This window comes from Bos grunniens, chromosome 8 (assembly GCF_055505025.1).
Source record: "Bos grunniens cultivar Pamir isolate PY7600 chromosome 8, Bosgru_T2T1.0, whole genome shotgun sequence".
Lineage (NCBI taxonomy): Eukaryota > Metazoa > Chordata > Mammalia > Artiodactyla > Bovidae > Bos > Bos grunniens.
The window spans coordinates 42,602,345-43,179,060 of record NC_141172.1 but is presented as its reverse complement, the minus strand read 5'-3'; the positions used below and the strand labels follow the sequence as shown (position 1 = coordinate 43,179,060).

The window sequence follows — 576,716 nt, the reverse complement described above, 5'->3', positions numbered from 1 at the left end:
TCGTTGCATGTGCACTTAGTCGTGTCCAACTCTTCGCAGCCCATGGACTGTAGCCTGCCAGGCTCCTCTGTCCATGGAATTTTCCAAGCAAGAATACTGGAGTAGGTTGCCATTTCTTACTCCAGGGGATCTTCCTGACCCAGGGATCCAACCTGGTCTTTTGCATCTCCTGCATTGGCAGGTGGATTTTTTTTTTTCACCACCATGCCACCTGGGAAGAACTCTTGTTGAATAACAACAATAAGGGAATCTTCTTACTAAATAACTTAAATGGAGATAGTATTAAATTAGGGTGGGTAAAACATCAAAATAAATACCTGTTGAATTAAAATAAGAGTATCAATAGAACCTCTATAGATTAGAGAGGTACTTTTGTAGGCTTCTGAGTGCAAGGAGAGGGTGGATGGGGGCATCTGTTCTCTGCTTTCCAGGCTGTAAGTCAGAACAAGCTAGAAGGATGGAAGAGGTCTCTGTGACTGAGAAAGCATCACAAGCTGGTGTTGCCTGGCCAACCTGGACCAGTAATAATCTTAGCAGCTGGAGCAGAAGGTCTTATCTTTGATCTCTGTTAACAGTTAACCACAGGCTTTTCCTTCCAGAGCTCTTGGAAGGCAGAGGCAAGTGGTCCTGGAAAGCAATGCTGGAAGGGGGCCCCGGGTGGTTAAAATTAGATGCCGAGGTACAGTTAGCAGTAATTGAGCCAGGTGGGCCTGCAGAGAAATGCTGTTTCCTTTTCCTTAGGGGATTAGATGTCTTTTAAAATCTACTCTACATTTTATCTTGACTGAACTGTATCATGCAATATGGCTGAAGTTGATGAGTCAATGAAGTCTATTGTTTGAATAAGAAAATCTATTTTTAAGCTAAAATGTTTAGCTAGATCGTAAGTTTAACATTCTGAGGCCCATCTAGCAAAGACTGAGAAAATCCTCACTTAGGATTAGAAAGGGAACAGCAGTCATGAGACGAAAACCCGTATCAGTGAAAGGATTTCTAAGTCATTCAAAATGGCAAACTTTTTAAACCAATGGAATGGATAATAACATAGCCATGGCGACTATAACCAGCATTACTTATGTTTTTATTTTTTTTTACCCACAGACTGATGTAGATACTTACCACAATCCTCTCGCAGCAGGCCTGTGATGGCTTTCAGTTTCAAAGGAAGCCTTAGAAAGACTAGCACCACTTGGCTTTGTGGGACTACCTCAGAGAGACACTCATATGTGCATAGGATTTTTTTTACACACGTCTAATGGCCTAGACATCATACTTCTGCACTTGGTGCAGAGGTAAATAAAAATAAGCAAACATCATAACCACTTACTCCAAGCAAATAGCGAAAAGAATGTTGAGAAAAAATAGCCTCGAGTCAGAGTGAGTCAGAGGCCTTGAGTCAGAGTGAGTCAGAGTTGGTGACGCCAGGAATATCATTCCTCACCCTGTACGTAGCTCTGGACTTTCAGGCCCTCACTTTAATCTCACTTCCCAACATGAAATGTAGAAGAGTTTTATATGGAATTTTTATATGGCCTCCAATTCTTGCACGATTAGGTACTATCTTGCATGAAAAGTACTCACTAACAAATTATGTTGGCAGACAGCGGCACATCCCTGCATGAAAAGTCTGGGATCCTGAGAAGGAAAGGCCAGAGTCTCAATGCTGGCCCTGCGCTCTGCCCTTCACACTCTCAGTGATCCCAACAATAGCTCTCGGTCTCCTGTTTTAGATAATTTTACTCCAGACAGATCTACTGGTTACAGGGTCAGGTGTAAGAATCTATGGTATCATTTTTATAAAATTCTTTGAGATTCTCCAAAGAAAGAGGCTTTTTTTTTTTTTTTAATTAAAAACCACTAAATTACTGACAAAGAAAGATAACCCTTCCTGGTATTTTATTCCTTCCAGGGCACAAATTTGGCAAATTATAACCAAAAATTCTGGGCATCACTAAACTGAGAAGCAATGAGTTTTTTTTTTTGTTCCTCTCCTTCTCCACAAAAGAAGCGTTGCAGAGGGAACCAGTGATTTAATCGCAAGGAACCATCTCATCAAGGATTCTGCTTCAAAACCCAGGTTAAACTAGAGATCAAGGCAGGGAGAGGCAGCCTGCAGAGTGGCTGGAAGTACCCAACATTAGAGTGGGGGGTTTCTGGTATTACTTAATGTTGCCTGGAGCTTTAACAAATTTGGGAGTGGGGATATGGTTGTGCTGTTGCTCTTCTAAGTGAGTTTTTAATTAGCCCTTTTTTGACAACTTGAGAGGGCTCTGCTAAACTCAGGCCAGCCCAGCTTTGTCAGTGTCCTCCCTGAACTTTAAATTCAGAGCAGCCCTGGCCCCTCTTCTCGTGCTGGGCCAGGCAGCAACCTCAGGGAGGAAGTCCAGGCTAGCACCTGTACTGGCACCTCAAGGTCATCATCCAACTTGGAGCTTTCCAAACACTTGGGAATTGATCATTTAAATGAGTACAGTCAAGGCTCTGAGGAGTTTGACCAGCTTGACTCTAACTCAAAATTTTCTCAACTTATCTATACAAGGTGCCTCTCTTGAGGTCACTACAATCCAAAAACTACAGGACAGTCGGGAAGCAAGTAGTTTGGGAAACGCTGGTCTAAACTCATAGATGCTCAAGAGCAATTTTTCTGTTTCAAACACTGCAATGAAAGAGTTAAATTTGCTTCGAGTCATTCTAAATGTGCCTTTGGCTGGAGCTATCCATATGCCTTTCTAGAAAGCAAAATCACCCTCACTAAAGGCCCATTGGAGCTACTGAAATTTGCCATGAGCGTAAGATACACTACGCTGAGAGTACAGCTCTGTTTTGTTACCTGGGGCTCCTGGTCATGACCGCTGGGATCCCTCTCGTAGCTTTCTGCATATAGTCTGATGGTGGCCCGCACACCACTGGAGGAACTGAGCCGGAAGATGAGCCGAGATGCATCAGAGAAAATGATCCTCAGGCCCTAAGAGCAAGAACATCGAGGATGGATCAGTGAACAAATAATTATACATGTAAAAATGATGAATACTGACTTCGGAGATTAGCATATTTCTATGCTCAGATATGCAGATGACACCACCTTATGGCAGAAAGTGAAGAGGAACTAAAAAGTCTCTTGATGAAAGTGAAAGAGGAGAGTGAAAAAGTTGGCTTAAAGCTCAACATTCAGAAAACGAAGATCATGGCATCTGGTCCCATCACTTCATGGGAAACAGATGGGGAAACAGTGCAAACAGTGTCAGACTTTATTTTTTGGGGCTCCAAAATCACTAATATTAATCATTAATTTAAAATCATTAATTTTAATGAAATTAAAAGACACTTACTCCTTGGAAGGAAAGTTATGACTAACCTAGATAGCATATTCAAAAACAGAGACATTACTTTGCCAACAAAGGTCCATCTAGTCCAGGCTATGGTTTTTCCAATGGTCATGTATGGATGTGAGAGTTGGACTGTGAAGAAGGCTGAGCGCCGAAGAATTGATGCTTTTGAACTGTAGTGTTGGAGAAGACTCTTGAGAGTCCCTTGGACTGCAAGGAGATCCAACCAGTCCATCCTAAAGGAGATCAGTCCTGGGTGTTCATTGGAAGAACTGATGCTGAAGCTGAAACTCCAATACTTTGGCCACCTCATTCAAAGCATTGACTCATTGGAAAAGACCCTGATGCTTGGAGGGATTGTGGGCAGGAGGAGAAGAGGCTGACAGAGGATGAGATGGCTGGATGGCATCACTGATTCGACGGACATGAGTTTGGGTAACTCCAGGAGTTGGTAATGGACAGGGAGGCCTGGCATGCTGCGATTCATGGGGTTGCATAGAGTCGGACACAACTGAGTGACTCAACTCCAAAGATGCTCAGCATCATGACAACTTACAACTGGCTCTCTATACTCACTCCAGTGGGACAATGAGGTAAATCCAGATGCTCCCTGAGGTTATCTATTCATCTCTATTCTGTTTTTGTTGCTTTCTGGTGAATGTTGGGGAGGGTGGGATTAGGAGCAACACTATGAACAGATGCTCAAGCTCCCTTGGTCTGGCAATGTGGAAATCAGAAAGAGGTGGAGGTAACAAGGATGGGGTGATATTTAATGAGTGTCACTGGAGACAAAGTTTTTCTCTTTGGAACCTGCTGGATGCAATCAGGTAGGCAATTTATCTGTTACAGCGAGACAAATTATCCACATCAAAGCTCCCCCATATGATGTTAGACTTGGCTTTAACTTCACCTCCTCTCTGTTTCTGCCCACATTCCCACACTCCTCTGGGATCCATGGAGTCCTACAGTGAAATGCTCAGGGCTGGAGCTTTGGCTGGGTTTTGAGGGTTGCTCTGTGCAACCTCATCCTCTTGGTTCTCTTTTTCCTTCTTGCTCGTAAGACCTGGCCACCAGTATGTGGTGGGGGCAGAGCTGCAGCAGCATCTCACACACTGCCCAGTATTTGACTTTGGCTCAGAACAGCATCCATTCTCTATGCATCTCTTATTAATGGCAGCGACATTTTAAAAAATATGACTGTGAGATCACATTGTGACTTCCGTTGAAGGAAATTTGTTTTCTTGAGACAACTGATAAAGTTATTGTTATAAATAAGCATATTGACAGGGGCCAGAGGAAAGAGAGGCAGGAACAAAATAATATGTCTGGTTGCTTGTTGATTCTGAAAAAGTAGAAGTCTCAGGCAAATTGATAGGAGACATTTTCCCTAAGAAATTTACTTGGAAACTTCTCTGGGTGCTTGTCAAGAATAAGCCATTAATAAAAATATTCATACATGCCACATGAACCTGATTGCTAATCTCTTACCCCTACCCTCATCTGGTGATATTGCTGGGAAACACTGTGATTCCATCTGAGCAGTTTTCTGCTTTTTAAGTTTTGTAAGTACATTTTGTTCCAATTGCAAAGTTAAAAGTTTAATCTCTTTTTGAGTGGTTCAATGTCTGCCACAATTTGTGTAATAACAAGGAGCCGTGTCCCTTCCTGGAATGTGCTTTCCATTGCTCTGTGGCACAAGTTTTGCAAACAGGATAGTTTTGCCCAAGAGTCATTCATGGGCATGTATTTTACAGTGACCCTCGTAGATCTGGTACAGGGCTAAGCCCTGGGTATATGAAGATAAAGACAGTATGTGCTCTCTATGAGCCTAAAATATTCTATTACAATGAGCAAAACTATTTTCTTAACCATCTAGTGTTGCTGGATAAGTGAATAGTTAGGAAATTCTGAATGGAGCAAACAAACCAATTTCTCTGCTACCCAGAAAGTATGATATACCAAATTCTGTACAGACTGATAAATGAAACCTCAAGGGTTGGTTCCACCACTGTATTCATAGCCATGTTTTTAAAAACCTCAAGGTTGAAGCCCTAAAGCACCTCTTGTTGCAGATGCTAAATCAGTTGAAGCCAGCTCTTCTGATGACCTCTTGGACTTAACCCTTTAAGGTAGCTCCATTACACAATTAACCTCCCAAGTAAGTTTATGGCCACTGTGGTTGTTGTTCGGGTGCTGTCTTGTCTGACTCTTTGTGACCCTCTGGACTACAGCATGCCAGGCTTCCCTGTCCTCCACTCTCTTCTGGAGTTTGCTCAAATTCATGTCCACTGAGTTGGCAATGCATTCAAATCATCTCATACTCTGCTTCCCCCTTCTCCTTTTGTCTTCCATCTTTCCCAGCATCAGAGGGTATTTAAGAATTCAGGCCATGATAAACCATCAACATGGTTTATTATCTGCTCATAGCTAAGTCCTTTTTTACAGTGAAATGATGTTTTTTCTGTTGCTGTTTGTTTTTTACCCCTGCGTGTAGCCATATATTTGGCTATACTCATGGAAGTTCGGTTAGAATCTACATTGGGTAGTTTGAAATAGATTTTGCACTTGAAAAGATGTTAAAGGAGTGAATAGCACACATCAAGTTGCTGGAAATAACTCAATGTCAATGTCATCTCTCTTTCCTAAGGAGATCTTAATAGAGAATCCACGTTGCTTTGTTAGACCTCCCAGTGAGGAACGTAAGAATTCTCTTTCTCCACATGGAACCAAAAAAATACGTAGAACGAGTCCAGCTCTGTGCTGCAACAACCTGATAGTTCCATGACTGTTGAGCATCACTTGGATGTACAAATAGTTGTACTGGATTGTTTGGGGGTCTGCACGTTGCTCAGGTGAACTTTATGAATTTGCAGCCTCAGCATGAGCCATGTTCTCTCCAGCATGTATCATCACCTGCTATCAACTAAATAATGAGGCCAAAACCACCACTGACCAAGACTTACCAAGTTTCAAAATGTTCCATAATTCCAACAAAAAAATACCAGTAATATACTTTGCTTTTTATTTATTTATTTTTTTTTAGGTTAAACTCAGGCTTAGTGATATAGTCTGTCAGCCAAATTTGACCTGCCACTTGTTCTTATAAATCAAGTTTTACTGAAACACAGCCATGCCTGTTCATTTCTGTGTTGTCTATGACTGATTTGTGTTACAACTGCAGAGCTGAACTGTTAAGACAGACTGTCTGGCTCATGAGAGCTAAAATATTTACTATCTGGCTGTCTACAGAAAATATTTGCTGACCCCTCATATAACCATTCCATTATCCACAACATGGAATAACTCTACCCTTTCAACTCTACCCTAGAAAATTGAAAATATAACCATATGTCTATGGAAATCCCAGTAGAAAGGAATTATGAGGACTGTTATAAGGGTGTCCTCCAGGTACCCCAACTTCTAGTCACTGTTCATCTGGACATATATTTGGCCTCAATCAACTTACTTCTGATCACCTACTTGTGACAGAAACAGATTTATTAAATTACATTTCAGCTTTAAGTCCTCACTTTTATTGCAGGGTCTGCACGGCAGTTATAAAATCTACTTTTTGCAGTCATTATAGGAGACTGTATGAAGCTCCACATGAGACATCTCCTCAAGAGCCAAGTGTTAGGAAAGCCTTTCCTCCCCTGAGGAACTAGGGGTTGTTTTTTTTTTTTTTGTCTTTCTGACAACAAGAACTTTATAACTAACCATGGTTCCCTTTTCAATATGGCTGCCAGGATACTTTATGCCAAATTTGAGGTTAAGCCCAAGTGGATCCTTATGATTTGCATAATTATGAGTTTTTCTTCCTCTGTTCTTGACTCTCTACTCTTATTTATATTTTCCCTAGTTTTGATTTCTGTTTCTTATTTATATTCTAACAATTTCATTATGTGTGTGTTTGCTGCCACAAATCCTCTTGAAGAAACAAGGCCTAGGGCAAATGAATAAAATAAGTTCCCTTTAAAGTCTTAACCCTAAAGTGTTGGAATCACTGAATTTTATCTGGGTCCTTTTTTAGCTGATAAACTCTGGGAGGGCAAACCCGTATGTTCCTTGCTCACCATTTATTGATACAGCCTAGGACAAGCCCAGTACGCAGTAGGCCCTCCACTGATACTTGTTGAGTGATTGTCATTACATGTCCCACAACTGGTATGAATGCTGCCAGAAGGCCTCCTTCCACATTTTACAAGGCCAAGTGGAAACACACTCATATTCTCCACTGGTGAACTGGGGCTAACGTATTCGCTCTGAAGGTTAATTGTGAAGGACACTGTGTCTACTCATTCTTCATTTTTAGGGCAAAGATCAGTTTCAGTTAAAAACAATGGAGTTGAACCATGGTAAGTTCTTTTCCGCAGCTGTGTGATCTTGTAAAAATTGTTAGCTAGCCCATTAACTGCAAAACTTAATACATACTGAAATCAGCCAGAGGTCTTTAAAAACAGTGGTACCTGGCTTTCACACAGACATGGTGATTGAGTTTGTATGGGGTGTGACTTGGGCATCGGTGCTGTAAAAGCCCTCCAGGCGATTCTAATGTGTAGCCATATGTGGACACCAGACTAGTAGTCTTTTTTTCTCTGGGTCACCTACTTCATGTATCAAGCGACTGACTATCCTACATGTCAGTCTTAAGGAAGATGCCTTTATGAACTGAGGTTTCTGGCATACACTACCAGCCAACTGGGGTCTTAGGAGGCCGTAACACAGGGACCTAATGAAACATCACGTTGCTGCTGAGTCCTGAAAGCCTCCTCCTAGTGCCTTGTCAGCAGCAGAAGCACCAGAAGCATCTCCTCTTGAGCATCTGACACTAACTTTTTAGCACGATTGCCTAAGGAATTCCTGAAGTACTGAAGGGATCCATGATACCACTGTTACTGCAGCAGCTATAGCAGCTGAAATTTCCATGATGACACAACAGCCACACTCAAAGAAGGGAGAAAGATGCCCTCCTCCATTAGAAGATAATGTTAATTAATGGGATGGGGCATTGCACTTCCAGCCTAGGGTTTTTTCCCCCTTGGAGTGACCATAGCTGTATGCTTCAGTGACCAGGGTAGGTTTTCCCACCTTATCTTTGTCCCAATGAAAAAGAATTGTTAAAGAGCCGCTCCACCCAGAAATCCTTCAATCTGCTTCCAGTTACCTCTATAGTCTTTCTTTTCCTCCCCATATCTGCCCCTTTTTGGTTTGCTCTTGGTGGAGAGTCAGTGTGGAAGTGATACAGGAATAACAACGATAGAGAGAGAACGGGACTAGAATTCTGGCTAGCTTTATCAGCCAGTGGTCTTGAATAAGTCACTTAAGCTCTCCAACCTTTAGTTTCCTAAAAAGTGGATGAAAATAATACAGCCTGGCTTACTGGGTTGTTGTATCAGATCAGAAAATGTATGTGAGAAGTGCTTTAAAAATTACAAATCACTGCTGCTGTAAAGAGAATGTAAAGAGAATTCTTTTTCTTAGGTTAAAACTCTTAGTGAAAATGGTGCTGTGCTCTAATTTGTCCAACTTTACAGATTTTGCAAAAGACTGCTGTATAATGCCTAAATGGCAATGGTTTGTGGTGTAATGCTAAATGTGTGTATATGTGTGTTAGTCACTCAGTCATGTCTGACTCTTTCGCGACCCCATGGACTGCAACCCTCCAGGATCCTCTGTCCATGGGATTCTCCAGACAAGAATACTGGAGTGGGTTTCTATTCCCTTCTCCAGGGGATCTTCCCAACCCAGGGATCAAACCTGAGTCTCCTAGCAATGCTACATATGTATTTTTAAATTGGGCAGTTAAAATTAATTTTATTTTTAAAACTTTGCCATGTCCTCTGAAATCACTACTAAACACACAGATATGTTACCATTTATCTTCTTCATGCTTCCCACTGAATGGCTTTTTGGCCAAAAAAAAAAAACAACAACAACAAAACTCTTTCCTGGTTGGCCAATTTTAGAATTTTAAGGTCCTGAAAGGAAGACCTTAGGGTAATCCAGGCCACTTTCTCCTTTTACTAAAAAAAGGGAGGTTAGAAAACTTGCTCAGGGTCACACAACCAGTAAATGGAGGAGCCAGGGCTTCAGCCTACCCTTTTCTTCTGGCTCCAGGCTTGTAATCTTAGTTGAACCATATGAAACCACTGATAGCCATTCATTGCTTTCATGTGAAATATTTGAACAGTACCTCCTGTGACTTTGTATGGTTCCCCAAAACTGGCACAGAGCTTTACATAGAGTAGGTATCTGATAAATGTTTGATACATGAATTTTTTTTTTTTTTAAGCCCTTGTGTAAATCAATGCAGGGAAATCTGCAAGATGCTAAGTACAAACAGAGCAGCCAGATGTGGGTTTGGAGACTCTGTGACGTGTTGCAGCCAGGCGGGGAAGGAGGAACTGTACATTACCAACAGTTCTTTGGCAGCGTCTGCCCTAGTCAAATACTGACTCAGGATGAATTCCAAGGGAACACAGCGTATGGCCCTGAAATCCGTACAGTGTCACCTATCCCGCCCGTTGGCCACCCCAGGCATGTGAACCTGAAGACAGGGCAGGCTTGGAAGAGAGAGACTCTGCGAGACTGACTCACATGTTACTTCCCACAGGAAATCCCAGTGATTTATCTGGAAAGCTTCAAGGTGAAAATATCACTTTGTAACATCTGAACCATATTTTGTAGAAGAAAGCATGCAGCCTAGAAAGCAGAAGATTTGGATTGGATAGACATTTCTTGCCATGAAAAAAATTACCTAGAATTACCCCATTTTTCTTTGTATAAGTCATAGAGTTAGCTGCGAGCATGAGTTCAATAGTGGCTGAGCTGGGGAGCTGCTAGTCCAATCTATGCCCTTATATAAATTACAGGCAGTGCCCCTTCTGGGTGGACAAATTACACAGAAGCATCCTTCCTCTTGGCTGGTCTGGACTTTAGCTTCTCCTCCCCAGTTAGGCCCCTGCCTTTGTGCAGTGCACTGACTACATAGCTGTACCCAGCTGCCCTAACCTTGGGAGCAAATCTCATCTAGACTTTTAAATAAACAACCAGCACTCTTGGAAACCAACAATTGCAAATGCTTATCTAGAAAAAAGTCAAGGTCAAATGGCTTCTTAAGTACACTTTTAAAACACCTACCCAGCAAAAATCACATTAGTGATGAGAAGCCTACTTGGAAACTGAAGACTGACAAGCTAGTCCTCATCCAGATTTCAACTCTCAAGTTTGTAACAATGGACCTAGGTCATACACATTCCATCTCCCTGTGTCTTTAGCCAAGATGGCTGCTGATATCTGTTCACTCAACACCAGGCCTGGTTCTGGGATATTTTGGATTCAGACATACTCTACCCAGACAACAGGGGTACTGTCCTCCCTCACTTCCTGTGATAGGTTGCAGCTTTTTCCTTTAATAGTTAATTTTCCTGGGGACGGCTGCCCTCCTGACTATACACACACATTAGTACTTCAGTAGGAATTTACTGGGATGCCATTCCAGAATGCTTAGATTCTTATCACACATCTTAGCAGGTTTCTATCAATACTACCAACATTTTAGAAGATAATACTAAAGCAATCAATTATGTCAGGAAAAGGTAATTCATTACAACAAAACCCAAATGAATCAGAAGGAGGGGAGTCAGAACTTGCCAACTAACCAAAAATAGTCTCTCTCTCTCTCTTTCCGAATCAGCCAACAGGTCATTACAAAGCACTGAATACATGTTCAGTGACTGGAAGGCAAACAGGCAAAATCAAGGAAAAGTACCCATCAGGAAAAACAATTTTTAATACATAACCTTCAAAGTATCTACCAAGAGGCCCAATTATCTTTATTTCCCACAACTACAGTGCTGTAGAATGAGCACTGCAGTTGGAATCATAATCGCAGCCATTGTAACATCCCACTGGGAATGTGACAGCACATAGGAAACTCAGCTCTTTCTCTGGAAAGCTAAACAACAGTGTAAGTACAGTTGATGGGAGAAAAACATGCACAGTAGTCTGATAAGACAGTTTCACCTGAGCCAGCCCCCATCCACTCTTCAAGGCACAGCTTAAATATCACCTTCCCATGCAGAGCTTTCCAGAGCCCCAGTCTAGGTTCGTTCCTTCTGCTGTGCTGTGCTTAATTGCTCAGTCGTGTCTGACTCTTTGTGACTCCATGACTAGCCTGCCAGGCTCCTCTGTTCATGGGGATTCTCCAAGAAAGAATACTTGAGTGCCCTCCTCCAAGAGATCTTCCCAACCCTGGGATTGAACCCAGGTCTCCCACACTTCAGGCGGATTCTTTCCTGTCTGAGCCACCAAGGAAGCCCTCCTTCTGCTATGCACTTCCAAATAAGTAATTTCTCTGTAATGCTCTTCAATAAACCTTGTAGTCATTGCAAGTTTAATGGCAGTCTGTCTTTCCTGCTAGCAAGTCCTATGCGCTGCTATATCCTTAATGCCCAGCAAGCTGATTGGCATGCAGTAGGTATCTGAAAACTAGTCATTCAATGGAGTCGGACACAAACCACACAAACTTCTACTACCTTCACCATGCTGTATTAAGGTAGAAAAGAAACATATATTTATTAAGAGGAATTTTTAAATCAACCACAACTTGCAACAGCATAAGGATTTCCTTTTTTTTTTTTTAATTTAATTTAATTTTTGGCTGTGCCATGTAGCATGTGGGATCTTAGTTCCATGACGAGGGATCAAACCTGTAACCCCTGCATTAGAAATGCAGAGTTTTAACCACTGGACCACCAGAGAAGCCCAGAAAAAGGGTTTGTTAACCCAGATTTGATCACAGTATATATGTAATGATAACACTTTACTCCCTAAACATGTGTGTCACTTGACACAGGAGGACCATTAATGGGTTCTAACATTCAGATTTAACTAAATCTATAGGTGGGATAATAAGTCTGACTGAAGTGATATGTTCAATTCTGCTTCTAGGTGTGCAAACCACACTCCAGCAAATGCCATGTTATAGGACAAGGGCTGTTAATATGACAGTCTCTTAGTTGGTTCATTCATTGGAACATAATAAAAGTTTAAGCTTGAAGTTAAAGGCTGACCAGTTAACTCTGAATAGAGAGCCCCTCCAGAGCCCTAGATTTTTCAGCTGACACTGTTCAGTTGCCTTCATGTGAGACTGCCAGAAATGAGGCCTCAGTAAACCTCTGTATCTGTTGACCAGGAGTCGGCAATACCATGGTATATATTAAAGCACCACATGTCAGACTAAAATGTGATTTCAAGATTGCCGATTTGCTATCTTTATTATTTCTAAATACTGAAATTAAAAATACAGACACCTCCCTGCATATTAAAATAACAACATTAAAAGCAAATTAACTTCAGAATCAGTCTTCAAAGTGTAATTTTTCTCTGAACTAATTTCAAATGGCTCTTTTTTCCAGGTTGACGACGACATCAAAATGTTTCCACACAGCTTGCATAACTTGAAGAGGTATTAATAAGTTCAGAGTTAGTCTGACATAATCAAATTGGATTTGGTTTTCCACATCAGCTAACTGGTATGCATTTATTTACATCAGTTTTTTCTTTTTTTTTTTTTAATATCAGCTGAACTTCTACTTGCAAATTACTTCAGCACTCATAGAATTTAATGATTTTGATCTTGGTAAACAGAAATATGGAAGCTGGATGAGTCATAAAGAGAGACTCAGTTGGTTAAATTTTGCTCCTAAAGTAGCAAGGTTTCTCATTTCAAAGCTAATTTTCAAATTACAGGTCATAGTTCTGGATTGATGCCCATTCTGGTGGCAATATGCCTTCACTCGGTGCTGGTACCATTTGTCAAGTTGTCTTTCTTTCCCAGAACTGGAATTGGAGCACCCCTTCTCCCAGAACCAGGAGAGTCTCATAGTTGGGGGTATAAGGAGGGGATGAGGAAGGACAATGGTAAGAGAAAATCTGGGTATCCATAATGCCCCCCCGGATAGTGACTGTTGAGGGAAGAGAGAATGTGCCAAACACCAGGGAAAATCTTGATATTTGCACAATGAATCCATCCTTGAGAAAAGATTAGGCCACCCTTTATGCAACTATTAATCAACAACTATACCCCTATTCTCAGAGAAGGCAATGGCACCCCACTCCAGTACTCTTGCTTGGAAAATCCTATGGACGGAGGAGCCTGGTGGGCTGCAGTCCACGGCGTTGCTAGAGTCAGACACGACTAAGCGACTTCACTTTCACTTTTCACTTTCATGCATTGGAGAAGGAAATGGCAACCCACTCCAGTGTTCTTGCCTGGAGAATCCCAGGGACAGGGAAGCCTAGTGGGCTGCTGTCTATGGGGTTGCACAGAGTCGGACACAACTGAAGCGACTTAGCAGCAGCAGCATACCCCTATTCTTAGAGTAGCTAGCTATTGGCTACTTTTTCCACTTGCATTTGAAGAAACCAACATCTTTCATTCATGTTACTAGATTTTACCAACCAGAAAATAACCAGTGACATATCCTCTTGGGACCACAAAGGATGAGCTTCTATTGTTGAACCACACCTCATTCAATTGCTATTTCTAAATCAGAATCTCTCTTGGGTCCTGTTAGTGGAAAGCACACATCAACTTTTCTCTTGGTGCCCACAGTCACAAAAATATCAGACACTCGGAGGCAGCCATAATAAATCCCATGAGATCTGACAGGCCAAGTAAGGCCAGTGAAGTCCCTGGGAATTCATGTGAGGGGTTTCCTTCTTGCTCCTTTTTTTTTTTTCCAATTTGCTTGTGCCAGGATCTTTTAGTTGTAGCACGTGGGGTTTAGTTCCCTGACTGGGAATTGAACTCAGGCCCCCTGCACTGGGAATGCAGAGTCTTAGCCACTGGATCACCAGGGAAGTCCCTCCTTCTTGCTCCCTGAGGCTCCGCAGAATCTCACAGGCAGGACAGACTTTGCTGAACTTTTTCATAGCAGTGGAGTGGACGGGGGTGGGGGATGGGGGAGTGGCTTATCGCCAGAACAGGATTTTAATTTCATTTTTGATGGAGAAACATTTCTTCTTTATCTCTAGAGATACATGTGAAACAACTTTATTTTCCCACGGTCTGTTCCCTGACTCTGACCTCAAATGAAGGACAAAAAGGAAACAGAGCTGCCTTAAAAATCCTTTTTCTTTTTGAAGCTAAGTGTGTGTGACAGAGGACAGAGGATATTGGGGGAAGCAGAGAAATGTGAGTTTGAATCAATTCACAGATAACACAGAAACTGAGGGGCTTTCCCATGTCTTCACGTGACACCCTGCAAAGCTGTATGTTGTTGAATTCTTTCCCCTGCTTTTCTTATCACAGACAGAGAAGCCTGGCAAGCTACATAGGGTCACAAAGAGTCGGACACTACTGAAGCAACTTAGCACGCATGCATAGTTCATTAAATGCCAAAATCTGCTTTCCCAAGGATGTTCTTTTAATATAACTTATTTAAGTTAATCATTTATTAATGTGTATTATATACTAGGACTTTATATGTATTATCTGATTGAATTCTCCCAATGGCTGTATGAGGCAGCCACAATTACTATTCCTATTTCCACAGACAAGACAGAAAGGCACAGGGAAGTTGAGTAACTTGACTGAGATCACCCAGCCAGCACATGGCATCAACTGCACAAGTCTATTTACTACAAACCACTGAACTGTACACTTTAAATGGGTGAATTGCACGTTATGTGAATTATTTATCTCAGTGAAGCTGTTATAAAATTATATTTAAAAACTGCACCACTAGGTTTAGGAGATGTAAGCTATTATATACAGAATGGATAATAACAAGATCCTACTGTATAGCACAAAGAACTATATTCAGTATCCTATGATAAATCATCATGGAAAAGAATATTTTAAAAAAGAATGTACATGTGTGTATAAATGAATCAATTTGCTGTATAGCGGAAATTAATACAACATTGCAAATCAACTATACTTCAGTAAAAAAACTGCACCATGAGAAAAACCAATTATATACATTTGGTAGGCTCTCAAGAAATATGGTTTTTCCAGTAGTCATGTATGGATGTGAGAGTTGGACTATAAAGAGAGCTGAGCACCGAAGAATTGATGCTTTTGAACTGTGGTGTTGGAGAAGACTCTTGAGAGTTCCTTGGACTGCAAAGAGATCCAACCAGTCCATCCTAAAAGAAATCAGTCCTGAATATTCATTGGAAGGATTGATGCTGAAGCTGAAACTCCAATACTTTGGCTACCTGATGCAAAGAACTGACTCACGTGAAAAGACCCTGATGCTGGGAAAGATTGAAGACGGGAGGAGAAGGGGATGACAGAGGATGAGATGGTTGGATGGCATCACTGACTCAATGAACATGAGTTTGAGTAAACTCTGGGAGTTGGTGATGGACAGGGAGACCTGGAATGCTCCAGTCCATGGGGTCACAAAGAGTCGGACATGACTGAGTGACTGAACTGACAAAAAGTATCTACTGAATAAATGCACCAAAGCATTTTATTTTATAGATATTTTAAAATAATACCAGTTTACTTAAATTCAAATATGTCTTTTAGGAATGGATAGTGGAGAAGGCGATGGCACCCAACTCCAGTACTCTTGCCTGGAAAATCCTATGGATGGAGGAGCCTGGTAGGCTGCAGTCCATGGGGTCGCAAAGAGTCAGACACGACTGAGCAACTTGGCTTTCACTTTTCACTTTCATGCATTGGAGAAGGAAATGGCAACCCACTCCAGTGTTCTTGCCTGTAGAGTCCCAGGGATGGGGGAGCCTGGTGGGCTGCCGTCTATGGGGTTGCACAGAGTCAGACACGACTGAAGTGATTTAGCAGCAGCAGCAGGAGCAGTGTATTTTGCAACCATGCCTCAATTTCCCCAGCCTCAATTGTCCCCAGAAGTGAATGCTGATAATCCTGATATCCCAGGAATTCTCAGACATAGGCCTTGGGAGTGAAAGCTTAGCAATGGCCCCACCTGTGGAGGAATTTCCCCTGTGTGCCAACAGGATCATCTGTGGTGAAAGAACCATCTATGATTTGCTGACAACAGGTATGAACCTGTGTGTAAACTGATCTCCCCAAATCCCCAGTGAGTCCAACCCAGACCTGCAGAAAGCTCCAGTGTGAGTCTGGGACACCAGCTGATGAAGGCATCACTTGGGTCCTAGAATCTGGGAAGATGAACAACCATCCTTCCTTCATTACTAGAGAAACTCCCAAGAGCAGGTTCTGGTAGTATTTATGGTCACCTTTGAGCTCATATGAAAGTGAAAGTGAAGTCACTGAGTCATGTCCAACTCTTTGCAACCCCATGGACTGTAGCCCACCAGGCTCCTCCATCAGTGGGATTTTCCAGGCACGAGTACTGGAGTGGGTTGCCATTTCCTTCTCCAGGGGATCTTCCTGACCCAGGGATTGAACCCAAGTCTCCTGCATTGCAGGCAGACGCTTTACCGTCTGAGCCACTAGGGAACCCCAGATGAAAGAATACGGAAAAAAAATCAATAAATTCTAGAGTAAAAATGGAAACCAATATTCAGGGTTGAAGGGGAGGGACATGGAATAAATCAAAGGCCACATTTGAGATCCAGTTGAAGAATTAGCCTGATATGAAAGATTAAAGAGGAGTCAAGAAAAAAAGCACCCAAATGCTGAGGCCACTGAGGAAGAAACAAAGCAGAGTGTTAGTAGATTTAACAACAAAACAAATGAGCTCAAGCTTTGCATAAGGAGATCAAGTTCAGAACCTACCAATGACTAGACAACCCCTTCAAGGAACGGTTTTCAAGACTGCCTCATCGGGGAAGAAAAAACCTCTCAGGGATACTTTAGAAAGCATGTATTTTACGACTCTTGAGTTCTATGCAACAACAACAAAATGAGTCTTAGATTAGGGAAGTTTGTTCTGAGGACTCTGTATGAAATAGAAGTGAGAATATGGTACAAAACTGGAACAGAATTTTATCTGAGCCATGGAGGTTCAAGGATGTGCTGAGCTCCTGGCTTCACATCTCCAGGACTCACTGGTATTATTTTAGAGAGAATTCATCCCGTCTACAAGAAAGCATTCTTGTGCAAAACAAATCATAGCCATGAAAGATGCATGGTGCACTCCTTGTGTAAAGGCTAGGAGTTTCTGTATATGTTATTTCATTCTATTTCTAAAACAGCTCTGTGACACAGATGTTTTACAGATGAGAAAGAAACCAGAGACCAAAGAAATCTAACAACTCTTCCAACTAGTAAGTGGCGGGAGCAGAATTCAATTCTGGGTCTTCAAACTTCTTCATGACTAGTTTTTCCACTATCCTACACCTTTCTAAAGTAAGACTGTGATGAATTTGTCCAGCTATGGAAGGCCTTCTAGAATGAAAGACTGACATTTTGACAGAGATGAAAGATCACTGTAAAACTAAAGCAGACTAGACTGAGAATACAACAGAGTATTCTCAGAATACAGAGTAACAGGAGGGCACTAGGCTTTGGAACATCAGCAAGTCAGAGGACCCTAGGACAAGGACTAGGTATAAAACACCAGTCAAAGTAAAAACAGCAATATCTACCATTATATCTAGTCCCCTCAAACTACAGCATCTGATTTATTTTGTTGTCTGTAGTTGATGAAGCATGTATAAGAAGGTAAGAACTGGGGAATTTTATAATGGAACTTTTCTTAACATTACCCAGAATGTCTTATTCAGACTATAAATGATAAAATATGTTCCCAGAGTGACCAACATTGCCAAAATCGAGAAGAAAAATAATTGTAATTGCTTTCCATGTCTCTTACACAATTCACAGAGATGAGATCACAGAAGAAATTGTGGTCGATTTTGCCACTTATCTTTCATGATACTTCTCAACCATAGATCTTCTTTTTGGGTTTGTGGGGCAAAATTTCTAATTTTTTCTTCCCCTATCAGGAGCAACAAACCCATCTGGCTAAGCTCCCTTCATTCCTCAAAGACATAAGGTAATAAAAGGTGAACCATCCCTGCACCTGCGGGTCCCAAGGAAAAGCCTTCTGTTGTTCTTGGAAACTTTTCTGAATCTGTCACCCATCATGGCCGCTACATAGAGAGACTCAGGCTGCAAGTATTTCAGGAAGAAATGTTGAGTCTACATCTATTCATGGTGTTGAGGCCTATCAGTTACCAGGTGGAAAGAAGACTGGACAGAGAGCCAGGGCCCTGTGTTCTAATCCACCCACTGCCATTAAGTAGGTAGGTAATCTTCACCAAGGGCTTTCCTCTCCGCTGGCTACAGGGCTCTCATTTATAAAATGAAGGGATCACAGTAGACTGTCCCTGAAGACCTCTCCGGTTATAGGACATTTTGCATTTCCCCCGGTCTCTCATCATTTGATAACCTGTTCTGGCAATGTCCTAGCAAGTACCTGTTTCTTGGTCACGGTGCCATCCACAGGGTCCACGTATTCAAAGCTGTCTGTCTTCGCCACACTGTACACATGGCTCCCCACAGCAAACTGCTGGCCGATGAAGGACTTATCTGTGAGCAAGGCTTCCAGGTCCCTCATGATGTAATAGGTCGTCTTGGGCTCTAATCCCTCATAGTCAAACCTGGTGAGGGGGACAGGACACAGGCTAAAGACAAATCTAATCAGAGAAACAGCAGCCAGGAGGGCCTCTCAAGTTGTCTAATCACTGGTTTTGTTTCCGTGGAAGAACAGCACAGAAAAGCACCCACAGCTGGTCAACCTCTTCCCCCGGTCCCTCACTCATTCCCCACACAGCAACAGCAGCATCCTGTAAACATTAAATCATGGCCATTCTTTCCTTTGAATCCCTCCAAAAGTGCCCATCATCTTGAGATTAAGATTTAAAACACTAACCACCAACTATAAAGTACTGTGGGATACGACATGCCCACCTCCTTGACTTGGCTATGTCTCACTCTGGCCCTTGTTCACTATGCTCCAGCCATACAGGCCTCCTCTCCAGTCCTCAAAGATGCTCCACCCTCTGGGCCTTTGCTCTTGCTGCTTCCTCTCCCTGGTACAGTCTTCTCCAGGCTATTCCAATAGCTGATGCATTTCCTTCCTTCAGTTTTCAAATTTACTGTTACCCCTAGAAACACTTTCTCTGACAAGACATCTAAGGCACCTCCCCTCTCTCTCTCCCCATCGCTCATCATCCTTTACATCTTCTTTTGGTAGTTACCCCAATCTGTATTTGCTTTGTTTATATATTAATTTACTTATTTCTTGTCTTTGCTCATGAGAACTGTAAGCTCCAGGAGGGCAGAGATCTACTCTGTTTTGTTCTCTCTGTTGCTTCTGATAAGTAGTGGGTTTTGTAAGCACTGGAATGAATATGGGAGGAGGTGAAGGCAGAAAGGGAGGAGAGAGAGGAATCAAGGCAGGGAAGAGAGATGGGGAAGGGAACTCAATGTACCATAAAATTCTCTTGGAAACTTGGAAGATATATTACAATTGTTCCATTTAAAAAAAAAAAAAAAAAGGTCCTTCTAGCCAAGAACATCACATAGAACAATGGGGCTGGAGGTGATTAGAGGGGGAAAAAAGACTAAAAATAACACCTATCTCATTTGTTGTTGCTGGGTTTAAATAGGATAATACATACCAAGTAGTTGGCACAATGCCAGACACTGGTGCTTAAAGCTCTTACTTTTATTCTTAGTCACTATCATGAAGAAACTATAGGGTCTTTCCCAGTGTCAGATGGGTTTGACCAAGTCCTAATGGCATACTAAGGGAGGTCTGTTTAAGAAGGAAACCCTAGGAGGGGTAGCTGTGCTCAAGTGGTGGGATCTCAAATTTGGGGCCTCTTTAACACAGGAAAGGTGAGTTCTCAGAGTGAACTAAAGAAGGAAGATCTGAATAGTTGACAGTTTTTCTCCACCCAAGATCTTTTGAGACTTCAGTAAACATCAGGTTATTGACCAACATGGACTGATAACCATGTCTAACAATGGGTCCCCTGCACCTACATCCCCTCCTTCTTCTATTCTCTCCCTCCTACAGAAGGTGTGTCCTCCCAGCCTGAGAACAAAACAACAGGGAATGCTCTCAGAGCATTCTTTCTCAGCTTGTGCTCTAAGCCTAGATTCTCTTTATCAGTAGTTTGTTGGGAAGGTAAAGACCCAGCCAAGCAGAAAAGGGCACGAGGATGGGATAAGAGGCTCTAGGAGGAGATAGAGAGGCTCTGAAAGAGTCTGAGAAGTTGAAAAAACACACAAATGTGACAGGTCACGCTCAGCCATGGCTGAGATCATCAGACCAGCTGCCCCAACACTCATCTTCATACACGAGCAAGTTCTGCCACAACTTCCCCTCACTCCCCCAAACAAGCCCTTCTGACCATCACCACTACCAACGCATGTTCAAGGAAAGAAATTTTACAATCGAGAATTCTTTCTGAGGCCCACTCATACAGGGAAAATCATCTAGGTTCTTCAGGCTCAGTACCAGTTAAACCAAATTTGATTGTCTTCTGCCCACTAAGAAAACAGGCTATAAATAGTTCTCCTTCACAAGCATTGCGACCTACCTTTCCCGGAGGCTGGAGGAAGTGTTTGCTTTCATTTTACCTACTCCCTCCTCCCTTTTTCTTTATCTCTGTGATCTCTTTGGTCAGAAACCTGAATCATAATTGAACGCCCTACAAGAATTTATATCTCCACTGCATTATATTCTCTAATATGGTATTTGTTATGAAAAAAGTAATTATCATGTAAGCTCTTGGCCACAAAAAAAATGAACTGTATCATAAATACACTTATCATAACACCATGTCTTCAAAATGCTGGCAGAAAGCTAGATAATCATTCCACAAATTATGAGGAACACATCCCTGACTCAAAGTGCTTTCACTAAGCCAGAGGTTGGCAATCAAAATTTATTTGATCAGGTTGGATTTTATGGCACAGCTTCAGACAATAAAAGGATTTTCTGTGCCAACTGGCCCCTCTGGTATGCCAAAAAAGCCCATAAGAATCAGGATTTGGGGCAGCTGTTAGAAATACTAGTGAATAAAACAAGTTCCTACCTGCCTTTACAGTTTTTATTTTATAATACAATGAATAATTCGAGATGATTTGCAGGCTGTCACATCCTTAGCCTTCTTAACTAGATAGGAACCAAGAATGTGAGGCTGTCTCCATTTCCCAGAGTACTGCAGCCTCTTTGATTTTAATGAGTAATATCGCAAGCCTTCTTATTCTCTGATGTTTATCTAAGTAAATGACCTCTTAAGAGAAGAAACAATCACCTTATAAGGGAAGTCTAAAGCTTTCTTTCTGTCCCTTAAGCTCTTGAAATGCAACCAAACCTCCAAGTAGTTAACTATTCATAAGCAAAGCAAATGAGGTACAGTGTCTGTTTTTAATACACTGAGAGCTGCTGAGACTACGCAAAGATTATCTGCCCTAATTCCACAGCCTTACAGTTAACATCTTTTAAGATCACTGCTCCTCCTAAACCATGGTTTGGTACTATTTATACATGAATAGCATCTCTAGGTACACATATCTAGCTGGCAGCCACAAGCCAAAGACTGCCCCCCTTGCTTACTTCAACAACAGGAAGGTAGTTGAGACTCCCAACCCACGAATAGTCACTATGTGGCCCATTAGTGGGGAGGTAAGACAAAGGATGGTAGGGAGAGGATTACAACAAGCACCCTGACCTGTGGCAGCTTCTGTCTCTTCCCCCATTTCCTTGATAAGTATGGGTGGAAAACCAACAAGAAAAACCCCTGGTCTGACTGTGCAACTTTTAATGGCTGCCAGAGGACCTTTCAAGGTTCTACAGTTCAAATTTCATCTCAGGATGGCTGCCCACTGTATAGGCACTGATGAAAAGATTACAGACAGGTGTCACCAGAGGTAGGGAAAGTTGTATCCTCTAATTTGGTACTACCTTGATACCACCCCCAACCACCTCTCAGGGGTTATGTGGCTCTAGCCTCTGCATTCCTCAGATCTCCCTGACAGATGCTACCTTCATAAGATTCTAGCCCCCGCCTTTTTTTTTTTAACTTTTCTAAAAGGAATTTCCTAAGGTCCATATGGAGACCCTTAGCCTTCTCACCTGCAATAGTAGTGGCGGCCAAATTTGGCCCAGTGATCTCGGACAATTTCCTCCACACTCTGCTTCCGGGCAGCAATAATGGAGAGCCAGACCAAGACAGCCCAGAGGCCATCTTTCTCCCGGAGGTGATCAGAGCCTATGGGAGAAAGAAATATTATTCTGAAGATTTTCTCATGGGGGAAAAGTTAAAGCTAAATGAACTATTAAGACAGTTAGAACTTGAGTGTTATATTGAAATGATAGCATATATATTGATATTTATCTATTGTGTTAAATATATATCCCATAATATACTTGTGTTTCCAAAAATACGCAAGTGAAATTCAAATAACATCAGTTCAGTTCAGTTCAGTCGCTCAGTCGTGTCCAACTCTTTGCGACCCCATGAATAACCCAGCACGCCAGGCCTCCCTGTCCATCACCAACTCCCGGAGTTCACTCAGACTCACATCCATCAAGTCAGTGATGCCATCCAGCCATCTCATCCTCTGTCGTCCCCTTCTCCTCCTGCCCCCAATCCCTCCCAGCATCAAATAACATAAATAATATCAAAAAAGAAAACCCTGGAAATTGTTGAAAGGATCAGAGAGCCAAGCTGATGTCACATTTGACTAATGGTATTGTTCATTCAGCAAATATTTGGTGATCCTTAGACTACACCAAGCATTGAGTGAGGTGATAGGGATCCAGCAGTGAATAAGACAGCTCTTTATTCATAAAGCTGGAGTTCAAGTAGGCAGGGACAAGCAACAGAAAAGTAGACAAAAGAACAAGATGAATCAAACAAGCACAAGGACAGTGAAAAAAATTAAACTGGGTGATGCTGCCACAGAGCATGACATCAGCAAAGGCTGCTTTATTAGAGCAGCATGGCTTTCCTAGAGCAGGTTGAATGGCACCCTATGTTCCCCCTGCCAAAGATATGCCACTGCTCCCCGTGGCCCGCCATGAACCTGTGAAGGTAAGCTTGTTTGGGAAAACAGTCCTGCCCATATAATTAGATGCTTAGATGAGATCAGCCTGGATTATCCAGGTAGGCCCTAAATGCAATGACAAGTGTTCTTAGAAAAAAAGACTGGGGAGAAATACAAAATAGTAGTTTATGTGAAGACTGAGGCAGAGAGTGGAGTGGAGTTCAGTTCAGTTCAGTCGCTCAATCATGTCCAACTCTTTGCGACCCCATGGACTGTAGCCCACCAGGCCTCCCTGTCCATCATCAACTCCCAGAGTTTACTCAAACTCATGTCCATTGATTCGGTGATGCCATCCAACCATCTCATTCTCTGTTGTCCCCTTCTCCTCCTGCCTTCAATCTTTCCCAGCATCAGGGTGTTTTCCAAGGAATCAGTTCTTTGCATCAAGTGGCTAAAGTACTGGAGTTTCAGCTTCAGCATCAGTCCTTCCAATAAATATTCAGGACTGATTTCCTTCAGGATGGACTGATTGGATCTCCTTGCAGTCCAAGGGACTCTCAAGAGTCTTCTCCAGCACCACAGTTCAAAAGCATCGATTCTTCGGCACTCAGCTTTCTTTATAGTCCAACTCTCACATCCATACAGGACTACTGGAAAAACCATAGCTTTGACTAGGTGGACCTTTGTTGGCAAAGTAATGTCTCTGCTTTTTAATATGCTGTCTATGTTGGTCATAGCTTTTCTTCTAAGGAGCAAGCGTCTTTTAATTTCATGGCTGCAGTCACCATCTGCAGTGATTTTGGAGCCCCCCAAAATAAAGTCTCTCACTGTTTCCACTGTTTCTCCATCTATTTGCCATAAAGTGATGGGACCAGATGCCATGATCTTAGTTTTATTAATTTTAAGTCTTACCATATTTTTCATTGAGAGTGGAGTTATGCTGCTATAAACCAAGGAATGGATGGAGCCACTAGAAACTGAAAGAGGCAAGAAAAGATTTTCCCCTCCAGCCTTCAGAGGAAGCATGGCTCTACCAAAACCTTGATTTGAGACTCTTGGCCTCCAGAATGATAAGAAAATAAATTCCTGTTGTTCTAAGCCACCCCGTTTTGGGTAAATTTTTGTGGCAGCCTTAGGAAACAAATACAGGGAGTCAGGGTTAGCCCCACAGGGGTGACGACATCTGATCTGATACCTGAGAAGAGTCAGCCCTGCAGAGATCTCGGGACAAAGTCTTCCATGCTGAGGGACAGCAGTACAAAGTCCTGAGGCAGGAAGGAACTGGGAAGCTTATTCCTACAGCTATTTACAGAGGTAGCTTGTATTGAGGCATTCACACAATGAAGCATGCCGGCTAAACACGTAGCTTCTTGTGCAAAAAGAACCCAGAGGAATGTGCTGCAGGCTCATTTAACTATCTGTCTATTGGCCAATTGTAAGGTCTTCTGGAAGTGAATAAAGTCCTAAACACAAAGGAATGTGTTGTAGTGTAAGAAAGATGGTTCAACGGGAAAGGCATGAGGAGGGTTTTGGAATCAGGGTTTAAAATCAAACTTTGCTACTTCTCAGGTGTGTGAGAAGTTACTGCAAAATTGTTAACCTGAGTCTAGGGTTCTCATTTGTAAAATGGGGACACCATGGCCCATCTTGAGGGGTTGTCATATGAATTTAATCAAGTTTAGAGGGAAGGCTCTGGAGTCAGATTGTCTGAAGTTCAAATTCTGGCTCAGCCACTGACCTTTGTGTGACTTGCTGGCCTCATCTCTAACACAGGGGAAGAACAGCCCTTACCCCATGGGTTACTATCAAGAGGAAGTGACTAGATTATGCCTAGGTATTAAGGTGAATGACTGGGTTACCATAAGTGGTGGTGGTGGTGGTTGTTGTTCGTATTGGTAATTCACATAAAGCACCAACACGGTGCTGATTCAATACACACTTTGAGACCGAGTATTCTCAGTTATTCACATACTTTTTATCCTCTGACTTTAGCAAACAGCAATGTCTTAAGAAAGAACTATGGACCGAGGTTCATAACACTATACAGGAGGTGGTAACCAAAACCATCCCCAAGAAAAAGAAACGTAAGAAAGCAAAGCGGTTGTCTAAGGAGACGTTACAAATAGCCGAGAAAAGAAGAGAAGTGAAAGGTAAAGGAGAAAGGGAAAGATATTCCCAACTGAATGCAGAGTTCCAGAGAATAGCAAGGAAAGATAAGAAAGCCTTTTTTAAATGAACAATGCAAAGAAATAGAGGGAAACAATAGAATGGGAAAGACAAGAGATCTCTTTAAGAAAACTGGAGATACCAAGGGAACATTTTATGCAATGACAGGCACAATAAAGGCCAAAAACAGCAAGGGCCTAACGGAAGTGGAAGATATTAAGAAGAGGTGGCAAGAACACACAGAAGAACTGTACAAAAAAGCTTTTAATGACCTAGATAACCATGATGGTGTGGTCACTCACCTAGAGCCAGACATTCTGGAGTGTGAAGTCAAGTGGGCCTTAGGAAGCATCACTACAAACAAAGCTAGTGGAGGTGATGGAATTCCAGGTGAGCTCTTTCAAATCCCAAAAGATAATGCTGTTAAAGCACTACACCCATTATGCCAGCAAATTTGGAAAACTCAGCAGTGGCCACAGGACTGGACAAGGTCAGTTTTCACTTCAGTCCCAAAGAAAGACAATGCCAAAGAAGGTTCAAATTACTGTACAAACTCACTCATTTCACATGCTAGCAAGATTATATTCAAAATCCTTTGAGCTAGGCTTCAGTAGTATGTGGGTCAAGAGTTTCCATGTGTACAAGGTCAATTTAGAAAAGGCAGAGGTACCAGAGATCAAATTGTCAACATATACTGGATCATAAAAAAAGCAAGGGAATTAAAAAAAAAATCTACTTTTGCTTCACTGACTACTCTAAAGCCTTTGACTGTGTGGATCACAACAAACTGTAGAGAAAATTCTTAAAGAGATGGGAATACCAGAGCACATTATCTGCTTCCTGAGAAACCTGTATGCAGGACAAGAAGCAACAGTCAGAACTGGACATGGAACAACAAACAAGTTCAAAACTGGGAAAGGAGTATGGCAAGGCTGTATATTGTCACCCTGCTTATTTAACTTCTGTGCAGAATATGTCATGTGAAATGCTGTATGGATGACTCACAGGCTGGAATTAAGATTACCAGGAGAAATATCAACAACTTCAGATATGCTGCTGATACCACTCTAATGGCAGAAAATGAAGTAAAGGAAGTAAAGATCCTCTTGATGAAGGTGAAAGAGGAGAGTCAAAAGCTGGCTTAAAACTCAACATTCAAGAAACAAAGGTCATGGCATCCAGTTTCATCACTTCATGGCAAATAGATGGGGAAAAAGTGGAAACGGTGGCAGATTTCATATTCTTGGGCTTCAAAATCACTACAGACAGTGAATACAGCCATGAAATAAAAAGATGCTTGCTCCTTGGAAGAAAAGCTATGGCAAACCTAGACAGTGTATTAAAATGCAGAGACATCACTTTGCCTACAAAGGTCAATATAGTTAAAGCTATGATTTTTTCCATAGTCACATATGGATGTGTGAGAGTTGGACCATAAAGAAGGCTGAGAGCTGGATTATAAGGAAGACTGAGTGCTGAAGAACTGGTGTTTTCAAACTGTGGTACTAGAGAAGACTCTCAGGAGTCCCTTGGACATCAAGGAGATTAAACTAGTCAATCATAAAGGAAATCAATCCTGAATATTCATGGAAGGATTGATGCTAAAGCTGAAGCTCCAATACTTTGGCCACCTGATACAATGGACCAACACATTGGAAAAGACCCTGATGCTGGGAAAGATTGTGGGCAAGAGGAGAAAGGGGTGATAGAGGATGAGATGGTTGAATGGCATCACTGACTCAATGGACATGAATTTGAGCAAACTCAAGAAGATAGTGAAGGACAGTAAGCCTGGAGTGCTGCAGTTCATGGGGTTGCAAAGAGTGGAACATAACTTAGCGACTGAACAACAACAAGAAGAAATGGGACAAGGACCATGGGGTGGATCATTTCTTCCTTCAATAGAGTAATGAGAAAGGATACTTGGGTTTCAGAGTTATGAAACATAACCCAGAAAGGAAGACCCAATGACACTGAGCTGTTTAAACTTTGAAGATAGGCTGAAATAATACCTTCGTTAAACTAGACATCTTTGAGAACTTCTCACCAAAGCTATGAACCATTTATAGTTCTTGTTACTTTTGCGATGTTAAATGTTTTTCCTCAAAAAAGGAAAATATACAACCTTGAGAGGGCAATGAAAATCCTTAAAAGGAGAAATGATCAAGTCTTTGGCTCCTTCATACACCGATCAATGGTCTGCTAGTGACACTTTTAGATGTCTGGTCGTCATTGCCTCTAGCCTGAGAAGACTTTGGGCTTTCAATTATCACAGCATGGAATGACTCTAGTCCCATCCAAGGAACTGTGCACACTGCTACAAAATGGAAGAAATTCAGAGGATGCTGGGTTAGCTCCATGGCCTAGTGCCAGAAAAACAAGTCTAGGAAGCCCTGCCCAGTGGGATAATTTCAAAATCCTTCGTCCTTTTATAGCTGAAAAAAGTCACTTTCATTTACTGGCTAGAGAGAAATACCTTTTTGTTCTAAAACATGGGCTTTGCATATTCTGAATCTCCAGCTGGATTACATTACCTGGAGATAGACCCATGAGATGCTGTTGAGTCTGACATCTGATAGGATGTCATAATTTAGGGTAGAGAGACACAGAGTTATTTTAGCATGATCAAAAATATAAAAAACATACAAACTCACCTCAACTGTTAGCAGCCAACCACATAATAAATTGTGAATTGGCTTGGATATCCTCACTTACAAGTTAAACACTGCCAAGAGTCACAAGGGGTCAACGATCAAGTAAAATCAACCATGTTCTTCATAACTCTTTGAGGTGGGGATAGAAACACTGATGATTTGCAATTACTTGCACACGTTTCCACTGAACTCTCATAGTACATTAGAGGGGGTTTTGGGGAAACAGCTCTCCTTTTAATAACTTCAAGGCAAGTGAACTATAATGTTGTAACAGTGACAGATAAATTAAACAGTCAAACAAAGGCATCAGATGATTTCCTAAGACCCCACTATAAAGAGTGAAAAATGGAGGGAAGGTATGCTCATATTATATATGACAGGACCACTTAACTTTATATTAAAAATGTTTTTATAAGTCGATCCAAAAAAGAGGGACCCAAACAGAAAACTGTTGCACACATGAGCAACTGTCAGACAGAAAAATATTAATAGTCAAAAACATTTGAACAAATGTTCAATCTCACCTCAGTCAAAGAAAAGTCCATAAAATGGAATCCCATTTGGGACTCTCAAATCAGCAAGGGTTCATCAGGGGCAGGGGAACACTTAGCACTAGCAAAGTACCAGTGTAAACATGTACAGTTTGGTAGGATCATTTGGCAGTAATGATCATGGCATCCAGTCCCATCACTTCATGGAAAATAAATGGGATAAAAATGGAAACAGTGGCAGATTTTATTTTGGGGGGCTCCAAAATCAATGTGGACAGTGACTGCAGCCATGAAATTAAGAGACGCTTGTTCCTTGGAAGAAAAGCAATGACTAACCTATATAGTGTATTCAAAAGCAGAGACATCACTTTCTGTCAAAAGTCCATATAGTCAAAGCTATGGTTTCTCCTGTAGTCATGTACAGATGAGATAGTTCAACCATAAAGAAGGCTGAATGTCAAAGAACTGATGCTTTTGAATTGTGGTGCTAGAGAAGACTCTTGAGAGTTCCTTGGACAGCAAGGAGATTAAACTAGTCAATCCTAAAGGAAATCAACCCTGAACATTCATTGGAAGGTTTGATGCTAAAGCTGAAGCTCCAATACTTTGGCCACCCAAAGAGCTGACTCACTGGAAAAGACTGATGCTGGGAAAGACTGAGGGCAGGAGGAGAAGGAAGCGACAGAAGATTACATGATTGAATGCATCACCGACACAATGGACATGAGTTTGAGCAAACTCCAGGAGATGGTGAAGGACAGGGAAGCCTGGCATGTTGCAGTCCATAGGTTCACAAAGAGTTGGACATGACTTCGTGAATGAACAACAATAATGATCAATAGCCTTAAAACAGTGCCCAGCTTTGGACCCAGCTATTCTATTTCTTAACCTTTAGTCAAAAGGAAATTCACCAAAGCAGCTAAAAGAAGAGGGAAAGTTGAATAAATAATAACAAACAAAAAATATTTTTTAAAAGAAGAGTAAAAGTTGAAAAATGAATACAAATTTTTTTAGTCTTTTTGAGTTTTTTACAACATTGCTTCTGTTTTATGTTTTTCTTTTTTGGCCACAAGGCATATGGGATCTTAGCTCTCCAACCAGGGATGGAACCCACACTCCCTGCATTGGAAAGTGAAATCTTAACCAGGGAAGTCCTAATACTAATTGTTAAAGAATAGGAAATTATGGAAAATCTACACCAAAACTTGTTGTGCATATAAAATATTGAATAAGAATCTTTGGGAACACATGTAATGGGTGTAATGATGTTTATCCAAGTTTAATAAATGTTAAAAAATCAGCTTATTAACCACCTCAGATATGCAGATGATACCACTCTAATGGCAGACAGTGGAGAGGAACTAAAGAGTCTTGATGAAGGTGAAAGAGGAGAGTGAAAAAGCTGGCTTAAAACTCATCATTCAAAAAACTAAGATCACTGCCTCTAGTCCCATCACTTCATGGCAAATGGATGGCTGTAGGACTTGACAGAAAATGAGGACAGGGAGGGTGGTGCACTGCTGAGCTGTTAACACTGGCCTTGGGGGAAGCTGAGCTTAGGGGATGGGTTTTGTTCACCTCACAGGGAGACCCCACCTTCAAAAACAAAGTTTCAGATTCATCCCCAAAGGCCCCTGAGCATTTCTACTATTGCTGACCAGGCATGAAGAGGGATTCATCCAGGCTGTTTCACCCTCTTTGTTCCCAGGCAAAAATCTCTACACTCTACAAACAGCTGTTTGGGGAAAAAAAAAAAGCAAATAAAATAGTTCTTTCACTTCCTCATTTCATATATTCACATCTGTTCCATCTTTAGGACATGAGATTCCAGAAAAAATTCTTTGACACTAACATTTATATAAGCATACTATTGCCAGTAAATTTTTTAAACAGATTTTATTTTTTAGAGCCGTTTCAGCTTCATAGCAAAATTGAATGAAAAGTACTAGTTCTCATAATAGTCCCTGTCTCCACACAAACACAACCTCCCCATCATGAACATCCCGCACCAGAATGTGACACTTGCTACAAATGATGAGCCTACGATGGTGACACAGTATCACCTCGAGTCCATAGTTCACATTAGGGTTCATTCTTGCTGTTGTACATTCTATGGGCTTTAACAAATGTACCCACCATTATAATATCATACAGTAAAGTTTCACTGTCCTAAATGTCCTCTGGGTTCTGATTATTCATCCTTCCCTCCCTTGGAGCCCTGGGCAACCAGTAAGCCTTTTATTATCTTTACAGTTTTGTCTTTTCCAGATTATCATATAATTGGACTCACACAATATGTGGCCTTTTTAGTTTGGCTTCTTTTACTGAGTAATATGCATTTAAGTTTCCTCGATGTCTTCTCATGTCTTAATAGCTCATTTCTCCTTATCAGTTGTGTCCAACTCTTTGTGACCCCATGGACTGTAACCCGCCAGGATCTTCTAGCCATGGAATTCTCCAGGCAAGAATACTAGAGTGGGTAGCCATTCCCTTTTCCAGGGAAAATCCCAACCCAGGGATCAAACCCAGGTCTCCTGCATTACATGCAGATTCTTTACCATCTGAGCCACCAGGGAAGCCCTAGAATTAAATAATACAGTACAAATTTTGAAGTTTGCTTCTCTGGATACTTGGCTTGTAGTGCAGCCAGAGTTTGTCACCTGGTTCGGGACACTGCAAGAAGCTTTAACTCATATTTCCAAAGCCTGTAAGTACCACTCAACTGCCCTTCCCCTATCCAAGCTAACACAGCCTGAAGCCCACTCAGACTCACTCTGACCAGCACAGAGAACCAGCCATCTTCACCAAGATACCAGCTCGGCTCTCTGGCCACAACTCTGGGGAAAAACTGACTCCAAAGACAGGTTTACTTTTTTCCCATCAGAAACATCCCTACTCCCCTATTCCCTCAAATTAGACTTGAGTTTTCTCAAGCTTTAAAACCATATTACTTTGAGCTAGGCAGTATATCAGTAAGTACACCGCCCTCACAAAATAAATGGGGAAAAGAAAGAAGAGTACTCAATCTTAAAGGAATTTTCCTCCAATGGAAATGCCAGCATGGGCAAATCAACTCAATAAAACACCACACACGTTACTAACAGATCAAGTCATCTCAGTTGAGACTCTGATCAGGAAAGTCTGACTTTGTCATTCAGGAAAATACAAATCATGGTGCACCTGTTGCCAACTCCAAGCTAGAAATAAGTTAGTGTTTCTCAACCCAGGCTGCTCATTGGAGGCTCCTAAAGAACTTATTAAAAAATACCAACGCTCAGGCCCCACCCCAGACCAATAAAACCAGAATTTTTGGCAATGGGAGCCAGGCATTAGTATTTTAAATTCATTGAGTAATTCTTATGGGCAGCCAGAGTTGAGAACCATTGTTTTCAGAGAAGGTTACTCAAAATAGTCCAATATTGGCAGCAGATTACTGAGGGACAGTGAAGTAGGCCTCTTCCTCTATTTGCTCAAATTTAGCACTAAAGGAAAGTGCCCATCGGTCTCTAGTTCAGTGGATGCCCCTGGCCTTAGTCAGGTAGGGGCCTCTCACTGGAGCCAGCTTTAATATCATGGTTTTTCTCCTTTTTGCCTGAAAATCTACTGACAGCCTTGCAAAATTTGGGGTAATCAACCCATCCTGGTGTGCCTAGGACTTTCCCTGTTTTAGCAGGAAATGAACAACGTACCAGGAACCTTCTCCATCCCAGGCACACCAGGATGGTTGGCCATCTGATAAGGAAGGCCACTCGCTTAAAGGGGTTCCTGATGGTTTTTAGAATATGTGCATATACAGCACATACCTAAGCACACACACTTCCTAGAGCCAGAAATGATGGGAAATTTCTCTATATACTTACTCTTGATGCAGAATGACACAGCAAGTTAAATTCCATTTTTAGAAGAATAACAGCAAGGTACCAAGCACTTCACTCAGTACTTAACACATCTATTATCTAACTTGGACAATTTGATAGCTTCTTTTTACAGATAAGAGGTTGAGGTTAGGTCATTTGTATGAAGTCACATGGCCACTAAGTGAAGAAAAGCTTCACACCTGGGCAGTTTGGCTCCAACGTCTGTGGACAAAACCACCGCTGGAAATGCCCAGTAATGCTGGTGGTCCTCAGGAGCCGCAATGAGGCAGATAAAATGCCGCATGTGGTTAGACCTGAGGGCCCTTCTGAATATCTGCATGATGGATTTGCATTTTTTCCTCCCCAGACATTCAGGATAAGATGCTAAATTTCCCTTTACTTCTCTTTTATCACTTTATTCTTTTCATCTACAAGTGAAGCTTTCATTAATGGGCAGGGAAATTCTTCCCATCCTCATTTTATCCACTCAAAGATCTGTCTTTTAAAATAGAGAAGTTATGAGGGAACACTGGGAGGCACCCCTTGCAGGGAATCTGAGATTCGAGAACGTGTTACTGAACTGTGACAGGTTATTTTTTTTTTTCCGTGTCTCAAATTGCTTGTGTTCAGCTCTTCAAATCTGGCCAAAAATCAGGGCTCATGGAAAAACTGTCACTTTTCCATGATTAAAAAGAATTTTTTTTTAAATTAATGCTCTAAAATGTTTACCAACTGCAAAACAAAGTTGTCCTGCTTGTAGGTGGGTTGGAGGCAGCTGTCAGCTCAGAAACGAAGGACAGCAGTAACTGATTGTGTAGCTCACGATGCCTGGGGGACATACTGCCTCCCAAAGAAATGTAACAATAAATTTGATGATGGTGATGGTGTTTGACACAATAATGCAGCAGGGCTTTTGGCTAATATCCTGACTGTTGCAAAACACTGCAAACTCCATGAAGGAAGGGCCTGTATCTGAAATGACTCATCATTCTATCCTGACCCTGGCTCATAGAAAGTGCACAGTAAACATTTGTTGAATGAGTAAATGAATGCTTAGGTGAAACTCTAGTACGCAGTTTGATATAATTCATCAGATTCATTCCTCACAAAAAGCTGGAAGCAATCTAAAAATATGGGAAAAAATTTTATAGATCATCCCACTGAACACAGTCATCTTATAAATGAGGAAACTGAAGCCCAGAGAAGTTAAGTGATCTGTGTAAGGTAGTTCAATGACAGAGAGGAGGGGCCTAACTGGGTCACTTCCTAGTACTGTGCTGTTTACATGACACCACGTCTCCTGGCATGCATCTCATCCCATCCAAAAGAATTAACCAGACCAGGGAGAAGGACCCCTTGGCGTGTCCTTAAAAGAGGCAGCAGAGTACAGTGGGGCCAAAGAGACTGGCTTTGAATCCTGGCTCTGCCATGTGAGATTGGTCTGTGGCCAACTTTCCTCCCCAATCCTCCATGACCTTGTCTATAAAATTGGAGTTATTATGGTCGCTAATAGCAGCAGCAGCAGTTCATTTTAGAGTCAAAAAGTCTCAGTGAAATGTCATATAGGCAGCCCTAGGCATTGTACTTATCACTCAGGAGGTGCTCAGTAAATAATAAGTGTTAGCAGTGTTGCATTAACACAGGCCCTAAGGCAGCCGGGCCATCCATCCCAGGGGAGGAGAAAGCGTTAACATCGGGTCGGCCATCTGACACTTTTCCCTTACACAAGTACGCCCATATATAGGACAGGGGGGCCTTCTGACTCGTACTGCCAGTGCTGGTGGGAACAATACAATTCTCTAAGAATTGTTCCTCAGTAGTCGGAGAAGGCAATGGCACCCCACTCCTCCAGTACTCTGGCCTGGAAAATCCCATGGACGGAAAAGCCTGGTGGGCTGCAGTCCATGGGGTCGCTAAGGGTCAGACACGACTGAGCAACTTCACTTTCACTTTTCACTTTCATGCATTAGAGAAGGAAATGGCAACCTATTCCAGTATTCTTGCCTGGAGAATCCCAGGGACAGGGGAGCCTGGTAGGCTACTGTCTGTGGGGTCGCACAGAGTCGGAAACGACTGAAGCGACTTAGCAGTAGCAGCAGTTGTTAGCTGAACCAGAAATCTCTCCACGGGGTTTAATGCCTGCACTACAGGGTTGAGGACCTGTCACTCTTTAGTCATTGTACTTAGTTCCCAGTGGAGCCAACTGGCAACTGGAAGACAGTGTGGCGGGGGGTCGGGGGAGCCTCAAAGCACAACTTTAGGGATTGCATCTTAAATACCAAGGGATGGCCCCCTTGTTAAAAGTCCCCTGTGCTGTGCTGTGCTTAGTCGCTCAGTTGTGTCCAGCTCTTTGTGACCCCATGGACTGTCGGCTGCCTCTGTCCATGGGGACTGTCCATGCCCTCCTCCAGGGGATCTTCTCAACCCAGGGATCAAACCCAGATCTCCAACATTGCAGGCAGATTCTTTACCAGCTGAGCTATGAGAGAAGCCCAAAAGTCCCCTAGAAATTGTGAAAAGAAACCCTTATTGTCTGTTTGGAATTCTTCAATCTGTAAGGACTGAAGGATGGTTTCCCAGGATTCCCAGTCCCAAGATGCACTGGTAAGCATGGACACAGCCTCAGATGGAGGCCCATTCCTTTCTGCCCCACACTAGAGTTTCACACAACACCCGCTCTTGCCACTTTTCATCAGCTTGCAGGATGAATTAAAGGGTCAGAGGAACTGGAACTGTGGAGCCATCAGGAAAAAGATTTTTTTCTGATGGACACATTCTTACCACTCCAAGTGGGAGTTCTCTTTCCCAACACACAGGTTGAGAGTTTGTAGAGGTCCAAATGAGAGTTTCAGTTTTCAGAGTTTACAAGGAGGCTCTTGGGACGTGTCAATCACAGCACTTCTGTGCTCTAGCCCAGCCTAGATTGAACTGCACATGTACATACATCCTGTTCAACTTGCCCAGGAAAGAAATTGCTCTCCTAGTGCTGATAATGCTGTCATCACAGCGTCCTCATGTCACATCTGCTATCCAAACAAGAGAAAGAGCTGTGGTGGAACCTTGATAATCTGAAATTCACAGATACATGGGTCTCCTTCGCTGGCCTAGAGACTGGATAGATTTGAAAACTGCAAAATGTAAGAACTAACGATTATCTAAATGGGGAAAGAACTAAAGTTTTCCTTTATCATACCTTTAAAAAATATGGTATTAGATAAAAATAAATGTATAAATTAGAGACAGTTCAACCTACTCAATATTGTTTAACAGCGCTCCTGAAAACCCAACCTTGAGTTAGGATGTACATAGTTCATGTGTGAAATATAAACAAAGGAAGAGGTATGGAACTTGAAAGTATTATAAACTGTTTACCTGTTAGAGGAAATAAAATGTCCATTCACAAGGCAACTGGAGAGTGAAGTCAGTAATATAAACCATAAGGCAACAGAGCAGAGAATGTCTATGCTGTAACAATTTAGTAAATACATAAGATCACTAAACTAGAACCCAGGCACTATTGAACATGGCTATTTACAGGTAATTGTCAGCAGCCCCCAACCACCCAACCACAGGAAGAAAATAAGGTAATACAACTTGAATTACAAATACTTAACAGTACTTCACCATATACAAAAATAAACTCAAAATGGATTAAAGATCTCAACGTAAGACCAGAAACTATAAAACTCCTAGAGGAGAACATAGGCAAAACACTCTCTGACATACATCACAGCAGGATCCTCTATGACCCACCTCCCAGAATATTGGAAATAAAAGCAAAAATAAACAAATGGGACCTAATTAAACTTAAAAGCTTCTGCACATCAAAGGAAACTATTAGCAAGGTGAAAAGACAGCCTTCAGAATGGGAGAAAATAATAGCAAATGAAGCAACGGACAAACAACTAATCTCAAAAATATACAAGCAACTCCTACAGCTCAACTCCAGAAAAATAAATGACCCAATCAAAAAATGGGCCAAAGAACTAAATAGACATTTCTCCAAAGAAGACATACAGATGGCTAACAAACACATGAAAAGATGCTCAACATCACTCATTATCAGAGAAATACAAATCAAAACCACTATGAGGTACCATTTCACACCAGTCAGAATGGCTGCGATCCAAAAGTCTACAAATAATAAATGCTGGAGAGGGTGTGGAGAAAAGGGAACCCTCTTACACTGTTGGTGGGAATGCAAACTAGTACAGCCACTATGGAGAACAGTGTGGAGATTCCTTAAAAAACTGGAAATAGAACTGCCTTATGATCCAGCAATCCCACTGCTGGGCATACACACTGAGGAAACCAGAAGGGAAAGAGACACGTGTACCCCAATGTTCATCGCAGCACTGTTTATAATAGCCAGGACATGGAAGCAACCTAGATGTCCATCAGCAGATGAATGGATAAGAAAGCTGTGGTACATATACACAATGGAGTATTACTCAGCCATTAAAAAGAATACATTTGAATCAGTTCTAATGAGGTGGATGAAACTGGAGCCTATTATACAGAGTGAAGTAAGCCAGAAGGAAAAACATAAATACAGTATACTAACGCATATATATGGAATTTAGAAAGATGGTAACGATAACCCTGTATACGAGACAGCAAAAGAGACACTGATGTATAGAACAGTCTTATGGACTCTGTGGGAGAGGGAGAGGGTGGGAAGATTTGGGAGAATGGCATTGAAACATGTGAAATGTCATGTATGAAACGAGATGCCAGTCCAGGTTCAGTGCACGATGCTGGATGCTTGGGGCTGGTGCGCTGGGACGGCCCAGGGGGATGGTATGGGGAGGGGGGAGGGAGGAGGGTTCAGGATGGGGAGCACGTGTATACCTGAAATAAAAAAAAAATAAAAATAAAAATAAAAAAAAATTAAAAAAAAAATAAAATTTTAAATCTTCATTACCACAGATGTGGGGATGAAGTGTTCCTAGAAATACTCTGCTAGCTATTAATTTGTGCTAATAATGATAGGGTGACTGAAAATGTTAAAACTTTATCTTAAAATTTTATGTAATTCTTATGTGTGTGTGCTGTCTCTTCAGTCGTGTCCGACTCTTTGTGACCCCATGGACTGTAGCCTGCCAGGCTCCTCTGTCCGTGGGAGTCTCCAGGCAAGAATCCTGGAGTGGGTTGCCATGCCCTCCTCCAGGGGATCTTCCCGCCCTAAGGATCAAACTCACGCCTCTTACGTTTCCTGCATTGACAGGCGGGTTCTTTACCCCTAGTGCCACCTGGGACAACATCGTACTCACCCCCTTCCAAATGGCCTATGTTTATGTGGGTTTGTTTTTAGGAATCCTCCCAAATCTTGGGATACCCTAATGCCTAGACTTCCAGAAATACAACCACTCAAGAGTGGTAAAAATATAATTACTAATAATGCAAAGAAAATATACCAAAATTGAAATTCTTTGTTTCTTTCTTTCTATCCATTTACTTCATCCATCTTCCCAGTCTCCCTCCCTCCCTCCCTTCCTTCTATCCTTCCATCTACCCTATGAATACTCAAAGCCTATCATATATAAAACAAAATAGAGCTGAGCGAGATAGATATGGCTTTTGTTCTCAGGGTATTTATAGTCACATGGCAAGCAGAGGGATCCAGAAAAATCTCAAAACACTGGAAAGATACTTGTGATTTCCTGTGACATGAAGTACATACATACTCTGGGCCTCTTTCTTTTGTGCTACAGCCTATAAAAGGAGCCAACTTTATTAGCACCAGGCTGAACTCCAGAGTTCACAGTATAAACAGTCATGTTGGTGTCAGGAGACCTGGATTCAACTCAAAATTTCCAGAAAGAGATGGTTGTATACAAAAGGCTTAGCCACACTCTGGTACATACTAAGTGCTAATTGTAAAAGACATTATTATTGTGGAAAACTTATCAGAGAACACCTTCTTAGGCAAAGTAAACATTATTGTACTGCCTTATTTTGCTTGACTATTGACATTAGCTTTTTAAAAATACATAACAAAAGTAACAGTAATACTCAAGATGGTGGTCAGCTTGGAGCTCTTCTAGGCCATCACAAACCCAGCAATTCCTTGCATTATCTGTAAAGGGACAAGTTCTAGGCATGGTAGTTCATACACTCCCCAGATGGTGTGACTTCTTAGAAAACTGATGAGAATGATGGCAACCAGTAGAACATCATCAACAAATGCTCCCAAACTTCAAATTTGTTGGTTTTTTAACTCTTAGGATTTTAGTACCCCCTTTTGTGTGTGGGAACGAGTCCAGATTCCTCCCAATTTGGAACTTGAGAAAAGTAACTAGAAAGCCATTTAGAGGAACAGTTACTTTCTATTTAAAGCTAAGGATTTATGAAATGTTCTCCTTTCCCTCTGAAAAGAGTTTTCCAAAGCCCTTCCAAGGAAGTGGGTGAATATCTTTCCAAGCACAAAAGATGATTTTGCTTCTGAAATGACCTTGGTTCTCTGACAGAGCAATAAATACAGGTTTCCTGTTATCTGAGACTCGCACCTTTCCATGGGCAAGAAGCATGGACTCTGATCTTACCGCTAGCTTGTTACCTTGGAAAGTTCTGGGAGTTCAAGATGCTGGTAAGGGAAATTCCCACTCAGGGTATATCTTGCTCATCTTGGACAAAAAGCTTGGCATCTTGAGCCTGAGGCAGATCCATATTTTCAAGCTTTCCTGGCACTAAAGTCTGCATTCCTAGTTGGTACACAGCTCCATGCCCCAAGGGCATTGAAATAAGGCCACCACTAGAGAAAGCTTTGGCTTCCCTTGTGGCTCAGCTGGTAAAGAATCCACCTGCAATGTGGGTAACTGAGGTTCGATCCCTGGGTTGGGAAGATCCCCTGGAGAAGGGAAAGGCTACCCACTCCAGTATTCTGGCCTAGAGAATTCCACGGACTGTACAGTCCACTGTGCTCAGTCGAACACAACTGAGCAACTTTTACTTCACTCACTAGAGAAAGCTTTGATAAGTTTTAGAAGTATCTGCCCAGTCTCAGGTTTAGAATCTTTCCCTCTCTCTGCTTTCTCCTTCCCTTATTAGCTCACTTGATTTTGAGAACTATGTCCTAAGGTAGGTGGGAAGCACCTGTGAGCAGCTGACTTTTACAGGCAGGAAATATAAGGGGTCAGAGAGGCCACGTGGTTTGTCTGTAAGAGGCAGGTGATCATCAGCCTCATGTTCCTGGGCCTCTAGACTTTCTGAGCTGAACCTGGCGTCACATCTCAGAGATACTTGTTATACCATTCCTGATGAAAAACAAATACCGGTTCTCACCAGAGCAACGTTTCCTGCTCTTGACTGCACATGCAGATTCTCAGGCTTGAGCCAGGGATTTCAAGCAAGGGTAGGATAGAAAATCTATATTTTTGTCAAGCTTCCCAGGCGATTCTTAACATATCCAGCTCAATGCCTCTCCAAGAACCAGCATTAATAAGGAACAGCATGAAGCCGCTTTCTCCTTCCAAGAATGAGTGGTCCAGTTCCTCGGGCCTTGTAACAGTCATCTACTGTTAAGTGCTGGAGAGACAGAATTAGTCATTGCTTTCATGGGAAGACTGATTGGCACAGTGGAAAGCAGTATGCACCGTAGGGCAGGAGACCTGGCTGTCAGTTCAACTGTAATTTAATTCAAGTAGAGGCCTTTTTCAGGCTCTGGGGCCCTGGGTGAGTCACTTAACTGCTTCTTGGGTTCAGGAGCTTCATCTGTCAAATCAGGCTAATGTCATCTGAACCTGAAGAATGGTGGGGCTGGGTTCTACACATTGAAAAATCTGTTGTGCTCCTTGAAAGGAGAATGACGGGCAAACAGAACAGTGAGAGACTTTTAAATTTTCCCTTCTAGTCCAGCCTACATGCTGCAACTAGCATAACAATCTGAAAGTAAAGATTGCTGGAGAGTGGCTGCAAACAGATATCCCTCCTCCCCTGCAGACCATGGATGGATTCCTAGATCCCCTGGAGAAGGAAATGGCAACCCACTCCAGTATTCTTGCCTGGGAAATCCCATGGACAGAGGAGCCTAGCGGGCTATAGTCCACGGGGTCGCAAAAGAGTCAGACACAACTGGGGAACTGAGCACACTCAACATCTAAGCTAGGCAGGCAAAGGGCTTCTAAAGTGAGCCCCTCGCCATTGGCATTTCCAATTTCTTGATTGGAAGAAATTGTTTCTTGATACTCCCTTTTCTATCCTACCCTATATGTCAGAGGTTAGTAAACTTCAGCCCATGGGCCAAATTTGGACTTAGGCCTATTTTTAAGCAAATTTTTATTGGCACACAACCATACTCATGTATGTATTGTCTATGGCTGCTTTTGTGCTACAGTCATTCAGTCGAGTAACTCTGGAAGAGACCTTACATAGCCTCTCAGTTCACAAAGTCTAAAATATTTACTACCTGGCCCTTTACAGAAAAAGTTTCCCAATCCCTGGTATAGACCAGTCTTTTTCAGTTTTTGGCCATGACCCACAATAAATATATTTTACAGTAAGACCTACTACACACACAGATACCTGTGTGTATATTTGTATGTAAAATTTCCCAAAATAACATTTACCTTTACTAAATGCAAGGCATCTGATAGTTTCTGGTCTATTATATTGTCTTAAAAAGTTGTTCATGACTGTACCAATCTCATGATCCCAAATTAGCCTTGATTCATATTTGGAAAACAATTCTCTAGATAAACTAAACAGCTAGCTACTTACAACACATGTCCTCTCATCTCCCACTTCTATTACTTTCTTGACATTGCTGTCTCCATCTAACAAGGCTCTGCCTCTGTCCTGTCATCTCTAAATGTGCAAATCCTTCCCATTCTTTAGGAACTATCCAACTCCCATCTCTTCCAAGAAGTCTGCTTTGAGCCTCCGGTTCCAAACTACTTTCTCCTTTTCCTATCTACCACAGTACTTTTTCTATTCCTCTATTGTGGAACTTCAAATTTTCTGTTTTGTAGAAAAGTTATCTGTGCATCTTTCTATGTATCCTAAAGATCTTGAGTTTCTTAAAGGTATGAACTTAAGCATTTTGTATTCTATATATCATCCAATATAGTGCCTTGTACTCTGTAAGTACAGAATAAATGTTTATTACACTGAAGTCAGCAAATATTTGTTATTAAGGGTATAATATGGTTTTATACATACATTTTATTCTTTAATTTTAAAGACTACAAATTTATGGTATATTGTAAGCACTTGGTAAATGTTTATAAAGACAAACAGAGAGAGAAAGGAGATAATCTGGACTTACCAGTTCTATCCCAGTTGCTAGATTTGTGTTATTTGGGCAGAACAATTTTAGGCAGAATTGTTTTATACAGTGTACAATTCCTGAGTTTTTTGAGTCACAGTCACTGGTTTAGACATACAGAACACCTATTTTTCAAAGGATCAGCAGAGGAAAAAATGTAACAGTTTTAACTGTCCTAAGCAGACCTGCCAGCCACATATTCTGATATCAAACATAATCATTGAGAGAGCTTAATACAGTCTCTCCTTTTCCAGGAGACCCTTTTCCTGGAACCCTTTTCTCCTTTTCCTGCCAACCCTTTTCTACCATTAATGCTGTCAGAATCTAACTAATTTTGGTAAAAATTACATTCACATAATAAAGGAGAAAAAAACACTAATATATCACTTGATTCTGAAAGGGCATCTTCCAGCGGCCATTTATTAAGTAATATGAGAATGGAGGGGGTATTACATAAGCATGACAAGGATTTTACTAACATTAAAAAGCAATCATCAAAACACATGGTAAAATATTGAATTAATTTCCATTAAAATCATGAGCTATCACAATTGCTTTTTAATATTATTTTTAATATTGTAGATAATGGAATAATATAAGACTATAAAATAGAAGGTCTAAATAGTAGAAAACACATGAAAAATCTTTCAATTGTAAATTATAAGACTGTATATATAAAATGAATGCCAAAAATGTAGAAGTGTTACAAAAGAAAATACCATAGTCAATAACTATGACTCCGTTATCATGGTTGCAAACCAGAAAAAAAAATTATTAATAGTTTCTCTTTATGTAACACTAAACAAATTAGAAAGGAACATTAAAATCAAAGCTATTAACAGCTCTATAGGACATATAACACAGTTTCTTCAATGGATAACTTAGAAAGAGAAAATATAGAGGAGATAAATGCATATTAAAAGAGACTTAAGAGAGATATTATCAAATCCCTTATGATTATACAGTGGAAGTGAGACATAGATTTAAGGGACTAGATCTGATAGATAGAGTGCCTGATGAACTATGAACGGAGGTTCATGACATTGTACAGGAGACAGGGATCAAGACCATTCCCATGGAAAAGAAACGCAAAAAAGCAAAATGGCTGTCTGGGGAGGCCTTACAGATAGCTGTGAAAAGAAGAGATGCGAAAAGCAAAGGAGAAAAGAAAAGATATAAACATCTGAATACAGAGTTCCAAAGAATAGCAAGAAGAGATAAGGAAGCCTTCCTCAGCAATCAATGCAAAGAAATAGAGGAAAACAATAGGATGGGAAAGACTAGAGATCTCTTTAAGAAAATTAGAGATATCAAAGGAACATTTCATGCAAAGATGGGCTGGATAAAGGACAGAAATGGTATGGACCTAACAGAAGCAGAAGATATTAAGAAGAGGTGGCAAGAATACACAGAAGAACTGTACAAAAGAGATTTTCAGGACCCAGATAATCATGATGGTGTGATCACTCACCTAGAGCCAGACATTCTGGAATGTGAAGTCAAGTGGGCGTTAGAAAGCATCACTACGAACAAAGCTAGTGGAGGTGATGGAATTCCAGTGGAGCTATTCCAAATCCTGAAAGATGATGCTGTGAAAGTGCTGCACTCAATATGCCAGCAAATTTGGAAAACTCAGCAGTGACCCCAGGATTGGAAAAGGTTAGTTTTCATTCCAATCCCAAAGAAAGGCAATGCCAAAGAATGCTCAAACTACTGCACAATTGCACTCATCTCACATGCTAGTAAAGTAATGCTCAAAATTCTCCAAGCCAGGCTTCAGCAATACGTGAACGGTGAACTTCCAGATGTTCAAGCTGGTTTTAGAAAAGGCAGAGGAACCAGAGATCAAATGGCCAACATCCGCTGGATCATCGAAAAAGCGAGAGTTCCAGAAAAACATCTATTTCTGTTTTATTGACTACGCCAAAGCCTTTGACTGTGTGGATCACAAGAAACTGTGGAAAATTCTGAAAGAGATGGGACTAACCTGCCTCTTGAGAAACCTATATGCAGGTCAGGAAGCAACAGTTAGAACTGGCCATGGAACAACAGACTGGTTCCAAATAGGAAAAGGAGTACGTCAAGGCTGTATATTGTCACCCTGCTTATTTAACTTATATGCAGAGTACATCATGAGAAATGCTGGGCTGGAAGAAGCACAAGCTGGAATCAAGACTGCCGGGAGAAATATCAATAACCTCAGATATGCAGATGACACCACCCTTATGGCAGAAAGTGAAGAGGAGCTAAAGAGCCTCTCGATGAAAGTGAAAGAGCAGAGTGAAAAGCTTGGCTTAAAGCTCAACATTCAGAAAACGAAGATCACGGCATCTGGTCCTATCACTTCATGGGAAGTAGATGGGGAAACAGTGGAAGCAGTCTCAGACTTTATTTTTTTGGGCTCCTAGGTTACTGCAGATGGTGACTGCAGCCATGAAATTAAAAGATGCTTACTCCTTGGAAGGAAAATTGTGACCAACCTAGATAGCATATTCAAAAGCAGAGACATTACTTTGCCAACAAAGGTCTGTCTAGTCCAGGCTATGGTTTTTCCAATGGTCATGTATGGATGTAAGAGTTGGACTGTGAAGAAGGCTGAGTGCCAAAGAACTGATGCTTTTGAACTGTGGTGTTGGAGAAGACTCTTGAGAGTCCCTTGGACTGTAAGGAGATCCAACCAGTCCATCCTAAAGGAGATCAGTCCTGGGTGTTCATTGGAAGGACTGATGCTAAAGCTGAAACTCCAATACTTTGGCCACCTCACGTGAAGAGATGACTCATTGGAAAAGCCTCCGAAGCTGGGAGGGATTGGGGGCAGGAGGAGAAGGGGACGACAGAGGATGAGATGGCTGGATGGCATCACTGACTTGATGGACACGAGTTTGAGTGAACTCCGGGAGTTGGTGATGGACAGGGAGGCCTGGCGTGCTGCGATTCATGGGGTGGCAAAGAGTCGGACACTTAAGCGACTGAACTGAACTCAAGAGAGATTAACCAGTTACAATGTAAAGTCGTTTGTATCCTGACTGTAAAAATCTACAAGACGGTGCCACACCCATTCCAGTAATAAGAAAAGATTAGGAAATCTGCAAAATCACAACTTTTGGGGAACTGATTAGAGATTTGATGTCACAAGCAATAAAGTGGATTCCAAAGAGTCTCAAGCCCCTTCAAGGAAAGATAGGACACAAAACCATCTCATCTCTGGCAGAGGACAGGGAAAAGAAGATGCTTCCATACAAGTGAATGATAAGACGTCATATAAGAGTTTTAAAAATTTGTAAGGGCCAAGTATAGCTTTTATCATGTTATTTTAAAATTGCCTGGAGTCCCAGATACAAGGGGCACACTTCCAAGTTTTTTCTCATAGGTTCCATTGGGTACTCAGGAAAGGCTGGAAAAAGAGAGACTTGTTACTGCTGGTATGCAGGATATAATCAACTTCTGCCCAAGAGATAAGCATGAAACCCTTGTCGTTCCCCAAACATTTCTTTCATAGGAAATGAAAGCCTAAAGTTCCTGGATGAATGAGCTGCAAACCTTCTTATGCCTAGGACCCAGGCAAAGATTTGCAGCTACTGAAATAAGAATTGAAGTAAAAAACCTTGGAGAGAGGGTAGGAAATCCTGGGCCCGGAATTCTATACCAATACTAAGCAGAGGTCTGCTACCATTAGAGAAGGGTCAAGTACTTGGTGAGAAGAGGTCTATTTTGTATCACCTACATGCTGAAAGCTGTGAATGAAACAGAAACACTGAAAAATCTCTTTCATAACCCATCCTCACTTTCAGTACACAGTACAAATATCCCACTCCTGGGAGAATTTGAAGCCTGTGACACACTAAAGATTATAACAGAAACAATGAAACTCAAACATAGCTCAAGACTTAGTTACATTTAGCTTAACCTTGCACACTGATGCTCCGATAGAAAGATAACACCCTTTTCTTTGTGTAAATATTACTTACATTAGTCTCTGCTTTCTTTATAGACATACAGTCCAGCATTAAATGAAAAATTACAGGATACACAAAAATCAAGAACGAGTAAACCATTGCTTTATCGACAAACAAAGAAATCAAGAGAACCAGAACTAGATATTGGAATTATCAGTCAGAAAGTTTATAATTATGTTTAACATGTTCAGTAATCTAATGGAAAAGGTAAATAGCAGACATAAACAGATCAAGAAATGCATCAAAGAGATGAAAATTATTTAAGAAGAGTCAAAAAGAAATGCTAGAAATAAAAAACACAGTATCAGAGATGAAGAAATGCTTCCCTAGGCTCAGCAAAAGACTGGACACAGCTCAGTAAAGAATCAGTAATATGCCACTAAAGATTATCTAAACTGAAACACAAAAAGAAAAAAGAGTAAACAAAACCAGATAGTGCTTGTAAAAGCTCTGTCCATATGTTGGACACAAATTATCTAACATACGAGTAACTAGAGCCTCAGAGGAGATGACAGAATAGGGAAAGAGAGATATTAAAAAAGATAACGGCTGAGAATTTTCTAAAATTAATGAAAGACAACAAACAACAGATCCAAGAATCCCAAAGAACCCCAAGAAGAATTTTAAAAATACATGTTCCTAGATATACTATAATGAAACTGTTAACAGAAATGGGAGGTAGGGGAAATTTGAATACAGAGCAACAGTAGTAATTAGAGCTGACTTCTTGGGAACTATGGGCTTCCCTTGTGGCTCAGCTGGTAAAGAATCTGCCTGCAATGTGGGAGACCTGGGTTCAGTCCCTGGGTTGGGAAGATCCCCTGGAGAAAGGAAAGGCTACCCTCTTCAGTATTCTGGCCTGGAGAATTCCAACGACTGTACAGTCCATGGAGTCGCAAAGAGTCGGACATGACTGAGCAACTTTCACTTTTCTTGGGAACTATGCAAGCCAAAAGATAAGATATATGTACATATATATTTTTTTTAATTTCCATAATAGAAAGCTTTGAAAGAAAGGGAACTTTTTTAAAAGAAGGAAAAATGGGCAGAAGATGTGAGTGTGTCATAGCATGTATCCCACTAGGTTTATTCTAATTTTTTTTTTTTTTTTTTTTTTTGCCTCTAACTCCTTCTCCAGCCTCTGATTCACAGTGGAGTCACAGGTTTCCAAACTGGGGTCACAGAGTGCTGCAGCCACCCGCTCCAGTAATACCAACCCAATAAAGCCTACCAGTGCCAAAGCTCTCTTCTCCACACAGAGAGCACCGGCCCGAGTCCATCAGATTTGAGAAGAATCTCCATCCAGCTGGGGTCTCATACACAGGGACCTTCATTGATTTGGCCACTCTGAAAAACAGAATTTAAGGCAACAATCAATCCATACTTCTCCTTTCTTTTTTTCTCATTACATAAGCAAGTCTTTAAGATTTGTTGATGCCATAAACTAGATTTTAGAACACCTGAACAATATGGACAGTTTTCAAGATGTGAAGCCATAGGTGAAAGTTTATGGATAGCATATTCTCACATGTATGTTTCCCTTCTATATATATTCCTTAACCTTTGTGGTAAGATCCAACTGGGGATCTGAGAATCTAAAGTAAGGTGGTATTTGGGTGCAAACACTTTGGAATATTGTTTGACATTATCTACTAAAGATGAATATGAGGAGGGCATGTCAACCCACTCCAGTATTCTTCCCTGGAGAATCCCAAGGACAGATCCTGGTAGGCTACAGTCCAAAGGCTTGTACAGTCGGATATGACTGAAGTGACTTAGCATGCACATACTAAAGATTAATATATACACATCCCATGAACCAGCAATTCAACTCCTAGAAAATAGTAGACCCTGTGGTACACTGCTTACCCCCCAACACACACACACACACACACACACACACACACACACACACACTTTGGTGGTTTAGTCACTAAATTGTGTCTGACTCTTCCAAACCCATGGACTGTAGACCACCAGGCTCCTCTGTCCATGGGATTTCCCAGGCAAGATTACTCGAGTGTGTTGCCATTGCCTTCTTCTCCAGGGGATCTTCCTGATCCAAGAATCGAACCCTGGGTCTCCTGCATTGCAGGCAGATTCTTTACCAACTGAGCCAGTAGCACTGGAACATTCTTTCTATGAGCTGCTAGAAATGTTGATTTTCTCTTATTCTCAAAATGTTCCAAGAAAAATACATAATCATGCTTACATCCTGGTAGGAATAGTGAAATAAAGCCTCCCCAAACTGGAGAGAAAAAGTTTTCAAAGCCATTAATTTCACAGTCAGAAGTTCAACAAAGAAGAAATCATTCACACAGAAGCTTTCAAGTGCAGTTCACAGTGAAGGCTGGCTCAAAATTAATTTAGCTAAAATGAATGTATATGATCACAAAATAGAATGCAACTGGGGCAGAGGTGAGGGTAAGAGAAAGGCTAGAGGGTGTGAGATATATATTCTCTGGTTAAAACTTTCTTGTTGGTTCAAAGCCAAGTTGGCAGAACTTAAGGGAGGAGAAAGGATTTCCCCAACTCCACCCTTTTCAGTTAATCACTCTTAGGAGGTCATTAGGCTAAAGTCTGAGGTTGGATTTTAAAGGACTAGATACTTTTTATAACTATGAGCCACAGTTGCAGTTATACAAGCTAAGATAACAATATGGGTAATTAAATTCCAGGATCCCAAGCATGAGTTGATTGTGTCCTAAAGTCAGAAAGGAATTCCCCTCCCTTCTCCTTCTACTGAACTTGGGATCCATCCCAAACATTGCATTCAGCAGATACCAGGCTGAATGGAGGAGCCTGGCCTCTTTTTGGCAGGAGGCCCCGGTGGAGTCTCTGAAACTCTCTGGTACAAAAGCTAAAACTGAAGCTGCTCATGCTGAGGGTCTGCTCCCCTCTTTTTGCCTCCCACCATGACATGCTTGAGACAAACAAACCTCTCTTTCTAGGAAAGACCAGAAGGAAAAGAAAGAAAGTGAATCTGGGCCAAAATTTTCCTAAAAATGGGAGTGAGCTCTCACAGCAAAAAGGAAAAACACTGGAAAACAAAGACACATGGTAGATACAGGCTCCTCATTGTGGATTTTAAAACCTCTAAAAATGTGGCTTCAGGTTGGAAATAGCCTCAATCTGCCTTTCCAACACTTTCTCTCATGACCCCTCCCACATGCTCCTTTAAAAAAACTGAACTCTCTTTTTTTCTTTTATTTTGCGGGGGTGGAGGTCAACACGCAGCATGTGGGATCTTAGTTCCCTAACCAGGGATCAAACTGGAGCCCCTGCTATGGAAGCACAGAGTCTTAACCACTGGATCAACAGGAAAGTCCCAATCATTTCTTATTTTTTAAATATGCTGTTGCATTTTTGTTGTTGATTTCTGAGTCCTTCTTCGTGCTTTTCATGTTACATGGATTAATCCTCCTTTCCAGTCTCTCAGAATACTTCACTGCTTCAGAACCTATCTAAAATGTCCCGCCATCATGAATCTTGTGGCAAAGACTGCTAGTGGTCAATAAATGCATCTTTTCCTGGATACACAGCTGGACTACATTTCTTAGCCTCCCATGAGGTTCGTTGTGGCCATGTAGAGTTCTAGCCAGTGGAACTCTAGTGGAGATAATGCATACTCTTTTCAGATATGGCTTTAAAACTTCCCATCCTCCCTGTTTCTTCTCCTTCTGCCAGTTTAATGTGGACAAGCCCCACCATCCTAGAAACCACATGTTAAAGATGGTGGGCCTACAAGTTGGAAGAATCTGGATCTCTGAATCACCATTTGGAAGAGAATTCATCACCAATCAGGAACACTTGTTTTTAACTTTTAATAACTGAGAAAAAACCTTTTGCTGTGTTTGAGCCATTGTACATTTTGGGATTAGTTTTATAGCAGCAGCTCTACTATCATAATAATACAATTTGTTTTTCATTGCCATAATCAACCCAGAGTAGCCGTTCCTGCCTTAGGCTTCCTCTCTGGGTATGTATGGGGTCTTTATGTTCACGTGGTCATTGTATATTTTACCTCCTTAACACTTTCCCTCCACACACAGACACTACCACCACCACCAATGTGTTAGTTCTTTGAGAGCAGAAGCTACATCTTACATACCTTTATACCTCTTCAATGTCTAGGATAACAAAGTACCTTGTCAGACTTGCCCTCAATAAAGTCTGTATGATTTCAGTTGACTTAATATCTACTATTTAAGGAATATTGTTGAATAGCAAGGGGGAAAGTATCTCTACTTGATGTTTTCTCATTTAAAGCTCCTTTTCAGATCAGATCAGATCAGATCAATCGCTCAGTCATGTCCGACTCTTTGCGACCCCATGAATTGCAGCACGCCAGGCCTCCCTGTCCACCACCAACTCCTGGAGTTCACTCAGACTCACGTCCATCGAGTCAGTGATGCCATCCAGCCATCTCATCCTCTGTCGTCCCCTTCTCCTCTTGCCCCCAATCCCTCCCAGCATCAGAGTCTTTTCCCATGAGTCAACTCTTCGCATGAGGTGGCCAAAGTACTGGAGTTTCAGCTTTAGCATCATTCCTTCCAAAGAAATCCCATGACTAATCTCCTTCAGAATGGACTGGTTGGATCTCCTTGCAGTCCAAGGGACTCTCAAGAGTCTTCTCCAACACCACAGTTCAAAAGCATCAATTCTTCAGTGCTCAGCTTTCTTCACAGTCCAACTCTCACATCCATACATGACCACAGGAAAAACCATAGCCTTGACTAGACGGACCTTTGTTGGCAAAGTAATGTCTCTGCTTTTGAATATGCTATCTAGGTTGGTCATAACTTTCCTTCCAAGGAGTAAGCATCTTTAATTTAATGGCTGCAGTCACCATCTGCAGTGATCTTGGAGCCCAGAAAAATAGTCTGACACTGTTTCCACTGTTTCCCCATCTATTTCTCATGAAGTGATGGGACCGGATGCCATGATCTTCGTTTTCTGAATGTTGAGCTTTAAGCCAACTTTTTCACTCTCCACTTTCTCTTTCATCAAGAGGCTTTTTAGTTCCTCTTCACTTTCTGCCATAAGGGTGGTGTCATCTGCATATCTGAGGTTAGTGATATTTCTCCCGGCAATCTTGATTCCAGCTTGTGTTTCTTCCAGTCCAGCATTTCTCATGATATACTCTGCATATAAGTTAAATAAACAGGGTGACAATATACAGCCTTGACGTACTCATTTTCCTATTTGGAACCAGTCTGTTGTTCCATGTCCAGTTCTAACTGTTGCTTCCTGACCTGCATACAGATTTCTCAAGAGGCAGATCAGGTGGTGTGGTATTCCCATCTCTTGAAGAATTTTCCACAGTTTCTTGTGATCCACACAGTCAAAGGCTTTGACATAGTCAATAAAACAGAAATAGATGTTTTTCTGGAACTCTCTTGCTTTTTCCATGATCCAGTGGATGTTGGAAATTTGGTCTCTGGTTCCTCTTCCTTTTCTAAAACCAGCTTGAACATCAGGAAGTTCACGGTTCACATATTGCTGAAGCCTGGCTTGCAGAATTTTGAGCATAACTTTACTAGCGTGTGAGATGAATGCAATTGTGTGGTAGTTTGAGCATTCTTTGGCATTGCCTTTCTTTGAGATTGGAATGAAAACTAACCTTTTCCAGTCCTGTGGCCATTGCTGAGTTTTCCAAATTTGCTGGCATATTGAGTGCAGCACTTTTACAGCATCATCTTTCAAGAATTGGAATAGCTCAACTGGAATTCTATCACCTACACTAGCTTTGTTCGTAGTGATGCTTTCTAAGGCCCACTTGACTTCACATTCCAGGATGACTGGCTCTAGGTCAGTGATCACACCATTGTGATTATCTGGGTCGTGAAGATCTTTTTTGTACAGTTCTTCTGTGTATTCTTGCCATCTTTTCTTAATATCTTCTGCTCCTTATATTAAGATGTAATTAAGTGATTATAACTTAATCATTTTGAGTAAAGGGAATTTCTCCAGGTATTAATCAGTGGGACTATCAGGACAGGGGCTTCTCTGATGGCTCAGAAAGTAAAGAATCTGCCTTCAATTCAAGAAGACTTGGGTTCAGTCCCTGGGTTGGGAAGATCCTTTGGAGAAGGGAATGGCTACCCATGCCAGTATTCTTGCCTGGAGAATCCCGTGGACAGAGAAGCCTAGAGGGCTACAGTCCATGGGGTCACAAAGAGTCAGACACGACTGAGAGACTAAACAGCATACGTAGCAGCAGTACACAGCTATCAGGATAAGACAAAGGCATTTCTTGAAAGTCAAGACTTTAGAACAGAATTATTGCAGTGAATATATGAGAATCAAAGGTTTGAAGGGCAGAAAGACACATTATTTTATCTTCCCAGTCTCGGTAGTCACCTTACCCTCATGTGCTCGAACAACATAACAGATACAAAAGTACCCTGAAAAATCCCTAAAAGCTCACTACATATATAAGTGCTAGCATATCCATCTTTGTGCCTCCCACACCCAGCACAGTGCATGCCCATAGTAAGTATTAAAATATCTATTAACCTAATTATACAGTGTTACATCACTGGGTGCAATAATATTTTACTGGAATGTCAATGGTTATTAATGACTCTCTTACCTTGCTATAGAACAGCCAAATAAACAATGACTAATTATAGCAAATATATCAAGCAGAATCAGCTGTTCTTGGAATTCTACTTTAAGAAAGTTGCAATAGATTAAAAAAGGACAAGATCCAGGTCCCTCTTTTTCTGATTTATCTTCAAACATCCACTTTCTAAAGAGCTTAGCAGACTTCTTGGTCCTATTTTCTACACACTGAACTCTCAGCCCCTTTTTAAAAAGCGTCCATCTACATAGATTACAAGATACCTGCATTGTGCGTACATGCTGCCACTTCAGTCAGGTCCGACTCTTTGCGACCCTATGGACTGTAGCCTGCCAGGCTCCTCTGTCCATGGGATTCTTTAGGCAAGGATACTGGAGTAGGTTACCATTTCCTTCTCCAACACAATTTGTTATCAGTTATCAAATCATCATGCTGTACACTTTAAATATATTATAGTTTTATCTGTCAATTATACCTCAATATAGTTAGAAACTTCCCTGCCTTCCCTGGTGGCTCAGACGGTAAAGTGTCTGCCTACAATGTGGGAGACCTGGGTTCAATCCCTGGATTGGGAAGATCTTCTGGAGAAGGAAATGGCAGCCATGGTAGGTTGCCATGCCTTCCTCTCCAGGGGATCTTCCCAACCCAGGACTGAACCCTCATGCCTTTAATCCCCTGCATTGGCAGGTGGGTTCTTTTACCACTAGCACCACCTGGGAAGCCCATCTGCATCACATATGTCCAACAAAAGACTTATATGTAGTTTGCATATAAAAACTCTTATGAGTCAATGAAAATAGCAGATAACCTTTAAAAGAGGGGCAAAAATCTTGAAAAGGCACTTTACATAACAGGATATTCAAGTGACAGATTAGCACATGAAAAGATGCTGGGAAAAGTGTTATTGCCAAGAGCTGGTGAAGATTTGTATTGTTAAAAGAATTGTTATTGTTAAAACAAATAGTGCACAGTTCAGTTCAGTTGCTCAATCATGTTCGACTCTTTGCGACCCCATGAATCGCAGCATGCCAGGCCTCCCTGTCCATCACCAACTCCCGGAGTTCACTCAAACTCACGTCCATTGATTTGGTGATGCCATCCAGCCATCTCATCCTCTGTCGTCCCCTTCTCCTCTTGCCCCCAATCCCTCCCAGCATCAGAGTCTTTTCCAATGAGTCAACTCTTCGCATGAGGTGGCCAAAGTACTGGAGTTTCAGCTTCAGCATCATTCCTTCCAAAGAAATCCCATGACTAATCTCCTTCAGAATGGACTGGTTGGAACTCCTTGTAGTCCAAGGGACTCTCAAGAGTCTTCTGCAACACCACAGTTCAAAAGCATCAATTCTTCGGCGCTCAGCCTTCTTCACAGTCCAACTCTCACATCCATACATGACCACAGGAAAAACCACAGCCTTGACTAGACAGACCTTTGTTGGCAAAGTAATGTCTCTGCTTTTGAATATGCTATCTAGGTTGGACATAACTTTCCTTCCAAGGAGTAAGCGGCTTTTAATTTCATGGCTGAAGTCATCATCTGCAGTGATTTTGGAGCCCCCAAAAATAAAGTCTGACACTGTTTCCACTGTTTCTCCATCTATTTCCCATGAAGTGACGGGACTGGATGCCATGATCTTCGTTTTCTGAATGTTGAGCTTTAAGCCAACTTTTTCACTTACACACAGTATCACTCAAATGTGGAGTCTAAAAAAATAAAGCTGAACTCACTGAAATGAAGAGTAAATTGATGGTTGCTAGGGACTAGGGGGGTGGGTGGGGAAATGGGGAGATATTGGTCAAAGGGTACAAATTTCCATTTATAAGATAAATAAGCTTTGAAAAGCTAATGTACAGCTTGGTAACTATAGTTGTTAATATGTACTGTATACGTGAAATTTGCTGAAAGTAGAATTCTCACAAAAAAAGAAGAGGAACTATGTGAGGTGATGAGTGAGTTAATTAACTTGATTGTGATAAGCACTTCACAATGTATGTTAGTCGCTCAGTTGTGTCTGACTCTTTACAACTCTATGGACGGTAGCCTGCCAGGCTCCTCTGTCCATGGAATTCTCTAGGCAAGAATACTGGAGTAGGTTGCCATTTCCTTCTACATCACAAGGTGTGTCAGTTATCAAATCATCATGCTGTAGTTTTATCTGTCAATTATACCTCAATATACCAATAATGCTGAAGAAGCTGAAGTTGAACAGTTCTATGAAGACCTACAAGACCTTTTAGAACTAACACCCAAAAAAGATGTCCTTTTCATTATAGGGGACTGGAATGCAAAAGTAGGAAGTCAAGAAACACCTGGAGTAACAGGCAAATTTGGCCTTGGAATATGGAATGAAGCAGGGCAAAGACTAATAGAGTTTTGCCAAGAAAATGCAAGGGTCATAACAAACACCCTCTTCCAACAACACAAGAGAAGACTCTATACGTGGACATCACCAGATGGTCAACACCGAAATCAGATTGATTATATTCTTTGCAGCCAAAGATGGAGAAGCTCTATACAGTCAGCAAAAACAAGACCAGGAGCTGACTGTGGCTCAGACCATGAACTCCTTATTGCCAAATTCAGACTTAAATTGAAGAAAGTAGGGAAAACAACTAGATCATTCAGGTATGACCTAAATCAAATCCCTTATGATTATACAGTGGAAGTGAGAAATAGATTTAAGGGCCTAGATCTGATAGATAGAGTACCTGATGAACTATGGAATGAGGTTCGTGACACTGTACAGGAGACAGGGATCAAGACCATTCCCATGGAAAAGAAATGCAAAAAAGCAAAATGGCTGTCTGGGGAGGCCTTACAAATAGCTGAGAAAAGAAGAGAAGCGAAAAGCAAAGGAGAAAAGGAAAGATATAAACATCTGAATGCAGAGTTCCAAAGAATAGCAAGAAGAGATAAGGAAGCCTTCCTCAACGATCAGTGCAAATAAATAGAGGAAAACAACAGAATGGGAAAGACTAGAGATCTCTTCAAGAAAATCAGAGATACCAAAGGGACATTTCACGCTAAGATGGGCTGGATAAAGGACAGAAATGGTATGGACCTAACAGAAGCAGAAGATATTAAGAAGAGATGGCAAGAATACACAGAAGAACTGTACAAAAAAGATCTTCACGACCCAGATAATCACGATGGTGTGATCACTGCCCTAGAGCCAGACATCCTGGAATGTGAAGTCAAGTGGGCCTTAGAAAGCATCACTATGAACAAAGCTAGTGGACGTGAATTCCAGTTGAGCTATTCCAAATTCTGAAAGATGATGCTGTGAAAGTGCTACACTCAATACGCCAGCAAATTTGGAAAACTCAGCAATGGCCACAGGACTGAAAAGGTTAGTTTTCATTCCAATTCCAAAGAAAGGCAATGCCAAAGAATGCTCAAACTACCACACAATTGCATTCATCTCACACGCTAGTAAAGTTATGCTCAAAATTCTGCAAGCCAGGCTTCAGCAATATGTGAACCGTGAACTTCCTGATGTTCAAGCTGGTTTTAGAAAAGGAAGAGGAACCAGAGACCAAATTTCCAACATCCACTGGATCATGGAAAAAGCAAGAGAGTTCCAGAAAAACATCTATTTCTGCTTTACTGACTATGCCAAAGCCTTGACTGTGTGGATCACAAGAAACTGTGGAAAATTCTTCAAGAGATGGGAATACCACACCACCTGATCTGCCTCTTGAGAAATCTGTATGCAGGTCAGGAAGCAACAGTTAGAACTGGACATGGAACAACAGACTGGTTTCAAATAGGAAAAGGAGTATGTCAAGGCTGTATATTGTCACCCTATTTATTTAACTTATATGCAGAGTACATCATGAGAAATGCTGGACTGGAAGAAACACAAGCTGGAATCAAGATTGCTGGGAGAAATATCACTAACCTCAGATATGCAGATGACACCACCCTTATGGCAGAAAGTGAAGAGGAACTAAAAAGCCTCTTGATGAAAGTGGAAGTGGAGAGTGAAAAAGTTGGCTTAAAGCTCAACATTCAGAAAACGAAGATCATGGCATCCAGTCCCGTCACTTCATGGGAAATAGATGGGGAAACAGTGGAAACAGTGTCACACTATTTTTCTGGGCTCCAAGATCACTGCAGATGGTGACTGCAGCCATGAAATTAAAAGCCACTTACTCCTTGGAAGGAAAGTTATGACCAACCTAGATAGCATATTCAAAAGCAGAGACATTACTTTGCCAACAAAGGTCCGTCTAGTCAAGGCTATGGTTTTTCCTGTGGTCATGTATGGATGTGAGAGTTGGACTGTGAAGAAGGCTGAGCACTGAAGAATTGATGCTTTTGAACTGTGGTGTTGGAGAAGACTCTTGAGAGTCCCTTGGACTGCAAGGAGATCCAACCAGTCCATTCTGAAGTAGATTAGTCATGGGATTTCTTTGGAAGGAATGATGCTAAAGCTGAAACTCCAGTACTTTGGCCACCTCATGCGAAGAGTTGACTCATTGGAAAAGACTCTGATGCTGGGAGGGATTGGGGGCAAGAGGAGAAGGGGACGACAGAGGATGAGATGGCTGGATGGCATCACCGACTCAATGGACGTGAGTTTGATTGAACTCCGGGAGTCGGTGATGGACAGGAAGGCCTGGCGTGCTGCGATTCATGGGGTCGCAAAGGGTCGGACACGACTGAGCGACTGATCTGATCTGATCTTATAGTTAGAAACTTCCCTGACTTCTCTGGTGGCTCAGATGGTAAAGCGTCTGCCTACAGTGTGGGAGACCTGGGTTCAGTCCCTGGGTTGGGAAGATCTCCTGGAGAAGGCAATGGCACCCCGCTCCAGTACTCTTGCCTGGAAAATCCCATGGACGGAGGAGCCTGGTAGGCTACAGTCCATGGGGTCACGAAAAGTCGGACATGACTGAGTGACTTCACTTTTACTTTTCTACAGTTAGGAAAAAAATAATCAGAAAAGCTAGTCATTGGTGACAAAGTCAGGATAGAGGTTATCTCTTGGGAGGAGTGGAAGGCAGTAATTGGAATGGGGATCAAGAGAGCTTCAGGAATGGGTTCTGTTTCTTAATCTACAATGGTAATTATATGGGTGCATATTCTTTATGGAAAGTGCTTGAGCTATGCATCAGTTGTGCCTCATGCATGTAAAATATACATTATGCTTCAATGAAACATTTATTTAGAAAAATCCCTCTGTAGTACTCATGACTAAGTACATGTTTGAATTAGTAATGTTTACATCATCCCAAGAAACAAATCACTGGAGATGGAGTTTAATAGCGTCTGGATATGGTGGGCTAAGGTCTAGTAGACACGTAACAAAACTACCAGCGAGTCCGTCCTTCAGTCTTTCCACATTGATGAGTCCACTCCCGGATCCCTTCTTTGATATCTGGTACCGCTGGCTAGAACTGCTCTGAGGTAAAAGGCTTAAGTGAGTTTGCAGGTTAAAAGCCTATCTAAGGCAGCCTTCTCAGCTCATAAGTAAAAATTAGCCAGAGTTCAGCTAAGCCTTGTTCTCCAATAGCAAATCTCAAAGTCCACTCTTCAACTCATCTTTTGGATGGAGCAACTCACTGTTGTTGCTGTTGAGAGTCACTAAGTGGTGCCTAACTCTTGCGACCCCATGGACTGTAGTTCTCCAGGCTCCATGGGATTTCATCTCCAGCATTGGCAGGCAGATTCTTTACCACTGAGGCACCAGGGAAGCTCTATAGCAACTCATACTTCTAAGTAAAGTAAGTATAAAACATGAGGGTGTCATAATAAGATGACCACAAAAGTTTTTCAAACATATATAGCTAATATATAATGTATTTTATATGTAAATATATATAACATATTATAAATATATATTGTATAAATGTGTACGTTTATATATAAATTTTATATATTTCTGTGATACAGAGTAAAGTCAGAGAAAAACAAATACAGTATATTAATGTGAATATATATATATATATATATAAAATCTAGAAAAACAGTACCAACGAACCTCTTTACAGAGATGAAATGGAGATGCAGATCTAGAGAATGGACTTGCGGACACAGCAGGGGAAGGAGAGGTCAGGACAAATTGAGAAAGTAGCATCAACATAGGTACACTATCATGTGTAAAACGGATAACTAGTGGGAAGCTGCTATATAACACACGGAGCCCAGCCTGGCACGCTGTGATGACCGAGACGGGTGGGACAGGGCAGTCACAGAGGTTTAAGAGGGAAGGGATATATATATATATATATATATATATATATATATATATATATATATATATATAAAACTAATTTGCATTGATGTATGCTAGAGACCACCACAACACTGTAAAGAAATTATCCTACAATTTACATTTTTATATATTCATATATATCTTTATTATGTTATTCAAATTGTATATATTATATAAATCTATAAACTTTAGCAGACACCTGCCTGTTCCTGGGACCTGTGGCAGCCTAGACTAAACCATAAAGCTCACATATTAAATAATACCTCACTTGCCCGCCTTATCAAGGAGGTCATAAGGCTCAAATGAGATGGTATATAAAGAAAAGAAAGAGCTCTAACAACTGCAAAATGTCCTGCAGTGTTTTGTTGTTACTGTTCTGAGTATTGAACCTTTCACTTAATCCAAAGGGAAATAAACATACCATTTAAAGAATATTTATAATAAAAAAATATAACAGGATGTCTCATACTTCCTATAAAATTTTAGATTTAGGGCAACTGTAAAACAAAGGTGGACCTTAAACCCAGTTGCCTTGGCTGCTTTATCTAAAAGCTATGGCACTTTCCTTCTGCTGCTGCTGCTGCTAAGTCGCTTCAGTCGTGTCCGACTCTGTGTGACCCCATAGGTGGCAGCCCACCAGGCTCCCCCGTCCCTGGGATTCTCCAGGCAAGAACACTGGAGTGGGTTACTTTCCTTTTAGGTAGGTGTTATAAAGGAAAATAGGATCCTTCCCAATATGATTTTTAATTTTGTTAGGAAACATAAGGCACGCATACTTTTGAGAATCTTTATTAAAAGAAAAAATTGGCTTTGGGAAAGTGACCAAAGATTCAAGAGAAAAATACGTAAAACTGAAATAATCACAGGTTTGCTCTCATAAGCTAGAATTAATCCAGAGCCTTATGTCTGGAATCAACAAGTTTCTATGTTTACCATCTTGATGCTTCAGCACTTTGATGTAAACTGCTCCTGGTTCTAATTTTATTTTCAAAGAAGAAAAACTGTTGAGGGACTAGGGCTGGCAAATTTTAAGCCCAAAGTGTTCCAGTTAAGCTGAGAGATAAAGAGATGACTGTCAGCTGTCCTTCAGATTCCCATGAGATTGCTCCCTGAAGAGCAAAAAGTGAATCATCTTCTTGTCTTTCTGTTTTGCTTTAAAGTATGCTGACACTTCATTGAAGCTTTTTAAAAAGCCTATATACCCTTGGAAGATTTAGAATCAATTACACTTATAGACTAAAAGTAGTAAATACAAAATGATGTATCAGCTCTAACCCAGGAGATAAAACATCTCACTACACAAAGCTTCTGTTTCTTTCTGTGCTTCCACTTCTGGATTCGATTAGCATCTTTTCCTGGATGGTATTAAAAAATCTTATTGATCCTATGTCATAAAACAGGAGAGATGGGGCATATGGGGATGGAACAGCAAATAAACATACAGCAGCTGTAAATGCATACTCATTTTAAAGGAAGAACAAAGCCCAGAGAAAACAAGTATTTTGTATAATAATTGTATATTATTGTATACTAATTGTATTGATTGTATAATAATCAATTGTATAGTGATTGTATAATAATCACTGTGCGATGGGTAATACCATAAGCAGAGGTAAATACTGAAATATTGGGGCATTCTCAGTTTTCTCAAAGATCTGTGGCTTAATGTATGACCCAGCTTGCTGTTTCCTGGGAAGCCAGGTCAAGTCATCAGGCAGCCATCCCTAAAGGGACTCTGAGAAAATGAGCATTTATAAAGGGACACAGAAGCAGTCACCCCAACTGAGAGGTACCACACATTCAAGACTGCACTTACTCTTCCAGGATGCTCATTCTTACTCAGGATTGGGTTTAATGTCTTTAAGTATAAAGAAAGCTCATGCCTCATTAAAAGTTTTGATCTAATGAGACATAGTTATAAGGAAAGAAACTACTGAAAGAGTTGATGCTCTTTTGTGGGAAATGATGTTCTCAGCACAAGGCAAAGCTGAGTAGACAGGAAAGGCAGGCAGACACACACTACTGTGTAATTAAGTCCAAATACATCTGCATAGATGACAGAATGGACTCTGAATTCTGACTGCCTGAGTGCCCACCCAGATACTCTTCTTCTAGGCTGGCTGGCCAAGTTACTTAGACTCTTTCACCTGTGAGATGGAATAACAGTGAATTTCCTCATACGGGGAGGACTAAATGGGGTGATCCTTGGGAAGCCCCGGACACCCAGAGCAGTGACAGACAGCGCGGCAGCTGGCAGCATTGTTACCTCTCCAGGGGCTGTTTCCTGCATTTCCCTCTGCCCTCTGGCCAGAGCAAACTGAGATGATAGAGCCTCCTTAGAGCACCATGCAGCTTCAGACGCTGGCACACAGAGCTCATGCAGACAGGGGCTACAGTCCCAACAGGAATAGATGACACACGCACATGGAGTAGTTTGAGGGGAGTTTAACATAGGCGCCATCTACACAGGTGTGGGCACACAATGGACCGCATAGGACCCCCAGGCAAGTAACACTGGGTGAGTACTACCTCACCCCCAGGCTCATCCCTTGATCAGAGACAGAACTGGGTGGACAGGGCTGCCTGGCAGGAGCCGTGACCTTCAGAGGGGGCATGTTGCCAGCCTACAGAAACGCAATACGGAGAGGAAGCAATTCCTGACTGCACTCTCCTCTGTCTATCTGGTATCTGCAGTACTCCCAATGCTCCAAACCCAACTAGAATCAGGAGGGAAGACAGTCCATAGAGGTCAGCCTATGGGCCAGAGTGTAGGGAGAGCGTGGAGAGGGATCCTGGTGCAAATGGAAGACACCAGCACACTTCAGCCGGCCCCCCAGATTCAGGCTACTTTGACTGTCCACGTTAATCTGTCCCGTCCCTTCTTTGTGCCACCACAGCACCTCTCCCCACCAGTTACACAGTCAGCACAGGGTACTACATTAGATGTTGGGACAGCTGACCCCCTCTAATCTGTGAGCCCCTGGAAGGCAAGGACATTGCCTGGTATAGAGCAAGTACTTAGTGACATTTGCTAATTCTATGCAAGTATCGTAGGGTCTATCAGAACACAGACTTCTCCTACATGGGTACCAATGTCATTTAGATTCCAGAACTAAGTATTTCAAATACCAGAGGGAGGAAGTACATGAGACCACTGAAAGCTCAGGATAAAACTAAGTTGTAGTAGATGAAGTTCCAAGTGGAATTACATATAAACAGTTGGCTAAAAAGATTGATAACCTTACTTCTACATAACTGTATGTTAGTTTACCAAGTCCAGTGCTATATTAAGTTTACTGTGAAAAGGTAGGAGATTTATGGTAAAACTGGTCTCTCTTTACCTTGGTGGGATTTCACAGAAGTAAATGCTTACTTCACTGTAAAACTTTAAAGAGAGGGGAGGGTGTGCATATTTCTCGTGTGTATAAGTAGCACCTCGTTGGACTGATGTTCCATGCAAAACATACTGGAAAACACTGGTTAAGATAAACCAAGTATATCCCCTATATTATTATGGCAGGGGTGTGCCTCAAAGGACTTTACTCCCACTGAACAGTTTTGAAAAGCAAGGGAGAAGAAATATGTCAAATGGCCTTGAGTCACATCAAGGATTCTCAGGAAGAGGCCTTTCCCAAAGAGGTTTGAGAGATGAGTTAACTGGAAGGGCATCCCAGAGAGGCAAATACCCTTCTACCAGGTCCCAGACTGCAGGAAGCTCTGCATTCAGTAGAGAGAGGCAGCCTAGTGTCACAGCTAGTGGGGGTGATGGATGGCAGGGCTTTTCACTGTGTAAGTCTGGTCCTGGGAAGCAGTAGGGGAAGAAGAAAGAGATGGGGAAAGCAGCTGTTTGCATTCAGGGTGACCCTGCAGTGGGACAGACTCTCTCTTGAGGGCCTAGTGGTCTCTGGGGAATGGGGACCAAAATAGGTTGGTGAGAACACACAGTTCCTGTAATTAATTGAAGAAGCAGAGTCTCCAAAGGGAATCAGAAAGCCACTCAACTGTTCTGTCCCCCTTCTCAGAGACTGAGGCACAGATCCCCTGTGTGGATTTATTCTGTGTTTTAGGCTGATGCTGCCTCAGCCTAATTGGGGGCCCACAGATGAGGGACAAGGTCGGGAGAGGACATGATGGCTTCCGGGCATTGAAAGCCACTGTGGGAGTGGAGTCTTGTGTGAGAGGAACAAATCTCTTCAAGCCAAGATTCCACTTCCTATGGTGAAGGGATGATACAGACGAGCAGTAGGAGCACCACTCTCTCTGTCAGCCTAGGACTGCAGACGAAGCAGTGCCCTTGGCTAGAGCTACTATAATGTCTTTGAGACCCCAGTAATTTCCAGCTTTCAAAAGGTATTGTCACACACTGCTTCTCTTAGAAGAGAGAACTTTCATGCCAACTGCAGAAACTCCGTCATAGTAAATATGTAAATGCAAGTGTTCTCAGTGTGAGCATTACCCACTTGGAATGTATGGGCCTTACACAGGGCACAGCCTGTGCAACTGGATGCGGCAGCTCTCCATCCGCTTCACCTGAATGCAGCCAGAGTGGAAGCTACAGCCCTTAAGTCCCTTAAACACATTCCTGGCATAGCAGAGGAACCCTCCCCATGGTCATTTAACTAAGGGTGAACCCTAAAGTCTTTCACAGTCTTTGGATTGTTGAAGACACAGCTTTAAATGGCACATTTTCTTATCCTTGACCAATGGCATTCAGAAGTAGTCACTCCGTGAGTGTGCACGTGTTGTTAAGGCCTCAACCCATATCATACTGACCGTATTAAAAAATACCCACATCTCACATAAAAATTGATTTTCTGTTTCAAAAGAATCTTGAAAGGATTTTTATAATTTTGTTTGAAATGACGCTACAAGTCACTCATTTAATTAACTATTGACAAGATTTTTCATCTATTATGCACACTTGGGAATTCTTTCAAAATGAGAACATATACACTACAGATTATTTCTAAGCGCTGACTATTCGGATACTAAATTTAATAATAGAGTGACAAGATGTTACATTTTTTGCATTAAACTAGGCAGTTAATTATGCTGATATTGCAGTTTTCCTTATTTTGGAGTTAATACAGTTGACTTTTGAAAAATGTAGGAGTAGGGCCACCTACCATGCACAGCTGAAAATCCATGTATAACTTTCCAGTCAGCCCTCAGAATCCATGGTTCTGCATCCACAGATTCAACTGACCTCAGAACATGAGTTATTGTAGTAGGTGTTTAGTGACAGAAATCTGTGTGTAAGTGGACTTGTGCAGCTCAAACTCATGTCGCTCAAGGGTCAACCATAATTGTTTTCAGGTCTCTACTTTTAAGTTCATGAATATCAAAGGCCCTAGGCAAAAAGCCAAGAATGCCAAGGAGGAATAAAACGCCCCAAGTGCATGTGGGCGTGTGTGTGCATGTGTGTGCTTGTGTGTGTGTGAATATGTGTGTGGGGATGGGCATGTGTATGCACGTCATATGGCTGCATGCATGTGTCCTGTGTGGATGAGTGTGTGGGTGCTGGGGGCAAGGCAAGGCAGCATAACTCTCGTCAGAACCTTAGGTAGTTTCTCGTACAGTAAGATTTTACGGGGAGTGCTTCATCTTCTCCTTCACCTCATCCCCACCACATTCTGCGTATACTATCCTTATTTTCAGCAGGTCTTACAAATTTATTTCTGAACATTCCATCCCAGAATTCTCTCAACCAGCTCCCGCTTTCTCTGCCAATATCCAATGCAGTTAAGTATGCCCATCTGGAAAGCCAGATATGGATGCAGTGCAAGCCCAGCGCGCTAACCTGGCACTAGGCTGCTGACTGAGTTTCTTGGAAAATTTCAAGGCAGTGCTCCAAGGGTCAGAAAAATACATCATCATTCAGTTGTAACAGACATTCTAGCTGATGAAATATGACCACTGGGGTTTTATCCCCTTGTGAAACCAAACACGCATATTCAGCCCAAAGAGAAGCGGCAAAATGACTTCATACGATGTGAACTTTTATAAATTTAGAGTAAAATGACCCTGGACTTAAGAGTACAAATACCTCTATGGGGCACCTAGATAGTGTTTTTCAAAGGCCTCGCCTAGCACACAGCTTGGAAAAGCTTTCCTCTTCCTTTGTATAGCTGGTGGCACTTACTCACTCACCTTCACAGAACAGGTCAGTGCTTCCTTCCCACTCTTTCTTGATAATAACCATCATCTGTACTTAGTAAACATACAGATTGCTAGGCCTCTCCTGCTGCTGCTGCTGCTAAGTCGCTTCAGTCGTGTCCGACCCTGTGCAACCCCATGGACGGCAGCCCACCAGGCTCCCCCATCCCTGGGATTCTCCAGGCAAGAACACTGGAGTGGGTTGCCATTTCCTTCTCCAATGCATGAAAGTGAAAGGCCTCTCCTAGAAGATCTTGAATTAGTAGGTCTTGGTGTTTATACGTATAACAAGTAGTATTTCTTATCTCTAGAAGATTCTAGGAATCTTATTCTAGGAAGGTTTATAAAAACCTGTGAGTTAAGAAAAACTATCAATATATACAAATGGTGATGAACTAACCTATGCAACTATATATATATAAGTTAATTATATACGTTTATAGGCTTTGGACAAGATAAAAACCTTTATTTACAACTAGTGTATTCCTTTAAAGATAAATAAAGTATTTGGATAAAACATGACAAATACATATGATATACATATATACATGTGTATGTGTATTCAAAATATTAATAAACAAAATTTTATGTACATATTGCACAAGGTTTAAGAAGTCCTCAGAGAATATTAATTACTCAGATTGATACTGAGTATCAGGGTTCGCCTAGACGTGAGTCTATCTTGTGGAGACACGGAAGATGGCAACCAAACCTTGGAAGGCTGAGATTCAGCTCTCATCTCACCACAGCACTCCCTGTAAATGCGAGAAGGACAACTAGCCCTAACCTTCAAGTGTTGCACAGTCTTTGAAAATCTGACAAGCCTGGGTTCAAAGCACAGCTCTTACACTTTTAGTCCTGTGAACCTCACAGGCCATTATCCTCTCTTGTTTGGGGTTTACATCCAAGAAACTTGAATAACAGCAATACCTGCTACTTAGAGGAATGGGTTTACTTCCCCACTCTCTTTTCCTATAGCACTCTAGGGAGACTGGGCAGCAAAATGGAACAAGCTTGGGCTTCTTGGATCAACCAACCTGGGTTCAAATCCTGAATCCATCTTTCATCTTTCAATAACTTATTTTGGTAAGTCTCTGGATTTCTGTGAGTCTCGGTGTCCTCAAAGGAAGAGATGACACAGAGTAAGCATGCCAGAAAAGCAGCACGATTTAACAGGCAGAAATCCTCATCCTCGCTGGGATAAGTGGGTCTTTTGAAGGCTTCCAAGAAAAGTGACTCACCTGTTAGTGATAGCCTAAAAGGAAATGGGGGCTGCCAGACAGGTCTGAGTCTGAGAGATGGCTATGTCGAATCAGGACCTACCACCACCCTGCTTCTCCCCACTGTGGACCGGCACAGAGTGTTTCCTGAGAAGCTGTGGCATGGGAACTGAAAAGGCTATGACCTTGGGGGCCTCAGGGCACTCATAGCTGAGCTCTGCATTGAAGGAAAGAGTCTGTCCTCCCTTGAAGAAATACTCTTCAATTTTACCTTCCAGTGACTCCAAATACTTGCAATTTCCAGGTAAGCCACGCTTCCTGTCCCCCAAGACTCAGGGATACATCTTCCCTCACTTCAGCTAGCCAATTCTTAAATGTCCTTTAAGTCTCAGCTTCTGGGAAGAACCTCCAGACCCACAGAGGTTCCTTAAAGTGACAAGATCACCCCACCGCAAGTGTCTCTTCTGTTCTCCCATAGCTTTGTGCAAAACATCGTTGTCCTGGTCCATCTCCTCCAACTGGAGAAGGCAATGGCACCCCACTCCAGTACTCTTGCTTGGAAAATCCCATGGACGGAGGAGCCTGTTAGGCTGCAATCCATGGGGTCGCTAAGAGTCGGACACGACTGAGCGACTTCACTTTCACTTTTCACTTTCATGCATTGGAGAAGGAAATGGCAACCCACTCCAGTGTTCTTGCCTGGAGAATCCCAGGGACGGAGGAGCCTGGTGGGCTGCCGTCTATGGGGTCGCACAGAGTTGGACACGACTGAAGTGACTTAGCATTAGCATCTCCTCCAACACCTTCAGGAGGATCAGGGCTGTGTCTTTCTCTAAAGACCAACTCTTGAATAGGGCTAGGTACTAACAGGTACTTGAGGGATATTGATGATTGAAAAACAACCTCTGAGCTACATTTTAACAGGGTCAGGAAAGATTATCAGAAACTCAGAGGTGGGGAGATTCTAACCCCCAAGCTTTATCTGCTTCAGAACTGCTGCAGGGAGCAACGGGTGCTCCTGATGGGAGTGGGCTATAAACGTGAACAGAAAAGCAGCTTGAGAACCTCTGACCTAACTTGAGAATAGAAGGGAGGCTTCTTAATGAAATTAGCAGGGGGCTCTGAGGTGCTGGATAGAACCTTCTGGATGGGACCAGGGCTCTGCACTGAAGGGACGTCCTATGCAGGTTTCCCTAAGTGCACCCTCCAATGGCCCCTTGGCTTGGGTGAACTTGGTTGCCCTGGCAGCATGGCTGATGCTGGACCAGGGTTAGCAGGAGACACACAGTCGTGTTTCTGTCCTTTTGACTTATCCTGAAGGACTTTGTTTCCTGGGAAATGTAGCTCAAACAGGTAGAATTCAAAGAAGGAAGTGAGTATAGGGTTAACTGTAACCAGAAGAGACAGTCTGTGTGCCTACAAGTAGAAAGAAGCTTCCCCTCCTCTTAAGGCTTCTCTTTCCCTCCTCTCTCCCCAAACTTAGCTGTCTCTTTCCCTTTGCCTTCTACCCTAGAATTGACATCAGTGCTCTGTTTCCTCTCCCTTTTTGTGGTGCTATGGCTCCAGGAGTGGAGTGTCTCCTCTTGGGGAAGGGAGTTATGGAGACAGTGGGACAGAGTGAACATTTAGTGAGCATTGCCCTCAGACCAGGCACCGTGCTCGGTGCCCTATGGTTATGCACTGACTCTCGCCAGCAGTCCCAGGAGGGAAGTACAACCATCCTCCTCATCATGGTCTATTACTTGCTGCCTCTTCTAGAGGAAGCACCCCAGTGCAGAGGCTCTGGGGCACAGGTGATCTGAGCTGACTAGACCAAGGCTGAACCAGGTGTGCACCTGGTACATGGAGCCACACTGGACCACAGACAGCAGAAGTGTCTCCACCTCACTTACCATTGGCAGTAAAGAGCCCTCAGAACTGCAGCTTATTTCCATGAAATCTCTAGTAGGTCTGCAATCAACCCTTTCTCTGTACTGGCTCTTGGCAACCAAAATGTGTGGATGTAAATGACCATTATCACCAGACTACAGACCACAAAACCGAGGTACCAAGAGATTAAGTCGTTTGTCCAGTGCCGTAACTGATAAGTGGCTGGGTGGGGATTCAAGCCCTGACCTGCCTGATTCCAGAACCTATTTTTTGTACAATGAACTGTGCCAAGACATTCTTCAGGGCAGCTAAGAATAGTTTTGGATGTGTGTTGCATTTAAAGAAAATGTTTGTAAAAAGAGTGCTGGATCAGAGCAGTGGGAGCTATAGGAAATTCTGGCCGCAAAGAGCAGAACTACAGCTTTCTGCTCTTAGTCATGATATAGTAATGATACAGCATAGCAACCATAGTAATGATAATAAGAGCTAAGAGGTATCAAGCATTTACTATGCACCAGGCATTGTGCTAAACACTTTAAACTGGATTTTATCAAATTTACATGCCAAATTTTTAGATAAAGACATTGCAGGAGACACACAATCATTACCTCAGAGAGGTTATGTAACATGGCCAAGGTCTCAGAGCTAGGAAGAGGAAGCTCTGTGGTTCAAGGCCAGCCTCCCTGAACTCGAGATCTCATGCTGTACAGAGACAAATGCTACAGTGCAGACAAGACTCATCTGAAATCTAAAGGAAGCCGTGGTCTCCTTGCTGTAGCTGTCATAGTAATTCCTAATGAGGAGCAGGGTGGGGAGTGTCCAGATGAATATGGATATATAAGTTACGATGTTCTCACTGCAAGTCAGAAGGCCACGTTGTGAGATAGGCTTTTAATAAAAGTGAAGAGACTGACAACACTAGGCAGTGAGCATGGTCCTCTGAGGTTTTCCTCCATGGCGCTCGGCGCCAGCGCTGCCCTGTGATTCACACTTCCAAGTGACACAGAGCCTGCAGGCAGCAGCCCTGCAGCAAGAGGAAAATGGATGGAGTGCCTGGGGATGTTTTGCCTGCACACACCGCATTCCCTTAAAAGGTCTTGAGAGCACATACAGTTCTGCCATGAGGGCAGGACCACATAACGTGGGGCCTCTCTTTCCCTTATATGGTCAAGTATGACAATGGCACCCTCCCTCCTAATTTATGAAGCGTGCAAGTGGAGGAATGTCCATCAGGAGACATGGGGATGTTTCACCAGAGAGAAGATATAAAGCTCATCTCCCTGGCAAAGGACTTCCAAGACCAAATGGATCAGAATGCATACTTGCTGAGGTTTCTTTTCTTTTCTTTTTTTTTTTAACTCTGAAGAATAAACATTTTTGCTCCTCTCAAATATCAACATTTCTTAAAGCCAAAGAATATGCTGAGTTCCCCCAAGTATCAGAGAAAAAGAAAAATAAAGCAAGAATTAAAATTTGTAGAATTTCTTCATATATCTATCTACCCCTCCAGCTCCAGCCTTTGTTTCTCCATTCAGTACACACAAAGACACACATACACACACCATATATACAACCATTCAAGCATCTGAAAGGAAAGGACCATTTCATTTGAAGTATAACAGATAAACAGGATAAAGTCCTATTTAGGAACAGTCAGCTACAAATACAAAGAGTTCTTATCTATAAACGGTCTTAGTTATTTTGTTAGAAGCTATAGACCAAGTTTTTCCATCCAAACTTGCTCCTAAGAGAGGAATCAATAAAGACAAGAGGGTGTATCAAATGGGAAAATATAGGAAAGTGCTTTGTACATCATAAATCATTGATGTCCACAGTTAACTCAAACACTTGTTAGTATCTTCCTAGTAATATAATTTTCAAGTGACTATTACTTTGTGTATTATATAATACACAAGTAGGTTTCCTGGCTATAACCAAGTATAAGCTACATTGCTATTTAAACTACTTTCACCTTGACTATACCTTACTTTCATTTGGTCAGGACTCTGAATCTATTCAAAGCGTAGGCTGGTCCAAATAACAAAATTCTTCTATCATGTTTCAAAAAGCCAAGGAACCCTGGGGTGTCCATTATAGGTTTTAATGGCATGTTGTACTGGCAATCCACTCCAGTATTCTTGCCTGGAGAATCCCATGGACAGAGGAGCCTGGTGGGCTATGGTCCACAGGGTTGCAAAGAGTCAGACATAACTGAAGCAACTTGGCATACACATACAAGCTAGCAGGCAGAGAAAGAGTCAGGCATTTTATACACATAAAGCATATTCCTTCACCATTTAAAATGATGTGTGCATAGAGCACCTTGAGTGAAATACTCGAAAAAAGCACTTGGGAGATCCTCAGACAGAGAGTGTGGTACAAATTACAAGACTCAAGAAAACAATGGACCGTGATTCCTTCAGTATAACTCCCCAGATGAGATGTGTTGAACGTGAAAGTGTAGCCTGGAGTTTCAATTTCTTAAAACTAGAAATTCAGAAATCAAACTCTGCTGACTCCGAGAACATGTTTTCACTTAAAAAGGTATATTTAACAGCCTCATAGGATTGGCACGATAAGGGAAGCTCTCAAGGTATTCAGGGCCAACTTTCTACTGCACAGCTTTATTACACAGCCACATTTGAGGCAGAAAGTGTGAGAAGCATGAGGAGAAAATGCAGGAACCCTGGGTAGTTGTGTCTTTTATGCCTGAATACTTGGACAATGGAGCCCCTGGCTACCCTGGTGTTCACTGTCTTCCCAGCATCTTCACAGTATCTAGGGGACCTAGGAGGGAGCTTTCAGGGCCATGCCTGTTGCCTACTTTAAACATTTTGAAATACCTGCAGCTCCAACTGAGGAGGTTTCCTTTTGTTTGACTGAAAACTGAACAGCAGGCATGCAAGTCTGAAGGCTTGATCACCTGCATCAGAACTACCTGACCATTTCATTTAAAATGTAGACACTTGGGCTCCACTCTGCATGACTGAATCTGAATTTCTATCTATATGGCTTTGGCATCTTTATTTTAATAAGAACATCTCTCCCCAACCAACCCCCCAAAGACTCCTATGCATGCAAACATTTAAGAATCATCAGGTGACACAATGATAAAGAATCTGCCTGTCAATGTTGAAGACACAGGAGACGTGGGTTCAACCCGTGGGTCAAGAAGATTCCCTGGAGTAGGAAATGGCAAGCTGCTCCAATATTCTTGCCGGGAAAATTTCATGGAGAGAGCAGCCTGGCAGGCGACAATTCATGGGGCCACAAAGAATAGAACACGACTGAGCGACAGAGTACACACGCTGTAAGCACTCAGAAAACTGTTGAATTTAAGTCTTATGCGCAGCTTAGGTATACAGTCATGACCCTGGCCCCAAGATATATTTCTCTTAAGATCTGTTATCAAAAAGGGATCTTAGGGAATATCTAATTCAGCCTCTTCACTCTGTAAATAAGGAAAGCAGAGGTCCAGGAAGAGTGACTGACTCACTGTGGCATCCTCCTGCCACCTCTTAGCACTGTACTTTGGGAGTTCTGGTCTTGGTCCAGGTCTTAGAAAACTGCTTTTTCTGCTATTCAGTTCAGTTCAGTCGCTTAGTTCTGTCCAACTCTTTGCGACCCCATGGACTGCAGCACGCCAGGCTTCCCTGTCCATCACCAACTCCCGGAGTTTACTCAAACTCATGCCCATTGGGTCGGTGATGCCATCTAAGCATCTCATCCTCTGTCGTTCCCTTCTCCTCCTGCCTTCACTCTTTCCTAGCGTCAGTTTTATCCCCCCAATCTTTCCAATGAGTCCGTTCTTTGCATCAGGTGGCCAAAGTATTGGGGTATCAGCTTCAGCATCTGTCCTTCCAAGGAATATTCAGGACAGATTTCTTTTAGGATGGACTGATTGGATCTCCTTGCAGTCCAAGAGACTCTCAAGAGTCTTCTCCAACACCACAGTTCAAAAGCATCAATTTTTCAGCCTCAGCTTTCTTTATAGTCCAACTCTCTCATCCATACATGACTACCAGAAAAACCATAGCTTTGACTAGGTGGACCTTTGTTGGCAAAGTAATGTCTCTGCTTTTTAATATGCTGTCTAGGTTGATCACAGCTTTTCTTCCAAGGAGCAAGTGTCTTTTAACTTCATGGCTGCAGACACCACCTGCAGTGATTTTGGAGCCCAAGAAAATAAAGTCTGTCACTGTTTGAATTGTTTCCCCATCTATTTGCCATGAAATGATGGTACTGGATGCCATGATCTTAGTTTTCTGAATGTTGAGCTTTAAGCCAACTTTTTCACTCTCCCCTTTCACTTTCATCAAGAGGCTCTTTAGCTCTTCTTCACTTTCTGCCATAAGGGTAGTGTCATCTGCATATCTGAGGTTATTGATATTTCTCCTGGCAATCTTGATTTCAGCTTGTGCTTCATCCAGTCCAGCAGTTCACATGATATACTCTGAATATAAGTTAATAAGCAGGGTGACAATATACAGCCTTAACATAACTCTTTTCCTGTTTGGAACCAGTCTGTTGTTCCATGAACAGTTCTAACTGTTGCTTCCTGATCTGCATACAGATTTCTCAGGAGGCAGGTCAGATGGTCTGGTGTTCCCAACTCTTTAAAAATTTTCCAGAGTTTGCTGTGATCCACACAGTCAAAGGCTTTGGCATAGTCAATAAAGCAGAAATAGATGTTTTTCTGGAACTCACTTGCTTTTTTGATGATCCAGCAGATATTGGCAATTTGATCTCTGGTTCCTCTGCCTCTTCTAAATCCAGCTTGAACATCTGGAATTTCTAGGTTCATGTACTGTTGAAGCCTCACTTGAGAATTTTGAGCATTATTTTGCTAGCATGTGAGATGAGTACAATTGTGCAGTAGTTTGAACATTCTTGGCAATGCTGTTCTTGGGGATTGGAATGAAAACAAACAACTGACTTTTTCCAGTCCTGTGGCCACTGCTGAGTTTTTCAAATTTGCTGGCATATTGACTGCAACACTTTCACAGCATCATCTTTCAGGATTTGAAATAGCTCAACTGGAATTCCATCACCTCCACTAGCTTTGTTCATAGTGATGCTTCCTAAGGCCAACTTGACTTTGCATTCCAGGATGTCTGGATCATACCATTGTGGTTATCTGGGTCATGAAGATCTTTTTTGTACAGTTCTTCTGCATATTCTTGCCACCTCTTCTTAATATCTTCTGCTTCTGTTAGGTCCATATCATTTCTGTCCTTTATTGTGCCCATCTTTGAATGAAATGTTCCCTTGGTATCTCTAATTTTCTTGAAGAGATCTCTAGTCTTTCCCATTCTATTATTTTCCTCTGTCTTTGCCTTGACCACTGAGGAAGGCTTTCTTATCTCTCCTTGCTATTCTTTGGAACTCTGCATTCAAATGGGTATATCTTTCTTCTTCTCCTTTGCCTTTAGCTTCTCTTTTTTTCTCAGCTATTTGTAAGGCCACTTCAGACAACCATTTTGCCTTGCATTTCTTTTTCTTGGGGATGGTCTTGATCACTGCCTCTTGTACAGTATCATGAGCTTCAATCCATAATTCTTCAGGCACTCTATCAGATCTAATCCCTTGAATCTATTTGTCACTTCCACTGTATAATCAGAAGGGATTTGATGTAGGTCATACCTAAATGGTCTAGTGGTTTTCCCTACTTTCTTCAATTTTAGTCTGAATTTGGCAATAAGGAGTTCATGATCTGAGCCACAGTCAGCTCCTGGTCTTCTTTTGCTGACTGTATAGAGCTTCTCCATCTTTGGCTGCAAAGAATATAATCAATCTGATTTCGGTGTTGACCATCTGGTGATGTCCATGTGTACAGTCTTCTCTTGTGTTGCTGGAAAAGGGTGTTTGCTGTGACCAGTGCGTTCTCTTGGCAAAACTCTGTTAGACTTTGACCTACTTTGTTTTGTACCCCAAGGCCAAATTTGCCTGTTGCCCCAGGTGTTTCTTGACTTCCTACTTTTGCATTCCAGTCCCCTATAATGAAAAGGACATCTTTTTTGGGTGTTAGTTCTAGAAGGTCTTATAGGGCTTCATAGAACCGTTCAACTTCAGCTTCTTCAGCATTACTGGTTGGGGCATAGACTTGGATTACTGTGATACTGAATGGTTTGCCTTGGAAATGAACAGAGATCTTTCTGTCGTTTTTGAGATTGTAGCTCAGTTGGTAAAGAATCTTCTGGCAATGCAGGAGACCTGGGTTCGATACCTGGGTTGGAAAGATCCCCTGGATAAAGAACTGGCATCCCACTCTAGTATTCTTGCCTAGAGAATCCTCATGGACAGGGGAGGCTGGCAGGCTACAGTCCAAGAGTCAGACACGACTTAGCGACTAAACCACCACCACCACTGCATTTCCAACTCTTTTGTGTGATGGCTACTACACTTCTTCTAAGGGATTCTTGCCCACCGTAGTAGACATAATGGTCATCTGAATTAAATTCACCCATTCCAGTCCATTTTAGTTTGCTGATTCCTAAAATTTGATGCTGATATTCACTCTTGCCATCTCATTTGACCACTTTCAATTTGCCTTAATTCATGGAACTAACATTCCAGGTTCCTATGCAATATTGCTCTTTACAGCATTGGACTTTACTTCCATCACCAGTCACATCCACAACTGGGTATTGTTTTTTCTTTGGCTCCATCTCTTCATTCTTTCTGGAGTTATTTCTCCACTGATCTCTAGTAGCATATTGGGCACCTACCGACCTGGGGAGTTAATCTTTCAGTGTCCTATCTTTTCCCTTTTCATGCTGTTATGGGGTTCTCATAGCAAGAACACTAAAGTGATTTGTCATTCCCTTCTCCATTGGACCACATTTTGTCGGAACTGTCCACCATGACCCATCCATCTTAGGTAGCCCTACACACGGCATGGCTCATAGTTTCAATGAGTTACACAAGGCATTTGGCCATGTGATCAGTTTGGTTAGTTTTCTGTGATTGTGGTTTTCATTCTGTCTGCTCTCTGATGAATAAGGATAAGAGGCTTATGGAAGCTTCCTGATGGGAGAGACTGAATGAGGGGGAAACTGGGTCTTGTTCTGATGGGTGGGGCCAGGCTCAGTAAATCTTTAATCCAATTTTCTGTTGATGGGTGGGACTGTGTTCCCATCCTGTTGTTTGACCTGAGGCCAAACTATGGTGGAGACAATGAAGATAACAGCAACCTCCTTCAAAAGGTCCCATCATGCACTGCCTCACTCAGTGCCCCCGACCCTGCACCAGGCCACCATCGATCCACACCTCCGCTGGATACTCCAGGACACTCACGGGCAAGTCTGGGTCAGTCTCTTGTGGGGTCACTGCTCCTCTCTCCTGGGTCCTGGTGCACACAAGGTTCTGTTTGTGCCCTCCAAGACTCTGTTACCCCAGTACTGTGTAAGTTCTGGTGGCTCTATGATGGGGTTAATGGTGACCTCCTCCAAGAGGGCTTATGCCACACCCAGGTCTGCTGCACCTAGAGCTCCTGGTCACTGCTGACCCATACCTTTGCAGGAGACACTCAAACACAGTTCTGACTCAGTCTCTGTGGGGTCTCTGGGTCCCAGTGCACACAAGGTTTGTTTGAGCCCTCTGAGCATCTCTGGTGGGTAAGGGGTTTGATGCTAAAGGAGACCTCTGACCTCAGGTTCCTATTATTTTTAAAACCAGCTTTTCCTTTGATTCTGAGAGTTACTCCTTATCCTTCCACTGCATTCCTTTTAAGTAACCTAAAATTGGCCTGTCATTTATATGCCAAGAACTCTACTTGACCCCTGGTTTTCTTAACCCAAAACCATAAACAGGCAAGCATTTGATTCAATCCTACAGAAAGGGAAGTTGGGGTTAAATATCTTTGTTGGAAGCAGAAAGGATATAAGAGTTTGCAGTTGGATGAGTGGGGATGCAGTACTGAAAACCCCTGTCTTCATCAATACCCACCACACTACTCTTTCCAGAAAGCCTAGTATTTTGCCTTTGATCCCCAATCACTCCACCCCTAAACTAAAAGGCTTAAGATACTATCTGTGCAGCTGAAAATAGAAATAATTATGAACCCACAACTGCAAAGTGATCCAAATGACTCTTCTAAGTAGTGCACGCAATCTCAAGATTCAGTGCCAAGAAGTCACTGGGCTCACCACATCTGCACAAGTAGACAGATTCTCCTCCTTGTCAGTCTGGGTTTTATCTTTAATGTCCTCTCCCCAGGGCAGCACTATGGTCCCTGACATGCAGGACATCTGCGTGCAATTTCCACATAATAGGAGCAAGGCTTGTTATTTTAAAGCCATAAATGCCATTAAGAGGTCTTTCTGCCAAAACCCATATGGCTCTTTTGTTACAAAGTTATACAAATATTTGTGTTTTCAGTTTGACTTGGCAACAAGGCAAACTTTCAGATTCTTTACTGTTCTTGCTTTGAAATGGCTTCCTGTCTCCTTTTGCAGGTTATTTACTATTTACTGTGATTCTCTAAAACAAATCTAAGTTTTTAAAGCAGAGTTCTAAAACTCTGTTGTTTAAGAGGCCCATCATCGAGTAATTGCTCCAGAGAAGTGCTATTCAATCCAGACAGCACTTCAGCACTAAAAGGAAAGATTTTTAAATGTAGTTTTTTAAATTAATCAACAATAAGGTGGAGTTTTTGATGTGTTGTGTTCTATGAATTTTGAGATATGTATAGATTCATGTAACTAGCACCACAATCAGGAGACAAAACATTTCTATCACCCACAAAAAACACCTTTATACACCGTTCACCTGCGCTGGCCCCTGGTAACCACTGCACTGGTTTCTTTAGTTTTGTCTTTCTGAATGCCATATAAGTGGATTCACACAGTATGTGACATTTTGAGTCAGGCTCCTTTTACTCAGCACAATCACCTGAGATTCATCCAAGTTGTTATGTGTACCTGTAGTTTCTTTTTATTGCTAAATAGTATTCCATTGTATGGATATGTTAGGGGAAGCACACTGATTGAAACCGCCCACCCTGGCCAGGTACCATAGTAACCATTTGCGTGAGTTGTTTTATGACAGGAGATCCTGACAAGGAATATGGAACTAATAAGCCACCACCAACCGGAAGAGTTCGGGAAAGGTCTAAAGGAGACACCGCGTGTCTGTCCACTTCCCAGAATCCCTCTCGCTAGTATCCATCTTGGCTGAGTGATGAGTGCGCCACCAGGAAAGACTCTGAATTAGAATGATTGGTCAAAGACCACCGGGAAACTAATCCCATCACCATAAAACCCGAGACTGCGAGCCACGTGGCAGAGCAGTTCTCCTGGGTTCCCTTACCCTACTGCTCTCCACCCGGGTGCCCTTTCCCAATAAAGTCTCTTGCTTTGTCAGCACATGTGTCTCCTCAGACAATTCATTTCCTAGTGTTAGATAAGAGTCCAGTTTCGGGCCCTGGAAGGGGTCCTCCTTCCTGCAACAGATATATTACAGTTTATCCATTCTTCTGTTGAAGGATTTGGGGTTATTTCCATTTGGAGGATATTATGAATATAGCTGCTATAAATATTTGTGTCCAGGTTCTTGTGCGAACCTAAAGTTTCAATTCTCTAGAATAAGTACACAGGCTTACAGATTACACAGATTACAGACGTATATGATAATGATCTGTTTAACTTTATAGGCAACTGATGAACTGTCTTCCAGAGTAGCCATACCTCCCATTTTGCATTCCCACCAACACTGTAAAAGGGCTCCAGATGTGCACCCTCATCAGCATGTGGTATTAGCAGGATTGTTTTAGTCTTTCTAATCATTATGTAGTGGTGTCTCATCCCGGTTTTACACTTGATCTTAACCAAAAGGACAAAAAGTGATCATCCTGGTTTCAATTTGCATCTCCTTAAGGTTAATAATGTTGAATATCTTTTAATGTGCTTATCTGGCATTCATACATTTCTTCAGATCAAGTCTTTTGCTCATTTTTAATTGGATTGACAGTTTCAATTCTTCCAATATGTTTGAAAAATTATACTTTTTCTATGAACTGCTTTAGCACTTGAGTTGAAAATCAACGGGGCATATTAATTTAGGTCTATTTCTGGACTCTATCACATCTCAATGACATGTATGTCTATCCCTTTGACAGTACCACATCACTTTCCACTAGTTAGAAAATCTGACTCATCCAGCTTTTTCTTTTTCAAAATTATTTTGCTTATTCTAGTTCCTTTACCTTTAAATATAAATTTTAGAGTTGATCTGTCTATAACTACCAAAACCCTATGGGAACATTGATTGGAATTGCATTAAGTATATGTATCAATTTGAAAATAAATGACACCTTTGCTGTGTTGATTTTTTCAATCCATGGACATGATACGTCCCTTCCAATTTAGGTATTTTTCACAAATGTTTTGTAGCTTTTAGCATATAGATCCTTGTTTGTTTTATTAAATTTATAGCTAAGTATTTTATTTTTCTGAACACTATAACTAGCACTGCATTTTTTTCATTTCAGTTTCCAACTGAACTTTGATAGTATATGGAAATAAAACTGATTTGTGAGCACTGACTTGTATACTATTATCCTCCTTTAATAGATTTGGGACTTTTTTGTGGATTCCTTGGGATTTTCTATGTAGCCAATCATGTCACCTGGGAATAGGATCAGTCTTATTTCTTCATTTCTACTCTGCTAAGCTGCTAAGTCGCTTTAGTCGTGCCCGACTCTGTGCGACCCCAGAGACAGCAGCCCACCAGGCTCTGCCGTCCCCAGGATTCTCCAGGCAAAACACTGGAGTGGGCTGCCATTTCCTTCTCCAATTTCTACTCTATATGCCTTTTAATTCCTTTTCATGTCTTATCACATTGCTAGAACTTTCAGGACAATGTTGATCAGTAGTGGTGAGAGTGGACAACTGTGTCTTGTTTCTGATCTTGAGGGGGGAAGCATTCATTTTTATACCATTAACTATAGTTTTAGCTGTGGGTTATTTTGTAGATGCCCATTAATAGACTAAAAAAATTAAAATTGAAGATTATCAATTTTATTCATCTTTTCAAAGAACCAGTTTTTTGGATGTTGATTTTATAATTGTTTTATTATGTTCAGTATCACTGATTTCTGCTCTTATATTTATTATGTCCTGTCTTTTCCTTGATTTGTATTTATTTTGCTCCTTTTTTTCTAGTTTTTTAAGGTGAAAGCATACATTATTGGTTTGATAACTGTCTGCTTTTTTAATATAGGCATTTGATGCTATAATTTCCCACTCTGTAATGCTTTATCTGCCTCTCACAATTTTTTCTGTGTCATATTTATTTTCAATTAGTTCAAAATATTTTCAATTTTCCTTGAAACTTTCTCTTTGATCCACAGGTTATTTAGAAGACTGTTCTTTAAATTCCAAATATTTCGAGATTTTCCTTTTATCATTCTCTTACCAAACTTTAGTCTAATTCCTTTATGGTGAGGGAACATACAATTCTACATTTTGTTATTATTGTTTGTCTTAATGACCCAGGATATATGGTCTCCCTTGGAGAATGTTCCATGTACTTGAATACTTATTTTGCAGATGGTAAGAGTGTTCTATAAATGTCAATAATACACAGTTGATGGATAGTGTTGTTCAGTATTTCCATGCACTTGCTGATTTTCTGTCTAATCTATCTGATTTTGCTGCTCTATAAGTTTCTGGGATAAAACTGTTGATTTCTTCAACTAGAATTTTGGAATTCTCTATTTTTTCTCCCTCTTTTGTCCATTTTTCCTTCAGGTACTTTGAAGTTCTGTTAGTAGGAGCAAATACATTTAGGATTATTATGTACTTTTAGTAAATTCTTTCAGTAAAGTGGTCTAATATAATTTCAGTTTTTCAAAGACTTTGCAGTACTTCTGAGTTCTCAAAGCCAGTGTATACTGTTTAGAGTCATATCCATGCATGCTCAGCTCAGGAGTGAACCCAGTAATTCATGCATAACTTGAGGGTTATTTTACCTGACTCCATCCTCTTTTGGGGGCTTCCCAGGTGGTGCTAATGGTAAAGAACCCAACTACTGAAAACTGGACAGCTACATGTAAAAGAATGAAATTAGAACACTTCTTAACACCATACACAAAGATAGACTCAAAATGGATTAAAGACCTAAATGCATGACCAGAAACTATAAAACTCTTCAAGGAAAACATAGGCAGAACACTCAATGACATAAATCAAAGCAAGATCCTCTATGACCCAGCTCCTACAGTAATGGAAATAAAAACAAAAGTAAACAAGTGGGACCTGATTAAACTTAAAAGCTTTTGCACAGCAAAGGAAAATATAAGCAAAGTGAAAAGACAACCCTCAGAATGGGAGAAAATAATAGCAAATGAAACAACTGACAAAGGATTAATTTCCAAAACATACAATCAGCTCATACAACTCAATGCCAGAAAAACAAACAACCCAATCAAAAAGCAAGGAAAAGACCTAAACAGACATTTCTCCAAAGAAGACATACAGATGGCTAAAGTGAGTAAAGTCACTCAGTCGTGTCCAACTCTTTGTGACCCTATGGACTGACTACACAGTCCATGGAAATCTCCAGGCCAGAATACTGGAGTGGGTAGCCTTTTCCTTCTCCAGGGGATCTTCCCAACCCAGGGATCAAACCCAGGTCTCCTGCATTGCAGACAGATTCTTTACCAGCTAAGCCACAAGGGAAGCCCAAGAATACTGGAGTGGGTAGCCTATCCCTTCTTCAGTGGATCTTCCTGACCCAGGAATTGAACAGGTGTCTCCTGCGTTGCAGCCGGATTCTTTACTAACAGCCATGAGGGAAGCCCAACAGATGGCTAACAGACACATGAAAAGATGCTTAACATTGTTCATTAATAGAGAAATGCAAATCAAAACCACAGTGAGATATCACCTCACACCAGTCAGAATGGCCATCATCAAAAAGTCTACAAACAATAAATGCTGGAGAGGGTGTGGAGTAAAGGGAACGCTTTGGCACTGTTGATGGGAATATAAATTGATACAGCCACTATGGAAGAGAGTATGGAGATTCCTTAAAAAACTAGGAATAAAACCACCATATGACCCAGCAATTCCACTCCTAGGCATATACCCTGAGGAAACCAAAATTGAAAGACACATGGATCCCATTGTTCATTTCAGCACTATTTACAATAGTTAGAACATGGAAGCAACCTAGATGTCTATCGACAGATGAATGGATAAAGAAGTTGTGGTACATACACACAATGGAATATTACTCGCCTATAAAAAGGAATGCATTTGAGTCAGTTCTGATCAAGTGGATGAACCTAGAGCCTATTATACAGAGTGAAGTGAGTCTGAAAGAGAAAGAAAAACATTATATTTTAACACATATATATGGAAAATAGTACTGAAGAATGTATTTACAGGGCAGCAATGGAGAAACAGACATACAGAACAGATTTATGGATGTGGGGAGAGAGGAGGAGAGGTTGAGATGTATGGAAAGAGTAACATGGAAACTTATGTTACCATAAGTAAAATAGATAGCCAAGGGGAATTTGCTGTATGGCTCAGGAAACTCAAACAGGGTCTCTGTATCAACCTAGAGGGATGGGATGGGGAGGGAGATAGGAGGGAGGTTCAAGAGGGAGGGTATATGTGTATACCTATGGCTGATTCATGTTGAGGTTTGACAGAAAACAACAAAATTCTGTAAAGCGATTATCCTTCAATAAAAAATTAATAATAATAATAAAAAAGAACCCACCTACCAATGCAGGAGACATAAGCAAGAGACACAGGTTCTATCCTTGGGCTGGTAATTTTCCCTTGAGAAGGGCATGGCAACCCACTTCAGTATTTTTACCTGGAGAATCCCATGGATGGAGGAGTCTGGCGAGCTATGATCCATAGGGTTGCAAAAAGTCAGACACGACTGAAGCAACTTAGCTCTTTTTTATCTCCCTGATACTTTCCAACTTTCCTAGGGCTCTTTTTGGTACTCTGACCAGAAAGCTGGCACTTTCTTTACTCCATTCTACCATACACTTCCCATGTCTGCCCCTGTTTCTGGGGGTAGGGATAGTCAAGCAGTGGGAAGACAGAAGAAAAACAAAGCAGTCGTATTTTCCCCGACTGTCTTGGAACTACTTGTCCAGGTAAGAGGAATGTTTCCTTCCCCCTAAGTTTTAGGCCCCAGTTAGTCACTTTACTACTACTGTTACTGCTACCCCTGGACTTCTTTGGAGCTATGGCATGAGAGAATGGAAAAAAGAGAGGGAACCAAGAAAAATGGGGAGCTTTCTCACACAAACTCTGTAAGAGTTAGGCTCCTTGAACCAGAAGTAGAAGACTTATCTGGAGTTCTATCTGCGCTGATGTGCATGTCCAGGTTTTAGGCTGCAATGAGTTCAGGCTGGAAGATTCTAGATACACACAAAAGGTAAACTCATTACCAGTTTCGTAGTGCTTTAATTTATGGTCTTCCTCAATCTGTCTACTACTTACTTTTCAGAGTCCTCAATTAGCCAATCCATATTCCTGTCCAGATTTTATAGCTGCTTTCAGTGGAAGACAGGGTATATAAAACATGCATACATCATCTAACTTAAAATCAGAAACAAGAGAAAAGCTTTTTAAGCCTTTAGATTTCCCGGCTTCTCACCAGACCTACAGGCTCTTAAAGGGGAACTGGGAAGTGGAAGTGGAGAAGGCAATGGCACCCCACTCCAGTACTCTTGCATGGAGAGTCCCATGGATTGAGGAGCCTGGTAGGCTGCACTCCATGGGGTCGCTGAGGGTCAGACACGACTGAGCAACTTCACTTTCACTTTTCCCTTTCATGCATTGGAGAAGGAAATGGCAACCCACTCCAGTGTTCTTGCCTGGAGAATCCCAGGGACGGGGGAGCCTGGTGGGCTGCTGTCTATGGGGTAGCACAGAGTGGGACACGACTGAAGTGACTTAGCAGCAGCAGCAGGGAAGTGGAGGACAAAATGTAGGTTTTTGGAGAGCTCCATAGGAGACGCTGATGCACAACTGCCGTGGAGAGCCATTTCTCAGAATATAGTCAAGCAGCTACAGATAACCTGCAGCTGCTCAGATTCTACCCCAGATCACCCTAATATTGGCTAAAGTTTAAGGAATTTGGGTCCTTAATCAAAGATTGCAAACTCACATGCCTCCACAAGCCACAGAGGTCAAGCAGCCAATTGGACCTATGACACCAAAAAATGATAAGGACAGTGGTAAACTAGAAAGCCCAGTTCTGCCAGGGCTCTGATAAGCTCCGAACAACCACTCCTATGGGGAATGCAGGTCCAGTAGCACCAGAACTTTAATTTTTCAATAAAACAGTAACAATCTGGATTTTCATACAAAATCTCCTAATTTTTAAATGATAGCCAAATAATTAAAAAATGTAACTGCAGAGCATCAATTTGCTCTTTTTGGCCAAGAGAGAAACTGGTAGCATTCCTATAAAGTACTTTGGTTATGCAACCTAGACAGCATGCTGAAAAGCAGAGACATTACTTTGTCCACAAAGGTCCATCTAGTCAAGGCTATGGTTTTTCCAGTGGTGATGTATGGATGTGAGAGTTAAGACTACAAAGAAAGCTGAGCACCGAAGAACTGATGCTTTTGAACTGTGGTGTTGGAGAAGACTCTTGAGAGTCCCTTGGACTGCAAGGAGATCCAGCCAGTCCATCCTAAAGGATATCAGTCCTGGGTGTTCATTGGAAGGACTGATGTTGAAGCTGAAACTCCAATACTTTGGCCACCTCATGCGAAGAGCTGACTCATTGGAAAAGACCCTGATGCTGGGAAAGATTGAGGGCAGGAGGAGAAGGGGGCAAATGAGATGATTTGATGACATCACCAACTCAATGGACATGGGTTTGGGTGAACTCCGGGAGTTGGTGATGGACAGGGAGGCCTGGCGTGCTGCAGTTCATGGGGTTGCAAAGAGTCGGACACGACTGAGCGACTAAACTGAACTGAACTATGCATATGTTTAGTATGTGCATATGTGTGTGCATGTTTATGTGAGTCTGTGTGTATTCCTTTGAAAAATTTGATCTCTGTCCTTGAATACCTAAAGATCTCTTACATGGAGCCAAACTATTCATTGTTTGAAAACTCTGTGATGTAGCACCATGTATAAAGTGTCTTTGGAAAGAGCTATTTACCAATTTATAGATGGTTGCCTGTGAACTGGGCTCCCTGAGGTGTTACTAAGAACTCCTTTTTCTTTAAGGTAAAACATTAAATGGAACTTGCCAAGATTCTTTTTTCCCCCACTAAGAATATCTTTTCATCAAAACCTCTTCTTTCAACAAGCACTCAGAGGAAATGAAGTGGAGGAAATTTGTAAAAGAAAGAAAAATCTCAAACATTATGTTGCCAAGAATTTTTAATTTGCAAGTTACTGAAGGGTATGTGACATGTCTCATTTGATTTTAATTTCAAAGTGATGTGACCTGACAGGGATAATGAAGTGAAATGTATGCTACAAACATTTTTATATATAAACCAATTCTGTTATTGTCAATAATAGAAAATCAGGAGTTACTTCTGTATAAATATGACATATTTTAATTTTAGTGAAGAAATTCATTAATAAATATGAATTTACACTTAATTCCAAGCTGGTTCACTTAAATGGTGGAAGCACATTGCTATCCAAACTGAAGTTAAACACCTATGTCAGGAAATACAGTTCACTTCAGTCAATCAGTCATGTCTAACTCTGAGAACACATGGACTGCAGCACGCCAGGCCTCCCTGTCCATCACCAACTCCCGGAGTTTATTCAAACTCATGTCCATCGAGTCAGTGATGCCATCCAACCATCTCATCCTCTGTCATCCTCTTCTCCTCCTGCCTTCAATCCTTCCCAGCATCAGGGTCCTTTCCAAGGAATCAGTTCTTCATATCAGGTGGCCAAAGTACTGGAGTTTCAGCTTCAGCATCAGTCCTTCCAATGAAATATTCAGGACTGATTTCCTTTATGATTGATCTCCTTGCAGTCCAAGGGACTCTCAAGAGTCTTCTCCAACACCACAGTTCAAAAGCATCAATTCTTTGGCACTCAGCTTTCTTTATAGTCCAACTCCCACATTCATACATGCTGCTGCTGCTGCTAAGTTGCTTCAGTCGTGTTCGACTCTGTGTGACACCATAGATGGCAGCCCACCAGGCTCCCCCGTCCCTGGGATTCTCCAGGCAAGAGTACTAGAGTGGGTTGCCATTGCCTTCTCCCATCCATACATGACTACTGGAAAAACCAGAGCTTTGACCAGATGGACCTTTGTTGCCAAAGTAATGTCTCTGCTTTTTAGGTTGGTCATAACGTTTCTTTCAAGGAGCAAGCTTCTTATAATTTCATGGTTGGAGTCACCATCAGCAGTGATTTTGGAGCCCCCCAAAATAAAGTCTCTCACTGTTTCCACTGTTTCCCCATCTGTTTTCTGTGACGTTATGGGACCAGATGCCATGATCTTCGTTTTCTGAATATTGAGTTTTAAGCCAACCTTTTCACTCTCGTCTTTCATTTTCATCAAGGGGCTCTTTAGTTCTTCTTCACTTTCTCCTACAAGGGTGGTGTCATCTATATATCTGAGGTTATTGATATTTGTCCCAACAATCTTGATTCCAGCTTGTGCTTCATCCAGCCCAGTGTTTCTCATGATGTACTCTGCATATATGTTGAATATGCAGGAAATACAACTGAGTTCAAAATCCAAGGAGGGCATATGACTTGTCATATGGCTTGTCACCACCCTAACCCAGCTATCCCTTCTCACTGGCAGCCACATATTCCATTCTATATGTATTTTTCTTACTTTATCTTCCAGGTTCTGTTTTTCATTACTCTGACTTATCTATAACTCCCACTCACTCATGACCATCATGGCCCCACCAGATTCTTTCTATTAATACCTTATGACCTAAAAGCTTCTGCTCCTGTTTAAGGAGGATTATTACCTGGTTCTTATATATTAATATTACTAAATTCAAGTTTACAAAAAAAAAAAAGAATCTGATTGTGTTTTAATTTTCTGTTTATGAATACTTTTTCACTCTATTTCAAAGGATACTAACCAATATGTGAAAAAGCCCCATTTGAGCTAATTGCCCATCCTTGACCTAATCTGTTATGGCTCAAATTCATTTAAAAATCAAATTAATATCATTCACTGGCAAAATCTATGATGCACACTCACTCTGGTTAGGTTCCAACATCACAGAGAAATTAAAAATTCTAACACTAGATTTCAGACCTTTAGCTAACTATAACTAGCACATGGATTATTTGCAAATAGTCTTTCACACAGAAGGTGTGAAAGTATTAACCAATGCTAACTCTAAACCATACCTGTATTGGTTTGAATAGCTTTCAAATCCACTTTGATATTTGCTGTTTTAAACCTGGACTGTTTCCTTGACGGACTCCTAGGAACTGGTGAATACTGTATTTTCCAGAAGATAGTTCCAGACTTCTACAGATTTGTTCAGCTAAGTAAATAAAGAGTAAAGTCTCCATCATTCTACCCTTCCACTTCTTTTGGCTCTGAGCCCTTCAAAAGCAGAAGGTTAAAAGAAACCAAACTTAACATCTTTCCCAACCTCTTCATTTTATTTATGTATTTGATTTTTACAAGGTTCAGTACGCAAAACATGGCCATTAAATGAAAGATTACCATCACATGAGTGCTATAACTGACTTGGAACTTGATTAAAACTAAATCTGTTCATTGACCAACAGGTCAAATGTGCCCTTTCCAAGTACTGGGGAATGTTTAAGAGCACACATAAACACATAGCCATCAAACTGATTTGAATTGGACAAAATAAACAAAATCTGGTCTAAATGGGAGTTTGTTCAGTTATGTCTCTCAGTTTTCAAAAAGCCTTGAAAGAAAAATTCACAGCTTGAATGTCTCAAAAGAATCTTCCAGGGGGTTAACAGATTTGTTTATTAATAAAAGCTAAATCAGAAGGAACTTAAATTACCTCTGCTTTCACAATATTTTAAAGAGGAGATTTTCATACTGGTTAGGGACTGCCCTAAACAATTCTCTGAAATGGGCAATATCAGTTTGTAAATGTAAAGATTCATTGGCCACTGAAACTCAGAGACTGTCAAATAGCTTCCATTCTCTCATTTCACAGACAGGAAGCCAACACAAAGGAGAAAAGAAGCAACCTGCTCCAAGTGTATAACTTGGTAATAGAATTCAGATTAGAACCCATGCCTTTGAGAGCAGAAGTTTTTTTTCTTTGGAGAGAGGTGTTAATTTTGCAAGAGCAATTGCAATTTTGAAGGCACACTCTAAGATAGAAATTACACTTTTAGGAATTCATAGTATAGAAATATCAGCACAAATATGTAAAAATCATATATACTAGGACATCCACTGCACCACTGTTTGTAGAATGAAGAGGTGAAAGCAACCTACATGTCCAACAATGGGGAAATTATTGAGTACAAGATTCTATTACCATATAATGAAATAAAACAGCTGTTAAAAACAATATAGTGCATTTAAATATTCTGACATAGATATTCATGAAAAACTGTAAAGTGAAAAAAGCAATTTTCAGATCAAAGAGTGAGTATGACCTCATTTTCTTGTTTGTTTAAAAAACAAATTAAAACTGTGTGCACATGTCTGTGTGTGCGTGTATGCGTACGTCTGGAAAGCCACATACAACTGAGGGAGGAATTTTAAAAAACAAAAGTAACATTACAAAAAGTCTCCCACAAGAATAATAAAATAATCTGAGAATATGTTAGTAACCTGAGGCATATGGTACTCAGGAAAGGCTCCTGGGCTGTAAAGAGCTCACATGTGAGCAGTAGGAATTCCCTGGGTGGGACATGGGGGTAGTTTTGGCACTGCATTGATCTCCAACAGTCACCACCACTCCATGCATTCTTTGATGTGAAAAAATTATATTCTGTCTATCTTGTACACAGTGCTTTCAAACCCGAGTATCATTCTCCCCAGCACTGCCCCCTTCCAACCAGCTGCCCCCTTTACCTATTCCTAGAGGGAAATTCTGGAAAATCACAGCACAGACTCCTGGAAAATCAACCCTCCCTGTGAGATGGAATAGACTAAGACTCTTAATAGTGCATTTTACCCCTGTATCTGTTACAATTCTAGAAGAATATTGTAAATATATTATCTGAGGTTTCTCTGAGCACACATTCCGTTGCCATAGGCTTAAGAACTGTGGATAAGTTGCCTCTTTTGGAAAGCTTAACCTCAGCTAAGTAAAGCAAGAGCTTTAATAGCTATATTAAATCCCTGTGTTCTTTTTAAAAATGCTTTTGAGACAGAAAAAAAATTTATTATTATTTGAGTATTCCTAGCCTCACTCTGAACCCTGGAGGCCTCTGCTCCCCAGGAAAGATAATTTTGTCTCTTCCTGCTTATTGTCTCCTCTTTGCCTAGCCTCTGAAGAGATTTTTTTTATCTTCCCAACTTAATTGCTGGCTTCCTGTGACACAGAATAAGAAGAATGGGAAGAAACAGGTAGGACTCAAAAGAATCCAAGAGGTGAAAAAACAGTGGAGAGACTGGGGAGACATGGAAAAGAGAAAATATAGAAGAAGGCTTCAGGTGGCCTCCAACAAAAAGGAAATGCAAGAACAGTATGAGAATCATAGACAAGTTCTGTACATTTGATCCACTTTAACATGTTCTGAGAACTGTAAGCAAAATTTAGAACCGCTGTTCATTTGCTTTTGGTTGTTTCTTTGAATGGCACACAGCCCTGAAACTTGGTCACATGAGGTCAGAATTTATTCGGGTCACAAAATATTCCAAGGGAACAGGCAGATATGATATTCATAGAACTGTATTTAAAAGAATCACAGTGAGAACCAATAGGGAAACAGAGGATTGAACAATACTATAGAGTAAATGAACCTAATAGACATATATAGAACAGTCTATCCAACACCAACAGAATACACATTCTACTCAAGTGCACAGGGAATATTTTCCAGGACAGATCATATGTTAGGCCACAAAACAAGTCTAAACAAATTTAAGAAAACAGAAATTACATCAAGTATCTTTTCTAACTACAATGGTACAAAATTAGAAATCAATAACAGGAAGAAAGCTGAAAAAGTAAAAAACCCATGGAAATTAAACAACACACTTCTGAACAAACAGTAAATCAAAGAAGAAATGAAAAAGGAAATTTTAAAAATTATTTTGAGACAAACGAAAATGGAAGCAGAAAAAGCAATTTTGAGAAGAAAGTGCATAAGGCATACACTAAGAAAAAAGTTCTTAAACAACCTAACAGTACACCCTAAGAAATTAGAAAAAAATGAAGCCCAAAGTTAGCAGAAGGAGTGAAATAATAAAGATTAGGTCAGAAATAAGTGAAATAGAGAAAAGGAAAACAGAAGAGATTAACAAAACTAAGAGTTGATTCTTCGAAAAGATCAACAAAATTGACAAACTTTTAGCTAGACTCACCCCCCCCCAAAAAAAGAGGAATAAAATGAATACAATTATAAATGAAAGAGGAGCATTTCCAGCTGATACCACAGAAATACAAAGGATCATAAGAGACAACTAGGAACCATTATTTGCCAACAAATTGGGCAAATTAGAAGAAATGGATAAACTCCTAGATGCATAAAACCTACTAAGGCTAAATCACAAAGAAATATAAAACCTGAACAGACCTATGAGTAAGAAGATTGTCAGTAATCAAAAATCTCCCAACAAAGTAAAGCCCAAGACCAGATGGTTTTACTAGTGAATTCCACCAAACATTTAAAGAATTAATGCCGATCCTTTTCACATTCTTCCAAAAAGCTGACGAGGAAGGAACACTTCCAAACTCATTTTATGAGGCCAGCATTACTCTGACATCAAAGCCAGATAAGGACACTACAAAAAAAGAAAGCAAAGTGAAGCATTAGTCATTCAGTCATGTCGTACTCTGTGACACCATGGGCTGTAGCTTGCCAGGCTCCTCTGTCCATGGAATTCTCCAGGCAAGAATACTTACTACTCTAATTCAACAGAGTAATTGAAGTCCTAACCAAAGCAATCAGGTAAAATAAAAAATAAATAAAAAGTATCCAAATTAGAAAGAAAGAAGTAAAATTGTCTCTGTTCACAGATAACATTATCTTATACATAGGAAACTCTAAAGACTCCACCGAAAAACTCTCTTTAAGAACTAATCAATGAAGCAACCTAGATGTCCATCAGCAGATGAATGGATAAGAAAGCTATGGTACATATACACAATGGAGTATTACTCAGCCATTAAAAGAATACATTTGAATCAGTTCTAATGAGGTGGATGAAACTGGAGCCTATTATACAGAGTGAAGTAAGCCAGAAGGAAAAACATAAATACAGTATACTAACGCATATATATGGAATTTAGAAAGATGGTAACAATAACCCGGTGTACCAGACAGCAAAAGAGACACTGATGTATAGAACAGTCTTATGGACTCTGTGGGAGAGGGAGAGGGAGGGAAGATTTGGGAGAATGACATTGAAACATGTAAAATATCATGTAAGAAACGAGTTGCCAGTCCAGGTTCGATACACGATACTGGATGCTTGGGGCTAGTGCACTGGGACGACCCAGAGGGATGGTATGGGGAGGGAGGAGGGAGGAGGGTTCAGGATGGGGAACACATGTATACGTGTGGTGGATTCATTTTGATATTTGGCAAAACTAACACAATTATGTAAAGTTTAAAAATAAAATAAAATTAAAAAAAAAAAAGAACTAATCAATGAATTCAATGAAGTTGCAGGATACAAAATCGACAAACAAAAATCAGTTGTGTTTCTAAACACTAACAACAAACTATCTGAAAAAAAAATAAACAGTCTATTTACAACAGAATCAAAAAGAAAAAAAAAATCCTTATGTGTGAAAGCTAAAAAATAAATCATTGAAAGAGAGAGTAGATTGGTGGCTGCCAGAGGTAGGGGGAAGGTTGAGGGAAATGAGTGAAGATATTCAAAGGGTACAAACATCCAGTTATAAGTAAGTTCCAAGGATGTAATGTACAGCACAGTGACTATAGTTAACAATACTCTGTAGTAGACTTATAAGTTGCTAAGAGAATAGATCTTAAAAGTTCTCAGCATAAAAAAGGGTAAATGTGTGGAGATGGATACGCTAACTCACTCATCGTGGTGATTATTTCTCAATACATATATCTATCAAATCATCACACTGTACAACTTAAACTTACACAGTGTAATATGTCAATTATATTTCTATAAAACTAGAGGGAAAAAAAGATCAAAATTCATTACAAAAATTACTTATTGATAAAATTTGAATATCAGATGCATATATGCATATAATGACTGATTTTTTTTTTAATTTCAAAAGATAAAGAACTTGAATTCAAGGAAAGACTTAAGTGAGAAAGTAATACTCTAATCAGGAAAGAACAATCACCTAAAAGTTTTCAAACCTTCTGTCTGTCTTTGTTTCTGCTCATAAGAGACAAGACATGGAGAACTCAAGTATATACACACACAGGTATGGGAAAGGAAATCTGAGATTTCCCTTATGATGAGAAAGCTGAAGCCATTTCTACACCTGGTAATGAGGGCTACAAGTCTCCAGATTAGAAATAATATCCAAGTAAACTTAATTCCTGAAAAGTTGATGGATGAATTTAATGTCATTGAGTCTTGAAAAAATCATGACTAAATTAGGGAATAAGAAAATGTGAAGGTCAGAAAGGGATATACGTAAATGCTCTCCTAATTTTTCTCTAATGATTTACCTCTTGTACTAGTGATACACTAGAAGAGATTACAAACACTGAAAACATCAGTAAGTAGAATTTACTTGAACAGAGTAAACACTCTGAAAAGGAAAAGCACGAAATGCCTTTATTTGATTATCCATGAGACGTGGAGCTGTTTGGTAGATTGCTCATGCACAACCACTGCAAGCACGAGAACTGGGATATGAGACAGAACAGCAACAGCCACTCTAGTCTGGGCTGGAAAACTCAACCTGTAGAATGAGGACAGCTATCTCAAGGTTAAACTTAAAATTGTAGTGAAGATAAAAGGAAACCAATTCCCCAAAGTATTAATTTTTGAGAACTATTTTTCAGGTTATTTCTACATTTCAAATGATATATCTCAAGATAACAACAGAAGTTTTTCAATTGGGTTTTGCCTTTCAAATAAAGCCTAAGGGTGTTAAGAGAATAAAGCAAATAATAAGCAACCTCAGATACCCAGACACTGCTCCTCCTCACAGCAATACCAACACTAAGTCCTATTCTAGCTCACTGGCATTCTTCCCTATGTAACAGGATGGTGAGGTTCAAGTTCATCCCTGGCAGTTGTTCAAAGGATCAGTGTGGAAGACAGAATAAAAGGAAACTGCCTTGAATTACAACAACATAGATTATTTTTCAGAAAGAATTCAGAACTGTGATAGCGATTAAACTCTAGGATGGAGGTCTGAGAAAGAACTTTCGCCTGTTCTTCTCCAGATATTGGGACAAACAGAACAAGTACTCTTTAATCCAAGACAGTGTATTTCCTAGGAACCAATGAAAAATTGTACTTGGGGGAAATTCTTCACCACATTTCATGCCAAATGTATTTTATACTATTTCATTCCAAAATGCACTTATTTCATTTAACTTCCAAAAACACTGACAAACAACATTGTCAGGCAAAGACTTTTGTTTTTTGTGGGACATAACAGCCAAAAATACTTCTTAAAGGGAGAGTATTAATTGGCAGTTGGATTAATTCTTTGATGTAAGATTGTGTTTTATGAACCTTGTGTTAACAGGAAGTACAGTTAAGTGTCACTCTACTGCTTTAGAATATGAACTGATTGGTTTAATTGGTTGACTGGTTTTGTTAGTTGATTTGTTAGTTGGTTTTGTTGGTTAATTGATTAGTTGATTATTTTTAACAATTGATTGTATTTACTCCTGTAGAAATTAAGAAAATGTAAACTCCCCACAGTAGGCATGTATTCAATTAGTGCTCATTTCAGAGAGAAAGAATTAATATTTCCTTGAGATCCTTAAGATGATACTAGAAACTAAGGCATACCAAAAGCCTACCATGTGCTAGGAACTGTTTTAAAACCTTCAGAGTGTTACTTCATATAATCCTTACAGCAAGACTGGTATAATCCTTACAACAGAACAATTACTAAAGAAGACCCGAGAGTGCTTTACCCATATGCCTTGAACCACTTGACAAAACTAAACCAAGACAGTGTTCCTCTTCATGTTGCAAGAGACAGAATGGTTAGAAGACTTGTCTAAGACTACCCAACTAGTAAGAATAGAGTTGGCATTTGAACCCACCCTGGCACCATGGATTCCATTTCGCCAGTTATGTGGTAGAATCTATGCAGAAAATCTAAATTGTGGGGTATGTTATGCAAAACACAAATACTCCTAGAAATTTCATCAGTTGCATTGGATTTCTGTGTATGTGAGACTGCAGAAAGTGAAAACTAGAGATAGCAACTTCCAGGGGAAATTGGGTCTCTGGCAGCTGCTTTGAATTAACATTAAGAGCCAACATTAAGAAATGAGAAGCACAGAACAGGTTTCCTCTAACAGACACTCCTGGAAATCCTGATTCTGTGCAGAATCACAAACTCCAGATCTATATTTCCATACTCCCGACAGGTTGCTAGCTTGCAGCTGAAACACAGGATGTGATCCTGGCTCAGGGGAAAAAAGAATTACTATGCCTGCCTAAAAGTCAGTCACCAGAGGCAAAGAAAAGAAGACACACAGGCACCTTTGAAATGAGAGCTGAGATGAAAAAGTTTGAAAGCATTTGCTCATCAGTATAAATCTGGGATAATGAAACCACCTATGGGTAGTCAAAAGTAAATCAAACACCTACCAAACCTCTAACTAAATCAGCACATATGAAACTGCCACCTACTCGCCATGCAAGACAGCTGTGCTATATCCATCTCCCTTTTTACAGTTAAAACTTGCAGATCATTAATACTCTGTCTGAAACATAGAAAAATTGTTTAGTCCCAACAAGTTAAGTGAAAATCTTGGGCAAATAACATCTTTCTGGCCAAATTAGAATAATTAATTAATATTATCATATTGAATTTCATCTGTATGTAAGATCCAATACATTTATTTTTACTAAACTCTACAGATGATTGTACCACAAAGCATAAAAAAGTACAGCATAATTTTTAGCCAAATTTGGGTAGCTCTTTAATAGAATATGGTAAAAGGAAAGCTGCAATGTTCTGTCTCATAAAGAGAACTCCAAGTCATTGCTCAATCGTGAATGTCCAAACAATCTGGGGTCTGAAAAACGTGTCAGAGTTCTCTGAGGGTTTCCACAGTAAACAAGAATAATTAGAATTCTGGAGCAGAGCTGTCCTCTTTGACAACCTCTGCCCTCAGAGTTCAAGCTAAGCCAGCACTACAGGAGGCTTCAGGGTAGACCCAAGATTGGCTTTCAGCCAGCCTTCAATAAATTAGAGAGACTCCAGAGGAATTGGTTGCAAAACAACCCAGAGTCTGAGGCCAAGGCAAACTTCTCTGAACTGTTTACTCAGTTTCTACTCCCCTTATCAAGGCTGTCCAGCAATAGGCAAGTGGCATACACGTGATATTTAAACATGGACTTATTTATACACAACTCAAAAGCTCAGTGCTCTGATCTCCCCTGAATTGGCCAGAGACCCCCCAGCATCCATGCCCACAGCAGGTGGCCTTATGATGCTCAATGGGATCAAAAAGGGATTTTCTGCTCCAGAGGGGATTTGGAAATCCTCCCTGGCCCTGCTTTGTCAAGGAATTCTGTTTTCACTGGCTCTTACAGCACAGTATGGAGTTCTGGACACAGGATATGGTTCTCAAGCACCACAGGAGAGGCCCCTTCTGTCATCTCAACCTCTGTAACAAGATCTTGCTTACAGAATGACTGATATTAGAGGGGAGATGATTAAAATATTTGGCCAGAGCAAGAGGCTTCCCTGAAATCATGTTACATGGGTCAGGCCAGCTCCAGCCTGCAACCCTTTCTCGGGGAATTCGCAGACTGAAGACCAAAGTCTTCTCCTCCCACTGGGAATTCTGCTCTTAGGGCAATGAGGCCACCTGTGCTGCATTTGCCTCTCTAGCTCCAGTTTCTAGCACCAGTGTCTGGCATTTTTAACAATCCTTTGATGAATGAATGTTTCAGCAAGTCAGGTGACAGTAAGGAGCCTATCCTGCATTAGCCATCTGCTCAGTTCATTTCCAATGAACACTCACTCACTGAGATCTTATGACAGGCCAGGCCATGCAAGGATGCATATGATTAAGACACAGTCCTGCCCTGAAGGACCCTGTAGTCTAGAGGGAGGCCTCACAGTTGAATCATTTTGATAGAGCCTAAAGATGGAAATATGGCCACCAAATGTAGAGTCTGAATCCTGCTGGCTGCTTTCAAGAGGGCATTTAAACATTCTGTGACATTCTAGGAAAGTTACCAAAGGGAGGAGTACTTGGATGAAGGGAAAAGCTCAAAGGACAGGATAGATTAAAAAAAACAAAAAACCTGCTCATTCACTTTGACTCCATAATCCCTCCTCTGGAACTAGTCCCAGAGCAATTGGTCAAAAAAAACAAAAAACAAAAAACCCCAAAACCCAAGCCTAAATGTAAAAAGATGTTTTTCACCACATTATTATAATAGGGAGCAACTGTAAACCATTTAAATGTCCATCAATAGAAAAAAAGCTAGTAGATTACAGCACAACCTAACGTTAGATGTAAAAAATAGAACACAAATTTGTATAAGGTACTGTGATTGGAACCATTTATATGTAAACAAAGATCAGAAAGGAACAAAAAGTAATTATATGGATATGTAAGGAACTTGAAAATTGCAAGCTGCTTTTACATATTCTCTTCTGTGATACTTTACAACAACTCTGGGAAATAAGTAGTATGATTATGAAGCCACATTTTTTTAATGCCTAAAGAATGAAGATTAGAATACAAAGCTTAAACACTAGAAAGACATATAATCTCAAAGTCCTTCTTTCCATTATACTACTCTGTTTCTAGAAAATGAAAATCATTGCTGGGCTAGTATAGACAAAACATGTGCTGGTTTTTAATTACCAACATTTTGGGAAAGCAAAAATTTTGTTTGGGTATTTCCACAACATCTTATGGAAAAATCTGAACAAGCTTTTTGGCTAACCCAATAGATATTTAAATAATTTAAAGTGCTTTAAGTAGTACATTTAACTTAAAAAATATATGTAGAGTAGCATTGAGGAGTTTCACATACCAAATAACAACGATAATCAACTTTGCTGAGAACTAGGAGGTACTTCTAGTCAAGGTTATGGTTTTTCCAGTGGTCCTGTATGGATGTGAGAGTTGGACTGTGAAGAAAGCCGAGCGCCGAAGAATTGATGCTTTTGAACTGTGGTGTTGGAGAAGACTCTTGAGAGTCCCTTGGACTGCAAGGAGATCCAACCAGTCCATTCTAAAGGAGATCAGTCATGGGTATTCTTTGGAAGGAATGATGCTAAAGCTGAAACTCCAATACTTTGGCCACCTCATGTGAAGAGTTGACTCATTGGAAAAGGCTCTGATGCTGGGAGGGATTGGGGGCAGGAGGAAAAGGGGACGACAGAGGATGAGATGGCTGGATGGCATCACTGACTCGATGGACATGAGTTTGAGTGAACTCTGGGAGTTGGTGATGGACAGGGAGGCCTGGCGTGCTGCAATTCATGGGCTCCAAAGAGTCGGACACAACTGAGTGACTGAACTGAACTGAGGAGGTGCTTCTTTTTTATCTAAAACTGAAAATCAGGAAAATAAGAATCCTAGTCTGCTTTTAATTCAATCTCCTCTTGATCCTAGTTGTAGAAAGTCACTTTAGTCATCCTTTGTCATTGTTTGTGCGTCCTCAGTTTACTGACAGTGAAAGTTAAAACTTTGCTTTAACTTATAAGTCAATAAAAGTTGCTAAGGTGTTATCCTACTGTCTAACCAAGGAATACAATGGCTTCAAGATGGTTTCCCTCACACATGCCAAGCAGAAAATCATTTCATCTGAATGCCGCACTGTATTAAAGATATCTGGAATTTAGGTATCTTAACTGCAAAATAAGACAATACTTAAGATAGGATTTGATCCAATCCCAATGTTCTCTGAGAGTATGCTCTTGACTTTCTCTCTCCCTTATGTATATAGTATCAGTACTATATTGATACAAGCAATGTACTATCAAATGTACATTTGCTAAAATCCAAGCCCACTTGCTCCAAGATACACACACAATTCAAAGTCTCCACATCTGGTCCCATCACTTCATGGGAAACAGATGGGGAAACAGTGGAAACAGTGTCAGACTTTATTTTTTTGGGCTCCAAAATCACTGCAGATGGTGACTGCGGCCATGAAATTAAAAGACGCTTACTCCTTGGAAGGAAAGTTATGACCAACCTAGATAACATATTCAAAATCAGAGAAATTACTTTGCCAACAAAGGTCCGTCTAGTCAAGGCTATGGTTTTTCCTGTGGTCATGTATGGATGTGAGAGTTGGACTGTGAAGAAAGCTGAGCGCCGAAGAATTGATGCTTTTGAACTGTGGTGTTGGAGAAGACTCTTGAGAGTCCCTTGGACTGCAAGGAGATCCAACCAGTCCATCCTAAAGGAGATCAGTCCTGGGTGTTCTTTGGAAGGAATGATGCTAAAGCTGAAACTCCAGTATTTTGGCCACCTCATGTGAAGAGTTGACTCATTGGAAAAGACTCTGATGCTGGGAGGGATTGGGGGCAAGAGGAGAAGCGGATGACAGAGGATGAGATGGCTGGATGGCATCACTGACTCGATGGACGTGAGTTTGAGTGAACTCCGGGAGTTGGTGATGGACAGGGAGGCCTGGCATGCTGCAATTCATGGGGTCGCAAAGAGTCACACACGACTGAGCGACTGAACTGAACTGAACTGATTGACAATGCCCCTTACCAGCAACAGTACCTTGGAGTAGTATCTGCATTAGTCTACATTTCACCTCTCTCTCCCCTTCTTATGGTAGATTGGATTGCTATGATATCATTAACCAAATGGGATACTTGCACCATAAGCCTTGCTTGTCGCCTTTTGAAAACACCATAGCCATTTGGATGTTTCTACCACGTCATCAAGGGAGTTGCCTCTCTTGTCTTTCTCTTGCTCTTTTTTTCCCTCACTGATGTATAAGTTTTGATAACCTTGGCTTGTTTCTAAGCTTGTCCTTTTGCCTGTCAAAGGGCAGAAAACAAGGATGAGGTGACCCACATTGCAAAGAACATACAGAAAAATTCTCAAAAAAAAAAAATCTTTCATTATAATTCTTGAATTATTTTTTTATTTGGAATAAGAAACTTCATTATTTTAATGAACAGCTAATGAACATCCAGAGACTAATACCAAATTTGCCTTGCCAGAAATGTGTTTAATCACATAATAATATTAATTTCAGATAAAGAAGGAAGAAAGCCAATTTTGGACATCAGAAGACATGTCTGAGTAGGGAAAGCAACTTGAAATCAGTGTATCAGATTCTGGAAGAGGTCTTTAAAATCAAATATAGTTCATCCTCCCTCCCAATATAAATTCCCTCCTGTAATGGAGGATAATAGAGCCCACTAGCTTCTGTGGGTTTCAGCACTTCCATTTCAAGGATATCCATTTAATTCCTTTTCAGACCAGAATTAATAATTAACGTTTCTCTTATATAGAATTAAATCTTGTCTCTCCCTAAAACTTTCACCAGCATCTGCCCTCTGATTAAAAACAGAATAAACCCATTGCTTTTCCACTTAATGGTTTAGGTTAAGATTTCTCCCAAATGGTTCCCAAGGAATCCTCAGATCAGATCAGTCACTCAGTCATGTCCGACTCTTTGTGACCCCATGAATCGCAGCATGCCAAGCCTTCCTGTCCATCACCAACTCCCGGAGTTCACTCAGACTCATGTCCATCGAGTCAGTGAAGCCATCCAGCCATCTCATCTTCTGTCGTCCCCTTCTCCTCTTGCCCCCAATCCCTCCCAGCATCAGAGTCTTTTCCAATGAGTCAATTCTTCGCATGAGGTGGCCAAAGTACTGGAGTTTCAGCTTTGGCATCATTCCTTCCAAAGAAATCCCAGGGCTGATCTCCTGTAGAATGGACTGGTTGGATCTCCTTGCAGTCCATGGGACTCTCAAGAGTCTTCTCCAACCCTAGTCTTTAACAGATGCTCACAGGTGCACCTGGGTTGGTGATTATTTGCTCAAATAAGTTTAGGACAGACTGCACGCTATACTCGGAGAAGGCAATGGCACCCCACTCCAGTACTTTTGGCTGGAAGATCCCATGGATGGAAGAGCCTGGAAGGCTGTAGTCCATGGGGTCACTGAGGGTCAGACACGACTGAGCGACTTCACTTTCACTTTTCCCTTTCATACATTGGAGAAGGAAATGGCAACCCACTCCAGTGTTCTTGCCTGGAGAATCCCAGGGACGGGGGAGCCTGGTGGGCTGCCGTCTATGGGGTCCCACAGAGTCGGACACGACTGAAGCGACTTAGCAGCAGTAGCAGCAGCAGCACTCTATACTCCTCTATCGGAGAATCACAGAAACCATTAAAGGCTGTGAAGTTTTTTTAAAAACAAATGAAAAACTCTATTCTGCCTTTACTTCATCCCTTTTCAAATGTATTTTGTCTATGGAATCCCTCTGCCTTGCTGGGGAACACCCATTAACATTTCTCAGGAGTAGTGTTCGAAGAAACACTGTGGGAATCCCAGAGCTGAGTCTTTTCTTTGCTAAACATCTCTGGTTTTGTCAAGAGCTCCTCATAGGAAAAATTTCCAGACACTTCACCCTTCTTGTTCATCACACGGTCAGGGGTGACTGAAGGGTAGATGTGGGGAGGGAGAGGAATTCTGAAAAGATGTTAGGAGACAAATGACCACAAACTGCATCTCCTTCTAATTTTGTCAAGGGACATGGTAGCATTGACACCTGCATGAGTTTGAAAATAACACTCAGCCTCCTCAAATTCAGCCCCGTCTTCTACATCTAAGTTAGTTTTGTGTCCCCAGCGCTGCCCTATTTTCCTATCCACTCACTGCTCCTCCCATGGCAAGGAGAGAAAGAAGAGGAGGAAGAGGAAGGCTTATGTATCTGCACACCATGATTTGCCCACTCCAAATGTGCTGCGGAATTTGAGGGCTGTCTCTAATTATTCGTGGAATAATTAGAGCGAATCTTCAAGGACCTCAGGCCCCAGGGAAAAGGGAGAGTGGGAGAACTGGCCTGCCTGAAACTGTCATCATTCCTATTATTCCCTGATTCAAACTGTGACTGTGCAAAGCTTTTCAGCCCTGCTCCTTAGCTGTTTTCCCTTCAAAGGAGCTTTGCCATCCTAAGAACTTTGCTACTCTTAAATTCAGATTATTGTGTGTGTTTTTAAAAGTACTTTTGCCTTTGCAGAATGCTTTTTCCTATTACTGCTTTTCCTATTAGTATGCTAATTTATTTTATTACCTTTAATCATCTCACCAATGTGTTTACCTTTTTCACTCTCCTAAATGGGGAAGAGGGAGCACCAGAGAATAAAGAGAATCTTGAGGATCAGTTGTGCTACCAAGACTGGGTGGGAGCTTTTGCCTCACTCTTATCTCCTTCAATCCCTCCCAATAATTTAACTAAATGTGAACAAAAACTGAGTTCTTCATATGCAAACTGAGTTTCAAGACAACTCTTCAAGACCTCTTCTGAAAATTATGACTACAATCTCCCTATACAGATATTTTGGAACTAATTGATGTTATTAAATACCTTGTTAAGTCATCAAATCACTATTTTACTACTGTTGGGGATTTTTCCTTTTACTTGCTCTGTCAAAAGTTTGCAGAATTTCAGTGAGTTTTCTCACTTCTATAGAGTTTTTTTTTTTTAAGTTTATTGCATATTTAAGAATATTTCTATATTTTGATGCTATTATTTAATACATGAATATTAATAAAAGTTGTTTTAAATGAATTCTTCTTTATTTAATTTTTGGCTATGCTTTGTTGGATCTTTGTTTGGGGTCTTTGTCGCTGCACGGGCTTTTCTCTTGTTGCAGCAAGTGTGGGCTACTCTTCATTGTGGTGCATGGGCTTCTCACTGTGGTGGCTTCTCTCCTTGGGGAGCATGCGCTCTAGGCCCACAGGCTTCAGAAGTTGCAGCGCATGGGCTCAGTAGTTGTGGCACATGGGCTTAATTGCCCTGCAACATGGGGGATCCTCCCAGAATAGGAATCGAACGCATGTCCCCTGCATTGGCAGGCAGATTCTCAAGCAATGGAACCCCAGGGAAGCCCATAAAAGTTAATTTAAAACAATAAAAACCATCTTCATTACTTTAACATTTTATTACCTTGATTTTTGCTTTTTTTCTCCTGATTTTTTTAATATATCTTTGCTTAACATTTTACTTAACTATTTAAACTCCATTCTGAGACTCTGTCCTTTAAAAAGATATATTAATTCATTTACATTTACAATCCATACATGGACACAAAGCAGGGACTTCCTTCTGTCCTCTTGTTCTGTACTTTCTGTACTTTATACTTGTTTGCTAATTCTGTCTCAATCTTACTGCTTTTATTTTCTTCAGTGATTTAGCAGTAGTACATCCTGCTCTGAATTCTATTTGTGGTTTATGCACTCAACACATATTTGTTGAGTACTTACAACATGCAGATTCTAGACAACCTTCTTTAAACTTCAAAAAATTATAATCAGTATGCAATGTTTTATAAAAGGTTAGGAGTAACTTCTCTTGTACATTAATACTTTAAAGGTTGGCATTTTGATTATTTAATCAACAGCCTTTAATTGGTCATTTCCATTCTTAATATGGATACTGTAAACCTAGTTAAAACTCATCATTTGATTCTCATACTTGTTCTGAACCTCAATACAGATGTTTAAGTCTCTCCCAGATGTAACAGAAACGTTAAGATCTTAGGGACAAAAAGAAAATGTAGAACTGTATAGCTTTCTAAGATTCAAAGAATTCTTAAGATGCTGTTTCAACTGCCTTTTGAAATTGGAAAGTCCATTAATCACATAGTACAATGCGGTCATTTAAAATCATCCCCAGCCCCTCCCATGATTAAGAACTTGGGAAATTACATACTATTCTTAATTTTATAAAGACACAGAGACTCAAATATATAAGATAAACACATAAGCAGAACCCAGAATTAACCATATGTAAATACAATATGAATGAACTCAGATTTACCTTATAATCTCTTTCAGTATTCTTTCTGTAAAATGAAGCTTGAGTTTTTATTTCATTCATGTTGCAGACAGTGACTGCAGCCATGAAATTAAATGACACTTGCTCCCTGGAAGAAAAGCTATGACCAACCTAGACAGCATATTAAAAAGCAGAGACATTACTTTGCCAACAAAGGTCCATATAGTCAAAGCTATGGTTTTTCCATAGTCATGTATGGATGTGAGAGTTGGACCATAAAGAAAGCTGAGGGCCAAAGAATTGATGCTTTTGAACTGTGGTGTTGGAGAAGACTGTTGAGAGTCCCCTGGACTGCAAGGAGATCCAACCAGTGCATCCTAAAGGAAATAAGTCCTGAATATTCATTGGAAGGACTGATGCTGAAGCTGAAACTCTAATACTTTGGCCACCTGATGCAAAGAACTGAAGACCCTGATGCTGGGAAAGACTGAAGTCAGGAGGAAAAGGGAACGACAGAGGATGAGACGGTTGGATGGCATCACTGACGCGATGGACATGAGTTTGAGCAAGCTCCAGGAGTCAGTAATGATCAGGGAAGCCTGGTGTGCTGCAGTTCATGAGTCGTAAAGGATCAGACATGACTGAGTGACTGGACTGAACTGAACTGATGTTTACTGCATGATGATATAGATTTTATCCCACGTTTTAGATCCAAGCTAAGATCTAGCAAACCCAGGCTATAAAACATAAAACTATAAAACATCTGGCTGGTTACTCTAAGTTTTAAAAGAGGATTTTAAAGGGAAAAATTCTTGTTAACCAAACTTTAAAAAATCTGCTCCAGAATATTAGATCACAAACTTTGCTAAACTGCTTATTCTAATTAAGTTTTCAAGCAGATTCAGGGTACACTCAACACAGTACCCTGTTTTAAAATAGGATAACCAAATTGACAGACCTATACATTTGCTAAATATTCATTTAAAATTCTATATAATCTTTCCTCTCTACAAATTGCTGGTACTCATGTCTTAATTTAATATCCACCTATGAAGCAAATACCTTGTACCAGTCAGGGTCCAATCAGGAAAGTAGGTATTTCAAACAGTAGGAAATTAATAATGGAGAATCCAGGAGATGGAGGAGTAAGCAGCCAAATTGAAGAGAATGAGACCAACAAAGATTTGCAATAACAGGAAATGGTCACAACCTGCAGGGCTACAGGGACAACAGGAGGAGCCCAGGTGCTACAACCATCCAGAAGGAACTACCTCCTACCTCTGGGGTAAGGGAGCAAGCTGGCAGCAGACAGACACCTTAGGGAAACACTGCTCCCTGAGATGCAGGGCGAAGGAGGGGGAGAGCAGGGAATGGATCTTAGTGTAAAAGTGGAGCTGGCCAGAACACATCTAACCTCATATTTGTCACAATATGTTCTCCGTCAGGGATACAGGCACCCATGCGAGCACACGTATGCAAGCACTCACATACACATATCACATTATTCATTCATCTATCTTTCCCCAGCCTCATCTTCCAAGGAAGAAATTATCCATGACCAAAATATGAATCCTAAGTTAATTTAAAACCTTTCAAAGCTTCTATGATCATCATAATACCTTACATGTCTGTAACATTCCACTGTTTCAAATCACATTCAAAACCATCCATGCACTTTTTAGTTTTCACAACCACCACAAGGCAATGTGTGTATTAACATTCTCAATTGTAGAGAGATTAAGGCATCTAACCTAATGCATTGCACAAACAGGTCCAGAGTTCTAGATTCTCCAGGCACCAAGACCAGACTATCTTCTGGCTACTGATGAATGCCTGAAGGTCACAGGCAAGCAAAGTAAGACCTCTAGGCTCTAAGTTACCACATCTGGCTAAGACTAAGATCAAGACTATATTAAGTTAATCCCAGGCTATGGCCTCTCTTAATTAACTTTATGCTTCAAGTTACCCATTTTAAGAAAAATTCATCTTAGCAATAATTTGTACAGTGCATGACAGCTTACAAAGGTGCTCCTCATTTTCCCATGTGATCTAATAATATTCCTGAAATGCATCATTGTAACTAACCCATATCTAGTTTACTGGCATTGTGAGTGAATAAATTCAAGTCAGGGGATGGTGGTTTTTTTTTATTCCTTGTATGTAATATGAATTGTGTGATCTACTATATGAATTCAAAGGGATCCATTTCCTTCATTTGTGTTCAATATCCCAATTAGAGGACTTTTCTTCAGATGTGACCTATTTCTGACTATTTCCAACTATTTCCCTGACCCTCCAAATCACAGACAAAGCAGCTTTGACTCTGGAATACACCATACATCAGAGGTTTGCTCCTGGGAGTAACAGAGTCTTTCAGGGTCTTCAGAGTTCTAGAAGGAGGGCTGAGCTGTGCCTGCCACCAGTAAGGCAGGAATGGCCAATCCCATTAAATAGCTGGTATTCCTCCTGGGTTACCTTTGCATAAAATGCTTGATGATAACTTGATTGAGTCTGCAAGGAGTGTCAGCTGCAAATACTGGAATCAAGGCACTTTCCATGCCTTTGGAAACTATCCTTAAACAGGACTACAGATCAAAAGCAGTCACACTATTGGGTATGGAGCACCACAGCCTGATTGGAATCTGACTGTGACAGTCTTCTAGCAGAGCTAGCACTTAGCAGAATGAGGATTTCTCAACAATGTCGGACTCTGACAGAATTCTCACCAGAGGGGAAGGGAAGAAGGCCATCTCACAAAAGACATAAAGTATGTCCTAGCTGTGACACCAAAAGTTCTCTTATTTCTACAATGAAAATGTTCTGTTTGGACTCTGAGAATATGCAGAGGGCATAGTTCGGGTGACTGACATTTCCAGACTGGGAGCATTGAAGTGCTGTGTAAAAGGAGCAGTGGGTATTGGTTCCCATGAAAGGCTTCTAAACAAAGTTGAGTGTCACAGAAGGAGGAGATGGTTTGCAGAAGAGCTGTGGGATTCTTCTGGGTCCTGCTTCCTCTCCTAGCTCCTCTCTAATACGGGTTCACCCACTTCAGCTTCAAAATGCCAGCTGGGTCTGAGCAATACCCACTCTGGCTCTGGCTGAGGCTAAATCTCCCCAGACAAGGCTCCACCCACAACCAACTTCCCAAGCAGAGTGCCCTTGTCCGTCTGGACGCCTGACTGGTGATAGAAATGGAGGAGGAATAAAGCTGAGGTCTGGGAGCTGATCGTTAAACCGATGTGTCTTTTCAGACACAGAAAATGAATTTATAGTTACCAAAGCACAAAGTAGGGGAGGGATAAATTAGGAGTTTAGGATTAATATACACACACTACTATATACAAAATATATAACCAACAAGGACCTACTTTATAATACCAGGAACTGTACTTAATATTTTGTAATAATCTATAAGGGAAAAGAATCTGAAAAAGAATATATATGTATATACGTATATGCATATGAATCATTTTGCTGTACACCTGAAACTAACATAACATTGTAAATCAGCTATACTTCAATAAAAAATAAAATAAACATTTTAAATAAATTAATTTAAAAATTAAAATATACCAGTAATTAAGTTTAAAAAAATCTGTGTTGTGTCCATAAGATGTCCAGTGATGGGTACGCCACATGTTTATGGAAAATTATGAGCAGCCACAAAGCTTTCAAACCTTTAAAAAAAACCCTCAAGACATATTACCTTCTGTTTATCTTCTCTCTCAATTGAAAGTACGTCACAGCGTACTTCTATCCCAATGCCTGTATCTCCCTCCTAAAGAAATAGTAATATGCTCTGGAATTGAGATAAATTATGTGTTATATTAAACCATGTTAATTTCATAAGATTTCTTTAATCTGCTTTTCTTCTGTCAAAATACCAAAGCAGAGGTTTATTTCTATGCACCAAGAGGAGGTAGGGGGAGGTACCTGGTAAAGTATTAAGTAAAAGTTACAGCTATTTCAAAACAGTCCACCAAATCTTTACCACATTCTCTTTTCTCAATCGACATTAAGATTACATAAGTCTGGTGCCTCATGCTGTCCCAGTCTCCCTTCTGAACTTTGGTCTCCTCACACCTCTTTCCTCCGGCAGACTCAGACACCCAAATTAAGAGGCTGTGTGCTGGTAGGAGGGGGGGTCCAGGCAGGTAAGGAGGGAGGGGTCCTGACCCTGACAGGGGTGCTGGCCATGGCTCACTCCCACCAGCCAGCTGATAACAGCCGACTCCCCTGGGCTCAGACGGGATTAAGCACAGCACCTCGTGGGGCAGGCGCATCAGGAGCAGCGAGTCATCTGGACAGAGAGCAGGGGTGAGGTGAGAGAAACAGAAGCAGCCTGCAGTGGCCATGCAGCGCCCAGTTCTCTTTCTTTCTTAAATATAAGGCATCCTTTCTTTTATCGCCCTTTGAGTTCAGGACAAGCTATCAGTGACAGGGTTTGATTTCCAAAGCGCTTCTCTCTCACACCCTCAATGGGACAGGATGTCAACTAAAAGGTCTGCAAGCTAAAAATAAGACCACTTGTCTGTCAAGCTGAGCACAGGGGCTGAGTGGGTTCAGAGCTCAGGAGGCCTTTGTCTAAACTGAAGCAGAGTGGCAGGGGAGGCAGCAGAAACCTAGCAGGGCAAATCTCAGGGGACTCCCTCCTCTGAGTGCACAGAGGTAAATAAAAAAGCATTGTAGTGGGACTGCCCAGTGAAATGGGGCATGGGGGTTTGGCAGGGAGATCTGGCCTCTGGGGTTCAAACAAGCCTGAGGTGCCTTTGGTCAAACTCAGCAAACAAAACACAGGACCCTGCAAGCAGGTTTAAGTGCAAGAAGACCATAATCCAAGGAGGTGACAGACAGAAGAAGAAAGCAGAGCGAGAGGCCTCAGTGACCCCAAGAAAAACAGTTCTGGCTCTTGTCAGGACAAAAACAGAGCAAAAAGGAAAGATCAAAGGCAGGAGAATTAATTCCTTCTCCCTGGTGGTGTCAGAGAGGGCTTTGGCAACTGTCTCAAATGAAGTGTAAACCAGGCAGGGAGCAGTTACTGCCCAAGATTCCATAACACAGAAAGTGAAATTCAAGTCCCCAAAAAGCCAGGGGTAGGCTGGAGACACAGTTCAACTGAGGCAGAGCTAAGACCCTTTCCCCAGTTCCCCTCAAGTTTTGGCAGATGCCATCAAATTCCAGAAACACAAAAGAAAAAAATCTTTCTTGACAGCCAGGAAAAAAGAAAGGCTCAGAGGCTACAGCTGAACTGAACAGGTTTTGAAGATAGATTCTGACCCAGAATGTAGTAGCATCCATATGCTTCCCTGGTGGCTCAAACAATAAAGAATCTGCCTGCAATGCAGGAGACCCAGGTTCAATCCCTGGCTCGGGAAGATCCTCTGGAGAAGGAAAAGGCAACTCACTGTAGTATTCTTGCCTGGCAGAATCCTGTGGACAGAAGAGCCTGTCTGTCCATGGGGTTGCAAAGTCAGACGTAACTAAGCGACTAAACCACCATATGTTTTTAGCCTCTTCTTGCCTGATTAGACATATAATGTACCTTTTTCGGAGAAGGCAATGGCACCCCACTCCAGTACTCTTGCCTGGAAAATCCCATGGACGGAGGAGCCTGGTGGGCTGCAGTCCATGGGGTCCCGAAGAGTCGGACATGACTGAGCGACTTCACTTTGACTTTTCACTTTCATGCATTGCAAAAGGAAATGGCAACCCACTCCAGTGTTCTTGCCTGGAGAATCCCAGGGACTGGGGAGAGACTGGTGGGCTACCGTCTATGGGGTCACACAGAGTCGGACACGACTGAAGCGACTTAGCAGCAGCAGCAGCAGCAATACCTTTTCCAGCAGTTGTTTCATTTTTCAATTCAACTCTGTGGTTACAAAATGCCTATCCTCCATTTTGGATATTGCCCTAAATGACAGAAATGAGAGGATATGTGACCCAATGGTTCACACAAAAAGGTCATGCAGGCACTTGATCAAAATCCTCCACAAATGGAGATGAAGCACCAGCATTTCACTCTCCCCCGAGGGCCCAGGAGAGCACATGCCCACGTGCTCTGACTCTAACTGCTGCTTCCAGGAGGGTCCCAGGTCTGGCAGAAACCCAGGAGTGAGTGGAGAGCTATCACATGTCCTTCTCAGCAGTAGCCTGACAGTTAAAAGCATACACCACTGTCAGTGAAGGGACTCCAAAAACAATCTGTCACTATGTCTCACCATTTTTTGACAAGAAAACCCTATTTCAAGGGAACCTTCTGCTAAACCTAATTTAAAAGCTATATCTACTTTGTCTATCTTTGTGACAGACACCATAAAGACACTAGCAGGTCCGTATCCCATCAAGAGGGCAGTTATCAGGATGGAGAAGCTAGCAAGAGGACAGCTACTCATGGGGCCGAGCTTGCCCAGTTTTCACACCTCCCAATGGTATTTGATCCTGGCTTTCTAGCCAACCTGCTGAACCCCATGAGGAAAGAAAGAATCTGTCAACATTCAGAGCTGAGGAGGAAATAGTGGTTTTGAGATAAAATTCCTTCTGTGGCAGATGTATATTTTTCTAGCTTTATCAAGTGTCTTTTCTCAACAGAGTCGCACAGCAGTAGATTTCATAAAATAACAAAATCACACATAATCATGAAAGCTAGAAGCACCCCCCCTTTGAGATTTCCTGCTCAGAGGAGGCAGAGATAAAGTTCTAGAGCTGGGCACACTTCTGAGTCATCCCACCGTAACTGTGCAGTTTCTCTGCATGCCTTGATTTTCTCATCACCTACTTTTCATAAACCAGGCACAAACAATTGGATCTGCATACTTAGGGGAAATTAGGATGTTGAAATGTATCAACCCAAATGAGAAGGAAGACAATAAATATTTCTGATGTATTAGTTTGAGCTCCCCAGGAGCAGATCTGAATCCTGAAGTAGGGGTTCAGGTGCACACATCAATCTGAGGGGGAAGCAACTGGAGAGAGTATAGACTGGGGAGAAGAACAGTAAGATATGGGACGGAAGAAAGCTAATAAAGGTTGGGTTCTCAAACCAGTTGTTACAGTGGTTGAAATTTAGTCCTGCAAAGATGCTCTAGGAAACTGTGAAAATACATGTCTCAGGCTTCCACTGAAGGGCAGGGGAACAGGGGTGTTTATACGCCATCAGGCACTCATGCAGCAGTCACAACAGAGCCATCCGTAACTCCTTGTGTAGACTCCCTTGGACTCAAAGTGTTTCATCTAATATTTAATTTTTTCTTACCATTTCAATATGGGGTTTTCTGAAAATAGCAGGAAGTCACAGCATCTGTAGAAGGAATTCCTCAGATCTTACATCTTCCCAGAAGCAAGCACAATTTATTTTGGACCTGATGGCAGTTTCATTTACTTTGAACTCTTCAGAGGCAAATACTGACTTTACTCTTTAGAATAATGTTTAATATTTTTGAACACTATGAGATACCAACTTGACTCTTATGGATATTGAAAAACAAGGCAGTTTTTCCTGCAAACCAATTATATAATGATACTGTAACAACAGCTGTAATTAATTGTAGGTAGTAATCTTGAGACTGTGAAGAAAGCTGAGTGCCGAAGAAGTGATGCTTTTGAACTTTGGTGTTGGAGAAGACTCTTGAGAGTCCCTTGGACTGCAAGGAGATCCAACCAGTCCATTCTAAAGGAGATCAGCCCTGGGTGTTCTTTGGAAGGAATGATGCTAAAGCTGAAACTCCAGTACTCTGGCCACCTCATGCGAAGAGTTGACTCATTGGAAAAGACTCTGATGCTGGGAGGGGTGGGGGGCAGGAGGAAAAGGGGACGACAGAGGATGAGATGGCTGGATGGCATCACCGACTCGATGGATGTGAATCTGAGTGAACTTCGGGAGTTGGTGATGGACAGGGAGGCCTGGCATGCTGTGATTCATGGGGTCACAAAGAGTCGGAGATGACTGAGAGACTGAACTGAACTGAACTGAGTAATCTTGAAGGTGGGGAGGGGAGGCAGACATATCTTAAGCAGTAGATGACAATCTCTAAATTGTGTGTGAGTGGATGTGAATCTCTCTATTTGTACTCATTTCCCAGATATTTTTATATTTTTAGGGAGAATCCTCCTCCACAGGGAGCCATCCTTACTCGTGAGTGAGGATATGGTATAAAATGAAGGTTGAAAAGTATACACTCATCACCAAAGTCTAGAATAGAAATGTGACGAGAGAAACCATAAAGAAGAGAGGTACATGAAGAGAGTAATGGTTCCCTCTAAATAAGAAATAGGCTCAGGATACTCTGCTGCTTGCCATGTCCACATTTGGACAGATGGGGCCACACTGTGCTGCCTGTTCAAACAGTCCTGATCTCAGGCCCAGCCCTGGCTTGGGAAGTGGAACACACAGTCACGACAGGTTTCCTACCACATCGCTCGTGTTGATGTTGGAGTAGATGAAAGCAGATGTTTCCTGTCAAACTGCATATCTCTCCCTAAAGAACACATCAGCGTCCTTCATCTCTTCAAGCCACACAGAAGACCAGAGGCCTCCATGTAACTGGATTTCTCCTTAACGTCACTGTTCCATTTGCTAGATCAGTTATTCCTAAACAACGTGCTCTGGAATTCTGTGTTCTTCTCATAAATGGAACATGGCACAAAGTTTTATAAAAGGAGAAACTATTAAGAGAATGGCCCCCAGAGCCAATTAAAGGAAATAGGTCTCTGACATGCAGCTGCCATGACTAGTTGACACTCTTGGCTTAAAAATACCTAACAGGTTTAGGGAATAGACAGGGGATGCAGAGTGTGGGCCCTGAGATCTGGAGATTCCCGTGGAAATGGGTCCAATCAACAAAGGGTGATTTCATCAATTAAGGAAAACCCAGCCACTTGTGGAGAACAGTTGGCAACTCTTCAGCTGTGCACCCTTTCCTATTTTAGGAAATAGAGAACACTAAATAAACAGAATGTAGGAAATATTAGCATGTGATATTTGTCAGAATCACACTATAAATGTCTGTTAACTCGATGACTCTCAAACTAAAGTATCAGGAAGTATGTGAAAGGCTCACTTTCAGTTGCCAGAAACATTCTGATTGAAGGAAAGAATTTTCCTCAACAAACACTTCAGTAAAATCGAAGATTTAGATGAGGGAGGAAAAAATAAGGTAGACTATGTTATTAACTAATAATAACAGCAATATCCACAAATGCCTATTTTCTACTGATCATTTTACATATATTATCCCAACTGAGTTACACAACAATCTGATGCAGTTAAGCGCTCTAATTTTCATTTGACAGATGAGAAAACAAGCGCAGAGAGGTTAGGTAGCTTCCCTATATTTACACAGCTAAGTCACAGCAGATCTCAGACTTGAACTCAGGTCTTTGTGACTCTAAAGGTCTTTATAGTCATGCTGTAGCATCTTTTCTGGTCACAATGGATGGTTTGCTCCAGAACACTTTCTCTTCTCCTGACTTGACTCACCCCTGCTTACCACCATGAGGAATGATTAATACTATGCTCAAATCATTATATTTGGGTTAAAAAAGGAAGAAAAGGAAGCTCATTCAAGAGCTTCCCATGAGAGACATTCATAACCTAGAGAAGAAAGTTCCATTACAACCATAGTCTTGATCCTGGACTAGGCCAACATAAATGGTTTCCTCTCAGCACTTCATGGCCCCTGGTATAGCATTCCTCACGCTGCATTTTAAGTGTTACTCAGGATATCTGTTTCTCTCTCTGAGTCATAATTTTTTTTTTAGGGTAAGCACAAATTGTACTCACTTATAACACCATCTGACCCAGAGAAGATATTCAATAAATGTATACTGATGAGTAAGTGAACAAACTCTAATAAGCAAGTGACATCAAAGCAATGGCATTTTCAGCAAACACCCATAATTCTATAATGTCTTTTAATGCTGGGCAAACACTTTAAATGAGTTAGCAGCTACTGACAGTTCCCCTCCCAAAGTCACTGATTTCCTCACTAACAGAACAATGGCTTTATCATTTATCCTAAGCAAAAGTGAACATACCATAGGAAAGGAAAACTACTGCACTGAATGGTTTCCCGGAAAGTTTCTTTGACTTTCAAAAGATGCATGAATAAAAAGCAGCCTCTTTTCTTCCATAAGACCACATCATATACAGGGGAAGAGCTACAATTTCTGGAGCAGCTCCATGAGGAAAGCTCACCAAGGACAAAGACCACACCCTGAGGATGACAGAACCCAGCTCCTTAATGATGAGACAAAGGCAGTGAATTAGCCTCCTTACCTGGGAGCTAGTTCCTTCTAGACATTTTAACACGTGAGCTACAGTTTTTCCTTACTGTTTACATCATTTGGAGTTCATTCAGGTTTCTGTTATTTGAAACTAAAAATCACCTTGTTTCCTTTCCCCTAACCCTGCTTCCCAGTCTTTGTTGTTACATCATAATTCCATAGGTAAGGATGGGTATTAGTGGGCTTCTCCTGCTCCAAGCATCAATTTGCTTATTTATAAAATCTTTTATCTTTTCTTTGGTAAATAAGGAATATCTTGCCCTCTTCCTCATTGTCATCATTAATATCATCATCATCAACTATGTCATCACTCTAACTTCTTTAGCCTAAGAAAAAAAATTCATCATGTCAAAGATCAAATAATATTTTATATCTGCATAGACTACACTATCCTGCACAGAATATTTAGGATATCATCTAAGCCCATGGCAGAAATTGTAAGTTGTTCCATGGTAACTATTCTCCTCTTCTTTCTTGATAAGAAAACACTTGAATTTGAGCTGTGCACAGGTCATTCAAAGTGAAGCATCCACTTCCCAGCTTCCCTTGCAGCTAGGTGTTGCCATATCATTAAGTTCTGGCCAGCAGGATATAAGCAAAAGCATCAAATGTCTACCCTGTGAACCTCTTTAAATATATAGTGTGTCTGTTTTTGCTCTTCCTTTTGCCCTTCTTTATCCTGTACTCCAGTAGCTGCTTAAAACGCAGACATGGTTGTTGGAGTTCCTGCAGTCTTGAAATCTGAGAGTAAGATCTACACCCACAGGAGTCAGAGCAACAAGCTAGAAGGAACATGAGTCCCTGAGAGCTCTGTGGAGAAGAGCCACTATACGAGCCCTGACAACTTCCCTTCTGGAAGGAGTGAATCAGCTTTGAGAAATGATAAGTATCACTGATAAAATCAGAAGTACCAACATGCTCACACATATATCTTCTTTTCTGTTTTATTCTACTGTATCTCCCTGAGAGCTCACTCTAGTCATCCCACACTGGCTTGATGTCATGCCCACCCAGAGCCACAACAGTCTTTGATATCTGACCTAATTCAAGAGTTGGTCCTCAGATGGAAGTTTCCTCCAACAATCCAAACAGCCTTGTGTAAACCAACTCTCATTCTCAAATTTCTCATGCTCCTGGCACTCACCTGCTTAATGGGATTCACATAAATAAACCTCATTTGGGGAGGAATATTCATCCTTCTACCTCCCAAGCCTCTTCCTAGTTCACCAGAGGACTTGGCTAAAGAATCTGCAAATAAATGGACTACAGAGGAGCTAATAAACTTTTAAGAAGTCATTATAAATGCAGGAAACAACCATTACAACAAGAAATTGGGATTTAGATGTTAACTGTTAAGAAAGGGAGTAGCTAGCACTATATTAGTAATACAGAAAGCCACTTTCACAAATGTCTCCTCTGTCCTCTCCTCCCCACACACAGGTATATCATAGAGTAGTTAATTTAGTCCTAGTGTTTCTCTTATTTTACTTTTTAGCTTTTGGATGAATACTGAACAGACTGTGAAATGGGCAAGTACTTATATTATGCAAACAAATTGCACTATATGTTTTAATTGGATGTATATATAACACAATATAAAAATACTAGCAGCAGAAGTAGCAGTAGGGGAAAAATCTTTGAATTCTGTATGGGGATTTAAAGAACTTCTCTGGTGGCTCAGATGCTAGAGTCCACTCACAATGAAGGAGACCTGGGTTTGATCTCTGGTCAGGAAGATCCTTGGAGAAGGGAATGGCTACCCACTACAGTATTCTTGCCCAGAGAATTCCATGGACAGAGGAGCCTGGTGGGATACAGTCCACGGGGTCTCAAAGAGTCAGACACGACTGAGCAACTAACACACACACACACACACATACACACACACACACACACATATGTGGGTTTAATTGCTCTGCCCCAAATACAGACAGACACAGGTGTGTTTTAAAAGAAAAAAAGAAACCCTATGTTTTTCCAGAAAGACAATTTTTCTAAAAAGATGAGATGATCAGGGTTCGATAGTTCAGGGTCCACTTACTTCTGTGAACAAAGAACTTCTCATTGTAACAACTTTAAAGAATATTAATAAAAAGGCAAAAGATCAAATAACAATGGGTCTAATTCTGGGTCACTAGTGAAATGCTCCATTTACAGCTAGAGAAGAGCTAAAGAAAATTAACAATCATTATTTACAAAGTAATCTGAAAAACTACCAAATACAGATACTTGAGGATCACAACAGCAGTCTTCTAAAAGCTTGTTGTGCTATGAAATGTGAGGAACCCATAGAAGGAACCCCCACTCAATCACCAGTATCTACATGGGGGATACTGGGTCTAAACGCGGCCACTGGTTAAATTTCTAGTCCCAGTTCCTTAGTGTTAAAGAACTGGGGCTGGTTTGAGTTTGCTACCTATGAAATTTCAACATCATGATGATAACAACTAACCTTCTTTGAGCTCTTACTGTGAACGCACTGCTCTAAGCACTGTTCATACATTACCTCATTTAATGCCAGTGAGAATGATGCTGTTATTATCTCATTTAGCAGGAGAGAACCTGATTAGGGAACCAGCCCAAAGACATACAACCAGAGAGCAGAGGATTCAAACCCAGGTAGTTTGAATGCAGAAGCCAATGAAAGTCAAAGAGTGCCATGTTCCACTCCATGCATGAGTACATTTGTGTGTACTGGCAGGCAGGAATGTCTTCCCTCCTTAACCTGTGTCCTCTCCCAGTAGCACACATACTCTCTTTTTCCCTCCCACTCCTAAATTTAGGTAGCAGAATCTGTGTAAGGCAATCTGCAGGATACTACATCATGATCTAGAAACACTCCAAATCTCTCATTAACATTCAGATTGAAGTCATGAACCTTTCTGAATCTAGCAGAATACCTTCCAGAGAGAATATTAATAAATTTTGTTGATGGTGAAGTTTGACAAAGGAAAAAAGAATGTGGAAGAGAAGAACTTCAGCAATGTATTCGGCACCTAGCAGTGGGCTCGGTACACAGCAGGTACTAAAAATGGTTTTTGAAAATTGACAAAGTGGAAGGTAGGTAAGGATGCATGCGTGCATGATAAGTCGCTTCAGTCGTGTCCAACTCTTTGGGATCCTATGGATGGTAGCCCGCTAGGCTCCTCTGTCCATGGGATTCTCCAGGCAAGAATACTGGAGTGGGTTGCCATGCCCTCCCATAGGGGATCTTCCCAGCTCAGGGATCGAACCCTTATGTCTCTTATGTCTCCTGCACTGGTAGGTGGGTTCTTTACCACTAGCGCCACCTGGGAAGCGTGGATAGAGGCAGGGAAAAAAGGAAGGAGAAAGGAAAAAGTGAGAAAGAGGGAAAGAGCAAGAGAAATGGAGGAAGGAAGATGGAAGGGAAGGAAGGGGTAGACAGAAAAGGATGGGAAAGAAAGACAGATGAATTCCTGAACACATGCAGAGACCTGAGGCAAGCACCACCGTTCAAATTCTAACACTGTTGTCAGTTACTGGAAAGTAGCAGAGGATCAGCAGGGATATGAGGAGGAAACAAGAAGGGCCTCTGGAGTTCTTAACCAGGTCCTGAATTCTCATTTCAGAACTGAACCACAGTACACTCACCTAGCTCACATCCCTGGCCACCTACTGGGTCTCAAGTTGCTACCGTTACTCATTCTGGAAGGAGTAAGAAAGAGCTTGCCCTGGAAGACAACTGCATCCATTCTCTGTCACTTGGTTTGGGAAGGAATAACTGTCCTCCCAACTCCACTAAATGAGGAGAAAGGGCTTAAAACTTTCAGTCTCTCCCACACTCCATGGTCTCAGTGAGCCAAAAGGTCAGAGATGATAAAAACACCCACAAAGTCAAGACTCAAGGGCATGTTCTCAGTTACTTCTTTCTAGAAAAGCTTTGTCTCATACACACACACACACAGGTGTGTACACTTTATCCTCCTAGTTTGGAATTAATATATACATACTACTGTACATAAAGTATATAACCAACAAGAACAGGACCAACTGTATAACACAGGGAACTATGCTTGATATTTTGTAATAACCTGTAATGGAAAAGAATCTGAAAAAAAAAAAGAATATATGTATACATATACACATGTATAACTGAATCACTGTGTTGTACACCTAAAACCAACACAACATTGTCAACTATAAATCAAATATACTTTGATTAAAAAAAAAAACTTTATCCTCCTAGACAAGGTAATATAAGCGGTTGAGGGCTGAAAACTTGCTCCCTCAAAGAGACAGCCTAGAGAGCTAGAGGCAGGGAACCTGAGGATGAAAGTGATACCTTCTAAGGCAAAGCAGAGAGGGAGTATTCAGGTGTCACCAAGTTGCTGGATCAAGATTCCCCTGAGGCCAAGTCTACTTCAGTTAATACGGGCTGAAACATTCCCTTTATCATTTAGGTCCCATTTCAACTAGTGTTCTCTCATCTGCAGGGCAAAGATCCTGACGGATACAATCTCTCTGTGAGTCCTGGATAGAGAATGTGCATTCTTAAATACAATCACCAACTCACCAAACAATTTTCTTTTATGCTAGGATATAAAACACTGATGTCATCCAGGACTCTAAAAGAACTTGGAATTCCAAATGACAAATTTAAACCTTGGGCAGAAACCTGATCAGAGATGAGATGAATGACTCCCCAGGTCTGAAATCTACCCTCACCTGTGTAGGACATACATACAGGGGCTTACACAATTGTTTTTTCTTTTCTTTTTCTAAGCATCAAATATCTTATAACCAACCACTAACACATTTCATATTAAAATATCCCATTTTATTTAACTGGTAACTTTTATGTTTCTGCTCATCAGTGTTGCCTAAGACTAAAAACTCTTAAAAGGAATCATATCAGTTTAGCCCACTTTACACAGAATGTTATGGAGAAACGCTGCTGAAACGTGATAAGGGTTTTTTCATACAACCACTGCTGATCTTACTACTTCAAGCAGATCCTGAGGTTAGGGTATAAAATTCAAACCCTACCTTGAACTCCAGTCAACATTTTCCTTGAAGTCTTAAATTACAGCCAAGAATTGCTTCTTCCAGAGCTTTACTAAACAAGAGTGATGTTTAAGGTCAAAATTACAAGACATTTTGGGGTCAAAATAAATTACGTATGTTTGATGTCACCCACCACACACATAGGTCCCCCGACACACACACTGATAGACATAAATGACTTTCACCCAAGATATAATCAGAATTTCTCCTATTCTCAGCAATAAGGAACAGCAAAGACGTTATGAGACTTGAAATTTGACAATCTAGTACCAGTCTTGACTGCTTCCTTTTTGATGGGCAACTGTGGGCCATCATAATGGCCAAAGCAGAGAGGAATTATTCAGGTATCACCAAGTTGCTAGGTCAAGATCCACCTGAGGCCAAGTCTACTTCAGTTAATATGGACTGAAACATATTACTTAATCTCCCAATATCATACTTTTCCTATAAAGCTTCAATAATAACACTTAACGCAAATACTTCTGAGGGCTTCCATGACCATTGAATAAGAAACTGTAATGAAATCCACTATAAATAAAAATACATTCACCCTCTTACTCTGTGTTGAGCAGGCAAAATTTGGGGAGAGTTGTTTTATTCTCCTGTGCATCTTTCTTAGATACTATTCTTACCTCAGCCCTACTGGAAAGTGAAATTGATAGACTTGGCAATTTAACCAGTGTTCCAACAGGTTCAGTTTAAGATTACCCTAAGAGGCTGAGGTTTAAAATCCAATAAAAAAAATTTTTTGGGTGAAATTTATAAAGTTCATTTCAAAATATAAAGCATACACCAAAAGTACATTTTTGTACAAAAAGCTCTTTCACTCCAAAAGGATCTTCAGGCCTGAGATGATTCATCACTATCCTCCATCATTTAAAATCATTGTCAAGTGCCAAGCTTCTCTGGCTGCCTGACAAAGCATATAGTTCAGTTTTGCTGGGCTATCCTATCTTCTTTATATCTTTATGCCACCAATAAATTTGACTAATGACCTTGAAATCTTAGAACTTTCAACTCTAAATGTAAATATTTCCCAAGACAAGACTGAAAATAGTGTACTCATGTTCTGGCTCACCAGAGAGAAGGAAGTAGTGGACAGCAATTCCAAAGACCACTGGTCTCACTTGAACCCAGCCAGTGTGTATTGATAGTCTGGTAAATGCAAACCTTGATGCTAGGAACTAGAGGCACTCAAACCAAGTCATGATCCATGACCCTAATCATAAAGGAAGACCCAAGAGAAGTTCTTTGGTTTGTTTTCAAATAAATAGGATTTGATTATTTTTATCACTTTTATCAAGGTATTACTGATATAAAATAAAATTTGCCAGTTTTAAGTATACAGTTGTATAAATCTTGATAGATAGGTACACAGATAGAGTTGTGTTATTAATACTGCTACCATAATTAAGATACAGAACATTTTTATCAGCCCAAAAAGTTACCTCATACCTCTTTGCAATAATGAATTGGATTGATTTTTAAAATGTATAAGTATTTGAAGTCACAAAAAAGAAAGGAGGATATTTAGCCAAATGGACCCTTCAAAAACCAAAACTGAGATTATAAGTAAAGATAGGTCATGAAGACAACATTTGCATTGGAGAACAACTACATGCCACTTAGTTATATGCTGTAGACCAGATGGCATTGGAACCCAGCCTTAAGTGATCTTTAATTCCCAATCACCCAGGGTGGTATACATGAATTTCTTTCAGTATTGGCAGAATTCACCAGTGGTCAAAATTATTTGCCAAATGCCAACAAGTGCCAATGGGAATGGAAGGACTGAGGATAGGATGTTGGAACTGTTATTAATGACTATGCGTTTCCAGAAACAAAACTGAACAGTGGCCAGGAGTCCCTACAGATATAGCAGGCCAGAGAAAGCCAATTCCTAAAAATGGTTTGTCCAAGACCACATATAGGGGTAATGATAACTATATGCTTTGGAACTCAGGTTACTGATTGCTCATTCAAAACTGTTTTACTGACCAACATAGAGAGCAAACACCCAACCAAGACAGCTCTGAACAACTGAACAAAAGATGGTTTATCCAACATCTCCAAAGTTCTTATAGATTCTAGTCTTAAATGTTATCAATTTATTCCTCTCACTTTAGGTAATTAATCTATAAATGCCCTCTACTTAATGTAGGCATGAAATTGCTTTCTCATCTGACACCAACTCATAGAAATACTGACAAACAGGCTTGAATCACCATCAGCATCCTTTCCAGAAGGTAGACACAAAAGGCATAGAAGAAGGTATCCTTTAACCTAGGATGAAATCAGTACTCACCCTACCTACCAGGGAAAGGAATAAAGAAACCTGAGCTTAAGTTCAGGCTCTGGTAAGTGTGTTTACCTACTGACTGAGAAATAAGTGCTATGCCATTGCTTCCTTTTATCTCATTTTTATTATCAATACATAGCATAACTAAAATTCAACTCACCTCAAATTTACCTAAATATAAATGAAAACCATAAGTCAGGCATAGTTTTATTAGACACCTAAAAGACTAACAAATTATACATCATTCCTTTTCTCCTTATCACTCGGTATATTTATTTTCCTCTGCAACCAATAAATTGACAAATTTATTTTGTAAAAAATTTCAAAGAAGCTTGTTTATATATCATGGCAGTTAACTTTTAGAATTATGTGATTAGATCTGTGGAGCTCAAGCTACTTTTTCTCCCAAATAAAAAATATTCCAAAAGGGAAAAAAATCTTATTCATTCATTTGGTAAGCGTTTTTGAGAACCTATCCTATGCCAGGCACTGGCCAAAATCTTTGCTTGTGGGGGATTTACAGGACATTAGGAATCAGACAAACACATGTTTTTAATGTCTGTGACAACTGTGATGAAGAGACCTCTGAAGAGTAAGTTCTATGTGCTGCTTTGGATGGAGAAATATGACATCAAAAGAGTACTACCAAGAAGGTGATGCTGACTCAAGTCTTGAAAGATCAGGAAGAACAAAGTAGGCAGTGGGACAAGGTGAAGGGAACACATTTCAAGGAAAGAGAACAGGATATGCAAAGGTACATCAGTGTGCTGCTGCTGCTAAGTCGCTTCAGTCGTGTCCGACTCTGTGCGACCCCATAGACGGCAGCCCACCAGGCTCCCCCATTCCTGGGATTCTCTAGGCAAGAACACTGGAGTGGGTTGCCATTTCCTTCTCCAATGCGTGAAAGTGAAAAGTGAAAGTGAAGTCGCCCAGTCCTGTCCAACTCTTAGCGACCCCATGGACTGCAGCCTTCCAGGCTCCTCCATCCATGGGATTTTCCAGGTGAGAGTACTGGAGTGTGAGAGGTCATCAAACTTGGAAACTTCTCCCAGGTGGCTTCCCAGGTGGCTCAGTGGTAAAGAATCTGCCTGCCGAGCAGGAGACGCAGGCTCGATCCCTGGGTTGGGAAGATCACCTGGAGAAAGAAATGGCAACCCATTCCAGTATTCTTGCCTGGGAAATCCCATGGACAGAGGAGCCTGGTGGGCGACAGTCCATGGAGTCACAAAAGAGTCAGACACAACTTAGCAACTAAACGACAGCAACAAATATATAGAATGTACAATGAGCTCATGGAAATCCATCAAAAAAGGGGAGAAAATCCTAAATACAAACTCAGGCAAAGTATAGGAACAGACAGTAATAGAAAGGAAACCCCCAAACCTCAAGCATTTGAAGAGATGTTCATTAGTAATATGAGAAATGAAAATTTAGTACAGCAATGGTATATTACTCTCCCTTCCACTGGTCATTGACTCTTCCATCAGTCAATAAAAGCGTTGGTCTGGACTTGAAGATGCAGAAACTAGCAGGGGAAGCAGACTAGTGAAGTACAATCTAACACAGGATTTGGTCAAATTAAGTATACACAGTACTCCTGACCCAACAAGTCTCCTCTTGGATACCCATGTCGAAGAAACTCACATAAATCCCAAGGGGGCTCTGAGCATCATTCACTGATGTGGGAGGTAAGAGGCAGCCTGAGTGTTCAGAAGAGCAGGAATGGAAGTAACCTGTGGATGCACACCATGGACTACTATGCAGCAGTCAGAAGCAACACACTACATGCACACTTAGCCACTGAGAGGATCTGAACATAAAGTCTGTAGTGGAAAAGAGTAAGAAACCAAATACAGTCTATTTATAGTACTAGTCACAATCATGCAAATAAAACAACATACGCAAACAAAAGGATACCCAACAAATACACATTTGTGATTGTCTCTGGGAGGAGGGTAGTCAAAGAAAAGAGAACTACGTTAATTTTTTAATAATAAGAAACGAGTCTCCCACTGGACACATTATGAAAGGACTGTTCAATGATGAGCATGATTAACTCAGCTGGTTACACCTGAGGTCCAAAAAACTGGGGAGAGGATGAGACTGGGAGACAAGCAGGCAGAGATTACCAAAAAGACTGGCCATTGTGCTGGCTGTTCCTTGTTTGCCCCCTTCCACCCGAGAGTGCCCCATTTCATTCAACGCCCATCTCTGCCCTGTCGGCTTCCCTAGGAAGGCTGAGCTTCCTTTGGGGTTTGGTCCAGAGGAGGCATCACCAAGAGACTGGAGGGTGGGAAAAGAGAGAAGTTAGGGTATTTATACCTCCCTGACAAGATCAGTCCCGACAACTCCAAATCTTCTCAGGCTATGGTTACCCAATCCCTCCCTGACTCTTCAGTCCTGGGGGATTACTAGCTTTCTGATACTGTGAGTCCTGGGATGCCTCTCCATCACTTCTTGCTTTTTTTTTGTTTGTTTCCTTCATTATCTTTGTTCATACTTCTGTGACCAGGTTATTAAAGCTATTATTACTAAATTCTTTTTAGCAAACCCCTTTGATGGTGCCATTTCCTTTCTCCCTCGACCATGAATTAAACAGCTATGGATGGTTTTAGGGCAATAACTACTATTATAAAGAGTTTTTTCTCCCTTTTCTGTTTTAATATAGGTTACACTTGAACATATTTATCTGCTAAGGGGATGTATGGGAGACTGGATAATTACATATCAGCTCACAACACTCTCTCCCCCTTACCACCGTGCATCCTGACTGATCTTGGAGACAAAATAACATAGATTTAAAGTGTGTAACAAGGACCAAGTTCATCGTAGATCAGTAGATGTTGCATACTTGCTGGTTTAACACTGTCTAGATTCCAATGACCAGCTGGGTATGTTCAAGATAAACCTACAGTACATATTTCAGATTGGGGACTGGCAACAAATAGTTGTAGACTACATTCTGAAAAAAACAAGCATTTTCACATGTGCTATGGGCCATTTCTGGCTTCCTTGGTGGCTCAGACGGTAAAGCATCTGCCTGCAATGCAGGAGATCTGGGTTCGATCCCTGGGTCGGGAAGATCCCCTGGAGAAGGAAATGGCAACCCACTCCGGTACTCTTGCCTGGAAAATCCCATGGGTGGAGGAGCCTGCTAGGCTACAGTCCATGGGGTTGCAAAGAGTTGGACACGACTGAGCAACGTCACTTTTTTTTTTTTTTTAATGGGCCATTTTTAATCTCAGCATCAAAGCCAGGTCTACCTGCATGTTTCTAGTCTTTGGTCCTACCCATAAACTCTTCAGAAAGTCCATTATCTATCTTACCAAGGAGGATGTTCCACACTTGCCAATTATTACTATACCAAGTTCATTTCCCCTGAACATGCATTACAATTTGTGTTTATATGCTTTTTCTTTACTTGTTATTATACATCTTCTGCATCAGACAGTAAGTTCCATCAGGGCAAGGGACAATTGTCTAGGATATAGAAGGCCCTTAATAAATATTTCTTGAGTGAATAAATGGTGAACAACAGGAGTGACACAAAAAGCAAAAAGAGAGTAGCAGAGTCCCAGTTCTCTTTTCCATCATGTTTATGGGTGGTGGACTTCATATGGCCTCCCGGGAGTCAAAACATACTTTCTAGATATGGCTCCCTTGCAGTGTATACTAGCATCCTAGCCTTGATTGAGGCTCTAAATATCTCTTAATGAGGAGAGTTCATGTCTGCACGTGTCTGCCTTGCTTAACATGGCATTCAGCACAGGACCAAGCACAGATGGGTGCTTCATAAGTATTACTGAAGGATGATAACACAGAGGATTATTTAATACCGCCTCACGGGGTAAAGACAAATCTTGGGCCACAAATATACTTCTAATGTGCTTACTTCTCGAATAATTTGAACCAAAATTATTTCAGCAACACAGATTCATCTGTAACCACAAATCAGACACATTCAGAATGACAAAGCCCAAAAGAATGCCATTTTCAAGGCTGAGATGGTATTACTCTGGGGTAAATGGAATCCTTGTTTCAGTGATATTGTAAGAGTAGAAATGAAAGATACTGAAAGTCTTCCCTTGGGGAACAACAATTATCCATGAAACAATGGAAGTTTGTCTGAATAATTCATCAGCATCAAGGGTGCAGGCCTCCCTTATTCTGCAATCCGAAGAGTTTGGGCAAGTGTACCATGGAATGTGTCTCAGTCACTTCGCTGTCTTTCTTCCAGGGTCTGGCATTTAGGGGCACATTCCTATGATTTTATTAATTAAAAAATAACCTAAGTGGGAAACTACTGACAAGATAAAATTTTGAGGCAGCATTTCTTTCACGAAGACGAAACTTATAAAGTGTCTATCAGGAGAATCCACCAGGGACTCCACAAGAGATCAAATACCCAAAACAAATCACCACTTCAGAGTCCCACAGAATTCTGAATCCCAACCAGCAAGCATGAATAATCCTTTTAAATGGTCACTTAGGTATCAGAACAGGTCCTCTGTGAACTTTCTAAGCAAGGCTTCTGGTTTCTGACTGAAACAGAGATTCATTGGGAAGGAGGGATAAACTGAAACCAAGAACAACTGGGAAATTTCCATAAGAAAAGAGCACAAATGGGTTGTGTTGTCAGAATGAAACTGGCTTCCCGGCCAGGGTTTGGGAAGCTGCTGACTACCCCACGGGAGAGCTGAGCAATATTCGCAACTGGTCTCTCAGAAACCATCCTGATTAAGTTGCAGTTACTAGGCAGATGCAATAGTTTCAAATCCCAGGTCACTTTCTTATTAGCTGTGTAAACTTGTGTCACTTAATCTCTCTGATAATTGGTTCAGCATCTTTAATATGCTGAGAGTAATGTCTACCCAATACCTTTCTAAATTACTGCAAAGATCAAGTGAGTTCAAATTAATGAAAGTTCCTTATAAATTGTAAGATTATGTATAAGTGTACATGCATGCTCAGTTGCTGGGTCTTTCTGACCCTTTGTGACCCCATGGACGGCAGCCTGCCAGGTTCCTCTGTCCATGTGATTCTCTAGGAGAGAATACTGGAGTGGGTTGCCATTTCCTCTTTCTGACACAGTGATTGAACTCACATTTCTCCCAAGTCTCCTGCACTGGTAGGCGGATTCTTTACCAACCACTGAGCCACCTTATATATCCTCCCAGAATATTAAGTAACCTGCATAGAACTCAGGATGCTCTATGACTCTGGGTTTTCCATTTCTAGAGACAGTCTGGTTTTTGCTTTGCTTTCTACAAGTTTTGTTGATTTGTTTTTAAAAGGAAAGATATAAACCAAGGCAAATGGGGAAGAATAGAATTACACATCCCACCCTTTGGAGCTGCTAGGCAAGAATTTTAAACTGTGGTTGGTTCATTATCACAGATTTGACATCAGTATCACCTGAGGGAAAGAAGGAACATAGCGGGCATCCAAAAGTCATCTGATTCATCTCTGTACTGGGGGAGGATTAAAAGATCAATTTACAGAAATCAATTATATTTCTAATTACTAGTGGCAAACAACTGGAAAATCAAACTTATAAAACTATTCCATTTGCATTAGCATCAAAATATACAAAATACTCATGAATCAATTTAACAAAAATTGTAAAGATTTCCATGCTAAACTACAAAATATATGGAAGAGAAACTAACCTACAAAGTATGTAAGAGAAATTAAAGAAAACTAAATAAAATGAGAGATATATCATATTCAAGGACTATAAATCTCAATATTATTGAAATGCAATTCTTCCAGAATTGCTCTGTGGACTCAACACAATTTCAATCAAAATTGCAACAGGCCCTAGTAGAAAATAACAAGTTGATTCTAAAATGTATATAGAAATGCAAAGGACATTAGATATATAATTTTTTCTATATGAAGAAAAAGGAAATAAGAGTTGGGGGAGTCATCTGACTTAAACAATTACTTTAAAATTTCAATAATCAAGACAAGGAAATATTGGCATAGGGATAGACAATAGATCAATGGAGCAGAAGGGATAATCTTGAAACAGACTCACATATATATGTGGTCAACTGATTTTTGACAGACACATCAAGGGAAAGGTAAATTCTTTTCAATAACAAGTGGATATAGGGAAGAAGTGAACCTCAACCCCTGCCTTATAAACCACAGAAAAATTAATTCAAAATCCTCAAAGACTTAAATGCAAAATTAAAACTACAATGATTCTAGAAGAAAGGACAGGAAAAAAACATCTTTTTGACCTCTGCATAAGCAAAGATTTCTTACAGAGGATAAAAAAGTATATATTAATTATATGAGGGCTTCCCTGGCAGCTCAGCTGGTAAAGAATCTGCCTGCAATGCAGAAGACCCTGGTTCAATTTCTGGATTGGGAAGATCCCCTGGAGAAAGGATAGGCTACCCACTCCACTATTCTTGGGCTTCCCTGGTGGCTCAGACAGTAAAAAATCCACCTGCAATTCAGGAGACCTGGGTTTGATCCCTGGGTTGGGAAAATCCTATGGAGGAGGGCATAGCAATCCACTCCAGTATTCTTGCCTGGAGAAGTCCCATGGACAGAAGAGCCTGGTGGGCTACAGTCATGGGGTTGCATAGAGTCCGATATGACTGAGTGACTAAGCACACAATTATATAAGAAAAAAACTGGACGTTGTCAAAATTTAAAACTCACACTCATCAAAAGACACAATTAAGAATTTGAGTGGGGAAGTGACAGGCATGGAGAAAATGTTTGTAATACATATATATGACAAAAGACTTATATCCAGGGAATTCCCTGGTGGACCAGTGGTTAGGCCTCTCACTGCTGAGGGCCTGGGTTCAATCCTTGGTCAGGAAACTAAGATCCCACAAGCTGGCAGTATGGACAAAAAAAAAACTTATTATTGAGAATATATATAAAGAACTTCTATAAATCAGTAACAAAAAGACAAATAATGCACCTTCAACTGAGCAAATATATTTCGAACAGGTACATAACATAGAAGTTCATAAATGGACAACGAGCATATGAAAATGAGCTCAACATCACTAGAACAATACAAATTTAAACCAAAATGAAACAGTATTTTGCACTCACTACACTGCTTAAAATAAAAAAGACTGATAACACCAAATGTTGTAGAAGACATAAAGCAACTAAAACTCTCACACGTTGCAAATAAGAGTATAAAATGGAAAATAGTTTGGCAGTTTCTTGTTAAATTAAACATACATCTATCCTACAATCAGCATTCTACTCCTGGATATTAACTGAAGAAATGTAGATGCATACACAAAAAGACATGTGTAAGAATGTTTATAATGGCATGATTTATAGTATCTAATAAGTGAAAACAACCCAAATGTTCATCAACAGGATACTGGAAAAATAAATTGTGATATATTCATGCATTGATCTACTATACTGCAACATAGGGGAATGGACTAGTTACAAATTCAGTGAATGTGTATGAATAAAAAAATATATTAAATGAAAATACTAGTAACAAATATGTAGTATATGATTCTATTTTTGTGAAGCTCAAGAACAGGCAAAGCCTAAATATGGCAGAAGAAATGACAACAATGGGGCATTGGAAGGAGGAACTTTGGGGGGTGGTGGGAATGTTCTATATCTTATTTTCATTGGTTGTCACCCAGATGTACACCTTTTCCAAAACTCATTGAATTGTACCCTTAACTCATTTCACTGCATATAAAATTTACTTCAGGAATGATTGAATGAATGGTAACACCATGAGAAAATAACTTCACAATCCAGAAGACGAGATTCTTCAGGACAACTGGTCTGGTCTCCTCAAAAATCATTATCATTAACTAAAAGATAAAAGGCTTATGCTAGATTCTAAAAGACTTAAGAGATGTGACAACCAGATGCAATGTATGATGTTAGACAGGATGCTGCTTTGGGCAAAATTATCCATTAAAGACACTCCAAGGACACTTGGGGGAAATTTGAATATGATCTTGGTTTTAGATGATATAAAAGTGTATTAAGACAAAGTGTATTAACAGACTTGGAGATTGTTGATGGGGAAAAAAGTTACAAGGCAGTATGTACTTTCAGATCTCTTTTCTGTTTCACAAAAAGGCAAATATATATTATACATATTATATTATGTATGTTATATATGATTTATAACTATGCATATATATATGTATATAAAGAGATTCAGTGGGGAATATACATTTATCAATTAACATAAGCGGCTCAGGCAGAGTTGCTTACATTTTCCTAGTTTTCTGTTTTTTTTTTAACTTTCCATCATGAACAAATCCTGCTTCCACAATAATATACATTGCTTGAAAATATTAGACTCTGAAATTCACTGTTTTCTAAGATAAGGTAAAAGATGGATGGATAGAGCCAGGGAAAGAAACCTTAGACTGTTATCTACCGAGTCTCCTGTTGAGCATTTTCCATGTGTATCTTGCTTCATTCTCACAACAAACTTATCTTCCCTGTTTTTACAGAACTAATGATGATATAGTAAAAGTTGCTCAGTCATGTCTGACTCTTTGCAATCCCATGGACTGTAGCCTGCCAGGCTCCCCTGTCCAGGAAATTCTCCAGGCCAGAATACTGGAGTAGGTTGTCTATCCCTTCTCCAGGGGATCTTCTCAACCCAGGAATTGAACTGGGGTCTCCTGGATTGCAGGCGGATTCTTTACCAGCTGAGCTACCAGGGAAGCCTGAGATAGGTGAGCATTTTAAAATAATATTATCTGATCTTTCTACCTTGCTTACATATTTAGTAAGTTTTCTCACCCAACATTTATGAAGCATTTACTATGAACCATGCGTTCTGTTACATGGTTTATAAGAATCACCTCATTCCTACCTCAAATCATGTAAGGATGATACTATTATCATGCTCATTTTAAAGATAAGAAAACAGAGACACAGAAATCAAATAAGTCTCCCAAGTTCCTGAGAGCTAAGATGTAGCAGAACCCAGTTCAGGCCACCTGATTTTTCACACTTCTACTAACTATACCATGTCTCTAAATTCCCATATCTCTAAAGTCAATATATTCCCAAAGTGAGAGGGGAGAATGAGTGATAGCCACAGCAGAGGGAACAATGACATCAGAGGCCTGTCATGCAGTTTTCCACAGTGACATTTTGCTTACCTGTCGAGGGCTGTGCTGGTGGGCATACTCCTTCCAAACCCTCGGACTCCCATCTGACGGAAATATGGAATGCAAGAGAGGTTGGCGGCAATGATGGCCAAGGAGTCGGAAGGGCTCACAAAGAAGCCATTTTGGCCTAGGATCATGTAACGGTCCTGTGGGAAAGAATGTGTGAAAATGTTCAGGCAAAGGCATCTGCTGCTAGCAGTCCATTCCCATCATCATCACAAGGCACTTACTGCCACCCTCACATTTAAACAATGTAAAACCACTTGAAAGAGGGCAAAGAGGGCGTGGGAAACTAAAATCCCTGAATATTGCAGGGCCCAGGATCTTGACACCACTAGGAAAATATCCAACCTGTCGAAATGTGGATGACTTCCTCAAGCTTTAGTAGCCTCTACATTCTTCATTCACACTTCCCCCAAACATAATGGAGAACAGAGATTATTACTAAAATAGCTGGTTTCTTAACATGGTGATCTCAACAAGATCAGCTATAAATAAAGATGTACTGCATGAATTTTTTAAAAGAAATAACAACTTTATAACATACTGCTACTTGGAAAAAGAAAAGTAATGGCTATTTACGTGCAATACTAGGCCATTAAATAGAAGGGCAGATGCAGAGCCAGTTAAGGTTCGTATGCCCCATATGTGTCAGCCCCAGAGGTATTCAATAATTCTCTGGTTTCCAGTGTTTGGCTCATTATACATCAAAAGGATCAGCAGGCAGAAAGCTTTCCTCCTTACCCCATCAGCATCAAATGCAGCTCCAAATCCATATTCCCCTCCTTTCATAGCTTCCAGAAGGGTGGTTGCATATGTCAGGTTTGGGTCAGGATGCTGCCCTCCAAAATCTTCCAGGGGAACACAGTTGATTGCAGAATTGGCTGGGGCCCCCAGCTCATCACACAGAACTTTTCTCACATAGGGTCCCATAACTTAAAAAAGATACACAGCAATGTGAGATCTTTGCAGAACTCCTCCCCCAAGGGTGTTTTGTTCTTCTTAGAAGAAGGCTACTTCATAGCACAAGAAAAAAGAAGATAAATTCTACAAGTTTTTTCAAGCACAGAAAAATGGTTATTTCAATTACTACTCACTGAGCATCTATGTGCCAGTGACTATGTTAGGCATATAGAAGTTGTATTCAATAATCCAGCTGCATGAAATTTTTCTCCAAAACTTTCCGAAAATACTGCCAAAAAGAAATCAACTACCTAATAATAATTCATGGGCTGTTACTTTTTATATTAAAATCATTAGTTAAATATATGCAAAAGCACTTAAAGGCTCTAGCGATGTTATTTGTCTCTACAGATGTTTTAACTTTGCCAAGTGTATAATTAAACATTGCCAACCACTGAAGCATATACAACTAAGTACATTTTACAAAATAAATGCTAAGGAGTTGTGTTTTCCAGTTCAACACACATTCATGGAGTGCCTAACCCAGAACTCTTATGTGAAGAACAGAGGGTATCCAGGAACACAAAGTGCTCTCAGTCTGGGCTCTCAGCCTGGCAGTGGGATGAGTCACATCTGCAGGTGAGTGACTGGACTTGTACAACTAGTTCAATTCAATGTGTAATGTATTTATTAAATAAAGAAACCCAACAGCTTAAAAGAGAAATGACCATAGGCAAGGCTTCAAAATGGAGCAGCATTTCTGGGAGAACATGGGAGAATATAAATTTGACAGAAGTAAGGATGCTATCCAAATGCAAAGAACACTGTGAGCAAGGGAAGGGACCTGAGGTAGAACACACAGCACATTTGGGGACAAGCATGTAATCCTGTTGGCTGAAATACATAAAAGTTTCACTTTCCGTTTATTTTCAACTAATAGAATACAAACCACAAACAGTGAACACACTTTGATTTGCCTGCCCAGCACCCATTTTCCTTTCCTCTGATAGCAGTATTTTGGGTCTTCTTTAGAGAACCAATCCTTTTCCCATCTCAGTTCATGTAATCTGAGTGTGGCTGAATCCTACTTCCCCCAAAACTAGGGAGGTGACCTAGGTCTACCAATCCTCCATCCCTCAACCAGAGTGACTGATTCAGAGATGAACACATGGTACAAGCTAGGCAGTGAGGCTTAAATCCAGAAACAATTTTCAAACTCTTTGGAAAGAGAAACTCTCTTCCCTCTAGGTCAGATAATGCTAAGGCAAGAAACAGAAAGAGCCCTTTCTGCGGAATATAACCAGCCCAAAGTTATATTTCTGTGGAATATAACCAGCCTTAAGTTGAACGGTTCTATGAAGACTTAAAACACCTTCTAGAACTAACACCCAAAAAAGATGTCCTTTTCATTATAGGGGACTGGAATGCAAAAGTAGGAAGTCAAGAAACACCTGGAGTAACAGGCAAATTTGGCCTTGGAATACAGAATGAAGCAAGGCAAAGGCTAATAGAGTTTTGCCAAGAGAATGCACGGGTCATAGCAAACACCCTCTTCCAACAACACAAGAGAAGACTCTACACATAGACATCACCAGATGGTCAACACCGAAATCAGATTGATTATATTCTTTGCAGCCAAAGATGGAGAAGCTCTATACAGTCAGCAAAAACAAGACCAGGAGGTGACTATGGCTCAGATCATGAGTTCCTTATTGCCAAATTCAGACTTAAATTGAAGAAAGTAGGGAAAACCACTAGACCATTCAGGTATGACCTAAATCAAATCCCTTATGACTATACAGTGGAAGTGAGAAATAGATTTAAGGGACTAGATCTGATACAGATTGCCGGATGAACTATGGACAGAAGTTCGTGACACTACAGGAGACAGGAATCAAGACCATCTGCAAGAAAAAGAAATGCAAAAAAGCAAAATGTCTGTCTGAGGAGGCCTTACAAATAGCTGAGAAAAGAAAAGAAGCGAAAAGCAAAGGAGAAAAGGAAAGATATACCCATTTGAATGCAGAGTTCCAAAGAATAGCAAGGAGAGATAAGAAAGCCTTCCTCAGTGATCAATGCAAAGAAATAGAGGAAAACAATAGAATAGGAAAGACTAGAGATCTCTTCAAGAAAATTAGACATACCAAGGGAATACTTGATGCAAAGATGGGCTCAATAAAGTACAGAAATGGTATGGACCTAACAGAAGCAGAAGAAATTAAGAAGAGGTGGCAAGAATACACAGAAGAACTGTACAAAAAAGATCTTCATGACCCAAATAATCACTATGGTGTGATCACTCACACTCACCTAGAGCCAGACATCCTGGAATGTGAAGTCAAGTGGGCCTTAGGAAGCATCACTACGAACAAAGCTAGTGGAGGTGATGGAATTCCAGTTGAGCTATTTCAAATCCTAAAAGATGATGCTGTGAAAGTGCTGCACTCAATATGCCAGCAAATTTGGAAAACTCAGCAGTGGCCACAGGACTGGAAAAGGTCAGTTTTCATTCCAATCCCAAAGAAAGGCAATGCCAAAGAATGCTCAAACAACCGCACAATTGAACTCATCTCACATGCTAGTAAAGTCATGCTCAAAATTCTCCAAGCCAGGCTTCAGCAGTACGTGAACCATGAACTTCCAGATGTTCAAGCTGGTTTTAGAAAAGGCAGAGGAACCAGAGATCAAATGGCCAACATCCGCTGGATCATTGAAAAAGCAAGAGAGTTCCAGAAAAACATCTATTTCTGCTTTATTGATTATGCCAAAGCCTTTGACTGTGTGGATCAAAATAAACTGTGGAAAATTTTGAAGGAGATATGAATACCAGACCACCTGACCTGCCTCTTGAGAAACCTGTATGCAGGTCAGGAAGCAACAATTAGAACTGGACATGGAACAACAGACTGGTTCCAAATAGGAAAAGGAGTACATCAAGGCTGTATATTGTCACCCTGCTTATTTAATTTATATGCAGAGTACATCATGAGAAATGCTGGGCTGGAAGAAGCACAAGCTGGAATCAAAATTGCCGGGAGAAATACCAATAACCTCAGATATGCAGATGACACCACCCTTACGGCAGAAAGTGAAGAGGAGCTAAAGAGTCTCTTGATGACAGTGAAAGAGGAAAGCGAAAATCTTGGCTTAAAGCTCAACATTCAGAAAACGAAGATCATGGCATCTGGTCCTATCACTTCATGGCAACTAGATGGGGAAACAGTGCAAACAGTGGCTGACTTTATTTTGGGGGGCTCCAAAATCACTGCAGATGGCAATTGCAGTCATGAAATTAAAAGACTCTTACTCCTTGGATGGAAAGTTATGACCAATCTAGACAGCATATTCAAAAGCAGAGACATTACTTTGTCAACAAAGGTCCGTCTAGTCAAGGCTATGGTTTTCCCAGTAGTCATGGACGGAACTGAGAGTTGGACTATAAAGAAAGCTGAGTGCCGAAGAATTGATGCTTTTGAACTGTGGTGTTGCAGAAGACTCTTGAGAGTCCCTTGGACTGCAAGGAGATCCAACCAGTCCATCCTAAAGGAGATCAGTCCTGGGTGTTCATTGGAAGGACTGATGTTGAAGCTGAAACTCCAATACTTTGGCTACCTGATGTGAAGAGCTGACTCATTTGAAAAAACCCTGATGCTGGCAAAGATTGAGGGCAGGAGGAGAAGGGGACGATAGAGGATGAGATGGTTGGATGGCATCACCGACTCAATAGACATGGGTTTGGGTAGACTCTGGCAGTTGGTGATGGATAGGGAGGCCTGGCATGCTGCAGTTCATGGGGTCCCATATAGTCGGACACGACTGAGTGACTGAACTGAACTGAACTGAATAGGAAAGAACAAAACAGCCCAGGAAGAAAACCTTAGAGTAAAGCCCTTGGAAGATAAGTTCCACATGTCGGCTCAGAGCTCCCAGCAAAATTTTTAGCACCTCACTCTTAAAAACAGGAGGAGAAGGGCATGACAGAAGATGAGACAGTTGGATGACATCACCAACTAGATGGACATGAGTTTGAGCAGGCTCTAGGAGATGGTGATGAACAGGGAAGTCTGGCATGCTGCAGTCATGGGGTTGCAAAGAGTTGGACATGATTGAGTGACTAAATTGAATTCACTCTTTAATATGAGACCAAACAAACAGAGTAAAGAACAACATGGGAGAAAGAGAAACTACACAGGGAGAAGACATCCTTTAAAGTATGTATCAGTCATATCCTAATAGAGATCAACAAGATGTGGCAGACTGCCTATAAAACTGAAAAGACTGAGAATACCAAGTATTGGTGAGGGCATAGAGAAACTGGAGCCTTCATACTCTGCTGTTAGTGCAAATGGTAGTCACTCTGGAAAATAGTTTGGCAATTATTTATTAAGTTCAATATACACATTATATGACCCAGCAATCTCACTCCTAGGTATTTATCTAAAACAAGGAAATCATATATTCCTATAAAGACTTTTTCACAAATGTCTGTAGCAGTTTATAGTAGTGAAAACCTAGAAATAACCCTAATTGTATCAAATGGTGAATGGATAAACAGAATGTAGTACATCTATATAAAGGAATACTACTCATTAGTAATAAGAAATAACCACTGATACATACAACACCATGAATGCATCTCTAAAACCTTATGCTGAGTGAAAAAAGCCTGAAGAAAATGGCTACATATTGTATGTTTCCATTCATATGGCTTTCTGGAAAAGGTAAAACTATGGGGCAAAAAGCAGATGAGTGATTGCCAGGGTCTAGGGGAAAGAGGAGAGGTTAAACTTCAAGGGATGGAAAAGAATTTGTGGAAGCAAGGGAAATATTCTATACCTTGACTGTCTGAGTGGTTACATTACTGTACATGTTTGTCCAACTTCATCAAACTATATACCAATAAAGTATCAGTTTTACTGCAAATAAATTTTATACCTCAATACATCTGACTTATTTTAAAAAGATATGGTACTCATGAAACATGAATAGGAAGTTATTTTTAAAAAGAGTTATTTGGAAAACAAAAAAAAAATGTTTTGGGAAATTAAAAATATGACAGTGGAACTGAAAAACAATGGAAGGACTTGGAGCTAAAGTGAGGAAATCTGCCAGAAAGTAGCACAAAACAAAGAGGAGAAAAATGGGTGTTGGGGGAAAGAATAGGATAATTAAAAGATCTGTCTAGTAGAGTCAACATCTAAACAATAGCCATTACGGAGAAAGGAAAGAGAAAATAATGGAGGAATCATCCAAGAAGTAATGCAAGAAAATTTCCCAGAATGAAAGGACATAAGTTTCTAGATTCAGAGGATCCTCCAAGTGCCTGGCACAATAGGGAAATATAGTCCCACACTAAGACTCATCGTTGTGAAAAGAAGGAACACTGAACACATACCAAAGGCCCCAAAAGCCTCTAGAAAAGAAAAAAGGGAAGATTTCAAAACATGAATTAAAAATCAGATTTCTCGAGTTTGGTAGGAATGGCTATAAGACAATAGAGCAATTCTCTCAAACTTTTGAAGGAAAATAATATCCAACCTGGATATCTATATTCAGATAAATACCAATTCAGAATGAGCAGAGAAAACAGGCATTTTCAGACATGCAATGACTCAAAACATTTACCTCCCATGAGCTCTCTCTCACAGAGTAACTGGAGAATGTGCTCCTCCAAAATGTAGGAGTAAATCAAGAAAGCAAAAGGCAAAGGATCCAGAAATAGGAGAGTCAACATAAGAAAGGCGTAAAGGGAATTACAGGATGATGCTAAGTGGAGATTTCAGGACAACAGCAGCTCACAGAACTACCAGTGCAGATAGAGATTCCAGGTCTCCAGGACAGTGAAGTGAGAGAAGATTTGACACTAGAAGTGTATGAGGGTTAACAGTGGTAAATACACTTCACAAAAACTGAATAATGAGAAAACAAGATGACTACTAATTCCAAAGAAGTTAAAAAGTTGTGCCGAAAGGAAAATATAATTACAGTATTTTGCATGGCTCAACCACGTTATGATAATCTAGACATTGCATACTGATCTTACCAAAATGATGATAGAACTTGTTTAAGGAAGTGTGCTTGGATTTAGTGAGTGGAGACAGTGAAAAAGAACTACAGATTCATCTTCCATGGTATGAAGTCAGTAACACCTCAAACTGAAAAATCAACAAGGAGCAGTATATTCATAGTATTTAGCAATAGAGAGATAAATACCATCCCCCTCCCCAAAACAAAAGACTGACCCTGGAAAGTAGAAAATTGGGGGAAGGAGTTGTGAAGGATTTTTTTCATAGCAAGCTATGAACTATCTGACTTTTTAAACTATGTACTGTGATCAAATTTTTTTTTTAATTTACAATCTTGCTATTTCCATTCCACACTCTAACAGGCATAGCCTGAAAATCATATGCTCAAGCTTTTTTTTTCAGTTGCATCAAAAAAGACAGATCAGAGCCCTGAAGCCTTCCAGAGTATCCCACATATCTATCTGAACGTATACATGTCATGTGAATATCTATGAATCCAACCTTCCTTATAATCCCAGAAACCCAACACACACTGAGGTCTCCTTTACCATTTCTTGTTCACCACTTGATAGAAGACCACATGCTTACCTCCATGCATGGCATCAACTCGGATCTTCAGTTGGCCGGGCCCGGTCAACAAACTCTTGATGGCATTAAAGTCAAAAATGGTCCGAAGGAGGTTGAGATAGATATCCACTGGGTCCACTATCTCCACTATGGATAGGAAAGCCAGAGGAGACACCAATGACTATCCATGAGGGATTCTTGGAAGCATAAAAAAGCATGAAATTCTGATCACAATCCCATCATAACCCCACACATTTTCATGGGAAGCAAAGTGCCCATTTGCAGAGAAAATCACAAAGCACAATCAAGATGCTACAAACTTCGCAGATGATTAAATGGTATAAAAAATATCAAGTTGCAAATTCTTCTTTGCAAGTGCAAAATCAACCACAAGAAGAAAGTAATTAAGATAAAACTATGCCTATTGTCCCCACTTTTCTCATTCCACCACCTCCCTCCCACAAACTGCAAACACCTTGATGCTAAGAGGCATCTTGGCAAAACCCATTGCCTCTCCTGTGGGGACTGGCCAAAAAATAACTCAGCTGGCCTGAAACAATTCAAGAAGTAACCTCAGCAGTGAACCCTACTTTCTAAATGCCATGGTACCAAGCAGATTCAGGTTCTGAATTGGTGATAAAGGATATTTTTCTGAGTTTGTGTAAAGTTTCCCATGTGCCCAGTCTATTACCAGGTTCAGGGTGAGTGCCAGATATTTAGAAATCTTCATTAAACATACATGCTCTCTTGCACCACCCAATGACCAGACAACCAAATCAAGTCTTTTCCATTTATTTCACAGAATACATCATACTTTTCAAACTTGGTGATCAGTACATAATTAGTAACCAGAAAATATTTTTCCCAGAAATAATAAATATTTTATTTCAGGCACTAAAATTTGTCCATGAGCTCTGCTTTTGAAATTTGTAGTTAAATTTTGAAACTTATGTATGCTGTTTTTCAAATTTTTCAAACACATACTACTTTGGAACCTTGAAACATTTAAACCTGCACTAAAGATATTACCAATCCACCTTTAATAATTTTTAATAAATCTAGGTGTAATATTTAGTGGGTGAGATTTTATACGTAACATGAAAATATCCCTTCATCTGGTCAAATACACACTAAAAATACTTTCATTGCACTTAAATCAAGTTCAAATATAATAACTTTTTCAAGAACACAGATAGTTTTTAATCATCTTTAATAGGAGGAGGATATTAATCTATGCTCAGTTGTGTCTGACTCTGCAACCCTATAAACTATAGCCCACCAGGCTCCTCTGTCCATGGGATTCTCCAGGCAAAAATACTGGAGTGGGTTGCCATTTCCTTCTCCAGAGGATCTTCCTGACTCAGGGATCAAACCTGCATGTCCTGCGTCTCCTGTATTGCAGGTGGATTCTTTACCCCTGAGCCACCAGGGAAGCCCATACTAATCTATAAAATAAATTAATTAAAAGTTTATACAAAATACATCTAAAAATTATTAACATAGTGTACGTTACATATATTTTATCACAATAAAAAATTAATCTATAAAATGAAAGGTTATGGCTTGTGAATATGTTTGAAATTTTACTATCTCTACAACATAGCATAATATTTTTGGCAATTTCATTCTGGGTCTAACTTTTAAACTACTTGCCTAAATACATTTGGTATTTATAGCAGGTAAATAGCATTAATACCAAACAAAAATGTAAAAAAACAAGGAAGCAAGTAGATTTCCATGAAAACTGAAAGCTCACATCACATAGTTCTTGCTCTTCATCCTTTAAGATGAAATGCCAAAGACTAAATTGTTTCCAATTAACTCAAGCCTTGCTCAACATTTAAATAGCAAGAATACAGCACATAAATTATCCCAATCGTTTTCCAATTCTTGAGACCAGGGAATGTCTCCCTCTACCTCATGGTGTCTGCAGCCCTGTAGAAAACTCACCAAGCGAGCAATGTAGCTGGAACAGTGGTCCTGAATCTGAGCCACCAAAGATCTGGGTCTCTTGGACAACTAATACAACTGTGAAGATTCAATCAACCAACAAAATTTCTTCCTGACAATATAATAATACCTGCTTTTTCTGTCATCTTATTTTCCAGTACATCCACACATATGTAATCAAGTATACTTAAATCACTTAGTTAAATAAAATATCCCTTGCTTTTAGCTGTCAAGCCATTGTGTGTATGAATACTCCCAACTAGATTAATAAAATCAGGAATCATTGCATCCTGTAAGTATCACGTGGCTTTCAATTAACTTCTGCTCACTAGCTAAGCAAGCAATTGACTCAAAATCTTCCAATAAAACTGGAAGAGTTGGCCCAACACTGTGTCTCCAAATAGTATATTTCAAGCTCCTCTCTGTCCCTAAAATACCATGTGGCCATGAACTAGGTATTTCACCTTTTGAACTAAATAAATTACTTGTAAAATAAGGATACCATCTTAATACAAACTGGATTTAAGCTGATAGAGGCACTGAAGGAGTTAAAAAAAAAAGTTTGTTTTATTGCTACTTGTATGCCTTCTAGGAGAAAGCAACAGGATAAAATAGAGGGTGAATAATAATATGCATTTACTTGGTATTAATGTTATTACATGGTTCAATACTAATCTACAAATTGAAAGGTTAAATCTGAGGACTTAGAAATTTTATTCACTCTACCATACAGGATAATACTTTTGGCAACTTCATCCTGGTTTTCAATTTTTGAACCATTTTCCTAAATCCATTTGGTACTTAGTGAATTCCTTTGTAAAATCTTCTATCATGGAGCATGGTATAGAGCAGGTGGTCAACCGTGAATTGAATCAAGATAAACTACATGATCCTAGCTTGGAAAAGAAACACCTATCTTCCATGGGAAATTTCAACAACTCCATTACCTTGTTGGGTCTCTTTTTAATTATCTAAAGTATTTCAGCATCTTCACCTTAATTGCTTAGAAAAGTAAAGACATGTGTTGGCAATTCACAGTCTATTCTTGGAACACTGTAAAAGAGTCAGCCGTGAAACGTTCCCTATGTCAAAAATGATAGAATTTGGAAAGCAGTTGTTGAAAGTTGCCAGTTCCAAATATCTTGGCTGCTCTCATTTCCCTCTGCACCACACTCAGTTTATATCTATTTATCAAGTGCCACTCCTAAAATTGATAATTCCATCACTTTTGTATGTGCTCTCCCCTGAAGAAAAAATGTCACCTCCATCCACAGAGTTCTAATTTTCTTCAAAATACAATTTCCCAATTACCTCTAAATGGTTTGAATTTGTTCTCCAGGTCAAATTCTTGTCTTCCTAGTCGAGACAGGTCAATTCGCAAATCAGGGCATATAGTGTATTCCTCGATTGTTTTGCTGATTTGGTAGATTTTGTCTGAGACGACATCTGGAGCAGGACCTAAAATTGGAAAATAATACGCCACCAAAAATAAATTTGCATAAAAAATAAATCAGAGAAATGTTAGCTCTTCCTCCACCAAGCAGGAACAAGATTTCTTTGTGTTCTAGACAACAGTCAACAGTTCACAGTTCAAATGGCTTCAGTATTTCTTATCCATCCACTCTGGAGGAAACGGGGCCAGCCTCACCTGTTCCATGCAGGCCAATAACCCACATGTTGCTTTGTTTTAATCCACTTCTAAGCAATGAGACGTCTTCCCTAAAAATAGTTGCACACCTGCCAGGGAGACCTGGTTATGTCATCAGCTTTATTCAGGATATGAGACACAAACAGGATATGCATTTGACAGAAGTGAGGGACTCCAGGGTTAAACTGCAGCCTCCCAAGTGCACCCAGAGAAAGTATGACTTCTACTCCCAGGTCTGCTGCCTATTTGGTGTATAAGTTGACCAGGGTACGTTAGTTTTCCCAACTCATACTCTCTAGTGACTCCCAAGTTTTCAAAGTGAAGTTTAAAATATCTGATGCACATCTTCACAAGGTCAAGTTGACAATTAAGGTGAAGTGATAGGCTTTAAATGAATTGAACATAAAATCAATAGCTGCCCTCCTTTTTCTTTTTAATTTTTATATCTTACTGCAAGCTACTTTGGATTTTTTTCAGTAAGTTTGGGAATCAAGTAAATAAGTAGATTGAAGATCTAAAATATAAATGATTGACAGATAGATAGCTTTGTGTATTGATCTCACTCACTAGTTACAATTTTCCATTGAACTGCAATTGTTTCTTGATTTCTCTTCTATCCCAGCCCTTAGAACTATGCTATTCAATTCAATAGCCTCTAGCCACATGTGGCTCTTGAACACTTGAAATATGACTAGTTATACTGACATGTGCTATAATTATAAAATACACACCAAATTTTGAATAGTATAAAACCAGAATAGATTATATTCATAATTTTATAGTAACATGTTGAAGTGATAATATTTTGGATATATCAAGTGAAATAAAATATTTTATTCATTTCATCTGCTTCTTTTTACTATTTTATGTGGCTACTAGAAAATTTTTAATTACATGTATGGCTTACAATATATTTCTATTAGACAGTGCTGCCTTAGAATATAGCACGGTAGTTGCTGTTTTAGTCACTAAGTTATGTCCAACTCTTCATGACCCCATGGATTGTAGCCCTCCAGGCTCCTCTGCCCATGGGATTTTCCAGGCAAGAATACTGGAGTGTGTTGCCATTTCCTTCTCAAAGGGATCTTCCTGACCCAGAGATCAAACGTGAGTCTCCTGCATTGGCAGGAGAATTCTTTACCACTGAGCCACCAGGGAAGCCCATTTCACTGTTATCACCTCCCAAAAAGGTTCCTTGAACATATAAAAAGGAATAATTACCAAACTCATCAAGCTGCATACATTAAATATGTACAGGTTTTTAATATATCAATTACACCTCAATGAAGTGGGGAGAGAGGGGAAAGGAATAGCAATAGCACCATTTCACTGGATGGAAAAAAGCCTAATATATTTTAATACCCCCATGTTCTTCTACAGGAAAAGTGAAGACCACAAAGAAATAAACATAGTCCTTCTCAACTTCACTCCTTACATTTTTCATTCTTTTGCAAAACTTAAAAAATTCAATAGAGTTACTTATCTTTGCATTTTTTTTAAGCTTTCCAGATGACACATGAATATCCCTCAGGTACTGCGTTATGTTCTTGGGATACTTCCATCACATTTTAAAAGTCTCTGTCTGAGTTTGTTATGCCAAAGCACACGGATTTCCAAAAGTAAAACAAGTTGTAACCAGCTAGATGCTGCTCAGTCAGCCATGCTGATAACCTCTGAGGTCATCAAAATCCTTTGTATCTCTTTGAGTGAGTGAGTGAAGTAGCTCAGTCACGTCTGACTCTTTGCGACCCCGTGGATGGTAACCTACCAGGCTCCTCCATCCATGGGATTCTCCAGCAAGAATACTGGAGTGGGTTGCCATTCCCTTCTCCATTGTTATCTCTTTACATCCTCCCAGTTCTTAACATCTTCCGCTCCAATGACTTCTTCTTCATTTAAGTCAGTTCCTAGTACAGTCATGCCAGAAACTGTCTCTTGAAATTCTTATTTCAAAAATATCAAATTTGAGTATCTTCATTCCACAAATTCCTAATCTTCTATCTACCCTACTTCTACTCCATACTCCTGCTGAACCTGCTCTCCATTCCTATACAGAAGTCCATCATCACTTGATTACTCCCAGACTATTGGTCCATTCTCATTTCACTGGTTTATTATCCCAGAAGGACCCTATGGTCTAGCATTTGAGCCTTTCTGTTCGTTGTTAGAATAATAAGACAAGCCAACATTTGTTGAAATTTACACATAACACATTTCATGCCTTATGTGGAACTTAGCACACACAAAAAGTATATGAAGTGAGAACTATTAATATCTTCATTTTCCAAATAAGGAAACTGAACTTGGAAGAGATGACTTTAAGCAAGGTCACATCACTGGTATAACAGAGGGTGGGTTTGAATCCTAAGAATCTAATGTCAACTCAGACATTCTTAACAACTACCAGCTCTCCTGCTGCTCTGCCGTGCCCACACTGTCACTCCCCACCACCATCATCTGCTCCACTGCTGCCATTACCAGACTCCCATGTGCTGCTGAAGGCAGTCGTGAAACAATCCAAACTGGTTACCCCAAAGAATGAGGCTGCTTAAGTTTACCTTGATCCCCACAATTCCTCAGGTATCCTCAACAAATTCCCCAGAGGACCTTTTAGAAAACATCTCTATTTATCCCAAGTCCCTTAGCTATCCTTGCTCCATTATCTTCAGTACAGTTCAGTTGCTCAGTTATGTCCGACTCTTTGCAACCCCGTGGACTGCAGCACACCAGGCCTCCCTGTCCATCACCAACTCCGGAGCTTGCTCAAACTCATGTCCATTGAGTCAGTGATGCCATCCAACCATCTTATTCTCTGTCATCCCCTTCTCTTCCTGCCTTCAATCTTTCCCAGCATTAGGGTGTTTTCCAAGGAGTCAGTTCTTTGCATCAGGTGGCCAAAGTATTGGAATTTCAGCTTCAGCATCAGTTCTTCCAATGCATATTCAGGACTGATTTCCTTTTCCTTAGGACTGACAAATTTGACAGGCAACATTTCCTCCTTTTCCTTTACAAGAGGGATAAGCAACTCTTTCCCAAAGTTTCCATTCTATACCCCTCTAGATGCTTCTTTCCCCCAGCTCTGCCTTTTCACTCAGAAGTTCTGCCCACTTCTTGGAATCTAGGTTCCAAATGAGCTCCACAACTCATGACTTCTGTGATACTGGTCAAGTTTTTTAAGCCACTTTTATTCCTCAGTGACTTCATCAGGCTGTTATGAGGATTAAATGAGAACATGTATGTAAAGTTCCGAGTATGTAGCTTGGTATACTCTAAGTATTTAAAAAAGTATTTTTATTATTGATTCCTTTTGTCCTCTAGCATCTTCTCCCCTATTTACAAACATGCTCAGAAAAGTCCTATTCCATAAATAATTTAAAAGCAACATAGCTTTAGATGTGTCCTATTTCTCTGGATGTACCTACCAATTCTGTAGACATTTTGCCTTTTAACTTATTCCATGAGATGTATCTGTATGACACTCAATGGAAGAGATGACTGTGTGCAACTTGCAACTTCGGATGAAAGATGTCATGATAAAACTCACTCTAAGCAGGAAGAAGCCAACTGAATCTCTCCATGCTAGCAGGAATGTTAGTCTCATTAATGACACCAAGACATGTAAACATGAAGAAATAAATGTAAAAGGAAAGACTTTCAACATAGTTAAAGGCTAAATGATAAATTCAACCCCCTTCACCTATTCAGGATATGACTGAGCAAGTCTCATAACCTCCTGAAATTCAGTCTAAAAAATGGTTATTTAAATAGTATCTTTTCCTTTTATACCTCACAAATTATCAACAGAGATGATTGAAATTCTCTTATAAGATATTCAGTCAGATATTAATTCAAATATTTAAATACATTATTTAGTTTAGCAACTTTTATATTACTTATATATTACATTTTGCCATATTCTGAGTACATGAAATGTCCTATATTATAAGTATATAGAATACCTGCACTTTGCATATTTTTTCCTGAAATATTCAGTAGCTTCTGCAAGACTAAATGTTGGCCCAAGGTGTGCTTTTTGGTGAAGCAGGGTTTCTTGAATCATACCTTCAAAAATAAGGCTCTTCATAAAAGGTTGTTTTTTTTTTTTAAACACTTGACTTGAGTAACATTCTTTCTTTGAATAATATCCAAAATGGCTGCAAGGAGGGGGCAATCATGTACTTCCCTTTCAAGATGTGCTACTGTGCCTGGGCCAGGAATGCTTCCTAAGGGCAACAGTTGTTGGTTAAAATTCAGCTCCCACCCACATATACATGAAGACTTAGTGTTCTAGATTAAAAGAGATTTAAGAGATTTAAAAACCAAATGCAACGCATGGTTCTGGGACAAAACTTGGCTTTAACAAAGCAGATGTAAACAACATTTGGGGGACACTCAGAAAATTTTAAATATAGATGAGATTTTAGATGACATTAGAGAATTACTGATTTTTGTTAGGTATGATCATATAGTTATACAGAAATACATCTTTATTTTAAAGAGATGTAGTCAGAAATATTTAAGCCTTCATGCTGTAATTTACCTTAAAAGTCTTTAGGGGAAAAAAGCAAATGGAAAAACAGTAAGGAATATATGGTATCCATTTATTATTATCCTTCCTACCCTACATTTTATACATGTTCAAAAATGTTTTAATTCACCCTTTTACACATATCCCACCCCACTAGGACTTCTAAACTGTCCATGCTCATTCACTACAGTTGTGTCCGATTCTTGTGATCCCATGAACTGTAGCTGCCAGGCTCCTCTGTCCATGGGATTCTCCAGGCAAGAATACTAGAGTGGGTTGCTATGCCCTCCTTCAGGGGATCTTCCGACCCAGGGATCAAACCAGTGTCTCCTCAGTCTCCTGCACTGCAGACAGATTCTTTACCACTGGTCCACCAGGGAAGCCCTTCTAAACTATAAATTTCTATAAATACAAGAAAAAGTGAAATAATTCTAAGCAGGTTAGTAAGAGAAAGTCAACACTATAGGAAAGGGAGAAGGTAGGACTTATGCTAAGAAGTCCTCTGTCTGCCAATGTGACCTTGAGCAAACAGCCTCTCAGGGCTTTGATCTGTCTATTTGTAAAATGATGGGAATCATCTAAATGACTTTGAGGGTCTGCTTCAACTTTAAAATCCAGGGTCCTTCCATGTCAGATAAGCATCAGTATTCAACCATTTCACTGTGCTGAGGAGTGCAGGGGACCAAGAGACTAAATGGGTATAAGACCCCATTGTGCCCCTTCCTTGTCACATCACCTGAGGCAACATGATGCTTAATTTTACATGTCAGCTTGCTTGTGTCACAGAGAGCCCAGATGTTCAGTTAAATGTTACTCTGAGCATGTCTGTGAGGGGTTTCTGGATGAGATTAACAGTAGACTGAGTGAAGCAGACTGCCCTCCCCAGCATGGCTGGGCCTCACCTACCCCACCAAAGGCATGGACAAAACAAAAAGCCTGAGGAAGGGAGAGTTCACTTTCCACCTGACACACTGGTGCTGCTCGGCTTTCAGACATGGACTCAGACTGGGACTTACACCATCAGCTCTGTTGCTTCTCAGGCCTGCAGACTCAGACCAGACCTATATCATCCACTCTCCTGGAAAGATCTTGGCACTTCATAGCCTCCATAATCACATAAGCCAATTCATTCAAATAAATCTCTTTCTAGATCTTCCTGGACTTACAAGTTACATTCTGACTAACCCATTGTAAACTGAAAATATCATAAGTCAAAAATGCATTTAATATACCTAACATCGTGGCTTAGCCTAACCTATCATAAGAATGCTGAGAACACCTTGGTAGTCTACAGTTGTACAAAATCATCTATCCTGAAGCCTGTTTTATAGGAAAGTGCTGAATATCTCATTTAATTTATCAAATACTGTACTGAAAGAGAACAACAGAATGGGTGCAAAGTGAAAGTGAAGCTCACTCAGTCGTGTCTGACTCTTTGTCACTCCATGGACTGTATAGAATTCTCCAGGCCAGAATACTGGAGTGGGTAGCCTTTCCCTTCTCCAGAGGATCTTCCCAACCCAGGGATCAAACCCAGGTCTCCCACACTGCAGGCAGATACTTTACCAGCTGAGCCACAAGGGAAGCCCAAGAATACTAGAGTGGGTAGCCTGTCCCTTCTCCAGCAGGTCTTCCCGACCCAGGAATCAAACAAGGGTCTTCTGCCTTGCAGGCAGATTCTTTACCAACTGAGCTGAATGGGTACAGAGCAGTTGTAAATGTACTGGTTGTTTACCCTTGTGATCGGGTAGGAGCTGCACTTGCTGCCCAGCATCACGAGAGAGAATTATACAGCATTGTTAGCCGAGGAAAAGATCAAAATTTGAAATTCCAGTGAAACAAGGTTTCTACTGAATGCATATTGCTTTTATACTATAAAGTATAAAGTCAAAAAAATCTTTAAATCAAACCATCATTAAGTTGGAGACAATCTATATGTCCTACTGGTTCTGCTTCTCTGGAAAACCCTGACTACTACAGGCACCTCACTAGACTTTTCTGAGCCATTCCCTCTCTGCCTTGCTTGTATGACATCATGGGGTCATTGTAAGACCATGATATAAGAGGAAAGAAACCATGACAATTAAGGCATATTCTGAACCACATACCTCCATTGGCAACATTAAACTTCACTCCAAACTCTCCTCCTGGTCCTCCAGGGCAGTGGCTGGCTGTCAGGATGATTCCACCAGCTGCCTTGATCTTTCTGATAATGCAGGACACAGCAGGCGTCGACAAGATGCCATTCTGTCCAATGATCAGTCGACCAATCTAGATTAGCCAGAAAAAAAAAAAATCAATCTGGTTACATGGGATTGAAGTACATTTCTATGAGAAAGTGTCCCAGGCTCTGTTAGTACATACTGGTCACTTGGCAAAAAGAACTGAGTGGGCTTCAGGTGGGAAGAGATGTGTGGGGGCACGGGGAGGCACCTCTCTGGCCCAATATCTCCAAGACCATATGGGACACCCATGTCTCGTAGTCACTTATTAACCTGTAAGGGAGATATGCCTCATTACTTTTCAGCAGTTTAAAACACCTGATTCTGATGACCAAAGGGTTAGCTTGACTCATATAAGAAGTTCTTAGTTTGTTATTGGCTCATAAACTGCACCTGTACATTCTGAAATTACAAGAAAGAAAAACAGAGCACTTCTCTGCTTCACCTTCCTTCCCTGCCTCAGCACAAGCTCACACAGGAGGGACCTGACTTGCTACAGCCTTGTTGTCAGCAAGTGTATTTTAACTGCACTTGGAAGCCCCAGTTTCCTGAGGGCAGAAGTCCTATTCTGGCCACTAAGTGATACCATGTGCTGGGGACACTGGGGAAATCCAGCCATGCTAGGCAGTGATCTGGAGGTCATCCATCTGTGTGGCCAGACTCTCTATAGCCATGAAATTGAGTTTTAAAAAAGAAAGAAAGCAGCATAGCCCTGTAGAGCATTACTCTGAGTGCTTTGTTTTCAAAATAGGACCCAGTGTCATCCAATGCAGTGGTTCTCAAATGTTGCTACCAATTAGAATCATTAATGAGAACTGGAAGATTCTTACTACTAAGAGTGCCTCAGGATCAGGCATGGCAGGGGAGGAGCCTGAGCTCCACAGGCATTTCCAACATCCAGTCAAGTTTGGTGATCAAACCCTCTCCTTACTCAAAAAACCAGTGGCATGGGCATCACTTGGGAGAAATGCCAAACCTCAAGGCCCACCCCACACTTAGCAAGATCCCTACCCTTCCACATAATTCACTTGTCCTTTAAAGTCTGAGAAGTACTGGCATAGCCTTGAAGCCAAGACCAGCTCTTATGTCCAGCACAATTGCAAAGTTACCCTGGCACCAATAATAGCATTGCTGGAAGTAAGTCATTGACCAAATACGACAATGAGGAAAGATATAGGAAAAAAAATTTCTTAAAGATCAAACACAAGAGCTCCAAAAATAAAGCAGTTTTGGGATAATTTAGTATGGAAAGACACTCAGCTACAACATCTCCAGAGTATATATTCTCAAGTGGATGAGGTAGATTATAAACAAATAAACCTAGTAGTAGTGGTAATAGTAATAGTAGTATTAATAGTAATTACTAGTTGGATAAATACCAGAAAAAAATCAGTGGGATCTGTGACAATAATGGGGTGTTAATTTTAATAATAGCATAACAATTATAGTAATAATAGCTAACAGAGCTTAGATTTTACTCTAGGTATTCCAGGAATCCATGGAAGGGTTTTAAGCACTAGAAGTGACCTTATCAGTTATAAAGATCATGGCTGAGCAATCCAAAAGATCTTATTAAAAAGCAAGTCATATCATATTAGCAAAGCATTCCAACGACTGTCCTCATGTCCCACCAACCCCAGGTAGAGTCAAAGTCTTCAGTCCACCAGGCCCTCCGTGATCTGACCCCATCACCTGCCACTCTCCACTCCCCTTCCTCTCTCTGCTCCAACGACACTGGCTGGTCTCCTGTTCCTCACACACAGCAAGCATGCTTTGTGCTTGCTCTTTCCTCTGCTTAGGACACGCTTACCCAAGTATCCATATGCCTGCCTCCTCCTGTCTTTCGGTTACTATTCAATGTCAACTAATCAAAGACAGAACCCATGACAGTCCTATATAGTACAGCACACATAAGTCCCTAATTTCCTTGTTGTCCTCTATTTTCCTTACTTTGTTTAGTCCTTTGGGTTACACACATTACCCTTTAATATTTTCCATCTTATTTATTTCCTCACTACATATAAGTTTCACTGCTATACTCTGGAGACTCTGGAACAAATCTAGCATATAGTAAGTATGCAATAAATATATTTAACAGAATTAATAGAAAAAATAAGTGATGAATAGGTTTTCTATTAATTCTATTCATTAATTTAAAAATTCTATTCATTAATAAAAAATGAATAGAATTAATGAATAGAAAAAAATGAATGAATGATGAGTGAGTGGCTGCGATGTTAAAAAAATGCATTAGAGAGTGAGAAGTAGAAGAGAAAAAGGAGAAAGATCAGATGGAAGGCTATCACGGCAGAGCTGAGTGTGGACCCTGTCTTAGACTAGACTAGAAGCAGTAGAAATGAAGAGAAGTGATTCTATCTGAAAGTATCTTTGGAAGGAGAATGAACAGAACATGTGGGTAGAATGAAATATGGAATGGAGACACTACGGTAGCCAGCCTTCAAGATGGCCCCCAACAATCCATGCCTCTGGCATTCATGCCTTGGTGCAGTCCCCTCCCACAGTGAATAAGGAAGATCTGGGTGTTTAGTAGAACACTGCAAAAGTGAAGGTGTGTGACTTCCCAATAAATGACGCTGCCACTTCTGCCTTGCTGTCTTGGATTGCTCACTCTGGGAAATAGTGGCCACCATGTCACTGGGACATTCAAGGAGGCCCTGTGCAGCCACCTGGACCAAGAGCACCTGAGTTCTCCCACCAACAGCCAGCATCACTTTCCAGCTATGTTTAAGTGTGTAGGTGAGCCATCTTGCACTGGACTGTCTAGACCCTACTGACATGCAGCCATGTCTGAGTCAAAACAACCTGCCTCCTCGCCCATAGAAACTGTGAGCAATAATAAATATCCGTTGTTATTTTAAGCCTGTAAGTTTTGTCATAATTTCTTACACAGAAATAAATAAAACAGGGACAGTAAGGAAAGGAGTCAACTCCCAGCTTCTACCTTTAATAATCTGATGAATGATGGTAACATTTATTAAGATGGGAAAGATATAGGACAAAAATTACATTCATTTTTTCCAGAGCCATGATAAATCATGTTCCAGGTGCTTTTGTTATATTTTATTTCATCATTCAACTCATTTTGAGTATTACCATGAAACAAGCAATGTTGAAGACCTTGCATATGCAGCAATGCAACTATTCTCAAGGAGTACGCCTATATATTCCAAAGCCTGAAAAATATTTGTAACTTAAATTCATTATTTTCTCTCTCTCCCATTTTTTCAGAATCATTCTTATAGAAATAATTCTCAAAGGGCGGAAAGTTATGTGTGTGTACACGTTTCCTACAGCGGGATCTAGATATTAGAGGTGAAAATTTTTAAACAATTCCTATAAATGTCTAATAATGAACAACCTATCAAAGTGTGATGTCTGAACTTAAGGAATATTCTTCAGCCATCTACAAGGGTAATCATGAAGATCGACCAGTTGGGCAGACTGGGTGAACAGTCCAGAGTTATGCTCCTCTTCCATAGGGCAGAGCTGTTGCTGGGCAACAGATGCCCAGCCAAGGGCTACATTCTCCAGACCCACCCTTGTAGCTATGTGCGGCCATGTGACCAATTTTCAAAATGAGGGAAAAACCAGTGTGAGAAAGAACAGAAGTAATGCGTGTTTGTTCTGGCTAGAAACATTTGTTCTGGCTAACATGTTAAGAGACGTTAATACACCTTTCTCCTCACTGTTTATTTCCCCTTTCAAAAGCTCAACACAGGTGACCATGCAGCTCTAGGAGATGCCAGCACTAGAAGGTGGAAAGTACCTGAGTCCCTACCTCTTCATTGGATGGACAAGAGTCTTTGCCCACCAGCAACATCCACATTGGACTATTATGTGAGTGAGATAAAAATTTCTATTGTTTTAAGGCAATAAAAATTGCCTAAATTTCAAGTTTATTTGCTGTAACAACTTACATTTTCTTAAGCAGTAGAGAAGGAACATAGACAATAATTTAATGCTAAGTCAAAAATGCAGAAATCAAATAACTTTTAAGCTATCACAAAAATGTACAATTATGTACACTTTGGGGCTAGCACTTAGAAAATAATAAATAAATAAATATGCAAAGAAATAAAAATGTATAGTTTGTTAAATAGCAAAGATTATAAACATATCTTTATCTTGTTAAATTTGAATTTTTTTAAAGATAACATCTAATCTGTTTAAAGTGAAAAAATACACTTGAATAAAATTTCAACCTAAAACATTTTAGTTATCAGTGGAAATTTTACCTGTGTAGATCTACTCATTAACCCCCCAATATGCCCCCCAAAATACAGCAATGCTGGACACTGAGGATAACTCTAGTTGAGAGAATTCTAAAAGGAAACAAGTGCTGGAGGAGACGGAGGAGAATAAGTGATGAGGCTTCTAAGATAAGACAAGGAAAATCATGAAGATATTTGTGTACCACAGGAGCGCTCACCAAAAGGGGCCCTCAGCAGAAGAGGATTTAATCAAGGGGCTAAGATGACCTGCTCCATCAGTACCCGTCAGCCTCTTTCCCCAGCAACTCCTGTCATTGTCCAATGGGCTCGTGAACACAGTGGCCAATGATGGCAGGGACAGAGGTCAAGCGTGGGATCACCACATGGACCTCTATACACTGAGGCCAACATGGCTGCATCTACCACTGAGGACTCCATCTGCCCCCAGCAGAGACCAACCCTCAGTCCAGTCTCCACCTGTGTTCATATCACCTCTGTGTGTCTGTGTTCTCCTCTGTGAATTCTCCCCCTCCCAATTCAGTTCAGTTCAGGTCAGTCACTCAGTCATGTCCAACTCTTTGCGACCACATGGACTGCAGTACACCAGGCTTCCCTGTCCATCACCAACTCCCGGAGCTTGCTCAAACTCATGTCCATTGAGTCGGTGATGCCATCCAACGATATCATCCTCTGTCATCCTCTTCTCCTGCCTTCAATCTTTCCCATCATCAGGGTCTTTTCAAAGGAGTCAGCTCTTCTCATCAGGTGGCCAAAGTATTGGAGTTTCAGCTTCAGCATCAGTCCTTCCAATAAATATTCAGGACTGATCTCCTTTAGGATTGACTGGTTGGATCTCCTTGCAGTCCAAGGGACTCTGAAAAGTCTTCTCCAATACCATAGTTCAAAAGCATCAATTCTTCGGCACTCAGCTTTCTTTATAGTCCAACTCTCACATCCATACACGACTATGGAAAAACCGTAGCTTTGACTACATGGATCTTTGTGGGCAAGGTACTGTCTCTGCTTTTTAATATGCTGTCTAGGTTTGTCATAGCTTTTCTTCCAAGGAGCAAGCATCTTTTAATTTCATGGCTGCAGTCACTATCTGCAGTGATTTTGGAGCCCAAGAAAATAGTCTGCCACTGTTTCCATTGTGTCCCCATCTACTTGCCACGAGGACAGAATTAGATGCCATGATCTTAGTTTTTTGAATGTTGAGTTTTAAGCCAGCTTTTTCACTCTCCTCTTTCACTTTCATCAGAGGCTTTTAGTTCCTCTTTGCTTTCTGCCATAAGGGTGTGTCATTTTCATATCTGAGGTTATTGATATTTCTCCTTGATTCCAGCTTGTGCTTCATCCAGTCCAGCATTTTGCATGATGTACTCTGCATATAAGTTAAATAAGCAAGGTGACAATATACAGCCTTGATGTACTCCTTTCCCAATGTGGAACCAAGGCAAATGTCATCAGAAAAGCTATGGCTTTCAAGATCTAATAACTGGTTAAAGAAATATAACCTTTGGAAGCCCTGTTGTATAAGTAAAAAGCACCCCAAAAGTTAAAAGATCTAGATTTAAGTCTTGGCTCTACCCCTGATCTAAGGCAAATCATGTAATTTCTCTGAGGCTTGGGTTCTTCATCTGCAAAGTCAAGAAGGTTCAGAGTCATGAAAAGTTACTTAAGATGGGATTACATAAACCCTCTATGAGCTTCAACATGACACAAATCATGCTATTGCCTTACCCAAATTGTCTCCCCTCCCCCATTTAAAATTTAATTTTAGACCTTAGATAATCCTTTAAACTACCACTTCCCTTTCTGAAAGTCTTAGAAGTACCATCCTCTGCCAATGTTGCAGACTGCTACCTTGCAAAGAAAAGATGGTCTACTTCCAATACTGGCTTTGGTTTTGTTTCCAGCACTAAAGTAGGCAACATCTGACTTTTACTCACATGTGAAATCCAGTCGCAGCCTGGGGAGGTCTGAGCTGTGTCACTCTGCTGTTCCCTCACTGACCCTCTCAAAGGGGCACTGGAGGAAATCCATGCCCACACCATATGATCTGTCTTTTCTTTGTTTGTTTTGTTATCAATTTTATTCCATTCTTCTTCAATGCTCCATGTGATGATTTCATGCCCCCATGCTGGAAGAGTTTATTTACTAAAATCCTTGTACAAGAATTGAATTCTTTAAGGGATGAAATCCATCTCAAAAAATAGCCATAACAACTATCTTAACAATTATATACTTCAACTAGAATTTGTTTTCCTGTTAAGTGATATTGCTTTATTTTGAGAATAGCCTTGACACTTAACAGGATACATTTTTCATTAATTCTTTTTTAACACATTCAACAAGTTCCTTTAAGTGAAGGGGCACTTCAGTAACATGGTTGGCTTGTCTTTCAATTTGCAAAGTCCTATTGTTAAAGTGATATTCTAGGCCTCACTTAATGGATTATTAAAAATCTTAGTAAGAATTTTGGAGGCCTTTTCTTAAGAATTCAAATACATTTCAGAGTTTCTTGTAAATTGAGGATTCTCTGAACTGTATATGATAATGTCTGTGTTTGGCTGGAAGAAGAGAAATCCCACCCAGCCCTGCACCAACCTGGGTGGGCCTTGCTGCCCCTGAGAAACACGTCTTTCAGTTCCACTAGGAAAGGGGGCAAAGTAGACCCGAGTCATGGTCACTCGCACATTCACATGAAGGCACACAGACACAGGCCCCAGGGTCCACGGGGAGCCATGAGAACACTGTCACACAGGCGCCTGCAGACACACGTGAGGTACACACCTCCCCAGACACACAGATCCACAGAGCCAGCACGAACTTGTCACCCCGTCTTAACTTCTAAATGCTTGGGAAAGAGAGGGTGTCCGCTGTACCCATGTACAATTGTCATCAATCATATCCCATGATGCAGTTACTCATAATCCCTCTGAGTCTGTTCTTCTAGATTCCAATGTCTTCCACCAACTCTTAAACCTCACCTAGATTGCATCACTGTTTACTCCACCCATGAATGGGCACAGCAAGTACCTCAGGAATCGATATGCCCCTCCACATACCAAAGACCAGTGTCCTGAGAAAGAGAAAATTTTATTATATGAAGCTTTCTCCCAGCATGTCCATACTTTATACCACGTGCTATATACAACAAATTATTTAACTGCTTTTATTTCTGATGGCTCCCTCTTTTCAGAATACTAACAACTACTCTTCTAAATTAGATTTAGTATGAGTTCAGTTTCTAATTAACTCAGATTAAAGTTCTAGAGAGCAGCAATATATAATTTAAACCCTGGGGCTAAAATCTCAAAGTAGATGCAGAATTTTGATTCCAAATGGTTATTCCCCAGCAACATAACACTAATGAAAGCAGGATTGTTTTCATGTGTAAACTCCCGTAAATAAGATTTCCCCTTTATGATTTCCTTTTAACTTTAAATGAGTAATAAAAAATAAAGAGTCCCAGAGAGAGAAAAGAAAAAGTAAGCATGACATTCTTCAGTATCCTCTGTTCACTATGTCACATCCCTGTAATTCTGAAAGTGAATCAGAGAGAGTTAAAGAGCACACGAGACAGAAACTTCCTTGATGGTTCACAGAGAGTGCTGGTCAGGACCACACAGCCTCCACCACATCCACCTAAGAAGTGCATGGAAAGTCATAAACACAAAGATGCCTGTTTCTCATCTTCTTGGTTAAACAAAAAACAAAAGCCATGAAGGAAACCCAGAGTCAAACTGCCGTGGATGTCAGGGCTTCAGGCTCTTGTCCCAGCTGTCAGAGATGAGTGCCAGCCCCTGACCAGTGCTGCACACGAGTAAGCAGGAGATGGTGAAGTGGAATTTTGAGAGATAACAAACTTAAGACATGGATGTGATTATCCAAACATCAAGGGACTTCTCCATTTGCACATGGATAATTGTGCAGTTACACACTTTGTTACGGGGAGACCAGATGGGAGCAACAGAGCTCATCCTCAGCTGCCTGTTGCCCTCGAAGTCTTGACACACACCCAGGAGCCAGAAGAAGAGATGAGCTCTCATTAGATCCAAACCAATATGGGTTTCACATTCAATTCCAAACCTCTCTACAGGTGTAGAAAAGTCACAGGTATCTGCAAGTTTGGCCCAAGTTCTGTTCCTCAATTAGTCCACCAATCCTCAAGGTCTCGCTGAGCAGATATCAAGCTTTCCTTAAGTACAAACTGGGGGCAACGAAACTGGAGCTTACGTTCCTACTGGTAATTAGGTGCTTGGAAGATACTGAACTCTACCTTAAGATAGAGGACATGGCTCACTGAAATAAAAAAAGGGCCTATCTGCTGCCGCTTTTCAAAGTGATCAAGCCATTGGATACCTGGATAAGAACTATTGGATCTATCCAGGTCAAGAAGGCAGGATTGAGTGCCCTGAGATAAACTGAGATTTTGGTATTCAATGGGAAATGATGTAAAAACAGATTTGCCACCTCCCGACTATATGACTTTTGAAAAGATTCTGAAATCTCTGTATTTCAGTTTTGTTACCCAAAAGATGTAGGGTAAAAGATAGCAACAAAGCCGAACTCCATCCAGTACAGTGTCTGGCACCCAATAAATCCTTGATGTATTTCCTTTGTCTTCCTTGCTGGTATCATTTCTTAATTCTTAATTATGAATTTCTAATTCACAGTAATTGAACACTTTGATGTTTTACTAACCTGCAGTCATTTTTTAATCACATATATATATATATATATATATATATATATATATATATATAACATTTGAAGAAGTGAAGTGAAGTGAAGTGAAAGTCACTCAGTCATGTCCAACTCTTTGCTACTCCACGGGCTATACAGTCCATGGAATTCTCCAGGCCAGAATATGGGAGTGGGTAGCCATTCCCTTCTCCAGGGGATCTTTCCAACACAGGGATTGAACCCAAGTCTCTCACATTGTAGGCATATTCTTTGCCAGCTGAGCCACAAGGGGAGCCCTATATGACATTTATATATTTTATATGTGACATTTATACATATATGACAAATACATATGTGGAATATATGACATTTAGGAATTATTCTTAAGAAGAAAAAAAAATCATCTGTAAATCTAAAAGTGATTACAGTAAACATTTCAGTGTCTACCTTTTGTCCATGTGTCTTTGTGTATCCTCCTCTCTCTTTCATTTACATACTTATATATTTTTACAAAAGGGAAAGATGTAGCCAACATCTTTCACTTAATATATCTACTCCTTCCATGGAGCCTATCTTTCTCTCTCACTGAATATTTTTCCACAACGTTATTTTAGTGCTGTACAGTCTTCCATTATTTAAAGGTAGCATGGTTTACTGACCAATATAAATGTGCTCTTTTAGCTAAGTTTTTATACGTAAATAGGAAAAGGAGTTCGTCAAGGCTGTATATTGTCACCCTGCTGATTTAACTTATATGCAGAGTACATCATGAGAAACGCTGGGCTGGAAGAAGCACAAGCTGGAATCAAGATTGCCGGGAGAAATATCAATAACCTCAGATATGCAGATGACACCACCCTTATGGCAGAAAGTGAAGAGGAACTAAAGAGCCTCTTGATGAAAGTGAAAGAGGAGAGTGAAAAAGTTGGCTTAAAGCTCAACATTCAGAAAACTAAGATCATGGCATCTGGTCCCATCACTTCATGGCAAATAGATGGGGAAACAGTGGAAACAGTGGCAGACTTTATTTTTTTTCGCCTCCAAAATCACTGCAGATGGTGATTGCAGTCATGAAATTAAAAGACTCTTACTCCTTGGATGGAAAGTTATAACCAACCTAGATAGCATATTCAAAAGCAGAGACATTACTTTGCCAACAAAGGTTCGTCTAGTCAAGGCTATGGTTTTTCCAGTAGTCATGTATGGATGTGAGAGTTGGACTATAAAGAAAGCTGAGTGCCGAAGAATTGATGCTTTTGAACTGTGGTGTTGGAGAAGACTCTTGAGAGTCCCTTGGACTGCAAGGAGATCCAATCAGTCCATTGTAAAGGAGATCATTGTAAAGGGTGTTCATTGGAAGGACTGATGCTGAAACTGAAACTCCAATACTTTGGCCACCTCATGCGAAGAGTTGACTCATTGGAAAAGACTCTGATGCTGGGAGGTATTGGGGACAGGAGGAGAAGGGGACGACAGAGGATGAGATGGCTGGATGGCATCACCGACTCAATGGACATGAGTTTGGGTGAACTCTGGGAGTTGGTGATAGACAGGGAGGCCCGGCGTGCTGCGATTCATGGAGTCACAAAGAGTCAGAAACGACTGAGCAACTGAACTGAACTGAACTGAAAAAATGTTTGAGGACTAACTCACACTATGGAATAAATTAAACTGAAAGTAGCTTGCCACTAATTAAATAGAAAAATAGTTGTGTCAATGGGATTCTCCATGCAAGAATACTGAAGTGGATAGCCATTCCCTTCTCCAGGGGATCTTCCTGACCCAGGGATTAAACCCAGGTCTCCTGTACTGCAGGCAGATTCTTTAATGTCTGAGCCACCAAGGAAGCCCCTATAACATGTCTACAATCTGCACAAGTGAAATGTCTTCTTTCTCCTTTAACCACCAAACCTGCTCACTAAAAAACTGCTTAAGTCCATGATGAGAAGTGAAAGGACCATGTCTGTATCCTTGTCTTGGCCCAGATCTTCTTCTTTCATTGCCCCATCTATGCCTCTGACTTGCACCATCCACTTGTATGTCCCATGCCAGGCTGCTAACCTGCCCATGTTGCTGAGCTCACAGTAGAAAGCTGTCCATGCAAGATTAGTTCTTAACTAGAATAGCAAGATTTATATTACTTATGTTTCTTACTAGCAGTCCATCCAGCTCTAGCACAAATTCTATTTATTACCACAGAAACATAGGGCATTTGGGAACATTTAGTCACTTCCTTCAACTCTGTGCTGTCTTCAGATATTTCTGACATCTGGGACTCTGCTCCACACTCTCCTTGAATATACCCAGGGAAGAACATGTATCTTTGGGGATAGGCTGTCCCAGGCACATATACACACATATATGCTACTTGATAAACTATATAAATGCTTAAGAATACTTTCCATTTGGAACCTTTATAGGTAGAGAGAATTATATATATATGTGTGTGTGTATATATGTATATATATATATATATATATACACACACACACATAAATATTTGTTTTATATATATAATACCCAAAACTCAGTATTTTTAGCATTTTTATAAATAGCGTATTATTCTACACATATTCCAGTATATGTATATATTTTTTCCCAGAAAAATCTCAGTCTCTCTTTATAGCTATGCTCTAGTCTCTCTTTATAGCTATGAATAGTTGTCACAGTCAATTAAAATACAAATATGTGGATCTTTAAATAAATTCCATCAGACCAATATCTGGTTGGGAAGTAATTACTGTCCATTTGCTAAATGACTCAATCCGTTATACTATTTTCCAATGAACTAAAGACTTCTGGCAATCATAGATTTACAACTCAGCAAGATTAAACAATTTACTGTTATTTACGACAGCAAAGCTGGGTCTTCTGTATTATATTCCACATTAGCATCTGTCACTTTACATTTGGGAGATCCTGTCCAAAAAAAGATTATGCCTCCTAACCAAACATTCAGCAGGACTGCAGGAACAGGCACCCTGACAAACATCCTGACAAAATACTTTAAAGCATCACTAGAGTTTGCAGCTGTGCGTTTTCAGACGACTCAGCAGATGAGCATGGAGTTTCTTAGCCTCTGCTCAGTCTGTTCCTCTCAGTAATCTCTCACATGGTCCAGTCCATTAGGCTTTAAAATCCTCATGAAATGAACAGATTAAGATCTGGCCTCAGTGGAGCAGGTATAGAGGGGGTGGGTCTGCTCTTAGCACAGTCTAAGCCTCAGAAAGATTTTAGATTGAAAAGCATGGCATTGACTCAGCTGATTCACAACAAGAAATAATGCACAGATCATGCAAAAAAAAAGTCTTGTATGTTGAATTACAGTCTATGCCAGAGCAGCTGCTGCCACCTCAAGTACCGTGACAGGGTGCATGTGCGTGTGTATTTGTGTGTGTGTGTGTGTGTGCGTGCGTGCACACGTGTGTGAGAGGGGAGAGGATCATGACTTGAGCAGTTGCCTCCCAAGCCGTAGCCAGCAGCCTGCAGAAATGCCAAAGGCCTTGCCTATGGAGCTGCGATCAACAGGCACCTTCTACCAGTAAGGCTACTCAGCATAAAAAGCACATATGCACATGTCCTTCTTTTACCTGGAGGAATAGTTTGGTTTTAATTGAGTCATATGAATCAATAAATAATTGATAATAATCCATTACCTCATTCAATCCTCCCAAAACCCCTGGAAGATGTGGGAGGAAGTATTATGACATTCCCTAGTTTTATAAATGAGGAAACAAATCCCAGAAATCTAGGCAACTTCCCCACAGTCATACATGTTGCAAACAGTAGTACCATAATTCAAGTTCAGAGCATCTCCTTTCTTCACTGCTTTTTAGGGATGTGTTTAACTATGAAAGTAATGCATACATACGTGTGTAATTACTTAATAAAGAGACATATATGAAGTAGAAAGGGAAAGGATTCCTCTCCCCCGACCACACACACCCTCATGCCCTAGATATATTCACTGTTAACTGTAGGCAGTATGTCCTTCCAACCCTACTTTATATACCTAATTATATACACATAAGTAGGATCATGCTACATCATGCTACACATGATCTTCTACTAATTGCTTTATTTCACTTTAACAAACTATAATCCACATCTTTTTCAAGTCACATATAGACCCACTTCCTTTATTTATGGATACTGATGCATTCCTGGTATAGTTATGTCATAAATTATGTACCTGCTCTCTACTGCTAAACATATAAACTGTTTTCAAGTTTTCTTTAGCAAAATGTTGCAGTGAATATTCTTGTACATAAATGTTTCCACATTTGTATTAGAAATTTACAGGATGGATTCTTAAATTCAGGGATTCCTAGATAATTGGACAAGTATTCTATTAATTTGGATACATACTGACCAACTGCCTGACGAAAAAGTTGTAGCAATTCAACTTCCACCAAGAGTGAACAAACATGACAATTTTCCAACATCTATGCCAGCTGAGTATTTTCTATGTTTTTTCAAATTAATGGATTATTTTTATTTGTATTTCTTTGGTTACTAGTGACACTGATCATCTTTTCATACATTGGTAGTTGTTGACAATATTTCTTATAAATTGTTTGAATTTTTTATTAATTTCAGAAACCATTTCATATATTATGATACTAGCCATTTGCTGTAAAACTCTCCTCCCAATATTCTGTGGGGTCTTTTGTCAAGTAGGATAAACTCTGGTCCTATGATTTCAAATTCCTTTCTCTTTTTCATTGTAAATATCTTAAATACAAAGCCAGATATCCCTAGTTAGCAAACCAGATTCTCACTAGAGGAAAACAACTGAAAGGCAATAATTGTTCTATTTGTACAAAATACCTATTAGTAGAGACTTGGAAAAGGAAAGAAAATTGTGACCTTATGCCAAGAAAAAAATGTCTTTGGGGACTGAATATTCCTAAAAACTACAGGCATTACTCTAAAATTTGATGTCACTAACAATGTAGGAGATGAAAGATACTTAAAGACTCAGAAAATGTGGGCTTTAACAAGTCTTGTGTATATCCTAGATATCCTCTTATTCATAACTAGTGTGAGTCAAGTCAGATGAAAGAACCCAAAACTTTCCCTTTGGCTATGCAAATATAAACAGTAAAGGTGTATTGGCCAAATCTTGAGTATTTGCAATTAGCTGTCAAAGCTGTACACTAACAAAGGACATTGCAGTACTAGCTTTCTACCTTCAATTTAAAAATCCCTGGGCAACATAGATCTTTTTTGTTGTTTGCATGTGTGTGTGTGTGTGTTTTTTTTTTTTTTTGCTGCCTATTATTCTCAAATAATCATATTCAATATTACAGTGTTCGTTCATGTCACTGTTGTCTAAAAGAAGAGTGGCCAAGGCCCAAAAGATGAAGGTTAAGGTTGCTAAAGCCAATACCTCTGCTTAGATTCCCCCTAAATAGGTTCCAACTTCTATTCCTCAAGGCTGTACAGAAATTAACAAACTTCCAGAGTTCACAAAGGGAACAGATGTTTTACAGAAAAATTTTAGGGCAAGTTTCAAGCATAATGCTGCTGATATGTATCTGCCTTTTCAACAAACATCATTATGTTTTATCACAAGATTTAATAAAGCAGCTTAGTTAAAAATGCCATCTGGGTCTCTGGACACATTAAACAAAGCTTAAAATAACCCACCCCAGCAACTGGGAGGGCCCAGCTGTTCTCAAAACCTCTCCTACTCCTTTTACTTCCTCATAAAAAAGTAAATGAGGACTTAAGGCTACAAGACTAAAGAATGAACTGACCCAAACAGGGAGATGGATGGAACCAAGGGCTCCCTAAAACTTGCTATTGCTTATATAACAGATTGCCTATTTCCACAATTCTGGGATGAAGATTTGGGAAGGGAAGCAAGATAAAGTTATGGTGAGTCCTTTAGGCTTTTCTAATGTACTACACACCAGTCCTTCCTAATGTCTGAGCCATAGTAGACCATTCCATTCACCTATTCTGAAGTTGACACGAGTAGAAAATACAGAGCAATCAGTGTCCAGTTCTTTTCCCTTCTAGAGACAGGACCTGGAGCCAGCCAAACCCAGATTTCCAGATCCATTTCAGGAAGGAAGCCTTCGTGTTGAAGTACATGTTTCCCTCTCTTGCTTCTTGCTTCTTTCTTCTTTCCTCCTTACTTGCCACCCACCACCACATCCCAATCTGCTTCTCTTCCAAATGAATGTTCCTTGTCTTTGGCACCAAACCAAAATTTGTTCCTCAGATAGTTCTCATAATTGGCCAAGGTTCATATATTCTCATTCTCTGCAGCAAATACCTCTTCACGATCTATTGGAATCAAATACAATCTGTGACAGCTTCTATCCAGAGAGCACACCCAAGTCCCTTGCTGACCCAGCATTCCTTATATTCACTTTATTTTCTACCTCTAAAAGATTTCACAAGACATTGAGAAGCTCTTTAATTCTGTAAGCTGCACTGCAGGCCAATATTACTATCATTAATGCTGATCATCATGTGGCCAGTACAGTGCATGACTAGCCAAAAAATGGATTTTCTCTTGGCTAAATCTTGTAACAGAGCTCTACATTGTTTCAGTTCATACATAGAGTCAAATTATTATGTGAGATGTATTCAGTTGACTATAATAATACTCCCTTGCATTTCCTAGTTTTGTGGATGTTACAAAATGTTTTCATAAGCAGTGCTTCATTTGATTCCCAGGATAATTCAGAAATGCAGTCATACACAGTTTATAGATGAGAAAACAAATGGTTCCTAGGTATGTCAAGAGGCTAAAGCTTTGGACTGCAACTTGTTTGGCAGAGCTAGAAAATGAGGCAAGCCTTCCAGCTGCTGATTCAGTGCTTTCTCTACCATACCTCATGCCTCCTGGACTAAAGTCAAGAGAGAGTGTGGTTATCATATGAAGAAATCAGGTTTGGGTTTGCCAATTCTGTATCTGTAGTATTTAATGGGGCTTCCCTGGTAGCTCAGCTGGTAAAGAATCCGCTTGCCATGCAGGAGACCCCGGTAATATTCCTAGGTTGGGAAGATCCCCTGGAGGAGGGCATGGCAACCCACTCCAGTATTCCTGCCTGGAGACTTCCCATGGACAGAGGAGCCTCGTGGGCTACAATCCACGGGGTGGCAAAGAGTCAGACATGACTGAGTGGCTAAGCACAGCACAGCATAGCACAGCACAGGACTTGGTGACCTACTTTTATTTTACCTAATCAATAATTGCTAAAAAAAAATAATAATAATTGCTATAACAATCTGGCTCCATGAAACACACACATACATTTAAAATGCTAAGTTACACAACTGTGCTGTCTAGTATGGTAGCTACTAGCCACCTGTGGCTAAGTTGAAATCTTAATTAATTAAATTAAATGTAAAATTTGGTTCTTTAGCAGCATCAGCTACATGTCAAGTATTCAACAGTGAAGTGTCCTAGTTGGCTAAGACAGTGCAGATTTCAGAACGTGCCCATTCTCACAGTAAGTTCTATTAGACAGTGCTGATATACAATATCATCTTAGAAAAAGAAGACTTTAGAAAAAGTCAGAAACATCTTAAGGCAGGCACAGTGCTGTCATCTGTTCAATATTAAAGATAGTTTAGGACTAAAAAAGAAGAATGTAACAAAGAGGAGAAAATAGACAGGTGGTCTTAGCCATTGATGGATCTACCCAGGGAAGGGCAAAGGCATTCTTATAGCCTAATATTATAATCCATTTAGCTTTTCAACTCTTTAAAACATTAGAATAAGTTGATACATAGAGTATCAACTTTAGATACCCTGAGGAGTATCTAAAGCTGTTGGAAATAGAAATAGGGTAAAAATAAACTCGCTACAAACTAAGTTTAATCACACTTCATTTAAATAACACTATTTACTCCATGTACTTAGTTTTCTATAGTTTGTTTTTTGCTCTATATAGCAGGACATAATCTTTAAAGGGGGATTTAAATACTTCTGGAGATTTTTCAGACAAATTCACATAGCCCCATAAAAACTACTGTAAAAAGGTAGTTTTTTTACATTTTTCATTAACCTATTCAAATTAATCATATAAAAATCCAACAATATATTTATGTTATTGCTTAGTCACTAAGTCGTATCTGACTCTATTGCAACCAGTACTGTAGCCCACCAGGCTCTTCTTTCCATGGGATTTCCCAGTTAAGAATACTGGAATGCGTTGCTATTTCCTTCTTCAGAGGATCTTCCTGACCCAGGGATCTAACCGGTGTCTTCTACATTGGAAGGAACATACTTAACCACTGAGCTACCAGGGAAGCCCCATTATATTAAAAAAAAAAATTCATACCAATGGAGGTGGCTATTTCAAGGAACTCTTACTCTGAAAATCAGTAATTAAAAAAAGAGAGGGAAATAAACATACATTCTGTCTTTCTATAAAGAACTATATTACAGGATAATCAAAGAGCCTACTAGTGAGAAAAATACCCAGTTTATAGAAAAATGTCAGCTAAAACATACAGATGGAATTAGAGAATTTGAAAGTCATCATTTTGAAATCTCTAATGAAATAATCAGTTCAAGTCAGTAACATTAATGAATGCTAAAACAATCGGGTAAAAGTTGATAAAGAACTGAATATTCACATGGTATGAATTAATCCCATAGGCTACTGCTAGTCCCAAAGGGGAAAATAATGGACCATACCACCATATCTCTATAATCATCTCAGAATCACGAATGATGAAACAACCAGAGATTATGTTTCTCATATTATGCAACTGAATACACACCATTGCCATGAAATAATCTTGGAAAAAGAAAAATATTAAACCTGAATCTAATTAAGCCTCTAGACTGATTTCTAGTTCACACACACACACACACACACACACAGAGGAAACGGAATGAAAAGGTAAATGACACCATGAAGAAGCAATCATAAAATTCCAGAAAGGAGGTGGAGGAGACATTTTATAGAAAGACAACCGACCTAGTCTCTTCAAGTCAATTTCATTAACAAAATGAAAATAAAGAGGGAGGTACTTTCTAGGTTAAAAGAGACCAAAGACAAATGTAATGTGTGTTCCTTGATTATAAGAAACAAGTTTGAACAATCAGGTATAAAAGACATTTCAAAATAACTGAGGAAATCTGAAGGTAGACAGGGTCATAACTAATATATAGAAATATTTTTTAAATTTTGTTTGGGATGTTAATGATATTGTAGTGAAGTGAAAGTCGCTCAGTCATGTCTGACTCTTTGCAACCCCATGGACTATACAGTCCATGGAATTCTCCAGGCCAGAATACTGGAGTGGGTAGCCTTTCCCTTCTCCAGCGGTTCTTTCCAACCCAGGGATCGAACCCAGGTATCCTGCATTGCAGTGGGATTCTTTACCAGGTGAGCCACAAGGGAAGCCCTAACGATATTATAACTATCAAGTAAAATGTTCTTCTTTTTTAGAGATTCATACTGAAGAACTTGTGGGTAAAATTTCATTTTTTTAAATATACTTTAGCTCCTCAAAAAGATGAATCAAATATAGAAAAATGTGAACAATCCAGGACAGGGGTATGTGGATGTTGTAATTTATTATCTCCACTTTGCTGAAAGCTTATGAGTTTCATAGCTTTATTACAAAAATTCTTTAAATCTCAAATTGTACAGGTATTTGTCCAATCTATTTCAAACTCTATGAGATATTAAAACATTAACAGTGTAGTTTTACCTTCGAAAGATTGAAGGCAAAAGGAGAAGGGAATGGCAGAGGATGAGATGGCTGGATGGCAACACTGACTCAATGAACATGAACTTGAGCAAATTCCGGGAGACAGTGAGGGACAGGGGAGCCTGACATGCTGCAGTTCATGGGGTTGCAAAGAGCCAGACATGACTTAGCAGCTGAACAACAACAAGTGTATTTTATCATTTTAGAAATTCTGAAAACTTCTGTTTTCATCCAGCAACTATATAATCAAAGACCAACTATCATTTTTTATAGAAAATGTGCTTTGTAAAATTAACTTTTTCTATTAAAATCAAGATTTTCCAGAGAGAGAGAATTCAGTCCACCTGGTCAGATTCAAGTCAATTCAAAGAGAATAAATTCTAGATTCTACTATTTTTCTAGGTAGTTTATGAATATCCAATGGGAAATAAAAAATGGCCAAAGTATTTGGAATCTAAGTTCCCTATTCCTGAGAATAGTCAGCAAGTCAAGTCAGGAGGTAAGTGTATCCCCATCAATTTGCAATCACGCAAGGCCAATTTTGCTTACAGTGGTCCCTTTGAACAACCTTTCTCCTGAAGGCAGCCTTCTGATTCTCCACTTTGCTTTATCAAAAGCTCCAAAGAAGGTGAACAAAATGAGGAAAAGATTGGAAAAAATTGGTTGTTTGAAATCTTGATAAAGTCAACCATCCCTTTCCCCCATGCTCATCCATCCTAGAAGTACTACTTTCAGATTATTTAAGAAATGGTGCTTCTGTGTGGACTTTAGTTTATTCTTTCCTTTGTAACTGCTAGATTAAATTTGACTCTATTTTAGGCATATATATTAACATATGCTAACTATCTCCTAAAACTAACTCCATTCTTAAAGTTAATGTGTATTTATCAGAGAAGACGCACTGAAGTAAGAGACTGAAGAGTCCTTAGGGTAAAGTGTGCCAATAAATAATACAGCATAATAATAATTTGCCAATGAAAATCACCAACCATAGCTTCAAAAATATCCAGACCCATAATAAATACTAGACAGGCTATGTTTCTCTCCTTAGAAAAACTGGCCCAGGAAGGAGTATGAAAGCTGCCACAGCTCTTCCAAGGCTCATTATTCTCCATCATTCCATGGGAACAGCTTTGTCAGACAAAAGTAAAAGACTATTTGTCAACCTCTCTCCAACTGTCTGATTCAAGCCAACTTTCATCAATCCCAAGTGAGGAGCCAGAGAGAAATACAAGTCTTGTATCTTCAGCAGCAGCATCTGCTGGGGTTAGAGACCACAACTCCACAACCGAATGGGCTTCCAGTCCCCTCACCCCCACTTCCACCCAAACCAGGCCCTGTTTTTCCCAACTGCTTTTTGGTTATTAAAAAAAAAAAATCCTCTTTCCCCTCCCGGAAACACTGAGAAGTGGGAATTATAGTAGATAAATGTAAACAATGAACAACCTTAGAGCTGTTTTTTTTTTTTTTTTTAAGCAAGACATGAGAAAATTAAAAACGAGTTGGAAAGGAGAGGGGAAGAAATTCAAATGCCAGGTAATTGTTTGGTTTCACTTTTTAAAATGTTCATATTCATTTATACTCATTTATTTAAACCTCTGCAGAGGCTTCCCTTAGAGAAAAGTTCTATGTGTGTGGATCTGACTGTATTAAAAAGGCTGAAATTCCTCATTTAGACAATGTTTCCCACAGAAAACTCAGGGACCCTTGAAATTAGGTATTCCCCTTGAGATGCTGCTGGCTCTGGAAAGGAGGAAATCAGGGTATGAGGATATGCCAAAAGGTGCATCAAATTGTAGGACAGGAAGAAAGAGGGGAGAAAGAAAAAAAACTCAAGGTCTGAGAATTCAGATAGCAAAAGGAGACTACATAGGTCGTGGGAAAAGGGACAGAATGAAAACTGCAAGGGAGAAGGGGCCTGAAATGTTGTCAACTGTCAAAGGGCATCTAGGAGAGAAATTGGGAATAGCTTTAAGAAAAGCATGGCAAATCTCATTTCCGACCATTTAGATTTTCCTCCGGGGAACTGAGATCCCAGTCTGTATAGTTTCAAATTGACCCCCGCCCCTATCCCTTTCCTAGTCAAATCAATTATGAAATAACTCCACAAACCAATGATATTAAAAACCTTCACGCTTGCCAAATATGTCAGAGATAAACACTGTGTGTGTGTGTGTGTGTGTGTGTGTGTGTGTGTGTGTGTATGTGTTCTGAGCCAACGTTACTGTTAAATTTGGCAGAGCCAAGATTTAGAGTGGAAGACTGCAAACAGAATACACGAGTGGTGGGGGTAGAACTATATTGGTAGCTGGAGGGTAGTGAAAGCAATCAGAGCAAATATTTTTAAAGGACGGAGGAAGAGAAAGTTGAAAAGAACAGCGAGCAGGTGCAGAACATGGTCAGAGTCCAGGGAGAGGTGAGGGCGATGTGGCATCCATCGGGATGCCCGGCGGGGCTCAGAGAAAGGCTAGGAACTCCTAAGGCCTTTCGGAGTGGCTAACACAACGTAGCCCAGGCGTCCCCGGTGCGCTGGGGACGCTGAGGGGGAGACAGCGGTGGGGCAAGGGTACAGGGCCTGGGAGAGCAGCGGAGCCGAGGAGCAGGATGGGGGTCGGGGCTGGCTGGAGGAGGGGGTGGCGAACTCCACGGACAGCGGGTCACTCACCCCGTTGGCCGCAGCCATCTGCACCACGATTTCCGTGGCCGTCCTGCTGAAGTACCTGCCGTCGCTGCCCACCACCATGGTGCAGCCCTGGCGGTCGCGCAGGTCGATGGACGACAGCACGCTCTGGATGAAGTTGGGCAGGTAGTTGCGCTGGCCCTCAAAGAGCCCGGTGGGCCGCCGCAGCCCCCCGCCTCCGGCCGGCCGCTGGTCCTCGTAGGGTGCCGTGGGCACCGTCAGCACCGGGATGGGGCTCCCCTCCATGGTGCCTCCTGGCCGGTCCTGCCGCGGCTCCCGGAGCCGGAGGGAATCTGCAGCCCGACGGGGCCCCCACCAGCCTGGCGGCGCGCCCGAGCTCCGCCTCGCGCCGCGGCCCCCTCCGCGGCCGGTCCGCGCCCGGCGCCCTCCCGCCGTGCAGACCGCTCCTCCCTCTGCGCGCGGCCCCTAGCTGCCCCGGCAGAGTTTGGCCTCTACCTTCCAAGAAAGTTTGCTCCCGCCCAACTTCCTCTCTGGCCGGAGAGCTCGATGTGCCCGAAGCTTCTTCTTTCTGCTGGACTCACTTTCGGGGTGTCCCAAAAGTCCGTTCCCAGTGCCAACTACCCTCACGGACTCTAGGACGCCTCCTGGCTGGCCTAACCTGAGCCTTCCCCGGGTGATCTCTCCCGCACACCCTCCTTTAGAAAACAACGGCGGGGTGGGGAAAGTTTGAGCAGGATCGGGGATCCGCTCCTGCACCCACAGCCCCTCTCCCCTCCACCTGGCAGTCCAGCCTCCCGGCCTCCCAGGGAATGAGAGGTTCACAAGCACCGGTTTCTCTTTTGAACAAGGGCAGGGGTGGAGTTGGGAGGGGGCTGAAACCTTTTGCCATCAGAGAACAGCCCCAGCCAAAAATAACCCTGGAAAGGCGAGCTGAGAATTGTTATCTTCTGCCAGCGCTGAAATTGGAGGCTGGGCGCTTCAAATGTGTGTGTGTGTGTACACACACCCCCACCACTACCATTTGTTGCAGGGAATCACATACTGTCAGGCCCTTCAATCCAGCAGGACCCACCCAGCTATCCACACTTCCCCAGGCTGTCTGAAGGCAGCACACTTCTCAGGAAGGAAAAACATTTTTTTGCTTGTTTGTTGTGGTGGTTGCAACAGCAGCAACACTGACGCACAGATGCCTGTTTCCTTATTCTCACCCTCTCACCCTCCCTAGCCCCGCTCCTGCTTAGCAACAGGCTGTCCCACACTGTACTTGTCCACACTGCTGAGCTCTCACCAGGATCCATTGCTTTCACTGGGAGGAGGGTAAAGCCCTTTGTAAGGTCCTATCAGGGATGAATGAACAAACCCAAACTAAACAAGGACTGGGTACCAGGAACTGGGCTTGTTCCTTTCACAGGCATTCTGGCATTCTGGAGGGAAGGGGGCTCAAAGAGGGCCTTCTTTCCATAAAGCCCACCAAAATATCCCAATTCAAGAAATTCCCTGTAGAAAATCAGAGTGAAGAGAAAACAGGCAAAAAGCATAAAGCCCCAAAACAGAAGACACAATTCTTCTTTTTTTTAAACTTTTTGGCCATGCAGCATGTCTCCAGACCAGGGATCAAATTTGTGCCCCCTGCAGTGGAAGCACAGTGTCTTAACTGCTGGACCACCAGGCAAGTTCCAAGAAACAGTTCTTATTTTTGTTTCTCTTTTCACCCTCAAAGCATTTTTGCACCCAACAGAGTCACTAAAATCTCCTGCTGCTGCTTCTTCTCTAAATATCATCCACTTCCTGGGACTAAGTTCAATTTGCTGCAGGATTATAAAGTATTTGATCATAGTAAAAGGACTGTGAATAACAGTTCACACTTATGTGCTGTTTTGCAGTTGACAAAAGGCTTTGCATCAGTCTTTTAGAGACTCAAAACATCTAAAATAAGTAGTAATGGCATTCATATCATTCCCATTTTACAGATAAGAAAGAAGGCTTTCTGTGAGGTGGAAGGAAGTGGAGGAGATGGCCTACATTCAGTCCAAATTCTTATATGGCCCCTCCCCTTTTTATTAATATCTTTAAAGTGTGAAGTCATTAACTGAATCCTATTGACAGCAAAGATTTTTTGTGTTTGTGTGTGTGGTTATTGTTGTTGTTTTGCATCCACCCTATCCTCAGGCACCCAAAAGTCCATTCCCCTGTAAATTAAAGTTCCTGACTTTATGGTTGAGGGAGCCTTAGCACCAAATAGAATGTCAACCCTTCTATTACAGTGTGGGATTCTTTTAATCACTATCTAAAAACACTTCATTTTGCAGGGAAGCACAGCATCATTCCCCAAACAAGACAAAGTTGTTAAGTGCTCAGTCCCAGAAAAGACAATCTTCAGACTTGGAGACTTGGCGACTCGGCCCTCAAGCTTCACAGATAACCAGAAGGTCTCCAAGACTCCATCTCTCCACTTCCAAGGCATGCCTCTATTTTGACATCACCATCATTCTCTCCTGACACAGCCCAGCTCCTTCCCCAGGGCTGAGGACAAGTCAGGTACATCTCAGACACGACTTTAGAGCTTTACCAGCCTAAAGGAAAGCCTCTTTCCTTGTCTAATCCCCAAAGACCAGAGACTCTGACTGGTCCAGTTTGAGGCAATGCACCCAACCACATAGCAGGAACCCCATAGTCAAAGGGGAAAAAATTCCTCCAAAGTCAGGGGGTACTGGTCCCCAAAAGGAGGAAAGATGGGCAAACGAACCATAATTGTCCACCACACAATTGAAAATTCCACTGATCAAGTCTTTCAAAAATTTTCTTTTCCCTGAATTCATATAGCACTTGGTATCATTCAAAAGGAATGTTCCATGTGCTGCTAAATCTTGCAATAGGTTTTCTCTCCTCCAACTATATGTGGCTTGGAATAATTCTTTATCTTCTCTTCACCTAAGAATCATTACTGTGAAATGGGGATTATCGTAATCCCAACCTCATAAATTGCTGGGAGGATGAAAATATTAGTACAGTGCCTGACAAATAGAAAGGCATTCAATAAATGTTAGATATTCATATTATTGCCAGCAATGTATTTGTCATTACGATTAATGTCCTATATAGTAAGAACTACAGTTTATATCTTTATAGACCACCACTGTACTTAAACATCTTTGAGCAAAGGTGATATTATATAAAGTTTGGCTGAATTATTCTGTAGTTTCTGACAATGGAAACTCAAGGTATATAGAATATTTGTCCTTGAAACAGAAAAAAGGGCTTTTGAACTAAAGAAATCTCTTCAAAGTTGCCCCCAATTTTGATCAAGTTAATTCCAATAAATGTGTCACTGATGGAGAAAGGAATCTGAGAGGGCCTCACAGGTAAGATATGCCTGCCCATGGTTGCTCACAGGTAAAAGAGGTCTGATGAGATCAGTGTTTCCCAAAGGGTTTTCCTTAGAACATGAGTGCCTTCCAAATGCTGCACAAACAAGCATTTCACAGTGAAATAACTTTTAAAAATCCTGTATGCTGTATCTCATTCTTGGAGTTTCCTGATGTGTGTTTTCATATTGAAACCTCTGAAAGGTTCTGCAAAAAGAGATACAAGTTTAATGTTTTGTTTTGTTTTGTTTTTAACCTGCACTTTGCAACCTAAACCCACACAACCAATTTGCTTGGGGAAAGGGACTCAGACTCAGACTTTGGGACTGCAGCTGGTGACAGTCTCCTCCCCCTTCCTGTGTCCTCAGTGGGCTAGGTCAGGGATAAATACTTTGTCCTGATTCTAATGGGCTGGTCACCCCTTTGCACTGAATTCACAATTTCTCTACAGTGTGTCACAGTGAAGCGTGTCCTGTTTGCCTGCAGGTGCCTTCTAGCCTCCTGAGTCTTCAGGTAAAGTCCTCTCACTGAGAATTCTTGGCCTGAAACAGAGGCCACTGGTATATCCTTCCTTCCCCTTGGGATTTCCTTGTTCTCAAAAAGGTGTCAGTTGCCATCTTCCTGTAGAGACTATGCTAGCAGCTCAGCTACATCAGCCTTTCCCAAAAGGGAATTTGGGTAAAATCAGTCTTGAAACATTTCAGACTTTCTCCACCCTCTTGTAGATTCACAAAGCATATTAGCATATGAAAGACTCCATGAAGTTCCATAGGAAAAAAACCTATTTAACGTTAACCCAGCACTTCTAAATTTTATTTGACCCTGGGGTCCATTTCCAAATCATCTATTAAGAGATCAAGGTCATCAATATTCCATGAAACTCTTTAGCTTTCTGGGGTCCCTTCCAGCCATATCATTCTATGATTTGCTTTTTTACTTATGAGACATTAAAAGATTAATTCCTATCAGGCTTCCATTTAGGAACTTATCAGAATATGCAAACAGGAGCAGATAAAATTGCCCACTTTTAAAAAAAATCCTTAAATGGTTTTGAGACTTAAAATGAATTTTACATACATAATATATACATATACACACATATACATTTACATATAATTTTATTTTCTGCCCCACCCCTAATCTCCTGGCTGACAGGAAAGGCAGGCACACATGTCTGGCCCTTAGTAGTTCTATATTCCTAATGAGTCTGCTTCTGTACACACAGGGCATGCTAAAAACATGCAGTAGACTCACTGACTCCAAGAGCAGAAGAAACGCCAAAAGTACAGGACTAGAGGCAGAAAAAGCAGGTGGAAAATATCATGAGGCAGTCCTCTAAGGAAGCGCTAGTTCCCTTTTAAATCTACCCAACATCTTCTGGTGAGTGGGGAAAGTTAGTTACACATTTCTCCTAAAACACTACCTTCCACTAAGCCTTCTGTCCCCCAACAAATGAAATAACACACACTAATTCCAACAGAACTTACTGCTTCTCTACTTCCTTCAGTATAAGGCCACTGAGTGAATGTTCAAGTGATGGAAAGGCGCATGTCACATATGTATCTTATAAATGTTTGTGCGGTTGTCTCTGATTTCTCACATTTGGGCTTCAAAACTCTGTTTCCCACCTTCATAAGCAACCACCCACATGACCTTGGACAAGTTGTTTACTCTCTCCAAAGCTCAGTTTCTGAATCTGTAAAATGGACACAATACTACCTACCTTCTAGGGTTTATGACCATACTCAAAAAGCTAATATGTAAAAACTGCTTAGCACAAGGCCTAGAATATTTTAAGGGCTTAATAAGTGCTTGATGTAATTATTGTGATTATTATATTAATATTACTATCAACAAAGTAATTATCACTGATATTATAATCATTACTATAATAACTACTACAATTATTATTACTATAATAATTTTTTAATCTTTGTATCAGATAGTATTGTCTTTGAGGCAACAATATACTATGTCTGAATAACCTTTATAGGACAGTATCTGTATGAGATCACGTGAAAATCAGGAAACTAGGGTTAAGGATGAAAAAAACTATTCTTATTGACCCTTAAATGTGCAAAAAGAGCCATCAGCCTCACACACGGAACTCCAGTTCCTCTGGAGTTTGTTTTTGGAGGTAACCACAGGATGCTTCGGTTCAGTTCAGTTCAGTCTCTCAGTCATGCTTAGGAACACTGAAATGCTGTTTATAAATCTCCTGAGACCAGCACAAGAGGTGATTGGCTTAATCAATGCAGATGTGGTCTCTTGACTGCTGCATGCCCTGGCCTCAACTTTGAAAAACACTTAATGTTAACTAACTTGTAAAAATGGTGGTTTGGGGAAAGCAGAAGTTTTCATTTTAATTCAGTTTTACCTAAAAATAATAGGCCTCTGATCTGCCAAGAATAAAGATACCATTTCCATGTGTCCCCCTTTAATATCTAGGAATGACAATGATTACAGTAACAGATTATTTAAAACTTTAGAAAGAATTTTATCAAAGTTCTTAATTCTATAAAAGGCAAAAAAAAAAAGCTTACTTTTCTAGAGGAATCTCAATACTTTTCAGCAGATGAATTTTGTTTTTAAAGGCTTCAAAAAGGAACACAATTTAGAGCTTTATTAAAAAGAAAATGTATACTCCAAGTTTTACTTACATTATATTGCAATAGTTGTTTGCAATCACAGCCTATATCAAATATTCCTTTGGTGGTTTTTATGTTTGGGTTTTAGAAAGGGACCCCCCTCCCATATATGGCTAATCTCTGAATAAATATTTTAATATTCCTATGTAGTCATTTTTAAAAAGCAATTTTATATCCATCTATTTCATGGAGCTAAATAACACGGCTTGCCATATAAGCCTTCTGAATGAGTATGCATGACTGATAGTGAAATACTGTGTTATCAGGACCCATCAGTTTGATGCCATCCTCAAGTCCTTCTAGCTCAGCCAAGGTTCAACTCAGGTTTTACTCACCCACTTAACCAGGAACCACTGTGCCTAATAATTCTATATACCCTGACAGGTCAGTTTTCTCCATGAGAGTCTTTCAGCCTTTCTCTCATTCCCTCAGAGCACATCTACAGAGGACACATATTTGAAAAGTAACTCAACCAAATAGAGAAACAATGTACATGACCATGATCATTGCAGTTTAACCTAGAGTTTTCTGGACATGCTGCTTTAACCCAAAAGTGGTGTCAGTGGTTAGCATTTCATAGCCTAAAATATAGTTCCCAGCTTCCCAAGGGTATCTTCATTGTTCTGGCATTTTTCTTCACCCTGTTTCTAGTATTTCCTTGAAAGCCAGAAAGTAGTCACTTTTCATTTATCATGGAATTGATTTTTCCAACTTTCAGTAGGAGCCAAGATCAACCCAGAGGTTTGCAGTCAATAACAATTCTCTTCGTGTATCTGACATCCCCCAACAAGTGTGACTGACTCAGGGACACTGCTCATAACAGCAGTTCAGAGCTCAACAGTAACCTTCCATCACTGACCTGCCAGGTATCAACAGAGGGTGTTCTTCCCTTTCACTGTATCCAAACTTCTGACAGGTATTAATCATTGGAATTCAAGAGTGAGGAGACAGACTTTCTGAGAATTCTTAGAAATTCCAGAATTCATGTCAGTATTCTGTAATTCTCATAGCACTTGTACTTACATGTTTCTTAAAAATATTACGTGACCATAATAATGAGCAGAGAATAATTTTTCCATGATAGGACTGTATGAAAAGTTTTCATGGTCTTCTGTTTAAAGATATAATACCGAAAGTATGGATTTTGGTATTTAATAATAAAAAGTATTATTATTATAATTAACCAACAAATTGCAATGAGATTATAAAATCCAATACTATATAAAAATGATCTCTACCCGATAGACACACAAGATAATAGAAAACATTAAAAAGAAATGAACATTAACACAAAATGGTGCTAAATAAAAATAATTTTTAAATTGGAAGATAATTCCACAAACATTCAAAGACTCTTATTCTTTAAATAAAATTTTTAACCCCATAAAGCATCAAATGTTTTTTCCAATAGAATTCAAGTAATATTTGAAGGCAAGGTCAAGAGTACTACAGAGAAGCAAATGTCAGAATAGTCAATTTAAGGATGTATCTTGCTTCCAATACCTGGTATGTCTTAGAACACCATAGGATTGTAAAAGGTATCTTAGACCTATAAACTTACTAATATTTATCTGTAAGAATAATGCACTGTTGGCAGTGGACAGAGCCATGAACACACTTAGAGCAGAAGATGCAGTAAAGTCTCACTGATGCTTCCCTTCCACTGCTCATGTCCTTGTTCCCAGAAATGCTGACCTTGACCTTTGATCCTACACAGCAATATTTCCTGCTCTTGCTTTCAACTTGAAATCAGTGAATTTCTTCAAATAAGTAATGGACTTTTAAGCTTTAATTCTCACAGTAGAACTGTAACATTTCTTCCAATTTTTTTTTCAACCGATTTTTCTCAGAATCTAGACTTTTGGAGTCCATTTAAATTTCCCTCAGAAATGCCAGAAAGGAATCCCCAAATGGACAAGTGTTTTTCCCTATATTCCTTTTCAGAAGAAGCCATAAACATAAGAAATTTCCTTCTCATCTCCAAATTTTCTCTGCTCACTATGGTTGTCACCTCTTTAGATGCCCTGCTTGCTCACAATTTCTCCTCCTCTGGGAACAGCCCCAAGTGGACAAGTTCTTGGTGGTTATTTCCTTTCTGTATCACCCTGCATTCCTGACCATATACAGGATGTTGACTAGGACGGACAGCTGGCCCAACTGGATTCTCTTTACTGTCTCTGGAACTTGAATATTGGAACCCAGACATACAGAAACTGGGGGCCACTGTGGCCATATTGATATTGATGACAGGTGTGGGAGCAATAGAATCTATATCTACCTGTTGCTTAGATCCCAGAACTTGGCCTGAATGCTCTTTCCCAGTCATGAGGTACTTAAGACGTCCCAAGGTTCTTCATGAAATCCCTCCCTGGTTTAAGCTAGCCAAAATTAGTTTCTGCTGCTTTCAGTCAGAAGAACCTTAGCTAATACATCATTATTCCTTGGCCCAGTTCCTCTAATTTTTCAGAAAAAGAAGGAAAAAGTGACAACATAAGATACCATTTATCTAACATTTGGAAACACACAAAGGAATACTCTGTTCAGTTTATTATGCACACGTACGTAGAATGAGCAAACTGTGAACAGTGTGCACGTCTATATCAAGATCATGATTGCCTTGAGAGGCAAGGGAGACATGGGCCAGGAAGAGGCCTAAAGAGGAGCTTCAACAGTTATGGTAATGCTTGATTTCCAGGTGACCGTATGACTCAGTTTGCCTGGGGCTGCATTGTTATCCCAGCATAATTAGCAACAGCAGCCCCTTCTCTCTCAAGAGTATTCCAGTTTGGATACTAAGTTCTATAACCATCCTTTCAGAACACTTTAAATAATAATAGAAAAATACTTCTGCATATTTTCCTGTATGTTTTAAGTATTTTATGACAAACATATTTTTAAATTATTACACATACAGAATATAGCTGCCAAAGTCCCTACTTTGATATCCCAGTCATGAGTCCCTCTAGAACATCTCCCCCATACAACACTTGTGAGGATTCAATGAGGCCAGCTCTGTGAAGCACTCATCAGTAACCTGCACTGAATAAGAGACAGTCACCATTTAGATGGCATTACTTTATATTAACCAAATTCCTGGTAAGTTATTTCAGTTCAGTTCAGTCGCTCAGTCGTGTCCAACTCTGCAACCCCATGAACTGCAGCACACCAGGCCTCCCTATCCATCACCAACTCCCAGAGTTCACTCAAACTCATGTCCATCTAGTCGGTGATGCCATTCAGCCATCTCATGCTCTGTCATCCCCTTCTCCTCCTGCCCCCAATCCCTCCCAGCATCAGAGTCTTTTCCAATGAGTCAACTCTTCGCATGAGGTGGCCAAAGTACTGGAGTTTCAGCTCTAGCATCATTCCCTCCAAAGAACACCCAGGGCTGATCTCCTTCAGAATGGACTGGTTGGATCTCCTTGCAGTCCAAGGGACTCTCAGGAGACTTCTCCAACACCACAGTTCAAAAGCATCAATTCTTCAGCGCTCAGCTTTCTTCACAGTCCAACTCTCACATCCACACATGACCACTGGAAAAACCATAGCCTTGACTAGATGGGCCTTTGTTGGCAGAGTAATGTCTCTGCTTTTCAATATGCTATCTAGGTTGGTCATAACTTTTCTTCCAAGGAGTAAGCGTCTTTTAATTTCATGGCTGCAATCACCATCTGCAGTGATTTTGGAGTCCCCAAAAAATGAAGTCTGACACTATTTCCACTGTTTCCCCATCTATTTCCCATGAAGTGATGGGACCAGATGTCATGATCTTTATTTTCTGAAGGTTGAGCTTTAAGCCAACTTTTTCACTCTCCACTTTGACTTTCATCAAGAGGCTTTTTAGTTCGTCTTCACTTTCTGCCATAAGGGTGGTGTCATCTGCATATGTGAGGTTATTGATATTTCTCCCGGCAATCCTGATTCCAGCTTGTGTTTCTTTTTATTTAGGGACATTTTAATTTTAATACTGTATGTAAATTGTACATTCATAAGGTTCAAAATTCAAAAAATACAAAAGGGCAATGAAGTTTTCCAGTACTGCCCTTGTTTATCTCCTTGTTAATCTAGAAATAAATGTTCTAGATTTTTACTATCCTTAAAGAATATTCCATATAAATTATATATGTGTGTGTGTGTGTGTTTGCATTAACCCATTTGAAGCTCACAAAAACTCGTTGAAAAGATACTATTATTACTACCATTGTACATGATGAAGTTGAAGCTTGAAGTGATTAAGTGACTTATTTAAGGTCACACAGTTGGTAAATAGCAAAATTCAGGTTCCAATCACCTAACCACTATAAGTATTGTCCCAAATTTTGAAAAAGAGGAAGTGGAACTGCCCTATTAAAATGAAGGCATATTTCAGATACCAAAGAAGCTGGCACCCACACTCCCCGCTCATCCAGAAAGCTCAACTTGCCCCCAAATATCTCCCTTTGTTATAAAGAAGTCCATCATTTCAGATTTTTTAACTTAAGAGCTTAGAGTGCTCAGCTCTTCTCCTAGAGCTCCCTAATAAAAATAGAAATAAAAATCTTGAAAGACTAAATATATGCTAACAATGGGAAATTTGTTGGTTCCCCTTGTTAAGGCAAGGCACTGGAGGGGAGGGTCAGATTGGGTGAGCAGGGGGCATCCCTGAGGAGTAGGGGCAAGATAGGATGTGACAAAGAAAACTCACCCCACGGTTTTCTCTTCAACATGCCCTAACTAAGGGATCAGCGACTGATCACTGTCTGAAAACTAGTTATCTCAGTTGCTTTTAATATGATGATAAATATCAGTTTCATCTCTTCATCAAACATTCTCATCTAGCTCTTCTTTGACCAAGGACACACACATTGCCAGGAAGAGTGTGGGCAGTTAATTCTCCCACACAAGAATCTGCAGGATCACCCACCTTCACACCCGCCCATTTGTATCCTGAATTCTGAGCAGCAGCCCCTCCCACCATGCCACAATTCTGGATAGAGCATATAGCCTTGAGTACAGCAACATCTAGCCCTTTGGCAGAAAAGTCCCAGGTATCCAGCAGTAAGAAACATGAATATGAACTCAGGAACCATGAGTCAAATTGTGTTTCTGTCTGAAAAAGGATATTAAGAGCTTCATTCAGGTTAAATCAGAGTCAATCCTCCAAACCAAGAGGAAGTTCATACCTAACACACAGAAATTATATGATGGAGAGAAAGGAAAGATCAGGCCTTACCTTGGCAAGAATTTGTGATTGTCTCAGTACAGTACAAAATATTTGTTCTGGAACCAGCTATTTGCCTAATCACTTCGACACTGCTTGCACAACCAGAAAAATCGGCCATCAGTTAGGAAAATGTGTGGTTATGTAAGGCTTAGAACTCAGTATTACCTGAAATGCAAGAGAAGGTAACATTTTCATCCAAAGTGAGTGCCTTTGTTCATCTTGACTGATTATTCTAGCATCAACAGCCTCTAATAAAGTGTTGAAGATCATGACAGTACCCCCTCTTTCTCCATCTTTCTTGTTCTTCCCATGGGGTTTCGGTTGCCCGAAGTCCACCGTTAACAACTCTTTCTGCTGAAATCTGGCTCTCTGAGGAACGGCATCCAGAAACGGAAGACACAGATCGGGGAGTTTCTTCCTACTAGAACTGCTGCTTTAGTTTAAATTGAAAAAGCCCACGCCCAGTTTCTAATGGAAAACATCTGAACCACCAAGTCTTCCACGAGCAAGGCGATGCTTATGCTCTCAGCGTGCTCCATCCTACATGCAACCCACAGATTGCTTGCTGAGAAACAGAGCCTGACTGCCAGGAGAGCAACATTCCACCAGACCCCGATTTAGCAAGACATTTCCATATCGTACCCCCAACCAGCTGGAAATCTTCCACTGCTTTTGTGCAAAGACTTAACTCATCTTGCTGAATTTCCTGATTTAAAAGTCTAATTCATTCCACCAAAAGTGTGACAGAAGGAAACCAAGTATACCAGCCTTCTCCTGCCAGATTGCCCCAGACTAAAGTTCTTGCATTTTCAGTCTGTTAAAACGGTTCACATATGCCCTGCAGGGGCACTGGTCATCCTCGCATTCTTGCTGCAGTGCCTTAGCTGATGGCACTTGGGGGAAAATAAGTTTATCAATTATAACAGCCACTAAACTCACTTCTCCATGAAAATAACAACAAGTCAAATGTCTCTTAAGTTTATGAAATAAGCACAGCAAAAAAAAAAAAAAAGAGTCACAGTTTTAAAATGTGACACATTTTCTCTAAACAGTGCGCTACCTAGACATGCAATGTTTGGGTTATGCAGCTCAGCTGTCCTTCGGTGTTCAGGGATGAGCTGTTAAATGCAAGGGAACCTGCCAGGGGAAAGGAAGTAAATCCATTTGCTAATTATAAAAATAACATACACATATATGCAGCTATATATATACACAAGTATGACTTACATACATGTAATTAGCCCATAATGACTTCTCCTGGCTAATTATCAAGGCAAATCTTTTCTCCTTTTCCTGCATCTTTCTGAGCGCCTTTTATTAAAACTTCTTTTATATATAAATGACCAATTAACTTTCTGTAATCTGTAGCCCTCCCCCACTTCCCCACACTATCTATTGTACTGTCTGCCAGCTCCTAGGTTTCCTCAAACCCCTTACCTTCTCTTAGGTTAGAACAGACAGGTATATGCAGTAGGTACCATTAACTCATCCCTACTGGTTTATTTAAATTTTTTTTTATCACATCCTAGAGAAATCTCAGGCTTGCAAACTAGAAGGAGACAGAGCTGCCTCCGCGTATCTCAGGAGGAAGAGATTATTAAATGAAGAAAGCTTATTCTGCTAGTCAAAAGGAACAATCCTTCTGATCACCCTCTAAATGCACTTAGGTACTGACTGGAAGTGTACACGGGAAAATGGTCCAACAGCACCACTTACAGTAAGAGCTGTTAAGTGCAAGGCTGTTGGTCCATGTCAGCAAAGAAAAGCAAGCTGGCTCATCAGAAAGGTTGATTTCCCCCAGTATCTGCAGAAAGACCGTGCCCAGGACAGGAAGCCAGTGCAATTAGTTTGTCATCATTTGAAGTTAATACACAGATTCCAGCAAATTCTGGGGAGGAAATGTTCATATCAGGCTCTGCTGATCGATGAGGAATGACTCCCACTTGAAACAAGCTGATTTTCACCAGAGGCTCCCAGTTTCTGGAAAAATAAATTAGGGAATCCTGTATTACATCTGGTGTATATAAATAAAGCACCTCCTCCTTTGTAATCAAGGCTCTCCCCCAAACTCAAACAAATCCAAACTTTATGAACTGCCTCTTCCAACTAGCTTACTTTCAGGGTCTCCAGGACAAAAAGAAATACAGCACAAAGATGCTTTCTCCTTAGGGATCATATACAAATTCACTCAATCTGTTTCCTTTCTACACAGAGCAACAAAGTCATCAGACTTCCATACTCCCCTTGGCTCTTTCTTGTTTAAAGTAAGATAAATCTTAGACTGCTGTCTGCAGATGGCAGGATACAGGCGAGGGAGGCTTGGGTAGGGAGATCTGCCCTGGAAAAGCCCTTTCTGTTTTCTGCATGCAAGTAAGCAGGTGTGGAGAGGTGCAAGCAATTGTGGATGCATTTCAATTCCCCAAACCCTACAATTAGGATTGGAAAATTTTGTCTGTCCCTTCATATATGTGTGTTGATGAAAGAAGGAGTTTAAACTTTCCTTTTTATTGGCTGCATGCATGCATGTGCATGCTGTCATTTCAGTGGAGTTGGACTCTTTGTGACCCTATGGACTGTAGCCCACCAGGCTCCTCTGTCCATGGGATTCTCCAGGCAAGAATACTGGAGTGGGTGGCCGTGCTCTCCTCCAGAGGATCTTCCCAACCCAGGGATTGAACCCGCATCCCTTATATCTATCTGCATTGGCAGGCAGGTGCTTAACCACTAGAGCCATCTGGGAAGCCCCTTTTATTGGCTACATTGATTAAATTCATCACACAGTGACTCCATCTTTACTTTGTCTGGATAGACCCAATTCAGGTCACGTTTTCAATAGCTTTAACCTCCTCAAATCAAAGAACTAGCAGTATTATTAAGTTCTAAGTTCAAATAACATCTTGTTTTATCTCATTTTTATTTTTAATCTGCTTATTCCTCCAGATACCATAATCAGGTAGGATTACAAACCCTGATTGAGGAAAGATATTAATAGAAAATGAAATTCTTATAATTCAGCATGTAACTACACTTTTAATAAGCCCTCCACTCTTCTTTATGTATACTCCACTAGATACTCCTTCTCAAATTTAAAGTCCTAGATACCAAAATGTTATGCCTTTAGGGAGTCTAGTGACTGCCCAATCCTATAATTTGATGGCTGAGGACACTGAAGCTCAAAGAAGGTTAAGTTATATATTCCCAAAGCCCTAAGTAAATGAAAGGGAAGATGATCAACAGACAATTCCCACTCACATCCAAGGGCAGAGGCCTGGGATTGCAAGGTATTGATGAACTGTACCACATTCTTGGCTCCTCATTTAGAAATCTCAGAAAATCCTTATTCTTTTCCAGGTTCACTGAGTGCTGTCCTCAGGCTCTCTCACAAGATGTTCTGGCATCATACCACACAAAGGCATTCAGCAAGTTCAAGAAATGAACCCAGGCTCTGTTCCCCACATCCAGTAAATGAAATATATCCAACATCCAGTAAATGAAATATATCCATTAGAAGCTCTCAGAATTCATACTTTCAACTCCCCTGGATTTTGATTTGTGTATAAAATAGTCATTGTTGTTAGGACAGCTTTCCTTGCTGTTAGTGAGCAAGACTTTATTTTTTCATATTTTAAAGAAAGCTGTGGTACATATACACAATGGAGTATTACTCAGCCATTAAAAAGAATACATTTGAATCAGTTCTAATGAGGTGGATGACACTGGAGCCTATTATACAGAGTGAAGTAAGCCAGAAAGAAAAACACCAATACAGTATACTAACGCATATATATGGAATTTAGAATGATGGTAACGATAATCCTGTATGCGAGACAGAAAGAGACAGAGATGTATAGAACAGTCTTTTGGACTCTGTGGGAGAGGGTGAGGGTGGGATGATTTGGGAGAAAATGCACTGAAACATGTATATTATCATATGTGAAACGGATTGCCAGTCCAGGTTCAATGCATGATACAGGATGCTCAGGGCTGGTGCACTGGGATGACCCAGAGGGATGGTATGGGGAGGAAGGTGGGAGGGGGGTTCAGGATGGGGAACATGAGTATACCTGTGGTGGATTCATGTTGATGTATGGCAAAACCAATACAATGTAAAGTAATTAGCCTCCAATTAAAATAAATAAATTTATATTAAAAAATAAATTAAAAGTGCAGACTTGTTTATTTCATCTGATCCTCTGATCCTCCTCTAATTTTCTTGAGGACATAAATGATTTGTTTCTCTGTCTCTCCCCAGGGACCAAAAGAATATCTAATGTAAAGCAGCAATCAATCAATATTTTCTGAATAAATGATTCTAGCAACCAAGTACATGAGTTCTGCAGAATGCATACCCCCTTAATGATCTAACATATCAACTCGTTTAACTCATCAAAATCAAGCACTACTTTTCTTTTTAGCCCTCACAGCCTCTTTTGCATCTGCTTTCTCAGCACTTCTCAAACCTGAGTCACTCTCATCCTATCCTCATAATTTTGCTCTATCAACTATCTCTACTGTTATTTATTTAAATGGCCTTGCTTTCTAAACTTAAATATATGTCTTTTAAAGGGCAGCTTTAGAGCTACTATATACTGAAGGCCAATAACATTTGATCTAAGTAAACTACTCATAACAATAAATTCACAACTATTAAAAAATTTAAATGTTTATCCACACACGCTCTAAATTCATGAGATATGTGCACATGTTCAAGAAAACAACTCTGCATTATTCATTCAGTTTTCTCAACATGCTGAGGAGGTAGACAGAACAAATGCTGGGCCCAAAGAATTAAGGTGACAGTCCAAGCAAGATGGCAGCCACATCCACTGACCCCTTGGTTAATGCTCTTTCCTCTGATCCCCAGATCCTATTTCTCCAAATGTAGCTGGCAACCCAGAAGCATTAGTATGCCCTGGAGGCTTATAAAAAATGCAGAAGTTTAGGCCCCATGCCAGGCCTACTCAATGGGAATCTGCATTTTAACAAGATCCCAGTCGCTTCAGGTACATGTGAAAGTTAGAGAAGCCCTAGTCTAGATCAGTGGTTCTCTAACCTGGCAGCACATTAGAACCATCTGGGGAGACTTAAGAAATACTGATGCCTGGGCTCTACCTCCCAGATATTCTGATGTTAAGTGTCTGGGGTTTGATCTGGGCCTAAGTTTTTTCAAAACTCCTCCACTTAGAAAAAGCTGGCAGGTTATAAGAAATTAAAGCCTGTATAGCCAAGTTTAAGAAACAAGAGTCCAGATCAGTGGTACTAGAACTTTAACTGCCCTAGAACCACCTGAAGGGCTTGGTAAACCACAGATGGTTTGGCTCCAGCACCAGAGTTTCTGGTTTAGGAGATTCTGGTGAGGCCTGCATATCTGCATTTCCAACAAGTTCCATGCTGATGCTGCTGGTCTAGGGACCAGATTTTGAGAATCCTGATAGTTAGGCAGACCATACCATACAGATCAAAGCTCAAACTCATGTCAAGAACTCTTCTAGACCCATAAATAAGCTGAAGTTGAAGCGAGCATCTTAAGGATGAAAAAAGTTTAACTATGAACTACTTAAAGTATTTCATCTGTTCCCTTATATTCATATTTCTCTAAATGTAAAAATGCCAGTTCTCAGCCTGTTTTCATCCTCATAAAATAACTTTTCTACCAGAACGAGGTCTAAGCATTAGTTGTAAAATATCTTGGGATACAGCCCCTGAAAAACCCTTGAAGGAGTCTGGCTCTGGGTTTCAGCCCAAGTAGGCAGGTTGGAGCCATTCCTCCTTGTGTGAAGAACGTCCCCTGGGGTGCTGCTGCAGGTGGTGCCCTGCATCTGACATTTGGTGGAAATCACACCTTCCCTGGTGGCTCAGACAGTAAAGAATTGCCTGCAATGCAGGAGACCTGGGTTCAATCCCTGGGTTGGGAAGATTCTCAGAAGGCAATGGCAAACCACTCCAGTTGTTCTTGCCTGGAGAATTCCATGGACAGTGGAGCCTGGAGGGCTACACTCCATGTGTTCGCAGAGAGTCATTCAGGACTTAGCAACTGAACAACAGTCCCTTTGTTTTCACCTCAGGAAGCCACCATAAACTGCTCTGAAGAATCCCTTGAAAGCCATGTTACCTCTAGGACAGCATGTTTTCCCAAACACACTTGCCTTTGCACCAGACTTATTATAGAGCAACAAAGAAAAGACCAACAACTAAAAGACCTCTTTTTAAATTCATACTCAATTCATAGCACATCGTCACTATCAGTTTGTGCAAATCCCCTCCCTTGTTTTCTTTCTTCTTTTTTTTTTTTTTTTTTTGTCCTCTCATTTCTGATCCCCACACTCAACTGCATTATTCCTTAGGCAACCTCTCTGTTAGAGATATGTCCTTAAATGTGTATGTATCCCTGTAGAAATGAGGAGGGCTGCTCTGTATGCATGTGCATGTATGAGTGCTAGGTCGCTTCAGTCGTGTCCGACTCTGCACCTATATGGACTGCAGCTCATCAGGCTCCTCCTGCATGGGGTTCTCCAGACAGAAATACTGGAGTTGGTTGCCATGCCCTCCTCCAGGGGATTTTCCGGATCCAAGAATCGAACCGGCATCTTCTATGTCTCCTGCATTGGCAGGTGGGTTCTTTTACCACTAGCACCACCTGGGAAGCCCCTTTATATGCATATATGGCTTTAAATTACATTTGTTGTTGTTCAGTTGCTCAGTCATGTCTGACTATTTGCAACCCCATGGATTGCAGCATGCCAGGCCTCCCTGTCCATCACCAACTCCTGGAGCTTGCTCAAACTCATGACCATTGAGTCGGTGATTCCATCCAACCATCTTGTCTTCTGTCATCCCCTTCTCCTCCTGCCTTCAATCTTTCCAAGTATCAGGGTCTTTTCTAATGGGTCAGCTCTTCACACCAGGTGGCCAAAATATTGGAGTGTCAGCTTCAGCATCAGTCCTTCCAATGAATATTCAGGATTGATTTCCTTTAAGGTTGACTGGTTGGATCTCCTTGCAGTCCAAGGGACTTTAAGGAGTCTTCTCCAACACCACAGTTCAAAAGCATCAGTTCATCAGTGCTCAGCCTTCTTTATGGCCCAACTCTCACATCCATACATGACTATGGAAAAACCATAGGTTTGACTAGACCAACCTTTGTTGGTACAGTAATGTCTGCTTTTTAATATGCTATCTAGGTTGGTCATAGCTTTTCTTCCAAGAAGCAAGCATCTTTTAATTTCATGGCTGCAGTCACCATCTGCAGTGATTTTGGAGCCCAAGAAAATAAAGTCTCTCACTGTTTCTATTGTTTCCCCACCTATTTGCCATGAAGTGATGGGACTGTATGCCATCATCTTAATTTTTTGAATGCTGAATTTTAAGCCAGCTTTTTCACTATCCTCTTATACACTAATCAAGAGCCTCTTTATAGTTCCTCTTCACTTTCTGACATAGGGTGGTGTCATCTGCATATATGAGGTTATTTATATTTCTCCTGGCAATCTTGATTCCAGCTTGTGCTGCCTCCAGCCTGGAATGTCATAGATGTACTTTGCATAGAAGTTAAATAAGCAAGTTGACAATATACAACCTTGACATACTCCTTTCCCAATTTTGAACCAGTCCGTTGTTCCATGTCCATTTCTAACTGTTGTTTGTTGCCCTGCATACAGGTTTCTCAGGAGGCAGGTAAGGTGGTCTGGTATTCCCATCTCTTTAAGAATTTTCCCATCTCTTAAGAATTTAAGAATTCTTAAAGAATTCTCTTTAAGAATGTCATTGAAACATGTGAAATGTCATGTATGAAACGAGATGCCAGTCCAGGTTCAGTGCACGATGCTGGATGCTTGGGGCTGGTGTGCTGGGAAGGCCCAGGGGGATGGTATGGGGAGGTTGGGAGGGAGGAGGGTTCAAGATGGGGAGCATGTGATTTTTTTTTAAAAGTAATAAAGAGAAAAAAAAAAAAAAAAAAGAATTTTCCACAGTTTGTTGTGATCCACACAGTCAAAGGCTTTAGCATAAATTACATAGTGGAACTGTATTAGAAATCTCTTTTCTTATCATTGTACTCAACATCATGATTTTAAGACACTGCTTTATATCCATGTAAGATGCACCCAACCACATTTTGCTTACTGAGAAGTCGCCTTTACACATCTGTTTTTCACACTGAAATCAGCATGCTATTGAGTCAGAGTGCTTCAGGGTAAGCAAGATTGTTTGCTGAAGTTAATCTGACACCAGATGCATTTATCCCTGTTTTAGGGCTGTAACTAATTCCTTTCCACTCCATGTGGCCCTGCTCTCTAGCTGGCATCACAGGTGTCTTCTTTAAAAAGATTTTGTGCCTTGGTTTCCTGGCAGTCCCCCACTTTTGGGGGCTCTTTTTCACAAAATTTGCATCAAAAAGAACAGAGATGGAATCCTTCAAAAGAAAATTTTCTTTATCATCTATGATTTATCTTTGCTTAAATAAGAGCATTCCAGCCTTGGAAAAGTTAAAAAAAAAAAATGAGAAAAGTTGCCTCAATCTTGGATTACAGGTTTCAGATCAAAATGAAAAAATAGTTAAGGTGCTTATCAGAGAGTGTTCTGTTCTTACTCTTACTTACTCCTCTTGCAGATGTAAGTAATAAATCCAAAACTAAATGCTCCCGCAAGACACGAACTCTCACCAGCACCCATGAGGAGGCAATTTGGCTCACACAATAGCACTTAATTAAAACCTATAACTTCCACAGGTATGTGAGAGAGAAAAAGAAATCATCTTTGGGCCTATTTCCAGCTCAGTTCTTCAGAATATGTGAAATTGTACTTCTTTATCAACTGGACTCCATAAAATGATAAATATATGATACCAAGATTTAAAATGCAAATAATACTTTACTCAAGATTCTAAGATGAGCCCTTCACAAGCTTGTATAAATAAAATGTTAAAAATAACTACCATGGGGACTTACCTGGTGGTCCAGTGGCTAAGACTTCTAGCTCCCAGTGCAAGGGTCTGGGTTCAATCCCTGGTCAGGAAACTAGATTCCACATGCTGCAGCTAAAGATCCCACATGCTATAACAAAGACTGAAGATCCTACACACTACAATGAAGACCCAAAGCAGCCAAATAAGTAAATAAAATAAATATTAAAAAATAACTACCATGTATTATATGTTTATAATGTGCCAGGTATGATGGAATCAAATCCTTTATGATTATACAGTGGAAGTGAGAAATAGATTTAAGGGCCTAGATCTGATACATAGAGTGCCTGATGAACTATGGAATGAGGTTCATGACATTGTAAAGGAGACAGGGATCAAGACCATCCCTGTGGAAAAGAAATGCAAAAAAGCAAAATGGCTGTCTGGGGAGGCCTTACAAATAGCTGTGAAAAGAAGAGAAGCGAAAAGCAAAGGAGAAAAGGAAGGATATAAGCATCTGAATGCAGAGTTCCAAAGAACAGCAAGAAGAGATAAGAAAGCCTTCCTCAGCGATCAATGCAAAGAAATAGAGGAAAAAAACAGAATGGGAATGACTAGAGATCTCTTCAAGAAAATTAGAGATACCAAGGGAACATTTCATGCAAAGATGGGCTCAATAAAAGACAGAAATGGTATGGACCTAACAGAAGCAGAGATATTAAAAAGAGGTGGCAAGAATACACAGAAGAACTGTACAAAAAAGATCTTCATGACCGAGATAATCATGATGGTGTGATCACTGACCTAGAGCCAGACATCCTGGAATGTGAAGTCAAGTGGGCCTTAGAAAACATCACTATGAACAGAGCTAGTGGAGGTGATGGAATTCCAGTTGAGCTATTTCAAATCCTAAAAGATGATGCTGTGAAAGTGCTGCACTCAATATGCCAGCAAATTTGGAAAACTCAGCAGTGGCCACAGGACTGAAAAAGGTCAGTTTTCATTCCAATCCCAAAGAAAAGCAATGCCAAAGAATGCTCAAACTACCACACAATTGCACTCATCTCACACACTAGTAAAGTCATGCTCAAAATTCTCCAAGCCAGGCTTTAGCAATACGTGAACCATGAACTTCCAGATGTTCAAGCTGGTTTTAGAAAAGGCAGAGGAGCCAGAGATCAAATTGCAAACATCCGCTGGATCATGGAAAAAGCAAGAGAGTTCCAGAAAAACATCTATTTCTACTTTATTGACTACGCCAAAGCCTTTGACTGTGTGGATCACAATAAACTGTGGAAAATTCTGAAAGAGATGGGAATACCAGACCACCTGACCTGCCTCTTGAGAAACCTGTATGCAGGTCAGGAAGCAACAGTTAGAACTGGACATGGAACAATAGACTGGTTCCAAATAGGCAAAGGAGTATATCAAGGCTGTATATTGTTACCCTGCTTATTTAACTTATATGCAGAGTACATCATGAGAAATGCTGGACTGGAAGAAACACAAGCTGGAATCAAGATTGCCGGGAGAAATATGAATAACCTCAGATATGCAGATGACACCACCCTTATGGCAGAAAGTGAAGAGGAACTAAAGAGCCTCTTGATGAAAGTGAAAGAGGAGAGTGAAAAAGTTGGCTTAAAGCTCAACATTCAGAAAACAAAGATCATGGCATCTGGTCCCATCACTTCATGGGAAATAGATGGGAAAACAGTGGAAATAGTGTCAGACTTTATTTTGGGGGGCTCCAAAATCACTGCAGATGGTGACTGCAGCCATGAAAAAAAAGACGGTTACTCCTTGGAAGAAAAGTTGTGACCAACCTAGATAGCACATTGAAAAGCAGAGACATTACTTTGCCAACAAAGGTCCATGTAGTCAAGGCTATGGTTTTTCCAGTGGTCATGTATGGATGTGAGAGTTGGACTGTGAAGAAAGCTGAGCGCCGAAGAATTGATGCTTTTGAATTGTGGTGTTGGAGAAGACTCTTGAGAGTCCCTTGGACTGCAAGGAGATCCAACCAGTCCATTCTGAAGGAGATCAGCCCTGGGATTTCTTTGGAAGGAATGATGCTAAAGCTGAAACTCCAGTACTTTGGCCACCTCATGCGAAGAGTTGACTCATTGGAAAAGACTCTGATGCTGGGAGGGATTGGGGGCAGGAGGAGAAGGGGACGACAGAGGATGAGATGGCTGGATGGCATCACTGACTCGATGGATATGAGTCTGAGTGAACTCCGGGAGTTGGTGATAGACGGGGAGGCCTGGCGTGCTGCGATTCATGGGGTGGCAAAGAGTCGGACACGACTGAGCAACTGAACTGAACTGAATGTGCCAGGCACTGTGCTAAACATTTTTGTGTGTTTTCCCACTTAATCTTTATAAGCCTATGACATAGATTCTTTTTAATCCCTGGTTTCAAGATGAAAGACCTAAAGCTCAGAGATAAAAGAAAAATAAAACTTTAATCCCATTATGCAAGATTAGTTTATTCCCTCAAGCCACAAGTACATGTCCCTTCTCCTGAAGACATATTCTTTAACTTGTTACTCCCACAAGAGCCCATCCTTTCTCTCTTCCTTGACTTCAGCCAACATCTAGAATTCTCTGGGGTGCCCATCCCCTCTTGCAGTCTCGGTGCCTCTCACAGCAGTGATACAGAAAGCCATTTCCTTGCTCCCCAACTAACCCAAACTATGAATTTCTTTGAATCCTTGATTGCCCTTTGTAAGTCCTGCCTACTGTAAATCCTCTCCTGCCTTGGTTTCTCTGCACTAGATGGTCTCAGTCTCTCCTGCCTCTTTTCAGGTCTCCTGAGCCATTTTGCTAATTCTTCCTTTGCTGACCTCGTGCAACAGGACACAGTGCAGCTTCTGCCTCAGCCTGTTTCCTTAGTCCCTGCTGGCATCCCACGACCTCCCTTGCCCCAGACTGGAGCCTGTATCCATGGTAGCTCCCTCCCCCACCCAGGGACCCTAGCCCTTACCCACCAGTGTTTATCACAAGAGCTTGCCAATCCCTCCAACTCTGCCCCTTCCACAATTGCCTGATGTTGGCCATTTAGTACTTGTGTGAACTGAGGCCTCAATTTCCTCCTGTATAACACAAAGAACAAGAACTCAATGATCTCTAGAGTCCTTCCTAGGTGTGCCATTCTCGCATAGTTCCTCTGCATAAACACAGAAAATCAAAACATTTCAGCCTGGCATGGAATGCCCCCCACTCTGCCCTCAGGCATCTCTCACCCCTGTAATATTCTATAGGTGTCTCAACCTCTCCCTGAAACAAACCCAGAGGTGCTTCTCTGCCAGGAATCTCCCTTCTTTATTTCCATTATTTTCCTGCCAAAGTCCAAAGTCAGCTCCAAAAATCTTCAATCCTCTAAGCAGTTTTCCTGGCTGAAAACCACTTCCCTCCCATTGAACATGAGAGTTCATCACAGCACTTGAGATGGTCTACGTAGACGCAGAACATGGTGAATGCATGCATGACCCCACCTTCTATGGCAAAGTTCCGGTTTCTCAAACTAGCCAGTCCTAATGGAAACCCCAATAAAAGCTGTGCCCTAAGCTTTCCCCTTGCAGCTGCCTTCTGCTTCTCTGTACCATGGAGGCCAGGGAAAGCCTCTCTCCTGAGGGGATTTTTGACAGAGACTTGAAGAAAGTAAAGGAATGCCATTTGAATATCCAGGCAAAGGGAATCAGCAAGTGCAAGGGTCCTGAGGAAGAAGTGAGCTTGACATGAATGGGGACAGCAAGGGAAGCTTGGAGTCTTAAGAGATGAGATTTCTGGTACCCTTTGACTGCTCAAGGGGCTTCCTTTATGACTCAGCTGATAAAGAACCTGCCTGCAATGACGGAGACCTGGGTTCGACCCCTGGGTTGGGAAGATCACCCGGAGAAGGGAAAGGCTACCCACTCCAGTATTCTGGCCTGGAGAATTCCATGGACTGTATAGTCCATGTGGTCGCAAGGAGTTGGACACGACTAAGCGACTTTCACTTCACTTCACTTCACTTAACTGTTCCAGAGAGTTTATGCCCTTTACCACATAGCCCCAGCCATCCTAAAATATACCTATGCTAGGGATTTGTCCCCAGATTTCCTTTCATCATGACTTATCTTCAAGTATCCTATCCCAGAAAGCAAAAATTTCCTGCTTTCTCCTAGTAATTAGTAATCTAGCTCCTTCTCAAAATGTAAGGCTAGTGAGGACACAGACTTATTGTTACCCACTGATGTATATTCAGCTCCTTTTTCAGGGCTGGAAACCAAGTAGGCCCTCAATAAATATTTATTATATGTATGAACTGGAAAACCTAGCCATGTGACAAGGTAATGAGACAGCTAACCCTCTTGAAGGCAGGAGATTTAAGTTCTCAACATTTTGACACAAAGCAATAAGGAGATGACCTCTAAATATCACTACATCTCTGAGCCTCAGTTTCCACACATATTAAAGTATTGGATGAGAACTGGGCCTGGAAAAATCCTGCTGCAGATATGGCCATGCCCATCCATGTGTCATCCTATGCCCAACAGACACTCTAATGGACCATGGCTCTTTTTCAGTCTAGACAAGACCTTGGAGTATTTTCTAACCCTATGTTCTTAGCAGCCTCTGCCAACTGGTCAGAGATGATCCTTACAACGAACCCAATCTGCCCTCCCTCATAAGGTTCCATTTAGCTTTAACATCCTATGATTCACACCTAAGCAAGTCCTTTTCTTTAGCCACACGGAGGCATACATTACTGCAAACTCAACCAGTCCTGTACTCCAGCAAATCACACTGCTCAGGGTCAGGGGAGCCCTGCTGGCTCTCTAACAAGGTGCTTCTAAAGCAGAGGCAGAAGACTGTTAGTGCTTGCTTAAATTCTAACAAATATTATTCACCAAAAAAAGACTAAGGCAATGCTAACTTTTTCATAACCTCCTAAAGGCTGCTAGGGTAGATCCTCTGAGTAAACTGAGTATTGTGGTTCCCCCCAAATCCTTTCCCATTTGGGATTTATAAACACTCCATTTATAAATACACAAGCCTAAGGCTGACAACCTTGGCTTAAAGCTCAACATTCAGAAAACGAAGATCATGGCATCTGGTCCCATCACTTCATGGGAAATAGATGGAGAAACAGTGGAAACAGTGTCAGACTTATTTTGGGAGGCTCCAAAATCACTGCAGATGGTGACTGCAGCCATGAAATTAAAAGACGCTTACTCCTTGGAAGGAAAGTTATGACCAACCTAGATAGCATATTAAAAAGCAGAGACATTACTTTGCCAACAAAGGTCCATGTAGTCAAGGCTATGGTTTTTCCAGTGGTCATGTATGGATGTGAGGGTTGGACTGTGAAGAAAGCTGAGCACCAAAGAACTGATGCTTTTGAACTGTGGTGTTGGAGAAGACTCTTGAGAGTCCCTTGGACTGCAAGGAGATCCAACCAGTCCATTCTGAAGGAGATCAGCCCTGGGATTTCTTTGGAAGGAATGATGCTAAAGCTGAAACTCCAGTACTTTGGCCACCTCATGCGAAGAGCTGACTCATTGGAAAAGACTCTGATGCTGGGAAGGATTGGGGGCAGGAGGAGTAGGGGACGACAGAGGATGAGATGGTTGGATGGCATCACCAACTCGATGGACTTGAGTTTGAGTGAACTGTGGGAGTTGGTGATGGACAGGGAGGCCTGGCGTGCTGCGATTCATGGGGTGGCAAAGAGTCAGACACGACTGAGCAACTGAACTGAACTGAAGGTTGACAACCAGAATGGCCAGTCTTTGAGTTTTTAAATCACTCTAGATCTTCTGGACAATCAGAGTGAGTTGTTGAGGTCCTTGATTTGGTTATGGTCTATTGGACCCTGAAACCTCTGGCCTGACCCCTCCTAGGGCATCCATTCCTGACCTGTCCCTGACCTCTCTTTCTGTGCCTTAAGTGTTCTTGCTTTTCAGGTGACTTGAATGCTCCTCTTTCTTACAACGTGTATTCACCTCTCAGAATATATCATCTTTCAGCCATTCCAGGTAACAAGCTCAGTACAATCCATCCTGGCCTCATTCACGTCCATGACAATGGCATTTCTGCTAACAGAGAGAAATACACAAATGATCTAGATACAGAGCAGGACCATGAAGGACCCTAAAGTCATATGGCGAAACATGGAAGACTGACACACCTCTTTGTCTCAAACTCCTCCCAAAACCACTGAGGAAAGTTTTTTAATGACACAAACCCATAAGGACAGAGAAAACTGGAGAAGAATCAGCAGCAGAAAGGAAGGAATGATGCTAAAGCTGAAACTCCAGTACTTTGGCCACCTCATGCGAAGAGCTGACTCATTGGAAAAGACTCTGATGCTGGGAAGGATTGGGGGCAGGAGGAAAAGGGGACGACAGAGGATGAGATGGCTGGATGGCATCACCGACTCGATGGACGTGAGTGAAAATGAATGAACAACAGCCATTCTAGTCAGCCAAAGAATATGAGCTAAAATAAAACTTTATTACATGGGCCCTGTATCAGGGGACTTACAAACATTATGGAAAAACATTTTCAACTCTATGTTCTAAAAAGTTACTAAAACCTTGATCAGAAACTTGTTATCAAAACAACTTCCCTTTTATCTGTTCTACCAAAATGTCTCCATGTCATAATCAATGACTACGTACTTTTCTTCTAACTCCGTTTCTCACAATGATGGTGTCTTGGGTGCCTAAAGGGCTCTAAACCCCTATAAACTCCAGGGACCCACTGCCAAGGTCACCCCAAATGAACACACGATGGAAATGAAAATGGTGTGGTTGCTATGCAAGCACTGCTCCAAGGCAAGTCCCAACCCTCCAACCCTTCACACAAAATCACCATCCTAAACCCTTCTCCCTTCTGTACAAATTTTGATGTGATCACTGGGACCTCAGCCACTGATTCTTACTCATTATTCTGCCTCAAGATAGAATCCCTCCCTTTCTTCAAAATAATTCTCACACTCATATTGATGATAGATTTAGACTGCAGCTCTAAGAAAAGAATTTTAAATAATATATGTCATAGAGTTTTGTATGATGCTCATTACATAGTAGCCCCTCAGTAAGGGATGTGTAATGTTTTTATTCTCACTAGGGAAAAGGCTTATTTTATTTCCACATGGACATGAGTATCAAAAATACCTTTGCTAAGGACAAGATTTTCCTCAAAAAAATAGCTTATAATTGTCTCATATGCTTAAATAAATTTTGAGGTCCTCATAATTGTGGTTGACTTCCCTGGTGGCTCAGACAGTAAAGCGTCTGTCTACAATGCGGGAGAGCCGGGTTCGATCCCTGGGTCAGGAAGATCCCCTGGAGAAGGAAATGGCAATCCACTCCAGTACTATTGCCTGGAAAATCCCATGGACAGAGGAGCCTGGTAGGCTACAGTCCATGGGTTCGCAAAGAGTCGGACACGACTGAGCGACTTCACTTTCACTTTCACATTTCTGGTTGTTAGCACAGAGAAAAGATAAAGAAGTTACAAGAACAAGAGTTACTAATCAACTGCCTTAATCAGAGCAGAATATCTGATTTCTAAGGCAAATGAAGTATTCATGGTACCAACAAGCATGAGTTCTATGCAAAATGTGCTCCAATAGAAAAGATAAATCATTCTCAATCCTGGCTGCACATAAAACAATTCAAACAATTAATTTAGAATTCCTTGAAATGGATCTCAGCATCAGAGTATTTTTAAGAGCCCTCTAGAATACAGCCAGAATGAAAATCTACCAACCACAAGCTTTTTTTTTTTTTTTAAGTGATCTGTTGGAAGGAAGAATTGACTCATTTAAATATTTGAAATGTCTCCCAAATTACCTGAGTCTCAGCATAATTGCCGCTAAATCACTTTGTGAAAAGTGACCAAAAACCTGGAGGCAATCAAGAAAGATGTTCTTCAGAAGGCAGATGGAGAAATAGACTGTGGTACATCCAGACAATGGAAAATTACTCAGCACTAAAAAAGTATCAAGCCATGAAAAAATAAGGAGGTATCTTAAATGCATATTACTAAGTGAGAGAATCTAAAAGGCCACTTACTGCATGATTCTAACTATATGATATTCTGTAAAAGGCAAAACTATGGAGACAGGAAAAGATTAGTGGTTGCCAGAAGGAAGAGAAGAACAGGCAGAGCACAGAGGATTTTTAGGCAGCGAAACTACTTCACATGATACTATAATCATGGGTACATGTCATTACACATTTTTCCAAAACCATAAAATATGCAGTACCAAGAATGATCCCTGATGTAAGCTACAGACTTTGGAAAATAATGACATGTCAATGTAGGTTCATCAATTGTAACAAATGTACCACTCTGGTGGGGATGTTGATAATGTTAATAATGGAGGAGAATACGCATGGTAAGGGGAGAGGATATGTGAGGAATATATGTACCTTCCACTCAATTTTGCTGAGACCCTAAAACTGCTCTTAAAAAATAAAGTCTACGGGACTTCACTAGTAGTCCAGTAGTTGGGAATCCACTTATCAATGCAGGGGACATGGATTGGATCCCTGGCCTGGGAACTAAGATTGCACGTATCTCAGGGCAAATGAGCCCACGTGCACCACAACTACTGAAGCCTGTGTGCCCTAGAGCCCTGCTCAGCCAACAAGAGAAGCCACCGCAATGAGAAGCCCTTGCACTTCAATTAGAGAGCAGCCCCACTCACCACAAGCAGAGAAAGCCCTCGCACAGCACAGCCAAAAATAAATAAATAAATAAATAATTTAAATAATAATGTACTTTAAAAATAAAAACGATTTTTTAAAACAGGAAGCAGAAAGAAACCAACAGTCTGATGCGAGAGCCTTTGGGTCAAAGTCGTGAAGACTAGATCCTAGGAAGTACCAGGATGCCCCAGGCATAGCTGCCTCATTATCTGAGCCCAAAAGAAGCAGTGAGTCTGCAGTTGAAGAAGTAGACTAAGGCTCCAAACATGAGATGGAGCAGAAGCAACAAGAAATCTGGAAGTGGAGCAGAAGCCAATCTGACAGCAAGCCATGAGATGCAGAGATGGTAGTCACCAGATAACCCTAGTGGACACCACATGCAGCTACAGTTTCTCTTTACCTGCAGCCTGAGCCCTCCTGCCGGAAGGCCCACTTCAGATACCAGTGTGTCAAGCAGATGCTACCACCATGGGGGTTACTTTTAATTGCTATGTGTCAGCTGTGTTTCTAACAGGCACAGAGGACAAAGATACTTGCTCACCTCCTTTGGAGGTATGGACATGTGATCTGATCTGGCCAATAAGATGTGAATAAAAGTGAGCAGGTGCTTCCGATGGAAGCGTTCAAAGCCATTACAACACTTCACCACGCCTCAGTCACTAACTAAGGATGCCTCGTGTTAGAGCAAAAATTAAACATTTTTGTATTAAATCACAGACAGTTGGAGTTTGGTTATTATTGTGACATAAATTGTGTATGTGTGATGCTCAGCTGCTCAGTTGTGTCTGACTCTTTTGCGACCGCATGGACTATAGCCCACCAGGCTCCTCTCTCCATGGGATTTTCCAGACAAGAATACTAGATCAGATTTCTGTTTCTTCCTCCAGGGGATCCTCCTGACCCAGGGACCAAACCTGGGTCTTTTGTGACTCCTGCATTGGCAGGTGGATTATTTATCACTGCGCCACCTGGAAAGCCCAGCATAACTAGTGTCTATTGATTCATAGTTGAGAAACCTCAGCATAACTGAACTCGGCACTGGATACAGCTGTATTGCGGAGGGTGCTGAGCAGCTTCCCTGACACCCTTTCCCTAGCTGTGACAATCCATAATGTCTCCAGGTGGTATGATTCCACTTAACGTGAGTACCTCGAGTGGTCAGACTTACAGAGGCAGAAAGTAAGATGGCAGTTTCCAGGGGATGGAGAGAGGGAAGGGACGGGGAGTCACTGTTTAACGGGTGCAGAGTTCCAGTTTCACAAGATGGAAATAGTTCTGGATCTGGATGATGCTGATGGGAGCACAACAGTGTGAATGTACTTTAAGCCACTAAACTGTACACTTAAAAAATGGTCAAAATGATACATTTTATGTTATGTGTATGTTTTACCACAATTTTTTTTTTTTAATGGAGGGGAAAATGTCTCCAGATGTTGCCATATGTCCCTGGGAAGACAAAATCACCTCTGGTTGAGAAGCACTGATGGCTGTAGGGGCACCTCACTGAAATGTCTGTGCAAAAACACAAGACTAAGGCTGGGCTCTGTTTTACACCACTAAGGGCTAGAATTTCTCTTCAAACGGTTTTTATCTGCTCTGATTTTCAGCCAGGATCTGCACAACGATCCAGAAAAGGCTCCTCCTTGTGGATCCAGAACCGACGTGATAGAAATAAGCCTGGTAGAGATTCTTTCACTGGTTTAAGCTTCCTGTTCATTTGATAAACCCTAGGGATTTTATGTGGACTAAATATTCCTAAAAGTTACTGGTTCCTCACAGACTCTAAGAGGCAAAGGGATTTTGAAACAAAAGAATGGAGTCGGGGTGGGGGGGGGCGGGTCACCAAGTAGGTGTGTGAGTCTGTCATTTAGAAGTGCTCCTGGGTTTCCCTTCTTGAGTTCACATTGAGGAGCAGTCCTCAAGTCTGAGAATAAATTACGGCCAACACAGGGGTTCAAATGGCAATTGGCTCTGCTCTCCATGAACTGAATTCCATCTGACATTGAAGCAGCAGAGGGCTCTCACCTGCACCATACCACCCTGCCTGACTACCTTGGAGAATTCTCTTTATATCTCAGCATTGGGGCTACATCCTTACTCCTCCATCCTTTTCCATAAGGACTTCTCCACATTGCCACAGTCTAGGGCCATGACATAGAGGGCAACCACAGTGCCAGGGGAAGATTCATCTCAAAGTCAGGGGCCAGAACCCTACATGGCAGAGCTTCTCTCTCTCTGGCCTTCATGGACACTTTCCAGGTTCAAGCTGAAACTGCTCCCCCAAAGCTCTCTAATAAGCATGAACAGATTACGCTCCCCTTCTTGGTTCCCATGGCCAGAATCCTTAACTAATTCTCTACCCACAAAGTAAGGCTAGTTTCACAAGCTGTTGTTTCAGCTGCTCACTCGACACCTGCTCCTGACTTGCTTACTGAACACCTCCAGCACGCTCGGAGCCGCAGCACTGTCACACTGCATCCCGAGCAGCTCTCTGCCCCCTCCAGCCTCAAACACATCTGAGTCTGCACACACCTACCGTCTCACCCCACTCCCTCTCACAAGGCTGCCCACCACTGATCCGTCCACCTGTGCTCCAGACTCCAGACCCTTGGGAGCCTGCACCATCAATTCTTTGCACTCACTCAGGAATCTAACCTTCCATCCTCAGGGCTACTTCATTTATTCAACAGAGCAACATGCTTAAGCCTCTCCCACCTTGGGAAAAAAAAATCCTCCTTTATCCCTGTGTCCTCCAGATTTTTAAAAATTGTTTTATTTCATTCATTTTATTAAAGAAATATTGAAGCAATCATAGCAAATATTTAACTATCAACAAAATAGTAAATGACAGAATTTTTAATTCTCAAAATAAAAGAAAGTTAATTAAGAATGCTTTGACATGGTGTTCCTAGCTATCTTACATCATTTTTTATAGGACAAACAACCATTCCATTATTTCCATGGAATACAAAAGCCTCAAAGGACTTTGTCTAAGTTTATGCTAAAAATCAGTGAAACAGTTCCTTCTTCTGAAAGCAAAGTCTACCAATATTTTTTCCTACTTATTAACCCCTGTACTGAGTGGATCAGTGTCCCCCACAAAATTCATGTCTTTCCCAGGAACCTCAGAATGTGATCTTATTTGGAAATAGGGTTGTTACAGATTTAATCAATTAAGGCTCCAGTATGACTGGTGTCTTTATGAGAAGAGGAGAAGAGACAAAGACAGCACACAGGGAGAAGGCTATATGAGAGAGGAGGCACAGATTTGGGTAATGTGTCCACAGGCCAAGAAATACCATGTATTCTGGAAGGAAGCATCAGAAGCTAACAGAAAGGCCTGGAACAGATCCTTTCTTAGAGCCTTCAGAGACAGCATGGCCCTTCTGACATCTGACTGCAGGCTTCTAGCCTCCAGAACTGTGAGAAAATAAATTTCTGTTGTTTTAAGCCACTCAGTTTGAGGCAGTTTGTCATGGCAGCCCTAGGAAACTAGTACACCCCTTAAATCAGCAGTTTTATTTCTGGCTTCAGGATTACTCTGCATGTGACCTGCTAAAGACAAATCCAATCTTTATTTTATTTGACATCCTGGACTTGAGAGAGTCAATTCCTAGGCAGGTTGATAAGAAGTCTGGGGATCCCCAAGGAGAGAGGGGGCTGGGATTCTCAAGGAAGAAGAAAGGACAAACTTTTTTTTCCTCTACATTCCTTAGGATTATATAACAATAATGTATCCTGCTTGAGGACAGTCTCTAGAAAAAACCTTCTGGCTAATCCTGTTATTTTAAAATGTAAATTATGGAGTGGGTCTAGTAAGGTCTTTACAACCTCCAGACATTCTTTTGATTCACTGTAATAAGTAATTAAAAAGTATATAACTCCATTGCTAACACTAGCGAGGGGGTACTCTTTCTGCCCCCTTCTGATATCTATGTCAGAGGCTTTCTCTATGCCTTTTATACTTTAATAAAACTATTACACAAAAGCTCTGAGTGATCAAGCCTTGTCTCTGGCCCTAGATTGAATTCTTCTCCTCCAGAGGCCAAGAATCCTGGCGTCTTTTGTGGTTCAGCAACAACCTTTCAGACTCATGTTGCTCATTTATTCCCTGCTGTTGCTCTTCTGCAGCTGTAACATCGCTGGCCCCTGGTTCTCCTCCACATCCTTCTCAGACCCTCCCTGCCTCCTACATACACAGTCCCTCCACTGAAGAGCAGTGTCCCTGAGTTCATCTCGTCCATTCTATTCACTCCCTGATGTGATCTCATCCAAACAGCCCCTCTCCTACGAGTGTGGCCCCCACACACCCCACCTACTCTCCTGAGTTCTAGTTTGGATTTCCTACTGCCTCCTGGCCATTTCCACCTGGCACGCATACAAGCACCTCAAATACCACATGGCTTAGATGGAAGTCATCATCTAGAGCTCCCTTCTCAAACAAACCTGCTTCTCCTCTAGATAGCATGTCCACTCAGGGGCGCAGGTCAAATACTAGCCCTCTTCGTGGTGCCCCACTGCACCCTTCACAGTCATCATCAAGGCCATAGAATGCTGCCTGTGAAAGTCTGGGGACTCCATGCCCTTCTTTCCATACCTGCTGCTGCTGCAGCTCTAGCTCAGGCTCTCACTATCTCTGTGACTAGTGGAAACCCTTACCAAATCCCACTTTAAGGCTGCTTGCTATGTGGCCTTGGGCAAGGTACTTAACCTCTCTGCACCTCAGATTAGATTTCTCATCTGTAAAATGGGGATAATAACAGTAGTACCTCACTGGGTTGTTATAAAGATTAAATGAGCTAATATGTTTAAAGTGCTGGAACTGTATCTAGCAGATGGGAAGTGAGCACTGAAGAGTAACCGCTGTCGCTATGGAAACTGCATTCTCCCTCCTTTACTACCAGCTCCCCATGTACCTTGCTCTCCAGCAACCAGAATCACTCTCTCATCATTCTTTGTGCTCCCCTGGCCCCTGGCCTCCACACACACTGCCTGGAATACCTTACCCTCTCCCTTCTCAGCCCAAAAACTAATGAACATGCTTCAAAATGCATCTCCCCTCCACTGGGGTCAGACGTGCTCCTCAGCAGACTCTCATCAGTTCCTCTGTCAGAGCACAGATCATACTGGATCATAACAAACTGCCTCCTGTCTCTCAGTCAGCTCCTCAGGCAAGGACTTTGCCTTATTGATTCTGGTAACGCCAACACGTGGCACAAAGCAGCTCATCACAGGCTCTGCTGCTGCTGCTGCTGGTAAGTCGCTTCAGTCATGTCCGACTCTGTGCGACCCCATAGACAGCAGCCCACCAGGCTCCCCCATCCCTGGGATTCTCCAGGCAAGAACACTGGAGTGGGTTGCCATTTCCTTCTCCAATGCATGAAAGTAAAAAGTGAAAGTGAAGTCGCTCAGTCGTATCACAGGCTCTAGAACTACATAATCAGGAGTACAAGGCCGAGCAAAGGCCAACCACGTCCTAGGTCGCCTAGGACAGTCCAGTTTAGGCAATGGTCCTGACATAATTATTAACAGTGCTCTCAGTTACTTTTAATAGTGCTCCAACATGCATAATAGATTAGAAAGTCACCATAGGTATTAGAGCCGTGATTCTCACCCTGACACAATGATTCCTTTTGTCTAATGACTATTCTGGAATGCCCTGTGTACCATTCCTTAAATAAAAATGATAATCTGAATAAAATTTCCAAATAACTGATGTAGTGCCCTAAATAGAAGGTAAAGAAGATTTAAAACCAAAGTAGCTTAAAATAAAATTATATGTATTCTGATGTATAAATGCTTGGGGAAATGACTTATCCTTTTGGCCAAGACAGTAACAGAGACCAAAATTATGCTCTCATCAGAAATAACTAAAAAACTGGACAAAAGTCATGAAACAATAGTCTTGAAGACACTGGACTCAAGCAACAAAAGTCTGAATTCCCCTGTTTGGGGAAACAAATGGGGTTTGTTTCTGGTTTACTGCATTGTGAGGGCTCCCAGGCCACAGCACAGGAAAAGGGATGCAGACAGAGCTCAGAGGTTTCTCTGAGGGCAGGGACAGAGCTGGGGGTCTGGAAAGGCTGAGGTGGCTAGAATTTCCACAGCAAGGTACTGGGGAGAAAAGCGCTCTACAAAACTGCAGCAAATACTCATCCTCCTATGTATCCAGCACAGTATAGACCAGAGAATCGATGTGAGAGTTACCTGAAACTAGAGAAAGAACCATCCACTAGGGAAAAGCACTGGGTGCTCACACGGGGCAACAAATAGTGCCTGCTGCCATCAGTCAAAATGGAAAACCTCAATTCATGAGGCAGGCGTAGAGGACTCAGAGGGGTTTTTGTCTCCGTAGGGGGTAAAGCAGTCTTACACTAAATGCTGTTCTTATCATTTAATAAAGCAAGATCTGAAAAGATCAGACTTTTTCCAAGTAGCTTAATGGCATGAGAAACTAAGGCTTAAGAATATTTATAGGAAAAAAAAGATTATAGGAATACAAACCTATCACATATCCAATAATGTAAAACACAATGTCTGTCATCCAAAAATTATCAAGGCTGTCAAGAGGTCAGAAAATATGACACAAAGGTTAATTAAAATCAATCCAAGAAATGGTAGACGTGACTGAATTATTATACATTTGAACAGTTACTGCAACTGTATTCCACATGTTCTAGAAGCTATAGAAAAGACTGGCCATTTTAACCAGAGACATGAAAAATCTAGGAAAAGACTCAAATTACACTTCTAGAGGTGAACATTATAAAGTGTGAGATAAAAAATACATTAGAGGGCGGGCGGGCGGCGAGTTCCCCGTGTGCACGTGTGGAGAAGCTGCTGCACTAGCGCGGCGGCGGGAGGCACCTCCGCCCCCTCCAGAGACGCAGGGCCGCGCTAAACTCTCGCGGCCTCCGTCACCCGCTCAGCTTCTTGCCTTTGGCGAGGAGGCCGGCTTGTGGGGTTGAGTGGCCCGAGCTGAGGGCGCGGAGAGCTCAGGGCGGCGACGACAACGGCGTTGATATAGGCGGTAACAACGGCCTCAGCAGGCGGGGAAGATGAAAGGTAGCCGGATCGAGCTGGGAGATGTGACACCACACAATATTAAACAGCTGAAGAGATTAAACCAGGTCATCTTTCCAGTCAGCTACAATGACAAGTTCTACAAGGATGTGTTGGAGGTTGGCGAACTAGCAAAACTTGCCTACTTCAATGATATCGCAGTGGGTGCAGTGTGCTGTAGGGTGGATCATTCACAGAATCAGAAGCGACTTTACATCATGACACTAGGCTGTCTGGCGCCATACCGAAGGCTAGGAATTGGAACTAAAATGTTAAATCATGTCTTAAACATCTGTGAAAAAGATGGCACTTTTGACAACATCTATCTGCATGTCCAGATCAGCAATGAGTCTGCAATTGACTTCTACAGAAAGTTTGGCTTTGAGATTATTGAGACAAAGAAGAACTACTGTAAGAGGATAGAGCCCGCAGATGCTCACGTGTTGCAGAAAAACCTCAAGGTCCCTTCTGGCCAGAACGCAGATGTGCAAAAGACAGACAACTGAACAAATTACAGATGAACTTTCTTGCACTTGCTTGTCGCCAAATAAAAGAGAGGCCCATTGATTCCCCGCCCCCCCTTTCTTTTAAAACTTTCCTCCTTCCTTGTTCTTACTTTTCCTCCTTTCAAAACTTGCTTCCCTTTCCTCTAAAAGTTTTAAACTTTTAAGGACTTATTAATCATGTTTGGATTGTTTTAGTTTTCTTATTTTTGTGAGGTGGTTTGATTGTAGGAAGGAGAAGGTATAGATCGGTTTAGTTTCACAGTTAAGATATATATGGTCCCAAAAATTTGAGTGTCAATTTCCTTTTTTTTTTTTTTAATGTCCTGCTTTCACATTGAAGGGCAGAGCCTACAAAATATTGTATATTTCAAAGGACAAAAAGAAGCAGCAGCAATATCTTGTCCTCTAACTCTTAGACAAGTTTAGTGTGTTTGTGGTACTTTGGGTTTTTAAAGATTTTGTGGGATACTAATCCCTATACATTGCCTTCACTCCACCTTTTGTCCTTCTGAGTATTATCTCAGGAGTTGGGCCATTGTTATCCTTGTAAGAAATACTAAGCTTATTTTGTTCTGTTAAGCAGTTATTTCTTCCTTCCTTGCTGGTGGCTGAAGGTGGGTGGGACAGTTTGAATCAGTAGTATTAGACTTTGGTCTCAGTATGTGAGTTAAACTGCTTTTTGCTAATGAGTGGGCTGGTGCTTAGCAGGTTTGTTTTTCCTGCTGTTGATTGTTACTAGTGGCATTATCTTTTAGCATATGGGCTGGTGAGATTCATTTTTTTTTTTAATATCCCAGCTAGAGATATGGCCTTTAACTGACCTAAAGAGGTTTGTTGTGATCTGCTTTTTTCCTGTTGTTTTTCTTCAGTAAACACACAGTAGTTGGTCAGACCTTAAATATGGAGTTTGTCCTTTATAGGTCAGTGCCCTTAAATAAACCTGAAGTAGGTATTGTCTCCTGGATATACAAAAAAATACCTAAACGGAAGCTTAGATGGATTTGTGGCACAATAAATGCATTTAATGTCAGCTAATACAGACTGTTAGAAGTGTGGCCACTGAGCATTTGATTTTAGAGGAAAGAATATTTAGACAGTATTTTTGAGAATAACATAGCTGTGCTATGGCTTATCTGTTGGAGAACATCCCAGATTTGCTTACATTCTGTGCCTGTGATACTGAGTTTAAGGATTTGGGGGAGGGGGAATTGTTAAATACATTGCTTCTGTTCTTGGGAAAAGTAGAAGTCTAGAAGTGTTAATAACGTGAATGTCACTGTGACCTCCTGTACCAACAGGACTGGTTTATGCCAGATCATTTTCTGGCACTTAGGGAGTGGCTTTGACTGGTCAGTAACTTTCTGTAAGAAAATAGAAGACCTCTAAAATTTTCAGGCTTTCCTCCATAATTCCATCTCCAATATTTAAAATTTTCTACATTGCCAATACCAGTGGCCTAAGAAATGTTTTCATTAGACTTAAAACAATGCACAGAGCTTGAATTTTCTGTCATTTGACTTTAAAAAGAAGGTTGATTGATAACATTTATCCTCTTGTGTGAATTCTGGCATAAAAGTTTCATCTCTTCAAATACATTGAATGACAAAATTATTTTACACAATGTTTATGCACATCTTATAATCTTAAGTTCTTATTTGAGAATGTGAAAATGCAAGGTACAATAGACTTCAACCGTCTTAGTTGAGTGCCAAGAATAATATAGGAAAGGAAGATAGTTGATGAGTGAGTTCATAGAGTTCTAATCTTAAGATAGTAAAAATGTAGAAAGACCTTGCTGATTTCTTGGGTATCAGTTTCTTAAGCAGTCCAAATCTAAGCTTAGAAGAAAAGTTTAGCATTGAGCACCTTTACCTTCATGGATAAGCTTCAGCTTGCTCTTGCCAAGAGAAGAATGCTTGAGTTACAGAAGGCAAGATTAGTTTGAAGAATTCAGTCTTTTTGTAAACTTCAGATGTCAAAATAGATTTTGATATATAAATGAGTTTTGTGAGATGACACTGCCTCTATTTCTATAACCATTTCACCTGGACTATCTAATCAGTCCTATGAATGTATCCCTAAATGTGGTTAATGAAAACCGAATAGCTGCCTCATGACAATTAAGTACATATTATTTATGGAGGAAAAAATATTAAAATTTTGAATTGAGTGTGTAGGCTCCCTATCATTTTAGTGTTTCTTTCTCCACACTAGTCACTGACTTTAACCTAAATTGTGTTTGTAAAACGTGAATTGTCCTACATCAGACTTACATGAAATAATTCCATCCATTTATGGAGGAGGATGTAGAGGAGGTAGAAGCTAGGTACACTTTCATGTGCCTAGAAGTCAGTAAAGACTGAAATAATGTCCCATGTTGAGTTGGTTATTTTGAAATACGATAATTATCATTGAGGTAAAATAATTCTATTAACTAGAAGATCACAAGATGTACCCATCGTATTTTTGGGGGAAGATAGTTTTTTTCTGTGGGGCAAATAGGTAAAATTATATGGTAATTACATTTAGGTTCTAAGGAAAAGAATCTGCAGAGAAATCTATGCAATATATAATTTGTCCAGATTAGTTTTCATTTGGGGAAAGAAGTTCTGAAATATCCCCAAAGCAGTTTACCTGTCAATTCGGAGTCCTCCAAAAATAGAACTAACTATTGGGAAACCGTGGAATGTGGGGTGGAAAAGAAAAGCTCCCTCAGTTTTTTGGAGGGAATAACTTTAAAAATACTTAAATAGCTAAGTTTACTTGGTGCGGTTAAGATTTAAACTTGTTGATTTTAACATTGCTGTTACATCTGAAATAAACTTATGTGATGTTCTGGTAGAAATCTGTGATGTCTGGTAAATGTCAAAGAAATGTAAATGCATTGTGTTGAATTCTGAGATCAGCAGCTATATGTAGTCATTGCCTACTGTTCCCCATACTGTTTTATGTACTTTTACGTTTCTTTAAGATCTAACTTTAATTAAAACAGGCCAAATGTAAAAAAAAAAAAAAAAAATACATTAGAGAGGATTAATGACCCAATTAAACATCACAGGAAAAAACGACAAATAAATTTTAAAACATAGCAATACAAATTACTCCAAATGAAACACAGAGAAAAAAGGCTAAAATAAATTAATAGAGTAGCAGTGGGCTATGGGACAACTTTGTGTGTGTTTGCTAAGTCACTTCAGTTGTGTCGGACTCTGTCCCTATGGGCTGCAGCCTGCTAGGCTCTTCAGTCCATGGGATTCTCCAGGCAAGAATACTGGAGTGGGTTGCCATGCCCCGTTCCAGGGCATCTTCCCGACCCAGGGATCAAACGTGTGTCTCTTACGTCCTCCTGCATTGGCAGCCAGGTTCTTCACCACTAGCGCCACCTGGGAAGTCCTCATATTATGTGAGTTTAGAATCCCTGGGGGGAGAAGGGACAGAAAAGTACTTATAGAAATAAAGATTAAGATTTTTCCAAATGTTTAAATAAGACTGTGAACTAGTTACCTGCTTACATTTAAACATGTAGATTACCATGACAGCAACAGCTACAAATGTAGACCATTGTAGAAGGGGATTCAAATTCATATACCATGAATGGTTTTCTTTCTTGGGTGGGACTGTATGATATATTTCTGGATGTTCATCAACTCTAAATCTCACCCCCAAAAATGTCAGTAATGCCTCCCAATCACTGCACACAAAACACAAAAATCCCTCCCTACAATGTGGTGTCACTTCTCTGAGAGCTACTGAGCTACAACAGATCAGGGCCAGCAAACTATGGGCTCCATTTGTATGGTCTGTGAGCAAAAAATAGTTTCACATTTTTTAAAGATTGTTAAGAGGAAGAGGAGAGAGGAGAAGAAGAGAAAAAGGAAGAGGAGGACAAGTAAAAATAGTAGGAGAAAGAGATGGAAGAGATGAAATAAAGGGAAAGAGACAGATTATAAGTGGCCCACAGAGCAAAAAATAAGATTTCGCTGATCCTTGGTCTAGACTTCAAAGGGAAAAGGGTATCACATGGTCCATTTTCACAGGGTGTTTATAACCTAATGGGGAATTTATACATTAGGATTCAGTCTAAGAAGCAGAACCATGACAAGTAATATGCAATATGGGATTTATTACAAGGATTAGATGATGTGTAACTGTAGGACCTGGTGAAGAATCCACAGGAGACTGATGCCTTTGTGCCTAGTGGGGGCCAAAGGTCACTGCAGATAGACAATGCATCTATCTCCAGTGAAGCTACACATGATGCTGGGGAAAGCAAGGACAGATGGAAACCCACCAGAGCCAAATGGAACCCATTAAAACAAACTAGAGTCCATGTCTTTCTCCCCACCTTCAATATCATTGATAAGCATGACCTGAAGAAGCTGATGCCCTCTGCCACTGAGCTGCACACATGTGCCATCCTCTACATGTTCTTACAACACTGTGGGTTTACCTTGCATTGGCTCCATCACACAATCCTATAGTTGCCTGCTTCCTTGTCTGTGTCCTCTGCTGGACTCTGAGCCCTGGTGGTAGGGACTCCATCTATCATCTTCATCATTGTATTATCCTTTGCTTCTAGCACAGTACTTAACAGAGTAATTGCTCAAGGAATACTTTCTGGACGAATGAATGAAAGATAAACCAACATATCAAGTGAAAATCAAGCTGAGCAGAAATGAAGCAGGTGGTTCATTCAAAGAAAGGATGCTCCTTTATTCTACAAGTGCGAATTCTAATTTTAGAGGTGTTGTGGTGACTTCATGTTATTTTGCGAGGCTTTGGTGACAGGCAAAAGCAATTCTATTTGAAAACAGGAAGAGTTCGCCCAAAGGGTGTGTACTTCACTACACCGGTTCTCGGGAAGTGATGGTGCACATCTTTGTCCCTTACACCAGAAGGCTAAGCTAAGTTAGCAGGAGATCTGCACTGGGAACTGTCTGGCAGGAAAGAAACGACATGCCCTATACATCAACCATATAGGGCAGGAACTAAAGAATGTCCGCCACGTGAAGACTGAGCAGGACACAAGAAAGAAGGTATCAGGGAAATGCCACCAATACTTAAGGACACATCACGGTTATTGTCATCACTAAATAACAGCTGATGTTTAGAGTATTTAACCTGCCAGACTAACCATTCATATGCATTATATCAGGTGATCTTTACAACGAAATCTATAATTGTCACCATTATATAGATGGGGAAATTGAGAGGCTGTTTGTCCAAGACAGCAGAGCTAGTAAGAGACAGAAATGGAATGCAAACCAACACACTTTTCATCCAGAGACCCAATTCCTCACTACCGTCTATTCTTGGAAACTAGGTTAGTCCTGAGAAAACTGGAGTCTACGTTTTATTTTAACAAACAGAAGCTGTTCCCTATAGCTGGTATTTAAATGGTTTTAGAAAACATTGGAAATCTATTCCAGGATTAAAGTTTAAAAGCTATTGAACATAAAATATATACATATATTTGTATATACCATGTGATATGGTATGTAATATTATACTGATTAAGTGCTAAATGCAGTGAATTAGGAAATTCAGACAAAAAATACCCAACAACATTATATAAAACACCACCTGCTTACTTAACAGGTATTAACAAAGTGATCTATTAATTAAGGTATTAGAATACCCAAATCTAGTTTTACCTAAAATCTCTACTTGTTCTGGGTGAATAATACTTTTTGAACAACAATAATTTGAATAATATTTAGATCCATCTAAACAAATCAGAGCCCAAAATATGTAACACATTTTTACAAACATCAGTATTACAGATACAACAGAATCAAATTAATTTCATGAGCTACTAAGATGACTAAAACTTGGTCTCTATCTACATAGGGATTCCAGAGACTGGGAACACCAAAACTTCTACAAAGAACTGCAGAATGAGACAAAAGATAATAAAAGCCCAATTAACAACAGAAGAATGGAAATTGAATTTAGTAGGCATATCATTTTTAGTAAATATATTTCTTAAAGTGAATATTTTCCGTTTAGTCTAATTTCTTTCATAAGTCTGTTCAATTTAGACTTATCCTAAAATGAATTTTCTTCTAATGAGCACAGAATTTATGCAATTACCCTATCCCTGATCTCACTAAATGTCACCACTTTTCATTCTAAAATACAAAACAATATAAAACAATTTGTGGGATGGGGCCTGCAACATGTTGGGTCTTAGTTCCCAGACCAGAGATCAAACCCATGCCCCCTGCATTGGGAGCTCAGAGTCTTAACTGCGGGACTGCCAGGGAAGTCCCAAAAACATAAAATTTTGAAACATAAAATGTCTTTAGAACTTCAACTAAAATTTTAAAGGTGTAAAGAGCTTCATTCACGCCAAAATAAGACTAGATTTAAATTTTTAGATGAAGTATTTGATTGGTAATTTCATATTTCTATAAATACATGGGAAATAATTTCATTTTTAAAGTTGTAAGAAAATGTTATATTTACATTTAGGGAAAAAATTACATTTCCCAGACTCATGCTTACCCTAATAATACTTTCTCAACAGTTAGCTCTGCTCTTAAAGGTATCTTAACTAAGCTCTGCCCCTTGGCAAACAGTATTATCATCAATATTTGCTAATATTCAATAGTCCAAATAATCTTATCCCTGGAAATATCTCTAAATATTATAAAAACTTGCTTGTAACCACAAGTTCACAAATTTCAAATTCTTGGAGATAGTCCAGATTCTTCCACAAAAATGCAATTTAAAGAAAAGGAATTGATGAAACCTAAAAGAGACAGAAGAGACTATATCAAACAAATATAATGTGTAGCCCTTATTTGCATCGAAATTCAGACCAGCCAACTAATCAAAAATTGTTTTGAGAATAGAGGATATTTAAGTATAGCCTGGATAAATTGACACTATTAATGAATTATTTAGATGTGTGGTGATAATGACACTGTGGTAACAACGATGTAATTCTTATCTTTTAGAGAAATTTTCAAAAATATTTGTAGATGGAATGATAAGAGATCTGGGGTTTGATTCAAAATAATCCAGTGGGAGAGGACTGTCAGAGGGTAAATATGAAAGAAAACTGGCCTAACAAAGAGATATATAGAGGTTAATTATGTTAATCTCTTTATATGTTTGGAAGCTTCCATTATAGAAAAATTTTAATAAATGAAAAAATAAATACAGCTTGAAATATGGTACAATGTCTCTTATACAACAGATACCATGAATAACAATAATGCAGTCACCTTAATTTTAAGAACTATTGGTCATAAGCATGGCTTTGAATATAGACATAGCTACTGGTAGCAAAATGACAGTATCTAAAGAAATAGAATTAATTTTAATCATGCTTAATTCAATCTCATTGTTCTCTTTGCCTGAACAGAAACTGCTTCACTGTTAGAATAAATCATAACTATCCCCAAATAGACTTAATTACTGATTTTAATAAGCATACCCCCATTCTAAGAACAAGCAAGAAAAGGAAGTTTATAACTAAGTACTTCTTTTATAAGCATTCATTTTAACATATGAACCTTAATTATGTTAAGACAGCTGAGCAGCAGGAAGCCGGTGTTACTGAACTTCAGACTGGGTCTTCAAATCGTTTTCCTTTTCCTACACCTAATTTTCTTGTGGTTTTTTTTTTTTTTTTTTTTTTTGAGGGGAGGCCAAATTTTGGTATTAATAGCTATCACTTATTTAAGTTCTTTACACCTAGTGGTGTATATGAATTTTAAACCCACTTAAATAATGTCAGTGCTGATACGAAAACATGACCGTTAAGACTAACCTATTTTTGTAGAAATTACAAGGTAACATTAGCAATTACAGTAATTTTACCATTCAAACTGGAATCATATATTAACGTGGGAAGACATTTCTGAACATTCTTCCTAAATGCTGGGAGTTGCGGGGATGAGAACTAGAAGTTCTTCACACTTCCAGTAAAATGTGAAGCAGGGTGCAAATTATTAGAAAACGAAATTTGCTCTATCTCCCTCCCCCTGCTGCTGCTGCTAAGTCGCTTCAGTCGTGTCGGACTCTTTTCGACCCCATGGACTGCAGCCTACCAGGCTTCTCCGTCCATGGGATTCTCCAGGCGAGAACACCGGAGTGGGTTGCTATTTCCTTCTCCAATGCATGAAAGTGGAAAGTGAAAGTAAAGTCGCTCAGTCGTGTCTGACTCTTAGCGACCCCATGGACTGCAGCCTACCAGGCTCCTCCATCCATGGGATTTTCCGGGCAACAGTACTGGAGTGGGGTGCCATTGCCTTCTCCCTCTCCCTCCTCCAGCCTTTGTTAATTCTTACTAATTACCGTAGCGTCCGCTGTACCTCTAGATATTCTACATACCGTTATTTCATCCAAGCCAAAATGAATGAGAAGGGAATGTCTGGTTTAGGCAGATGCCTGGTTTAGGACAAGAGAGAGAGTGAGAGGTTCCTGAATCATTAGCTACGTTCCCTTGAATAAGCAAGTACCGCACACCCACTGTACGCAGGAACCCCGCGAAACTCAAGTTATCACGGTGCCACGTCGCACCTATGTGGGGCGTGCAGGCCACCAGCAGGCCTCCAGGCTAGTAGCCTTCGACCACCTCGGGGTCCAGTCCGCCCAATCACAGACGCCCTCCTTCCTTCTCGGCGGGGGCCCCACCTGCACTCCTATTCCAGCCGGCTGGGGGTGACCGAGGGCTAGTCCTTCCTCAGCCCGGAGTCCCCACCCCTCATCGCCTCTCGCCAGGCCAGCCGCGCCCAACAACCTGGGCACATCGGGGTCCCTTCCGCGCTGTCAGAATCCAGGGCCCCCGCGGAGCGCGAGGTGAAGCGCAGGGTCAAGATTCCGAAGAGGAACCGGGGCTTGGCTGGGCAGCGCCGGGCGTACCTCCACCTCCAAGATGGGTGGGCGGCTGGGGAGGAGGCAGCGGCTCCGAGACTGCAGGCGGACGGATGGGGTCCCGTTATCTACATGGAGGGTGCCTGGGTTCCTGGAGATCACAAGGGGAAAGAGCGAAAATCCTGCTGAAGAGGAAAAACTCACTGTAAGGACTCTTGGCTGACTCCTCACTGACGACCTTGGGTTAAACTAAGTCCTCTAGTTTGGCGTGGGCCGGGCATGGCCAGTGCCGGGCCGCGCCTTATCTTCCCTCCGCTCCGCCCAGGCGCTTCCTAGCTTCCTAGGGAAATGCAGAGCCCGGGCGCCGGGCTTGGGATGGCACGGCGCGTGCCCCTGGGGGCATCCGGCTCTTGAGGAAAGAAAGGCGCCTCCTGAGGCAAGGGGCCAGAGTCCAGGAGCCTGGATGTAGGCTCTAGGACCCGGGTCGCGTCAGCCTCTGAGGCCTACTCGAGGCCCAGATATTATAAGGTGACAGACGCCCATGCGGTTAGTAGTTGAGAAACCCGACAGAGCCCCGTACCACCGCCTAAGGTCCTCGGGGGAGTTTCTTAATTTCTCTAAATCCCAATTCCTTCTTTATATGACGGAAATTTCATTGTGTCGTCTTCATTGGGTGCTAGGAAGGTTAAAGGGAAATCCATTGCTCCGCAGACGAAGAGCAGGAGATCAGGATTAGCTACTATTGCTAATAATATTAGTGTTATTATTAGTGGGCTGGACCCAAGGGCTTGCCTGGTGGCTCAGTCAGTAAAGAATCTGCCTATAATGCAGGAGACTCGGGTTCGATCCCTGGGTCAGGAAGATCCCCTGGAGAAAGAAATGGCAACCCACTCCAGACAGAGGAGCCTGGCGGGCTACAGTCCATAGGGTCGCAGAGTCCGACACGACTTAGCGATTACACCACCACCCCGGGGAAAGTGACTTTTCCTTGTTTTTTCTTCTGCCCTCGCCCTGGTCTCTCTGTGACTCCCAACTCCTTCTCACTGAGCTCCAGCCCTGGGGTTCCACTACCCCGGCAGCTCTGGACGCTTCCAGTCAGTCCTGTCTCAGAAGGGCAGCCTTGGGCCAAGGTCAGCCGCAGGCTGAACAGAAGCCCAGGCCCGGGAAGAGCCCTGATGCCCCTACAGAGACCCTGGAGCCGGACCTGGAACCAGAGGTGCGGCCTCGCGCTCAGCGCGTTCCAGAACCCGGCCTGGTCTGCTCACCGCGCAGAGCATGGCGCACCCTCCGCATGTTCCCGCCGCAGGCCGCCCCAGCCCAGGAACTGCGCCGCCATGAGGCCGGCCTGGGTGCGCCAGGCCGCCCAGCTCCGAGGGCTCGGGGTTGTGGGTGGGCCCTCTCTAGCAGCCGCACAGGCGCCGGTCCGGTCGGCGAGCCCAAGAAGGCCGGATCCCTCCGCGCGATCGCGGCTCTTCCTGCAGGTGACCCAAGCACCACGTTCGATAGGAGAAGAACGTTTAACTTACTCTTCCACAGAATCGAAGATTCGTCGTAGTAATTAGGCAATGAGGGGCCGGCTTGGGCCGGGCTCCGGGCTTCGCTGTTCTGGCCTGGGGCCGCGGGAAGGACGTAAGCTCTCATCTCCTGCGGGGCGCGCGGGAGAGACTCCGGTCGGCTTCTTCCGCGGCTGTGCCCCGCGCTCGGACGTTTGTTGCTCGTACAAATGAACGAATGTAGGCCTGGAGAGTTTTCGCACAAGGGGCAGAGGGAAATTGGAATGTGAACGGGTGAGTAGTTAGCATGAAATAGGTTCCCTTTATATTCTCGCTTGTTTCCAAGCACTTAAGTGACCCCGGACCCGCAAAATTTGCGAAAAGGATCTTAAAGCTGAGGTGATGAGGGCGAGGCAAACTGAGTTCAGGATTTGGCAAAGTCTACGGAGGGAGAAGGGGGAGTAGGGGTTTGGAGGATCGCCTGAAGGCCAAAAACAGGAGCAGACACAGTCAACTGGTGGTGTCTGCCTTGCGGGCGGAGGCTGCAGGTGTTGAGGGGAGGGCGAAATCGGAAGCAGAAACGCGTTTGGCGGCTATCAAGGTTGAGCGTGGGAACTTTCCAGAACACCCTCGGAACAAACTGTTGCAAACCGGGAGGAAGTGGAGATCTTAGGTACAGTGATGGGACGGAAATGAGAAGCTGGGGTAAAAACGGTCAATTACACGGCTCTAAAAACGTCTCTCTGTGTGTTCTCTTCCTCCTGGAAAGAGAAATTCATACTTGGGGCAGGGTAGTAGACGAGGGGGAACCAGCTTACATTCACGGAGGAAATTCTTCCAAACCCGCAAGGAACACGATTCTTTTGAAACCTGAGCCCTGCGCAGAACCGCAAGAGCTGCAGGGTCTCTAGAAATTCGCTTTTTCTGGCGGGAGTATTTCTTGATGGACATCTTCGTTTTGTTTGCCTCCCTCCCTGAAACCGAACACAGTGAAACCTTCCTGGTAGCAAAGTCCTTTCAGATTTTTTTTTTTTAACTTCTTTCTATTCTAAAGAAAGGGAATAGAAGTTTGTAGAAGAGTTAGAAGTTTGTACAGAGAGTTTTCAAAACTGCAAATATCCAGGATCCGAATGCTTCGTTTGATATTTACCTTTTCTCTGGGCTCTAGTTTTTAAATTTCTATTTTTAAATTGCCTTTTATTTTTCCTGAATAAACTTTGACCACTATATTTAAGATTCACCTCATATCATCCTTCAGTTTATTTGGGAGAAAAATCAATGCTTTAGAAAGATGGAAAATAAATGGAGAATATATAATTAGATGACTTCCAATTATTTTTTATTTATAGATTTCATAAGTACTAAATTCCACATTTTAAAAGCCAGGATTTTTTCAACTTCAAATATTCGCAAGTTTTACTAACCATTTTGAAAATAGATTTGTTTCTTATGTCCATAATGAATATGGATTATAAAACTAAATTGTTTCATTGAGAGGAAAGAACTAAGTTTTTTAAAAAGTTCTAAATTCCACTTGGAAGGCGAAATAACATAAAATAAACTATGTCGTGTAGTGATTCAGCACTTTATTTAGTCTGTACAGTTAGGTTTAATTTTAACACTGTTCCACGGAAGATGGCACATCAGACACACTGATAGGAAATAAATCCTCTGAAATTAAAATTCTACTCATTACACATCAATTTCAGGAAGACATAAAGGGCACAAGCATTCTGCACTGGACTTGGGAATAATACTTAGAGTTCCTAGGGAGTGAAGACGGGGGAAACATGTAGTGCATTGGACGATTTACTTTCTGCTTTTAACACCAGAACAAAACGCCCCACTCACGTTCATAGTTCCTCTGGAAATGTGCAAATCGGAAAAGCCTTGGAAATCAGGACTGGAGGCTGCAAAAGAAATGGCGAGGTGACGCTGACGCCATGCGAACCGAAATTTGTAGTTGCCCGGCTGCAGGATTCTGATACACACAAGCCTACTCCCGGCTGTGCAAAGTGAAGTGCGCCATGGCGAGGACAGGACGACCTCGGATGGCTCCGCCCTCCGGGTTGGCTCCCAGTCCGCCTCACTGAGTCAGCTCCGGGACAGGTGTGGGTGCTATTCGAAAGGCCGGCGAGGTCCCCTCTCCGCCCGAAAGGGCGACCAGCGACGTCAGCCTAGAGCCCTCTGCTCCGGACTGACACCCCAGCAGCGCCGCGGTGGCGGACAGGTGACGGCCCAGCAGAGCGCCCTTGCTGGGAGCGCAGCCGCTGGTACAATCCTGATGCTGCTGCTTCAAAATTGTCCGGGCAGCGGATGCAGCGGCGGCGGCAGCGGATACGTGGAGCAAGGGGGCAGCGGCCTGAGGATGCAACAGGCACGACGAACGCTGCAGCAGGTGGCAGTAACCCCACGGGGTCGAGGGCAGACTCTGCGCGGCGCCTGCACCCGCTCCCGAGACCCCTTGCATGATACTCTCGATGCTGAAGGAGGTGCATCCGCCAGCTGGCCGCGACGCCGGCCCCTTGCTCTCTTCCCAAGGCTGGGAGTCTAACGTGGGCTGCAGCGCCGGAAGGGCGCCGGGGGTCCCCAGATCCGCGCCTTGCTCTTTCCTGGGAACCTCAGCGTAGGCCGGGGCGGAGAGCAGCAGGTAGCGGAGGGGGTGAGGATGAAGCAGCGCGCACGGGCGGCTCCCGGGGGTGGAGGCGGGATAGGCCCCAGTGACAGGCTGTGGCGGGGCCGCGGGCCCGAGCAGCATGCCCGGGTAGGGGCCGTGCAGGGCAGCGGGCGCAACGGGCGGGGGGAAAGGGTGGTGCAGGTGGTCTCCGGGAGGTGGGTGATGGCGCTTGAAGCGCTTCCTGCGCCGAAGGAAGCTGCCGTTGTCGAACATGTCCTGGGAGGCGGGGTCCAGGCTCCAGTAGTTGCCCTTGCCGGGGTGTCCTGGCTCGCGGGGGATCTTGACGAAGCAGTCATTGAGGGAGAGGTTGTGGCGGATGCTATTCTGCCAGGCGGGGAACTTGCGGCGGTAATAAGGGAAGCGGCCACTGATGAAGGCACAGATGCCGCTGAGCGTGAGGCGCTTGTGCGGGCTCTGCAGAATGGCCATGGTGATGAGCGCGATGTAAGAGTAGGGGGGCTTCGCCGGCTGCGGGGCGTCCCGAGAGGCTGCTGCAGACCCCGTCGAAACCCCGAACTTGGGGCAGAATTCGGAAGAGTTGCTTGGGCCGCCGCTGCTCTCGGTGCCCTCTCCGGGAAGCGCGCCAGCGCCCCTCCGCGCCTCCTGCGGCTGCGGCTCGGGCAGAGGCTCTGGGAACCGCTGACTTCCCTCGGGTTCCTCATCTTCCTCCTCCTCTTCATCTTCCCCTTCTCCCAGGATATCGATCTCACCGTCTTCCCCATCGGAGCCCCGGAGACGGCGCGGAGGTGTGGGGCGAAGGCGCTCAGCTCTAGGCAAGTTCATGGAGGAGCAGGTTCTGCAGATGCCGGGGAGGCAGCGGCCGCTCCACCTGGCTCCGGGCTGGAAGCCTGTGTTGAGTGTTCCAAGAAGCGGAGGCGCTCGAGGTCCCCCTTGTAGATAGTGGTCTTTTACTTCTGCCGATTTGTCCTTTCCCACACCGTCCGGCAAAGATGCACTTTGCCTTTTATTGAAGTTTCTGGGTCCTTGTGTGATGGACTCTGCCGCCCCTCTTCAGAGCCTTTCTCACCCTACTTCAGAGCGCCCTTCCCTCCTCCCAACGCAGTGCAGTGATGAGGGTCCTTTGAGCATTACCCGACACAAGAGCCTTCAGCCTCCTCCTCCTTGCACCCACCCGCCAACATGGAAGGTGCTTCACTCAAGATCAGCCGGCCAATCGGGCCGGGAGTTGCATAGACTCTGTTAACGCGCTTTGAAAACCTCTCAAATGAAAAAGCAGGGGCGGGGGGTGTAGGAAAATATGTACCCAACAATCTAAGGCCACATCCATATTCAAACCTGTCCCTTGAAGGATTAAAAATAAGCGGGAGAAGACACTGAAATGTATACGGTGTTTAACTGTAAAAGAATGTGTAACAATAAATGTTTTTGTTTCATGGTTAGTCACCCATTTTCATTGGTGGGTTCTGTCCTCCATAAGAGCTGAAATAAGGAGTTGAAATATTTTTAATGTTCTAACCACACTCCCCAGCTCAAGAGTGAAGTGTGAGAGTGTTGCCTTGTCCCTACTACCTCCTATCTCAGCTTCCCAAAATGTTCTCCATGACTCCAGTTTTCAGAAGACTGAAATATCCTGCCATGAAGCTGTGGAAGTTATCGGTGGAGAGAAAGCAGAAGGGCTAGAGAGAAGTCCCCTTCCAGCAGTGATTCTCAACTTCTTTGAACATTTAACCTCAGTATGAAATATATTTTATACCATGATCTTGCATACAGACTTATACAACTGTGGTAAGTTTCATAAAACAGGTGATCATTGATTTGTTTTTAATGGCCATGACCAACTAAATTGTACCAACTAACTAGTACAAACCCAGTTGGAAATATCTTTTACCAAAATGGCTTGACAATTTCAAAGGATACACCCAGTCTGAGACTCAGTCTTTCTCTTCTTTAAAACAAGAACCAACATTAAGCACTTTTTACTGTAATAATAAATGATAATCTTGAAACTTAAATGAGGCAAAAGAGGGCAGCAGTTTTGGTGTCTTTAACTAAATCACCAGGTCATCATTCCCTACTCACACTGGAGAAACGAGATGACAGAGATGCTCTGTTTCAGTCACTTGCCATCCCTGGGAGTAACATGATTTTTAGATTGGCATCATTTAAATCATCCCAGAGAATAAAGTAGCAGTGCTCAGTGCAACTAAATTTAATGTGCATTATGGTAAAATACCAAGCAATAGTATATATTCATAATTTAATACCCCCCTCACCTTCAAAAATTTGAGGTGGCATCTAATAAAAATGCAGAATGAAAATATTGTGCTATGCCACTGTTACTGATAGATAGTAAATCTTCTATTAGAATTTGAAAAATGACGATTTTCAGCGAGAAATCAGAAGTCGGCTAATATAACCAAAAATAGCTTAAAGGAGTTAGTTTCTTTAGGATAAAATTTTGAAAACAGCTTTCTTACTAGTCTTTTTAAAGTTTTATCCTCTAAGTCTTCTCAGTTGTATGCAGTCTAAACTAGAACAAATAACAGAAGTTTTCAAGCTAACAGATTTGTGCTTGAATCCCAAATTAACCAATTACTACGTGTGTGACCTACTCAGCTAAGCTTCAGGAGGGCTGGGACAGGTGTCTTATTCAACCTTTGATTCCCTGATGCCTCCCCCTCAGCCCCCTGCAGGTAAGGCACTTTTCTCCATCAGCACAGGAATCCGATTACCTGGGAAAGGGAGCATTGTTAGTTTTCCTAGAGTCAACTTCTATGGGGATTGGGTTATTTAAAAATGAAAGGAGAAAAGTAAGGACACCCTTAAAAAAAAAAAAAACTATCCCCACTGATGAAAGTATGTTAAAGGGGGCACTGGGAAAGGAGAAAGAGCTCCCAATGGCCAGAACCAGGACAATCTGAGCAACAAAATAAAGTAGCACAAGCTTGTTAACCAAAGTATAAAAAATAGATTGAGTAAAGTAATACATGGGCAGAAGGAAGAAAGAATGTGTGCATGTTCAATTGTGTCTGATTCTTTGTGACCCTATGGACTGTAGTCTGCCAGGCTCCTCTGTCCATGGGATTTTCCAGGCAAGAGTACTAGAGTAGGTTGCCATTTCCTCCTCCAGGGGATCTTCCTAACCCAGGGACTGAACCTATGTCTCTGGTGTCTCCTGCATTGCAGGCAAATTCTTTATCTAGTACATGTGAGTAAAAACGCAAATCTCCCTTGCAGAAAAAATTCCAGATAAACTATGTAGATATTCCACCCTTTAGGAGATGGGGCATAACCACCCCCCCCCCCAATCTTTTACTGTAGGCAGTGCACAATGACTTCCTGTCAAACAGAACCTCATGAAGTGGGGGTGGGGTGGGGAGAGAATAAGTTACCTTGGAGAAACCTAACAGAGGTTTCACCCAGGTGTTAGGTAAAAATGTCAACATCAACAATCACAAATCACACTGATAGTATGTACCCTTGATATCAGGTAACAGTAACTGTAATGTGGTATCCTGAGTAAGATCCTGGAACAGAAAAAGGACATTAAGTACAAACTGCTGCTGCTAAGTCGCTTCAGGCGTGTCCGACTCTGTGCGACCCCATAGATGGCAGCCCATCAGGCTCCCCCGTCCCTGGGATTCTCCAGGCAAGAACACTGGAGTGGGTTGCCATTGCCTTCTCCGAATACACTATCTAGGTTTGTCATAGTTATACTTCCAAGGAGCGTGAATCTTATAATTTTGTGGCTGCAGTCACCATCTGCATTGATTTTGGAGACCAAGAAAATGAAATTTGTCAGTTTCCACATTTCCCCCATCTATTTGCCATGAAGTGGTGCGACCTGAAGCCATGATATTCATTTTTGAAAGTTGAGTTTTAAGCCAGCTTTTTCACTCTCCTCTTTCACCTTCATCAAGAGGCTCTTTAGTTCCTCTTCACTTTCTGCCATTAAACTGCTATCATCTGTATATCTGAGGTTGTTGATATTTCTCCTGGCAATCTTGATTCCAGCTTGTGATTTACCCAGCCTGGCATTTTGCATGATTTACTCTGCATGTAAGTTAAACATGCAGGGTGACAATATACAGCATTAACGTACTCCATTCCCAATTTTGAACTAGTCCGCTGCGCCATGCCCAACAGGCAAAGGCTTTAGCAGAAGCAGTTTTTTTTTTTTTGGAATTCTCTTGCTTTTTCTAGGATCCAGTGTATGTTGGCAATTTGATCTCTGGTTCCTCTGCCTTTTCTAAATCTAGCTTGTATATCTTGTACCACAACTTTTTATCCATTATTCTGTCAACAGATATCTAGGTTCCTTCCATATCCTGGCTATTGTATATGGTGTGTTCCTGAAAGGCAGGCACACCACACCCACAAGGCCACACAAGGAAGCTCCTAAGTACAAACTAAGGATATCCAAATAAACTATCACTTCAGTTCAGTCGCTCGGGTGTGTCTGACTCTGCGATCCCATGACTGCAGCATGCCAGGCTTCCCTGTCCATCACCAACTCCTGGAGCTTGCTCAAACTCATGGCTATCAAGTAAGTGATACCATCCAACCATCTCATCCTCTGTCATTCTCTTCTCCTGCCTTCAAATTTCCCAGCATCAGGATCTTTTCCAATGAGTCAGTTCTTCACATCAAGTGACCAAAGTACTGGAGTGTCAGCTTCAGCATCAGTCCTTCCAATGAACATTCAGGACTGATTTCTTTTAGGATGGACTGGTTGGATCTCCTTGCAATCCAAGGGACTCTTAAGAATCTTCCCCAGCACTACAGTTCAAAAGCATCAATTCTTTGTTGCTCAGCTTTCTTTATAGTCCAACTCTCACATCCATACATGACTACTGGAAAAAAAATGAGTTTGACTAGACCAACTTTTGCTGGTAAAGTAATGTCTCTGCTTTTTAATATGCTGTCTAGGTTAGTCATAGCTTTTCTTCCAAGGAGCGTCTTTTAATTTCATGGCTGCAGTCACCATCTGCAGTGATTTTGGAGCCCCCCAAAATAAAGTCTCTGTTTCCACTGTTCCCCCATCTATTTGCCATGATCTTAGTTTTTTGCATGTTGAATTTTAAGCCAACTTTTTCACTCTCCTCTTTCACTTTCATCCAGAGGCTCTTTAGTTCCTCTTCACTTTCTGACATGGGGTGGTGTCATCTGCATATCCGAGGTTATTGATATTTCTTCCAGCAATCTTGATTACAGCTTCTGCTTCATCCAGCCTGGAATTTCGCAGGATGTACTCTGCATATAAGTTAAATAAGCAGGGGTGACAATATACAGCCTTGACCTACTCCTTTCCCAATTTGGAACCAATCTGTTGTTCCATGTCCAGTTCTAACTGTTGCTTGTTGCCCTACATACAGATTTATCAGGAGGCAGGTAAGGTGGTCTGGTATTCCCTTCTCTTTAAGAAATTTCCACAGTTTCTTGTGATCTACACAAAGGCTTTGGTATAATCAATAAAGCAGAAGTAGATGCTTTTTCTGGAATTCTCTTGCTTTTTCTATGTGCCAACAGATGTTGGCAATCTGATCTCTGATTCCTCTGCCTTTTCTAAATCCAGCTTGTACATCTGGAAGTTCACAGCTCACATACTGTTGAAGTCTGGCTTGGAGAATTGTGAGCATTACTTTGCTAGCATGTGAGATGAATGTAATTGTGTGGTAGTCTGAACATTCTTTGGCATTGCCTTTCTTTGGGATTGGAATGAAAACTGACCTTTTCCAGTCCTGTGGCCACTGCTGAGTTTTCCAAATTTGCTGGCATATCGAGTGCACCACTTTTACAGCATCACCTTTTAGAATTTGAAATAGGTCATCTGGAATTCCATTACCTCCACTATCTTTGTTCATAGTGATGCTTCCTAAGGCCCACTTGATTTCACATTCCAGGATGTCTGGCTCTAGGTGAGTGATCACACCATCCTGGTTATCTGGGTCATGAAGATTTTTTTGTATAGTTCTTCTGTGTATTTTTGCCACCTCTTCTTAATATCTTCTGCTTCTGTTAGGTCCATACAATTTCTGTCCTTTAGTGTGCCCATCTTTGCATGAAATGTTCCCTTGGTATCTCTAATCTTCTTGAAGAGATCTCTAGTCTTTCCCATTCTATTATTTTCCTCAATTTCTTTGCCTTGATCACTGAGGAAGGCTTTCTTATCTCTCCTTGCCATTCTTTGGAACTCTGCATTCAAATGGGTCTTTCCTTTTCTCCTTTGCCTTTAGCTTCTCTTCTTTTCTCAGCTATTTCTAAGGCTTCTTCAGACAATCATTTTTCCTTTTTGCATTTTTCGTGGTGATGGTCTTGATCATTGCTTCCTGTACAACGTCACGAACCTCTGTCCATAGTTCTTCAGGCACTCTATCAGATCTAATCCCTTGAGTCTGTCACTTCCACTGTATAGACATAAAGGACTTGATTTAGGTCATACCTAAATGGTCTAGTGGTTTTCCCTACTTTCTTCAATTTAAGTTTGAACTTGGCAATAAGGAGTTTATGATCTGAGCCACAGTCAGCATCTGGTCTTATTTTTGCTGACTGTATAGAGCCTCTCCATCTGTGGCTGCAAAGAATATAATTAATCTGATTTTGGTATTGACCATCTGGTGATGTCCATGTGTAGAGTCTTCTCTTGTGTTGCTGAGAGTTTGCTATGACCAGTGTGTTCTCTTGGCAAAACTCTGTTAACCTTTGCCCTGCTTCATTTTGTACTCCAAGGCCAAATTTGCCTGTTACTCCAGGTATCTCTGGACTTCCTACTTTTGCATTCCAGTCCCCTATAATGAAAAGGACATCTTTTTTGGGTGTTAGTTTTAGAAGGTCTTGTAGGTCTTCACAGAACTGTTCAAATTCAGCTTCTTCAGCATTACTGGTTGGAGCATAGACGGATTACTGCGATATTGAATGGTTAGCCTTGGAAACGAACAGAGATCATTCTGTCATTTTTTTTTTTTGGACTTTGGTTAATAATAATGTAACAATATTGGTTCACTAATTGTAAGAAATGTACCATACTACTGCCAGCTGTTAACTGTGTGAGTATAAGGGGTGGGGGGTAGATATGGGCATTCCCTTCTACTCTTTGCTCTGCTCAATTTTTCTGTAAATCTAAAGTTGTTCAGAAAATTATAGTTTATTCAAAAAGTAAACATGAGGAAAGGGGACTAGCAGCCAAAAAATAGAAACTCAAATGTCCATCAACTGATGAGTAGAACAAAATGTGGTCTATAGAATTTTATTCAGCAATAAAAAGAAACAAAATGTTGATCCATGCTACAACATGGATGAACCTTGAAAACATTATGGTAAGTGAAAGGAGTCTGAATGGGCAAACCTATTGGGACAGAAAGTAGATGAGTGGTTGCTGGGAAATAGGGGCAGGGGAAATGGAGAGTAACTGCTAACAGATACATAGTCTGAGAGCTATGAAAATGTTCTGGAACTAGATAGTTGTAATGGTTTCTCCTTTACCTGGGAATATACTAAAGCCAAGAATTGTATACTTCAAAGGGTAAGTTTTCTGTGAATTATATCTAAATAAAATTGATGTACAAAATAATGTTGTTTAGTTGTTCAGTTGTGTCAGTGGCTCTTTGTGACCCAGTGGATTGTAGCCCGCCAGATTCCTCTGTCCACGGGATTTCTCAGGCAATCCCACTAGAGTGGGGAAGCCATTTCCTCCTTCGGGGATCTTCTTAACCCAGAGACTGAACCCATGTCTCCTGCATTGCGGATTCACTTCTTTCAATATCACCTCCATGTCTCCTCCACAGGTGGATTCTTTACCACTGAACCACCTAGGAAGCCTATACAAAATACATCAATGTAAAAAATAAAGAGCTGTATCAATGAAAGGAAAATAACTGAGTTCTTTGGAAACAGAAATCAAGTTTATTATGGCAAGTAATTCTTGAAGGGAAAAAAAAAACATGGGCGAGGTGACTCTTTGTCCCATCCGATTCTTTAGTGTTGCCTCACTTTGTGCTCATGAAACACTGCAACATTTAACACGGGACCCATTGCATAGTGGCAGATTACTTCTTTCCTAACACTGAATAGGCTTTTTTCTTAACACTGAATAGGCTTTTTTCCTGAACAAATCTATCAGGGCTTCACAAACACCATCCATCCTACTTTGAAAAACCAACCTTTCTAAACTACAATACAGAAAAGACAGATATCTAATTTCTCTCTATTTCACTATGAAAATTAAAGGCAATTTGGTTATTGAAAGTTACGGTTGATTCTAATATTAGGACATTCTGAGAAAAAACAAATCTTGTTCTCCTTTCTCATCACAGTAGGCCAAGCTGCTAGACATTCAAAGACAGAATTCACTTCTTTCAACATCACCTCCACATTGTATGGCATTCCTAGAACTGGGAAAGGCCTTTCAAAGAAATCTAAAAGTACAGGTTTCCACCTATACTACTAATCCAAAGGAGATATTTATTCAATTTGTAGCCAGCAACCAAGCCCACAGATGTTTAAAAGCCTTTTAGCTTTATTTTGCTGGTAATTCCCTTCAAACTTCATAATCTAGGAATTAGAGACCCTTTCAATCCCTGGTCTTCCCTCACCTCTGGAATGACTCTTCCTCCAGCTATCTTAAATTCAGTACCCATGTTCTTGCCCTTTCACTAAAAGCTGGAAAAGGCCTAGGAAAGAACCATTTGTTTTAAGAAGTTGTGCAGAACCTTGAATATTTATCAAATCTTGCTGGAAAAGGAGAATTCACATTTACTGAAACTCTATATTCAGAGTGCTTTAAATATAATCCCTGGAACAATTCAGAGAGATTTGCATTTTATCTCCATTTTATGAATAAGGGAGCAAGGGCTCCGAGAGATTTGGTAATTTATCCTATATTACTCAGTAAACTATAAAGTTACAAATGAGCTATGCCTAAATCATGATTATCATTACCCTGAAATCATAATACCCTGAACATTTTCTATGGGTAGCAGAATAGCGGCCCATGTTATTAATTTGTTAGTTAGATTTCCATTATAAAAATAAAGCCTCTTGAAGATATAGACTGACGGCTCCAAAGCCCTCTGAAGCACAGGTTAAACTGGTAATGTCTCTGATGAATGAAAAATTTCACTTTGGGAAAAATAAGAACAAAGAACAGAACAATGTATTTAAAATAACATATAAATAACATAAAAATACAGTAAAAAAAAATTAAATTAAAACAGTAAGATGTCAGTCCATCCAGAAAGGCAAAGGTTAAAATGTGTTAGGTTTGGAAAAATGGGTACTTTCATATACACCTGTATCACAGCAGAAAGGTATAGCCAGTTGGGAAGGCAATTTATCTATCAGTATCTATTAAGAACTTTAAATGTGCATATCCTGGAAGCCAGTGATTCCACTCTTACGCATCTCTTCCAGAGAAACACTGTCACATAAAAACAAAGAGGCACACATAATGTTCACTGCAGCACTGTTTTCAATGTCAAAAACAGGAAACTATTAGTTCATTTACCACAGCAATCAACCACATCACTTGTCCAGCTCAAAACCCATCAGCCACTTCCCAGGGCTTTCAGAATAATCCAAATGTTTTCCTCTTTACACCAAATCTTTTTCGCAGAAGCAAAAGGCCTGGCCCTGGCTTACAACTCCAATCCCATCCCATACCCATCTCATACCTGGCTTTCTAACCTTTCACCACCCTCAACTTCTTCATGGTTTTCCAGCATGCTACACTGGTTCCCACATAAAGGCTGTCTCTACTACTTGCTCCCTCTGTGTAGAAACTGCTCCCTGACTTTGCATGAATGACTCCTTTTAACTCTATTCTCAACTTAAAAGCCACCTCTGGCAACCTGGATGAATCTTGAGGGTACTATGCTAAGTGAAATAAGTTACAGAAAGACAAACACTGTAGGATTTCACTCATATGTGGAATATAAAAAACAGACATAATAAATAAACGAGCGAAACAAACCAAACAAAATGAACACATGGATGCAAACAGCAGAGCAATGGTTACCAGAGGCGAAGGGGATCAGCTGTATGGGGAAGGATGGAAATCAAATTTCTGGTGGTGAGCACACTGCAGTGTATACAGAAGTGAAAATACAATGTATGCACGAACCTAATACAATGTGAAAGGCGAATTTCACCTCAATTTAAGAAATAATTTTTTTAAAAAATATGACAATTCTCCCGAATTATACTATAGAAACGCAATCCCAGTTAAAATCCTACCAGGCTTTTTGAAGAAACTGACAAGTTAATGACAAAACTTATATTGAAAACAAAAATATCTAAAATAGCTATAACAACTCTGGAAAAAAAAAAAAAAAAAGAACAAGCTTAGATTATTTACACTACCTAATTTCACAATTTCAGTTCAGTTGCTCAGTTGTGTCTGACTCTTTGCGACCCCATGAATCACAGCACCACCAGGCCTCCCTGTCCAACTCCCGGAGTTTACCCAAACTGATGTCCATCGAGTCAGTGATGCCATCCAGCTATATCATCCTCTGTCGTCCCCTTCTACTCCTGCCCCCAATCCCTCCCAGCATCAAGGTCTTTTCCAATGAGTCAATTCTTCGCATGAGGTGGCCTAAGTACTAGAGTTTCAGCTTCAGCATTAGTCCTTCCAATGAACACCCAGGACTGATCTCCTTTAGGATGGACTGGTTGGACCTCCTTGCAGTCCAAGGAACTCTCAAGAGTCTTCTCCAACACCACAATTCAAAAGCATCAATTCTTCGGTGCTCAGCTTTCTTCAAAGTCCAACTCTCACATCCATACATGACTACTGGAAAAACCATACCTTGACTAGATGGACCTTTGTTGGCAAAGTAATATCTCTGCTTTTGAATATGCTATCAGGTTGGTCATAACTTTCCTTCCAAGGAGTAAGCATCTTTTAATTTCATGGCTGCAATCACCATCTACAGTGATTTTGGAGCCCCCAAAAATAAAGTCTGACACTGTTTCCCCATCTACTTCCCATGAAGTGATGGGACCAGATGCCATGATCTTCCTTTTCTGAATGTTGAGCTTTAAGCCATTTTTTTCACTCTCCTCTTTCACCTTCATCAAGAAGTTTTTTAGTTCCTCTTCACTTTCTGCCATAAGGGTGGTGTCATCTGCATATCTGAGATTATTTATATTTCTCCTGGCAATCTTGATTCCAGCTTGTGCTTCTTCCAGCCCAGCATTTCTCATGGTGTACTCTTCTGCTGCTGCTGCTGCTGCTAAGTCGCTTCAGTCGTGTCCGACTCTGTGCGACCCCATAGACGGCAGCCCACCAGGCTCCCCTGTCCCTGGGATTCTCCAGGCAAGAACACTGGAGTGGGTTGCCATTTCCTTCTCCAATGTATGAAAGTGAAAAGTGGAAGTGAAGTCGCCCAGTCATGTCCGACTCCTAGCGACCCCATGGACTGCAGCCTACCAGGCTCCTCCGTCCATGGGATTTGCCAGGCAAGAGTACTGGAGTGGGTTGCCAATAAGCAGGGTGACAATATACAGCCTTGATGTGCTCCTTTTCCTATCTGGAACCAGTCTGTTGTTCTATGTCCAGTTCTAACTGTTGCTTCTTGACCTGCATACAGGTTTCTCAAGAGGCAGGTCAGGTAGTCTGGTATTCCCATCTCTTTTAGAATTTTCCACAGTTTATTGTGATGCACAGAGTGAAAGGCTTTGGCATAGTCAATAAAGCAGAAATAGACTTACTCTAAGGCTAAAGTTACCAGGACAGTGTACCATAAAAATAAAAAAAAAAGACAATGATTCAAGGTGTTTGAAATATATTCTCAATAAAATAACATACCTTCTTTTTCTCATATTTTCTAACAAGCTTAATAATTTTTTTAATTTTTATTCTTCAGCATTTCAGAACATCATTCTGATTTAAAAAATTTTTTTATTTATTTATTTTTGGCTATGCTGGGTCTTCATTGATGTATGCAGGCTTTCTCTAGTTGCAGTGAGTTGGGGTGGCTTATTGTGGTGGCTTCTCTTGTTGCGGAGCACAGGCTCTTAGAGCCCACAGGCTTCAGCAGTGGCATATGGGTTCAGTAACTATGGTGCATGGGCCCAGCTGCCCAGGGCATGTAGAATCTTCCTAGACCAGGAACTGAACCCAGGTTCCCTGCATGGGCAGGCAGATTCCTAACCACTGGAGCACCATGGAAGTCTCATTGTGATTTTTAAAATTTATTTTTAATTAGAACATAATTGCTTTACATTTTGAGAACTTCATTGTACGTTTCCTGAACCTTCATGTCATATATGGTAGTAGTTATGGAATAACTCAGTTTCATCTTCTTTCTCTTTTGAATGTTTCCTAAAATGTTTCTCTTTGTTCCTCCTCTCAATGAATTTGTTAATTCATAACATGTTTGAACTCAAGTATTAACTTAAATAAATTCTACATCCCTTTGGTGCAATGGGGAAAAAAAAGACAATGAATCAAAATAATGTCCACGGAAACACACACACACACACGTACAGACAGGTGATTTTTAGCAAAGGTGCAAAAAGCTTATTCAAAGGGGAAAAGAGTTTTCAAGACATAACAATAGAATAATTAACTTGAGATGGATTGTGGTACTAAATGTGAAGAGCTAAAATTATTAAGTTCCTAAAAGAAAACATAGGAAAGATCTTTGTGATACTAAGATTATCAAAAAGTTCTGAAACAGGTATGCATATGCTCAGTCATTTTGACAGTCTTCTGATATTTAACAACTATTAACTCTTCTTTAAATCTCACCTCATGCCTTTCTCTTACTATCTGAATATAGTTATGCTGACCTGGCCTTCAGAAGGAATAGGAGAAAAGTAATCCAATATATACTTACTTATACACCTACTATTTATATAAAGACTGTTAAATTATCAGAAGTTTTCTGTAATTATATTTAAAGTACCCTGTCACTTTTTAGTTTACATTGAAAAATAAAGAAGTTCAAAAAACCCAAGATGGATTTAATACCAGCAGTAAAATCAACTCTAAAATTAAAAGTTCTATAATTGAAATCTTTGAAATATATTTCAAAGTGAATGGCTGAATTTCCATTACAGTGACTACCAGTAAGGCTTAGAATCTGACTCTAAGAATAAGAGAGAGTCTCAAATAATTTCTTTGACTCAGAAATTACAAGTAATTTCTTACAAGTCTCTACCATAATAAAGCTCTTATTTCCCTTAATAAAACAGTGACATATTTATTTTTAAAAATTTTTGCTATTATCAATAAAATTACATCCAAGCAATCAGCTGAAGTTCTAAGGGAAAATGATAATGTTGAAATAAGTTTTACCATTAAAAAAATTATTTTTAATTGGAGGATGATTGCATTACAGTATTGTGTTGGTTTCTGGCATATATCAACATGATACCACTATTATTATTAAAATTTTCATGGATGAGAATTTCAGCATATGTAAACTCCAAAATAAGTTTGCAAATCATCTGTCTACAAAAAAACAGTCATAGGAAATTACATTTTATTGAATGAATGCCAAGGGTTTTATATTATTGATTTACTGTATTTATGTAGTCTATAAAATAAATACTATTTTAAAGGATACACTGTAATTCATAAGAAAAGTAATGCAAAAAATAGATGCTTGAAGTACATCCAACAAGAAACTTATTCTCACTTTTATCATCCAGTCCTTTTGGCGATACTTCTAGTGTTATGGACAAACTTGATCTTCTTGGAAATGTGTTGTCCATCGCTTTTCTGTTTCAGTCACAGTAGCTATAAATAGTTGTTTAAGAATATCCTTATCTAAATTCCTGCCTGTAAACAGAACAAAATATGGTATGATTATATTATGCTTATTAAAATGACACAGTTTACCTATCAAGTCTAGACCATTAAATGCTTGATAATCTTGAGAAATTTATGAAAACAATAGTAATTAGTGAGTCCTTCCTTAACTTTCTAATTAAGTCCCTGAAAACCAAGCTGACATTTGGATTAATCACTTTTCTAAAAATATTTGAGCTTCCCTGGTGGCTCAGAGGGTAAAGCGTTTGCCTGCAATGCAGGTAGACCTGGGTTCGATCCTGAAGAGTAAAGGGCAGGACTTCTCTGATGATCCACTGGTTAAGAATCCGCCTGCCAATGCAGGGCACACAGATTCAATCCTCCTTCACAAGATCCCACATGCTGCAAAGCAACTAAGCCTACAAGTCACAACTACTGAGCCAGTGCTCTACAGTCTGTGAGCCACAGTGACTGAAGCCCACTCGTCTAGAGCCCATATTCCAAAACAAGAAAAGCCACCACAGTGAGAAGTCCACGCACCGCAACTACAGAGCAGCCCCTACTTGCCACAACTAGAGAAAGACCACATGTAGCAACAAAGACTCAGTGCAATCAAAAATAAATAAGTAAATCAGCTCTGCTTTCTACTAAAAAAAAAAGCAAAGGAATTAATAAGTTCTTATGATGATATCACATAATTAGCACAAATACGTTAACCACAAGCTTATCTGAATTTACAAAAGAAGTTAAGATTGGCTAACACTGCTTAGGTAGCCCATTATATCCTTCTCTCCATTTTTTAAAAAAATATTTATTTGTTCATTTATTTGGCTGTACTAGGTCTTAGTTGTGGCGTGCAGGAACTCTTAGCTGTGGCACATGGGATCTAGTTTTCTGATCACGGTTTGAGAGTGCAGAGTCAACCACTGGACCACCAGGGAAGTCCCTAATTTTTTTTTTTTTTGCTTTAGAAATTTAACTGTCTATAAGGGAAAACTATTTGAAAAAAAAAAAGATATGTATGTACATATATATATATATATACACACACACATTACTTTGCTGAATTACTTTGTCGTATGCCTAAAAATAACACAACATTGTAAATCAACTATATTTCAATTAAAAAAAGTTAACTGTTACTTACCAATAAGGACCAATCGGTTTGTTCTCTCACTGTCGTCTTCCCAGTTCACTGGTGTCTCCTCCAGATCATATAGCTCATGGACACCCTGGACAATCACTTGTTGCGGTTTGTCTTTGATTGACACTAGCCCCTGCTCAGAGGAGAACAGCCAATCAGCCACAGTTTGAATTTAAAAGCAGAAATTGAGCACCAATGTTAATGCATTAATTATCCCTATTTCTTTTTAAAATACATAATCATAAAGAACATATTGTTAAAATTCCTTAATTCCAGTTATTTGTGCATTAAAGTTTCCTAAGGCCTCCGATTTTTAAAACATGTTTCCACATAATTTTTTTTAAAAACCCCTATTTCTACTGATAAAGTTAATATATGTATTAAGATGTGTATTCAGTGTTATCACAATGAAAAACTGAAACAACTAAATGATAAAACATGTTAGGTATCAAATTCTACCTATTATTCTACTTTTAAGGACTTTATACTTATTTCCATTTTAGTAGGAAAATTTGAGACATTAAAGGATTTTGATGATAATATGTTTTTGAATGAGTTGCATTAAATGAAGTAGATAATGATGAAATAAAGGAAAAGAAAAACTATTGTTACTTATCTGAATAAAATCCACTTTATATTGATTTGTAGAAATAAAGAGCAAATTATCTAATAAACTGGCTCCTATGGGAATGATACAATTTCTCTGAAATAATATTTATTAGTTATACATATTTATTATAAAATAATACAATACTGAAAAATAATAAGAGACAAACCACTGTCATTACCACCTCACAATTCCTGTGTATTTTTGGTAATATTCATGTATTTTAGGTGTATGTTCTTCCAGTTTCCTTTACTTGTGCCGTTTCGTTTTCTACTTTTTATTTTTATTATTATTTTTTTTTCGTTTTCTACTTTTTAAAGTTGAGTTTCAATACGTAAGAATAAACATTTTGAAAACAATTACCTAAGCATTAATCTTATATAAAGTCTTTGAAGTATCAGCTGTTACTAGAGTTCACATTTTAAACATACTGATTATTACAAGACTAATACTTTGTAAGAGCAAAGAGAAGGAACTCTATGAAGAGAAAGGCTGTGTTGTCTCAGATGCCCCAGTGTTGCTGTGATGAGAGGAAGGCCAAAAGGAGAACCAAAGAAAGGAAGAACCAGAGAAAATGTCACATATCTAAGAACAAGATCTAAACTGGGATGGTGCAGAATGAGCCACTGAACTCTCTACAGAGTGGTATATATGACTGCTTAATTCTAGGTAACCACCCTATACTCACTAGGGATAAAAGCAGTTACAGAATGAAATATGATCTTTCAATTAGGATCATAGAATGCAGATGGGGACAGAATCACGGAGAAGCAGCAGACCTGGCTTAGTTCCTCTGCATGGGAATGATCTGGGAGTACACTGGGATTCACCTGTGTTCCTTTGCAGTGCCAAACCCAGGTAGAGCCTGCACAGGAGGTAAAGAAATCTAAATACTTTCCCTGTCACTCTAGTGACCCCAGGAAGTTGGCTGCTAACCAGAGAATCTAGTTACTAACAGTAATGATAATAAATAGCATTAATAAAACCCTAAGCACATTTCTGAAAACAGAACACTGCTCATTGGTTAAGCACACAGCCTAGAACCCACAGCTCCCTGGAAAAAACACCTGTGTGACATAATAAAGTCAGATAAACATGAATGGATTTCCAAATATAGAGCAAGAATTCTTTTAGTCCTTCATAACTTTGTTGCACAGTATATCAGATGTTTAGTGTCTGCTAAATGCACCACGAAGCATAAGGTTCGGCTGTGGTAAGCTTTCCTCTGTTAATGAAGCTCTCTCAGAAACAGTAACACAAGAAAACATTCCATTTTCTCTGACTGACCACAAGTTGTATGCCAAAGGGAGGGAAATTTCAACAAGTCAAGCTCATTAGCCAGATAACTGCTCAGAGCGCCTGGAGTAGAGAGCAAGGGGGGATGTTCCAAGGCATGCAGCCTGTTTAGCTCAGCACCCGGTGAAGCTGTGCAAATAAACCATGCTCTTACGCAACTATGCAATGACTTTCAAGGCTTCTTTTCAGAAATGGAAATAAGGAAAAATGAAAACACACAAAGGTTATTTGAACTAAACCTAGCGCTTGTGTTTTTGACTAACTATGGGGCTCTTTTGTAGCAGCCAAGACAGTGACTTTACCCGAAAGTATGAAACCGTAAACTGTGTACCACACCTTCAGTCGTATGACCTCCATGCAGGCGTCATCCCTGTTCCTCACATTCTTTTCCCACAGAAGATCCTGTATCAAGTGACATATTTTAATAAGATCAACCACTGCTCAGAAGAACAGCTACATGGCAAAACAATTGATAAATCATTAATAAGTTAAAAGTGCATTCACCTGAATATAAACATTTAGACTTTCTTCCTCTGCATTTCCTGGTACTTCAAATGTGACTGTAATAATACTCTGTAAATCAAGAGACAGTCAATAATGATTTTTTAAATAATAATGTCAATCTATTTTTTTTTTTTTAATCACAAGTTTCAAGATGAAAAGTAAGGAAACATTCATGGACATATGTGTTGCCTTAACAATTGTATTAGGTATAACTTTTTCACCATAATTGTTGATTTCTGATATCAGCAACTCCATGTTCTATATTCTGTAGCTAGTCAATGGTTTAGTATTTACACAGAGAAACTCTTATGAAAAGATACTCATTGTTTAATGCATTCTTCACAAGATTCTCAGCACTACAGGGAAGGTTAATATAAAGAGTGTATCAGCTATGCACTAAATAAGGCACGTTTGTCTGAGTCATTTTATTTCATCTCATCATTTACTCATGACAACAAACTGTGGATTAAAGAGAATGATTTCCATTTTATAAATTGGGAAGGATGAGGCTCAGAAAAAATAAACTACCCAGAGCCAGGAATAAAACTCAAATGCAAAGGTTCTCTGGGAAATATAAACACAAATTGAAAGATTCAGTTTATCTCTGACTGAACATGTTCCAAAAGAAGAAGAGTTCCAAGAGATGAGAATGAGTTTTAGAAGGTTGACATTAACATTTATAGAATGTTAACTTTGAGATTTATTTTTTCTCCTGATCATGATAAATCTCTCACTGACCACTCTAAGCAATCAGAAGCTTAAGATTTCCTCTAGCTGAGCACATAATTAAAATCCAAACCTCCATTTGCCACAGTAACCCAAAATTTTAAAATTAATGATAAAAATACACAAGAGCTAAGCATAACACAACAAAAGCACAAACCCCATCTTGGAGGATAAGATGCTCAAGCCAAGCTTTAAAACAGACAGAAAGAATACACCAATATACAGCATTGCATAACTGCCTAGAAACACATATCTTAACATTACAAATCACACCTAAAAATCCATACAGAAATGTACAGCAAATCATAAAGCATATCAAAATACACAGCAAAAGATTGCCAAATGAAACATAATTTGTTAATTTCAAAAGACAGCAGTAATTTAACCTTTAAAAATGCTTAATATGCATCTTATTCAAGTTGGATAACTTGGCTTTTAATGTTGGGAATGTCTCAATATAGGACTCAATACTGTATCAGGAACGATTTTTGCTTTTGGCAAGTTAGAGATATGATGGTATTTCTAAAGAATAAAATTAACTCCAATGTGAAATTTCTAAAAAAGGTTTTAAAAACTATGACAATGCATCATGGGACTTGAGGGAGAGAGACATTTTAGAACCAGATGTTTTTCTGTACCAATAAACTCTTCTCATATTAGACAAATCCTAAGAAGATGAGGTGGCTCAGTGGTAAAGAATCCACCTGCCAATACAGGTTCAATCCCTGGCTCATGAAGATTCCCTGGAGAAGCAAACAGCAATTCACTCCAGTATTCTTGCCTGGAAAGAATACTGGACAGAGGAGCCTGGTGGGCTACAGTTCATGGGTCGCAAAAGAGTCAGATAGACATAGCAATTAAACAACAATAAAGAAGATGAAACCCATAAATGTGCAGTGCAGAAGATGAGGGTCACAACTCAAGAGTTCACCCCTGGCTCTATTAATAAGTATACATAGATTGACACCTGGGTTTTCTCATCTACCTTTCCCTGTTCAAACCCAGTTCCTCTTTATCAGAATGAACAAGAAATCCATGAAAAACAAATGCATTAAACATCATTCAGGGATAAAACTTTAATGACATACATAATATGTTCTAGGTATTACCCATTTCAGACTTTTTCCAGTTTATTTTGAATCTAAAATTAACTCTCCTTTTCCTGTACACAGAAAGAAGGAGAAAACTGAAGCAGTAATTCAGAAGACTAAAGCAAAATAAGGTACTGTCCCTAAAATAAAAATAGGAATAACTCTTAAATATTAGGATTTTGGTCTGTTTGTTCTTTAACCTACTGGGTTATCTCCCTCAGTTTCCCACTCTTTTGCAAACAATATCTAACATGTAGTAACACGCTGAAACTCTAGTACTTTGGCCACCTCATGCGAAGAGTTGACTCATTGGAAAAGACCCTGATGCTGGGAGGGATCGGGGGCAGGAGGAGAAGGGAACAACAGAGGATGAGATGGCTGGATGGCATCACTGACTCGATGGACGTGAGCTTGAGTGAACTCCGGGAGATGGTGATGGACAGGGAGGCCTGGTGCGCTGCGATTCATGGGGTCGCAAAGACTCGGACACGACTGAGCGACTGAACTGACTGAACATGCGGTAACTTCCGTATCTTTTTTATCTGGAAAACTAAGCCCCCTAATGTGCTTAAATGCAAAACCTCTCTCTCCACTTTCTACTCCTCTAGCTTCTTTCCTGTGATTCCTCTGCTGTGATATCCTGCCACCAGCCACACAGCTAAACATTTGGTGTTTTGATCCAAATCCATCTGCCTTCTAGATTTCCCTATTTCTATTATTAGTAATAGGTCCCTTTTGTCCATTTAGGCTTGTTTCCCATCACTACTGTCTTTCTGTACTGCTCACCATCGGTTAGTAAGGCTATCCAAGCAAGCCAACCTGTTTCACAGTACTCACTGTCTACCATTTCTGTTCTCCCTGTAAATAACAGAGATCAGGCCCTCATCACAGGGTATTTGGACTTCTGCAGTATCTTCCTGCTTGGTCTCCTGACTCCACACTCCAATCTAGCTTACTGGACACTGTCCAATAGTACAGAATGAATTCTCTTTGCCTAGCAAATCAAAGCCTAATTAATACCTTAGCTCAAATTCTAATACCAAGCATTCATCAGGACTTCTGCTCTTCTGGAGCACTGTTACTTTCCCACTTTTAAAGATCTGGACTGCTCTTTTCCTTATATCTTCCAGTCCAAAAGGAAAAAAAAAAACAAAAACACACAAAACCCAAAAAGCCTCCTAGTTTAAGGTTTCTTGTTGGCGTATAAATCAGAATAGCAGTTATAACTCTGGAAGAAGAAGGGTTAACGACTGGGAAGGGGCAGAAAGAAATTCTCTTAACACTTTTGGAAATCTTTATCTTGATCTCAGTAAGAATTACAGAGATATCTGTTCGTGTGTACATACAAATACACATGCACAAATACAAATAAAGATGCATTGACTTGCAAACTAAAAACATGTATGCTTTACTATACGTTAAAAAAAACAAAACAAAGATCTGTCTTTCATGAAGCCTCAGATCCACTAAATCAAATGAGACTGTTCATGTTACTGAATCTCACAGTCCTTGGTCTGCAATATTATATTATACTTTGCCCTATGTTGATATACCTAAAGTAGGAAAGTACATCAGAATCTTCTGTAGAGCTTTTTAAAAAAAGAAAGAAGGACAAAGATTGGGCTATCCCATTTCTTGATTATAAACTATACTACAAAGCTATAGTAAGCTCTACGGAACTGGTACAAAAAGAGACACATAGATCAAGGGAATAGAACAGAGAGCCCAGAAATAAATTCACACTCATACGGCCAATCAATTTACAACAAAGGAGGCAAGAATATACAACATGGAAAAGATAGTCTCTTCAGTAAATGGCAATGGAAAAACAGAGCAGCTACAGGCAAAAGAATAAAACTAGCCCACTTTCTTATAACACAAACTTGAAATGGATAGAAGATTAAATTTAAGAGCTGAAACCAAAAAACTCCTAAAGGAAAACAGAGGCACTATACTCTTTGACATAAGTCTTGGCAATATTTTTTTGGATCTATTTCCTTAGACAAAAGCAACCAAAACAAAAATAAAGAATGGAACTACATCAAACTAAAACATTTTTGCACAGCAAAAGAAACCTTCAATAAAATGAAAAGGCAATTTGCAACTGATTTGTCTAATACATGATTAATATCCAAAATACATAAAGAATCATACAACTCAGTATCACAAAAAACCCAAACAATCTGATTCAAAAATGAGCAGAAGACCTGAACAGACATTTTTGCAAGGAAGACACACAACACAGATGGCCAACAGACATGTGAAAAGATGCTCAACATTACTAAGCATCAGGGAAAAGCAAATCAATCACAATAAGATATGACCTCACATCTTTCAGAATGGCTATTCTCAAAAAGACAACAAATAATAAGTGTTCGTGAAGATGTGGGGAAAACAGAACTCTCATGCACACTATTGGCAGAAATGAAAATTAGCACAGCCACTAAGGAAAACAGTAATGAAGCTTCTTCAAAAAAATAGGACTACCATTTGTTGCTGTTCAGTAGCCCAGTCATGTCCAACACTTCCACTTCTAAGAAAATGAAAACAGTAATTCAAAAAGATATATGCCCCCTAATGTTCATTGAAATATTATATATTTACAATAGCTAAGATATGGAAACAGAAGTGTTCACCAAGAAATGAATGCATAAAGATGTGTGTGTGGGTGTGTGTGTGTGTACACATGCACATATGTATGTATACACACAACAGAATACTACAAAACTATAAAAAGACTGAAATGTTGCCATTTGTGACAGTACGGATGGGCCTACAAGTATTATGTTAAGTAAAATAAATCACACAGAAAAAGATAAATACCATGAATTCACTTATATGTAGAAACCCAAAAAGCAAAACAAACAAACATGCATAACAAAACAGAAGCAGACTCATAGATAACAGAGAACAGACCGCTACTGCTAAGTCACTTCAGTCATGTCCGACTCTGTGCGACCCCAGAGACGGCAGCCCATGGGGCAGCCACCAGGCTCCCCCGTCCCTGGGATTCTCCAGGGAAGAACACTGGAGTGGGCTGCCATTTCCTTCTCCAATGCATGAAAGTGAAAAGTGAAAGGGAAGTTACTTAGTCATGTCCGACTCTTAGCGACCCCATGGACTGCAGCCTACCAGGCTCCTCCATCCATGGGATTTTCCAGGCAAGAGTACTGGAGTGGGGTGCCACTGCCTTCTCCGGAGAACAGACTGGTGGTTGCCAAAGGGAAGGGTCGGGGGATAGGCAAAACAGGTGAAGAGGACTAAAAGATAAGAACTTTCAGTTGTAAAATGAGTCATGAATATTCTATTAAGAAAAGTTTCTCAGAGAAAAATGACACAAATGTGGTAGTATAGCTCCCCATAAATATGAGCCAAAGTGGAGACAGGTAAGTATGCTGTTATCATGGCCCTATTAAAATTGATTCAAAAAATTAGTGACAATCTCAAGCAAAAGGAGAGAATGCAAGACGAACTACTCACTCACAGGCCCCCTTCTCACGGTGTTTAAATGGAAGAAAGAAGTTATCCTAGCTCCACCATACACAAGTTGCTTTCAAAAAAGGTGGGTACAGTGAAAATACATTTTGTTTCTAGCATCTTTCCTGCCTTTTCAAAGTCAGTTTTTATTTAAATAAGCCATGGATGTCTATTCCAGACTTTTCCTTAATCAGTTAGTTAAATATACTTGAAAATAGGCTGCATAAAGAACCTCTAGGCCACTTTTATATAGTAATTCTCATCAAAAGAACTAATCAAAATATGTTGACTGACATGTAGAATGGAGAAGCCAGAAAGCATGATTTTAAGATTTTAAATAACTCTGGTTTGATGAATTCTTATTACTTATTAAGAAGCTAGATATAGATGACCTCAAGAACATTTAAATTATGAAAACTATCAAAACAGTTTAAAAATGCTTTTTAAAAAAAGTTCTAATAATTCTAAACAGAACAAGGTAGTTAAAGATGATTTAAAAAAAATTTTTTTTTTTTACCTGATCAAGATGAGGTTGTGTTGTTGGCACATGTTGAAGTTTTTTCTGCAAACTAAGAATAACTGATTATAAATTCAGAGCTAAACATATTTCTCATTTTACTTTATATATTACTTAGAGACACAAAGCAAAATAAGAGAGAATTTCCACAGCTAAATCTGTTACATAGTTCCAATTTTACATGCTGTTTACATATTCTAATAGACAAATGCTAGTAGACTGCTTACAAACCTCTCATAAAAATGTACATTCATTGACATACATACATATACACACAATATAGAGAAAAACTAATCTTAACTATTTTGTGTGGTTAAATAGGTTTCTTATTTCCAAAAGACCTAATATAGGCCTAGGATAATATATCTAAACATTTTACAACTGCTGAACATTTCATCTACTCTCCCCTTGAAAATAATGCTTGAACCTAAAGAAAATTAGAAGAATAAGTTTTTTCCATATCAATGTTTTCCCTTGAATGTATCTACTTTAAAAAAATTAACAGTATCCATAAATGTAAGCCTTCTATTCAGTCAGTTACCAGTGGCTGAGAGAATACTAAAAGACTCCTAAAAATACATTGTTCTGATATAAAAGGAGCTAAAGATCAATATGCTATAACAAATTACAACCCTAACAACTGCAGCATACCTTCAGAGACTGATGGGGGTAGGTTGGAAGGAGGAAAAGGACTTAAAACCTTGCAGATGTTTTGCCTTGGAGAACAGTGAGGGGTAAATTAGTAACACCAAGTTTAGGAAAGAGAAAAGGCTTGTAGGAACTGTTGAAGGGAATGAGTCTCCTTGGGGGGTCTCAGTAGGGACAGTGTCAAATTAAATCCTTCCCAGCTGGTTGCTCAGGAAAGGATTCTCTTGTTAAGCATCTAAGCACAAAGAAAAGTTATGCAAAGACCTTATCTAGAGCAGGGCCTTCATGTTAAGTAGTTATTTCTTTTAAGCATCACTAACGCAGTAAGTGTAGAATGAAATTACCTTGGAAACTTTGAAAAAATTCTATGTTCTTTCCCTGTGTTTAATATTTAATATTGGACAATAACTGCCTACAACTTCCACAGGCAAGAAAAAGTTTTCCTCTACAAGTCCCTGGGTGGGTCTGAAAATTAGACAAAGATTAAGAAGAGAAAAGCATATACATTCATTTAATAAGGGTTTTGGTTGACAAAGGAAACTTCACAGTGAAATGAAGACCTGAAGAAAGGGTAAACCTGGGTGTTTCTGTGCTAGGTTTGATGAAGAGTGGAAAGCCATGGAGATATGACAGGACAGAGGATGAGCCAAGTGAGGTAAACTACGGGAAACTCAACAAGGCCTGTGCCTTGAGATTCCCTCCATCTTCAGAGATAAGGATGCTCCTTTCCTTTGGGTATAGAGAGGTTACCGCTCACATAAGTCATACCTCTCACTATGACTCATCTGCTTCAGAGGAAATGGGAGAAAATATTTGCAAACCATGCATCTGATAAGGGGTTAATACCTAAATTATTTAAGAACACCTACATTTCAGCCACACACAACCACACACACACAAAAAAAATAATAATCCAAATAAAAAATGGGCAAAGTATCTGAACAGACATTTCTCCAAACATAATATACAAATGGCCAACAAGTAAATGAAAAGATGCTCAATATCTAATTGTTATAGAATGCAAATCAAAACCACAACGTATCTCATGCCCACTGGGACAGCTACTACCAAAACCAACAGAAAATAGCAAGTGTTGGCAAAGATGTGGAAAAATCAGAACACTTATGCACTGTTTGTGGGAATGTAAAATGGTGCAGCTGCTATGGAAAACAATATGATAGTTCCTCAAAATATTAAAAATAGAATTACCATATGATCCAGCAATCTCAGTTCTGGGCATATATCCAAAGAATTTAAGGCAGGGTCTTGAAAAGGTATTTGCACACCCAACCCATGATCACTGCAGAATTATTCACAATAGCCAATAGAGGTGAAAGCAACCTAAATGTCATTATCAATGAATAAATGGATAAATAAAAAATGACATATACAATGGAATATTATTTAGTCTTAAAAAGGAAGACACTATTGTCACATGCTACAAAACAGATGAACCTTGAAAACTAAGTGAAATAAGTTAGTCACAATAAGACAAATACTGTATGATTTCACTTATTTGAGGTATCTAAAGTTATCAAATTCTTAGAAACAGATGACAGAGTGGTAGTTACCAGGGGCTACAGGGAGAGGAAAATGAGGAGTTGTCATCAGACTGGTTTCAGTTTTGCAAGATGAAAACGTAGATCCATTGCAAACAATGTGAATATACTTAACACTACTGAATGAACTGTACAGTTAAAACTGGTTAAAGATGGTTAAAAAAAAAAAGATATCAATGACCAGGGAAGAACTATTTGTTCTTTCCCTTAGCAAAATGATTCCCTGGGGAAAGAGATAGGAAACTGATCCATTGCTACAGGAAAAGGAGTGCTTGAGGGAATACCCCAAACTAAAGCTTTCTATGTATTTCATGTGTTTTCTCATAGGGAGAATTACACACAGTGGTTGGGAAAGAAATATTAACATCAAATCTCTAAAGTTAAGTACCACTTACACTGTAACTTCTGTAGGAAAATACATGTGATTTCCAAACATCCAGTTAGCAAAACTTTCAAGAACATAATCATTAGGAATGATCTAGAACATCAAAGATGTGACAGGAAGCATAAATCAAATGTGCATATGTATAAGTCATTCTTTTAACACCTATAACTGTAGGGGAAAAAAAATACATTAAAGTAAAAGTGACCAAAACAGGACAGGAAACATACCTTATTCCAGAGAGACTGTCAAAGGCATGAAGATCTAATACTTTTGCAAGGTCAACTCTAAAAGTAAGAACACCAACGTGAAGTGTTAAATTCTGTAAAATATAATTAATAAAGAAAAGCAATCTCTATTTTGCCAGAAATGTAGACATAAAAATTAATTAATATATACTATTTTGGGAAACACATAATATGACAGGCAAGGAACAAAAAAGCTTTTGTAAAAAATTTCCATGGGATTTATGCATAAAAATTTAAAAACAGAATCAATGGTTTTAGACCAAGGCAGAAAATTATTTTGATTATTGTTTCAATAAACTGTTGTGGGTTTTTTAGTTTGTTTTTACTTAAATTGTCTTTTCAGTTCTAAAAACTTGAGCTTTTCAAACTAGATTTTTATAGCAAAAAAAAAAACTGGTAAAAAGCTTAAACTTTTCAAAAGTAGCAGTTTACTACTCAAAAGATGAAATGAGCAAAACTGAACAAATGTAAAGAACAAAGTAGTATAGGAACATTATCTTTGGAATTACTGTATTTCTTTTACTCCATCTTTCATGATACAACGAGTAGTAGCGTAAGAATATAAGCAGTCAAATAATCAAGACATAAATATTTATTCTAGGACCCTTATCTACATCCAAAGAAGTGGTTTGATTTTATTTCCTTCAGACGGGGTTGCATATAGACTGAAACTTCCTGTTAGTGCTCTATTTGCATAAACATTATTTCTGTTAAAATTATTTAGTGGTAATTAAGCCTTGTTAGGAAAGCAGAGATTGAAGTCAGAAGAGGTTATCATATCACAATCAGCATTCAGTTCAGTTCAGTTAAGTCACTCAGTCGTGTCCGACTCTCTGCGATCCCATGGACTGCAGCATGCCAGGCCTCCCTGTCCATCGAAAACTCATGTCCATTGAGTCGGTGATGCCATCCAACCATCTCATTCTCTGTCATCCCCTTCTCCTCTCACTTTCAATCTTTCCCAGCATCAGGGTCTTTTCAAATGAGTCAGCTCTTCGTATCAGGTGGCCAAAGTATTGCAGTTTCAGCTTCAACATCAGCCCTTTCAATGAATATTCAGGACTGATCCTTTAGGATGGACTGGTTGGATCTCCTTGCAGTCCAAGGGACTCTCAAGAGTCTTCTCCCACACCACAGTTCAAAAGCATCAGTTCTTTGGTGCTCAGCTTTCTTCACAGTCCAACTCTCACAACCATACCTGACCACTGGAAAAACCATAGCCTTGACTAGACGGACCTCTGTTGGCAAAGTAACATCTCTGATTTTTAATATGCTGTCCAGGTTGGTCATAACTTTTCTTCCAAGGAGTAAGCGTCTTTTTATTTCAAGGTTGCAGTCACCATCTGCAGTGATTTGGAGCCCCCCAAAATAAAGTCTGCCACTGTTTCCACTGTTTCTCCATCTATTTGCCATGAAGTGATGGGTCCAGATGCCATGATATTTTTTTTCTGAATGTTGAGCTTTAAGCCAACTTTTTCACTCTCCTCTTTCACTTTCATCAAGAGGCTCTTTAGTTCCTTTCCACTTTCTGCCATAAGGGTGGTGTCATGTGCATATCTGAGGTTATTGATATTTCTCCCGGCAATCTTGATTCCAGCTTGTGCTTCATCCAGCCTAGTGTTTCTCATGATGTACTCTGCATATAAGTTAAATAAGCATGGTGACAATATACAGCCTTGACGTACTCCTTTTCCTATTTATAAAGAATAGTGATTGAGTTCTAATTTTTATACCAGCCTATAAAACAGTAAGGGCTTCCCTGGTGGCCCAGCAGTAAGGAATCTGCCTGCAGTGCAAGAGACGGGAGCTCCATCTCTGGGTTGGGAAGATCCTCTGGAGAAGGGAATGGCAACCCTTTCCAGTATTCTTGCCTGAAAAGCGGACAGAGGAGCCTGGAGGGCCACAGTCCAGGGGGTCACAAAAGAGTCGGACACGAGTGAGCAACTAAACAACAACATGAAACAGTAAAGGACAGTGATTTCTCCACAATCAAAGCTACAAGGAAGACATGTTTGAAGAAAAATGACAACAGTAAGATCAGGTTTCAAAATTAGACTCCAGGGATATGCTGAACATTTATTAAATTTTCTGACAAGGAAAATAAAACTTCATTTGAGAAAAATTTTGTCAAAATTTTTTCAAATATAAAAACATGTAAAAACCATCTCCTTTAACTTAGAGCTGTGTCTGCTTTGTTCATTCTCAATATTGTGTCATATATTCATACTTGTAGCAACAAGCGTCTGTTAAATTATGAACCTTATCCTGAAACAAGGCAGACAAATTCCCATCTTATTAAAAGAAGGATACTCCAAAGTTCTATGTTAACAGACTGTAATATTTCAAATTCTTGACATTCTAGATGAGCAGAATTAGGAAAATAATCAAGCAAAGAAGTAAATGTTCCATGAAAAAATTTCTGAATATCAATTTACATAAGAGACCAAAGCCTAATATTAAACATATTTCCTTTCATACCATCACAGTTAAGCAAATATTTATACTGACAGGTGACAAGTGAATGAAGTTTTTCACCAAGTTTGTCATCTTTAACTTAGGAAATAGCTTAAAGTTTTAAAAGTTTACACATGCTAACTGTGTGAATATAAAAATTCAGGCAAACTAAACACAAGCTTCTAAACAATCTATAGTTTTCACCACAACAGTGTTTTTGAGAATACATAGATAATTCTGCTTTATACCCAGATTCTTTTGATATTTCCAAACAAGATGGTATCAATAAAAGATCTAGACAGGATAAATTGTACAGAGAACAAAAAGTACCAAAGTCCTTCACTGTATCTCACCAGATTCTCAAAGGAGAGGAAAAGAGAAAAGTCTGAGGTTCCAGATGAAAGTTATCATGGACTTTCCCCAAATTTAGTACCACCATCAAAAAACAAATTTCTTCACTCATCCAAGGCATGTAACTAGAAAACTAATTTTCATGGCATCAAATTTTATTTAATTTCTCCCTTCAGAGATAAAAACAGCAGATGTTTTCCAAAACATTAATATAGAAAAAATAAATAAAAAATAAAAAGACTATTACTGCCATGTAAAAACTGAATGGCAGAATGAAGCAAACAAAGAAGAAAAAAGTTTCAAAGCTCATAATTTCTCCTAATTTCTTGAGCTATCATGCCAGAAGTACCTAATCTTTTCCCTATGAGGAGCTTTCAATTATCCCTATGTCTAAAGACTGCTTTATGTAGCCTAAGACTAGCAGCAAGAGAATGGAAAAGGAAGAGGGCTCTGGCTCTCTCAGGGGAGGGGAATTCCGCTCCTACTGCAGAAGTATCATCGTCTTTTCAAAGTCCAGTGAGTCAGACACACGAGCCACCAGACCATCCCAGATCTACGAGTAGTTGATAACATCTAATAGTAAGTCTTAACTTCTAGAGCTAAATTTCCAAATGCCTTCCCAAGTGGCATCTCAAACTCAGTGTTTACAGAATGGAACTAATCCCCTTTACCAAACCCAGTGCTCTCACTGTGCTGTGTGTCCTAAGTTGCTTCAGTTCTGTCCGACTCTTTACCACTGCATGGACTGTAGCCTGCCAGGCTCTTCTATCCATTAGATTCTCCAGGCAAGTTGGGATGCCATGCCCTCCTCTAGGGGATCTTTCTGACCCAGGAATCAAACCCACGTCTCTTGTGTCTCCTGCACTGGCAGGTAGATTCTTTACCACTAGAACCACCTGGGAAACCCCACTCCAAAGTTGCTCCTCCTTCCTGAATCTCCTAACTTGGAGAATAGCACCATATTCAAGAATAGCACCATATCACAAGAGTCATACTGCCTTTAAAATCCTTCATGAATAACTTGCTGCCTACAGTAGAAAATCCAAACCATGAGTCATGGCATTCAATACTCTTTGAGGTAATTTCTTCATCTCCATAGTCATATGTCTTTTCCTCCTGCAACATAATATTAACACAATGTGTTTTGTCCATTCTAAAATATTCACAGCTTCCTGGAATACAAAATCTTTCTTATGCCGAGAAAGACACTACTACTCTGGTCCATTTCAAAGTGTTCATGGGATTCTCAAGGCAAGAATGCTAAAGTGGTTTGCCATTCCCTTCTCCAGTGGACCACGAACAGAGTTTTGCCAAGAGAACTCACTCTTGGCAAACACCCTCTTCCAACAACACAAGAGATGACTCTAAACATGGACATCACCAGATGATCAATACCGAAATCAGACTGATTATATTCTTTGCAGTCAAAGATGGAGAAGCTCTATACAGTCAGTAAAACAAGATGGGGAGCTGACTGTGGCTCAAATCATGAACTCCTTTTTGCCAAATTCAGATTTAAATTGAAGAAAGTAAGGAAAACCACTAGGCCATTCAGGTATGACCTAAATCAAATCTCTTACAGTTATGCAGTGGAAGTGACAAGTAGATTCAAGGGATTATATCTGATATACAGAGTGCCTGAAGAACTATGGACAGAGGTTCGTAACATTGTACAGGAGGCAGTGACCAAAACCACGCCCCCCAAAAAGAAATGTATAAAAGCAAAATGATTTAAGAAGCCTTACAAATAGCTGAGGAAATAAGAGAAGCAAAAGGCAAAGGATAAAAGGAAAGATATACCCATTTAAAGCAGAATTCCAAAGAATAGCAAGGAGAGATAAGAAAGACTTTCTAAGTGAACAATGCAAATAAATAGAGGAAAACAATAGAATGGGAAAGACTAGAGATCTCTTTAAGAAAATCAGAGATACCAAGGGAATATTTCATGCAAAGATGGGCACAATAAAGGACAGAAATTGTATAGACCTAACAGAAGCAGAAGGAGAAGGCAACGGCAACCCACTTCAGTGTTCTTGCCTGGAGAATCCCAGGGACGGGGGAGCCTGGTGGGCTGCCATCTATGGGGTCACACAGAGTCAGACACGACTGAAGCGACTTAGCAGCAGCAACAGAAGCAGAAGATATTAAGAAGAGGTGGCAAGAATACACAGAAGAACTATGTAAAAAAGATCTCAATGACCCAGATAGAGCCAGACATTCTGGAATGCGAAGTCAAGTTGGCCTTAGGAAACATCACTACAAACAAAGCTAGTGGAGGTGATGGAATTCCATCTGAGCTATTTTAAATCCTAGAAGATGAGACTGTGAAAGTGCTGCATTCAATATGCCAGCAAATTTGGAAAATTCAGCAGTGGCCACAGGACTGGAAAAGGTCAGTTTTCATTCCAATCCCAAAGAAAGGCAATGCCAAAGAACGTTCAAACTACCACAAAATTGCACTCATTTCACATGCTAGCGAGATCATGATCAAAATCCTCCAAGCTAGGCTTCAACAGTACATGAACTGAGAACTTCCAGATGTACAAGCTGGATTTATAAAAGGTAGAGGAACCAGAGATTAAATTGCCAATATCTGTTGGGTCATAGGAAAAGCAACAGAATTTCAAAAAAAACATCTACTTCTGCTTCATTAACTATGCTAAAGCATTTAACTGTGAAGATCACAACAAACTGTGGAAAATTCTTCAAGAGATGGGAATACCAGACCACCTTACCTTTATTCCAAGAAATACGTATGCAAGTCAAGAAGCAACAGTTAGAACTGAACATGGAACAATGGACTGGTTCAAAATTGGGAAAAGAAGTACATCAAGGCTGTATATTGTCACCCGGCTAATTTACCTTATATGCAGAGTACATCATGCAAAATGCCAGGCTGGATGAGGCACAAGCTGGAATCAAGATTTCCAGGAGAAATATCAATACCCTCAGATATGCATATGTTACTACTTATGGCAGAACGTGAAGAGGAACAAAAGAGCCTCTTGATGAGAGTGAAAGAGGAAAGTGAAAAAGCTGGCTTAAAACTCAACATCCAAAAAATCAAGATCATGGCATCCAGTCCCATCACTTCATGGCAAATAGATGGGGAAACAATGGAAACAGTGACAGATTTTATTTTCTTGGGCTCCAAAATGACTGCAGATGGTGATTGCAGCCATGAAATTAAAAGGCACTTGCTCTTTGGAAGGAAAGCTATAACAAATCTATGACATTAAGAAGCAGAGACATCTCTTTGCCAACAAAGGTCCATATAGTCAAAGCTATTGTTTTTCCCGTAGTCATACTTGAATGTGAGAATTGGACCATAAAGAAGACTGAGCACGGAAGAATTGACGTTTTTGAACTGTAGTGCTGGAGAAGACTCTTGAGAGTCCACTGGATTGCAAGGAGATCAAACAAATCAATCCTAAACAAATCAACCCTGAATATTCATTGGAAGGACTGATGCTGAAGCTGAAGCTTCAGTACTTTGGCAACCTGATGCGAAGAGCTGACTCGCTGGAAAAGACCGTGATGCTGGGAAAGATTGAAGGCAGGAGGAGAAGGGGATGACAAAGGACAAGATGGTTGGACGGTGTCACTGACTCAATCAATGGACTTGGGTGTGAACAGGCTCCGGGAGATGGTAAAGAACAGGGAAGCCTGGCACAGTCCATGGAGTCACAAGGAGTCGGACATGACTGAGTGACTGAACAACAACAACTCTGGTCCATCTGGAAAACTCCTATTCGTTCTTCAAGATTGAGATCAATGATCACCTGCTGAGTTAAAAGTTTCTGACTCTTCACCAAGAAAAGTTGAAAAGTTGTTCCTCTATCTTCCTACTCTTATAGGATCCTGTGTATTTAATATTCCTATTGTAAAATAGTATTTAATATATTTGTTTTTAATATATTCTGATCTTCTTAAAGGCAGAGTTTTTACCTTACATATACACTGTTCAAATTGTCAATATGCCACGAAATGTATAGCAACTAGTGGAAGGCTCAATAAATCGTTGAATTGATTAACTTATTATCGATCAATTAAACTTTGGTTTTCCTCTGTTCAGTCCACTTAAATTTCCAAGATTAAAAAAAAGTCTGTTAAAGAATGGTACTTCTTGTAATCTTCCACGCATACTTCTGAAGTCCATTAGAATTTTCATTTGCCTCAAAATCAATTTAAGTCTCAACAATAAAACATACTATACCATTCTTACTCCTTAACTAAATATTCAAGGTAAGCCTTTTCTATACATGTTTATAAGTTTTACAATTGCTATACTATTATAAGTTTTACTATTTTTACTATTATAAGCATTTGCCAACCACAAAATGCTTAAGGGATTAAAAAAATTTTAAGTACTATTTCAGAAAGCCCCTGATATCTCAGATGCACTGGCAAACACCAACTGAAGAAACAGAAGAAAAAAGGAGATGTTATTCACTTGTTCATTCAAACATTTGAAATAAAATTTAATCACTGCATGTTTATTGAAAAAATGAGAGAGCAAATGTTAGGAATATTATATAAACAACAAAACTGTTACAAAATAAACCATTCAAGATGAAATGTTTATGCAGGACATAAAGGTTGAAAATTAAAGTCAATAAAAAGAAAAATTAAGCAAGATAAATCCAGGGGCCTTTAAAAAAAATTGGTTTACAACATTTGTAAAAACAAACCAAATAAATCTATTACAACATAATCACATCTATTTATAGGAAGGAGAAAATTTAAGAAGAAAGAAAATGGTAAAATGCAACAGGAAGAAGACAGATACTAAGGAATGGCTCATGGTGTTAGTTAGGTTATCAGAGACATTCTGCACTGTAATCTGAAATGCAGGGAGCACATGTGGTATATGCTTGTAGAGGACTTAACACTAAGGGCATTCTTCCGCTACTTCTGCCAACAGATGAGCGGCTTCTGAGAATGCATACCAAATTAATTCCCCAGCTGTTCATATGCATAGAAGCAGCTGCTGCTGTTACTGCCTAACACTTATGGTAGTCTGTCAGCACCTCTAATCTCTACCACAGCAGACAAGCCACTCAACTAAGGTTGCTGCAGTACTTGCAAAGACAGAATCTCTGAATTAAGAACCAGGTGGCACTAGACTGCCAGCTCTGAGCCTCAGAGCTGCTGGCTGCATGTTGCTGGTCTAACAGCTGCTGAGATATTCTTGCTAAAAAAAAAATAAGCTTAACAAAAATACTCCTGCACAGAAATTTTCTGAAATCATGATAGCACTCAATGCAAAATAAGAGTTCAATCTACAGAAATCCATTTCACAGATGTTTTAAGAACACATCTATTTTATAAAGTAAGGCACATCTGCATGAAAAGAATTAAAAAGAAGAACCTATAGGAAATCAAAATCAAAATATTTACAAAGAATGCATCAGGAACTTAAAGCTTCCTCATATTTTTACATGACAGTTTTACTTTGCAACTATGAAACACTAAGAAAGTTTTTAAAATATTAAAAAGTCATCTAAACATCTCAAATTAAGGTAAGATTCCTAATAGTATACTTTTTCAGATTTCTGTACTAATTACTTCCCTGAGTGGTTCAAAATCCTATGCTTTCTTCCTCGTTAAAGCAAAGGCACAGTTACAAACTATAATCATGGCTCTGAGGTGTTAGTTATAACGAGAAGTGAACACATTAACTAAATATGCTGAAGTAATATATAAAGAACATTTAAAACAAAATTTTGGGTCTCATTTTTTTTTTAATGTACATGTCTTTCTTATATTAGAATCAAACATAGTTATCAATTACTTAACTAAAATTATTTATTGTTAATATTAGTAATAGCTTTTAAAAGTACCTTGATCTCTGTGTTTCTAAAATTTTTCCCAGTCCATTTATTGATCTGAAATAAATATAAAAATGAGGAGGGTAAAAAAGTAAATGTTAACTTTTTAAAAAACCACTTCACATTATTTATGAAACATGAAGTGAGCATATATATCATACAGCTAGAGAAAAATAAACAATAAGAAAACTTCCTTTTTTATAGTTTAGTTTTTTCCTTCTAATCATAAATCAGGTATATTCCACTTATACAATCAATGATGGTATGTAAAACTCTACCGCACAACTGACAGACTAGGGACTACTCTGTATTTATATAAAGACCCTTCACTTTAGAAAAAATGATTCATAAATAGCCAGTAATTCTAAAGTTCTTGAAATGAGTAAATACATCAAACTTTTAAACTGACACCTAATTTTCCTCAATACACATTGGTGGAAATGGCTGTACACACGCTAGAAATAAAAACCTAGTTACAAGTGGCTTTGACCCCAGCCTGTCCTCAGTTTCAGTCACACATCTGTTTTTTTAAATAGAATAACCTCTTCAGTTCCCTAGCTAAGATCTCTATCTACTCTGCCAGCCCTTCCCTTTCTGGTACAAAGATAATGAAATATGTTTCCCTTTGTATGGTGCCAAAAATACTTGTTAAATCCTTTTCAGTATACTGTATAATATCTATTTAAACAATCAATTTCATTACCTTTAGGGTTATTTGCTGACAACATTTGCTATTGTTCTCGTGGGTAAAAATTCCCAAACAATGATAGTGAGGCAAGACTCTACTAATTCACAAAAGTCTTAATCTTCTCTTTTGAATATACTCTATAATCTGATGGCTATTACCTCTCAAATATGTTTACTATAATCTGATGGCTATTACCTCTCAAATATGTTTACTTTCTTCCAACTGTTCAAGTCTAATTCTGAGTCAGTCACAAGTCTGAGGTTCAATGGAGGGTAAGAAACCCAAAGAGTGTATAATTTATCAAAGTGTTTTGTCAAAGTCTTTTCTCGTATTGCTATACAGTACAGGCTGGCAACAACGTTCAACTGCATATTCTACAAGCAATGGAAAACAATTTTACTTATTACTATTTACATAACAGTCTATTACGCAACAACAAAATATGTGATTCCCTGAATATGTGATTCAGTGACAACTGAAGCAAGTCAATCTTGAACCTTAAATTTATACAAGAGTTACAGTAAAAATATTCTGTACAGTACATTTTTAATATGCAGGTACTTAATACACATTTCTAATTTTGTACCTAATAGTTGTTCTTAACTTGTTTAAATCCTCTTCTGAAACCAAGTCTGTTTTATTGATGATGATGATATCTGCCAAAGCAACTTGCCTAAATTAGCAAACAAAGAACAGATGTCAAGAGAAAAGCTAAGAAATGAAAAATAGAAAACACCTCCTCCAGATCAATTAGCAATTTAAAAGTATACAGTACTCTATGTAATAATTTGATTTACCCCTAAACTACTTATCATTCTTCAAATAATAAGGATGAATTGCATTCATCACTATATAAATTAAGATTTCACATTATTCATTCAAAAAATATTTATTAAGTGTTCTTACTGGCTACTCTAAAACTACAAAGATAAGCCTCAAAAAGTTTACAATCAAGGATGGTTTACAATTAGGATGATTTTCAACTCATGATTTTCTCTGTAAAGAAATGCATAATTCTGATATCCAATATGGTAGGAACAAGGACAGTCTACTTATTAAAGTATTCCATGTAATAGTTACCATAATTTTCAAAGAAATTACAAAGAACAAGTTCACTTAACATTCAGTTCAGTTCAGTTGCTCAGTCATGTCTGACTCTTAATTAACATTTTTAAAAAATCTACACTAAAGAAGATATATAAGGATCTTGAATAATTACCTTCACCATTACAAATATGTATTTTCTCTATAAGATAGACACACTACAGAAATTAAGTTAAAGAATCCAGTTGACAGGATGCTGGATAACAAAATAGCTTACTATGATTAGAAATTCTATTTTCTATGATTCTTTAAAATTTCCTCAATTCTTCAGGAAAGTTTAATCACTAGGCTGTTTCCAGTACTGGTTTTACACTACCTAATGGTATAGCTGATTATTTTTAAAGAACAACCAGATTCTCAAAAATAAATCAACTTTAATTCACTGAAAAGCAGGTTTCAACAGTAGGTACATCACAATCCCATTTTTATTTAAGTAAATTTCATATGAATAAAGACTGAATGTGCACATGTCAAAATACAGACAACCGGAACTTCAAATTGAAGGGCTTCTGTATTTAACTTTATTTTGGTTTCTATGTGTGTGTTAGTTGCTCAGTCATGTCCAACTCTTTGAGACCCAACAGACTGTGTAGCCTGCCAGGATCCTCTGTCCATGAATTCTCCAGGCAAGGATACTGGAGTGGGTTGCCATTCCCATTTTGCTATTTTCTATTTGGTTTACTTATATTGTCTATAACAAATGCATTTTAACAAGGAAAAAGTCACAAAAATATTTAAGTTTAGTCTAATGTGAATCATAGCTAAATACCAAATGAAGTGTTTAGCCAGGATTATAAAACAACAGAGTACCATATTCCAAAATGACAGGCAATCAACCACCTGCTTGCATCATCTGCAGCAAATCTTGGTTTGGGGAAGGGAGACCTCCCTTTTAAATCCAATAGCATATTCAGGGACTATTGAAAGTGAAAGTGAAAGTTGCTCAGTCATGTCCAACTCTTTGCAACCCCATGGACTGTATAGTTCATGGAATTCTCTAGGCCAGAATACTCAAGTGGGTAGCCTTTCCCTTCTCCAGGGGATCTTCCCTGGGACTATTCCTATTCCCAAACTCTTTCCCCATTAACAAGAATATGCTTAGGGTCAGCAAAATAATTTAAATATTCATAAGTCTAAAGAGAATGCTTCTCAGGTGGCGCTAGTGGTAAAGAACCAGCCTGCCAATGCAGGACACACAGGAGACATGGGTTCCATTCCTGGGTCAGGAAGATCAGCTGGAGGAGGAAACGGCAACCCACTCTAGTATTCTCGCCAGGACAATCTCATGGACAGAGGAGCCTGGCAGGCTGCAGTCCGTGGGGTCAGAAAGAGTAGGACACAACTGAGCAAGCACTGAAGACTAAGTCTAAAGAGAACCCAATTAGGAGCATAAAGGTATTTAAACAAAAAATGTTCTAAACGTCAAACTGCAACTGTTTCTGTATTGTTCCTCTGCTGTGTTGAATAACAATGAACATTTGAGTCAAATGAATTACTATGAAAGAAGGCAGGAAGTGAATCAACTCTGTTTAACAATCATTTTCAATCCCAAAGAAATCATATGAGAACAACAAAATATTTTTAAATGTTCACATATTAAAAGTTCCTCACAAAGTACAACTGGGCTCAGCACTCAGTTTATGCTGTAATATAGTTTTAAATAAAATTTTAGTTATCAGATCATTATAAATAGCAATAATTCAAACACAGGAAAAAGATTTTCCTTGATTATGTTTTTGTTTCTCAGTTTGTTTTGTTTTTCCTACCAATAATTTCCTTTTTCCATTTAGCCAGTAATCAGTAAATACTTTAAACAAATGAATACCTAGAAGCTTCATTGATAAGTCCATCAGGTTTTTCTTCTGCTAAATGCTAAACAAAAACAAAATTTGAACAAAAGTTACTGTGGTCTCACACACAACCTAAAGTCAACACAAAGGATTTTTACTTCTTACCTCTAATAAAAACTTCAAATTCTATTGGTGGTTTAGTCGCCAAGTTGGGTCCGACTCTTGCAACCTCATGGACTGTAGCCCACCAGGCTCCTCTGTCCATAGAATTTCCCAGGCAAGAATACTGGAGTGGGTTGCCATTTCCTTCTCCAAGGGATCTTCCCAATCCAGGGATCGAACACAAGTCTCTTGTACTGCAGGTGGATTCTTTACCAACTGAGCTACCAGGAAGGTCCATTAAGTTCTATTACTGAATATCCAAATTCAGGATTAACTTTTCTATCTGAAACCACTTTCTTCCTCACCTGTAAATTTTTTCCTACAGTGAACTTATGGGGTTTTTTGAGGGGAAAGTGAGGTATAAGGGCTTAAATTTTGTCCTCTGACCTCTTCTTTTTCTTAAATGGAAAACCCTCCAGATTTAAATAATGTCATAAAAACACACAACATTATAGTTCAGAAATTAGGCATTTTCCTTTTTACAAAACTGTCCTTGTTCTAAATATTCATTATTACTTATTTTTTTTAAAAGAGATAACCACCAAAATTTTACTTTAATAAACTTCCCTCCATTCCTAGCCCTACCCCAGAACCAGGCACATTATGAACTTGTACTGGGCCCTTCCAATTCCCTAGAAACAAATGATCTGTGAGAAGGACAGTCTTATATTTAGCAAAAAGTTGGTTAACATTTTGAAACCTACACTTGAATGATCTGGCCTCTCCAGTTAACTTTATTTTGCACCTTGCCAAAATCAAGCTAGCACCAAAAAATACTTTGACAGAGAAGTCCACAGGATAGTTTTGATCTCTCTGGGAGTACATATTATTTTTTCAAAATCCTATTTATATCCCTAAAGTCATCAGTGTCATAAAGTTTTCTAAAAAATGTTTCACCTTCATTACCTTAACCTTCAATAGATGTTCTCTGTCACAAGAAAAAGTTGCCTACTAATGTCAGAGGCAATTTGATTATATAACATTTTTTGTATTTGAATTGAACCCCCAAATTATTAAGTCCTTTTATAAACATGGTCTCATTTATCCCTAATAACAATTATGGGGAATGACTATTCTTATTTCATAAAAGAGAAAACTAAATCTAACACTGTCACCATCACAGGATACCTTTTCATAGGGTGATTTTTCAAAAATTGCAAGAGGGCTCAACAGAAGTAAAATGAACATAATTTAAAAACCTTTGTGAAAGCTTTTTATGTCATATAAAATCATTCTTGTATGCTGCTGCTAAGTTGCTTCAGTCGTATCCGACTCTTTGCGACCCCACAGACGGCAGCCCACCAGGGTCCTCCATCCCTGGGATTCTCCAGGCAAGAATACTGGAGTGGGATGCCATTTGTTTCTCCAATGCATGAAAGTGAAAAGTGAAAGCGAAGTCGCTCAGTCGTGTCCGACTCAGTGTCATTAATAACTGCATAAAATTATATGCATAATGATCACCTAAAATTACATTCAACATTATTTCATCAAGTCAGTTTTACAATTCATGAAGAGGTAGAGCATTAAGGTATTTGGATAGTTTGGAACCTAAGAGCAAACTGGTAATCATTTTATTTACTAGTCTTGGTAAAATCTATAGAGAAAAACTTTTTTTCTCCTAAAAGTTTGTCAAATTCTATTTTTAGGGAAACCAGTATAAACTAAAACTAGAGTAATTATGCACTGATTCCACTTTAGGTGCAAAATGATACCACTTTAGGTACAATCCTATAAATTCAACTGGCAGGCTACAGTCCATAGGGTTGCAAAGAGTCAGACATGACTGAAGAAACTGAGCATGCATGCTGAATAGATAAGTGGATGTTGTTATCTGAAGAATACTACATAACATGCAGCAACAAACCCCCTTCTAGTCAGCAGGAAATCTATTTAATAAAGATGCATTTTTACCAATGCATCTGTCTCCGAATGATCCTATAATATTGAATTCTTTTAAACTTTTGAAATAGTTTCAAAATATTATATTTTGATCTTTTGGAAGATTTATTTACATATGAATTTGGGGCTTTTCAGCTGTGAGCCGGAGGAGTGTGAAAAAGATATAGCAAGAAAATCAGAGTTTTTTTAATTTCTGTGCCTAAACATAACTAATAATATAGTATTTTCACAAAGTAACTCAGGTTTTTAATACATCCAGTCTCTAGAAAATCAGAAATTTTCACTCGAAGTTAATGGGGCATCTAATCTATCTTCAAAAGATTAGAAATTTTCACTCAAAGCTAACATGGACTGGACTAACGTTTTATGATCTCTAGGAAGTCAAGAAGCATCAAATGCACAAACATATTAAAAGTGCCCCAAATAAAAACCTACCAATAAGTACAATTCTATTAAGAATGATATGTAATAAACATATAAAAAAGCAGAAGAGATAAATGTCCCTGTTCTATGTAAATATGAAGGCTATACAAACATAAACAAATAATAAATGCACATTAACATTTATTTTCTCTGGCTATCAGCTCAACATGTCCTTTATGCAACTTCTTATCTTCGAAAGTCAAACTGCAAAAAGACTAAAACCAGTGTCTGCAATTCAAAAGGACATTTTCCAGTGACTTACACCATTAGTCATTAAGTCCGATGACTCCCATTCACAAAGTTAAAAAACAGAGACTGTGACATTCTACTCTACCTGTACAGGTAAGGAAGAAAACATTTTTGCAATGTTTTTTTCAAAATATTTTATGTGTGTATATCCCCAACAGATGCCTCATCGCTGCTTAGAGACTGGCTTTTGCTTACATATCAGAAAAGATTAAAAAATATTTGGCAGTACTTAATCCAACATATGGAGAAGGCAATGGCAACCCACTCCAGTACTTTTGCCTGGAAAAATCCCATGAATGCAGGAGCCTGGTGGGCTGTAGTCCATGGAGTTGCTAAGAGTCGGACACAACTGAGCGACTTCCCTTTCACTTTTCACTTTCATGCATTGGAGAAGGAAATGGCAACCCACTCCAGTGTTCTTGCCTGGAGAATCCCAGGAACAGGGGAGCCTGCTGGGCTGCCGTCTATGGGGTCGCACAGAGCCGGACACGACTGAAGCAACTTAGCAGTAGCAGCAGCAGTAATCCAACATATCAAAAAGGTTAAGGTTCCACCCTCTAACTTAGCATAGCATAAAAATAAATCCTTTGAAATAACACCACTGTATGATACAACTTCAGGAAGGGTTTAGAGGGTGTCCTTTTCTACAGAAATAGAAACAGGCTGGTAGGAAAGAAAGAAAGTAAAAAACACTGTTTTGACCAAAGTAGAAAGAAATCTAGTGTCAAAGATGTCAGATGACACTAAAAAAAAAAAAAAGCAGCAGCATTTCTTTCCAATGGATTGGTTATAGCTAACACTATTTTAGCTTTTAAAAAAAGATTATTGCATAATGTCAGTCTATTTATTTTTCTGGTCTTTTCTAAGCCACTGTTTACTGACTGAATTGTTTCAACAGCTTGAGCAATATAACAGAAGAACCAAAAAGAAACCTCTGACTTGACCTTTTCTGTGTAACTTCATTCTTTGATTCTATTGCATTAAATGCTGTCACATTCGTAGAACTGAAAAGGACAATGTCACTAGCCTGGGTGTCAAGTCCTAAGAATAGAGACCTGTCATTTGAAGTTGTCCAATTCTTTGCCCATGATTAAAAAATGAATATTTCAAATCAATGGGTGACAATCCCATTAGAGTGATAGCCCATGATATCAATTACCACTTCAGTTTCAATTTGGCTGGCTGGCCACAGGGTACCATTTCTCAGGTTTACTTGTGATGGGCTGGCTCTGTGAAGCATGACACCCTTAAATTGCTGCCCATTATCCAAGTGTCATTCCTTGTACTGCCTCAGAATTCTCGGAATCACAAGCAGCTCCTAAGGTCAAGCTTTGCAACCAAAGGAATTGGACAAGTTGGCAAATTCTTTATATAAAGGAAAAGTTATTTATTTGGCACCTGACTTAGAAAATCTGAAGTTTCCATTATCCTGACAGTATGTCAGTTTTGTGTAGGTATATTGATTTAATAATTTAAGAGGTTTTATCAAGGTGGCAGGGGGTTAAACGTTTATTGTGTTTGCATTATTCAGAATGTTGCTTTGCTTTTTTTGGCTTCTATCACACTCATAATAGATTCTATTTAACTCTTTTCCACACCCAAATATACATAAATACATAAAAAGTTTGATTTGGTGCAAAGCACTTTTAAGTCCATCAAAACAAACAAACAAACAAAAATCCTGCTATCCATCCTGTAAATATTCCAAATTTGGTAATAAACATATAGGGGATGGATTCAAACATGCTCTTTAATAAACATTCAGTGAAGAATTTTGACTTTTTTCATTTTGTTTTGCTTCTTCTGTAAACATTTTACTAGAAATATGATTTCAGGATAGCTGGAATATTTCAGAGTAAAACTATAATATTTGGGATCTTTCTTTGGTTCTTAAGACTATTAATAAAATTTGACTTAACATCTAAAAAGGAATTATTTCCCAAACTTCACAAATTAGGGTCTCTCCATTCCTGAGGGAACTGAAGGGCCGATGAAGGGGTACTGGTAACCCATTTAACAAGCCTGCCATCATAATGTTATTGAAGGTTTGGAAGAAAAACAAACTTGTTCAAATTAAGAAATTCAGTTATAATGTGGGATAGAACACAAAATGGATGTGAATTTTAAAACATTACATTTAAACTTCTAAGAAATGACTACTCTGAGCATTATCCATATTCCCAGACCAGATCAAGAGATGGAGGATAATTTCATTCTCTTCTGCCTTTAGTAATAACTCACTTGGAAAGTTGAGAAACACTACTTTATACAGCAATATGCATTTTAAAATCTGACTATTTTTCATTTTGTAAACTGAAGTTGATTTAAGCATAAATCCTGATTTCTTCAAAATACGGCAAAGCACTATATTTTTTAAAAACTCAATCATCTCCAGCTTGTGTCTGACAACAGTTTAACAAGAAAAATAAGCTCTCATATGCTCATATCAAGCTCAATTTCCTCTATCAAACAGAAAGACTTATCAATATTGGGGCTGAGTCCTAGGGAGGGGTTACACACACCCAAACTTTGTGCTGTAAAGAAAGAAAGAGAGAAGTCGCTCAGTCGTGTCCGACTCTTTGCAACCGTAAGTCCTCCAGGCTCCTCTGGCCACAGGATTTTCCAAGCAAGAATACTGAAGTGGTGTACAATCTCCTTCTCTAGGGATTCTATAAATTTTTCTTATTATAAATATTACACTTTCAACTTAAATCACATCAAGTCAGAGAAGGAGAAAATAAACAGTTAACTTAAAAATACAAAATAATAATTAAATGAAACACAAATTTCATCTATTGTTCAAGATACGTAAAAAAACTATTTTTTTTTTACCATATTTGTTTTATTCCTCTTCATGCTAAGTTTTCAAAACATGATCTATTAAATTAAAAATGTAAATCACTGGCTTAATATACAGTTCTCTGATAATATTACTGCCATTTTAAAAAGCAATATCTTTCATATTTACAGTGGAAAATTATTTTTGTTAAGGATATTTCAAACAGACACAAACATAGAAAAAACAATATAATCAATCCTCATATACCTAGCTCTTAACAAATAATGAGTAACTCACAGAAATTTTTCAACTTACTTTTAATCCATATTTTGAATCTACAACAGTTATGATACCTACAAAGAAATAAATCTTTTAATCATTTTTGCTCTTAAGAATGAAAATTTAATGCATTTCCATTCACAAATGTCACTCAATAAAACATTGTTTTTTTTCCTCTTGCCAGCATTGCAATTTAACTCCATTCCATTAGTAAGTAGATGCATTTCAAACATGTCCTTAGCACTATTCTAAGGCACAAGATAGGATATAATAAAAATAAATGTTTAAAATTAAATAAAAAAGAAAATAAGATTTCTCTGGCCTTTAAAAAGCTTACAATCCAAAATATGATGAGATGAATTTCATAATGTAAAGCGGAAAGTGATAAATCACACAAGATAGCTTATCTTCAGTTAACTTTCACATAATCAAAAATGAAACTTTTCTTATTTAAAATATTGCTTAACAAATCTGAGGCATCTTAGAATATCTTATTCCTAACATCTCTTACCAATCTAACTCACACAGTTCTTTTATCTAATATGTACCTAAATTTCCAAATGACCAATTAGTTGGGTAATCTCTGAATTTATATACTAAATAATCTTTGGAAGGATAACAACAGAATGAGTTTGATGATGCCTAAGGAATTTAATCAGCTACATTTCATATGCATTAGGGCCAAATGATGAGGCCCAGTTTCAGTAATTCTTAAAGTTCACCCCTTAGTCTAGGAAAATATGGTTTCTAGAAAGGTGGGGGATGTTTCAGGGGACATATGTGCCTAATTCAGAAAGTTTCTAATATGCCTTAAATGAAGCCTATGAACAAGACTGCCCAAAAGTGTTAGTGGGTAACGGATAGGGAACTTTGTTTAACTGTTACCTTCAAGAGAAAAGGAAAGTAGAAATTTGATCCTCATACTATATGTTTTTTAAAATAAAAAGTTATATACTAACTGCATAAATTAAACATCAGGGAATATAGTAAAGCTACATAGTATTTTTAAAGGAAAACCTTAATGGAAACACTAAACTGGGAGATGAGATTACAATGGACATCTAGTTCTAATACTGTTTGGGACTTTAGAATCTGTTCAAAGACATCATCATCACTGAACAAGCTTAAAAAGAGTATCAATACAAGGAATTAGAAGTATAATATGAATAAACAAAAACGATCTTAACATTACATTTTACTTGAAAATTTAAAGAAAAATTCATTTCTAAACTTACCATCAAGATAAATATCAACCCCTAATTCAGCATCAACCCAAAACATAGAAGCTACAGCACCTGAAAATATATAATAATACTCATCAAATAAAAAACATTTCTTCAAACTAGGAAACAAAATTCTATCCATAATTATTTAATCTGCCCCAATGGAATTAGCAGGCAAATACATATATGAATAAAATATGGGTTTTCAATCTTCTTAAGGGAATATAGAACCATTTATTATTTTATATCCATTTCTTGCCCTCTCTTTTACTTCAATTTAAAAAAGAACAGGTATTATTACAGACAAATACAATATCAAGCTTTTACCAATGCCATAATAATTTACCAATAAATATTATCAAATAATTTGAGCAGAATGGCTGTATGTACATAGGTCTAATTTTTATTTTCTCTCTCCTGAATAAAATAATCATACAGTTCACAAATAATTATCTCCCTAAAGGAAAACAAAGCAAATACAGATAAATCCAAAATCAGTTGTTCAAATTTTTTTGTAAATTTTCAAAAATTTAAGTTTTACAGAATAAAAGTATGACAAAATTAATTAAGGTCTTACTAATAAATCCTTACACTATTTATTAGTATGGTATATAAAATTTAGAGAATGTTTTGAGGAAAAATAATTTCTAAATAAGAAATTAAAACTTATTTTTGATAGAAACTGGTTCAGCACCAAACCACACACCCTGATTAGTATGCCACAACACACAAAAAAGAAAACTGACAGCAAAGAAAGAATTTGATTTTTCAAAGCATCAGAGCCCTATTAGTGACAGAGCTGTCGAAAAGAATGAGTATGGGGAAAAACAAGGATAACTGAACTCATTCCAATGTCTAAAGCTGTCCACCTACCCTGATGAGATGTGGTCTCCCAAGCATCACTCTGTGTCAACAATGAAATACCTGTCAACTGTTTACAGTGATTACTCATGCAGGATATAGCAAGGGCCACAAGATCTAATGGTTTCCTGATACCTATTGATTTTTTCCTAAAAACTTAATAGTTTTCCAATTTGACTGAAATAGGATTTGTGAGTAACAGGGGCTGAATCAATGCCTGTCCTTTTCAAGGAAATTACTTTACCATGACAATTATTTAGCTTAGAACCGGAGGGTGTCAGTCTTTTCAACAGGAAACAACTGAATTGCCAATAAAAATTTTCTTCACTTACTTGACTAACAACATGATTTTAATTAATGAAGGAGAAAAAGTAAATCTACTGTGAATTATTTTTAAAAGTATTCATTTTTCCACTCAGTAAAATTCCTAACACTGTACACAAATATTTTTTAATTCACTGATTTCTATTCAGATAGCTTATAAGTCCAATAGTTCACATTTGCATAGTATTAATTTGAGCTGTAAGACTATTAGAGCTTTTATTCTAAACCTAATGTGTATCTTTGGTTTAATACTTACCAGGCTACACATGAAAGAACTACTTAAAATTTGGATGCAGGTGTTTAACAGGAGAAATAAAGACGAGGGAATGCAGTTAATCAGTGATTCTAAATCCAGGGTGATTTTTCTCCTTAGGGATTATTTGGCAATGCCTGGGCAAATTTTTGGTCATCTCAACCATGGGAATGCTGCTGGCATGTAGTAGGTAGACGCCAGGGACTCTAGTAAACATCATACAGTGCACAAGATAGTCCCCTCTAATAAAGAATTATCCAACCCAAAATATCATTTATACCAAGTTAAGAAACTCTGAGCTAAATTACAGAATCTCCATTCTTCAAAATCTCATAAAACATAAACTAAATAAAAATTTGAAAGTCAAATTTTATCAGCAGCAACCAAATAAACAATCCCCTGCCATAATTTTTGGATGATAGTAAAAATAAGAAATAGAAAGTTCTATGTGATTTATGATAGTTCTTATACCTACCCCAAACCTCAACAAGAGTTATACAGAAATAGTTTACAAAATCCTATATTTATCATTTTATTCCAAAATCATGAGAAGTAGAACCAAGGGAGAAATAAGCAATACAGGAAAAGGTAAACAAAGAAATTTCAAGAGTAAAATTTTCTGCCTCCACATTTTCAGGGGAGAAGGTCATTTTCCAGGGCTCAAAGCGAAATGGAGAGAGAGGTCTGAAGCTCAAGGATGCCCCTACAAAAGGTATGGGAAATCTATCCACAAGTAGTTTGAGCTAATACAAGAGCGGAACACTTGGTATTGTGAGACAGCAGAGCCTAAAATATCACACTGCCCATCTGTCTCTCTCAACCGCTTCTTTTCTCTCTGCTTCCCCATCCCTCAGCAATACCCAGCTTTCAAACTGAGGCCCAAGAGACCAGCAAGTTTAGGTAACATGAGTAGGGTATTTAAAAAATTCATGAACACCACATCTAAGTAGAGGGAAGTTCTCTGAGTCTCCCACATTAAGCATAAACACAGTGAAAAAATTATGTGTATGTATTACAGCTTAGGAGAAGCAAAAAGAAGATAAAAGGAGGAATGGGAAAAAATGAACAAATAAATGAGGAATACCAATGGCAAAGAACCTGTTCTGAATGGAAACATAATTGAAGAAACAAAAGAAAATTTCCAAGAGTTTTTTTTTATAATAAGGAAGATAAAAACAATATAATCTTAATTAAAAACAAGTGCTAGGGAATTACCTGGCAGCCCAGTGGTTAAGACTTAGCACTTTCACTGCTAGCCATAACCTAGGTTCAATCCTGGTGAGGGAACTGAGATCCCCCAAGCTGCATGGCATGGCCGATAAAAATTTTTTTTAAAGGGCAAAAAGAAACAACTAATTTTTTTTTTTTTAAAGGCAAGAGGTAAAAAAAAAAAAAAAAAAAACAACAAGGTCTAAAGCAAAAAGCAGAATAATATGAAAAAGTAGTTTGGAATGCTAAAGAAATAAACTTAAGGCCAATATACCATTATTTAATGAATTAATTCATTTAAAACATCAACAGACATTGATGGGAACAGAATTACTGACAAAAAGGAAGATTTGAGATGATTACAGTAAATGCAGAGGCAAAAGGCAAACCAAGACAATTAGAAGATAATAAATATGAAGAACAAATGAAAATTCAATGTAAGAAAAACTGGTGTCATAAAGAAGAGAACTCAATAATTTGACAGAAAAGTTCTTCATGGTAATAAAGGAAAAAGTACCTAAATGAAGCACTAAACCTCCAGACAAAAGAGTATATTGTAATTCCAGGAAAATATGATTATGAATGACCCTGAGATGTATCTTGGCTATATTACTGCATTTAAAAAACAAATTAAAATTTTTTCAGGCATTTTAAATGAAAAAACAAGTCACTTTCAGGGAGGCAATTAAAAAAATTATCAGACTTTTCTATAGTAAAATTCATTGCTCCAATATAATAAAATAATGACCACAAAGTTCGAAGAAAAGTGTTCTCTAATGATATTATCTCCTGCTAGCTTGTGGTTCAAGAATGAAAACAACAGGCAGACTCTCAAACATAAAAGGAAACAACACTGAAACTCAACAAACACAGCACTCACAAATCCTTCCAGGTGAAATGAAAAGAAAATATTAGATGAGGAAACTCAGCCAATCAAAATATTAAGAAATCATAGAACAACATTTTCAAAGTTCTGAGGGAAAGAAATTGTGATAGAAAAATTTTATACCTAGCCAAGTCATCCCTCAAATATTAAAAAAAAAAAAAAAAAAGAAAGAAAGAAAACCATTCTCAAGCAATGAAGTATGCAAGATCTCCAGGAATACAAGACTGAAAGCTTGAAAAGATTACCAGACCATGTGTGTATGCACACATGTGTGCTAAGTTGATTCAGTCGTGTCTGACTCTTTGTGACTCTATGGATCCTCTGTGCCAGGATCTCTGCCAGGATCCTCTGTGCGTGGGATTTTCCGGGCATGAATACTGGAGTGGGTTGTCATGCCCTTCCCCAGGGGATCTTCTCAACCCAGGGATCGAACTGCAGTTTCTTATGTTACCTGCATTGGCAGGCGGGTTCTTTACTACTAGTGCCACCTCGGAAGCCATGATCATGAAGTTCAGTCAATCAAGAGACTGATCAACTCAGGAACTCAGAAGTTACTGTGCTGGTAATGACAACTGAAATGGTTTAAACAGAACTAAACAAAGTATAACAGAATATAAATGTTAGAAACTTGACAACATAGCAAAGGAAACAATGAACCAAAACCAGATAGGAGAACCTGGAATGTGTTCATTCTCTCATCCTTTATGCCAGACAGTCAATAGATACTAACCTGAAACTTTAAATGTGTAGTTAAAAAAAATAACTTGTCCAATTTATGTCCTTTATAATCTTTTATTTTTTCAACTCACATCTCTAGCAGTGAAGAAGTATTTATCTGACATTCAACAATTCTTTCACTTCTTTCAAGTTCTAAGTTCAAGTGAAAGTGAATTAATAATTATTAAGAATAGCACCCAGAATGTGATCCTATTTTATAAAATTACCTCAGCATATTTACTCAGAGAGCAGGCTCTCCCAAACTTACGCATGTGTGAGAATCACATAGGGGGCCTATTGAAACAGATTTCTGGGTCCTGCCCTCAGAGATTCTGATTCCACAGAGCTGAGATGAAACCCAAGAATCTATATTTTTCCAAAGCTCTCAGCTAAGGCTGATGCTGTCATTCAACATACCACAGCAAGTAGCCCTGGCACAGAGAAATCCTGGAATAAAATTTCCCTGTTTGTATTTTACAGTAATGAGACACAGGGCAACATTTTTCTTTTTAACTTTCTTCTTTGTATTTTCTTAGGTACTACTGCATTTTTTTTTAATAATCAATGTTTCATTTTTAACCAAACAATAAAACTCATTATTTTAAAGAAAGAAGAAACATTCATCTGTTTATACCTACAATCTGTGCAAAAGCTTTCTCTGAGATTTTTATTTAACTTTTACTTCCTCTGAAAAGCCAAACTGTGTTTTAGTAAATTCACCTACTCTCAAAATCACAAGAACTTTTCTCTATACAGTGGCTACAACAAAAGACATTGATATTTTATTTCAAAAAAAGGCACACAGTATATTTCCCTATCTTACCAGACTTAAATTAATATTTAACATCAATGTAATGGTTCAAGTCCTATCATCAGTTAGACCTCTTGGAAATGTATGAAAATGTATGAAAAATCCATGCCTAGTATCAATATAAGGACCCAAAGAGCCCAACTCAATCCTAATTTGAAAACACAGGTACAATAGTATTATGTAATAATTCAAAATAAGTTAACAATTGATTATGGTGAACCTTCAGTGCACTCCAGTATTCCTTTTAAACAATTATGACCCCTTAGTTCTTTAATATGATTTTATGGTGCAGTGTCATAGACTTAGATGAAAAAAGAAATGGGTCAGACTTACAAAACTAAATGTTCTGCAAACTAGGAATAAAATGTTACCTAAATGTTATTTGGGTAAGAAGGAACAGAAACCCATGGTTAGGAACAGGTAGACTTTGTGTAGCTTTCAACAGGGAAGTTTAGATGTAATTCCATTCAGAGTTAAAACTTCATAGATAATCATTACTAATCCCACACTAGAAAAAAGGCCCAGTAGGGTTTCCCTGATAGTTCAGTTGGTCAAGAATCTGCCTGCAATGCAGGAAACCCCAGTTCCCTTCCTGGATCGCAAAGATCTGCTGGAGAAGGGATAGGCTACCCACTCCAGTATTCTTGGGCTTCCCTTGTGGCTCAGCTGGTAAAGAATCTGCCTACAATGTGCAAGACCTGGGTTCGATCCCTGGGTTGGGAAGATCCCCTGGAGAAGGGAAAGGCTACCCACTCCAGTACTCTGGCCTAGAGAATTCCATGAACTGTATAGTCCATGGGGTCGCAAAGAGCCGGACATGACTGAGCAATTTTCACTTTCAGGCTTGATTTAACTCCATACCTTATAATAATATTTACAATTAAAATGATTTCAAGCTTAGTAGTAGAAAACCAAACGCTAACAATTAATTTAAGAGAATAAGTATTTCTGGGATTTAACTCCAAAAGTCCTTAAACATATACCTGAAGTAGAATGTCTTTTTTTCTATGTTTTATTAGATTTTTCTGAAAGTTTTAACAACTCTTCTTCCTACCAATAATCCTAAATCAACTGATAGAAATTGAAATGCTATTAACATGTTAAAATTATCAAATACTTTGATTGTCATTCATCTGCCAAAGAAACATGACTCAGTATTTTTTCTCCTTTAAATAAAAAAAAAAAATTAATCTAGAGTAAAGCTTTAATATTCATTTTATATATTTCTCTAGTATATTTATTTATTTTAAAATGTTTAAGAACTATGTTTTGGTTTTTAATAACGACATTTCTTACCAGGATCTGCTAATCCAGTGGTCTCTAACAGTATGTAATCAAATTTCCCTTTCTTCTTCATCAAATTCTCAATAGCTCTAAGGCCATTGTCCCTGGGGAATAGCAAAACATGACATACAGTTGATTGCCTGAATATTTTAAAGTGATCATCACAAACATTTAAAAATATATTTAGCAACCAGGAATAAACATATCTTTAGGCATGCAAAAATTTACTTCACTCCTAAGCTTCTAACATGTCTATCCAGTTTCACCAGTTTGGGGGAACAGAGAGGAATGGATGCACATATGCTGACAAGTATTAAGATATTAGATAAAAGCAGAGGGAATTTTAATTTACTGGACTAAAATAAGTCAGAACCTGTTATTTTTATAGCATTATGAAAGAAAAAGATCAATACAGACAATGACAAAATGTATGAATTACAGTAGCTTAATAGAACAGCTAAAGGGATATCAACAATTAAATACCTTTTATTTCTGTTCTGAATAAGGGTGGTAGGCTTTAATTTCCCTTTTTTCTTAATAATATTAAAAACACAAGAAAACATTTAATTTTAAGTGGCTAAGAAAACCTGTTGTGCTTTAGCCTTCATAATACACTTGACTCACAGTCAAAACATCTAAGATAGTAAATGATTTAGAAGAAATTTAATTCACTGGACTATACAAAATCAACAATACAGGTATTAATTTTCATAATTTGCTCAACAAACTTTGAGTGACTACTATGTGTCATTCCTTTTCTAAGAGTGGTTATATTGGTGAATAAAACATTCACTGTCCTTGAAACAACTATCACTGGTGGAACATGAAGTGAGGTTTTTTCTTTTTTGTGGTCATTTATATTGTTTTTAGAGATTGAAATCTTGGAAATAAGACCAATAACTTACTAAATTCAGAACAATCATTTTTAAAACATGAAATGAGACTTTTGTGCACCACAGGGATCGTTAATTAAAACTTGATGTCAAAAACAACAACAAAAATAAAATTCAATAAAATGACCACAGTATTAGAGCTAAGACAATGAGAAACACTTTAAGAAAATGTATCCTAACCTTGGTTCAAATAACTAGATATGCAGACTTATAATGTCTTTTAGTCTTAATTCCCTTATATGTTCAGCAGGCAAAATAATATCCACCTGGAAGATCTATATTGTGAATTAACAAGATTATCAAAAACAACTAACAAATCTCCAAGTACCTAAAATTGAGACAACATTTCTCCTTAATCCTTAGCATTTAATGAATAAGATCATTTTAAAAATGAAAAACAAAAGCCTGCTATTTCTCTCTTAAAACTGAATTAATGTGAATAATTGAGAAATTTAGAAAGGACTTCGTGAGAAGTCCACAGTGACCACACTACCATAATGTACCAAATAGCATTAAAATTAATCAATTTCCATCTGTTAGAAAAAGAAAATGCATCCTAATAGGTGTATCTTCTATTTGAAAATACAATGAAGAAGATTATGAAGATTCTGTTAATTTATGTAAGAAAATCAAAGCTGCAAATATAAGCAATAAACATTTATAGAAGCCAACAAGCACAGAGTATATCCATTTCTCACTTTACAGAACAGCAGAGGCAACCGTTTCTAAGTTCCAGCCATTCTTCGTAGAGTTCTCCATCTTGGCTGACAGCTAAGGATTTCTCCACTGCACTTCCTGGTAAAGGAAGCACTCTTTAGATTATGTCCACTCGTCAACCAAAAACAAAGATGAGGATACTCAATAGTACAGTAGATTTCGAAGCAGAAAAATGTATTTCATAATTTGTATTCTTTCATTCTGTTCAGGCTATCTCAATATTTTAAACTATACTACTCTAGATTATTTTATTTTTTATTTCTTTAAGAAGATTTAAGCCCCTAAAGAGACAACTGCAAAATTAATGAAAGTTACCTACTTCCTCTCTAGGCCTCTTACTAGACTGCTCCCATTTCCTAATAAAATAAAAAAGCTATTTTAAAGGCATTCTTTCTTGTCCATGGCCAATTCTCTAGATAGACCAGTATGTTTATATATTGGTTTTTAACATATGCCTTTCAGTCTCTTGCGTATTTTTTCTTTTCATTCTTTCTCTAAATTGTTTCAGTGTCTACTAGACAGACTGTTCAGCATTCCCTGTATGAGAAATACCCTTAGTTCATTTTAAGGAAGTTTGCTTGGCCAAGGTACCAATGTGCTCAATTACAAATTAAATTTTAATCAAATACACACATGTTTCTTAGCAATGCTTACTTGAGAAAAAAATAAAGTATATATGACAGTCTGAGATGTTTGTTATCAAATAAGAATGATTTAAAAAATCGTACTTTTCCTCCAACAAAGAAACATGCCCAAGCCAGGAAAGTTCTAAATATCCATTAAAGCAAATGATAAGGAAAAAAACTAAATAATTTTTTACTGATATATATTTTATGTTTATGTTTTAGTTAGGCAAGGGGTTGCTACAGAACTCAGGGTGTAGAGAACATTTATAAAATGAAAAGGAAAGTATTGTAAATGCTGTAAAGGACAAAGCTGTTAAAAAAAAAAAAAAAGATCCAGAAAGACTGAAGAAAAATAGTAACAAATGATAATAAATGTAATCAGTGTCCAACAGAAGATCAATTCATAAGAAGTTAGAATAAAAACTATGATTTTTATTTTTGTCTGGCAGGACTCTTTAGTTTATTGAAATCCTCTTCAGTTTATTAAAACCAGAAATCAAGTTCAACTAACAGCCTTCATCCTTTTCATAAACTTAGTTCCTTTACTAATTTGCAACTGAAAAAAATAAAATTTAAGAAAAATTCAAATGAAGTTATATTTTTTTAGCTAAATGTGAACTTTTATTGAAATTCAGACCTGAGAAGAAAAACTTATAAAAGTAATCAGAGAAGTATGTCTAACACTGCTGTATAAATTTCTTAAAACACAGTTCAGTGAAGACAAAAAACTGGAAATTAAATACACATATTTTCACAGATAAGTGAAGTTGCTTGAGGATGGAGACCACATATTTATTTTCTAAGCCTTCTATTTTAACTGCTTTGCAGAATAATAAACATTCAATAAGACAGAAGTATTTTCAAATATTTTCAAAACCTGCAATTAAACAATACAGTCAGCACAAAAGGGTCTTCCTAATTGGTACAAAAATCTTCCTGAATGATTTTCTTTCATCTCCTTAGATTTTTACTTCTGGAGTATTTATGTAAAAATTTAATTAATTCTGGTATGAATTCTAAAGTCATACAAAATAAAATTTTATAGAAACAATCTGATTTCAGTATCTCAACTCCATACAAAATAAAACTTGACATGAAGTGAAGTCGCTCAGTCGTGTCCGACTCTTTGAGACCCAATGGACTGTAGCCTACCAGGCTCCTCTGTCCATGGGATTTTCCAGGCAAAAGTACTGGAGTGGATTGCCATTTCCTTCTCCAGGAGATCTTCCCGACCCAGGGATTGAACCCAGGTCTCCCGCGTTGTAGACAGACGCTTTACCATCTGAGCAACCAGGGAAGTCAAAACTTGACATAAATGAACCTAATTTTTCCAAAACTATCCATAGCAATGTGTTCACGTGATAATACCTTGCATTTTCATTTCTGCATATGGAGTATCAATTCACCAGCTGAATTAACTGTTCAATACATTCTTATAGCACAGCATTTACTGAACTTTACTTACCTTCCCCAAATTCATTTAAAATCACTGCTATTCTTTTACTATGTTGCTCTGTCAAAATATAGTTAAGAAGTGTTGTCTTCCCAGCACCTATAAAACACGTTTGTTTTAAATAACAAAAGTCAAAAGACTGATTTTAAATGGACAAAAAAGTTTAAAGAGTCCTAACGCTCTTTAAAATTTGCATGTTATTCAAATATTATTTAACAATGGTAATATAAGATTCTAGAGGGAAAGATTAAAGTACGCTTTGAAAACTATTAAAAATGCTTTATGTCTTATAAAATTTTACAAATATTTACAAACACTCCAATAAGGTGGCTTACATATCTTTCTTTGACCTCATACGACAAAAAAAAGAAGTCTTCTATATAACTTAAACAATTAATGTAAGGTTATCTAAATTTTCTATTAAATAAGGAATTATTGAAATAATGGTTCCTGGGGAATAAAGTAGTCATGTAGTTTATAAAACATAAAGTATTTAAATCCCTTTACAGGATGACAGTGTTTCTTAGCCAAGAATAGATAGTTTACTTCCCCAAAATGTACACATAAAGACCTACCTTTTATATTAACCACACATAAATTCAGAATGTCTATATGGCTGTCTTTAGTATGCTTAAAGCAATCTATAAAATTAATTTTACACACACACAATGGCAAATGGACCTAGGAAATATTAACAAAAGACACAATAATCAGTATTAGAAAAGTTCATATAGCTACACTAACTCTATCCAGTAGGTGGCATAATACACCTAAGTACATTCAGCTCAAGCAGAAGGAAAAAACATTGGTCTGTGAACGTCCACAGAAGGGTAAAAAAAAAAAAGATAAATAACCAACCCTAACTGCATATAGATAGTAGTGTAGTCAATTATATAAACATGTAATTTATTTACATATTTTTCTGTTGGTGGGCATATGGGTTGTTTCTAGTGTTTTGCTATTACAGTGTTGCTAAAAAGAACTTGTATACATGCATATAGGTTGTACACATCTTCTGCAGTAACTTTACAAGATTTCTAGGGTATAATTGGGAGGGATTTACTGAGTAGTAGGATATTAATATCTTCAACCTTTGGGGGCCATATTTGTATAAAAGCTGTTGAAGGGATGGAAGGCTTGTGTTCAGAGGGATTTAGGAAGCTCAATATCACTAAAGGTTAATATTCATAATGGAAGGAACAGATCTTAAGGACACAGAGCAATAAGGATATTCTTAAAACCAATCCAAATGTGAGACAAGGGCCCTGAGCATGAGCACTGCACTAAGCAGTGGCAGGGAAAATGGAAAGGATGGGGTGGCCATGGAGGGCTTTGTAGAATTACTGCTGCTGCTGCCAAGTCACTTCAGTCGTGTCCAACTCTGTGCGACCCCATAGACGGCAGCCCACCAGACTTCCCTGCCCCTGGGATTCTTCAGGCAAGAACACTGGAGTGGGTTGCCATTTCCTTCTCCAATGCATGAAAGTGAAAAGTGAAAGTAAGGTCGCTCAGTTGTATCTGACTCTTAGCGACCCCATGGACTGCAGCCCACCAGGCACCTCTGTCCATGGGAGTTTCCAGGCAAGAGTACTGGAGTGGGGTGCCATTGCCTTCTCCCTGTAGAATTACTAGTGCTTTATAAATAACTATGTGTTTGTGCTCAGTCACATCCAACTCTGTTCATGGACTTTTCCAGGCAAGAATACTGGAGTGGGTTGCCATTTCCTACTCCAGGGGATATTCCTGACCCAGGGATCGAACCTGCATCTCCTTCATTGAGGGTTCTTTACTGCTGAGCCATCTTATCAGGAAGCAAAAGATACTAAGACACAGTTCAAGCACTCAAGTCCGCTATGGACCAGATTTTATACTGAGCCTTAGTGAAACATGCACAAGACATAACAAACTGTCTCTATCTTCATGAAGTTTAGAAACATTAAGGGAAGTGGGAGAAAGAGGGGGAATTCAGATCAGTAAAGAGGCAACCATGCCACAGGATCATATAGTCAATAGATGTACAAGATGTCATGGAGCACCTAAGAGGGACATCTAGCCAGAGAACTAACAGTAAGAAGAATGTCTTCCTGGGGCCAAAACACTTGCTCTTTTTAGAAGTAGAAGTAGTTCTGGGCCACAGTTTCTTAGGCTAAAGAGGTTGTCAAGAGCAAGATTATAAACTCATGTCAAGGAATTTGAACTTTAACCCAAATATAAACTGCTGAAGGGTCTGACAAAATCAGATTGACATACATAAAGATCATTAAGGGTAAAATACAGAGAACATATTAAAAGGCAATATGACTTAACACTAGTTAGGAAGCTTTTATAATATTCCAAATGGTTAGGATCACAGAAGCAACCATCATTCATGACGGGATGCTAACATGAAGTTTTGGACATGCAGAGTTTGACATGTCTATGAAACATCAAAATACAAATCACCTGGGTATGAAGTTAATAGAGAGGACAGAGGAGGGATTAAAAAAATTTTTAAGGGGAAGCCAGAAAAGTAGAGGGAAAATCAGAAGTAAAATGTGGTAGAAACCAAGGGAACAAAAATGCTCAACAATAAGCAGGGAAACCATCTACTAGATTCAGCAACGAAGTTGGTGGCATGAGGCCTCACAACTAAGCTTCAGACGATTATCTGCAATGCTCTTCTGATCTACCAGTGAGCAAAATGGGGAAGGTGGGGAAAACAAGTCTAAACTATATTGTTTCAGAACAAAAATCTGCTCAACTTCACAGTGAAGCTGCATCTGAATAACACTGGGGAAATTCCTTTACTAATAAATAAACTCCTTTATAAAATTAACCCTGAGTAAAAATGAAAATAAACTTAAGTCTGCAAAGCAAAAGAGAGAGAGACCGAGTCATGCCAGTGATTTAATTCCCGTTTTTATGTAAAAGGCCCTCAGGTGCACCAAGTTTATACTTGTCTCTTGGGGTCGCTAAGACTGAGCGACTTCCCTTTCACTTTTCACTTTCATGCATTGGAAAAGGAAATGGCAACCCACTCCAGTGTTCTTGCCTGGAGAATCCCGGGGACGCCTGGTGGGCTGCCGTCTATGGGGTCACACAGAGTCGGACACGACTGAAGCGACTTAGCAGCAGCAGCAGCAGCATCTAGAAATGATACTCTTTTCCCCAGATCATTTCACTTTAAATATTTCATTTCACTTCCTTTCCCTACACTTTTAATATGGTATTTATTCTAGCCCTTCTATTTAACTGTAGTTTTAAAATGATACTTCTCAAACTTTTCCAATAAAGTACTCCTAGTGTAAGCACATATCCCGTCCTTCAGGAAACTACTCTGTTTACAAAGTTACGAATTAAGTGACCCCATGAACTCCTGAAAAGCCCTTAAGTTTGAGAAATATAGTCTCGGAGGGCACAGTAATTTTATTCTTACTCTTTCTCCGACAGTACGTTACAAACAGACAAAAAAAAAAAAAAAAAAAAAGGCTGCGATAAAGAGTATTTTACACGAAAGGCAAGAAGAAACTGGCTGGTGGAGACGGGAATATACTGAGGAAGGGCCCTTGGGCGTTTTCAGAAAGGACATCTTTAATGGGAACCTACTTACAAAACATGTGTTTCTTGCCCCACTAAGCATAAGAGAAAAGCAAACTGAGACAGGTGACTGGTATTTCCATTTTCAAGTGAGGCAGTGAACTTCAGAAATGCAACTTGTTAGGGGTCACATGCATAATGAGGGGCGGGTCCGTGCTTCACACTGCAAAGCTAGAACTAGTTTTAAAAATGCGAGGCTAATTTTCAACCTCAGTTGATAAATGTGACCCTAACGCGGAGGGGTCTGAGCATCATTAACCCTTCAGGTGAGAAGAATCCCGTACGGGGAGCAACTGACCCAGCCCCTACCTCAGAGACACTGGCCTTCGGTCAGAAGGCCCGGATGCCTAAGGAGAAGAGGCTCCATCAGCCCCCAAATCCCAGAATAGCGCTCACTGAACTTTCTGACCGGGATGGTTAGTTACCTAAATACCCGGTGATAATTGTGACTGGGATCTTAGCGCCGGGGCCAGACTTTTCCTCCTCCTCCTTCACCTCTCTTTGCTTCGCCTCAATGGGGACCAATTCAGGACAATCCTCTTCCGCCTGCTCCTCTTCCTCATCCGCAGAGTCAACAGCACGAGACATCTTGCAAACACCACAGCTCACCTCTCCCCACACTCAGGACCTGGGATCAAGACCCCCCACAACCCGCAGCTGCGCACGCAGAACGCGAGGCGCGCGCTTGACGTCATCACTTCGCGACGCGTGGCGCCTCCCGAAACCGCCCCCAGTTACCTGGGCTCGGGCTCAGGACCGCCACGCCTTTTAGACACGCCCCTACGGGCACTGGGCACGCCCCTCGGGCGTGTTCTATGAACGTGGGCGGAATTGTCAGGGCCATACCTGACATCGTGTCTGTGTGAGACTGCAGCCTTTATAGCTAATGGACGGTCAGTGGCAGGGCTGAGGCCTTGAGACCAGGGCAGTTGGAATCTGAAGAGTAGCCCGTCCTAAACAGCTCCCACAGGGAATAGGCTACATCAACTTGACATTTCTTAGTATCATTAAAAAATTTTTTGTTGTTGTTGTTGTTGTTGGATTCTTTTTTTTTTTTAAACTTTACATAATTGTATTAGTTTTGCCAAATATCAAAATGAATCCGCCACAGGTATACATGTGTTAGGAGAATGGGAAGCTATAACAGCACAAAGGTAATTGCAATTTTTCTACCTGAACCAGTGAAACTTTTTTCTATTTTATAATTGCAGGTTTTATCTTTATCCAATTTTTTACTGTGTACGTGCATTACTTTTATTTATCATCTCATTTTTTAAAATTTGGTCTCAATTACCCTGAGTTCAAGCTTCCTTGGTGTCTCAGACCATAAAAAATCTGCCTGCAATGCAGGAGACCTGAGTTCAATCCCTGGGTCAGGAAGATACCCTGGAGAAGGGAATGGCTACCCATTCCAGTATTCTTGCCTGGAGAATTCCATGGACAGACAAATCTGGCGGGCTGTAGTCTGTGGAGTTCAAAAGAGCCAGACAGGACTGAGCAACTAACACACCCTGAATTCATTTATTCATACATTCTTCAGTGCCTGGCACTGTCATCAATAATGCATAGATAGTCTGGATGAAGAATGCCACCTGCCCTATCAGTAAACAAAGGTTTTTGCAGACATCAAGTCATTAACCTCTGTACCTACCCCAGCAGTGCACCCTAAGGGGATTCAAGGAGGAAAACAGGATACTGGCCCTAGTTAGTTAAGGTATATATCAAAGGAAAAATTTAATTAAGCCCAGACTCTTGCAACTTCACACACAAAGAAAAATCACTAAATTTTTTTGTATGCTAAGTTGCTTCAGTTGTGTCCAACTCTTTGAGACCCTATGGACCTCAACTTGCCAGGCTCCTCTGTCCATGGGATTCTCCAGGCAAGAATACTGTAGTGGGCTGCCATTTCCTACTCCAGGGGATCTTCCTGGTGCTCCCAAGCTTAAGTCCTCATGAATTAAACATAATTCTCTACTTTTAGGTTGTGCATCTTTTGAAGTCTGCAATAGCCCTCCTTTATATTTACATATATATTTATGTATATTTGCAATGAACGCCTTTGACATCACTTCTAACCCCAGAACAGTACCAAGAAGGACATCTATTCATGTGACTGTCTCCTAGTCTAATGCTCTGCTTCTCCTCTGAGATAGTAATCACTACTATGAATTGATCATGGCTGACTTTTTTCCTCTTTTCTTTTTGGTTCTATCACTTATATAAATATGTACTTAAACAATATGTTGTTTAATTTTTTCTTGTCTTTGAATTTCATATGATATTCTAGGGTTAGCTGATTTTTCAACTCCACTGTTGTATTATATTGTTACATGACTCGTCAGCAATTTATTTATGCATTTCCTATCAGTCATTTTCAGGTTTTGCCCTTATGAACTGCATTGAGTGACCCTTCAGCATTGCTTCCTGAACAGAAAAAAACTGTTACAACCCTGATCATCTTCTCTTAAGTACTCCTCAGGCAAGTTCTTGCAGATTCCCTTCCATGACTCTGGCTGAATGTTACACTAACATCTCTTATCTCTCACCAGGAGGAACCTGTGCCCTATAGCAACTCAGTAAGATGATGGACAAGTATGATGTAACAGTCTGTAGCTTCAGTCAGAGCAAAAAGAGTTTTATACAGCTCAAAATGTCCATCAGCTGATGAATGAATAAACAAAATGATATACCCATATAATAGAAAATTATCTCACAATGAACAGAAATAAAGTACTGATACCTGCTACAAGGGACTTCCCAATTGGCTCTAGTGGTAAAGAACCTGCCTGCCAAGGCAGAAGACATAAGAGACACAAGTTTGATCCCTGGGTTGGGAAGATCCCCTGGAGGAGGGCATGGCAACCCACTCCAGTATTCTTGCCTGGAGAATCCCACAGAGAGAGGAGCCTGGTGGGCTACAGTCCATAGGGTTAAAAAGAGTCGGACATGACTGAAGGGACTTAGCATGCACACCCTGCTGCAAGATGAATGAACCTCAGAAACATTATGCTGAGTGAAAGAAGGCATTCACAAAACACCACACATTGTTTCACTCCCTGTACTTGAAATGTCCAGATAGGCACACCTATAGAAACAAAATTAATTAGTTGTTACCAGACACCAGGGGACTGAAGGCAGTGACTGCTAATGGGCACATTTTGGAGGTGATGAAAATGATCTAAAATTGCTTGTTGGACATGGTAGCACAATTCTCTGAATACACTATAAACCACTGGGTTGTACCCATTAAATGCTTTGTTCTGTATATGGATTTTACCCTAGTAGAGCTGCTGTTTTAAAAAGGCTTCTGGGAATTCCCTGGCTGTCCTGTGGTTAGGACTCTGAACTTCCAATGCAGGTGGGTCTGGATTCAATCCCTGGTCATAGAGCTATGATAAATAAATAAAAATATTTTTTAAATGAATTGAAAGACTCCTACATGTATCAAAATGTGGTGGGGCAAGTGTGTGTTTGTGTAGAAGCACTGCCTGCAGTCTTGCCTCCAGCAGTTTCAGTCCTGGCCTTCTGAGTAGAGTTATCATTTGTTGTGATTTCACAATTGAGACATACTTTGGTATGAGTATAAAGATCAGAGCTGGAAAGTTTTCCTTTAGTCTTTCTCCATAACACTCTTCAGCAAGATGTCTCTTCAAGAATTCTATAGAGTTCTACCACTTTCTTTTCTGACTCTAGTACCTGGCCAGATGTTAGGAAGCGTGTGCCTGAAGAGGTAAGGGTTTTGACTTAGTTATAAGGCTTTTGATTTCAGCTCTTCTTGCGTATCTGAGTTTGACTGCTTTTTGTTGTTTTTCAGTTGCTAAGCCGTGTCTGACTCTTTAGGGACACTATGGGCTCCTCTGCCTATGGGATTTCCCAGGCAAGAATACTGAAGTGGGTTGGCATTTCCTTCTATTTTAACAGGACCTACCAATTTTATCCATTCTATTTTGAGTGAGACATTGTTATTTAATTCAAAATACCTTTTAAAGTAAGCTTTTAAAATGTCCTAAGTATAATATTGTAGAATCTTCAATACAATCTCTTCTATTCTGCAATCTATTACAGTCTATTCTAATGTTAACTTTAAAATTCCTCATTTTTGCAATTTTATTTAATCACAGTTGTTATGGTAAAACAACAGCAATGATAATGTGTGGATCCCTTACTGAGTGGTAGGCATTATGTTAAATATATCAAATGTATTATCTCATTTAACTCAGCAAGTTAAATATAATTTCTATACCCTTATAAGCAAGGAAACTGAGGCTTAGAAAAGTTAGATATCTTGCTCAGTCTACCTTCAGTAAATGGCAGTCCTACTGCACAGTCAGACCTTCCTGACACTAAGTTCTGTGCTCTTCTAAACCAGGGATCTGCAAACTTTTTCTATAAAGGGCCAGGCAGTAAGTATTTAAGGCTTTACAGTCAACGGAGGAATTCAAGCGTGTTATACAGATACGTATAAGAGAGAAAACAAATGTCCACGAATTTTAAAATCTGAAACTCATATAATTTTCATGTCATGAAATAGCATTCTTTTAATTTTTCAATCTACAAAAAATATAAAAATCACTCTGAGCTTGCAGTCTGCACAAAAAGCGGCAGCAAGCCATAGTTTGCCAACTGCTAATCTAATATGCAAAGTGTCTGAAACGACTGGGTGACTGAACAATAGCAACAAAAACAATTTAATATGCACTGCCTTGTTAAGCTGAATTAAATGAAATTTTGCAAAAACAGATCACCCCTGCTATTTTAAACTCAACTTGTAAATCATTCCTCATTGCAACCACCCCTGTCCCCAAAGGGTTAGGTACCATTGTATAGTGAGTGTGTGTGTGTGTGTGTCCTTAGTTGCTCAGTCGTGTCTGACTCTTTGCAACCCCATGGACTGTAGCCCACCAGACTCCTTTGTTTATGGGGTTCTTCAGGCAAGAATACTGGAGTGGATCACCATTCCCTTTTCCTGGGGATCTTCCTGATCCAGGGGTCAAACCCTAGTCTCCTGCATTGCAGGCAGATTGATTACTGTCTGAGCCACCAGGGAAGCCCACCATAGTATAGTACCATACTTATATTCAGAGAAAGGTCTGAAGCCGAGAAGCTTAAACTGTTTCTCTAGGGGCGCCAATACCTGGCCTTCAGGAGACCCAATGCAGGCAGCACCTGAGTCTCTGCATTGTGGTAGGAGCCCTCTGTTGGCACACAGCAAGTAGACAAGCTCTCACACTGTCTGGATTGCAGCAGCTCAGTTTTGTACCATGTGTCTTTTGTCATAATTCCATACTTCTCCGTTTTACCTTATTTTTCTTCTTTTGAATAGTTATGACGGTTGCCACGAAAAAAGTAAGGACTGTAGCTACGTCCAAATCAGAGGACAGCTAAAAATAATGCCAACTTGGTATTTTTTTTCCCTCTCAATTTTGCAACTTCCTGCAAAGGAAAGAACACAGCAGTGAGCAGCTCAGAGAAAAGGAAACTGAGGAGAATTTCAAAATTAGCCCAGTTCCTCTTATCTAGTTGTGGTTAGTAAATAAATAAACAAAATATTTCTTAAATTCTTATATGTATTGATTTATTTGCTATTTTTCATTAGCAACTTGGGAATATCTCTGAAAGGCCAGACACCTGTGGTTTTTATTCTTGTGACTGCCCGAGTTAGGACAGAATAACAATATTCAAGTATCATGTAGTCCTGTTATGACATAAAACCACTTTAAGGACATGAAATAATATTCCTTCCACAAAATATTGAAGGTGACTGGCAGGTGATACAGGATAATTTCTGTGTTTTAAGGGAGTGTGATTTTCATTTCAAAGGCTGTCAGTAATATTATTTGAATTCGTTAGCTTAGTCTGTTAAACTAGGCTACTTTTAAGGCTTAGTTTATAGTCTATTTACAGTCCAGTCACTTGTAAATTAGGTTCCCACAAAATTTAAAAAAAAGAAAAAAACACTATTCAAAGCCTACAAGTTGCCCAACTTGATTGGTGCACAGTTCTTTCCAAAATATACTGTCAGGTAAGGAGTGGGCATTGAGAAATACTTAAAAAAATGAACAGTGATTTATATTGTAATGGTTTAGGAGACAGTTTAAATAATATCCTCATCTCTTCTCAATAGAAATTTAAAAGTGACAGTTGTGGCTTTAAGTTTCACTTTCTAACTTTTATGGTTTTAAAAAAGTATATGCCAAAAGCCACAGGCACCTGCTCATGACTGCTTAAATGTAAATAAAAGACACAGAAACAAAAGTGGAAGATTCCCATTCTTCCTCTCTTACTTCTCCAAATTTCCTCAAAGAGTGTTTACTTGCTCTTAACTGAAATACTGTGCTCTCAGCAAAGCCAGGGCTTCCTGGTTTCAGGATCAATGTATTTTGAGTCCCACAGTTCTTTCTCTCAATTAGGCACTACGATTTCATTTGTGGAGGAAGATTCATGAACTTTCTTTAGACTGACTTACTCACTTTCCTCTTGTTATTTTAATGTTTTTGCTCTTCCCTTGAATCTCACTGTTCAGTTCAGTTCAGTCGCTCAGTCGTGTCCAACTCTTTGCGACCCCATGAATCGCAGCACACCAGGCCTCCCTGTCCATCACCAGCTCCCGGAGTTCACTCAAACTCATGTCCATCGAGTCGGTGATGCCATCCAGCCATCTCATCCTCCATTGTCCCCTTCTCCTCCTGCCCCCAATCCCTCCCAGCATCAGAGTCTTTTCCAATGAGTCAACTCTTCCCATGAGGTGGCCAAAGTATTGGAGTTTCAGCTTTAGCATTAGTTCTTCCAATAAACACCCAGGGCTGATCTCTTTAGAATGGACTGTTTGGATCTTGTTGCAGTCCAAGGGACTCTCAAGAGTCTTCTCCAACACCACAGTTCAAAAGCATCAATTCTTCGGTGCTCAGCTTTCTTCACAGTCCAACTCTCACATCCATACATGACCACTGGAAAAACCATAGCCTTGACTAGACGGACCTTTGTTGGCAAAGTAATGTCTCTGCTTTTGAATATGCTATCTAGTTTGGCCATAACTTTCCTTCCAAGGAGACTGCAGGCTGCTCCAAATATGTAGCAGCAAATATTTTCAAGCCACCCAGCCACTTCCATATTTCTGTCTCAGTCACATCATCTTTCTTTAGGAACCTCCTTCACATCAGCATTCTTCAGCACACTTACTCCTTCTGCAGGCTACCTTTATTTCAGTGGTCCTTCCAAACTTATGTGTATAATAATTTGAAATTTTCTGAATTATTACTGTATGACTCCTCTTCTTCTGTAATAATATCAGAATGCCTGACTTTTAAGCTAGGTACATAATCTCCTAGGATAAAGACTACCCTTCCTGGTCTACCTTGTGGCTAATTATGATCCTGTGATGAAGTTCTGGCTCCTGGACTGGATGAGAAGTGATGTGTGGCAGTTTTGTGAAACTTTGTGTCTTTCATTTCTTCTTTCTCTTGCTGTCTGGGAGACAGCAGGGGTGACTGGAGTGCTTCTTGGTTACAGAGAATGGGAGCCACACCCCAGAGATGTGCAGGAGCAGGGACCTTGAAGCATCCACGCCCTGGTGTGGAGCTGCAGGAGAGGAAAATGAACTTATGTGGTGTTTAAATTTCTCTTCCCGCCACTGAAACAAATTCTAACCAATAGAGAGTTTTGTTTAATTGTCTTTAAAGTAATATAAATAACATGTGAATGTATTCTAATTAGAAAAAATTCAGATAGTGCATGTATATATGAGACTGTACTTATGTATATATGTATGTGTATGCTGACGTCTATGCAATATGTTTGGAAGAATACATATCACTGTAAGAGCATGGGGGGCCAATGGGGAAAGAGATAAATGGTTACATTTTATTTGTAAATACATCTTTGTATCATATTGCTGGTTACAAAAGACAAAAAGCATCTATAATTTTTAACACAGAAACTAGACATTTTTAAATAAGATAAATATCAACAGTGTTTTTATGACAGGCAAAATGTAAAATATCTATCAAAATATTAATTTTATATGCTTTTTGACCTAGAAATTCTATGGATAGAAATTTGTCCTACATATATACAGACATTTATGACATTTATGGCAAGTGTGTTGTAGGTAAAATGTTGGAAAAATCCTAACTATCCACCAGTAAGGAAGTAGCTAAACAAATTTGGGTCATTCATACATTGGAATACTATAACGTTTTGCACCATATTTATGTACGAAACTGTTAGAATCACCTTTATTTTGAAAAGCCCCCAAGAGAAAAAAAAGTCCGAATGAAGCATTCTGATTAACAGGAGAATCTATTCTATAAATGATGGATTTCTGATCATAAGTGTAGTAAATTCATGTATAGCTGAATTGAACAAATTTAATCTCTCATATGGGCAATGCCAAAGAATGTTCAAACTACCATACAAGTGTACTCAGTTCACATGCTAGCAAGGTTGTGCACAAAATCCTTCAAGCTAGGCTCCAGCAATATGTGAACCAAGAAATTCCAGATGTACAAGCTGGGTTTTGAAGAGGCAGAGAAACCAGAGATCAAATTGCCAACATTCATTGTATCTTAGAGGAAGCAAAGGAATTCTAGAAAAAACATCTACTACTGCTTCATTGACTACACCGAAGCCTTTGACTCTCAGGATCACAACAAACTGTTTGAAAAATTCTTAAAGAGATGGGAGTACCAGACCACCTTACTTATGACCCGAGAAACCTGTATGCGGGTCAAGAAGCAACAGTTAGAACCATACATGGAACAGACTGATTCAAAATTGAGAAAGGAGTATGACAAGGCTGGATATTGTCACCCTGCTGATTTAATTTATATGCAAAATACATCATGCAAAATTCTGGGCTGGATGAATCAAGTTTGGAATCAAGCTGGAATCAAGTTTGCTGGGAGAACCAAGAACTTCAGATGTGCAGGTGATACCACTCTAAAGTTAAGAGGAAATAAAGTTGGGAACAAGTTAAGAGGACATAAAGAGCCTCTTGATGAAACTGAAAGAGGAGAGTGAAAAAGCTGGCTTGAAACTCAGCATTCAAAAAACTTAGATCATGGTATCTGGTCCCATCACATCAGGTCAAGTAGATGGGGACAAAGTGGAAACACTGACATTTTATTTTCTTGGGCTCCAAAATCATAGCAGATGGCAACTGCAACCATGAAATTAAAAGACACCTGCTCCTTGGAAGGAAAGTTATGATAATCCTATACAGCATTAAAAAGCAGAGGCATCTCTTTGCCAACAAAGGTCCATGTATTCAAAACCATGGTTTTTCTAGTAGTCATGTATGGATGTGAGAGTTGGTCCATAAAGAAGACTGAGCACCAAAGAACTGATGCTTTCAAACTGTGATGCTGGAGAAGACTCTTGAGAGTCCTGGAGCCAGAAAGAAGATCAAACCAGTCAATCCTATAGGAAATCGACCCTGAATATTCATTGGAAGGACTGATGCTGAAGCTGAAACTCCAAGATTTTGGCCACCTGATTTGAAGAGCCAGTTCATTGGAAAAGACCCTAAGTCTGGGAATGATTGAAGGCAGGAGGAGAAGGGGATGACAGAGGATTAGATCACTGAATGAATGAACATGAATTTGAGCAAATTCCAGGAGATAGTGGAGGACAGAGGAGCCTGGCATGCTGCAGTCCCTGGAGTAGCAGAGAATCAGACACGTAGTGACTAAACAACAACAATCTCCCATAACACTTATATTCTATAGATTAAATAACCAATTATGATTTTCTTTAACAAACATGTTTATAACTTTATGGTCTTTGCATGCTTTAAAGTTGAAGGTAACATTCCTGGGAGATAAAAGCATTGAAGTTAACAATTGATTCACCTGGAGAGCTACTTGCTCTTTTTAAGTGAACATTGAAGAGAAGTTATTTAATATAACAGGAATTAACATATACACACTACTATATATATATAAGGCTATCCACTCCAGTATTCTGGCCTGGAGAATTCCATGGACTGTATAGTCCATGGGGTCGCAAAGAGTCAGACACGACTAAGCGACTTTCACTTTCTTTCTTCCTTTCACTTTCATATATAAAGTAGATAACCGACAAGGACCTATTGTATAGCACAAAAAACTATACTCAATATTTTGTAATAACCTATAGAGGAAAAGAGTCTGAAAAATAATATATATAACTGAATCACTTTGGTGTACACTTGAAACTAACACAAAGTATAAATTAACTATACTTCAACAAAAAATTAAATAAAATTTAAAATTAAAAAATAAAGACCATACTCTTAATCACAAACACACACATACATGTATATGTAATTTTATAATGCATGTAGCAGAAATGGAACATACATAATGATATATCATAACAGCTACAGTGCCCACATAGACCTTTGCCCTACCTGGCACTAACTGCTTGTTCATTGTGCTTCCATGGTCAGCAGAATGTAAAGCATTCTCTTTATTTTCTTAACTGAACAGAATAGTAACCAGAAGAGTACTCTGAGTTCTAAAAACTCTTGGGTCAATAAGATTCTGCCTTTCCAAGTTTCGCTTCAAATATCATTGTGACCCATAATTTCTCTTTTAATAGTAAGCAAAGAAGAATCAAGTTTTTAGGTTTTAAAATGTTTTATTTCACTAACACAGGAGTCACTAAAAAGATATATTCTTAAGTAGAAAAAGAAAAGTACAGAATTAGCATCATTTCACTAGGAATGAAGGATCAGGAAAGAAAACGGTTAATATAATAATATTCAGTTGTAGTTCTTCATTTAAAAACATCTCTACATAAACTTGTTTTCATCCTTAGCGCTTTCTGAGCAATGGGTAAAACTTTCGTCACTACTTCACCATGAATTTCTCATCAACCCATTGCCATTTTCCCAGCTGAAAGGTAAAAATATCATTTTAACCTTCTGTGAAGAAGGCTGAGTGCCGAAGAATTGATGCTTTTGAACTGTGGTGTTGGAGAAGACTCTTGAGAGTCCCTTGGACTGCAAGGAGATCCAACCAGTCCATTCTGAAGAAGATCAGTCCGGGGTGTTCTTTGGAAGGAATGATGCTAAAGCTGAAACTCCAGTACTTTGGCCACCTCATGCGAAGAGCTGACTCATTGGAAAAGACTCTGATGCTGGGAGGGATTGGGGGCAGGAGGAGAAGGGGACAACAGAGGATGAGATGGCTAGATGGCATCACTGACTCTATGGACGTGAGTTTGAGTGAACTCCCGGAGTTGGTGTTGAACAGGGAGGCCTGGCGTGCTGCAATTCATGGGGTCACAAAGAGTCGGACACGACTGAGCAACTGAACTGAACTGAACCAAACCTTTAAACTTTTGATTTTGAAACTACTTCAAAATAACTTTAAAAGTTACAAAAATAGTACAGAGATTTACACATACACCCTTCATCCTATTTTCCCTAATTTTAATATCTCACACAATCCCACTGCAATTATCAAAAGCAGGAAATTAACACTGACACAATGCTATTAACTAATCTACAGACCTTATTCAAATATTGCTAGCTGTCCCACTAACATCTGTTTCCTGACCAGGATCCAGCACAGGCTCTCACATAGCACTTTGCTGTCACATCTCCTACTGTAATCAGGGGTATTGCTTAGTCTGTCATTTATGAACTTGAAACTCTGGAAGAGTGCTTGTCAGTTTTTTTAAGAATGTCCCTCAACTTGGATTGGAAAAGGAAATGGCAACCCACTCCAGTATTCTTGCCTAGAGAACCCTGTGGATGGAGGAGCCTGGTGGGCTGCTGTCCATAGGGTCGCACAGAGTCGGACACGACTGAAGTGACTTAGCATACATGCGTGCATTGGAGAAGGAAATGGCAACCCACTCCAGTGTTCTTGCCTGGAGAATCCCAGGGACAGAGGAGCCTGGTGGGCTGCTGTCTATGAGGTCGCACAGAGTTGGACACGAATGAAGTGACTTAGCAGCAGCAGCAACTTGGGTTTGTCATATACCCTGTCGGGATTAAATTCAGGTTATGTGTTTTGGTTTGGCAACACCACATGTTGTATCCTTTTCTGTGTATCACTTCAGAAGGCACGTGATATCCACTTGTCCCTTTACTGGTGATGTTAATTAACTCTGATCATTTATTAAAAGTAGTGTCTGCCAGATTTCTCCACCATAAAGTTACTATTTTCCCCGTTGTGGTTGATAAGTACCTAGAGGGTGATACTTTGAGACTATGTAAAAGACCATGCTTTTCATCATACTTGTACTTTACCACCAATTTTATCATCCATTATTCTCTTTTTAAATTACAGCTTTATTAGGGTATAATTTACCTAGCATAAAATTCACTCATTTTAAGTGTACAATTCAATAGTTTTGATGCATTTTTCCAGTTGTACAACAATCACCAAAATCTAGTTTTAGAACACTTCCATCATCCCCCAAAATTCCTTTGTGTCTGTCTATAATCAATCTTCTCTCCACCTTGTGCTTCAAATAGCCATTGATCTGTTTTCTATCTTTGTTTATATAATATACTAATCATTTTCTCATCATTTATTTGCTTGAATCCTTGTCTGCACAAGGGCAGTTGAGGAAGGAGAAATCTTAAGTCTAACACATTATTTGGTATTTGACACAGGACCACTGATCAGCCTGAGAATCAAGAGAAATGATGAGTCATTCATTGACACCAAATCAAAAATAGCCTTTGGAAAGTTTGTGTTTTAGTAGGAGTTAAAAGATCTAGATGCCTTAGATCTTCTATTAATTCATAAAATTCTTCCCAATTAAATCCCTCTCTGAATAAGTCAAAGGTACAATATTTGGTATCTTACAAGTGTTCAGGAATTTTGATCCTATCACATCAACATGACTTGGAAAAATGTTAAGGTCCAGAGGTTTTGTTGGTGTTATAGGTCTTCCTTCCTTGGTTTACTGTTTAAAAGTGTTTTCATCAGAGCCAACTTAATTAACTCAGTGCAATATAATTTCAGGGTTGTTATGTCTTTCACACACCCTCCAAGTGAGTATGAAAAAGCTCCATCCGTTTTGACATGCCAGCTGGCAGTGTATAGACCAGATATAGCTCACAGTTATGTTTTTTGTGTTGTTGCTGTTTAATCCCTCAGTCATGTCTAACTCTTTGTGACCCCATAGACTATAGCCTGCTAGGCTCTGTCCATGAGATTTCCTGGACAAGAATACTAGAGTGAGTTGCCATTTCCTTCTCCAGAGGATCTTCTCGACCCTGGGATCAAACCCGCCTCTCCTGCTTGGCAGGGAATTCTTTACCACTCAGCCACAAGAGAAGCCCATGTGTTCTGTGTTAAGTAATGTTTTAAAAACCTGGACGTTTCCATTTGTAAAATTTACTTATCTGGCTTTTCTTGAAAAATCCTTAAATCTTGTGATACAAGGCTCACGTTTCCATAGCTAGAGCTAAGTAGTGGCAGTCCACTTGAGGAACAGAGCCCTGTGAGAGCAAGGCACTTCAGTCTGGCACATCCCACCAATTTCTTACTCAAACTTACCAAGACTGCTTCTCTCATTTAAGCTCCTTGCCCAGCCCCATTGGGCATTTAAGTTTGCTCTCCTAAATTGAAATTTGAACAAGATTGTTGGATTTTTTTTTAGTTGAGCCAGAACTAACAGAATAAAGCTCACTAATCTTGAGTGTACAGATTGATTTTTTTCACATAACCACAGATTTTTATATAGGAAATTTTAACTTTTTTTCTTCCTTCACCTACACCTTATACAGACACTATTTCTATCTCCCCACTCTTTCAATGTGTTTACGTTGACTGTTGTTCAGTTGCTAAGTCGTGTCCGACTCCTTGCAACTCCATGGACTGCAGCACACCAGACTTCCCTGTCCTCCGCTATCTCCCGGAGTTTGTTGTCTGTTAAGTCAGTGATGCTACCCAACAATCTCATCTTCTGACACTCTCTTCTTTTGCCTTCAATCTTTGCCAACATCAGGGTCTTTTCCAACATTGGCTAGATTAATATTTATTTAAATATTATTATGACTGTATACATGATATTTACAGAAAACTCTCAGGGAATCCTATGAATATGCTTTTCTTTCTTTCAACTTTTCATTTTCCCTGAAATTAATACTTTTTTTGGTTGTTGTTCTTGTAGTTTTGTTTGCTTACTATTGTGTACCTATCACTGTTTTATCTCAACTCTTAAACACTTGTCTAAATATTCTTTTGATATCTTCAAAAGAATCAGGTATTCCTTTACCTTCATATTTTCACAAAAACTATTCTGGGTCTTGTGACACTTTGTTCTTGGACTTCCAACCTCTAAAAGTGTGAGAATAAAATTCTTTTATCTAAGCTACTCAGTTTGTGGTATCTTGTTATGACAGACCTAGCAAATGAATACATCAGTGTTTTAAAACTGCATGATAATATGCTTTCAAGTGGGTCTAATTCCATTTATTATCTGGGCACTCAGTGGTTCTTACAATCTGCAAACTCATGTCCTTTCCTTGAATTTTCTAGGATTATTTTATTGTTGATTTCCTTCCCTATATTTTTCCCTGTCTCTCTTTGTGGGATTCCTCTCATACAGCTGTTGATCTTATGGTCCTATAACTTTCTTTCTTTCTTTTTATTTTTTTACACTCATTTTCTAATTCTGTCTTTTTGCTCTACTATCTATATTGAGATTTGCTCAACTTAATTATTCAAAGGTTTTTTTGAATTTTTTATTCTGCTAGTCCTTGGGTCCCCTTTTTTATTCCCTTAATGTTCCTTTAAAAAATAATATAATGCTCTTGTTTCATGGGGTCAGTATCACCTCTTATCCCTCTATGGATATTTATAATAGTTTTTTGACCTGTTCACAGGCTTGGTTTCTTCCACATTGCTTTTTGTTTGTTTGTTTTGGTCTCTACCTTTCAAGTTGGTTTTCCTTGGATGTCTGACAATCGGTGGTGGTCTATTCACATTTAGGAGTGAGGTACTAAAAAGGCTTCTTAGGAGTTCTGACCCCATGGGTGAGCCTTGTAGACTGTCAGCTTCAGCTTCAAGTTCTCTGGCTGGGCCATAAGACTTGATGTCTTTCTCTCAAGGTGGTCAGATGACCCAGAGAAATTACCGTGGTGCTCTGAAATTAGAACAGAGGTAAAATACTTGGGGCTTTACTGGGCTATAAATGTTTAATAAATGTTTCTGTTTATGGTATTGAATCTCATCCCCAAATGTGCCACGTCTTCCCTAAAAAGTAATCCTATTTTATCTTATCCAGCCCCTGCCTGGCTGGAGAGGGACAGTTATCTAGCTGAACAGAGGATCTACGGATCTAACCACATCTTAAACTCATTTACAAACCAATCCTCCTGTTTTTAATCCCAACTTTATCCACATTTATGGAAGTACCAGGTATTCCCAGTCTTTGGGGAGCTCTTTGATGTAATCAGGTACTTTCTAGCTCTTTCCGAGGCAAGTTAAGGGGTCATCTTTCTTGGGTCTCTTAAACTGGATACCTCTTGTTTTTATGGCTTCTAAATCCCAAATCTCATTGTTCCTGTTGTCCCTCCTAATCTCATTATCATTGTAGGTTTCTGCCTTAAAAAGCAATTCCTTTGCTGTCATTTTACTGGGTTTCAAGAAAAAGCCAAAGTAAATGTGTATATTTGATTGATTACCCCAAATTAGAAGTCAGTTTTACATTTTCACAAGGGAATTAAAAGCTGGCTCAGGAGTGTTTGAAGACAAACAGGTCTGCTTTAAATTTTGCTACTGGCCATCCCCACATCCACTATCTGGTTGACAAACGTGTCCATGGAACAGAAATTAGAGCTCTGAGTCATGCTTTTATCCGAGCAACCACAAGTTTATTCACATTTTTGGTTCATTTGTCAACTGAAAAGGAAACTAATTCTACTAGCTTTAATTCTAACCAAAGGAATCTGAAAAAACTTTCTATCTTCCTGGCTTTGGTTGGGAGTAATGATCCTCCCCCAATCCCTGATTTTCTTCCAAAATAACACTGCCTCTGAATTTTGAGTGCTCAGTATGTGCTAGGCCCTGAGCTAGGCACTTTTACATGCATTATCCCATTTAATCCTCCCTGCAACCTTACAATGCCCACATTACTGTTCCCATTTTGCACAGTGGAAAATTGAGGCTCTGAAAAGTTAAAGGGTTTGTTCAGCTTCACATACCTATTAAGTGGTAAAGCCAGGGTTTAAATCCGAGTGAGCCTGTGTCCTGACCCCCTTTCACCCCACTATACTATCTTGATGATGATTTATTTCTGGACTTCTTGAATGTTCATTTACATGTCCCTGGGTCATTTAATGATGTTCTCTTCTCCATTTCTGATGCAATTCCCATACTATATGCTGTATGTGAGTGAATGGCATCCAGTTGCTTCAGCCTTTCCACCCTTCTTATCCACCTTACACATCACTTCCTTGGAGAAGATTCCATGACTTTCCAAGGATCAATTTGGTGTCTTTTGTGTGCTCTTGTAACATATATAGAATCCTGCTTGCCTTATTAAACCAGTGAGAACCCTTTCTAGAAATTATTTATTTACTTATCTCTCAACTACACTAAACTATAGGCTCCTGAGAACAGTGGCAGTAGTCATCTTATCCAGGTGACATGACTAGTGTCATTGACCAGATACTAATTTCCCAGATATATTCATAGCATTGCCACACAATAATGAGAATAAATGGTCTATTATACATTGAGATAATTACCGGTAAAATAAAGCATCAACTGTGGCATTTTTCAATAACCTACCCCAGTATCCAAGAGCTTATAATCTAGGGAAGAGAGCGCCCTGACCTATGGCCTTCCTAAATGTGGCAGAATATCTAAAACTCTAGTAACACGATGTTGAAATACAAGTTCTACTGGGATAAACAAATACAACAAATAAGATATTCCACAGCCAGAACACCACATGCAGAATTTACCAAGGAAATTCTGAGAACCATTTCAGTAATTCTTGGATCCCACAGGATTTTTTATTTATTTATTTATTTGAGACTATTTAGCCAAAGAGAGTTCCTATTTCTGCCTGTGGGGACAGGAGACATAAATGAAGGACTGCCACTCCCTTCCAGGGCTTCCAAGACACATTTCAGAGCTTGAAATGACAATTTTATTGTGGCTGGGAGACACAAGTAACACTGCCTGATTCCTGCCCAAGGACATTAATGTGGCCTGGGGAACAAAGATAGAGGTTGTGTTGGGATCATCCAGGATAGTCAAACCAAGAGTTTATAAGCAGCTTCTTTTATTTCTTTAAAAAACATTTAATTTCCTCCCATTCTGTGGGTTATCTTTTCACATTGTTGGTGTGTTGGCGGGGCATGGGGAGCTGCACTGGGTCTTTGTTGTGGTACATGGCCTTTCACTGTGGCAGAGAGGCTTTCTCTATGTGCCCTGCAGCATGCAGGGCCTTAGTTCCCTGACCAGGGATGGAACTCACGTCCTGCACTGGAAAGCAGATTCTTAACCATTGGACCACCAGGTAAGTCATTTCAGTGGATGAAAGCAGTTTCAATGGATCAGATGTGGGCCACATGGAAAAGATCCAACCAAGAGTCATTTGGGGTGCTGTCAAGTAGGATCACTTAGAGAGTGAAGAACCCTAGCAGAAGGATATTGGAGGGGAGCTGCAAAGGAGTCACAAGTGAACAACAGGCATAGAAATGTGCAAAACAGGTAACATGACCTATAGAAGAGAGGCCTCCAGGAAAGCAATTTTCCAAAGGACCTAAGAAAGTCCCCAGAAAACAGTCAGCTTTGAATACTAAAAATTTTCTTATTTATCATTCCTCCAACCCCAAGAGGTCAGAAACTGGCGAGCCAGCTGGAGTAGGAGAAGAAAAGAAAAAGGGTATTAAAGTGGAGAGAAGAAACTAGCCATGCATCCTTCCCCACCTTTGCTGCTGCAGGCTGCTAGGCTCAAGCCCTGCCCAGCTGGGGGAATATTTGCCATTAAAGAAAAGGTGGAATTTTGATCAGAATCTTGGGCTAGACATTTTGGCTTCAGACTGAAACTATGTTTGCACCTAAGAACATTGACCTAAGAGGAAAAGTCATGGAACCTACCCATGTTCCCATATGTGATTGGCAAGAATTATCCTCACTGAATGCACTTTGAGAGGCAGTGGGGAACCATAATAGAGATGTGTTTTGATTCCATTTACCAGTCATACATTCACTAAATGGGTTACTAGGACATTTACATTTGTATACTCAGGATTTATTTTTCTTTATTTTGTTATTGATGTATAGTTGATGTACACTATCATATAAATGTCAAGTATACAACATAGTGGAGAAGGCAATGGCACCCCACTCCAGTACTCTTGCCTGGAAAATCCCATGGACGGAGGAGCCTGGTGGGCTGCAGTCCATGGGGTCACGAAGAGTTGGACACAACTGAGCGACTTTTCTTTCACTTTTCACTTTCATGCATTGGAGAAGGAAATGGCAACCCACTCCAGTGTTCTTGCCTGGAGAATCCCAGGGACGGGGGAGTCTGGTGGGCTGCCATCTATGGGATCACACAGAGTCGGACACGACTGAAGTGACTTAGCAGCATTAGTATACAACACAGTGATTTCATGATTTTTTTTAAAGCACTGAGTTTTTAAAAAGTTTATTGCTGAACAATGATCTGGTCCTGGAAAGAGAACCATGTCAGGATTCTAAACACTGAAATGGGAAAAAAGTATTTCAAAAGTGCATACAAACTTTGGTCTGGTGCTGACAGGCATCAATGGGCAACAAATTTTCTGAAAATCTATAAACTTGTGTGGTTTCTGTTTTTCTCCAAATGACTCAAGGTGTTTAGGGAGATCACAGTTACTTAAAGAGAGATACCCTCCTATTGGAGATACCCTCCAAAAGGGTAGAGATTACTCAAAAGGGTAGATCAGATCAGATAAGATCAGTCACTCAGTCATGTCCGACTCTTTGCGACCCCATGAATCGCAGCACACCAGGCCTCCCTGTCTATCACCAACTCTCGGAGTTCACTCAGACTTATCTTCATCGAGTCACTGATGCCATCCAGCCATCTCATCCTCTGTCATCTCCTTCTCCTCCTGCCCCCAATCCCTCCCAGCATCAGAGTCTTTTCCAATGAGTCAACTCTTCGCATGAGATGGCCAAAGTATTGGAGTTTCAGCTTTAGCATCATTCTTTCCAATGAACACCCAGGACTGATCTCCTTCAGAATGGACTGGTTGGATCTCCTTGCAGTCCAAGGGACTCTCAAGAGTCTTCTCCAACACCACAGTTCAAAAGCATCAATTCTTCGGCGCTCAGCCTTCTTCACAGTCCAACTCTCACATCCATACATGACCACTGGAAAAACCATAGCCTTGACTAGACGAACCTTAGTTGGCAAAGTAATGTCTCTGCTTTTGAATATGCTATCTAGGTTGGTCATAACTTTCCTTCCAAGGAGTAAGCGTCTTTTAATTTCATGGCTGCAGTCACCATCTGCAGTGATTTGGGGGCCCAGAAAAATAAAGTCTGACACTGTTTCCACTATTTCCCCATCTATTTCCCATGAAGTGATGGGACCAGATGCCATGATCTTCATTTTCTGAATGTGGAGCTTTAAGCCAATTTTTTCTCTCTCCTCTGTCACTTTCATCAAGAGGCTTTTTAGTTCGTCTTCACTTTCTGCCATAAGGATGGTGTCATCTGCATATCTGAGGTTATTGATAGTTCTCCCGGCAATCTTGATTCCAGCTTGTGTTTCTTCCAGTCCAGCGTTTCTCATGATGTACTCTGCATATAAGTTAAATAAGCAGGGTGACAATATATAGCCTTGACGTACTCCTTTTCCTATTTGGAACCAGTCTGTTGTTCCATGTCCAGTTCTAACTGTTGCTTCCTGACCTGCATACAAATTTCTCAAGAGGCAGATCAGGTGGTCTGGTATTCCCATCTCTTGAAGAATTTTCCACAGTTTATTGTGATCCACACAGTCAAAGGCTTTGGCATAGTCAATAAAGCAGAAATAGATGTTTTTCTGGAACTCTCTTGCTTTTTCCCTGATCCAGTGGATGTTGGCAATTTGATCTCTGGTACCTCTGCCTTTTCTAAAACCAGCTTGAACATCTGGAAGTTCACGGTTCACATATTGCTGAAGCCTGGCTTGGAGAAATTTGAGCATTACTTTACTAGCATGTGAGATGAGTTCAATTGTGCGGTAGTTTGAGCATTCTTTGGCATTGCCTTTCTTTGGGATTGGGATGAAAACTGACCTTTTCCAGTCCTGTGGCCACTGCTGAGTTTTCCAAATTTGCTGGCATATTGACTGCACCACTTTCACAGCATCATCTTTCAGGATTTGAAAGAGCTCAACTGGAATTCCATCACCTCCACTAGCTTTGTTCGTAGTGATGCTTTCCAAGGCCCACTTGACTTCACATTCCAGGATGTCTGGCTCTAGGTCAGTGATTACACCATCATGATTATCTGGGTCGTGAAGATCTTTTTTGTACAGTTCTTCTGTGTATTTTTGCCATCTCTTCTTAATATCTTCTGCTTCTGTTAGGTCCATACCATTTCTGTCCTTTATCCAGCCCATCTTTGCATGAAATGTTCCTTTGGTATCTCTGATTTTCTTGAAGAGATCTCTAGTCTTTCCCATTCTGAGAAGGTTTTCTTATCTCTTCTTGCTACTCTTTGGAACTCTGCATTCAGATGCTTATATCTTTTCTTTTCTCCTTTGCTTTTCGCTTCTCTTCTTTTTACAGCTATTTGTAAGGCCTCCCCAGACAGTCATTTTGCTTTTTTGCATTTCTTTTCCATGGGGATACAAATCAGCAAGAAAAACTCTAAGGGTTTTTCATAGGCAAGTGGGACAAAATACAAATAGACACACAAGAAAAATACAACTATATAATGAAATAATATGGGAAAATATTCAGCTCACTTAATAAACACATAAAGTATTTTAAAATTTATTTTTAGTTGAGTAAACTTGTGAAAATTAAAAGTGAATACCAGTATTAGTGAAGGTATATTGAAAGAGTCTCACACATTGCTGATAATTTGGCATAAACTTAAAGCCAAAATTATGGCTGTAATTTTTATTTGTATTTTTAACTTTTTATTTTGAAAACTTTTTAGATTTACAAAGCAGAAACTTCTACTCTGCATCTAGATTGACTATTTATTTTGTTATTTTCAATTTTATTTTGGTATTATAAACATTATCATTATCATTATTGATGACCATCTAAGAATAAGTTCCAGATGTCACACCATTCTGCCCCTTTACCATAAATACTTCAGTATATATCTCCTAAGAATAAGAATATTTTCTTTATTCTCTTATACAACCATGGTATAAGTATCAAATTTAGAAAATGTAATTTTGATACAATATTACCAAATACAGAGTCAGTTGGCAGATCTTACCAGTTGCTGAGTAGTTTTCTTTATGTATCCTTTTCTTCATCCGTGATCCACTTCTGTGTCCCTCACTGCTTTGAATTGCTCTGTCTGTTTAGTCTCTTGTAAGCTGTACCAGTTCCTCCGCTTTTGTCTTTTGTGGCACTGACATTTCTGAAAAAAGATTGGCCGTTGTTTAGTAGAATGTCCTTCAACGTAAGTGTGTCTACTGGTTCCTCATGATTACACGCAGGCTCTTTTGGCATGAGTTTCTGACTTTTGACCTAATAATTTCCACTTTTGGGAATCTACTTGAAGAAATAATAGTAAGTAAAAAACAGTTTTAATGTTGTATTTATATGAGATGAGGAATATCCACTAAACCTATTCTGATAAGTATTTTATGATATAAGTCAAATCATTATGTTGTATACCTTAAAAGTATACAGTACTGTATGTCAGTTTTCTTACAATAAAACTGGTGGAAAAGCCCAATTTATATGGCTCCAAAGCAGCACAAATGTCAAATAATAATAAAATTACCATCCACATGTTCTGAGAGCATGTACTGAACAACCAGCAGTATGTTCTGTTGTTTATGTGCTTCATCTTATTTAATCTCCCTCCCCCATAAATCCTTCCTCTCTCCAGGTAAGATGACTTTGGGAAAATTGCCTAAAACTTGCTGTAAAGAAATATTTATTTCTTCCGTAGTGTCCAGTGTGCTTTTGCTCAGGTTGAGGAAGATGGGGATGGCAGTGCCAGACCTGGGAGCCGGAATCCTTACCACCTTTTGTCTATGTTCTACTGGATAGTCCTTACCATGGATTGCCAGGAGGCACGAGGTATCCCCTAAGAGACAATGGCATTTATAGAAATGGCAGTCACATGGTAGCTGGTTTCATGGGCTTTGGGATAAAGTCTGAATTCTTTGCCAGGACCCTCACACTCAGGTCCTGCCCACCTTCCAAGTTTCATTTCTTGCCTCTTCAGTCTGCACTGTCTGGGCTCCATTATACTTTTAATTCCCCGGGTGGGCAGTGGTGTCTCCTGGCTCCCTGCCTTTGCATGCCATGTTTCTTCTGTTTGGAATATCCTGAATGCGCTCTTCTCTGCGTGGTGAATGCTTACTTGTCATTTAAGACCAGTTCCCATGTCACTGGGTCAGTAAAGTCATTCTTCCTCAGCATTGATTTCTCTGCCAACACCCTCTCCACCAGAATAAATCATTTCCTGTTTGTGCTTCCTCGCTCTCACAGAGTTTTGTGCAGCAAAACATTCCTGATTGTCCCACGGAACTCAAGCCTCTTCTTTCCTTGGTAACATGTATCTTGCTGCTAGATCATGAGTTCTGGGAAGTCACAGAGCAAGTATGTTAATGGTTTTGCCCTTAGTAGCATTTAGTTCAGAACTGACATGTGGGAACCACTTGATAAATATTTTGGGAATTAAAGGAAGGTACATAAATGATGAGAGGATTCATTCAATCATTCACAAATTAATCCAAGGTCCTTCTTTCTAGTTATAAAATGCTATAGCATGAATATTTCCTATTGATGAAATAGCATTGTATATTAGAATATGGCCTAATTTATACTTAAAATACTTATATATAGTAACATAATCGCATAAGATACATATATACATATATGTGTGTGTGTATACAGTAGTTCCCCCTTATCCAAAGGGGATATGTTCCCAGACCCTCAGTAGGTGCCTGAATCTGTGGATAGTATTGAACTATACCTATACTATTTTCCCTAAACATACATACTATGATAGTTTAATTTATAAATTAGGCAAGTCAGAGATTAATTATGACTAACAATAAAATATAATGATTATAGCAATGTACTACAATGAGTTATGTGAATGCGGTCTCCTACTTTTTGCACAAATTTAATGGAGTTTTCATATTCATAAGCACATATCGTGTACTGTGGTCATAACTTTAGTAGTTTAAAGTGTGACAGCAAAACTAGTGTGAATTTCTTTTTCCTTTTTCACAATCTTATGGATAGAATATTCGTTCTTACCACAGATCTTACAACCTCAACACGTGATTTTTTTTCTTTCCTTATTAAGAACTTTCACCTTTTGACTTAAAAGCAGCACTTTGTGGCTTCTCTTCGGCATAGCCAAATTCCAGATAGCTCTTCTTGCACTTTGTGACTGTTAGTAAGTAAAAAGCGAAGCTTGAACACAGGCACTGTGATACTGCATATGATAACCAAGAGAGTTGCCAAGTGACTACGGGGAATACACTGAACAAAGGGATGATTCATGGTTGAGGTGGGAAGGAGCAGGGCAGCGGCAGATTTCATCATGATACTCAGAGCAGTGTGCATTTTAAAACATGCTTATTTCTTGAACTTTTCCTTTTATATTTTCAGACTGTGGTTGACTGAGGGTAACTGAAACCATGAAAAGTGAAGCTGTGAGGAGAGGGACTAATATGTACATATTAACGAAGAGTTTCTTAGTTTTATTCTTTTCATATTTGCAGATTTCTTTTGATAACACAAGGAATGAGGTGGAGAAAGTTAGAAGTTCCAAATTCTAATATTTGCACCATGGCTAGATTTAAATGCTAGCACACAAGTCTTTCTGTATCTGTCCTCAATTACAAGAGGACAGTAAAGAGACTGACTTGCTAGCAATAATCCATGTGCTAGTTTGATTTCTCAACTCAAGAAATAAACACAAAACAGAGCTGTAATATATTCATAAAAAGGTACAACCAAAAAATTCAAGAGCGTAAAAAAGGCTCTAACTTCCTCCTGAAAGGCACATGAATTTAGCCACTCCCATTCAAATTCAATTTGACAAATATTTATTAAATGTCCACTCTATGTTCAATACTGGATCAACTCTTCATTCATTTATTCCACAAGAATTTTTTGAACATTTACATTGTACCAGGCATTACTGCAGATAATAGAGATATAGAAAGGAATAAAAATCCCTGCCCTCATGGAAATTATATTCTACAAGCATGAGAGATAATAAAGTTGCAAATAAATAAAATATGCAGTATGTCAGATAGTAACAAGTGCTATGGAGAAAAATGGAAGTTGGAAAAAGAGCTAGGGAAAAGGCATTGCAATGTTAAGTAGATGGTCACAGAAGGTGATATTTGAGTGAAAGCTAACGGAGGTCTTGAATGGCTTGGGTGATATGGAATGAAATGTACAAATGCCACCCTTTTCTGTATAGACCTGCGGACTTTGCAGCCCACTAGACTGTGGAACGACCTGGTAATGACCTGCTATTTACTGGTAATGATGTATTCAACTAAACAAAGGGTGCTGTCAGACTGAATGAAATGCTCCTTTAGGCAGAAGTGGACCTTGACAACTTAACTCAAACTTTAAAGAATCCAGAGAGACTGCATATGATTTCTGGTGAGGATGGCAAGAAGAATGATGTAAGTAAAGGGGGTTCCAGGCAGTAAGAACACTGATTTCTGTAGTTGAAGGTCTTCCTTGCTTCAACAGAGGTAACGGATAGTGGCTCAACGGTAAAGAATCTTCCTGCCAAGCGGAAGAGTTGGGTTTGATCTCTGGGTTGGGAAGATCCCCTGGAGAGGGAAATGGCAACTTACTTTAGTATTCTTGCCTAGAAAGTCCCATGGAAGAGGAGCTTGGCAAGCTAGTCCGTGGGCTTGCAGAAGAGTTGAACACAATTTAGCGAATAAACAGCAGAGGCAAGGGATAGCATTAGTTACACGAAGTGGAGAAACCAAAATAAGTCAGTTGAAGAAAGTCACACTTGGTCATAGAGGCTATTGGAAGCCACCAAAGTTAATTGAGAAAGGAAGAAATATGACGAAACAAGTATTTTAATAAAATTAATATAGCAGTAGAGTCAGTTGGATTGGAATAAGGAGAAGATAGAGGCAAGGAACCACTTAAAATCTTATTTTTGTTTGTTATAAGGGTGGGTCAGAATGGAAGCAGTGAGAACAATAAAGCAGTGAAGTTTATACAGAGCAAATGGCAGGCTTAGTTAGCCGATTAGATGTGAAGGGTAAAGAAGAGTAAGTTAGAGCTGACACATTATAAAGAGGTGAGGAGATGGGGTCATTCTATGACCAAGAACTCTGTAATCCAAACAGGGTGTGACTTGCTCAGGATTACATAGTTAGTGAAAACCTGAAGCCAGAACCCAGAATCCATGCTTTACTCTCCATTAAATGATGCCAAGGCGTTTAAATGGCAAGTGGAAAATAGTGCCTCCGACAGAAATGAGTGATTATGGAGGGATAGCAAATTTGTACAATTGAGCAGAGAAGATGGAGAGTTCCTGTTTTGTATCTGTGGAGTTTGGAGATATTTGAGTGGAAAAATCTGGGAGACAGGCAACCCTTTAGGGCTGGAAATGCCCTGTAATAGTCTGTGATCTTGCTCCAGTCACTTAACCTCTCTTAGCCTTGGTTTCTCCATTCACAAAGTGAGATAATGTTATTAATTAAGGGTTGTTATCAGTTAATTAATATTTGTAAAAAGTTTGAAATAGGCCCTAGTACAAGATAAGTGTTATTTAATTATTTGTTGTAAGAAATAAGTAAGATGCAATGTAAAGAAAGACAGTGGCTTTCTGGAGAGGTAAGAAGAAGATATGGGGAAAACTATAGGAGAATTTGAGATCATTGGTATAAAGTCTGTCATAGAAGGGAGGAATTTTATAAAGGTGAGAAACAAAACCAAATGATGCAAAGATGCAGAGAAAGAGGAAGGTCAAGAGAGGTTATACAGTATGGAGAGAAGGAGGCCTTCCAGAGTAGGTTGATTTTCAAGAGAGTAGCAAGTAGGAGAGAAGCCCTAGAGGGAAATCGGGAAGAGTGAGAAAGGGAAGCAAGGTTCTATAGTATTTTTCAAATTTGCCATCAATTTGTGACTGTACCCAAGAGGAGATAAAATTTAAAAATAGGCATTTGCGTAATTTAGTGGATGACACATTCATGGTGAAAAACTAGAAGGCTATTAAATTTGGAGTAATTTCTAGCCATCATTTCTAACCAGGGAATTAATATGTTGGAGGATAATCATGCTGACCTTACTTTTCATAATTGTGTACCAAACACCAAGGTCAATGACCTGAATGTAGCATGAGCTGACATAAGATGGGAGATTTTAAGATTTCTTCCTCTCCACACACAAAAGGTTTCCTTAACTGCAAATTCTGAAAATCTGAGATATTTCTATTATACTTTATCTTTGTGTGCACATCAATATATTTTGCTCTATATGTCACAAACACACAGAAACAGAGAAGCCCATCCAAAAGGCTGATTTAGTACACAGTGGACTGAAGATTCCAGAGTAAAACAATTTTATACAAATCATTTATTTGTTCCCAGTTTGAAGAGGTACTTGAATTGTTCTGTTAGTATTTTTCTACATAAATCTTTGCTTATAAATTCCAGTGTGGTAAACATACCTGGGAGAATTTTGAAAGTCAGAAACTCCACATTTCAAAAACCTTCTTTCCCTTTGGATCTCACTTCATAGTCTATGTAATGTTAGACTTATTATCTTTGTCTTATACAGTTCTTATAGGCATTGATGTCTGAAGGGGATAGGATATAACAGCTCTGAAGAATTATTATACTACCTGAGAAGCTGAAACCAGAGAAAAAAAGATGGTAGGCAAGATATAGAATTCAGTTTCCAGGCATTTTAATATTAGGTGGCAAACTAGGGACTATTGGACCAGCACTATCAAATAAGGATATAATGTGAGCTAATGTGCAATTTAAAATTTTCTTTAATGAGAGCCACATTCTAAAGAGGGGAAAACAAATGAAATTTTGTATTTACCTAATAATATATGCTAAGTATCATTTTGCCATGTGATCAACGTAAAAATCAGTGACAGGATGGTCTGCATCATTTTTTCTGCACTGTCTTCAAAATTCGGTATGTATTTTACACACTCAGCACATCCCAATTCAGAATAACCGCAATTGCAAATGGTCCATAGCCACATATGGCTAGTGGCTACCACACTGGACTGCAGTGCAGTTCTGAACCAAACATATCTCGCTTTTGGATTTTTTTAAGCGTCAGCTGGCAAACAGAGGCATTATATAGGGAGTGCTCTAGTACAGTAAACCTTAGGGCAAGTCGGTAAGCATGGACTTTTCCACTCCAGTAAGCACTGGGACTTTCTGACTTCTTTCTTGAGTTTGGGGTTGAACTTCTTAGTACACTTCTCAGTATGCAGCAGAAATAAACAGTGCTGCAGCATACTCTTGAACCACAGGAAAGCGCTGTGGACCGTTCCCCCAGAGAAAAGCACTTACCTCCAGTTATTTAAAAAATTGTTTATTCCTTGCATGGATTATTACATTTATTTAAGTCACCCCAATAAGGATGTCGGATATATCGTTTGCAAAAGTTGGTATGTATCTCGAAGTTTCTACCAACTTTTTTTTCTTTTAAGTTGCTTTCCCCCCGGGGCATGGTGTAGATACTTAATAAGGCCTAGCGCAAAGAATTCCAGGGTTGGTTTCCCGACCTCGCCAATTTTGCGGGGCGGAAGGCGCGGGTTCCCAGCTCTTGCCCACAGGCCCTGGCAGCCTCACAGCTTAGGGCAGATGGAGTTTCCGGCCTCGCTCAGTGGTCACCGGGTCATCCGCCTGCGCTCCTTTCTGCCTGAGGTCTGGGCCCCGGGGAAGAGCGCGCCGGTGGTGCAAGCATCCGGAGGGCAGTTCCGCGGTGGGTCCACACCCTCCTCGCGCGCCGCTCCCTGCGAGTCAGGCCGGGTGCCGTGTGGCCCAGCTGGCCGCCGCAGCTCTGATGTTGGGCCCTCCCCCGGGGTGATTTCAGCGCTGAAGGTGGAAATACGGAAGTTTCCAGCCGCGACTGACAGATGAGGCTCGCGTCCAGAGCGGCATGCGCTGCAGCGGCTCTGCGGAGTGCGGGGGCCCGGCTGTGCGCATCCTGCGACCCTAAAGGCCTACGAGCCGCCGGCGCGCCATGGCCACGCTGCCGAGCGCAGAGCGCCGTGCCTTCGCGCTCAAGATCAACAGGTGAGACGCGCCCCGCAGCGGACTCGCTGCCGCACAGCCGCGGGCGATGGAGCGTAGCGTCCCGGCTGCTCCGAGGTGTGGGGGTGGGGTTGAGGACGACGCCCTCAGGGTCCCTGGGAGTCAGCCGGCGGCGCCCCCGAGACACGGTGGGGCCCGGAGCCCCCAGGCGGCTGTAGTGGGGCCACTGAGCGCAGTGGCCCGAAAGCTGAGCTCAGTCCTGCTGGTAGCCCTCAGTCTCCAGCGTCTCTACCCGGAGCCACCTCCCCAACCCCGCCTCGCCCGCGCCGCCTCGGGGTTGACAGGTGGCCGGGCCGGGTAGTGCGAAGGGCGCGGGGTTAGCAGTGCAGGGCCCGCCGCCGAGTTTCTTGTAAACTGCTCCTCCTTTTGAGGCTGCCCTGAGAAGGGGCGAGAGAAGTGAGTAAAATGAGGCGAGTTTTGCTCAGGCAGCTGCTTCAAGACTTGGGTTATTCTGAGGAGGGCTCTTTCCCCTCTCTTTTTATTTTTCCAGAAAAGAAGTTTGGCTCCTACCGACATCGCTATTTTTATTCTCTGGTCCAAAGGAGCCATGAAGTGGAAAAAGTGATTTTTAAAAAATTCTCCATTTAAATAAACAAGAAAGGAATGGCCTGTGGCTGACATTTTTACATTTCTAGCGCTCCAGTAAAGAAGGACATAGATCTAACCCACCATCCAATTCATAATAAAAATTGCACAAACTAAATGTAAGCATATTTACTGCTCAAAGTTCTCACCAGAGGTGCTTTAACTGCAGTTTTTTTTTTTTTCCCTCCACTGAAATTTGCTGACAAGTGTTTGAAGACATTTTTGTCATGCCCTGAGAAATCTAGACTGTCTGGTTAAAAGATAATATGAAATTCATCCCGAAGGGTCAACTTATTATTTTACGGCCCTCACGGGGCTAGGATTAGTTAGTCTTTGAGCCGAGCCTGTGAAAGGCTGGTTCCACAGTCCATTTTTGTGCTGCTAGACTTTGAAGAGGTTTGAACGACCAGGAATTGGAAGCCCAGAAAAATAAGGTGGTAAGGACTTGCGGAGGGCATGTTGAGCTTTATTAGGCATTTTATTTCCACCTGTTGTGTAGCTGTGAGCAAACCATTTCTTTTACCTTACTATTTCTTCATCTTTAAGGTAGTTAATTAGTATTGTGTACTGTGTATTAATGTTGTATTAAAGGTAGTCAAAGGTCACAAAGTATATTTCCTTGTGGCCAGTTTTTCTCCATTAGGTTTCATGCCTGTTGCCACTCAGGAGGGGCAATTCGTTTAGGGGCTGAGGGGGATCAAACTGAAGTTCCTGATGGATGTACCACTTGCTATAGCTGCTGCTGTTCTGTCTCTGTGAATTTTAGGTCAGGTGGTGTAACTCTGACAGAAAGATTTCTGTCGGACGGGTGCAGTTAATCTAAGGAGAACTGTAGGACCGGTGCTAATCACTACAAAGGATAGTGAAGTGGCTCAGTCGTGTCCGACTCTTTGTAACCCCATGGACTGTAGCCTACCAGGCTTCTCCGTCCATGGGATTTTCCAGGCAAGACTACTGGAGTGGGTTGCCATTTCCTTCTCCAGGGGATCTTCTCGACCCAGGGATCGAACCCAAGTCTCCCGCATTGTAGGCAGACGGTTTACCGTCTGAGCACAGGCAGTCTCTAAAGCAGCCGAGGGGTTGGTGTAGTCTGAGGGTTAAGAGTAAAGGCCCTGGGTGGAATCAGATCTGCTTGCTGATTGGCTCTGTTTCAGACTGGACATGCTATTAATATTTAACGCCTCTACACTTTGAGTTAGTGTCTGTGGAATGGGGACACTCCTAGTACCTACCTTGTGTGACTGTTGAGAGGATTAAGTGAAATAATATATACAAAGTGCTTGTAGTGCCTGGCTCAGAATCAATGTTAAATAAATGTTTGCTATCCTCATCCACATTACTATCAGTTTTATCATTGTCATCATCATCTCCGTTGCCACTATCTTTAAGATCTTAAAAAGTTAGGAAGGAAAGCTGAAGCTGGAGAACTTCCTGTGCAGAGATTCCTTTGGGCTAGGTGTGATGATGCCAGTGGCAGGTTGGAGTTGCCTTGGGGTGGATGTTCTCTCTCAAATGGCTCCCATCTCTGTGCTGAGAATGCCAGACACGCCTTGTGAAACAGAATGTGTGATGGATCTGAGCAAGAAGAGCCCCGCTTAAGTTAAATAAAATATCAAAGGCTCCCTAATACTCAGGCAAGAATAAGGATTGGATATTCCTGTTTGGGGGGGGGGTTCAGTTTTCCCTTTGGAAGCATTTTGTATATTGGGTAAAGAGTTATGCTAAGGAGCTTGGCAGAAATTAATGTTCAATGCAGTGGATTAATACAGACATATGTAGTATTATTAACATAGTATTAAAATGTACCACTTTTTGTTCATTTACTATGTCCCATACACTGTGTTATGTGCTTAACAGATTGTATCATTTTATATTATATATTATATTATATCATTATTATATCATTAGATTCTTACAAAAACCCTATGAGACTCACCTGAAGTCTCCTATAAAATAGGCAGATGAAGCTTGGAGATGTAGTTGCACAAGGCCATATAATTTGTTCAAGGCCATGCAGACAGCAGAGGCAGAGCTAAAGTGCTCTAAAGTATTCTTAACTGGTCATGTGCCATTTTGAAATTCTTAAGAATTTCCTTTAAAAGCAAACAAGGAATTGATTTTTAAAAACACATCAATTCAGTAGCAGCATTGCAAATTGTTCTAATCAGTGTTTAATATGTAAATAAACCAACAATGTGATGTTCTGCAATTTTGAAGTTGAAAAAGAAAATATTTTCTCTTGCATGCCTATGTACTATTTTTTAAAATAAATCAACTTATAAAAGTAAGGCAGTGTTGAAATATGGCCATTAGTACATTCAGCATGGGTTCATATTTTTTCATCTCTCTACCCCGAATGATACAAACTGCCATTAAAAAATGTTTGTGGGGGTAAAATCAATGTGTTTCCTATCAAGGAAATATCCAAATCTGATATATTAAAATTTTTACTTGTAAAGAGCTTGTTCTGCCCACACCAGCCTCAAAAAAGAGTGAGCACACTACCTCACAGTAGGAAAGGAATGATCCCCACTGTTCCCAAATTCTGTAATTTCCTGCAAGCAGCATTGTTCAGTCTAGGGACAGGGCCAAAGCAAAGGAGAAACCTGGGAATGTCCGCTAGTGCCTGTTCCTCTGTGATTGCCCTGGCTATTTCATATTTTTTTTTCAAAATTAATTAATTAATATTTATTTTTGGCTGTGCTGGGTCTTCGTTGCTGCACAGACTTTTCTCTAGTTGTGGCAGCGAGCGGGGGCTACTCCTCAGCTGTGGTGCTCCGGCTTCTCATTGTGATGGCTTCTTTTGTTGTATTGGAGAACGGGGCTCCAGAGCACCTTGGCTTCAATAGCTGGGGCACGTAGGCTCAGTAGTTGTGGCTCTCAGGCTCTAGACCATGGGCTCAATAATTGTGGTGCATGGGCTTAATTGCTCCATGGCATATGGAATCTTCCTGGAACAGGGGTCGAACTCCTGTCTCCTGTATTGGCAGGAGGATTCTTTACCACTGAGCCACCAGGGAAGCCTGCTCTCATATTCTTATGAAGCCTAAATTTCCATGTGTTAGAAATCATCATAGGCCATTTTGTGTTTCCTTTTGAGCACCAAGTATAATTGTATGATGTGGTTGTGTGACTTAGAACAGTCGAACATTTCTCTAGAACCCACAGTTTAGGGAGATCCAAGAGAAAAGATCCACCACTGAATTTTTCTGAGCTTAGATTCAGTTTCTTATAAGTGTTAGATGTTTGCGTTCATTTCAGTTTAATTGTCACTGACTTCCTGTGCACAAAGGAAAGACTAGATCTGAATTAGGCAATTCATAATAATGTTTGCATTGGGGATTTCAGGCACTTCTGCATTCAGTGTCGTGATACAGTCCTTGTATGAGTGCCAAGTCTCACCAACTACCCTTTTTTTCTTAGTAGCATTTAGGGCTTTTATGTATTATAAAAATTATTATTACTCTTCTGAAAATTCATTAAACAAAATCTTAGATTCTTTCAAACACAGAATGGATACAGAACTAGATCAAATATTAAAGTAAAGGACCTTGGGTAAAGAGAAAAGAAGTGCAGAATGCAGAAAAAACATTAATGATCCTTTGGACATTCAGTTGAAAGGATAAATAATAATGGCTTATGCTTATATAATGGTTACTGTATGGCAGTCTCTACATGTCATAACTTATTCACCCCTGTGAGGTAAGAACAATTACTGTCTCCATTTTAGAAATGGAGAAACTGAGTACAAAGGAGTAATGAAAACCGTTTAAAGTCACACACAGCTAAGGGCAGAGCTAGGAGACAGATGCAGGCAGCTTTGCTGCAGAATCCTCTCCCTTTACCCCATCTACCATGCTGTCATCTCAATTTTATTTTAAATTTTAAAGTAATTTAAAATTTTAAAATTTTATTATTTTAAAGTAATATTTATTGACTACTTTCTATGTGCCTATTATCATCTGGACTTTGTATAACTTTATTTCATCATTATAGAAAAGGAGCAAAATGTGATGTATGATAAGAATCATTAGAGAGTGATTTTATGGAAGATAAAACCAAGCATCCAAAAAGACATATTGCTTTCAGGAACAATCCTAATAAAAGATAATTCTAACAATCCTAAAACAAAAAGATACAAATGAAACAGACCCACAGACATGGAAAACAAATTTATGGTTATCAAAAGGGAAAGGGAGGAGGGCTAAATTAGGAGGTTGGGATTAACACATACACACTATTATATATAAAATAGATAACCAACAAGGATCTACCATATAGCGCAAGGAACTATACTCAATATTTTGTAATAACCTACAATGGAAAAGAATCTGGAAAAGAATATATATATATGTATATATACATAACTGAATCACTGTGCTATACACCTGAAACTAATATGATATTGTAAATCAACTATACTTACGTGAAAAAAGAACAATTTCAATAACTTTTGGCATAAAGACCAGAACAGGAAGAAGATATTGCATTGTTCCTGAGAAGTGTTTGCTGATTTTGTCCGTAAAAATGATGCAAGCATTAAAATACATGTATTCAAATGTCTAAATGCATGTTTGCAATGGAATAGTGCTATTCTTTTACTAGAGATGGCATATAGCACGGTGTGGTTGCTTTCAGGAATTACTGCATTTGTCTGATGTGTTCTAGACCAAAGACCATGAGAAGAGGCTTCAGGCAATTACACTTAGAATTTTGGTCTTTCACATTCAGAATCACTGTTTGTTTTTTTTTTTTTTTCCAGATTCTTGGAAAAGCCCCACATGAACTTTAGGAATCTAGTACAATTGAAAGAACCTTCTGCCAGGGTGAACTTTTCAATTAGAGTTTTTTGAGCTCTGACAATTCACATGTATGTATAGAGCCAATGATTACTTTAGCATAGAAAAGAAAATATAATTACATCATGTGGTTACCTAGGAAGAGAGGGAGAGCTCAGGGAACCAGGTCTCCCATTTCTGCTTTCCACACAGAGCTAGTGATGGAGTGAGATAATGTTAAAAACACCTCAACCTTCCCTCCTCCTAACAGGCAGGGATGTAACAATACCCAGAGTTCTTGCTGGAGAATGCTAAGATAAAAGAGTGCTTAATTCTTTTCAGTGGTGTACACCAGGTGCTTATTGCTGTTGTGGTCAATAATAAGTGGCTAAAGCAACAGGAATGTGCTATCCCTGTTTCCACAAATGTTCAGTCTGATTTGTTACCAGTCAGTAGATACAAAGGTTCTCTGCTGCTGCTAAGTCACTTCAGTTGTGTCCGACTCTGTGCGACCCCATAAATGGCAGCCCACCAGGCTCCCCCATCCCTGGGATTCTCCAGGCAAGAATACTGGAGTGGGTTGCCATTTCCTTCTCCAATGCATGAAAGTGAAAAGTGAAAGGGAAGTCACTCAGTCGTGTCCAACTCTTCGCGACCCCATGGACTGCAGCCTACCAGGCTCCTCTATCCATGGGATTTTCCAGGCAAGAGTACTGAAGTGGGGTGCCATCGCCTTCTCCAACAAAGGTTCTCTAGGCTCCAGGAAAATACAAGAGTTTATACACTGTGGTTATGCGTAGTTCCTGTGCTTCTAGAGTTTGCACTATAGTAGTACACTTTGCTGTTTGGGGTACATAGAATAAAAACAGAATAATATCTCTGAAAATATATAGGAAGACATCTGTATGCAGGGTTCAGTGAAATCAAATAAATTGGTAAAGTTGGCCTAGGGTATAAGATCATTATATCGTGTCCCACTGTGTTCAGATCAAAGGCAGGATTAGAAAATCAGAAATGGCAATGGTAGAACCAGTGTTTTATCTTTGTTCTGTTCTTTCATCTGTGTTCATCATTAAAAGTAAGAAAGTACAACAAGCAAAAATTTGTTTTAGTTACAGCTGTTAATATTTGGATGTGTCAATGCATCTTTCCATTTTTACAAAAATAAGATCATACTGCACATCCTGTTTTATGCTGTATTTTTAAATTTAAATATGAGCGACTCTTCATCCATGTAGGGCTACATTATAGTTTACATAGGCTGTGTAAAATTGTGTTGATTAGTATGCAGTGATTTATTGAATTAATTCTCTATGATTGGGTTTTAAGATGCTTTCCAAGTTTTTACAATAATGTACGTAGCTTGATGAATAGCTTTATGCATACATCTTTATGTGTTAGTGCAAGTACTTCCTTCACATTTCTAGAAGTGAGATTCCTTGCTCAAAGGAAAGAAATGTTTTTCAGACGTTTGATACACATGACTGAGTTGTTTCCCAGTTCAGTAATACCTCTTTACATTCCTGCCACTGGCCCTACAAGCTCTCATTTCCTCACATTCACACCCCTGCCTGGTTTTATCATTCCTTTAAATCTTTATTAGAAATCTTGACCCTTTCTCCTTAATATGTCTTACCTTTTCCTGTTCAGTTTCTCTCCCAGATCCCTGTATGACCTCTGAAGTCATTCTTTAGGGATTAAAATAGTTGTGCATTTCTCCTTTTTCCTTTGCCTTATGTATAACTATTGACGGTTTTAATCTCTGTCTTTCTCGCTTTCTGTGAGAGATTCTTTTTGTACAGAGAATAGGTGGATTAATTGTAAAGGTAGAGTGTTCTAGCAACTTAGTTCTTCTTGCTTCTTTTTGAGACTCTAGTTGGCCACACTTTCATTTACTTTTACTTTTCTTAACGATCTAATTCCATTTACCCATCCTTTACATAAACTAGCGATTTTAAAGGAAGTAACAAATAGAAAATCAAGGTCTGTGTTCCTCACAAATATATTGGAGTGGGTAGACTTTCCCTTCTCCAGGGGATCTTCCCAACCCAGGGATGGAACCTAGGTCTCCTGCATTGCAGGCAGATTCTTTACCAGCTGAGCCACAAGGGAAGCCCCTGACATAGCTCACTGGATGTGTTTTCCCTTGGATCACAGTATAGAGACAGGGACTTCTTTCATGCTTTGGGAGTTTCCTCTTCCTCTAGGATTGGATTTGGGGCTTACAACATGTTAGTATCACTCTGCTCAGAAACTTCAGAAGGCTTCAGGAGTTCTCCTATCATTCTCATTATACAACTGATAATTTTAACTGTTCTTCCCTGTGAGAAGCCAAATGTTAAAATAGCAGAAGATTAGGCTAAAGAGGAACTAGATTGAGAAATGCAGAACTGTAAATAATCACCCCCTTCTTCTTCCTCCTATCTCTTGACTTTCTGATGCACAATAAGTTAGTAGGCTTGTAAATCCTAGGTTGGTTAGTTTGATCGTTCATTCTTTCATTCATTTACTCACTCCAGCTATTGAGGGTCACTATGTTCCAAGTGCTGTGCTGGGCCTTGGTAATACAGAGCCAAGCAAGTCATGATATTGCTGGCAAAGAACAAAACAGTAACTCACAATATGGATCAGAAAAAGATGGAGCTGTCCTTTGCCTCCTAACCCTTCATCTGGGTGTTGTGCCTTCAAAGTGGGCCTCTTTAGGGATGTGCCATTTATTCTAACGATACTAGCATTCTCCAAAACATTTTGAAAATCCTTTTAGGATTCTGCTCAGAGAATGGAGTATATTTATTTTAAAAAATAAACTCGGTTGTATAAAATCTTTTCCCTTTGACAGGGAATCTATTTTTTTCTTGTTTAAAATGTTTCAAAAATAAAGACTATATAGGTGATAATATAGCAAGTACCTAAGGGCCCACTGACCAGATTTAACACACGTTAACATTTGGTTCTTTTTGTTTTAGATATTTTTAAATGAAAAACTAGAACATTACAGATAAATTTGAAGTCCTCCGGTATTGTGTTCTCCAGTTCTGTTCTCCCTTCTCCTTCAGAGGCCAGGATTATCTCCAGGTTGTACGCTTAGTGTATATGTGTGTGTGTGTTTGTTTGTACATAACAATAAATAATATATTATGTAGTTTCTGGAATAAGCCACAATCATTAGCATTTAAGCAAGTCTGTTAAATTAAGTAATATTCGATTGAGTTAAATGGAGCCGTGTTTTTAGATTACTTTCAAATGGCTCTGAAAGCTATTGCAAGGAGGACTTTCAAAAGTGATTACAGGAAACAGCTCTATCTGAATAAATCACATGGCACTTCTTGTGTAAATTTATAAAGAACAATAGTTATTTAGATGTATACACTCTGGTAATGTTTTTCAATCACCCCTTACATTACAGTCACATTACTCATTTCCTGCAGTGACCAGGAAATTTTTCAAAAACCTTTTTTTCTCCATCAGATGAATGTACCTATGATTTGCATTTGACCTCAAATAAGCAATGAAGTTGATAACATATTTATTTTTAATTACATGGTTTTAAAAGCACAGAATAAAGAAATCTTCTCATTGCCTGGACAGTTGATTAGGGAAGGTAGCAAGAGGGTATGATATTTCCTCAAAAATCTTTATGGGGCTACTTGTGAGTGAAAGTTGCTCAGTCATCTCTGACGGTTTGCGACCCATGGACTATACATACAGTCCATGGAATTTTCCAGGCCAGAATACTAGAGTGGGTAGCCTTTCCCTTCCCAAGGCCCCAGTTGGGCCTTGGTAGAACAGAATGGTTGGGCTGGATTCTCCCATTTGATCAGGGAGATGTAGTTCCTCTATTGTCTCATACTTCAACTTAGACAAACTGAGAAGAATGTCCTTGGAGTAGAAAGGCTTTTCTCCAAGTCTCTCCTTTGCCTTGTGGTTTCACAGGGGCAACTCTCAGGACGGAGCAGACACCTTCTTGGATGGAACTGTTTGTGTTCTCTACAGTCAGTTCTGTGCTGTGTACTCTGAACACTCAGGAGAAGTTGGAGTCTCACCAAGAAGTTACCACCCTGAGGCCCTGGTTGTTAGGGAGGCAAATTAGAGTTGCCCACGGAGAAGGCAGGGGCACCCCACTCCAGTACTCTTGCCTGGCAAATCCCATGTACAGAGGAGCCTGGTAGGCTGCAGTCCATGGGGTCGCGAAGAGTCGGATTCGACTGAGTGACTTCACTTTTACTTTTCACTTTCTTGCATTGGAGAAGGAAATGGCAACCCACTCCAGTGTTCTTGCCTGGAGAATCCCAGGGATGGGGGAGCCTGGTGGGCTGCCATCTATGGGGTCGCACAGAGTCAGACACAACTGAAGTGACTTAGCAGCAAGGAGTGCTACGGAGAAGGCAATGGCACCCCACTCCAGTACTCTTGCCTGGAAAATCCCATGGACGGAGGAGCCTGGTAGGCTGCAGTCCATGGGGTCGCTGAGGGTCAGACACGACTGAGTGACTTCACTTTCACTTTTCACTTTCATACATTGGAGAGGGAAATGGCAACCCACTCCAGTATTCTTGCCTGGAGAATCCCAGGGACAGAGGAGCCCACTGGGCTGCCCTCTATGGAGTCGCACAGAGCTGGACACGACTGAAGCGACTTAGCAGCAGCAGAAGGAGGAGTGCTAGTCCTCATGCAGTAATTTACACCAGAATGACCATCCTCTTTCCCTTAGGCTAGGAGAACAGCCTCGGGTTCAAAGTCCACTAAAAATGCACTTTATCCTGCTACATAACATATATGTTGCTTCAAGGCAATGCTGGCCATCTGTTCTCTTCCTGTTGACCTTCTATCTGGTTTGCTTTACCTACTGGTGTTTCACTCTTTGATACCTGTTCTCATAGCATCCCTTTAGAAGCGATCTTCAACTTGCCTGTTTTTTTAAATTAATTTTTACTGGAGTATAGTTGATTTACAATGTTAGTTTCTGCTGTACAGCAAAAGAATCAGTTATACACATACATATATCCACTCTTTTTTAGATTCTTTTCCCATATAAGCCATTACAGAGTATTTAGTAGAGCTCCCTGTGTTATACAGTCAGTTATTATTAGTATTTTATATATAGTAGTATTTATGACTCCAGTTTGCTCGTTGTATCTTGTTGTGTACCCAATAATTTCATTCGGCTCACATGAATTTTTTGATTGACCATGACTTACTCTAGGCATTATGAGAGACAAATCCCCTCAAACCCCCGACCCAACAAGTTTTTGCCTTCAGAATTCAGCTGGAATGAGCCAATTAACATAAGTGAAAACTGGAGATGGAGCTTAATTGTGTGGCCTGGTAAGGGTTAAGGGCAGGAATGGAATGTTGACATAACTCAGAAGGGAAGGAAGGAAGGTGTAGCAGTCCTTGAGGGTTAGGAGGTAAGGCTTCAGCCAGGCCCTGAAGGACAGGGTGAGGATTGACAGCTGAAACTGGTAGAGTGGGAAGAAGGGGTAAGAGGGGCTCCATGAGAGGGAAAGGGAGGCAGCCACAGTCATTCTGATGGGAGGGGATGTCTGGGATTAGGTTGGGGCAATGAGCATGGAAAGAAAGGGGTCTGTGTCTACAGATACTTCAAGGGCGATCAGCTGGACTTGAGAAACAACTAAATATTCATTCGCTCATTTCGTGAATATTGACTGTAGTTGACACTATGTCTGGCTGGTGTGTGTTTTAAGAGGTGAGGATAGAGCAGTGAATAAGCTGACAAGGTTCTTGTCTGAAAGAAGTCATTTTATAATGGGAAGATAATAAACAAATAAACCAGGAAATAACAGATAAAACAGGTGCTATGAAGAGAATGTAAAAGGGCCATGTCAGGTGTATGGGTACCTTAGAATGGTCAAGGAAGGCATACCTGAGGAGATGACCTACAGGCCTGGATCAGGCAGGGGAGTTAGCAAATGCCACACCCAGGGCAAAAGTAGGGCTGATGTGTTGGGAGAAAAGACAGCCAGTGTGTACGGATAGACTGAGCGGCAGGTGGGGGCAGAGGGGAGAGTGGGAGAAATGAAGAGAAAAGGAGGCAGAAACAACATCGTAAGAAGCCCTTAGGAGCCAAGCAAGATGTTTAAATGTTATTCCAAGTGCGATGGGAAGGTTTTGGGAACACAGGCACATTGTGATTGACCTCTGTGTTTAGAAGGTCAGTTTGGCTCCCTTAGAGAAGTGGAGAGCAGAAGCAAGGTGAGCAGGTAGGAGGTAGCACAGGGCCCAGGGGAAAGGGGATGGTGGCAGGACTGGGGAGCTGAGAAGAGAGAGGGAGAGAAGCCGAAAGCTCTGCGATGTATTTCGGAGATTGAGTTGATGTATTGGATGTGGCGTGGAGGACAGTGAGAGGAAAAAATGAATATTGATGGATATTGATGCTTTTAACAGATAAAAAGACTGGATGAGGAACAAGCTTTCAGGCTGAATCATGAGTTTAGTTGGGGACGTACCAAGTCTAAGATTCATATTACAAATTCAACTGAAATTACCTACTAGGTAGTTTTATTCAGGAATCTGAGGTTCAGGGAAAAGGTCAAAGCTGATATTTAAATTTGCAAGTCATTGCCCTGTAGATGCTATTTTAAAATAATCGGGGGTGGGGTGGGGTGAGGAAGAAGACATTAGAGTTATCTTGATGAATTTTTTAATAGCCACAAAGCTAAATGTGTAATGTGATATCATTTTTATGGCAAAATGTGTATATCTCCCTACAGAGATTAAATAGATTGATATATGTGATAGGGATATGAACAGGACATGTGCCAACTTGTGATAAGTGTTGAATACCTGGGTGTTAGGATTATTAATGATTTTTGTTTCCTTGTATGTGACATGTGTATTTGTATTTTATATATACATGTAAAATTTACAAATATATTTTATTTATATATGTGTATTTTACAAGTTTTCTTCAAAGAGTGTTTTTGTAATTGGGAAAGGTAAATTTTATAAAAGAGATAACAACACCAAGATTTATATTCTAGGAAAATTGGATACAGATGATGCCAATGAGAAATTATGAAAATTAGAAATTTCAGTTAGTGTTAGGATGACTCTGTACTTCTCTTGTAGAGTTTTTGTTTAACAGGCTATAGTAGATTTCACATTTCTATGTATTTGCTCTGTCTCCCTGCCAGAGGATTTTCCTTTTTACCTTACAGAATTTGATGTGGTCACTTTGCGGTGAGCTTTCAGAGCTGGCCAGCCCTTTGTTATAGCATCTCTTCCTATTCTGTACAACCAGCATTGTTCTAGACAAAGGCTCATCTGTCAGGTTGTGTCCTGGTAGGTATGTGTGTGCTCAGTCATGGCCAACTTTTTGCCACTCCAGGGACTATATCCCTCCAGGCTCCTCTGTCCATGCAATATTCTAGGCCAGAATACTGGAGTGGGTTGCCATTTCCTACTCCGGGGGATCTTCTTGACCCAGAGCTTGAACCCACGTCTCTTGAGTCTCCTTCATTGGCAGGCGGATTCTTTACCATGTCCTGGAGTAGAAACAGAGCAGAGCTACAGTGGCTCTCTGAAAGTCCTTGTTTTTATAAGCCACTAAGGTATTTGGATTATTTGTTATCACAGCAAAACCAAATCTACCCTAACTAATACAGATGAGCATAACATATAGAAAATGTCTAACGAGTGGCTTGAGATTAAAGCTTAAGGCTTGAATGATAGGTCAGGATGGAAACTATTACGTAGAAAGTCATCAGTGAGGTGAGGATGAGAATGGAGAACAGACACATTTGCTAAGTAGGAAAGTAGAGTGGGAAGAGGAAAGAAATGGGCCTCGGGAATCACTGAAAGTTTGTGTAAGAGAAGAGCTGCACAGAGAGGAGGAAGCATTTGGCCAAGATGTGGCAGTCTGGGTTGGTATTAGAAAAGGGAGCTAATGAGGCAGTTAAACAGGTCAGATGCCAAATTAGGAGGACAAAGAAAGCCATCGAATTTGCCATGACGATGGTCACTGTGAACCTCTGAGACAGCAGTTTTAGTGTAGTTGTGGGGAAGGAAGTCAGACTTCACAGGTTAGGGAGGGAGTCAATGCAGAGGAAATGGAGGAAGCTGGCGGAGACCACTCCTTCCAAAAGTTTGGATCAGGCAGGGGAGAAGTGGAGCAGCGGTAACAGAGGCTCTAGCGTGGCTTTGACTTTTACAGAAATATTGTGCACAGTGCTAACAGAGAACTCTTGGATCTTAGAGGGAAAGCACATGTTTTTCCACCCCATAAAATAAGTTTTACATGTGGATAAAGATACTCACCCAGTACTGTCTAATATATCATAAACTTTGCTTGACACTAACAGCAATTAAAATAGTCTACTTAGATACTTTCTTCCTGAGAACTTTGTAAACTTGTTGTCATTGATATATATTATCTTTAAGAACATGTTAATCCTTTCTATTTTATTTTCTTTATATTTATCTTCATGTGTCTGAAGTACAAAAAAATTGTAGAATAGAGTACCAATATTAGTTACATTTTGCTGTTTAACAAACCATGTGTTGTGGGTTGAATTGTGTCCCCACAAAAGATTCCTAAGTCTTGGTGTCCATGAACATCATCTTATTTTGGAAATAAAGTTACTGTAGATATAATCAAGTTAAGATGAGGTCACAGTGGATTAGGGTAAACCCTAAATCCAATCACTGGTGTCCTTATGGGAAGAGACACGGAGCCACAGGGATACAGGGAGAGGAGGCCATGTGAAGACAGGAAGAGATTGGAGTTACGCCACCATAAGCCAAGGAACACCATGGTCTGCCAGCAACCACCAGAGGCTACAAGAGCCAAGGAAGAATTCTTCCCTTGAGCCTTCAGAGGGAGCAGGTCCCGCTCACACATTGATTTTGGACCTCTGGCCCCCAGAGCAGTGTGAGAATAAATTTCTGTTGTTTTAGGCCACCAGGCTTAAGACAATTTGTTAATGGCTGCCCTAGGAAACTAATAGAGTACCCCAAAGTTAAGTCACTTAAAACAACAGCAGTTTAGTATTTCTCATGATGCTATGGGTTTGCCATTTGGGTTGGGCTCGGTGGGGCGGTTTTGTTGGTCCTGCTGTGCTCATTCATGTGGCTGCAATTCCCTGATGGCAGGACTGAAGCTGGAGCGTCTAAAATGGCCTTACTCACAAGTCCAGAGCCTTGCGGGGCGGCGGTGCTGGCTGTCCCTCTGTATGTGGTCTCTTTTCCTTCAGCAGTCTGCTGCATATTCCTTACATAGTGAAGGGAACATTCTCAGAGGATGAAGGTGGAAGCTGCAAGATTCCTTGAAGCTTATTCTAGCGTTCATACAACAACACTTAGACACCACATTCCTTGGTCAAAGCAAGTTAGAAGGCAGCCCACCTTCAAGGAACAGGGAAACAGACTCAGTCTCTTGATGGGGGGAGCTGCAAAATATTTTTCCACTTTAATCTATTACAATACCCAACAAAGAAGGTGATCATATCCCATTTCAAACCTCACATATTTAAGCTAAAGGTCTTGTCATTCTCCGTTCAGATCATGATACCCATTTCACTGGCAGAGAAGCTGAGAAAAGATTAAACTGACTCCTTCAGAGTTAACAGTGAGTCATGCTTTGTGAGAGACTTTTTTGGCCCATGGAAGACAGCTGTATGTCTGGAAGAAGTAACCACAGCCTTGCCTGGAGGCAGGTGAATGGACTTAATAATTTCTTCGGTTTCTCTTAAATCCCTTAATTACACTGATGGAGCCCAGATTGCAGAGCTCTATGGTCCAGAGATGAAGCAGCAGTTTGAGGATATCAGGGAAAGAAGGTGCTTGAAAATTGCTCTGTGGCATTCAAAGGAATAGGATTTGAGGCTAAATTAAATGATGAGGAAAATGGCCAATGAGCTCTTTATCCAAAGAGATACCAAACAGGCTTAGAAATTCAGTGGTTGCTCTGGTCCTGTGTAAGTTCTGGGTTGGAAAGAATTAAAGTGAGTAGAAGAAAAGGATGGAGCAGAGAGGCAGAGACATCAACCTGTCAGGTATGTGCCATGGCCTGTTTTAGGAGGTTCGCTCTTGTATAAGTTAGGATTGCTTTTTAGCTGCTACAACAAATAGACAACCCACTAAACAGTGGCTTAAATAAATTAGGGGTTTATTTATTTTTGTTGAATAAGGAGAATTCCAGTGGTTGGCAGTCTAGGCTTGGTGTGATAGCCCAAGATACCATTGGAGACCCAGATTCCTTGTGTTTTTTTTGTCCCATCATCCTTACTGTGTGACTCTCATTCTCATGGCCAGAATATGGCTCTTGAAACTGTTCCACATTGAAAGAATATTGAAGACAGGAAGTGGGGAAAGGCCAATGAGGCATATCAGATAACTGTTCTTTTTTCAGAAACTCACACAATGACATTTACTATATACCTCCTTGATCATATCTGTGTTACTTCTACTTACAAGTGAGTTTGGCAAATGTAAGTTTTTATCAGTCCAGCACATTACCACCTCCAACAAAACTAGGCTTGAGTTAGAAGGAAGGGGATAATGTCTATTGATGGGCGACTTAATGGTCTCTGCCATTGCTCCCAGAAATTGCTGTGGGTACATATGAGTGACAGAATTTCCATTATGGCAACATGCAGCCTCCACCCCTTGAACCTCCAGCAGGTTCAAGCTCCTCTAATTCCCTGACGTAATGAGGAGGGATATCCAGGCTTATAGGTCTAGTATTAAATTGGCTGTTCTAACAAGTAATCCCAAGATCTCAGTGGATTAACCCAGCAGAATCTTAATTCATACTCATGTCATCGTCTGATGCAGGTCAGGAGGCTCTCCTCCAAGCAGTGACTCAGGGACCCAGGCTGCTTCCACCTTACGGCTCTGCCATCTTGGGACTTTTAGATTTTTCTGGTATCATCAGCTGTTGACCAGGAAGAAGAAAGAGTGAAAGACTGTGCCTCCAGTTCTTTAATACCTCAACTCCATAGTACTTCCTCTTACATCCCATTGATGAGGACTACTTACAAGTCCACTGACGTGCAGAAAGGACTGAGGAATATAGTTCTTGTCTGGCAGCCACTTAACAGCAACAGATCATCACTGTGAAAGGGGACATGTTCTTTGGGGGTCAGTTAGACGTCTCTGCCACAGGGTCCCAGTCACAAAGGAGGAGCCGTTACCAAAATGTCAAGAAGCATGTCTAGGCTTGTTTGCTGTGTGCACTGTGCAGTTGGTGGATAGATAAGAGCCCTGTGGTCACAGTCACAGCATGGATGTGGAAGTTCTAAGGGAAGCAAACTCCAAAAGCATATGCTGAAACACCTGAAATTCCAGAAGGCAATAGGAATGCAGGGTACAATTATCCTGTGAGGCAGGTAGGTGAAAGTTAAACTACAAAATTAAAATCTAATTGCAGTCAAGGCCACCAGAAACGTCATGTGCAACTGAACACTTTGAAAACTCTGAAGGCTGACAGGAGCCAAGTTGCTCAGCCTGTCGTTGTTTTTTCCTTTTCTGAGAACAATCAGCTCTAAAACATTTTAGGAAAAACCACAAGATGAAGATATTTTTTAAAGCTTTTGAGTGACATGGTTAGAATGAATATTTCATTTGAGAGGAAACAAGATGTTTCGGATGTTAGAGAAAGAGGCATTATAAAACACTGCACTCCTACTGAGGAGTAATGATACCATAGTCCACCCTACCCTCTGTGACAGAACTTTGATGAGAAACTGAGTCACTTTACTTTTTGTGACTGCTTCCCTTTGAGTTGGTTGAGTTCTTTTGTTTATTTGCCTTTTAATGTTTTAGTAATCTGTGAAATCCGTCTTCCTTATTCATGCTAATAGTGTACTACTAATATTAACAACCCACAGGGCTTACACTGCAGAGAGAAAACAGGTTAAACCTTGAAGTAGGGATTTGAGGAGGCAAACAAGTCTGATTCCTATCCCAACTCTACCGATTCTCAGCAGGAGCATCTTCCAAAAGTTCGTTAACTTCCCTGAGTCTTAGTTTTCTCATTTGTAAGATATAAATATTAATAATAGCAATATCAATAGGGTCAAATGAAGTTATATCTCTAAAACTGCTCCATAAATTAAAGACCACTGAACACTTATTAATGAAATACCTATAAAATGGGAATAAGTGCCATGTTTCTGTAATTACTCAATGAAGTAACATATGTCACAGACCTGACACAGGGTCTCACACTTGGTCACATAGGGTCTTAAAAAAGAAAACTAAAAGCAAATATGGACAAGTAAAATACACTGGAAATGAGAGATGGAGAAATGTTAAAAACAGACACAACAATGTAAGGAAAGGTTTTAATCTCATTTGCAAAGCTAGTGCCCCTAAAGCATACATGCATATATATGTACTTTTTCCCAAAATAACTTTTATAGAAAATGTTGGCAGTTATGTAAGATTACAGAGGGAATTTGTTAGAGTAATTTAGGTAATGCATGTCATGTGATCACCAGGAATGTTTATATGTGAGATGGAAAAGAAAGTAAATGTTGAAAAAGTAGAACCATTCAGAAGAAATGATTCATCCTGAAAAACAGCAATTATACTTAGAGATTGGTAACCCATAAACATGTTTCCTATCCTTTTCTAAAATGAAATAGTCTTTTTATTACAAAAGCTATATATGTGAATTACAGAAAAAGCAGAAGTTCAGATAAGCAAAAAAATTATTTCCAGTTTTTTAACCTATAATCACTTTTAATAGCTTGATCTATATAGTTTGCATACATATACACATACATGCATATTTTCTATAAAATTAGAAGCATGCTTATATACTGCTTTTTATTTAAAACTATATCATAAGCAATTTTTCATATCACTGAATATTTTTATAGTACACTTCTGAATGAATGCATAACATGCCATTGTAAGGCTAGTTCATAATTTAACTAATTCTCTTTTTATCTATACTTATTTCCAGTTATTCACCACTAGAAATATCACTTCACTAAGTAAATTTATGCACTTAAATTTACTTACATTTTTAATGATCCCTTATGATAATTGCTAGAGATGGAATCCCAGACTCAAATATATTCATTGATATATATATAAAACTCCATATGGAAAGAGAGACACACACAGAGAAAAATACATAAATACTTCCTTTATACTGTTGTCCTTCTCGGAGGTTTTGTGTGATATCTGTCTTTAAAAAGAAATTTAAAAATATTTGAAAAAAATGGCATCCCTGAACTTTGCCTTAATTCTTGGGGAAGGTTATTGAAAGATGATTTGTTTTCAAATAAGTATAAACTGGTAAGGTCAATATTTTATAAATTACATAAAAATTAAAATTAACCTCAGAACTGAACTGAACTGAAACCATTATTATGGTTCAGTCAGTGAAACTAAAGGTAAATTTGATTTGGACAAATACTATTAATTCGTTAGGTTTCCTTGTGGCCTCAGTTTTTAAAAATAAATGCTTTTCTGGATAATCTTGGTCCTTTTAGAGGCTATCTTCATAAATTTACTAACATTTCCAGCTATAACCAGGAATCAATAAAGTATCCCTTTTAAGTCAGTGAAATGTGTATTTTATTGAAGAGTAAAAATTATACAGAAATGTAAGATCACCTAGAAAAACTATGAATTTGTTACATACAAATTATTTCTTATTGCCAGTTATGTATTATTTACATTTACCTGATATTTAATTTTCTATTATATCTCCTTCAGTTCAGTTCAGTTGCTCAGCTATGACCGACTCTTTGCGACCCCATGGACTGCAGCACGCCAGGCTTCACTGTCCATCACCAATTCCTGGAACTTACTCAAACTCATATCCATGGAGTCAGTTGAGGCCATCTAACCATCTCATCCTCTGTCATTCCCTTCTCCTCCTGCCCTCAATCTTTCCCAGCATGAGGGTCTTTTCTAGTGAGTCAGTTCTTTGCATCAGGTGGCCAAAGTATTGGACTTTCAGCTTCAGCACCAGTCCTTCCAATGATATTCAGGACTGATGTCCTTTAGGATGGACTGGTTGGATCTCCTTGCAGTCCAAGGGACTCTCAAGAGTCTTCTCCAATACCACAGTTCAAAAGCATCAATTTTTCTGCACTCAGCTTTCTTTATAGTCCAACTCTCACATCCATACATGACTACTGGAAAAACCATAGCTTTGACTAGACAGACCTTTGTCAGTAAAGTAGTGTCTCTGCTTTTTAATATGCTGTCTATGTTGGTCATAGATTTTCTTCCAGGGAGCAAGCGTCTTTTAATTTCATGGCTGCAGTCACCATCTGCAGTGATTTCGGAGCCCCCCAGATTAAGTCTGTCACTGTTTCCATTGTTTCCTCATCTATTTGCCATGAAGTGATGGGACCAGATGCCATGATCTTAGTTTTCTGAATTCTGAATGATGACTTTTAAGCCAACGTTAAGTTTTAAGTTTTTTAATTTTCTTCTTTCACTTTCATCAAGAGGCTCTTTAGTTCTTTCTGCCATAAGGGTGGTGTCATCTGCATATCTGAAGTTACTGATATTTTTCCTGGCAATCTTGATTCCAGCTTGTGCTTCATCCAGCCGGGCATTTCGCATGATGTACCCTGTATATAAATTAAACAAGGAGGGTGACAATATACAGCCTTGACATACTTCTTTCCCAATTTTGAACAAGTCTGTTGTTCCTTGTCCGGTTCTAACTGTTGCTTGTTGCCCTGCATACAGATTTCTCAGGAGGCAGGTAAGGTGGTCTGGTATTTCCATCTCTTTTAGAATTTTTCACAGTTTGTTGTGATCCACACAGTCAAAGGCTTTGGCATAGTCAATAAAGCAGAAATAGATGTTTTTCTGGAACTCTCTTGCTTTTTCAATGATCCAGCGAATGTTGGCAATTTGATCTCTGGTTCCTCTGCCTTTTCTAAATCCAGCTTGAACATCTGGAAGTTCATGGTTCATGTAGTCTTGAAGCCTGGCTTGGAGAATTTTGAGCATTACCTTGCTAGCGTGTGGGATGAGTGCAATTGTGCGGTAGTTTGAACATTCTTTGGCATTGTCCTTCTTTGGGATTGGAATGAAAACTGACCTTTTCTAGTCCTGTGGCCACTACTGAGTTTTCCAAATTTGCTGGCATATTGAGTGCAGTGCACTTTCATAGCATCATCTTTTAGAATTTGAAATAGCTCACCTGGAATTCCATCACCTCCACTAGCTTTTTTCATAGTGATGCTTCATAAAGCCCACTTCACATTCCAGTATGTCTGGCTCTGAGTGAGTGATCACACCACTGTGGTTATCTGGGTCATGAAGATCTTTTTTGTATAGTTTGTATAGAAGATCTTTTTTGTATATCTCCTTATTAATTCACAAATAACCAATTTATTCATTCATCTATCCATTCATGTGACAAATATTTTTTGAGCAGTTACTATGTGCCAGGCACATAGTGCATAGTATCCTGATGCAGAGAGTCAGCTCTTTGCATCAGGTGGCCAAAGTATTGGAGCTTCAGTTTCACCATCAGTCCTTCTAATGAATATTCAGGATTGATTTACTTTAGGATTGACTGGTTTGATCTCCTTGCAGTCCAAAGGACTCTCAAGAGTTTTCTCCAACACAGGTATTTGATAAATGTTCATTTCTCTTTCCTCTTCTCTTTTAGAAAAGGGAAAATGATTTGATATAAATAATTGAATTCTCTTTTGAGATTAGGAAATAAGTACATTATTTATTCCATATTAAAGGAAGGGGTAGGTACATTTTTAAAACATTGTTTTGTTTTCTGAGCAAACTTAAATAGCAATTGCTCCTCCTCCACAGAGGAGGATAGCCTTAGTCTTCATACCAAGTAGTCCTGGTAATTCAGGTTTTATTTTGCCAGAAGAGAGCTGTCTTGAGGGGCTGCACACTCCACTGGGGCTTAGAAAACGCATACATTTCATCTTTTTGGTTCTCAGTTTCTTCAAGACAGAGTTATGATAGATGATTTCTACAATCCCTTTCAGAGTTAACATCACTTTTAAAGTATTTATTTATTTGGCTGCTAAGGGTCTTAGTTTGGCACTTGGAATCTTTGATCTTCATTGGGGCATGCAGATTCTTTTAGTTACAGCATGTGGGATCCTTCAGCCTTGGCATGTGGGATCCAGCTCCCCAACGGGGGATTGAAGCCCAGCCCCCACACTGGGAGCACAGATTCCCAGCCACTGGACCACTAGTGAAGTCCTTGTTTTATTTTTTTTTAAATAAATGCTTACCATACTAAATCCACTCAAATGGATGAATGCCAGGTTCCAGAACAAATTTGAGACCCATACCTATAAAAAATGATAGCAACTAACTAACTATATATATATTTTTTGAAATTCTGTTTAACTGTGAAGAAGTGGACAGATCAACTGTATAATTTGTTTTCATTGCCAGAGGAAGACTGTCCATTGGAAACTGAGAAATCAGTGGTGTATTTCCTGTCACATCAGAAGGAAAGAAATAGACACAATATGATTAATGATCACTATTTAAAAAAATGAATTCTTGCATTTTTTGAATATTTTTTTACCATGTCCTTCACATGTGTTACTTGTATAATTCTCATAACAGCCTAAAAGGTTAAAGATGTTTTTATTATCTCTAGGATGTAGATTTGGAAATTGAGGCTGAGTGAGGTTATACAGTTTACCCAAGAATGTAAGTGGTAAGCTGTAGAAACGTAGGTCTAGCTGAAACCAAAACCACGTTCTTAACCACTTGCTGCTTGCTACTGCCAACTAACCAGCTTTCTCACTGAAATAAGTTTTCATCATGGCCTTGCCATGGAATATGTCACGATTGTTTTTTCCATATGCCGTAATATGTTTCATTTCACCTCGGACGGGTCAGAGGATTAACTTTCAAGAGAGATGGACTGTGTCCACTCTAAATAGAACTAGAGGTAGCCTTACAGCATCTGCAAATTCTGTGCTGGTGTCTCTTCATCACAGCTTGAATATGGTCTTATGAGTTTGTTTGTTTTTTTCTATCTTAGAGTAGTCCAAAACAACTTGATTTTTCTCTCAATTTAGCTGTGAACACAGATGCATTTTCAAACTAAAGGTTATTTATTTATTTATTTTCTGCCTCCTCCACATTATCAAAACTAGATACAATCCATTAAAAGTGGCTGCCCAGCCTCAAGGGCTTAACCAGCTCAGTGGCATAATGCATGATATTTGATTTTCAGGTGGAAGAGAGAATGTTTGGGATGCTGGGAGGTGTTGGGAGACCTCTCTCTGTTTTGGTGTGACATATAGAAAAGGATGGAGTTATTTCATTTATCTTGTTGCCCAAAACCAGATGACTCTGACAGCAAAAGTGTTTGCCATCCTACCCTCTAGAAAGGACCCCCTTTCTCTCCACAATTCTGTCATCCATCCTCAGAGATGATCTGTGGTACCTACTACTCCAGTCTTGGTCTTGAATATTAGCTTCCAAAGTTTTTTCATCACTATCCACAGAGAGAAATGCACGGTACATCACAGTCTCTCCTTTTCAGACACACAGAGCACTCTGTTCCTCTTTCCAGCATGTATCACCATTTGTAATCCTAAATTTGTGGGATTGCTTATTTCATGTCCCCTGCCTCCCCACCTGCCCCTCGTGGACTGGAGGCTTCAGGAGGGTAAGTTTTGCTAACTTTCCAGTGTTTAGAGCTTAGCATGCATGAGTGCATTCTAAGTCACTGTGTCCAACTCTTTGCAACCTTGTGGACTGTACCCTCCAGGCTCCTCTGTCCATGAGATTCTCTAGACAAGAATAATGGAGTGGGTTACCATTCCCTTCCCTAGGGGATCTTCCTGACCCAGGGATTGAACTTGCGTCTCTTGTGTCTCTTTCATCAGCAGGCAGGTTCTTTACCACTAGCACCACCTGGGAAACCCAGAGCTTAGCATAACACCTACCATATGTGGTGGCTCAGAACATCAAGAATCTGCCTTGCAGGAGACCTGAGTTCGATCCCTGGGTTGGGAAGATCCCCTGGAGAAGAAAATGGCAACCCACTCTAGTATTCTTGCCTGGAGAATTCCATGGACAGAGTAGTCTGGCAGCCTCCAGTCCATGGGGTCACAAAGGGTCAGATACGACCGAGTGACTAACACACACACACACACAATTCCAAATAGTAGATATTTAATAAATATTTATTAAAGAATTAATAAACTAATTTCTGTGGCCAGCCTTCCCTAGGTCTGCAACATTCCTTCATAGAATTCTACCACTCTTCTCAAGTCTAATGTTTGCTCCCAGCTGTGGAAGTTTGAAGCCCAAAATTATTGGCAGTGCTTCCCTACCATAGCCCCTGAAGACCCTACTGGTGTTTTCTTCCTGGTCCAGCTGTGGTTGGTCATGACATGTGGGCCAGTGAATTTGGAAGGTGACTGGCTACTGTCTCACGGAGTTCTTAGGGGCAGGTGCATCCCTCCCAGGGAGCTGATGGAAGGGCTCTCAGTGCAGGGTACAGACCTCTAGGAGTCATAGGACACCTGGGTTTTCTGACTGCTGGCCATTTGTTTTGCCTACATCAGGTTATCATTCGAGGTCACACACCTTCTGAGGCTGCTTTTCTGATTGCTGACTTCACGTCCTAGGCTGCTAAGGCCTCACCCAGCCTGACATGTACAGCATGGTAGGCCATCTTCAGTTAACAGCATGGGTTCTTTAGCCTTTCAGGATACTTGCTTTTTTTAAAATAGGCAGCTCTCAGAGTATTCATACTACACCTCTCCTGATGAAATCACTAGGCATCTTGAAAAACAGTGAAGAAGCTGAAGGGTTCTGTCCGTAGGACTCCAGTGAGGCTGACCTCTGTCCTACTCCCTACCGTAGGCTTGCTGCATTTGCTGTATTGCTGATGAAAGGAAGAAACTGATAAATTGAAATACCTGTGCAAAGTATCAGGCATTTCCCCAAATCTCTCTAACCCTGCACAATTCCAGATCATTGGCAGAGTAGAAATGCCATCCAACACATGTTGTATAGCACTAAGATATAGATGTTAAAACTGCAAATTCACTAGACCAAGTGATATAGGACTTTAAGGTGATCATTCAGATAATTTTGGCAAGCAAACAAAACAACTAAAAAGAACACACAAAAAATGTGATTTTTTTGTACCTGTTTTTTATATGACAGGGCAGGAGAGGCAGAGGAAATGGACTGTAGGAATACTTAAGGGATTATTTCTTATGGTGGAAGGAGGGGCAAATTTGAAAGCTTTACAATATGCCTATAAAATGATTCCACTTTTCTAAGTGGTCTTGCTGTCGAATCCAGAGATTGTGGGTATGTAATTCACAAGTAATTTATCAGTTTTTAAATAAGACCTTCAACAAGTCCAAGAAAGTTAGGTAAACTAGATGATGGTATCATAGGAAAAGTGAAATTTACCAGTACTTTTTCTCTTTGAGGTTTCAATTTAGAGTCTCCTAACTGGCATTGAAAATCACATATGAATATTGAATATTTAAAAGGTTTTATGTGACCTGAATATTTTCCCTTTGACAGTAAAAATATTTTATACTTACAGCCAAAATAGAGTATAATAGGGCATATGTTGTCATTCATACCTGATGTATGAAAGAAGTATATTTCCTTATTTAGCACATGATTAATTTGAATTTGCTGTTTACTTTTAATGTCTGTTTGTCAGCTGCAGAAATAGATTATGAATTGCTATTTTGTACCTTTTCAATGTTTCCACATTTTGAAAATTAATCAAATATGGCAAGTTACTGAACCTGTAGAATTTACACAAATTTTCTAATCTTTTCATCAAGAAGGGTATTTTTGACAGGAGATCTTTTTTGGTGTTTGTCATTTTAAAAATATTCCTACTAGTTTTATGGCAGAGAAATCTTTGTTTCAAAAGTGTGGCAGTCCCTGGGGGAAATAAATATTTCCAGCTTAAATTCTGTTGATAATATTGATGTTAATAAGTAAACTAAAGTATTTCTAATTCCATTCTGTTTCCTCCACATGAAGTATATTAAAAAGTTCTTTACTGATCCTCTATGAATTAAAAACAAAAAGGAAGAAAACAGAGTCAAACAAGCAATCTGTGCAGACTTTGTGTTGAGGTTCTTCAGGACCTTCGAGAAAAAGAACCTTGTTCCCTGGTGACTCTGGAGAAGGGAATGGCTGCCCACTCCAGTATTCTTGCCTGAAGAACTCCATGGACAGAGGAGCCTGGTGGGCTACTGTCCATGGGTTGCAGAGTCAGACATGACTGACCGACTAACACCAACACTTGACTTTGAAGTACTCTGGTGGGGTGGGGCCTTACTTGAGGTGACTTTTATTGGGGATGCCAACCCTGAGATGTGACCTGCTGCCACACTCCCTCTCCCCTCGGCCTTCTGTCTCTAGAGCCCCAGAAGGGAGCCCTCGGTTCTCCTGGCTGTCTTGTTTTTCCCTACACTCTTTTTTTTTTTTTTTTCTGCACTCTTTTTGACCTATGCCTTAGACAAAACACTAACATCATCCTTTCTATCATCTTGTGACCTGACTCATTACCAGATGTACTTGGTCAATATTACATTTCTTCCTTTCAAAGAAATACCACTTAATGTCAAGTGGCTCTTTTATTTTTTCTCTTTTCTCTGATTCAGTTACAGGGTCTGAGGAAAACTGAAACATAAGTGATGTTGATTTAGATTCTCCACCTTCCTATTCATCCCTCCTTGGCTCCACCCACTTCCAGCATGTTCTTGGATTGTGATCCAGACATAGCCTGCAAGGGCTCTGTCTTTGTGTACCTGCCTTTCTTCTAACTCAACCATCTTCAAAACCACCACTCAGCCAGCCCATTCTTCAACATGAATTGGTTCGCGGCTGGTGAGCATATAGTGGGTTATTGCTCATAGAATTAGTTGCATTTTCACTGAGATAAAGTTCTTACCAAATGCAGGGTCATGCTTGAGCCAAAGCAGAACTAACTCTGGAAAATGGGACTTTCCAGAAACATCATAATCTCGTGGAAGAGAATTTGTGGCCTGATACCATTACTTCATTTGAGAGGACAGAGTGAGGTGAGAGCAAAACTGAATGCAGTTTATGCCCCCAGGCCAGGCAGGGGACAGGGAGCTCAGACCCTCCCAACTTGGACCCAATGCCCCAGCTTCTCGTTTCTCTCTTTGTACCTGCTTGTGTTTGTATCTATTGTCACTGCTGTAAACACTTGCCTTACTGGGCACCTCGCAGGGTGAGGCGAAGGTAGAGGCAAAGGACTGCTGGGAAGTTGCCAGCTTCTTAGGCCAGTGCCAGGAAATGGCAAATTTTCATGTCCAGAAATAGCCCTAAGACATGACTTCCAGTAGTCATATACAGATGTGAGATTTGGACCATAAAGAAAGCTGAGCACCAAAGAATTGATACTTTTGAACTGTGGTGTTCAAGAAGACTCTTGAGAGTCACTTGGACTGCAAGGAGATCCAACCAGTCCATCCTAAAGGAGATCAGTCCTGACTATTCATTGGAAGGACTGATGCTGAGATGACACTCCAATACTTTGGCCACCTGATGTGAAGAACTGACTCATTTGAAAAGACCCTGATGCTGGGAAAGGTTGGAGGCAAGAGGAGAAGGGGACGACAGAGAATGAGATGGTTGGATGGCATCACCGACTCAATGGACATGAGTTTGAGAGAACTCTAGGAGTTGGTGATGGACAGGGAATCCTGGTGTGCTGCAGGGGGTGTGATCCATGGGGTCGCAAAGAGTCAGACACGACTGAGCGACTGAACTGAACTGAACTAATGACTTCTGGGGAGAGAACTGCCTCCACCAGAGTATTCACATCCTAAATTTGTTGTGCTGATATTTACTCTTCAACAGTAGCCTCTTTAAAGCTGTACACAGATAAGTCACCATCCAAGGCTTAGCCTGCCTCTGACTGCCATCCACAAAGGTAAATGAAAAAAGACCAGTCAGTGATGTTTTCTGTACTGTCAGCACCAATCTGACAGCCTCAATAAATTTCCCTTCAAAAACTTAATGTATAACATCAAACCTTTCTTCTCTGTTCCTGGTTGGCCAGAGTGTATCACATCTACCAGGCCATTTTTGGGTTTTCTAAGGATGCTGCTGCTGTTGCCCTTTAGTCACTAAGTTGTGTCTGATTCTTTTGCGACCTTGTGAACTGTAGTCCGCCAGGCTCCTCTGTCCATGGGGTTTCCCAGGCAAGAATACTAGAATGGGTTGCCATTTCTTTCTCCAGGGGATCTTCCCGACTCAGGGATAAAACCCATGTCTCCTGTTTGGCAGGTGGATTTTTCTAAGGATGTACTATTTAATTGTAGCATCGAAAGAATTTGTTACACCCCGAAAACTCGATAAAGTTGCTATTGGCATATGATCCTCTCTGTTATTTTAAACCACAGGCTTTGTAAGCAGGAGTCATGGCTTGTGACCATCTGATCTCCTTGACTGTATCCCACACACCAAGGATCTTTTAAGTTGTCATTATGTCCTGACACAAGCATTTACCATATCTTTAGGAGCATGTGTGGTTCAAGATGAGAGAGCAAGAAAGGGCTGTATTGTTTATTATTAAACTGACAGGAAACAGCCATGGCTCATGCACTACTGGTTTCAGTTGGGCAAAAGAGGATAAAATAATTGCTTTATAGAAATTCTTTTCTGCATTCTTTAGGGAAAAATTTTCTATGTGGGCCAAATTATTAAACTGGGCAATTTTGAGTTCAATGGCTTTGACATTGTCCCTTGAAGGAATGAAACAAACAACTGATTTCATTTGAGGAAAAGACCATTTATAATAATCTATCTACTTTGCAGATAATATTCACAGTAGACTCATCACAACAGAATCCCCTAATATCCCCATAATACTGGGGTTTTCATTGTTGGGACTCTCCCCTTTTTTTCTTTCAATTTAAATGCTTCCTTGTGTTTGAGGAATAAGATTTACTTACCTGGAGCAGCTGCTGATTCTTCTCCTCTCAATCCCAAATTTATTCAAATACTATCGGTTGGGAATTAACAACATCTGGCGTGCTGCGATTCATGGGGTCGCAAAGAGTTGGACACGACTGAGCAACTGAACTGAACTGAACTGAACTGAAAGGACATAAAGGGGAGGAAAACCAATTTTAAAAAGTAAGGACTGTTGGCTAGGAGGGTTGATGGTATGTGTGTAATTCCAGGGAGGGGCTTCACGAAGGATGGGGAAGTGTGTGATGAAAAGAAAGGTCAACTTAGAACAGCATGGAAAGAGGTCACTAGCTGCCCAATGTATCAAAGACAGCTTCTGCACGGAAGCCTGGATTAAGGATGGGAGGGACTGGAGGAAGGGAAGGCTGGGTGGTCAGGGGATGAGGAGAGATAGGGAGCTTGAGGATGAAGGGAAGGTTTTCTTCTCTGATAGAACTTAGTTGAGCAAGTTTCTAGGAAGAAGTGAGGAGTTGAATGGAAAATGCTCGTCAAGATTGTATATGAAACATCTGATGAGGAAAGATCCTGAATGAAAACTTGAATGACAATTCTATTTCAGTACGACTTTTGCCTTCTCCATCCCACATCACCCCACCATAAAACATTTGGTGCGTGAACAGATTTTGGATTTCAAAGGACTTCACTTGTATTGTGCTCGAGATTTGTTCCTTGGTGAAATGTGAAGAGACAGCTCTGCACAAAAAAAGAGAATCATAGTTAATGAAAAGTCAACCTTCAGAAATTGCTCTTAACTCTTTTACCCACTGCTAATATGGGCATTTGAATTATGTTTGGAACATATTCCAAAACTACTTACTTGTGGAAGGATTAATGATAGTGGAGCTGGGTTCAAAGTCTCAGTGGCAAGCTAAAACCTGTTCTCTTCAGTAGTCAGGGTAAAGTTTAATAACCCTTCTTCAGAAAGCCTACACATGCTGGGTTTTCCATTGCTAAGCTGCTGGAACAGGAAAAAGCCAGAAATTTAACCCTTACAGCAATTATCTTATGCAAGTTACTTAACCGTTGTTGGCCTCAGTTTCCTAATTTGTAAAGTGAAGATAACACCTACCTCCTAGGGTTGTTGGAGCATTAACTGGGCTAATTAAAACAGTCCCTGTCAAACAGCAAGCACCAAATAATTGTGAGCTAGCCTTATAATTGTAGCAATAATAGTTGTAGTTGTAGGCTTCTCCAGGTTACAAGGATTATGGATACTAATTACCTCTGGTAATGGTGAAGGACCAGGATACCTGTTAATGGTGAATTCCTTTAAGGATACAACACAAAGTAAGGAAAACTATTGGTTTTTAGCCCGCACATTAGGTCTGCTTGCCCAAGGGAAGTTGTTTTTTTCCCCTAGCCAATACTTACAAACTGCAGATTTCGTATGAAAATTCAGATGTCTAGTAACACTAGGTGTGCACTCCTGTGATGGCCTGAAGCCAAGTAGTCCCTCACTTCTCCAGATAGGTCTGTGGTCTCAGCTTTGCCTAGATTAGTGCCAATCCCTACTATTAGGCATGGGCCTAGGACCTCCACATAAGGCTGTTCAGGTTGCTCACTGCACAAGATACCCAGCTATGGAGCCAAACAAGGGCTGAATTCCTACAACCTGCGATGGCATTTCTTATAGCCTGACAGGTTTGGGACTCAGGTGTCCTTCTTTCCTCCTCTTCTCTACCTGTTCCTCCTTCCTCCTCTGCTAGAACTACCAACATTTTTTTTTTTTTTCATTTCATGGCTTCTGCTCACCTGTGGCTTCTACTGCTTTACAACTTCTTCTTTTGGCCTCCTCTTTGTGTGTCTCTGTACCTCTGTCTACACCACCATGTTCAGCAAGGTCAACTAATTTGCCAAAGATCACACAATTATTAGGTGATGAAGCAGGATTTGAATCAAGGTTATCACTTGTTGGAAAATTATTACTATGCAAGTTAGCATAAGGATATTGAAGGTAAACTTCTTATTAAATATTTTTTATTAAAAAATTCCTATGTAGACTTCCTTGGGAAAATTAGGACAAGTTTTATTGTTGACTTTTATTCCTAGCAACATGCAACATGCATTTAAACTAATTTGTTATTTCCTAATCTAAGGAATACTGGAAAATGGACGAAATTGGTCCTAGAGTGTCCCAAGGCACGTGTGTTTGTTCTGTCCCTGAGACAAAGGTTTGATTTAAGATGCATGTCTGAGACTAGCCTTGAAAGCTTGATTATAGCTTCTCTACTGTCCATCCCTCTTGGAAGAAGAGTGGACTCCCATTCCCACCATTGCTTTGTGGGACTCGTATCTCCTTCAGACCCCTAAGCTAACCATGGGATGGTCTGGCTCCATTTCTTCAGTGTCCCTGTATGAGAGACTGGAAATAGATTAAACTGATACAGTGACCTGACGTCACAGTAGGTTTGGTGCGTGTGTGCTAAGTCACTTCAGTCATGTCCAGCTCTGTGTAATGCTATGGACTGTAGCCTGCCAGGCTTCTCTGTCCATGGGATTCTTCAGGCAAGAATACTGGAGTGGGTTGCCATGCCCTCCACCAGGGGATCTTCCCGACCCAGGGATCAAACAAGCATCTCCTGCATCTCCTGCATTGCAGGCGGATTGTTTATCGCTGAGCCACCATAGTAGGTTTCGCTTACATATTATTCTCTCAAGCGACTACAGTGAAACACTTCCTGTAATGCTTTAGAGTGGCAGAAGTTACAAGCACAGCAAGTTACAGTTGGTCAGGGATTTTTGACCCCTTTAAATCGTAGCACCCTGGTGTCTGCCTGTTGTCTTGTGCCTCCTTAAAGCAACTTTCTTAAGAAGAGAAAGACCATAATCTACTTTCTGGAGCATTAAGAGAATTGAGTTCTCAGCTGAGCTTTTCCTCTTACAAGGCTTGTTAGCTTTAGGTAGTAGCTTAACTTTGCTCTTTGCTGACTTGTCCCTTAACTACCTCCCTGAGTGTTGTTGACTGGTCTTGCCTACTTCATAGGCAGTGAGGCTCTGGATGGGGAAGGAGAGCCTAGTAAAGCTCTAAAAGTTTTGCCAAAATAAGATACTGTCAGAGGTGGATACATGTTCAGCAGCCTTCTTATGGAAACATATTGCCCTTGACCAAAACGGATGCCACAGGATGGGGTGTGTGAATTTGGCCCTGTGCCCATCATGGGGTACCTCCACTAGGTATGAGGGCTTCATGTCACAAACTTGTTTTAGGTTTTTTTGTTTCCAAAATCTCATTCCTTTTAATTGCTATATTGTAACTTACCCCTAGTATATTTTGTGCAGTCACCTGGTACAAAGGCATTCAAACACTTTTAGGAATTGTAAGTACATACTGATGCTTTGAGCAAAGAGGCTGGGTGTGGCCAGGATTTTGAGATGTGTTCAAATGCAAGAAGCTCTTAAAACATAAAGTGTTCTAGAACTTCAGGAAGCTAAAACTAAGAGTTTTTCCCTTGTAGAAGGCCAAAAGTAAGGCTGTTTTTAGGAAAGTGCTTTTTCATTAGAACCTGTATAGGAGAACAGTCTAATAGGAGCCATGATATCAATAATAAGATACTTATTAACGTAATAGGCAGATGCAGAGCAGAATCTTCAAACCCTTGGTAGGCACACAGATGACTGGAGAAGAATTTGGTCATCAAAATCTTACTGAGAGATGCAGTTCCACTCCATCATTTGGTATGGATTACGATTTCTGAACAAGACCATCTTTCTAAATGCTCATGGACTCTGCAGAAAGTATGAGGCCAGAAAATTAATAATTCCAAACTCTTACTATTAGGTTACTAGACAGTATTCTGGATTAGCTGAGTAAATGCCTTCTGAAGCAGACCCTGTAATTATTCAGACCCTGTAATTCTTCTTTTCCATCTTTCCTCCCTTCTCCTTCTTAACTTTTATAACCTAAAACCACCTGAACTTGTTTACACGAGTGAGAGGGAAAATATTTACTTAGATTATCTGGGGAACCTTGACTTTACTGCCTTGTATATAAATCATTCCCCTGCTGGAGGAAGTGGGAAATTACAGACTGGACCGCATAGATACACATTTTCCTCCTAGTTCCATCCAAGTGAGCACCAAATAGGTATCGTTACCTGAGATTTTAAGGTTGTTTTAACATCTAGGTTTCCCATTGTCTTTGAGGTCATTGCTTGTTCTCAAGTGTGCTTAGATGGACAGCTCTGGAACCTTTGTGGCTGTTGAAAGTGCAGATTCTAGCCAGCTCTGACACAGATGACGCCCAGACACCTACACTATTGACCAGTTTCCTGACTGATTCTTATGTATACTCAAATTTGAGACTCACAGTTGGAAGGAAAAGGATTGCAGGACAGAGATAGCAAAGGAGGTGTTCAAAATTTGGTCACGTTATCCTTGTTGTTATGGTATTAACTTGAATATCAGAAGGTTTCATATTAAAATTTTCTAAAAAAGAAAAAAAAATCTCACTACATAAAAGGAAAGGTTCATATATGGGCCTAATTATAAATATTTTGCATAATTTTCTAAGCATCTAAACAGAATGTGTTAAGGTCATCTTTATAATTACTTTGAGACTCTTTGAACTGTTTTGATTTTAAAATGAGTAATAAGAAAGAATCATCAATTAATGGAGGAAGAAGGAAATTTCTTTATATACAATCCTTACTTTTTACCACTGTCTCTTTAAAAAAAGTTCTCGTAACCTTACTGTGCATGTTCTCTAGTCTGTTCTTACTTCTCAGTATTAAGAATATACCCAATAGTGTAAGTTTTTTGCTGTACTTTCATTCAGTAAGTACGGTATCATTTTTCTAATATTGCACACGGGGGAAGTACCACATAAGGAACCTGTTCTCAGGAGTTCCCTGGTGGTGCAATGGTTAGGGTTCCACACTTCCGCTGCAAGGGGAGTGGATTCAGTTCCTGGTTGGGGAACTAAGATCCCACATGCCACATGGAACAGCCAAAAAAGAAAAAAGAAACCTCTCCTTCCCCAAAATTAGATGAGCTAGATCTAGTATTTTTAGCCAGTATTCTTGACTTGAACTATTTCTTGGTCTATAACTCAGGCTTTGCAATTTTGACAAAGCAACTACTCTAATAACCATCACCTTGGGTAACTGTTTAGTGCACAGAGTATGCTCACAATTATTAGGAAGTGATTTAAGGGACTTTTACTTCTGTGTATATCACACTAACATGCCCAACATTTTAGTAAGGGATTAATAAAGGAATTTTTTTTTTTTTTTACTTAAACTTTTTATTTTGTATTGGGGTATAACTGATTAACAATGTTGTGATAGTTTCAGTTGAACAGCAGAGGGACTCAGCCATACATACAGATGTATCCATCCTCTCCTGAACCCCCCTCCCATCCAGGCTGCCGCAGAAAACGGAACAGAATTCCATGTGGTATACAGTAGGTCCTTGTTGTTTATCCATTTTACATATAGCAGTGTGTACAGGCAACCACAAGTTCGTAAAGGAACTTATTTTTATAACTGGATAGGAATTTTATTAAGGATATAGCTTTAGGATTTTTATGCAAATAGTGGACAGAGTCCCCAAATGAGTCTCTTTCTGAGACCAGCAGGAAAGAATATTTGCAAAAGTGATAAAAGACATGGTGGTTTCCTGGGAAATATTGGCAGAAGACTGGGCCTCGCTTCTGGAACAGGACGAGTGCTAAAGCTAAGTGAATGTAAATATGCCCATTTGGCAAGGAAAAAAAAAAAAAAACTGGGAGAGGAAGACTTGACTTTTTAGGTCTGAACAGCCTCTGCATCAGAACTTGATCCAGTTACCCAATTCTTCTCTAATTCAGTGTCCTTTTCTGGACATGGGAAGAGGTTATGAGGACAGATTTGGATTTGTAGAATGTATGTGATACTAGGAACTTAGAAATAAAATTCAGAAACCTCCTTTGCTCTCTAAGAGGCTAAATTTGAATTTACTTAGTTGAAAGGAGTCTGATTACCTTCCCTTTTGAAACAATTTCCCCTCACTTTGGCCATCTCTTCCCCTCCCACAAAGGCACCCAAAGATTGCCTTGCCTCAGACACCTACTGTCATGAACCTAGTAGAAACATGAGCTGAAAAATCACTGAATAGGGCAATGCTTGGGACCCACTAATGGTGCAGAAGCTCAGACATCATTGCACATTCAAATGTTAGCTTCCCAACCTAGATATCCGTCGATAGATGAATGGATAAAGAAGCTGTGGTACATATATACAATGGAATATTACTCAGCCATAAAAAGGAATGCATTTGAGTCAGTTCTAATGAGGTGGATGAACCTAGAGCCTATTACACAGAGTGAAGAAGTCAGAAAGAGAAAGAAAAATATCATATACTAACGCATATATATTGAATCTAGAAAGATAGTACTGATGAAATTTTTTGCAGGGCAGCAATGGAGACACAGACATACAGAACAGGCTTACAGACCTGGGTTGGGGGAGGAAGGAGAGGGTGAGATGTATGGAGTAACATGGAAACTTACATTACCATATGTAAAATAGATAGCCAATGGGAATTTGCTGTATGGCTCAGGGAACTCAAAAAGGGGCTCTGTAACAACCTACAGGGGTGGGACGGGGAGGGAGATGGGAGGGAGGTTCAAGAGGGAGGGGACATATGTATACCTTGGCTGATTCATGTTGATATTTGGCAGAAACCAACAAAATTCCGTAAAGCAATTATCCTTCAATTAAAAAAGAAATAAAAATTTTCAAAAGTCGGCTTCCTAACAGCAGAGAGTTTTATCTGCTTTCGTCTCTGTAGAACCTTGAGCAGTAGGTGCTCAACAAATATTTGCTGAAAGAATAAATCAGTGTCAGACTTCTGGGCTTACACCTCATCTTTCCTTTCTATTCTTTTCAACCAAGACATTTTCTTCATTTTGCATCTCTTCTCACCTTGCTCTTTCTCCGGAATCTTTCCCTTCCTAGTCTCCACTGCCCCTCACTTCAGAGCTTTTTCCTAATGTAAACAGTAGTTCACTCTTAATAGCTTAGTAACTTAGGAACAGTGTAGTTTCTTTGATTTAAGGAGCACTGTTCCCATCCTCCAATCTAAAATAAATTTTGAGCAGATGGTTGGGCTCAGAGGAAGAAGGGACTGGGAGAGGTGGTTATTTTGGGGTGCAATAACAATTTGTATAAAGCGGCATATTTTAGTTAAATCTGATCGGGTAGATATTTAAGCATCATTAAATGAATGTCTATCAGAATCTTGATCTTCAAATTAACCAGCTAGGCAGAGTTAGATAGACCAAGGAAGGGTGTGTGCATGCTAAGTTGCTTCATTTGTGTCTGACCCTTTGCGACCCCATTGACTAGTGCACCAGGCTCCTCTGTTCATGGAATTCTCCAGGCAAGAATACTGGAGTGGGTTGCCGTGCCCTCCTCCAGAGGATCTTCCCAACCCAGGGATCAAGCCACGTCTCTTATGTCTCCAGCATTGGCAGACAGGTTCTTTACCGCTAGAGCCACCTGGGAAGCGTCAAGAAGGATGATCACATGGCCAAGTCCAAGGTCTGAGGGGAAGCTAGCAGGTAGAGCTGGGATTTGTCTGCTACCATAGACCTGAGATTCTCAGACATGAGAGCAGTCAGAATCACCTGGAGGGCTTGTTAAAACATAGACTTCTGGACCCCACCGCAGAGTTTAGCATTCAGTAGGCCTGGAGTGGGGGCTTCCCTGATAGCTCAGCTGGGAAAGAATCCGCCTGCAATGCAGGAGGCCCCAGTTTGATTCCTGGGTCAGGAAGATCCCCTATAGAAGGGATAGGCTACCCAGTCCAGTATTCTTGCCTGGAGACTCCCCATGGACAGAGGAGCCTGGTGGGTTACAGTCTGTGGGGCTGCAAAGAGTTGGATGCAGCTGAGTGACTAAGCACAGCACAGGCCTGGAGTGAGGCCCAAGAAGGTGCGTTTCTAACGGATTCCAGAGGAATGTTATGTTTTTGTTCTGGGGATCACACTTTGAGAACCATTGTGATATAGGGCATGCAAGAAGATACAACCAGTCTTACCGTCCGTTTGTGTGGCATAGGTTGAGGCTGTGTTCAAGGGTAAACCAAAATTTTCTCAGTCACCTCAATAAATTAAGCTAAATTCCACTTAGCTTTGTGTGAGAAACTCACAAAAAAGGAAGGTGTTAAAATCACCCCATTTTATCGTACAGTAAAAGGCGTTTGTACTTCACAGCTGCAGTTACATGGGTAGCAGAGTCCAGAAGGCTGTCAGGGTCTTACTGAAGGAGCTGGGACAAATAACTTAGATAAATCACAGATCAGAGTGGAGAAATGAGGTGCTTTTAACAGCACCCAAAAAGATTTGTTGAGATTAATTGAATCCAGATGATCAGGAGTGGATACAAGGGCTCAAAATATACTGACACAGTTTTATTTATAAATTGCAAGAGGCTCAGAAGCAAAATAATGATTAAGGGGGCCCTCAAGAGACTCTTAAGATAATTTAGACTCATTCCTGTGTGTCTCAGCAAAAGAATTTAAAGTACTCAGAAAGTTGACACACGGGAGGTTAAAAATACGTGTGTGTGTGTACATGATTTGTTATAAGATTATGGCAACCATAGCATAAACAATTTGGAAAAAGAAAAAATGAGGGGGTAAAACTTTTATTATCCTGCCTCTCTAATACAACTGTGAATACTATTTCCTTCTAGTGGTTTTTCTTCTGTATATTTTTAAATAGTGCACTTAAATTTAAATACATTTTTTTTTTGAGCTTATGTAATCATAGTGACTAAGAGCACAGTCTTTGGAGTCAGATAGCCTTGGGTTCAAATCCTGACTCCCAGACATTTCAAGCCCTGATAAACTCAGTTTAGAGTGTTGATGTGAGGATTCAGTGGGATGGCACGCATCAGTGCTCAGTGCAGGGCCAGGCATAATGTAAACACTTATAAATAGCAGCATGGTTTTTCTGTTCTCACTAAAAAGCTGTGTCATCTTTCCACAGTCCTAATAATTAGGATGTTTTTCTCAGCATTTAGAAACCTATTTTTATTTCATGAGTTTGCAAAATTTTGTTCCATAAGTTCTTCTGTGTTCAGACACTGCTTTGAGAATCCTTTATGACTGGCTTATTGGGAGCTCTTGTGACCTGGGTTTTCTCAGAGTAGACTCCCCGAAGAGGACTCAAATAGCAGTTGGTTCAGTTGCTCTCTAGCAAGGTTGTATGGCTTTGCTCTAGGACCGCAGTTTCTGACCACATCACTGCAGGTACCACGTACAGCCATCTGTGTGATGGGTTGCTAGGGAAATGAGTGAGAAACCATAGGTGGAGAGGTATAGGGCTCTCACCCCTGCTGGGAAAACAACCCCTAGCTCAAACCTGACCAAATTTACATCTGCCACCTGACCTCTCATAGTTCTGCATCAGACTGATTATCCAACTGCCAACTTTGAGTCCTTTTCATTGAGACCACAATCTCAGTATATATAGATCAAATCTTCAGTCTGATGGGAGGTAATCAACCTTAGAGCCCTGAACTTTACAGTTGCCCTGTAAACGAAGGGATTAACTTCATTAGATGACAGCTTCCTGCCCACAAAAGGCAGAAAAGCTCCTCAGTGAAGATCTTGGTTTTGTTTAATAATGCAAACAGATCTTGACTCTACAGGGTAGTTACAGATAACCATAGGCAGAATAGCCAATTAGTTCATTGACTCTTAAATTTGATGAAACTATTTTGTATATTCTTTCATTGCTGGCTCAAGTATTGGTAAAATACTAAGAAGGACAAACACAAATCCTTTGACCCAACAGTTCCACTTGTAGGACTTTATTCCAGAGATATACTTATAAATGTATAAATTAACAAATGTGCAATTTATTGAGCATCATTTGCGCTGGCAAAAGTATAGGGACAGCACAGGATGTAAATTGGTACAGCCAATTTGGAACACAGTATGGAAGTCCCTCAAAAATTTTTTTACATGCTGCCATTTGTGACTGACTACACAGACGGATCTTGAGGGCATTATGTTAAGTGAAGTAAGTCAGAGGACAAAAAATACCATATGATCTCACCTATGGTAGTTTAGTCTCTAAATCGTGTTCAGCTCTTTTGCAGCACCATGGACTGTAGTCTACCAGCCTCTTCTGTCCATGGGATTTCCCAGGCAAGAATACTGGAGTAGGTTGCCATTTCCTTCTCCAGGGGATCTTCCCAGCCTAGAAATCAAATCAGGGTCTCCTGCATTGCAGGTAGATTCTTTACTGAGTTACCAGGGGAGCCAGATCTTATCTATATGTAGAACCTAAACCAAACAAACTCATAGATACAGAAAACAGATTGGTAATTACCAGAGGCAGAGGGTGGGGAGTGAGCAAAATTGGTGAAGGGAGTCAAAAGGTACAGACTTCCAGTTTTAAAATAAATAAGTCATGGGGATGTAATGCACAGTATAGTGACTATAGTTAATAATACTGTGTTGCATATTTGAAAGTTGCTAAGAGAATAGATCTTAAAAGTTCTCATCATAAGAAAAAGATTTTGTAACTATATACGGTGACAAATGTTATCTACTTATTGTGGCAATCACTTCACAATATTTACAAACACTGAATCATTATGTTATATACCTGAAACTAATATAATTTTATATGTCAGTTGTATCTCAATTAAAAAAAATTAGAAACAACAAAAATACATAAAAGACACTAGTTGAGAAATCATTTCCCATCTGTATAATAGAATACATATACAACTGCAAAAAGAATGAGGGCATTCTTACGTTCTTATTTATTAGGGGGAAAAAAGCATAATGCTGATCACTAGTGAATGGATAAACAGGTTGTAGTATATCCATATGATGTAATGCTTCATCAAAAAAGGGATGAACTATTGGTACACATTACAACATAGATGAATCTCAAGTATTCTGTTCTCATTGTGTAAAGAAAATGAAGGAAAGCATATGTACATGTGTTGTGTGTATACTCCATGTGCACAAAAGGTACCCAAGAAACTTATATAGATTGTCTGTGGGGAGGGAACCTGCATAACTGGCAGACAAAATTAGGATGGAGATATTTTGCAGTGTTCTTTTTAATACTTTTTATATTTAAAATAAGAAAATACTACATACTCAAAAATGGAATAGTTGATAACTATTACTATGTCTAGATATTATATATGATTTTTCTTTTTTTCTTTAGTTTTTAATCAGTTTTAAAAATCCATTTATTCAACCTATGTGCACAAACATAAAGAATATGATGCTTAATATTCTGCCATTGGCAAGAATAAGAAAATACTTACAAAACTAGCATGTTTTTGTTGACTTCTAGTTTAATTCCACACCACTGTCAGACTACCTGCTCTATATATGATTTCTCACTTTTGAAATTTGTTAAGATTTGCTTTATGGCCCATTATATGGTCAATTTTGGTAAATTGTTCATTGTACACAAAAAGGATGTGTACTTTGTCACTAGAAGTTGTGTTTTCTATGTAAGTTAATCATATCAAGTTTGTTTATCATGTTCAAATCCCATATATCCCTAATTTTAAAAAATATATTGCTTACTGAATGAGGTATGTTAAAAGTTTTTCACTATAATTGAGGATTTGATACTGTTCCTCTTCTGCAGTTCTTGCTATATACATTTTGAGCCTTTATTATTTTGTATATATATATATTTAGAATTGCTATATCTTTCTGATGAATTGATACTTGATCATTTAGGAAATGTCCTCTTTGTAGTTATGTGTCTACCCCTAAAGTTCTTTTTGTCTGGTACTATGGTGATAGTCTTCCCTGGTAGCTCAGTTGGTAAAGAATCTGCCTGCAATGCAGGAGACATTGATTCGATTCCTAGGTCAGGAAGATCCCCTGGAGAAGGAAATGGCAACCCACTCCAGTATTCTTACCTGGGAAATCCCATGGACAGAGGAGCCTGGCTGGCTACAGTTGATGAGGTCATAAAAGAGTCAGCTACAACTTAGCAATTAAACAACAATAACAGCTGCTATAGTTGCACAAGCTTTTTCTTGGCTATTTTTGCATAACTTTTTCCTACTACTTTGTAAACAGTTCATCTAGGCATTTACCCAAGAGAAATGTAAGCATATGTCCATATAAAGATTTCCACAGCTTTGTAATAGCCAAAATCTGGAAATAACTCAAATGTCCATCAACAAGTGGATAAACAAATTGTGGTATAGTTATGCAAATGAAATATTTCTCTATAATAAAGGGGAAGGAACTATTAATACACACTATAACATTGGTGGATCTTAAAATAATTAAGCTATTCTACTTATTTCCCTAGGTCATTTTGAGGAGTGAGATCATTATACATAAAAGTCTCACTATGTTATAAATCATTATAGTTTTCAGTTTCTTTCCTGGTTTTCAGAAATAAGCAAGATGAATCCTAGGTAAAATTCTAAAGTAGATGTCCCTTTTATATTGCTATACTTTGAAACTGGGTATGATGTCCTGTTCTTTTAACCTTTGACCTGCTTCGCCCATTTCTTCCATCCCCACGCCCACTGTCAACCACTAATCTGTTTTGTATTATCTATGAACTTGGTTGTAATGGAGTTTTTGCTTGTTTTAGATTCTACATATAAGAGAGATCCTGTGGTATTTGTCTTTCTTTCTGAGTTATTTCATCTAGCATAAGGCCTTTGAAGTCTATCCATGTTGTCACAATTGGCAAGATTTCATTCTTTTTTGTGGCTGAATAATATTCCTGTTTAATTTCATTAATCATTTATCCATTGATATAATCTTAGTTGTGTCCGTATCTTGGCTGTTGTAAATAATGCTGTGGTGAAAATGGCGTTTACTTATCCTTTGGGATTAGTGTTTTCATTTTCTTTGGATGAATACCCAGAAGTGGAATTGCTGGATCATATAGCACCTCTATAGTTTTAACTTTTTGAGGAAACTCCATACTGTTTTCCACAACAGCTGCATGAATTTCCCACTACCAGTGCACACAAGGGTTCCCTTTTCTCCGCATCCTCACCAATGCTTCTTATTTTCGTCTTTTTGATTATAGCCATTCTAATGGCTGTGAGGTGCTGTCTCATTGTGGTTGATATGCATTTCCCTGATGATTAAGGATGTTGAGCACTTTTTCACGTACCTTTCTTTTTTGGAAAAACATCTATTCAGATCTTCTGCCCATTTAAAAATCAGATTATTTGTTTTTGTTGTTGTTGAGTTGTTTGAGTTATTTATATATTTTTGGATATTAACCTCTTATCATATATATGATTTGCAAATATTTTCTCTCATCAAGTTGCCTTTTCATTTTGTTGATTGTTTCCTTTATTGTGCAGAAGCTTTTTGGTTTGATATAGCTCCACTTGTTTATTTTTGCTTTTGTTGCTTTTGCATTTGGAGTCAGATTCAAAAAGACATCACCAAGACCTATGTCTCAGAGCTTATTACAATGTTTTCTTCAGGAGCTTTATGGTTTCAGGTCCTATGTTCAAGTCTTTATTTGAGTTTAAATGTACACTCCTACTTTGGGTTTTTTTTTTTTTTTTTCTATTTTTTAACCTAGTCTCTTGTTTCCATAGGATTACAACACTACATACATGACTTATTAAAATTCTAATATTAGTATTTTAATCATTTTGCACACAGTATAAGAACCTTAGAACATATGAACCCCATTTTGTGTAATTGCTGTATATTTTAATTCTATGTATATTGAAAATTCCATATTATTATCATTTTGTTTTATAGTCACTATTATTTAGATTTACTCACTTATTTACCCTTTTGATGTATTTCGTTGCTTTCAGCACTTCTGTGCCTCCAGCTGGGACTACTTTCCTTCTGTCTGAAGAACTCTCTTCACTATTTCTTTGAGTATGACTCTGTTGGTAATAAATTCTCTCAGTTTTTATCTGATGAAGTCTTATCCTTTATTTATGAAGGATATTTTCACTGGGTAGAAAATTCTATTTTGGTAGTTGTTTTCCTTCAACACCTTAAAGATTGGTTTTGGACTTTACTTTTTCAGTTGATAAGTCAGTTATTAGTTTTATTATTACATTTCAATAATTAATGTAAAATATTACATGTCTTTTTCCCAGATGTTTTTAAGAGTACTTACAACTTCTCTTTGATCTTCAGCTTTTACTATGATGGTTTAATTTTCTCTGTATTGCTGTGATGGAAGTTTGTAGAGCTTTACAAATCCATGTCTTGGTTATTTTTCTCAACAATATTTCTTTAAATATTACTTCTGCTCCTGTTATGTCTTTCCTCTTTGAGAACTTAAATTTACCTGTGTTAGATCTGTTTCTTTATATCTCAGCACATTTTTCTGGGGAACACCCCCCTTTTAGCCAACAGCTACAAATAAAAAACACTCAGTATTTACAGGTGTTTTTTTCAGTGACTATGCTCCCTCACTAGTAGGTGGTGTTAATGCAGGAGAGAAACTAACTTACAAGGTGATATCTGGGGACTATGGGGAGGAGATCCTTTGGAGAATCGCTGAAGACAGTGAGTGATCCTTCTTCTTTAGGCTTGCTGCAGGAATCCCCAAACACTAGTCATCTAATAAATATTCTTCTGTATTCAGAGGAATTTTCCGAGTGAAAGGGATCTGGGACTCCCCTGTGAGGAAGAAACTTAAGTTCCACAACTTGTTAATAGGGGCAGACTTCTCTTTGTAGTCCTGTTTCCACCTGTTGAATCATCTTTGCAGAAGTTGTACATTTATGGCATGTCTATGAGAAGAGGGGGAAAATATGAGAAACTCTAAAGCTTGAAATATTTATTTTAAAGCCTCAGACTGATGGACTTCTGAGGAATTCATTATTCAAAATGTATGCATTTATGTATATGCAAGGATGGAGATAGATGTATACATAGATATAAATAATATGTATAATATTATTAATATATATGTAATATATAATATATCTATCTATATATTATATATGTTATAACATTATATATTATATACATATAAAATTTGTTACAGAAATTAATTTTGTAACCTTTCAAATTTAAAGGTATGCTTCACTGAAAGTATCTGAGGATACATCTCAGAAAAAGCCTTAGATCATTTTTGTAGGGTCAGTTCCAGGAATTTCTCACTCTGTGCTAGCTTAGTGCTATCAGACTTTATCCATGCCCTGAACTGTGATCCAGCTATGTGTTATTTACATCACTCAAAGCTAGTTTTTCCTACATACATACAACAAATTTTAAAAGCTTTATTATTGTTTTTATATGACAGTGCCCTAACCTTATACTTCAGGAACTTTGGGGAGGGACATTCTTTCACCATTTATTTGGTGTAAATCATTTCCAGTCCTGAAAAATGGCTATTCGGCAAGGTTTAATTATACTCTGTGTTTGTGACTACATCCGTATATATGCCACCCACTAATGTCTCTAATTATTATTTATTACCAGCTGTGTACTTTACACTTTGTAGTTGTTGAGTGTTTTATAGTCAGTTGTTAGTTACCAAGAATAACTATGGAGATATCCCACATCCAAGGGCAAAGGAGAAACCCCACCAAGATGGTAGGAGGGGCAAAATTGCATTTAGAATCAAACTCTATACTCAGCAGAGACGCTTAGAGGGCTCAAACATACCTTGTGCCCACCAGGACCCAGAGACTGAGAAAGTACTGTGTTTGGGTGTCTCCTGAGGAGGTACGAGTCAGCACTGGACTGCTGTGGGGGCAGAGGCTCTGGGTGCAGTAGACCTGCAGTGGCCCTCTTGGAGGAGGTCACCATTAACCCACCATAGAGCCACCAGAACTTACACAGGACTGGGGAAACAGACACTGCAAGGGCACAAACAGAACCCTGTGTGCACTAGACCCAGGAGAAAGGAGCGGTGACCATACAAGAGACTGACCCAGACTTCCTGTGAGTGTCCAGGAGTCTCTTGCAGAGGCGTGGGTTGGCGTTGGCCTGCTGAGGGTCGGGGTCACTGAGTGAGGCAGTGCCTGCATGGGACCTTTTGAAGGAGGTCGCGGTTATCTTCATTACCTCCACCAGAGTTTGGCCTCAGGTCAAATAACATGGAGGGAACACAGCCCCGCCCTTCAACAGAAAATTAAATTAAAGATTTACTGAGCACAGCCCTGCCCATCAGAACAAGACCCAGTTTCATGATGGAGAGGTCTGACAGAATGTGTTCCACTGGAGAAGGGAATGGCAAACCACTTCAGTATTCTTGCCTTGAGAACCCCATGAACAGTATGAAAAGGCAAAATGATAGGATACTGAAAGAGGAACTCCCCAGGTCGATAGGTGCCCAATATGCTTCAGGAGATCAGTGGAGAAATAACTCCAGAAAGAATGAAGGGATGGAGCCAAAGCAAAACAATACCCAGTTGTGGATGTGACTGGTGATAGAAGCAAGGTCCGATGCTGTAAAGAGCAATGTTGCATAGGAACCTGGAATGTTAGGTTCATGAATCAAGGCAAATTGGAAGTGGTCAAACAAGAGATGGCAAGAATGAACGTTGACATTCTGCTGCTGCTGCTAAGTCATTTCAGTTGTGTCCAACTCTGTGTGACCCCATAGACGGCAGCCCACGAGGCTGCCCCGTCCCTGGGATTCTCCAGGCAAGAACACTGGAGTGGGTTGCCATTTCCTTCTCCAATGCATGAAAGTGAAAAGTGAAAGTGAAGTCGCTTAGTCGTGTCCGACTCTAGTGTCCCCATGGACTGCAGCCTACCAGGCTCCTCTGTCCATGGGATTTTCTAGGCAAAAGGCTAGAGTGGGGTGCCATTGCCTTCTCCGTCGACATTCTAGGAATCAGCAAACTAAAATGGACTGGAATGGGTGAATTTAACTCAGATGACCATTATATGTACTATTGTGGGCAAGAATCCCTTAGAAGAAATGGAGTAGCCATCATGGTCAACAAAAGAGTCTGAAATGCAGTACTTGGATGCAGCCTCAAAAATGACAGAATGATCTCTGTTCGTTTCCAAGGCAAACCATTCAATATCACAGTAATCCAAGTCTATGCCCCAACCAGTAATGCTGAAGAAGCTGAAGTTGAATGGTTCTATGAAGACCTACAAGACCTTCTAGAACTAACACCCCCAAAAGATGTCCTTTTCATCATAGGGGACTGGAATGCAAAAGTAGGAAGTCAAGAAACACCTGGAGTAACGGGCAAATTTGGCCTTGGAATACGGAATGAAGCAGGGCAAAGGCTAACAGAGTTTTGCCAAGAAAATGCACTGGTCATAGTAAACACCCTCTTCCAACAACACAAGAGAAGACTCTACACATGGACATCACCAGATGGTTAACACTGAAATCAAAGTGACTATATTCTTTGCAGCTAAAGATGGAGAAGCTCTATTCACTCAACAAAAACAAGACTGGGAGCTGACTGTGGCTCAGATCATGAACTCCTTATTGCCAAATTCGGACTTAAATTGAAGAAAGTAGGGAAAACCACTAGACCATTCAGGTATGACCTAAATCAAATCCCTTATGATTATGCAGTGGAAGTGAGAAATAGATTTAAGGGACTAGATCTGATAGAGTGCCTGATGAACTATGGACTGAGGTTCATGACATTGTACAGGAGACAGGGATCAAGACTATCCCAATGGAAAAGAAATGCAAAAAAGCAAAATGGCTGTCTGGGGAGGCCTTACAAATAGCTGTGAAAAGAAGAGAAGGAAAAAGCAAAGGAGAAAAGGAAAGATATAAGCATCTGAATGCAGAGTTCCAAAGAATAGCAAGAAGAGATAAGAAAGCCTTCTTCAGCGATCAATGCAGAGACATAGAGGAAAACAACAGAATGGGAAAGACTAGAGATCTCTTCAAGAAAATCAGAGATACCAAAGGCACATTTCATGCAAAGATGGGCTTGATAAAGGACAGAAATGGTATGGACCTAATAAGCAGAAGATACTAAAAGGAGGTGGCAAGAATACACAGAAGAACTGTACAAAAAAGATCTTCACGACCCAGATAATCACTATGGTGTGATCACTCACATAGAGCCAGACATCCTGGAATGTGAAGTCAAATGGGCCTCGGAAAGCATCACTACAAACAAAGCTAGTGGAAGTGATGGAATTCCAGTTGAGCTATTCCAAATCCTGAAAGATGATGCTGTGAAAGTGCTGCACTCAATATGCCAGCAAATTTGGAAAACTCAGTAGTGGCCACAGGACTAGAAAAGGTCCGTTTTCATTCCAGTCCCAAAGAAAGGCAATGCCAAAGAATGCTCAAACTACCGCACAATTGCACTCATCTCACGTGCTAGTAAAGTAATGCTCAAAATTCTCCAAGCCAGGCTTCAGCAATACGTGAACCATGAACTTCCAGATGTTCAAGCTGGTTTTAGAAAAGGCAGAGGAACCAGAGATCAAGTTGTGAACATCCACTGGATCATGAAAAAAGCCAGAGAGTTCCAGAAAAACATCTACTTCTGCTTTATTGACTATGCCAAAGCCTTTGTGGATCATAGTAAACTGTGGAAAATTCTGAAAGAGATGGGAATACCAGACTATCTGTCCTGCTTCCTGAGGAATCTGTATGCACGTCAGGAAGCAACAGTTAGAACTGGATATGGAACAATAGACTGGTTCCACATAGGGAAAGTAATATGTCAAGGCTGTATATTGTCACCCTACTTATTTAACTTATATGCAGGGTACATCATGCAAAATGCTGTACTGAACGAAGCACAAGCTGGAATCAAGACTGCCAGGAGAAATATCAATAACCTCAGATATGCAGATGACACCACCCTTATGGCAGAAAGTAAAGAACTAAAGGGCCTCTTGATGAAAGTTAAAGAGGAGAGTGAAAAAGTTGGCTTAAAGCTCAACATTCAGAAAACGAAGATCATGGCATCTGGTCCCATCACTTCATGGCAATTAGATGGGGAAACAGTGGAAACAGTGACAGACTTTATCTTTTTGAGCTCCAAAATCACTGCAGATGGTGACTGCAGCCATGAAATTAAAAGACCCTTGCTCCTTGGAAGAAAAGTTATGACCAACCTAGATAGCATATTAAAAAGCAGAGACATTACTTTGACAAGAAAGGTCCATCTAGTCAAAGCTGTTTTTCCAGTAGTCACGCATAGATGTTAGAGTTGGTCTATAAAGAAAGCTGAGACTGCAGAATTGATGCTTTTGAACTGTGGTGTTGGATAAGACTCTTCAGAGTCCTTTGGACAGAAGAGATCCAACCAGTCCATCCTAAGGGAAATCAGTCCTGAATATTTATTGGAAGGACTGATTCTGAGGCTGAAACTCCATTACTTAGGCCACCTGATATGAAGAACTGACTCACTGGAAAAGACCCTGATGCTGGGGAAGATTGAAGGCGGGAGGAGAAGGGGACAGCAGGGGATGAGATGGTTGGATGGCATCACCGACTCAATGGACACGAGTTTGAGTAAACTCTGGGAGTTGGTGATGGACGGGGAGGCCTGGCGTGCTGCAGTCCATGGGGTCCCAAAGAGTTGGACAAGACTGAGCGACTGAACTGAACTGAGCTGAACTGAAGCGTAACTATATGTAAACTCAGAGTAAATTATATGTTAGCTTGTCTTTATCCCAGTCCTTTCACTGTTGTTTAAAACATGTCAGATTCAGGAAAATCCTAAACCTCTTTAAATACTTACAGACAAGGTTGGGTTTTCTTTTTTTTTCATCACTTATAAAAATCCTTCCAACCTTTTTGGCTGCTGGCCATACAGGGATAGAGTGAAAGAATTTTCCTTTTGGTATGAAAGCCAGAGAGAAGCCTTCTGGAGCTGTTCAGTTTCCTAGCACAGCTGCTGATGTAGATGACAGTGCTCATTGTTCCGCTTGGAAAGTCTTAGGCATCTTTGCCAGTTAGAGCTGGAAAGGTGCCCAGGAGATCATATAGCCCAGCCCCTTCATTTCCCGAGTAATGAAACGAAGACCCAGCTTGGTTAACTGATGTAGTTGAAAACAGAACAGCTGGCAAATGGCAAAGCTCAGGACCAAGTCACTGAGTTCAGACTCTTTTTCTTTGCTCTTCTAGCTATGCCTCTTGTTAAGAATAACAGGGTAACCCAGTGGTTAAAATACTTGAAGTAGGAGTATAGAAACCTAATGTCATGAAATATTAAAAAATGTTAAAAATGCTTGAAATGCATTGTTTTTTTCCCCCATCAGTCCTATTCCTACTGACTTCTTTTTTTTCTTCAAAATATGATCCCAAAGTTTCCTTTTCCTGGAACAGGAAGCATTCCTAAGTATTCCACGGCTGAATTATTAACTCTCCTCTTTGCTCACAAAGCACTGTGTACATTCCTGCACAATATGCATATCGTATTGTATCCAGGAGCAGCAACGGTATCTTATTGGACTTCACTCCCTAGCACTTGACAGAGAGTCTGGCACTGTGTATGCCCTCAGTGTTTTATGAATTAATGAATCAACCAACCACTCTCTCATAGGCTTGCACAGCAGTGAATCTTAGGCTTTCTGGGACATAAAAATCACCTGAAGTTCCTGATTAAAAATTTATTTTTCCAGGCCACACCAGGAGACATGTTGATTCAAGACTGGGGTGGGGGTCTAAGAATCTGCATTTTTATTAAGCAGCTGATGATTTGGTGCAAATGGTCCATGCTGTGAAGTGTGCTTAGTTGCTCAGTCGTGTCCAACTCTGCGAACACGTGGACTGTGGCCAGCCAGGCTCTTCTGTCCACGGGGATTCTCGTGGCAAGAATACTGGAGTGGGGTTGCCGGGCCCTCCTCCAGGGCATCTTCCCAACGCAGGGATCGAACCATGTAGGTCACATTTAACAAGCTCTGCTCAATCATTAATTCTGCTCATACTCAGTCCCAGCTGTATATAACACAACAATGTGTCAATCTGAATAAAAACATGCAGCTTTGCTACCCACTTGATTTCACCATTCTGACCCCAGATCAGGGGTATTGATTGATATTTGTGAAAATAAAGAAGATAATATTTATAAAGCAGTTCAAGTTATTAGAAGAAAGGTATCTTAGCTCATCAAGGAAATATAATATAAATCTAGCATCCTAAAAATTATCTTAGACATATTGAATTTGATCTGAGTCTCAAATGCAGAGGAAATAAAACCCCCACATAATACATGGATGGACATCATACCTGTATGAGCTCTTTCCTTGGTTGGGTTCTCTTATTTTTTGTTCCATATTAGTAAACGTAATAGCTAATGTTTACATAACTTTAAAAAAAAACCCAGTAGTACATCTAAGCCTGCATGACACTTTATATGTGTATACTCTTTTTTTTAAACGATGACCTTAAGCAACTTTATAGAAGAAAAAGCTGAATTGGGGTAGTTATTAAACTCCTTTTATATAACTACTAAAAAGATTTCTGAACATTCTGGGATATTTATTTGTACACATGTTGTTGAATATTTGTATTCAGTTCCTCATGTTACTTTTTACTTGTAACTTACTTCTTTATGTACATTTCTATACAAATATTTAAATGGTCAAATAACATTACTTGTATTTTATCCTGTTACATAGTCAGTGTTCACCGTAATGTTCTCCACAATAATGTTGGTTATTTTCAATTATTTGCTATCATATACAGAGTTCTTATGCTCATTTCTGTTCAAATTGTATTTTTGTATGAATTCCAGGGAGTATGTTCCCCAGGTGCGATTGATTAGGTGAAAGAGTAACAAGTTTTGGAGCTCTTGTCACCTGTTACAGTATTATCTTCCAGAGACACTGAACCAATATAGAACCCACAGGGGTTTTCCCATAGCTGGGCCAACATATTATTATCCCAGCTTATTTTTGCTAGTTTAAATGTGCACAGGGCCTCTCCAGAACTATTTTATTTGGAAATTCTTTAAGTGAACACGAAGCAGTTCCTTTCTGTGTGGGAAAGTTCACTGTTATAATTTTCAGGACAAACAGTTCATCTCCTTATTTGACAGTTTTGAAGGGACAGGTTTAATTGCCTTTTGTAGAGACAGGAAATAGGATTGGGGCAGGCTTGATGTGTCAGGGAACAAAATCAGTTGCATAGCTCTGAAGTGGAGGATTGCAGCAGGAACACCAGCTGTTTATGTTGGGTTGCGGAGCAAGCACATTGTGATGGCATGATGAAAAAATTATTGGGCCTTTGTTGGACAACCAGTTTTACTTCAAAATGAAAGCAAGAACCTGTCCCTCCCACCATTGTGTAATTCTCTCACGATGCCACTTTCTTTCATGAAGGTTTTCAGATATTCAGGTGGACCTCTCTGGTCTATGACAGGAAGGACTTTAGAACGGCCAGAAAACTAAAACTCATTATTTGAGAAGCCTGTTGGGGAGGACCTGGAAGCAGAAGTCACAGGGTCAGTTTGTCAGTCTTACGTGTGAAAAGTCAGCTCCGAAACAGAAAAGGACCTTTGCTTAGTTCTCTCCACCCTTTGTGACTATGGCCACCTTCTGAAATAAGCAAATAAGTGATTGCTCTACTGGTTTGGGTCCCTGTGCAGAAAAACAAGATGCAGTGTTGTTTATGAAAGATGGGCCTTTTGTTTTGGATTTCTTGATTGTTTTTAGAAATTGGTGACTGTTGAATTTGTAATGAAAATCAGCCTGTTGAGCACTGTAGATCAAAATCAAAGTTTTCCTCCATTCTTGGTTATCATGCTAAATCCTTGGCTTCACTCTTGTCTCTGTAGAGCACTCACTCACTCTCTCTCTCTCACACACAAACACATATACTTGTATCTGTTATCCCTCATCTTTATTTAGAAATTATTCAGATGGCACACAATTCACATATTTAACATGTATGAATCACTTGTTTTCAGTATATTCACAGAGTTGAGCATCCATTACTACAATTAATTTTAGAATGTTTTCATCACCCCTAAAAGAAACCCCATTCCCAATAGCAGTCACTCCCCATTTGTCTTCAATCCTCCCAGCCCTAGGCACTCATCTACTTTCTGTCTCTATAGATTTGCTTATTCTGGACATTTCATATAAGAAGTTATACTATATGTGGTATTTTGGTTTAGCTTCTTTGACTGAATGTTATGTTCTCAAGGTTCATCGATATCGTGGTATATATCACTACTTTTTTTGTTGCTGAATAATATTCCATGTATGATATACCACATTTTGTCTTTCCATTCATCATTCAGGATTCCGGGAAGGAGAGAGAATTGTCTTGTATTGGGTTACATGTCCATCCCTTTGATTTGTAGTTGTACCTGTACAACATGAGGGTGTCAACCCTGAAAGGAAACTGAGGCACTCTTGGGTTGGGAAAATGGATGCCACAGGTGGGATCAGGACAAGTTTCTTGCCTCTCTAGATGCACCACATTGCTGAGATTGGGGCCCAAGCAGATCATGTCAGAAACCTCATCATGGAGGAAAATTAATAATTATGTCCTAACATACTTTATAATGGAGAAAATATAATAAGATTTTTTATAATATTTAAATATGTTAAATTATAATTTTTAATGTGTATATATCTCTATGTTGGATGTATAGCATATTGCAAATATAGGTTTTCATTTGGTCTTCAATAATGTTAGTTTCTAGTTATTTTCTATAGTGGCCTCATTGTGGTTTAAATACACTTTTATAAACTAGCCTTAGAATCCAGCCACCAAAGGCTGACAATGAGAAAATGTGTTCCAAGTTACAAATGACTAATGAATGAACGCTTTGACTTTTCCCACACAAAAGTCAAGTTGCTCAGAACTTGCCCAGTGATTAAGAAACTGTCTTGCAATGAAGGGAACACAGGTTTGATCTCTGATCCAGGAACTAAGATCCCAAAATGCCCAGGGGGGCAACTAAGCTGCAAAGAGAAATACCACATACACGACGAAGATGCCTCATGCTGCAACCAAGACCTGACACAGACAAATACATATTCTTAAAAAGAAGAAAATAATTTCTTTAATTTGATAATACTAATAATAAAAGAAAGCCAACCTGTTTGTTGTCCGGGTTATTGCTGGTCAGTGCCACACGCCAGTGGGTGTGGATGGTGGAGCAGGACTAGCCTGTGCTCCTTCTGGCTGCAGGGATGTTGTCTGGGGGCTCAGCAGGGTCACTTCCACTGACTTGAAGGGTCACTCACTTGGAGCAGTTTGGAACAAATACAGCCCTTTCAATTCCAGGGAGCACCTAAGGTGCCTGTGGGGAGGTAGAGATGTCCGTAAAGCAGTTCTCTGGCATTTTCCGTGATAGCAAGCAGCGACCGGAAGTGCTCCACCGCTGAAAGGAGAGTGACTGGTTCAAAATGGTGACTCTGGGCTTAAAGGACTGTCGTCTGAGGCCAGATGTCCTCACACGGAGACTGTGCCTCTGAATGGCCTGGGAAGAAGGAGCCAAGCGCGCTGGGTCTTTTGTTTGGGCTCCAAACTTTTTTTCCTACTTGTGCTTTCATCCTTCAGTGCGTGCCTGCATGCTGAGTCGCTTCAGCCGTGTCCCACTCTTGGCGACTCTTTGGGCTGTAGCCTGCCAGGCTCCTCTGTTCATGGGATTCTCCAGGCAAGAATACTGGAGTGGGTTGCCATGTCCTCCTCCAGGGGATCTTCCCGACCCAGGGATCCAACCGGGGTCTCTTACATCTCCCACGTTGGCAGGCGGGTTCTGTACCACTAGCGCACCTGAGAAGCCATCATCCTTCCAGTATTGGGCAAGTGCCCTGTCTGCAGGCCTCCTGGCTTCTGTGAACTTCTCAAGGGAGTATATGATCACCCTAAAGCTCTAGTGTCCACCCAGAGGCCACTGAGGACATTTTAGTAAGTTCTGCCAGTCACCCAGCTAAGGAATCAGTCTTCTAACGTGATATCAGAGATTGCATCTATAATTGCAGTGATGCTTTAAAATAACCACTTCATTTAGATTTTTCTGTTTTAACCCAAGGTATTCTTCTGCGGAAATAAGGAAACAGTTTACCCTCCCACCAAACCTTGGCCAGTACCATCGACAAAGCATAAGTACCTCTGGCTTCCCCTCTCTTCAACTAGTAAGTATGAGTTACAGGTTTGCTTAGAGACTGATCAAGGGCAGAAGTGCCCAGCTTATGCTTATGCTTCCTAAGTCTTCTAAGATTTTCCCACCTCTGCCTTACATCACCAACCACCAGTTCCTAATCCTGAGTCTACTTTTTGACATCACTTTCCCTCTCTCCCTTGGTCTGCGTGCATGCCAGTCGTTTCAGTCATGTCTGACTCTTTGTGGCTCTATGGACTGTAACCTGCCAGGCTCCTCTGTCAATGGGATTCTCCAGGCAAGCATACAAGAGTGGGTCACTATGCCCTCTGCCAAGGGATCTTCCCAACCCAGGGATCCAACTTGAGCCTCCTGTGGCTCCTGCATTGCAGGTGGGTTCTTTACTGCTGAACCACAGGGAAGCCCCTCCTTCCATCAACTAGGGCTTAAAGTGCAAAGCAAACCTAATTCTGTAGTTTCTGGACTCAGTGGACTTCCCAGGCTACTTGGTTTCACCCAAATTATGATTCACATTTTGGGGAAAGGAAGGATTAGCCTGGAAACTTAATCACCATTTGTAACATGCTTTCATTGGGGGAACAAAAATTATTCCACAATCTGAAAAGTCAAGTTATGAACCTTAAGCTTTTAAAGTACTTTTTTGGAATAACTTTATTGTAATTTACTTACAATAAATTCACTCATTTGAAGGTGTACAGTTTGAGGAATTTGGCCAGTTTATAGTTACTTTGTATAGTCAAGATATAGAATGTTTTACCCTAAATAACCCTGCTGTGCCCCTTTCTGTGGGTCTTCCCTGGCAATCCCCAGCCAGCAGCACTAGGCAATCACCAATCCACTTATGTCATCATGATTTTGCTTTCTCTGGAACTTTGTATCATTGCAGTCAGACAGTATGGACCTTAATTTTTAGAACACCCCCCCCCCATCTTTTAAGTTGAAGATTGCCCACGTTTTTATACTAACACCAGTTGTTGAGTGTGTGTACATATGTTATATTATTTGAGGAGTAAATGCCAGACGTGACCAGTGGGTTAAATCTAACTTAAATGAGTTGGTTGGTAAAACCAGAAGTGAGCATTCACAAATGCCAGACGTGACCAGTGGGTTAAATCTAACTTAAATGAGTTGGTTGGTAAAACCAGAAGTGAGCATTCACTTCCTTTGTGAGAGAGCTGCAGCCTCCAGTGTACTCACTTCCTCACACACAGCAGGGCCCCACTTTCTGGATTGTACTAGTGGTTATCTTGAGGAGGTTAGGTTATTTTTTCTTTCTCACTTATTACTTCAAAACCACTTCTGCTCTTAGAAATTTGGTAACCTGCCGCTCAGTTTCCTGTAGCCGCCATCTTGTCTCCTGTGGCAATTTCCACGCCGTGTAACTGTGTATCTTTCAAAGGTATGTTTGCTGGAGGGATTTGTGATTCTTTCAGCAGGATAATTTGTGGGTTATGTCACTGATGAAATAGTAGTGCTAAAAAATGTACAGCACCTTTTACTGCAAAAGATAATTTGCAATGACAGTGCTTTAAAAAAAATCTATTTATGACTTCGGTAGCATGTTCAACTGCCCTTTTTAGTTGTACTTTTTCTGTTTCAAAGTCACAGATTATAATAAAAGCATATCAAGTGCATAACATCCATGATGTATTAGATACACTTTAAGATAAATTTGGTATGCTTTTTGGTTTCACTGGTGCTGATATATATTTCATTTAAACAAATCTTTTTTAAATTTCTGACCTAAATTGTCTTATAGAATATACAAATGCAGTTAAAAAGTGACTGGATACAGTTTTAAATCTTAAACAAGGTGGGGGATGTGGGGTTTGGTTCTTTGCTTCTCTGTAAATTTAGATTACAGCTTTCTGCAGTAGCTGCCTTGAGAAATAGTGTGGACCTCACTATTAAGAGGCTTTAAGGAAGTTTAGCTCACAGACGTTAACTCCTTAGCTACACACCACCTGCAGCCTGAAATTTCTTCAGGAGAAATTTTTTTAAAGTCACAAACTTTAAAAAGTTGTTTCCTATTTGCAGGCGTTCTCTTGGCAGTTACGCCTCCTCATCACTAGGTTTTGACAAACGTGAATTTGGATGAGTTATTTCATTAGCTAGGTGGTAGGATTAACGTGTGGCTTAACTACTCGTTTTCTAATAGAAGATCTCAGAGAAATAGCAAAAATGTTTAACTATACATGAGTCATGTATAATTTCTACCTGATTCTATTTGCAAATGAATAGCCTTTAAAACGTGTTTTTCCTGCTTAATTCCATTTTAGTCTTCTGAATATTCTCCCCCAGGTCTCTACTTCAGCTTTAGCACAGTATGCAGACCCTGTTTCTTCTGGTTAACTGTGTGATGAGCAGATGGCAGGAGAGGGCCAAAATCTGCCTGTGATTAATCTTTTGTTTTTTAAATGCATGGCCTGCTCAGAAAAATCCGATCACCCTAATGTTTACCTGCTGGTCCTGTCGTACTATCGGAATGAAGTGGCTGTTCTTTCCCTTGAGTCATCTTTCTGAATGAAGGCTCCTCCAGCAAAAATCACCCACTTACATGATAATTGCCCTTTTCCTTAAGAAATTATTTCCATTTCATAGAAAGATAATGAGACATTTCAGGGAGATTTATTTCTGGAAAGGCAGAGGAATAGTTTATCACCTAAAGATTCTCAACCTGAAGCAGCTCTTCTTAAATGAGAAGCCATAGACTGTTCATTGTAAGATTTTAGATGATTGAAAAATTTGACTAAGTGCATTTTGACTTTTATTTCCCTTACCTTTGTTTATGGAACCACCATTTCAACAACCCCACATGCTGATATAAATAATTGTTTAATTTTTAAGAGTATTGAATTGGCACCAAGTTATTTATTATATTTTTAAAATTTAATGTTTATTTTATAGTGGAGTAGAGTTGATTTACAATGCTGTGCTAGTTTCAAGTGTACAACAAAGTGATTCAGTTATACATGTATCCATTCTTTTTCAGATTCTTTCCTCATATAGGTTATTATAGAATATTTGGTAGAGTTCCCGGTATACAGTAGGTCCTTGCTGACTTTCTGTTTTATATATAGTAGTGTGTATTACTATATATACACATGTTAATCCTAAACTCCTAATTTATCTCTCCTCCACCCCCTTGCCCCTTTAGTAACCCTAAGTTTGTTTTCAAAGTCTGTGAGTCTGTGTCTGCTTTGTAAATAAGTTCATTTCTATCATTTTTTAAGATTCCATATATAAGTGGTATCATATGTTTGTCTTTGTCTGACTTACTTCATTTGGTATGATCATCTCTAGATCCATCCATGTTGCTTCAAGTAGCATTATTTCATTTCTTTATGGCTAAGCAATATTCCATTATGTGTACCACATTTTTATCCCTTCCTCTGTTGATGGACATTTAGGTTGCTTCCATGTCTTGGTTATTGTAAATGTGCTGCAGTGAACATTGGAGTGCCTGTATCTTTTTGAAGTATGGTTTCCCCAGATACATGCCCAGGAATGGGTTTGTTGAATCATATGATAGTTTTGTTTTTTTTTTCTTAAGGAACCTCCATACTGTTTTCCATAGTGGTTGTACAAATTTACATTCCTACCAACAGAGTAGGAAGGTTCCCTTTTCTCCGCACCTTCTCCAGCCATTTATTGTTTGTACGTTTTTTGATAATGGCCATTCTGACCTGTGTGAGGTGATAGCTCATTTTGGTTTTGATTGCATTTCTCTAATAATTAGTGACGTTGCATAGCTTTTTATGTGCTTTTTAGAAATTGACATTATCTAAAACCCAATCAATTATAAGCTTCTTGTTGTTTTGCAAGAGGCAGGAACTTGCAGTCAGGTGGATCCGGGGTGGAGTATAACTATCACTTAGGGGGCAAGTTACTTAACCTTGACTAGGGCCTCAGTTTCTTCACTTGCACTCTGGGCATAGTAATGCTACCCCTATTAGGGTTAATACAGAAGGATAAAACAGATTCTGTGTAAATAGAGGCTAATGCTGCTGTCTATGTATTTGGCACTATGGAGACACTGTGGGAGATTTCCAGAAGATGAATAGGAGATGCTTTTGCCTTCGAAGGACCTTATGATATATTTGGGAGGGCAGATAAAATAGAGAATCCAAACTGGCTTTGAGTATGGTAGGTATTCTGAGGAGAGAAAGATCTAAGATAAAAAAAAAAAAGAAGTAAAGGCTTGAAGTGGGAGGCTGAGAAGATTTAGAGGAAGGTTCGCAACCCTGGCTCTAATTAGAATCACCTGAGACCTTTAGAAACACACCTGTGTCCTCTCATAGAACAATTACAGCAGAATCCCAAATATCATTATTTTAAAGTTCCCTGGGACTTTACATGTGGTCCAGATTGAGGATCATTTAAAGAACCTATATACATAGCAGTAGTCCAGATGTTGATAGGAGGAGGAACATAAGAAAGGCAGAGTTCCTTTTGTGTCCTGGCTGCTCTGCATTTCAGAAAGTGAGTAAGTGAAGGCTACTTGCTGATCCTGTAGATATACTTTTATATGCCTATAGTGGATTCTGTCATAAATCTGATAAATCAAATGAGAGGAAGGACGTGTTTGATTTTGTGGGTATTTGTGTGTGTGTGTGTGTGTGTGTAGTGTTATTGGGTTTTTGTTTTTTTAACTCTAATTGTAAATGTTAGCTGTGATGATTGTGTATACATACATTTTCAAAGTAGATAAAACAAATAAAAATTTTGCATTTTTTAATATGAAGAGGATCTACCATTTAGATTTGGTTTTATAGACAAAATGCAATGATGCAGACTTACCCTGGGTCTTTTGTGACACTCTTAATAGTCCTGTGCCGTGGGCATGTAAATAGGTTGCATACCCCCTGATGCCAATCACCTATAAAAGCAAAAAACTATGTATTAGTGTCTTCATTAAGAAGAATCCATAAAATATTAAAACCATTTTTTTCTGATTATTCAAAGTAGAAAGGAGAGTGAAATATACAAGAGTAGAAAGGTAGGTCATCTTTGCCCTAACTTAGAAAGAATTTGAGACACTATGTGCATAGTTAATAACTTAACCTACATTTTTATAGAGGGAAAATCTTATTTTTAAAAATGAGAATAGAAAAATTGTGAAGTAAAATGGAATGAATCAGCTGGGCCAGAACAGTTCTTGCTAAAGAGAAGGATGTAGAAAGCCACATCCTGGATATAAACGAAAACACCATGGTTACACGACGTGCTTGCATATAACAGTTATGAAGGAAAAAAAGGAGGTCTCATACTCATTTTTGTTACATGTTTAAGTTTCTATGTAATCAAGCAACCTTTTTGTTCTGTTACCAAGGATAATCTAAATGATGGATCACCTGATGAACATGGTGATCTTCTTTTATTTTTCCTTTGTGCTTCATCTTTCCAGAAGTTGGGCTGTCCTTAGGTTTCAGTGATTTAACTGGAGGGGACATGATGGAAAATGAAGATGTCATTATAATTTTCACGGACATTCACAATGGAAGGTCAAATGAATGCCACCCTGCATGCAGAGCATGAGTTTCATTACTGTCATTGTAAAGCACAGGAATCAAACCAGTCTTGGTAAGATTAGATTGATGTCCGTTGTGGCATGTCAGTATCTTCTGTGCAGTGGCATCGGTGGAAGATTGCCACTGGTGGAAGCAGAGAAGTGTTCCTTAATCTAAGCCATGAAGTGCTTTGAGATATTGAAGCCGGAGAACTTTACTGCCTTATGCTCTGTTTGCTTCAAGATAGTAGAAGAGCCAAGAGGATTGCTTTAGGTATTCATTCATTCAGGAAATATATATAGGTCTCACTCTGTGCCAGGAATTGCTCTAGGAGCTGGGGTTACAATAGTGAATGTAACAAAGCGTCTGTCTTCATGAGCTTGCATTCTAGAATGAGAGACATAGACAAATAAGTGAATGTAGAGTATATCGAGGGATAGTAAGTGCTTAAAGAATGAAACATGGATAGGGAATAGAGAGTGACACAGAAGAGGGGACTATTTTGGATTGAGTGGTCTGCGAGGGGCTGCAGGTCTAGAAAGGAGACGCTTGGGAAGAATTATGAATGAACTTGACAAGTATTTGAAGGAAGAGTATTCGATTTAGAAGAAACAGCACATTCAAAGTCCCAAAGCAAGAGCACGTGGCATGCTGCAGGAACAGTCAGGATGCAGACAATGGGCTAAGCAGAGAGGGCAGTAGGAGATGAGATGGTAGAAGAATCAAGGCTGAGTCATAGGCCTCTAGAAGAATTTTGGCCCTTACTTGGATTGAAATGGGAATTTATTATTGGAAGTGCTGGCTTAGCACAATTTGCATTTTTATTATAAAGATTGCTTATAAGGTTCTTTTTTATAAAGATCATTCTTGCTGCTATGTGGAGATAGATTCCACATAGGTGGGGAGGGCAGTTAGGAAATTGACACAATAACTCAGGAAAAATGATGGCAGTGCTTTGGAAATGGGTAGTCGCAGTAGAAAAGGTGAGAAGTTGTTGGATCCTAGATAGATTTCAAAAGTAAAGTGGATGGGATTTTCTGATAGATAATATGTACGATGTGAGAGAGAGAGAAATCGACATTGACCCAAAAGATTTTCCCCTGTACAGCTGGTGGAATGGAATTGCCGCTTGCTGAGATGCAGAGACTTGAAGGATATAAGAAGAGCAGATCAGCAAGAAAATTAAGTAATTTTGAATTTGTTATGTTTGAGAGGCCCTGTTAGATTACCAGAGAGTGATGTTGAAGTACAATTGGAAAAATCAACCTGAATGTCAGGACAAAGATTGAGGCTACAGATACATACCTATAGTTTTAAAAAGAAAAAAAAAATTATTTAAAGTCATGGACATAGATGACATCATATGGGAGTAAATTCAGACTGGGGAGAGAAGCTCTTTTAGGACGCAACCTGAGGGCACTGCAAAGCGAAAGGAGAACCTAGAAAAAGTGGTGTCCCAGAGGTGGAGTGACCAAGTGTCTGCTCCAGTTTGCTGGACTGAGGGGTTTCCTGGTACATGGACTTGCAGAACTTGGGATACACTAGGACAGTTTGTCCCTCTCCAGGTGAAGAAAGTGCTTCAAGGAGAGAGTGATTAACTGTCCAGTGCTGTAGATAAACCAGGAATGAGCAACAGCCATTGAATTTGGCGACGTGAAGGTCTTGGGTGACACTGACCAAGGCTTGTCTCTCATGAACAGCCAAGTCAGTTTGAGGACCAGTCAATGGCACTCCACTCCAGTATTCCTGCCTGGAAAATCCCATGGACAGAGGAGCCTGTAGGCTACAGTCCATGGGGTCGCTGAGGGTCGGACACGACTGAGCGACTTCACTTTCACTTTTCACTTTCATGCATCGGAGAAGGAAATGGCAACCCACTCCAGTGTTCTTGCCTGGAGAATCCCAGGGACAGGGGAGCCTGGTGGGCTGCCGTCTATGGGGTCACACAGAGTCGGACAGGACTGAAGTGACTTAGCAGCAGCAGCACCATAGGGATAAACATGCCTGATGGTACAAGGACAAGGCACCTAGAAGCATCATGCCTCCTCCCCTACCCCCAGCCAACGGGCATGAAGTTTCCCTCAAGCTGTGACAAAGTACCCGGTCCCTTGTGGTCCTTTCTGGGTGGTGCAGTGGTAAAGAATCTGCCTGCCAGTGCAGCAGATGCAAGAAACACCAGTTCAAAACCTGGGTTGGGAAGATCCCTTGGAGGAGGAATTGGCAAACAGTTTCAGTATTCTTGCTGGGAAATCCCATGGACAGAGGAGCCTGGTGGGCTGCAGTCTGTGGGGTGGAAAGAGTTGGATATGGCTGATTACACACACGTACATCCTTATGATTACCTGTGTGACTTGGGCCAAGTCATTTAACCTCTCTGTTTTTCATTATCCTTATTTGTGAGATAATGTCCAGATTTGTCATTTTAATCTTCTGTCAGGGTGTTGACTGCTGTGCTATGGCTACATAGATTAATTTTCAACAGACATGGTTCTGGTGCTGTAGAAATTTTCAGTTTCAAGTTGAATCGTACCCCATGTCAGGAGAACTAGCCATTGATGTACATTAAAGGACAAAGAAAAATTCAGACCCTCTTCATTTAAAAAATGAATATTTGTGAATAATTTAAGCCTTTAAAGTATTTATACTATTTTTGTGTATTCTAGTCTTCTGTTGATCAGACCTCTGAGGAAAAAAAAAAATAGCTAGAAAGAAAGACTGCACAAATCTTCACTAGAGGAGTGTTGAAAATTGATTGAGGGCATTGACTGTGTCTCCTTGGCCTACTGCTGGACTGCTTAGGACACCAGTGAGTATATGTTGAAGGAGTGAAAGTAGGTGTATTAGTCTGGATTCAACTGGAGCAGTGGAGCTGGTAGAGGATTTATCTTCACGTATGATAAGGAATTGATTACAGGGCATTGGCTTAGCCACTGGTGGTGGCTGGCCAAGCAAGCCTGAGGTCCACAGGGCAATCAGGAAGACAAGATCATAACAAGCTGGAACTCCATGGGTGAGATCTAAAGCTTAAAGCCCTGGAAATTCCAGAGAGCCTCCAACCTCTTTGAAAAGGCATCCAACTGGTTAAGTCAGGCCACCCAGGCTAATCTCCCTTTTGATTAATTTAAGTCTGTAATGTCTGTAATGTCACATTACAGCAGCACTTCAAATGGTGTTGATTGTATCAGTAGGTATGTGTATGCTACCGAATAACTGCAGCCTCCCTTCTGTCCTCCAGTTCTGGCAAGAGAACACCCTTGTAGCCCACCACACCTGGAAAAATACTAGGAAGGGAATCTGGAGGAATGTAGTTCTGCTGAGCCAAGTTGACACATCACAAAGCCATTGCAGTCAAAGTCTGATTTAGGATAATTTGCTATCTTAAGTTATTCTTTTGTTTTGTTTTTATTTTGATTATTTAGGTTTTTTTCATACATTATTTTAACAAATGATAATTCCTTGGATAAGTACTTTGGACCATTCAAACTAGTCTGAGTCTCCACTGATTAGAAGGTCACATATAACTCAGTAGCAGAGAAAACAAAAACAATAAATTTTCATGTTTGACTTTTATTCTCCCAAGAGGCTGAGGGACTGATCTTAGAACATCCCCCGCTCCCCCGCCCCACTCCATTCCCAAACTTCAGCCCAGTGAAACACAATACCACTGTAAATCTCCTCAATATTTGTTTATACCTAAATAGCATTGTGTATGTGGGTATGTGTTGATTGCTTCATAATATATAAAACTCACTCTTGAGATTGACTTCAGATAACTTGGAGAACAGAAATCTCTTTTGGTTCCTGTTTATTATTTGAATATGCAAGAGGAGCAACTTGCTCAGAGGCCTAGTTAACAGTAGCTGGCATCTCCACTCACTTGCCAACAGCAGGGCTAGTTTATCTCATCTTTGAAACAACAGTTTCCTCCCTTGTTAGTTTCAGCATAGAAAGTGTAGGGTGACTAGTTATTTAATGGTGGCTGTGTGTAGTGTTAGACTAATGCTCAGTAATTCTATCATTATGGCTTATTTTTATAGTCTCTTCAGTCCTGAAGTAGATTCACACCTTAAGAGTATTATGACTTTATGATCAATTGTGCATATTGCATTTGGCACATTGGCCACACAGTGTTCAATGATGATACTATATACTTTTTCATAGCTCCCCCCTCCAAAGATAGCATTATTTTATATGTGAGAAAGTGTCAGACTTCCCTGTCCCACAGTCGACTCAAGATCTGTAGAAAGAGCAGCTCCATAAGGGCCAGCTCAGTGACTTGTGTTTGTTTATTTTTTTAAAATATTTGTCTCTATTGATTATTTATTCGGCTGCACTGGGTCTTAGTTGTGACACTTGGGCCCTTCTAGTTGCAGCATGCGAGATCTAGTTCCCCAACCAGGGATCAAACACGGGCCTTTTGCATTGGGAGTGACACTGGACCACCAGGTAAGTCCCCCAGTGACATGCATTTAGTAGATGTTCAGCAAGTAATTGCTGAATGAGGAAGTCAGCTGTCCTTTTTCCCTGGCTCTTGGGCAGCCTGTCCAATAGGTGATAGGTGCCATTATCAGCCAGGCTTTTTTTCTAATCCTTGTGACTTTGAATTTTAAAAAGTGAGAAAGTATTAGTTGCTCAGTCTTCCAGTGTCTAACTCTGTGATCCCATGGACTGTAGCCTGCCAGGCTCCTCTGTCCATGGAATTCTCAAGGCAAAAATACTAGAGTGGGTTGCCATTCCCTTCTCCATAATATCTTCCCAATCCAGGGATCAAACCTGGGTTTCCCATATTGCAGGCAGATTCTTTACTGTCTGAGCCACCAGGGAAGCCCTTTAAAATTTTAGGGATGTGACAATTATAATACTTAGACTGGACCTAAATTTTTTTTCTCTCTGATGATTTCACACAAATGCCATTTCTTTTTGGAGGCTTCTACTTACTAGTTAGGCAATGGCACCCCACTCCAGTACTCTTGCCTGGAAAATCCCATGGACAGAGGAGCCTGGTGGGCTGCAGTCCACAGGGTCGCTAGGAGTCGGACACGACTGAGCGACTTCACTTTCACTTTTCACTTTCATGCATTGGAGAAGGAAATGGCAGCCCACTCCAGTGTTCTTGCCTGGAGAATCCCAGGGATGGGGAAGCCTGGTGGGCTGCCGTCTATGGGGTGGCACAGAGTCGGACATGACTGAAGTGACTTAACAGCAGCAGCAGCGCTAGTATCTACATTGCTGCAAATTTTGCTTCAGTGTAATTTTTCAGTGTATCTTTTCAATGCCTCTGCTTAAATAATTGATATTCCTTATGGTAAATTTAACATTTAGTATTATTTTAATGAATTACTTCATGATTATTAATTTGAGGAGCCAATCTCATGAGAAGTTCAGAGTAGAGCTTGTGGGTGGAAATAAATGGATTTTTCACTGTCTTCTAAACACACTTACTGCTGTCTCATGTTTTAGTTATTTCTGGAAATCTAGGTTCCATGGAGAACCTGCAAGAGAAAGCAAAATTAGGAGTCTGCCTAGATTTGAATTCCACAGTGACTACTTCCCAGCTATGCAGTCATGCCTGGGTGAATTCTTAAATTTCTAGCCTTCAGTGTCCTCATCTGTAAAGTAAAACCTTACAGAGTTCTGGTGAGGATTAAATGAGATAATGTCTAGAATGACAACTTCTTGGCACGTAGTGCTCAACAACTTCTAGTTCAGGGGTGTAAATTTAACAGTAATAAGGTGAAGTATGCAAACAGTGCAGCCTCTTCATTTCAAGGTGAAGTCATTTCAGTCCCTTTCCCTGAACTCTGTGCCATGTTGTGGTAGGGAGTGGGAAAGTCTGCTTTCTTTTTGGGGGTTGGTCTCATGACAGTCTACAGTAGATTTTTTTTGGTTCCGTGCATGTATAGTGCCTGTTGTTCCCCCTGGCGGATGTCAACAGTGTCTTTTTGCAAACTCTGTCCCCACCTGCTTCTGCATAGGCTGACCCCAGGCTCTCTGAGCCTGCCTGCTGCTGGCCCTAGCTGATTCATTTGGAGAGGCCCACTCTAAAACCTGTGCTCCTCTTCTTAGTGACCTCCAGGTCCCCAGTCAGAGCCCAGGGAGACTTCTCTGTCCCCAGTCATGCCTCATAGAGCCTTGGGCTGCCAGGGGAGTGTCTTTGCGCTCTCCTAGTGAAGGACTTCCTGTTCCCTTCTCTTCGGCCCTCTTTGATCCAGCTGCCATAGGGCATTATGTGAGCCAGCCCTTCAAGAATCTCAGACAAGGAAGCCCTGTGTTTGCTCCCTTGTCAGCTTTGCCCTCACTCTTCCCTGTGTCACTCACGTCTCCACCACCACCAGGGACACAGAGGTGAGAGGAGACGGGGCAAGCCACACTTACATTCTCTAATCTTCTTGCCTCTTCCATGACACTTTGTTCCTCTTCTCCAACCTAGAGCCTTACATCTAGTCTGGTGTATGGTTTCAGGATGATGAAAAACCGGTTTTGTCAGCACTTTCTTTGGATCTGTCCTTGTTTCAGAGCGAGACAGTACAAGTCAAGAATCTGGGGTGTTTGCTGGACTGATGACTCCAAATTGTCTGCCATAAATGAACACCACGGAGCTGCTGCTATTGCTGTTGTTATTACCACTACTTATACCACTACTACACACGTCAACTTGATCTAAATTATCTTTATTCCATTAAGGCAGTGGTTTCCTAAGTCTAAGTGAGTTTCACAAGGTAGAAAAAATATTTGTGGAATTGCCAACTTTTTCTGGTGGCTCAGAGGGTAAAGAATCAGCCTGCAATGTGGGAGACCTGGGTTCAATCCCTGGGTTGGGAAGATCCCTTGCAAAAGGGAACATCTGGGGTATTCCAGTATTCCTTCCTGGAGAATCCCATGGGCAGAGGAGCCTGGTGGGTTACAGTCCAGGGGGTTGAAAAAAGTTGGATGTGACTGAGAGACTAACACTTTCATGCATTTTTCTTTTATCACCTGAGGAAAGTTAATTTTTAAATTACCATCTATTTTTAACATTTCTTCCCCGCCCCCTCCCCACTGTGGAAGGATATAATAGAAGAACAAACAAAAAAGCAAACACCAAAACAAAAATCAACACTAAAACCCCAAAAAACAATCCTTTTAAAGCAGGTACATTTAGCCTTCCGAATACTTAGCCCGTTGTCCTTAGTTTGCTCATTAACTGCAGTCAGTCAGTGACAGCTTCTTCCCTGCCGGCACCAGGCAGCCCAGCGGTATTTGGAAATCACTGCCTTGGAGTGTCCCAGCCACCCAGGCTGGTTCACTGTGGGCTGTGATTACGAATGAAGTGGTTTCAAGAATCAATGTAGAGGATGACTTGGGCCAAATAAAACACTGTACCTGAATACTCTGAGTTGAGTTTACCTGAATACTCTGAGTTGAGTTTACCTGAATTTCTAGAAAATTGCCTCCAGTTCGCTGCTTCACTATATTTGGGTAAACGTGGCCTCAGAGAGCTTTGGCAAGAGAAATTATAAAAATGCAGCAAAACCTTGTGATTTCATTTTGGATCTCCTTAGGAATCCTCATCAAGATGCAATTAAACAGAGAAAAATTCTGCCTTGGGGTGTGATTTTAATTACTCACCGTGTTCTGACTTGACTCTCCACGCTGCGTTTCTTTTCCTTTCCATATCACCGCTTCTGTGTTTGACATCAGCCCCACTTAGCTGGGAGGAGAGCGAGGGCAAGGCATGCATCTGCTGTCACCTTAGCACTTTTATCCCAAACCGTGTGGGAACGTCCTTGTCCTTTCGCTGCCCCCAGCCTCAGTTCTATGACCCAGTGGAGCCAGTGGACTTCGAAGGGCTTCTGATGACACACCTGAACAGCCTGGATGTGGAGCTTGCCCAGGAGCTGGGAGACTTCTCCGAGGACGACTTGGATGTGGCGTTCACGCCGAAGGAATGTCGAACTTTGCAGCCCTCTTTGCCGGAGGAAGGGTAAATTGTTTTCTGAAAATGTGGATGGGATTATGCCTGTCGTGACTGTTTGTGGTAAGGGGGAGATACCCTAATTCTGGACTTTCTTACAAGTGACATTACTCAGATCTATCAAGATGTGCAGGATAACTTCTATGGTACTATCACTTCCAGGTGGATAGTTTTTGAATTGGTTTGACCAAAGGCTTTGAAAAGCCACTTGGGGTCTAAGTCAGTTAAAGGACTGCAGTGGGACAAAATGGACTGCTTAAGAAGAAGTGAAGAGCGCAGATTCTAGACCCAGACTTCCCAGATGTCAGCTCAGTGAGACCTCAGGAGATCTCAGTTTCCGAAAATAATAATCATTGAACTGCTTCCATTCAGAAGCATTTTAATTGCTTCCCATATATGAGACTGGATCAAGTCACAAAAGTAAGTTCAATCCACTTTTCTTGAGCATCTCCTGTGTGCTGAGAACAGGGATAAAAAGATGAATAAGGCAAAGTTCCTGCTTTTGAAGCAAGTTTTGTCAAGTGGAAAAACAATGGGGAAAGCTCTGTAGTGTGAATAAGTGAATAGCTACTTAGGGTTGAGTTTCTCCAGTGGGTTAATCCATGTGGTTACAGGTGTAGGCATTGGTATCAAACGATGGAATTATTTTTAGATGTAACATCTTTATGTCCATAGTGTAGAAAGCAGTGTCTCTTTGGAGGTTTAGGATGAGCTTTTATTTGCATTCATTTTCTAAAGCAGATTAAGATTCACATCCTCCTGGACATTTTCAACCTTCTCTTCTTTCCCAAAAAGTCCTGGAAAGGATACCATGAAACAGGCCACTGCCCTCATTACTCGGGGATATTTCAGTTTTAGTTTGGACTTTATTTCATCACCGTTTAGGAAGTTGGATGACAATGACATGGTATTGTTTTGACCCTTTATTCTTTGTTTAGATAGTTCTCATTCACATAGAAGAGCTGACCACATTCTCGGCTCTTAACATTTTGAAGACACTCACTTCCCAGAAAACAAAATCATGGTGATCCTTGGGAAACGTTCTTCCCTGTTGTCAGTCCATTTGTTCAGATGTGACTTTCACATTGGTAACATCTATAATTGTTACCTTTGGTAGAGAATCATTCAGTTTTGTTTTTTTGTGTAAAATATATGGTTGTCTTCAAAAGAGATCAGAATCTGGGGAAAGCCTGTTTAAAATACAATCAGTTTACATGTAGAAGGATTCTTTTTTTGAAATTTGATAGAAGAGATAATTATGCTCAGTTTTTGAGCATAATACTGCCCTGTCACCAGAATTGATAACTAACACATTATCTGTCTGATGGCTTTCACAATCTCTACTGTTTCAATCGTTGCCCAAAAGTCTGGTGTATAATTAAAGCCCAGGAAAGTATCACCATCATCAGAGCAAACAGCAGCTGACTCCTGTTGAACCCACTTGCCTACCTAGGAACTTGCTGTTGAGGTGTGATAGTGTAGTGGGTGTAAGCCTACACTCCTAAGTGAACAGCCTGGGTCAAGTCCCTGTTCTTCCACTTGCTGAGTGACTTTGAGCAAGATGTTTTCATCTCCTCCCTCTGCAAAATGAGAATAATGTTAGTGCCTGCTCTGTGGAGCTGACTGATACTGAATTAATACACATAGAGGGATTGCCCTAGTGTCTCGTGCAGAAGGAATGGCACACGAATGTGACCTGTCACAGGGAGGTCTCACTATGTGCCAGACGCTCATCTCAGAGCCTCACAGACTTCATCTTCGTCACAGCTCTCCCAAGGAGCACTGCGTGATTACTGCCACCACGTATGATGAGGAGACTGAGAAGGGCTCGGTGACGGGCCCAGGGTCACATAAGGAATAAGGAATGGGCTGGGGTGTGGGTACTTAGGGCCCGGAGACCACACATCTGACGTTTACAGTATTCCATCTAAAACTAGCAGGCAGTCCACAAGGCAGGTACTGTCCATCTTTCTACAAACCGGAAAATTATAATTTAGAGCATTTAGACCTGTTTATCTATAGTACCAACACATTTGGAAGAACAGCAAAACAACACAAAACAAAACAAAAAAAACCACCTTTGCTATTGTGGGGAATTCATGATTTCTAATTTCCAGACTCTGAAGTATTCCAAGAGTCTATCTCACGACTCACTCTATACCAGTAGACAAAAGCCACCCGACTTAATAATCACCAACCAAAGCCAGGGCCCGTCAGCTCCTGAAAACACAAGACAACTCCTCTTTCATGGACTTCCAGAAAGAAAAACATGCGTGTCCTAACAGGGTTACACATGAGCAAAAAATATGCCCAGATCACCCTTGGGACAGATTGGTGTTTATACTTATTCTTCTGTTTTCTATGTGATTACAGCTAGCTCTACCTGTCTTGTGTCAGAATGCCTTCAGGGATAGGTACAGTCTAACACGGTTCTCTGTAATAAAGAAAACACACAAAGCATAAAATGCCAACATGTTTGTCTCATCAAGGTAAAAATGTTACTGCCTTAGGAATATTTCAGATACTTGAAAGGATTGGAAAACAACACCCTTCCCATTCTCAGTTGATACAGCTTTGAAATCATGCTGCTGTCCTTGGTTATGATAAAGGATTGCTTCATTGTTTTTATCTGGTGATAACTTGTTTTATGTTTTTTCCGTCTCACTAGGGTTGAACTCGACCCACACGTCAGGGACTGTGTTCAGACCTATATTCGGGAGTGGCTAATTGTGAATCGGAAGTAAGTTCATTTTTTTCCCTCTTCACTTGTATATTTACTTTATATTGTTAGCTTTTTAAATAACTTTAAAAAAATTAAACTTTAAAAAAAAGTTTAGGCTTATAAGAAAATTGATTAGAAATACTGAGAATTCTCATATACCATGTCTTACACATTTCCCTTTATTTTTAACATATTAGGATTTTTTTTTTGTCCTTAAATGGCCATGACCATTGATTTTGGAGATTACAAATAAATTTTACCATAAAGGTAAATTTGCAAATACAATATCCATTAATAGTGAGCATTTGACTATATTTTGTATCACTCTCCTGCTCAAATACCTTATAAGGCATCCTATTTTCTGCTGTATCAAATATAAACACCACCTGCTTGCCTTTCAAGGATTTAACAATCTGGCTCCACTCTATCTACTGAAACTAATATCACCTAACTCCTGGAGCCCTATCCTTTCTCTGGGCTGACCTCTTTCTCGCCATTGCACCATGTGACCAACTCAGTCCTTCCCCCACACCTCTGCTCTTGCTGTCTCCCCTCTGGGCATGCCGTCTCTTCTTTCATCTATCTTCCAAATCCTACCTGTGGATAAAAGGTCAAATCAAATTTTTATTGTGCAACTTTCTCTGACTAATTTATCCTTCCTTGATAGAATTTTACCTAAGTATGGAACATTTGATACAATTGATGAGCCAGTGTTGATACATTATTATTAACTAAATTCCATAGTCTATGATAAGGCTTATTTTTTATGTTGTACGTTCTGTGGTTTTGACAAATGTATAATGAGGTTTATCTGCCACTGGAGTATCATCCTGAATTGTTTCACTGCCCTAAAAATCCCCTGTGTGCCATCTGGTCATTCCTGCCTGGCAACCACTTATGTTTCTTCCATGTCCTTCTATGTCTTTTTGTGACTTGATAGCTCATTTTGTTTTTTGCTGGATAATATTCCACTGCATGGATTTACTCATAGTTTTATTTATCCACTCACCTATTGATAAAGGACAGAAATGGTAGGGACCTAACAGAAGCAGAAGATATTAAGAAGAGGTGGCAAGAATACACAGAAGAACTGTACAAAAAAGATCTTCACGACCCACATAATCACGATGGTGTGATCACTGACCTAGAGCCAGACATCCTGGAATGTGAAGTCAAGTGGGCCTTAGAACTACGAACAAAGTTAGTGGAGGTGACGGAATTCCAGTTGAGCTATTCCAAATCCTGAAAGATGATGCTGTGAAAGTGCTGCACTCAATATGCCAGCAAATTTGGAAAACTCAGCAGTGGCCACAGGACTGGAAAAGGTCCATTTTCATTCCAATCCCAAAGAAAGGCAATGCCAAAGAATGCTCAAACTACTGCACAATTGCACTCATCTCACACGCTAGTAAAGTAATGCTCAAAATTCTCCAAGCGAGGCTTCAGCAATATGTGAACTGTGAACTTCCAGATGTTTAAGCTGGTTTTAGAAAAGTCAGAGGATCCAGAGATCAAATTGCCAACATCTGCTGGATCATGGAAAAAGCAAAAGAGTTCCAGAAAAACATCTATTTCTGCTTTATTGACTATGCCAAAGCCTTTGACTGTGTGGATCACAATAAACTATGGACAATTCTGAAAGAGATGGGCATACCAGACCACCTGACCTGCCTCTTGAGAAACCTGTATGCAGGTTTGGAAGCAACAGTTAGAACTGGCCATAGAACAACAGACTGGTTCCAAATAGGAAAAGGAGTACGTCAAGGCTCTATATTGTCACCCTGCTTATTTAACTTATATGCAGAATACATCTTGAGAAACGCTAGGCTGGATGAAGCACAAGCTGGAATCAAGATTGCTGGGAGAAATATCAATTACCTCAATAAGCAGATGACACCACCCTTATGGCAGAAAGTGAAGAAGAACTAAAGAGCTTCTTACTAAAAGTGAAAGAGTAGAGTGAAAAAGTTGGCTTAAAGCTCAACATTCAGAAAATTAAGATCATGGCATCTGGTCCCATCACTTCATGGCAGATAGATGGGGAAACAGTGGAAACAGTAGCTGATTTTATTTTTCTGGGCTCCCAAATCACTGCAGATGGTGATTGCAGCAATGAAATTAAAAGACGCCTACTCCTTGGAAAGAAAGTTATGACCAACCCACTCTTGAGAGTCCCTTGGACTACAGGGAGATCCAACCAGTCCATTCTGAAGGAGATCAGCCCTGGGATTTCTTTGGAAGGAATGATGCTAAAGCTGAAACTCCAGTACTTTGGCCACCTGATTCGAAGAGTTGACTCATTGAAAAAGACTCTGATGCTGGGAGGGATTGGAGGCAAGAGGAGAAGGGGACGACAGAGGATGAGATGGCTGGATGGCATCACTGACTCGATGGACGTGAGTCTGAGTGAACTCCAGGAGTTGGTGATGGACAGGGAGGCCTGGCGTGCTGCGATTCATGGAGTCGCAAAGAGTTGGACACGACTGAGGTACGGAACTGAACTGAACTGAGACAGCATATTAAAAAGCAGAGACATTACTTTGCCAACAAAGGTCCGTCTAGTCAAGTCTGTAGTTTTTCCAGTAGTCATGTATGGATGTGAGAGTTGTACTGTAAAGAAAGCTGAGCGCCGAAGAATTGGTGCTTTTGAACTGTGGTGTTGGAGAAGACTCTTGAGAGTCTCTAGAATTGTTTGTCTGTTGGACTGCAAGGAGATCCAACCAGTCCATCCTAAAGGAGATCAGTCCTGCGTGTTCATTAGAAGGACTGATGTTGAGGCTGAAACTGCAATACTCTGGCTACCTGATGCTAAGAGCTGACTCATTGGAAAAGACCCTGATGCTGGGAAAGATTGAGGGCAGGAGGAGAAGGGCATGACAGAGGAGGAGATGGTTGGATGGCATCATCGACTCGATGGACATGGGTTTGGGTGGACTCCAGGAGTTGGTGATGGACAGGGAGGCCTGGTGTGCTGAGGTTCATGGGGACGCAAAGAGTCGGACCCTACTGAGCGACTGAACTGAACTGAATTGAAGGAGAAAGTTACTTTTTAAACACAAAGAATAGAGTTCTTTTGTTTCTGCTCTGATGAATTTTGGGGGGTTGCAGGGGTTAATGAATCAAAATTTGACCTCAGATTTAAAGGTAACATTTAAATTTGTGACCAAGAAATAAATTACTTGTCTTCTAGTCACTGTTGGCTCAGTCAATAAAGAAGCTGCCTGCAATGCAGGAGACCTGGGTTTGATCCCTGAGTTGAGAAGATCCCCTGGAGAAGGGAATGACAATCCTCTCCAGTATTCTTACCTAGAAAGTCTGATGGACAGAGGAGCCTGGTGAGCTACAGTCTATAGGGTCGCAAAGAGTCAGACATGACTGAGTGACTGATACTTTCACTTTCTAGTAAAAAAGGTCCTTCTCTCTTGTGTTCATCAGATGTTCTTTGATATTGTCCTGAGCTTTATGTCTCCATGCCAGTGACCTTGACAGTTGCCTCTAATGAGAAACATCTACCCACACTAGAATTCTCAGTGTGTTTGTGTATACATTTTAGGGTGCTGGCTGGGAAGAGTCAGCAATAGGGGGCATACTCCACTCACCCGGCTAGAGAAACATCAGAGAACCTGTAACAACACATAAGTAATTTGAAATTCTTATTTCCTCACCTCTCTAATACTCCAGTAAGAATTTTTGTTCTGTGGGGTAAACGATGAAAGACTTTGGAGACCGGGTTTTATCCAGCTCCTGGAAGGGTGCCATTGAATTTGTGCTGATGTGTTTTGGAGTAATGTCAGTATGCATACTATTTTCAGTAGCTGACAAATAGAAAGCTTTGCTTGTATGAAGTAATTAAGAGAAAGATGTTAATCTATCGTCTATTCTAAAGTGAATGGAAAACCAAGTTTGCTGGGCAGTCAGATAAGATTATACTTTGCTGATAATAAATAAAAGATTTCAGAACAAGTTGTTCTCATGCTTTTAAATGTTATAATTAGAGATACTTTCTGGATATGAAGGTTCTAAAAAAATCTGAGAAGGGACAATAAATAGAAAGATCCATTTTGCTGCATTTGGTTTTTATTTTCTGTTTGGGACAGTGCGCTTTTTCATTCTTCATGGCAATTCCCATTGGAATTTTTTTTCTCTATCTTGAACAAACTTAAAGGACTCTTCTTAGAATACTCATTGTAAAAATTTTAGAGATCATAGGGAAACAAAAAAACTCAATTTCACTATAGACAGATAACCGTCATTAACATTTGGTGTGTTACCTTTGAATCATATTTCTTTGTTTATATTTATATAAAACTTAAGTCAGATTATTATTTGCAGCATGCTTTTTCAGTCTTTGCAGTAAGTGATAATTAGCTCTTTGCTATTAAATATTTTCTTCAACACAGTTTTTAATAATTGTATAATATACGTAGATACAAAGATTTATTTAACCAATTTTTGTGTTTAGATGATTCCCTGTTTTTCAGTGTTATACCCAGCAGAGCAACATTGTTGTGTTTAGTTGTAATTTTTTTCCTTTGGAATAAATTCCTATAAGAGAAGTTTCTGTGCTTAAGTGTATGCACAAATTTAAGGATTTGGGAATAAGATATCAGAGAGATTATTAACAATATATGTATGAATCCTCAAGAATATTGGATGTTTTCTTGTCACAAATTTCTAATTTTATTTGTGAAAAGGTAGTCTTTTATTTGCATTTCTTTGGTTATTTAGATTTGGTATCTTTTTTCTGTAAATTTGCTGACCATTTGTAAGTTTTCCTTGGTGCTCTGCTTATTCATTAAATTCATGTATCTCTATTAATGTTTTTGTCTGATCATGTTTATCTTTAGGACTGCTTTCATTTGCTAAAACATTAACTCTTTGTCTTTCATATAATACAAATTCCTTACCCAAGAATACTTTTTTTAACATTCAAAATTATTTATTAATGAAATCTATATTAAGTTTCCTAATTGTTTATATTTTTGCTGTCATGCTTAAGTTTAATCCACAAACCTAATATTATTTACTAAGAATTTTGAATTAAACTGTTAATCTAGATAATTAGCCCCTTTGATTATTGCTTCTGTTCCCTTGTGTGTCTCCACTTGTTTTTATCTCTTCTGTAGGAACAGTAATTATTCATTTATTTATTCAAGTTTTGTATCTTTTTATTTTCACAAAACAAAGCAATATCTGTTTTAACATTATGTTTGGCAACATATAAAAGATGAGACTTGTCATTGGCCCTGTTATCTTCACATTTGGCTAGTGGACCAGTTTGTTTCCCAGAAATTCGCTAATGGACAGGTTGAAATATGCAACTTTGAAACTCATTGTCAGTTTCTGGAAAGCTTTGACTAGTGTTTTGCTGAGAAAGCATCCTTTTCTACTATTTGACCCTTTGGTACGCTAAATCTGATACTCTAACATAAAGGCTATAATTCCTAGCACACACCCCTCCCAAGATCATTCTGCCCTCATGTGTATCCATAATACTTTATTTGCAAGGAGCATCCAGTACATTATTGCCAGATGCCCTTCATCTCCTAAGTCTACATATGTTTTAGGCTGCTTGTTTTCTGTGAGTTGTTTCTATACGGTTGCAGATTTGATGGCAGAAAGAGAAAGGCAAGGAAGGTGGTGGTTCTGGTGATGTCAGTAAAACCAGGTGAAACCTGTGAGTGGCTTCGTAGATAAACCACTACAATGAAGAAGGAGAATTTAGATTTCTGACTATTATTATAGACATTGACTATTTAGGGACTGGCAAGAAGGAAAGTACAAAATGCTCTCCTCTGTGTTCCCCTTTGGGGAGACAAAGTGTGGTACATCCTTCTACTAGCTTCATTGGATCCACAGAAATTCTGTCTACACTTAGGCATTAAGTTTTCTGTTTTGGTGAGTTTCCATTTTTCTGTGTCTTCATAGGCTGGGAAGTTCGAGAAAGTCACATAATGGTTGCTGACCAGTTGTTAATTGGTGATTAATGAGCTTTCATTTGAATTTGTTATTTTATGTGTCAAGTAGTGTGTGCCTGTTTTGAAAGAAACCAAGCAATAAGGAGTGTACTAAGTAGAAAGAAATCAAGCAATAAGGAGTGTACAAAGTAAAATACTAGTCTCTTGCCTCACTAATCGCTTGCTTCCTGTCCTCTTCAACTCACTCTTCTTTTTAAAACTTTTTCTCAGATTTATTTTTATTGAAGTAACATTAGTCTATAACATTGTATGTTTTACATATACAATGTTATATTTCTATGTATGCTACAGTATGCCTACTACCAAAAAAATTGGTTTCTATCCATTACCATATGGTTGATCACCTTTACTCATTTCATCTTCCTTTTGCCCCTAAGCCTCCACCACTCTGTTCTCTGTTTTGGAGAGTTTTTTGTTTTTTTCCTACTGACTCTAAACTGCATGGAGATCATTGGGTAGCCTTCCAGATCCTCTTTTGATCTCCTCACAAACACATATGAATACTTGTATTTTATATAAATATTTATATATGCCAAATATAAACACACATACATATTTTACATACATGCATGATTGTTTTCAATAATGTATTTGGCATCTTCCCATATCAAAGACCTATCTATCCCTTTCTTTTAAAACGCTGCCTGGCATTCCAGGTGTGAAGGAATATACCATAAATTATTGACTTCTTTTCTGTTGTTAGACACTGCAGTTGTCTCCATTTTTCATGATATAAATGATACCATAATGAAAATCCATTCACATTTGCCTCTACACATGTGTGAATATTTCTGAAGGTAGAAATGGAATCATATAGTCTAGTAAGTACTTCCAAATTCTTCTCCAGAAAAATTGTGTTAATTTATTCCATCACCAACTGGACATGAAACTGCCCTTTCTCCCCATATCCTTGCCAATGCTGGATATTATTGATTAAACTAAAACTTAAATTCCTGTAATCTTATTCTAGTTATTGTTTTTAAACTGGAAGCTGTTGCTGCTGCTGCTGCTGCTATTAAGTCGCTTCAGTCGTGTCCAACTCTGTGCAGCCCCATAGATGGCAGCCCACAGGCTCCTCCGTCCCTGGGATTCTCCAGGCAAGAGCACTGGAGTGGGTTGCCATTCCTTCTCCAGTGCATGCATGCATGCTAAGTCATTTCAGTTGTGTCCAACTCTGTTGGACCCCATGGACAGCAGCCCACCAGGCTCCTCTGTTCACAGGATTCTCCAGGCAAGAATACTAGAAGCTATTATACTCACTTTAATAAGATTGTTTTCTATCATGGAGTTTTCTTCTCTTACTCATCCTAAAATCCCATTTAAATATACATCTACCATACGCCCTTTTTTCCTTTGCCTTTTGATTCTCTACTTTTCATAGCTGTTTGTAAGGGCTCCTCAGACAACCACTTTGCCTTTCTTTTTCTTGGGGATGGTCTTGATCACTGCCTCCTGTACAATGTCACAAACCTCTGTCCATAGTTCTTCAGGCACTCTGTCAGATCTAATCCCTTCAAATCTATTTGTCACTTCCACTGTATAATCATAAGGGATTAGATTTATGTCATACCTGAATGGTCTAGTGGTTTTCCCTACTTTCTTCAATTTAAATCTGAATTTGACAATAAGGAGTTCATTATCTGAGCCACAGTCAGGTCTCAGACTTGTTTTTGCTGATAGTATAGAGCTTTTCCATTTTTGACTGCAAAGAATGTCAGTTCAGTTTGGTTCAGTCGCTCAGTCATGTCCGACTCTTTGTGACCCCATGGACTGCAGCACGCCAGGCTTCCCTATCCATAGCCAACATCCGGAGTTTACTCAAACTCATGTCGAGTCAGTGATGCCATCCAACCATCTCATCCTCTGTTGTCCCCTTCTCCTCCCGCCTTCAATCTTTCCCAGCATCAGGGTCTTTTCAAGTGAGTCATTTCTTCTCATCAGGTGGCCAAATATTGCAGTTTCAGCTTCAGCATCAATCCTTCCAAAGAATAGTTAGGACTGGTTTCCTTTAGGATGGACTGGTTGGATGTCCTTGCAGTCCAAGAGACTCAAGAGTCTTCTCCAACACCACAGTTCAAAAGCATCGATTCTTCTGCGCTCAGCTTTCTTTATAGTCCAATTCTCACATCCATATATGACCACTGGAAAAACCATAGCTTTGCCTAGACGGACCTTTTTGGCAAGGTAATGTCTTTGCTTTTCAGTATGCTGTCTAGGTTGGTCATAGCTTTTCTTCCAAAGAGCATGCATATTTTAGCTATTGTAAATAGTGCTGCAGTGAATATAGGGTGTATGTATCTTTTCAAATTAGAGTTTTCTCCAAGTATATGCCCAGGAGTGGGATTGCTGGATCATATGGTAGTTCTGTTATCAGTTCTTAAAGAAGCTTCTATCCTGTTTTTCACAGTGGCCCCACCAACAGTGCAGGATGCTTTGTGGAGACCTTTTCAAGCAATATTTCATAAGAAGTGACTCTTTGAAAATTTAATGAAAATGATTTTGGTTCTAGTTTGCTTTAAGTATGCAAATGGTAGTGATAAAAACAGAGTAGATTTACATGTGACTAAGCTCCATCCCAGGGATGGGGGAACCTGGTGGGCTGCCGTCTATGGGGTCGCACAGAGTCGGACACAACTGAAGTGACCTAGCAGCATCAGCAGCAGCAAGCTCCATTTTATAATATTTATTTTCTACTTTCTAACAGATTTTTGAGAGACAGCCTCATATGGGATTTCATAAACTTGCTAGATTTTTCAAAGTTGTTCTCGCCAATATAAATAGATTCAGCAACATGTATGTGTAAGCTGGTTGGGTAGGCTTTTCTAGTGTATGAAATCCTTAGGGGACTGTCCCTCGTGATTCAAATAAAAAGTTTCATATGATCTAATGTCCTGGCACAAAACCACCCAACTCAAAATAGTGGAAAATACAGGCAAATTCTAAGTTGCTTCCTAAGATTACACTGCCCTAAATGACAGCACACTGAATTAGTGAATGTTTTTCCTGAGAAATCAAATTTTAAGGGGAAAAATTCGAAAGGAATTAACTAACATTAATTTGTTCTAAGGTGGAAAGAAAACAGTGAATTAAAATTCATAGTTCACGCTTGCCCTTTGTCTTTCTTAGGACATGTGCACCTTAGAGGATGTTGATGTCATAGATTCAGTGTCACGCTTCTTCATGGGGAAACTTGCATGGGCCACAGAAATAAAAATCAGGAAACAACCTAGTTTAAGACCTTATGTGTGGTAGCCTTGGAGACCAGAACTATATCTGCTTTAGCTTTCTTTATTGTTTCATAAAATACACAACTTATTTCCAAAAACGTTTACTTGTGAGTGAACCCCCACAAATCCCCTCCCCAGCACACACATAATTACAGACATGCGCCTGCCCTCCACCTTTCTCACGTCATCTCTCTCTGTGCCTCTGTTCTCCATCAGGTATGGGCATGGCCATGAGGTGAATTCTAGGACATTTCCCTCAGATTTAAAGATAAAGAGTTATATCTATGATTTAAAGGTAAAGACTTTGTATACTATATCTGAAGAAATTCATATCAGATTTTATCCTCAAAAGAAACTTAAATCTAGGAGAAATGAGACTTCTTGGCTGTTGTTCTTTTGCTATTTTATGTAAGTGGATGCTTTCTTTTCTGTCCTTGGTTTTGTTAGAATGTTTTCTGAAGTCCTTTACATGGATCCCCAAAGACATAAAAAATGGGCATTAAAAAAAAAAATGAGGTACAGAATAGTGTTAAAAATTCATTTCACAACATTTCTACTCTAACCCTGTGTCTGTGCCAGCCCTCAGGGTTTGGGGATGAAAGCATGAAGACTAGGTGTATTCCATGGCTGTGGATTTGAAACCAGAGCAAACCATGCTCCCCTTCCTCATTCTAGATTTAGCATCTACTTCCCCATTTTAACGTCTCAGAAGGTTGCAGAGCTGCCGGGTGGCAGCACGGGTAAAGCTGGCTGGAGAGGAGACGCCAAGGGTTGGCAAGCATGTAAAGATGACTCATTTCAGAAGTGCCAGCCGCAGAAGGCAGAAACCACCATGAAGTAGGTAGTGAGACTGATGGCTGAGTGCCACCAGCTACCAGAGTGCCAGCCTCATTACCCAACCCGGGCATCTGAGCCAAAGAAAGCCATGTTCCTGTTGAACCTATTTGCAGACAAGAAGAGACAGAGAAGTAGCCAAGTGGTAGAAAGACTCATTCTCATGAAAGGAACACAGTCTATTCCTTCTCCAGAGAACTGTGTTCCTTTTTTTCAAATACTGCTGCCGCTGCTGCTAGGTCGCTTCAGTTGTGTCCGACTCTGTGCGACCCCATAGACGGCAGCCCACCAGGCTACCCTGTCCCTGGGATTCTCCAGGCAAAAACACTGGAGTGGGTTACCATTTCCTTCTCCAATGCATGAAAGTGAAATTGCTTAGTCGTGTCCGACTCTTAGCGACCCCATGGACTGCAGCCCACCAGGCTCCTCCATCCATGGGATTTTCCAGGCAAGAGTACTGGAGTGAGGTGCCATTGCCTTCTCCTTTTTCACATACTACTGTTAACACATATGGGGACAATCCAAAGACTAAACATATTTTGAGAGCGTTCTCTTTAGGGATAGTGTGGTGGAGTCCACAGAATCTGGACCATAGAGTCTGGGACTTGGGTCCAGATGCTGGCTCCTTATGTAATGGCTATGAGACCCTGGGCAAGTGAGCTAGTCTCTCTGAACCACAGTTTCCTCAAGTGTGAAATGCTGGGGGAAATGTTGCTCACTTTGAAAGCCTGCGTAAGGATCGGAAAACAATGCATGTTCCTTTTCTTCTTTTTCCTCTTTCCCTTCCTATACCCTTTTCTCTTTCTTTCCTCTCCTTTGTTGTACAATTTGGTGTGAAAACCATGAGAACAAGTTAGCCATCCCTGCCTCAGGATAAAGATGAGCTGAGGAGGGCTGGAATAATGAGCTGAAGGCCAGACAGGGTGAGGAGGGCACACATTTAGGAGGCCTGTCGGACACAGAGAACCAGAACCTACGTGGTGTGAGGAGGGTGTGTGAGCCTGGGGCAGCCTGGCATGTGGTAGCAGAACAGACGTTCTGAGTGGAATGAGGGGAGCACACACGTGGAGAAGCCCACCTTGAGGGGTCAGAGTCCAGTCAAGGATGTCCTCGTGGGCCGGGAGTGTTGCCTGGCACTAAGCGTCAGCATAGACTGGAGAGGACGTCACATCACAGGGACAACCCTGGTGCAGGGTGGCAGAGTCAGAATTTTAGGGAGGCAGCTGGATGGGGGAGGGGCTGATGTTGGCAGTGGTTACATATAAGGGCAGTGATACGTATTAGGGACAGTAGGTGGCAGATTTTTCACTGCCTTAGAAGTGAGTTAAAAATATGGGAAGGAAGAAAACTAGAATGGATACTGTGATGTCAGATTGAGATTGCAAGGATCAACATGAATTCCTGGCTTTCAGCCCACACATGCGTAATCACACACACATACCCTACCTACTTAACTCTGTTCACTGAAAAGACATAGGAGGATCAATACTTCCATAGCAATAAGCACACCCAACACCAACATCTTGGCTCCTAAGAATCATTTTCCACTAAAAAGAATCACAGTTTCTTGGAGAAATGACTGATACCAGATTTGAGGGGAAAAAAAGGAAGATCACCTTGGAATGTCTTCAGGTGGAAAGTAGGATGTGATCAGTGCCTGCTGGGGGCATGTGAAGAAGACGTAAGAGCAGCTGAAGGGATTCACCCTGGTCAAATTAAGGACGATTAGAGCACCAAAATAAGTAATAATAGAAATGGAGTAGGATATGTTGAATAAAATAGGAAACTATGAATCTGTAATGATACAAATAAATAAGCTGAAAGCTTGATGAGGCATGAAGCATTTACAATAATCAAACCCAAGTGGAGGGAGTTTCTAAAATATAACAGGCCTAAAATTTCAAGGTCATAAAAGTCAAGGAAACACTGAGGAACTGTTCCACAGTAAATAAGACTAAAGGCATATGATGTGCATGACTTTGGATAAGATCCTTTTGCTCTAAAAGGCATTTCACATTCAGTGAAAGCTGAATGAGGTCTGAAGATTAGGTGGTGGCGTGCTGTGATTCATGGGGTCGCAAAGAGTTGGACACAACTGAGCGACTGAAGTGAACTGAACTGAACTGAATGTGTCAATGTTAATTTCCTGAATGTGGTGGTTGCATACTAATTATGATGGATAATGCCCTTGTTTATATATGCTCAGTTTCTGGACTGTAGTCTACCAGGCTCCTCTGTCCATGGAATTTTCCATGGAAGAATACCTCTTCTTGCCATGGCAAGGTGGCAAGAATACCTATTCATGGCAAGGTAGGAAGAATACTGGAGCAGGTTGGATACTGGATCCTCTAGGGGAATCTTCCCAATCCAGGGATGGAACCTGAGTCTCTTGAGTCTCCTGCATCTCCTGTATTGGTCAGTGGACTCTATTCTCAGTGCCACCTGGGAAGCCCCTGTTTGTAGAAATGACACACTAAAGTATTCAGGGGTAATGGAGAATTAGGTCAACTACTTACTCTCAAATGGATTGGGAGAGGGAAAAGGCTTTTCTAGTATATTTTCAATTTTTCTATAAATTCAAAATTGTTTCAAAACTAAAGGAAATTAATATATGTTAGGTGCCTGGCATTGTAATAAAGATCGTTAGTATGTCCCCTTTGCCATCTTGTGCATTTATTTCACAGCTGCTTTGAGTATATAGGAGCTGTTGTGCCCAAAGACATTTGAGCAATTCACTCTGCCTCTCAGCCCCTAACCTCCCACTTTGGGTTGGTTGGTAATAAGCAGTGCCCGACTGGCACAACAGCACTGGTACAAGGGGTATCATAGTCCCATTTCTTGCCTCAAAGTGGGATAGTAGGACAACTTTGCAATGTGAACATTCCAGAGTACCCTGTGTATAATGCCAAGAATTTATCTGAGCCTGCTTCCTTAGTTGACTCCTGTAAGAGTTCCCCATCTCCCTTATAGGCTTTTCTTTTCCAAAAGTGCACACTCTCAAAAATCACGTGCACTTGAGTCCTTGTCTCAGGATCAGTTTCTAAGGAATCTCAACAGACAATCACTAGTCTAAGACAATCTCTAAGACAATCACTAGTCCAAGAAATGATAGCTGTATTAGCATCAATGATAATACCATTAGATGCAATACCAGTGCACATACTATAGTTCTAAATACCCTTAATTTGTGGATATGTTGAATTTAAAATCTCCTAAAGCTAGTGGAGGTGATGGAATTGCAGTTGAGCTATTTCAAATCCTGAAAGATGATGCTGTGAAAGTGCTGCACTCAATATGCCAGCAAATTTGTAACACTCAGCAGTGGCCACAGGACTGGAAAAGGTCCGTTTTCATTCCAATCCCAAAGAAAGGCAATGCCAAAGAATGCTCAAACTACCGCACAATTGCACTCATCTCACATGCTAGTAAAGTAATGCTCAAAATTCTCCAAGCCAGGCTTCAGCAATACATGAACCGTGAACTTCCTGATGTTCAAGTTGCTTTTAGAAAAGGCAGAGGAACCAAAGATCAAATTGCCAACATCTGCTGGATCATGGAAAAAGCAAGAGAGTTCCAGAAAAACATCTATTTCTGCTTTATTGACTATGCCAAAACTTTTGATGTGTGAATCACAATAAACTGGAAAATTCTTCAAGAGATGGGAATACCAGACCACCTGACCTGTCTATTGAGAAATCTGTATGCAGGTCAGAAAGCAACAGTTAGAACTGGACATGGAACAACAGACTGGTTCCAAATAGGAAAAGGAGTACGTCAAGGATGTATATTGTCACCCTGCTTATTTAACTTCTATGCAGAGTACATCATGAGAAATGCTGGAGTGGAAGAAACACAAGCTGGAATCAAGATTGTCGGGAGAAATATCAATAACCTCAGATATGCAGATGACACCACCCTTATGGCAGAAAGTGAAGAGGAACCAAAAAGCCTCTTGATGAAAGTGAAAGTGTAGAGTGAAAAGTTGGCTTAAAGCTCAACATTCAGAAAATGAAGATCACGGCATCCGGTCCCATGACTTCATGGGAAATAGATGGGGAAACAGTGTCAGACTTTATTTTTGGGGGCTCCAAAATCACTGCAGATGGTGACTGCAGCCATAAAATTAAAAGACACTTACTCCTTGGAAGGAAAGTTATGACCAACCTAGATAGCATATTCAAAAGCAGAGACATTACTTTGCCAACAAAGGTTCGTCTAGTCAAGGCTATGGTTTTTCCTGTGGTCGTGTATGGATGTGAGAGTTGGACTGTGAAGAAGGCTGAGTGCCGAAGAACTGATGCTTTTGAACTTGGTGTTGGAGAAGACTCTTGAGAGTCCCTTTGACTGCAAGGAGATCCAGCCAGTCCATTCTGAAGGAGATTAGCCCTGGATTTCTTTGGAGGGAATGATGCTGAAGCTGAAGCTCCAGTACTTTGGCCACCTCATGCAAAGAGTTGACTCATTGGAAAAGACTCTGATGCTGGGAGGGATTGGGGGCAGGAGGAGAAGGGGATGACAGAGGATGAGATGGCTGGATGGCATCACTGACTTGATGGACGTGAGTCTGAGTGAACTCCGGGAGTTGGTGATGGACAGGGAGGCCTGGCGTGCTGCGATTCATGGGGTTGTGAAGAGTCGGACACGACTGAGCAACTGAACTGAACTGAACTGAACATCCCTATTTCTGCTGAACTATGTTATTTCTATATGGGACATTTACTTTCTTACCAAAACTGAAAGTAGAACTCTGAAAAGCATTCACTTTAGGATTTCACCACTAGAATTCTCCCCCTAAACAAACACCTGCATGCAGCTGTTTTCCTGGTTAAACTTGTTCCATTTCACCCCTTCCAGGAAGTCTTTGTGGATTTCCTTTCCCAGGTGCGTTGCTAAAACTTATGATTTAAATTGGAATTGGAAATTCCAGTTTTCTGATGTGTTAGTAGCAGTGGCTCTCAATGAGGGTAGTTAAGGTTTCTGTTTTTTATCATCTCAATGACTGGGGTGGACTACTGCGTTTCACACCCTGAAGTGCATTGGACATCACACACAGTGAAGGATTGTCCCAAATTCAGCATCCAACACAACGATCACATGTCTTTCTGGACTTTCAGGCCCGTGGAAGTCCAGTCTGTAAATATCTGAGCTGAGCCTGCATGCCTTCTTACAAATACTTTTGAGCTGAATTTTCCAAGGAAACAGCTTTCATGTAAACATAGGGGAAATTAAGCTTCATGCTGGTTAGAGCTCTACAAGAGTTTCCCCCCGTTTTAGAAAATCACATTACTGCCAGCAATGCTGCTTGGTGGCGTTTGAGTCACCTGTACAGCATGTCTGTATTGGTTTTGCAGGTGTTCTGTTGACAACAATTCTTGCCACAGGTGCAAACAGCTATTTCATTATATTCTCTGGTGCACTCATGTCCAAGCATTTGCATATTTACACACATGCTGTTTTATGCATTATGTTTCTTTTATTTCTCAATAAATAACAGCTGGGACATTTTTATTGACTTATAAAAATAAAAGTTGAGTTATAAAGATGGCATTATTAAATATTTGTTATAGAGAAAGATGACAGTGAGTCTGAGAGATTTGAAAACCCTTGTGTGAGAGGAGTATGATATGACTATTTGCTTGTTAGAGTTTCATTTGTTCTCCCATTCAACAAAGGTTTAGAAAATACCTCCTGAGGAATACCCAGGAATCCTAGCTCAAAGGAATCTATGTCTTTGGTGAAGTTATAGTCTAGTGAGGAAGAGCACATATTTAGCAGGGGAGGTAAAAATTTAGACAAGTAATTAGACTGTGATATAGAGCATGATGTAAGCTTGTACGAGAAGTACAAGCAACATGCTTTGAAAATTCACAGAAGGAAGCATTTAGTTCTGGCCAGGTCAGGGAAGGCGGGTGCAAGGGCTGGCCTGTGGATTGGGCTTTCATGGGAGTGGATTTGTGGGGATGGGGAATCTGCGCATAACAGGTCAAGAGTGGCTCAGTGATTTCCACAGCTGGATTGCTGTTTGTAACTGTAGAGGCTGATGAGCCTGGATGGCTTTCCATACTTTCAGAAAGCAAATAGCTAAGCACCTTGACAGCCAGCATAAGAAATGCATGTCATAATAAGCAATTATTGATCAGGGAGACATTTTTATGGTGTTTTGGGAGTAACTGAATTATATGCACTGATGTGTTTGAATTATAATTGTTTACCAGTTCACTGGGAGTAAAATATGGAGTAATAAAACAGATGATACCCCATTCCTTGATATCCCAGCTCTCCTTGAGCATGACCTTCCTTCAGAATTACCTTAATCACCCAGGATGAAAGACAAAGTCTAAGGGCTTTTATGATGCTACTCATAACATTCATCAAATGTTTCACTATGGATAATAGACCAAGAATAAATAGCATGTAAACAAGTTTAATTACTTGAGAGCTCCACTCTCCACCAAGACACCAAACACATTCTTAAGTTATTCTCTCTTTAGTTCCTTAAAGAAAATTACAGAGGAAATAATGATTAAAATATTTACTGTGACCCAAAGGATGGCAGTAAACAGCAATCCATACAAAATTATCAAAATATATGGGAATAAGATGAGATAAGCATGCAGCCATGGCACTGTCTATTCATTAGATTTATTGATCATTTTCAAAAGTCATGAAGAGAAAAAGCATGATTTTTAGAGTGGATACAGTAAACTTTGTGCTATAGACAGTATAAAGGTAGAATGAAATTATCAAAGGCATAATTCCAGTCTAAGTAACACAGACAAACATTTCAAGTAGGAAAATATATTTCTCTCAAAAGGAAACCATGAATTTTGTGCTTCTGTGCAATTTCATCTTTCCCTAATACATTAAAAATCTAGAAGTTTCCCCTATCCTTCATGAACACACTATTTGTCTGATTTAAAAGTCTCAATTATAGAACCTGAGTGGCAAATGTCCTATAGCATTATGAGAGTGGGAAGGAACACAAATGGCCATTACTCCACTCCCCTGCCCCCTAAGTGGGATTCAAAGCCATTATCATAGATAGCAAGGACATAAAAGACTATCCCTAGATATTACAGAGAAATGTAATATCAGCAAGGAGATAATTGAGGAATAAAAGAGCAACTAAATCAGTGTTTGACTATATGGTTATGGATAACAAAGGCACGTCCATAGAAACTAAGTGGCTTCATTAAGTATGGTCCTCCAGAGAAAAGTCGTTTTTTTCCCTGTGATGCCTTAAAACATGAGATAATTTTGGGTTCATTCCTCTGACATACTGATATAAGTGCTTTTTCTGAAGTCCTCAGAATGAAAGGAATATTTTGGATTGGTTGAATTGGAACTAGAATAGCCCTAAAATAGAATTCTTAAGCTTTTTCAAATCTTATCTTTATTCCATGAATATATGCATTGTAGTGCCTATCCTGTAAAATGTACCATGGACCATTGTGTTAAAGGATATCTTCAACAACACTGAGTTGTACCCTTTTTTCCCTTTGCTTATAATATCTTATTTATTGGTCTAGTTTAGATTCTTTGTCAGTTGACAGGGACAATTGAATGATGTTCTCTAATACCATTTAATAAACATCAAGTAGTTGCAGATATTTATTGAATTATTGCCATAAGCCAAGAAATTTTCTATTTTACACATGTGAATGTATTTATTGCATGCAATAGAACTGATGAAATAGGTATTAGTTTAATTCCTATTATTCTGATAACAAAATTGAGACACAAAAAAATAGAGTAATTTAGCCTAGGTCATAGAGCTTGTAAACTGTGGAGCCAGAACTTGAATCCATTTACTCCTGCTCAACAAAACCCATCATTCTGTAAAGCAATATAATAAACCATAGCAAAGTATCAGACCTTATGTTTAATGAGTATTAAGTGTAAATAGTATCCTAATCAATGTTAGGCATAATCCTAAATTTCTGTCCATTGATTTTGAGGTACTTGTAATTCATGCTTTTTAGATTACAGTTCTGTGAGTTTTGACAGATGCATACAGTTGTTAACCACTATTACAATCAAGACACAGAACAGTACCAGTACCCGCCCCCCTAAATTGCCCCAGGCCTCTTGCGGTCACTGTCTTAACCCCCAGACTCTGGCAGCCACTGATCTCTTTTCTGTCTCTATAACTTTTCCTCTTCCAGAATGTCATGTAAATGGAATCACGCAGTTATCTTTTTATTTTTTTCCTGACTCCTTTCGCTTAGTATTGAATACTTGCTCTGTGCCCCTGTGCATAACCCAACATTTCACCCCTCCCAGAGAGTTATAAACTGTATTTGGATTATTGCTAGTAGCTCTCTTACATTTCCTGCTTTGTCTGTCTTCTGTTTGATCTGTGTAATAAATCCTAACCTCGTTTTACATCCCTTTATCAGCTTCCTCAATGGTTTTCTAACAGTGTGGGAAATCAAACAAGACGGGTGCATGTTTGTGTGGTTGAGTTTGCAGCATGTTTTCCAAGAAGGCTTTGAGTCATAGAAATAGGGAATGCACATGTTGGTTTCTATAGTTATTATTTGACAACTTATATCTGTTGCCCTTTTTGTAATGGTCTAACTTCTTGACACTCCAGTGACACTCCAATGACAGTGCTAGACATTACATTAAACCCTTTCCATAGCAACACATTTTTAAAAAAATTGAAGTGTAGTTGATTTACAATAGTGTGTTAGCTTCAAGTGTATAGCAAAATAATTCAGTTATATATGTATATCTATTTATATATGTATGTTTCAGAATATTTTTCATTATAGGTGATTATAAGATATTAAGTACAATTTCCTGTGCTATACAGTAAATCCTTGTTGCTTATCTATTTTATATGTAATAGTTTGTTAACCCCATGCTCCTAACTTATTCCTTCCCCCTTTCCCCTTTTTAGTAACTATGTTTTTCTATGCCTGTGAATCTGTTTTTGTTTTGTATATAGATTGATTTGTATTATATTTTACATTCCATATATGTTATATCATATAATATTAGCAACACTTATTAAAACAACTGTAATGACATGCATGGAGTAGCAATTGAGGATGGTAGCAAAGATTTTCGGTACATAGATCATTTAATTCTATTTTTGTTAACCATGTCCTGCCCTTTTTATTCTTTACTAAGAACATTGATTTGAAGATTAAATGTTTTCCTCTATTTTTATCTTCAAATGACCTTTATTCCCTGCTTCTGCACTTTGCTAGATTTATTCCAGCCTCTTCCACTGGGGTCATAGTTCAGCTTCAGCTTGGAGCCAAATGCCCCACAGCTGAAATGACCACACCTCTGAAGTGGCATTTTCCCAGGCCACTCCTGTCTTTAATAGTGAGCCAGCGAGGAGGCAAGTTTGTATCTCTTTACAACAGAGCCTTGTGTTAGTCCTGGTACACAATTAGATGAGAAGAATTACAATTGGTCCTCTCTTTGCAAGATCTTTCAGAAGCATGATGGGTCTGCACTTAAGCCATTACTTTTATTTTTAGACTAATGATTTTGCCTCTCTCTCTCCCTCTCCCTCCTTCTGTCTCTTATTTAATAACAACAATGAAAGAAACCAAGGAAGCTCAGAGGTTTGCAGCTTTAAAAAGACTGGATCCCGAAAAGATTTTCACAAGACGCTTCAGAAACAGACGTTTGAGTCAGAAACCTTGGAGTGCAGTGAACCCAGCGCTCAGGTATTTCCTATCAACAAACACGGTTGCCAGGTTACTGGACTGTTCTGCCATGGCATGCTGTTGATTTTTTTAAAAACTAATAAAAAGGCTAGACTCATAGAATATTAGAATAGAAGGAGCTCTACCATTTAGTAAGTGATATTTTTTTCACGCTTGTTTGTAGCTATATAAATTGGTGTTCAAATAAAAGTAGATAAAAGTGGAGGGGCTCTAACTTGAGGGGGGGGATTTGGGCCCATCCCTGTAATGATTCTGGCAGATACTCAGGGGTGCCCCCACGCCTCAGGCAGCCTGCAGTGTGATTGAAAGCTCCACCCTGGGGCAGACTGCCTGGCTCTCTGTGATTCTACCACATACCTACTCTAACCTCAGACAGGATAACTCAACTCTCTGGTCTTCAATTTCTTCCCCTGGAAAACGAGGATGATAAAAGTACACAACTGGTGAAGTTGTTTGAGTATTAAATGAGTTAATATGTGTGAAGCATTTAAGACAGTGCCAGCTCACACTGTGTGTCCAGTGAATGCGGTTATTATTATTATTACCATTACAAAGTAGTTACAATTTAAAAGTCAGTACTCTATACACCTGTTTTCATAGCAGCATTATTCACAGTAGCCAAAAGGTGGAAACAACTAAGTGTCCATGGACAAATGAAGAGATCAACTAAATGCAGCATATCCATACAATGGAGCACTGCGTGTGTGTGCTAAGTGGCTTCAGTCATGTTCGACGCTTTGTGACCCTATGGACCGTAGCCCACCAGGCTCCTCTGTCCATGGGATTTTCCAGGCAAGAACAGTGGAGTGGGTGCCATGCCCTCCTCCAGGAGATCTTCCTGATCCAGGGATTGAACCCCCATTACTTAGGTCTCCTGCATTGGCAGGCAAGTTCTTTACCCCTAGCAGCACTTGGGAAGTCACAGTGGAGTAGTTATTCAGCCTTAAAAAGGGGGGAAGTTCTGACACATATTCTGTGACATGGATGAACTTTGAAGACGTTACACTAAGTGAAATAAGCCAGTTACAAAAGAATCAATACTGTATGATTCCATTTATATGAGGTACCTGGACTAATCAGATTCATAGATGTATAAAGTTAAAATGGTAGTTGCCAGAGGCTGTGGAGAGGTAGGAATAAGGAGTTTTTATTTAATGGGTATAGAGTTTCTGTTTTACAAAACGAAGAGTTCTGGAGACTGGTTGCACAACGATATAAATGCACTTAACATTACTGAGCTGTACACTAAAAAAATGATGAAATTTTTATATTACATGTATACTTACCACAATTTACAAAAGATTTTAAAAGCCAGTGCTCTGGTCCAGTCTGTCCATTTTATAGGTTAAAAAAAATGAAGCATAGAGGAAAGAAATGTGTCCAAGTTTGCACAGGACTTCTAAACCAGTTTTCAGCTTTCAGGTGCCCTCATAACACAAGCATCTCACCATGCTGAATATGACTAGAGGTTTTAGATAATACCTATTTCAAACTACAGCCAGGCTGACTACTTATCTCTGCAGCGAAATCAGGCATCAATTCTAGAGCTGAATCTGATGGGCTTACTGAAACGTGGAATATCTTTATGCCATCCTCTATGGGAAATTTCAGGGGGTTTTCACTGGTAATTTTGACTGAATTCTGCTTTCATCATGCAGATGACCAACTAAATTGTTCCCTTGTTTCAGTCAGACAGAAACCACACTAGATGTTTCCTCTGAAGAAATTTTACATAGGAAATTAGTCGAACGTATTTTTGAGGACTGAGAGAACCAAAAAGAAAAATTGAAGTCTTACAGAAATTGTAACTGCAAGAAACAGCACACCTCTCTAGGGCTGGGGTCTGTGGCAGTGAGTCTCAAACCTGAGTGTCATTGGAATCCCCCTGAAGGGCTTGTTTGAACACAGATTGCCGGCCACACTCCAGGGTTTCTGTTTCACCGCAGCCAGCCGGAGCGGGGACTTGAGAATTTGCATTTCTCATGAGCATTCCCTAGGAAATGCTGATACTGCTGGTCCCAGGAGTGTGTTTGAGAACCATGGGTCTAGTGGGAGGAGCTTGGAGTTATCAGAACCTGCAAGCTCAGAAGAGAGGCCTCAGAGCTGGCACTCAAATACCTGAGGAGGGGGCATAGCCTAGCCAGTGGTGTCATCAGAGGAAAGACCTCACAAGGGCTGAGAGTCTGGACTCAGACCTCCTGGGAGAAAGAATTGCCCAGTTGATGCTGGTACCTCCAAGGAAGGTAAGATGAGGGTTTTTCTGGAAGTGCTGGAAGAAACAGAAAACTAGAAGCAACTGCCACAACCAAGATGAGACCTGCAGGCAGAGAGGAAGCAGCCAGTCCCTTCTCCCTCCCCCAGCCATGCAGAACCTAAAGGGGGAAGTAGCAAAGCAGAAATAGGATTTGCTAAACGCAGACCCAGCATCACAGAGCAGAGTATAAAGGGTGGCTTCAAAAGGTGCATGAGCAGCACACCCATTCCTCACTCCTCCAGCACACCGAGTCATTGGCTGGGTTTCAGAGGCAGGTTGTACAAAAGTGTGTGTTTTTAAGTATTAAACTAATACTCGTCATGGAGAGATGGTCAGACAGGCAGCATCTTCCCCTTTCAGTCATTCTTAGGAACCTTTTTGAGTGGAATTGTGAAGTCAAATGCCTGAATTTACATAATTTATATATATATATATATATACACACACACATATATATATGATATGACTCCATAGTACAAATATATTTCATAAAAATTTGATTATATAATATTATTTAACTTCTTTTTTCTTATTAACAAGGAAATATACTATGATCATCTTTCTCTTCTAATGACAGCATGTTCTTCTTTTTGTTTAAAGGCTGAATAACATTCTATTGTATGAAAGTTCCAAAATCTCTTAATCTCAAAACTTTCTTTTTTGGGGGGATGCTTAGGTTGTTTTTATTATTTTGTTACTACAAGCAGTGTTCCAGAGATACTCTTGTCCTCATACCTTTGCTTACTTGTCCAGTTGTGGCCTTTAAATAAATTCTGGAGACAGATATAGATGTTGATCCTTTTAAAGAGTCTTGGGTAACCCAATTAATTTTCCCAAGAATCTTATAAATTCTAAGATGAACAAAGTTTTTAATAACTTAAATATTAATATTGGTTAATATTGTGTGTGAATGTGATTGTTAACACAGTCAGTTTACATAAAATTTATGACCTAGGAGAGTAGGACTTTTATGAGGTAGACAGATACCACCAAAAAAAATTTTTTTAATAATTTTGTTTTTGTTTATTTTTTCCTGTACCAGGTCTTCATTGCTGCACAGGACCAAAACTGTTTTACAGAGTTATTGCACAGTCCATTTAATACTACTTTGAAAATAACATTTTACCATATATTTTACAGATATTTGTAATAGATCTATCTATGTTGTTACAACATATTATTGCTTTTGGTTTTATATTTTTTGCCAGGTCTCGAGTTAGGCATCCAGTTCGCAATTTCCAAGACATTTCTAATGGAATAAAGCATCCTCTTTTTGACTGAAATTTTTTCAAGCATGCTGCAGCTGAGTGAATACTGCTGAAATAGCAAGTGTTTTTTTTCCCCCTCTGGTACTTATTCCTGTAACTGTTACTAAAGTCCTGTAGGAAAGTGTTCCCATGCCCACATTTCTGTCTTTGGAAACATGCTTTCGAGTTTATATAAAGTTTAAATTGGAACGCTCCTCACAGATCATCTTATTTTCCAGTTTTGAAAGCCAAGTTCTGGAGTTGAGATTAGCATGAAGTCTCTTTATTCCCCAGTCCAGTCTCTCCCCGCCCCCTCACTTTTTTTTAACACCTTATTCCAGTTCTGTTCTGCTTAAGCATGAGACATGTGTATGGTTCATAGGAGGCTTGGCTCCCAATCTCCAGAAAAGAACACCCCCTCAAACTAATAGCACTACAGAATTATTGTCAAACTTTTCCTCAAGAATGGGTGTATCTACATCTGATGAGTTAATCACCTGCTTCCAGGCAGGAGAGAGACATCTAAATTTAGGATATTCAGTCCAGGAAGCTATGATGTGATTCTTGTCAGAGACTCCTTGAGGCCTGATTCTGCAGTCCCCCGTTGGAGCCATCTTGAGACATCCCAGACCCTTTAGTTCTCATTTGAAGCCCATGATCTCTCTCATGAAGCCATGTCTTTTTCTTACAGGCAGGTCCCCGCCACCTGAGCGTGCTGTGTGATGTCTCTGGGAAAGGTCCCAACACTGCCTGTGACTTCGACCTCCGCAGCCTGCAGCCTGACCCGAGGCTGGAAAACCTTGTACAACAAGTGAGCGCTGAGGACTTCGAGAAGCAGAATGAGGAGGCCCGGAGGACCAATCGGCAGGCCGAGCTCTTTGCCCTTTATCCATCAGTGGATGAGGTGGGTATGACTGTCTCCACACTGGAGAATTTCAGCGAAGACACAGAGAGCCTCCCAGGAAAATACTATTGCTTGTCATTATTGTATAGCAATGTCGGGATGCTTAATTGTGTGATTTCTGGGCTGTGTATTTCAGGAAGGCAAGCCTGTGTAACAACAGAGCAAATTACTCATCAGTCATACCCTCGTGGATCAGTGGTAAAAATCTACCTGCAGTTCAGGAGGCTCAGGTTTGATCTGTGAGTCAGGAAGATCCCCTGGAGGAGGGCATGGCAATCCACTCCAATATTCTTGCCTGGAGAATCCAATGGACAGAGGAACCTGGTGGGCTACAGTCCTTGGGGTCGCAAAGAGTCAGATACAACTTAGCAACTGAGCACACACCCTACCAAGTCTGGTGGCTTACTTACTAGTGTCCTGAGTTTGCTTTAGCTTTATTTTTTTCTCATCCATATTTTCCAACTACCTTGGTTTTATCATCTATTTATTTTTTTTGCAGTGGCCTCAAATCCTCATTTTTCATTGTCAGAAGGGCTCAAATCCTCTTCTGAATGAGGAAGATTAAATATGAATAATATGGACAGTGTTATCATCCCCATCCTTCATATTGCAAAGTAAGAATCAGAGAGGTTAAATAACTTGTTCATGATTCAGCAGGCAGATTGAATTATAGAAGGGGATCACAACACATTAACTCCAAGTTTTATGTTTAACTGTTTATCTATATATGACTATACCTAATGTAAATCCAAAGATGACATAAACAGTCACATCTTGTAACTCTCAGTTTCCACCTATAGATTTAGAACTTTTTACCAAATTTGTCAAGAAATATTATATCTGACTGATACGACCTTCACATTCCTCTTCCTCCCAGTTCCCTGATGGAGGTGCCAATAGGTAATAATGACCCAGAATGGATACCAGAAGAGAAGAAACAGTTAAGGGGTGAGGAGGAGACTTACAGTGAGACATCAGCTCATTAAAATCTCTTTCACTAGATTAAATGGGAGGATATCCAGGCTTGATTACAAGGATGAATCATAGACCATTTTGAAGGAATTGTGTTTTATGGTCTCTAAACGGTGCAGAAACTCAGTTGAGACTAAAAGTTATGATCTAGCAGACATCCTAATGCGGCCTGCTTTACTAACGAGAGGATTCTTTGTGATTAGTGTATAGGATATTTGGAAATTGGAAAGTCTAAAATACTTGACAGCTTCTATACTGGCCCTTGAATGTGCTGAAGTTATACACACAAAAATTACATTTGCTCTTATAACTTGTACTTTCTCCAAAGAAAGTCCTGTAGAAAAAAGGGATAACTTTCTTACCTACTATGAAATGACTACAAATGCTGATTTTATTTTGGACAACACATTCATGAAATTATTTTATATTATTATTACTTTATGTCCTTGTGAAGAAAATTAGAAGAGAGGTGAACTATTATATCCAAATTACAACTGAGTATACAGGGGAGGCAAAACTAGAATTCAACCACCAAGCTTCTATGAGGCGAGTTCTTTCCCTGATTCACTCTGATTCTGTAAAAGGCATATGCTGGTCCCTAAGAGAGGTGCGCTATTCTCCAGATCATAGGGGAGTTTGCACTAGGACTCCTCTAGGTTGCAAGTGATAGAACCCAACTAAAAACAACTAAATTTTTTTTTTTAAAGTGGAGACTTATTGGCTTGTAGTGAAATCTCAAGCAGGGAGATGTGGAGTTGGCCTCAGGTTCCACTGGGTCTGCTGACAGAAGAACCTCATCTCTCATATTATCCCTTTCTCTCTTGTGATCCTCTCTCTTTCTCACTGTAAGTATCTCTCTGTTTTCTCCCAGGAAGAGGAAAACAAGAGGTGTCCATGACTTTTGCTTCATTGACAATTCATTTTTATATCAGATAACTGTAAAAGTGCAAGAAATTCACATAGTTTAGAGGAGACTTGGGAAACATATGAACATATAGACCTTGTTTGGAACCTGAATTAAGAAACTAACTATAAAGAAAACAGACAGTTGGGGAAGTTTGGAGCTGACTACATATTTCATTAAAATAGGAAATTATTTTTAAAAATTAATAGTAGCGTTATAGTATATGTTTTTAAAAGTCCTTATCTTTTAGAGGTCTCTACTGAAGTGCTCACTGATGAAATTATATGATCTCTGTGGCCTTGTTCTGAGCGATCCAACACTGAGTGGGGGAGTAGTAACTGAGAGTACATGCTGTGTGCTATGTTAAGCTGTTTCAGTCCTGTCCAACTCTTTGAGACCCCATGGACTGTAGTAGCTCACCAGGCTCCTCTGTCCGTGGGATTCTCCAGGCAAGAACACTGGAGAACCTTCCTGACCCAGGGATGAGACCAAATTGCCCATAAGTCAAAATTGTTGAAGCTAAATGATGGTTGTGTATGATCCATTACAGTATTTTCTCTACTTTTGTATATGCTTACAATTTTCCAAATGAAGAGCCTTTTAAAAGTATACCAAAGTTTTGAATCCACACCAAAAGCAGAATGTTTTTATAGTGAGGCTGTTTTCCAATAAGGGGCCCCTTACCTTTCAGATGTGTCTGTCCTGATCACCCTGAAAGTTCCCGCTTGCTCTGAGGGCCTTCACCTCAGTGTGGGCATCAGAATAGCACCTCCTCTGAAACAACTCAGCAGTTCCACCCACCAAACTGTTTAACACAAAGGGGAATTGAAAGTTAGAGTGGTGGTGAGTTTACACTTGGGAGTATTCCACCAAACTGGGCACAGATTTAATAAGAAGATGACTGTATTGCTATTTAGAAAAATTCTTCTGGTTGCTATCGGGTATTCGGGATGTCATTTATAGCCCAGGAATTGAGAGAGAGTAGCACAGAAACATATACATTACCATATGTACAGTAGAGAGCTAGTGGGAAGTTGCTGTGTAATACAGGGAGCTCAACTTGGTGCTCTGTGATGAACTAGAGGGTTGGGGTGGTGGGGTGGGAGGGAGGTTCCAGAGGGAGTGGACACGTGTATACTATAGCCGCTTCATGTCGTAAGGCAGAAACCAACACAACATTGTAAAACAATTATGCTTCAATTAAGAATAAATTTAAAAAATATAATTAGACATGGACCTATTTGTTGGACACTTGTGAGCTGCAGACCATTCATCAGAGTTTGTGTACCCACCACAAGAGCAGGAATTAAAGTTCTCAGGATGACTTGCACTGTCAGTCTTTGCATCTATGACTATAATTAAGATACTGTGATAGTTCACATTTGAATTTTTAAATTAATTTTCCTTGGAGTATAGGTGCTTCACAATGTTGCATTAGTTTTTGCTATATAGCAAAGTGAATCAGCTGTACGTATACTTGATACTTCCCTTTAACTCTTCAGTCCCTATGTCGTGAAATAGACAGACACATCTCTTAACGTGTCATTACTAAGCTTTTCAATTCTTAGAACTTTATCAAGTTCTAGCTGGACATGTCTATTTAGAACCTATAAATTCAGCCCCAAATCTCTCTCATCTGTTTAAGGAAACTGTGAACCAAGAAAGCCACTGTATTACAGTATTAATGGTTTACAGCTTTAGGTGAAATTTTCTGATTCAGATCTCAAGTCTGAAACTCACATATTTACTGGTAAAGCCCTCAGCAGGAGAAATATTCTGATTGTGTCCTTAAAGCCAGCAAAAAAAAAAAAAGTCAACAATAGGTGTAAGATTTTGCAATGCCATCTGGTGGATGTTACTAAGCCTTATCTATGTTCACATTTCCTTCCTTCCTCTTTTGGTCTCTTTGTCTTAAATGTTTGGTTGTCTGAAAGGAGAAAAATCTTTGCTGTAAATGCTGACTTTGAAGCATGGGGGTTGGATAATAAACTCTTATAAAAGTTAATGTATTGTTCTGTGATTAGAAATAAAGCAAATGCAGCTTGTCTTGCATGGTAGATAGCAGTCTTCCCTTCCCTTGGTTAACTGCTGATTAATTCACTACTGATTTCATGGGAATTCACTACTGATTTCTTTTACAATGTGGTTAATAATAGGAGGATGCTGTGGAAATACGTCCGGTACCAGAATGTCCCAAGGAACATCTGGGAAACAGAATATTGGTCAAGTTGCTGACCCTGAAGTAAGTATCAGCAAACACTACCTACTCGATTGAGATCTGTCTTGCCTTTCAGATACAAATTGTCTTTCTCATCAGAGCTTGAATCAGGGAGGACCCCAACACACTTTTAACAGTGGGCAGCTGTGAAGTAGTAGAAAGACCAGAGTTCAGAATCAGGTAGCCCCAGATTATATTCCTGCCAGGCCTTTGACCGTCATTCTACTATGAAAAGGAAGACGAACACTAAGGTTAGATGTCTAGGTAATTAATTGAGCGAAATGTCCTGCGTTAAGAAAAATAGCAGTAAAAGCCAGTGGTGTGCTGGAGTCCACTCTAACTCCTGAGAGCTCAGTGTATGCTTCTCTTCCCAGCTCTTTATTCAGTGAAGTCACATTGGTAGTTTGAAATTAGCCATGGTAGAATGGTAGAAATATTTACAATATTGAAATCAGAAAATGCTACAAGTTAGATCCTTTTTATTCTTAGAGATTTATATGCATTTCCCAACATACCATTATTAAAACACAATGAAAAATGCAACTAAAACTCAGTTTCAGTGCCAGAGGACATTAGAGTGTAGTGGGACTGTAGCAAACTATCCTCTGGGGGCGCTCACTACTAGCTTGGGCCAACTCTTGCCATCCAAATGAACTGACCCATTTGATCAGTTGTCTGATTTTTTTTCAAAAAGAGAAACTAGAAATCCAGATTTTTCTGCATGATTTCCTGACTTCTTAAATATTTTCTCACTTCCTTCTTCGGTAACACACATTTCAAACAGCACATGTCTGAAATCTGGATTCATCTCATGGGTCACGTTTGCTTGAAAGCAATTCTTTTTTAGCTTTTTAATTGTATTTAAAAGTCACACATCTTCTATATGTGTATTAATTTTGTACTTGTGTATTAAATATTATATGTGTTACAAAACAAGCATAAGTGAAACATTTTGAAGGATGAACTCAATCAATTAAAATAAACTATAGTATTTCTTCCTGAGTTCCAGTGGATTGTCTTGCCTAACCCTGGAGTGCCGGCATGCCTCTCTTTCCTCTTTATAGACGATTGCTTTAGAGAATTAGTTCTTCCACTTTTTCAGATGATAGGCACTTTTGAAAATATTGAGTTGTAACTGCTCTCAGTTCAGTTCAGTTCAGTCCATTGCTCTGTCGTGTCTGACTCTTTGCGACCCCATGGATTACAGCACTCCAGGCTTCCCTATCCATTGCCAACTCCTTGAGCTTATCCAAACTCACGTCCATAGCGTCGGTGTTGCCATCCAACCATCTCATCCTGTCATCCCCTTCTCCTCCTGCCTTCAATCTTTCCCAGCATTATGGTCTTTTCAAATGAGTCAGTTCTTCGCATCAGGTGGCCAAAGTATTGGAGTTTCAGCTTCAGCATCAATCCTTCCAATGAATATTCAGGAATGATTTCCTTTAGGATGGACTGGTTGGATCTCCTTGCAGTCCAAGGGACTCTCAAGAGTCTTTTCCAACACCACAGTTCAAAAGCCTCAATTCTCTGGCACTCAGCTTTCTTTATAGTCCAAGTCTCTCATCTGTACATGACTACTGGAAAAACCATGGCTTTAACTAGACAGACCTTTGTTGACAAAGTAATGTCTTTGATTTTTAATATGCTGTCTAGGTTGGTCATAGCTTTTCTTTCAAGGAGCAAGCATCTTTTAATTTCATGGCTGCAGTCACCATCTGCAGTGATTTTGGAGTCCAAAAATATAAAGTCTCTCACTGTTTCCATTGTTTCCCCATCATTTGACATGAAACAATGGGACCAGATGTCATGATCTTAGTTTTCTGAATGTTGAGTAAAGCCACCTTTTTCACTCTTTTCTTTCATTTTCATCTAGAGGCTCTTTATTTCTTCTTCTCTTTCTGCCATAAGGGTGGTGTCATCTGCATATCTGAGGTTATTGATATTTTTCCCAGCAGTCTTGATTCCAGCTTGTGCTTCATCCAGCCCAGCATTTCTCCTGATGTACTCTGCATATAAGTTAAATAAGCAGTGTGACAATATACAGCTTTGACGTACTCCTTTTCCTATTTGGAACCAGTCTGTTGTTCCAAGGCCAGTTCTAACTGTTGCTTCTTGACCTGCATACAGATTTCTCAGGAGGCAGGTCAGATGGTCTGGTATTCCCATCTCTTGAAGAATTTTCCACTGTTTGTTGTGATCCACACAGTCAAAGGCTTTGGCAGAGTCAATAAAGCAGAAGTAGATGTTTTTCTGAAACTCTCTTGCTTTTTCCATGATGCTCTACCTAGGCAAAACTATGTAGGCATAAAAATTTTTCATACCCTATTAGGAAAGTCATCCATCTGTTGAAGTCAATTCATGAATCTCTTAGGCAGCACTTGGTTTGCCGTTAGGGCACTTGGATTTTGGATTCAAGACTGTATTTCAGCCTGGGGACTTCTCTGGAATTTTGAGTTCTTATAAGTAAAGTAGTTAGACCAGATCATCCCAAAGTTCCTACGTGCTGTAAATTTCCGATTCTAATGTGGAGCCTCCCCAATTCCTCTCCTCAGAACACAAGCCAGCATGACTGCTTACACAGTTGTGGGGCTCTCTTGGTGTTGTAGCACTCTCCTAGAGTCAATGCTACCAGTTGGTGGGGGAGTTAGGACTTTTTGTCTTGTACAGAGATGAGCAGCCAATAAGCCAGCTTTGTGTTGAGCAGTGGGTACATAAGGGCAAACGCTGGTCCCTGGGATCTGACCCAGCTGGGGAAAACTCTTAGCCCTTCAGCAGGAGGACTAAGTGGAAGTGGCTCTTCCATCCCCCTCTGCATTCATCATTCAGGAAATCCACCCTATTGTCTGAGTCTCTCACCCACTCCCACAGGAAGTGCATCAGGCCACTGTTGGCTGCAGTAACTCTGCTCTTTGGGATTGGAGGAATTCTATCCTCTGATGCTTGATACTCGGCCTCCTAGGTGTTTTCTCTAAGTAAATGGCAGCTCTTCTCACAGATGGGAAGACATGGCCACTAAGACTATTGTTAAAAAAGTAATCATGTCACTTGGATTTCTCCTGACGAAATTTGTGAAGTGTAGTTTATAATGATATTTTCCCCAAACTGCCAAAGCAGAAATTAAAGAGAACTGTAGTGTTTTCTCAGTCTTTGACCTGCTCCAGTGTCTTAAATTGTATTCGTACCAACATATACCTGCAAGAGGGGAGATGTATCTTTCACTACTTTAAATAAACTGGACAAACGAAAGCAAGTTCTTATAGGTAAACCTGGAATGTTTAAATATGAATAGTAAAAATTATGTTAATGATATGTAGTAAAAAAAATATTAAATGATAATGTTAAATTTTATTTGTGGTAAAATACAGGTAACATAAAATTTGCTGTCATATCCATTTTTCACTAGTATTTCAGTGGCAGTAAATACATTCACATTGTTGTACAGCTATTGCCACCATCCATCTCCATAATTCTTGTCACTTACCCAAACTGGAATTTTATACCCACTAAACAATAACTCCCATTTCTCTCTTCCACCATTCCCTTATGGGAGTGGAATTATACAGTGTTTGGCCTTTAGTGACTGGTATATCTCACTTACACAGTTTCTTCAACATTTGTCCATATGGTAGGATGTGTCAGAATTTCCTTTCTTTTTAAGACTGAATAATGTTCTGTTGTATGCACATACCATATTCTATTAATTCACTCATCTTTGATGGACACCTGAGTTTGGTTCCACCTTTTGGCTACTGTGAATAACGATGTTCCTTGACATTGTTTATAAAGTATGTTCACACATACTGTCTTTCACAGTCCTTACAACAATCCTAGGAAATGGGAAGAATAAGTATCCTTTCCTCATTTTACAAGTAAGTGAAACTGGGGAAAGTCAGTAACCCAATGAAAATTCCAAAATTAGCCAGACTGGGAGAGGGGAGAGAGTCCAGGTCTCTCTGACTCAGTGTCTGTGGCTCTTCTATCGTGCCCACTGTCTCACTTCCAAGGTGTCATTTGACCAACTCTTTTGTCTGGTTACCTTTGTCCACATATTCTGTAAAAAATTCTCTTTTTAGACAAAGCTGTGATAAATCCATTCTCTCACATACATTTGAAAACAGAATTTGACCTAATTTGCGTGACTTCTGCAGTGGTGGTGGTCCAGGGCTTGACTACTAGGGCTCTTAGCTGGCAGCATCATAGGTTGTTAGTGAAGTAAAGTTGCTCAGTTGTGTCCGACTCTGTGTGACCCATGGACTGTAGCCCACCAGGTTCCTCCATCCATTGGATTTTCTAGGCAAGAGTACTGGAGTGGATTGCCATTTCCTTCTCTAGGGGATCTTCCCGACCTAGGGATCAGACCCGGGTTTCCTGCATTGCAGGTAGACAATTTACCGTCTGAGCCACCAGGGAAGCCCTGTATGTTAACCTGAAACATTTAGAAAGTGCATGTCTGTTCCATGTGCATCCTATAGCAAGCAGGGTTGTGCTTGGGGTTGCCTTCTCTTGTCTTCAGCCCACCATTTCTGGGGGCATTGGCCATTAGGGCCAGTATGAGAGCTGCTCGTTCTAGCTCTCATTGGACCCTCACACCTCAGTGTTGATCAGCTGTGCTCAGCTCCCTGTCTCCACCTCAGTTCAGAAGCTCCCCTGGCAATGGAAGGACCAGACATTCACACACATCGTAACCTTATTTCCTTCTGGCAGGTCCCACTATAAATCTAAAGAAAAGCAACTTAACTTTTCTTTTTGTACGAGCTGAAAGCCGCAGCCCTTAAAACTGAATAATAAGAGCTACCTATTCTGGCAGTAAAATGTAAACTGTAAACAAGACCTTTAGCTAAGACACACTCAATCCTCTGAAAACCCAGCAGCTACAACAGTAAGAAGTGCCATGTGGGATCAGATGGAGAATCTGTTCCACATGCTCTCTGTTGCAGGGCCACCAGCAAGCACTTTCATGATCTCAAATGATTAGGAATTTTCTATGGACCTCTCATATTGCTCTATTAATATTCTCATATGATTCTCATATGCGTGGAGCTACCCAAATACTTCTGGAAACTACTTACATTTTTAACCAGATTATGTATCTTGGCATTTTCAAAAATCTCAAAATTATCAAAGTTAAATCCATATAGACTTTTCTCTCTTTCTCTGACAGGTTTGAGATAGAAATTGAGCCCCTGTTTGCCAGCATTGCCCTCTATGATGTTAAAGAAAGGAAAAAGGTAAGTAAACAAAAATAACTCAGCCCTGAGGGCATCGTATATTGTTCATGGAATCTTTGGGTTCATTTCTTTAAATATCATTTCTATGCAGTAAAAACACATTAGATTTGAAAGCAAATGACCTTTGATATGTCCAGTTCTATTGCCTTTGCAGTTTTTAAAGACGTGACCTGGAAAGGTTTGTCGTTTATGTTCCTTGAAGAATCTTGAAGGAAAAGTTGATAGCCTGGCTGAATCAGAGAACTGATATAGTGACATATGGGGTTACACATAAAGCAAAGCAATTTACACACGGCTATAACAAGCTCAGTGCATGTAATGTTTCCTGAGTTTGGGAGTTTTTGCATTTTATTGTGAATGGAAGGCATCTGGTGCAATAAAAGTCTAAATTTGCCATTGGGTAGAGTCCTCACCAAGTATAACATGCTTTTAATTGAAAAGACTTTTCCATGAGTGTTTTAATGTTTAGTCATTTTGTAACTCCTAAAGAAGGACAGAAATAGCAAAACCAGGGGAGACACTTCTGCCCCCTTGCTCAAATACTATAACCACTCAGTATTTAAGAAGTGTGTTGTGTATTTTTAAGTAAATATTAATAATTATGAAGATTTGTATTAGTCAGGATAGGTTAACTGCTAAAACAGGAGAACCCACCACGAACACACACACACATATTCAATGGTTTAAAACTGTAGTTCTCAAATTTGTACAGGCATCAGAATCCCCTGGAGGGCTTGTTAAAACAGTTGCTGGGCCCAGTGCCAGAGTTTCTGATGCAGTAAATCTAGTGGGGCCTGAGAACTTGCATTTCTAACAGGTCCCCAGGTGATGCTGAAGCTGTTGGTCAGGGGGCCACATATGGAGAACTTGTGGCTTAAGGAAGGAGAACTTTCTGTTGTTTGTTTCTTAACAATCCAGGGATTTTCCTAGTGGTGCAGTAGTTAAGAATCCACCTTGCAGTGCAGGGGACTCAGGTTTGATTCCCGGTTGGAGAACTAAAGTCTCACTTGCCCCAGAGCAACTAAGCCCGCCCCTGTGCATCACGAGGGAAGATCTCACTTGATGCAACAAAGATCCAGCGTACTGCATCTAAGACCCAAAGCTGCCAAAGAAATAACTAACAGTCCAGGGTAGGGGCAGGGGCACAGGGTCAACAGTGGTTTGCTCCACTCAGTCATTCAGGAACCCAAGCTGGCATCTTTGGTATGTGTTCTCGCAAATCATTCTTGTCACGGCCACTGCAGCTCCCAGAAAAGGGGAAAAGATAGCAGAGGGTGGAGGTGGGTAGAGTTGAAGCCTGGAAGTTTGACCCATCACTGCTCCTGCTCACAGTTCTGTATCTAGATTGGAGAGAATCTAGTTACAGGCTTCCCAGGAGGCGCAGTGGTAAAGAATCCACCTGCCAGTGCAGGAGATACAAGAGACGTGGGTTTGATCCCTCGGTCAAGAAGATCCCCTGGAGTAGGAAATGACAACCTGCTCTAGTATTCTTGCCTGGGAAATCTCATGGACAGAGGAACCTGATGGGTTACAGTCCATGGGGTCACATACAGTCAGACACAAGTGAGTGCATGCACACACACACACACACACACACACATATACAAACACACACATATGCTTACTCCTAACTGCAAGGGAGCTGGTAAATGCAGTCTCTGCCTGGGAGCGTCTTCTTGGCTGTAAATCTATTAGTGGTGAAGGGAAAACCAGTTCTGCGAGGGTCCTTAAGTAACACTGTACTATTTGGACCGCTCGTCCAACATGAGTGCGCCATCCATGGAGCTCTCATCATGTCACACTCTTGCTCAAAATCTTTAATGGATCCTCACTACCTGAAACATTAAAAACAAACTCTTTACCTTCCATGCCTGGCTTTCTTCAGTATGGCTCTCACCTGCTTTCTTTCCCTCGAGAGCCTAGGCAGAGTCAAGCTGGATTTCTCAGTATTAACTAAAGTCACTGCAGATTTTCCAGCTGCTGAGACATCTGTGCTGTGCTCTCTTCCTGGTACCTGTCACCCTCCAGCTCTGCCTGGTGGAATCTTCTTCCAAGGCCTATCCATCTCACTCACCTCCCCCTTGGAAAGCATTCCCCATCCGCCCCACTGGATATGACCTCTCACCCTCAGGAATTTACACAATGCTTTTTCCTCTGAGTGTGGTCACTGTGCTGCTGCTGCTGCTAAGTCGCCTCAGTCGTGTGCGACTCTGTGCAACCCCATAGACAAGAGCCCACCAGGCTCCCCCATCCCTGGGATTCTCCAGGCAAGAACACTGGAGTGGGCTGCCATTTCCTTCTCTCCTACAGTGTGGTCACTGTAGTTAGTACATATTTGCCTTTTCCCTCCTTCTTGAGTGTAAGCTAATTGGGAGCCCAAGTAATGCCCTGATTTTCTTCAGTGCAGTACCTGGCACATCACTGTATTCAGGAGATATTGGTGGGATAATAAAAATTTAAATGTTTCAAAGAACATCTCTCAAATGACTCAAAAATACCTAGAGACTATGACAAAATATGTATCAGATTTTCCAGCAACCACTGATCATAAACCATGTCTATGATTACACTTACTTCTCGTGAAATTTGGTGGGGCTTCTTCACTCTTTTTTTTTTTTTTAAATATGTTTAGACCATGAGAACAACTGTAACTCATTTTTTCATTTTGCCGCTCGTTTACAGATCTCAGAAAATTTTCACTGTGACCTGAACTCTGACCAGTTTAAAGGATTTCTGCGTGCTCACACGCCCTCTGTTGCCTCATCCAGTCAGGCAAGATCTGCGGTGTTCTCAGTCACCTACCCATCCTCGGACATCTACCTAGTAGCCAAGGTGGTTCGATATAGTCTGATTTGCACATTCTGATGTTCTCATTGTTGCATTAGTCCCAGTGCCTGTTTAGGGTGAAAGAGGTGTCAGAAAGTATTACATGTCCTCTGTGAGATTCACTTTGTTTCCCTCTCAACTGTCCTCCTTTTCCTTTTCAAGCAAATTGTGTCAGATGCTGGAATGACTCTGAATTTTGAAGTCATACAGTCCTAGGTTTCAGTCCTGGCTTTGCTACTTAGCACCTATATGACTTTGGGCAATTACCTAACCTTTCTGAGACTTAGTTTCCCCATCTGTTAAATTGGGATAATAACACCTCCCTCAATGAGTAGATGTGACTACAGAATAAAGCCTGGTATGGATGAGCACCCTTCCTCCTAACAAGGAAAGCCCCATCGGCTATCCAGCTCTGGGAGGCTGCTGTGGAGAAAATCTTGGACAGAGTCTCCTAATCATGTTCATGATTTTGTAAAGACCCAGAGTTAAATGCCTGCAAATATCTAGGCTCTGACAGTTTGAGATGTGGGTTTTAGTTTCCAAGCTTCACTCTTCCTGTTTTTATCACCATTGTAGGCAGTGCTAAGTGGAAGGACCTTTCATTCTAGGTTGTGCTCTTTACCACTGTAAGAAGGCCAGAGACTTTGTCTACACTCCAAATGGCTGGTTAGAAGTTAATGGCACACATTGAGTATTTTACCTGCCTTAAGCCAAATAATTAGTCTCATTGACTCTTTACCCTCAAATTAAACAAAGTTCAGATGTTTTGATTTCATGTACACCCAGAATTCTAGGTTTGGGACATTGTCTAGTTAGCATAGTGTTTTGTGTACATAATCTCATTGATTCCTCCTTGATCACATGGGAGTAGCATATAGATTCCAAAAAGTTCAGGTGATATTGAAGTCACTTAAGTGACAGATGTATTTCCTTTCTTTCTCCATTTACACCATTTTGAAAAGATTCTGAAGGTCATTATAGTTTGAAGGGAACTTGTGTAAGTTTTTGGAAAATATAGTTAAAATTCTGTTGCTGAAAAGACACATATGTTGTTATTAAACTTAATATGTATACTTTTCATTGCAGTATTACTTAGACATACAGGAAAATTAGCTTAAATGCATTCTAGCAGCCTTTCAACTTGGAGTTGATTTGTAAATTCTCTCCAGCCTGAGAAATCAAAGAAGCCAACACTAGTTCTATAGATCCAAATTTTACTTCCAACTCCACTTCTCAGAGGATGACTTTATTTTGGCTAACCCATGGTAGGTAGTATACTAAATATCAGTGGTTACCTGTGGGTGACTATTGCTTATTAAATGTATTCCAAAATTTTTCAATGTATAGATGTATTCATTTGGCAATGATAAGCATTCTCTAAATTGTCTGGGTAGAGTTAAGAAATTTAAATCTGTCCAGTAAGAGTCCCTAGTTTTCTTCTGATTTGTTTTTCTTTACAGTAAACCACAGTTGTTGCTTCTTTCCCTCTAACTAGGGCTCTTTACCTCCAATAAATCCCCAGGCAATTCTGATATGCCCCATCGCCTACCTGCCATGGTTATGCGGACTCATGCATCTCTTTTACACATCAATCATGAAGGACCATATAGTAACCTGTCATATCAGGGTGCAGCTTTGACTCACAAAGTACCTGGAGTTAGCCTTGCCCAACTCGGTGAAGGGAATAGTGTCTGCTGGTCTCAAATGTGGATTCTCCTACTTCCAAATTCTGGAGACCCCTCTCTTGTGCCACACTATACACGTGAAGTCATAGCATTCCAGTTTTTTGCTTCAGTGTCCCAGTTAAAAGATTCTTTGTCTCTGTTCAAAGTTCATTTTAAAGATCACATTTTAATTCCTTGACCTCATGGAAAAATTAGCTTCTTTCTTTCTAATTTTCTTTATAAGCTCCTGACCATGAACTTGAGGAGAATAGGGCTCAGGTCTATCACGTTCACCACCTTGTCTCCCTAACAATTACCCTGTAGAAGGGACTCAGCAAATATTTATTTGAATGATAGGTGAATGATCACTGACTAATAGGAACACGGGTCAGTCTTTATCTCACGTGTTAAATGTCCATGGTCTCAGCCTGGCATGTCTCTCAGGAGGATCAGCCTTGTCTTCAAGCTATGGCAATGGGAAGGGGATTTTATGTTCTTCTTTGAGAAGAGAGACTTCCCGCTTGCAGTCTTCCTGATACAGATGTTCACTAAACAGCCCCATGCCACTTCCTTTGAAACTTCACAAAACACCCCTCCATCACCAGGGTATTTCTGGTTTAAATACTTTTTACCTAACTGACAATGCCTGTTAAGAATGTGTGCCTTTTAGGATATATTGACCTAAATTTCTTCTTCAAGGATTGTCTCAGCTAAAGATACAGACAAATGGGACTAAATCCACTTGTTTTTTACTTCCACGTCTAAGTTAAATTTTTTTGAACAGAGAGTTAGGCAATTTTAAATTTCTGCTTTTCTTTTTTTCTTTTTTTCATGTAAATTTATTTATTTTAATTGTAGGCTAATCACTTTACAATATTGTATTGTTTTTGCCATACATTGACATGAACCCACCATGGGTGTACATGTGTTCCCCATCCTGAACCCCCCTCCCACCTCCCTCCCCATCTTAAGGTAGTTGGAAGAAAATGCTTGATGGTGGTAGCATCCATTCATGTTACCAGCCAGTTAGCAAAGTGAAAAGCTGCACCATCCTCCTGCTTTCAAGTTCCTCTCCAAGTCTCTTAAATCCAGAGATGCAGCCATAATAGGAAATACAAAGGAAATGATTACAGATAATTTATTCTGTTCATTTATTCATTTAGTGGAAGGTTTTAGTCCCCAACCTAACTTTTACAGAGGTCATATCTCTTTTTTACATTGTAAGTAATAATAAAGAAAACGAGCTATTTACTTCCTACATATGTCTTATGGGTTTTGTATTATAAAATAACTTTTATTGCATTTTTTATTGTAGGCATAATACATGTTTATTGTTTAAAAACAGAGAATACACATAAGCAATAGGAAGAAAATATAGTACATAATCCCACCATACAAAGATAACTACTGTTAACATTTGCTGTGTATCTACTCCCATCCCTTTTATACGCTTTTATGATTTTCTTTTTTATAAAACTGTATACTACTCTTCATACTAATTTTTAAAATAAAAAACATATATTGTGGACATCTTTTGATGTCATTAGATACTGTCATAAAGCACTATTTTGATGGTTGCAAAATATGGATGGATCCCCATGAATGGATTAATTCATGTCCTTTGTTTTAATATTATTTTTGTTGGTAGATTGAAAAAGTCCTTCAGCAGGGAGAGATTGGAGACTGTGCAGAACCCTACATGGTTATCAAAGAAAGTGATGGTGGAAAGGTATGCTATTTTGACTGTTGCTAATTGGTAACATTTTAGAAGAAGCAGATATCTTTCAAAAGTCTTCCACAAAATAGTTAATGGAGTTTAGTCCATAATATGTCCCTATATGAAGCACTAATCAATTATATTAAAACAAAATAAGGAAGGGAAAATGATCAATGATGATAACTTTTTAAAGAAATAAATTGTTAAACTCAACAAAGTCCACATGTGATGATGTACACACCAGTGTCTAATTACAGAACTTGACCAGGACAAAGACACTTCCTGTTGCCTTGGTTCTGAGGCTCCAACTCAGTTGGTTAAGAGGGCCACAGACACCCCAAAACTGTACACTGCCAGAACTCTCTTAGCCTCATTACAGCATGGGCCACTGCCCTTTCTGGTATGACTATTTAAAAATTATCTGAGACTGCCATACATCAGAAATTTATTAGTACAACATAGGTATTGAGCCTATGAAAAGGACATCTCTTCTCAGTACCCATTTCCAAAAGTTTCTAATACAATTTTTAAAACATGGCCTTTTGGGAAATAAGACTTGCCTGACAGCATCCCTTCTCAGACAGTAAAGAATCCATCTGCAATGCAGGAGACCCAGATTCGATCCCTGGGTTGGGAAGATCCTCTGGGAAAGGGAATGGCTGCCCACTCCAGTATTCTTGCCTGGAGAATCCCATGAACAGAAAAGCCTGGCAGGTTATAGTTCATGGGGTTGCAAAGAGTTGGACATGACTGAGTGACTAACAATTTCACTTTGTTTTCACTTTCAATAGTATCCTACTGCAGACTCATAAGTAAGATTCAAGTTAAGATTTATTGAACTCAAGATACTTTTTTTAAATCTGAAATTAAAATGAATACCTTAAAGGTGTTGTCAACCTAATAAGGAAGTTGTGAGAAGCCCTTACAGATGTCTCTGGAATCTTCCAAGGCATCTTTGGAAAACAAGGCTGTCTTAAGGGCTTGAGAGGTGATGTACAGAACTTTTCATCCCCAGATTTCTTTATATGAATCCAATGTAGCTAACCCCTAAAAAAGGTACTTATTGATAAGCTGGTATAACAAGCCCAAGACTGTGGGGAGTTTTTTGTTGGTTTAGCTGAAAATGTATTCAATAGTTAATGCAGCCTTTCTTTACCTTTCTTTAAATTCCCCCTTTTCTATTATGTGTTTCATCAGTGGCACTTCTGGCCTCAGTTTGCCACTTTTCTGCCTATTCACTCTTTAATCAGTAGAATGGGGGTTTTGGAGATGGCTGTCAGATCCATGGCAGAGGCAGTTGACCTGATGCTAGTGTCTTACTGTCTGTTTCTGCTGTCTCTTTCATTTTCTGCTAGAGTAAAGACAAGATTGAAAAACTAAAACTTCAAGCTGAATCCTTCTGCCAACGTTTGGGGAAATACCGGATGCCCTTTGCTTGGGCTCCCATAAGCTTAGCAAGTTTCTTCAATGTCTCTACCCTGGACAGGGAGGTAACCGATGTGGAGTCCATGGTTGGTAAGCTTTTCAACTGTGTGTGAAGGGAAGGGCTCCCCAGTGTACCAGCCGTGAGGTCAGCTGCTGATTGGTGGGAGTAGGGGTGCAGTAAGGTGGGGGAGTGGGGAGGGAGAAGCAGGTGAATAGGATGAAACACAATCAGAACCGGAATACAAATGCTTGATTGGGCAGTGATCCCCAAGACAATTATCATTACTTTGTGGAATTGAAATATAGTAAGATTTTTGGTTGGAATTTTCTGTACAGTTAGACGCTTTAAAAAGTTAATTTACTTTTTAAAAGCAAATCCTTGAAAAAACAAGAAAATATAATAATACAGTCTATGGTGAGTTAAACAAAGGTACTGTAGTTGGCTCCTAAATATAAGAAGAGCAAGGGCTTCTAAAAGTACAACTGTTTTTTCAGTAAAATTTTAGTTCCTTAAAGTTTGTTTTACCAAAAGCAATGAAAAAAAAGTGGATGCCAAAATAATATTTAGTTACTGTTCTGATTCATTTAGCATATTTCTCTTTTTCATTACCTAACCCTTCATCTGAATTACGAGCTTCCTCAACAGTTTGGGTTTGGAACTATTGAAAAGGGTTACAGAGTTCTCAAGCATATCTCCCCTCACCTAGTGCAGAGTTCCTGCTTTTTAAAATGTCTTTGTATCTAGAAAATATTTATGTCTCCACTCACATTTTTGGGACATTTCTCGGGACATTTCTCATCCATCCCTTAGTGTTGCCACTTCCAAAATGTTGCCTTTAGCAGAGGAGTGGTGGGAAAGGGATTGTATTGCTGCTCTCCTGGAGTTATTCATGCATAATTACCAGTCAAACTCCTGGGTTATTTCAAAACAAGCTCTATTTTCATCCATCCTGATCATCACACCACAATATATGTAGGTTTTTTTTTTTTTAATGCCACTTTCTATGTAGACCCAGGTAGCCTTATTCAAAAGAGTTCTTCATAGAAAAGAACACCTTTCAACTAGATAGTTAAGGCACAGAGCTTGCTGGATCCTCAGTCATTTCCAAGCAAGGAGAAATTAACCTGACTACAGAGACTGATTCTTAAGAAGCAACCAAAGATGCCATGTGTAATCCTGAGCAGCGTGGCAAGTTTAGGGGGCTCAGTGGTAACAGGAAGCTCCAGTTCAGCATCATGACAAGAATTCAGGGTAAGAGAATGTGCAAAGACAGGGTTGGACCATTAGAGTTCTAGGCACTTTGACCATTCACAACAGAACCCCTGAGTTTTGGAGTGTAAAAGCAACAAGATCTTCACCCAAATCTCCAAAGTGGGTAAAAAGTACTCAAGCAGACTGTAAAAGAGTTCAGATTTGGGTGTGACTCCATTCTAATTGCCGTTGGGCAGGTCAGCCTAGGCAGAAACTCAGCTCTGCTGCCGGGCCCACACTGCAAGAGCAGAAGAAAGCTCAGATCCAGAATGTGCTTAGGCTTACATAGTGTGTTTGGGTCACAATCCCAAATGCCTTCAGGGGCATTGGAGTACACATGTCTCCCAATGGAATGTAAATATACTTATAAAACAGAACTAAAGACTGTTGACTAAATAAAGCTTATTATTTAGCCAGACTCTGTTCTGGCTGCAGTTCTGGACTCCAGCTACCCTGATCTCCACCTGGGAGGGCACTGCAGTAGCTCCTGGGCTCTCACTATGATCAGAGGAAGATTAGGGGCTGCACAGAGGAGGTAGGGGGGTAGGGTCTAAGAACCAGGACAAGGGGAGGGAAACTATTATTCAAAGCAAGAATGGCCATGTTCAGTGTTGTCATTCAGTGAGTGTCAACATACCTTAGATATGGTAAAGTTAATAACTGTTATGTATTCAAACAGGAAGGCAAACTTTTGAATGACAAGTGTTTTCCTTAAAGGGAAAGGCTCTGCGGGTGAGCGGAGAACTTTGTCCCAATCTCGAAGACTTTCTGAAAGAGCCTTCTCCTTGGAGGAAAATGGGGTTGGATCCAACTTCAAGACTTTAACCATTAACAGCTTTTTCAAGCAGGTATCTCTTCATGTTACAGTGTGTCTGGAATGGTCTCCCCATAATGGCATGAGGGCAGGAGCCCAAAGCAATAGTATATATAGTGACTAAGAGGATGAGTTACTCATCCTCACTAATTATCTACAAGACAGGGCTGATGGCACTTGCTTCTTGTGGCTGTTGGGGGTTGAGAGGACGAGACATGTAAAGTGCTTCCCAGAGTGCCTGGGATATAGCAAGTGCTAAGTGAATGTTAGCTCTTTTAATTAAGAGAAAGATCGGTTCCCATTAATACAAACTATCCTATTTGAACTGTCATGGTCAATTCATTTATTAGGCTATGAAAACAGTCTGGCTAAAATATCCATTTCCCTTTTGGTTCAGGGTTTCTTGGCCTGGAAGTTGTCCATCTCACCCCTTTTCCAAGTGCAGGCTTTCTCCACATGCCTACTTCCTCACTGAGTATGACCATTATAGATTATATTCTTTGTTAGCTCAGAAACTTTTGAGACTACTTAAAGGATGAAGAACTTCCTAGTGTCATCAAATTCATAGAGACAGAAAGTGGAACGACAGAAAGTAGAATGAGGGTGACTAGGGGGCTACAGGAAGGGGGAAATGGGGAGTTGTTTAATGGGGATAGAGTTTCAGTTTTGCAAACTCCAAGTATTCTGGAGATTGTTTGCACTCAAAAATGGTAAATTTTACGTGATATGTATTTTAGTACCCAAAACACAACTTGACTTATACTTAGTTTGACTCTGTTTTGGAAAATGTTCCGAAGCTCAAGCTGTTCTCTTGGGACATGTCAAGGGGTTATGTAAACAAGGGGTTATGTTAACTGAAGTGCAGAAGAAATACTGAGGTTTCTGCATGCCATGCCTCATGATGGAGCTCACAGGGAACTGAAAGGATTTCTATTGGGGGAATATTCACAACTGTGTTGCCTTGGGGGGCAAGGTACTTGGCATAACTAAGTCAGAGTTTTCTCATCTGTACTTAGGAATAGGACACACCTACCTACCTACCTTCCTTACTGGGCTGCTCTAAGGGTTAGCATGGAACTTGGGCACACATATCCCTTGGCAGCATGCCTGTCCCATGCAGGCATATGGAGGGTAGTGTTTATGTTTACCTTTCTTAGCCAAAACAAATGCGGAAAATATGAGGATATTTGATATATGAAAGACATGAGGGAAAAGATAGAAAGATGCTCTCTCCATCTTCAGATCTTTGAAGAAAGATATAAACTTACTCTGTTCTGTTCCATGGAGTAAACAAGTATCAGTGGGTTGAGTTATATGGGGAGGAGCTTTTGGCCTAGATCCTCGATGGTCCTCACAATTACAGTAAAAGACCGGTCCCCAGGAGGACTGAAGAGCCAGGGTGAGATGGGAGTGGTAGAGAAATAATATTTGACAAGAGGATGACTAATGGTTTCAGAGTTGCCTTATATCTATGAAAGACATGTTACAATAAAACTTAAAAATAAAAATTTTCTGAGAAATCCTTGGTCCCAACCCCAGGAGTCCGTGATGCATCTACACTAAGCCTGACTTCTCTCTTGGCAGGAAGGAGATCGCCTCAGTGATGAAGACTTATTCAAGTTTTTAGCTGACTACAAAAGATCTTCATCCCTACAGAGAAGAGTCAAGTCAATTCCAGGTGTGAATGGCTGTCTTTATCCTCTCTGATGCCAAAGCTATTTAGAACTAGGCACTTTATTCACGTAATGCTGCAGTTTTTTTGTCAAGTGAAATATAGGATTTTGCATTAGGAGTTAAGGTCTAGTTCCGGGGGGCAAATCTGTTAATGCTTTGTATTTTATTAAAGGGTTGTTTAATAAATAAATAAACATCATGCTTTATATTTGATTGCTCACTCAGAAAATCAGATAACTGTGTGAACAGAGAAGCCTCTTTTATCATATTGTATGGAACTCTTAGCATAAGAAAACAGTGAAGTGCCTTGGTGGAAGGTGAGGGTGTACCCTCCTTATTCTCAGCCTGACAGCCCCTGAGGCACTTCTGCAGCTCCCTGGGGGTACCAGGGAACCCACTGTGAAAATCACCAATTTTTAGTGCTTGTGATGAAGAGAAATTAGTGAATTATGCACTTATGGTGTGGTAGTTCTAGAAGGGACTTTAGAGATCCTCTAATGTTCTTACTCATTTTTACAATTTCTTGCTTTTTTAAGTTCTAGAAACCAAATCTCAAAAATCGTCATGACATGCTTTTTCTCAAACTATAGGAAATAATCTGAGCATGCCAAAATTCTCATACTTGTACAACTTATCCTAATTTTCATAAAAGAAATATAGTATAGCAGTCTTTCTTGATCCTTTGTATATGATGTCTTCACTAAGACAGACCTATTTTCTTCCCAAATTTAGGCTTGCTCAAACTGGAGATATCTCTGGCTCCAGAGACCATCAATTGCTGTCTGACTCCTGAAATGCTGCCAGTGAGGCCCTTTCCTGAAAACCGGGGACGCCCACACAAAGAGATACTGGAATTTCCAATCCGAGAAGTATATGTCCCTCATACTGTGTACAGGTAAGAATAAAGGCTCTTGGAAATCCACTGAACTACAATTTTGAGTCTTGTTTGGTAACACTTTCATCATTCTTTGATCTATTTTCCTACTTGCTAAGTTTTGGGGAAATGAAATATGATGCTTACAAAATTACAGATAATGGCTGGATCACTTTCTAAAGATGATTTATCTCAATTTTTTTTTTTCACAAGAAAATGTTAGTTCAGTCATAATTGAAATATAGAATTATAGTGGACATATTCCTTCTAGAAACAAACAAAAAAAATCCTCCTAAATTATTACCTTGGTTTTCTCATGGGCAGAAGGATATATTGGGGAAAGAGTAATGACTAAAAGAGTTCAGGTTATCTGAAAGACAGGTTTTTAGCTCAAGATCCGCTCTGTCAGTAGACTTTAGAGGAACGATAGACATGTTCTATATGGTAGCCACTAGCCACACGTGGCCATTCAGCTTTTGAAATGTACCCACTGCAGTGTAGGAACTAAAATTATCATTTTATTTAACTTTAATTAATTTGAATTCAAATTCAAGTAGCTACATGTGGCTAGTGGCTACCATATTGGATGGCATGGAGCTAAGGCAGTAAAGGTCCAAAAGGTTAGGTTGCTTCAGTTTCTCGGAGGTCTTTCACATGGGGGCTCAGAGGGAGCTTGTCAGCATCCATCTGCCAGAAGTATTGCTGCTCATATACTTTTATTTTGAGAAGATTTTTTTTAACAAAGAGAAGAATATTGTAATAAGTACATTTTCTCCACTAGATATGACATTTCGTAGTTTTGTGTGTTTTTGTTTCGTCATTGTTTTAAACTACTATATAGTGTTCCTTTCTGTAAAGAGGTCGTATTTTTATCTATTTCCTATTTTTGTATTGATATTTTTTTCAGTGTTGGGCTCTTGTAAACACTGTGCAGTGAGAATTGTTGTCTTTGTGTCTCTGTGCACGTATATGAAAACTTCCCTAATTATTGGATCACAGTAATATGTACTTTCAGTTTTATTTACCCTACCGCTTGTTTCCAAAGTTGTGTCAGTTAGCAGTCATGCCTGCAGTGTAAGAGAGTTCTGATTCCCAAGTCTTGCTCCTAGATAGATAAGCATTCCTGGGATGCAGTAGTTTCTGTTCTCCATTCCCTAGAGGGAGATGAGGATGTTTGCTTATGGATGCTGTGTGTATCTTTTTAGAAACCTGTCCTATAACTGGCAAACAGAATGCTCCTGCCATTGGAATGAACTTGCACCCAATGAATTCTATAGTTATTCAACTTCCCCTCAGCATTTAATCACCCCTGGGAGACATTTACAACTCTCTGTACTCCGTGCTGCAAACATTATCCTTAATTACATCACAGCAGGACTCGGAATGCATTAGTGCACCTACTGATTCAGAAATGTAGGAGTGCCGAGGAGGACAAGTCTGAACGGATTACTCTGGACCCAACTTGGCATCATGAGAAACAGACCCACAAGTGCAAAGTGAATATTCTTTAGCTATTCTGTGCACTGTGGAAATGCCAAAGCCACTCCATTAAAAACCAGGTCTCTGTTCAGGAGATAGAACACAATACATCTCTTTAGCTTTGGTCTTCTTTTGGCTCCCACACCACCATATTTTATATCTTGTTTAAGGAAGGAGAGTTTATGGTAAACTTGGCTCAGAATCTTACTATGTGAAAATGTTAAAGAACTGAGAGAGCATCTTGTCTGAATTTCTCATGCTGTTGTTAAATTTTTAGTGTTTCTTTAGTCTACATATGCTTTGTACTGGTTTTGATTAGGTTGGTCTTGACAGTAACCCCATCCTAGAATAATTCTTCCCTTTCTTCCATCACCACTCCCATTTCACAAAACAGAAATGAGAGACTCAAGTCAGATCTGAACCCAAGTCAAACTGGGAAGCTGACTCAGTTTACCCTTAGTGACCTCATCTCATTTTTGTTGAAACTGTAACCTCATGACTTTTCTGTCCCCTCCTCTTTAAATCAAAGTCTCCTTTCAGACAAAGGTCTCTAAACCTCTTTACATTATGATATCAGTAGCAGGTGTGGTCTAAAGTCTTACCTCTCCCAAGACTATTATTTCAGTTGGTGGTGGTCAATCAGTCGCTAAGTCGTGTCTGACTCTGACCCCATGGACTGCAGCACATCAGGCTTCCTTGTCTTTTGCTATCTCCCTGAGTTTGCTCAAATTCATATCCATTGTGTTGGTGATGCTGTCTAACCATCTCATCCTCTGCCGCCTCGTCTACTTTTGCCTTCAATCTTCCCCAGCATCAGGGTCTTTTTCAGTGAGTCAGCTCTTTGCATCAGGTGGTCAAAGTAATGGAACTTCAGCATCAGTCTATTCAGTGAATACTTGGGGTTGATTTCCTTTAGGATTGACTGGTTTGATCTTGAGGGCCAAGGGACTCTCAAGAGTCTTCTCCAGCACCACAATTCAAAAACATCAATTCTTTGACACTTGGCCTTCTTTATAGTCCAACTCTCACATCCATACATGACTATTGGAAAAACCATAGCTTTGACTATACAGACCTTAGTCAGCAAAGTGATGTCTCTGCTTTTAAATATGCTGTCTAGGTTTGTCATAGCTTTTCTTCCAAGGAGCAAGCGTCATTTAATTTCACGGCTGCAGTCACCATCCACTGTAATTTTGGAGCCCATGAAAATAAAATCTGTCACTGCTTCCACTTTTTCCTCTTCTATTTCCCATGAAGTGATGGGACGGAATGCCATGATCTTAGTTTTCTGAATGCTGAGTTTTAAGCCAGTTTTTTTTGCTCTCCTCTTTCACCTTCATCTAGAGGCCCTTTAGTTCCTCTTCGCTTTCTGCTGTTAGGATGTATCATCTGCATATATGAGGTTGTTGATATTTCTCCTGGCAATCTTGATTCTAGCTTGTGATTTAGGATGTATCATCTGCATATATGAGGTTGTTGATATTTCTCCTGGCAATCTTGATTCTAGCCTGTGATTCATCCACCTGGCATTTCACATGAGGTACTCTACATATAAGTTAAATAAGCAAGGTGACAATATATAGCCTTGTCATACTCCTTTCCCGATTTTGAACCAGTCAGTTGTTCCATGTAAGGTTCTGTGTAAGGTTCCATGTAAGCTTCGAACTGTTGCTTCCTGACCTGCATACAGGTTTGTTAGGAGACAGGTAAAGTGGTTTGGTATTCTTCTCTCTTTAAGAATTTTCCAAAATTATTTCAGTAGGGATGGCAATTCCTGTTTTTCTGGATGTTATCCAAGAGTATGGTAGGTAGGGTAGCTTTTCCTATTGATCTTGCTGTCGCCATGTCTGTAATTCCAGTTGTTTTTGTATCCCTTAAAGGAAATCAAATAAATGAAAATTCAAATTTACCAAGCAGATCAATTTGGGAATAATTCTTTGTTTGATAGTGGATTCACCTCATAAATTTGAAATATGGCTTCACATAAAAATTTGATCTACACTGGTAGAGAATATATATATGTATTGGACCAAGCAAGGAATGCCTACAGTGACAAAGCCAGGATTCAGCTTTCCAATTTGTGTACCTTTTGCATGAACTTCAGAGCCCCCTTGAGTGGGGGGGAGCTATTACATGGACGCATGGCAGGTGTCTGGCCTTAAGTGTGAGTTGTGGCTAGACTCACATTTTACAGGATTCTCAGGTGGTTAGGGTTTCTGCTTAATATCATATGAATAGAACTCAGGTTCTTTACCTCTCTTAAAGGAGTAGCTGCCATGGAGCCTCAAATAAAATTGGTCTGGGATAGACTGAGCTGCCTTCTTGCCCTCAGGCTCCCTGTCCTCCGACCTCTCTAAGTGCCTCTTTTAACAGCCCTGCCCCTCCAGGTACCCTCAGTCAGGGTCACAGTGTTGCCCGCTATGGGCGCCACCATTCACGCTGTATTCTCTGTGGCTGCTGCCCTGCTGCCCCTCTCTGATGCAGATTGCTTTGAGAAATAATCCATTGACAGACCAGTTATAAAAGAACTGGGCCCGGCTGTGGAAGCATCCCCATGAACCAAGGAGGGTTGATCACGCATAAAACAAACACTTGCTCTGAGGAAGAGATGAGCTTCTAGAGCCAAAAGTACCCATTCCAGGAATGGCCAGCATCTCCTAGACCAGGGGCTGGGGCTTCCGCAGTGCCATGGGCAACCTCTGTGGGTCAGACAAGCCTGTCCCGAAGCAGACCCTCACCAGAGCTTTTTCAAAAATCACAAAAAGGACAGTCATTCTGAAAGCAGAGCAGGAACAGCTGGAAAAATTAGGTTTATAAACAGGATTAGCCAACTCTGAGTTTGGCATTCTTTTCTCCATGCCCAGATTAAGAAAATACTGGTTGTTAGGCTAAGAACACGTCTGAAACCAACTCCTGGCTTATTTTCCATGTGGGCCAGCAGCTGGTAACGGGAGACGCCAGCTGCCTGCTGATGGGGGCAGGATAAAAACCCTGCGGCTTGAGGCCAAGGCCCCGCGAGGGCTTTAAGGGAGTTTTATCCTCTGGCTGTTACAGGGGTTTGTGGGGAGATCACAGGCGCTGAGGTTGTAATGAGCTTGTTAAGTTCCTTGCTGTCCCTGTAACTGGTGATTACATTAGAGAAATCCACATAAAGTGTGTTTTCATCTCTCATCCCAGCCCCCAAGAGCCTCTGAGGTCTTTTTATCCAATTATCAGACTCGCTGTGGAGGACTGTGCTTGCTGAGAACAAGCATATCAGTTAGAACATGATTTCTTTGATGGATAATTAGCTGTTTTCAGGCTGCCTCCTTTTTAGCTGAATATTCTCGGACTACAAGTCTGCATTCTCAAAGCTCGCCTGCTCTCTGGTCTAACAGGGAGGTGCCTCCCGAATCACAGTGGCATTCTGAGGAATGCTCCCAGGCTTGCATCCTACGGGGCAAAATAGAATGGCATAGGATAAATGTGCAAACTGGTCTTGAATGACGAACTAGAGTTAAAATTTAGTGAATAGCATTTCTAAGGAAAGGAAGAAATGAGAAGTAATTCTGGGTGAGGTATTTAGGAAGGAGTCAAGGAATGGATGATGGCATCCTTGAGAGGAACTTCATTTTGTCCAATCTGAGCCCAGTTGTGTCTCTGTCCGGAGTGGATCTTTTCAGTCTTGGGGGTGGGGGGCAGAAGGGTAATGTGCCTTAGAGTTAGTTTGTAGAGCTTTATAGAAATGCAGGTGTCCAGCCCTACCTGGAGACTCCCATCCAGGAGGTCTGGGGAAGGCCTTAAGGGTGTAACCCCTTCTTTGAGAATCAACGCCTCTCCTCCCTCCCTTTCATGGTCACTCTTAATGAATTCTTCTGCTTCTTGGAGCCATCCAGAGGCCCCCAGTGAATCAAATCACTGGGAACTGAGGGAGGGCTCCTTGCAACTTAATCCTCCTGACCTTGAAAGCATGTGCCTGGACCCCAGGTAGATGGCTTTGGCAAAGAGCAAGTACCTCTCTGTAAGGAATTTGCAACACCCAGAAAACCTCTCCCTGTGAGGACAGTTTTTTTTTATGGTTTAATGCTCCTCATATGCTGTAAGTATTCCAAGGTTATTGCTAATCAGTGATTCATAGTTTTATGATGTGATTGACCCTGTCTAAATCACCATCAAAACAATGCCTTACTTAAATAACTATTCCAGATAATAACTCCCCATCCTTATTTGTTTCTTTAGTTGTTTGAATTTTACCTTGGAATAGGTAACCTATTCTAATAGTTCAATATTTTAAAAGTACATGAAAGCACAATGAAAATTCTCTCTACCATGCTTGACCTCCAGCTGTACAATTCCCCTCCTTGGCGATAGTCTGTGTGTGTGTGTCTGTGTGTGTGTGTATATGTATATATGTTTGATTTTATTCGTTTTTTCCACAAATATTATTGAATCCCTTCAGTGTTCCAGGCCCTTGTCTAGACACTGGAGAAATACTAGTGAACAAAACATGTGAAAATTATGTACACATCACAGCTCAATTCTATTTTTGGCAATTGGAAACAGCCATTTAAAAAATCAGTTTCTTGTTTATCCTTCCAGAAATAAGCTATGTATGTATAAGCTAGTACAACCCTGCATTTTTCCTCTCAGAATGCAAGTATAACATAATTTTCACACTTTGATTTCTCACTGAACACTGTATTATGGAGAGTACTTCTATATGAATAGAGAATGCTGCTGCTGCTGCTAAGTCGCTTCAGTCATGTCCGACTCTGTGCTACCCCATAGACGGCAGCCCACCAGGCTCCCCTGTCCCTAGGATTCTCCAGGCAAGAACACTGGAGTGGATTGCCATTTCCTTCTCCAATGCAGGAAAGTGAAAAGTGAAAGGGAAGTCGCTCAGTCGTGTCCGACTCTTCTCGACCCCATGGACTGCAGCCCACCAGGCTTCTCCGTCCATGGGATTTTCCAGGCAAGAGTGCTGGAGTGGGGTGCCATTGCCTTTTCCGAATAGAGAATAACCTTGTGCTTTTTTTATGCCTGCAACTAAGTCTCATCATATGGGTGTATCAGGATTCATTTAACCCCAGACTAATGAGGATCTAAGCTGCTGTTGATATTTTAACATTATAAATGATGTTACAATGAAGAACCTCATATAAACTTTCACACATGTGCAAATGTATTTATTGTATAAATTCCTACTTTTCACCCTTTAAAGTGAAGTGAAAGTGTTAATCACTTAGTTATGTGCGACTCTTTGCGACCCCATGGACTGTGGCCCACCAGGCTTCTCTGTCCATGGAATTCTCTGGGCAGGGATACTGGAGTGGTTTGACATTCCCTTCTCCACGGGATCTTCCCAACCCAAGGATCAAACCCTGGTATATCACAGTGCAGGCAGATTCTTTATTGTCTGAGCCACCAGGGAAGCCCTTCACCCTTTAAAGAAATGTCTAACCCCGTTTTAGCTGTAAGACAGCCCCAAAACCGAATCCTTGATTTTTCTAGACTTAGAAGGCAGTTGTTTATGAAACACAAATCTTATTATAAAGAAACACTTTCTTAAAGAAGTAGTGGTGACAGCCCAGGCAAAATCTAATCATTTGAATTAAGTGAATTCCTGGTGCCAAAATTATCCAGATAATTAAATTCCCACACTTTTCTCTGGCAAGTTGGTCTCAATAATAAGTCAGGAGCACAATCCCCACTTTTCTGATGCTTTGCTCTAAAATTCAGTCATCCTTTTTAGAAGAATGAAAACACCCCCTGAGGGAACTGATTACCTAAGATTACTTAGCAACCATGTCAGGTTTTGCCCGGAGAAGGCAATGGCACCCCACTCCAGTACTCTTGCCTGGAAAATCCCATGGATGGAGGAGCCTGGTAGGCTACAGTCCATGGGGTCGCTAAGAGTCTGACAGGACTGAGCGATTTCACTTTCACTTCTCACTTTCATGCATTGGAGAAGGAAATGGCAACCCACTCCAGTGTTCTTGCCTGGAGAATCCCAGGGACGGGGGAGCCTGGTCTCTGGGGTCGCACAGAGTCGGACAGGACTGATGCGACTTAGCAGCAGCAGCAGCAGGTTTTGCCACGGTCTCTTTGCAGTACAACATTTAGCCACTTGAGGGCAGAATTTACTCACTTTCTAGATTGAGACCCACCTAGTATCTTTTCCATTTCAAAGCAGATGGAGTCATGGTTTATTAAAGGAAAACAGGCATTTTATTTTTTGCCCTTGAAGCGTAGGGCCAAGAAAAACTGGGAAAGTATTCCAGTGTCACAAGACATCACTGTTGGCACTTTTTGCAAAGAATTTTCTCTTAACCCTGTCAGCTTCTTTCATCATAAGTCATACCTTAGAAATCTGGCACTTTGTTGAAAGATGTGCTGGGTCGGAGGCTGCAGAAATATACCCTGTGGTATAGAGAGAGTAAAATCTCATTTGGGGGTTGTACTGTTCATTACTTACACATCCTTACATCCATACTTACACATCCTCCCCTCCCCGCTTCAGATATAAAAATAAAAGAATGTGGGTCCATCATCAGTAATGAAATAGTGTTAAGGAGGTTCTGTGTACACTGATGTCATTGATTCCATGAGTCACAACCTCTCACTATCTTATATAATGTATTTATTTATGGCTGTGCTTGGTCTTCATTGCTGTGCTAAGCAGGCTTTTCTCTAGTTGCAGCAAGTGGGGGCCACTCTCTAGCTGCAGTGCTTCTCATTGCGGTGGCTACTCTAGTCACGGAGCCCGGGCGCTAGGGCGTGCAGGCTTCGGTGGTTGCAGCTCCTAGACTCTAGAGTTCAGGCTCAGTAGTTGTGGCGCACGGACTTAATTGCCGCAAGACATGTGCAATTTTCCCTGATCAGGGATCGAACGTGTGTGTCCTGCCTTGGCAGGTGGATTTTTTTTTACCACTGAACCAGCAGGGGCGCACTCGTTAATCTATAGTTTATACTCATTCACTTTGAGTCCATCATGCTTTAGTGTTACTGCCTGTAAACAACTGTCCTAACAAAAAGTCCTGCTCTGTTCATTCACTTGGCATGAATGTCATTTCTTTTCTCCCCCAGTGATCCTTTACATAGATTTCAGCAGGAAGCTTCATGAAGCATCCTGTTTTCACCTGGGGTGGGAGGGTAAGGTTGGTGGGAGCAGAAGCAGCAGAGAAAGGGTGATGAAAGGACAATGAACCTGGGCCTGCTTTTGATGATGGTGAATAGTTAACCTAGATTAGAAGCATCTTCCTAAAATTCAAAAAGCCTTCTTTCTTTGATTTCCCTGCTTCTGTCAGTTTTTTTAATTATTATTTTAAAATTAGCTCTTTGAAGTGGCTTGTCTTCTGATGGGCCATCCTTCGGGGAATTGTTCCATCTTATTTCTTTTGCCGTTTGGGGGAGGGAGGAATCTTCTCCACGGTTCAGTTTTTCATTGTTTGTTCTCACTTTCCTGTGTACTTTATAGAGCCACTCTTCCCATGCAGTGCTTGGCCGTCTCTCCAGTGATGTATGTCCTGTGGTTTTAAGGTCTCAGACAGTCTGCCCTTGGCCTCTGCAGAGCCAGAATGCCCTGGGGTTTTGGGTGAGGGCAGTTCAGGCTGGTCCCACAGCACAAAGTGAAATAGAGCAATGAGTAGGGAACGGCTGAGTTTTGACAGTGTAAGAAGGTAATGTTTTTAAAAACCAGGGCTTATCAGTCACATGCCATGTACCTTTTATAATTAAAAAATGAATTTGATTTTTCCACTGGCCTAAAATCCAGAAAGGTTATAGAGCTTTCAAAACTGTGCTATTCCACCTCACCTCTTTAATGTTCTTTGTTTGACAGCCTTCAGAATGTAAACTAAGAACCATGTAAAATGTAAACTAAGAACCATGTGAAAATATAAATATTACAGTTTAGTGAAGATAAAAGTTGAGTGAAGTTGAGTTCCTCAACTTAATGGCTCATTTTAATTATTTTTAAGAGATTTCCATGCCTAGGCTAATAATTATATATTTAATAATAAGACCATCTCAAAGACCCTTTTTCATCTTTTTCTGGAATTACATTTTTTATTTTTATTTATGTATTTAACAAAGGAACATGCTTTTTAAAAATTAATTTTTATTGGAGTATAGTTGCTTTACACTGTTGTAAAGTTTCTACTGTATGGCAAAATGAAAAGGCATACGTATACATATATCCTCTCCCTTCTGGACTTTAGAACATCCTTTTCCAAATTGAAGTGTGAGTGACTTACAACATTAGATTAATTTCAGGCTCTGGGCACGAGAGTCCCAAGCAGGATACATCTTCTGTGGTATGCTCTCTAATGTCTTCTCCCAAAGTTTAGTTGAAATGAAACCAACTCTAGCATGAAACCCTTGTGTATCCCAAGCCAGCAGCTGACAAAGCACTGCCTGTTTCTGTTTCTAAGTCAGGGAGAAGTGAAGTTTGTAACAACAACTGTTACTCAACCCTCCAACTGGTCTGGGAGCAGGCACAGCTCCTGGTGGACTTGTCACCCTGGTATGAGCGTGGGAGCAAGAACCCTTCCCCTCCTCTTTCCTCACCCTCTGCCATAGAGCAGGCTACCTGTCCTTTGAAAATCTTGCCACCTAAGCAGTACTTCTCACCCTATGAGTAAAGATGATGCAATCATCTAACCAGTATTTTTGAGTCCCTACCATATGCCAGGCACAATTCTTGGTGCTGAGAGACAAAGAGGAGGAATGACTACCTCTCCTTGGAGGCAAACCTCAGCCTCCTGAAGACACCGGAATGGCTCACAGCTGAGTTGATGTATGGAAAGACACATGTGCAACTTTGTCCTGCAGGCACCTGAGATCTTGCAGGTTCTCCCACCTCCAAAACCCAGACAAGCCTTCTCCCTCACTAAGTACCCAAAGCAGGGATATGTTTCTAGAAGTCGTTGGGGGCATCTGAACAATTTATTTCTTAGTAGTCCTGCTGTTTCCTTCAATTCCAGTATTTTCTTCAACATGAACCAAGACATCTGCCAATATTAAAATCAGGCATTTTAAACAATAGTATTGATTTATTCATTGGCTTTCTTTTTTTAATAAGTAGGGAACTAATAAAGGTTCTGCCTCAAACCAAAAGAAAGAAATTCAGTTTCAGCAACAGAAAAACTTGGAAATTTTCTTATATGTGTATGAATTTTTGTCAGTTGGCAGATTTGTTTTAGGAAACTATTTGCAAAGCCTGGAAAAAATGTGCTCCCTCTGCCTCTCAAAAGAACATGCAGGTTGGTTCATGTTAGCTTTCCACATGACAGTTCTGCCTCATGGCCTTTTTAAAAATGTAACCCAGAGTTGGCATCAAAATGGTATCTTTAAACTTAAATTTTAAGTCTCTCACAAAGCCAAATATTGTTGAAATGTTTGTTTTGTTTGGGGGAAACTTTCATTAAAATTTTATGTTTCAAGGGAAAAGGAAGGTATTTGTGGTAGGTACTTTTTAACATTCTTCTTCACTTTTATTTGATCTGTCACAGCCTCTTTAAGAAACATTAATTAATTCAGTGAACAGAATCAAAATGAGAACTGAAGAAAAATTATTTATATATTTTTAAATGCTCAAGGTTCTATAGTTAGTAATTGGATGGGCTCCATGGAGGCTACTTTGCTCTTAAGATTATTTTCTCAAGGTAGTCATGACATTATATCCCATAGAGAAGCAATAATAACCCTGAGGTACAGCTAAGAGACAGAAATGTTATAAGGTAAAGCATTTTTAAAGGAATCTCATGTTTAAATATCAGTGAATACCTAACATGCTTTTAAAAAATGTACATACTCATATTAGTTACTTATTGCTACTTAACTGAAACTTTGCAGCATGAAACAACAGACAGCTGCTATCTCACAGCTTCTGTGTTTTATCCAGATGTGTTTTAGCTGAGTGCCTCTGACCCAGGGCTCTCAAAAGGCCATGGTCAAGATGTTAGTCAAAGTTGGGATCACCCCAGGGGTCAGCAAGGGGAGAATTTACTTCTGAGCTCATTCATGAGGTTGTTGACAGTGTCCACTAAAAAAACGATGAACAACTTGAGAGTTGTGGGTTAAGTTTTATTTGGGGCAAAATGAGGACTGCAGCCCTGGAGGCAGCACCTCAGATAGCTCTGAGAGACTGCTCCAAAGCGGCAGTGGGGGAAAGTCAGTGCACAAGGTTTTGTGAAGGGGGAGTGAATACCATTAAGCATTCATTTTACAAAAAGTTTGTTGCTAGGATCTGATGTCACCATGAAGGGATTTAGTGCTTTTCTAGATATGAGGAGATGCAAGGATTGGGATCATAAAATCTGTTCCTAAAACATCTATCTAAAGACATGTCCCACCAGATTGCCTGGAGCACAGAGTGCCTTACTCCACCCTGAACTCCCTCAGCGGGTGTTGAAGGTCAACAGCTTCAGCAGTGCAGGTTTAGTCTCCGCAGAGGCAGATGGTGAATGCCCTTGTTGTTGTCGTTGGCAACCATCTTGGCAAGTGCCAATTTGTAGTTGACAACAGTATTCGGTTCCTCTTGGTTTGTTAAGCTAAGGGCCTTAAGTCCTCACTAGCTGTTGGCAAGAGATCCCCTTGAATTCCTTGCTATATTGGTTTCTCAGTAGAGCAGCTCACAACATTGATGGCTTCAGAATAAGCAAGAGAGAGTAAGAATATACAGCTAGAGTCTTTTTGTAATGTAATCTCGCTTAGATTAGTAGATTAGAAAAGTTTCTAGTTAGAAATGAGTCACTTAGGTCCAGCCCACACTCAAGGGGAGGGAACTTTGGAGAGTAAGAGCAGCAGGGGTCAGGCATCATCAGGAACTGCTTCCCTAGTGACTCAGATGGTAAAGCATCCACCCGCAATGCGGGAGACCTGGGTTCGATCCCTGGGTCGGGAAGATCCCCTGGAGGAGGAAATGGCAACCCACTCCAGTACTCTTGCCTGGAAAATTCCATGGACAGAGGAGCCTTGTAGGCTACAGTTCATGGGGTCGCAAAGAGTTGGACATGACTGAGTGTCTTCACTTCACTTCACCAGAGTTCTTAACCAAGCTACCAAAAGTTGAGGCACTCCAGTTGTATGAATTTGAAGGAGTGTGGGGAGGTGGGAAGGTGGGTGAGGGAAAGTGGTTTACTTCCTCCAATGCTGAGGACCAGGCTCCCTGTGGAGAGTGTTCCCATCAGCCTGGTGTATTTCTAGGACATCTGCAGTACATGCTCCCTATAGAAAATTAACTGCTTCTTCACACACCCTCTAAGGTGAGAGGAGTCCCCATCCCCAGCCCTCACTAACACACCCTCCAAAGAAACAAGCCTGTTATGTGGGACGACGTGTTTTGTTTTCTTTTTTTTTCACCCAGGTTAAAGCAGGTTTCCCAAGTTGTCTTAGATTCAGAGTAGTAGGGAAAAAACCCTAAGCTGTATATATTGGGTTAGCCAAAAATTTCGTTCTGGTTGTTCTGTAAGATGGTACAGAAAGAACCCAAATTTTTTGGCCAACCCAATTTTAAGGAATGGGGTCATTTATCCTGTTTCCCATCATGTAGCACCTTACCTACCCCACACCCCCTTACACCCACCACCGACTCACCTCTGAAACATCTATTTATATGCATGTATGTATATATATATGTATAATTTATATAAATTTTCTGAGTGAAATGCAAAATATAGCTGTGGAAGGGAGAGTTTTTCAAGATACCTGAAATGTATATTGCTAAAGTAGTTCCAATCTCTGCTTGTGTAGAATTAATGTAAAGTATTATATTACATTAATTTAAATAAAAAAATAATGTAATGTATTTTCTTTTCATCCAAAAAGAAACCCACTGAAAACAGTGTTCTACTAAACCAACTGAAGCTTAACCTATTTAACAAATTTCTGAGCCCTCCCTAAGTGAGACTTACAAAGAGTATACAAATAACATAGACCTTAAAACCACATTCTATGGTGTTAGCTGGGAGTTGGAAGAGCTGCAGTTATCCAGTGAACATTTTGACTATATTGTCAGTGTCAAGTTTAAGGAGGTTATAGAACAAATTTTGGGATAAAAAATCTGGATTTGAGAACTTGCCCAGCTTCCCCTTACTTTGTCACTCTCCTTCACACCCAAAGCAACCGAGGGTCTTCTCCAAAGCAGTGTCTCATGGTTAATAATTACCCCACAATCCTAACAGAAGCAGAAGATATTAAGAAGAGGTGGCAAGAATACACAGAAGAACTGTACAAAAAAGATCTTCACAACCCAGATAATCATGATGGTGCGATCACTGACCTAGAGCCAGACATCCTCGAATGTGAAGTCAAGTGGGCCTTAGAAAGCATCACTACGAACAAAGCTAGTGGAGGTGATGGAATTCCAGTGGAACTATTTCACATCCTGAAAGATGATGCTGTGAAAGTGCTGCATTCAATATGTCAGCAAATTTGGAACACTCAGCAGTGGCCACAGGACTGGAAAAGGTCAGTTTTCATTCCAATCCCAAAGAAAGGCAATGGCAAAGAATGCTCAAACTACCGCACAATTGCACTCATCTCACACGCTAGTAAAGTAATGCTCAAAATTCTCCAAGCCAGGCTTTAGCAACACATGAACCGTGAACTTCCGATGTTCAAGCTGGTTTTAGGAAAGGCCGAGGAACCAGAGATCAAATTGCCAACATCCGCTGGATCACTGAAAAAGCAAAGGAGTTCCAGAAAAACATCTATTTCTGCTTTATTGACTATGTCAAAGCCTTGACTGTGTGGATCACAATAAACTGTGGAAAATTCTGAAAGAGATGGGAACACCAGACCACCTGACCTGCCTCTTGAGAAATCTGTATGCAGGTCAGGAAGCAGCAGTTAGAACTGGACATGGAACAACAGACTGGTTCCAAATTGGGAAAGGAGTATGTCAAGGCTGTATATTGTCACCCTGCTTATTTAACTTATATGCAGAGTACATCATGAGAAATGCTGGACTGGAAGAAACACAAGCTGGAATCAAAATGCTGGGAGAAATATCGATAACCTCAGATATGCAGATGACACCACCCTTATGGCAGAAAGTGAAGAGGGACTAAAAAGCCTCTTGATGAAAGTGAAAGAGGAGAGTGAAAAAGTTGGCTTAAAGCTCCACATTCAGAAAATGAAGATCATGGCATCTGGTCCCATGACTTCATGGGAAATAGATGGGGAAACAGTGGAAACAGTGTCAGACTTTATTTTTCTGGGCTCCAAGATAACTGCAGATGGTGACTGCAGCCATGAAATTAAAAGATGCTTACTCCTTGGAAGGAAAGTTATGACCAACCTAGATAGCATATTCAAAGCAGAGACATTACTTTGCCAACAAAGGACCATCTAGTCAAGGCTATGGTTTTTCCAGTGGTCATGCATGGATATGAGAATTGGACTGTGAAGAAGGCTGAGCGCCGAAGAATTGATGCTTTTGAATTGTGTTGGAGAAGACTCTTGAGAGTCCCTTGGACTGCAAGGAGATCCAACTAGTCCATTCTGAAGGAGATCAGCCCTGGGATTTCTTTGGAAGGAATGATGCTAAAGCTGAAACTCCAGTACTTTGGCCACCTCATGCGAAGAGTTGACTCATTGGAAAAGACTCTGATGCTGGGAGGGATTGGGGGCAGGAGGAGAAGGGGACAACAGAGGAAGATGGCTGGATGGCATCACTGACTCGCTGGACTTGAGTCTGAGTGAACTCCAGGAGTTGGTGATGGACAGGGAGGCCTGGCGTGCTGCGATTCATGGGGTGGCAAAAAGTCAGACACGACTGAGCAACTGAACTGAACTGAATCCTTTGTCTGTGTGTGTGTGTGTGTGTGTGTGTGTGTGACATATGGGGTTATAGTTCCCCAGCCAGGGATCAAACTCATGCCCTCTGCATCAGAAGCAAGGAGCCTGAACCGGACCACCAGGGAAATCTCCTGTCGTCCTTTTTATTTCCTTTCTCCACTCACACTACAGTCCATAAATCTAACCTTTTTGTAAGAAGAGCAGAAACTGAGTAAACTAATTCATACTAAAGTGAGAGTGAATGATATATAAACCACATAATATGTTCAATCTGCTAAGCAGAGTTTCAAAAAAAGTATTTGGTAACATGGATATCTTAACTGGTAAAATTTCAGCTAGATAAAATATCTTTAAAAAAACGTTTCAAGCAAAGTTGGAGGGAGATATATTTTGTTCTTAAAGCAGTCAGTTTTCTCCAGCATGTTTCAAATGCTTGGGTATTTGTGATTCTTTTCATTGGGAACCTCATCTAGATAAAACCTAAGACCATAAATATCCCAACTTTCCCTTTAGGTCTTTTGTGATTGAAAACCAAATGAACTTTTTCTCAACAAGTAATGGAGAGCTCAGATGCTTTTAACTCTTTCTAAAAGGTAGCATTCTCTTTGTCCCAGCTTGAGGTCCTGCTTTATTTTATAAGAATACTGGCTTACCAAGCTCTCACTAAAGAGCAACTTTTAATCTATCTCATAAAAGAAGGGATGGGGGAAAAAAAGAAGGGATGAGGATTGATGTAATAGAAAAGGTAGTCTGAAATATAGGAGCTGTGAACATTTAGTTAGTTCAAGTTCAAAGACGGATTCTTTGTAGTTGTAATAGGTATTCTATACAAAGACCTCATATTTGATGTTCAAATTGTAGTCCATCCATGAGAAAGTGTCGACAGTTCCTCCCCGCCCCTGCTGTAAGTCTTTAACAGTGGTGTAATGACAAGTCCTAGAGTTTGCTGTTGTTTTCTGTTTCTCTCTCTCTCATTCGATTTGTTTTTGAGTGTACTAATTTAACATGACGAGTGTGGAGAGAGCGTGTTGGATCATTGTAGTGTTTCTAAACAATATGGTAACATTTTGTCTCTGGCTTCTTAACTGCATTTGCTTTTTGTGGAGGTGAGAGGTAGAGGTCCCCAGTGTTCAGAATACAATACCAGCGTTTATACAAGACATTGCAGCCTAGCCCGCGGAGCACAGAGGTGACTGAGGAACAGTTGTGACTCATTCCCAGAGTCCCCTTCCATTCTTGTGCTGAGGCAGGCAGCCTTGTGTGGACTCTGGCTGGTGTCCTACAACAAGTTGTACATTCTATTTCTCTTGCTCTGATTTCTGAAGGTGGAATGTTCCCTTTACCCTACACAGTAGGCGTTTTCTTCTCCTTTCCATTCTTCACTGATTCCTTTGTGAGTTTGTGCTTTCATCTAAACTATAGAGTATTAGAAATAGGAATAAACATAAATTAATGGCATGAGACCATGGAATGACAAGAGAGGACATAGCAAATATTTTATTTTTATGCATGTATTTATAAACATTCTCATGGTAAAAAAAAGTATGTGAGGCAGATTACAGAGATTATATAACAAGATATAAAATTTCTGGGTGAAAGGAAAATTTGGAGAATATACCAAGTGCTAAACTCTGAGATTTCCAACTTCATTTGCACTCAATGTATTTAAAATACCAAAACCTCTATCTAACACCTTAAGGGACAGTACTCACTCTCATCCTTAAGTTATTTTAAACTTTTTAAGCTTTTATTTTAAATTAAAAAAAAAAACTCTTATAATTTTCTTGGGGAAGCATTCCTTAGTGCCTGTAAACCATTTAATAAAAGACCACCTTATGATAAAGTTCTGGTGAGCCTCATTGTTGACCAAAGAAACTGTTTACTGTTCTTAGAAGCAGCAGTGGCTATGGGCACTGGATCTAGTATGAGCTTCGGGGCGCCTGGATTTGAATTGCGCTGTGCCTTTTGCCAGCCGTGTCGCCTTGCACAGGTTGTACAGCGTCTCTGGGCCTCAGTTTTACCATCTGCCTAAAGAGGCTAAATAGCAGTACTGTCATTGGTACTGTTAGCTACTGTTAGAATGGTGCCTGCATGTAGCAAGAAATACGTGTTGTTAGCTACTTTTGCTGTTACATCTAAAATACATTTTTCTGGCAGTGAAATGTGAGTGATATACAAAACCACCTCTCCGGCTTCTACTTTGGATAGATAGCTCAAAGTAGTATCTCTAGATTTGCTTTTTCTTTGGAATGCTTGAATAAAAGACATCAGATAACTACAAGACATTACTTATATTAGTAGGCATTTGAATTTCATTCTGCTCAACTCAAAGTCTGTTGCTTAAAAGAAGTAAGAGCCACTCGCCTTTTTCTGTAGTTTTTGAATGAGGGCATCTTATTCATACAATTGGTTTGCTACATTTCCACTTCAGCAAATAGTTTACCAATTCTTTGGCTCTGTCTTTGCAAAAATGGTTAGAGAGGGAGACTTTTAAAACACCAGGGAAAGAAAAAGAAATTACTTTGAAATTGCCAAAGTAGTTAGGTTGAAAGTGTTTATTTAGAAACCTGGAGAGCTTTTTATATCAAAAGCTGTTTCAGTAGTGTTGCATCAAGAGAGGTAGGTTCCAATTTACTATCCCATCTATTTCAGTCAGTGCATATTGCTAACGGCCTGCTATTAAACCAACACTTGTGTCTCTAGCTATAAGAAAACTAATAAAACAGAAAAACCAATTTATCTGATATTTTATTCATCCTTTCTCCCATTTCAACAGCCATGTTCCTTTTAGGACTTCTCAAAGCACCTGTGTTGCTGTTGTTTCTCAGTCACTAAGTCGTGTCTGGCTCTTTGTGGCCCCATGGAGTTCAGCATGCCCGACTTCTCTGTCCTCCACTCTCTCCTGGAGTTTGCTCAAATTCAAGTCCATTGAGTTGGTGATGCTAGTTAACCATCTCATCCTCTGCCACCCTGTCTCCTTCTACCTTCAGTCTTTCCCAGCATCAGGGTCTTTTCCAGTGAGTCGGCTGCTCACATCAGGTGGCCAGAGTAATTTAGCTTCAGCTTTAGCAGCAGTCCTTCCAGTGAATATTCAGGGTTGATTTCCTTTGGGATTGACTGGTTTGATCTCCTTGCAGTCCAAGGGACTCTCAAGAGTCTCCTCCAGCACCACGGTTTAAAAGTATCAATTCTGGGTGCGCGACGGTGCCGGGGGCTGCGGTGAATGCCTCACAGGCCGTGCACTTCCCTGCGGGGAGGCGCCGTCGCCATTGCCACCTCGCTCGCCTCGCCGAGCAGGGCCGCAGCGGACCGCCGGCACCATGGGCCAGTGTGGCATCACCTCCTCCAAGACCGTGCTGGTGTTTCTCAACCTCATCTTCTGGGGAGCCGCTGGCATTTTATGCTATGTTGGAGCCTATGTCTTCATCACTCACGACGACTATGACCACTTCTTTGAAGATGTGTACACTCTCATCCCTGCTGTGGTGATCATAGCTGTCGGGGCCCTGCTCTTCATTATTGGGCTAATTGGTTGCTGTGCCCCAATCCGGGAAAGCCACTGTGGACTTGCCACGTTTGTCATCCTCCTACTCTTGGTTTTTGTCACAGAAGTTGTTGTTGTGGTTTTGGGATATGTTTACAGAGCAAAGGTGGAAAATGAAGTTGATCGCAGCATTCAGAAGGTATATAAGACCTACAATGGAACCAACCCTGATGCTGCTAGCCGGGCCATTGACTATGTTCAGAGACAGCTGCACTGTTGTGGAATTCACAACTATTCAGACTGGGAAAATACAGACTGGTTCAAAGAAACCAAAAACCAGAGCATCCATGTTAGTTGTTGCAGAGAGACAGCCAGCAGCTGTAACGGCAGTCTGGCCAACCCCTCTGATCTCTATGCTGAGGGGTGTAAGGCTCTAGTTGTGAAGAAGCTACAAGAAATCAAGATGCATGTTATCTGGGCAGCATTGGCATTTGCAGCTATTCAGCTGCTGGGCATGCTGTGTGCCTGTATCGTGTTGTGCAGAAGGAATAGAGGTCCTGCTTATGAGCTCCTCGTCACCGGCGGAGCCTATGCATAGTAGGAAACTCAAGCCCGAGCTTATTAGTCTTGTTCTGATTTGGAAGGGGGATTGAGCAGGTCCACTGCTACTGGTCTCCTGAGTTCGTTTAGTTAAAGCACACATGCACAGGTGTTGGACGGAGCAGCTTGACTCTTCATTTGTCTACCTTCTTACCTACCCACCTATGACTTTTTTTTTCCCTTTGTTTTAGCTGACTCTCCATGTCTGTAAGTGTTTTGAGTACGGTGGTAAATGTTCTAATCTCAGAACCATTTGTGAGTTGTGTAGTGTGGTAGAATTAAAGGTTGACGTGACCCTGCTTCTGTCACCTCCAAGCATAATGGGACTGCTGCTGTAGTATCACCAGGTCCTTTCAGTCTTCACAGTGGAGAACTCTTGGCCAAAGGTTTTGGGGGGGAGGAGCAGGCAGTCAGCTGTCTGGTTAAAGTTAATACCAGATAGTGCCCCTCATCAGTGTCCTTTTTAAAAATATATACTATAGTCCTGTAAGATAGCAACTGTACAAAATGGCTAAGATAGATTTTAGAATCATACCTCGTGTATCTTGGTTCATCTTCAAAATCAGACTGATCTTTGAAACTAGCGGTTTTTAATCAAAGCTGGCTTTATAGGAGGAGTATAATGTATGCACTACTGTTTTAAAACAATTAGTGTGAGTTTGTGCGTGTATTTTTGTATGATTGAGCCCATTCATCATAAGTCTAAACTTGTTAGAAATAATGTACCCATGTAGACTAGCAAAATAGTATGTAGATGTGATCTCAGTTGTAAATAGAAAAATCTAATTCAATAAACTCTGTATCACCCCCTCAAAAAAAAAAAAAGTATCAATTCTTCAGCACTCAACCTTCTTTATGGTCCAATTCTCACATCCATACATGACTACTGGAATAATCATAACTTTGACTATACAGACCTTTGTTGGCAATTAAAACATATTAAGATGTATCCATTTCTATATTAATTACATATACCCAATGTGTAATTTTATAACAACCTGCAAAATTAGGGGGGGGATTTTTTTGCTTATTGTTAAACTCAGTAGAGTTACTGTCAACTGATAAAATGTTGCATTTGGTAAGCATTTAATTTTAATTTAAAATTCATTAATTTTTGTTTTGAGGTTTTACTTTTTATATTTTGGAGTTAATCATTTTTGTGGGTCTCAGACATTTTTGTAGAATTCTGAGACGTTCATAAATCTTAGGCTCTGTGTCTATCATCCTGCCTACAACCGAGGCCCAGCCCAGGGTGAGAAATCATCAAACGCTTGCAAACTCAGAAGAAAATGGATTTTAGTGACTCAGTGAAACTGAAGGAGTGCCCCTACAGCAGGAGCATTTTGCCATTTTCTGAGAGATTGTGAGGGAGATAAAAGGATGAGAGAGGGTGTATCAGAAAGACACAGAAAGAGAGAAACTGAGGGACACTGAAAGAGAGTCAGAGACACATACATGGATTAAAGACAGAAAGAGAGAGAGGAGAGAGAGGGAGAAAGTGAGCACCACCAAGAGATACATGAGAGACATCAATTGAAAGATGGAGAGAGAAACCCAGAGAAATCGATCCATTCGTTAAGTGACATGTTTTAAGATCTCACTGCCCTGCAGCGTGTTTAAGGTTGCACTGTAAAGTCCACTAGCTGTTTTACATTTATAGTCTTGATAGGAAAAGAATCTTCATTTGTATCATATCTTGCAATTTTCTAAGTTCTTCTTGAGTTTCATTGCATTTGAGACTTAACTCCAGCCTTTTTATGTAATGAAAAGGTGAGGAAATTGACTTGTCCACCTTCTATCTGTAGACCATTTGGTAGTTTTGTTTGCTTTTAAGATAACTGTATTTACTTTGGCTGTGCGTGGGTTCTTCCCTAGTCACGGTGAGTGGGGGCTGCTCTCTAGTTGTGGCGTGCAGGCTTTGCATGGCGGCTTCTCTTGTGGCGCACAAGCTCCAGGGCACTCGGGCTGCAGTGCTTGTGGCATGTGGGCTCAGGAGATGCAGTTGCTGGGCTCTGGAGCACAGCTCAGGAGTTGTGGCCCACGGACTTAGTTGCTCCTCGGCATGTGGGATCTTCCCAGGTCAGGGATCAAACCTGTATCCTCTGCATTGGCAGGTGAATTCTTTGTGACAGAGCCACCAGGGCAGCTCCATTTTGTAGTTTTTTAAAAAGGATAGTCTCACTCAGAATCTTACCTGATGAGGATCACTAATCATACAAGCTCACCTTCCCTGATATAAAAGCAGCTTAGGTTATATCATTATCCATTATCTGTCAATGAACATTTAGGTTGCTTCCATGTCTTGTTGTAAATAGTGCTGCAATGAACATTGGGGTGCATGGTATCTTTTTGAATTATGGTTTTCTCCATATATTTGCCCAGGAGTTGGACTGCAGGATCATCTGGTAGCTCTATTTTTGGTTTTTAAAGAAACTTCTATGCTGTTCTCCCTAGTGGCTGTACCAATATACATTCCCACCAACAGTGTAGAAGGGTTCCTTTTGCTCCATACCCTCTCCAGCATTTGTTATTTGTAAACTTTTTGATGATGACCATTCTGACAGGTGTGAGGTGGTGCTTCATTGTAGTTTTGATTTGTGTTTCCCTCCTTATTACCAAATTCAGACTTAAATTGAAGAAAGTAGGGAAAACCACTAGACCATTCAGGTATGACCTAAATCAAATCCCTTATGATTATACAGTGGAAGTGAGAAATAGATTTAAGGGACTAGATCTGATACATAGAGTGCCTGATGAACTATGGACAGAGGTTCCTGATATTGTACAGCAGACAGGGATCAAGACCATCCCCATGGAAAAGAAATGCAAAAAAGCAAAATGGCTTTCTGGGGAGGCCTTACAAATAGCTGTGAAAAGAAGAGAAGCGAAAACAAAGGAGAAAAGGAAAGATATAAACATCTGAATGCAGAGTTCCAAAGAATAGCAAGAAGAGATAAGAAAGCCTTCCTCAGCCATCAATGCAAAGAAATAGAGGAAAACAACAGAATGGGAAAGACTAGAGATCTCTTCAAGAAAATTAGAGATACCAGGGGAACATTTCATGCAAAGATGGGCTTGATAAAGGACAGAAATGGTATGGACCTAATAGAAGCAGAAGATATTAAGAAGAGATGGCAAGAATACACAGAAGAACTGTACAAAAAAGATCTTCATGACCAAGATAATCACAATGGTGTGATCACTGACCTAGAGCCAGACATCCTGGAATGTGAAGTTAAGTGGGCCTTAGAAAGCATCACTACGAACAAAGCCAGTGGAGGTGATGGAATTCCAGTTGAGTTATTTCAAATCCTGAAAGATGATGCTGTGAAAGTGCTACACTCATTATGCCAGCAAATTTGGAAAACTCAGCAGTGGCCACAGGACTGGAAAAGGTCTGTTTTCATTCCAGTCCCAAAGAAAGGCAATGCCAAAGCATCAGACTACCGCACAATTGCACTCATCTCATGTGCTAGTAAAGTAATGCTCAAAATTCTCCAAGCCAGGCTTCAGCAATACGTAAACTGTGAACTTCCAGATGTTCAAGCTGGTTTTAGAAAAGGCAGAGGAACCAGAGATCCAGTTGCCAACATCCGTTGGATCATGGAAAAAGCAAGAGAGTTCCAGAAAAACATCTATTTCTGCTTTATTGACTATGCCAAAGCCTTTGACTGTGTGGATCACAATAAACTGTGGAAAATTCTTCAAGAGATGGGGATACCAGACCACCTGACCTGCCTCTTGAGAAACCTATATGCAGGTCAGGAAGCAACAGTTAGAACTGGACATGGAACAACAGACTGGTTCCAAATTGGGAAAGGAGTACGTCAAGGCTGTATATTATCACCCTGCTTATTTAACTTATATGCAGAGTACATCATGAGAAACCTGGGCTGGAAGAAGCACAAGCTGGAATCAAGATTGCCGGGAGAAATATCAATAACCTCAGATATGCAGATGACATCACCCTTATGGCAGAAAGTGAAGAGGAACTAAAAAGCCTCTTGATGAAAGTGAAAGAGGAGAGTGAAAAAGTTGGCTTAAAGCTCAGAAAACTAAGATCATGGCATCTGGTCCCATCACTTCATGAGAAATAGATGGGGAAACAGTGGAAACAGTGTCAGACTTTATTTTTTGGGGCTCCAAAATCACTGCAGATGGTGATTGCAGCCATGAAATTAAAAGCCTCCTTGGAAGGAAAGTTATGACCAACCTAGATAGCATATTGAAAAGCAGAGGCATTACTTTGCCAACCAAGGTTCATCTAGTCAAGGCTATGGTTTTTCCAGTGGTCATGTATGGATGTGAGAGTTGGACTGTGAAGAAGGCTGAGCGCCGAAGAATTGATGGTTTTGAATTGTGGTGTTGGAGAAGACTCTTGAGAGTCCCTTGGACTGCAAGGAGATCCAACCAGTCCATCCTAAAGGAGATCAGTCCTGGGATTTCTTTGGAAGGACTGATGCTAAAGCTAAAACTCCAGTACTTTGGCCACCTCATGCAAAGAGTTGACTCGTTGGAAAAGACCCTGATGCTGGAGGGACTGGGGGCAGGAGGAGAAGGGGAAGACAGAGGATGAGATAGCTGGATGGCATCACCGATTTGATGGACATGAGTTTGAGTGAACTCCGGGAGTTGGTGATGGACAGGGAGGCCTGGCATGCTGCAGTTCATGGGGTCGCAAAAAGTCGGACACGACTGAGCAGCTGAACTGAACTGAACTGAATAATTAGCATTGTATAGCATCTTTTCAGGAGAAGGCAATGGCAACCCACTCCAGTACTCTTGCCTGGAAAATCCCATGGACAGAGAAGCCTGGTAGGCTGCAGTCCATGGGGTTGCTAAGAGTCAGGCATGACTGAGCGACTTCACTTTCACTTTTCACTTTTATGCATTGGAGAAGGAAATGGCTACCCACGCCAGTTTTCTAGGCCTAGAGAATCCCAGGGATGGGGAGCCTGATGGGCTGCTGTCTATGGCGTCGCACAGAGTTGGACACGACTGAAGTGACTTAGCAGCAGCAGCAGCATCTTTTTATGTGCCTATTGGCCATCTGTATGTCTTTTTTGAAGAAATGTCTGTTTCGATCTTCTGCCCATTTTTTTATTAGGTTTTTTTTTTTTTTTTTTAGTTATATGAGCTGTATGTATATTTTGGAGATAATTCCCTTGTCAGCTGTATCATTTGTAAATATTTTCTTCCATTCCATAGTTTGTTTTTCTGTTTTGTAGGGCAGCTTTTCTCTTTGTTTCCTTGCACTGGATGAAGGATAGGCTAAACGGAGGAGAAACCAAAGTGATGTTTTTGGCATTGTGGCTTTCAAAGACGTCAAGGTCCCTTGAGTTAACCTGTTTTCAGCAAAAGAAATAGAGGATGATCCCAAAACCATAAAGAGCAGAGAGAGTTTTGTCAACAATTGGATCTAATAATGGTCAGATTCCACAAGTTAACTTCTGACTTCCTGGAGCTGCTCAATGCCAACAGTTTAAAAATAAGTTGAGGGGCTGTTGCTGAATCAATGGAAAGAATTTGAAGTTTCTAAAATAGTTTATAATCAAGAGAAGCCATCTGAAGTGGCTTTGGAAAGAAAATTGTTGATGAATACTAAACGTCCCCTTCTGTGCTGTGATGCACCTGACTGAAGAGAAGGCTTTTTGCCCACATTTGGGAAAAGATGAGATTATACTAAATGCCTACACTTACATCAGGCCTGTAGTTACTAAAACTTCTGAAATAACTTTGCAGTAACAAGGGATTCCTAGTTCAGTTATAGTTGACATTCTCAAAAATCATTAGATAATGTAATTCTCGGTCTTCCCTGGTGGCTCAGACCATAAAAATCTGCCTGCAATGCGGGAGACCTGGGTTTGATTCCTGGGTTGGGAACATCCCCTGGAGAAGGGAATGGCTACCTACTGTGGTATTCTTGCCTGGAGAATTCCGTAGACAAAGGAGCCGGGCAAGCTACAGTCCATGGGGTTGCGAAGAGTCAGACACAACTGAGCAACTCACACACACACACTTATAATTTACCATATATAAAATGTATGAGGCTGTTTATCAGTTTATTGATAATTATTCTTATCTGGTTGAGGCTCTGTGGATTACTCACCCTGTAGGTAGATCTTTCCTTCCAAGAGAAAACACTTATTTTCTTACATTCATTTCTTAGAAATCATGCAGATTTAACAAAACATATCACTTAGCATTCTTGCCAGTTAGAATTATGATGATCCTTGGGAAATGCATATTCTTAAAAAAATTCTTAGGCAAAATCATTTAACCTCTCTGGGTTAGTCAGTCTCTGGTCGACAGAAAAGGAATGTGGACTAAATTCTCTGGATGTTTCTTTCCTGCTCTGTATTCTGCAGAAAGTACATTCATACAGGGCAGAATGCTGAGTGCCCATGATAATGATGTTTGAATGTAGGGGCCAGCAACCCCTTTGGAAGCCACGTGCAAAACTGTCGACTGGTGTTGGGAGACGTGTAGGACAGGTAGGTGGTGCCCTGGCTTGGGATGTAGGAGACAAGTGTGCTGACAGCTGACTTGCTTATCCAGGCTTGCTGGGCTTTTCCATTGTGATTTACACAGACCCTTTCATCTCTCTACTTCAAAGCATTTTTATGAACTCTGGCTCATTATTTCTTCTAGCACAGCATAAAGAAAGGTTGATTGGTATCTTTTCAATTAATTTAAAGATGAAGAAACTGAACTATTTAGAATTAAAAGGGATTCTTCCTGAATTGCAGAGAGGCAAGATATAGAAAGTGTTCATTCTAACTTTAGAATTGAAAAAAAAGAAAAGGAAATAATCTTACTGCTTATTTTTTGAGACTGTGGAAATGATGGCACATTCATAATATGGGATAATATACATCCATTAAAATCATGTTTATTGAAACTATTTAATGACTTCCCTGGCAGTCCAGTGGTGAAGACTCTGCCTTCCAGTGCAGGCGTGAGATTCGATCCCTGGTTGGGGAACTAAGATCCCACATGCCATGTGGTATGGCCAAAAAGCAAATGTTTAGTGACACCAGAAAATGATCATAACTGAACAGTGTTAAATGACAACAAAATTTTTTTTAAAGTTTTGTGTATAAATATGTAGATAAAATATTTAACATATAGAGGGGAAAAGACTAGAAGGACATATGCTAACCTTGTCAGTAATTTTGTGTTGGGATATCAAATTGTTGTTGTTTTATTCTTTCTACTTTTCTGTACTTTTGCAAGTATTCAAGATTGAAGAGAATGGATACATATATTATTTTCATAATCATGTATTTTCATAATCATTATTCATAATCAATTATTTTTGTAAGCATATGTATGTATGATCATCATATAATTATAAAAGAGAGAAAATATGTGAACGGAGTGGCCCAATTAAGTAGGATGGGAGAACGACCTCTTTGAGGATCTGACATGTGAGGTAAAACCCCAGAGATGAGAAGGAATGAGTCAGTTAGAGAACCAGGAGACGCCCTTCTAGGCAGAGAAAACTGCAGGTATAGGAACCCCCAAGGTGAGAATGAGTTTGAAATATTCTGGGCCTTAAAGAAGGCCAGTGTGGGAAAGTGATGCCTGGTAACATCAGAGAAATTGCCAAGGGCCAGATCTTGTAGGCCCATGAGAAGACGTTTAGGAACTCTTGTAGGCACCTGACATCATCCGTTTTACACTTTGGAAAGATCCTTCTAACCAACATATAAGGAGTCCAGTGAATGGGGCAAATCTAGAAGAGAAAGCAATGCAGAAAGCACTGTGGAAATCCAGGTGAGAAATGAGGATAATCTGGAGCGGAGGGTGTAGGTTGGGGTGGGTATCTCACTTTAGCTCTGTGGAAATAATACTCATCACCTCGCTATCACTAAGTTCTTCTTCATTAACATTCCCTATGGCCCTAGGAAGTGGGTGCAATTACTAACCCCACTGGGGTTAGCTTAGGAAAGGCTTTGGAAAGGCTAAGCAGCTTGCCCAAGTCTGACTTCAGAGCCCTTAACCACTCCCCACACGGCCACTCAGTAAACATTGGCTCTGCTGGTGGGTGTGGTGGCCGCGGAGATGACCGAGAGCAAGCAGAGAGGAGTGTATAAGCCACATGGACACCTGTGTTGCCAACCATGAACTGCCTTCTGCCTTCATTACTAATCTGTGACCCTTCCTGATGGCCTCTGAAGTTCAGCTCCATCTGCCTGCATCGAAGGTGGGGTCCCTCAGTGTGACTGAGCAAGATTTGCAAGGCATCCCTGAGACAGCCATTGTAGAGTCAGCGCCGAACTGGACTCTGTGCCCACTTGGAGGCTAATTCATGGAGTGAACTGTCACTTTACCTCTCAGGGCCTCAGTTTCTCATCTGCGTGTCCATCAGACGGAGGTTCACTAGCCTAGTCCTTGAGACTTTGCAGGGTTGTGGTTATTAGTGTTGTCACTGTTGATACTGTTGTAGCAAGAAAGATCCATGGGGTAAATTCATGGATTTATGTAAATATTGGTCCAGAAGACTATTTGCTTGCATTCGTGCACACACACAATGCACACCCACAAGGGGGAGGTTATCATGAAGAGGATAGAACTGAACAACAGTGTCAGTCAAGTCTTTGTCTTTTGGTTTTTCAGTCCCTGACTACCTCTGACATCATAAATCAAACATTAAAAATTTTCTTCTGCCTAATTCTTGAGTATTGACTTTATACTTTTCCAATGGAAACCCTTTACATGTGAGTATGGACCCACTAGATGCACTGATTATATCTGTTAAAGATAGGAAATTTGCCAGCATAGTTATATAGATTTGTAATGCAAAATTCACATGTATAGGTCAGTGGTTCTCAAGTGAGGGTGACTTTGCCACTCCTGGGGACATGTGGCAATGTCTGGAGACATTTTTACTCATCACAGCTGAGTAGAGGGGAGATACTACTAACATCTAGTGGGTAGAGGCCAGGGATGCTGCTAAACATCCGACAATGTGCAGGAAACTCCCCATGACAAGAAACTATCCAGTCCAAAATGTCAGTAGTGGTGAGGCTGAGAAGCTCTGGTATGGATTAATATGCAAACCCTTGTAAAGTATCATGAGAACCTTTATTCACAGAGGGAAAAATCTGGTCACCTGGTCCTCCTTCTTGATCACTGTTCTCTTGATAATCTAGTTCACACAAAGGTTGTTTTGTCATCTGAAGCCTTTGGGGCCAGAATATGTCCTTTTGGGGAGAATGTGTAATTAGGATTTAGAATCGTGGACCAAGAGTGAGGAAGACAGGAGACTTTCCCAGCATGACACAGTCAAATCAGCCTTTGGTGTACTGTTGACGCTCAGCTGTTAATGAGATCCCGAGAATTAAGGCAAGCTTGCCTGAGAGATGTCATGAATAGTCTGAAAAGGCCATTCTTATCATTTTATTTAATGGCAGCCTTATCTGACAAGAATAGAGCTTGAATAAGGTTAACAGAGTGACTCTGTATCCAGAGTGCCTGACTTCAGCTCTTGATTGCCGTTTCCTAACTATATCATTTTTTTTTTCATTTGTGTTGTGGGGGTGTTGCCATGAAAATAGTATCTATCTATAGGATAATTTTGAAAATTAAAGAAACTACCCGTCTTAGGATAAATATTCAGTTCAGTTCAGTTCAGTCGCTCAGTCACATCCGACTCTTTGCGACCCCATGAACTGCAGCACACCAGGCCTCCCTGTCCATCACCAACTCCCGGAGTTCACTCAAACTCATGTCCATCAAGTCGGTGATGCCATCCAGCCATCTCATCCTCTGTCGTCCCCTTCTACTCCTGCCCCTAATCACTCACAGCATCAGAGTCTTTTCCAGTGAGTTAGCTCTTCGCATGAGGTGGTCAAAGTATTGGAGTTTCAGCTTTAGCATCAGTCCTTCCAATGAACACCCAGGACTGATCTCCTTTAGGATGGACTGGTTGAATCTCCTTGCAGTCCAAGGGACTCTCAAGAGTCTTCTCTAACACCACAGTTCAAAAACATCAATTCTTCGGCACTGAGCTTTCTTCACAGTCCAACTCTCACATCCATACATGACCACTGGAAAAACCATAGCCTTGACTAGACGGACCTTTGTTGGCAAAGTAATGTCTCTGCTTTTGAATATGCTATTTAGGTTGGTCATAACTTTCCTTCCAAGAAATAAGCGTCTTTTAATTTCATGGCTGCAATTACCATCTGCAGTGATTTTGGAGCCCCAAAATATAATAAAGTCTGATGCTGTTTCCACTGTTTCCCCATCTATTTCCCATGAAGTGATGGGACCAGATGCCATGTTCTTAGTTTTCTGAATGTTGAGCTTTCAACTTTTTCACTCTTCTCTTTCACTTTCATCAAGAGGCTTTTTAGTTCCTCTTCACTTTCTGCCATAAGGGTGGTGTCATCTGCATATCTGAGGTTATTGATATTTCTTCTGGCAATCTTGATTCCAGCTTGTGCTTCTTCCAGCCTAGCGTTTTTCATGATGTACTCTGCATATAAGTTAAATAAGCAGGGTGACAATATACATTCTTGACGTACTCCTTTTCCTATTTGAAACCAGTCTGTGGATAAATATTAATGATACTTATAAATATTAGTACCGCTGTTGTTTCTTAAAGTCAGGAATATGATTAATTGAATGTATATACATTCATTCTTTTGTTCAACAAGTAATTTTTTTAGCACCTACTGTGTCCCAGGCACCAGTGTAGTGCTGGGAATACATCAGTGAATCAAAAACATCAGATAAAAATCTCTGCCCTCATGGAGCTTACTTTTTAGTGGATTATAGTAGTACTAATGCAAATAGAAAGAAAAAATATACAAAGTTATAGTCAGCCTAGTATTTGTCCTATAGTTGTTGAATGGATGAGTATATTATTCATAGTGTTGTATTATTATGTTACATAGCTAATTGGGCTTAGATGAACTGTCATCTTAGAAAAGAAAAGAAAGTTAAACCAGTGTAATATGTCATGACAATAAAAAGTTGAAACTGTGGGTACTTCCCTGGTCGCCCAGTGGTTAAGACTGCTCTTCCACTTGAACCAGGGGGCACAGGTTCAATCCCTGGTCTGGAAACTAAGATACTGCATGTAGCCTGGTGCAGCCCAATTAAGATTCTTTTTTAGAAAAGTGCTACGTGGGATTAGAAAGGAGAAATGAAATTAGGCCATTGCCTGTGGCCATGATTTCTTTTTAAAATGAGCGGAACCTTTTTGTTTTCTTATCTTTGTATCAGACATATAGTTACCTCTGGGCGGATTTCCACATTCCAGGACTTTCTCAGCTGCAGCAGACACCTCTGTCTGTGTAGCAAAACAGAGAACAGTGTTGGTTATTATCAGATCACTGCAGTTGAAGACAAAGAATCAACAATAATGCATTTATTCTCCAAAGGTAGTTCACTTCTGAGAGGAAAATCTCCTTCAGAACAGTCACCTTATGAATGCAGACTTCAGCATCCCCTGAACAACTTGGTTAAAATAGACTCTAGATCTTACTGATTGGCTCCTCATCTTTTCTTTTCCAGAAACCTTCTGTATGTCTACCCACAGAGGCTGAACTTTGCTAACAAACTAGCATCTGCCCGGAACATCACAATCAAAATCCAGTTTATGTGTGGAGAGGATGCCAGCAGTGCTATGCCAGTAAGGAGGGGAATAAACATTTGCCTCTAAGCAGGGTGGGCTGAACTTCCTTGTCAGTTCACACAGACAAAATCCAGGGCTGGTCAGGCTACAGTATGTGTTGATTCAGGCCAGTACCACTGAGGGTGTGCAGAGCACTTTGTGGCTGGTCCATTACTGGTTCCAGGATACTGATGCCAGGATACTGATAGGGAATCCGGGTCAGCCTAAGTCGAAACTTACTCCACAGTGAGCTGTGAAATTCGGAAACGCGTATCATTTTAGAGGACTGAAAAATATCACGACTTTGTTCCAACCATCCTTACAGCATAGGAAGTAGAGAGCCCGGCCCAGGGAGTCGGCCGTGTCTGCCGTACTTCCAGTTGTACGCTGTGGTACACATCTCCTCAAGCCCCAGTCCACATTTGCCGCTAAGTCGCTTCAGTCGTGTCCGACTCTGTGCGACCCCGTAGACGGCAGCCCACGAGGCTCCCCCGTCCCTGGGATTCTCCAGGCAAGAACACTGGAGTGGGCTGCCATTTCCTTCTCCGATGAATGAAAGTGAAAAGTGAAAGGGAAGTCGCTGAGCCGTGTCCAACTCTTCGCGACCCCATGGACTGCAGCCCACCAGGCTCCTGCGTCCATGGGATTTTCCAGGCAACAGTACTGGAGTGGGGTGCCATTGCCTTCTCCGAGTCCACATCTAGAGATTTGAAAAAAAAAGTGATGCCTAGTAACAATAAAAATACACCATCTCAACACCTTCTAGGAATGGATCTTCATCCTGAGGTAAAAGATAAATCAAATAATAATATGTAATGCAGTGTCCCCTAAGGAGCCCCAAACCCCAGAATTTGTGTTTTTTTTAACCAGCTGCCTATAAATGAAATGGTGGTTAGCTATTACTGTTTTAAGTCATAGAATTCTATTGACATTTTTTCCAGTGCTCCCATTCTTCAAATATTCACTTTTCATAAAACCATATTTTAATTAATTAATTTTTAATGGCCAGATTGTTTTAAATTGAAGTATAGTTGATTTACAGTGTTGTACCAATGTTTGCAATATATACAGTAAAGTGATTCAGTAAACAATATTTTAATGTCCCACCTACCTTCCCAGCACAACATATCTTCTTGCAATGGTTGTGGGGAGGAAACCCTAGGAGGAAGACTCCCCTAGTTCTCACTGCTCTCAACCCTGGCAAGTCTATCAGGGCTGCCGGGTACAACTCTGCAGATCCTGATGGTAGCCAGGGTTCCCAGCCAGGGACAAGTAGGGGCCAGACTCCAGCCTGTTCACCACTCATCAAGCTCTGGGGCCTGGCATGGACATTATTGCATCTAGAAGGGAAGGCTCTTCAAAAAGTGAGTCCACTTGTGAAGTCATGGGCCTTTTGGGCTAATGTGTGTCCAAAGAGGAGTCTTTCTAAATAGCATAAATATGTGGCCAGTGAAGATCCCAATGACCAAAGCAACCAGGGAAAAGAGGCTGGAAAAGGGATCTCACTGAGGATGCAACCCTTTGACATTGCCGTGTAGTACAGACCTCTAGGTGGAGAGGCAAATGGAGAGAGCACTGGCTTTCTAGTCTCACAAGCCTGTGGCCCTCAGTCACTGATGTAGCCCCCTGAGGTCTCAATTTATTTTTGTAGCCAGTTCTTCTGCATCAGTTGGGTCACATGTAGAACTCAGCACTCTTAATGGGATCAAGACCATTCCCATAGAAAAGAAATGCAAAAAAGCAAAATGGCTGCCTAGGGAGGCCTTACAAATAGCTTTGAAAAGAAGGGAAGTGAAAAGCAAAGGAGAAAAGGAAAGATATAAACATCTGAATGCAGAGTTCCAAAGAATAGCAAGAAGAGATAAGAAAGCCTTCCTCAGCCATCAATGCAAAGAAATAGAGGAAAACAACAGAATGGGAAAGACTAGGGATCTCTTCAAGAAAATCAGAGATACCAAAGGAACATTTCATGCAAAGATGAGCTCGATAAAGGACAGAAATGGTATGGACCTAACAGAAGCAGAAGATATTAAGAAGAGATGGCAAGAATACACAGAAGAACTGTACAAAAAACATCTTCACGACCCACAGAATCACAATGGTGTGATCACTGACCTAGAGCCAGGCATCTGGAATGTGAAGTCAAGTGGGCCTTAGAAAGCATCACTACAAACAAAGCCAGTGGAGGTGATGGAATTCCAGTTGAGGTATTTCAAATCCTGAAAGATGATGCTGTGAAAGTGCTGCATTCAATATGCCAGCAAATTTGGAAAACTCAGCAGTGGCCACAGGACTGGAAAAGGTCAGTTTTCATCCCAATCCCAAAGAAAGGCAATGCCAAAGAATGCTCAAACTACTGCACAATTGCACTCATCTCACACGCTAGTAAAGTAATGCTCAAAATTCTCCAAGCCAGGCTTCAGCAATATGTGAACTGTGAACTTCCTGATGTTCAAGCTGGTTTTAGAAAAGGCAGAGGAACCAGAGATCCAATTGCCAACATCCGCTGGATCATAGAAAAGGCAAGAGAGTTCCAGAAAAACATCTATTTCTGCTTTATTGACTATGCCAAAGCCTTTGACTGTGTGGATCACAATAAACTGTGGAAAATTCTGAAGGAGATGGGAATACCAGACCACCTGATCTGCCTCTTGAGAAATCTGTATGCAGGTCAGGAAGCAACAGTCAGACCCGGACATGGAACAACAGACTGGTTCCAAATAGGAAAAGGAGTTCATCAAGGCTGTATATTGTCACCCTGTTTATTTAACTTATATGCAGAGTACATCATGAGAAACGCTGGACTGGAAGAAACACAAACTAGAATCAAGATTGCCAGGAGAAATATCAATAACCTCAGATATTCAGATGACACCACCCTTATGGCAGAAAGTGAAGAGAAACTCAAAAGCTTCTTGATGAAAGTGAAAGAGGAGAGTGAAAAAGTTGGCTTAAAGCTCAACATTCAGAAAACAAAGATCGTGGCATCCGGTCCCACCACTTCATGGGAAATAGATGGGGAAACAGTGGAAACAGTGTCAGACTTTATTTTTCTGGGCTCCAAAACCACCTCAGATGGTGACTGCAGCCATGAAATTAAAAGACACTTACTCCTTGGAAGGAAAGTTATGACCAACCTAGATAGCATATTCAAAAGCAGAGACATTACTTTGCCAACAAAGGTTCGTCTAGTCAAGGCTATGGTTTTTCCTGTGGTCATGTATGGATGTGAGAGTTGGACTGTGAAGAAAGCTGAGCGCCGAAGAACTGATGCTTTTGAACTGTGGTGTTGGAGAAGACTCTTGAGAGTCCCTTGGACTGCAAGGAGATCCAACCAGTCTGTTCTGAAGGAGATCAGCCCTGGGATTTCTTTGGAAGGACTGATGCTAAAGCTGAAACTCCAGTACTTTGGCCACCTCATGCGAAGGGTTGACTCATTGGAAAATACTCTGATGCTGGGAGGGACTGGGGGCAGGAGGAGAAGGGGACGACAGAGGATGAGATGGCTGGATGACATCACTGACTCGATGGACGTGAGTCTGGGTGAACTCTGGGAGTTGGTGATGGACAGGGAGGCCTGGCGTGCTGCGATTCATGGGGTTGTGAAGAGTCGGACACGACTGAGCGACTGATCTGATCTGATGAGACCAGAGCATCCCACTGGGATGATTGTTGATTTGATTTACTCGAATATCACAGTTAATTTGACACTTTCTATACTGGCAAACAGGTCATCTTTGGAAAATCCAATGGCCCTGAATTTCTGCAGGAAGTATACACAGCTGTTACATACCATAACAAGTAAGTGTATTTCCCAGTTCTAAACGTATGCCAAGCTTGTTTCATTATCTCCTTGATTTTCTGAATCTTCTAGGTGATTCCTCCTACCAGTTTTTAAAATTCAGGGACTAAGGGACAGAGATGGCCCATGCCAGTTCCCTGATTCTGTGTTGCAGACGGACAGTTTTTGCCAGTAACTGTGATTGGGAGAATGTGTCTTCAAGAACCTAATACTGTTTTGACTTTTCTGGAAACTTTCGCCCTAGTGTGATACTGAGAGGTTTTATGCTGTTACATAAAGAAAAAAGTGTCCTGCTTAGCTTTGAGACACTGGAGGGGCCAGAAGCAAAATCCAGTCCTTGCTGTGTCTCCTTGTTTTCTATACACCACTCCACACTATGCCACTACCTGCTTTAAGATTTAAGTTGACCAAAGGAGAAATGGAACACTCATTTTTATGTGGGTAAATTGAGTCACAGAATAATGTCTTAACTGTTACTCACATTTTTGGGACCAGATGGACTTGGATTTGACCCCAGCCTGGTAACCTTGGCCCATTTAAGTACTTTTCTGAACCTATCCTCTTGGACTGAGATGAGGGTTAAATGAGTAATGTACATGAAGCTGTTAGTAAACTCCCAGACTTCATAATTCAGTAAAATCAGGTCCCCTTTCCTTCCTGCATCCTTCATTTGTTTTCCCCAAATTTTTGTCGAGTGCCAGCCGAGTGTCATACCCTGTTCTTGTGGTAGAAATAGACAAGGAGGTTAGAGCAGGACTCTACACCTCATCCCTTGTCCAAATTAAGTTGTTGGATTTTTCTATTTTATGCAGGGATTTTTTTTTTTTCCTGACAAAGCTTTTAGTTTGTGAGCAGCCTTATGTAAGTGAAGTGTATCCAGTGACATAAGCTTGATCTCAAGGACTTTGAGCTAGAAGCAGGCTGATGTAAAATGAAGAGTGAAACACCAAGCAGGCAAATCCTGAGGGGCAGAGGGTCCATGATGTTACAATTTATAGTCAGAGCAGCCATCATTCTTGCTAAAAGTTATTCATGTATGATGTACTTTTGAAACAGGTCTCCTGACTTCTATGAAGAAGTGAAAATTAAGCTCCCTGCTAAGCTTACAGTAAATCACCACCTCCTGTTCACCTTCTATCATATCAGCTGTCAGCAGAAGCAAGGAAACTCAGTAGAAAGTCTCCTGGGATATTCAGTGAGTTGTTTTCAACTGGCAAATTCACACTGTGGTTGCTGGTGCGTCCAGGGTACCTGCAGAGATAAGCAACTATTCTCTTCACTTGCTTTTTTCCTGTTAGAAGTAGCAGAGCGGAGATGACTTGACTTAGCAAATGACAATTTCAGGAATGAAAGGTAGTAGGTGATCGATACTGAAAGAATACTCATTTATAAAAAAGCATTACAATGTGCATTATTTCCAAAATGTGTGTGTGTGTGTGTGTGTGTGCGTGCTTCACATATAAAAATAACTTTTTCCTCCAAGGAGAAAGAGTTATTTCTTTAAAATATATAAAAGATAAACTGAACCTTGATGTTTAGACACATACAAACATTAGCCTTAAAGAAAAAAATGCTACTGGTTTGGCTCTGAAAGCAGTGAATCATTGATAATACCATCTCAGGAGCTCTCAAGGAATTTAAAATGCAAAGAACTTGACAGAAATTACTGCCCAAAAGAGCCCTGGTCAATATCTAATCATCATTTACTTGCATTTGATTATTGTGAGCTAGACAAATTGCCAGAATTATCTGCTGTGATAAATACCATTTTATTCTTTACATCATCTGTTTCAGTGGCTGCCAATTCTCTTAAATGAACGTCTTCAAACTGGATCCTACTGTCTCCCAGTTGCCTTGGAAAAGCTGCCACCCAACTACTCTATGCATTCTGCAGAGGTAACCAGCAAGCTGGCCGGCCATCAGCTGTTTCCTGTCCAGCCATGGTCTTGGACCACCTTTCCAGACCCACTTCCCATTTCTTTATACATGACCAAGGATGCTCAGTGCATTTTGGGCAGCTGTCATCTGTCAGCACAGGAGGTCTTCAGAGAGCACATTGTTCTGATAGGATGGGAGAAATAACTGACTTTACAACCTCATTCATTTAAATTATTACCAATTCAGAATGTTTGATAAATTCAAGGCAGCATTGTACCTTATATTATTTATAGCAGAGGGATTTTCAGAATAGTGTATTTTAAAAGGGAAGCAAATACAGTCCACTTTGCTAACGGTCACTCTCAGCTCCCGTCCTTATAAAAGGTTCCCATGCTAGATTCTATCAGTTTCTCCTCCGGGTCAGTTGTTACAGTCCTCAGGTGGATATTGGGGCTCTTATTCCTCTAAAGATACCAGTGTCAACAGTCTTTCCCTCCTGTTTCCTGTGCTGCCTCTTTTGCCCACACACTCAGCTGCAGTCCATTCGTTCAAAGGAGCCCAGTGAATGCTCCGTTCTGCCTGCACCAGCACCAGCTCTCATGCTTCTCAGTCTGGTTGGTGTGGGTTTACATCAATAAGAATTATTTTGAAGCAAATACCAGACATCATTTCATTTCCTGTACAAATATTTCAGTATTTTACCTTAAAAGGTAAGGGATTTTTTTTTAACTATCACAGTACCATTGTCATACCTTAAAAATTAACAGTATTTCATTAATATTCTCAAATATCCAGTCAGTGATCAAACTTCCAATTATCTCATTAATGTCATTTTTTTTAGAGTTTGTTTGTTTATGTATCAGGATCCAAATAAACTCCATACATTGCTATTGGTTGACATACATGTCTTTTAAGACTCTTAATCTATAGGTTCCTCTTCATCTCTTTTGTTTTCCTTGCATATTTCAAGTTGAAGAATTTCCGAGGAATTTGAATTTTGTTCCAAATTTAGAGTCAACTTTCTTCCCTACTCTGACTGCACAGCACCCATCCCCAGGCTATCCCATTTTATGTTTTCCTTTTTTCCCCCCAGAGAGAGAAGCTTCCTTTGCTCTGGGCCATAGGCATATTCCCTCTTTAGATCAAAACTGGTCTCCTGAATGTATTCACAGGCATTCCCTAATTGCTTTTTATGATTTGGACATACAGCCCCTTGTTGAAGTCCTCAAAACCATCTTTTCAACATCAAGCTGTACATTCTAACTTCCTAGAATGCCCAATTATCTTTTTAATGATGCCAAACAAACCTGGATTTGGAGACAGATAAATCTCTATTCAAAACTCAGATTCTGCCATGCCCTAGTGTGAACATGGGTGAATTGCTTACCCTCTCTGGGGTTCAAAGATGAAATCTAGCCCATATCTGCCTACAAAGTTGCTCTGAACATTAAATGAGATCATGGATATCAAGCAATGCTTAAGTAAATACTAGTTCTTTTCCCTACTTGCCCTAAGCTATCTATCAATATGCCCTCAGCATCTCCTAATATCCTTTAGACCCGTACTGTCCAGTATAGTTGCTACTAGCCGCATGAGGCTGTTCAAAATGTGATTTGTCCAAATTGAATGTGCTATAAATATAAAAATGCAAACTAGGTTTCAAAGACTTAATAGAAGAAAAAGAATGTATAATATCTCATCCATCATTCTGTATATTGATTACATGTTGAAACCATAATCTTTAGGCTGTACTGGGTTCAGTGACACTAGTATTAAAATTATTTTCACATTAAATATATTTTAAAATATGGCTACTAGAAAATTTTAAGTGACATAGATGGCTCATATTATATTTTTAATGGTCAGTATTGCTTTTTGTTTTTGTTGTTTAGTCACCAAGTCATGTCTGACTCTTTTGCGACCCTGTGAACTGTAGCCCACCAGTCTGCTCTGTCCATGGGATTTCCCAGGCAAGAATACCAGAGTGGGTTGCCATTTCCTTTTACAGGGATTGAACCCATGTCCTCTGCATTGGCAGACAGATTCTTTACCACTGAACCACCTGGGAAGTCCCTGTATTGCTTTAGCTTACTGCAAACTCCAGTGTCCACAGGAGTCAGACTCTTTAATGAATGCCAGTTCCTGGTGGAATTTGTTCATGTTGGAGACTGTCTTCCCATTCAAGGTCCCTCTGCTCTTCAGATCAGACCATGCTGGGATGTAAGACCAATGTCTTCATATCTTCCAGTTCTCAAAAGATGTTAGAAAAGCAGGCTTTCATGTGAATTTGTCTGATTTTCAAATGTTTGGCTACTAATTCAACAAAGTTTCCAACACTGGGCCAAACAGCACTTGTCTGCGGGCTGGATCAAGCTTTGGACCCCAGTTTGTGACTCTCTCTGAGATGTGTCCAGAGGTCCCCAACCCATGCATACGTCCTACCCTTGCAAGTACAGCATGCACCCTTTCATTAAAATGCAAGAGACACAAAACCCGCACTCACATGGCTGGGTGAGCGTGGGCCCTCTTCCCTCAGTGATGTAAGATGACAATTCCCTCAGGATTTTAAGGCAAGAAATGGTCTCGCAGGACTGCGGGGCTATTGACATATGAATGGTATAAAAAGTCATTTTGAGTAATTAAAGCCGGAGCCTAGAAGGACTGCTACTCAGATACATTTTGTTAAAAGGGAACAAAACTGCAGTCACTCAAAAGCATTAAAATTTCATGCCTTTTATTCTACACTTTGTTCTGGCATTTTCCTGATTAATAGAGAAATCATTAGGATATTACTTTAATTCTTAGAATCAGGATTACCATCTGCTGATGGACGCTTAAATTTGACAGATCACTCACTTCAAACCTCTCCTTTCAGCATGAGAAAACAAAGTCTCAGAGAGTCTCACTGACTTGTCAAAGTAAAAATAATTAGTTTGGTATAGAACTGAACTTGAATCCAGGGCTCCTAACTCTAAGGCCAAGTTGTGTTTTCCAGGAATTTTTATATTTGTATAACCCTGATATCTATTGCCAGGTCACTTTACTCTCCTTGTTAGTAATGAGAAAAGGGAATTGAACGGCTTTTATTTTTCCCTTTTAATACAGAAAGTCCCTTCACAGAATCCTCCCATTAAATGGGCTGAAGGACATAAGGGAGTATTCAATATTGAAGTGCAAGCTGTTTCTTCTGTTCACACCCAGGTAAGGAACATCAAGGTCAAGTTTAAATCAGAGCAAAAGACTAATAATGAAGATGGGGTGCAGCAGAGAGACTCCTAAGGACAGGTCAATGAAAGATCAATGAAAAGCTTTGTGCACGGATAAAACCAAAAAAAAAAAAAAAGACCTTTTAGTTCTGTGTGGGAAATTGAAAACCTGTTAGGTTTTATTTAATGTTGAAAGAAATAAAGACCTTATAAAATTTTCGAAGCAGCCTGGTACCTGCACTGTCAGATGTTTCTGTCTGTAACGCTGCCATTTTTCCTCCAGCATTTTTTTCAGTTCTACTTTCCCTTCTTTTCCTGCCACTGACTGAGTTTTGCATCGGCTTAGGCCCTTATTTTGGCATTGTGTTTGCCCGGTGTATTTGCCCTTGCCTATAAACAGGTCAGAGTACAAATTAATGTTTCTTAAGTTAATAATTATAGAGAGGATCTATGTTATGCACACCACTCTGTGAAGAAGTCATACATAACCTAGGTCTGAAACATCCATGTCTTAGACCTCCTGCTCTGAATCACTAGATGAGTGGTTCTTCCTAGAAGTTGCTATTTGATTGTGTTTATGAATCCACCGGTGAGGGTTGATGGGATGAGACCCACAAGGCCTGCCATCTGCCTTCCCAGGACAACCATCTAGAGAAGTTCTTCACCCTCTGCCACTCTCTGGAGAGCCAGGTGACCTTCCCCATCCGTGTGCTGGACCAGAAGATCAGTGAATCGGCACTGGAACATGAGCTGAAGCTCAGCATCATCTGCCTAAACTCCTCCCGCCTAGAGCCCCTTGTGCTCTTCCTGCATTTGGTGCTGGACAAGCTCTTCCAGCTGTTTGTGCAGCCCATGGTCATCGCTGGTCAGCCAGGTAGGAGGTTTGGGGGGCTGGGAAGAGACAGGCAGTGCCTTATTTTAGAAACATGGGAGCAGGGCCAATGGGATCTATCGAGGCTGTGAGTCCAGAGGAGACAAAGTCCACTGCTGTTTTTTTTGAGACTCCCTGGGTGTTTGAAAAAAGAAACATTAATATAGGATGCTTAAAGTTATAGATTTTTTTAAAAAAATAAATGTGTTGAATGACTGAAGGCAGTCCTTTAAATTCCATTCTTAGTAATTGGTGGGGGCTTCCCCGATGGCTCATCAGTGAAGAATTTGCCTGCAGTGCAGGAGATGCAGGAGACTCAGGCTCAGTCCCTGGGTTGGGAAGATCCCCTAAAGGAGGGAATGGCTACTGACTCCAGTATTCTTGCCTGGGAAATCCCCTGGACAGAGGAGCCTGGTGGGCCATAGTCCATGAGGTCACAGAGTCAGACACAACTGAGCACACCCGCAGTAACTGATGGATTCCTTTTATCTCTGAACCATTTTTGCTGATTTGACAACAAGGGAATCCAGTGTTTTAAAGAAATAAGATAACACAGATTAAATGGAAGTAAAGGAACACTGTAAATTGAAATTCAGTGTGGTGTGATCCATTTTTTATTGAGATATAATGTCATACCATAAAATTCACTACAGTGCACAACTCAGTGGTTTTTCATATATTCACTAGGTAATGCAACTATCTGCTGCTGCTACTGCTGCTAAGTCGCTTCAGTCGTGTCCAACTCTGTGCTACCCCACAGACAGCAGCCCACCCGGCTCTGCCATCCCTGGGATTCTCCAGGCAAGAACACTGGAGTGGGTTGCCATTTCCTTCTCCATTGCGTGAAAGTGAAAAGTGAAAGTGAAGTCGCTCAGTCATGTCCGACTCTCAGCGACCCCATGGATTGCAGCCTACCAGGCTCCTCCATCCATGGGATTTTCCAGGCAAGAGTACTGGAGTGGGGTGCCACTGCCTTCTCCAAATGCAGCTATCACCACTACCTAATTCCAGACCATTTTCATCCTGAGCAGTCACCCCATTCTCCCCTCCCCTCAGCCATGGCAACTGCTTGTCTTAAATGCTTACTTTTAACAAATGAACCCTAAATACAATGTGTAAGACTTCCTTTGGAAATAACATGGTGTAGTGCCTGGGTCCAGTGGCTTTTCTAACTGCTTCAGAAATAGACTGGCTTCTGTAGGCGTCTTTGTTTGCCACTGTTTTCAGCAGGGCTTGTATTATTTTGTGTTTTCCAGCTTAGCAGTTACCTTTGGGTATCCTCCATGCTGCCAGTACTGTGCTTAGAGTTGTAGGTTTTGCAATAATAATCAATAGGACTTACAATAAAATATAGCAAAGAGCAGCAGCACAGGACGCAAGTCCTCAAAGGAACACAGCTGAATACTGTTGGGAGGATGGTGAATATCCATTTGGGAGGAAGAGGGAGCCCCCCAGAAGACTGTGTTTAGGATGGCTTTAAAGGAGGGATAAAAGGAGAGAAGCCAAAATGAAAACAGTGAGATGAGATGAGATTGGCAGAAGCAGAGAACCGGAGTGTCTGGTTCACCAAAAGAAGTGGTTCAGAAAAAAGTCTCAAAATACACTTTTCTGGGAGTGTCATTAAAGAAGGAAATAACACTACTGGGCCATGTAATAGGAGTAAGTCAGTGGGGAGGGAGCAATGAACGTGTAGCCTGGGACACACGGGGGGAACTTTCAGAGCTAGGGAAGAGCGTGACCTCTGAATCCCTGGGTGTATTGTATCCTGGAGGGCATCTTCTGTACCTGCACAGACAAGGCATCCTGTGTTGTCAGGTAACTTCTCTTACATGTAGCTGGTGCCTCTCCAGCTAGATTCCTGCGGAGTGGCCATCTCTTTCTTCCCTGGATTTCTTTCTACTTTCCTCCCCTACATGTTTGGTATACTACATCCCCAGCTGCTAGACAAAACATTCATACACACATTTTGAGCTGACATTTGGGAGTCTAGGGTGTTGAAACAGGCAGGATTGTTTAAGGCGCTTAATCTCAAAGTACTTATTCAGAACTTACCTGTGTCAGGCATAATAGAAGGCACAGTGGGGAGACCACAAAGTATGAGAAATGCACTTTGCCCTAGAAAGGCTTCCAGCCTATCAGAGAGACAGAGTTTACCACTGGACATAGTCTAAGAATCTTGTGATATGGTGTCAATTAATCCCAGGACTGAGTGGAGTCAGAGGCTTCCTTAAGGAGATGGGAGTGTGCCAAGCATTGAAGAGTAGGCATGATTTAGTTGGTGGGAGCAACATGGGCTTTCTAAATGAGGACAACAGCATGAGCAAAAATTGCAGAAGTGAGAAGCAGATGTGATGGGGACAATATAAAGACTGCCTTAGTTTAAGGAAGTTGAATTTGAACAGGAAAGGGTACCAGGTGGAATAAGTAGGGTGGAGCCAAATTGTGGAGGGCTTGAGCTCCTAAACACAGAGCCTATACAGTGAAGCATTGTTTGTACAGGACCAGGGACTGACATAATACACATAAGTTTTTAGGTTAATCTGTGCACCAAGAATCTGTGTTGTGCAACAGCCCATCTCAAACCAGAGTGCGTACGAATGACGTGGGCATCTGGTTAAAAGCAGATTCTGACTCAGTAGGTCTGCGGTGGGGCCTGAGATTCTACACTTCTAACAGGATCCTAGATGATACTGGTGATGTCAGAGCAGTCCCCACTGAGTAGCACCCATTAACAGCATGGTTTCCAGAGGGGAGGCTATCTGGACACGCTCACATCTTTGTCCTGAAAAACCACAGCACTAGCAGAAGGAGAGATGTGAAGTCCTTTGCAGTAGCGGAGCCACACACTGGAATTTACTAAAACAACTCACCCTGCCCCAGGCCACCATCTTGACTGGCCTGGTTCAGCTGGTCAGTGGCCAGGACTCCTTGTCACTGTCCCCAAAGAATGTTCCACCTCAAGTTCATTAAGGACCCACCGTGGGGCCACCCATTTTTCTCTTGGTTCCTCAGCCAACTTCTCTCAGTTTGCCTTCGAGTCCGTGGTGGTCACCGCCAACAGTCTGCACAACAGCAAGGGCCTGGGCAAGGACCAGCACGGGAGGAACTGCCTGCTGGCCTCTTACGTGCACTACGTCTTCCGCCTGCCGGAGCCACAGAGAGACATGCCCAAGTCAGGTACCGTCACCCCCGAGTGTGGGAGTCTGGGGGGCAGGGCACCCTCACCCCACCCCACTGCTACAGAATTCCAAATAAAATTAAAAGCCCGGAAGTTAAATTTTATTTTTCAGAGTGAGAAAAACTTACATGAATGTTGAAATTGAAAGCTTATTTCTAGATTTTTCTGTCTTGCTTTCTATCAGCCTTCCTCCTCTTTTTTTGTACTCTGAGCACTAATTTTTTTCTGCTTGTTTGATAATCCGTCACTGATCTTTACCCAGTTGGTAATTTCTAATTCAGCTGAGAATCTCTTTTTGTAAGAGCTGGGGAAGTAATAACAGATGCCTACAATTCTAGGAGAATAATGATAAGGAAAAAATATGTCTTTGATAGCAGTGGTAAGCAATGGCTCCTAAACTTTACATTATGAAAAAATAAATCCTTTTTCTCATTTCCTCCCAAACTAAACAGAAATAATTCATTTCTCCACTCAACCAGAACATCTGGTCAGCATGATATAAAAAGTAGCGTCAATCAGTTAACAAAATTCCAGGCCCTAACAAAGGAACTTGGCATGTTTATTAGCCCATGTAGCCTCATTTCAAATAAACCTATAATTTCAAGTGTTTTTAAAAATACTTGTAATATTCACAGACTTACATAATCACCTTTGAATATGTAAATACTTAAAGGCGAAACACCTTGCTATATATAGTGTGTTCTTATTCTTATAAGACTCAGAGGGTTCCTTGGATTCTCAAATCTCAGAAATGCAAGACTTATAAATCTGTCATCATTAAAATATTAATAAATAAAAATACCCCCATTTCCAGCTTGTCTTGAGAAATAATAAGCCAGAGCTGAGGAGCAGCCCTTGTCTTTGGATGAGACATGTGCTCGCAGTTTACCACAGTCCTTAGCTCTACCCACTGCCTTACACCCTGTCTTTCCCCCCAAAATTGTCTCCCTTAGGTATTTGCTGATAAGACTCTAATTCCAAGACCTAATCTGTTGAGTGTCTGCTCTACTATCTACCCCATCCCTCCTTGGTTCCTCCTCAAATCCAGTAAGTGACTCTGATCCCTTTGTGTTGACACATCTGTACCTGGTGGGTTGCAGGTGGCCCCACTGTCCTCCCAGACCCTCGCTACCACACGTATGGACGCACATCTGCTGCAGCTGTGAGTTCGAAGCTGCTGCAGGCCCGGGTGATGAGCAGCAGTAACCCAGACCTTGCGGGGCCACACTGTGCAGCAGATGAGGAAGTTAAGAGCATCATGTCTTCAAAGGTAAGGCAGGTGTCAAGCCCTGGACTGAGACGTAGGCTATTTAACTTCTGACTAACACCTGGAGAGACAACACAAAATCAACCACTCCTGCTGCCTACTGTCTTGGTCAAATGCACAGCTTTCAAGTTATTAAAATTCTTTTATTTTGAAATTACTGAGACCATTCTGAAAGATATAGAGGCAAGACTGGCATTTGGGGGTCTGAGCAGAGTTAGTGGACTTTGGTGGGAAGTTTCTTGAGCATAGCTGGTTTAGCCCCATGGCATCTGTGAATACCTTGAGTTTTATTTTCAGGGAAAAAATGAGTTTTAACTGTTTTTGATGCCTAAAAAGGGTTTTTTTTTTTTTTTCATTTTTTTGTGTTATTTTTTAATACCTGCCTTTCAGAATTATTAACATCCATAGATTGATTATCCCATGTAAGAACCCCAAAGATCAAAGCCAAGTTTTGTAAACAAAAATTGAGATCCTGAGGGGGTCAGTGAGTTGCCCTAGATTGTTTTCCTTTCATGAATTATATTTTTTCATAAACTTTTTATTTTATAAAAGTTTGGGATATATAGAATTGCATCTATATATAACTGAAAATTTTTGTGTGCTCAATAGTTTTCTGGTTATTAATATTTTACATTAAAATAGCACATTTGTCACAATTAATGAAACACATGTAACATATTATTACCTAAAATTAATGTTTTATTCAGATATTCTTAGTTTTTCCTGAATGTATTGTTTCTATTCTATTCTATCGCACCTAGGATACCACATTATATCTTGTAGTGATATCTCCTTAGCTCCTTTAGGTTATGACACTTTCTTAGATTTTCCTTGTTTTTGACAGTTTTGAGGCATACTGGTCAGGTATTTTGTAGAATGCCTCTCATTTGAAATTTGTTTTAATTGTGATACAATTCACATACTAAAAAATTCATCCCATTAAAATGTATAATAAAGTGGTTTTTCATGTATGTACAAAACTGCCATGAATTCTTAATCTAATTTTCTTTCCAGTTATCTGTGACCTCAGGGTGGCTAGTCTTTTAGAATAAAGTCATTTTCTCTGATGAAGATAAATCAAACTCTTTAGGTTTTGACATCATTTCCCTTGAGACACGCACTTGAGACAGTATGTTGTGAGACAGAAAATCTGGAGACCAGGGTTGGGTCTCGATCTGATCGCACTCCAGCCTGTGGTCATGGGCAAGTCTGTTCCTGCCTTGAGCCTGATTTTCCTTGGCTCTGCAGAGGTTCTGAACCCTGGATAAATGTAAGAATCATCTACAGATTCACTCCTAGAGATTCTGATGATATATAGGTTATATCTTATGAAATCGTGTGAAATACCCTTTTTGATATACCGAATAAATGCAAGGATGTGCTAGAGCTGGTTCATATCAGTTTCTGAGAACTAATTGTTAAATTTCCAGGAATTTTCTGAACCAGTTGTTAAACACAGACATTATTAAAAATTAAATTGTATCAATTAACACATAAGTTATATGAAAAACAAAGGTAATCTAAATGCATTGTGGTCTTCTGGAACAGAACAGGACACAAGTGGAAAAATTGGTGAAATTTGAATAAAGCCTATGGTTTAGTTAACAGTTAATGTGCAATGCTAATCTCTTAATTTTGACAAATATACCATAGTTATGTAAGATATAACATAAGAGGAATTTGACGAAGGGTATCCAAGAACTTTCTGTGCAACATCTGCAACTTGTCCATAAATCTGAAATTATTCCGTTTTTACAAGGGAGTACTCAAATCTCATCCCTTCATAAGTATTTTACTATATTTTATTGTTATCTGTATTTTCGAGGTTATTTATGTCTGTTGTTTCTGTGCAGTGGAAATACTATATGGTTGGTTTGCTACTGCGTATCTCTTCCCAACCCCATATTCAGTAATGTCTTGTTAACTTGAAATCAGGCATGACGGAAGCATTCACAGCACAGTAATTGGCAAATTCTACAGATCAGCCCCTCCCCTCTGAGAGCTGGTTGTTAAGCATTTTCCAGCGCACCCTGGTTCAGTTTCACATCTAAGTCCCCTTTAGGCAATATCACTTCAGATTGCCTAGGGGAGAAGCGGATAGCACCTGTTACTGACAGATTTGATTTTTACAGTTTCCTTTAATGAAAGTGAAGATTTTTAATTTCTCTGTGGAATGGGTTAACAGTTTTTAAATTATTTGGTAGTGAGGGGAGAAAATTTTGTCTAGAAGAATCAAGCCTCATCTTCCTTTCAGAAGTGTGTTTTGTTTTTTTTTTTTTTTTTGACAAATTATTAAATAGTGTCGAGGAGACTGGGAACAGTACCATGTTAACCCACAGAGAGGCACTGTTCCCACACATATTTTTCCCCTTCTCTTCGAGTTAAGTCAGAGACTTAGTTGAAGGGACTGTTTCTTAACTAGGATGTGACTCTAGGTGGCTCCATACCAGCTAACAGTGAATATCTCCAGAGCAAGTAGAGTTAGGTATACTTTACCTTATTTGCTTTGTTTTATGTTTATTTTTGGCAATTGTTTTACCTTTGTAACCAGAAAAAAAAAATACATTAACAATGAATTCTAAGCGGATTTCCAGGCCATTGGCTCATCTTTCTGAGGACCACTGTGGGTTGACTGTGGAGTCATGGTTGTGTATTTCAGATTGCTGATCGCAGCTGCAACCGGATGTCTTACTATTGCTCCAGCAATAGTGATGCTCCAAGTTCAACAACAGCCCCCAGGCCAGTCAGCAAAAAGGTACCGAACAGGGCCATGTGAGGATACGTTGCCCACCTTCTCACTGTTATTAAAAATAGTACTCTCCTTCCTTGTTCCTGCCCTTCTAGTGTACACACCGAACACACACACACACACACACACACACACACACACACATATACACACACACACACTTTGGCAGCCCTGTTCCAGATCCCCCATTTTTTCACCACCCAATTACCTCCTAACTCAGTGGTTTTCCAACTTACTGTGCATCAGAAGTACTTGGGTGGTTTGTTAAAACTGACTGCTGGCCCCTAGAGTTTCTGATTCAGTAGATCTAAAGTAGGGTCCAAAATCACTGCAGATGGTGATTGCAGCCGTGAAATTAAAATGCTTACTCCTTGGAAGGAAAGTTATGACCAACCTAGATAGCGTATTCAAAAGCAGAGACATTACTTTACCAACAAAGGTCCGTCTAGTCAAGGCTGTGGTTTTTCCAGTGGTCATGTATGGATGTGAGAGTTGGACTGTGAGGAAAGCTGAGTGCCGAAGAATTGATGCTTTTGAACTGTGGTGTTGGAGAAGACTCTTGAGAGTCCCTTGGACTGCAAGGAGATCCAACCAGTCCATCCTAAAGGAGATCAGCCCTGGGATTTCTTTGGGAGGACTGATGCTAAAGCTGAATCTCCAGTACTTGGGCCACCTTGTGCAAAGAGTTGACTCATTGGAAAAGACTCTGATGCTAGGAGGGATTGGGGGCAGGAGGAGAAGGGGACGACAGAGGATGAGATGGCTGGATGGCATCACTGACTCGCTGGACGTGAGTCTGAGTGAACTCCGGGAGTTGGTGATGGACAGGGAGGCCTGGCGTGCTGCGATTCATGGGGTCGCAAAGAGTTGGACACAACTGAGCGACTGAACTGAACTGAAAATAAGATCCAAGGGTTTACATTTCTGACAAGTTCCCAGCTGATGCTACTCCAGGAACCATACTGTGTTAGCTTCTTTTTTAGTAAAAGGAGAAGTGGGGACAGTTCATCCTCAACACAGTGAAGGCAGTAACTAGGTATCATTTATTTCACCGGCAACCCACTCCAGTATTCTTCCTGGGAAAATCCCATGGACAGAGGAGCCTGGCAGGCTATAGTCCATAGAGTCACAAAGAATCAGACACGACTGAGCATGAGCATTTCAATACTGTATCAGACATGAAAAGCTTCCTTGTAATTCTTTCTAATCAGCCTTACCTATGAATTCAGAGACTTGACAAGCTGTTAAACTGCTCACCAGGTCTCTTTATATTAATAGAATTCTTCAGTTGTCACATGTTGTGTGATCTAAGGGTGGGGAATAAAAAAAAAACCTGTCTGCCCCAAGTTTTCACCTCTGCCTGGTATCCAAGGGTCTCACCAATTTAGTCACTACTTAAGTTAATGCCTTGAGTGTCTTTCAAGACCCTTATAAAAATGTAAATATGCTGATTAGAAGGCTAATATAAAAAAATAAAAAAAATAAAAAAAAGAAGGCTAATATAGGAAACTCTTTGCAGAAGCTCACAGGGAAATATGTGTATTCAACAGGCCCCAAGGGAATGAGCCTCAGCACAGCTCACTTTGGCCTAGGTGGGGGAAAGATCAGGCATGGGGAGGCCCTGGAAGGTCCGGTGCTGCAGACTTGGCACAAATCTGGGCCCCGCTTGTCTGGAAGGAGGTATCAGGAGTTAATTCTAAAAGAAGAAGTGAAAGAAGATGTATGAAGTGTTGAAAATAAATATGTCACTTACTCTAAACCTTAGCTTTGGGCTTTGCGGAGACTGGTTACAAGTACTATTTTCCTTCTTAAGGACCATGATTTGCCTACACCTGTTTTCTTCAGGCAGGGCCTGATTTCTTCTGGGAGCAATTAATTTGTTTTGATTTTGTTTCTGGTCATTTCAGTGACCAGCAGAGAATCATTTCATTTCAGGGGGAGGTCTAGCCAGTGTGTCTCCTTAGTTGCTCAGCAAACAGGGTTTAGCTGCTTGGCTATTTTCTGTAACCTCCAGAGCAAGGTGTTCTTGTAATAATGTTGCCTGGTAAGCAACATAAATTACTTTAAGAAGCAGCTTATCGTCCTCTAATCTCCTCTTGCCATAAGACTCTGGCGGTCAAACTGACCTATTTTCCGGCAGTTACCTTTGAAGCTCGTGGAGCGTCTCTTTCTTACAATGGGAAGATCCGGGTATAGCTGAGTTATATCACAGGCGAGCTTAGACCACCTGCTAGATTAACATGCAGCCCTGCACCTCTCCCAAGAGGAGGAACTTCCCTAAAGTCTCAACATGTTTTCATATGTATTAAAATTGTAAAGGCTTGACTCACTCAACAGAATGAAGTGGGGCCAATGACAAGCAGAAACACTTTAGCATTCTCCATGTGTCCCCATTAATCATCCAGGGATGTCGTCAGTTCAAATACCCAGACATCTGCACAGAGAACTTTCTGTTTGTCTCCTTTTAGTTTATGTGAGTAACTCTTCAATTTTACTGTACTTAAGAATCAGTAAACTGTGTTGCATACTTACCATACAGTGTGGGTAATTTAAAGGTTTATCAAGGGTAAGCTTTGCTCTAATTAATTTTTACTCTGAGTGTTGACTTTAAAACTTTATTTTCACATATGCCATTACCCTAGGATGTGATATTAGGGTATTCAAGTAGTTTCAGCTTTCTTACCCACTGAGCAATTTAAAAAAATGAGTTCATCTGTGTTTATTCTACATTTTATGGTTTAAGATAAATGAAATCCACAGAAAATGCTCAGATGTCATTTTTGCCATCAGTTAGAGTAACCAGCTATCCCAGTTTTCCTGGGTCTTGGGGGGTCCTTGGGATGCAGGGCTTTCCATTTTAAGGCCAGGATAGTGTTGACTGGTAAAAAAATGCACAACCTAAAATTTGAGAATTATGTTTTATTGGGGGACATTACTGAAGACTGAACCCTGGAAAACAGTCTCTCAGTTATCTCTGAGGGACTATTTCAAAGAGTCAAGGAAAGAGCCAGGATTTATAGGAGGTTTTACTGGAAAAAAAAACCAAAAACATGTAGTTGCACATCAAAAGATGTTCACAAAAACTAGACATCTTGAGTTAATGATTTTAGTGTTTTTCTATATATGGGAAGCTACAAGAGTCTGGGCTCATTGAAATTATTCCTTAGATATGCACCTTTACTATCTAGAGTCAGTATCCTGTCTTTCTCCATCCTGACTTCCCCTCCGGGTGCACTGTCTGCTCCTTCATAGTGACTGATGGCTTGATGGCCTGGAAACATTTGTGGCTTAGTGAAATGACAGGCAAACTGACATGGGTTGGTTGCCTCACCTTTATTGTTAACCTTGTTTGACATCAAAGCTGTTGTCAAGAGTATTAACAAGTATCCAGATAAACTAGGGAATAGGGAAGATGCAAAAGGTGTAAAAAATCACTGCTACATTTGCAGTCAGATGAGCAGTCTCATGACTTGGTGAGAAGTGTAGACATAAAGTGGAGCATCAGACCCTGGGACACAGAAGTTTAGAAACAGAGAGTTCAAGCTGCTACCTCTATACCTTTTAACACAGATGATCTACTAAGAAGACGTCCCTTGTAGTTCTGCCTGCAGTGCAGGAGACCCAGGTTCAATTCCTGGGCCAGGAAGATCCCCTGGAGAAGGAAATGGCAACCCACTCCAGTGTTCTTGCCTGGAGAATCTCATGGACAGAAGAGCCTGGTGGGCTACAGTCCATGGGGTCACGAGAGTCGGACATGACTTAGTGACTTCACCACCACTACTCATAAACTGAACTCATTTCATTTCCCACAAAGCCATAGATGGATTATAAAAACAAAAATTGTTCTCTCTGGAAGGAGTGGAGTTACCATCTTGACAGTGTTTCTCTAATCGAGGTTCCCAGCACATAACCTCAGGCCCTATTCCAGACCTGCTGAATCTGAAACTCTGGAGGTGGGCTCAGCAATCTGTTTCTTAGCAAGCCCTCCAGGGGATTCTGATGCACATTCAAGTCTGAGAACCACTGCTACCAATCGAGTTTATATATGAGAAAACTCGGGGTTAGGAGAGGAATGCTTTACACATGGTCACGCAGAGGGTTTACAGTGGAACCTGGGAGAAAGATGACAGACAGCCCCAGTTCCAACTGCTGCCCATGAATGCTTCCCCCATAGAAGCTTCGTTTCCCTGATGAGGCCATTCCTTCTAGTCTAGCTCTCCAGTACAGTACCACCACCAGCCTTCTGCCTGCTTAAAATGCCCTCCAGTCTCAGATTATTTCAGCATTGACTTTACTATCCACAGTGGTCTAAGACATCTGGGACAAATGCATCAATACTAACAGACTATTACAATTGGGAAAAAGGAAAGTTGGCAAATAAAACACCTAATACAGACTGTCATTACATACATATAATGTTTTTGTGTTTGTTGTCCAGCATTTCCATGAGGAGCTTGCCCTACAGATGGTGGTCAGCACTGGAATGGTGAAAGAAACAGTCTTCAAGTACTCCTGGTTCTTCTTTGAGCTTCTGGTGAGATTCTTGCACGTGTATATCTGTGCTCAACAGGGCACGAACAGCACATTTAGACAGACAGTGAGGTTCCCTGTAGTAGGAACTGACATCTTCTCTACTGAATTGCTCCTGCAGAAAACCTGGGCTCATTCTTTCAGTGTTAACTCTCCCTTACCCCTTCATCCACCTTCCACCAAACTTTACTGATTCTGCCTTGAAAATGTGCCTGCACCTGCCACATCTCCCCATCTTTACCACTCCCCGTCTGCTCAAGCTGCCATCGTGCCTGCAAGCACATCCTCTTTGCCCACATACACTCATTTTTGCCCTCTGCCCATCCAGTCTGTATAGGGCAACTCAGTGTTACCAAATAATGACACTTTCCTCTTTAAAACGTTTCAGTTTCAGAGTACCGGAAATAAAAGTGCACATTTTTCTCATGGCCTAAAAAGCCCTTGGATGATTCTGCTTCCCTTCATCTCTAACCTTGTCTTAAGACCACTCCCCCCTCATTCAGCCACATTGTTTCCAGTTAGGTCCTTTGAAGATGCTGAGGCTTTTTCAGTCTCAGAGCCTTTTTAAGATGCTCTCCCCACTCCCTACCTTTCACTTCCCTCATCTCCTGCACACGTACACACTGTGGAGGCGGGGGGTCGGGGAGCGGGTCTTCTCTTTAGGTCTCAGCTTTAATGTTTAAGAGGCCTTTGCAGACCTCCTCATAGCTTAATATGTCTGCCACTCTATTCCTCTCTTTTTAAACACCCTCTTTATTTCCTTCTTAGTGCTTATCACAATCTGTTTTTCTCTCTTGCCTATTGGATTGCTAGGATTTGGGTCTATCTTCTTCATTATTCTATCTTTAGATGCAGAACATGGCTTGACATCATACAAGCACCGACTAATACTCATTGAGGGGAGAAATGAAACTTGTAGATACGTTTACCTGCAACTTCCATCTGTTCTTTAGCAGAAAATCAAATGGTATAACATACTTTTTAATTTAAAAATGAAAAGAATAATAGTAATACCTATTTTATACTGGAAGTGAAAGGATTTTACCATAAAGCCACAAGAATAAGCATTTTGTCAATGTTTATAAATAGAGATGCATTGTGAAATTAGCTTAAATGAAAAAGTATGAAAACACAGACACTAACTACACAAAAATACACACACAGACAATCCAGAGGATAAAGTGGATTGAAATTTAGTAATAGCGTTAGCTTCACATTGACTGGATGTTTTTCCTCTGTGACACGGTTTTTAAGTGGATAATTTTTTTTAAGAGAAAGATGGTAGGATTTTCACCTGAGCTCTAGTTTATCTGTGTAAGTTCAAGCCCAGGTGAAAGAGGACAATACTGAACATAGAGAACAAGACATGTTCTCTATGAACATGGAACAGGACATAGAGAACAAAAAGGTCAAAAGAAACAAAGCACACATTGTTGAGGAAATGGGAAGTAATGTGCAGTAGAGTTGAAAAGAAGTCAGGCCCCTGCAGCAGAAGCACATCAAGGGTTCAGATCCGCTACAGCAGCAGTCCCCAGCCTTTTTGGCACCTGGGACCAGTTCTGTGGAAGACAGTTTTTCCATGGACCAGAGGTGAGGGCAGGTGGTTTCAGGATGCATTACACTTACTGTGCACGTTATTTCTCCTATTATTACATGAGCTCCACCTCAGATCATCAGGCATTAGGTCCCAGAGGTTGGGGATCCCTGCCCTGCCTTAGAGTTCCACCAATTTCCCACCCCTCACTGGAAAAAAGTATTGCTAGCGATGTCTTTTCAGAGCACAATGCCAGATGCCTGCAGCAGAATCACCTGTGGGTGCTTAATGAGAATCACGCAGATCTGGACCCCTCCCTAGAATACTGACTGCGATGAGGAACAGGGAGCTGATGGTGCAAGTGCCTTCCAAGCGGGGAGTCTACCCAAGTGCCTTCCAAGCACGCTGAAGATCCACTAATCCACACTGCCTCTGCCCTGTGAGGCCTGAACAGAACTAAGGGTCTTTATGTGCAACTAGCACCAGGAATTTGCATTCTAAAAGCCAAGCTGATTCAGGTGGATGGCTGCAGCTCACAAGTCTTGGAGCAGCAGCATTAGCAGTGAGACACAAGCTTTGTGCTTTGGCAGGAAAAGACTGGCCATAAACCCTTGAGGGAAGAAAAGAATCAAAACCACCACTACCATGCCCAGTACATCCTGCTTCTTTGTACCCATCCCACCCACCATCAAGTTTCTCCATAAAGATTTACTCTGCTCATAATCCATCTATAGATAATTCATACAAATAATCTTCAACTGAGTTGATCTTCCATACTGCAAATTTTGAAAGACATGAAGCAAAAGCTCATTTTGATATTATAGAATCTCCCTGATGGCTCAGATGGTAAAGAATCTGTGTGCAATGCAGGAGACCCAGGTTGAATCCCTGGGAGAAGGGAAGATCCCCTGGAGAAGGGAGTGGCTACCACTCCAGTATTCTTGCCTGAGAATTCCATGGACAGAGGAACCTGGGAGGCTGTAGTCCATGGGGTCACAAAGAGTCAGAAACAACTGAACGACCAACAGATTTTTCATTTAGAAGAGAGTCCCAAAGGAAAGCAGTATCTCGATTCAAAGATGTTTCATGTTGGGAATTCCCTGGCAGTCTAGTGGTCAGGACTCTGAGCTTTCACTGTTGTGGCCCTGGGTTCAGTGCCTAGTTGGGGAATTAAGATCCTGCAAGCTTCATGGTGAAGCCAAAAAAAAGCAGAAGCCCAAGTTCAAGGAGTCCTGAATGATGTAGTCTGTAGAGATCAGCTTCCTAGGGCTCAGAGGTAGACAGAGAAGGGCAAGAAAAGGAGCTAGGGTGGAGGCAGATGGAAAAGTTGCAGCCCCAGCCAGACTTTGCAAGGAAACTGATCTTGGATTCAGACTGGGTGCCCAGTCCTCCACACGTTGCTTATGCAGTTGCCTTACAGATGCATGAAAAGGTGTTTCAACACCAAAACAGCTGTTTTCCCAAGAAGCCTGAAGAGAAAGGAACTACAACCTCCTTGGGTTTAGCCAACTACCTAGGTGATTTAACACTCTTTAGTTATATTAATGCCCACGTGCTAATGAACAACCACTTTGGCATCATCAGAGCTGTTGAAAACAATCCTTGGGCAGATTTCACAGTTGCTAATGAATAAATCCCCATGCTTCCAGAAACTGCTGAGCCAGACTTTGGGGACACAGAGGTAAATGGTGACTGCTTTACCCCAAAGTCTACACCAAGGGTTTCTTAGTATCCCTGCTTTGAATGGGTCACAGAGGCCCATATGGAGGAAAATATCTTCCTGCCTTAACCCACACCACAAATAATGACCACGAATCCACTACTGTTTCTAATGTGTGTTTCTCTCTGGAGATGCAAATGACACAGTAGTTGGCAAGTAGCTGACAGGAAGTATGGTATTGTGAGGATTATCTATTTGGTTGTAGAATGGCCAAACTCAGCAGGCAGGAGCCAAACACAACAGTGAGTGCTAAAAACCCAAGACTGGGGTGGGTTAGGCAGTGGGGAATCAGGAGCAGGTGGCCCCCAACAAAGGGGCTTGTCTTCCTCGGTCCTTAGTCAGGATCATAGCGAGAGAGGTACTTTGTGGGACAAAAATTAGGTCCAGTTCCTACGTCTCATTCAGGTCCTCCACTGAGGATTTGTAACTCTGTGGGGTACAGACACGCCCCTGTGTCCTGAGCCAAAAAGGACTCTACTGTGAGAAGAAACTGGGGTTCTTACCCTGGGCTTTAGGATTTTAGATTTTTAGGTCTTCCCCAAGCTGGCTATGGCATTGTCTTAAAACATATTTACCTATCTATCTGCTTTGGCTTCATAGTTTACCTTTTTTTTGGTTTTTTTTGATTGTTTGTTTCTTTTTTTTTTAATCTCTGTTTATCTCAGTACTAAAGAAAATTGCCAGCCCTGGCTTCTTAGAAACAGAAATCTGCTATTAGAGCTCTTAGAAAGGTGAAAGTATTAATCATTCAGTCATGTCCGACTCTTTGCAGCCGCATAGACTGTAGCCCACCAGGCTCCTCTGTCCATGGAATTCTCTAGACGAGAATACTGGAGTGGGTTAGCCATTCCCTTCTCCAAGAGATCTTCCTAACCCAAGGTTCACACCCAGGTATCCTGCACTGCAGGCAGATTCTTTATCATCTGAGCCACCAGGGAAGCCCAGTGCTCTGAGGAGTGAAAGTCATTTTCCCACACACTGTCTTTGTCCCCTCTCCTTCCAGTCCTGACCTAGGGGGTCACCTTGAGGCAAGTGTGGACAGTTTAACATTCCGGGGCCATTTGTTTTTGCAGTGTCTCTCAGACTATCATGGACACATTTATAGAAGGGGCAGACACCCAACCATTCCATCTCCCAGCCTTTCCCATCCAGCTGTTTCTAATAGCTCTGAGAGTTTCCAACAAGGACAGGATACAACCTCAGACTCTATCAAACGGACCGTATTGACCCAGGAATCTCCTGGCCCAGGAAGAAGTCCAAAAAAATAAGCATGATGTTGATTTAAAATTGTGGTAGGCATTGAGCTGGTGTTGTCCTAGTCATAATGCAGGCTATCACTGATTGATATATAGGTTTTTATTTAAACTACATATACATTAAATATGTATTTTAAATATATAATTGTATAAATATTTGCATATGTATATTTAGCAAGCTAGTTTTATAAAACTCACAACGTAATTTCTCCTAGAGACAGTGTTCCAAATAGTGGTTAAGTTTCCAGCCTGCATACTATAGAATTGTTTTTGGAAAAACTTTTCTCCCGTTCTACTTGAAGCTGACATAAGAAGGACATTTCTGTCTTCTTCTCACTATAGTTTCAGAGACAGAAATGACTTCAGTTTACATCAGAAACAGTGTCATAAACAGTTCCTTTTCCTGTGAAGTTGTGTGCCGTGGTAGGACGGTGCTGCAGTGGTCCTGGCGGGGCGGGGCGCAGTCCAGGTCTGCCTTCCCAGTTGAGAGAAGGGGAGTCTTGTGACACTGCAGCTGAAGAATTAAGCTCCCTGGCTTTGTCAGCATCAAGAAGGGAGCCCCCTGACTTGGGGTCAGGAAGAGGGCACCCTTCCCACCTCCTGCTGCCATGGTAACCATCAGGGTGTCAGGAGCAATTTTCAGACCAGAGCCTGCATGGGCAACCAACCACCAGCACAGATAAAGTGTTAGAAAGTCCATTGTTAATGAGCTTTTCTTCCAGGCTTTCCCCTTTTTCCATAGTGTACAAGCAGATCACCAGTTTCCATGTTGACATTTCCCCCATCTTCTCTGTAGGTGAAAAGCATGGCCCAGTATGTACATAACATGGACAAGCGGGACAATTTTCGGAGGACTCGTTTTTCTGACCGTTTCAAAGATGACATAACTACTATTGTTAATGTGGTCACCTCGGAGATTGCAGCCCTTTTAGTAAAACCTCAGAAGGTAACTGTGTCATTTTACTCTTCACTGTCTGAAATTTTTTACCCTCGGCATATATTATTTTCATAATCAAAGAAAAATAAACAGTAATTAAAATGTAACTAACTGTACATGACAACTAAATTCACTTTGTTATACTGGAAAGCACCTTGTGGTGGGGCTGGAGCATTGCTGTCGAAAATTACAATGTGGGGATTTCCCTAGAGGTCCAGTGGTTAGGACTCTTGGCTTTCACTGTCAAGGGCCCGGGTTCAATCCCTGGTTGGGGAACTAAGATCCCACAAACCGAATGGAGCTTGTACAAAATGAAATTATAATGTGGAATTAAAGTAGTTTAAATTATTGTATCAACACACTATGAGAGGGAATATTTTTGTTCTTAGCAAATATACCCTGAAGTTTTATGATATTTGTAACCTACTCTCAAATGGTTCAGAAAAAAAAACAAAAAACTGAACATGAAGAGAGAATGATAAAGCAAATATAGCAAAATACCCAGCACTGATGAGTCTAATTAGAGGAGTTCCTTTAACTATTCTTGCTCCTTTTCTGTAAATTTGAAATTATTTCAAAGTAGAAAGTAAAAAAAAAAAAAGTAAAATGAAATAAAACAAAATTCTAAAATTTGAAGCCAAATTAGAAACTCTATAAAATTTGAAGCAGCAATGATCATTATTAATACCTTTATCATTATGAAGAATTTGTTTGCTGCTCTGTACTGAGGAGAAGAAACTTCCACTTGGTCATTTCTTATGGCAGACTTTATGAGATTGGCAATGGTGTCTCATTTTGGCAGGCATGAAAAATGAGGCACAGTGAGGTTGATAAATTTTCCAAAAGTCAACACAGCTAGCAGCCAAGTCAAGACTGAAGACTCCAAGCCCAGCATATTCAGACAGATACTTAAGTAGTGGTCCAGGTGGAGGATGCTAAGAGCATGAGGGCTTGCCACTCCATGGTAGCTGTGGAAACTTCTTTACCAAGTCTCCACCCATGCCAGTGGCTGGTCAGCGTGGCCTGAATTTGCAAACTGCTCATCATAACAAGAGGAAAACATTTCAAATCATATTTTCAATAGTTCAGAGCAAATTGATTTATCATTCTGAGAATAGAGGGCATAAACATGAAAAAGTGAATCCCTGATTGCTCTGAAGTGCTGTAAAATCCCTCATAAATATGAGTACTGAGAAGTAGTAAAAACTAAACCCTGGCCTCAATTCATGCAAGAGTTCACTCTACTGTGTATGACTCTGCCCTCTCTTAGGCTAGGAATGCTGTCTAATTGGAGAAAAAAATTCCTTAAGTAAAAACCGATTTTTTTAATCTTGATTACATTTTCTGCAACAATCCTTTCAAATTAAGAATCTGTCTCATTCAAGATAGTAAATACATTTCAAATTACTTTTGCTAAAACAGTCATTAGCAGAATCAAATTATAGTAAAGCAATATAAAGAAATTTAAGAAAATATGAGAAACCAGAGTGTAGGAAAATGTTCATAATATAATGGTTGAATGAATAAATTCAGGACCCTATTGTATACAGAGAATAAACTCAATTATATACAGATAAATATGCACATAGGAAAAAACACCTAGAAGCAAATATACCTAAATACTAACAGTAGGTAAGGAATTACTTCATTCAACACTCACGACATCAATTAGTTTCTAAAGTATATCGCTGTAGTTTTGCAGGGTTACCTGCTTTGCTCAGAATCTTCCAGAGGGACACTGGCTGAAAAGATATGACCTGCCTCTCCCAAATTCCGCCCCCCTCCAGGGCCCCAAGGTTTACTAGCAAATGATGGGGGTGTTTGTATCAATATGCTTGTTTTTAAGGAAACTGAACAGGCCGAAAAGATCAACATTAGCCTGGCTTTCTTCTTGTATGACCTCCTCTCACTCATGGATCGTGGCTTTGTGTTTAACCTCATCAAACATTATTGCAACCAGGTGAGTGTTCCCTCAGACCTAGCCCTGTTGCTCCTGGTTCCTTCCTATCTGACGTGACGCTTATTGCCATGGCGTGCTCCCTCGTTCATTGCCAAGTGAGACAGTTTGACTCCTGTACATTCTGGGTTTTGTGGTACATTCTTCAAGTCATTTGTTTTGTGCCTTGAACTTTGGTAGACAAACTAGTTTGTGCAGATTCCTGGAGCATTTACCAAACCAGCACAGAAGGGCCAACAAGGTCCATGGGCATTGAGACTTATTAGTGATACAAACTGCTTTCTTCAGTTTAGCATTTAACAGAATTACATGACTGTGGGATTCAGTTTTTGACCAGGTATATAATTGAAAGTATGAGGTCTCTTTTCACACATTAGGGTAATTAATTAAATTGCAGTTGTGAAATTCTAACATTAAAGAACTCTAGTAAAATCAGTCAAAGAGACTGAATTTCACTGAGCAAAAAGCAAATATTGTCATCTGGTATACCTGCAGGGTATTAGTTTTAAGACCCTTCCCAGAACCCCCAAGGATATCAACATTTGTGGATGCTCAAATCCCTTCAATAAAATAGTGTAGAATTTGCACATAATTTACACACATCTTCCCATATACTTTAAGTCATCTATGGATTGCTTATAATATCAAACATAATGTAAATGCGGTGTAACTAGTTGCCTGTGCAAAATCAAGTTTTGCTTTTTTGGAATGTTCTGGAATTTTTTTTCCAAATAGTTTCAGTCCTCAGTTGGTTGTCTCACAGATGCAGAAACTGTGGATATAGAGGGTTGACTGTATTTTGTAATTAAAGAGCGTATCAGTGCTGTCTCCCCAGATTTTTCAAATGGAATCCTACTTTTGTTCACTCTTCTCTCAAACTATCCCAATAATAGAAATATAAGTAGCAGTTACTGTTGCTGCTCCTTTTCTTTCGTATTCCTGTGTTTTAGGACCACCATTACTGTCACTGCCACCAGCATCACCACCCACCACCTTCACCATCAGCACCACTGTCACTACCCTTAGTTTCTTCCTATGGACAAAGCTCTGTGTTCACATTACAGAAATCATCTCTCTTGATTCTTGCAAGGTGTTATTGTCAACATTTTGCATATGATAAAGCTGAAGTTTAGAGGAGTTAATATTGCAACTTTTCCAGGGAAGAAAGAGCCATGGCTGCTTTACTCAAGGTACAATGAGTTAATCATTCTGTTCCACCAGAACTAATAACTCTCTTAGTTATTAGTAGTTAATCCCTTAGTAGTTAATCCCTTAGTGACCATAAATAAGTCATTCAACTTCTTTGAGTCTCATTTCCTCATTTGCAAAATAAAAGGATCTCCCCTCCCTTGCTAAAAAGACCATGACTGTTCTAAAGAGACTCCTAATAAGGAAGATGGCTTACAAAGAATCCTAAGGAAATATCAGAAGTACCAGAGCAGGAACATCTTGTATAGCCTGACCTCCTGCCCCTGCTTGGATCTTCTGGCCCTGTCCTACCAGAATGGTGGGAGGAGGTGGTGGAGGAAGGTGCCATTTCCCTTTGCCGTCACTCTTAGGTGTTTAGGATGGCAGATCATTGGATGAATTGCAAACACAAGTTAATCTGTTTTTCAAAACTTGATGTTGAATATATGGAAAGAAAGGACTGGAATACCACTGTAAGCCCAGAGTTCGCCTCTGGTATAAAAAAATGTATCCATGACACTTGTTAAACTGTAAAGCAGACTCTATTCAGGACCATTGTGATAGGTATAAGGACCACTGCATTGGATATTTCAGTAGGGGAAAGAGATTGCATTCAACTCTGAATACAGAAGGAAAAATGCCAATTTATAGCCAAGGAACAGGGTAAGAGTAGTAAGTGGATGAAAAACTACTAAGAGAAAAATCAGGGGTAAAGGGAGAATTCTGGTCAAACTAACCTAACAGGATTCTTGCTGAAGGCATGTTAGGATGATCAGAACCACCTGGGGAACATGAGGGGTGAGGAATTTGGTCAGATCTCAAGGGTGAGAAATTACAGCTGAACTGACTTAGAAAGATGGTTGTGAAAATTGGGCCACCGAGGCAACAGCTTTGGGCTCTGACCTTTGCAAAGGATGTTTGCACACAGGATGCACCTTGCCTGTGTGCATGCTAAGTCACCTCAGTCCTGTCTGACTCTTTGTGGCCCCATGGCTTTACACAGCCCTAGAGGGACTGTAGCCCTCCAGGCTCCTCTGTCCATCAGATTCTTCAGGCAAGAATGCTGGAGTGGGTTGCCACGCCTTCCTCCAGGGGATCTTCCCGACCCAGGGATCAAAAGTGTCTTACATCTCCTGCATTGACAGGTGGGATCTTTACTATTAGTGCCATCTGGGAAGCCCAAACTGCTCTTTACTCTTTCTTAAACATTGCTAAAATTATTTTTGAAATTTTTGTCTTCTTTGAAGTTTCAAGGGACTTATGAAAGATGCCCACAATGTGGCCTTCTTTCAAATGCAGGTATCTTGTGCTTTCAAGTTCTGATAGCAGGCTTGACCCAACAACTCTTGAGTGGCCATTGAGTGAAGGGCATAAAACTGAGTTTTAATTAGTATAATTTGCTGATGTCCCTGTTCAAAATCAGCCAGTAATACACATTGATAAGAGTATGGGTTCTGGTAAAGGTTCATACACAGAAGTCATATATTCTATTTTTTCTATAGTACATAGTGCATTCATTTTTTTTCCAATAAATGTCTACTAACTACAGATTCTATAGGTAAAATGCCATAACACAATGTTTTTTTCCTAAAATGGTTTAAAATATGTGCTCATTTAAATTATATAGTTTATAAAACTGCTCTTAAAGTGCATGAAGAGGAAGCATGGCCATTTGTAAGGGTGAAATGCTTGGCATCCTGTGCTGGGCCAGCAGAGTCCTTGTGGTGATATCCTGAGGTTGAAGCTCCATCCCTGGTGGCTCAGACAGTAAAGAATCCGCCTGCAATGTAGGAGACCTGGGTTTGATCCCTGGGTCGGGAACATCCCCTGGAGAAGGAAATGGCAACCCACTCCAGTATTCTTGCCTGGAGAATCCCCGTGGACAGAGGCGCCGGGTGGGCTACAGTCCATGGAGCCACATAGAGTCAGACACAGCTAAGCACGCACAGCACAGAATGTCCCTCAAGCCCTTCTTTGCTTACTTTGTCACTGCCCGTAGCGTCTCAGTCCTTCAGATGTCAGCCTGCCTGAGGGAAGCAAGGGGTCTCTTCCAGACTGTCATATTTGCCAGCTTTTCATTGCTTTTTTCACAGTTGGTTTGTTTGAAAAGATTTTTCCTGAAAATTCTCCCAGCTTTCTCTTTCTCCTTCACTTCCCCTTCTCCCACGTTGGGGCAAACTCCTTGGCTTTTACGCGGGGACTACATACTTTCGTAAGTAATTTGATTCTTTCATCTAGGGACTGGTTTGAAAGCTTACCAGTGCGGCCTTTAATTAGAAACCACAGAGAGCACTTGTGGCATGCAAGTCATCCAGGCCCATTTCATTAGTTTTGTGTGGCCGCATGTGGGGTCAACTCCTTTCCTTTAGTTTCTCAGACACGGTAGGATTTTTGTGAAATTTTATTGTTACAGCGAAGACATACCTCCAGATTATTTTAGGCATGAGCTTGCCATCCATCATATTAGAGATTTAATGAGGGTTGGGTTGAGGCAAGCATTCTCATTATGGCCAGCTGTTAGACTGGAATCCTAAAAAGAACAGTAAAGTGGCTCAGTGGTAAAGAATCCACCTGCAATGCAGGAGACACAAGTTCGGTCCCTGGGTCAGGAAGATCCATTGAAGTAGGAAGTGGCAACCCACTCCAGTATTCTTGCTTGGGAAATTCCATGATCAGAGGAGACTGGAGGGCTACAGTCTATGGGGTTGCTAAAGAGTCAGACATGACTTAGTGACTAAACAATGACAATGGATGAAAACTTACTGGACCTTCCCATAATGCAGAGCTTGCCATCTGTTGCCCTGTCCCACTCATTTTTATTCCACTGATTTCTGTAATCTGGGGAGAAAAGATAATTTTGTGTCTGTCAACCTCAACTCCATTCACCATAGAATAAAACCTCTTTTCCCTCCTCATTTTCTTACCAGCTGTCAGCCAAGCTCAACAACCTTCCAACGCTCATTTCCATGAGGCTGGAGTTCCTGAGAATTCTCTGCAGCCATGAGCATTACCTCAATCTGAACCTCTTCTTTATGAATGCGGATACTGCTCCAGCATCTCCCTGTCCCTCCATATCTTCCCAGGTAATCAGCTAACTGGAAAGTGTTTAAGCTATTTTGTTGAATTAGCTTGGCTTAGTCATTTATTCCTATACAGATTGGTCTTCTTAATTAGAAGAAAAATTGAGTTATTCAAACCAATTGATACACATTGTATGTGTTAATCCAGATACACATACGTGTGCTACCCAAAGTTATTTCATCTAACTAATCATTTACAAGCTATGTGATTGTTTTCTGTCTGGGTTCAAGGGTCCCTGCTGAGGCCAGAAGAGCACAAAATCTATATGCACTATGAAAAATGTCTAATTCATAGAAAAATCACAGATCTTTTGCTGACAGTCTTTACTTTAGCTTGACAGTCTCCTTTGCTCACTTCCCTTTTCCTAAACCTTATGAAACCTTCCTTTCATAAAATTTATGAAATTACAGTTAGTTTCCTTTATATTGATTCCCAAATGATCTAGTAGTAGTTTTTAACATGGATACTGTATTGTATCTTTGAATGATCCTAGAACTTTCTGCTGATTCTGATATAGAATGAAATTAAGTATAAAATGATTCCACCTTGAATCATATTCTCGAAAATGTAGCTCTTGAAACACTAAAAATATCTCCTTGTAAAATAATCAAATGGTCTGTTTTATAGAGTATATTTCTAAAAATTCTTTTTCTTAATCAGCACAGAAGAGTAACACTTGTATTAATATTTAGAAATGAGGCTTTGACAGCATGGCCAGTCTCTTTTTGTAGATCAGTATTATGCAGGTTAGGTTTGGTGGGCCCCACATTTCACAGGATGTTAGGAGGTATTATACAAATATAGAATTCTGAAGACAAATCCATTTTAGAAACACTGTGTTAAAAGGTTTCTTTGCAATAGGCCATTCAAGAGTCTCTAACTTGTTTATATAAATTACAATGCCCCTGGGGTGGCAAAGGAAGGAGGAGGAGGAGGTGAATGATAAGCAGTACTTCCCAAAATGCCTGGACTCTGGAAATCTTTTTTTTCCTCCGTTGGTTTGGGGGACTGGTGTTCTGTAGAAAAACTTTATAAAGTACTGCTGTTTAATAGTCATATTCCATATATAGGGAACAAATCAGTAGCTCAGAATAGCAGGCAAGATTTCTTCTTTTTAGGTTTTCTTTCAGATGCATCGTCTTTGATCCTAGCACAAAGGAGGAGGCTTATCTTAATAATTCTTTTAAAAATCTTAGCTATTCATGCCAGATGACATTCAGATTCAGATGTGCACCGCATGACCATCTTCCTGTGAACTGGGGAAGAGCTGACTTACAAGCAGCTGTTCCACACCTGCCAGCTCTGCCCCTCGTCCTCCCCCATATTCCCCTTCTGACCACCTCCCAGCATCACCAAACTGGAAAGGCTGGCTAGAGACATTTGTAGCCTCTTAGTGACATATGAAGTACGCCCTAAGATAAGAACACAGGTATTGGCCAGGACTGGTAAATGTGACATTTCCCTGCCTGATGCTGCTTCTGGTTTCCAGGCCAGCAAAATTCAGGCAATGTAGGTAAATCATATTCAGAAGTGTAAACAGGAACCTTAAATAAAGGTGGTAGTCTGTTATAGAGGAATCACCAGCTCAGAGCCATAACATGGGGTAGAATCCCCATTTCCCTATCCAGATGTGACCCTAGGATTTTAGTCTTCTTCGCTAGTTGAGCAGAGTGGACACTCTAAGTCCCAGTTTCTTCATCTGACACGTAGGGACGTGAGCAGTAACTGCTTCACTGCATTGTGCCTACAGAGCCTGGCTGGTAGCATATGCTTGATGCATCCTCGCCATCATGGTGTTAATTCTAGTTCTTGTTACTCAGAAAACTGCCCCTTACATTTCTATAGAACTCCAGCTCCTGCTCCAGTTTCCAGGACCAGAAGATTGCTAGCATGTTCGACCTGACACCGGAGTACCGCCAGCAGCACTTCCTCACCGGGCTTCTCTTCACCGAGCTGGCCGCTGCCCTGGATGCTGAAGGGGAAGGGTATGTCTCAAACATTTATAGTGGAACAGAAAGCAAAAAAAAAAAGGATGCTCCTTACCAAATTTTTGCACTCTGACTTATCTTCCTTGGTGAAAAACTCCACCATTCACCAGTTCCAAGGAATAGAAGCAGCCACGTTTTTAGAAAGTGGTGCCAATAGGAACGTGGAAAGGCATGAGGGATGGAGAGTAACCATAAAATAGCTCTTTTCAACCGCTTATTCATTATGAGGAAGTTGCCAATTCTACCAAGGCCTCCAGTGGCTCAGACTGTAAAGAATCTGCCTGCAGTGTAGGAGGCCCAGTTCGATCCTTGGGTCAGTAAGATCCCCTGGAGAAGGAAATGGCAACCCACTCCAGTATTCTTGCCTGGAGAATCCCATGGACAGAGGAGCCTGGCAGGCTACAGTCCATGGGGTCCCAAAGAATTGGACATAACTGAGCAGCACAACCAAGCGACTAACACTTTCACTTTACCAATTCTACTAGGGTTCCCCGGGATGCTTGGTTAGTGAGCTGCTTAGAAACAAAGCTGTTTTTAAGGTGTACCTTGGGTGACCTGTATGCACAGAGGCAGCAGCCAGATGCCACTTGGCACACTGCTGACAGGGGCTTAAATCCAAGGAGTGTTAGGATTGGAAAATAATCTAGATTCAGCCCTTTTAGTGTTCAGGTTAGGCCCATGGAATTGAAGGAACTTGCCCAAAGTTACACAGCAGACTCAAGTCTAGAGACCGTGGTCTCCAGAGTCCTTCCCTAGGGCCCAGCCTCTTGTACCACATTAGCTCTCTGCCTGAAAACCTACTCCTACAATGCCTACCTTCTTCCTCCCTCTGTTCAAGAAGTTTCTGAAATAGAATGTGCTGATTAATGGCAGCATTGCTGTATGTTATAGATTGTTGTCTAATTCAAGATTCTAAAGTTTTCTCAAAGTATTTATAATTTTGTGACAAAAATAGGACATCTCTGTATGAAACAATTACAAGAGCACAAGTTTATGTAACTTCAGTAACAAATGTGTCCCAAATGCTTTGTCCATACTGATAATGCTTAAGGGATGGTAGGTCTCTACCTCCCAGCAGGTCATGGTGGGAAGTCTGATGTTCTCAGCTCTGAATTCTGCCCCCTTCCAGAAATTCAGTCACCAAGAATATCCTTAGCTTCGTTTTCCAAGGCTTCAGTTTCATCAAACTCCTCCCAATTTTCTCAGTGGAATTTTCTACCCTATAGCTAACATGAATTTCCACAGCAACACGAAGTGCCTTGACACATAAGCTGAGAATGTGCTGAGAAGGAGGCTTGTGCAGAAAGAAAATTGCCTTCACACACACACATGCACGCATACTTTATCGTGATTGTCCTTTGATAGCAGAGATTTCCATGATTTCTGAAAGCATGATACGCTTTAGTATCTACATGAGTGGTAGTCTCTGTTTTCCATTTCTCTTCTAGTGAAACGTCTAAGCAACCAGGCTTTGCGTCTGTTTTGATTCCTCATAAGATTGTTGCTATTATTTTACTAGTAAGAGAGTAGAGTATGTTCAGAGATCATCATGTAATTATGTTTAATCAGATAGGTCTATTTTCTCACACACATACACACACACACACACACACACACACACACACACACACGGTACCTTTTCTACCCCCCAAAGGGTAACTAATTAAGAGCGTCACTCCTTTGGCAAAACAATAATTCCTGATTGTTGGGTTGTCAGTTATTCTCCTGGAGAGTCATTAAAAATACCATCATGGGCTTTATATATGAGCAGAAGTCTCAGAAACAATTTATTTTCTGACAATACATCCTTTTGATCAGTTCTTCCTTTGGCTGCCAAAGCAATTAATAGTCTCACCAACACCCACCCATCTGAGGCACAGGGCCAGTGGTACACATCTCAACAGCTGAACTCCTGAAAGGAGCCATAGCTCTAGATTCTAAGGGATCGCTGTGGAACCCTTCTTACCTGAGGGTGTCCACACATCCATACGTCACTAAATCCAAAAAATAGAAGAAAGGACACCTCCAACTCATTCTATGAAGCCAGCATTACCTTGATGGCAAAGCAGATAAAGATATCACAAGAAAACTGCAGACCAATATGAATATAGATGTAAATATCCTCAATAAAATATTGGCAGACTGAACTAAACAACATATATTAAAAGGTTATACATCAAGGCTGCTGCTAAGTCGCTTCAGTCGTGTCCAACTCTGTGCAACCCCATAGACAGCAGCCCACCAGGCTTTCCTGTCCCTGGGATTCCCCAGGCACGAACACTGGAGTCGGTTGCCATTTCCTTCTCCAATGCATGAAAGTAAAAAGTGAAAGTGAAGTCGCTCAGTCGTGTCTGACCCTCAGCGACCCCAAGGACTGCAGCCTTCCAGGGATTTTCCAGGCAAGAGTAGTGGAGTGGAGTGGAGCCATTGTACACCAAGGCTAAGTAGGATTTATTCTAGGAATGCAAGATTGGTTTAGCATCTGAAGGTCAATTGATATAATAAAGGACGAAAACCCCACTCAGTCATTACAATAGAAGAATAAAAAGCATCTGACAAAATCTAGTACCTCTGGAAAACACTCCACAAACTCTGTAGGAATATGTGAGAATTTCCTCAACCTGATAAAGGCATCTATGAAAAACCCACAGCTAATATCATACTTATTGGTGAAAGATTGAATACTTTCCTTACGAGGTCAGGAGCAAAACAAAAATGTCCACTCTTTCTTCTTCTGTTCAACATTTTACTGGAAGTTCTACCCATGGCATCCATGTTGGAAAGGAAGAAGTAAAGCTGTCTCTGTTCACAGGTGACATGATTTGTTTATAGAAAATCCTAAAGTTCCCACTAAAAAAGCCATTAAAGGTAATAAATGAGTTCAGCAAGATTGCAGGATACAAGATCAATATACAAAAATTAATTGTATTTCTATACTCCTTCCATGAGCAATATAAAAATTTTAAAAATATTCCACTTAAAGTAGCATCAAAAGAATAAAATTCTTAGGAATAAATTTAACAGAAGAAGTTTAAGACTTGTTCACTGCAAAACACCTTAGAAAGAAATAGATCTAAATAAATGGAGGGACATGACATATTCATGGATCATAAAATTTAACATTGTTAAGATGGCAATAGTCTCCAAGTTGATGTACAAATTCAGTACAATTCCTCTCAACATTCCAGCTGGCCCTTACAGAAATTGACAAGCTGATACTAAAATGCATTTGAAAATTCAAGGGACTCCAATATAACCAAAACAATCTTGAAAAAAAAGAACAAAACTGGAGAACTCACACATCCCACTTCAAAACTTGATACAAAGCAAAATTAATCAAGACTATGTGGTTCTGATCTAAAGATAGATGTATAAATTAATGAAATTAAATTGAGTCTAGAAATGAATCCTTACATTTATAGTCAAATGATTTTTCAATGAGAGTGCAAAACAATCAGTGGTGAAAGAGTAGTGTTTTCAAGAGACGGCACTGGGAAAACTGGATGTCCACATTCAAAAGAAGGAAAGTGGACCCCTGTCTCACACCATATACAAGAGTTAAAGTATATCAAAGACCTAAATGTAAGTGTTAAAACCATAAAACTCTTAGATGAAATCGTAAGGGTAATCTTCAAGAAATTTGATTAGGCAATGGTTTCTTAAATCTAACATCAAAAATAAACCCAGCAAAAGAGAAAAAGAGGTAAGTTAGACTCCATTAAAATTAAAACTTCTGTCCTTTAGAGGACATCATTAATAAAGGAAAAGGACAGCAAGCAGAATAGGAGAAAATATTTGCAAATCATTGATCTAATAAGGGATTTATATCTAAAATATATTTTTTATGTCTTACAGCTCAATAATAAAAGAACAAATAACTCAATTTTTTAAAGAGCAAAGGATCAGAACAGACATTTTTCCAATGAAAATTTGACCAATAAGCCCATGAAAAAGTTTTCAACATAATTATCCATCAGGGAAATGTTTATCAAAACCAGTTAAATACTCCTCTGTCTTTGTTCCTTTGGGCTGCTCTAACAAAAATAGATTAGGTGGCTTATAAAGCACAGAAATTTATTTTTCACAGTTCTGGAGACTGAGAAGTTCAAAGTCAAGGAGCTGACAGATTTAGTGTTTGGTGAGGACTCACTCCCTAGTTCACAGATGGGCATCTTCTTGCTGTGTTCCCCTGTGGCAGAAAGGGTTAAGTGAGCTCTCTGCAGTCTTTTGTATAAAGGCACTAATTCCATTCATGAGGGCGCTGATGTCATGACCTAAAGCACCCCCTAAAAGCCCCACCTCCAAACACTATCACATAAGGGATTAGGTTTCAACATAAGAATTTGAGGGGAGCAGATCATAGTCAGCTCTTAGCACCTGGCTATAATACAGAAGACAGATAATAACAAATGTTGGCAAAGAGAAGATAGAACTGCTGGTGGGAATGTAAAATGATGTAGTTCCTCTAAAGATTAAATACAGAGTTGCCATATGATCCAATAATTCTGCCCTGTGGTAGATGTCTAAGAGAAATAAAAAACCTATACCTACATAAAAACTTATACAAATATTCACAGCAGTGTTCATAATTCATCATAGCCAAAAAGTAGAAACAACCCGAATGTCCGTCAGTTGATGAATTACATAAATAAAATGTAGCCAGCTGGTAAAGAATCCGCCTGCAATGCAGAAGTCCCCGGTTCAATTCCTAGGTCAGGAATATCCACTGGAGAAGAGACAGGCTACCTACTCCAGTATTCTTAGGCTTCCCTGGTGACTCAGATGATAAAGAATATGCCTGCAATGCAGGATACCTGGGTTTGATCCCTGAGTTGGGAAGATCCCCTGGAGCCAGGAATGGCTACTCACTCCAGTATTCTGGTCTGGAGAATTCCATGGACTGTATAGTCCATGGGGTCACAAAGAGTTGGACATGATTGAGTGACTTTCACTTTAGCTAAATAAAATGTGATTGGAATATTATTTATTTAGCTAAATGTAAGTGTTAAAACCATAAAACTCTTAGATGAAATCATAAGGGTAATCTTATTATTTATAAGATTTATAAACACATTATTTATTTAGCTAAATAAAATGTGATGGAATATTATTCAGTGATAAAAAGGGGTGAAGTACTGATTCTACAACATGGTGAACTTTAAACATTGTGCTAACAGCAGAGCCAGGACTAGACCACAAGCAGCTTGTCTCTGGATTCTGTACACCTCAACCCTACTTTGCTTGGTTTTCATATCATCACCTCGTTGTTTAGGAGCATTCTGGTCAACCTTGCTTCACTATGGCCTTTGGCTTTTTGTGTTGTGCCAACAGGATCATCAAAGTACAAAGGAAAGCTGTCAGTGCCATCCACAGCCTGCTGAGTTCTCACGACCTGGACCCGCGTTGTGTTAAACCAGAGGTGAAGGTCAAAGTTGCTGCCCTCTACCTGCCTTTGGTTGGTATCATTTTGGATGCTTTGCCACAGCTCTATGACTTTACAGGTAATGATGCCTTCTGTTTCCTTCTTTGGATTGATGGGGGTTCCTGCCAGATTCACCACTAAAATTGCTGGCTCCAGGGCTGATATGCTAGTGTGAGCCCTTCCCACTACCACTGCTTTCCAAACCTTTTCAAACATAGGCCCTGGTAAGTGTATTTTTTAAGCCACATGTATATGTGTTTTTTTTAAATTGTTTGCTCATTCATTCATTCATTGGTCTGTTGGTACATAAACACTAAAGACCGTACACCACAAAGGATGAGAAAATAACAGAATTACTCCTTTTAGTGATCTGTGGTCTGACGTCTTGAAATAAAGTGTTTCTTCTCTTTTATTTTATGAGCACTTAAGGAAAGAAGCAGACTCAAATGAGTCTAAACATTTGTACCATGCCAAAAAATATATATATCATGTTGTCTGACACTATTAGGAAATGCTGTTATGGCAGAGGAATTTTGCCTTTAGCACTAAAAAGCTCATTAAGGTTGGAATTCAGTATCTCCCACTTGGCCACCAGAGGAAAGCATCAATTGTTAAAAGGCACCTCCTGAGTTTATTTGCATGTTACTGTGTGGATTAGGGAATGTAGACAAACAAAACCACCCTCACTCAAAAACAGCATCTTATCTGAGACCTGAGAAAGACAAATCCCATCTGCCTGTCCTTCCCATCTGCCTGTCCTTCCCCTAACACACACACACACACACACACACACACACACACACACACACACACACACACACACACACACACACACACACACTGCTGACTGCTTCAGGGTACTTTTTGCTTTTTCCTCAGCGAAGGGAGGTGCTATTCTTCTAACTGACGCGTGGTTAAGTATAGAATCCTTGTAAGGAATCATGCTTGGAACCTTAGAACTATCATGGTTTCCTGCTTCCTCCAAAAGCAAAATGTCCTGTGTGACAATCATTTCTAAACTCCTTGTGGTGACAATCATTTAGCTCATAAAATGAGGGGGAAAATGGGCAGGAAAGTTACGGAAGCTATCTTAGCCCACCAGATGAGCTGGCTGCTTGGTAAGATGCACAGAGCTTCCTGTAGCAGTGCCTGAGTAAAGGGCAAACGGAGAAGATAGTTGTCTTCAGAATTTAAAGGTGCAATTCAGAGTATGGCTTTGCAGATCCCTTGTAGAATTTTGCACGGACATTTCAAGAAAGTTTCATTTGAGGATCTGTTATTTGTTTGTTCCCAAAGCAAGGGAATCACGTTAGCACACATTATCCAAAGTTTCATTGTTGATTAAAATTTTCCACATCAGCCACTTTGGATCATAACTTTTTAGCACTTGTTTGTTTGTGGGTTTTTTTTGGTTCCCAGTACATATGAAAGTTATGCTTTCTCTGTATTGTGGTCTATTAAGCGAACAGTAGCATTATATCTTTTTAACTACAAACCTTATTTTTTTGTTTTTTTTTTTTTCAAAATTAGTTATTTAATTGAAGGAAAATTGCTTCACAATACTGTGCTGGCCTCTGCCATACAGCAGCATGAATCAGCCATAGGTATACATATGTCCCCTCCCTTTTAACCTCCCTCCCACCTCCTGCCCCTTCCCACCCTTCTAGAGCACTTGGTCTTTTAAATCTCAATGATTTCTTTATGTATGCACTGAACTTTATAGTCGTGATGTAGCTAACAAGTGGGAAAACAGTGTAAATATTCTATTATTAAAGATAATATAGTATATTTATTAGATATGAAATCTTTTGATTAATAAACTAAGAGTATAATATTTTTTAAAAAATACAACAGAATTCAAATTCCAGCCCATTTATACAGTATGTGACCTTTGGAAATTTCCTCAACCATTTAATGCCTTCCATTCCTTTCCTCGGCTGTAAAAATGTGATAGCAATGTCTATATCTTAGGGTTTTGATAAAGAGGAAATGAGAGAACTTCTATGAAAGCATCTTGGCAGCAAATATTTCTATCCTTCTCTCCTCTCTTTTTCTTGTAACCATGAGCCTATGCACATTTAGGAAAAATGAGAATGTATCCTCAAAGTAATCCTGATAATGTTATCAGGTCTTGAATAATTGCCACGTGTTCTTCATTTCACTCTGTGCTTAAAAATTCTATTGACTTAAGAACAATAGTGAATTATCATTTTTTTAAAAATTGAGTTCTGTTTTTACAAGTTTGGCAGGGGAAAATCTGTTCACATGGCTATTTTTCTGAAAAATTGAAAGTCAAGAAACTATAATGTTGACAGGTCTATAAAATTATGAGTTTTTAATGGATCAGTCATACATGTTTTAACACATTTTCCTCAGAACTACTTAAACAAATACTTTCTATGTGTAATTTATCATGGTCATAAAAATAAACCTTTTAAATTGTGGGTCCCTATTTTGTTTGCATACATCTATACCTATGTATAAATATAAATATATTACATGGGTATAATAAATTAACATTTATTTCAGACATTCAAAATCTAATAAATTATTGCTGAATTTGTAATAATGGCTTATTACTCTATAAGATAATTATTTAATTCTGTAACTTTGTATTCCTTTCTATTTGGCCATTATTTGAAATATATAAATGAAGTAAAAATACCATATTATAGAAAAGTATTATGAAAGCTTTGAAATTTTTTGTTTTCACAGTTTGAAAACTTAATTTCTAGCCTAATCTTGTGGGGAACATTTTGTCTCTTTTATTAGACTGCCTGCTTTTCACTATAGATGGTAACAGATAAATAGTGCTAAATGTCAGGTTTAAAATTACTATGCTGAAATCCCTCTACTAAGCATATTCCCAGAGAAAACTATTTCAAAAAGATACATGCACCCTAATGTTCATAGCAGCACTATTTACAACAGCCAGACGTGGAAGCAACCTAGATGTCCATCAGTAGACGAATGGATAAAGAAGATGTAGTACATATATAAATGGAATATTACTTGGCCATAAAAAGGAATGAAATTGAGTCATTTGTGGAGATGTGGGTGAGCCTAGAGACTGTCATACAAAGTGAATTAAGTCAGAAAGAGAAAAACAAATATTGTATGTTAACACATGTATGTAGAATCTAGAACAAATGGTATAATTGATCCTGTTTGCAAGGCAGAAATAGAGACACAGACATAGGGAACAGATGTATGGGTACAAGTGAGAAAAGGAGGGGGGAACTTTTTCCTGTCTCCATAGTTTTGCCTTTCCAGATGGACTTCTTTCACTTAGTAATATGCATTTAAGTTTAATCCATGATTTTTCATGGGTTAATAGCTCATTTCTTTTTAGCACTGAATAATATTTTATTGTCTGAATGTGCCACAGTTTTTTATCCATTCACCTATTGAAGGACATCTAGGTTACTTCCAAGTTGTAGCAATTATGAATAAAGCTGCTGTAAGCATCTGTGTGCAGATTTTTGTGTGGACATCAGTTTTCAACTCCTTTGGGTAAATACTAGGAAGCATAATTGCTGGATCATGTAGTAAGGTCAATAATATTTTGATTGCAGCTGCAGAAGCTCGAGGTGGAAAAAATCGTGCCAATGGCTCAGATGAAGAACAAGAAGGGACCAGTGCAATTAATCAGAATGTGGCATTGGCTATAGCTGGAAATTTTAATTTGAAGACAAGTGGAACAATGTTGTCTTCCCTGGTATGTTGGTCCACATTTCTCCTGTTTATTTTTTGTTTTGAGTCTTTTCCCATCTATTAATGGATGTGTTCCTAAATTCACCTGCCAGAACCCAGGATAGAGCAGGCAATGAGATTTCTGCCTTATTGCTCAATGCTGGAAGAAATTGTGTGAGGCTAGTAGTTGAGAAGGAAAATGACAAAGGGGAGGTAACACAGAGCCAGACAGGATTCTGACAACAGCAAGAGCCTCACAGAACAAATTTCAGGCAATTTCAGTAGTGTTAAGTTCAAGGTTTGGAAAACCAAGAAAGATGAACTTGGAAAACTGAAATATTGCAAAGGAGATCAAACCAAGGATCCCTCAGGTGGGAGGCTTGCACTCTGTGGAATCTACCTCTGTTCCTTGCTGAGCTTTGACAATCCCTTTGCCAAGACAGAGCTGCATTCTCTTGCTTAATTTAAGTTTGCATTTCAGTGTAACATTCATATCTGCAAAGAACTCAACCCAGTTCTTTCCTGGGAAGACAGCCTCTCAACCTATAATTCTGCTTTGCTGAGTGACTGCCTTCTCTTCCCTTTAGCACTCCCCAATTCCACCCCCCTCCCTCCGCCCCGCCACCCTCTAACACACACCCATAAGAGTTGAAGGCCAGGAGGGGAAAAAGAAAAGACATGGATAGTTGACATTACTCATCCTACAGCTGAACAAATATGATGTACTTTCTGACCTCCTCTACCTTTCTAATATCTGTCTTACCAAAATTGGCTGCTTCAGGTGGTATGTGCCTTTTACATTCTTGTTTGTCTCCAACAGAAACTCAAAAGTCCAAGGTTCACCTCTTAGAAGATATTTCCTATGAAGTTATAATACATTTAAAAATATTACTTCTTGTGGTCATACTCAGAAAAACTAATGTTAAAGTAACTTCGTAAGCCCTATCCTCCACATTCAAACCGACCATTCCCCTCACATGTGAACTAACACCTCTCTGCAGCTTCACTCCTACGTTCAGTTGGGTATTAGCTGCGCCGCGTGAATCACATGTTGTCCTTTGTGTTGTTTGGATGAGTGACAGAGAGTGTGCTCAGCACTCTAAAATGAACACTGTGGCCAAAGCATGAGAGCAAATAGCCTGAGCCCCCACACCCTGTCCCCAGGAAAACATAAATTGTGGTTGAAGCTCTGTTCTAAAGGACTCCACTGAATTATGTATTTGATTCATTTGCTGAGCAGTTCATGACCCTTATACTTTGGACTCTGACAAAGAAGCTAAATCTTGAATAGTTAGGGTATTTTGGGAACCAAGGCAGGGTAGTTATCTGCTATAAATCCAACCCTGCAGTTTCCGGTGTGAAGGAGATATACTTGATTTTAGCAGCTTGGAAGCCCTTGTGGATTACTGAGATTGGGTGGGGGGAGGGCATGGTCAAGGTCCAGGGCAGACCACCAGACCACACTGCTCCTGAAACAGACTGCTGCTGCTGCATCACTTCAGTTGTGTCCGACTCTGTGAGACCCCATAGACGGCAGCCCACCAGCCTCCCCCGTCCCTGGGATTTTCCAGGCAAGAACACTGGAGTGGGTTGCCATTTCCTTCTCCATTGCATGAAAGTGAAAAGTGAAAGTGAAGTTGCTCAGTCGTGTCGGACTCTTAGTGACCCCATAGACTGCAGCCTACCAGGCTCCTCCGTCCATGGGATTTTCCAGGCAAGAGTACTGGAGTGGGGTGCCATTGCCTTCTCCAGCTCCTGAACAGAGGGTGTCCACAATTATGTGGCTGAAAGCCTGGTTAGAATACTGCCCTGGACCAGCCCCTTTTCCCAGCAGCTCAGCTCAAAGAATACAGCTTCCACTGCCAGGAGAAGGCAGAGTTCCCCTAAACAGACCCCAGCCCAGGAAGAAGTACAGACACTGTGTATTAAGAAATCAGCATTCCTTTCGTTATGTCTGATGCTCAACCTCTTCCCTTGCATCCATCTCCCAATCTGCCTCCTTCCAGCCCTACAAGCAGTACAACATGCTGAATGCTGACACGACCCGAAACCTCATGATCTGCTTCCTGTGGATCATGAAAAATGCTGACCAGACCCTCCTTAGGAAGTGGATCGCCGACCTGCCATCCATGCAGCTAAACAGGATTTTAGATCTCCTTTTCATCTGTGTCTCATGTTTTGAATACAAGGTATCTCTCAAGTTCTGTCTTGTCACTGTTCCCCCTCTGTTTGGGCAATGGCAGCATCCTTAATTTTGTCTTATTTCTGTATTTAAGTCTATAACCTATTTGCATATCTGTATCCTATCTAGATATGATAATTCCACCAGGAAAGGATCTCTGTCTTCTTCAGAGAGAATGTCATTCCCATTGACAGAATTTCAGCCAGAGGATCCCCCAGAACAGGGTGTCTTTGTAGCATATGTCCAAACTGGCTGATGTCACCATGGGTGTTCTGTCTTTAGGATTCTCCCCGTGAACAGAGAGCTCCCCAAACTTAATGTCCTCCTGCCTCTGTCCTGTCCAGGGAAAACAGAGTTCTGACAAAGTCAGTACCCAAGTTCTGCAGAAGTCGAGGGATGTCAAGGCCAGGCTGGAAGAGGCTTTGCTCCGTGGGGAAGGGGCCCGAGGGGAGATGATGCGGCGCTGCCGGACTCCAGGTGTGTTGGGTCAGCCCTTCCCTGCTCTCTGTCAGCAGAGTTTGGTACCCTTTGTGGGAAGGAGCGTCCTCCCCACATGATGAATAGACACCACCACTTTCTTAACACGTGTGATAATAGAGACAAGCAGATTCTGGGATTCGGCGCACGATGTATGTGATGTTAGCCACATTCCTCTAAGGGAAAGCTCCTTTCCTGAGATCACAGGAGCCCTGAAAATGTCCTCAGATGGCATCTTCTGTTTAAAACTTACTGGTGGTAAGATCCCATCCAAGAATATGAGTCGTGGGATGATGAATGGTGTCTCCCTCATTTCTCCCTGGGATATTTGAAGAGTCTATGTAGATAGTCCTACTTATAGTTCTGGTTCCAAGATCATTTCCCCAAGTCATGCAGGGTTTACTAGAATAGGTCCAGTCCCCTCCTGCGGTGGTCTTAGAGGGTCCTACCCCACAGTCTGAGAGTGATCTCCAGAAGGCTGAGTTCTTCTCTTTAGGGCATATCAGCCTTATCCATTGTGCTCAAGGAAAACAAAGTGATGGTTCCTGCTCTTCAGTGGGACGCGGTGGCAGGGAACTTGGAAGGAGCTGAGCTTCTCAGGGGTGGTTGAGCACCCTTTTTCAACACCAGCACTCTTCATAAATAAATAATATGGGGAGAAACCCTGATTTCACTGAAACCCTGTGTCCATGGGAGATGTGCTTGCCAACACTTCAGAAAGGCTTCTGAGGTCTGGCCTGTCGATCAAAGAGCAGACTAACCCATCCCAGATTTGGTTATGAGTTTGGCCTCCCACCAGCACCAGCATGGATTCTAATTATCTGGAGAAACAGCACTGAGTCCCTTCAGTTGAGCTTGTTACAAAACTTCTGGTTATCTTGCTACTACTGCTAATCAAATTCCTGTTGTGCATTTCTTAACTCCTAGGGAATGACCGATTTCCAGGCCTAAATGAAAATTTGAGATGGAGGAAAGAGCAGACACACTGGCGGCAAGCTAATGAGAAGCTAGATAAGTAAGTCACTCAGCAACTTTGTGCCACTTTTACCTAAAGTTCAAAATGATTTTTCCCAGGCTACTTGTGTTACTGAAACAACTATATCCTTCCAAGGGTAAGAAAGTGAAACATCATTATCTGTATACATTTAGTTCATCCAGGGTTCCAGGATAATCAATGATATAAAGAGTTATGATATCCAGCTCTTAAACATTTATCACATTAATAAGCATTTAAAGAAAACTAATGTTTAGCAATCTCAGCTAGCTTAACAAAAACTGCTGATGAGTCAGGACAGGGTACCCAGGACCACATCATTTCAATCCATATTTCCACTCTACAAATGTGTACAAAGATGTATATTCAGGGATATTTATGTCAGCATTACATAAAAAAAATTTTTTTAATTGTTGTTTAGTCACTAAGTCTTGTTCAACTCTTTGCAACCACATGGACTGTAGCCTGCCAGGTTCCTCTGTCCATGGGATTTCCCAGGCAAGAATACTGCAGGGGGTTGCTATTTCCTTCTCCAGGGGATCTTCCTGAGCCAGGGATCAAACCTGAGTCTCTTGTGTCTCCCAAGTCTCAGTGTGCCTACATTGGCAGGCAGATTCTTTATTGCCAAGCCACCAGGGAAGACCCACACAAAATTGAAACATTCTAAATGCTAATAGGGAAATAGATAATGAAATATTAGGTTGGCATTTAAATGTTTCCAAATCATTTTAATGATATGGGAAATGCTTTTGATTCAATGTTAAGTGAACAAAGCAGAGTAGACATTTGTTTTAAGAGTATAATTTTAAATCTCTACACATAGTAGATATATTTTTTAAAGACTGGAAGGAAATTTACCAAAACATTAACCACGATTTTCTTTGTGTTGAGAATGTTTGTGAAGGATGTTTTCCTTTTTATACTTTTCTGTATTTCCTACAATGAATGTGTATTATGATATATTATTATCAGAAAATAATGCTAAAGTAAAAGAAGAAAAACCTGCTTGGATTGCAATATATGCTATATCCATATTGTAGTATACACAACAATTTGGACCTATGAGGGCTCAAACTAAATTGTCTGAATAGATAGCACATATTAGTATCTGCTGTTCCTCTTAGCAAGAGGTAGCTTAATGAATCCTGGGGTTCACTGCTGAAACATCATATGGCTTAAGACAACCCCTCCCCACATGCATACACTTGACAAGGCATACGCAGGGTATCCCCATGGTATATAAAACATCTGTTATAAGGAGGGGTGGGAGATGAGGTGGGCTTGAGTAGCAGTGTTTTTTTATAAATAAATATGTTGCTATCTTTGTTGTTATCACAAGAATGGATCATTCTTGTTCATTTATGGGACTTTTGGAAGTCAAGTTTATTTTAAAACATTAAGGAGATAAATATTTTAATTATATGTGTTGCTTGTATAGCCCAGTTGTTGCTCTTAGGAATCATATCCATTTGCTTTGGGTATTTTGTGCTTGTTCTAAGTTCCCTGAACTGATTTATAAACTATTGATTCTGAGAGTCTGTACGTTTTAATTTAGGCATTGAACAGCACCCCGCCCCCCACCACCATCACACACACAAATTAAAGAACTATTGCATGTAGTTAATTAACACAGAACTGCTTAGGCAGTTAGGCCATCTACTCCATGAGATTAAAAGAAGAGCCAAACAGAAAGCACGATTGCCTGGGCTGTGTAAGTGGATGTTTGGGGAAATCTTCCCCTTTTGTCACAGAAACAGCACAGTACTGAGGCTTTCCACACAGGGCACACCAAACCCCTCCAGGTCAAGTCAGCCCTGAGCTGCGCTTTGGGCTGTTTGTTGCCGGAGGTAATGATTCACTTCTGATCATCTTCATGGGTGATTTTTTAAAAGAGAAACCGTAGTAAATTGTAACCGTGCAAGTTAGCTGTTTTGAAAAACTTTTGTAATTATACCAGTGGTATCTTTCACCTTCTTTTAGATCACTATTCAATGATTTTGGCTCTGTTTCTTTTAGAGCAGTCATTTTCAACCCAGCTGTACATTAAAATTGCCTGGGGAGCTTTAGTAGCCCCCAGTGCTCAGATGTACCTCAGGTCAGTTAATTCAGGATCTCCAGCAATGTTACTCAGAAAACAGTATGTGGTGAAAGCCCCATTTGATTCTTGTGAAGTCAGATTTGAGAACCATTGTTTTCAAGAAATAGCTGATAGGCTTTTTAAATCCATATTAGTGGTGATGATAGTTGTACAATATGAGTATACTTGGGACCACTTAACTGTACACTTAAAAATGGTTAAGGTGGTAAATTTTATGTTGTGTGTATTTTGCCACAATTGAAAAATTTGGAAAAAAAAAACCCAGATTAGGTCACGCTAGATCTGCACTGTCTAGTACAGTAGCCATGGTAGTGCAGTAAGTGAAAATATACATGTCAGATATTGAACTTAGCACAGGTAAAAGAATGTAAAATATCTCATTAATAAATTTTATTGTGATTACACATCAGCAATATTTTTGATATATTGGGTTAAATAAAAATATTAACATTAATTTCACCTGTGTGGCTACTACAAAATATAAAATGACACAAGTAACCCCCCATTATGTTTCTGTTAAATAGCTTTGCTCTAAATCTAAACCTACCAGTGAATTAATAAAAAGAAGCTTTTCTGTTTCACTTATTTTACATAAATATTGTCATTTGGAGAATGAGGAAAAAATATAGAGCAGCTTGGGACCACAGAGCCTATTCTAGGCATGAAAACATTTAAAACATAGAAAGTGTCAATTCTGAGTCCTTGATGGAACATAAGCAACAGCAATGCCCCCATCATTGGGTGAAGGGACTCGAGCACAGCTAAGGGATGATCTTGGACCAAGACTTTTGAGCTTATATCAGGATGCCTTAGCCCCTGTGGCAACACTTCAGCACTGGGACGTCTTGAGAAAGTCAGTTCTTCACACTTCCCTTTCCTGGCCACTAAATTTGAAGATATGAAATCTCTCTTTCTAGCTTCACTTGAAATTTATGAGAATGGATGAATTAATACATAAAATGCTCTGATTCCTTAAAAAAAGAACCTAATAGAAAAGTTCCACTAGGTAATTTCCCATTCCCTAGTGGGTAATAACCACTGACATCCAGCAGGAAGTTAGATTGTGTGCCTGACAGGAATGCAGCCTTGCTTCCATTGGAAAAGGACAAAAGGCCCGTACTTGACTGTGCAACCCCAAAGTAGTCTTTGGAAAGTCAAGACACTGACTCTTCCCTGACCGCTTCTGAAACATCATCCTTTCCTAATCCAGCAGCATTGTGATTAGCCAAATTCACATCAAACCCAGTCTTGCGTCCTCTAGCTTGTTGCAGGGGCTTCTTGGCTCAGGTTGGGAGATGATTCTCACAGGTGAAATGCAAGAATGACCCTCAAGCTTTAAGCAACAATCTGATTGGCTGGCCTAATTGCTAGTAATAACCAATAATTGCTCTTCTACCCATTTGTTATTTTTATAATTGTCATCATTCTTCATAATAGTGGGGATGAGAATGGCCTGGAGCCTCTACCTAGAAAATCGTTTAACCAGGCTCCAATTACACAAGTTGCCAGTGACCAGCTGCTTTGTTTTCACTCCTAGATTGACTCTTCAGAAGATTTCTTTACACTTGGCATGTGGATTACCATCATCAGGAGATGACCAGATTTGATGTGCACTTTAATTTGACCTCTTTTTGTTTCTTAGAACAAAGGCAGAGTTAGATCAAGAAGCCTTGATCAGTGGCAATCTGGCTACAGAAGCAAATTTAATCATCCTTGATATGCAGGAAAACATTATCCAGGTGAGGACAACAAACACCTGATCTGTTCAACATGAATATGTCCACTGGAATTTAATAAGAATCCTGTATAGAAAATTGTGAAAAATAAGCGTGATAGAAAATGCTTTTTGTTTAATGAAGTCAGGAAGTTTACTATTTACAATGAAAGTAAATCACTCAGTTGCGTCCGATTCTTTGTGCCCCTGTGAACTGTGCAGTCCTTGGAATTCTCCAGGCCAGAATACTGGAGTGGATAACCTTTTCCTTCTCCAGGGAATCTTCCTGACCCAGGGATCAAACCCAGGTCTCCCGCATTGTAGGTGGATTCTTTACCAGCGGAGCCACAAGGGAAGCCAGATAAAGGAAGTGACATTGCAAGACTATTTACAGTAGTGAAAGCTACTTACAATAGCATCCACCTTAGAAATTCCAGAAATACTCAAACAGGACATTCTTCTGGATGCATTGACTTGATGTTCACTTGGAAAGACTTAGGTGCTTGACAGACTGACCCTCATAGTTAAATCTGCTTGAGCGTATGCAAAGATTATAATGTGAGTGGTGGGCTTATAATTCAATACCTATAATAGTTGTGGTAGGTAGGTTTTCGTGTTTGTTTTTTTGCTAGGTCAACCGCCTTTGAATTATGGTTGATGTCTGTATGGGAGCTAAGATTATGACTGGACGAAGTAAAAAGAGGGCAAAGTGTGATTAATGATGTCTGTTTTGGACACAAATTAATGAAGAAAAATAATCTGTACCAAGAATTTGCCAACCCTGCTGTAGAAAAGTATTATATCACTGTGAACTTTACAGTAATGTAGTTCACCATACTAATTTCATCTTCTAAGTGAATGTTTCCAGAAATTCTCAAGACATCTAGGTGATAACGTTTTTAGTTTAACCTCAAAAATGAGTCCGTACATGTTTCCAATGAAAAATCATTTATTAGAATGGATCCAGTATTGTTTCTAGGGCCAGAAAAGGAAATATCATCAAAACACAGTTGAACCTTAGTAATCCAACTTTTGTCTCTTAAAATGTAATTATTGTATAAAAATAAAGACAAAAAGTATATGGTATCTTTGATAGATCAGATCAGTCGCTCAGTCATGTCCGACTCTTTGCGACCCCATGAATCGCAGCACGCCAGGCCTCCCTGTCCATCACCAACTCCCGGAATTCACTCAGACTCACGTCCATCGAGTCAGTGATGCCGTCCAGCCATCTCATCCTCTGTCGTCCCCTTCTCCTCTTGCCCCCAATCCCTCCCAGCATCAGAGTCTTTTCTAATGAGTCAACTCTTCGCATGAGCTGGCCAAAGTACTGGAGTTTCAGCTTCAGCATCATTCCTTCCAAAGAAATCCCAGGGCTGATCTCCTTCAGAATGGACTGGTTGGATCTCCTTGCAGTCCAAGGGACTCTCAAGAGTCTTCTCCAACACCACAGTTCAAAAGCATCAAGTCTTCGGCGCTCAGCCTTCTTACAGTCCAACTCTCACATCCATACATGACCACAGGAAAATTATATCTTTATACAATACTGCTTTGAGTGCTGTCTTCTTAACATCGGTGCTCAAAATGTACTTGCAGTTTTCAAAGGCAGTTGAAAACTGTTATTGACATTGGTGGTATTAGTCCTGCTGCAGGTGATGAATAAGCTTCTCTTTAGGAATGTCCACTGCCACAGGCAACCCCTGGGAGGCCCACAAGGAAAGCTGTGCCTTGTATACAAGGAAAAAGACCTTTCCAAAAGCTCACCCAGGATGAGGGGAAGGTGTGCTTTATAGCTAGAGTTAGCAGCCTGGAATAAGGTGTAAATTCCAAATCAGTTGGGAGTTTTGGAATAAAGTCATGTGGAAATAGGGCTTCAGCACTCCTGGTGACGGACTGTATGCAGGGTACTTTCTCAAACCCTTAAGATCATAGACCAAGAGATGAAATGTCAGCGTCACTGTGCTAATTGCCAAAAGTACCTACTTTTGTCTTCCCCTCTCAGTTCACGGGCATAGCACAGGGATTCATCGATGCTGTTCTTCTCTTCCCCCAGGCGAGCTCGGCTCTGGACTGTAAAGACAGCCTTCTGGGAGGCGTGCTAAGAGTCCTTGTGAATTCTCTGAGCTGTGATCAGAGCACCACATACCTAACTCACTGCTTTGCGACACTCCGTGCTCTCATTGCCAAGGTAAACATGGGATGCTTATTCTCTTACTTTTTATTAAGAGTTAAGATTCTCATCAGTCTAGCTTCACATTTCTTGCTTCAGGTGCACGAAAACCCGCAGACCACCATTGCATTAAGTGACACTGGGGTAAAAGTCTTAAGTCTCGTTAGGAAGGAAGCAGATACACTGATTCTGTGAGACTCACCAGTGCCTCTCACATTAGAAATGTGGGCCCACTCACTGAAGACATGAGAGTGGAAATCAATTGAGCAGATTTGTTTTTCACCTTTTTTTCATTAATGTCTTACGTGAATGAGATTCAGTTCCTCTGCATGACTCCCATTAGTGAGTCTTACAAAATGTCACATCATAAAATGCCAGAAAGTTTAAAAATAAATTTCTCATAGCCTGAAGAATATAGATTTTCCTAAAGTAAAATGGTGTATTGCAGATTTCTGTGCTCCACACTCCCCACCCCCCAATCCCTTTATTGAAAATCTTGGTTGTTGACCTCTACCTGGTATCTTTTACATTTAGAAAGTGGACTCCTGGGGCTTCCCTGGTGGTCCAGTGGTTAAGACTCTGCATTTTCAGTATTTCGATCCCTGGTTGGGAAACTTAAGATCCCATAAGCCATGAGGCACAGCCGAAATAAAGTGGACTATCTCTGCTCTTACCTGTCGGGATCATTTGCTCTTAGTCACCAATAATTTCCAGGGAAACATGGAATAATTCCTTCAGAGCTATGACTTCACCAGGGAATGCAGCGTGGCTAATCATGCAGATAATTATGTAGCCTTGCTCTTTGTAAGCAGTTCCTAATGAGATCAAGTCAACTCCATTGCTTTAGTTCATCTTCTGACTCAAGTAACTCATTATCTTTATGAAGCAGTGCATTAACTCTTCTGGGCTTTGCTTGTCCAAGCAGACATTTACATATCTCAACAGGCATCTGGTCCAGAAAGGGTATGAATGTGCCAAGTGATGTCTAATGCCGCTGCGTCTCTCCTAGTTTGGCGACTTGTTGTTTGAGGAGGAAGTGGAGCAGTGTGCAGACCTGTGTCAGCGAGTGCTGCACCACTGCAGCAGCAGCATGGACATCACCCGCAGCCAAGCCTGCGCCACTCTCTACCTCCTCATGAGGTTCAGCTTTGGAGCCACCAGCGTAAGTGCTCAAGGGGACCTAGGATCAAGAGTCAGTGCAAAGCACTGGTAGAGGAAAAGTGTGCACTATTGCAGTTGACTTCTGCCCTGTGTGAAGGGAACAATGGACATGTAGATGGATAGCAGCTTTTTTCTGAATTTCCATCTGGAAGTAAATTATTAAGACTGATGAAAGCAGTGTTTTCCATCAGTGTGTTTCCATAAGAAATGAATGGCTGTGTGTAGATTCAAGGTTGTCATCTGTCGGTGAAAAATACAACAGAATTAGGACTTTGGAAGAGCTTCTCTTATTTCCACATTCTGATTGACTGGTGCCAGAATGACCTGTGGAAGAGAATTTGAAATGATCACTATCATCTATGCCTAAGTGTTCACTGAAGCTTAGTAGCCTTTGGAATTCAGCCTTATTACAGCACAGTCTTAGTTGGTCTAGATTTTGGTGTGCTGTTTTGCAGTTTACATTTGTGGTCATGTTAATGAGCGTGTTCAACTATATTCAAAGATAATTTGGTCCATGGAAGAAAGGCAGGGTCCTCAGAATGTATTAGGTATAGCTATTGAAAAGCCTTTAGGACATTTATCAGAGCCCCTTGGAATCACCATATTTTTCCATGGGCCTAGAAGGAAAAGAGAAACAGAACGTCACTGCCTACCCAGAGTCCAGAAATCTCAGAAATCTTGCCCATGTAGATTCTGCTCCTCTTTGAAGTTTAAATAAAGTTCCAAGAAGAGGAATCTTGGCACGAAAGGAGACATTCTGTAACCCAGCTGTGTAGGAACCTTTCGGCGTTACTGCACAGAGCTGGCCCAGTGCTCAATGAAAATTTAAAGGGAGCTGACAGATTTATGTCAGAGCAATACCCATTTAAACCATTTAAACAACAATATGAATCATGAGCAAAGTATGGCTCACATTTCATTGGGAAAAAAGGAAATGATTGAGCTTGGGTAAAGGAAACACTAGACAGTTATTGCTGTCTGGCTCTACCTCCTCCAGTTATCTCCTAGCTGACTGCTTCTTGTTTGTTCCACCATTTTTTCCCTGACTCAGAACTTTGCAAGAGTAAAGATGCAAGTAACCATGTCTCTGGCATCTTTGGTGGGAAAAGCACAAGACTTTAATGAGGAATACCTGAGAAGATCCTTGAGGACAATTTTGGCCTACGCAGAAGAGGACACAGCCATGCAGACCACTCCTTTTCCCATGCAGGTAGACCGAAGAGCATGCTTTGTCTCATACGTGGGTCTGGGGTCAGCCAGTTTTAAACCTCTGTGTGTGTGTACACACATACATATACATATATATATACACACACAAACATACATATATATGTGTGTGTATAAGATATATAACATAATATATTTTATATATTATATAACTTTTATTAAATATAATTATGTCATATGATACAGATAATTATGCAAAATATTGTCATACGCATTATATGGAACCTAAGCTGAGGTCCTAAGCTGCCTCCTCGTTGTTATAAAAAGCCCTGATGTCCAGAGTACAGTTGAAGGCTTACATGTTACAAAGAACTGAAACTAATTTCACCAAAAGAGTATTGGAGAGGGAAGATAGTATAAGGATTCAGGACTAATACATGGATGTCAAAGGCCAACTCATGTATAGGCCGTGGCAGTGCCTGGACCTGCAAAGATGAAGGTCAAAGAGGATGCAGTCTAGACTTCCCTCCACCTGTGATCTCTCCTGTCTTAGCAAAGCCTGCTCATGACTGCCCCTTGGACTCTCCGTGCAGTCCTCACTTTTTGTTACCATGGACTACAATGCTAAGGTTGTTTGGGGTATACACTTTTTTTCTTCCAGGTGGAAGAACTTCTCTGCAATCTGAATAGCATCTTATATGACACAGTGAAAATGAGGGAATTTCAGGAAGATCCTGAGATGCTTATGGATCTCATGTACAGGTAAACTTTTCTGATAAAATCAAAAGTGTGTTACTTAAATATCAAGGGTTTGCCACTATGGAGTTTTTATGAATATAATTATCATAGGAAATGTCGCTACACTAATTTGGCTGACATCCAGAACTGTACTTAGAAATTGGTAGAAAATCATCATTTGGAGGGTGTTGATTCATGTACATGTTTTCAGAAACAGTTCCCTGATTTAAAGGGAGGTGTATATTTTTAACATTATTTTCTACTTACCATAGAATGAGAGAAAAGAACTATCAACTGTTACGTGAATTATATCTGAAATTTTTTCCACTTACATTCAGACATGCATGTAAATTTCATTTAGAAATCATATTTTACTCTGTAGTTTAAATTTTTGCTTTGTAATCCTTGTTTTAGGAGAAACTACTTACAAAGACAAAATTGTTCTGACATGATGTCGTAAGAAGGGTAGTACTTTTTGTCTTCCGTCATTATTTTGAAATAAAGGAAAGTAAAGAAAGAAAAGTTACTAGTGCTCCATTCAAATAGACATCATTTTATCAGGTCTTTTCTTCCCCCATAAATCTTTAACTAAATGATACATTCTTAGGGTCCTACACACCCTAGACATGAAATTCAAACAGTTGGACTTATACATGTTTGCCTTTTCTCTTATTTTCTGAACATGCAGGCAAAACTCTCAAGGGAAAAAAAGTGTCCATACCCAATAGAAAAACAGTATCACTAACCAGTTGTCTTTGAAACTTTCGAAACCCATCTTCAGAATTGCCAAGAGTTACCAGGCCTCTCCTGATCTGCGGCTGACCTGGCTCCAGAACATGGCAGAGAAACACACCAAGAGGAAGTGCTACACGGAGGCCGCCATGTGCCTGGTCCATGCAGCTGCTTTGGTGGCCGAATATCTGAGCATGCTGGAGGACCACAGCTATCTGCCCGTGGGCAGCGTCAGCTTTCAGGTGGGGGCAGGTTCACCTTTTCCTTTGGTGCAGTGGCTCTCATCTGGGGGCATTTGCCAACCTCTGAAAATATTTTTGGTTGTTACAACTGAGGGCGGGAGGGTGGGTACTAGTGGCATTTAATAGGTATAAGCCAGGGATGCTGCTAAACACCCTACAATACATAGGACAGCTCCCACCACAAAAAAATTATCTGGCCCCCAAATATCAATATTGCCAAGGTTGAGAAGACCTGCTTTAGTGTATTACATTTGCCTCTTCTAATAGCTTTACCGTCTCGGGTTTTTTTTAAATTATTATTTACAGTAAATATAGATTTGATAGGCATTTTGACATTCCTAAATACTTTCATATCCATGATTTCATTTGACCTTCTCCGTCAACCAGTGAAACAGACAAATAGAGCAGATATTATTACTCCTGCTGCACAGATAAATTGAGAGAGCAACTTTTCTAAGGTCATTTAAACTCTTTCTCAAAGACTTGTAACTGGCACAGTATACTGACAAATGTGAAAGCATTTTTTCCAAATTTTGGAGAAATTATTCCCATCCAGGCCCATTCCTTTGATTACACTCCCCAACTGTTTAACATCTTCCTCTCTAATCTAAAATTGAGAAAGAACCAAACTGACCTGGGAAGGAAAAAAGGGCTGAATCAATACTGTCTTAGGATAAGCTGAATATTACCCATAGTTAGCAATGGGAAATTGTCTGCTAGGTCTGAAAGTTGGTTCAGGTTGCAATGCTCAGTGGTCACTTGGACTGTTTTTGGTGAGTACTTTAAACAGTCTTTAGAGGAAACAAAAATTTTATGGGTACTTTTAGAGGCCTAATCCATAGAAATGACCATTCCTGAAACCTGTAACAACATAGTACAGAAAGAGAGCCCTTTTCAAGGCACTCACAGAGTTGTTTACAAGCGTTTGGATTATTCCTGTTTGAATTTACGGGACTGATTTTATAAAAGGCTTTATTCTCATTGTTGCTCTTCAATTCAGTTTTGTGATGCTGTGTGAACCAGAAAGAGGAGATAATTCAAAGTAGCTTTCCCAGGCTTAGAAAGTAAGACACAGAAACTGCTGTTGGCAGAGCCAGGAGTTTCTGATTTCCTGGATACTGTTCACCAGGCAATCTGGGTATTGCCTCATATTATTAATTCCTCCTTTCTTATGGTCTTCAATACCAATACTATTTGTCATTTCATTCTCAGCAAATAAATTTTATTCTCAATTCAGAAATGTTCATTATAAAAAGCCAAAAATTTAATTCTTACCCCAAAAGCATAAAAATATCACACCTGATTTTGAATCATACAATAATGAAGAAAGGTATAAAAACCAATTTTAGATATATATATTTTTTGGCCAAATTAATTTTGACCATTTGATATTAGCAAGGAAAAATGTAAGTACTACTCTTGCAGTTCCCAGAAATCTTTGGGCTTACCACTTAATGTGGAATTATATCATCCTTTTGTCTTGTTTCATTAACTAAACTATTACTTATAAACTTTAATGCCTTTTTCCCACTTACTGTATTTTATTTTATATTTATCACTTAAATATTAATGGCATTTAATTATTGTTTCATGTTTAGTAAGCCTTGCAATTCTTATTTCACCTAGAATTCTATTGCTTATAGAAAGTCATACCAAGGTGAGTAGAATAGTTATTCTAGAAACAACAGAAAAACTCCCATGTTGTCCCTATGTGGGGGCATATAGCTCTACTTTTTCATAGATCTTTATTCACTCATTCATTCTTTTAGGTGATATTGAGCATTTATTTTGTCCTCACGGACTTTACATTCCAGCCAGAAAGTGAGATCATATAGCTAATTCTTCCATTTTTTATTCAATTACAATTATAGTACCTGCTGTAATAAAGAGGTACAAGAAACTGTGAGCATTTATCATGTGACCCAGCTTGGGGGCCATGGAATGTTCAGAAAGACAAGGAAGGGGAAGGGGAAGGAATTGTGAAGAGTGAGGTCTTCAACACACAGAACATGGTGAGAAGAGAAGCCAAATTATGCTGATGCTTATGAACCAAGTCTCCTTTCTCTTGAATGAGACATAGCAAATCTTTTAGGAAATGTGTGCTTGCACATGGCAGAAAACCTAACCCAGACTGACCTAAGGTAGAAATGGAATTTATCAGCTTACATGAGAGAGATGAGTCTGGAGTAGCACCTGCCAAACTGGACCTAGGGGCCCAAACAATGTCATCAGACCTCAGTATCATCATCACTTCCAGGCTCTGCTTTCTGTTATGTCAGCTCAGCTTTTTTCTTTACCGGCTTCCCACACTCATGGACAAATATTTGTTTACATCTCCCTAGGTTCAAGTCCAGGAGAATAGAGAAATGCCTTTATTTCCAGAAGTTGCAGAGACAGTCTCAGTGCATCTGTTGGTTCTGACCGGGTCTTGTGCTCATCTCTGAACCAATCATAGTGGCCAGAGACATGGAATGCTATGATTGGCTGGACCAGAGTTGAGGTCCACACCTGGAGTTATGGATGGTTTCCCTGGAGGCTTTACTTTACAGAAGGATGAAGGAATTTTGGGCAGCATTAACAACAGATGTTCAGTGTTGATTCCTTAAATGCTGTGTGCTTTAGTTTTCAACTTTGTTCTGCTCCAGTAAAATTGAAATTTTGGAAAGGAATTATAAACTGGAGATAAATAAATCTGTGCAAGGAAAATAATAACCCTGAGGCCACTGAATTCCAAGGAGCTGAGATCGTTGACTCTGTGCCCCAGAGTGCAATATTTATTCCACAAATGTAGATATGTCTACATTCTTAGATACTGATGTTACTTTTACCTCCCTGATTCTGAAGCCAGAAAAATCTGCCCAGAATCTTTTTCCTCTGACTACGGCTGATAAGATTGCTGCTGCTGCTGCTGCTGCTGCTAAGTCGCTTCAGTCGTGTCCGACTCTGTGCGACCCCATAGATGGCAGCCTACTTGGCTCCTCTGTCCCTGGGATTCTCCAGGCAAGAACACTGGAGTGGGTTGCCATTTCCTTCTCCAATGCAGGAAAGTGAAAAGTGAAAGTGAAGTCGCTCAGTCGTGTCCGACTCTTCGAGACCCCATGGACTGCAGCCCACCAGGCTCCTCCATCCATGGGATTTTCCAGGCAAGAGTACTAGAGTGGGGTGCCATCGCCTTCTCTGGCTAATAAGACTGCATAACTGCAGCTATATTCCTCTACACGTGGACAATTGCATCCAGTACTAATGGTATTCGTTTCTTGGGTCATTAGATTTTTTCAACGAAATCTCTTGGACCTTCTGTTATTTCTAGTTTAGAAACATCATAGAAAAAAGACTGTCACAAGAGGTTCTGAGAGTCTCCTGTATTCCAAAAACTACCTTATCAGAAGACACAGGACTGGAACAACTCTCTCTTCCTTGACGCTCAGGATGAGTCACTCAATCATGCTAGCCAGGCCAACAAGAGGCAGACAGATTTTACTTCAGTAGCCAACCCTGGTCAATTGATAGTGGTTGATTGGAGTACCATACTGAGAGGAATTTTGAAAAAAGCTTCAGGAAAAAGAGTACTATAATTAATTAGTTCTGTCTGCTACGAGTCTAGACATATGAAGAAATAGCATGCGTGCTACCTGTTTGCCAGCCCTAAGCTACAAAGGTTTCCAGTTTTTTTAATGTACCATGTGCATTTTTTCTATATCCGTGAGACAGACTGAAGAAAATGATTCCTGGGCTGTCAAAAGTATGAGAGTCCCTGCCAGAGCCAGAACTGGGGTGAGGTGAGCAAGTCATGTGAAGTGCAGAATTTAAGGAAGCACTCGCTCTCAGGGTCCAGCGTGTTCCAGGTCATATCTTACAGAACCCTGAGAGTGAGTGTTTCCTAAATGTATGACCTGGGGTTTTCACCTTGCTCACCCTAGCCCTGGCCCTGATCACTGCATTCTCTACGAGAGACTTTCAGCTTTATGGTTTATGTAAAAATAAAAGTGTATAGAAAGGAACAAAATGTTTGAGGGGAGAGAAAAAAACCAGTAACTTCTGCATTGTCATAAAGATTCCCATAAAGAAGGCCTTCTCATTTGCAATTGTCATGTGATATTATGACTGTTCAGCTACAAGCCAAGTCAGTAGTAGCAAGTACTTTAGAGTTTCACTCAGCTGGTGAAACAAGGAGTCTAATTAACTTTTTAAAAAGTTAATTTTAAAAACCTCAGTCCCTGCTGAATGTCCCTTAGGGTCCTTTCTCTAAAGCAACTCAGCTGTTGTTACGTTGCGGTAAGTGCCCTTTCTGTATCTGCCAATGGTTAAAAAGAAAAAAAAATCTTGAGTTTTGAAGGCCAGTGGTTCTATGTGTTCTTTCAAAATGAGTGGCAGCCAGAGGCTGTTCTAGATGGAATTACAGACCTTTTACAATCATACAAGGTGACGCTGTCGGAGTGATGGCTTCCTCATCCCTACTATGGACTCCTGTGGTGCCTTGTTAGTCGGGTTCCCCAATTCTCCAGGCTCACACTGCGTTCTCTTACAGAATATTTCTTCCAACGTACTGGAGGAGTCTGCCGTCTCTGATGACACCCTGTCACCTGATGAGGACGGGGTGTGCTCCGGCCGGTACTTCACGGAGAGTGGCCTGGTGGGCCTACTGGAGCAGGCGGCCGAGCTCTTCAGCACGGTCAGTACACACCACCCTCTGGGTCGCCGCAGTCAGCCTGAACTTCAGTGTGTGCCCTGTGTGTGGGTTTTAGTGCCCAGCCAGTCAGTCCCACTTCATGACGACACCACGTGCAGGGATGCACAGGGCATGGGAGGGGCCGGAGGACTTTGATGTATGTAAATTGGCTCAGCTCTCAGGGAGGTGAGAAAGCCTTTCATCACTGCAATATTCTGGCTTTCACTACATGCTCATTAGCTGGGCAGCAGTTTCACAGTATTATTTCCATTTAATAGAGGTGGAAACTAAGCCACAGCAAGGTGAAATGGCTTGCCCAGGCTTACACAATAAATCACAAGGCATGTTCTCATTCTCTCATTTACTCTCCTTGAGAGAACTCCTGGGTTGGAGCCTCTGGGAGAAGAGAAAAATAATAGACAAGAGTTTTCCTGACAGCTGAGTAATCCTCAGGATTGTCACAGACCACAGACAGCTCAGAGAAATGTAGGAGTGGAAACCACAGACACTCCCCTCACTAACCTAATCTGGGTCTGTTGTTGTTGTTCAGTCATGTCCAACTCTTTTGAGACCCCATGGACTGTAGCCCTCCAGGCTCTGCTGTCCATGGGATTTCGCAGGCAAGAATATTGGAGTGGATTGCCATTCCCTCTTCCAAGGGATCTTCCCGACCCAGGGATTGAACCTATGTCTCCTGCATTGAAGATTATTCTTCACCACTGAGCCACCTGGGAAGCCCAGTCTGGGTCTAAATACTCCAAATTAAAGGAAAAAAATGTATAGATTAAGTTACTGAGTTTCAGGTCAGGAAAGAAAGTCTGTTGTTCATTTTCATAATTTCCCTACTCCCTCAAATTTTAAGCAAAGTAAATATTTAATACTTCACTCAATTTAGCTGATCCAATTTGTTTTCATCCTAATATTTTTCATTCTTCTCTACTTTTCATTTCCAAGTTTCCACCTACAGCCTATGTATTTTAATTGTTGTTTTAATTGTTGTTTTAATTATCTTCTCTTTTTCAGCTTTCCCTTTCAGAATCCAGATAACATCCAGGATACTTTGTTTTTCCTGAAATTCAAGAAAACCAGCTAGTTAGACTCTTAAGTATTTTCAGGCATTCAGTGAACATCTGCATATATGAGGACCCCCATCTGGCTATATGATGCCCAAGATTGTCTTCCTAAATTGTTCTTAGTCCCTGCTGCCATTCTCCTGTCCTATTTTTTTCCCAGGAAACCCCTTTTTCCAACTTAACATTATCAGATAGGACCACTTAGCATGTGTCTAGTTCAGTTTGAATGCTACAACCATCCCAAATATACTCAAGAGTTTATTCTTGCACTGTAAGATATTATGATGCCAATAATAAATCCATTCCCTAGTGCCCAGTGCATTAAATTCTCTTCAATTTTTTTCCTCCTCTTTCCAAGGGAGGACTGTACGAGACGGTTAATGAAGTCTACAAGCTGGTCATCCCCATCCTGGAAGCTCATCGAGACTTCCGGAAACTGACCTCCACCCATGAAAAGCTGCAGAAGGCCTTTGACAGCATCATTAGCAAGGTAGCTGAGGATCCTGACTAACAAGTCCGATGGTCTGATAGCAGGTGACTCTGTCTCAGAGATGCTGAGACCTTCTTCCTCTCTAGGGAGTGACTGACCCGACGGACATCAGTACTGTAGCTCTCTCCTATCAAATGGAAAAGGGCTGCAAATAGAGGACTGTCATTCAAACTGTGAAAGAAGGCAGTTGAATTACTTTGCAACCAGGAATGTGAAAATCTCTTAAATTCACTTAAAAGAAATCCTAGAAATCTTTCGTGGGTTTTTTTTGTTGTTGTTGTTATTAATTCCCAAGTTTGTTCTATAAACATCAAATTTTTTAAAGGTGTTGTTTGTATTTCCCATAGGAATAAAATGCCTTGTAACCCAACAATAAAAGACTCCTGCCCTTTGCAACCCAATGGATCCTCATGAATTACGAAACTAAGGAGAGGTTTTCTTATTCTGTCCATCAGGGTCATAAGAGGATGTTTGGAACCTACTTCCGAGTTGGTTTCTATGGATCCAAATTTGGGGATTTGGATGAGAAGGAATTCGTTTACAAAGAGCCTGCAATTACCAAGCTTCCTGAGATCTCTCACAGACTAGAGGTAAGACAAGTGATTCTGGGTGATTAACATTGTATACTTTACAAAAAGCAAGTTGTAATGGGTCATTACAACAAAACTAAGAGTCATACATTCATCATTGATCCATATATAAAGTTCCCCACATTGCCTGTATAAAAGCAAGATACTAGGTGAAATCATGAGATAAAGTAAGGTAAGGATGCCTGTGTGCATGCTAACTCTTAGTCACATCTGACTCTGCAACTTCTTGGACTGTAGCCCACCAGGCTCCTGTGTCCGTGGGATTCTCCAGGCAAGAATACTGGAGTGCATATCCTCCTCCATAGATCTTCCTAACCCAGGGATCGAACTCGAGTCTCTTAAGTCTCTTGCGTTGGGAGGCAGGTCCTTTACCACTAATGCCACCTGGGAAGCCCCATACTCTTCCAAGTTTGCAAATTTATATGGTGAATATTTTCAAGAATATCCAAGTCAATGTCATGTGCTTTCTTGTAAACCTTTCCAAATTTCAGTAATAGTTTTTCAGCTTGGAGTTTATCATCTTGACTTTAAAGTCATCTGGCAAAATTATCAAATTTCCCCTAGAAAATTCTGTGGTCGTCTTTTTGGTGTTACCAAGCAACATTCCGACTTATGATTTGGAGGTGCTCGACTGTGGGCCCACTGTGTCCTGGGCACAGTGAACTCTTCCTGTTGATCCAAGGAGCACCCCTCTCTGGATAATCAGAATCAGCACCTAATCCCATGTTCTGGCAGCTGCAATCCAACCTGCTGTTTACATTTGATCAAGAATGTAGCAGAAGAGAGCAGGATGTTCTTGGAGGAAAAGCTGGAGAAAGGGAGAAACAACCTAGAGAAAAGAGAGAAAGAAAGAAACAGACATGGAAAGGGCTAGGCACTAAGAACTCAGGAGGAAAGTCATGGGGTGCCCCCTGAGCAAAATCATCTCAAGCTGAATAACTGGGTCCCCTGAAATGCTGATGACAATTAACTGGAAATTCGCTTTTTGCTTTCTTGCTATTGCTTTGAATTTATGTCCTTTCATGACTGTCAAACTTAAAACACTTTTGTTGTCAAATTGCTCCTTATATTGATACTATCCATTCATGCCAAAAGAGACAAGAGGCTTTAATCCTTACTTGACCCAACGAAGCCATGGTTCAAAGTGAATGGGTGACTTGCGCAAAGTTTTTCAGCTCATGAGAGGAACTAGCAGTTGACCCCAGGCCACTTGGTTTCCTAATATGTTTCCAGTTTAGAACTAGAAGCCTATATTTTACCTTCCTGTGACTGGTTTGTCACACTGTGGGAAGCCTCGTGACCTCCATGTTCCTAGGGTACAAAAGGCGAGAAGTAAATAGTTCTATTCCCCAGAGCATCTTCTGGAAATAGATGATGCTGTTAAATTAGATGTCAAGCATACATTTTATATGGAAGTACAGATCAGTTTGCAAATGCTGGACTTCCTTTTATTTTTATTTTTGTCTCAGGAAATGCTGAACTTGCCTCATTAGCTCGGAGGGACTTTAAATAATTCAGAGAGCACATTGTACCATACACTTGTTCCAAACTTATTCCGCTTCTAGAGACAAAGAGTTGCAGCATGTTAAAATAACCTTTATAATCTGTTGGTTTCTCTTGCCTAGGCATTTTATAGTCAATGTTTTGGTGCAGAATTTGTAGAAGTGATAAAAGACTCTGCTCCTGTGGACAAAACCAAGTTGGACCCTAACAAGGTATGGGAATATTGCAAAAAATAGCCATCAGGCTCTGATTCCCTTTGTTCTACCCCCAAAACATAAGATGACCTCCTCTGTCTGGACTCCACGTCATTTCCATGCAACCAGATTTTTGTTTTGTTTTGTTTACGGTTTAACGGTTAAGTCTTAAACCATACTCAATGGCAGGGATCTTAATAGGAGCCACCATTTATTAAAGACCAGCTGTATGCCTGACACTGTATTAGACCCTTTACATACACTGTTGCATTTCATCCTCCTACAGCTCTTTGATGTAAATATTGTTATTCCCATTTTACAGCTGAGAAAAGTAAGATCTAGAATAGGTAAGCAACTTCCAAGATCATGCAAGTGTCAAAGCCAGTATTCAAACTTGGGGTCTGTGATCCTTAAACTTGCACTTCTAATCACTTCTTTTTTTTTTTTTTCTAATTTTATTTTATTTTTAAACTTTACATAATTATATTAGTTTTGCCAAATATCAAAATGAATCCGCCACAGGTATACATGTGTTCCCCATCCCGAACCCTCCTCCCTCCTCCCTCCCCATACCATCCCTCTGGGCCGTCCCAGTGCACCAGCCCCAAGCATCTAATCACTTCTTTACTGCCCTTCTATTAAAACTTTGAATCCTCAGTTTAAAGTATGTTGAAAAGATACAAACTTCTCACGGACGCATTTGGTGGACGCATTCTTTTCAGCCAAATACAGGGTCATTGTGCTGTTGGAGGAATGATGAAAAGGGCTTGGACTTCAGTTTCCTCACTTTTCATATGAGGGTGTATTCTGTCTCACCCCCAGCTGGGTGTACCACAGTGCAATTCTGATGCTCAGTATGCAGAGTTAGTGTCAGACTCCGCCAGCTAAGGCTCAGTCCTGCAGGAGCTTGCCCTCTTCTTCATAGTGTGTTGGTATGGGTGCATGTGTATGTGCATACATTTTAAAATTAAATATATGCTATAAAATTCCCTTTTTTGTGTGTATCTCTATGAATTTTAAATCAAGAGATAAGTTCCATATATTTATTCCAAATATTTATTTCCCCATGCCTCTTTGTAGGCATCCCCTCCCTCTGTTTTTAGCCCCTGAAAGTCATTAATCTATATTCTACCTTTGTAGTTTTGTTTTTTCCAGAATGCCATATAAATAGAATCATACAATAAATAAATGGAATTATACAGCCTTTTCAGAGAAGACAATGGCACCCCACTCCAGTACTGTTGCCTGGAAAATCCCATGGACGGAGGAGCCTGGTGGGCTACAGTCCATGGGGTCGCGAAGAGTCAGACACAACTGAGCGACTTCACTTTCACTTTTCACTTTCCTGCACTGGAGAAGGAAATGGCACCCCACTCCAGTGTTCTTGCCTGGAGAATCCCAGGGACGGGAGAGCCTGGTGGGCTGCCGTCTATGGGGTCTCACACGGACACGACTAAAGCGACTCAGCAGCATACAGCCTTTTGAGTCTGACTTCTTTCACTTAGCACGCTGCATTTGTGATTCACCCATATTGTAATGGTTCATTCCATTTTACTACTGAGTAGTATTCTGTTGTATGGGTGTACCAGAGTTTGTTTATCCATTCCCCACTTGAGGGACACTTGGGTTGTTCCTATTTTTTGTCTATTATGTATAGTGCTGCTATAGACATTTGAGTCCAGGGTTTAATATAAACACAAGTTTTCATTTCTGTTGGCACACACACCAAAGTGGGGTTGCTGGGTCATATGATGAATATAATTCAACAGTATGAGAAACTGCCAGTCTGTTTCGTAAGGTGGCTGTGCCATTGTACATTCCCACCATCAGTGTATGAAAGCTCCAGCAGCTCCCTATCCTTGTCAGCCCTTGGTATTGTCAGTTTCTTTAGTTTGGCCATTCTAATAAGCATGGTTGTTCTGAAAAAAAGCCAAGTTTTGCTTCTTCTGAATAGCAGTTTGCAAATTCTCACACCAAGTTTCAGTTGGGTCATGAGCTCTGCTAGGAGGGTCAGCTTGTGGACCTGACTTCACCCTCCCTTCGCCTTCTCCCAGTCCTGTCTCTCATCTCCTCAGGGGTGGAGAGGAAGGATGGCTAACAGCTCATGTCTCCCCTAGTTCTCTCAGCTTTGTGAGCACAGAGGGGCGGTACTACCTCTCTCTTTACCGCGGGCCCCCCCAGTGTGCCCTGGGTGGTCATGTGCAGACCAGCTCATCCTTCCCTTTCCCCACTCAGGCCTACATACAGATCACTTTCGTGGAGCCCTACTTTGATGAGTATGAGATGAAAGACAGGCTAACCTACTTTGAGAAGAACTTCAACCTGCGGAGGTTCATGTACACCACCCCCTTCACCCTGGAGGGCCGGCCTCGGGGCGAGCTCCATGAGCAGTACCGGCGGAACACCATCCTGACCACCCTGCACGCCTTCCCCTACATCAAGACCAGGATCAGTGTCGCCCAGAAGGAGGAGGTGAAGGCACTGGGGGGAACGGGCTTGGACGGTGGCCGTGGCTGAGCCAGTGGGCCTGGGTCTCCTCCCAGGATGACACACAGGCTGCCTTCATGCTCCTTCACGGCAGACTCACATAAAAATCTAAAAAGGGATGCCTTTGAAGTATTATTAAGGTGGTTATCCTCTCACTGTCATGGTGGCTGGGAATCCCATTTAGGCAACTGCATGCTTTATAGCACACTTGATATTTAAGTATATTCTATTTTAAAGTTATATCTTTAATGGAAATATATGTACACAATTGTAACATTTACTTTGTATTTATATTTTAATGTTAAATTACATGAAATATCAAAATTTTAAAGATTTTATTTAAATTTTTACATATTTGAAAGCTTCAGGTGATTCCAACAGCATTGTGTTGTTAATTATCAGAGACAGGAACAGCAAGTGAGTAGCCCCAAGGAGTTGATGTTGAGCTGTAGGAGGGCACCATGCCAGTTAGACAGGGGATCAGTTGTCTTCTAGTCCCAGCATCCCCCTGTGACGAGTGCACGAGGCACTTACCTTCATCAGTTTCCCTATCTAAACGTTGATACAGGAAAGACCTCTTTCTCTCTCTCTTCTGGTTCCATGTGTAGCAAAAGACCTCAAATTCATGGATCAAGAAAATGTCTCAAGCTGCAGAATTGCTGAAAATTAGACATAAGCATTTTCTTTTAGTTTAAAAGACGTACATGTGCATTAATTTGTCATTCATTTTGTGTAGAGTCACTGCCTTGCCTGTGATTTAGGGTTGGCTGATCACAATTCAGCATTGTCTTTCTTGTATAAACCTCACCCATGATGCAATGTCCATGTGTTCAGTTTTGGTTTCTGCAAAGCAGAGTGAGAGCTTAAAGAACTATGGAAAACAGCGTGAGAGCAGAATGCTTCTAGATTTTATGACTTTTTTTTTTTCTGCCCGTAGCTTTTGACCGTTGTCTTGAGCACACCTAATAAGACAGGAATCTTTATAGCAACTCAGTTTCACAATGTCTTGCCCAAGCATTAGCTTGGTTTTCATAGAAACCACTCTTCTTTCCACACCCATAGTTCACCAGTTTATGCATTACTGAATTAGATTAGGTCATTAAAATAACAAGTATGACAGGCGTAAGCAAGTTGGTGAACAAACACAAATGAACTGTGGTGAATAACACACCTCCTTGTGCAGGAGCACAGGGACCGAGCTTCCTGGAGAGCTGCCCGCCCGCTCATGTGTTCAGCAACCACATCACAGTATGGGTTTCACAGAGGGCAAAGAAAGCCGAAACTGATGACTTGCCTAAGAGAAGGTTCACTTAAGGCATCTGCTGTATTTCTTACTCTTTTAGACTTCTGAGCACTGGGACAGGTTGGTACAGCACAGAAATAAAATCATGGTCTCAGTAATGAGTCCTCACAATTTTTCTTGGCCATTTGTAGTTCCTCCAAGAATGTCAGTAGGTTAGTTTGTTAAGGCTAATATAACAAAGTACCACAGATTGGGTGGCTTAGAAACAGAAATTAATTGTCTAATAGTTCCGGTGACCAGAAGTCAAAAATCAAGGCACTGGAAGAATTGGTTCCTTCTGAAAGACATAAGGGAAAGTTCTGTTCCAGACCTCTTTCCTTAGCTTGCAGATGGCTGCCTTCTCTCTGTGTTTCTTACATCATCTTCCCCCTGTGCATATCCATGTGTCCAGATTTCTTCTTAGATGGACATGTAAGTCATGTTGGCTTAGGCCCATCCTAATGACTTCCTTTGAACTTGATTACCCCTGTAAAGACCCTATCTCAGTTAAAGTCACATTCTGAAGTACTGGGGTCTAGGACTTGAACACCTGAATTTGGAGGGGACATGACTCCACCAATAACATTTACACCATACTCCAAACCAACAGAACTTAACAACTAGATTGACCCTGAACACAATTCTGTTTATCAAGAATTCACCTTCAAAGTGATTTTTTAGAGAAAGCACACATGATGCAAAAATCTTGTGTTATTGTGGAGAAGAAAGTCTTGATTACTGTGCTTTCCCAATTTTAAGTAAAGTAACTTGTTCAACAATAGGAAAGGAAACCTAACAGTGTATAAGAAACATGGATTTTGAATGTGGATATTATTGTGGTCAAAATCTGACCTCCCCACTTATGACTGGTGTCATTTTGTGGCACTTCACCTTACAAATCCTTCTTTGATTGTAAAGTAGAGAGAACAGGAGGTTGTTTTAAAAAGTAAATGATAAATGTATGTAAAGCTTCCAGTACATAATAAGTACTCAAGAAATGTTAGACTCTTCCTTCGTCTTAACCTGTCAAGATTATTCTAAATTGCTCTGAAAGCCTTCACTGATGCTTCAAACCCAAGTGTTCTCTTTGTCATAGCACCATGCTTGCTCATGGCTTATAAGACCCGACAATGACCTTCCCTACATTTATGTCTCACGTTCAGTTTGTTTTGACACCAATTGAAGTTGCCATTGAAGATATGAAAAAGAAGACTCTGCAATTAGCAGTTGCCATTAACCAGGAGCCTCCTGATGCCAAGATGCTTCAGATGGTGCTGCAAGGCTCTGTTGGAGCTACTGTCAATCAGGTAAGCAAAACTAGCTGGTGGCAGCTCCTCTGGTTCTCGTTATTTTGATTTTCATTATATGTCTGCACCCTCCTTCCTTGAAGTCAATGAGAAGTCTGATCAACATGCCAAAAGTGTTCTTAAACTTAGACTGAACACCTGAGGTCTCTTCAGCTTCATGTAACAACCAAAGGTAGGTAAGAAATCCTAGAGCTGAGTGGCCCATGTCTCAGCAGTACCATTTCCTTGGAGAAGTCTTCAGCTGGGGCCAGTTCTGGCATATGATCCAAGTGGAGTGCTTAGTCATCTCCACTTTAGGCAGAGTTGTTGCAGGGCTTGAGATGAATCTTAAGAATTCCATAGGAGAGAAAGGAAAGGGTCTAGAACATCAACCTCCTACGTCAGTCAGATGAAACCAGTACATCAGGAGCACTGCAAAGCAGGAGTGACCGGGAACCCTGCTTCTTGGGCCTCTTCAAAACGGACTGAGTCTTCTCAGATTCATTAGAATTCTAACTCCAGTCTCACCATGGAACTGATCCAGCCTCAGATGGAGGGAGTTCTAACAGTTCTCTCTGTCCAGTGTGCTTCTTTAATTTCAGAACTAAATCTACACACCTTCACACTCAAAACTCAATGAGTATCATGACCCTTTCCTCACCCTGCACAGCTGAACTCCCCTGCAAAAATTCTGTGCCCAGAGAATATCAAAGTGACAGAAATGGTATTCATTACATTTCCAAGATCAGAAAATATTAAGAAGCTTTTGCTTTTTTGTAATTCCCAATCTTTTAATGAAAATGGAAGACTTTATAAGCCCACAACCATGTGGATTATGCATATAATTTGCATATCTCTGACTCAAGCCAGAAATTACACAAGATGGTGCTTGCCACTAGGGCAGCTAGACAAATGAATATGAATGGATGGATCAAGACAATCCCTATTTTCAGGAAAGCAACTCTAATCATATACCATTTGATGTAGTATATTACCTTTATATATGAAGGAAAATCTATTATTAATAGCATTTGATTAAGGAAATACATTTATGCTTTTGAATATTCTCCTAAATCTGTAGACTCTTCCTAGGGAATCAACATTTTCCTAAGTTCAAGACCTTCCTTGATTTTTTGTTTCAGTTTAACTAACTACAAAATTAAACGTTCAAACTAAGAAGTTGCTCCAACATGTTCTCCCAAGTAATTTCACTTTCTTTCCAACATCAGTAATGTTTTTCACTTTTTTCTATCAGGGACCACTGGAAGTAGCCCAAGTATTTTTGGCTGAAATTCCAGCTGACCCAAAACTTTATCGGCATCACAACAAGTTGAGATTATGCTTTAAGGAATTCATAATGCGGTAAGAGGGGAAATGACTGGGAGTTCAGTAGAGCTGTCGTTCTCAAAGTGTGGTTCCCAGGCCAGCAGCTTCTGCATCCCTTGAGAAATTTGCTAGCGAGGCAGATTCTCAGATACCAGTCAGACACACTGAGTAAGAATTTCCAGAGATGGGGCCCAGCAACCTGTATTTTAACAATGCTCCAGATGATTCGGATGCGTGCTTAGTCTGAGGCCTCTGCAGAGCAACACGACTTGCACTAGTAACTAACAAACTGCACGGTGCTTTCACGTTTATCGTCTCTCACGTGCCCCACAGTCACAGTGTAAATAGAGTAAGTCTTCATTTTACAAAAGAGGAAATGGAGGGTCAGAGATGGGAGATGATTGACTTAAGGTCACACAGCCAGTCAGTAGCAGAGTTGAGTTCACACCAGGTCTTCTGAATCCAAAGAGCCCACACTCCCTTCAGTTTGCTGATATTCCACAGTGCATTAGAGCCTGAGATTTCCTGGCATTGGCAGTCTTTGTAATTTCCCATCATACAATAACTGATTTTTAGAAATGTAAGACACTGCCTCAAACTGAGAGAGTCAAGACTCTGTAACTGGAAGTTTACAAAGCTGTCGTTGCGATGGCAGTTCCCACTGGCAGACAAGCCTCATCTCCACTCTTGAATTCTGCAGTGGAGCTGGCTGCCAGCGCAGCCTGTTGAGCCTAGATAGGAAGTGAGTCTTGGGGCAGTCTTGCAAGCTGCTGTAGTGCAGACCAGTGCAGAACCTTAGAGCAGCCTGTAAAGTATAGGAATATCTTTGTTTGGCAGATGGGGTAAAGGAGGCTAAAAGTTAAAGCTTGCTGAATTCAGTGAAAACTCACCAGAATGCTGTCAGGCGAGGTTTTCCTCCTTCACAGGCTTTAGTGAGGCGAACATAAATTTGCTATGTATAAAGGAGACATTCTTTGTCCTACAGCGAATCACAACTGCTTAGTAATAGGGGTGTGTGTGTGTGTGGCTGTGTATATGTGTATGCACGCATCCATATATGCGTACATACATACACATACAGAAATTATATTTATTGTTTTATATTTTAATTGCTTCCTGTATTTCCTAGCAATTTTGACATTATACCAAAACTAGATATTCTTCAGTAAATACTGCATTTTCATAAAACAAAAGCCTAGAAGAATATTGGGAGAATGTTTAAAGAATAATATATTTCCCACATATTTTCATTTAAAATGAGCTATGGGGGGATTCCTCAGCAAACCAGCGGATAAGGTTCTGTGCTTTCATTGCTGAGGATGCAGGTTCAATCCCTGGGCAGGGAACTAAAATCCCACAAGCCATGCAGTGTAGCCAAAAAAGTAAATAAAAAAAAACAGTCAATCTTAGTTTAACAGTGAGTTATGGTGAAAGGCTCCTGATGGTGACAGTGACCTGGGCCTCTCTGGACCTCTGCAAGGACCTGTGAAATGGTCAATGAGCACACACAGTGGGACTCAGGTGTGATAGTAGTTGTGGGAATGCAGGAGCTGGGTATTCCTCAGCTCCTGACAAGAGGATTTTTATTTGGCTAAACAGCAAAGCTATGCAGCTTGTGCTAAGAACTGTGGAGAGTGCAAGAAATACAAGGTTACGGAGTTCAGAAGAGAAGAGTCGGTTGCAGGCTGGAGTGACTGGGGAAGGCTTTATGGGATAACATTACTGACACCTTGTCTTGAGTATGTAGGTGGTAGGAAGAGGACAACGGGAAGATGGAGCTATTACTGGTAAAGGGACCGACAGGAGCACAAGACGCAGAGGCAGGGGTGTCCTTGGTGCTTCTGGGCTCCTCTGAGCTGGCAAGAGCAGTGCGTTCTGTGGGCACGCCAGCACAGGGAGGAGAGAGCCTGGGAAGACAGTGGTATTGCTAAATAAAGAAGTCTCTGAATAGAATATAAAATGTAAAAGGAAGCTTGCTAAGAGAAGCGATTTTCTGTTTCTTAGTTAAAATGTCCTTATAAATCTACTGAACAAGCATTTCTAATTAGCTCCCAGCCTGAGGACAAGTGACTACAAAGAGAACCAGGGCTGAGTCAAACCAGTCCCAGGCCAGATACACAAAAGGAGATGAATTTTCTTAGGAACGATCCTCTAGCAAAGTCATGTATTAGACTTTTGCTGGTGAAGTTATCTTTCTCCCCAGATGGCCTGCAAAACTGGTTGCTTTCCAAAGTCAAATCCACCATTTAAAATGTTATTCTCCGACCCTTCCAGTGATTCCTATGGGAAACCAAGCTGTAGTCCTTCCCCTGTGCTGGGTGGGCTGCCGCCTTGTTCTGGGAAAGCCTCAAGAACATCTGTCGGTGCTTTTCAAACATTTGCTGTGCAAACAGATGACCTGGGAATCTTGTTAAAATGCAGACTCTGATTCAGTGGTTCTGGGGTGGGCCTGAGACTCTGCATTTCTAACAAGCTTCCAGGTGCTGCTAAAGCGGCTGATGGAACTGAACTTTGAGCAGAGACTGTAAAGATGTAGAGGTTGCTTGATTGCCCCCATCTCACATTTTCTCCTCCCCTCTCCCTCCCCAAGGGCTCCATCCATCAGGTCCTGCCTGTTGTCACTCAGCATTTTTCTCCCCTTTCCTCCCTTTAAAACAGTGAACATGCCATTACTTTTACACTTTTTAACAACTGTAGATGCCAGTTCATTCATTCAACAGTTATTGAGCCCACACTTTGTACCAGGCACCACACTACATGTGTGCCGAAGCGAAGTCCTAGTACAAATGAGACAAGGCCACAGGCGATACAGTACTTCTGCTCACTACTTCACTGTCAAAGTCAGAGGACAGTGACTTTCTTTCCACTTTATTTTACATGGATCAAAAGTAGTGGGCAAGACTGTGGGGAAGGTTGCATAACCATATTAAACTATACATTTACAGTTTAATACATAAATGATGATTAAACTCATCAAACTGTACATTTACAAGGGTGAGTTTGATGATCTGTAACTTATACCTTCAACACAAGTAGCAGCTGAGGAAACCTTCCTTTCCTCCATGGCTTAATTGCTTCTCAAGTCCAGTCAGCAAGCTGCGGCTCTGCAATGAATAGAGAAACTGTTCGCTCAGGTTGTCTGTACCAGTGTATTTTCTTCCCCAACTCGGCTGTCTGCAGAGGTGACACGGGAGTGGGAAATGTTTGGGCATGAAAGTGTTCCTGGGTTTGCCTTGAGTGAGCACCAGCTTCACAGCAGGCTTGGGCCATAGATATATCAGTAAGCCCAGATTTCCAAGGTGAACATAAATGAGCCTGGAAAAGTGAAAAAGTGTTAGTTGCTCAGTCGTATCTAACTCTCTGTGACTCCACAGACTGTAGCCCACCAGACTCCTCTGTCCATAGAGTTCTCCAGGCAAGAATACTGGAGTGGGTAGCCATTGCCCTCTCCCGGGGATCCTCCCAACCCAGGGATTGAACCCAGATCTCCCACATTGCAGGCAGACCGTGTACCGTCTGAGCCACCAGGGAAGCCCCCTATCAGTAAGCCTTCCGATGCTGACTGCTAATAGCGGAAATGTACGCTCCCGGTTGTACTGCACCTGGGTCCCACTGCTGGGAGGTGGCCTTTCTGACTCAGCTGTGACAGACTGGCTGGAGCGGTAAGGAACCTGGCAGGCTGACCTGCTGCGGCTGATGCTCATCCAGCCAGTCTCCAGATGGAGCTCTCCAGATGGTTGCCAAGCTGGGGCCCTGACCCCCTTCTGAATCATCTCCGGGTTTCAGAAGCCAGGATGGAGAGGTACAGCATTCTGTATCCCTCCTTTGCTCCCCAGAGCATGCAGACCATTTAAAACACTGAAATCTGTGCCAGTCTGTATTTTTAATTTTTCTTCTTGTATTTCTTAGCTTAAGCCGCTATAACAAATTATCCCAGATTGAGTAGCTACACAACAGACATTTATTTCTCACAGTGGCAGAGGCTGAGAGACCAAGATTAAGGGGCCAGCAGATTCAGTCGAGGTTCTCCCTCTTGCTGTCTTAACCATCTTCTCACTGTATCCTTACATGGTAGAGAGAAGCAGCAGACAGTTCTCTGGTCTCTTTCTATGAGGGCATTAATTCCATCATATGGGTCCCACCCTTACAGCCTAATTTTAACCTTCATTCCTCCTAAAGGCCCTACCTCCAAATCACATCACATGTGGGTCAGGGCTTCAACATGTGGTTTTGGAGGGGACACAGCCCTTCAGTCCATAACATGTACACTTTCTTATTCCTATAAAGACTAAATGGTTTTTAAATTTACTTTTATATTTAAAGAAAAGATAGCAGGACTCAATGACACCAGTCCCAGATTGCCTTTAAGGGATATTGTCTCAGATACATCAATAGAGTCTCACTGCACAAATGGTCATAGAGTCTTAAAAGGACTTCTGGTCTGTGAAGAGGAAGGAGAGTGAATTTGTCCAAGTGGCCAAAAGAAAAGCAACTGTGCAGTGTGGGTGATAAAAGAAACAGTTGGTGAAAAGTGATCTGAGTATTTGGTGGGAAAACAAAGCCTTAAATATCATGAGAGGCTGCTCCGGAGCAGGTCTGTGGTGGGAATGTTTGAAGGACTTGTGTCCCTTTTCCAGGGTCACAGAGACCTGTCTCAGTGGGTGTAGGAGGTTTGACAGAAAACTGAGAGCCGAGGAGAGCAGCACACGTGTGCACATGCGCACGCGCACACGCGCACACACACACACACACACCTCTTTGGACCCCACCCCCGCCTGGGTTCTGGGATGTTGCAGAAGGCCCTCAGAATCTGCTTCCGGGCATCGGACTCAAGGTTGGACATATTCCCAAGCCCATAGTCCCAATCTTGCCCCTTAAGAGGAGGAGACAGGGCCACTGTGGCTTACCCAAGGGAGGCACTTCATGGGCCCCTCTGGGGCAGCCCATCCGAGGTGGGTAGAGGGGCTTGGGAACACGGGTAGATCCAGCCGCAGCTGCCCCTTCTGCCCCGGGGTGCGCCCCCTGCCCCCACAGCGCCCTGTACTTTCACACGTGCCTCCCCGTCTGTGTGATGCGGACGCCCAGAACTGTGTCTTCTGTTGGACCGTTACCTGCTCTTCGCCCTAGGAGAAGCAGGCCACACTGGCTGCCCAGCACTCCCCGCTGGCAGCCACCCAGCCAGGTCTTCAAACACCAAGACCATTTCATCCCCATAAACCCACTGTATAGATGAAAGAAACGAGGTTGAAGGAGACTGTGATTAGCCCAAGGTCACACAGCAGCTAAGTGGCAGAATCAGGAATTAGACTAGTCTGCCAGTGAGACAGGCTTCCCTTGGGGTCTGGGGTTTGGTAGAGGTCAGGCTGGGAGGGAGAAAATGCTGGAGACGGGGTTGGAGAAAGCCACAGGGAGGTGTTCAGCTGAGGTGGCTCTGCCCACAAGACCCTCATATCTTCTGAAGCTCCTCCTGCAAAAAGGCTTGATGTTCTTTTAGCACCTTGCCCCCAAATAATCCTTCCTTCCCTCAAAGGGCCTGGAACATATGTGTCACTCCAGTCATGGGAGATCAGGGAGCCAATCTGATCTTCAGCATCTCTGTCAGATTCTTCCCTCATTGCAGCAGCTCAGGTGGAACTTGCTAAAGTGTTACTGGGAAGATGAGAAAAGCAGAATACCACAAATTGGGACTCCAGAGAGAACAGTTCCAACTTGAGACCAAAACCATATGCCTGGCTTCTAGCTGGAAGAGCCAGGGTCTTTCCTAGGCAGCATTTGTGGTGTTGGGGTCAGGATTGTGGGCTCTTGAGCCCAGTCACCTGGCCTTAAATATCCACTCTGCCTTAACTAGCTTTGTGACCTTGGGCCAGTTACCCAACCTCAGTTTCCCAAGCTATAAAACGGGAATAAAATAGTAACAACCTCTTAAAGTTAGTATCAAAACAAAGAGAGTCAGTTCATAGAGCTTAGAATAGGACTTGGCACATATGAAGTGACTGATAAATATAAAATTACAGAGCAAATAGAAATTGGATCTATTTGAGTAGGAAAGAGAATTAATCTGAGTTAAATGTGGATATTATCTACCAATGACTCGTCTGCCTCTGTAAGGTTTGTACCATAACACATGATAGGGCTGACAAGACGTTGGCCTGGGAGCATGAGGATCTTGGATTTGCATCCATGTTTTTTGTCTCCAAAGGTGTGTGACTCTGGACAGGTTACTTGATCTCTGCATCTTAGTCTCATCAACTGTGAAAAAAATGGACCGGAATATAAAATCTCTAAAAGTACATCCTCATTCTCACACAGAACAAATAATTTCTACACATGCTAAGCATTTTATATATTTAATTCATTTAACCTTTATAAAAATTTATGAGGTAGGCTATTATCACCATCATGTCCCAAGTGAAGAAACTAAGGCATGGAATGCATAAGTAACTTGCCTAATAAGACAATAAGTTGCAAAGCAAGATTCAGAGGTGAGTACTCCAGTTCCAGAGTCTGTCCTTTTAACTATTATGCAGTGCAGTTCTCTCTAGGCACTACATTCAGTTGCTAGTAACAGAGAAAGGAAGTAAGAGTGACTTAAGATAGAAACTTATTTTTCTCTCATATAAAATAAGATCAGAGATAGCCATCCCACAGCTGTGTGTTAGTCACATAAAGTCATCAGAGATCCTGGCTCTTCCCATTCTTTTGCTCTGCTGTCCTGGTTTTAGTGTATCTATCCTCATAGTCACAAAATGGCTGCTAAGGCTCTGGCAATCACAATCACATCCTGTTCATTTCAGGAATAGAAATAAGGAAAGAGCAAACATCTACACTCCTTTTAAGAGCTTTCCTAGTGACTTCATTTTATATCTCATCAGACATCCCTTTTTATAAAGGAGGCTAGGGAATGGAGTTTTCCAGGTGCGTATACCACCTGTGTATGTGCATAGCCGCTCAGTTTTGTCCAACTCTTTGTGATCCCGTGGACGTAGCCTGCCAAGCTTCTCTGTCCATGGAGATTCTCCAGGCAAGAATACTGGAGTGGGTTACTGTGCCTTCCTGCAGGGGATCCTCCCAACCCAAGGATTGAACCCAGGTCTCCCACATTTGGGTGGATTCCTTATGTCTGAGCCATCAGGGAAGCCCAGGTTTACCACCTAGAGTTCTGTTGTTAAGGAAGACAGGGAATGGATGTTGATGAAGCAATTAGCAATTTTTTGTCATACTTAGCGACTGATGGGTGAGCTGTGCTGAAGGAGCATTGCAGAGGAGGGAGGGCAAGAGATCCAGTGGGTGAGGGCTCATGGCCACCCTCTCTGTAGAAAAAACATCTGACTCCTTAGTTAGAGGCCTATGAGAGTTACTCCCCAAAAAACCAGGAACAGTGTTCTGAAAGCACAACTTCCTGTCCTTTCTAGTCCCCATCAGTCTGGTTTTTGTAGGACTCTGCTGAAAAACCCCAGCACATTGACTGTAAGAAAATGCTTGTGTTCAGTGAACTTGTCAACAAAGTGAACAGCAAAGGAGGGGGCCATCTGGAACAGTGGTGTCACTGGCTGCACAGTTGAGATGTTTGTGGACCTAATAAAAGTGTTACAGATAAGACCATTGAAAAAATTATTTGTAATGTACTTATATGATCCTGTATACATTTCCCGAGAGATCTGGCTCTTCTCTAGGAGGGAAATTTAATTCATGGCTCTCTTTCATTTATGAATTTAAATTAACATAATGAAAATTATTTTAATTTTAGTAGGAAAACCTAGAGATTATAATCCAGATGGAAGAAAGAAATACAGATAACATCTATGAAATACTTTGTTATAAAATTTGTTAAAACATAAAGTTACTTTATACAAATATGAGTCTTTTTCATTCTACCTATTAATATATTTGTCTTTTTAAAACACTATGTGTATCTGTAGATATTATGTCTTCTGATAACAAAGATCGTAGAGAGTGTAGTTACTTCTGAAGTTTGCAGAGTAGCCCATCCCCAAGTTAGCAATTCACTTCTACAGGCCTCTCATCTGCCAAGGTTACAAAACTGGGCCTTGAAACTGATTTCATTTTACACATGGTGGTAGCTCATAATTGTTAGTTAAGGGGCAATAAAAAAAAATAATAAGGGGTGATGTAGATTTCTCAGGATTCAAAGACTATATACCTCCCCTTCCTACCTCTTCCCTGAAACCTTTGATATACAACCTTGGGTATACTACAATTTGCTTCAATTAATGTCAGACTTAAAAAATAGGTGAAAATCCAGTTGCAGAAGGCTTCTAGGGTGCATTGAATCAAACCTTTCTTCTAAAGCAGCCTGATTCCATGATGAAGCTTTGTCCATAGGTTTAATGTTGCTCAGGCCAGGTGGCTTTCCCCTGCCCCACAGCTACATGCCACCTGATTACTTTGTCATCCTGAACATGTGTTCAGTGCTAATAGGGAGGATTTGATAGCAAGGCTTGGGTATCCTTGTTGTTGCTGTTCAGTTGCTAAGTCATGTCCCATTGTTTGTTACCCCATAGACTGTAGCCCTCCAGCCTCCTCTGTTCATGGGATTTCCCAGGCAAGAATACTGGAGTGGGTTTCCATTTCTTTCTCCAGGGGATCTTCCCTACCAGGGATTGAACCCACATCTCCTGCATTGGCAGGGAAGTTCTTTACCACTGAGTCACCAGGGAGGCCCAGGTATCCCCAATAACACTACCCAAATCAAGCACCACTATTAGGAAAACAGTTTAAATCATGTTGATCATGGGAATCCAATGCACCTGAATCATACTAATCGTCGTTGTAGTTCAGTCACTAAGTCATGTCCAACTCTTTGCGACCCATGGACTACAGCATGCCAGGCTTCCCTGTCCTTCACCATCTCCCAGAGTCTGCTCACATTCATGTCCATTGAGTCGATGATGCCATCCAATCACCTCTGTCACCTCCTTCTCCTCCTACTCTCAGTCTTTCCCAGCATCAGGGTCTTTTTCAATTAGTTGGCTCTTTGCATCAGGTGGCCAAAGTATTAGAGCTTCAACTTCAGCATCAGTCCTTCCAATGAATATTCAGAGTTGATTTCCTTTAGGGTTGACTGGTTTGATCTCCTTGCAGTCCAAGGGACTCTCTCTCAAGAGTCTTCTTCAGCACCACAATTCCAAAGCATCAATTCTACTAGTCATTGCATGTCAGCTAAGTTTCAACCATTGTGTTGTCCCTTCAAGGTTTGTTGATAGTAAGTTCCCTTGGGTAAAACAGTATAAAAGGAAAGGAAAGGCTTCGTTATGTTTAAGTAAGATAATTTTCTTCTTTGGTATGTAACATCCCGCATGGGAGACAGACTCTGGAGCTGGCTTTGCGGTTTATTGACTTTGTGACCTGAGGCGAGTTAGTTAAGCTTTCCATGTCGTAGTTCTTCACTGGAGGTCGTTATGGTTACAGCATACCTGTCTGAGTTAAATATACAAATTTCTTTGAAATACAACCTCCTTTTCTCCCCCCTGATTTTGCTTCTCAGATGCGGGGAAGCCGTAGAGAAAAACAAACGTCTCATCACGGCAGATCAGAGGGAGTATCAGCAGGAACTCAAGAAGAACTATAACAAGCTGAGAGAGAACCTCCGACCAATGATCGAGCGGAAAATTCCGGAACTCTACAAGCCAATATTCAGAGTTGACAGTCAAAAGAGGTAAGAAGAAGGCAGGGCAGGGTAAAGGACAGTCAGAACTGCAGAGCCCCTGGGGGTGGGCGCGGGCCCTGGAATCAGAGAAGATGCCCGAGCGTGATCTGTCTGCCCTGCTGGCGTCCCGATCCTCCTGCGCCTTCTCCTTGACCTCTCGGGGCCCCTCCGTGTGGCCTTCTGCCAGCATCTTCCCAGGGCCTAATTATTGCCTGGGTTTCTCCTGGCATAGTGCAAAGGCATGGCCGCACTTCCCCTTGCTTACTTATTTACTGAGTTCCCCTTGACAGATGTCCTTTTCTAGTGAATGATTTTCCCCCTCCCTCTCTTTAAAAGGCTAACTGATCTTTCTTTCTTCTGTTCTCTTCCCTCCTTAATTTCAGAGACTCCTTCCACAGATCTAGTTTCAGGAAATGTGAAACCCAGTTGTCACAGGGCAGCTAAGAAAAACTATCCTCACCCAGGAAGACTGGAGGCTCTGTGACCCTGGAGAAGGACCCGCTGGTGCCTAAAACAGGATATTTGCCACACAGGACACACCACACACTCCCTGAGCGGATGTACTCTGAAAGCTTTGGGACCCAAGTGACCGTGGGAGTTATACGCAAATAGGGTGCGACCAGACTTCAGACATTTGGCAGATGGAGATGCTGGAGGCTGGTTCATCAGGGGTGCCTGTGTTATTTGTTAAGGCGTGCTTTTTCACATAATTGTACAAAACAAGGCATAAATAACATCTCCTGCTGAGTGGTCAGGCACTGCCTAGCCAAGGGATGACTTCCTCCCATCTGTTTTTTAATTTAACCTGTATTTAGATAAATCCAAATTGCTCAAGGGAAAATGAAAAAGTTGTCCACCGACCTATTCAGAGTGAACTTGTCCCATCCCCTTTTTATGGGAAAAAGCTGAGCTTGTTGGAGTACAAACATTCCAATGAATCTGTGAGGGGAGGGCCTACTAGAAATCTTAAGATCATGAAGGCTGGAAATCCGGGGATCGATTATTTGTGGACTTGCTTCCCTTTGGTAACGGTGGACTCATTGTTGTACAGTTATTTTTGCTTTCTTGTTCTGTTACGTTGTTAATTTAACACACGTTAGAGAGGTGCACACTCCAGCACTGATGGAGGAGATAAATGGTACTCTGAGTGACCCGCTCAAAGTTGTAGATGCTGCATTTACTAACATCGAAACAATTCTCTAAAGCTTGGCTTTTTTTTTTTCTTACACTCACTCTTGTATCACTTTTTATTCTGTTCTCTGGGACCAAGTTTATTTTTATAAAAGAATAATACTTCTGCTTTCATTTCTGAACATTGAGCTGTCCATCAGCATGTGTACATCAGCTAGAGAATATATTCAGCTTTGGATTCTTTGGACAAAGATGAACAAAGTTATTATTTGATAATTAAATTATATATTTTTTAATATGACTGATTACCTTGACTGGTACTGAAAACATAATAAGAATTGCAAGCAAAATGTTTCCTTTTACCACTTGTCTTTTTTGATTTTGACAACTCACAACTCTTTGGTAAAGCATTTCAGAGAAGAAGAAAGATGCCTAATTATGGCCTTGGTCAAACTGCTATCCAGGGTCACTCACACCTCATATATAATATTTAGTCTTGGTGGTCATGAGAGAGAATTTTGTTTGGATATCACAGAACTTTTTCATTTATATCATCAGGTATGCATGAATTTATATTCTGAAAGAGGACATTTTTCTTTTAATTACTGAAACTTAACTAGTTTACATGGCAGACCTTTTGTTCTTTAGCCATTTGGGGAAGAACTCTTCCTAAAGTATATGATGTATTTAATTGTTTTCTTAAATGAGTACATATGACATGCTTTAGTTCCATGCGTTGTTTAGTATTTTCTGTGTGGGAGACACTGGGTGAGATCAAGGTCAAAGAACATTGTCACTGCCCTCCAGAGCCCCTCGGGTTAGTGAGGAAGAGCATCTGTATGGCTGTAGCCATAATGCTCCGCAGACTACAAGAGGCAGTGTGGAATATAAACTTTTCTCAGTGACTCGAGAGTGGCCATTTTTATCAACTCCAATTATATAGTGCCTTCAGAAGATATAATAAGGGTTAGGTGCTAAGTCATGTAGAGCTGGCTTTTAACTCTAAGGGTCCTAAAATCCTGTGACCTAAAATATTCCAGATTAAATGTCCCCTGCTCTCACTTTCCAGAGAAAGCAATGGCACCCCACTCCAGTGCTCTTGCCTGGAAAATCCCATGGACGGAGGAGCCTGGTAGCCTGCAGTCCATGGGGTCGTGAAGAGTCAGACACGACTGAGCGACTTCACTTTCACTTTTCACTTTCATGCATTGGAGAAGGAAATGGCAACCCACTCCAGTGTTCTTGCCTGGAGAATCCCAGGGATGGGAGAGCCTGGTGGGCTGCCGTCTATGGGGTCGCACAGAGTCGGACACAACTGAAGAGACTTAGTAGCAGTAGTAGTAGCTTTCACTTTCAGTCTCTCTTGTGCTACAGTGGGTACCACACGTTTCATAGGTACAAAAACTTGTGTTCACTGTTGCATTCCTGTCTCCTGGCCTAGAACTCAACACACAAAAGACACTTAATAAACATATGTTGAATAATTAAATGAATGACTGTGAGTAGGCCTGCTTCTAGACCAGCACTGTCCAATAGAAATATAATATGAGCTGCATATGTTATTTTAAATTTTCTGGTAGCTACATTAAAAAATCAGGAAAAGAAACAAGTGACATTAATTTTCACAATACATTTCATTTAACCAATATATACAAAATATTATCAATATGTACTCAATATAAAAATTATTGACAAGGTATTTTACATTCCTTTTTTCATACTAAGCCTTCAAAATTTGTATGTATGTATTTTATACTTAACAGATTTTATACTTTACACCTAATCTCAGTTTTAAGTTCAGCCACATTTCAGGTGCTCGTAGCCAGATGTGACTAGTGGCTACTATATTGGATGGTACAATTCTAGAAACTCTCAAATTTTATGATATGATGCCTCTGATCTGTGTGCTCAGATCATAGAATGGCAAAATAGGAATAGTGTCTAGAGTAAGAAAAAAATTCTGACTGCGAGCCCACGGGCTTACCTAGAAGTGAAGCTGGTAGAGCTGGCGAGTATGAACTCGTCACACTGGTTTAACTCACACTCTTCTTGAACTAACCCTCGCTCTTTTCTCAGCTCCAGATAGTTTAGTTGTTCTGTGGGGGTGTGCTCTGTTGTTTCTGACTCCTTGCGACCCTGTGGACTGTAGCCTGTCAGATGCTTCTGTCCATGGAGTTTCCAAGCAAGAATACTGAAGTGAGTTATTATTTCCTACTCCAGGGGAGTTGTTCTTTCTGTAATGGTTATAAGTGAAGTGGAGGCACTGCACTGACCTGAGTAATGGCAAACAAAGAACTTGCACGTTGGTCCTCTGATTGATGATGATGAGTGATAGTCGCTCAGTCATGTCCGACTCTTTGTGACCCCATGGACTGCAGCCTGCCAGGCTCCTCTGCCCATGGGATTCTCATGGCAAGAAAACTAGAGTGGGTTGCCATTTCCTTCTCCAATGATTATGTATCCTAAATAGGGGATTAAGAAAGAAGCATTTCAGACATTCCTAAGAGTAAAGCAGATTAGGCCTTTTGTGTCCTGAAAGTTAGAGAAAGCTGCTATGCGGTGATAGCCCATTTGATTTTACTTTGCAAACTTCTATACAAGCTTATGGGAGAAACCTTCTGATTAGCTTCATGCCTCCTTTCCTGTAACAAGGTGTTGAGTGCAACTGTCACCAGCTCTTAAGAATCTCAGGAAAGTGAAACCTGAATTTATTGAGTAGACCTGATTGGGTTTGTCTTAAATGCCATAATGCTATTCACTAAGAAGTCCTTTCCATAACAATACATTAGTTATAAAAGCAAAAACTTTTAGAGCTGTCACTGATAATTGTGTTTGCAAGTATGTTTGCAAAGACAGGGAGCTTTTGTTTTGCTTTAAATGTATTTTTAAATGCTTGTTATCTCAAATGTTGTAATGCTGCTACTAACTAAGTATTTTGCAAAAAAAAAAAAAAAAGACTAAAACTAAAGTTTCTCATATATTGCTGTGTATGTCTGCAGTAACCAGTGTACTCTTTTTTGGATTTAAAGCAGTGTTTCTCAATCTTTTCCACATTTTGGGTGTAAATGTTATCTACTAAGGCATAATGTAACAGCCAGCCAGCCCCTAAACTCGTTAATGTAACACAGCAGCAAACGACACCTGAGGCAGTTCCAGTGGATTAGATCAGTTTAGATGGGCAGCGTGACTTACGGTCTTGCATGGGAGGTTGCAATCAAGACACTGGCCATCTGAAGGTTTGACTGAAGCTGGAGGATTCTGTTCCAAGGTGGCTCATTCATAACTTTAGAGAGTTGATGCTAGTCATTGATGGGAGGCCTCAGTTCTTCTGCCTGTGGACCTCAACCCCTTCTGCGTGGGTACTCACCGACTTCCCCCCAGAATGAGCAGTTCAGAAGCAAGCCAAAAGTGGCAGTGTCCTTTGTGACCTAGTCTCAGAAATCATACTCCCTCATGTCTGCCATATTCTAGTTTTCAGAAGCAAGTCACAAAGTTCAGTTCACTTTCAAGGAGAGGAGTAGCAGGCTCTACCTTTGGAATGGAGCAGTCTTATAAAATTTTTGAACATATTCTAAAATCACCATAACGGGGCACATTAAAAATTTGTATTTGTTGTCTCACTGGGGTAAATGCACAAAGCTACTTGCTTCCAGAGATGACCATCCCTGGCACTCTGGCTGTTCTGAGCCCCTCCCACGGGCTGGGGTCATCATGCTCAAGTAATATCTATAACTCAGCTAACAGGTACACCATGGCACCCCATTTAGGAAGCCTTAGCCTAAGGATAGTACTTAGCTGGCAATCTTTTGTAACGGACAGAAAACCAAACTCGAATCAGTGTTTTCTAAGGGGATAGTGGAGTTAATTGGCTCACTCAATAGATTAACTCAGATGTAGAATTGGTTCAGACCCATCTGGATTCAAGACCCATACCCCATGTCCTGGGCCCATCTTTCATCTCTTAATTTCTCTTCTTTGGCTCCATCCTCAGGCTTTCAGCAGTGCTCCCTGAAAATTCCAGGCTTATCCATCATGAAAAAGGCAATTGTGAGCCTCACAACCTCACACAACTAAGCTCCACAAAGAAAAGAGATTTTGTGTTCCAGGATTCCGAGGCAAAGTCTTTGGGTTCACTCTGATCGGAGTGGCTTAAGCTGAGCAAGGTCTCCCCTCACAGCAGAAGCAGAATGAATATCAACTCCAACCACAAGGCCACTGATAGAGAGACTAGCGGTTTCTCAGGGAACCAGGAAGAAAGAGGGAAAGAACCACAACAAAGCATTCTCCCTGCAGAACATTTCTTTCTCTTTAGTCGCTAAGTTGTGTCCGACTCTTGCGACTCCACGGACTGTAGCCTGCTAGACTCCTCTGTCCATGGGATTCTCCAGGCAAGAATATTGGAGTGGGTTGCCATTTCCTTCTCCAGGAGACCTTTCCAACCAAGGGATCGAACCGGGTCTCCTGCACTGCAGGCAGATTCGTTACCAACTGAGCTATGAAGGAAGCCCGCAGGATATTTGCTTTAAGGTAAATGCATTCAGAAGAAGAAACTTAAACTTGTCTGGCAATCAGGAGTACAGCTTATTTCATTTCATGTTCACAACCATTGACCTAGAAGCACCTTCTCTAGGAGGGGAGATGCAAGGGGATAAACAGTACCTGAAGGAGGACCAAGAGCTAACCCTATCCTGAAAGAGTGGGGAGTAGGACAGATGGATGTGGGCAGTTTTGCTACATCAGGAATTGATCCTCTAGAATGTCTTGCCAAAAATGATGCAAATGACCAGGAATCAAAACAGCTGGGAGGGACATTGGGAGAAAAGTGAGAGCAAAAGGGAAATGGAGTAAATTAGGTTTGAATGGAAAAAGTCAAGCATCAAAACTATGTCTTTCATCATAGTATGCTCAGAGCCTGGCCCATCATGGGTGCTCAAAAAATGTTTGTAAGTGATGTCAGTCCTAAAGGAAATCAACCTTTATTTTTCATTGGAAGGACTGATGCTGAAGCTGAAGCTCCATTACTTTGACTACCGGACGTGAAGAGCCAACTAATTGGAAAAGACCCTGATGCTGAGAAAGATAGGAGGCAAAAGGAGGAGGGGATGGCAGAGGATGAGACGGTCAGATAGCATCACTGACTCAATGGACATGAATCTGGATAATCTCCGAGAGATAGTGGAGGACAGGGGAGCCTGTCATGCTGCAGTCCATGGGGTTGCAAAGAGCCAGACACAACTTAGCAACCAAACAACAACTGAATGAAGGTGGCCATCAGCGATGATTTCTGTCAGACTGTTCCTTTTCTGCATCTCTGGGCAAAAAGCACCAAACAGGGAAGACAATTAGGGTCAACTCACCCCTGAGGAATAGCCTTCTATTCCCTCTTGACTTTATCTATTATGAATGCATGGGCAAGAATTAAGAGGGTTTCCCCCCCTTTTCTGCCATTTTCCCTTAAATCACCTTAGACCTTATCCTTAATAGGAATCACAGCGCCTGGTTAAAAAACCAAAGCTCTGATGGTCGCTATGTTTTCTGCCGTAGTATGACTAGAGGAAGTTCAGCATAGCCTCAGTTGAAGACCATATGGAGAGCAGTCAGTCCACATTCCTGATCCTTAAGGCCTTGACACTCCCGCACATCTTGGGGAGGCAGAGCTCTCTCTCAAATGATGCTACTGAGTCCAGCGCAGTTCCTGCTCTCATGATGATCTCTGTGGCGTTAGCTTAGTAGCTTAATGATTTTCACCTTTGCCATTTTTCCCATATATTGGAAGGTGGCAAATCACTGGTAGCCTGGATAAGGGAGTGATTGACATGGTGGCAGAGCTCTAAAGGATACAACTGAGAAATCAGTTCTCTTGTCCCTTATCATTTCCTTTATGCAATAAGAGAACATGGCATGGATGAACAAATTGTTCTGTTATCCAACAAGATTACTAGGGTGATTAGTGAGATTTGAAAAAAGAAAGACTACATGACTGTCAAAGGTTTCTGCAGCAAGGAGCAGAAGTTCTACTTTCTTACTCTTCTACTTTCTACTCCTGCAACTGCCAAGTCACTATACCTCTCCAAGTTTCAGGTTTTTTCACTGCAAAATAGGGATGCATTGCTCCATCTTCTTTCATCCTATTGAGGAAATCCAGTGAGACAATTACTGTATGGAAACGTGTTTTGGAAACTCGAAAGTGCTGCCCCAAATGTAAGGAAACACTATTTATAATCGACACATCTAGAAAGTTTACACATGTTGTATTCACTGCTGGAAACATTTATCAAAAGCAGGCCAAAGTGCAGGCAGGACAGAGACCTGATTTATCAGAAAATAAATGCCTAGTCTATTCAACTTGCAGTGCCGGTTTACATGATCTGGCCAAGGCCAACAGCAAGGGCCCTCAGGGTGGAAGAAGAAAGGGTATTGGTGGAACCTAGGGGGTACACAGGGGCGCTTGGAAACCCAATCCAACCTGGCTTCTCTTCTCCTCCTGTTTCCAGTGCATTCCTCTAGAAGGTAAATACAAGGATTCCAATAGCCCACCTGTGTCCCCCAGCCTGTAAGCACTCCCTGAGGGTATCAAATCACGCCAACTTCCGCTTGAAACAAAGCTACTGAGTGGCAAGTTTCCCTGATAGGAAGAGAGAAGAAAGAGAGGACTTGGCAGCCAGGACAAATCTGCAGTGAATAAGCTGACATTGGAGAAGGAAATGGCAACCCACTCCAGTATTCTTGCCTGGAGAATCCCATGGACAGAGGAGCCTGGCAGGCTACAGTCCATGGGGTTGCAAAGAGTCGGAGACAACTGAAGCAGCAGAGCACAAGCTGACATTGCTTGTTTAGAAGCCCAGTGTTAGTCTGCTTGCTCCACTCCATTGGCTCCACTTTGCAGCTAAACACAGACGTCATCAGACACATATCAAGCAAAAGGTTTCTAAAGAGGATTGCATGGAGCCCAGCAGCTGATTAGGAAACTTAATGGTCCTAATCCACAGAAAACTGAATACAAGACACCCCAGCAAAACAGCTGTTTACATACCACTTAGAGGACTTCCCTGGTGCTTCAGCCCATGGTGCTGCAAAGAGTCAGACATGACTTAGCAACTGAGCAACAAAAACAACAGTGGATAATAATCCACCTGCCAACGCAGGGGACACAGTTCAATCCCTCATCTGGGAAGATCCCACATGCCCTGGAGCAACTAAGCCTGTGTGCCGCAACTAGTGAAAGCTGCAGTTTCTGAAGCCCGTGTGCCAAGAGCCTGTGCTCTGCAACAAGAGAAGCCACCACAATAAGAAACCTGAGCACCCACAACTACAGAGTATCCCCCTGCTCACCATCACTAGAGAAAGCCCACACACTGCAAGGATGACCCAGCATAGCCAAAAATAAAATAAATGAATAATTTTTAAAAATATGGCTTAGAGAAATCAAGCCCCGCCCAGGAGGTTTTGCTGTGTGTGCGCACATGTTGGGTGTCTTCTTGATGACATCAGGAGCAGAAAGGCGCTTCAGGCCATCTGGCAGTGAGTAGCTAAAAATTTGGGAAGGGGAGATGCTGCACAGTATCAAGGGGGGATTCTTGGAGGCCCAGCTACCTTTTTACTCATGAATTGTGAAGCTGCAGGATAAAGAATTCAAAATGGGAATCAAGTAAAGTAATAGCGGAAAGTGGGCTCCTTCCCAGGCCCCCTCCAGCTGGAGGAACCCAGAAGGTGCAGCTAAATGCGTACTGGGGTTGAAAGGGTGGGAGGAAGCGTGTGTTGGGAGTGAGGGTGTCTAGTCAAGTCTCCTGAGCAGACCCTCCACCTGGCCTAGACTAGTTTCCACCTGCCTGAACTCTGAATCTTTCGGCAAGCCCATACAGTGGAGAGAGTAAGCTGGGCAGGCTTTCCTGCGACTACGGAGACATGACACAGCCTCTGTCTTAACTCCTGCTGGGCACTTGTGTGCAAACAGCTATGGTTGCAGTTTGAAAGGGTCCCAACCCTCCATTATGCCTGAGCTCCAGCTTGGAACCCAGCTGCAGGGTAATCCCCACCCATACTTGTTTCTGCTTTTTCACCATCCCTCATTGCCCCCTCCCTCTCTGTTTTTTTTTTTTTTTCTGAGTGTAAGACTATCCCTTCCACTTGACTGGAAGTTCCTTGAGACTAGGACTTATCCCTTTGATCAGTGAAGAGATCGATGATCATGAAGTTCTTATTCAAATAGACACCAGCTGCTGGGTAGTAAAGACGGACCTATGCCTAGTCCTTGGATGATTCTTATCATATAAAGTACATGCCACAAAAACAGAAACATAGACCAATGGAACAAGACAGAAAGCCCAGAAATAAACCCACGCACCTATGGGTACCTTATTTTTGACAAAGGAGGCAAGGATATACAATGGGGCAAAGACAGCCTCTTCAATAGATGGTGCTGGGAAAACTGGACAGCCGCATGTAAAAGAATGAAATTAGAACACTTCCTAACACCAGACACAAAAATAAACTCAAAATGGGTTAAAGACCTAAATATAAGACCAGAAACTATAAAACTCCTAGAGGAAAACATAGGCAGAACACTTGATGACATAAATCAAAGCAAGGTCCTCTATGACCCACCTCCTAGAGTAATGGAAATAAAAGCAAAAGTAAACAAGGAGGACCTGATTAAACTTAAAAGCTTTCACACAGCAAAAGAAACTATAAGCAAAGTGAAAAGACAACCCTCAGAATGGGAGAAAATAATAGCAAATGAAACAACTGGCAAAGGATTAATTTCCAAAATATACAAACAGCTCATACAACTCATTACCAGAAAAACAACCCAATCAAAAAGTGGGGAAAATACCTAAACAGACATTTCTCCAAAGAAGACATACAGATGGCTAACAAACACATGAAAAGATGCTCAACATCACTCATTACTAGAGAAATGCAAATCAAAATTACAATGAGATATCACCTCACACTGGTCAGAATGGCCCTCATCAAAAAGTCTACAAACAACAAATGCTGGAGAGGGTGTGGAGAAGGGAATGCTCCTGCACTGTTGGTGGGAATGTAAATTGATACAGTCACTATGGAAGACCGTATGGAGATTCCTTAAAATGCTAGGAATAAAACTACCATATGACTCCTAGCCATACACCCTGAGGAGACCAAAATTGAAAAAGATACATGTATCCTATTGTTCATTGCAGCACTACTTACGATAGCTAGAACATGGAAGCAATGTAGATGTCCATTGACAGATGAATGGATAAAGAAATTGTGCTACATATACACAAAGGAATAGTACTCAGCCATAAAAAGGAATGCATTTGAGTCAGTTCTAATGATGTGTATGAACCTAGAACCTACTCTGCAGAGTGAAGTAAGTCATAAAGAAAGAGAAATATCATATTCTAATGCATATATACAAAATCTAGAAAAATGGTACTGAAGAATTTATTTACAGGACAGCAATGGAGAAACAGACATAGAGAATAGACTTATGGACATTGAGAGAGGGGAGGAGAGGGTGAGATGTAGGAAAGAGTAATATGGAAACTTATATTACCATATGTAAAACACATAGCCAACGGGAACTTGCTTTATGGCTCAGGAAACTCAAACAGGGCTCTGTATCAACCTAGAGGGGTGGGATGGGGAGGAAGACAGGAGGGAGGCTTAAAAGGGAGGGGACATATGTATTCCTATGGCTGATTCATGTTGAGGTTTGACAGAAAACAACAAAATTCTGTAAACCAGTTCAGTTCAGTGCAGTTGCTCAGTCATGTCTGACTCTGCGACCCCATGGACTGCAGCACACCAGGCTTCCTGTCCATCATCAACTCCCAAAGTTTACTCAAACTCATATCCATTGAGTTGGTGATGCCATCCAACCATCTCATCCTCTGTCATCCCTTCTCCTCCCACCTTCAATCTTTCCCAGCATCAGGGTCTTCTCCAATGAGTCAGCCCTTCGCATCAGGTGGCCAAAGTATTGGAGTTTCAGCTCAAGATGAAAATTCCAATGAGTATTCAGGACTGTTTTCCTTTAGAAGGGACTGGTTGGATCTCCTTGATGTCCAAGAGACTCTCAAGAGTCTTCTCCAACACCACAGTTCAAAAGCATTAATTCTTTGGCGCTCAGCTTTCTTTATAGTCCAACTCTCACATCCATACATGACCACTGGAAAACCATAGCCTTGACTAGACGGACCTTGGTTGGCAAAGTAATGTCTCTGCTTTTGAATATGCTATCGAGGTTAATCATAACTTTTTTTCCAAGGAGTAAGCTTCTTTTAATTTCATGGCTGCGGTCACCATCTGCAGTGATTTTGGAGCCCCCAAAAGTAAAGTCTGTCACTGTTTCCATTGTTTCCCCATCTATTTGCCATGAAGTGATGGGACCAGATGCCATGATCTTAGTTTTCTGATTGTTGAGTTTTAAGCCAACATTTTCACTTTCCTCCTTCACTTTCATCAAGAGGCTCTTCAGATCTTCTTCACTTTCTGCCATAAGGGTGGTGTCATCTGCATATCTGAGGTTATTGATATTTCTCCCGGCAATCTTGATTCCAGCTTGTGCTTCATCCAGCCCAGCATTTCTCATGATGTACTCTGAATATAAGTTAAATAAGCAGGGTGACAATATACAGCCTTGATGTACTCCTTTCCCGATTTGGAACCAGTCTGTTGTTCCATGTCCAGTTCTAACTGTTGCTTCTTGACCTGCATACAGATTTCTTAGGAGGCAGGTCAGGTGGTCTGGTATTCCCATCTCTTTAAGAATTCTCCAGTTTGTTGTGATCCACACAGTCAAAGGCTTTGGCATAGTCAATGAAGCAGAAGTAGATGTTTTTCTGGAACTCTTGCTTTTTCAATGATCCAACAGATGTTGACAATTTGATCTCTGGTTCCTCTGCCTTTTCTAAATCCAGCTGAACATCTTGAAGTTCACAGTTCATGTACTATTGAAGCCTGGCTTGGAGAATTTTGAGCATTACTTTGCTAGTGTGTGAGAATTTATCCTTCAATAAAAATTTTTTTAATTAAAAAAGAACTGCTGCTGCTGCTGCTGCTGCTAAGTCGCTTCAGTCATGTCCGACTCTGTGCAACTCCAGAGACGGCAGCCCACCAGGCTCCCCCGTCCCTGGGATTCTCCAGGCAAGAACACTGGAGTGGGTTGCTATTTCCTTCTCCAATGCATAAAAGTGAAAAGTGAAAGTGAAGTTGCTCAGTCATGTCTCACTCTTCACGACCCTATGGACTGCAGCCCACCAGGCTCCTCTGCCCATGGGATTTTCCAGGCAAGCGTACTGGAGTGGGTTGCCATTGCCTTCTCCTAGAGGCCAGAAAATTTTAATTCTCCAACTAAATAATGCCAAGTTTACTGTTTTCAAGGAGCTAGTCAAAGTCAGGTTAATAGAGAAAAAGATCATTTCTTCAAATAAAAGTAGAGTGTGTTGTTACTGGGAAATTTTTAAGTTCACTTGGTTGAAGTTGCTTGTTTTTTAGGTAATGAATGAAAACTATCTCCCACAGCTGTCAGTGGTGGAAACTGCCCTGGGATCTGACCCCCCACCAATGTCTTCTTCACCAACTAGACCGAACCTTGTCTTTCAGAGCCAAGAAAACTGGGCACAGGAAAACCCCAGCACCAGCATAGGCCATCAACATTGGATTTTACCAAAAAACACCAACAGAGGAAGGTCAGTATGTATGAGGGGAAGTAGGTGGGGTTTCCTGAGAAAGGGATGAATACTTTAGATGAGGGTGTGAAAGAAGGAACTATTGGGGGTGAAATAGGAGAGGTGGGATAGGGAGCACTCTGAGGAGAGCGTTCAAGAGATGGGCTGTCCATGTAGGAATCCCTTCTTCTGAGAGCCCAAGTCAGCCATCTTCCCTGAGGTGGGACAGAATCAAGTCAGGAAAAGTCACAATTTCTGGTTCATCATCACTCAGCTGTTCTCTGAGGCTAATTGACATTCTTCCAAAAAGAGAATGCATCCTTCCAAACCTCCCTTGTAGGTGGGCCTTGCCACTTGATGTCAGATGAACCACCCAACAAGGAACAGAACTGACTTCCAGGGCCCAAGGAATAATAAAAAGAAATATCCCCACACCCTCCTCCTCCTTTGCTTCAGGAAAAAGTAGTAAGAAATTCCTTTATGTGACTGAAAAGAAGTGGTCCTCTAGGGCCAAATTTTATCCCCCTAGGCCCAGTCATGGTCTTGCTCATAGTTATTAGTGGTTTAGTTGCTCGGTTGTGTACAACTCTTTGCGACCTCATGGACTGTAGCCCGCCAGCCTGTCCATGGGATTTTCTAGGCTAGAATACTGGTATGAGTTGCCATTTCCTTCTCCAGGGGATCCTCCTAACCTAGGGATTGAACCCGGATCTCCTGCATTGCAGGCGGATTCTTTATCCACGGAACCACTAGGAAAGTCTGAATAATTATTGGCACTTCATAAATAGCTGGTAAAATGTTCTGTCAAGTTACGTGGCACACTTTCTCCACTGTCCTCTTGCTGAGAGTCCGCCCAGCCCACAGTCCCTGGAAGGGACAGTTGGCTCTTCTGAGTGACCAGGTTCTCCCCTCAGACCACGGCTGACTCACCGAGGAAACCGGTGTGATCCCTGAGAGGCAAGCCATAGCCTCAGGCCCTGAGTTTCGAACTGTCATTTCCACTTCCCTGAGGTGTGGCTACCCCTCTCCCTGGGAGATTTCTGGCTCCTTACCATCTATCCCTCTTTTTTATGAGGAAACTTGAGTGGGTTTCTGCTTCTTAGCACCAAACAAGCTCTGTCAGGACCTGTCTGCTCATAAGAACGCTGCAAAAAGGAAGCAAGGTGATGTGGATGGCCACCGAGACTTTCTGCTCCTCCCCTGAGTCAGCATGGCCTTGTGAGTTGCTGTAGCTTGGAATGCAGGGAAGTGACACTGTGTGAGTTTTGGCCTAAGTCTTAAGAAGCTTCCAGCTTCTTCTTTCAACCCCTTGGAGCTTGGAGCCTTTGAGGAAAGAAGTATGGCTACAAGTCCTGTCTACATAATTTGTAGGACCTAGTGTAAAATGGTAATGCAGGGTCTCTCATTTTTAAGTATTCAGAATTTCAAGGCAGTGGCAACAGAGAATTAAGCCAAGCAGGGGTCCTTCTGGGTGTGGGGCCCTGTGTGACTACATATGTTGCACCTTATGAAGCTGGCCCCTGCTAACCATCCTGATGGAGTGACCTCATGGAAACAGAGGTCCCTAGCAGGTCCCAGCTGTTCTATCCAAAGATGTCTGACATGGGAGTGAAGCTGTGCTGGATATCCAGGACTAATTGAGCCTCCTGAGGGGATTCAGGAGTGTATGAGTGACTCTGGGTGAGACCAACCTAGATAGCAGAACCATAAGCAAATAATCTGGTTGTTATTTGAGTAAAGTTAACTAGTCCACTTCCTGAGAGTGGTTTGTTATACAGCAGGAGACACTGAAGCAGGAGGCAAGAGGCTGCACAGTGACTGAGCACCTGCTGTGCTCCAGGTCCTACCCTGGGGCTTTTATGTGCTGGCTCACCTGACCATAACATAGACTGGGGTGTGATTCCTGTTGACAGGACAGGCTCCTGCAGTTCCATGGCAGGGGACTGGCCCCAAGTCAATAAATGGCAAAAGCCTAGAATTTGAACCTGATTGGTTCCAAGATCTGTATAATATCCCCAAAAGTAAACAAAAAAAGTGTATGGACCTCAGCGACTTTTTAAAGTCTTTATTGAATTTGTTATAGTACTGCTTCTGTTTTATGTTTTGGTTTTTTGGCCAAGAGGCACATGGGATCTTAGCTCCCTTAACAGGGATTGAACTTGCATCCCCTGCATTGGAAGGCAAAATCTTAACCACTGCACTGCCAGGGTAGTCTCTCTCAGAGACTTTTGGGTAGGGATCTGATACAGTCTTTCCAAAGTTTCCTCACAGTTGAAATGTTGGGAAATGATCACATGTGAAAGACACCCAATGGGGCACCATCACATGACACCTCTATCTTCTACCATAATCCTTATGATCCTTGGGGACCTAGAGATATCCTGAAATGAGGCTTACTCTGGTTTTCTGATAGAGATGATATTAAGAAAGTATGATATGGTTACCTAGGAGTAGTCACCACTTATCTATGTGTATTATCCCCCAACAAACCTCAGGCATCTGTGGTCATCTGGGAATGCGTCCAGGCAATGATCTTGTATCTGAAGGAACAAGAGTTCATTTCAACCTTAGATTAAGCTAGGGTTAATCAAGGAGGTGAAACAGCTGTCCATATGTGATGGCATCTAACAAAAAAAGACTTTCTATTTATGTTATTCACTGTTTTGAATTTTCTTTGCCAAGCCTTCTTGAATGTCATCAAGGGGTGAGTAAATATGTAGGTAGGTGCCTGACTGTCTGTTGAAATCTGCCCGTGGGTGGTGAACTCATCATGCTAGGTCAGCCATGAGATCAAGATTAAGTGCTAAGTCAGCCTTAAGTGAAATAGTGACATTCCCTAGCACAGAGGAGAAATGTGGATTAGTGTTTACGAGTACAGCTTTGGAATCTAAGACACCAATGTTCAATTCCTAGTCCTGCCTCTTACTCATTAGTGATTGCAATGGGCTGAATGTTTGTGTCCCCCCACCCCACCATTCATATGTTGAAACTCAAACCCCCAATGCGATAGTATTCAGAGGTTGGGGCATTTGGGAGCTGGTTAGATCATGATCATGAAGCCATCGTGAGTATGATTAGTGTCCTTATAAAAGGGGCCCGAGCTCTCTTACGCTCTTTCTGCAGTGTGAGGATACAGTGAGAAGTACGCAAGCTGCAGCTGGACAAGGGTCCTCACCAGATACTGAGTCTGTCCTGCACCTTGATCTTGGACCTCTAGCCTCCAGACTGTGAGAAATCCGTTTCTGTTGTTTACAAACTACCCTGTCTACGGTGTAGTAGCCATATTATTTTCTTATAGTAGCCCAAATGGTCTAAGAGATGTTGGGCAAACTGATGAACTTTGTAAGCCTTAGTCTCACCTGTCTATAAAATGAGATGCGTGAGGACTAAATGAGATAAGATAACCCATGTGACACATTTAACGAGGGGCCAGGCCTACAGCAAGGACTGCATACATTTCAGCTGTTGTTTTATTTGCTGAGCAAAAGATGGTAAACACAGGCGTCCTTTGACTCCTCTTTTTCCTCCAAGTTTTTTCTCTGGATGTGTGTGTGTCTAGTTTCTGCCCACTCCTCCATCATCTGCCATTTTGTTGTTCCCTCTCGCTTATCATCCCCCTTTTCTCTGTCACCACATTCCTTCAGCTTCCTGCCCTGAACTGGGGTGGAGCACAGGAGAGATCAGAGGACAAAAGGCCGAGAGACTTTGGTGTCAGGGTGACAGTGCCGCACTCGGGCCGTCTAGACTTGCCCATCTCTGATGAGATTCCCGGGATCCCTAATATTAGGAGAAACCTCAGCACCAGCTTAATATCCAAACCCCTCATTTTATGGATGAGGAAACTAAACCATAGAGAGGACCTTCCGTGGCCTCCCCACCTTGTTGGCCAAGCCTGAGCAAGAGTCCAAGTCTCCTGGAGTCCCATCCAAGAGAAAAGAAGGCCAACCCCGTGTTCCCATCTCAGCCAGGAGCTCCTGCCTTCCCAAAGCACTTCACTTACTTTCTTGCTCACCTGTGGAAATATCAAATTGTACCAAGATTTTAACCACAGTGGATTTTCATCTGTGTATAATAAGATGCTATCTCCTGGGACATCAATAGAAATAATATTAATAAATAATACCTATTGCCTTCCTTTTGAGGACTTACTATTTTCTAAGCAGTGTTTAATCAATTTTTTTTCCTTTTTTGTCTTTTAAAGTTTTATACTTACAGTATCAGAATAAATGTTCGACTTTTGAGCCAAAGTAAGTTAAAGCAAAAAAAAAACAGAAATGAGTTTTTTAACATTTTTTCCTCCAAATTAGCTCTGTTAGATTGTACAAGCCACCTTTCTAAGCCTCAGTTTTTCATCTGTTCCCTGAAGATATGAACAGCTATAGGGTTATTGGCTAACATTAAGCATTCAGTGGGCTTCCCAGGTGGCTCTAGTGGTTAAGAACCCACCTGCAAATGCAGGAGACATAGGAGACATGGGTTTGATCCCTGGGTTGGGAAGATCCCCTGGAGGAGGGCATGGCAACCCACTCCAGTATCCTTTCCTGGGAATCCTATGGACAGAGGAGCCTGGTGGGGTCCGAAGGGTTGCAAAGAGTCGGACATGACTGAAGCGACTTAGCATGCATGCAAGCATTCAATAAACAATATTATTATTCTATTTTTTAGTTTTGGAAGGGGTTGCCAGGGAGTTTGGGTCATAAGTGAAAAAGTAAACGACATCATGAAAAGTCTGAAAAAATATAATAATAATATATTTAGATACATTATTCTCTTTTATACTCTGTGAATGACATTCCCCCTGATGAGTTGAGGTATGGCTATGCTTCAGGGATGATTGAGATTTTTTATAGCAGGAATGCAAAAAGAAAAAAATGTTTAAGTACAGCTTTTGACTTTCAGATTTGAGTTTCTGGGAAAACAGTCTTTACAAGTCAGAGGTTGTAGAAAAAGAAAAGGACTTTATAAATTCCTATCATTCCCGTTAACAATATCAAGAGTCAGAAGATTAGACCTGAGCTCTTAGCCAAGGGTACAGAGAACTGAGATTTGACAAAAGAGTTGTTCTTGCTGCACAGAAAACATGGGTTGTTTTTCCTGTACAAACTAAGAGTTTTCCAGCAAAAGGTAAGATAGAGGTCAGAGGAGGAAAAATGATTCACATGTGTCCTGGCTTATCCATTCAAGGCTGAAATCACACAGGTGGTAGATAAACTGAGGGAAGGGAGCCACCCTGAAAAAACAAGGGAACTACACTCTGCTCCTCCTGAAACTCAGCCAAGGGACCCTCACACAAGTGGCCCCCACCAATATGTACAAGAGACGAGAATGAAAGTACAGAATGAGACTTTCAACATTCGAAAGAATCCAAGATGCAACTTTTTCCTAATATCTCATATTTGGATTCATCAGACATCACTCATCTTCACTGTGCTTCCAAGTTCAACCTCAACCATAAACCTGGGGTGCACTGATGGGGAAATTGGTGCCATATCTGCCCTGGCCTTCAAGATTGGCCGCCCAGTCTTTTAAAAGGATAAAGACATTCTCAAGCCAACCAGTACCTGAAAGAGTAAGGCTTACAGTGAACAGTCAGTCCAGATGAAAGTGGTACCTCCTGCCTCTTCCCTGATCATCAAAGCCCTTATGAGATATCCTGAGATGGAAAGCAGCAGAAAAACATTAAGCACTGTGGAAATAGCACTTGTGATAAAATTGTCAACATTGCTAGATAAATGCAGTACCAACCATTAGCCAAACAACTATCTGTAACTGTTAAAAGAGATCCAGGGGCGTGCGGTGTTGGTGGCCACCACGATCATGACATCATAAATGACATCAACAGTGGTACAGTGGAATGCCTAACTTGTTAAGAACTACAAGGTTGGGCTCACTGACCAGCCTAAGCCATGACCAGGTGAGGGATGTGGCTGAGACACCGGGTCATCTGAGGCTGTGTCAACTGCAGAAAAACACACAGCCTACAAATTGCAAGTTATGTTTTATTCAGGGAGCTCACTAAGGACTATAGCCCAGGAGACAGACTCTCAGGTAGTTCTAAGGAATTACTCTGAAGAGGTAAGGGAGGAGCCAAGATCTAAAAGAGTCGTGCTGAAATCAAAACACAACATGCAGATTACTGCTAATCACACACACACACACACATCTCAAGTTAATGATTTTAGTGCTTTTCTATGGGAAGACACAAGATTCTGGGCTCATGAAATTATCCCTCAGATATGCATCTTAACTATCTAGGGCCATTACCCTATTTTTCTCCATCCTGAATTTCCCCCAGGGCGCACTGTCAGGATCAGCTATAGTGCCTGATAACTTGATGGCATGGAGAATTCTTTGTTTACTGAAGTGACAGGCAACATCTTTTTTTGTCTGCAACTGGGAGAAAGTCATAAGGGAAGACCCTCCAGGCCTGACTGAGCTAGATAGGGCCACAACTTCCCCAAGCACAAGGATCAACAGTGCAATCAGCCAGGTACCCAGAGATGTTACTAAAAATGCCAGTGCAACAGTCTCAGGTTAGGCTACCATAACAAAACACCACAGACTGGATGGCTTACACAGCACAGTTATTTTCTGACAGTTCTAGAAGCTGGGAAGTCCAGGATCAAGGTTATCAACTGACTCAGTCCCTGGTGAGAACTCCTGTCCTGGCTTGTAGATGGCAGTCTTCCCACTGTGTGTTCACATGTCTTTCCTTGGTTTGTGCATGCAGAGAGAGTCAGCGAGGTCCCTTATTCTTATAAGGCCACTACACCCATGATGGGTGGGACAAGCCCCACCCATCTTACCTCATCTAAACTTAATTGCTTTTTAAAAATAATTTTATTTTTACTTAATTTTTAGTTATTTTACATTTATCTTTGTTTGTGCTGGGTCTTCACTGCTGTGCACGGGCTTTCGGTACTTGCAGAGAGCGGGGGCTACTCTCCAGTCTCAGCGCGTGGGCTTCTCGTTGTGGTGGCTCCTCTTGTTGTGGAGCATGGGCTCTAGCACCCAGGCTTCAGTCACAACAGCACGCAGGCTCAGTTGTTGTGGCACACAGGATTAGTTGCTCATGGCTTACAGAATCTTCCAGGACCAGGAATTGAACCCATGTCCCCTGCTTTGGCAGGTGGACTCCTATCCACTAAACCACCAGAGAAGCCCTAACCACAATTACATTTTAAAGGCTGCATCTCCATATACCAGTACACTGGGGGAGTTAGGGCTTCAACATATGAATTTGGGGTGGGGGCACAAGTAGTTCATGACACCAACCCTGATCACAGGTGTACACGTCTAAAACTCACTCGCTCCTGTTGCCTTAAACACCTGCCCCTGCCATGCACTAAGGCACCTCTTGGAAAGGAGGGCAGGACACAATACAAGAGCAGCAATTTACCTTCAAACAAAAACAAAGCAACTCCGTAAAAGCTTTTCCTTAACAGAGAGACTAAGATACAGTTAGTGGTCAATATAAAGGAACCCAATGATGAGGATTTGGTCACTTGTAGAAAACAAATAAGCTACATTTACTTTGTACACTGAATGTAGTTTGATAAATTTTTTGCCCCATTATATGAAGGGGAAAAAATCAACCATAACTCTACCATGCTAAACATCCATTACATCTTCAGGTATTTCTTTTCTGGTTATTTTGTGTATGTACAATTATTTTAAATAGCTGTGATCATACTATTCACATAATTTTATATGATGCTGTTTGTAAAATTCATCGAAATCACTTTTCTATGCTGCTCTGTGGTCCTCCTAATTATTAATGCTAATAAATGCATAAGCTGTTAGTTAAAACTTTTGCAGTTGCAAACAGCAGAAAGCCAACTCCAACAAGGGAAATTTAATGAAAAAAATATAGGGCTTGCTTTCTGAACTGCAAGAATCAGGAAGCCCTGAGAAGCTGAGTGTTGGGGGCCAGGAGCTTGAGGTCACAAGAGTTCTCCACTGTTTGTCTCTTTCCAGACTTCTCCACATGATGGGGGCCACAAATCTGCAAATGTGGGGGTCAATCATGCAACTTTCAACAAGGGAGGACAAAGTCTTTTCTGCAGAAAAATCTAAGGGAAAACCTTTGACCTGGATTAGATCATGTGTCCATCCTAGACCAACTATGACGAAACAGAAGGGATGCAGTGGCCCTTTCTGAGTTGATTTTCTACTTCTGTAGTAGGCAGAAGGGGGAAGGTAGAATCTGTTAATAGAAGAAGGGTAATTAATATCTACAACCCATAAATAACTTGAAAAACCTATTGTGGGCTTTTGTTGTTTATTTATTCGACTGTAGTGGAGGGATGTTGAATCTTCTGTCTTCATGGCGGCATGTGGGATCTTTAGTTGCAACATGCAAATTTTTAGTTGTGGCATGTGGGGTCTAGTTCCCTCACCAGGGATCAAGCCCAGGACCCCCGCATTGGGAGTGTGGGGCGTTAGCCACTGGGCCAGCAGGGAAGTCTCCCAACCTATTGTTCTAACATTTAGATTGTTTCTAATTATTTTTGCTGTTTGAAATTATACTAGTTAAGTCATTTGTGTTTAGACTTCCTTTTCTTTGAGACTTTTTACTTGCAAGAGAAGAGAATTCATGTGTGCCATGAGGCTAGACACACAAGTTCATGTCCTTTGGCCACATTTTCCAAGTGGGAAGGAGAGGCTTAAGGTGATTCAGTTACTAAGGGATACTGACTTGAGAACTTTCATCTCGATTAAGATCGATGGTTCAGCACAAATTGCAAAGGATAATACTTTCTAAAAGTATATAAGAAAAGCTGCACAGGATAAAAATGTATTAGGTTTTTGTGAAGACTCCAGCTCGAAGAAAAGAGAAAAATCCTAGTGATCTTCCATCTCCCCCACCATAGCCACTCCTTGCTTCCCAAACTTTGGCTTTCCCACAAGGAGGTTCTTGACAATATTGTGTTCAGAAGCCAATACCACATCTTCCTGTCTCTACTTGCAAGAAAATAACTGGGCTCCCAGTAAGTATAATTGGTGTTAACAGTGATTTATTATATACCTAGTTCTCCAGATGTATAAATTCTTCATGTAGAAATTATTTTTCCTGAAAACAAAAATATGGAATTTCTTCCTGCTCATCAGGTTATAACAGGTTTGCAATCCACCTGTCAAAACTAGAACCAAAACCTTTGACAGAGTTCCCTTAAGACAGAGAGAAACACACAAAAAGAACACATTCCATCTGGTAAATAATTGCTGGGATTGCATTCCTGTGCATTCAGGCTTGAGCTAACCTCTGTTAAGCAAGAGGCCATGAAAACCTCTGGGCCTAACGGGGCATGGTAGATAAGATCTACTTAGATCTCTCCCATCCTCAAATTGTAGCCCTCTGAGATGCTGTTGCATCCAAGACTCTCAATGCACCCACAATCAGATGAGCTAGACAGATATAGTTATTGCAAGATGATGAAGAAAATTCAGTCTTAAGTAAAAAAAGGCTGGATGGACACATACAGCCAGTATTTTGCAAGAGTGAAGAGGGTTATTTGCCAAGGTCATTTTAAGATGACCAGGGTTGCAGAACAAAGTTAAGTTACCTGTAAGTTTCCTGAAGCACAGGCTGGAAAATGTATCTAAAAGGCTATACCAGTCTAGAGAGAGTGCTTGGGAATGGGAAATGGCCTCAGCAGTTGACAGTGAGCTACTAAGAATTTAAAGTAGTTAATTTGTAGCAGGTTAATTTCAGTTGGCAACTCTAAGTCATGACTTTTGCTCAGAAAGAATTCTGGAAGCATTCTTCCAGGAGAATAGGCAAGGAGAGCCACATACTAGAGATGTCATAGGGGGAAAAGATTCAAGAATTTGGAGATCTGGACTCAGATTAAGGCTCACAGACTCAAATGTCTTTAGAGATCTGGCTGATAAATTGTGTGAAATTTTTAAAGCATTGGCCTGGGCAAATAACTCATATCTACAGGATTTAGCCTGTGGGTCAAGAGGACAGGTTGCTACTCCTGGACTAAAAGATCTTTGAGCCTTCTTTGACTTCTGGGTTCTGTTGTATGTGGAAAGAATGCCCTTTTATCTAAGAGCCAAACACTTATGTCAACATTTGTGGTAAGAGGAGGAGGGGTTGCTTAGTAGTGTAAAATATGGTCTCCAACCTCTAGAACTCAAAAATGCTTTTTAAACAAGAAATGCTCATACATATCCCCTGGTGGCTCAGACAGTAAAGAATCTGCCTGTGATGTGGGAGACCTGGGTTCATTCCCTGGGTCAGGAAGATCCCGTGGAGGAGGGCATGGCAATCCACTCCAGTGTTCTTGCCTGGAGAATCCCCAAGGACAGAGGAGCCTGGCGAGCTACAGTACATGGGGTCGCAAAGAGCTGGACATGACTGAGTGACTAAGCACTCAGCACATGTTCATGCAAAGTCAACTAACAGTTCCAGGCACAACTACAAAGCCCTATAGCCACTCAGAGGAAGTATTGCCAGATTGGTCATCTAGATTGGTCCTCAAAGAGGCACAGAATATCCAAGGCTTGATTTGAGCATAAAATGGTAAACAACATTAAGATAAATGGAGAGTAGAGAGTTGTTAGGTGGTGAGAACAACCCCTCCTCCTGCCCCCAGGCAAAAGCCAAAAGGCAAGAAGGTGGGCAGAGAGTGGGGAGAGTATAGAAGGAAGGTCCTTGGATCCTAGTATTCTCCTCTGAGGCTGGGCCCTGCTCCTCCCCAAGCTCCAACTTATCCCTCACTAGGATCTGAAGGCTTTTCCTGGGGTCCCAGTTCCCTTAGCTGGGCCACTGCCTGCAGCTGGAGCCCTTAGAACTTTCCTTGTATTGCCTGTTGCACACCCCAGCTCCACTGCCTGTTTGCAGACTGTCAACAGGCTAACCAGCCACGTGTTGAACAGTTACGCCTGATGCTAAGCCAAAGCAAATGAGTTCAAGTAAAGAGGGTAAATCTAAAACCTTGCGGATCAGAAGTGAGGAGGCAGAAACCCTTTTAAGAATTTGAATTTGTCTTTGAAACGATTGGAGAAGGAAATGTCAACCCACTCCAGTGTTCTTCCCTGGAGAACCCCAGGGATGGGGCAGCCTGGTGGGCTGCTGTCTATGGGGTCGCACAGAGTCGGACACGACTGAAGCGACTTAGCAGCAGCAGCAGTGTTTATAGCAGGCCCTTGGTGCTGTGTTCATTGCCAGCGGTAGCTCACAGTGACTAATTGCCCAGAAGGTGCCAAAACCTGTGCTGAGCTCAATGTATGCACGCTGTCACTTGCTCCTCACAACGGCCTCTAAGGTGCAGTCTTTAATTATCCTGGCTTTAGTGATGAGTAAATTGAACCTCAGGGGAGTAAAATAAGTTGCCCCAAGTCATCCAATCAATGAGAAACACAGATCCCAACACAGCACCTCTGTCTCCAGAAACTGAGTAAACGGTTAACCATCACAAAGTACAACTTTCCTGTTCCTGTACCATTACCGTGGATGTGTAAACACGCACTCCACTTCCAGAGACGCCTGCTGGCCTACTATTAGATGGCAGCGTCCACCACCTCCCAAACAAGGCATCCACTTGATATGGAAATTTGTATCACCAGTTCTCCAAATCCTGCAGTCTTCTCACCACATTAGCATCACCTGGGTAGGTTAGCTTTAGTTGCTAAGATGTGTCTGACTCTAGCGACCCCATGGACTGTAGCCTGCCAGGTTCCTCTGTCCATGGGATTTCCCAGGCAAGAATATTAGAGTGGGTTGCCATTTCCTTCTCCAGGGGATCTTCCCTTCCCAGGGATCGAACCCAGGTCCCCTGCATTGCAGGCAGAATCTTTTACAAACTGGCCTTCCCTGGTAGCTCAGATGGTAAAGAGTCTGCCTGCAATGCAGGAGACCTGGGTTCGATCACCAAGTCAGGAAGATCCCCTGCAGAAGGGAGTGGCAACTCACTCCAGTGTGCTTGCCTAGAGAATCCCATGGACAAACCGTGGGGTCTCAAAGAGTCAGACAGAACTGAGCGACTCTTTCACTGTCTTTACAAACTGAGCCACCAGGGAAGCCTAGCATCACCTGGGACACTTAAAAAAAAAAAAAAACCACCAGTGAGGCCTCAACCCCAGCCCCTAGAGCACGGGTCACCACCTCCAGGATACAATACCTGATGATCTGAGGGGAGCTGACTCCTTAGCTGTAGTCGGTGACTGAAGAGTAACATAGTCGATGCAAGAATAGGATCTAGTGCCTGCACATAATTGTAGAGATGATTTTAATTGAACACTAGACCATAAATTAAATGTTAATGATTTCTAAATCAAATGTGGTTTAAAATTAATTAAATACTTAGAGCAAGAAGCTTATTAATTCATTAAGGTCAAGATCACACTTACTCAGATAATTCCAACCATCCAGCAGCTTCAACTGCTTTCTTTATCTCCTTTAATTAATTTCTCTCAAGATACATATAAGCACATAGCAAAACCATCATTTTGTCAAGTTATACTACTAGCTTTAAAATTTTATAAGCCAGCCTGGTAGTTATTTGTATAAATGCTGGAGTTCTGAGTTCTGATAAAGGATGTCAGCCATGTAAATTCACCACCTATGATTAGACAGTTGTTGTTATATTTAAAATCAAGCTAAGAAAAATAATGTGTGTATATATATAAATGTATAATTGAATCACTATTGTGTACCGTATATGCACTATACTATATGGCAAACTATAAGTGGAATGCAATGATGGCTATGTCCCTAGTCCTACACCTAGAAGACTCATTGATCCAGAAGGAGGCTGAAGTTTATGGTTTCTTATGCAAACAGGAAAGATGTTCTTCCTGCTTCCCACGCAGACCTCCTGACAGCACAGTATAGAAGAGGGGCCTGGGCAGGCACTTCTGACAACTTGTTAGCGCTTTCCAAAGTTTAAAGGCAAATGCTGTTCAGAGCCAGACAGCTAACCTGCAGGTGTGAAGCAACTGGTTTGCCTCTGTAAGGAGTGCTGAAATCTGGTGTGAATTTTACCTGCCCCGTGGAGGTCATCCAATTCCTTAAAAATAACAACACTGACAATGTGCTGCTGGCCAGACAGGCCCATCTGTGTACCTATGCAGCTGGTGGGCTGTCAGCGTGCACCCCTGGGGCCTCTCCTCTGCTTCTGCACAGGTGAGCTGCCAGCAGCCACTTCCCCTTCCAAGGGGTTCAAGGACACTGGCCATGACAGTGAAGGGGGGCTGCAGGCCACAGCCAGACTGGTTAGAAGCAGATAGGTAGCTTCAAGTGGCTAAAGATGCCCACCTTACAGGCAGACAGCACTTCAAGCCCAGCACTCCTCTGACTTCCTCCGAGGCCTAAATTTACTCCTCTGAGTCAGTTTGCTCCCATCTATGTGGCTAAGATGATCTACCCTTTGCGGCAGTTGTGAGGAATAAAAGCACCGTGGATGCAGGCCACTCAGCTCAGTGCCTCCACCGAGTAAGCGCTTCAGATGTGTTGACTTTTGTCTGATTTTGCTGTTCTTCCACAAAGAAGAGCCTCAAGCACTGGCTGGTCCTATGCCCTGGAAGATCACTTAATCCAGAGCCATCCAGTTCATTCTAATCCATTACCTCATCCCTCCTTTGGACCCACAGTCACAAGCATTGAGAATCAAGTCTGAAAGAGAGAGAAGTGAGATAAAGGGTGTAAAATGACAAAAAAAAAGAGTGGAGGATTTGTTTCTGGTTGTTCCCAGGGAGCATGGGGCTGATGGCTCACCGAGCGGGGCAGAGAGAAGTGACACAGGACTCCTCCCGTGTCGCCAGATTGCAATGGCCTCAGTGGGCACTGGGCAGCACCCATGCTCAGTCCACATGGCAGGAAATGATGGGTGTTGAGCCCCAAGAGAAGGGCTTTCTGGGCTTAAATGGGGACATCTCTCATTTCTAAGAATGAGAATCCAGCATGTGTGATTCATCATCCCACCTTGGCACTTGTCATGGAAAAGTCAAGAAGAACAAAAGTTAAGCCTCACAAGACAGGCATGTGTCTGTGGCTTGGCTCATGACGGGCCCAAGTTTGAGTTCAGAGAGACCCTGAAAGCCTGGACTGGTCCTAGATTAACTTTGGTCCTTGGGTCTTAGGCAACAAAATCCATTAACCCAGTTTTCAACTGGGAAACCACTCTCTCTGCACCCTCAGTCCCTTTGCTTTGGATGTAACTGACTTTAGCCCTATCTTCAGCATATGGGTGTGGTATTCAGGCCGGGCCACCCTGAGCATCACATTTCTCTGACCTGGTGGTAGATTCAGAAATGGGTGTGTGACACTATCAGAGCCAAAGAGATAAAAGGAAAGTCTGTTCTACTGAAGTGTAACTTATATACCATGAAATTCACCCTTTTGAAGTATATAATTCAATGATTTTTTAGTAAATTTATAGAGTAACCATCAGAACAGTCAAATGTTAGAACTTTTCCATAATTCTCAAACTATTTCAGGCCCATTTGCAATCATCAGGAGATGTTAGCTGAGGAGTTTGAGGAGGTTCCCACATTCCTTTGCGCTGGCCCTGTTTGCAGTAATGATGACCAGCATCTGGAGCTATAAGGTGCCATCACACAGAACCTGAGCATGAAGCAATAACTACGGAAGGGAGAACTAAGGGATGGGGAGAAACTGGGTCCTGACGTCACTGGTTGAGACTGATCTAGGCCAGTCTGAAACCAGTCCTTCCCCTGGACTTTCAAGTCGTATGAACCAACAAGTTCCCATGTGTCATAAGCCAATTTGCTTCATAGTTTTCCATCTTTTGCAAAGAGAAAAATCCTTAACTGACTCCAAAAACAGTTGACCAGACTCTAATGACTAAAGTTGAAACCTTTATTAAGTGGATATTCAGAAAGGAATGCCCACCTTCAGATCTGTTGTAATTCCAGAATTGTTTTACCTATGACTAAAGAGCCATTTTTCAAATGAGGATTCAGGCCTACAAAGGTAGTCAGGGCACAATAGCAGAACCTGAACAAGTCCTTGACTCTGTGTAACCCTGAATTTGGTTCTGTCTTTCCTCCTCAATCATCACCATTATCATCATCATCATCAACATTGCCATTGCCTTTTATAAGGTGTTTAATATATATTCTAAGCATTGTGTAAATATTAAATCACTTCATCTTCACAAGCACTCTCTGGGTAGGTACTGTTACTATTCCCATTTTATAGAAGAGGAAATTGAGGTCTAAAGAGGTTAAGTAACTTGTTCAAGGTCATACAGCTTGTGAGTAAGTAGCAGAAGCAGGACCTGAATGCAGCCATGCTGCCCACAGGAGCCATGCTCTTAATCAGTGCTCTATGATGTCTCTTGTAAATTAAAATTAACCTAACATCAGCTTTTAATCAGAGTTGCATTGATTTTTCATGCAGAGGCACTACCTTTTTTTTCGGAACTTAAATTTTAACCATTATTAAAATAAAAAGCAAACAAAACCCCCACGTTTTTCCATAGTTTATATGCTGTTAAGTTACATAAAACAATTTTTATCCACCTGATTTCAAGAACCCATAGACTTTTGTGCTTCTTACAATTTTGTTCTGTTCTTCTCAATACATATTGCAAATAAGGATTAATTTTGGCAAAAGTTTTATTTTAGGGACTTTTGATGATAAAAATCTTTGTGCTGTTTTATGAATTTCAATTGATAATGATACAGTAATTGATATTTAATATCAGAATTTAACATGAAATTTTATATTTCATATCAGTTGATTGACAAAAAAGTGAAAGACTTGAAATTTAGCAGCTTTCTTCTAGAAACAAATATACATATGAAAAGTGACAGAAATTTGTCTTCTCTGATTTTTTGAAACCACATGAAACATGTGAAGTACTTCAAAAGCTCTGAAATGCTATATAAACGTAACAACATACTATATTCTTTAATGTTTTCACACACATTATCTCAGTTGATCCTTACTTGTCATGTGATTGGACAAGGATTATCTGGTGTATAAGCATTATTATTTGTAATGCAGTACCATGGAAGGCTTTTATTTTTATCAGTCCATAGGAGAATGAGTTTACTTTTATGTAGGAGAATGCCAGGATAAAGATGATCTTTTAGAAAATTCAACAGGGTGTGTGCATATAGGATGGTTGGGAGGATGGGGCAGGGGGATTAAAGACAGAAAGAGTGGTTTAGGAGGCTGCTTTTGCAGAAACCTCAGATGCATTTGTGTTTAAATAAAATCTATACCAGTACTTGGGCTTCCCTGGTAGCTCACGGTAAAGAATCTGCTTGCAATGCAGGAGATATGGGTTTGATTTCTAAGTCAGGAAGATCCCCTGGAGGAAGGAATAGCTACCCATTCCAGTATTCTTGCCTGGAGAATTCCATGGACAGAGGAGCCTGGCGGGCTACCGTCCGTGGGGTCGCAAAGAGTGGACATGGACATGACAAAAGCGATTGAGCACACACACATTCCAGTACTTAAGACTGACTTGGATCTCAGGTTTTAAGATCCAAGACTAACTTGGATCTTAAAACAGAAGTTTCAAGTTTTAATATCATTGTTAAAATCAGCAAGTCATCAGTAGGGCACTGGAGAGCATAAAGGGAGTGGTAAATAATTGGAAAACAATGGTATGGGTTTGCTGGAGGCTGCCAGTGTGATTTGGAGGAACTGATGGCGGTGGAAATTGGACAGTTATCCTGGGCAAGTCTGAGCAGTCTTCAAATGATGGAGGTGGTTTAGAATTGGGTTCTAAATGCCCGGCTAGTGATCCCTCACCGCAAGATGCAGCTTGCACATAAGGCTCAGTGAGGCACAGCTGTCAGTAACCTCTGCCAGTTTTAATTTTCTAATTCTTGTGGAATTTGCAATTCACTCCCTAAAAAAGGATGTGCCTACTTTGGGGACTCATGCAAATGTGACAAGGAGTCAACATCTTCCCATCAAACCTAGGCCCCACTTTCCCAAGCTCTCATCTCCAGGTTGCTTCTTCTGTGGCCCAGCATGATTTCAGTTATCTTATAAGGAAATGGTCCAGCAAGGCCATAACTCCCTTTGAACTCAGTACTAAACTGATCATTCTGCTCCACAAATTCCTGCAAATTGGGGATGCGCTGGCATGTGAATCTTAGTAACTTGTGTGCGTTTCAGTTGAAGTTCTGTTTTTGTGTTTTGCCATAAATGGTCTATGTTCACGCTGTCCCATCTGGTGGGGATGTGGAGCCTGAGAGGAGAGGAGGGCAGTGCTCCTAGGGAGGGAGAGGCTTTGGAGTAGGCAGAGAGCTTAGAGCCTCACCAGCTGCAGGAAGTGTCTTCAGCCTTTACTGCCTGGAAGAAGAAAGCTGGAAGAAGAAAGAATGAAACAACCCCAAGTTCTCATTCACCTTCAGATTATTTTATTCCAACTTGGAGAATGAAAAACCTGATTTTGAGCCCTGTTTTTGGCCATTTATGGGTTGTTTGAACTTGGATACACGAATAGTTACAGTAACATCTTTCCTGTCTCATTCCCAGGGTTATTGGGAGGATGCATAAGTCAATGCCTATGAAAAATGCTGCACACAGACAGTGAAGCATCCGTTAGGACACCACTTTCATTTGGGATCATGGTTCTCTATTACTGATATCTGTTGACACCTATCATCTTGGTGTTATGGTTTCAAATGAGTCTCAAGCAGTATTAAGTATATAGTATTAAGTATTTATTTATTTATTATTTTATTAATTATTATTAAGTTTATTTATTATTAAGTATTTAAGGATGATGTAATTTCTGGGACCATATTTTGCTTCTGGGACCATATTTTGCTTATCAAAGACTGTAATTTTAGGGATAATAGAATACTGAAAAGGGAGTATTGGAAAAATTGAGGACATACAGTCAGCAGAGAGTTTTAAAAGTCCTAGACTAGGAGTGAGGAGACTTGATCCCCAGTTCCTCCTCTGTCAGTGATCTTGAGCCATCATGGCACTGTTCTGGGCCTCAAAAATGAAGCTGCTTGACCCATTGTTTCTTTTTCTTTTAAAAAAATATTTATTTATTTTTGGAAGTGTCTTCAGTACGTGGGATCTTTCGTTGTGGCACACAGCTTCTCTCTAGTTCTGGTGCGTGGGCTCCACAGATGCCCCAGGGCATGTGGGAATCTTACTTCCCTGACCAGGGATCAAACCCACATCCCCTGCATTGGAAGACAGATTCTTAACCACTGGACCACCAGGGAAATCCTGACCATAGTTTCATAACAGGGGTGAGCTGTGGTGTCACCAGGAAAGATCCTCAAAGGTAGAGTTTTTGTCTTGTTTCTTTGCTGTGTTTCCAAAGTTTAGAGATGTACCTGGCACAGGGTAGGAACTCAATCAATACATGTTTTTAATAAACAAATAGGCCTGAGTTCACTCTAGAATCCTAGCAATATGGGGTAGAACCTGTGTAGAAATATTGAAAAAGCCTTCCCGATCATTTTGTCACACACTCCTAAGAAGCACAAAACTTAATTCCCAAAGTTCCTTCCACATGTTGCCAGATTTAGCAAATAAAAGTACATGACATCCAGAGGGGGCGCCAGGGGTACAGTAAAAAATGCATCTGACTATGGATCAGAAAAATATAAGACATCCAGTTAAATTTGATTTTCAGATAAATAATGAAAAAAATTTAGTGTAAATATAATGCCCTGCAATATTTGGTTGTTACCTAGATAAGCAGGTAAGTCTACTGTTTCAGCTGATAGGGCCAGAGAGTGGTACCTTGAAACTGGCCCAGATTTGGAAATCAGACAGAAATATTGGTTTGAGTCTCTGCCCTGATTGCGTGATCTTGACAAATTGCTTAACTTCACTGTGCATCGAAACTATAGTATTTCTCCTGTAGAGTTGCTGAAAGTGTTAGAGATCATTTAGGCAGGATGGCTGGCACTTGGCGAGTACCTAATAAAGGTTAGCTGTTATTACTATAGTTGGTATGTTTAGTTGGTTTGAAGAAACAAAACTCAGTATCAATGAGACTTTTACTGAATATAATGGCAACTAGTAAGCTGGCATTCTGAAATGACCAAGATTATAGTTAATAGTCCTATGTAGAACTGGGAAAAGTTAGAATGAATGCTGACCTTCTGTCAAACAATAGCGCTATGTCTGGGGGAACAAAACATACTAAAAATTAATAGATTATCCAGAATAAATATAGGAAGGAAGTTCTTTTATTTCATTCATTATGAAATGTCATTTGCTTAACTGACTTTGTCTAATGTGAAAGGTAAGGTAAATATTTGCCTGATCTCCAGGTTTTATAGGGTCACTAGACAGAGGGATAGGTTATCACTTGGACAGTGGAAATACTTCAATCCTGACCTAGTTTATTTGTGTTCTAGGTTAAAAGTATCTTCTGTTTTTAGAACTTTTTTGTTTCTAGAGACTTCTAATACATCTACTCTGGTTACAAAATAAACACACATGGTGATAAATGTAAAACGTCCATGAACAGAAAGCAGTTTTCTCTAGAACCATCTATTTGGGCAAAATCTGTAGATAATTTCAAAATTAAATTTAAAGAGGTATGGCTGGAAAATAAATTGACCATTATATTTTCAACTGAACTGCTCTGATAGCATCTTCATGTTTTGTGCTCCCTATTGCTATTTATTCATTTATCCAACACACATTTATTTTTGAACATATACTCTGTACCAGACACTGTTGTGCTAGAGATCCTCACTGAACAATGTGGGAGTCAGTGAACAAAACAGTCATCCTTGTCTTTGAGGAGCTTGTATTCTGGGATCGGGAGAGAAATATGAGCATACCGCATCAGTAAATTCTGTAGATTGCAGATGGTGATAAGTGTCATAGGAGAAGAACAAGGAAGGACAACGGGGCTAAGTGATGGGATAGAGTGGCCAATTTTAAACAGTGTGGGAACAGTGGGCCTCTCTGAGAAGGTGATATTTGCGAAAAGGAGGTGATGGCAGGAGCCAGGCTGCTCTAGGGGAGTAGAAGAGGGACATCAAGCACAAAGGACCTGAAGGGGCAGCACGCCTGGAGTGCTCCGAGAACAAGGCTAGTTTGGCTGGAGTGGAGAGACGGCAAAGGGGAGGAGAGAGGACTAGGCAACTGTTACTCTCTTAATCATGATAAAGTTCTCCATGAACCCAGCTTCCAATTTAGAGTCTTAGCTTATTTACTTTGACTGCAGGGAAATCCTCAACTACTTACCTAGAAAGATGGTTCTTAATTTGTAAAACCTGAGTAGGTTAGGATGGTTCTGGCTCAGGGTCTCTTGTGAAGTTACAAAATGCCAGGGAGAACTGCTGTCATCTGAACCCTTGACCAGGTCCACTTCCAAGAAGGCTCTGACTCATATGGCTGTCGGCAAAAGGCCTCAGTTTCTTATTGTGTGGATGTCATGGGGGGTGCCTCTTAAAACATGTACATATATGCGGAGAAGGCAGTGGCACCCCACTCCAGTACTCTTGCCTGGAAAATCCCATGGATGGAGGAGCCTGGTGGGCTGCAGTCCATGGGGTCGCTAGGAGTCGGACACGACTGAGCGACTTCACTTCCACTTTTCACTTTCATGCACTGGAGAAGGAAATGGCAACCCACTCCAGTGTTCTTGCCTGGAGAATCCCAGGGATGGGGGAGCCTGGTGGGTTGCTGTCTATGGGGTCGCACAGAGTCGGACACGACTGAAGTGACTTAGCATAGCATAGCATATACATATATGTATATAAGTGAAAGTATTAGTTGCTCAGTTGTGTCTGACTCTTTGCAACCCTGTGGACTGTAGCCCACCAGGCCCCTCTGTCCATGGAATTCCCCATGCAAGAATACTGGAGTGGGTTGCCATTTCCTTCTCCAAGGGATCTTCCTGACCCAGGGATTGAACCTGGGTCTCCTGCATTGCAGGCAGACTCTTTACCACCTGAACCACCAGGGAAGCCCTTATATTTAAGGTTAATTGAAACATACACATATGCATATACGTATAGCAGTTTTGTTTTGTGTATGTATACAAATATACCTATACATATATGTTTTAATTAACTTTTGAAAATATAGAATTTATTGGAACTAACCCAATTTTTGTCATTTTTCTATCACTTTTGATCTTTAGAGACTACCACTGATCCTTGATAGTTTACGAACGTCTATTTTTTACATGTTATTAATACACTCCTCTTTATATTTGATTTTTCCCCTCAGAATCACTTCACATAGCAATAGATTGCCACATTCTTAGCATTTTTACTGTCTATATAGCATTCCTCCCTGTGGCTGTGTCACATCCTCTCAAATATCCCCTATTGCAGGACATTTGAGTTCATTTCAACTGTTAAAATAATATCTGGCACTATAAAAATGGAGCCAGTTAGCTAAGCAATGACTGAGAGTTAAATAGACTAAGTCCCTGCTCTTAGATACATAAGAGACAAGACAGAGGGGGCAAGTCCTCCTGAGGCACACACACTACAAACAGATATTGAAGACAAGCGCTGGCTAAATAAGTGAGCTGCCCTTTATGCTGGCCTATGATGGTGAGTGCAAAGGAGCTGAGTGAACTGTTTGTGAAGACAATAATAATAGGTTTCTAGAACTAGATGTTTTTCCTGCTGAAGTATAGGAATGACAGGAGACAATAAAAACTTCTCTCCAAGTCTCAAAGCAGAATTTTGGAGAGGATCCTCATGAACGAAAGCTATTGTCCCCAGACTCTGTGTCCGCCTCCTTCACTTTAACCATTCTCCTCCCCTTCTTTGGCTGTGCTTTGTCAGGCTCTACAACTGTGAAGTTGACTAAGCCCGTCTTTGTTGAAATCCAGCAGATATTACACATCCCAGGTCTCCTTTTGAATACACCATTCATTAGAAGGCTCTTACGTAACCAGATCCTGTAAGTGGGGAGTCATCATTTCTTCAACTTGGTTGCTTCTGGTCCTTAAGCTCTGACTTCACCCACATTCCTTACAGGGTTTTGAGGACCTCCAGGTAGGCAAGCCATCTTTAACATTTAAAAAATAATTTGTGATTGAAGGGAACTATACTTAATATATCCAGAAACATTAAACCGGATTAATTCTAAAACCTCATCAGGCTCATGACTGTCAGTCTAGTTAATGTGCAGGAACCTGATGAGGCTTGAGATGCAGCCTCACCAGTGGGAGGAGGGGGAAAGTTAACACTTCTTTAAAGATGAGACTGAGGTTGTGTTGACATCAGCACTCCTGATTAAGATTCAGCTGTGATTATCTTCAGTTGAATGTGGGGCAGCCTCCTTCCTTCCTTCCCCATCCCCAATGCCCCTACCACCCATGCAAGTCTCCCCTTCCTGTCAGCTTCACTCACAGAAACTTCATTTTTATCTTCCATTAAAAGTCTGTCTGATAAGAAGTCTCCCAGGCTCAAAAGAGAGCTCAGTTGTCTGAAAACTCCAGGGTTAGAGAATGGTGCTATGAGGTCAAGGTCAAAAGGTCACTGGCTCAGGGTTTCCTTGCCAAAGGAGAAAAGGCTTCAGTGACAGTGACTCAACTCAAAGTTTATCGCTAACATGGTTGCAAAAGCAAAACAAAACAATGTAATGCACGTGCTGTCCTAGCTGGAATGATCAGTGCTGAGACCTGGCTCTGCACTCCTGCAACCTGGGTGAGAGTCCTGCCCCCACAACAGAGCACTGTGGTGGCTTCCTGCAGATATCTGAACCTCTCTAAAGTTCCATCTTCATTTCTGTAAATTGTGAATAATAATCATGTCTATCTCACAGGAGAAGCAAGTTCTTTTTTTTTTTAATGACATAACCACATTTATTGAAGAATGTATTCTAATATCAAATTGCAATGTTCAACAATGCAAAATCAAATTTACTTTTTCACCAACATAATAATTTTACACATGGTAATGCATATGTTTCAGTACTCTCTCAGTTCTTCCTCCCCACCCCCTGTCCATAAATCCACTCCCTTATGTCTGCATCTCCACAGCTTCCTTGAAGACAGGTTCATCAGTACCATCTTCCTAGATTCCATCTCTATGCGTTGTTATATGATATTTGTCTTTCTCTTTCTTAGTTCACTCTATATAATAGGCTCTAGTTTAATCCAGCTCATTAGTACTGACTCAAATGTGTTCCTTTTTATGACTGAGTAATAGTCAAGACCCAGATAATCACGATGGTGTGATCACTCATCTAGAGCCAGACATTCTGGAATGTGAAGTCAAGTGGGCCTTAGAAAGCATCACTACGAACAAAGCTAGTGGAGGTGATGGAATTCCAGTTGAGCTATTTCAAATCCTGAAAGATGATGCTGTGAAAGTGCTGCACTCAATATGCCAGCAAATTTGGAAAACTCAGCAGTGGCCACAGGACTGGAAAAGGTCAGTTTTCATTCCAATCCCAAAGAAAGGCAATGCCAAAGAATGCTCAAACTACCGCACAACTGCACTCATCTCACATGTTAGTAAAATAATGCTCGAAATTCTCCAAGCCAGGCTTTAGCAATATGTGAGCCCTGAACTTCCAGATGTTCAAGCTGGTTTTAGAAAAGGCAGAGGAACCAGAGATCAAATTGCCAACATCCACTGGATCATGGAAAAAGCAAGAGAGTTCCAGAAAAACATCTATTTCTGCTTTATTGACTATGCCAAAGCCTTTGACTGTGTGGATCACAATAAACTGTGGAAAATTCTGAAAGAGATGGGAATATCAGACCACCTGACCTGCCTCTTGAGAAATCTGTATGCAGGTCAGGAAGCAACAGTTAGAACTGGACATGGAAAAACAGACTGGTTCCAAATAGGAAAAGGAGTACGTCAAGGCTGTATATTGTCACCCTGCTTATTTAACTTCTATGCAGAGTACATCATGAGAAATGCTGGACTGGAAGAAATACAAGCTGGAATCAAGATTGCTGGGAGAAATATCAATAACCTCAGATATGCAGATGACACCACCCTTACGGCAGAAAGTGAAGAGGAACTCAAAAGCCTCTTGATGAAAGTGAAAGTGGAGAGTGAAAAAGTTGGCTTAAAGCTCAACATTCAGAAAATGAAGATCATGGCATCCGGTCCCACCACTTCATGGGAAATAGATGGGGAAACAGTGGAAACAGTGTCAGACTTTCTTTTTTTAGGCTCCAAAATCACTGCAGATGGTGACTGCAGCCATGAAATTAAAAGATGCTTACTCCTTGGAAGGAGAGTTATGACCAACCTAGATAGCATATTCAAAAGCAGAGATATTACTTTGCCAACAAAGGTCCATCTAGTCAAGGCTGTGGTTTTTCCTGTGGTCATGTATGGATGTGAGAGTTGGACTGTGAAGAAGGCTGAGCGCAGAAGAATTGATGCTTTTGAACTGTGGTGTTGGAGAAGACTCTTGAGAGTCCCTTGGACTGCAAGGAGATTCAACCAGTCCATTCTGAAGGAGATCGGCCCTGGGATTTCTTTGTAGGGAATGATGCTGAAGCTGAAACTCCAGTACTTTGGCCACCTTATGTGAAGAGTTGACTCATTGGAAAAGACTCTGATGCTGGGAGGGATTGGGGGCAGGAGGAGAAGGGGATGACAGAGGATGAGATGGCTGGATGGCATCACTGACTTGATGGACGTGAGTCTGGGTGAACACCAGGAGTTGGTGATGGACAGGGAGGCCTGGCGTGCTGTGATTCATGGGGTCGCAAAGAGTCGGACATGACTGAGCGACTGAACTGAACTGAATAGTCCATTGTGTATATATACCATAACTTCTTTATCCATTCATCTGTCAATGGACATCTAGGTTGCTTCCATGTCCTAGTTATTGTAAATAGTGCTACAGTGAACACTGGGGTACATGTGCCTTTTTCGATTATGATTTCCTCAGGGTACATGCCCAGTAGTGGGATTGTTGGCTCATATGATAGTTTAATTCCTAGTTTTTTTTTAAGGAATTTCCATACTGTTCTCCATGGTGGCTGTGTCAATTTGCATTCCCACCAACAGTGCAAGAGGGTTCCCTTTTTCCACACCCTATCCAGCATTTATTGATTGTAGGTTTTTTGATGATGGCCATTCTGACTGGTATGAGGTGATACTTCATTGTAGTTTTGATCTGCATTTCTCTAATAATGAGCAATGTTGAGCATCTTTTCTTGAGTTTATTAGCCATCTGTATGTGGATAAGCAAGTTCTTAATAAGTGCTATCAATTACTAAAATGTTTAAATATAATAATGCTATATTACTATAAGTATTATATATTATAAATAAATTAAGTATAAGTATTATAGTAGCTATAATACTTACATTATTAATATTTATATCTTTCAAGCCAAAGTCTATTATTATATTACAGTTAATTCAGTGTGTGTGTCAACACCCCAAAATGTCAGATAGTCTCTTGGGATTCTTCATCTTTGTGTCTTTTATAAAAATTAACACAATCCTTTGGGCACAGTAGACCCTCAGTAAATATCTGTTAAATAAATAATTGTTCTAAATATAGTGGTTCTGCAGGGGATAGGCTTGTACATATAATCCCTCTACTTAGCATCCTAGGACAACGTCATACACCTTTGAATGCTCTGTAAATATTTTATAATAGTAACAATGATATAATGATTATCATTATGAATACAGATTGCTGTTAGCTTAAATTTCCTGAACTAGGGTTAAGTCCTTCTGTAACATATAAAACATATTCACAAAGGGCTTCAGCCTACTGCAAACTGAACCCTAACTTGCTTTGTAAAATAACAAAAGCAAGTAAGTTGATGATGAGTCCTTTACCTTTCAAGCAGTCATTTCCAGGAACCATTACAGGTTGAAATAAATGAGACCTTATTTTCTTTCTGCTGCTGCTGCTGCTAAATCGCTTCAGTCGTGTCCGACTCTATGCGACCCCATAGACAGCAGCCCACCAGGCTCCTCCGTCCCTGGGACTCTCCAGGCAAGAACACTGGAGTGGGTTGCCATTTCCTTCTCCAATGCAGGAAAGTGAAAAGTGAAAGTGAAGTCGCTCAGTCATGTCCGACTCTTAGCGACCCCATGGACTACAGCCTACCAGGCTCCTTTGCCCATGGGATTTTCCAGGCAAGAGTAGTGGAGTGGGGTGCCATTGCCTTCTCCGCTTTTCTTTCTAGATTTAGATAATCATTGGCTTATGTGTTTTCTGATGACAGTCGGCAATTAGATTATTTTACATTTATTTCATAAGCTTTGTAAGGTTTTTAACTAAGCAGCAAACCAACTAGTGAAATGTGAGTTATGAGTTTGGGGATATAGAGAGAAGCAGAAGCCAGCTGTATGGGCCATTCCCTTCTGCTTCTCTATTTTAGCTTTCTCCAGCCACAGAAGCTGAAGCTCTCTTTTGGAAGAGGAAACCACAGAGCCACTGGCAGAAGATAAGTCTTCCAGATTGTGATTCAGAGACTAGGGTTTTGTAATATTAATAAATGTTCCTTAAAAAGAAGACTCCTGAGTGGCAGTCAGACCTTGGGTAAGGGTGAGGAAACTTCCAAGAAGTTTCCTTCTTGGAAAAGTATCTGCAGGTGGTGAATCCACTGTCTTAGTGGTACAGTCCGCTGCCCCGCAGCTCACCTGCCCTTTGAGGGAGACTCACTTGTGCTCAGGATTGTGCATGCATTCTCTCTCTTACACATACACACACACATATGCACACACAAACGTTCTTGCCACCTTGACTTTAACACTGTGGCATGAAGACAGCAGAAAACCCTTCTTCACATCTCTGTAAAAGATTTGAGGATGACAAAAACTTAAATAAATATCTTGATGCTAACTATGGTATATATCCACTGTAAAGAAAATAATTGAAGTTGGGGGAGATGAAGATGAATATTAGGAAATTACTTCCAGAGCCTGTCCCAGTTCTACCTGCCCCTAAGATTTGGTAAACTTTGGTGACCTTACCAAAGTCTTAACAAACTTTGGTGACCTCCCATGTCTTCCTCATTCTCTCCTGATATCTCTCCTTGCTGCCATGTACATTATTGGGCCTGAGTGTATGGGACACTTAAGGTGCCAGATTCTTACCTGCAGCATATCAAGGGTCCATTCTGACCCAACTCATTCTGTGAGGTTTGATCCTTACTGTAGCTTGGTGAAGCAGGCACAGTAGGTATTCTCCCATTATCTGGACAAGGAGCTGGAGGCTCAGGGAGGTTAGAGTTGGCTGCTGGTACTTGCACATAGTTCTTAGTATATGGCAGGTGACCCATTACACGAAAGGCCACAATGTAAGTGGTCTGATAGAATATATCTCAGAACTAGAGCAGATGTTCCTTAGTTGCCAAGTGTGTATAATCATCATGTTCATTATCAATACACTAGATTACCTTAACTGAATCCTGAGGGAATAGGCACAGGACAAATTGGTTTTAATGGGAAAGGTGGGAGAGGAGACAGGTCTGAACATGGAGATGCTGCCAGTAAGACAGTTCTCAATGTGACCACAAGTATAGAGCACGGGGCCACATGATGCTATTGAGGGTGATATCAAATAAATAAATAATGAGGGTTAGAAAGGCCCTGAAGGAAACTTGCTATAATCTTAACAGTGGCTATATCTAGGATAGTTATTATTGTTTAGACACTAAGTTGTGTCTGACTCTTTTGCGACCCCATGGACTGTAGCCCACCAGGCTCCTCTGTTCACAGGATTTCCCAGGCAAGAATACTAGAGTGGGTTGCCATTTCCTTCTCCAGGGAATATTCCCGACCCTGGGATCAAACCCCTGTCTCTTACGTTGGCAGGCAGATTCTTTACCACTGAGCCACCACAGAAGGCCCAATCTAGGACACAGCCATAAGCAATTGTTATTTTTCTTTATTTTTTTTTATATTTTTCTAATTTTTTCTTATAATGGGTATGAATCACTTTTATAGTCTAGAAAACTCTTAAGTGTTATGTGTTAGCTATGTTATTTTGTATTGTAAAAATATGACTGTCAAAAACATATGTGCTTCAAAGGACACTATCAAGAAAGTGAAAAGATAAGCCACATAATAGGAGGAAATATTTACAAATATATATATATATATATACGTATATATATATATCAGATAAAGGACTAATGTTACTTATCAGATATAAGACCTCTTATAAAGACCACCAGTAAAAAGACACATAACCCAATTTTAAAATGAACAAAGTATTTGAATAGATATTTCTCCAAAGAAGATATACAAACGGCCTTGATAAGGATATGAAGAGATGCTCAACATTACTAGTCATTAGGGAAATGCAAATTAAAATCTTGAACTACCACCTACCATACATATATGACAACAGTCAGTAAGGATTTGGAGAAATTAGAACCCTCATAGTAGGAATGTAAAATAGTACAGCCACTTTGGAAAAGTGTATTAGTTCCTCAAAACGTTTAGCCAAGAAATTCTACTCCTAGACATACACCCAAGAGAAATGAACAGATGTGTTTACACAAAAAATTGTACACAAATGTCTTAGTAGCATTATTCTTAAGAGCCAAGAAGTGGAAACAATCCAAAATGCCCCTCAATGTATGAATGGATAAACATAATGTGGTTTTATCCATACAGTGGAAGATTATTCAACTATAAAAAGGAATGAAGTACTAATACATGTGACAACTTGGTTGACCCCTGCAAATGTTAAGTTTAAGAAGCCAAACCCAAAGGCTACATGTTACATGTTTCTATTTATATGAAATGTCCAGAATAGGCAAATTCATAGAGACGGAAAATAGATTAGTGGTGGCTTGGGGCTAACAGGGTGGGTGAGGAGTGACTGCTAATGAGTATGGAGTTTGTTATTGAAAATGATGAAAGTTCTGGAATCAGATAGTGGTGATGGTCGCATAACTAAATATATTCAAAATCACGAAATTATACACTTTAAGAGCAAATTTTATGCTATGTGAATTGCATCTCAATAGAAAAATGACTAAAAATAAAGAAAACTTCAAATATAAACCCACTAAAAGTTCAGAATCTGCCATACTTTGGGGGACTTCCTAGGTGGTGCTAGTGGTAAAGAACCCACCTGCCAGTGCAGGAGACATAGGAGACGTGGATTCAGTCCCTGAGTGGGAAGATCCCCTTGAGCACGAAATGGCAACCCACTCCAGTATTCTTGCCTGGAGAATTCCATGGCAGGGGAGCCTGGCAGGCTGCAGTCCACGGCGTCACAAAGAGTCGAATGCAACTGAACCGACTTAGCACACATGCCATACTTTTGATTGATTAATCTTTATTTGTTGTTGTTCAGTCACTCAGTCTGTCTGACTCTTTGTGACCCCATTTTACAAACCCCATGGATTGTAGCCCACCAGGCTCCTTTGTGAAGAAGGCAGTGGTACCCTACTCCAGTACTTTTGCCTGGAAAATCCCATGGATGGAGGAGCCTGTTAGGCTGCAGTCCATGGGGTCGCTAGAGTCAGACACAACTGAGCGACTTCACTTTCACTTTTCACTTTCATGCATTGGAGAAGGAAATGGCAACCCACTCCAGTGTTCTTGCCTGGAGAATCCCAGGGACGGCGGAGCCTGGTGGGCTGCCGTCTGTGGGGTCGCACAGAGTCGGACACGACTGAAGCAACTTAGCAGCAGCAGCAGCAGCAGGCTCCTCTGTCCATGGGATTTCCTAGGAACGAATACTGGAGTGGCTTGCCGTTTCCTTCTCCAGGGGATCTTCAAGCATCCAGGGATCAACCTGTGTCTCCTGGATTGGCAGGCAGATTCTTTACCACTGAGTCAATAGGGCCTATGAAATAAATGTTTACTGAGTAAATGTAAGCAAGGAGAAAAAAAGGATGGATGGCATCCTCTGTGTATGCAGGACCCCCCTTGAATAAGTATTGTTTCAATTCAGTTCAGTGGCTCAGTCGTGTCTGATTCTTTGTGACCCCATGGACTGCAGCAAGCCAGATTTCCCTGTCCATCACTAACTCCTGGAGCTTGCTCAAACTCATGTCCATCCAGTCGGTGATGCCATCCAACCATCTCAATAAAACAATAAACAATAAAAGTATTGTTTATATAGAATCATAGACATTTGGGGGAGGGGGGATTTTAAAGAAGATCTATTGAATCCATATAGCCTATTCTACAGATGAAGAAACGGAGGTCAAGGAGAAGGGGAAGAGTTTGTTTACTGTCATCTGGTGAGCTTGCAAAGGGTCTGAGCTTTTTAAGTGAGATTTCCTGCCTCCATGTATCTTTGAGCTGTCCTTATCTTCTTGAGCTGAGCTTATCTTCTTCACAGGCAGGGGCCATTGGTTTCAGGAATCTGCAGGTGTGCTTTGCTGTGAACACATAGGGATTTCACAGCCTCTTCTCCCCAGAGGCTAGCATCTTGTGATAACTCTTTGCTTTAACCTACTTGCAAAAATATTGTGACTGCCTAAAGCAAGAAAGTTCCAGAAAAACATCTATTTCTGCTTTATTGACTATGCCAAAGCCTTTGACTGTGTGGATCACAATAAACTGTGGAAAATTCTGAAAGAGATGGGCATACCAGACCACCTGATCTGCCTCTTGAGAAATCTGTATGCAGGTCAGGAAGCAACAGTTAGAACTGGACATGAAACAACAGACTGGTTCCAAATAGGAAAAGGAGTACATCAAGGCTGTATATTGTCACCCTGCTTATTTAACTTCTATGCAGAGTACATCATGAGAAATGCTGGACTGGAAGAAATACAAGCTGGAATCAAGATTGCCAGGAGAAATATCAATAACCTCAGATATGCAGATGACACCACCCTTATGGCAGAAAGTGAAGAGGAACTCAAAAGCCTCTTGATGAAAGTGAAAGTGGAGAGTGAAAAAGTTGGCTTAAAGCTCAACATTCAGAAAATGAAGATCATGGCATCCGGTCCCACCACTTCATGGGAAATAGATGGGGAAACAGTGGAAACAGTGTCAGACTTTCTTTTTTTAGGCTCCAAAATC

The 576,716-nt window shown here is 40.6% G+C and overlaps 5 protein-coding genes, 2 long non-coding RNA genes and 2 pseudogenes across 27 annotated transcripts in view; 5 read left to right on the top strand and 4 right to left on the bottom strand.

Annotated features, from left to right (window-relative positions):
* LOC147366987 (uncharacterized) overlaps positions 1 to 2,244 on the top strand; it is an 8,126-nt gene extending 5,882 nt beyond the window's left edge. For both annotated transcript variants that reach the window (XR_015169678.1, XR_015169679.1), the window contains exon 2: positions 1 to 2,244. This exon is cut by the window's left edge and continues 2,072 nt beyond it. This is a non-coding gene — a long non-coding RNA (uncharacterized LOC147366987).
* Positions 1 to 180,066, bottom strand: part of PGM5 (phosphoglucomutase 5) — a 219,487-nt gene extending 39,421 nt beyond the window's left edge. Inside the window, exons 1-10 of one of the 6 annotated variants that reach the window (XM_086415428.1) lie at positions 179,225 to 180,066; positions 146,475 to 146,637; positions 139,502 to 139,648; positions 136,262 to 136,387; positions 129,489 to 129,679; positions 128,736 to 128,890; positions 46,919 to 47,034; positions 22,385 to 22,520; positions 18,710 to 18,893; positions 2,831 to 2,965 (exon numbers count right to left, since the gene is read on the bottom strand). In XM_086415428.1, coding sequence (XP_086271554.1) covers positions 2,831 to 2,965; positions 18,710 to 18,893; positions 22,385 to 22,520; positions 46,919 to 47,034; positions 128,736 to 128,890; positions 129,489 to 129,679; positions 136,262 to 136,387; positions 139,502 to 139,648; positions 146,475 to 146,637; positions 179,225 to 179,329 — 1,458 coding nt within the window. In that variant the 5' untranslated portion in view covers positions 179,330 to 180,066. Of the gene's footprint in view, positions 1 to 2,830; positions 2,966 to 18,709; positions 18,894 to 22,384; positions 22,521 to 46,918; positions 47,035 to 86,320; positions 89,626 to 100,793; positions 120,728 to 122,800; positions 128,295 to 128,735; positions 128,891 to 129,488; positions 129,680 to 136,261; positions 136,388 to 139,501; positions 139,649 to 146,474; positions 146,638 to 167,867; positions 168,161 to 179,224 lie in introns of those variants that run through there. The other 5 variants (XM_086415427.1, XM_086415432.1, XM_086415429.1 and 2 more) reach the window with 5 other exon arrangements.
* Positions 180,067 to 203,056: 22,990 nt separating this feature from the next.
* On the top strand, positions 203,057 to 204,414 carry LOC147366985 (N-alpha-acetyltransferase 50 pseudogene; annotated as a pseudogene). The gene has a single exon (XR_015169677.1). The product of XR_015169677.1 is annotated as an N-alpha-acetyltransferase 50 pseudogene (transcript).
* Positions 204,415 to 213,606: 9,192 nt separating this feature from the next.
* On the top strand, positions 213,607 to 218,639 carry LOC147366983 (uncharacterized). The gene is made up of 3 exons (XM_086414642.1): positions 213,607 to 213,656; positions 214,044 to 214,852; positions 217,932 to 218,639. Exons 1-2 carry the CDS (start codon positions 213,607 to 213,609, stop codon positions 214,618 to 214,620), a joined length of 627 nt encoding a protein of 208 aa, XP_086270768.1. The 3' UTR covers positions 214,621 to 214,852; positions 217,932 to 218,639.
* Positions 216,128 to 218,018, bottom strand: LOC147366984 (forkhead box protein D4-like 1). 2 transcript variants are annotated; one of them, XM_086415420.1, is made up of 2 exons: positions 216,932 to 218,018; positions 216,594 to 216,866 (listed from the first exon to the last, which is right to left on the bottom strand). In XM_086415420.1, the coding sequence occupies exons 1-2, from the start codon at positions 218,016 to 218,018 to the stop codon at positions 216,736 to 216,738; spliced, it is 1,218 nt and encodes a 405-aa protein (XP_086271546.1). In that variant the 3' UTR covers positions 216,594 to 216,735. The 2 variants fall into 2 exon arrangements, with proteins under 2 accessions (XP_086271545.1, XP_086271546.1); XM_086415419.1 differs by having other exon boundaries at positions 216,128 to 218,018.
* A 5,787-nt stretch (positions 218,640 to 224,426) lies between the features above and the next one.
* LOC147366982 (putative COBW domain-containing protein 7) lies at positions 224,427 to 276,667 on the bottom strand. Of its 8 annotated transcripts, none has more exons than XR_015169676.1 (16): positions 276,419 to 276,667; positions 272,430 to 272,516; positions 270,320 to 270,416; positions 268,741 to 268,832; positions 262,396 to 262,455; positions 261,197 to 261,234; positions 255,405 to 255,451; positions 253,062 to 253,148; positions 251,800 to 251,844; positions 243,134 to 243,190; positions 240,315 to 240,366; positions 234,504 to 234,572; positions 234,302 to 234,401; positions 232,100 to 232,229; positions 230,840 to 230,982; positions 224,427 to 225,013 (listed from the first exon to the last, which is right to left on the bottom strand). XR_015169676.1 is itself a non-coding variant. In XM_086415422.1 (16 exons), exons 1-15 carry the CDS (start codon positions 276,579 to 276,581, stop codon positions 230,876 to 230,878), a joined length of 1,197 nt encoding a protein of 398 aa, XP_086271548.1. In that variant the 5' UTR covers positions 276,582 to 276,667; the 3' UTR covers positions 224,427 to 225,013; positions 230,840 to 230,875. The 8 variants fall into 8 exon arrangements, 6 of the variants coding, with proteins under 6 accessions (XP_086271548.1, XP_086271552.1, XP_086271550.1 ...); XM_086415422.1 differs by having other exon boundaries at positions 234,336 to 234,401; XM_086415426.1 differs by having other exon boundaries at positions 234,336 to 234,401; positions 276,603 to 276,667.
* Positions 276,668 to 303,684: 27,017 nt separating this feature from the next.
* On the top strand, positions 303,685 to 537,165 carry DOCK8 (dedicator of cytokinesis 8). Of its 5 annotated transcripts, XM_086415416.1 has the most exons (49): positions 305,330 to 305,437; positions 357,595 to 357,697; positions 358,994 to 359,083; positions 370,982 to 371,157; positions 373,817 to 373,888; positions 393,475 to 393,598; positions 397,791 to 398,003; positions 402,036 to 402,121; positions 407,259 to 407,325; positions 410,008 to 410,157; positions 413,464 to 413,544; positions 414,888 to 415,047; positions 416,927 to 417,057; positions 418,608 to 418,701; positions 419,430 to 419,592; positions 450,446 to 450,563; positions 454,276 to 454,346; positions 455,404 to 455,542; positions 456,142 to 456,243; positions 459,331 to 459,426; positions 460,071 to 460,305; positions 463,315 to 463,479; positions 464,581 to 464,750; positions 467,407 to 467,502; positions 471,935 to 472,030; positions 477,333 to 477,482; positions 479,320 to 479,433; positions 483,546 to 483,701; positions 485,545 to 485,684; positions 491,019 to 491,188; positions 494,685 to 494,827; positions 496,809 to 496,991; positions 497,329 to 497,461; positions 498,389 to 498,476; positions 502,196 to 502,292; positions 504,321 to 504,455; positions 505,447 to 505,599; positions 506,650 to 506,808; positions 507,427 to 507,527; positions 508,285 to 508,477; positions 513,006 to 513,149; positions 514,578 to 514,709; positions 515,165 to 515,299; positions 516,925 to 517,014; positions 519,232 to 519,468; positions 521,929 to 522,072; positions 523,307 to 523,413; positions 532,883 to 533,053; positions 533,428 to 537,165. In XM_086415416.1, exons 4-49 carry the CDS (start codon positions 371,030 to 371,032, stop codon positions 533,486 to 533,488), a joined length of 6,093 nt encoding a protein of 2,030 aa, XP_086271542.1. In that variant the 5' UTR covers positions 305,330 to 305,437; positions 357,595 to 357,697; positions 358,994 to 359,083; positions 370,982 to 371,029; the 3' UTR covers positions 533,489 to 537,165. The 5 variants fall into 5 exon arrangements, with proteins under 5 accessions (XP_086271539.1, XP_086271543.1, XP_086271541.1 ...); XM_086415413.1 differs by lacking the exons at positions 305,330 to 305,437; positions 358,994 to 359,083 and adding an exon at positions 303,685 to 304,397; XM_086415415.1 differs by lacking the exon at positions 358,994 to 359,083 and having other exon boundaries at positions 305,325 to 305,437.
* On the top strand, positions 436,748 to 439,741 carry LOC147366981 (tetraspanin-3 pseudogene; annotated as a pseudogene). Its single transcript, XR_015169673.1, has one exon. The product of XR_015169673.1 is annotated as a tetraspanin-3 pseudogene (transcript).
* Positions 519,760 to 526,484, bottom strand: LOC147366980 (uncharacterized). The gene is made up of 3 exons (XR_015169674.1): positions 526,399 to 526,484; positions 520,018 to 520,142; positions 519,760 to 519,929 (listed from the first exon to the last, which is right to left on the bottom strand). It is a non-coding gene; the product is annotated as an uncharacterized LOC147366980 (long non-coding RNA).
* Positions 537,166 to 576,716: the final 39,551 nt, after the last annotated feature.

Coding starts and splice junctions, on each gene's coding strand:
- DOCK8 (XM_086415413.1), top strand. CDS start 304,345: ATGGCCACGCTGCCGAGCGCAGAGCGCCGTGCCTTCGCGCTCAAGATC. Junction 418,702..419,429: donor AAGAGTCAAGTCAATTCCAG/GTGTGAATGGCT, acceptor TCCCAAATTTAG/GCTTGCTCAAACTGGAGATA. Junction 459,427..460,070: donor TTTCTTCTGTTCACACCCAG/GTAAGGAACATC, acceptor CTGCCTTCCCAG/GACAACCATCTAGAGAAGTT.
- LOC147366984 (XM_086415419.1), bottom strand. CDS start 218,018: ATGAACTTGCCTAGAGCTGAGCGCCTTCGCCCCACACCTCCGCGCCGT.
- LOC147366982 (XM_086415422.1), bottom strand. CDS start 276,581: ATGTCTCGTGCTGTTGACTCTGCGGATGAGGAAGAGGAGCAGGCGGAA. Junction 272,517..276,418: donor AATTATCACCGGGTATTTAG/GTAACTAACCAT, acceptor CGTGTTTTATAG/GTGCTGGGAAGACAACACTT. Junction 270,417..272,429: donor TTTAAATGAATTTGGGGAAG/GTAAGTAAAGTT, acceptor TTCCTTTACCAG/GAAGTGCAGTGGAGAAATCC.
- LOC147366983 (XM_086414642.1), top strand. CDS start 213,607: ATGCGGTTAGTAGTTGAGAAACCCGACAGAGCCCCGTACCACCGCCTA. Junction 213,657..214,043: donor GCCCCGTACCACCGCCTAAG/GTCCTCGGGGGA, acceptor CCCCGGGGAAAG/TGACTTTTCCTTGTTTTTTC.